The following is a 576716-nucleotide window of genomic DNA, read 5'->3' as shown; positions in this document are numbered from 1 at the left end:
ATGTGATCAGCAGTCAGGAAAAGGATTGAGAAGCAAGTGTGAAAATGGAGTGGTGAGAAATATTCTCTCTTTGTTACAGCTTCCATCTTGGACAGTACATAGGGAGCTTAAGTGAGGAGCGCAGGAGCAGATGCATGGATGCTATTAAAGCTCATGTGCCAAAGCATTTAAACTAGAACTGTTCCTCTCCATAAAGGACAGAAAAAAAGAGAGGGCCCTCTAGCCATAAATTCACCAGTAAAATGCATGTGCACTGTATCATTTGGCTCAATAAAAATGCAGCATGTGGCAAAATTTTAGACAGATAAATGTAATTAACACTGAAAGGCAGATGGCAAGGAAAAGGGACAAAGAAAGAGAAAACCCATAAGGATGGGATGTAGTGACACACTCTAACATTATAAGTGCATTAGGAATTCCATCCTCATAGAAGACAATATTTAAATGCTTTCTTAAACAGAAGAATATGACGCAATTTTTTTTCCTGAATTAGAGCCTAAATTTTCAAGTGAGGATCAGTGCATATTGATTTATGCATTCACTGTAGTACATTGTTGTTATCCAAAGTATAAATTTCAAGCATCCTGGTGTTGAGAAATGTGTTTAAGAGCGGCAGTTATACCATTTCTTAGAGGTATGATAAGAAGTGTCAGTGCCCTGCATAACAAATCATGTTTATGTTACAGTAGAAAGTAAACATTTGCATTTCAAACCCACACAAAACATGGGTAATATGTTAAGGTTGCTCTAAGTCAGCCTTGCAAAAAGTTCTGGAGCCTGAGTTCTGAGCAAGACTGTGAATAACTACCATGTATTCATATCAACCTGAGCAACCTCTGGTTGAAAGTGTCACACAGTGGGGGGTTTCCAGCACTTGGATTTAATGGAGAGATAACGGCAAGGAGAGCATTAGGGGGAAAAAATTAAAAAAAAAAAAAAAGGAGGAGTGAAGTGGAATTAAACTGGGATTTTAAAAAAATGGAAAATCAAAGTATGAGGTTTTCAGGCCTGTCAAAATGTTTAATTCTTCTTGTTCAAGCTGCAGATGGTTTGAGTCATCTTGTGCCAGAATTAACTTGGTGACACAGTAAAATAACCTTTCAGAGATACATTCCCCATATTTTATTCATTGTTGCACTCTAGCTGAACCTGTTCTTTGCATGAATAAGGTATTTGAGATCAGATGCCCTCTTCATACTTGCTTGATGGGAATTAGAATGTGACTTGTTAAGAGCTAAGCCTAATTATGGAATAAAGGCATGAAATGTTGCTTTTGCTTACATTGTGTTGTGCATCTTCATGTGTCTATGCAAAATAGTTATGAAGTGTGCTAAAAACGAAACCCTTGTGTCTACATCCTGCAAACAATCTGGAATGCCACCTTCTGTTATATAATAAATGCAGACTTGTCTGTAGAGAAGAAAAATAAGCCACATGTAAAACTTGTATGGTTGAACTGCCTGTTTGATTTATGACAAAAGGGTTGTTTCTACCGTTTGGATGGTTCTTCAGATCCCAAGGCAGCGACAAGAATAAAGTAAAAATTAAGGTGTGGAGGTTTAGCAGGACAAGGAGCCACCTGAAAATCTGTGAGTGGAGATCAGAAATTGCCTGTTTCGGAGATGGCATGCTCTGTCCCTTCTCCCAGGCAGGCAGACAGTTTACAGCTCTGCCACGGGCAGTGTAGAGCAGGGAGCATTAGAGCAGAACTCTGTACAGGGTCTGAAAGCTGCCCTTGATATCTCAGAGACAGATTTTGAGCATGTTTTTTACATTGCTTGAATCAATTTTGCATAGTGTAATGCTTCTCTTTGCAGTGGAATCTAGTTTTCTCATAAGCATGCACTCAAAGAACAGCATCTACTTTGAACCCTGAGTATTACTAGTTCAAATGACAGGTAATGGAATAATGTGTGCATATATGTTTTTACAATCCACATATCTCATTATAAAATTAATTAAAATATGTACAGAGCTATTCAGTGGAAACTGTACATATTCAATGAAAGAAATATTCTGAATTTTAAATTATTTTTTTATATACAAAAAGATTTTCTGTGCTTCAAATGAAGGATTTTATTCAAGCAGATGACATCTTTCAAATCAGAAGCAGCATTTTAACTTCAAGTGCTACATTTTGGTCTGAGGCAGGTGATTACTTTTATAAATCAGCTGTAAAAGGTAATCCCAAAAGCTCTCCATAAATAATAACCAAGACTGAAAATTTCTGTGTAGGGTGTGTGTATAATGGGACAAAAATAGATGTGGGAAATGGAGTTGAGTTTAAATGACTTTCTTCATGTAGCTAAATGGGCATTTCTTCCATGGAAATCAAACGAGGGCTATACATATGGAAAGAGGGCAGGATCTTGTACCAGCTTTGCAAATGCTTCAAAAAATTATGCTGAGCAGCCCAGCCTGTTACAGCTTTTGAGCAAAATCTGGAGGAGTGTTCATAACAAGTATAGAGCAATTTACATTTTTTTTCAGTTGTCAGACACTGTGTGCCACAAACTAACAGGGATGACTGGGTAGTATGGAAATCTGCTGCTGAAAAATTGTCCAGATAGATTTCAGTTCAGCATGTTCTCCCATTATTGTCTGGGAACATTTGTTCAAGTAAAACTTTCTTTGGAGCTGGTGAAATGTAAACCTTCACAAAAGGTTTATTTAATTTAAGCTGTTATTTTTGCCAGTGTGGGAAATAGTTTAAGCACAATTAGGTCACATAGTCAGGAAGCAGTAATGGTATTTATTGCATGATATGGATAACTATTCATGAAGCTGCAGCAGTGAAGTCTTAGTTTTCAAGCTGATTCAGCCAACCATTGCAATTACATACAGATAAACAGACTTTGGAATAAATTTCTCTAAATTTTCAAGTGATCTACTTCTGAAATTCTGAAAAATGCATTCTATTTTTCTTGTACCAAAATATTATAAAATTGTAAATAAAATAATTCAAATAGAGTTATTAGGGCTTGGTGTCATTCAACTGTTTCATTAAGTATGAATATGGTCTTTAATCTCTCTGACCACTTAATCCATTAACATAAAGGCAGAACATATTAAATTAATAATTTTCTGAGCAAATATTTCAGTTATTGCTTCTTCACCATGAATATAATGTTTCTCTTTAAAATTTAAAGAGAAATATGGGAGTGTTGTGTTACTTGTCATGTATATATGGATGCAGTTCAGAATAAATATAAGTGAAATCTTGACCTAGCTGTATAAGTATAGACTTACAAAGGATCCTCAGCAAAACCATGAAGAAACTCCTACCACTGTTATATAAAATGTTATTTTCACACCAAACACAGTGCTTTCTCCTTCAGGAGAAGGTATCAGCATTTTCTGTTCCCCCCCTGTCTCCGACTTATATTAGTAGAGAGATCCAAGAATGATACAGAATGCACATTTTCATATTGTAGAGACTAATGAGAAATGAAATGCTTTTTTTTAAGCCACAGGATGTTCCTTAATAGGACTAATGAGAAGATGGAAATTATTTCCCTTGAAAAAATGTGTTAAGAAAATAACTCCTAATCAAAACAAAAATTCAAGTCCACAAAGTTTTTGTGGTTAAGAACTGATGGGAAATTCCATTTCAGAAAACTTCAGTGGGATTTTTCAACTTTCCAACTGTGGCCATGGAGACATTTTATCAACTGGGAGAAAGGGAAATGGGCAGGAACCTTCCAGAGTGGAAGATGGGGAGTCATCATTTAGTTTTTTCTTGAAGGGAAACTATTAGAATTTTTTTCCAATTACAAGTTTCAAAAGTGCTGTATTTATTATTGCAGCAGTCAGAGCTGTCCCCTCAGAATTCCTCAGTCAAACTAAGGGATGGACATGGATGCAGGCTCATTTTCCAAATTGCAATTACATTCTCTTGGTGTGTTACATTCCTTATTGTACAAGCCTCCAACAACATGCAGTTTTCCTTGTGTACTCTCCTTTTTTAACCCTTTAACCATCTGTTTTCTATTTGTTTTGGTCACTACATTTGTGTAGCTCACCCTTTGTAGATATTTGAGTTGCATGTTCCTTTGTTCTTGTAGTTTTCTTACTTTGCAAAGGTAACAGCTTCATCACAGCAGCTTAAAAATATGAAAAAAGATCATAAAGAACTTTCACTGTGGTGAATCATGAGGAGTTTCACAACATTTAAAATAGTGGCCAATCTTAAAACTCTTTGTTGTCACAATACAAGTCATTAACTTCCTTGCAAAATGTAAAAATATTTTTGTCAAATTCCAAAATTATCAACAAAGGTTAGTTATATCTATGGCCCTAAAAAAGTGGTATCATTTAGTCAGCAGTTTTTAAAACCTCAGAGACAAACTACTTGCAAGTTATAAAAGGTTTAAGGTAAATCCACATTAACAGATTTAAACATGAGTTAAGAAAGACAAAGCAACATAGAGAAGATATCTTAGTAAAATTTCTATTAAATAATTTTCCCTCTGGAAGATCATCTTTGTGGTGCATATTGATCAGAGGACTTATTCTTTCCCCATAACAATGTTTTTTTCTTGTTTTAATGTCAGAAATTAAGTTCTAATGGTCTGATTTCATAGTTTCAGTGTCAAATCAATGCCTTGTATCTGTCAGATGTCAAAATGATGACTAAAAGTATGGCATATTCTCTAATGCAATTATTTTGCCCAGCATCTTGCTCTTTTAATAGAATCCACTGGTCATAGATGTAGTAATTGAGTGTCTAAAAAAATTGGATATCTTTCTGTAGAACTCATTTAGGAGCTTGCCATTCTTCATGCTGGTATCTATCTGAGAAAATAGTATATTTGAGCAGCTGATACAATTCTTGGAATGCAATTCCTTCAGCTGTTTTTGACTTAGAGGTTTTTGACTTAGAGGAAAGAACACTTTTCCCATTGTTTAAAAGTATATATAACTACATTTTTAAATTTTTTTGAACAGAATGGCAGCAAATGTTCAAAGCTTGAAACTCAGATCTTCACACATAGATTCTTTTAGAGAAGGAATCAGTGGTTTTCTTAGTTGGAGGAAAAAATAAAAATAGAGTCATACATGATTGAAAAGGCATTTTTTGCTTGCCTAGTTTAACACAAAGCTCACAGAAAATGTAAATTTACTCACTAACATTCCACTCATTGAAAGAACTTCAAAGTTGAACTGGAACATTTAAAAATCAACTTACTATGCAAAGGCTCTTCCCCTCGCTTTTCTTTTTCTTAGCAGGGAAACAAAATACTTGGTAATCTTCTGCCATTAACTTCTAAATTCCCTGCCACTGAAATGTTAAAATATAATACAAAAGAAGGTTTCTGAAACTGTTCCAGCTTCATTTTTTTCCCAGTCAAGTATGGTAGATTTTTACTGCTTTTAGTGACAAAACACAGCAAATGTAGCTGCTTTGGGAATCAAATTAAATTTTGATTAATCTTTAATCAGAAAATGGCTTCTTAGGCTCAGAAGGGAGTCTCTCATCAAAAGAAGACACTGACTGCACAGAGTAGCCAATAGGTCAGAAACTGAAGAACATTCATTTGAAGTCTTCAATGTGCTTGGTTCAAGCTCCTGGTGTGGACAGGAGCAGGTTCATCTGAGCTGAAGCCCCAGTCACTGGTCTTGCTGGCTTGCTCGAGTGTGAGTCTGCCAGATTTTTCTCTCTCCCCTCCCTTCCTCACTCAATTTTATCTTGTCCTCATATGGAGTTGGAATATTTAAACTTGTGGAAGTATTATTCTGTGGCACAGGAAAACAGTTTCCAGTCCAGCATTTAAAATGAAAATTTTATAAAACAGTATACATGCTATCTGCATTAATATTGCTTTTAGCACCTTAATATCATATTAAAAGCATTTTTTATTTTTTGTTTTTGTTTTACTCTCCACGTCATGTAGAATAGTAAAGATTAAAGCACATAAGTATTATAAATCACATAGATTTTCCATAGAAGATAGTCATCACTGGAAGAATTATGATTATGCTCCTGAATTCACCTCAGGAGGCTGGGCAGCCCAAGATCTATCAGTATTATTAAAGACTGAGGCAAAAAACCCTTTGAATACGTTCACTTTTTCTTCAGATGACCATCTTGACAGGAATCAGTTAAATGTTTTCCTTTTGCTACTAACATACTTTAAAAAAAGGATTGAAATGTTCTGCTGTTTTGGAACAGGACTGATGCTGTGAAGGGACACATGATAATATTCTCAATAGGCATGGTGCATCCTGGACAAAAGGCCCTAAAATCATTTATGGTTCTTGTGTAAACCTTAAAGAACTATGAAACTCCTGAATTTTTCAATGGCATGTGCTGGAAAAATGCAAAACTTAAGGCAGAGTACTTGAATATATGAATGAAGAGTTGATAATTTTTCTTTGTGTGGAGTTAGTTCTACTAAAATTGTGCATGTGAAGTGAATTTTATGTACAACTTCACATCTGATGCACTGAGTATAGGTTGAGCAAATGTAGCCAGAGCCAAATGTCTGCAAAACATTGACACGGTCCAAAAGCCTTTCCTGGGTCTTGCCTCACGTGTGCTGTGCCAAGTCACCCTCCCTAGGTATTGACACAAGGAATCTGCTGCCTTTTGTGCTGGTAGCCCAAAGACAGACACACAAAACACTGAAGTGAGTGTGAGGCACTTGGCCTTTTCTCAGACTGTGTCTGCTTATTGCTGTGAGGATAGATACCCTCTGGAAAATAATGAGAAACAATTAATCTATTGCAGGAAGGACTCAGGGCAGGAGACAGCCAACTGTTGCATATCCACAGAATCACCCAGCCCTAAGAAAATATGTCTTAATGATTTAATTACTTTTCTCATCTGAGTGGATATTGTAATTCTGATTACAGAAGCTGAGGATGAACACGCTTAAAACTAATAAATACAAAGTGCATTCATCTGAAATGAACATCATCAGCACTCACAATGAAATTTCATTTATGGGCATTGTTTCATTAAATGTAACCTCTAGCTTATTACAGGCACATTATTTTTCATTTTTTATGCATGATGTCATTCCTTTATTTAAACAGACCATGGTAAATATTTTATGAAACAATTAAAGGAACAAATAATAAATTTTTGCATTAAAAATGGATCTGTGAAAGTGTCTGGCAACTAAAATGCAAACAAACAAATAAACAAAAGGGTGGAATTATGTTACAATCTGTCATAAATTCTCCTGGAGTTTTATCTATGATTTGCTCACTGCTACTCTATTTCTCACTCAGTTGGTCTATTATTATGAGATGTGTAAAGTGGTAGAAATATGCAAGCTACTTTGGGGTAGAATATGATGATCTTGTTCCACCTCAGACTTCAGAGGATGCTAATTGTATGCTGGGCTTTTTGTGTCCCCAAAGTCCTGTTTCATGTATTTAATTACAGATTTTTAACTTTTAAGCTATTTGCTGTGCACACTGGCAAGTATTTTTAAGAACTATGTCCTGTGTACTGAGGCAATTGTGCAGATTAGCTGAAAGAGACATTAAGCATATCTGCTTGCACAAAACTGTCATAATCCAGTCTCCTAGCAAATTTTTATGGCTGCTGCAAAAGACAGGGTACAAATGGGATGTTGAACTTTCAGCTTAGCACCTCCTGAGAATCCCAATGACTTTAGCAACAGCCGAGAGAATTCTTCAATTTAAAATATCTAGAAACACAAAAGATAAAAAATTAATACAGTGGCAAACCCCACATTATTTATGCAGTGGAAATTCCTACTAAATGCACTGAGAGCTCAATACAGTCCTACTGAAATCAGGAGAAAGATTCCCCTTGACTTCATGAGGAGCTGGATCAAGCAACTTATCACTAAAGATGTGATTCTGCAGGAAGAAGAGCCAAGTCTTCATCTCCCAGAATGAACACTTGTGGTGATGGTGGGAAAAATTCACTGTGCTCAGCAGCTTCCAGTGCTGCTCTGTACTTGAGAGATTTGAATCTTAAATGAATGAAACTCAGGAGACATTTTCTCCCTGCCCCAGGAAAAAAGAACAATGACAGGATCCTAAACACACAGATCTGAGTTTTAGCACTAATGTGTCATTGCCAGATATTAATTTTCAGTTTTCTCCTTGCAGAAGGAGTAGCTTTGTCAAGGTCATGCCACACATAAATAATTTCTCTGTTTAAGCAAGGTCTTGCTAAAGCAGCTGTAATCAGGACCTTCTGTAAATTAGGGTTTCTTTCTAAGGAATGCATTCTTATTTCAAATTACCCATTGCCAATTTTTTCCCTTTCTTCTTTTGTTTTTAACATCTAAGTGATTTGCAAACTTCTTGCATTTCAAGGACATAATTAAGAATGCTGATTACATTGACATCACTCTGAACTTCAACACTGAAGAATGTGAACAGGAGTGCACTCACTGCTTTTTAAATACTTCTGTCCCATCCTCTACAAATAAACATAAGTGGTAAAACTTGAGAAATAAAACAGGTCATGGTCCCTCCTCAAAAGGTGCAAGGCTGAGAATGTAGATCTTTATGCATCAAGAAGAGAATGTAGCTGGTAATGTTTTGCCCTAAAAAGAAATAACCTGTGTTTATGACAAGGCTCAGGCTTGATGAGATTAAAAGGATGCTTCTCTAATACCATTATTTTTTCAAAGTACACTTTATTACATTTTATATTTAAATGCATGTTATGGCTCTCATTGATGCTGTTATTATGAATTACTAAGACCTCCATCCATTAGTTTGGCCACAATGTTCTTAATTAATAGGTGACCTATCTTTAAGCAGATATAATATTTTACATAGATTGTCTGATGATAACCTGAGACAAATACCAATGCATAATTAAGTTTTAAAAAAATTAATTCTCAATATGTGATACTGAATGGATTCAAAACCAGAAAGGTACTAATTAGAATTTTTTATTAATTAGCCTTGCATATGCTAAGTGTATTCTGCAGTGCTCAGTGCAACAGAATTGGTGATCAGGGGGATGGTTTAAAACTCCCGATGAGGATAGGAAAACAACTCAATAGTCATGTGATTCCAGTGCTGCTCAAGAAGGATAACTGGAGATCCATTTTTCCATAGCCTTTTCCCTGTCTCACATCTGGGGTTCTAGAGGAGTTCCAAGTTTGTAAAGAGCTTAAGGAGTGGAGATGGCACTGTAGTGATCTCCAGCTGCCAGGCAGTCATGGAGACCAAGTGCTGCTTTATCCAACCATGATAAACCTTCCACTTGCGAGACACTGCAAGAGCTTCTGTGTGTTCCAGTCTGGAGTTTGCACTGGCAGCCAGTGAAGTTCTCTGTAGGGAAATTTTGCATCAACTGAATGCCCCCTAAACCAGCATTGATTGTGGTCCTGCATGTGACAGCAATTAGAGGGGTTTTTCTCAGAAGTTGTGAGCAGCCAACCCAGGGCTGCAGAGCACCAAGCATGAATCTGGGTAACAGATCAGAGAACCTTCTGCATATCTCACAAACTTTTTGGTTTTTTCCCATGTTTTTTGATTCTTTCATTTTGTTTTCTTCTATTTTCAAACATTGATAGGAAACTGAATAGTTGAAAAGTGTTACCTTTTGCAATTTTTACACAGTTGCCCAAATGACAGTGTTCTTCCAAGGTTTTGCTTCTGTATTTCCTTTCAGAAGGAAAATACATACTTTTTTATTTTCTGAGGAGACAATTTATAGTGACTGAGGAATGGAAATATGAATTTTTCCTTTGGACGACAGCATAAACTGTTCAAAAAAAAAATTGTTTAATGACTATGCTTTGGAATTCCTATCTGAGAAAAAAAGAATTATTTTCCTATTTACTCTCAAACAGAGAGTAAATGGGAAAATAATTTGCCTGTTACCTGTTCTTCTGTTTAGGGATATTACAGATACCAAGGATAGCATAATATGGGTCTTTCTGTGTCCATTAAAATTTATCATATCAGAGCCAGTGGAAGAAAGAAACATTTTTTATTATTATGTATTATTATTTATTAAGATTTTTACTGCTTCTTGGCAAAAACCAAAACCATTGTCAGATTCAATTAATAAATTTTACAGTTTCTGCTTGACTTTAAAACAATTAGTGTAATGTTATACCATAGGCCCCAGCAATTCTAAAAACCTTTTTTAATTGTGGACCAGAAACATCATTACTGGCATTCTTTTTGCTCGTAATGTGCAATAACAGCCTCCAAGGTAAGCAGTGTGTCAGTTCTGATGTAGAAGAGCATTTCTCTGTTCTCATTTTTGTCATTTTTTGAAACGCCCATAATGTCATAATTTTGAACAACAATAGGTGATGAGAGAAAGCATTGGGTTGAAAGGGACCTTAAAGCTCATCTTGATTCAACCCCCCCGGCACAGGCAGGGACACCTTCCCCTACACCAGGCTGCTCCAAGCTCCATCCAACCAGCCTGGAACACTTCCAGGAATGGAGCATCCCCATCTTCTCTGAGAAACCGGTTCCAGTGGCTCACCAATCCCTGTTTGTCTTCCTAATATCATTCTAAACCTTTCCTCTTTAAATTAAAAACTTCCCCCTTGTTCTATCACTGTAATAGCAGAGTATGTCTCTACAATCATGTTGCTGCTGCTTTGCAGGGAGACAAAGAGAGAAGGCTGCCTCTTACCTCTCTGTTTGATGTTCTGCACTGAGCTCCAACCTTTGGATCAGCAAAGCTTTAAGGACTTGTTTCTTTGCTGTTGTGTGTAGTGGCTGCAGTATAAAGCCCTAAAGGTTTCCTCAGCTGAAATCTTTAGGGCTTTAGCCATGAATTCACATGTTCGAAAACATGTACATTTTGTCCCCATGAATCTTCTTGCTGGCCCTTGAAGAGGACAGCCACCTCTGTGCCTGGCCAGGAGGTGATAGTCTTTGACTTCACAAGTTCTTTTGCTTCTCTCTACTCTCCAGTAGAGAAGCGTCATGAATACGTGTAGGAATGGAGAAAAAGGATAATCCATAACCTGAATTTTGTCTCACATGGGGACTTTTAGAGGACATAGCAATGTAACTCTTAAGAGTGGCACAATGTAATGGCCAACTGATGTCCAAAACATGTAAGTTAGGTGTATCAGTCCAGATCTGAACTCATTTACATAGCCAAAATATAATGATAAGTAATTTTTCAGAAGTGTGGAGGAGTCCAGCACCTTATTGCTAAAATGCATCACTCAGGTTAATAGCTCCTGTTTTGGATTATGAGACAGAATTGTACTAGATACAATGATGCAGCAAAGTACAAATTATTTTTGTTGATTATACCAATAATATTTTGTTTTAATCCATCCATTATAGTTGAAAGTAATAAGAACAATTTAAAATTATGAGTGATTCACCAACAGGAAATAAAATTCTAAATTGACTGTTGGGTTTGACTATTTGCTAAGCAGAGGAAACTGTCTTTTAGTATAAAATTGCTGTCCTGTTCAGGTGTCACAATAAATTTGTCAGCTCCAATAAAATGTAGAAAGTATTGTTTTTCTAATATTAGTGAAAGATGATGTCCATTTAAATTAGATTTTTCATTCATTTCTAATTGGCTTAAAATCTGGTTTAGCTACATGTCTTTCATTCATAATTTGCTTAAAGGATTCTAATTCTCATAGATAAATAGGCATCCTGACGTTTTTCATTTTCATCCATCATTAAGTTTCTTATGGCTGAGGTTACTGGTTGTGCATTGCCTTTCCACTGTGCTATCAACTTATGAAGTAACTGAGCTCAGATTGGATCCATTTATTTCATTCAGTTCCTCATCTGCCTCTTTCCCCCACTTTTTTGAGCACTGCTGAGGGTCATATTGAAAAACTATCTCCAATTCCAACTGAAATCAACCAGGAAATGGCTTTATTTTACTTTTAGCTGCGACCAAAATCAAACAGGACTGCAACATTTCATAAAATGGTCATTTAAAATGCAGTAGCATGTAAGCTATGTTGAAAGCACCCTAAATTTCTTATATATGCCTGTTTTTCATTTCATTAATTTGTAATTGCTTTAGAAAATATTATGAAAAGTGCTGGTTTTGTCTGAGGTGGACAATTTTCTTCATAGTAGCTGCTACGGGGTTGTTTGGGATTTGTGCTGAAAACAGTGCTGATAACACAGGGATGTTTCCATTATTGCTGGGCAGGGTTTCCACAGAGCCAGAGCCATTCCTGTGCCTCACCCCACAGCGAGGAGGCTGGGGGTGGACAAGGAGCTGGGACAGGACACAGCTGGGACAGCTGACCCCAGCTGACCCCAGGGGTATCCCAGACCATGGAGTGTCGTGCTCAGCATTCCGAGGGGGAGAAGGAGGAAGAGGGGATGTTCTGAGTGATGGGATTTGTCTTGCCAGGTCACTGTTACACGTGAAAGGGCCCTGATCTCCTGGGGATGATGGCTGAACACCTGCCTGCCATGGGAAGGGGTGAATTAATTCCCTGTTTTGCTTTGCTTGTGTGCATGGGTTTTGCTTTACCTATCAAACTGTTTCTACCTCTATCCATGGATTTTCTCACATTTACCCCTCTGCCTTTCTCCCCCATCCCACCAGGAAGTAAATGAAGAAGCAGCTGTGGGGGATGAGTTGCAGATTGGGATTAAAACATGGCAGTCCTCCAGAGAAGTAGAGTGCCATTAAAAAAAAAAGCATATTTTTTTAGATAAAATATACTTTTCTATATAGAGGAAAGAAGGGACTTTAGAAGGTACTTAGTAATAGATTCTAAAGGGCAAAATAAATCAAAAGAATATCCCTTTCATTTGCACAGGGAGACTGAAAGAGAATGTCAGACAGTAGAGGTGGAGTGTGTGTTTAGATGCACCAGTTTCAATTAGAGGGAACACTGAATGGGAGATAGGGAATTAGAAATTCCTCATAATTTGCTTTTATTTGCAAATGCATTTTTCCAAGTACTGCTTTCAGAGGCAATTTCTAATGTTTTCATTCTGCTTTAATCCTTACCCATGTTTGCAGAGATCCAGGAGAGTCATCAGGGTGACTTTTAAACTGTGGCTTGTTTTTGTGGATAGAGGGCTTGTTCTAGATTTGTAAATATGTAACTTAATGGTAACTTTTACAAAAGTGAAGAGAATGGAGCAATTACTGCAGGATAAATTTTCCTGATGCTATGGGACTGCAGGAGGTTGGGAATTGTTTTTCTGTACTTCATCTGGTTCATCTTGTACTCCTTGTTTTGAACTTCCCATGGTAGTTATTGATAAGGACAGCATAGAAAATGTGTATGGGGAAACTGTTGTCATTCTTGAAATTTATGACTTTTAAAATGGGCTAAACTTTGGCAATGCATTTTTTTTAGTGAGGCTGGTGTTCGACATGGATATATTAGACATGTCAGTCTATTAAATAAACTAGAAATCAATCTGTTATATTTTATAGAAGTTTCCATACATTCCTCTGTTCCTTGCATCTTTATCTTCACTTTTTAATGGAACTAATTTTGTTAAAAGGAGATACTAGGAAATTGCCTCAATTATCTTGCACAAGACATTCAAGAATGGGTTTCTAAAGTAGAAAGTCTTATGTGTAGGTCTGGTAAATTGATAGAAATGGTTTTAATATTTGTGGTAAAGATCAGACTCCTATTATGAAATGTAGAGAGTGAATATTAATTCACTGAGTGTTGTCTCGGGCTGTTTTCTTGTTAACAGTCTGCTAAAGAACATGGCATTTCCCATCTGCTCATGAAATAGTCACCAGGTCTACCTCAGGAATGACAGCTGGCTCACTGTGCTCTCTGAAATGTGTGTCCTGGATGCAAACTGGCTCAGGACTCTCCAATGTTTTCATTGCTGGCATTTTGAAAGGTTTGTCCTCCTATACTTGGTGTGTTCCTTAAACTCTTTCACTGAGCATCTGGGGCTGTAAAGATAGAAAGAATGTTGACCTGAATCTCTACTGCAGCTCATGGCACCTCTCCAGATTTTTGGGCACTTTCTGTGTGTGCCAGCAGGACATAAGCATTATTTTAGTGAGAGGGTGCCTTTGGCAAGGGTTGATATCCTTGTAGCCCTCCTTTAGGGTCTCCAATATGCAGAGTAACCCTAGCAGAGAGCATGCACTGCCTGCCATCATATCAAATCTCCTCAGGATCAGAATGGAGGATCTCCAGGGCTGAATGCAAGAGGTCTGACAGCATGAGCTATGTCTCAAATAATTCCAAGATGTTCTTATTGGCTCCCAGCTCTCTGTGTGCAACTGTGTGTTGGTGATGATGAAGGAGAGGAGGTTGGGGTAGGGTAATATAATTGTCTTCTGTGCATGATTTTCCTTCACTCGTCCAATCCTGCCCGGCATAAGCCATGAATTCACAGACATTTGGCATCAGCTCCTTGACATCTGGCAAGGGGGTAGCAGAGAAAAAGAAAAGATGAACAGAACAAAGCTTGGTATTTCATAAGTGGTTTACAGAACATTAAGGGGAATATTTTGTTCTGGTAGATTTTAGAACTCCTTGCAAATAAAGCTGGAACATAAAAGCAGTACATTTTAGGTTTTGCAGACTTAGACCCCTTAACTCGTTTTACTGATTTATTTGAATGAATTTCAGATTTTAAATTGCACCTCCTATAATGATTGAATGCACTTTCTGTATACCCAGTATTTATGGTGCAGCTGTTGGCGATGTTAATGTGAAAAGCACATCTCCTGAACATTGTCAAGCTCTTATTGTCACCTTTAGTTCCCTGGGAGATGGGGACAGAATTTTATTTCAGATTAAAAGGGAGAAAACTGTTACCTTTCAGGGAAAACATATATTTATGTTTCTGGATGTCTCTAAAGTGACTCAGACAAGGAGACACATATTTGAGTTATTGTTACTAGATTTCATTATGCCTGGTGCCTGGGTGGTTATACTATATTTTATTCTGCAAGGTTTAGAGTTGTTTTGGAAGGGAAGAGAAGGGAAGCATTTTTTGGATCTTGATGAGGATGATAAAATGTAAATTCTAAGGACAAAATTCAGAGGTGATGTTGTTGAGAATGAAAGTTCAATTTTTCATGCGTGACAGTCATTTAAATTCAGGCTTCATCTTATCTTTTCTCTTTTCCACCTATTTCTGCCTGTTTTACAATGAGTAAGTATGTCAAAATTGGTGAAAAGTAGATGCTAGTAGCCTACAGGAGATATGAATTAAAATATGATGATAACAAGTCTAGGCTCAAACCCACCACACAAAGGCATCTGATTTCATAATATGTTTTAGATGTCTAATCAGTAAGTCTTCCTGAGGTAAATGCTTAAACTGCTTGTGTGGTCAGCAGGCAAAGCAGATGTGTCTGAAGAACTTTAGTCTAGTTCAAGGTGTCCCTGCCCTGGGTGAGGGACCTGATGATCTTCAAAGACCCTCCCACCAAACCTTTCTATGGCTCTGTGACTCCAGAGGGAGAATCTGTCACTCTCAGGTTCGGTACTGAGTTGTACAGATGACTCCTGTCCCTGGATACCCTTTACAATCACCTACCCCTCCCCAGTGATACTACAAAACTTGTTTCTGATGATCTGCCTCTTTAGGCCTCTGAAATTATGGGAGAGATTTTGGTGAAAGAAAGAGAGACTTGATCCTGCCCTAATTGAGTCTCCCAGGGAGTTGTAGTGAGTACAAGTAGAGCACAAGGCAAGGGTTCCCAAAGAAATGTTTCTCCAAGCTCAGGCTGTGACACTGCAAATAGGGTCACCTGCCCAACAGAAATTCAATTGCTAATTCAGGCTCCCAGCTGAAATCAGGGTCAAAAGCCTAATTATGAAACCTAATTAGACATTGAGTGTATGCAAAATAGAGCTCCTCCTTCCTTTCCATCCAAAATAACATTATATGCATTTAATGGTACACTAGTACTATATGTGAATGCAGCACTTCTAATTAATAAGTGATGGTATAAAGACTTAGTACGTAAAATTGACAACTTTTGATGGAAAAATGTGACCCTATTTAATTGCAATTATTTGATAACATAAGTAGGATTAACAAATATTATTAAGAAGTTTAACTTGTACCTTGTAACTGCTGCATATACATTGATTTATAATAAATTTAATCTTTTGCTGGAGGGTAGCAAAGGCACAGCAATAGAGCAAATTATATGATGATATTTATAGGACTTGTTTTGATTCTGGGCTCTGCAAATGTACAAACAGAAAAATGCACACCTGTACATGCACCACACACATCCTAACAACTTCTAGCTTGAAAGGGCAAAATGTTGATCATCAAATAAAGGTAAATAGTAAATTCCATCACTGTCTTTTAATTAACTGAAATGGGTTATCAACAATGACAAAAGTAAAAGGGAGGAGTAACCTGTAGTTGGCTAGGTGAGTGTGATAAAGGTCTTCAGGTAGGATTGTATGTGCACTGAGGAAAAAAAGCTTGCAAATATGTCTGGGTAGTTGTGAAACACCATGGTACTGCTGCTCCACAGTGGGTGCCTGGGTCAGAATTCATGCCCAGGAAAGCTTTGTTTGTGCCAAGCTCTCGTGGGTGAGCACAGACTTCTGTTGGTATGAGCTTGCAGGCCACGAAGGAAATCCTGTGCCTCCTATTGATCCATGTTTGGCTTTCATTTAATGGCTGAAATTCTTACTGATTTTTAGCCTTCTGACCATTTTTTTTTCAACAGTGCTGGGTCATTTGTGCACCAGTGTGTTTTAGTGTTATTGTGAAAAAACTAGAAAGATGCTATTTAAAAGTCCTGTGGGTGTGCTTACTGTCAACTGCTCATGCAGCAGCAACTCGTGTCTTTTCTTGGCAGAGAAGCTTTTATCCATCAGCCGAAGAGTTGCAGTGTGTCTTCCTAAACAGCTCTAAAGTAGCTCTGAATTACCTGAAGAAAAGGTTGTATTAGACTCTTTAAGAACCCTTTTTAGTGGATCTACATGATTTCTGATCCTGGGCTGGCTTTCTCAGAACCCACTGAGCTCCACGTTTTAGCACTGCTATGGAATGCATCTCATACCTGGATTTAGGTTATCCTTTGCATGGAAAAACATGCCTGAAGCTTAAAAAAACAAAAATTATTGTGAAAATTCTGTTCTCATAGAAACAAACAAACAAAAAAAATTACCTCTGATAATGTTCTAACTCAAGTACAGTCTTTGAAGAAACAGGTCTGTCCTAGAAAACGGAGGTGTACACAGTGGGAGATAAAGTAGTTATGTAAGCTTCCTCATAATCAATAAACAGGATGATTCATTCTGTGATAAATTTCTAAAGTAGATGTGGCCGTACTTTATATTAAAACGAATTCTCACTTGCTATAATTGGAAATCCTCAAAAAATTACAGAACATAGACTGTGAAGGAAAAACAGTGGAATAATATCAGCAATGTGGTCCTTGAAAAGTTGCATTTTAGAAGACCTGCAATCACATTTTGAATTGACTAGACTGAGCATCATCACGAGGAAGCTTTCTAGAATTTCGGAAGCCTTTCTTATTTTCCCTAGTGGATTTAAAATCACTTCTATCCAAACCTAGATATTTAATTTAGATAAACTTCAAACTGGTACAAGTTAATTGAACTTTGTATTGAATTGTGAAGAAATGCATTTGACATTTCTAGAAAGAAAGGAAAGAAATAATACACTACACTATAGATTTTCCCCTTATACCAAATTTTCACAATGGAAAGTCTGGTAAGATCCTTCTTTCATTATTGGAATTTTTGCTTTTTATTATTTTCCTGTCTCCTGTTATTTAACTTCTTCATTTTCTGCCAAGACACCCACAAAATGCACGTGTCCTGGGTTTTCATTTTTTGCATTATTTCAGGTTGTCTAGAGTTTCAGTTTGAATGAGAAATAATGAAAATAGCATATGCCAGTTATTTCCCCTGGCAGATGGCTCTCACAGGAGCTTCTATACTACTCAGCTGCATTTATAGGGCAGAAAAAAATTTTAAATGTCAAACAATAAGCCAAAAGCTGTTTCATCCAGGGTCAGAAATTATTTATGGACTTAACATTTAGCACTAAAAAGTGTCCTTCAGTAGCCATTGTTCAATGTGGAATTTTATTTTCTTGGGCTAGATGGCGCTGGAGTATATAAAATATCCATTCCTGTTTCCCAGCACAGAGCTTCCTTCTGTTTGGGAAAGGAACAAGCATTTCCTACATGCAGATATTCAGTTCTTTCATTCTGTATCGACAAACAAAATGATAACTCTTCTTGTTTTATTTTGAAGGTTATTATAAGTTCCCATTTCACTTGGTATATATTCTCTTAGTGAAGTGGGGCAAAGCTGCATTTTATACATAGAGGATTATATATATGCCAAAAAATTGAACATGTGCACAAAACCCACAAACATATTCTGTGAACATTTGACATTTATTTTTTTACCCTGGAGAAGGAGAAAGAAGCATAAAGGAAGAAGTTGTGTTATTCCCTGGAAGAGTGTGTGTTTCTAGCACAGGAAAAGAGGATTTTCAGTCTAGAAATCTGGAAGGATTGATATCTACCGGGGCTGGTGTTGAACACCTCTCGTGTTCTCTGGTAACTCTGTTATGCCCCCTCCTAAGGAAGCAGAACCTTCTTTCTGCTGTGTCAATCCTCTGCATCTCCTTCTCTGCCTTCTCCTTTGTGCCTCTCTGTGTGTAATTCCAGGCATGGCACTTGTCTTTCTGCTTCAGCCCTGGGAAGAAGTGACTATAGAGGACTCCCTACGTGCATCCTCTGCTCAAGTGGTGAAAGAGGAGATGAAATTCATGTCAATTTCTGGTGAAATTTGAAAAGTCTAGTGATATCCTCTAGGAATGGGAAATGGTTCCCCTAATATGACCAAACTGGGTCTCCATTAAGTTAGAAGAAGAACATATGGAGGAGAGGGAGAGTGCCATCACAACCCATCATCCCTGAAAACCCCATTATCCCAGGGTTGAACTGTGTATCTGCCTGCTGCCATACTAACTTTCTGTGCTGTCATTAGCACGAAAAACTCAGTTACTGGCCAGACTTTGGAGTGAAGGCAAAATGCAGTAGTTAGAGGAAGGTCTCAAGTTCCATGGCCACAGAATGTTTTCTGTAAATTAACTTCCAAGCTTTCAACACCAGCCAGAGGTGCTCTTCAAATGTGACTAGGCAGAGGTAAGAGAAGAGGTGCACTAGCCTGAAGTGTTTGTGCTGCAGTCCTTCATTTGAGGATACCTGTGTAGTAGCAACAAATACAGACTTGCTTGAACAGCATCTTAGTCTTCTGAATACTGTATGTGCTACTTTGCTTTGGGAATAGAAACTAGTTTCACTTTGAGACTATAAGCTACTCTCTTTGAAAGCTTGCTGGAGTTACTTAAAACTGCTTATAAGTTTTTACATATGTGGTCTAAGGTTAATTAGGTTTTGTGAAAACACAGATCAGGTATTGATCGTCAGAAAAAAGTTAAAGCCAAGTTCAGAAAAAAAGAATAGTGAACTAGGTTGTAATGTATTACATAACACTGCTTATACATCACTTTATTATGCTTTTGATGCCATAGATGTGATTGCTTGGTAGCACAGAAAAACCTCTGAGGTGCAGGCAGGGGTTGCTCTGGCACCCTTGCCCATCTCAGGCATCCCTTACCTCTGCAGTGGCAATGAGAGGATCCTCCCTCACAGCTCTTTCAATTCTGGCTCCTGCCTGCACCTGCACTGTGCTCTCTGCACTGCTCTTTTGGGGAGCTGACACAGGCTGTTGAAAGCCATGATTTGGATTGCTTTCATGGACTGGGGTTGGATTGAGCTGCCAGAGACAGATTCAGCACAAGTACTGGTGTTGCTGAATGTGGAAGCACAGCTATTACCTGTCTATAGATGTACTGAAAGAAATAATCTTTTTATGTATTGGCAGGATACTATTACAGATGAAAGAATAAATACATTTGCCATTTTTGTTAAATTCTTCTCCTCAGGGACAAAAATCCTTCTATTTTTCATGTACGCACAAAGCATGGAATCTAGCTGGTGGAACATTTGCCACTGTGCTAATTTTTTCTGCCCTTGCAGATTCAGCCTGAGCAGTGTTTATTGCTGCTCTAGAGAGATGCTGCCTTTCCCCTTCCACACAGCCACATGCAGTTGTGTTTAGGAGTCATTCTTCTGCCATTGCCTGGGCAGTGGGGCTTAAGCTGACTGCACAGTTAAATTAACACAAATTGAGAACTTGGTTGTTGTTAGTGGCACTGAACATGTATATCCTGTCATGCTGCTCAATGTAGAACTACAGGCAGCTTTAGGAATTCTGAGCTTGTTTGTTTCTGTTTGTTTGTTTCCTCTGAACTTTCTTAATGAGGTTTTTAAGTGTCCTGGAACAAAAATATTTTTAAGGCACTATTAAATCGATTTGACTTTTTTAGCATAAAAAAGAATTTTAAATTTGTTTTGCTGCTGGAAAAAGACAATATTGCTTACATCTTGGATATTGCTTAGTTTGCTCATGTTGCTGTTCTCCTGGAATATGCTTCTGTGCAAGGAGTCTAGGATCTCAGTAAATACATGAAAAAAAAAAAATTACTGGTTTTGATTCTTCAGCACTGAAACTTTCTAGAAGATGTCCACATTCTTTTGATATCAGTAGGAATTGAGGACACTTAGACCTAGTTGAGTTATTACAGGCTCTCATGAAAATAAACCATTTCAAAATATGTTATTAAAATCAATGAAGATGATGAGACTGAAATAACCAACCCAATCTACTTCTCTTGGTGAGCAGAATTGCTGTGGTTTTCCAGCTGTTATTATAGATGCTCTTAAAAGAATAATAAAAACAGCTGACACCTATTTTTTTCCATCAAAATATATGAATTTTAAATAGCTGTTACAGTGAAAGCTAGGTTGACATTCTAGTCAGGAATGAAGAAATAAATACTTGTATTTCTAAAGCAAAGAAGTATAAAAGCAATTTAAATATGTGGTTCAATTAGGAAAAAAAAAAAGTGTTTTACTTGGCTGCTAATAAGTAATTTCAGCTAGGTAGAAACTGGCAGGATGGTCCCTGATGTTGCATCCAGTGAATGACCTATATACAAAAACACATCACTAAAAAGGCATTTATTTGTGATAAATTGCAGACATTGTTTAAGACACACATCTACCTTCCTAGCATGCCAGGAAACCCCACTTTGAGAAAAATCTGAGTAGCCCTAAGTTTAGTGCATCAGTATCCCCCAGTACCTTTTTAATATGGGATCTTTAGACAGCATCTGGCTTTTATTCTCTTTCAAGTGAGCTGTTTATCAGATTCTCTCTGTGTGTTTGGGCTTTTTTCCCTTTATCTTCAAAACTGCTTCAGACCCCGTCCTGATCACCATAATGTCCCAGTTGTGCATTACAAGACCTCATTTTGGTTTGATTTTCAGTCTTCCCTTGGGTTGTACTTGGTACATCCTTATCATTTCAGCAAATCCTTCCACTTTCAGGAAGCTTCACTTTTTATGTGTTCTCCCAGCTGTATCTTTCTCTTATAAGTGAAATGATCTGCACATGGGGCCAGTAATACCTAGCATGCAAAATGATTGGGGTAAATTTAGGAGGCAGATTAATTGGAACAAAAATCTAAAATGCATGTGGTCTAACAAATATCGCAAAATCTGTCTCTGCAAATGGAATTCTTCCCAGACACTGTTGGAAATACTTCTTCTGATGTCAGAAGCAAACTGTCTTTAAGAGCTTACAGCTACCTGAGGAACCACATTGCAAGCAGGCTTGAGCACAGGGATCTACTAAGTCCTCATCCATTTTTACATCTTCTAAGTCTCTGAAGTGATACAGCTTTCAGAGGAAAAGTAAAAATTAAAGGCTGTAGTGAGGAACTTGTTTATTAACACAGGAGACCACTTTGCCTCAAGTGGTGCAATAAGACAGAGAGGGCTGGACTAGGTGACCTCTGGAAGCCACTTCCAACATAAATTATCCATGACTTTATAATTTTTTCATTACCAGTGGACTGGCTGACTACTTATTTCTCTGTATACTGTTCTTAAAAATAAGGAAAATGCTTTTGACTCCTGTGATTTGTATGGCTTCATTTACAATTTGTCTTTTGTATTTCAGAACCAAGTTACAATATCTGTGGTATCACTATAATTATTTTTGTTAAAAGATAATTCTAGCTCCGTAGTACTTCAGTATAGTAAACAGCTCAGGGGGTGATGGGGGAGAACAGACATACAAAACCATGAATAATTTGGCCACAATCATAGAAAAGATTTATGGACAAGAAGGAAACACATTTTTTTCCTAATGTATGAATACTGTTCTATATTTTATGTTCACTCCAGAATATTTTCCCTTCAAATAAATTTAGCCCTATGAATATTTGAAGCCAAGTGACTGATTTCACAACCAAAATCCAGTGCCAGGCAGTATAGGGTAACATATCTGGTTCTGCTGCAGACATAGGCACATTTTAAGGGGAAAGTTTTTGTTTGGCAGAGCGAATTGCAATTGCACTGAAGAGAAGCTTCCACCTCTTCCTTCACTTGTGTAGTACAATTACTGAAGGCAAATTAGCAAGATTTTTGATTCTTGCACATTGTTAGGTTAAGAAAAGAGCAATCAGGCCACTTTAACTTGTCTTCTTGGTGTGGTCAGCACCTGGGCAGGAGCAACAGTTCTGTCAGGAGTCCTAGTGACTGATGTTTCTGCTTGGGTCTGTAATGGTCCCAGCTGGCAGCTCCTGTTTGTGTGGGGTGTCAGGTGCCCCTATAAAAATGTTTATCCATGATCTTTATTACCTGGGGGTGTTTGTTTGTCTTTGTATGTGCAGCCAGATGTTGTCACACACTTCCAGTCAAGTCAGCCCATGTTGGTAGCTTGGTGCCCCTTTCCAGTGGTTTCAGGGATTGTTCTCCCATCACTTGCTGGTCCATGCCCATATCAAGCCTCATTACACTCAGGACTTGTTTGCTCTGCCCTGCTGTCTGCAGTTTATTATTCTCAGGCACCCAGCTCTTGATCAAGGCAAGGTTGTAGGGCTTCCATCACACATTCCTTTGTGACAATGAAGGCAAACTGTCCAGGGATGAATTAGCAAGAGCTTATCCTGAGGATCAAGGGATGTGATTATGCTGTTTGGGGACTTGTTCGGCCTTACCTGAACTATCATGTCTAGTTGGAGTTTCTCCAGTTCAACAGAGATCTAAAAATTAAAGCTGATCTATTAAATGGCCAGAATGAGGATTGGAGGGTTGTTGGAATTGACATATGAAGAAATCACGAAAAAATAGGGTTTAGCCCTAAAAACAGGAGGGTCCAGGACTATCTAATCATGATTTTCCATTACCTGAAAGGTAGTTATGTGGGAGATGGAGGCATTTACTTCACAACGGTGCATGTTGACAATACAAAAAGTCCCAGGCACAAGCTGCTTTAAGGGAAATTCACTCAGGAAATAAGAAAACATCATGGGAAAGATTTAAAATTTGAGTTATTTGTCCAGAAAAGTGGTGGAATCTCTCCTGCAGGAAATTGTTGTTTCCCTTGTTGTTCAAGACTTGGCTTGACAGGGTGCATGATGAACCAGGCCTTTAAGAGAAAGTTAGGCCAAATCATCTCAAAAGGTTCCAGCCCATTTAAGATACTTCTATTACTTCTCCCTGCTCATGGCACAGGAGTTAGAACCAGCTGATCTTTAAAGTTTCTTCCAACCCAAGCCACTCTGTGATTTTATAGTTCTTTTATTGTCTATGTATTCAACTCAATAAAACCTAAAACCTGCTTGTTGCAGTAAGAGATATGTTTTAGGATATCACAGATTTATTCTGCCCTTAGTTTGATGACACTAGCAACTGACAAAACGTTTTTTAATTCTGTGACTCTTATTAATTATACAGTAACCTTGAAAAATTTCCCATCGGCCCTTTCACTTATTGAAATTTCTTACATGAAGTGCTTGGATTTTACAGAGGATTTTTTTTTACCTAGTACCTTACTATCCAATTAGAAAGATAAATAGATAGTGGAAAAATCAATTAAAGCAGAAAAGTTATAATGTGTTAAACTAGAATTGGTTCTGACCTGGAAGAATTGGGTCAGTATCTAAATATTCCCAAGTCTTGGAATTGCTTTCATCCTGTGGTTGAGCTCTGGTTCCAGTGAACTTCTTAAGAAAGTTAATATAAATTTTACTCTAAAACAGGAGTTCTGAAGAGTTCAAAGGTTTCTATGTTTACATCATCAAACATTTGAGATGCAAAATGAATGATTTTATGCCTCTATTCAGGCTTGTGAAATTATGAGGTCATGGAAAAAGAGAGGTTCTTTTGTTAACTCAACTATTTCCATAATTAACATTCTTTTGGCTACTTGAGGTTTAGTGTGCTATTTCATTAAAATAATGCAATTGCAGATGGAGAAAAAAAGTTTTTAAAGTATAATTGGTTTTCATTGTCAATATAACTTAAAATCCCATTAGCCACAAAATTTCAGCATTGTTTTCCTAATGACTTGCATAATTGGATCATCAGATTTCTCTCCTTTAAAAAAAAAAAGAAGAGAAAAAGTCTCACGTGGTGGCTTTAAAGGTTATTTGCATGAATTTTTCCCCCTCAGTGTTACATTTGCACTTTTATTTCCACCAGTGCTGAAAGGTCAGAGACCTAGCAAGTTAAATGAAATCATGTCAAGAGCAACTAGAGCTCTTACTTACCCTTTCTTCTTTTTTTTTTTTTAGATTCTGAGAGCTGCTGGTAAATGCATGTATGCAACCAGTTTGATTTGGGATCCTTGTCCATCTCAGCCTATTAAGGCAATTTAGAGTTCTCTTCTGGATCTTTCATGGTGCTGTTCTCTCTTTTACATGTGCCTGTGGCAAGTTTTGTCACTTCATTTCAGGAATTCCAGTGCACTGGACTGAACTGGACTTAAATGAAAACTGTTTTGGACATATTGTAAAATAAGGAGTGTTTACACGAAGAAGTGTAGATATTCCCATTAATAAATCTTTTCCAGAGGTCTTACAGTCATACAAGTAAACTAGATCTGCCACACATATTACTAGAAAAACTCCCTTCTCATTTTCCATGTGTCTCTATTATTACAGGAGTCAAACACATTAAAAGTTATAGAAAAATTGCATTATTCGAAGAGATCTTGAGACGTTATCCAGTATGTCTTCTTCCTGCAGGGCAGGTTCAGCTCTTCCTAAACTTGACAGATTTTTATCTTACCAATTCTTTAAAATCTCCAGTGTTGAAAAATCTGTATTTTCTCCAGGCAATTTATTCAAGTCTTTAGGAACATTTGAAATTATTTTCTCTAATACATATGTTAGATAAATGTTGGTGCATTTTAGACTGATTTCTAGCTTTCCTATTTGAATTTTCTCTGTATGCAGTAGTGTTTTAAGACACTTGAAGACCATGAAAATACTCTTCAGATGCCACTCACACTACACAACACATCTTGGTTGTCCTCAAACAATGTGTTTTATAACCCCTTGATTATTCTTATCTCTTTAGTTGGTCAGCATTTCTCCTGATGGTATCCCATACAGAGACAAAGCAGTTGAAGTAATAAACAGGAAGGTTTTTTTAACTTTTTCTTCTATATGATCCTCTTCCAGGATGAAGCTTCTATTTTGTCTTTGAAATGGCCTTGCATAGCTGACTCATGCCAATTTATGGTCCACTATAGTACACGCACCCTTTTTCAGAAGAACTGTTATTACTCGTCCTGTAATTTTGCAGACGGTTACTCTTACCTAAGTGGAAAACTTTTGATTTTTTGCCCTTATTAAATTGCATCCTAGCCACTTGAGACAATTTCTCCAATTTATAATAATCAGCTTGAATTCTAACCTCGTCATTGCCTGTCCCAGCTTTGAATCATCTGGAAAGAGAATAACTATATTCCCTACTCCATCATGCAGTTTTTATTATAGAAAGTTTTCCATAGACCTAAAATTCAGATCAGTCCCCAGCAGACCTCACTCTTACATCCTTCCTGCTGAACAGTTTGTCTTTACGCACAGTATCCCAATCAGTTATATCCCTACCATATGGCAGTTTCAGGAAGACCCTGGATTGCAGAGAAAAATGTCATAAAAGACACTGTCAGAAACTTTTCTAAAGTAAAGATATTTTCCTTTTCAATACACAGACCTGTCACCATGTCATAGGAAAAAACTCAGTTGCTTGACGTGATTTGTTCTTGACAAATCAGCGTTGCCTGATTCATATCCCCTTGTTCCCATCCAGATGTTTGAATACTTGAACCAGTAATTTTTTTTTCTTGGTAATTGAAATAAGATTGACTGATCTACACCACTTTTCATTTTTTTAAAGGTAAGGACTATTATTGCTTTTTTCCTGTTTTTTGAAATTTTAGCTGTCCTCACTCCATTCTCAAAATAATTGCCCTGGGCTGTGAGATCACTTCAGGCCAGTTCTCCACCCATTCTCAGCTGAATTTCACTGGTTTAAAAAATGTCAAGCTTCTAAAAGTAGAATTAAATCTCTGCTTTATCTTTTCCATCCCAAGTTTTTACCCATTTTTCGTTGATGCTAATTGTGTTAGACATCTAATCACAGCTGCTGTATCAAGCGAAGACTGAAGGAAAAAACCTGCATTCTCATCTTTGGCCATCTGTGCACCATTGAGGGCTCTTGTACTTAGGAACCTGTGAAATATTTGGATAATCTCTGCTTTGTCTAGTGATAGAATAAGGAAAGAGAAAGATTGCATTGATATTTAAACTAGTTTTTTACCTCGGAAGTTAAAGATCTAATGTGGGCCATGCATATATGTGAGATTCATTGTACTCATTTTGATCAATAAAAAAGCTGGTATCTAATTTAAGCATGCTCTTAAGTGTCCCTTTGTAGTCAGTGGGAGATAGAAAGTGACTTCAAGGATCAGCTTTTCTCCCTTTTTCCAGATACGTTTGTTAGATAAAACCCAACCTGTCAAGAACAGCATGTGACGATGATGATACCACTGCAAGCAGACAGAAATGGCAGCTTGGTGAGGACTTGGTGCTTGGAAAGTCTTTATTACATTTGAGGACATCACCCAAATCAAATGGCCAGGTTTTGTTCTGGTTATATCATAGGCTTTAAGACTGCATTGCCTTAACACCATCTTTTACAAAAGATAATGATAATTTACGTTCTGATTTTTTATATGTTTAAATTGGTGCACTGCATCATGTTTGACACATCACTGGTTTTACTATTTTTTTGTTAAGAATCTGAATTATGCAGGAATTATTAATGACTGTCCATATATATACTGGTCAAAATTAACTGTTTTCTCTCAAGAAAGGGAGTTATCATAAATTGGCTAATTGGCTACAGTTCACTTCTTCTTCTGTCTTCCATAAATAACTTTCAAGGTTGTCTTTTAATAATTTTTAAAATGGCTTCCCAAAGATATTTTTTGAAATAGTTCAGCTTATAGGATGGTATCAATTTTAAGAGCTTGTTTTGCTCACAACCAGAGTGGTGACCTAGCTGAAGTCCAAGTCTGTTTTAAAGGGCTAAAACTGTACTTCTAAAAAATTATTATTTTTAACCTTTTTTTATTACCAATGTAGTCAAAAAAGTCCAAACTTTGCTTAAGTTTCCCCAGCTTATTTAGTCTTCATTCCTTTAAAGACCATGGATTCCCTTGTGTGCCCCTACATTCTGCACATGGAACTGTGAATCACTGTCATACATTTGCTTCATGGTGGAAGCCAAGAAAACCAATATATGTTAGTCAGAGCATGCAGTAATTCTTTAGCTGTCTTAAAATGTTCAGTATGGCATGAGTTTCCTTCAGGTTTTTTTTTTTCCTGACGTGACATCATGAAATTTTTTGTATTTTTAGAATCTACATCTTCCTTTCTTTTCCTGCACCTGACTAGAATTTGATGTGTACACTGTGTGTTATGCAAGTGTCTGCTCAGCTCAGCTACAATGTACTGTGTGTCTTTGTGTGTGTGAGTGCACAGGCACACACAGGTGAGAGATTCCTGGAGAAACAGAAACAAAGCAGGTTTTCCTTTTATGCCAGTTTGAATGACTGTTCTTCACTTGATCAAGTCTGGCACAAATGTTGTTATTTCATAGGAACTGTCCCAATAACCTGCCTATAGTGCAGATTCCTGACACACCTTCCAGAGGTTTGTGATGTCTCCTTATTCCAATAGCATTTGTCATCTGCACCCCTGGTGCCACTGTCACGTGGAGAAGAGGTTTAGGGTGAGGTTCTTGATAATGTTGAAAAGTCCCTTTGTATCTCCCCACTCTCATTTTGCACAATACCTGTTTATATGCCTCTGCTTGTCTCACCAACTGATGTATCTCACACACAGCTTGTAGAGCTTTATTGTGGAGGCTTATGAATTTAAATATTTGGAGTTTATTTTGAACATGATGTAGTAGAATAAGAAGGCTGTCAAGTGTTCCTTCTATGTAATTCCTTATAAGTATTTCAAAAGAGGGCACTTTTCTTCTGACATGACAGTAAGAATTGGCTGAACTACTTTCTGGAATGTCAGTAAAGGAGGGATCTTAGCCACACACTTCCTTCAGGGCTGGTGACCTCATTTCTGCAGTATTGATTGGGTTTTTTTGTTTGTTTGATTAGTTGGGGTTTTTTTGTAGGTTTGTTTTGTTTTGTTTTGTTTTGTTTTTTTTCCTTAATGTGATTTGTAGCAAATTCCATCTGAAGGCAACATAATAGAAGTGACTGAGTGGATGAATTTAAAAAAACCAAAACTAACACCAACTAACCAACCAACCAACCCCAAACTCCCCTCCCCCCCAAAAAAAACCCCCAAACAAACAAACAAAAAAAAACACACACAAAAAAAAGAGAAAAGCAGAAATAATTTGCAATATTTAGATGTTTTGGTTCAAATATTTTTAAAGATATTCATAGTGTTCTGGTAGTCTGCTTAAATGCGTGTATAAAGCAGACATATGGAATCAGTTTATGTTAATATTTAATTTTAATGATGACATCATATAAATATAATTTACATTAGTGACATCAAATGGCTGAATGCATAAGTATATAGGAAATAAAATGAATAAGTATATAGTTTTAGCTCTATATGCCAGCAATAATGCTGCATATAAGGATGATGTAATATTTTTATATTTATAATTCAAATAAAGTAGATTAAAAGGATTTTGCCTAAGCACAGGAAGAGAGGCCAGAAAAGCATTGCTTGAAACTTTTTCTCTACAGTTCAGTGCAAATAACTGTTCTACAGCAATTTTTATCATCTCTGAAATTGGAATAGCAGCTGAGTGCTAGTCCTTGGTGAATGGCTTACTCAAGACTACATTTCAATGACTAAAATATAGGATATATTTAGACATTTTTTCTGTTGAATTTCTTCTTTCATTTTTTACATAATTTATTTCAATTTGCTAAGTAACTACTTGGCTGTCAGCCCTCAATTTTACATTGAATTTTCTTTTATTTTTCTGATTGTATTTGAACTGGAATCCTCACAAAGACAGGAAAAAAGTTCTCCCTTCATATTGTAACTTGACATAGTTGTGAATTTGTATATTGCATTGTGTTGGTGCAAGGTATTCAATATCTTTACTTTTGGAGGTGATAAGAGCAAGCTGGAAGAATCACCTTGATTTAAGATTAGCTTTTAAGTTTATTTTTGCTGCAACTACTGTAACACACAAAATTAAATTCTCTGCTTTCTCCTGCATGTTCTGTTACTACAAGGCCTGTTTCAGGCCAGATGATGGGTGGCTTCCTATGAGGTCTGAACAGGACATGACATTTACAAAACTGGAATAAATTCACTGATCCCTCTGAAAACAGGCAAGGCTAACTTTAATCACAAATTCCCTTTTGGCTCAGTTCTATTGGGTCAGAATTTCATTTCAGAATAACTGACAATTTTGCTGCATTCATTAGACAAAGCGTGTCAAAGTTCTGTAATGTTGCACATTTTACACCAATGTGCACCTGCTTTGTTTCATCAATTTTCAGCTGCAGCCCACCACTTTGTGCAGATATATTCTGTGTAGAATGGTTGTAACCATTGAATAACCAAGGTAGAAATTGTCCCTTGTTTGAAAAGGGTTGAGCAAGGTCCATGCTCAGAGACAGAGGTGGTGGCAGACACCTGTGGTCCATATTTCTACAATGACAGACTTGGTACTGCTGGAAGCTCAGCAGGGCTGAGTGGTGTTGGGTTGCCTGTTAGTTCATGTGAGAATCACTGCCTCAGACTCTGCTGGCATGGTCACACAATGGCAGCTGTCACTTCAGATGTCATTTGAGATGTAGTCCTGGAACATTTTGAACTCAAAACCAGAAGTCTCTGCAGCTTGAGCTGAGAGGAAAGTGTCTGTAGCCAAAAGAGAAATACTTTTATAATTCTTCTGTAGACTGGATAGCTGGGGCAGGTTCACAGTCTTGCTGAGAATAGTTGTAGCCCCGGTGTTAGTGGAATGGAAGCATGGTGGTGTCAGGCAATCCGGAGGTGCTTATCCCCATGTTATTATGGGAATTGGGAAGGTAAATTCACATTTGGAAGATTACACTCTTCTAGTAAACCCAGAGTGAACATGTATTAGGAGTAGACTGCAGAACAGCTAGCTGCCAATTCAATTCTGTTCATCAACAAACACCCAAACCTTTGAGCAATTAGAAAACTTGCAGAAAGTAATGCTGCTAGTGGTGACTATAAATCAAGAACAAAGAAACCATCATTAAAATTCTTTCTCAGTAACAGAATCTGATAGTGACTCAGAAGCAGTAAATGAGAACAGATAGTCTAGCTCCAGCCCTAATGGAGAAGGATTGGTGCCAGCTAATAACTTTCTGTTTCTTTCAGTAAATAAGTGTGAGTACCCTGGGTTACAGGCTGGATAACTAATGGAAAGTGAATCACTGATATTCTGAAATTTATACCCAGTCAAATGGCAATTTATTTGCTTACTGACATAGTTGCCCCCACTTACATTCTTGTAATCCTCATTGACATTAATGGGAAGTATACTCTTGTATGGACATGGAAGGGAGATACAGAGACAAAAACCGTTTTTGTTTTTTCCATCCTTGTAAGGCAAAAGTGGAAAATAGTTCTTATTGCTAGAGCCTCACACCAATTAAGACAAAAATATGCATCTTTTTCTCCCTTCGCATTTAATTCTGGCTGAATGCAGGACAGTGGTTATCGTAAGTCATATGGCTCTCTCAGGAAAAAATTGCATGGCTCATTACCATATTAATATATTATTCTGTACCAATATATTTTAGTTTTTAACAGGAAAGTTGGTGCCTACCAGACATATATTACATATATTTTATTTAGCCAAGTTTAACTGTTCCCACTGAAGAGTTTTGAAAGTGATGTTTGCGTCCCAAAAAAAAGAATTTTTGCTTGTTTTCCACTAGTCCTGGAAATAACCTCAAAGAGATTTGGAAAAAAAAATGAACGGATCAATATTTGGGAAAGTTACAGAGGATAGTTGTGAGCCTGTTTGCCATTGATATTGGGAAAAAGAGTGAAATGGTTGATACAGTTCAAATTAATGAAGAGTTAAAAGAGGTGACTTAATTGTTGCTAATCAGCATCAGTATATGCTAACAAAATTTGTTAATATAGCTTGCTACATTTTTATGAAATTAAAAATTTGATTGAAGAATCTGTTTAATATAGTTAGACATCTCCAGGGCATTTGATTTGGTAGAGAGCAATATTTCAATACCTAGGAAGAGTGATGAAAATTCAGTGGATTAATAAGTACGTGAAAAAGTGAGTTTCAAAATGCAGTTGTGCATTGAATCTTGCTGGGGTGGAGTTACCTTTGCCCACAGCAGCCCCCACAGTGCTGGGCACTGTTTTGGAAGCTGAAAAGGTGTTGGTGACACCCCAGTGCTGAGCTGTGCTGGCACAGCCTCCAGGCTGTTTCTGCACTCTCTGCCCCTGAAGGCTGACAGGCTGGGGCAGGCTGACCCAGAGGGACATTTTGTCCCATATGATGTCATGCTTGGCAATAAAGAAGGTGGGGAGCATTCGTTATTCAGTCTTTTCTCTTCTGAAGAATACTGGTACCAAATCCCTGCTTCCCAGGAAGCAGCTGAGCATCACTTGCTTATGGGAAGGAGAAAATAAATATTCATTAAAAAAAAGAAATGCATCTACACTCAGGCTTTGCTTTATTTCACTAAACCATCTTTATCCCAAACCATGAGGATGTGGTGTGAGAGAACGGCTTGGTGTGCACCTGTCACCAGCCAAAATCAACCCACCCTAAGTTATAAATGGGAATTATTAGGAAGCAGACATCTTCTTGGGGAATTTTTAGGAAGACTCACTAAGATCCATTCTTCACTACACATGCATTATCACAATTTGGAAAATACAGAATTGTACTGCTGAAGCTTCTGATTGAAAAAAAAAATCTAGGGGAAGATATAAATAATGAGGAAAATAGGTTATGAAAATGTAGGCACTTTGATTGCTTGGAACTGTGATACAGGAAAATTACTTCCCAGTATTGCCCATTACATATTCAGAGCACAGGAAAAAAAAAATCAGTTAGACATAAAGGACTGGAAATATGTTCATGGGAGAAGGGAGTGTGGAAAGGACTTAGAGGTCAGGGGAGTTAATCTGATGAAAACGAGCTGCTAAAGATAACGCTGTGGCAAAAAGGTTAATGAGACCACTACATGAATCCACAAGAGGGTATGAGAAGTTATAGAGTGATTAAATTACTGTATTGTTGGGTTTTGCACTGACCCATCTGTATCAGGATAATTTCTGATATTTAGCGAAGAGTGTTATAAAATGGGAGAAGATTTAGAGAAGAGCTATGAGTATGACTAGTGAACTGGAAAGCATACTATGAGGAAGGAGTAAATTATTTAGTTTATCAAAGAGAAGATTAGGCAGTCAGTGTCTGTTTGGTGAACAAGGTTCAATAGTGCATTCTTCAACCTAACTAGAAAAATATAACTGGAATTTTCATTAGATAAAATAACACTGGAAGCATGAACATGTCTTTGAAATAAGAGTTGTTTGGTTTTAATGCCTCTTACCAAAAAATTCTTCACCAGAGGTAAATTTGTAATCATGATTAGGTTCTGTATCTAAAAGCTACCCTCCTGTTGAGGTCAGTCTTCTGCAGTCAGAAGCTATCTATTGGCTCTGCAAAGCATGAAACATTTTTTAGACCTAATCTTTAGTCCATACTACAACTAGAGATGTTATATGCAAAAATTTTGCTAAATTCCTTGTATTTCTCTATTCCAGCTCTATTAATATCCTCTTTGTCTTATCATGTCTAACAGGTAATTTCTGTTTCTGTGATATGAATGTTTATTAAAAACCTACCCCATACAGATATATATGTGATATACAGATATATGTGTGGGGAAATTTATTTACAGAAATATCTGTATTTATTAATTGTTACTTTCCTGTGAATCCTTAGCTTTTCCCACCATTTCTAAGATGATGAAGTTTAAGGAGAGACAAATAAGGAGAAATAGATGGAGAAAGATAATTTGGAGAAGCACATTCGGGCAGTAAAATAATCAGTCTTATCAGACTAAAATCAACCAGCATAAAGACTTAAATATGTCTCGTGTAATATTGTTTAGTGACAATGAATAAATTTATAGATGTGCATTTTCACTTTGAAATATTCCAAACTATTTAATAAATTGTTTGTCTTATTTCTCCACTTACAATTTCCTTTGACTTTTCCTTTCTAACTCTTCTCAATAATAGAAGTAGGGATCTTTAAGAAAAAAAAAAGTTACATAAAATTTAGTGGAAAACATTAATTTATAAATAATTGATTGATCCCCAGAAGAGTCAGTGCAAAGGAACTTTGTTTTATGATGTGGGAAAAAAAATGGAAAGAGAATCAATTCTGAGATGATCAGAAATTATTGATTAATTTAATATTGAAGAAATGACTACAAGCATTAATTTTGTTAATTTTTCACAGTAATAATAGATGGTTCTTCAGGGCTATCCTGTTTCTTTTTCAGACTAAGAAAAAGATGTAAGTAGGAGGTGACTATGACAATGTTAACATGGTCTGCATTAAGTTTATCTTAATGCCTTTATGGAAGCCAAAAAAAAGTACTTTGAAATGAAAACACTGAAGTATTAAGTATCTGCCAAGTAAGTTATAATTTTTGTAGCTAGTAATTGTCTATCTAATTGTCATGATTCAAATTATATCACCACAGAAATTCAAAATTACCCTCAGTGGCCATGGCATGGAAATTGGCACAGGCTTTATCAGCTTTTTCCCTATGAATTCAATGAGTGTACTCACAGTCATACCCATTAATCTTTCATACCCTTAATCCAGAACAAGTTGTAAAATGGACATGACTTGAGTTCCGGTGTTCCTTTATTTTGAAAATGTGGAACTGTTTTTTCTCAGAAACTGGAATCATCATCATAGAATCATCATAGGGTAGCTTGGGTTGAAAGAGACCTTATACAGCATCTAGATCCAAACCCCCTGCCATGGACAGGGACACTTTCCTCTGGAGCAGGTTACTCAGAGCCCCATCCAACCTGGCCTTGAACAGGATCAGACAGCCGCAGTATCTGAAAGATATAGGTCAGATGTCACTGATGAGATAAGGATTGGGCCATAATGAACTATTTCCTCAAAAATGTTCATCTGCAAATGGTGACTACAACAATTTTCTAAATGGAGGAATCTACTGAACTTATTTGTAAATATTTATTTTCTCTTCTGCAGGTGATACCTTGCACAATGGAGGGTTATAGCTTGAGTGATTCTGCAGACTACTATGAATTTTCTGATAACACATTCATTTTCTCATCCAAAATTATTTTGTTTTCACCAAATTACAAAGTCTCATTGATATCAGTAGCTTATTATCAATCATGGCTGTATTCTGGGAACATAAACATGGCACTCATTTACAACTTTCTGATACTTTGGTCCAAGAGCATCACGAGCAGTACAGATGGCATTATTTGCTCCACAGCTCATCTCCTTGACATGTTCTGGATCTGTGCTCTATTTCACTGATGGGCGTCTTTGTAGAAAGGTTATGTTCTGCCAGCATATTTACAAATGCCCCCTTTGCCTTCAAAATTACTGAAAATTCATTAGTATGGTGAACCTCTGTGCCCATTTTGGCTCAGTAGTCTGATTCACAGAATGTAAGGAAAGGTTATGCCCTTTGCCACTAATATGAATGTTCCACAGATTTTTGGAACAGAACCAGGGAAGGAATTCTCTCTTTTTTTCTCCACAAGAAAATAAAGTTTTAAAAGTTAAAAAAATTGTGGAAAACAATGTTTTTATATGGTATTAAATCTGATGATTTGCACTTGTGTCCTTGTAAAAAATGACCCCTTATGGTATGAATTAAATTGCACTCAGCTAAGAAAAAATCTTCTTTCCTATTAAATTCATGTTTCTGATTCATGTTCTTCCATATTTTGCTGTCAGTCTTTCATTGTGGTATCAAAGACACGACAAGTCCTTTCACATAAAAGCAGAGAAAATAAATTTTACAACTGTGTGTTAAAGGCCTGGAATTCAAACCTTTTGGCTTTCCTGTGAATCTACTATAGGAAAAAGTGGCTATGCTTTGGAGCATATTGTCATTTAATAGTTGCATTTTTAGGGAAATAATGAAGCCTATTTCATTCTTTGAAATAACTTACTGAGAAGATTGTAGCCCTGAAGAAAAGTTAAGACTATTTGTAGCCCTGAGGATCCACTCTGCTCTTTTGACCTGCTAAATATTTATTTTTAAAACTTAAGAAAAGGACTTAAGGAGGGAGGAAACCTACCCTTAATTTATTTATGAAAGAACTCTACTTTAGTAGTAAGATATGCCTACTCTATTCTCTTATTTACTGGACAAAATCCTCGCACAATTCCAGTCTTGATATAAAATGTGTCTGATTCTGGTTTGCACAGACATTGTTTATCTTGTCTGTCATTCATCTCTCAGATCATTGTGACATTCCATGAAACTTTTGCCTATTTCCCTCGTTTATTTTCAAAATGAAAATCTAGGTATACATCTTGGTTATTTAGCAGATGCCTGAAAAACATAAGCACTAACTCTCACATCCGGTGCCCAGGAAGCCTTAACCTCCAATGTTGGCTTGTGTCCACTCCGTTCAATACTGCTGTTCACTTGTTCTTATGTTTGAATTGAATTTCTCATTTAACTTGTGAGAAATTTTATTTCCCCCTTCTTTCCTTGCTTCCTTGCTTTCTTCCTTCTCACTCCTTCATCCCTTTCCTTCTTTCCCTTTCCCTTTCTTCTTTCTCCTCGTTCATCTCTTTATGTGTCTCCATCCCTCATTTCAATTTTTAGGAAACACAAAGGACTAAACGTGTGTCAGTGATGACCCTTTTGGTTGTGGGTATAGCAGACAGGGCTTTTGAAGAGACAGGGGTCTTGGGATGGACGCTGCTCATTCCTGATCCCTGTGGTGCCATGGGAAATGCTGAGTGCCTTTTTAAAGCTGAATAGACCTAGACAGGCACAGAAGCATAGGACACTAGGGATTAACTCAAAAGGTAGGGTCAGAGAAAAGATAAGGTTTATAAAACATACAGATTAAAGAAAAAAGAATAAGATTAAGGGGAAAGACACTCTTACAAATCAGTACAGTCAGGAGTGAGACTGCTGCATTCTCCTGACTGAAAAGCTAACCCTCCCTTTATTCAGAAATGTTCAAAGTAATAAACAGTGCCTTGAACTCCTCTTGCCTCCTTTCTTTTAACCTTATCCTTCGAGCACACCCCATGTTATGTCCACTAGGGACATCTTTGACTCTTTCAAAAGCAAGTGGCTCAATTAGAAAAGATGCAGCATTTGCCACACAGCCCACTCACTCCCGCAGCTTCCTTTAATCCAACCCAAACTGAAAGCATTCATTTATGTCTTCTTGGTCACAATGGAACATATTGATTATCAATACAGGGACCACATTTTCAAACCAAGTCAACTGAAAGGCTCACTGTGTACAATTGTGACACTGTTTTTAAAAGATCCCTGCCCTGTGGCATTTATGGCCATGCTTTCAGTAGGTTTTGTTTCCAGGGCTTCATTACCTTTTCTGTAGTCCCTTTACTTCTCTGGCCCAAAGGGCAGTGATGATGAGCTCTTTTTAATAATTTTTAATAACTGGGAACTGTCTTCTGTTCTGCCATTTCATTAGCATAGTGAGGCTGTGATCCACAAGGAGGCTGCAAATACTGCCACCAAAACCAGAAATACATATAATCAGAAAAAAAAAAGAACAAAAAATATTGCTAATTTATTATACATTAACTCACTTTTAAATTTCATAGTAAGAGGAAATAACAATTATGTCTTGCTAGCTCACACCATTAAATAACATGATCAATAGACTTTTAAATTTTTTTTAGTGCCTCAAGGAAAATTGAAAACAAGGATATGAATCTTTTATTGATGAAATTTGTATGCATGTTTTTTTTTCATGTGCTTTTTAAATACTCTAAAGTTTCCCAGGCTGTTCTATATGATGCATTTAACAACTTTTCTTGATCAGCACTACCACTGTTTTAACACAGCAGTCATAAACTGCTATGTAGCTCTCTTGAGGTTAATGCTATAGCCTAAACTGAGGCTTGCTCAAAATTTGAAAATAAAAAAAAAATTAATCTGATTATATTTGCCTTAGCCTTTTCTAACTATACTCCTGGACAAAATACTTTAATAGAGAAACAAATCAAAGATCCCTGAATTTTCAAAATTTGAACAAGAAAAGATTATGTGTATTTTAATTTTCACCTGCCCAATTTGATGGCTCCTCAAATACCTCTGGATTTTATAGAATTGCACAGTTGTTGACTGAGATAGAGTAAATTTAGGTAAATGTGAAGCATTAATATCTGATGAAGTTTGAAACACAGTAATGTGATTTTATACCTCTATGATTTTGTCATCACTGTCATCCTTTTGAGACAGTGATTTGGTGATGTGGTAGCAGTCGTGTGATGCAATGTGAATGTGTTTGCATGCTTCTCTACTGCTTGATTTCAGCTGAGTTAAGGGCTTTGTCCTCACAGCTTCTGTTTTCAATAAGTGAAAATCTCATTCACTTCTGTATGAGATTCTGTGGCTCAGGCTGTAAAAACAGACGTTACCATGGGTCCATTTTCAGTATTCTTAAAATCTATCCCTAATTTAATAATTCCTCAGAATTTGTTTCATCTGGAATCTTGAGAGGTTCAGATTCTAATTCTGAATCTCTCAGACACCTTATTTTAGTTGTCCACCAATGCTTTACATGTCTAAGTTTATGATCATGACGAACCATGCAGTGTTCTGTATTAGTTCACTGATTAGTCCAGAGTCCATCTCATCACCAATCCATTCCACCTGACCGTGTCCTGATGTCTGGTGAAGAAAGGGATGAGAAAGTAATTGGGAATCTTTGAAAATTAGATAATTTAGAGACATCTCAATGCAAGAAGGATTCTTCTTCTGTCACTTTGGTCATCTGCAAGTTTGGCAGCTAGGAGAAGTTGTTTGGCTGTTCTGGAACTGGCAGGGAACAATAAACAGCACTAGAGTACCACAAATAGGTGTCTAAGAGACAGGTAAGATGGATCCCATTCATCACTGAAGAATCTCGAAATATCCTTTCTACATCTTGTTATAATACCTTTAAAATGCCCCCAAAGCCAAAAGCTTTTCATGTCCATTTAGCATTAAAATTCTAATTAGAAAATTTAGAAAAAAAAAAAAAATCCAAAATTTGAGAATTTGTGGGTTACTGCAGTATTCATGGGCTGTTTAGAACAGAGCGAATTAATTGACACACCTTAGTTCCAGATTAATTATTCCTTAATTATAAAGTGGACACACAAAAAAGAAAACTACTAACACAAGACTGTGCAGAAAAAGTAGGGTTGATAGGTGAGGAAATTGTGTTAGATGCCTGAAGAAATGGAGTTTTGCACTGACAAATAGTATTTCCTTCAGTTAAAAACCAATCCAGCTACGAGGGAGGTGAAGTCCACAATGAAAAAATAATGGGAAAAGTATGGAGCCTGATAGCAATGAATAAATTCTGTATTAGATAATGGAGAGAACTGATAAAGAAAACTAAAGCAGTCGGTTGAAAATCTATGGGTAGTAGGGCAAAGATAACAAGAAGTTCTTTAAACAGGAACAAAATGCCTGCAGTTTTGTAGAACTATGGATGGTAAAATTGTTAACCCTGGTAAAGAAAATGTGGAATTAAGTAAATACATCCATTTTCTAAAAGAAGAATGAAAGATTTTATTTTCTCTCATTCTGAGAAAGAATGTTAAACAGAAACACTAAATATTTTCAAATCAACAGAATTAGATAATTCACTGTCAAGAAAATGACTTGTCTATGGAGCTGCCTAAATTAATTTTTTTGTAAATATCTGTATCTTGAGGTACTTCCATAAGCTTGACAAAATAGCCATGGCCAGCATTTACAAATAGTGACTTAAGTGGCCTTGAAAACAATTTGCTAGTTAGCCCGAACCTTACCTAAGAAAAATTTATTGGATGAACTGAACTAAGAATAAATTACAACTGATGCCAATCAATGCAACGTTATGGAAAATATTTTTATTTTTAATGATCCTGTGTCTTGATGAGTCTGTAAAACATTTTCATGAAGCAATTATCTCCATGAAACGTACCTAGATGTTTTATATTTTCAGAGGCATTGCGTGCAGCCGGCAGATGTGACAAGGCTTCCATGGGTGCAGCCAGGTGTGATGCCTGAGGTCTCTGAAATCGCACAGAACTCTGGTGTCTAGACAGCTGGATTGTCCCGTGGTGACCACTGAGTGGGATTCATCTGCCTCACTAAAGCTGTCCAAGAATTAAGACTCCTGGGTTGAAACTAGATGCCTTTTGAAGTCAGCAGAGGAAATCTCTCCTTGCCATGTGCTCCTGCAGACGCAGGTGAAATGCCTTTTGCAGTGTGAGGCGGAACATCATGGTGGAGCGCAGGATGTCAGCTCCCTCTGTCAGCTGTGGGGAAAGAGAGTGAAACTGGAATCAGATGGCAGCAACCCAAAGCAGAGCAAACAGGATATTGACAGCCTGGAAGGAGTTTGGGAAAGATTTATTGAAGCATTTCAGGGTTTGGAAAGGATACTTTGTAGTGTGAAACTGAGGAAGTGCAATCAATTTTGTTTGTCCAGAAAGGCCAAGAGGTGGCTGCCTATGATTACATCTGAAGAAGTATTTGATCCTAGAAGGCTCTTTTATCTTCCAAAAACCCCCCATAACCCAGCAACAACTGCCTCCCCTCCCAAAACAAACAAACAAACAAACAAACAAACAAACAAAGATAAAAACAAAAACCCCAGAGCGCAAAATCTAACAGTTGTGAATTTAAACTAGCACACAGTAAGTGTAGATGTAGAAATTAGCGTGCTCATTATTTACAGCAGAGGAAGCTCTATGGAGGAAAATGTGTGACTGTCACAGTTAGTGGGTGGAAAAGCTTATCTTGGGATATAGAGGCTTTTCAATGCCTTGAGTGCATATCTAAGCAATGTGCTACCATGCAAAGCAAAGAGATGAGCCTGGTTAAATTCCTGGTGAGATTCTGTGGCCTGGGATGCACCAAGCAACAGGCTGAATGCTTGCAATTATTCATTCTGGCATTGAAATGTATGAATTTCAAAACTTGTTTTTCTAGGGTAGAAAAGTTGCTTTGTACATTTATCAGTGTTGCTTGAAGTTCTGAAGAGGCATGGGAGAAATTATTAACTAAGGCAAAAGGAAGGTGAAAAATAGGGGAAATGATAAAGAGGGAAAATGAAAAATAATTGCACAGAATTTTCATTGCCATAGCCATCCATTTGCTTGAAATTTGGTTTTGCCTCTAAAATGTTGGGCTTTATTTATTTTCAATTTTATTTCTTTAAATTGAAATACATATATGATGCTTAATTTTATATATTTTTATTTACCTGTTACTTTCTTTATCTCTCTTTTTAGCCTTAGCATTCCTAATAAAACCAATCTTTGCCTGAAAATAAAGTGAAAAACATATATTCCTTTTCCTTCATGACATTATGCAGGGAAAAACAGTGAAATAATACAATGGCATTTTTTCAAATTTTAATGAACTTTGTAAAATTTTTAAGCAGTTCTAAATAAATAGAAACTCATGGCCTAGTATTTAATGATTAAATGATGTTCATGATACCTGTGTACTCTTACCTTTTTTCCAGTATTCAGAAAAAAACCCCACAGGTTTATATCCATGAAGAATTAAGTTGTTCTTAACATACAGTAGCTGCTGCTGAAATGCTTTTCTAAATAAGAACATTTTATAAAATAACATCTTGGAGGAGACTCTTCTCTTTAGGTATTGTAGGCTGCCTTAACCCACTTGGTATTATGTCTAGAACATTTATATTTTTTTTTGCTTGCTGTTTACAGCTTTTTTTAGGAGTGTGTCTTTTTTTCAGTGCACAGGTTTGTGGAGCAAGCAGCTGTTCATTTGTTTTGTCAGTAATGGAAAGAAGACTTGAACAGCTGATGACAGGTAATTTGGGATGATGTTCAAGTTCTTATAATAGAACTGTGTAGAAAGCTATCACTTTATCTTACAGTGTCTGTATATGTGTGACAAGACTCTCAGAACAGAAAAAGAAATTTGCACTTCACAGGGTAAATAATAAAACATGAGAAAATAGACAGTGGTGTTAAGAATGACGTATAGAAAAACTACCTGCAGGAAGCCATTTCTGGTGCACAACAAGGTGTTTTGCTGGTTGTACACTTCTGGAATTTTTGATAAAGGCTTGTGACTGTCATGTGTGGACACCTCTTCTATCATTTTCTAATACAAATCTGGAGTATACTCAGAATATTCATTTTTCTTTACTGGAAAATGAATAATGTAACCTAAACATGGGGTTTCAGGAATTTCTAGGCAAATTTGGCTCACTTGCAATTTGTCCAGTTGGAGCCTCATGTCCTCTTGTCATTCACTCTCTGGAGATTTCTGTTCTGAAAAGAGAAATCTGGCAATTTCTTTGACAGCTCCTGAATGTTTCCAGGAAGTCATCCCCACATGTTCATGGCTGTTCACTGTTCTAACCTACTTCCATGCGGAATTTGTATTTCTGTCATCTCTCAAGACAAGCTGCTCCTCCATGGCCTCCTGGAAACTGCAGTTGTAGAAATTACAGTTGTCCACTACTTCTACCTTTCCTCACCTTGAAGGAACCTTTTGTGTTCTCATCCTGTCCTCAGCTGCTTTTCTCTGTCACTGGCAACCCTCTCACTGCCTGTCCTGCCCAGAGTTCAGGGAGCTCCCTGTTACCTCTGTTACTGCAGTATTTGGCTCCCTGCTGCCACTTTTTAATTCATTCTGTCAGCTTTCCTACCACTGCTGGCTTCAAAAGTTTATTTGCTGTAGGCAACAGAAAGTCCACATATGGAGTGCCTGGAGATGCTGTCCTGGCTGCTGCCCATGCCTTCTGTTTGTGTGTGTCTCCAGTTGTTCAGTTGCTTCTTAACTTGCTCATGAAGCTGTGAAAAAGCTCTTTTTCCATAGTTATTCCCATATATTTGCATTGCAGATGGAACATTGGTCATCACTTGTGATGAGCAACTCAGTGGTTTTGCTGAGCATCACTAAAAATTAAAAGAGAAAATATGTTATGAAGAGTTCAGGTGATAGTACAATCATCAGGAGCCATATGCCATGCACGAATGGCAAAATATATTCATTCCAGCCAACTACAGAGACCATGTAGCATACTCTTTATCATTATTTAATAGGAGGTAATTATTAAGCATTTGGATACACAGAAATACATTCTGTAGCTATTCATGGCACTTGAAAGCATGCCACTTGCATAGTGAAACAACCTCAGGACATATAATAGTACTCATGAATTACTTATTAATTCTGCTCTCTTCTGTGTCTTTTGCTTTCCAATTTAAGTAATTTTGGCCTTATTGTGCTATGTAGTGGGACTTAAAGGTCATTTTGCAACCTGTTGGTCCCCTGGTTGTCACTACACTCCTTCTGGTATTGTGTCTTCATGTAGCAATTGGATAAAGAAAGGAGGATACAGCTTAATGACCTAGAGTAGGAATGTGATTCTTCAAATGCAAAATAGAGAAGAAAAGATTGATGCAAGTTAATGAAAAATTGAGGACATAAAATAAAGAGATACAAATAAAGACAAGAAGGAAAGGTAGGGCAACGTGTAAATGGCAAATAGATGAGTCAATAATTAATGACAATAAAGAAATGACTACCTGAAAAGTGCAAGGCCTAGCTTTTATTCTTTGAAGAATATTCTCATTGGACTCTTTAAATTAAAAAAAGAGAAGTGCTTTTGTCCTTGGTAATCTTCAGCATTCCATTTCCACACATAGCAAGAATTTGTCAATATTCAGACAAATAGCCTGAACAGTACAAATATTGAAGTTTTTCCCTCTAAGTATAAAAGAACTTTAAAACTGTCTAGATACATTCATATTTTTGATGTATTGCTGTTGATTTCTTTTCATTCAATCTTCAGCAAAGGTCCTCTTGATTTTAAATCTACATAAAGCAACCTCCAAAATGAAACAACACTGTATTTCAGCCCCTGTAAATTGCACTATACAATTAATAATACATCCAGTGTATTATTTTTGAGGAATAGAGAGCCTGCTATATATTTTTTGTGAGCTGTGTTGGGATTTAGCCACCTACCTTCCATTCACATTAATGGGACTCACGCAGATAAATTGCCCTCAACAACAGAAGTTTTGCCCTTCGGTCTCAAGCCAGGCCTTCAATTACAATGCAGAGAACCAAACACACTCTGCAGTTATGAAAGATGTATGCCTGGGAATTCAGCATAAAGAATGAAAAATATCGAAATCAGGTTATTTGGCAAGAACTGGGAAAAAAAATGTTATTTCATAAACGGCAGACAGGACAGATGGAACTAAAAGTCGTGCAGCTGAGAGAAGGATCAAAGAAGAACAACTATTTCCTTGATGCAGGGAAAAGAAAGAAACAACAAAGTGTGCAGTACAGCGTGTGCTCCTGACACAGCTGGGTCAGCCAGCAGCTTAGAGAGACTTCTGAGCAGGCTAAAAGGGACTGGAGTCAGGCAGAGGGAAATGCATCAATACTCTGAAAAGAGAGAAAAGAAATATGTAGTTTTTAAGGTTCCTTCCCTGTGATATTGCCAACTCTTAGTCTTTATGATTATGAAACATATTAAATTGTTTTAATATTAAGGTGCTAGAAATAGTCAGTCTGACGTTTATTTTCTAAAGGAAATAAAGGGAAATAATCTAGTGAACAAAATTTTGAGGAAAGCAAACCCTCAGGGCGAGAGAAGTACATTGTTTGCATGTATTTGGGAGGGTGGAGTGAAATGGAAAGAGAAAGAGAGAACAAGGGAGAGATTCAAATACATATTAAGTCAATCCTGTGAGTTTTATATCCTGTGAATTTCAGTTATGGAATTTTATTTTTGTTACAGAGTCTTACTCTGTTCATTCTTTAGCTTCTATTAGAAAATAAAAAAAAATTGCTTGAATTAGAAATGGTATTAGAGAACTGACCAGGCTGGAAAATTCCTGGATTTGTCTGATGTTCAGCTCCTGTCCAGGGCAATTAACACAGGACTCAGGTCTAACCCAGAGGACACAATGTACTTTTATATGTCCTCGATGTGAGCCACCCTCTCTCATGCCCTGTGGTGAAATCCAGTATCCTTTCACCCACTGCCCACTTGACAATCATTCCTCATGGGAAGGGCTGTGAGCCTGGGATCTACCAGGTTCCTAAATGTATATTACCAGGAGACAGTGAGATGGTAGCTTTAGCCTCCAAGATTAAATGTGTTTAGAAATGGTCCCTCGAGAACTGTTTCCTCAAGATATATGTTTTAGGCAGTGCTTCACAGCTATGTGCTTTTGGAGGGAAAGAAGACTTTGTAAATGGATTTTCTACATTTTTTTTTTCTCAACTCAATGCTATTCAGAAGATGAATTAAAGCTTGAATGCAATTACTTCATCCTGTCCCAGAATATAATTTTATTTTTATTTAATGTATTTAGGTTGGTGGATAGGTAAATGATTGTTACGTGAACCTGTTTCTCATTGATGAATGTGTCTAGAAGAATAAAGGAAGAAAGGACAAGAGGAATGGAAATTAAAGTAAGCAATATATTTCAGTGTCCCTCTTGCTGTTCCATTAACAGTACCCATGAAAAGACCCATCTTCCATTTCACAACCATTCTTTTTTCACCCATTTCCTCTTCCCTCTTGAACATCATTTATAGAAATAGTATATCCTTAATATTTTCTATAGTCTTTGACTTGGCAATTCATTATTTGCCACAAACTAATTTTTTTGTGTGTATGTTTCTGGAGTTTTACTTGTATTTTTACTGTCTGTGGGCTTGAAATACAAATTATATATTCGTTGATAGCAATGCATTTTACAGCTTAAAACTTGCTTCCTTCTGCCAGACCTTCTTTCAAATAACTCAAGGATTATTCAGGTAAAATAATAATTATCTCCCAAGAATTTTAATAAAAATAATCTGTACTGACTGTCACTGCTTTTTCATAATGCTGGATAACAGGGTAAGTTCAAATGAACACTTTCAGTTTCTCTCTCTTGGTAATTTGCAGCTAAGATTACATTTGTCTGATTTTCATCTCCCATGGCTCAAGAATTCTGACACATTCCCCTGCTTCCTGTTTTACTCCCCCACCCCAATTTATCCATGTACTTCTAATGCTAAAATTATTGTAATAGAAATACAATAGCAACAAGACTGTTCAAAAACATTTGGTATTCAGATGAAAAGCGCTTTTCACATATTCCCATTGTTGCTGAAAGAACATGAAGAATTTCTGCTGAATCAGTAGCAGTTGGAGCAGATTCAAGAGTGGTTTTAGCAAAATGGTGAGCAAGAAGTGCCCTGGTGATTCTTCCCCACAGCTTGCACTATCCAGGAGCCCCCTCTTACAAAGAGTGGTGCAGTGTCATGGATAGGAGGGAATATTTCTCAAAAGAGCCGTTTTCGAAGTTCTGTATACGTATGTGCATCATTATCTGTGAGTGAGCTTGGAAAATCCAAACCCCACAAATTTCTCTCAGTCTGTTTCAGATCCTCTGCAGTTTTGGGGATGTTTGTACCAAAGTGGTGTGAAGTCTGTTAGCAGTGAAGTATCTGCATGCTAAGATTTATAGTGAGACTGGAATCCAAATTCCACACTGATATTGTTTGATTCAGCTCTGGTATTGTGTCCTAGGCTGGTGTCATATGGAAGTATGCTCTTATGGAAATTACTTCAGACTGGTGGTAATGTTAAATGTCTGCTCATCTGTTCAAATTATGTGGGAACTTCTTTGTTCCCAAAACCAAGAATGTGTTGAGGAAGAAGAGCAAACCAAGTCTGCTTCACACCTCTCACTAACACTGAATATGGTGCTGTGTGGGTGACAGTCAGTGTAAGCCATTTGAAAAGAGGAGCTTGAAAGAAGATTTCAATAAATTCAGTTATCATTTTTCCTTCTGAATTTGTGCCCATCTGCAATAAGTAGAATATAATCTGAGAATGATGCAATATAAAATTTACACCAATATTGCAGCATTGGAAGATGGACCTTGCCCAAAGTTGTGCAAGAGAGCTGTGAAATGTGGCACTTGAATCTCTCAAAGAAATGGTTTTTGTCTCTGAATATGGATTCTGAAAATCAATTATATGTAGATTGGCTGTGTGAGAGAGAGACAAGCTGTTCTGTTGATTTAGGCATGACCTGTGTGGTGATGCTTCATCTCCCACTGAACTAAATACTCTTTCAAATGACATATTAATGGGAGGACATCCAAAATACTTGCTAGGCAAATGAATGTGTAATAGCCAGATGGTTTATTTGGTTTTTCAGTAATCCTCAGAGGATCAGAAAGGGGACTAATTTTCTAAGTTACAGCATGCAGTTACCTGTGTTAAAGTATCTTGAAATACAGTAGGTTATAATTGCAGATCTGTTCTGTTCTTTTCTTATTTTGCCATATTTGTAAAGCACTGTGGAAAATGTCAGCCAACTTTACATGGTGTGGTAGGAGCACAGGTGGGGAATGTTTAAGAAATAGGGTTGTAAAAGAGATGTTGAAGCAAATTACCCAATAATCCTTTCTGCTATTCTTAGGACTATTCAAATTTTTCATCCAACATCAAATTCCTTCTATTCAAAATGTAGCATAAAAAAATAACACACATCTCAAAAGGTGGAAAAAAACTTATCTTATGAGCCTGCCTACATAACATAAAATTTAATACATGCAATGTATTTTGGGATATCTTCTCTTGAGCATATTGTGCTGAGACAGAAACTTCTAATACAATACTATACAGCTTTTACCTCTACATGTCTGGTCAAATGTCCTCAGCATATGCTCACTCTCTGCAGCTGGAAGAGTGAGCCACAGGTGTTACACTTAAATAAAGGCTGGCTTTTCTCCATCTGGTTCCCTAATACACAGATTGGGATTTTTTCTCTTCATGAGCAGCAATGGGTCCCTTTGATGCTACCTTATGTTCTGCATGGAGGAGAAAAGGAAATTGAGTTGCACCAAATGCTGTACTTTGTCTCAAACACATTTCTGCTGGGGAAAATGGAACTGTTTCTGAAACATTGCAGAATTTTGCCTCAGAAATTTCACTGTTGTAGACCCACAGTGCTGCTCCTGTGTGTCCCCCCTGGCAGCAATAGTGGGCCAAAATGATTTCAGTCTATGGTACAGTTAGGAAATCAGCAAAACACTTGAAAACCAAATGTGTCACTTGAGCAAAATGATGAAGTCTAAATTCTCTATAATTCACGGAAACATCTCCAAGGCTGCTTGTCATTAGATTTGTCCCAGCTGTTACAAATGTTTTTCGGAAAACCTTCCCTCAGACACCCACTCTAACACTGGGAACTCCTTCCCATTCTAACGCTGGGAAGGCGCAACAGGAACACCTCTTTACTGTGCTTGCTGCTCAGGAGATTTCTCCTGAGTGATTCATAAAACAGCCATTCATACACCTGACGTCTCTCTAGAGCCCAGTTTGTTGAGTGAATTTAGCTGCTTTGTATTAAATTTTACTAAAACTTGTGCAGTAATGCAAGGGCATGACAGCAAGGGTACACTGAATTAATTCATTTTTCATAATTGCAGAAAACTGGATAATCTATGGATAAGGCAGGTCATAGGATTTTCACAGGGCTTACTGCCTTGTAAGTCCTCAATGGTGCGGTATAAATCTTGGCTTCTTTCCTTTTGGTTTCATGTACGTGATTTAGCTCTTACAGGTAGAGCCCTTGCCAGATATCTGGATATTCTTGGAATATAGGAACATCAGCTTGCTCTCCCAGATCCTGTGGATAGCCTAATCCTTAGCTACTGTAGTTGCTGGCCAAATCCTTTCATGGCTGAATAGGCAGAGGAAGAGGTAGTGGTCTGTGCTCAGAAATGTGCTCAGGTTCCACGTCTCATCTGAGTCTCACAGAAATTCCAGCTCTGAGATACCTTCACAGAGTCACAGAATAGGTCAGGTTGGAAGGAAACACAGCAGGTCATTTTGTCCAAGCCACTTGCTCAGGCAGGGTTGTGCCAGAGCACAGGGAACAAGACTGCATCCAGGCAGTCCTGGAATATCTCCAGTGATGAGACCCCACTCCCTCTCTGACAATCTGATCTTGTCACAGTCACCCATACAGTGAAGGAGGTCTTCCTCATGTTCAGGTGGAGTTTCCTGTGCCTCAGTTTCTGCCCATTGCTCCTCATCTGTCTTTGCTGTCAGACCCTGTGGGTTGGCTCTGATATCCATGTGTGTGATAACTCTCCCAGTTGTTAACTCCATCTCGAGGGGTTAACTGTCCTTCTTGGTGTCCACAGAGACATCTGGGGGCTTCAGCTGACACCAGCACTTCTTTACCTGTCTCGGGGCACCTGGCTTTAAGCTGAGAATGTGCTGCAGACCCTCTGTTAAATGTGTGCCAAGTGGCAGGAGACCATCCATCATTAGTTATGTCTTATGACACACTACCCTCATTTTCTATGCAGTCACTTCTGGTGCTCCAGTCTGTAACCAATGTTATCCAGAACAACAATTGCATGTGGAAGCATCTTTGAGAACCAGGGTATAAAAGCACCTACCAATCCCCGAATTTTGAAAGCAGTCTTTCCACCATTTGTCACTTACCATTCACTCAATTTCACCGTGAGCGATGTCTCTACATGAAATGTGAGCCACAGCTATAAGCCAGATGTCAGTAAAAAAGTGGATTATCCCTGCTTCAGCGTCCCTTATTGTGATTCAATTTTCGTACATGATGGACACTGCTGTTCAACAAGCAGCACTGTCACTGGTCAGCATTTGATTTAAAAAAACAATTTGAGGCCATAAGCTGGAAGGGTGCTTGGTCAAACAATTGATCAGTGGGTAGATGAAACTAGTAATACAAACATGCTGGAAGCTGGGAGTAACACCAGGAAAGAAGATGTGTATTTGATGTCAGTGATCTTGATTTGCATGGGTACATAAAGAAAGCTGTTTCTGAAATAGAGATTAAAGGTGATGAGAGAAAAGAGATTAAAGGTTCTGAGAAAAATAAAATGCATTTTTTAAAGCAAAGGGACTATTTGTGTATGTATGTGTATGATTATTTTTACTAGCTTAATCTGGCAATAAAAATATAGTATTTGGCTTGTCAGCATTTGATCTCAAAATTCTCTTTAAGGATTCAGGAACAAAATCTCACATGAACGAGTGCAGCTTCTTCTTAGGGGGGAGTTGTTTTTTCAGTTGTTTTAACAGGCAATATGCAATATCAGTGCAAATCTCCAGAGGTCAACAGAGTTTGCTGTAGTTATCAGGAGAAAATAGGCTTCATGGTGAGTAGAGAAAACACAATTTTTTTAATATCCACTGTACTGTTTAATTTTTGATAAAGAGTCTGTATACACGTTTGTACATACATGTGCACACACACATATACACATGCAAAAATATATGAATAATATACGTAAACAGGAATATTTCCTTCATGCAAAACTTTCCAGTATGTTTTGGAAAGCTACAAAAAATATGGTGGAAATAAGAAAAAAAAAGAAAATAAAAAAGGGTTTTCATTGGAATAAGGGAAGTTAATTGTAGGATCTTTCAGTTCACACCAACAATGCTGCAAGTTATATGGCAAAATACCATCAGCCTGAGAAATGGTGTCAGGTCCTGACATCATTCAAGCCTGTGACAATCCTCCCTTTGGCTTGCATGAAACAAAATTTACATCCATTATGGTTCTCACATGGCAAAGTACAGCTAGAGCAAAATATGCTTTCAGAGCCCTAGTTCCTTTCCTTTTGATTATAATTTCTTTGCTTTACTCTATCAATGTCTTTAAACAATATGCAACCCTTCATCTCAAAAGAAAAAAGCTATATGTTTCTTCGGAATAAATCAATTTTCTTACAAAAAATGATCAGCAGAGAGGTTTCCCTGAAACCTAGCGCAATATTAAATAGATAGTGTTTTAGAACATACAGTAAAGCTATTTTCAGAATTTTTATAGACAGATACTGTTCTTAATAAATCCTACCAAAATCTTTATTTTTTTTTTCTTACATTGATACTGAAGTATTTCAAATGCAACAGTGACAAATACAGGTCTGTTATGTGACCTCCTTTGCTGTTTTGGCAAAATGTGCTATAGAGGCAAATTTGAGAAGTCAGTATTTAGTAAATAAAGATTTTTGTTGTTTGGAGAATACAATATGGTCAATACTGTTAGAAAATAAGTGTATTTCTGAATTGAATACTCGGCATAATTGCAATACCACGGATTTCTCAGGGAAAGCTGGTCCCACACCTGGTGCATTCAGAAGCTGTGGTCAAATACTTGAAATTCTCAGCTGGTTTAAGTGGAGGTAATGACCCTGACTTCAACAGATAACTGGCACAGAGGAGAATTTAGTCTGTTAAGTTTTTGAAAGCAACCATTTTATTTGTTCTTCAGTTCTGAGCATTTATGTTCCAGCTGGTCTCGAAAATCACATAACTGGAAGTTGTGAAGTCATGCTGGGGGAGGGGAGAGAAGTGGCAGGAAACTTGGCAGGAAAAGAAGCATTGAAAACTTGGAGCAGAAACTATGGTAACCTGAATAACTTGCTGGAGGAAGGAAATGTGCAGCAGGTTTTACTGATGGCACTTGGGGAGCAAGGGCTGCACCTCAGCAGTGATGTCTTGCAGTGAGAGAATCGATTCTTGTCCTGGATTTGACATGTGCGAGATGGCAATGCACAGACCATCCACACACAGCCTCTTTGGAGCATCTCAGGGAAAGAATGAGGGGGAAAAACTGGACCAAATCCAGTGCAGGGCTCTGTTAGTCAGGAGGCAAGAGGAGTATTTAAGGGAGGTGTGTGTGTTCGGAGGAGAAGGCTTTGGAGCACCTTCAGAGATGCATGGTGATAAGGCAAAGTCCAAAACCGGGAACACAGGACATTCAGACTAGATATGAGGAATGCATTTGGGGTGTTCTGTTTTTTTAAAATTTGTTTTTGTTTTTGTTTTTGTTTTTTTTTTTCACCATGGGGGCTGTCAAAGCATGGAAAAGAGATTGTTGATGCTTTCTAGACAAATTCAAAACTCAACTGGACAAAGCCCTGCAACCAGATCTGACGTGGCTTTGCCTTCAGCAAAGATGACCTCCAGAGGTCCCTTCCAACCTGAACTATTCTGTATTTCTGTGATTCTGTTCACTTTACTTAAATCATTCTCTTTATTTTCAAAGGGATGTGACAGTTTCAGAAATGGATCCAGCTGTTGATTATATGCTTCAGGGGGCAACATTAATGGAGAAGCTGCAGCCCGTTTAGCCCCCTGGTAAACTCAGGCCTCACTTTTTATTATTTTCTACCTTCAGCTATTGTGGAGTGTTGCTGAGCTCATAAAGCAGCTGCTGTGAATGGTGTGAAAAGTAATTGCTGCATATACTTCACAGGGCTTGTAAAATGGTTTGGAAATTACTCTAGAGAAGTGAGCTGCTATGTTTTTATCACTATAGAAAGCATCAAGATGGTAGATCACTAGATAAGCTATAGGTATATACATATATAAATATGTATATACATATATAAATATACATATGGATCCCAACTGTTAAGCTAATTCATGCTATCTTAGAATCTGGCCTTAAAATTTGTCCACAGCCAATTTTTTTTCAGAAATAATGCAAGTGCCTCAATGATAACCTGAGTAAGATGGAGCTCCAGGTGACATACCTGGCTGATAGGATGGGTGTGAGGAAAACTGAATATGAACTTCAAAGGGAAATCCATCAGTGCCAAAAACCCACAACCTCCTCAATGCATCTACTGAAATCCTAATGTATGAACAGGTAAGAAAGAGAAGCATAGTGATAAAGGAAATCCTACTGCAGAAAGGATGCCTGTTAGTGTATAAATTGTGTAAAAGGGAGCCTCTGCCCTGCTAAATTCAGACTTTAACTTGGGTTTGATAAATTTTTTCCAAGATCACAGTCAGAGTCCTTTAGGCATCCTTCTTGCATCAGCTTTTATTTATTTTCTCTATATTTTAGAAAAGAATGTCCATATATCTAGCAGGGTAGGCCAAGACTTTTATTAATTAAACTTTCAAGGCCTTGAAGATGGAGAAAGAAAGTATTATTATAGAGGATTACTTAAACTATATTTTTGTGAGGTTGTAATACAGTCCAGCTGAGAACTACCTGCCAAAGTCTTAGCAAAAACAGACAGCCAGTGGGTTCTCAGCCAGTATGATCTCAAATTAAAATTATATTTCACAACAGTAAATTCGGCGATGATAATTCCATGTGGATTAAGTGTAGGAAGCTGAAAAAATAAGCACTTATTTTTCTCATCCAGATAATTTGTCTTTCTTTTAGGGTTTTACTTTGAAAAAAAAGAAAAAACAACCTGAAATCTGTATGTGTGGATGTAAACAGCTGCATGGGGAAAAATGTCAGTACTTAGCAGCAGTGAAGTTTGTCCAAGGATTACCACAGTGAATAAAACCAACTTCCCTTTTAAAAGCTGAGTGTACTATTTTGGGAATGTGACCCCTTTTCATGAATAAATGACGTGGTGACATTTACAGATAAAGCAAGATTTAACTGCTATGAAAGGAGATGACAAATGTCAGGATGTCAGTAATGATCTGTGAACATAATGGTCTCTCACCAGAGCACTGAGTAGATATATAATGTAATTGTCGCCTGCTAATGCTGCCATGAAAGAAGAAAAGCAAAGCAATGTGAGGAAGATCAAAAAGCTCTCTGGAACCAACCTTAAAGCCTGATTGATAGGCATTGGCACAACTTAGCTAATAAATTAAACTGCTAATGACTTAGAGTTTTTACCTTGTGCATATTACTATTACACACTGTGAAATTCCTGTATAACTTACAACTGTATTGTGTCAGAGGATAAAGTGTTGGCCATCAAAATGGCTTTCTGACAGTTTCTTTATCCCTGCTGTACTGCTGGGGCTTGGCTGCTGCAAAAGTCTTGCTGGAGCAGAGTGGATTTACTGTAGCCAGAGCTGGTTAATGGAGCACAGACTGCTACAGAGCTGAGAAAGAATCATTCCTTGGCAGAATGGTGCAATTTTGTGAGAGATCATACAACCATAGAATCATAGAATGCTTTGAGTTGGAAGGGACCTGATGATCTAATTCTAATCCCCTCCATGGGCCAGAATGTCTTCCCCATGACCAGATTCCTCAAAGCCCCATCAAGCCTGTCCTTGAACACTTCCAGGGATGAGGCACCCACAACTACTCTGGGCAACTTGTTCCGTGCCTCAGAACTCTCACAGTAAATAATTTCTCCCTAATATCTAACCTAAATTTCTTCTCCTCTATTTTAAAACTGTTCCCCCTTGTCCTATCACTATCTGCCCATAAAGATCATCGAGACCCCTTGTCCTATTCAGGTGTTATGTCTCTCTTGTAGACTGTAGTCTGGCCCAGTCTTGTGATTGATGTCCAAATTGCCTTGATGACTTCCTCAGGAAACCCCAAGATATGGTAGAGAAAAAGAGCTTGGAATTATTTATGCAGTTGTCTTTTGAAGTCATCTCAGGCAGCTGTCTCCCATGCCTGGGCCTCAGACTGAATTCCCCTTTGTACCACACATGAGTCTTTTCTCCATCTGACAGCTAAATTGATTCTCATTTGCTATTCAAAGTGAGGAGAGTGTCCGGAAGTCTGAAGGTCTAAGAAAGTCAAGATCTCAGCTCAGTGTACCATGGAAGGCAGGGAATTTCTTTGCATGAGCTCCACAGCCCCCTGGCAACTTCTCAGCTCTCAGCTGAGCACTGGGCTTTGCTTTCCTGGTGCTTTGCTCCCAGAGTCAGCCGACCTTTTCTCAGCATAAGTTAGCCTGCCACAGGGCTTGTGTTACTCAGAAGACCAAGGATGTTCTCTGAGAGATGGGGGAAACTGTGATTAAAAGCCAGACATTGTCAAGCTCTGGTGCAATCAGCCAGAAAGCATTTGGCTGGTAGGTTGTTTATGAGAAGAAATATAACAGATAAAATAGAAGCATTAATGCAATAAAAATGCCAAGCTATGGAACATAGTGAAGATAATGCTGAAGTTTTTTTTTAGAAGATACTCTGAGTAAATCTCCTGTTGATAGTGCACAAGTGTATCTTTAACACTGCTTGCATAAACACAGTAATCACGGTATCTCTCAGGGAGATTACAAAGTTACAAAAGAAACTCATCTCAATCTGCTGTATCTTTTGATCTGCACTTAACAGTCAGAGCCATCTATGACAATGATGATGGAGGTGGCATTTTGGATAAGACAGCCAGCAGTGCAGCAATGGTACATTGACATCCAGCAAGGATTCCCCTCGATTAACCATGCCATCTCACAGCTAGATGTCTGCTGTAAGTGAATTCTCCTAAGCTTCCAGAAAAGTCAATGGAGAGATGTAGGTGGAGCAGAGGGCAATCGACCCTATTCTGAGATAAGTATTCTAAGATAAATTGTGCCTGTTTCTTGCTATTCACTCTAGAGGAGTCCCAACACTCCAGAATCAATGCCTACTTTTGAGGTGGCTATGCTTAGGTGAGACATGTGGGAGGCTCTAATTTCCATGGAATCAGCTGATCTGAAGGGTCAATTGCCTTTACACAACCTTGTCACTGTGCAGCATTAAACTATTAAACCTGATTAAGAACTTCTGGTAAGGAGTCCTCCAACCTCAATATCTTGCACAAATGCAAGAAAATTAATAATAAAAAAAAGAAATGTACTTTAAGAAAAGAAAAGGTGTCATTAAAACGCACAGAAGAAGAAATAAGCAAAAAGAAATTATGCTATTATGTAACCATTGAGCTATTTAATTCACTCTGTGCATACCTTTTTAAAAGATATTCAGTTAAGGAGAAATGACTGATGCTGAATCTTGAGGTGGTCACTGTGAAATTTTTCTTCTTTCTGATGTAAGGGACACATCACTTGGAGAAGCAATACAGTTATTCCAATAGTAACTGTGAAAAAGCAAATATCAGTGTTCTCAGGGTATAACACAAAATGTATTTCTGTAGGTATCATTCTGGTGCTCCTGCTGATCCAGTGGGGGTCACTTGTATTGAAATGAGTCTCCCGGTGAGTAAAGATTATCAGTTATGACTAGGTTTTGTGATCTGAAGCAATAATTTTACAGGCTGTATATTCGATGATTTTAGTCCACAAACCTTCTCTTGAAAATGATAAAAGGTAGTTTCTGGGTGGAATAACCATGATCTGATTACCTCTTATGTCTAACTTTTAACCCATCTATCAGGGATTTCTAATCTCACATTTCTTAGTTGTGTTAGATATGTATTCCAGTATTATCTCACCATTTTTGTTTAAACTACTTGGGATTTTTCCATGTAGTTCTTTAACTTGACTTATTGTAATATTTAATTAATTCTTACAATTGGATGGATTTCTAGGTTACAGTTATTGGACTATTATTTAGCTCTGTTGGGGTGAGAAGCCCATTAAAAATGTGCTAACAGTTTCACTGCTCAAGGAAAACCTAGGATGAGGTTTTGTTTATAATTTAAAAAATACTGAGTTTTAGTTTCTGCTTTAATGCCCTTTAAACTCATCAGCTAGAGAAGGACATTAGTGGTTATCTCAGCCCTGACACTTGCTAACAAAGACTGATAACTGCTGACACAACAACCTGCCTTGAATTATATTTGGGTAGGGAGTGGAATGGGTTGGCATAACAGAAACATGTAATTTCAGTAAACCACCATTTTTAGAAAATGACATAGTTAAAAATTTCCTTTGCTGAAAGGGAGACACATTTTTCCCCAGACCTCTCAAAAAAAAAAAAAAATCATGCAGGGGATTGAATAGGAAAATAGTGCCTGAAATGGCAATTTCAATGTGTATTCAGCATCGGTCAAAGTCTTCCATTTTAATTTTTACTCAGAGTTCTTCTCAAATAGAAATGTATATAGAAATTCTAATCCTTAATTAACTATAGAGCTTACAGAAAGTGTTTGTTGCTATCCATTTCTTTCCTATCCCTCCCCTTACCTCCACTGATCAGAGCTGCATGTTGAGTAGACACACTATAACCCCGTAATTTGAAGCTACTGCTATAGCATCAATTCTTCTGGATGATACCACACCTTGCCAGTCAAAAATGATTTGAGCTTAAATTGTCAGCTAAAGATGCTCTTCATTTTTATTGCCCTGAACTTGGAGGCAGTCTATTGGACGAAGTGAATTACTTTGTTGTTGAAAATGCTTGTAATTTTGTGTGAAGGACACAATCAGAATACATAATATTTTTTGCCCTTTGCATTTCCCAACCTGCTCTGCTCCTTTGGTACCCAAGCATATTACAAAATTGCTGACATCTGAGCTGATCAATCAAACTCTTTGCAGTTCTGTAAACTATCTTAACTGTCTATGCAGCTGTTATTTGGCAGTGCTCCATCTGGAAAATAAAATAAAAACATCAAAAGAAGTTCAGCAAGGTTTACGTTTCACAGAGGTTTTTTGATAGCTTGTCTGTTATATAACAGAGTCTCTTGGGTTAAATTACAAGATGTCAGATCTTTGTCCTTTCATAAATCTCTGATCCCTGAGTTAACCATATGACAATCACCTCCCAAAACAGCTCAGCAGTGTGTTGGTGCTGTGCTGATACTCTGCACACTAATGGGCACAGCCTCCCAGGAAAACACAGGCTCTACGCAGGAATATCTTACGTGAGCTAAGGAACACCAGGGAAGCCATATGGTTTATAGAATTAAGAGGGTAGATTTTTTCAACAATGGTTTCATTTTTGTTCCTCAATTCTGCCCAACTCTCCACCAAGCTTAACAGCATGGCATGCATGGATAGTTTGTGATTTATGTAGAGGTGAGTGTGTCCCACTATCCCTTGCCATATATAGAGAACTGGGCAGAGAATTAATGCTCTGGTAGACTGTAGGAATACATGTGCCAGGACTGTAGAGAGACAGCAAATCTCCTGACACTTTATGCTCTGATTGGTCATGCCCAAAAGGCGTATCAGCCAACTTGAACAGATCAGCAAAGTTCTCATTAGCAAAATTCCAAGCTAACCTTTCTACTCGCTGACTGCAGAGAGGGCAAAATGATAATCACAGTGGAAAAGCTGTCCTTAGCACTGCAAAAAGAAGCTGCCAGGCAATAAACATTGTTGATCAGACACAAAATTGGGTGAAGGAAAGGAACATATCAGTGAATCAAATGCTTTCTCTTCCTGGACAAAACACAGAGGTGAAATGCTGCAATTATGAGCAAGAATACTTCATATGGTGTGATGGACACGCTGCCAGTTGGTCCAGGTCAATTACAGTGGCTTTTTTTGGCACAACGTGCAGAAGAAGTTTTCCTCAAAGGACCATAAAGGAAATAAAGTGCCCAATACCTTTGCCAGTTTTATAGCTCTCAGACTACATGGAAAATTACATCCAGAAAGGCAGAGAAAAGAAGACAATATTAAGAACAACAAAACAATGTTTTGTGCTGTACAAGTTTTAACATATTTAAGATATATTTTTATATTATCTCACTTTGTGATTTGCTTTTGCACTGCATTTTATACCTTGCTTAGTTAAAGACTGCAATATGGAGCTACAGTCATGTACAGCAAATTTTAAGACCTTTAACCAAAATCAAAATATGCATCTAGAAAAAGAATTTTTTCCTTAGCAGAAATTAGAACTATTGCATTTAGAAGCACATCCCATTTCTATCAAATATGCACCGTTTCCCCTGCAGTTCCTTTTATGTTAGTCAATATCTTTTAATGTTATCTGATGGTTTCCTAGGAGATGCCCTAAATGGCCAAACTCACTAGTTTGATGCTGGTGTTGGATAATATCTATATGCAATAAACATCTGTTTTGTTCACTGCAGTCTGCTCTGCCCTTTTTTGACTGGTCATTATGTTCCCCCTGAGGGTTTCTAATGGTTGCTAATGAGATAAGAAAAATGCTCCGTGTACACTTCCATCTTCTCTGATGATGTGTGATCAGAAGTCGGTGCTCTTTTTTAGCAGGAATTGCTTCAAAATCATTGTTAGTGTTTCTTTGTACAGTAGTTTGGATGCAAATTTTACACTTAAGGACTAAAGTGCCTTTTAAAAATCTGTAAGATGCAATTAGAAAGAGAAAGATCACCACATTATAGGGCAGAGAGTTCTATTTGTGGTAGGGTGGGCTCAGTGTTGATTCATGTTTTTCAGATGGTACAGTACAGGTTGCATCATTAATAGAAGATTAAGATGCCAAATGGGGAATTTTTACCTTCTGTTTCTGAGTTTTTCACTGTAGGAAATCACCCAGATACGGCAAGAGTTTGATTTTATATAACATGATGAGCAGACAGAGTGTTCCTCAAATTGAACAGAGCCTGCTGCTACTGTGGGAAGAGGGGCTGACAACTTGGGTAGTATCCATACAAAGCTATAATTTCTAATCTGTCAAAATCACTTCCCTTTAGAAAGCCTGATTTCATTAGCATGTTCTTTGTCGGATGTGATTGTCTCTCTTAGCAGCTTTCCTTTTACAGCTGTCACAAAAGCCAATCAGATTATACCAAGGGCAGGAAATAAATAAGTCTTTTTGCTGTAAATTAATTTAGGCAAGGCTGCATCGCATATGGTTAGATTTAGTCCCTACCTTGAAGTGTGAAATTTTAGCAAGGTAACAGATGAGGGCTCTAAGAGCAGGTATTGGCATAAATTGGGTTTCATACTGCACTTCTTCTGGCAATCTATGGGTGGTATAGAAAATACATTTACATATAGCCTATGCTTTATAAATGGCAAACCAAGCTCTCAGCTAAACTGTCTTGGACAGAGAGGCCAAATTAAGCTTTACTCAAATTTTGTCTGGGCTGCACTCTTCTGGGGTAATTTTAATCCAAATATTAAGAACTCATTTAAGCTATTTTTTTCAATATTTGATTTTGTCCACTCTTCAATTTACCATTGTGGGCTCCTCTAACATTTCACTCAAGTGTGATATTTTTGTATATCTTGCTGTGCTCTGCTACCGAGGAGTATTAATGCTGATCTTGCCTTGGTTTTTCTGTTGCTTTGGACCTGAGCATGTAAGGTAACGAGGTGCAGGCAAGTGCTTTATCAAAACCTGTTTATTTACTTTATTTAGGTCTGATTGATTCACTTCTCTGTTACAGCTTCAGAAATTTATGAGGAAAAAAAAAAAGATTAGATTGTTCCTTTTTTCAAAAAAGTATTTCACCCTGGAAACAAAGGTGGTTGTCCCGCTTGGCTTCTAAGGTGGAAAAGGAGTCTTTTTAAAAGTCTTTAGTGAACAAAAGAAAGATGAGTGTCATAAAAAGGGCACCCCTGTGTGTCAGCTGACTTGTCCATCTTTCCCTGTGCCATTTGCAAAAAGGGGTGGCATGAAATGGTAGCAAAGCTCTTCAGTGGAGCTGCAGGTTCACTGCTCATCCACTGTGACCCCCCAGGGAACAGGTAAAGCTGTAACCTTTTGTAAAGAGTCTTTCTGTGTAGGTGCAGAGAACCATTCTAGAAGTCAAAGCTGGAGGTGTATGATTAGGTTGGTTAAGAATTTATTTTATTTTGGAATTTTGTAAGTCACAACAATCTATGGCTTGTTAGAACTGAGTAGCAAGCACTATATGGATCAATCACCATTTCCCTTACAGGTATATTCTCTTACAGCTGATTACCTGAACAGGTGTAATGAGTCCCAGTGTCTTTTCATTGTGCTATGAAATATAAGTGAAAGTCCTCATAATCATTATTACTTGTAATCAAATTTTCTTCCCCTTCTACAGGGTAATTGGTTTTCCAGTTTGGGCCCTTCTGCATCTCTAAATGCTAGTAGTTTCCTTTCTAAAGCTAAGAGAGTCTTCTGGTTTTAAAAACTTCATCCCTTTCTATGACTATGTGTAATGGTCTAGCTGGCTTTTTTCTCCGCCTTTTTGCCAGTTCCATCTGGTCATTTAAAAACAGTAACGCTGTACCTTTTCCTCAGCTCCAGATCTTTTGCAATGCCAATCCCTAACTGACAGTATTTGATCCGTTTTATGATTACTCTTCATCTGTTCCTGGCTCTTCGTCTGCATGCTGGTAAATGGCTTTGATCACCTCCTGGCCAGAATCTGTTGCTTCTCATAATTCCTTCTGGAAAGAGTCTTTGTCTTCATTTAATTACTTTTTACCATTACCTGGCTAGCATCCATTGCCTGTTTTCTGTTTTTAATTTTTGCCACAGTGAAAGCTAATAGGACTCTTCTGCATTGGGACATTTAGGAAAGTCAATCCAAATTAAATGTTAAAGTTCACACTTCAGCTGCATTAAATCCCTGTGTTGACAGCCTTGTTAGAAGAAAAGACCTTAATTTTGTTTAATTTAATACATACTATAAATGAATTGAGCTAAGTCAAATTTAACTACTTCAACTTTGAACAAATGTGTCTACACAAGGTTTGCGAGATTTAGCAAATCAATTTTAGCTTCACACTTTTACTAATGTTTTTTATTTCCTGAGTTTTTTGCAGACAAGGCCTCAGATATCTTTTATATAGGAATAATCTTTTTCTTGCAGACTGATTTTTTTCTCTTTCTCTCCTTTCCTTGATGTTTTTCACTCCTGTGTTCTGATGGTAGCTTTCATTATACTGAACATAATTGCTCTTAGAATTTTATTAATTAGAATGTAATAAGCTATAGATCTGCATTAATTTCAGGGGAGTTAAGGAGGATGCTGTAGATATGTGCACATGATGCCTACTTCAGGCCTACCTAGAAACAGAAGCCAGACAATGTTAAAAGGATAAAAGTGAATATATTTAATGAAGGTACAGGTACATTGGAGGGCAGACGAAGCCTCTCCAAGGGGCTACACCCAAAATGGACAATAATCAGGAGTTTTTCAGACAGACATTAATTTGGTCTATTAGCATATCAGGGGTTAATCCTCCAATTACAGTTTCAGGTAAGGAAATCATACACCCCCAGTCCACTTCCTCCCAATTCACTCTTGTGTATACTTCATGGGGCCTGTGGCAGAGGCTGTACTTGGATCTCAAGCCTTGAAGGATTGTTTTGTCTGACCAAAATGTGAAGAGAGTTAACTAGCACCCTATATGGAATTCAGAGTTTTACACTAATGCAGTACAGGATCTGAAAAATATAAAAGCAATTATCTTAAGGCATCACACACATAGAAAGAGTTCATCTTTCCTAACATTACTTGGGAAAACGCAGGCAGATGGAATTTACCCTCAGCCAGTTTGTAGATGATATAAGCTGGGCACTACACCAGGTTGTGTCACCTTCAGAGAGACAAGCTGAAGAAAATGGGTAGAGAGGAATCTTGACAAGTTCAGCATGGGGTATTGCAAAGTTCTGCATCTCAGGAGGGTTAACCCCACACACCAGAACATGCTGAGGCTGGCTGGAAAGCAGCTTGATGTCCTGGTGGACAGCAAGATGATCATGACCTAGCAAAGCATCCTCACACCAAAAGGTGGAGAGAGGTGATCCTTTGCCTCTGCTTATCACTGGCAGGGCAAGAGCTGCACTTCTGTGTTCAATTCTTGCTTACCTCAATCATCCTGTGATCAACACCTGAAATATTGTTAGCTGAGCAAAGAAGATACAGTTTTAATAGTATCCAGGGCAAGTCATGGACTCATCACTTTAGACTTGTCCCATGTGCTCAGGCTGCTTCCCTATCTTTTGCAATTTCCTTTTTTTAAATTAATACTTCCCTGGAATAACCCAAGCCCTTAGGACAGCAGCAAATTTCCAGAGCTTGGCATGGAAACAGGACACCAGAAAGCCCAATGTAAAGTGTGTGACTTCATAAATACTTAATTTTATCCCAGGGGGCTGCTTTTCCTTTTGGACTCTAAAGCTCCAAACAGAGAAGTCCAGGCCCACAGCCTTGTTCCCAGCTGTTCCTGTGAGCGACTAATCTGAAATTAATGACTTAAAGGCTCTAATCCCATGTGTTTAATAAAGCAAATTTAATTAGGATACTGGCTTTTAAACTAGCATGAGTCCAGCAGCTCCTAGTGATGATGATGATGATGATGAAGAATTATGTCCAGAATTTTAATTCTTTTTTTTCTTGGTGGAGGAGGAATAGGAGAGACAGGGATGTGAGACTTTCTGTAATGGAAAAAAGATGAACTCCTGCTATGTTATCTTCCCTTTTCACAGAATACTTTTTGTCCTCTGTTAAAATTGTTCCCAGTAAGTCTGTCTCAGCAGCAGACAGATGAACCCTCCCATTTAAATCCCCTCCTGTCTGATAGGTAGGCATTTGCAAGCCAAAAGAGAATCATCCTCCTTACTTCTGAAAAGTATGGTCTGCCTTTCAGATAATACCTACTTTTCCAACCCTGTCAGGTGAGGCAGTGCTTGAAAGCTATTTAGCACTTACCCTTTTGTATAAAAAGTTATCTCAGTAGGAGACTTTGCAGCAGTCTTTAACCCCTTTTGTATTCTCATTCCATCTCAGAGATGTCTCATGAAAGCTAATAAATAATTCCATGAAGTCTCTCCTCTTTCCACAACATTAATCTCCCATCAGCTAGTAATGAGCCTTTGTTGGTTCCTTGTGAGAATCTGAGAAACCACATTAATTCTTTGAAACTTCTTTAACAATAGTGATCCTATTGGCAGAGAGTTTAGGAACATCTGATCCATACATTTAGCCTTAGGAGGTTTTGATGGCCTGTGTTTATTGTGCTCTGAAATTCCTAAAGCCCTAGAAAGATGCTGGAAATGTGACATGCATCTATTTCTAATAAATTATGTCTGCATATTGTCTGATGTAACAAACTAGAATTGTGCTGCCAAAGTCCTGTTCTTTCATGTTTGTTTCTTGACCTGAATGATTTTTTGTGAAAAAAATTATGTAATCAAATACAAATTTTATACAGGTTGCTGCATGTTTTAGAACATGTGAAATGACTGTTTATTCTTTTCATGTTGATTTTGCCCATAAAACATGCCAGAATATACCAGTCAACAAATAGTCAATACTCATTCTGCTTGACTTGTCCTTGTGCTGTTCAGTCTTTGATTTTAACAGTCTAGAGAATAAAAGGTCCCTTGGAAGGTTTGCAAAGAAAGTTTTTGTTGCTTAAACTTGGGTGTCCAAATTAGATGCCCAAGAGCCTACTTATCTAGCACTCTACTGACAGCCAGTCTACAGCATAGAATGGGGTTAAAAAGAAAGCACTAAATCCTGCTAGAGAGTGTGAATTCTTTCAATAAATCTTGTATTTTATAAACATTTCAGACAAAATTAGCTTCCTATTAGCCCCACTTCCATATTCGTGTCAATTAAACAAGCAAACCAATCAAATAGTAAAGGGGGAATCAAGCTGAAAGTGAAGAAATAAAAGAGGATTGTGAGTCTATAGAACACTACAGTGCATTTGAAGCATTTTTTTTATGCATGGCTCTGACATTACAGCCTGCACTCAATTTGCTTCAGCTGAACTCTACATCGACAAATGTAGCAAGGACGCCCATCAATTCAGCCCACTCATTTCTGCTTCGTTTCAGCATCAACTTTTCAGTGGATTGTTTCCTTCTGCAACAGCAACTCTTTTAGACTGCCATGGTACTCTCCTCTTTTGGTCTCTTTTCCTGGTTCCATTGCTTTATGCCATTTTTATCTTCTCTTAGTTCCCCTGTGATATGCAATGAAACCAACAACGCAATTAACTCATTCTGCTCTTTGACTATTTATAAAGACACCTTTTCTGAACCTGAAAAAAAAAAGAGAAAGAAAATGAGCCATCCAAAACTTGAAGTGTCTTATACTTTACAATTTCCTGCTCTTCTTCTGAATGTGTGGAAGCCTGATAACAGTAAGGAAATGGTATATAAACAGACTTCACATATGTGTTACATGTTGTTTGCAGTGAATTGATTTTGTCATAATACAAAACAAGTTTTCATAGCAGTTTGAAGTAGCTTCAATGCCATGAAAACCTCTATGAGTTTTTCCCTAAAACTGTTATCTCAATGGAAACTTGCTTGTAAACCTCCTGAAGGATTATTGATTGGGACAGACTATATGCAAAGGGATTTCAGTTCAGATGAAACCAGATTTTAATCTGTATTACAATAGTACTTCTTATGTTGCATGTATTGCCAGAAGAAGAAATAATGTAAATACTGTTGTTGAGACTGTGACATGAATAGGCAGCCCAGTACATTCATTATTTAACCAAGGCAAAAGAATGGCAAGAATCTTTTTCTCTGAAATGACGAGAAGAGCAAGCCATGGCTGGCAAATATTAAGTAACACAACTTGAAGGTATTCAAAAAGCTCTTCAGGGAAGAGGGCTGGTACTAACTCTCTGCCCCAGTGTGATTACAGAGGCTGGGTCACAGGTGCCACTTGCATTGTCTTGCTGTTTGCCCTTCAGAAAGTTCTGATAATTTCTCCTATTGAACACAAGGCATGAAAGGTTTTAATTGATTTCCCCAAAATGCTGATTTTTGAAAGCTGAACTTCACTTTTTAGCTTGGTCCATTTGAACTTTTTAAAGTAACTTTAGATTTTTGAACATAATTCAGGCCCTTTTGCAATAGCTGCAGCCCATTGAGCAACGGATGTCTGGAATAAAATTACAGGATGAAAGGTCTAACAAGGGAAAGATAACTGTGGATTCTCTTAGAAACAAATCATGGTAGTTCTAGGGAAGTATAAGCAATAATGAGCATAGATTATATATAAGTTGTGTTTTCCTGTGCTAATATTTGAAGTTTTACCCTTCTGTGTTTTAGAAATTGCATCTAAGAATAGGTAGATGATCTGTGCTGGAAAACATAGCTAACTTGTATCAAGTCTCTGAGGACAGAGGCAATTGCAGATAATGAGCTGGGTTATTTCTTAATTGCTAAACTTCTGGTTTTTCACAGTATGACCATCTTTGTCACCTGGCAGTGAGTCCCTTCTCCATCAGGAAATGCTGTAAACTCCTAGGCATCTGTGACCTGGATATAAAGGTTGTATAACTATGATGCAAATTCTTCTGAATATGCTTTTTTAGTGGAGCTCTGGAGTTTTCACAGAAGAATGCTTGTGCATGTAGAGCAGGAAAGCTGCTGGTTTTATTTTTTGTAGTTGCTCATCTCTCTCAGTCGCAAAATTTTTAGTTTCAGTCACTGCAATTATTATTGTTTAGCAATAGAATGTCTGTTTGATGATATGTGCTACTGTAACTTAACAAAATAAAAATTCTATCCTCTGTTCAAGTTGATGGAGTGTTTACTGCCCTTGGCTGTACCGTTTATGACTTTATACCTCTGAGTCACTGTGTATGTATCCAACCTACTGTGCCTCTGATGAAAATGTGTACATGAATTTAAATTTAGGAGAGAATTTTACATGCTGTCTTGGTGTGATCTCATTTGAAATGGTTGCTACAAGTTTCTCCACTTGGCTGAAGAAACAACAGCAAAAGCTGTTGCTAATTTTATTTTCTAATTACTTGTGCAGCATGGATTTGTTGACATGACATGGATAGGGGTCAACTAAACAGATTTGGCTTGGGTTAATAGAAGTTTTCCATCGTCTCCTCTGTTTCTGGTGCATAAAATATTCCTTAACAATCTTAACTTCTCGAATGAGTGCATAAAAGCCTTACAATCAACCTGACAACCTTTAACCAAGGCTTCCACTACCCTTTGCATTCATCTGTTGTGCAACTCCCCTTACTGGCAGGAGGCCTCTGAAATGCTTGGAAACAATTTTATGAATAAAAGTGTTTCAAGTGCTAAAATACGCTTAGTATAAATTAAAATAATGTCTTTTGGACTTTTCATAAAACACTATATGCTCTATTCATCCCTGGAGTGGATTTCTTTTACTGTTATTGCTGTGATGACACATAATTAAGTCAGATTACATTTGTATAGATAGAGGAGAATAGCTAAGAAACAGTTCTAAATTATTCATCAATGAGTTTCACCACAAAAAAAAAATAAAAGGAAAAAGAAAAGAATTTTAAATGTGCTCTGTGTGGTTTTTTTCTTCCTAAAACTAGATAATTTTATAATGGTATATTGAACAAATAAGTCTCTCTCTTCCTCCCCATGAGAGAACAAGAGACTTCATTTAACTCCACATGTGTTATTCTGCTTATCTGCTGATTATCATATTACTTTGATTTGTGTGGTGGATTGTAAACTCTTGTAGGATTATGGAAAGATTTCTTTCCCCGGGCTGAACCAGTGAGATTTTCAGTATCATGAAGACAGAAATGAGTAGAGAAGAAGCAGATTGGTTATTATATCTCTGTGTAGTTTTTACCCACTGGTTTGTCTCATTTTTATCGCTGCAGAGTCAGCATGAAAGGCAAAGAAGTTAATACACCTGCACAACGTTGACACAACACTAAGTTTTAATGTCTCTTCATGCCCTCAGCATGGCTAGAGAAAATGGGAATTGCTGAAATGGTGTAGCCATAAAGAAGAACAGGAGCAGGCATGGATACGCTTTGATTCACCTAGGTAAAATGCTCCTTTTGATTAGGAATTGAAAATATACAAGGAAGGAAAGTGCTGATTTACTAAACATCAGGGGTTCTTTATGTACAAGTATTTCTTTCTGATTTTGGATGGGCTCATCCAAATTTACAAGACAATTTACTTGGCTTGTTAAACTAAGTATTTCCTTGTAGAAAATGCAAGGAGAAGCATCAATGAAGGAGGAAGCTCAGACCAGAGAGAAAAGAACAAAAGCTAAAAAATACAAATTCAGCTACTATATATCTTTTCTGTGTATGTAATTCAGATTAGAAAAATAAAAATAGTTTAAATAGAAATTGTATAGAAATTTAAGACATGCAGTGGAGATTATCAAGGGTTTTCTGGTATATTGGAAGCCTGTGTAGAAATGGATAGCCAAGAAGTTGAGCTGGTGACACTGACTGGAGGCTGTTTTGAGGTCTGCATTCCTACTCCCTTCCTCTGGGAAATATTGGTGATGCATGTCTGACCCCAGCATGAGTGTGTTCTGACTGTGTTCAACAGCAGTGGCGCAAAGAGGAGGCAGGACCAGACTGGAGATGTGGATGCACTTTGCTGCTCTGCTTCTGCCTTCTGGGAGGTCAGAGAAGTGGCTTTTCTCTGAAATAAAAATAACTCCATTCAACTCCTTTGCATCTGAGCAAATGGACCTAGAATCCTGTGTGAATTTCTTATCAACTGTATCCAAGATCAACTGAATTTCTGGAGAGAAGGCTGATGTTAGGTGAAAAGATGGGGAGTATAGTGTAGGGATAGTTTAACAGCTTTCACAATGCAAAGAAATTGCCAGTACAGATGAAGAGGGAAGCTTCATAAGATCTGCACTTTTTCATCACAGTTACAAATTATTTGGAAAAGTGAGAGCTTAACGAGGTGACAAAGTTTGCTGATACTACAGAATTGTTCAAAGTGACAGAAACTAACACTGACAACAAAAGGATGAACTGAACTTGTGATTTTGAGTGGTCAGGGATAAAATAGGAGAAAAAAATCAGTGCTGATAAGTGAAAAGTAATAGATGCAACAAAGCATAATCCTAATTATTTTTACAGAGCCATGGGATCATAAATGAGGTATAAGTACTTTGGAAAGACATTTAGAATGATTATGGTTAGCTGAGTGCCAAGTGGTGCTCAGTGAAAGCTGAAGATCATAGGAACAACAAAGAAAGCATCAATCACAGAAGAGTTAACATAACTTTTCTTCTATATAAAACCAGGATCAACTCGTGTCTTGAATACTGTATGAAGTTCTGTCCTCCCTTTTTCAAACAGAGAAATTGTTGAAACAGACAAAGGCAGCAAGGATTAGATATGAAGTTTTTGTATGAAGAGCAATTAGGCTGGAATTGTGGGTCTTCAGGGAGAAAAATGACTGAGGGACAAAATTATAGAGTATATCAAATAAAAAAGTAGATGGACTGCAATGTTTTCTGTTAACAATGTTTGAAGAACTGAGGGCCAATTGAAGAAATTATCATGCGGCTAGCTTAAGTTAAAAGTAAGAAAGCACTTTTCTCACACAGCACATTTCAACTCTGGAATTCGTTGTCTGGAGTTTTTGTAGTACCCAAAGTATAGTTACATTTATAAAAGGTTTGGAAAATTAGGTGGAAGAAAAGATCATTCTATACAATACTAATTTTTTTTTAATTTGTGTAAAAGAGGGATAGTACTTATCTTTCTTTTTTTTTTTAAATGATCACCATCATTAACTTTTACAGTAGGGAGATTGTTTGCTGGGTCTGATAAAACTGATTTTTGCCCACTATGATATTTGGTGTGTCATAGAACTGAACTCAGTCCACAGAAGGTGTCCTCTGACATTCAAAGGAAATTTTCATGACAGAAAGGTAAAGTAAAAAAAAAAATTAATCTACCTTCTCTAAAATAAGAACAAAAAAGAATTAATATTATTTGTGGGCGGACCAGAAGTTCTTTTACACTGGGATGAAAAAAATCCTTGTAATATAGGACAATATAGGTGTGCTCTGGGATGTGTCTTTAAGAGATAAACTTAGTGTGGGATGACTCGGATCAGATTTGCATTTTGTATGGCATTATATTAATTTAGAAACAGGGAAAAATCCAGTTCTGAGAGGGTTTTTTTGCCTGGTAGCTGCCTGTTCAGTTGTAGCAAGTGGGAAGACTGAAAATAACTTTAAATAGCACTTCCCTTCTCCCACTTCACATGGGAATAACTGTTGAACTGTAGAAAACCAGCCCTCTTTTTCCCTGATAAATTGTAAAAGTACCCAAAGGTATCAGGCATGAAACACAGGAATATTGCCCAGGCATTGTACAAGTTCTTGCAATGACAATTTGGAGAGATGTTTAAAGATGTGCCTGAGGGAGGTGAGGGCTTGAGGCAGACAGTGATTTTGTTTCGTGATTTTTACCTAAGCCTGAATCAAGTTGCCTTCTCCTAGGGCGGAGCCTGGAACACATACATGAGATGAGCTGGCATGCCCTGAGGTGGATCTGGGATGCTGGCCTGCTTCCCAAGGACTGCCAGAGCTGCTACGCTGAAATTCAAACTTTATGGACTAATGATTTTCCTGCTTTAGTGCCAGCATGTTTAAACATTCTCGATATTCTGGGTGCAAGTTGTCTATGTAAATGTAAGCAAAGTCTCTGCCCAAGTACTCTTTACTCCACAGGGTTAAAAAAATAAGTGCATCAAAATTTGAGGTATTCTGGTGCCATGGTGGTGGAGTCATATAAAATATGGAAACTGTGAAGTGTAAAATGTGCAAGATGTATAGAGTTAAGGGGAGCTGAAACATCCCAATGCAAATTGTGATCTGAACTCTCCCAGGAGCCAGAGCATTTGGGTCAGGTGTTACTGTTCAAGGCTGTTTCCAAGCGAGTGCCTGTGCCTTTTTACAACACAAGCCTTGTTACACTTTGATTTCTTCCTCTCTCTTGGTCTGAATTATGTTACTTTTGTTGATATGAATTCACAGCCACTTGCCAATGACCATAAAAGCCATTCTATACCACATGTTGACTTGAAAGATTTAGGTCCCCAGTATCAAAAGATGGCACTTTATCCACTCAGCCAGACCAGACCCTTGATTTTATATTGCTGTTTTCTCTCTGAGTTTTAGAAGTCCTTTTAATATTTCAGAACCATGTCAGCTCTTTCATAAACTTTCCAAAGGGTGAACAGTAGTAGTTGTATTCCAGCTGCTGCTGAATCTGCTGTGTTTGTTCAGCCCTGAAATGATCTTTTAAGATGTGAAAATAAAATGTTTCACTAGTACTGAGCCATAAATGCAAAACTGACCGGGGATGCAATATGCCCAACAAAAACTACCTATTAAGTATTAGAACCACTTTTCTTCCAGCTTTCTGCATAGAGGCCTGATTCTGATTCAAACAGGACTTTTTTTTTCTTTCAGCAGGACTGGTAAAATAATATTAACCATTCTTTTTTAAGTTTTGAGAAGATAATGGCTATTACTTTAAAACACATAGTTCTTAAGTCTCAAGGCTGGATACTGCAGCTCTACTGACAGTTTCTCTTATAATCTGAGATGGTGTAGACACAGGAAATTAACCTTGGGCAAAGTCATAAGTGTTTCTAACCTTTTCTCAAGTCTGGATAGAATGGATAGTTGAAATCTATCAACCTATGCCCTATATCCTGCCTATATCCTGCTACAGGTTACTATACTGATAGAGCTGTAGGCCATATAGGGCTTGTCTCTTTAATTTTAATAATAAACCCCTAGTCCATCAGGATGCTGAATATTGTCTGAATGTGGTTTAGATTTGAAGTTTCTTGTGGAACTGTTGGCAAGGTTTTCCTTCTAATATCCCTATTACTGAATTGGTACTGAGTGGGTATAAATCCTATTCTGGGTTCCACACCAAGCTTGTAGGTCAAAAGTGTATTAAAAAAGTGCTGAAGTGTTAACTGGTCCTCTACTGCCTTCTGTCAACATTTAAGAAGCTGCTCAGGTCTTGACTTCTGTGGGAGTACTGAAAGAAAAGTCTTGAATAGCTCTTTTCTTTTTAAAGGTCTCCCCTAGTTGGCAAATGGCACCATCACCCAAGAGAGAAATATGACAGACATGTTATTTCTGTGGGAATTATCATAGTTTTCAGAGTTGGTAGCAATTCTAAATATTATATATAGCAGCTAAATATATTTGTAGAAATACTTCTATGCCAGAGAGAAAAATCTGAGATTTTTGCTTCTGTTTTTCTCTCTTCAGAAACTGAGCTTTCTGAAATTAGCAGAAGTTTACTTTGAGTGATAGAAAAATTTAATATCTGCTAGTACAGAACAGAAATTCCTCTGATAAGTCAAGAAAGAACAACATTATTGGGTATGGCTTTATTTACTTGAATATTGGGAAGATTGTATTGCAAGTTCAAAAGCTGTTTGAATAGTGCTACTGGTACAGGAAAGACTGCAAGAGTAGGATGTGAGTGTGGCTTTGACATTATTGACAATTCATTTGATGACACTTACTTCAGCTGATTCATTTCATGAAAAGAAATAAAATCTTGCCATTTCAATGAGGACCAATTTGGCAAGGTTTGGTCCATTTCCCTGCACTTCATCTCATCCCATGCCATTTTATTGTTTTCACTTTGCTTCAGAATTTTCTCTTTTTTTTTTCTTTTAGCATTTCATTTCATCAATTTCTTCTCTTGTCTCTTTGCTTGACTTCACTCCCCGATTTTGAGATTTCAGAGAGTATAATTTTGGAAGGTTTCTGTCCATTTCATTTAGAAGAAAGAACACCCCACTGCCCCAACATGCCTCCCTCCATCCCTTTCTGCTTGGCACCAGACTCAGCCAAATGCAAAAGGGTAGCACTTTAGTACTTCATGTCATCTCATTGTTTGATTACAATATCTTAATTTCCGAATTTTCTTTTACTTCTTTCCACTGAATTTAATTTCATTGTAAGTCCACTTCAGTCAGTTTATTTCGCTTTGTTCTCTGATTTCAAGATTTCATTTCCTTTCTTTAAATGGTGTAAATATATATTGAATTTTTCACCTGTCTGCTTTGCAGGAGTTTTAAAGGGTTTCATATTTCCCTACACCCCTATAACCAAATGCAATAGCATGGCATGGAGCTGGAAGAAGCCACATTCATATCCTGATAATATCAGCTCAGCAGTTTCCAAGTGTAAGCCAGGTAGGTTTAGACACTTAAATAAATTCTGTTTCACTTTGCTGGTAATGCCAGTCTGTGTGAGATGGGCTTCTTTAGCCAAGTCATGCTTGGATAATTGTTGAGGATCACGTTCCCTTTGTATTTTGAATTGCCCTACGAATCTGATCACTTCTGTGTCACATAGTTCTTGGTCTTATACTAGATGAAATGATTTTCTAATGGTGTTATGTCATCCTTTATTATCCTCCCTCTCCAGCTGCTTGGCTATCACTTTCTGAGCCACAATGAATGAATGACACCTTGTGTTTTCTGAGCCCTGTGGGGTCTAGAATATATTGCACTGCAGGAATACCCAATCCAATTACGTCTAATCTGACACTTCCTCAACCAAGAGGTTTTCATGGCAATTTTCTGAGGAACCTGTTCAGAGTATCTAATGTTAGACAAACATCGTAATGGGCAGGGTGTGATTGGTGGAAGGTCCAATGCCATTAACAGAGGCTCCCTCTAAGGTCTGTTGGGTGACGTTCCCTGAAATTTGCATCATATCTACTTCTTCCAAAGGGCAAGCAAAATCTGCACTGGTCTGCATTCCTCTCCAGGGTGCATCTTACAGATCAAATCCTTTCCACCCTACTGGGCTTTTTTGAGGACAGAATCACACAGAATCACAGAATGACTAGGTTGGAAGAGACCTTCAAGATCATCAAGTCCAACCCATGCCCTAAACACCATAACCAAGACAATGGACACTGGTAAAGGATATGTACAACCCTGGATACCTCATCCTACCACAGCTACAAACCTGTGTGGCTTCTGCTCTTACCCAGAGCTGCAGTGGGAGTGCTCAGGTGGCAGCTACACCTGGACACCTGCAAAGAGGCTTTTCCAGTAGCTGTACCTGTTTAAGCAATTAAGTGGCTGAGACAGAAGCTCTGATGAAAATCAGAGGGATTTTCGATCTGAATGTCTGCAGATGAAGGTGGCTACAAGAGTGGGTTTTAAAGAGCTCCTGCAGATGTCTTGGATACCGTTCTAAAGCCCTTTTGAAGAGTCTTGTGTGAAGTTTGTCCCTGAATTTTCAAGCATGTCTTCTGTAATTCATTTCCTTCTGATATTGTTAATAGATAATCCTGAGGGATTTGAATATACCACTAGAAGAAGTTTCCCTGAAAAAACCAGAGAATATTTCTTTTCTAAAGAAAATCTCTGTCCCAATTGTTTGTCTCTTATAAAGAAATCCCTTACAAAAAGTAAACTTCACAGTGAAACTCTTGGAAATCCAGCTGAGAGGTTGGAAATCATCTCCTAGTGGCGCTTACAACAGAACAGATACTACAGGATTATTATTTTCTAGTGATGAATAAGAGGTTAGGTATCCTAAAACACCAGCAGTACATTTTCTAACAGATGCAGCAAAAAGAGACTCTGTTACCAGAAGTCTTATGATTCTGCTGTATATTCTGACTTTTATCAGCTTTTAACATACAGGACAGAATGTTAATTAATACCTGGTCTCATGGGGCCCTGGTTAAACTTGAAAAAACTACAGGAAGCTGTTAAATTTAGGTGCATTGATAGTCCCAGTAAAAAGAAAAAATATCCCCCAAAACCAGATGAACATTATCACATGTTTTCTTAGAGATTTGTCGGCAAAGTTAGCTTTCATGCTAGCCAGCTGAGGTCTTGGATTTCTATATGAAAAGAATAGCTCAGCTATGTCTTGAGGCTAATACTGAAAAGGTCATGAGACTCTCTTTCATGAAAGGAATGAAAGTAAGCTGAAAAGTACAGGAAAACATAACGTTCACTATAAATGATAGAACTGATTTAGTTCTATGCATTTCTCTGTGTATAGAAAAATGACATTGAAATACATTTGTATTTAGATTTAGGGAGCAACTTACTTTCTGCCTCTTCACCAGTTTATTGTTTATTTCCAAACCTTATTATTTTAAAATGCTATAGCACCCAAAATATGCTAGACTATTTCTAAACACAATCACATAATGGATTTTTCCTATGATGAGCAAAGCAGCCATTTGAAGTTCATTCACTGAGACCCTTTGGCCTTTAGAGCATTTAGTGAAGGGTTGGTTTTGTTTATTTTACAGTTCAGTGGAACGGAAAACAATTTTTCTTAAGCATTACTGGAGGCCATCAAACCGCGAGAAGGAATAATTTTTCTGCTGCTGCATGTTCAGCAGAATTTAAAGGTGTCTATTAGAAAAACCAAACAGGTGTAGTGATAAACCTAGATTTCCCCCTTTTTTCAAAAAAGTGTAATTATACTCATCAGACATAATGATCTGCTGTTTTCCCCATCTTGCGATTGCTCAGAGTGTAATGAAGTTTGCTGATGCTGGGTGCATTTGATTATTCCCCATTTCTTCTTGATTGTTTCTTACACAAAAAGAAAATAGAAAACCACACCCCTGGGAAAAAAAAACCCCAACCAACAAAGCAACAAAACCCCCAAAAAGCAAAACAACAAACCAAAACTAAATTAAATTGTTTACTTACTCATGAAATGTGATTTGGATGTGCAGTTTATACATGAAAAAAAAGTAATTGAAAATACACTTTTCTCAGCCTGTTGCCACAGAACTATTTAAATTCAGCTTTTGATTACTTGGAGAGGCAATAGGAGGTCCTGTTTTCACTCCTTGTTTTGTGTTTTTCAAAAACTAATTTCAAAAGACATTACATATATTATTAAGTGGAGGCAGAAAATAGATAAATAAAACTGTTTGAACAATAATGGGGTAAACTGAGAAATCAAGTGATTGATGATACTGACATTTAGGTCATGCAAGTTGAAAACCTGGAGCCTAAATTCCTGTTGAAGTCAGCAGCAAAAGTCTACCTGCACCTTCACACCAAATGAAACCTACAGTTTCTTCTTAAGAAGACACTTCCACGAAGTCATTTTGACTTTACAACCATATAGACAAAACCTGTATCTAAATTCAAGTTGCATTAAAAATAGTGGCCTTAAGAAGTAGCTTGTAGAGCTGAGCTCTTGTCTGTCCCTGATACATTCAAGGAGGTAAAAGGTGTTTGACCCTTAAGGAGATTTGGGGTAGAACTCTGGAAAACATCTAAACCTGGTAGGTTTTTTTAATATGGTGCACAGCAGTACAGTCCTATTGAATACCCACAGGATTTGATACGCAGGTACCCTTTCAGATCTTAAAATGTTGATGTCTGTCTCCAGCAGAATGACTCAGGTAAGACTAGATAGGATCTCAGTCCTCTTTTTCTGCCAATAGGCAGCTTGGTGCTTATCCTGGATTCTCAGACATACCATGATCATGACAAACAGAACAGCCTTCATTTCTTGGTTTCCACATTATTCATTCTACAAGGCACAGAAATATGTGGTCTATAGGCAAACCAGTGGATTAAAACCCTCTTCACCTTCTTCCTAGGAGGATATCCTAACCATGCGGGTATAACCACTGCGGGCTGCCTGCTGTATTTACTCCTTCCTAACACCTTGTTAGAACTGGACACCTTCAGTCAGGCTTCCTCCTGCTTTCTCTCCTTTGGTCCCACGACTCTCTTGTTGCAGGAACAGCTCCCCAAGCACATTTTGCAAACTCTACTCCTTGGATTTTAGAATAGAATTGAATAGGAAAGCATCTTTCAGTTGGAAGGTACCTACAACAGCCACCTAATTCAATTGCCTGACCATGACAGAGCTGACCGAAAGTTAAAGCTTGTTAAGGGCATTGTCCTCATGCCTCTGAAGCACTGACAGGCCTGTGGCACTGACCACTTCTCCAAGAAGCCTTTTCCAGTGTTTGACCACCCTGTTAATAAAGAAATGTTTCCTAACGTTCAGTCTAAAACTCCCCTGGTGCAGCTTTGAACCATTCCTGAATGTCCTGTGTCAGGATATCAGGGAGAAGAGCTCAGCACTTCCCTCTCCACTTCCCCTCCTCAGGAAGCAGTAAGAGGGCAATGAGGTTGCACCTCAGCCTCCTTTTCTCCAAAACAGATAAATCCAGATTTCTTAGCTTTTCCTCACAGATAATGCTGATCTCAACTCTAGCATTTGAAAGCCTCCACTGACAAAGCCAAAGTTTTTAAAGTCTATTCCAAAACCTCCTTAGAGGTCATGACTGGAAATTTGCTGTAATTTATTTTTTTTTCTATGATAAGGTCAAATTTAATGGTTGCTACAGTGGATGTTACATTTTAGGTGACACTGGCTATTTTTTGATCAGTGATAGGCAATTTTGTTTAGTGGAAGATTTCAAGACAAAGAAGTGAAATCGGTATTCAGTTTCTCTTAATATTTAAATGCTTTAAACATGCATTTGAAACACTGAAAAAAGAAAAGCCCAATGCCCTGTTCATTTTTGCTACAATACACGTAGTGTTTTTCCATTTGTTTGTTTATTTTTATGTTGAAGACAGGTGCTTTTAACGATGCATAAAGTGACATTTTCAGACTGTGGAACTCATTCCCTACAGCATTAACTGCCTGTGACTATTCAAAGGTGACTTTGTATTGGCTGAGGTTAGCTTTTTGCTACTTTCTAGCCTAATATTTCCTATTTAATGTTATCATTTTCTTTCCCTTGGATTCTTACTTTCTATTTTAAACTCCTATAATGTATTTTACTCTTTTCTTTTTTCTTTTCTGAGCATGGATTGGTATTAAATAGAGTTTTCTGGTGCTTCTAGAGCTTTTAAAGAGATCAGTTAGATACCTGAATTTCATATTGGAAGGTCATTTTCAGTGAGATGAATCTTTTCTGATTTAAGGCATCTATAATGGAATAGTGAAACTCCAAACTGTCGCTGTAGAGTCCCTCCATAGTTAATGAGAGAAATAAGTACCTCCAAAGGGCAGTCCATGTGACCTGTCACAGGTATCTGTCTGTGGATGAAAACAATTTTCTCCTGGAGGTGCCTATTTCACTTTACTGACAATGTTGAATTATGCCACTAACTCTGGTACCATTGCCAAGGCAAATGAATTTCACTTGGTGAATCTAGGCTACAAAAGTGTTTTTTTTTTTACCATGCATCTGAGAAATTTGACTTTACACCCATTTGCTACCTGTGCACACTTTTATTGTCTTTATGATATTCTTTTGCAAGTGAAGGCTAAAATTAAGTACTCAGCTGGGTTTCCTGCTTCCTTTGGATAGTGAAAGCCATTATTTTTAAGCACTTATTTGAAGAAATGAAAAGTGACAGATGAATGATACCGTAAGTTATATCTTAAGTTAGAAGACGTTATCAAAGCTGTGATTTTTAGTAGACATTCAAGAGCTTTATTTCATGGGCTTTAGTTAAATTTCCAAGTAACAATTTTTTTCCTATCTTCTCCACTTTCTTATTACTATACATAAAAAGATGTGTTAAAATGAAGCAAAAGCTTCCTGCCTAGTAGGTCCAACTAGGCGCCTCATCCTGCCCTTGGGAATCTTGCTGGAAGGCTCAATAACCTGAAACCAGAAAATTTGCAGTCAAAGTTGAATATATTTACCTGAAACAGTCATGATTGGTGGAGCAGAAGCAGAGTGAGGCAAAGAGGAGAAACTAGAGCAGGACACGGGTAGAGCACACTGTTTTTATTTACCTGAAGAAAAGGATAACAGAGTTCTGAGATCTTTGATTTCCTTCCACAGGTTTTGCTGACATAGTGTTTTCCCCTGCCCTGCCTTGCCTTCCCTATCCTTCCCTACCCTTCCCTGCCCTTGCCCTCTCCTGTCCTTGGAGAGATTTCTGTCTTTAGACCTGGTAACCCTGCGTGCAGCACTGGGCATAGGGTTTCCCTGCTCCTTCGCCTTCTCCCTGCAGCAAAAATCTCTTTGAAATGCCAGACATATCAATAGCAAAGAGATATAAGGGAAGAAAGTGAAGCTAAGAGGATAATTAAAATAGCAAACCCTAGTAACAAGATAATGAAGAATCCTTCTGACACTTTCAGCAGGGATCGATGGTGCAGTCATGATAATCATATTACATTGCACCTTCCATCCTGGAGAGTGTCAAAATGCTCTGCATATTCAGCACACTGGTACAAGGAATTGTTAGTCTACAGCTCAAACAAAACTGCCCATGGGTTTGCATCTGGCAGCTGCACTGCAGGAAACATCAGCACTCAAAAGGTGAAGCCTGGGTAGGTAGAAAAACTGTCTGCTAAAAGTTAAGAGCACACAGGGCATTAAGTCTGCTTATAACTGCTGGAAAGATCAGACCTCACTGTGTTCAGAGGTAAAGTGCCTGCTTTCCAAGGGTGTTGGTGCCGGTAGCCAGGTTCTGTGCTGGTAAAGAAGGGATGTATGGCCAGGAGGGAATTTAATGTTATTTATGTCACATTTGCAAAAGAGCATTGACTGCAAAGATAAAAGTCCAGAATGTTAGCTGGAAATGCAAATTTCTAACCTACCCAAATGGAGGGTTAAATACAGGAGCATGAACTCTGAAAATGACTGGATTCCAGATTTCTTTCCTACATGAAAAATTAGGTAGCTTTTTCTCCAGAAGAGTTGCCACAAGAGACATTGTCATCAGTTAGTTTAATTCAGTACAGGATGTTTATTTTAATTGTATTTGTCTCAGCAGTTTCCCAGTCTTTGCTTCTTTTTCCTGTCATTTTTCATGCATTTACCATATTGATGTATTTTTGTCACTGTCTCAGCCAGAAGATAATCCCTTGCCATTACAAAGCCTCCTTGCTTATTATCCAGCTGCTGTTGAGCTGCATGTTTTATCTTTCCAAGAAATTTAGTTAATACCTTGGTCTATCTAACTATCCTCATCCTCAAGACCCTCAGCACAAGGTAGATGAAGGCTCAAACTACAGAGATATTAGTCCAGCTCAGCAGGTTATGGGTAGCCAGCTGAGCTGTGGTAGCTCTCATAGATCTCAAAGTTAGACCTTGTCAAAGTGCGAGGGAATGTAACAGCTCAGTCCTTTTTCAACATGTCATAGATGGAGTCAAATTGACGTACATTTTCCCAGTTTAAAAGTGTCTAAAATTGTCTTTACTCATTTGCCAACTCGTGTTTCAAGTTCATCTGAAAAAACCTTACCAGAATTTCACCATCTTGGGTGATATGCTCCTTGGTTTTTCTCTACTAGCAAAAAATTCATATGGATCACATAATGTTTCAAAAACTTTGCTAAATGGACATTTTATCATGATGGAGTTTTGTGAAACCAACTGGTAAAATGCTTTGTGATTCTGTGTGTGCCAAAGTGATGCTCACTAAGGAGCTGTTTGAAGGCATGAAATACTTTTTGTCTGAAAACTGGATATTGGTTATGGCCAGGATGAATCTAAAAATGGCAAGACGCCCTACAGCGGGACAGATTTGAACAAAACAGATGTTGAAATGTTGTGTTTATAAAGTGCTTTGTTGTATTATATTTTTTCAGAGTTGGAGGTAACTGTGCACCTGACACTGTTTTCCTGAGAGTGTACTTCTCTTCTTAGGCTGTTGTCAGCTGGGAAAAGAAGGGAGCCAGATGAAGGACAAATCCTTACACAAGTTCTGTGTTCATCAGGGAATTCCAATGCCTTTTGCTGACATGTTAAAGTCTGCAGTGGGCTTCAGTTCAAGCTCTGAATGGTCTGTGCTGACATCTTTAGCTCATGGCATTTGCTGCTGCCTTCTTGCTGTCTGTGATGTCTCTGATAGGATATAATTTGCTACAGCTGGCTTAGGTGCAAAACTGCCATGGACAAAGCTTTCTGTCTTTCCTTGGCTGTGCCGTTTCATTGTGTGTCTCATCAAAATCAGGCAAACAAATGTGGAAAGAGTGGGTGCTCCTGCATGTATCATGCTCTGCAAATCGAGATTATAGAAGCAATCCCTTGCCCAGAGCTCTGCTTGTACCCCCACACAGATCACAGCTCACAACAGAGGGGCTCATTTGTTCTGTTTCTGCCTCTTCAAGATCAGAAGAGGTTTAAACCCCTACCTACTGCTAAAGCTCGTTATTTTCTACCTGAATCCTAAGAAGGGGTAGGGTATGGGGAATACAAAAATATATTCTAAAGCATAATGCAATGCAAGACAGGTAAGATTTAGATACAGTTTGATTAAATCAGAGTCCTTTTCTAATACAAGTCAATGTTACACCAAGAGTCCTATTATTTAAGAGAATTTTCAATGCCAGTTTAAGAAAATGTGCCCTGTATTCTTTGAAATAATGTATTAACTGAAAATGCCAATCTTCAAGTATATTCAGTAGGGTGGATCCTTAGCTGAAATATATCCATGTCATCCCAATCTCTGGTGTAATTACACCAATGAATGTCATCTAAGGAATGGATGGATAAGAGAAGCACAGGACATCACTAATAGGCACATAATGTCGCTTATGCTCTGATCATCACTGAATGAATTCAGCTGACAATCTGAACTGGAAGGATGAAACTTTCAGGCTTTAAAAAAAAAAAAGAAAAATGTCTACATGAAGGTAAACTTTTCTGCATTTGTTACATTGCATTATAGGAACACACTAATGGGAACCCAGAGGGAAAAATTTGCTATTATATCTCCTGCAAGTGACTTTGATAATGAGAGGTAGTTGTTAGACTGTGCTAATTCCAATGTTAAACTTCCAAGAGGGGTGAATTTACATTTTTCAGCAATCAGTGACCTATACTGAGCTGTGTATATTAAAAACACCAAAAAACCCAGCCCTAAATTATAAAAAGGACATGAGAGGATATGAGGATTTTATCTGGCTGGACGAAACACTAGGGGGTTCTATTTATGCCAAAGTGTGGCACACCATAATGGGTTGGATAATGGGAGCTATTCAATGATAGTGCTGCAGGATTGACCTATGGTATTTTGAAGTTTAGGCATGGTGGATAAATCATTGGCAGGCATTATCCAGCAGTAATGAATGGTGCTGATCTCTTGCGTATTGTGATGATCTCTGTGCTTCCCTGAGGAGCTGGCAAGCAAGCAAAAATGTCCCTTCCTCCCATTTACTGCCATGGGCTTGAAAAAGAAATATGCAAGTCTGTTAGCATCCATCCAGCCAGTGGCTGCAACTAATACCAGGGCATTCATGTCAATTGCAATAAGAGAAAGCCCCTAAGGGCTCCTCAGCACCTCCCGTTTTTTATGCAGCGCAGTCTGGGACTCTGAGTCTTCCATTTGGCCTAGAAAATTCACAGTAGAGCCTGGAAGGCAGGTGAATGGACATGTGCTGGCTGGGACATTCACAGGTGTGCTGAGCTGCTCCTGGGTGTTCCTGTTTGGCTTTTGGTTCTGTTCTCTCACAGGACCGTGCCCAGAGCCCGTGCAGCCAGGGCACAGCTCTCCCTGCCTCACCCACTGCCCAGGGCCCCTTCTGCCACCCCATGCTCTGTGGCTCTCCCATCGCTGGAGCTCCCATAGCTCCCCATGATGCAGGGACACATCATGGCCCTTTCTCCATCGCGTGACCAGACAAATTCCATTTTTCTTGTATGCAGCTCTTCCATTCCTCTGTTTTCCCTTACGTTACTCAGTAAGGTGAGGTCTCGGGTGACATGCATTTATGCCACATTCTCTCACAGGTTTCTAGATCAACCATCAAAATGCAGCTCGTTCAAGGTCTATCTTTGATCAGCAAGAGAATAAATATGGAGGACAGCAAGAGAATAAATATGGAGGTCTGGAGTTTGGAGTTGATACTAAAGCTATGAAAATTTTGGAGGTGCTCCTAAAGAAATGAAGGTCATGATAAAACAGTATTGAAACATACTATCTGTTTGTATGTAGTCTTCAACTTCCTTATCTCAGCCTGGGTACCTTAAAAGAAACAAAGTATGTGAATAAAAAATGCTGAACTTTTTTTTTAAAGTTTATATTCATCAGTGAGACATAACAAGGTGAAGGACAAGGAGTAGGTAGATGGAAAAAAAGAAAATGTGAAAAAGGAAAAGACTTCTCAGCTGGTTGAATTTATTTCTGACTTTGCAAGCAAATCATCTTCTATCACTGCTAACACCATTAAGATTAATTCAAAATATTCTGGCACTTGTCTTCATTGTTTTTAAATCTTTAGATGACCCTGTGAGAGGCTGCATCAATCAGAAAAACTGTCATTTCCTTTTCTGTAGATACCTAACATTTTAGCAATATTACCTTGTCATATTGTAATCCACATGAGGTGTTTTTGTTTTGTTTTGGTTTGTTTGTTTGTCTTTTTTTTTCCTTTGAAACACATTCTAGTCTGGTTTGTAAAGTTGTAGGCTGCAGAGACAAGGGAAATTTTTGTCAGTTGTCTAAGTGCGATAGATAAATTCTCACTTCTGCTTTTTGGAGGCACTTTTTATAATATTGTTGTGTTATTATTGCTCTGATAACAGTGACAGTAGAAGGTGTTGGGGACATTCAACAATCTTTACTCAGGACTCAATAGTAAGAAAAAATTAAGATAAAGTGAATTTTGCAGATTCAAAAGCAAGTAAATGTCATAGTTAACAATAAAACTCATAAAAAAAAAAAAACGAAATAAAAATCAAAATGTAATGCATTGTATAATAGGGCAAGCAATGATGCTAAGTTATTTAAAACTATGTAATATTTGAATTTTTCTAAATTATGTTGTTCTAGTCCTGACTGACAGAATAACTTGGTAACATATAAATAGAAAAAAAAAGACACAGATGTGGTAATTGTGGCTTGTGACCAGTAAGAACTTAATCTGTTTGTAAATATAGGAAGACACTGATTGAGTGAAACAAAGTCTTATTCAGATGTCCCTTAGGATGAGAGAACAGTTTAAGCATTAAAACTTAATGCTTAAAATGCAACTCTTGAATATAAAATATTCAAGTACCAGTGTTCAACAATGGAAAGCACTACGCAGTTTTTCATACACAAAGGGCAAAAAGTATTTCATACTACTTTTATTTCACATGAAGGAAAATAATAAACAAATTATGCATATGAATTCAAAGGGCAGTTACTGCATTTCCTTTACTGAGATTGAATTATCTGATATTTCTGAACATCCTGATCCTCAAATGTTAAAATAGACACCAATCTCCCTGCTTTATGAGCAATAATTTGTGTTGACAAAAATGCATTGATTTTAATTTGTAGATGTATTTGCATTCTTCATCTTTTAGTTTTTCCATCCAGCTGCTTCTCTGTGATATGTGGTATAAAAAAACTGAAGATTTTCAAATTGCTCCTATCTTTTGCAAGCAATGCAGCTATTTCCTGTCCATGTGGATAAAACATTTTAGTAGAAAATTAGATTGAATTCTGATACTGGGTAGTTTTCCAATTTTTAACCCTATATTCAAACAAAAAAGCAAACAAAACTTTAAAAAGTACTGACAGGAAAATCAGAATCTTTCTAGGCTGGGATTGTCTTCTATTCCAAGCTGTAGTTTTGAATAAATTGAAACTCAGATGTGACTAGACACATTTTTGTGTATTTTTGTGTGTTTCTACACATTCATGTGTTAATTTAAATTCTGTAATTTTTGGCTGTAGTTGGTTCTTCCAGAGAGTTACAACACTGCAACAGAAATTCTGGAGACATTTGGGGAAACTATCCCACATTTGAGAAACTATTCCATGAAGATATTCAGTGTAAAACTATTGAAATCTGCCTGTGTCTCCACCCTTAGAATTGAAGCCATGACCTACTAGATCACTGAATGATGAAAATAAATAAGTAAGCAGTTAATACAGAAAACTTTGCAATTTTCCCCTCCTAAGGGAATGTACTGATCTATATTCATGATAAGGAAGAAGTCTGGAGGAAATCCATGGTAATATTAATTATTTTAAAATGTGCTTAGAGAGATATCACTAGTTTAATATTGTATACCATCTGGAACCAGACATCCTGGTTTAATATTGTATACCATCTGGATCCAGATTACTGCTTGAGAGAATGTTTATGGTTATGAACTGCACCTTCCCTATAAGATTTACACTCTTTATTACTTCAGTTTCATGATTCTGTAAAACAATCAGTTTCCAACTAAAAAGTACAGGCCATAGCTGAATTTGTATGAAGTCAATGCAAATTCTAAATGAACTCTGGACCACATCCCCTGGTCAGACTTTGAACTGGGGTAAAGATGCTTTCAATCACCCATGACTCACAATGCTGAAGAAAGGGAGTTGTTTTTCCTCTTCTGCTGTGCAGCTCTGAATGCCACTGACAGCCAGCCCTGCAGAGAGATGGAAACAGAGTGCAATCAGACTTCCAAATCTTCCCTTAATGCGGTGTCTTTCTTTGGAGCTTTTCCCTGTAGGGTACCTCTCAGATGGGGATAAGTAATGCTGTTAGTACATAATCCAATCACTGAATGCAGATTGCTTCTAGACAATCCTGAGCAGAAGATTTGTACTTTTTTGTTTTTTTTTTTTTACTTTATAAAGCAAGTAGCTTTTCTGCAGGAAAATGAAAAAAGTATGCTGCTTAGGAATTATTAACAATATAAATAAGTCCTGTTATGTATTTTTGCATATGATAGAATTGGAATCTTAGTTTACCATAAAATCTCAGAAACCAAAGTTAAAAAAATTAAACATTTTCATGTTCAGAACAGGATGACAGCTTACATAGTGCAGTCAGCCAGGGATGTATGCTTCTCTGTCTTATTCCCTGGCTGATCCCATCTCTGGGAGTGCCAAGGTAGAGGGTCTCATTCTAGATCTTTCACTGTGATTGATGTGTTCTCTCCCTTTTGTGTCTAGCACTGTGCTTAAGCTGTTAATGGTAGTGCGGTCTGCAGACCCTGTGACTGGACTAAGACTTTGCTGATGGGATTGTATTTCCAGCCCCACACCTAACCTGTTGTCTGAATTCATGTCATCCTCCATACTTCCATCTCCTTCCCATCATGTCTCTGTCTCCTATGTTTTGACTGGAGACTTTTTGGGCATGGGATTTTACTTCCCTTTTTAGCATATAAAGCTTAGCACTCTGGATGGCTGAACACATCCAGCATAAACACATGTAACAAGCAGAAAATTATGGAATGATTTCTTCACTCACCCAATTTAAGCATCTAAATTTGACCTACTAAAACAATTATTGAAGATCTCTGGAGACAGTAGAAAAAAATGCTCTCAGGATCGACCTGGTCTAGTGGAAGCTGTCCTGCCCACGACAGCAGCTTGGAACTGGATGATCTTTAAGGTCCCTTCCAACCCAAATCATTCTGTGGTTTTAGAAGATTGATGCCCTCCAGGTACTCAAGTTAGGATGATGGCATCTAGCTCTCCATACTATCAGAAAAATCTGCCTCTCCTGTTAAAACTGTACACTTATAAACTGTAGCCCTCACAAAAATAGGAGTAAAATTTCATTAGAAAATACATATGGTGTTCCAGAAGAAGTGAGTCTTTCAGATATTGTGAGAAATTAATTGTTTCCTCAAAACGTGTCAGGATTCTTTCGAAATGGGACATTAGTACTTCCCAGCTCTAAGCTGGTTTGTTTATAAATGGGTTTTAATTTCTGCCAATGTTTTTAACAAAATGAAATTTGCAAATGTACTGTAATTCTAAAACAGATGTCCAAAGTAAAAAACATGTGAAATCTGTATGGAAATGACATTGTTTAGAGCACTTGAATAATTTTTAATGATTTAAAATATTCTATATGACCATTATCTTACCTCTTTTCATGGGTATTTGTCACATGAAATTCTTTGTCAACCTGACTAGAATCCAGACTCAGATTTATACCCAGACCATCTTTTGCCCTTTAAAGTAATTGGTGGATTGTCAACAAATTTTAAAAATCATGGTGAAAGCTGTGAAAGACTTGTTTCAGCAGAGGTAAAAATTAGGAGAAAAAACACTAGGACAATGTAGTAAAAAACAGCATTACCAGTCTTCTTTGTGCTGTTGTTAATTACCCCAAATTTATTGGATCGCTTAAAAAAATTCTGGGATCCTGTTACCTGTGGTAGTTGCTACAAAACCTGAGGTGGGGAAGCTTATTGGTTTTGAAAAGTAATTAGAACAAGAAGTGAGGGCCCGAAAAGAAAACAGGCAGAGAGAGATGAAAAAAAATTGTTTAGGGCTGAAGAAGAGATAGCCACAAACCCAATGATTTCTGACCTGGGATTATTTTGTGAGAATTAGGCCAGGTGTTTTTCTCTGCCTGTTAGATTATTAGTTGCTTTTAGTGGTGGCAGGGAGGTCCAGTTTCCTAGGAATGCATTTTGTCATCTCTTCGACTAGTGCCACTCAAGCACCTTTCCTATTAAGAAAACTGATTAACAGGTGTCTGAGCAATGGAACAGAACCTGACCTACCTCCCTTGAAGATTACAATGTAATATAGTTAAGAAAATCAATTTTTGCTGATTTCATTAGGCTGGGATAAGTCAGATGCAAAACCAGAAAACAAAGTGTGCTGTCTGTATTCCAAGGTAGCAATTTCCACCATCTCATACAGGACAGAGCTACTTACACATTTCATATGGAGTCAGTGCTTAATGGAGGTGAGGAGGTCAGCAGAGGCCAGATGTTTCTTGCCTTTTTCTTTACACAGAAACACAGCAAGGATTTCATTTTGTGCTGCTTGCATTGTCTGAAGGGGGCAGGGGGTGTCAAAATGTATGGATTTTTTAGCAGGTTTGTAAAGTTTTTGATTCCCTTGATTTATCTTTCATAGATATCATGAAAAGTGAAAGTACTGGCAATCAAAGTTAATGAGCATTTCATTGCTCATGACAGTTTATTTCAGTTAGCATTATTCAGTTAGAATTGTTGTTGTTTCTTTTCCTTGTGTGGGGAAATGCTCTGGAAAGCTTTTGTGATAACACATGAAGCCAAGCTTGAGCTCTCCAGAGCTGGCTGAGAAGAGCAGGGACAAGCTGACCTTTACAAGAAGGGAATATGTTATTCTTAAAGGAGCCTCCATCCCTCTTTTGGCTCTGCTGCATATATTTATGTGTTTCTTTAGAGTTTTGCAACCAGAGATCTCTCTATATGTGGACCTTTCACAGACCAAAGACCACAATGATTTGTACAGTCGTTTCAAAATTGTTTTTTCTGATAAACAGAGACAGCATATGCAATCAGCCTTCCTTCCTTCCTTCCTTCCTTCCTTCCTTCCTTCCTTCCTTCCTTCCTTCCTTCCTTCCTTCCTTCCTTCCTTCCTTCCTTCCTTCCTTCCTTCCTTCCTTCCTTCCTTCCTTCCTTCCTTCCTTCCTTCCTTCCTTCCTTCCTTCCTTCCTTCCTTCCTTCCTTCCTTCCTTCCTTCCTTCCTTCCTTCCTTCCTTCCTTCCTTCCTTCCTTCCTTCCTTCCTTCCTTCCTTCCTTCCTTCCTTCCTTCCTTCCTTCCTTCCTTCCTTCCTTCCTTCCTTCCTTCCTTCCTTCCTTCCTTCCTTCCTTCCTTCCTTCCTTCCTTCCTTCCTTCCTTCCTTCCTTCCTTCCTTCCTTCCTTCCTTCCTTCCTTCCTTCCTTCCTTCCTTCCTTCCTTCCTTCCTTCCTTCCTTCCTTCCTTCCTTCCTTCCTTCCTTCCTTCCTTCCTTCCTTCCTTCCTTCCTTCCTTCCTTCCTTCCTTCCTTCCTCCCTCTCTCTCTCTCTCCAGGAAACATGGTCAAACTCCAGCTATAAATAAGCTGGTGATGTAAATATATGAATATTTATTATACTAATATTATATATATATATATATATATATATATAATATAAATAAGAGGTGATGTAACATAATGATCCTAAGAGGACTGATGAAACATGGAGCATGTTTGATAACTGACAATTGCTCATGTTAGTTTAACAGAACTAGTTTGAGAAAAGTTATTCTCCTTCGGAGAGATGAATCAATGAATCTGAGCATGAAAATCAATGTGTAAAAACAATCAGCCTGATCCTGCAACTGTGGGTATGTAAGGAATTTGATAGTGCACAGTTTTTCCAGCCAAGGTTGAGTTTTATGCAACGTTTGACAGTAGAAAGACAATACTTTTAAAATGAACTTCCAGATCCTTATGTCACTACATCCATTCCCTACATTAAAAAAAATAAATTCTTGGTCTCTCCTCATTGTTCTGATTAAATAATACTTTTACATACTTTATTAAAATAGGTCACAGCAATAGTCAAACCTTAGAAATCCTAGTGACTGAAGTCAACAGAAGCTTTGTGGGACTTGTTCTATCTATTCATATAGTGAATTGTACCGTGGAATGCTAAAGCTATTGTTTTTATCTTGACTATAATTTTTATTGACATGTCATGAGGCCTCCTTATGTGTACAATAGGCAAGAAGTCTGGCAAAGGGTTCAGCAAAGCTCTCCTTGACTAAATGAATGCTTTCCCTGAGGTCAGATAACATAAAATATTCTAGCAAACTGTGTCCCCCCAGAGTACCTGGGGGGGACACAATAGTATCAGGCTATTCTACCATGTTTCTTTTAATTTCTGTAATAGGAACTTTTTCTAGTGGATAAAAAACTCTTCTTCCCCAGTTAATCATTGCCATTTTTGTCAACTTTCATCAGGAGAGCATTTATTCTGACTTTTGAAGTAGGAAAATCCTCATTACTCACTTATTTATATCACAGATATTTTTGTTACCAATTCACTGTTGACTGCAATAATTTCATTAGCACTTCTTGAACTTGTTATATTCACAGAAATAAATAAGACAGATTGGTTTTATAAAGTTATTAAAGAAATTTATCCAAAATAGAATACATCTTTATGTAAAGGCATTTGTCTATAATATTCCTATATTTTCAATACTTTCTGCAGTCCTGAAAATCCTTTTTTGAACAGGTTATATATTGATTTATGAAAAGCTAAAGATGGTGTCTACAATGACAATTGTGTGTGGAGTTTCCACATATGAGAAAAAAGGAGAGGGCTGGAAAAGGTCATAGAGACTTTAAGATCAAGAGTGTTGGTGATTAAGTGAATGTAATGCTCTACTAAGCTGTGGGTATCTTTGGCATAGGATTTTTTAGAAGTTAAATACAGAAATGTATAAACCGGTCTGGAGCAGGATTCAGAGCTCTGAGGTGAGTCTACCTAAATATCTACCTAAAATTTTTTTCTTATTAAAGAGCATACCCAAAACAGAATGGAGTTTGTAATCTCTAAAGTCAAGCTTGAACAATAACTACAATAGCTAGCTTCTATAAAACTTTCAGGGACTGAAAAATTGACTACGAGAGAGAAGTGAATAAAAGTTCATTGACATATCTTCACCTATTTGTTGTGGCCTTGCAGAGCACTACTAAAAATAAATTAGTTGCTTCAAAACTTATTTATTACCAGTTTGAATTTTTGGTTGCCCTAAAATCTTCAACGACTTTCAGGGATTTTTTTTCCTAATGTATCTGTATTTGCTTCTCTCAGCAGTTTTCCAGGCACTCTGCCAATCTACAGAGTCCCATCTCCTTTCTGAATCTCATCCTGTCTTTGCTTGCCACATCTTGAACTTTTGAAGCTCTTTGGCTTCACAAAGGCTTTGGTCTTCAAGGGCATGAGGTATGGCCAGAAAACCTCATTAAAAAAAAAAAAAAGAAAGAAAAAGGAAAAAGAATAAAAAGAATACAGTATTTGAAAAAGAAATGGCATGAAACATATGAGCGATATCACTGAGTTTGTAAGGGCGTTAAATTTTCCTCTCTTTTATGTTTTTACAGGTATGTGCTGCATTTACACCTGGTGGGGTAAGACTGTGGAAATCAATCCACTAATTTCAATTTGTGACAACACTCCAAATGATAATGGGTAATGCTGATCTTTTCAGTTATTTAATTTACTTATTTGGAAAGAATAACTAACCTTTTTTACTCCTAGCATAGTTCTTAGAAAAACAGCAAACTGGCCAATTTGGTAAATTTTGGTTGACTTCATCAGGATATCTCTGGACCCCTGTCCCAAAGCTGGCTGTTTCCTTTTCTCTATCTACATTCCAGTACAATGGCAAAATTTGGGTCACATACATTTCACACATACTTCTAAAATGGCAAGTAGTCTAGAAGGTGAGGATGAAGTTTCCAGGTAGATAGGATCTTTAGTAAACTGGGGAAGACTTTTTTTGTTTTTTAGATTTAACTGTCCCCCAAGAATGCCTCAAGTTGTTTGCTTGAATCCAATAACTATAAAGCAAGCTTCATGGCTCAGCTCACAGATTTCTACAGAGCTTGCATAGCCCAATTTCCTACATCAGCCCCTGTTCTGAGCAGATCAAAGTTTCTGCTGTGAAGTGTCACAGCAATATCTATGAAAGGAATACTCTCCTAAAGTCTTGTCCAAGACTCTGTTAGGTGCTCCCCGGTCTTTGCTCCATGTGATTCCTCCCCCATGCACCTTTTCCTAGCTAACCATGTAAAATGTGAAACTGTGTCTGAGTGGACAGATGTGCACATGTATGAATGCAAACAAATTAAACCACACTCTTGCTTGATTGTGTACACACTGGAAATGACATGCCAGGAAGAATTTAAAGAATCCCAAAGGAATCATTTATATCACAGAAGTCAATGATGATAAATCCAGGTAAATCGTATTTTAAGACCAGATTTAATTCAAAGGGCAGAGGAACTGGCAAAATGATGGGAAAAAAAAGGAATAAATTTTTAGTTATTTAGCTTTTTTTATTTGACTAGCTTGTATGGGCCAGGGAATATCAGAAACTGGCATCCAAAAATACCTGTGTCTATAATGAGACTAATCAGAACTACAGTTAATTTAAATGTACAGATTTTTTCTGTAATTCATAACCCATTTTTCTTCATATCCTGTAGCATTTTACTATAGAGAATAAATCTATCCTTGATCTTTGAGATGGTACATCTCTGAATAGTGCAGCTGAGCCCCAATTTCATCTGTGATTATGGTAAAAACAGAAATTCCCTTTGCCAAGACACTTCCCCATTTCAAAAAGGGTTTCAAACCAAATGTATGCAAAATGTTGATATTTCCTGGAGAACAGATTATCACAACAATTTATATTAGAAAACATTGACTAACTACGGCAGTAATGACTCAATGCTTTTGAATTTGTCTGGATATTCTCAGAACTCATACAAATCACCTGTTCATCTACATTATCAAGCACAGAACTGTAACAGCTAATTGATATACACATAATCTGAAAGTCAAACAACAATGCAATAGACTTATGTTCCTAAACTTGGTACTTTCAGGTTGCAGATCCTGGACCCTATAGGCGGAACGATTTTGTTTTAGAACAAGAAGTAGTAGCTGATTAAAGAAACATTCTCAAGCACATCTCATGTTGAATACTTCAGAAAAAATGTGTTCTACTGAAGCCAATTTCCCTTTAAAAATACCATCAAAATTTGCTATTTCATCAAAGATATTTCAGTTTTAATCAAAGATCCTTTGGAAAAGCGTTTAAATACTGAAAAGTTAGGAGCAGAAAATCACTTTGATATTGTGCAATTCACAGGCCAGGTACTATTGTAGCATGTAGAAAATCCTCTTTAGCAGGTAAAGCATCAATGAAAAATTGGACCTGGCACATTTGACATCACAAATCCCAGAAGAAGGCACCACTCACTTGTTTTCCCTGGCATTGCTGTACCTGTACATAATCAAAACTTCTGGTTTCAGTTAACAATGCAATTTGTCCACCCATTCTCTATAGATTAGCAGTACTAACAGAGAGCCACAGAGACATAATATGTACCTCTTATTTTTCCACAGAAGTGCTATTTTCATACTGTTGTATATTTGAACTTTTGAAGCTCTTGGCTATATAAAATCTATAATGTAGATCTTTATGTATATTGTTCTGAAAAGAATTAAAGAATTTTTACTAATAGATGTAATGGGATTCTATCCAAGTATTTTGACACATAGCATATGCTTAAATTTAATATGAATCAATTTATTCTAATCCCCAGAAATTTTCTCCTAATATCCATCTTGAATCTTTGCTGTCACAGTTGATCCATGCAATTTAAACAAGACCAAATAGTTGCCTTTACTTTTTTGTGCCACACTTCAAACTATTTGAAATTTGTTCTCATGTCTTCAGTCATTTTTTTCCTTTTCCCTTAACAAAACCATTTGTTCAGATTTCTCCTCCGAGCAATATTTTCTGGATCTCTGACCAGTCCCCACTACTGCTTTTCTCAGAACTGTTCCAACTTGTCAATTTTTCATACATTCAGGAAACTGTATGAAGTTTTATTGTGGGAGCTTGTTTTGATGGAGTGCGCTGGAAGACTAACTCTATATCTTTATTCAAAATCAAGTCTGCTGCTTCAATGGAGAGCCTGACATATGTGTTTTAGTGTTATCAATTGATTTCTCTCAAGTCCTGAAAATAATTGTCCTAAATACACTCATAGCATTCATCCCAAAAATAACCAAATACCATATAAAAGACTGATATTTTCCTGACAAGTGGGATTCATGAGGAGCAGCAGTGAGATGACTGGAAATTTTCCCAGCCAAAGTGATTACAGTGACAACCTCACTATGTGGGATGAACTGACAGAACAGCTGGTTTTACATTTACTCTTTATATATGCACAGCTGGCAAGCACTGTCTTCTGGATAGACGGATGTCTGTTTGTTTCAGGGGGAGATAACGTATTTATCATGCATCCGCTGTCATCTCCTGAGAATATGCATTGCAATTAATATTAAACATAAAGCTTCAAATTATCAGAGAAAAAGGCATTTTAAGCCTCAGTATGTGGTGTAGTCAGGGTTACAGTTTGAAACTCTGATTACTGCTGCAGTTCTGCAATGCTTGCTCAAACATTATTAATAAGGACAGACTGAGATTACTAACAGTAAAGGAAGTGATCTGTTGGCCTGGGGGAAAAATGGTGGTGGAGAAGTAGAATATGAACTGTGAAGACCTTCAGCTGTTTCTGTGGAGTCACTTGAGTGTGCTTTTGTCCCAGTGGCACTACATGCACCTCTCACTGGGGAGTCCCACCTCCTTACACAGAAGGTGGATGTATCATTTGCCATCACTGAAGATAGCTAACACAAAAACACAAAATCAGAGAGTAATTTGGGTATGAAGAGATCTTTAAAGATCATCTAGACCAAATGTCATGCAACGTTCAGGGATCTTTTCTACTAGATCACGTTGCTCAGAGCTCTGTCCAACCTGGCCCTACATGCTAAGTGTGTTCCCTACTGTGACGTGCAAAGCCACAGCTGAGCCAGTTGAAGCAAGTGACACACTCTACAGCAGTGATCACATCTGTCCAAGGATAAGTTATTCTTTTAGTGGGCTTTTTTCTCTAAACTACAAGATCTTTTAGAGGCTGTCTTTGGTAATTGACTTCTGGCGTTGCTGCACATCAGGTGCAATCACTGTGCAAATAATTTATGACCATTGCTATAAATTTAACACTAAAATAATGTGAAACCTGCCTGTAGACAAAGCCAGAGTTCCATGGGTGTTTCAGAAATACAGCCCTCCTGAAAGGAGCTGTAAAAACTATCTCTTCTTACCTGTGTGTTTTCTCCAGAGAGCAAAAATGCCTTCATGGTTCATTCTCATTTCATTTAATACATGTGGTGAAAACTTGCGAGGTCACGGGGATTTATGCTAGCAGATTTGGCGGCCTTTTAATATTTACTTAGGCTGTAAAATATAATTTGAATTTTAGAAGTATTTGTCATTGTATCTAGGATGGATAAAGGTATGTTTATTATAGCTGTATTTGCTATGTGTGATTTACATTGTTATATGTTGACTTTTCATTTCCTCAAATGTCACAGTTGCATTTTTTGTCTTTCTAACTTCCTCGAAGTATTGAAAGTTAAATATTTTTTTTACACTGACGGCAATCAAATCTCATTACAAAGACTTAGGGCTGCTACACCTATTGAGCAATGACATATTTTTTGAAAAATTCTTCAAGATGCAGATCATCTGGACTGCCAACACATCATGTACAGGACAACCAGAGGATCAGGCCCAGCCAGCATAGGTTTGTAAAATGCAGGTCCTACTAGACCAACCCAATGCTCATCTATGACAAAGTGACCCACTTGGTGGATGAGGGAAAGGCTCTGGATGTGTCTACCTGGACTTTAGTGAAGCCTTTGACACCATTTCTCACAACATTCTCCTTAAGAAACTGGCAGCCCATGGCTTGGACTGGTGTACTGTTTTATGGGTTAAAAAACTGGGCCTTATGGTCTGGTACAGAGAGTGCTGGCAAATGGAACGAAATCCAGCTGGGGGCCAGCCACTAGTGGGGTTCCCTCAATATTGGGGACAGTCCTTTTTAATATCTTTATCAACCATATGGATGGGAGATTGATCAAGGGCACCCTCAGAAAGTTTTCAGATGACACCAAGTTGTGTGGGAATGTTGATCTGCTGGAGGGTGGGAAGGCTCTGCAGGGGGATGAGGACAGGCTGGCTCAATGGGCCAAGACCAACAGGATGAGATTCAACAAGGTGAAATGCTGAGTTCTGCACTAGGGCCGCAACAACCCCAGGCAGTGCTTCAGGCTGAGGAAGAGTGGTTGGAAAGCTGCCAAGTGGAAAAGGCCCGTAGGGTGCTGCTTGACAGCAGCTGAACATGAGCCAGAGTGTGCCCAGGTGGCCTAGAAAGCCAATGACAGCCTTGCTTGTACAGAAATAGTGTGGCCAGCAGGACCAGGGCAGTGATTCTCACCAGTACTCAGCACTGGTGAGGCCACACCTCAAATCCTGCTTCCAGTTTTGGCTCCTCACAACATAAAAGACATTGAGGTGCTGGAGCATGTCCTGAGAAGGGCAACAGAGCTGGTGAAAAGTCTGGAGCTCAAGTGTGATGAGGAGCAGCTGGGGAAGCTGGGCATGTTTAGCCTGGAGAAAAGGAGGCTCAGAGGTGATCTTATTGCTATCTACAACTCCCTGAAGGGCACTTGTAGCCAGGTGGGGATTGCTATCCAATCCCAGGCAACTGGTAGGATGGGAGGAAATTTCACCAGGAATAGTTTAGATTGGATATTAGGAAAAACTTCATCATGGAAACAGTTGTCAAGTATTGGAACAGACAGGTTGCCCAGAGTCATCATTCCTGGAGGCACTTGTCGCACTTGGGGAAATATTGCACTCATGGAAATGGTTTAGTGATGGAGCTGGTAGTGGTTTAGCAGTTGGGTGATCTATCTCAATCATCTCAGAGTTCATTACCAATGTGTGACTCTGATTCTTCCCTATGATTTTGTCTCTGTTGTCAGTACAGTGTGTTGTCAGCACATCTAAAAGTTTCATTGCATAATTAATACTCAAGATCTATGTTTACACTTTATTAAACCAGCAGCTTGAGCAGTGGCCATAAGCAGAATCTCTTTTTATGTTTTTTGAATAGCCATGACAGAAACTTCATGGTGCTCTTGAAAGATGGTTTAGATACAGCTAAAAAGTTTATTATTCTCCCCACAGCATAATTATCCCCAATTTTTTCACTTTGTTCAGTCTAGTTACATGGAAGGTAACTGGTTTATTCAATCATGAGGCACTAGTTTTTAGATCTTAAGCCATATTTGTGGGAAGGTTTCTACTTGTTTATATGTGTGTTTAATATATGTAGATATACCACCTAGACTACCTTCATTTATTTTGACAGAATTTTGATACATTGAATAAGTCACACTAGAAAGTTATCTAAATAACTTATTTCTACATCACCACTATTAAAATTTTCCCCTTTTTCCATCAGCTACAAGCTTTATCAGCAGCAGTCTTTATTGACTTTCAAATCACAGCTTTACCTATTGAATGGCCTCATCCTTTCATAAAATTGGATCCAGTGAAATTCATGCCTGTTATATGCAGGAAATCAGAACCCAGGAACACAATTTTGCAGAGGAATATCAAATACTAGACAGAACAAATGTACCATTTGCTGCATCTCTGCCTCCTCATCCACAGACTGTGAAACGCCTTTGGATGATGCCTGTACAACTTTATGTTCTATACTGTACCTTAGTTCTGTGTCTCTGAATTTTGGGCAAAGAGAATTTCTCTTGCTAGGTGTATTTATGAGCTCAGACTTTGGATCCTTTCAGCCACTGCTGAAACAACAAGAGTGATCAAGTGAGCACTTGTCCATGTAGCAAAGCAGAGCATGTGAGATCTTTACAGCAAATCTTCCCTCCCATATGTCATTTGGATTGGACATAGATTAAATATGATAGTTCACCATTTCAGTGAAAAAGAAATATTTTTCAAAACTGGCAGAGGTCTATAGTTTCCACAAAATTCAGAGAATTTTCTGACATTTTTTACTGCTTCTGATAATGTGACCTCTTTGTGTAGCTGCTATGGTACAAACTTACATGCCTTTACAGTGTTGGTTTCATTTGCTAGGCAGCCAAAATCAATCAATAACTCTTAAAAAACAGAGCACAAACACAAATATTTGTGGTACAACAAGTATTTAAATGCTTTCAGGATTAAGAGTCATGTAATCTTAGGATGATTTGGGTTGGAAGGCACCTTGGAGATGATCTCATTCCCACGCCCAGCCATGGTGGGAGACACCATCCACATGACCAGGCTGGTCAAAGCCCCATCCAACCTGGCCTTGGACACTGCCAGGGATGAGTCACCCACAGCTTCTCTGGGCAACCTGTGCCAGTGTCTCACAGTGAAGACGAATTGCTTGTACAGATCTAATCTTTTGCATGTTTAGTCCAGTCCCCCACGAAGCAGCCAAAATATGTGGAATCTAAGGAGCACCTTGGCATAAAATGAACATTAATAGTATGTGTTATTTACAGAAAATAAAAAAGGAAATATTTTCTCGCAATTATTTTGCTTTGCAGTCTCTGTTGTGGGCAGAGATAACATTTGAGAAACATCTATGCTAGAAAAAAATCTAACACCGAAGAAGTCTAATGGTAAGGTTGGGAAGTCAAATGACAGATGCTTGAGAAGCTGAACGGCAAGGGAGTTTGAGAGTTCAGACAGCAGATGCACAACAAGGCAGAAGGAGTCACCTGAGAGAACACTTGCCATTTTTCATGCACTTGTTAAATTTTTGAATGATAATATTTCTATATGTGAGGGGATGTGAGAAGGAAAAACCAAAGCCAGAAACCCAAGGGGGTGAGGTCTTAGGTTTTTTTTTGGGACTAGCAGCCTAGTTGCCCTCATGAAATCCTCAGTGTAATCAAATGAAGCAGCTGTTTGCACTGCTGGATCTATTCAGACTGGGAAAAAAGGGGTAAACACTTCTAATGCAAATATCAGCCTTCCCTCTCTCCACTTGCTGCAACGATTCTGTTATTTAGCCACTTACGGTGGCAACTGGTGCAGAAAATCTCCAGAGCAAACAAGGCTTTAATTAATAATCAGTTATTTTCCGCAATAAGTAATTGGGAGGAAGCTCAGTTTAATGCTTAGACTTGAATATATCTTTGTGGTCTGATAAAGAAAGTGGTTTACTCAACTGCTTTATTAATATTTCCTCTATATCTGCATGTCAAATTTCGGGATAATGCTATGTTTTTCATAGCTTTGATAAAGAGGGGGAATAGAAATGTGAAGTGGTACTAATCATTAGGATGTGTTGGCTTATTGGAAAATCCAATGACTGAAAATTTTAATGACTTTTCACACTAAATATAAATAATCCCTAAAGGGAAGTTGACATTGCTATGAATGCTTGCTTCACAAGCCCATAAAAATTGGAAGATTGTATCTAGCACATTACAGGAAATTCTTTTATTCCTCAAAAAGTCCTGAGCATTGAGGCATAACATTAGAATACAGAAAATGTGTCTGTATAAACTGAAGCCCACACGTACAAATGTCTCAAAGTTCATAGTATAAAGTACAAGAGATATTTCACATTTGGAAACTTTTTCCTCTACTATCTATATAAAAAGTAATCAAAAATTATGGCTCTGATGACTAAATTTTGCTATATACATATTAAAGTATATAACATGTAATTTAATGGATGCATTAGATATTGAGATATCTTAATGTTTGATCATTTCAAGTTCAGCTGAAGGACAGAGTTTGAATCCCTTTTTGTTTGCCTGTAGCACTAGACAGAAGTTTCTCTCTTTTTTGACCCTGATCTTCTGATAAATGAAGTTAATGAAGATAATTTTGTGTCATTGAATGGAGTACTGGATGGGGCCACACCTTTCCTGTTTGTATATTTTCCCTGGGTAACTTTCCCTCTAGAGGGTGGACATTTCTATAGCGTTCTAAAACTCTTTTGTAAGTTTCCAGTATCTTTTGGATTGTTTCTACAATTGTACTTAATAAGTAAACTCTCTGAAAAGTGTAAGCAAACAGCCATTTCAGCATAAAGATGCAGGAGAGAATGCCTGAAAATGTATTACTCAGATACATTCTAAAATTTATTTTCTCTAAATCTCATCATGTTTTTTTCTTTTAGTGTAGATTACATTTCTGCTATCTTTATGCATATATAACATGTAATAATTTTTTTCCCAGTGGTACTTATGTCTAGCTTGACTTTCACTTAATTTTTTATAATCTTTCATGCAATATAATAAGTGTGATAGAAAAAAGAAGCAGTTTAATAGATCAATGTTATTTAAAGTATATATTTATGTGTATCAAGCAAATATTTTTTAGCGCACAGTTATGAGAGTTATCTAAAAAGTATAGCAACACATTATATCCCTTCTGTTCTTGAGTGGGTTGAAATCTTTAGCAAGTGACTTCACCCTTCTTTGTCAAAGCTAAATGATGTGGAATGCAGAGTTCCTGCAATGTAACATCGTTGAGACTCTGTTCACTAAAAAACCTTCATGACAGCTACTCAAAATAACTGCCTAAACTTTCTTATCCTCCTTTTTAACATAAAGTAACAGAGTTTAAATTGCTTTCAGATAAACCAGATTTGAATGTAGATGTTTCTCTTTCTTGCTCTTACTCTTCCAGTTTGTTCTTCTGCAAAGAGCTGAATATCTCCAGCTTCTCTTCCACTGTATCTAGTTATTTAGAAATTCTTTAATCATACTTTATTTTTTTTAATGGCACAAAATCAATATGTCCTAAACCACAGACCTCTCTGAAATATACTGGAATTGTGATAGAAGTGGGAGAATTTTTTAAGCAAATTTTGGGGATAGATGTCAAGCTGTCAGACTGCTTTACAGAATTTGCTTTGCACAACTCAGAAGTCTCAGATGTTGAAAGGGAAGTTTTGGATAGAAGGAGCGCAGGGTTTTCTTTCATAGATATTTCCAAACAATTATTTTGTTATTATATCCACTGGCCATTCCAAAACTGGCTTTGTGGAGGTGAAACCTTCTCTATCAAAAGCCAGGAATAAATCAGGGCTCATCAGCTTGAAAGCTGCCTGTACAAATAATGCTGTCACTCATGTGACCTGCGTGAAACCATAAAGATTTAAAGCTGAAATAATTTGAAGCATAAAGATTTTAAAAATGTCACTATCAGAGGAGAGTTCGCTGGAAGGATGGATCAGTGGTTTCCTATGATACAGAATAGGGCAGTGGAGGAAAGGCAGAGAAACAAAAGCAGTGCTGTAATTAAGAGGGATGCTCTTTGCAGCTAGTCCATCACTGTCATTGTCCACTGTGTGATTCATAATATGATGAAAATAGATCAGGTGAATTGCGACAAGACTGTAGCTATTTTTCTTCAGAAAGGGAAACTTGGGTGCCTTAGTTGGAAATGTCTGCAATGTTGATGCCAAATGTCGAGATGAGTTTGCTGATTTGTTTAAAAATCATAGAAAATATACAAGATATGATTTTTCACTAGGCACCCAGGAAGATACAGTGTAATTCAAGGCTTGTATTCTGAAAAGCTTCTCTGCTGACTGGTTGCTGCCTCAGGCCCATGTTTCATCAACTTCATTCAGGCAATTTCACTCCATTGCTGTTCATGATACGCCTTATTCTTTCTTTATTTCATCCTCTGCCACTCTTTCCTGTACCAAATGCATCTGTTTTTCCTCTAATCAACTCCTATGGGACTAACACTTCCCTTCCATCATTTTACTATGAAAGAAAATAGCATGCCTGTAAATAATGGCTTGCTTTTAAAACAAGCTTATTCAATATGCTTTTCTGTTGTAAAAAAATCACACCATATTTTACCCATCTCTTCATTTGAAAGAGAAGTCTGAGAAGTTTAGAAATTATTTTTAATCCCCATTTTTAAAGATTTAATATGTATCCCTATTCCTTTGGAGGAGAAAACAAATTTTTATGTGAAAGATTGTCTATTGCTGATCCATGAGAACACTTGTTTCAGTGTTTTGGGGAATGAAAAAGGAAAAAAATGAAGGCATCTCCAAGTAGGTCTGATACCCAAAGAAATTCATGGAAAGGCAGGAGACCCAGATGAGCTACATCAGCAGGGAGCTTGTTGGCTGTCCTCAGTAATTTTTGCTGGAACTATCCAAATCTCTATCATTAATTAAAGATTCATTAGACCATGAAATCACCTTGTATCCCAGTGGAGTAGGTAAGATACCTAGAATGGGAGAGATTGAATAAAGTTCCCATCCTAAAGAAAAAGATTTCCACACTTAATTAGTATTACAACTTGACTACTTGCTATTCTAAGAAGAGTAGCTGTCTTTTTGTACATTTTACCAGAAATTCCATCCTGGACTGAAGGATCGGTTTCAATTAATCAACATTTTCCAATGAAAAATATCCCAGCGGACATTTAAAAACCATGATAAGCTCTTAGTGTTAGTTATTGGCCTGTCCTAATCATTTTCAGAAGTGTTATACAGAATATTTAATACAGATGAGAATAATTAACACACGAAGCAATAGATGAAGTTCATGTAGGGTATAGATATGATATGAATTCAGTAGAAATTGTATCCAAGCTCAAAATTTAACATTACTGTTAGAATTAATTTCATGCCTTTTCTAATCTTTTATACACTTATTTTTGTATGGTATGAAATTGCCCTTTGGAGATGCCAGTCTCTCACCAGTGTCAGGAGAGAAACCTTAGATGACTGGCCTAGATAAGGTATGTAACTTTTGGATTAATTCCACTCCATATAATTATCTGAGAAATGCTTAAAAAAGACTCAAAATGAAATAATTCTGAAAAGTGAGTCCTGCAAAGTGGGAACTTCATTTGAAGAAAGTGAGGTGAAGGAGCATAAAATGTCCTTGTGATGAGTTCTTAGGGTTATATCTGAAAGATACATAAACTGCAGTGAAATAAGTGCTTGCTAGCTCATTATTCCTATATCTGTAGATATAGATTTATTTTTTTCTGAGGTATTCTTGTCAGAACATTGAAATAAGCAGCCTATATAAATTCTCATCCAAAGAAAGCACAAATAGTGAACTTAATGACACACAAAATGAACGTGGTCAATAAGAAGAGGAACCTGTCTTTGCAATCAATAAGAGATCTTGAGGCTATCTGAAATCTAATAACTCCTCCTGCATTGTCACAGACCAGAATAACAGGGTCAAAGCTGGGCAGAGTATGACTCCTTCCTTCAGTGCAGGTCATGCTGATAATAATACTTTTTTTATCCTGTTGTTGTGGATCATCTAAAATGATCAGTGTGACCATCTCTTTGGTTTCACCTCTGAAAGGTCCTTAGGGGAGGAAAAAAGGAGTTATCAAAGCTATCTCAAAGAAAATAGATTTCTTTTTCAAATGGCTTAATCATCCTACTTGCTAGAAAAGCCTTTTAGATATAAAAACGATCAAGCATTTATCTTTTTGTCAGCTAAGCATACACTCTCGAATACTAATATGTAAATATGCATCATTTCAGTACAGCCACCAAATGTAGCATGTAAATTATAACAAACAACCTTCAAACAGCTAATAATTAACTCCTGTGCTCTCAGCACCTTGCCCACTTAATATTTACTGAAACTTTCTAACTCAGTTATGAAAATTTTTCTTTGTGACAAGAAACAACAAGGTATTCTACCCTCTTTTGTTGATGTGTTTATTTCCTCCTTCCACATGTGTAAAAATGTATGGACATATGTGTGCACATGCACAAGCCGTGGTCAGAACAAGGTGCTATAAGCCAAAAGTGCACTGACATCTCGAGTGAGAAGTGATGAAATAACAGTATGCCAGATCCTAAATATCAGTCTCACTCATGTTGCGGGGGAGCTCAAGAGGCCTCTGGTTCAACCTACTCCTCAGAGCTGGGTCAACAGTGAGATCAGACCAGGATTGGATCTTCCCTCCAAGGATGGAGACTGCAAATCCCCTCTGGGCAACCTGCTCCAACCTTGGACTTTCCATCCAGGAAAGAAGTTTTTTATTATATCCAGTTGCATTTCTCTTTTTTTTAATGTTCAATTATGTGTAGTGTGAACTTTTAATGTTCAAAGTGAACACAAAGTGAACTTTTAATATTTATTTCTTAAATTCTTCTTTGTTACCACTTACACAGATGCATATTCTGATGGCAGGAATACACTAATTTACAGCCTATCTACATGTTCTTTGCTACTTTTAAAATTCTCATTTATTTTTACTTTTTTTGTTCAACTCCCTTTATGAAGTGCAAATGAATGACGCACCTGTGAAAATGAATCTTACTGTTACCTGGAACTTTAATAACCATGTAGTACAGTGGCTAAGTAAAAATGTACACAGCTTCTACCAATTGCTTGCAAATTGCTATCTCAAGAATCCCTTGCAGGGGAGAATACAGCTATATCAGACTGCCTCAAGCATAAAGTGGCATTTTTTCACAGTGCAAGTTTAAATTATGCAATTAATTGCATCTTTATACTAGTAAGATGTTACCACTACTTCAAGAATCTAGACAGTTTTCAGGGTGAAGAAAAATCCACTAATTTCAAAGATGTTTCTCAAAAAAAAAAACCATAAAAAGAAAAAAACCCAATCTGCTTCATGTTTCATCTGTCTCATTTAAACTTGGATAATTAGCTATCACAGTGATGGTAATCTCTATTTTCATCAGTGTAAATAATGTGAAAACCAAAACTCCAAAGGTTTTTTTTTGCTATATGAAATATTACCCTAAGGAAATAGTTCCATTGTTAGGTGTCTCAGGAGATAATAGAGAAGTGGCCTGCTAAAAAATCAATACAATTGAGAAACCCCACTGGAAAACTGTGTGTAGTCCAGGAGACATAGTATGAACACATGTTATTCCCCCATGTGAAAGTGGTGAATATGCCCATCCCTGCTCCAAACTAGGAGTGATGCCTTGATGCTGTTTCAACACACACCTTCAGCCCATTACCACCACTCTGACTTCTGAGGGCTGTCCTGCTCCTTTCAGACTGATACACAGATATTCTTCCAGACACAAATGTTTCATGCTTATGCGGGGGATTTTCACTGTACCTCTCACATGTCCTTTCTTCCTTGGGATGATCCCAGATCTGGTTTTTGAGGATCTTTTCATCCTGTAGGGGTTCATGTACATTAGCAGTTTAGTTCAGAGGGAGTGTGCACCATGGATGCAGGTGCTTGCTTGCTGTGCTTTGCTTCTCATTGGGAAGCAGTTATGAATCCTCTAAAATGTATTTATTTGTGATGAAATTAACCCAAAACAGCTAATTCCCAACCACTACAGACCACTGCTACACTCCAAAATGCCTGTTGTGACATAGTGAGGATGACTTTTCTCTCCAAACCTCTCCTTGGGATGCTGCTCCTGCAGATGTAAAGACATTTAAGTTAGCTGACACATTTGTTAAGAAGGAGAGAAAGAGAGAATTTTAAATAAATATTATCCCTTTTTGTTGGTTTTTTAAGATGCATAATCCTAGGCTCTTGGATACTTAGAGTAGTTCTACTTAAGTAAATGAAATAATGCTGGGCCTGCAGCCAAAGCATCAAAATCTGGCTGTTGAATTGTTTCTATGTTTCCTGGTACATATTTACCAATTTTCTCCAGCATAGTCAGCAAGCCAGCCGCAATGAGGGACTGCCTCGAAAAGGACCTAGGGCCTAAGGGTGTCACCCAGCCAGACCGTGCCACTTTCCCTCAAAATCAAGGGACTGTTCCTGCCTCTGTTGAGTTTACTTCTATGGCTGTAGGTCATACTGGGAAAAGTACAGGCAAGGGCCAAGGAGACAAGGAAGGTGGAGGCACAGATAAAATGGGTTTGTTTGCTGAGGCACTGAGTGCCTGTGTGTGTAACATTTGGTGTGCTGAGGCCTTCCCTGCTGTGTGGCTGTAAAGGAATTCTAGTGCAGGGGGCTGACAGAGATCTTACCCTGGCACTGCTCTGCAGCAGGCCGAGTGATTCTCCCTCCTTTAAAACTTGAGCAAATGAAGAAACCATCTCAGTCAGTCAAAGCATTTTCCCTGGCATTCAGTAGGTCTCCAGATTAATTAGAGAATGAACTGGAAAAACATTCCTGCCCCTTTAATAGTTGTTCAGAACCTGCAAATAATGCAGCCACAACTGAAAATTCATCTTTTCTGAAGTGCTGTTAGAATAATTTACTTGTAGGCTGGTGTACAGGGCAAATTAGGTTATTTATATTGTGGGCAGCAGCTGACAATATAAATTTGGAATTATTTGTTTTCAGTGCTCAGCTTTCTCTTCTCAGATCCCCCTAGCTCTGCTGGCTGGCAAAGGGAAATAGAAAAGAGATGTCATTCTGTGACAGAATGATCTTTTCACCAATTTTTTTGAGGCATCAATCCACAAATGTAATCAGTGCTTTCCCCTCTACTCTCCTAGACTTCAGCCCAATTCTAAAAGGTTTTATATGTTGGATACTAACTTCCTTTACTGGCCTGTACAGCCTAGTATCTACACTACATTTTGGCTATGATTTAAATAAAGATACATTTATAACTGTTTCTAAAATGAAAATTGTGGGAGGAAAAGTCAATTTTGTTACATTGTACAGAAAACAGAAATCAAAACAGGGAATTTCCAGTCTTAAATTTGCGAGTGCAAACTATAACCAAGGAACAGAAAGGCAAGACAGAATCACAAACAGTCATAACTATTGTAAGCACTTTTACCTGAAAACAGTAATTTTCTTTTAGTAAAAACTTAAATTCAAAGAACTGAGGTAGATGAAACATGAAAGCATACTGTACCAGTTATTGTTTTCCAGTGTTATTGTATTTGCTAGTTCTGTGTAAGCTGACAAATCTTCTGTAGAGGGATGAGTGGCTAACATGTCAACAATCTAAAAATAGTGTGTCTCATTTCAAGAGCCTTATGTTGCAAAACCAAAATTTATCCAAGAAATTTATGTTTTAGTTCCTTCATACCATTGCTGAGAAGTTTAATCCTTTTTCTGGGAAGAATTGTTGAGGAAGGATTCCATGAACACACTTTAGCTATCCAAATATCAGCTATAGCATCATAGTATAATTTAGCTTGGAAAAAAACCCTGGGGTCATCTAGATCAACCTTCTTTGCAGAGCCCGTGACCGGTTGTGCAAATCTTTAAGTAGTTGGTTCTCAAACACTAACAAAGATAAAGATACTCTTTCTTTTATTATTTGACTACCATCCCTCCCACCCCTGTATCTAACCAGAATTTTCACTGTTTTCATTCATCTCTGCTGCCTCTCACTCCACTCTCTGCACCCATGAGAAGACTGTTTCTTGCTCTCGGTGTGTTTCACCTGGGTAAGTATAAACAGACAACTCCCATTTTGAACCTTCTCTGTGCTGAACAGACCCACCTCTCTCAGCTACTTTTGGGATTCCATGTGCTCCAGGTCCTTGGCTAGCTTGGTGACCTCCGCTAAACTTTGCACATCTTTCATGGAAAGAGACATTCAAGAAGAACATGGCACGTGAAGTTCTTGTGAGGCCATTTCTCCAGCCTGTCCAGGCCCTTCTGACTGAAAGATTTTACTGCATTGACCACTCTCCCAGTTGGATGTGATGTTAATCTTGCTGAGGTTGTCCTTTTTCCCATCACCCAGGCTGCAGACAAAGATTCCAAATTGTGTCGGTCTCACCCAACCTAAAGAAAGAGTTTGAATTTTGTCTGTGTTTAAGTGAAAGAGCTGTCACTCCAAAAAGGTTATTCACACAGCCTCAGCCTCCATCTAAAAGCCCCATGAAATAATGGAGGCAGCTTAATTTTGGGGATGAAGTGACTGAGATTTTGTTTATGTAGTGGTAACAGTGCTTCAGTCTGGAGTGCATGTGTGTGAGACCAGTGGAGTTAAATTGGATTCATGCTGCTTTAACTGACAGAGAAATCTTCCTTAGTTAACTTCTTCTCTGTGGGAAAGACCTTCAGGCTTTGTATGATCAATGGCCATTTTACTGTTAAAAACACTATGAAGATTAAAACAGTGGTTTATGGCTCTTAACTATTTTATCTTTAGACCACCCAAGACATGCACGAATCATTTGTAATGATTCTCTCAATTGATTAGATGTAGTAGCTAGAATATAGTACATTGCACATGTGAGTTTTCCTGGGATCACAGTGAGCAGTTTGTTTTAGTGACATGACAACTGACTTTCAACTACCCAGAAAAAAAAATTTCTCTCAGTAAATCTCCTTCTGCAAGAGCCAATCCATGTATTTGGATTGGAATTAGTGTCTCCTACATATCACTACAGAAAGATTGCTTTAATCCATCCGTGACAGATGGCAGGCCAGTCATTGGTCCACCTTGCTGTCATGTCTCTATACTTTGTTTTTAATTTGGTCAACATTGTTTGCCAGGATAGCTCTCAAATATGCTACCAGACGTGACATTTTCAAATAATCAGCCTGGTTTACAAAAGAAATGCATTTAGACAAATTAATCAAATGGCTTTCAGGAAGGAACATTTTCTAAGGTTTGTTCACCAAGAAACTCAGAATGAGAAATATTATTGCTGACAAAAACCTCAATAGATGAACAGTTCTGAGATACAGAATGCTGAGGATAAAAATCAGAAAGACAGGATTTTTTTTTTTACCTGTAGCAAAAGAATAAGAAAAGGTCACTTGCCAAAAAGACAGCTGAAATGGAATTAGTTTTCAAATTATAAGATTAAAAGAGTGTTTGCTGGAAGAGAGTGTTATTATAAAGTGTGCAAAGAAAGAGAAGAGATTAAAACGTATGGAAGATTTAATCAGAGCAAAGATAAACTGTGTATCCTATAGGTTATAAGGGTTCCTGTGAGCTTTGTTTGCCAGTAGGGTTTCATAACCCACACAAGACTGAAATCTTATTTTTAAATAAGAGGTTTTTCTCATGTGCAGGAGGGGTTGACCTCTTTTTGATTTTGTAAGGGTGATAAAGGAGCAAAGCTGCCACCAAACAGAGGAAAGAAAAATAACTTAAGTTTTTCAGAGATAAGTTGGGTATTTTTCAATGTCTTGGCCAGATTCTTCTTCCATTTCTATTGGTGTAATTCCTCAGTCTGGGTGGCTAAGTGTTCTTCTTTGCTATTTACAGAGGAGTTTGTGTGACTATTTGCCTTGCCTTTTAATAAAAGAAAGTACTTACCATATGCAAATCCGGCATTTCATGGTAAACAATGTACCCTCTGAACTACAGGGCACCACACCTCCTGCTCTGTGTTGTCAAATGGCTTTCAAAACACATGGCAGGGCTCTGTCAAATTTAAGTGTGTTAACCCTTCACTTTCTCTTTTTTTCTTTCATCTCAGTATTATTTCAGCTCTTAAATTGAAAGGCAAGAAAAAACAAATGAAAGTTTATGTAAAGATTGGAAAAAATCTGGCCACGGTGTTTTGTTGTGCTGCTAAAACCCTTCCATCTCTCCCCAGCTGCCCTGTCTGCAGCCAGCCTCTGTCTGCACATCTGCCTTGTGGGGCTCTGTCTCAGATTCTGGACTTTGCATTTCCTGTCACACCGTTTCTCCAGCCTGCCTAAGCCCATCTGGAGAGCAGCACATCCACTTCTCCACCCAAGTGTCAGAGGACACAGTGTCCCAGGCACTGATGGAGGCATTAACCAGTGTCAGCCCTAGCAGTGGCCCTGAGGATGGCACTGGTGACTGGCCCCAGCTGGGCTTCCCCCTCATTCCCATCTGAGCATTTCTGCTTTGTAAAGCTCTGACAGTATATCACATGCCCCGTAATAACAAATGTCTTTTCCTTTATTTAGGTTTAGTTGGTCAGTCCTTTTCTTTTTTCTCCCCTGAACATACTTCCCACCTTAAACTTATTATTTTTCTTGTCTATTAAACCTTTCTCAGCTTTAGCTTTAGAGTCTGGTGTTCGGTAACTTTGTGCTTCTGATCTGCTACTGGTTCTGTCTGGGCTTAGTTTATTTAATTTTTTTTAAAGCTTATAAAAAGCTTTTTTTTTACAGAGAGATCTAAAACCTGTTGATACAGTGCACAGTGATACTTAGATATATTCAAGTTCCTTTTTCTCCTTGCCTTCTTTTTTTTTTTTTCAATTCCCCTACACCATTGTGAGTACTTTTACATGTTTTCCACTAAGGGAATTTTGTAGTTTTCAAAGACACTTCTGAAACATGATTTTTGACTTTAGCATGTGTGACTGTGGGTGAAGTTCTTGACTTGTGGGAATGTGTGCAGAAATGAAGGACTGACATGATTTCCAGATATGCAAATGCACTCATTTTACTTTTTCATTCTGTCTGTCCCTTACTGGTTATGTATATTTCATAACTGCTACATGTAGATATTAGATAGTGAAATCCCCTTCAGGAAGAAAAAAGTGTCCTTGAAATAAAAGCTACTACCTTTGGGCTTTATGAAGTGCTCCTTGGTCATTTGTTAGCCAGGGAAAATTCCCATTAAAATTAAATTTATTTATAGGAGTATGCCAGTTGGATTGAGGTACTTGCATATTTCACCTCTACCATATGACAGTCTATTTATCAGACTAAAAAAGACAACCCTAGACTCCAAGCACTTATAGTTCATCTGTGTTTCGAGAAAAACTGCTTTTATTTCCATGACATGCACCAAAGTAGTTTGACTCCCACTTAAACAGTCGTCAGGAAAATTTTCAAGATACTCATTCAACACATTTTTCATCTACAAAATCTTTTCATACCCAGCTCCTTTAGGGAGGGATCCCAAAGGAATGTATAACATCTATCAGCAGAGAAGTGCAGAACAGGGGTTTAGTGATCTGAGTAGACAGGAATTGACAAAATGCATGTCTGTGATATGAAGAAATGAGAAATAAAAATAAAAGAGCTCTTGAGTACCCGACCCACCCTGATTACCACTCCCGACTCAGAGCACAGCAGGTGGCCACCACGGTGGTGCTTGGCAGAGTTTTCCATTTGCTTTTAAGAGGACTATGTCTTTCCCCCTCTCTTCCTTACAAATCACCTTTCTTTCTTTTTTTTCTTTTATTTTCCTTTTAGTACAAACCAGTTTCAGAGCAGTCAGTGTGATTTTTAGAATAGGGGAGATCATTTTAGTTGTAGGCTTTTTAGGTTTCATTTTCTTTGCTGTTAGGCAACTGTTCCCTAGGCTGAAAGAGAACCAGAAATTTGTCATTGCCCATTCTCCAAAATACTTCAAGGGCATTTTATGGTGCATGTTTAGAACTTGATTTTAGAATCTGTACAAGATGTACTACAAGGGAAAATGTTTTTTTGGCTATTAATGGACTAGACAGCCATTCCTAAAATCCCTTCTATTTTTAATTTCCATGACTTCATTGAGCTTTCTCACAGTATCTTAATTACTTGTTTTATATCCCTCTGCTTCCCCTTCCATTTAGTTCTTAACAGACGCTGTTCTCAGCTTTTATTGAGCTGAGTAAATGTGATGCACATTCAGTGTCTTTCATTATCAGCCCAATAAATCCAAAATGATTCACATCATCTATTTTAACTCTGTTTTGCCTTTTGGGCACCACCTTTGTCAATTGATCTCTTTTAAAGAGTACTGCATTTCTTTTCCCTGTTGTACTGTGTGTTCCTCCAATGATCATATCCAAACACTAATCCACTGATTCTTTTCAGTGGGAGGTGAATATTACTGAGGGGTGATAAAATGGAAAGGCGGAATAGAGATGTGGGTGTAAATTGATCACTCAGGGCAGAGAAGGAAGTGAGGAAGATTGGAAGGCAGAAAGAAGCATATTATTAGCAAAAAATTAGTACTGCACAACAGAGACTATTAATTTGAGACCTAAACTCATGATTCAATGAGATGTTACAGTGATTCATGCAAGAAGACTGGCTTATAGTCTTTTCTAGCTCAGAGATCTCTGGACTGCACTTCATTGAGACAGAAAATATTGGTATGTTCAAGACAGCACAGCTTGGGTAGGCTCTTAAAACAGAGTCTGAAAAGGGACATAATTGATTCTATAAGCAAACTCAAGACAAAAAATAATAGGGAAGGGAAATAATTGTTTAAGGCAGAGGACAACATGACTGCAAGAACAAAGAGTTACAGATCACCAAAGAATAAAATGAAGGCAGAACATTTAGATACGATTAGATACATACAGAACTATTGGGGATGAAGGAAACAAACAAAGAAAAAAGAATGAACAGCCATCTTTTAACCTTATTTTTGTTTTTTCACTTAAAAACCTGTGTATTTTGGGTCAAATTTATAATTCTTGATTCAGAAAAGAAATATCTCCTGCTATCTTTACAGATAGAAATGAAAGAGCCAATAAATGCTGACTTTTATATGCCCTTCCCCATCTTGTGGGTAAACATATTGATGCCTCTGTCTCTATTTTAATAATTTGTTATATGTATCATGTCTATTGATAAGAAAACCTGTAACAAAAAATATAGAAGGAATGAAACAAAGGAAGTGGATAATACACCACTGAAGTGGTGTACTATAATCTCTAGTTTATAACACAGACAGACCAGGGAGAATTTTACCCTTTTCCAGAGAAACTTTTTTAACTGGAAAATATAACTTCAAGGCTGCTAAACTATTGACAGATTTAGGTCACAGTCAACAAATATTTCAGCAAATCAAGGGGAAGAAGAAGGATGGGTCAACATGTTTAATGTTAACGTTTCCATGAAAAGTTCAGTTTTGCAGTCTGTTTTAAAAGAAGTTGTTGGATGTGAGACTGTGGAGGAAAATTTGGGCCAGATACTTTTTTTCAAAGGAATAATGTTAATCTCTCATGTCAAATAGATAAAGACTGCCAGAAAGAAAAAGAAAGAGCAGTAAAGAATGAGTGCTAATGCTCAGCTTAATTACCTTGGATGATGAAAAATGAGCTCCATTATTTTCAGAAAATAAATAAACCTGGGAGACCTTTAGAAACAGAAGAATCATTACTTTTCTAATCCATAACTCAAATATTTTCTGCACTGTTTGCTACTTGAGAAGAACTCTAGCCAAAGATGTACATGGATCTTATACACTGGGAAATCTTTTCTATCCTTGAAAGTTCCCCTGCTGATACCGAAATACAAGACCAAATAAAGAAAACTCACCAAAAACAAAGCAAAACAAAACAAAACAAAAAACACAAAAAAACCCACACCAAACCTCAACACCCCAAATAAACCCCAACCAAGCAGAAACAAGGCAAATATTATGTCAGACTTTGCACAAAGAATGACTTCTCTCACAGCAGGGGTTTGTTTCAGCAAGGACTGTAAAGTTTTACAGTCCTTCTGAAGTTTAAGGTCTTGTACTGCATAGAGAACAAAAAATACTGTCTCAGACTTTAAAATGGTCTTGGAGATTCAGTGTTAATAGCATGTGGATGTAACAGCTGGGCCACTCTCAATCTCTGTTCTGAGACTCCTACACTTGCCCTTTCTCCAGTATAAACAACGCTAGTGTGACAATTCAACCACGATATATCTCCCATTACATGTGTTATGTTTGGATTTGAGTGGCCTGGGCAATAATGTTGGGGAAGTGGGGGAAGGGAGCAGCAGTGCTTTATCAAAATTTTCTCTCAGTTCCATCAGTGCTTGGCTGACTTGGACTTAATTCAGATCTTATTTTAGTTTCACATAACTTCCCAGATTTCTACTTCTGTCTTATTCCGAAGGGCTCTCTCTATGGCAGGTCATATCTTGGGTCATTACATTTCCCTCTGGGCAGCAGCAGAAGCTTTCTTCTATTTGTCTTATTCAACTGCTGTGAAGTTTGCCCATGGGTAGCAAGAGTTTATTACTTTTTTTCTCCCAGTGGGTGTTTTTTTTTTTCCTTTTTCAGCTGCACCATGCCAGTGTGCTCCTAAACTATGAGAACTCCCGCTTCACTGGTTTCATTTAGAAGCCTTTTGTATGTTTGTCTTTGCCAGAGCATCCACAGAATTATTCTCAGTCATATACTGACTATAATCCTTTATATTAATGGTGCACTAACTGTTCATCTTTCTGCTGCTTGACCCTTGCCTTAAGCTCTGTTTATTTCTGGTAAATATTTTCCAGCATATGATCTTGAAGCAAAAATTAGGTTAATGCTTGTATTTTTCATAGTATACGTTTCCCACTCCTCCCTGTCTATTTAATGGATTTTCCAATTAAAAGGGACCTTCCTGGCTATTTTATCTGACCCCCTGAATTACAAGGCTAAAGAAAGCTGCACAGCAATTGCATGGTAATGCAATGACAACAGCCCATCGTTTTTGTCCTTCAGCTTTGAGCACAGCACATACACATGCCAATGTTTATATCTGTTCTTATTCAGACACTTTAAAAAAAGGACACTCAGAATTTCAAAGAGACTTGGAAATTGATACACACTAAAAAGTCTACTTTTATGAACAGGGTAAGATTACCTGGACTATCTTCTGAGCATCCACAGTATATGTTTATGCTTGGGCAAAGCCTTTACCAGGTGATTATGCCAGGCAATAGCTTTTAAATCATTGACACATTCAAAAGGTGCAGCAGCTGAAAAACACTGGTACATTCAGTGAAGGTTTGCTTTGTGTTTCAGAACCTATCACTATCACTGTGTGTGGTAAGCGTGTCTCAAAATATGTCCTTTCACTGCTCTTTACCTCTCCCTCAGGGTAAGGACAGAGCTGATCAGTTATACATGTTATACAGGTATACATGTTATGCAGCTATACAGTTATACATGTACTCTAGTATGGAACTTCGACAAGAAGGTTCATATCCCCATCTCATAGAGAGTGCACATTCAATCAAATGCCTAGAATGATAAAAAAATACCAATTCATACTTAAATGCCAGGGCATTAAGGACTGCAAAACTGGCAACAAAATCTGGATGGTTGCGAGGTCTGACATCCCTTCTAAAAAGGAGCAACTTTTTGCCAATTGAAAAATTATGTGGAATATCTGGTGAATTTGCAAAATTTGTTTCGTCCTATCACAGAATTGTAGAACACTTTGGGTTTGAATGGACTTCAAGGATCATTCAGTTCTAACCTCCCTGTCATGGGGCAGGGACATGCACTACACTGGGTTGCTCAGGTCTCCATCCAATCTAGACAATTTGTTCAAAATCCAGACACTTTTTCATTCCATTTTCACTTTGTCATATTACAGTTTTCATCACTGAGTCCAGAATTATTTTTTTTGTTTAAAGGAAGACTGATATTCTTGAATATTCAGATATCTCCAAAAGAAATGCAAACACTTCTGGCAATTAAAAAAGTTAAAATCTTGGAATAAACCAAAATTGAATATAAAATCATAGTACTTCAAAAATTATTAGTTCTTTTCCATAGAAAATAGATCTGTGGAGGTGATCAAGAGGTGATTTTGGGAAATTACCTGTTGAGGTTTAGACACTGCCAAAAAGGCAGACAACCCACAAGAACTTGTTTCTAGTTTAGGGACACATTTAAGGTGAAGATATTCCTATGGAACTGTATGAAATTATATTACTGTTGTATGTGTCTGGATAATCTACAATTTATCTGATTATATTATCTTCAGAGATCACATTGAACTTTTTCTCCTTTTTTTTTTTTGATATTTTGGAAGTGCACTTTGTAAAAGGATGTGGAAGACCATGTCAATATTGTAGGTATTGATTACTCTAAAATATTTGGCTGTGTAACTAACTTTTGAAGGCTTAGATCCTTTAGAAGGGTGTATGTAAAAATAATGCATGTTGAGTGCAACAAGTTTTCCTTATGATAACCTCTGAATTAAGTGAAAATGGTAAAATTAGATGATACTCCTTGTGTGAGTAGATGTTTAAGTACTGAGTTAATTAACCTTTGATCTGGGAGATGCTGAATGCCTTATCAGCAGGGAAATGTCTATGACTCTTATCAGGCTGGTGGGGTTTGTTCCCATTCATATTTGCACTGGGGATGAAAAGGATTGCGTATATATTAAATATATTGATTTAGGGAAAAGATGAGCATTCAGTGGATTGTCAGCAGCAGATGGAGATATATCTGTAGAAGAAAAGGATATAAAATCTGTATACATATAGAGGCAACAATTGAATGGAAAATATAAAAGACTGAAAAATTTTGCAAGAAAAAGGGACATGTCAGCCAGGACCTTAATTCCTATTGTTCTAACTACTTACAGCATGAATCTTAAGAAAATATCTGGAGTGAGTTTTTGGGTTTTGGGTATTTTTTTGGGGTTTTTATGTTTGCTTGGTTGGCCTTTTTTTTTTTTTTTGTTATATTTTTTTCATCTGATCACTTCCAAGCAAGATTTTTGAGTCCTCTGAATGATATATTTAGCAGTTTTCTAATATAGTTATTTCATCATTGTTTCTAATGGATGAGACTATCCCTAACTATTGGTGGGACCATCCTGTGGGATGCAGGGTGGTCCCATGCAGTCACTGTGGGATGTACACCAGAAGGATGTAAAAAGGTGTTCTGACTTCTGAACCCATAACTGTGAGGTCCACACTAAAACCAGCAAAATCTTTTACATCTATAACTAAATCCCGTTATGCAAGACCATATCAGAAGAGGGCTGATTGAATTACTGAGGATTCTGCTAAGTCTATGTTGTCCTTTAGGTTGTTTTTTAGAAGGGCAGAATGGAGTAATCATCCCCAATATCATTGCTGGGCCAGAACAATGTAAATTAGAATGTGTTTCCTCCAGCATAGTATTATGCCATGATTCTTAAATAGCCAATAGAATAATTAATTGCCAGTCCATTAGGAAGAGAGTTGCAGTGAATTAAAGCCTAATTAATAACCACAGAATTCACTGAGGCTGAGACTCTTAGACACTTATTTCTTCTTGCTTTTTATAAATGTATCTTTGATTTTATGTTACCTCAATTGCCTGAAAAATGTTTTTCTTGGTTTCCCCTGGGATATCATGATAAGCCATGTTCTGGGTTAATTTTTGTTTTAGAGATGTTCAAAGCAAATGGCTGTGAGCAGAAAGTTTCCTCTTTTGAAAATATGTTTTTTTCTCTTGGCCAGAAATTCCAGCAAACTTTTTGTTTTATACTTTTCAAGCTGAAGTGCTCTGATATGATGCCCCATTCTTCTCTGACATTAAATTTCTTTGTGGGTAATGGCAATGTTGAAAAGAATCTATAATTCTGAGATCTTTTTAGGTCATAAGAATGTATTGAGAAATCAGAAAAGCTGCAAGGGGGTGTGAGATGTAGATATATATATATATATATATATATCATACACATATATACAGCTATATTTTCTTGGCAGAACTTTTTGAAAAGAAAAAAAAAATTATGTGAATGACTGAAACAGAAATAACTTTAAGAAATTTTAAAAGTTGTCTATTAATATCTTAAAATAAAAAAAATCATATCTTTTCTAGAAAACATATCTCCAGCGAGTGTTGCCGCTCTAAGAGCTACTGACGTCTTCAAATGAATCCTGCTTGCATCTAGAAGTTATCAGAAATTATCTTTCTCTCATGTTCCCTGATGTGTCTTTAGAAATCTAAACTGTAACTTTAGTCAAACATGGAGTGAAAAACTCTGTTGGACAAGATGGATTTACTATTTTTTCTTCATTAATTCCTGTGATGTCAGAATAATGCTAAAAATAGTAAAGTTTTGGATTGGTTTTCCTTTTTTTTTTTTTTTTTTCTTTTTCAGGGATAAACCTAGAACAATTTTCTGTGTTGGTCATAAAATACCATCATGAACAACTTAGGTATAAATTTTCCTTTTTCAGCTGTTGTCTAAAGGTTCACAAGATATACAAGATATTTCTTACCTTTTCCATATTGAACTTAGGATCTAAGTGAGCTCAGGTTCCTCCACAGTCCTGCACTGCATACTTAGATTTTACAAACAGGTGAGTTGTTCCAAAAATCCCAGTTAGGGATTTGTACTCTACAGAGAGAAACTCCATTGTAATCACATTGTGATTGAATAGATACTTCAAAGTCTTATGAATCAAATTATTTATCCCTTAAAAATTATCAGCAGACAAATCTTGAGTTTTTAATGTTGACACTTCTCTTGGGAAGCAGGAAGGAAGAGATCAGGTGGATATCACAGCACCAATTAATGAGGTTAACCCTTCAAGTGTAGCATTCATTAGATTATGAGGTAGTCTCTGCAAGCTGTTCAGAAATGTGGTCCAAAGCACATTTAACTGTAGAACAATACCATCCAAAACTTTAGAATAACTGGAGAAAAAGGAAAATTATGTTTCAAACAGCCTCTCCCCATCTCTTTGTAGACTAAAGGAGAGTCTGAAGCCACCACAATAGCTGTAGGGTCAGGATGAGTTTCGACCTGGGTTTTCTCACATTATTAATAGAGTAATGGGAATGGATATAAAAAATATTCATGAAAGGGTGTCCTTTCATTATGTTGTTTTCAATATTACAAACACATGCCTAATAACCAGATTTTGCCCTCAGTTTAGTATATTGAGCAGAAAAGAAGAAATGATGGTGAGAGAGACAGAGAGAGAGAGAGAGAGAAAGAGAGAGACAAATGTGAATGAAAACAGCAAAGGAAAGAAATTCATGTACTTGATGTTGACTTTTGAATTCTACATTTGGGAAAAATATTTCTATGGGATGAATTTGCAATTTCATTGTCAAAACATGAAGTGTAGAAAGGTCTTGCTTCAGAAAGTACACAATGTTTCAGGTTATGGAAGTATTTCACTATGTCTTACAGGGAATATAAAGCCATAAGGGACAGACATGAAATATGCCCCCATACTGAACTCAGCAACCTCAGTTATAAGCTAAGGCACTTAATTCTCTGTAGCTATAAATATGGATGCACCATAGGTAAAGATCAAGTGAAACTGAAATAGCAGCAGTGCTGGAGGCCAGAGCAATGGCAGGGAATCCACTGGATAAAATATACTAGAGGAGCTTATGGTGCACATGTACCCTGTTCTACTGTGTCCCCACCAACCTCACTTAAGGGAAATTCTTTACTGACACTAAATCTGGAAATGTTTGAACCCCGGCATGAGAGTGAATACCCTAGGATATAAGAAAAAAATGGTAATTTCACTGCAGAAACAAACTAAACCAGTGTCACATTTCTATTTCTAATGAGAAAATTGAGTTTAAGGTTATATAATTACTTATTTGTCATGAGTACATATATAGGAAAAATTATATATATATATATATATATATATATATATATATATATATATATATATATATATATATGATGTTTATATGTATATGAAATTTAGGCTATAGCAAGCCATCTTTGGGTGCAGGGGGATAAATGAAGAGGGAATTCCCGGTATTACACCACCCAGCCCTTCTTGTAATGAGAGTCTTGAGGACTATGAGTTTGTGTAACAGGAGGATGCTGATACATTCCTGTTCTCCCAGTAGGCAACACATGAAGTAAATTAAATATTCACTGATTGTAAATAAGACCTCATTCAGTAACTGTTTCCTTTTGTTGCTCAGAGGGTGCCAGTGTTGCAGTAGGGAACCAGGGAACATGAGTGGGTAGAAAAATGAAACAATTGAGCATGAACAATGAATGGGTAGAAGAATGAAACAATTATGAGACAGTGAAACCTTCCTTCACATCACTTCTAGGTCAGAGTGTGAAGCCCAAACTCCACACTAAACAATAGCAAAGGTATTGGGGATGCCCATTAATTCTGATTGGCTGAAGAAATCTCTCTCCCTCTCTCTGTTTTGCCAGCAAGGCTGTTTCAACTGCATTAGGTTAATACTGCATTGCTTTTCAAAATATTCTACCAACTCAAAAGCATGGCTCACCCTCCTGACAGGAGAGTAGAGTCCTGCTTTCACAGCTCAGAGACTGTGGTCTTCAGAGAGAATGCTTTTCTTGGCAGGACCATGGGGCAGCTTAGGGTGCTCTAAACCTCTGCATCCTGCAGGGAAAGACCTGGGCGTGCACTGTGTCCAAGCTGCCTGAACAGGATCCTTGAAAACCATTGGAAAAGAGAGCCATTTCCAAGTGTTTTGCTAACAATTTAGCAGATATCCAGGCCCTTGCTGGGGACTCTGAACCTGCCACAGCAGTCACCCCAGCAAAGGCAGTGTTGAGGGGTGGGTGAATCGATGAGCCTTTGGTAGGGGAACACATGGCTCCTACACACTGGAAGGCTGTGGATTAAGGGGGTATAAACTCACAGGGGGAGACTGTGCTTCAAGCCATTAGTGAATTTCTTACTATATTTTTTTATCTGTTTTATCAATTTCTGCTACAAGTCAGAATTAATAATTTATTGTGAACTTGTTGAATTATAACTCCCTTAACTTATGAAGAGAGAAAAAAAGAATATCTTCTCTCTAGGGCAAAATCCCCTTCTTCCTTTAAGTCTGTTTCCTGGTCAGTTGAACAATCTTTCTCTGATTTTTTATTTGTTTGAGACTTATTTATTAATCCATGGGGTTGTAGTCCATGGGGAGGCATATTATAAATGATTCAATAGCATATATTTAGTGAGCAGGAATAGTATCCATGTGAGCTTCAGCATTCTTTAGGGAATGGTCTACAAAAAGGGGAAGATCTGATAATAATAGTAATAATTATGACCTTTCCAGACCTTATTTACCTGGCTTAGTTACAATATTTCAGACAATATTTTTTGTGATTTAATCAATTTTTACAGTTTTCGTTGGATTTTGTTTTCAAAACCTTTTAATCCTTATTTTCTGTGTCAGGAAATGTGCACTACTGACAGAATTCATTGTAAGACTGTGAATGTTGTATAACTGGAGCAACAAGAGAAACAAACCCACTTTCTGCCTAAATTCAATTGATAGGGAAAAATCTTTCCAGACCATTGATGGTATAATACTAGCCAAAGCAAGACCAAACTCCCACTGCCCTTAAATATTTGACACTGAATTCTTTGTCACTTTCTGTGCCCTCAGGAATCAATAATTGTCAAGTAATCATCTCACTGTGGATGGTTTTAAATAATTGCAATCGGTTGTGACTTTATGTGGTTTTGCACTTAAGGTCTTTGCTTCCCTTTTAGTTTGAGAAGGATAAGACTTTCATATTGCTTTTCAGTTAAAAGAAACTCAAAATGCACCAGCCCAGAATGGGGAAAGCAGCTCTGTGGAGAATGACCCGAGTGTCCTGCAGGAAAACAAGCTGTCCATGTCCCAGCAGTGCCCTGGTGACCAGGAAGGCCAAAGGAATCCTGATGTGCATTGGAAAGAATCAGCAGGTTCAGGGAGCTGATTCTGCCCTCTCTACTCAGCCCTGGTGGGGCACACCAGGAGTGCTGTGTTCAGTTCTGGGCTCCTATGTACCAAAAGACATGGAGCTCTTGGGGTGGGTCCAGGAGAGGGTAACAAAGGTGGTGAAGAGACTGGAGCAACTTCTACAAGGAAAAGTTGAGGGAGCTGGGACTGTTCAGCCTCAAGAAGAGAGGTCTAAGAGGGCACCTTATCAAAATATGTCATTATCTGAAGGGAGGGTGCCAAGAGGATGGGCCAGACTCTGCTTGGTGGTGCCCAGCAATAGGACATGAGGTATTGGGCACAAACGGATGCACAGGAAGTTCACTGGAACATAAGAACTTTACAGAGGAGGTGAAAATGCCCTGGAACAGATTGCCCAGAAAAGTAATGAAATCCCCCTCCCTGGATATAATCAAGAACCATCTGGACACAATCCTGTGCCATGAGGTCTAGGATGACCCTGCTTGAGCAGGAATGTTGGACCAGATGTGGTCCCTTCCAACCTTACCCATTATGTGATTCTGTGAAAATATCAAAGCAAAACTCACCTGATGCGGATAAAAATCCTTCTGTGCAGAAATGAAACAAAGTCATATTTCACGTGGTTTGTCCAAAATGCTGTCTTTATCCTTCTCTGGTGCCTAGAAGTTACTCAGATCTCAGTTTGAGTTTGTGGAAAGCCTAGCGAACATGAACATACCTATCAGTAAACATGTCCTCAATTAAGGCTTCATAGCAAAGCCAATCTTATGCACAGCTACTTCTGAAATATTATGGTAAAAGAAAATACTCTGGCCTTTTTTTAATTATTAAAAAAATCAATCATTATTATACTTTTTTTAATGACACATTCAGGAAAAAAAAGCTTTCCCAGATGGATCCTAGTACCAGATATGAATATATATGCTTGCTCTGATGGAAGGGAAAATGTTTATTCCTCTTCTGTTAAGCTGCAGAAATTTCCAGGTATCTACAGCAGGATGTCATCATACAAGTAATGCTTCATTCACTTGGGCTTAAGAAATTTTTATTTATAATGCACTATAAATGCATTTATTCATTTATTTGCATTTCCCCAAACTGAGAGTTGCTTAAAATACATAACATGGAGAGTGTGGCAGACAGTGAGATATACATCTTTGGTGCTCATCCAGACATCATGCTTCATCCCAGCGATGGTGACATTTGCTGCCATAGATTAATAATTGCGAAGTTCTTGGAGATCCCTCAACACAAAACCCTTAATGTAAAAAATACAGAAAATTATCATTGCTGATGATGTGGTCTTCCTGAATACTTGCTCTGCATCAGCAGTCGTATAGTGAAAAAAGATGTTCTAAAATTTGGCTTATTGTAAGAATTAATTAGCTTTCAAAATCAGTTTCTGGCCAAGGCGAACACTTGGGGGTTGCAGGTAGGATCACTTGCTGAGACTGGCAAAGGGGCTCCCTATATGCTTAATTGGAAATGCTTTGCCAACTCATTGCTGCTTGCCTAATATGCTCTGGCTGAAAACGCAGAGCAGGAGAGCTGTCAAAACACAAACACTTTTATATCTAAGCCAGTGACTTTATTTTAGTGTGAGGGTAGTCAGGGGGAGAGAGTTCATGACCTCACAATAAAAAATAGCTTATAGGAACAAGTCTAATTGTTTGTTTTCCTTACCCTGCCAGCACTGAGTCTCAGCCTGGATGTCACTTTGGAGAACACTGAATCTTATTAACAAAATAAATAAAATCAAAATAAAGAGTCTGTTTGTACTACGAAGGGATTTTTTTTTCCCACTCCTTGAGCTCTAATATAATCTGTGTACTGGTCTATTCACAGCTTGTATTTGAATCAGTAACAAAGGCAAATGATGTAGGAATTTGCCCTTGATATGATGCACTGGAGGGGTTGACTTGAGTATTTTCCATTGTTGTTAATGGAAATGATGTTCATAAATCACCCACACATCAGTGGGGAAGTAGATACTTGAGTCTACCAAATGTGTTATGTGTCAAAATCCGATTTTTAATATTTGAAGAGCTACCTATTCCTCTTAAATATAAGAGGAAATGACCATGAATGATTAGCCCATTAATTCTCAGTTTTATGTAATTTCTCTTGGGAGATGGGCTGGGCTTGTTTGTTTCATGTTTGCTTTTCTATGGAGAAACTTTCAAAAGATCTTTTAAGGGACTCTACTGAAGGTCTGGAAGATTCTGGCTACAACTGTGCCAGTAAAGAAGAGCATGCTGATGCCTTCTCAGACACTGCAGTCTATTTATGCCTGCAGTTAAATAGTCAGGAAGGTTTCCTGCATGCTGGAAGGTTGTGTCACCTGGCACTCTGCCAAATAATCTGTCATTTTATTTTGAGAATTAGCATGAGCTGAGGGCCATTCTCAAACAGTTGCCTGGGCGCAAACATTTTGTTCTGAAGAACAGGAGAGTTTAGTAGTATTGACTCAGGCTATTTCTTGTCAAGTGAATGATCTGGAGAAAATTAAATTTTACTCGCATGGACTTAGTTGCTTTGTGTATTGTGTCACCTGTGTAATTCCTAAGCTTTGCAAGAGTGAGAGCATCCTGTTGCCATTAATAATGTCTCCATTTGAGAATCTTTTACAGAGACTGAAAATGTCTTTCCAGAAAAAATATAAGGAGGAATGGAGCCATAGTTCTTACAAGCTCTTTGCTGTACTGAATCTCCTTCCCAAACCCCCATACGACCAATTAGTGATAAATGTCATGAGGGGATGAAGTGAATACTTTTCTATTAGACATAAGATTGAGAAAAGCAATTTATTTCAGTCCCCCATCCAAGTGGCACAGAAGGTTGGAATTCTGTATAACTGATGAGTAAACACTTCCTTTAAATTTATGTCTTGAATTTGTGTATTGGATGAACCATGAAGATTTTTTTTTGTGTGCATACACCAATATCCATGTTTACCTTCAAATCACTGACCAAGAAATAATAGATTCTGTTACCCCCAAAGTAATTTGTTCTCTGTATTGCCCATTTTTGCAAAACTTCAAATTATGTGAAGACTTGGCTACCACTGATGGTTTGGGAAATTCTGGTTTTGAGCTCTAGGGAACCCATCTGGTGCTGCTGCTAATTTATTGATTAATGTTTTAGTCACAACAGGGACTAAATATTTAAATCCATCTCTATCTCCACGCTCTATCTCCAGCAGCTTGAAGCTTTTAATTCTATTATTATTTTTCCACATTCTGCAGAAAAAGAAAATATACATTTAAATAGTTTTTTCCTCTCCTTTTTGCCCCTCTGTGGTTCTCCAAAAGGTTAGGTTTGACAATAGGAATATAGTCACAGATACTCTAGGCAACAAATGAGAAATGTTCTTTTGTGACCTTAAGGTCGGCAAGTGATAATAACCAGTGAACCATGAAATACTGCTGCAATATTGTTCATGACTTTTCTGTTTTCTAAGATTAATTTTATGTTCTGAAATAAAGTGACAATCATTTATTATTCTGTTTTACATAGCTTCCACCAGGAAGCAAATATGAAAAGCTTAATTTTCTAGTCCACTTGCAGCAGTGATCCTAGTGAATAATCATATATATATATATATACATATATATGTGTATAAGTATTCCTTGGTTAATGTATAAAATACAATCCCTTTGTTTAGCCCAGGTCAGAAATATCTGGGTTAGCATAGAGTCACCTAATGTTTAAAAGTAGAAACTACTTTTCTCTCCTAGGGGTTAAATAGTTACAGTACAAATCATTAATACACTACGGGTGTGAACTATGCAAGAATATTTAATTTTCAGCTACTGTTTTCTCAGAACATATAATGCTTTCACAAAGAAACATTTTCCCTTCTCTCTTTAAAATGTAGCAGACAGGAATTTAGCCTCCAAAGCCTTCATGTTGCCAGCTATTTCTATTCAAAAAGTAGATTAGAATAACATTTTCATCAGAGGATGCATTTATAGTTCTCATATCAAGCCTAGTTCACCTTTCCATGTAAACCATTATCGCTCTCCTTAGGTTGTTGGTAAGCAAACAATTTTAGGGCTTGATAGTGCAAGTCTTCCTCATCTTGAGTAGCACTTACCCATACCAATGCTTCTATTGACTTCAGTAATATTGCTGCTCTGAAATACATCAGGTGAGTAAAGCCAGGAAAAAGAAAAGCCTTTAATTTCAAGGTCAAATGGATGAGGGAAAGTAGATAGCAATATTTTTAAAGTCAGTGTGCTCTGGGTTTTTTCCTTTAAAACATGCATGTGGTTATGCATTAGGATTTAATAATTTAACTAGTTAAAGGCTGGATTCATGGAGAAGCTGAATGCAAATATTTTTTACTAATGTTATATTTCTCAGTAAGGTATTTCAAGAAGCTATCACTGGTAGGGGATTGTTTATCTTGGAGTGGGGTCTATTGTGAACATGATGTGTATCCCTTTTTCTGGAAAAATAAAGAGTTTCCAAACCTTGGGGCATAAAATTACATTCTAGAACTTTTGTTTGGTCATTTCAGCTAATAGAGGCTTGTTTCAAGAAAGGGTGGGTTAACTCAAAAAGCAAATTTCTTCATTTCTGAATACCAGACCAGAACTAGTGGAATGACTTAAGGAGAGGATTAGGTGTCTGGCATCAATGACTCACAGCAATAAAAATACTGATCTATCTACATTTGAATTAGAGGCCAAAGACCAGGGGCTATGGTGCATCCATATGGAACACTGTGCTCCCAGTGTCTCTCACGGTGACAGGTATTAGCTGGTAGATCAAATAATCACTAACAGTTCTAGAGTCTTAAAACAAACTGATTAAAAGGAAATCCTCAGTGTTAATATTCGGATAAGTAGCCTAAACTCTGATGGGATGTGCTGTACCATGGCTCGTTTGGGATCCAGCTGTTCACACATTGCAGGCTGTTGTTTCCTGGTTTAATGGTAATGCCCTTTCTAGAGTGTCCTGATTAGATAATTGTTAAAAACAAGAGTGAAATGTTGGATTCAACAGTATTAGTTATCAAAGTATTGGCTGTCAGGAATTTGATACAGTGCTACTGCTACTACATGTGCAATAAATAGTGTTTGTGTTAAGAGTCAGAGATTACTTTTGTTCAAGACATCTCTGCTCATTATATCTCTACTTGAGGAGCTTTCTTGAAGATTCACAGTAAAGCCCAAGCTAAGAGTAAATATAAAGCCAGCATCCTTGTGGGATTTAAAACAAATAGAAGATAAAGGGCTCCTTTTTTTTCTTTATCCACTGAAATGGCCACAACTTGAAGTGGATAATTTACTGAATTGCATTTCATTTCCTTGTAATATAGTACATGACATAAAAGCAAGATTAGGTGCTGGGATTCAGAAGCAATGAAACAGAAGTCTGTGGGTGCTCAGTGGATATTTATACACTTCCTTAAAACATGTTTTATCCAAGGAAATTCAAAAGGAGGTTATAGGCTGTTACTCAGAAAACAGTTTTATAGCATTATCATGGATTATGCAATCACTCCATGCAGTGGTTATATGTGAACTACTCAAGTTTTACTATGTAATTCAGCAAGTTTTCATAATGGAGGTGTATACAAGAGAGACTAGTAAATGTGTTTCCTATATGGAGAATAAAGAATTTTGCCTTAAAGCTATTAAAATTGACACCGATAAAAGCACATTGCACAGACAGTTTTGGAGGCTGATTGCTCAGTAAGAAAGAGACATTAATCAAAAAGAAGAGAAGTACTTGCTTATCTATTTACATTATCCAATTCATATTAGGATAATGTTCTTTGTTTCTGTATTTTGTGAAGTTTATGTTGCCATCATAAATTTTTTTGGGTGTTTGCCACAAGTTTTTGCAGAATTGGACCAACTGCCTGAAGGGAAACTTTCTGGTTAAAGTCATGGATGTAGATTTATTTCAAAAATCTTAAGGTTTAAATCTTAAATCTTCAGGCATGTTGTCAAATGTCTCCAGTAAACTCAAACCCTGCTCAGAGCCCCATGTCCATTTAGGGGGGGCTTCAGCCCTTCAGCCATCAAGTTCTTTGAATACTGAAGCTTTCATCCTGCAGTGCTGTATAACAGTCATCCACATCCGTTATCCAGATTTCAGCAGGAATTTTGGAATTATGTACTCGCACATAATAACAACCTTCGGTCTCAGAACATTTAAAAAATAAAAATATCATTTAAGTGTTTGTAGATGGAAAATAAGCTCCTGAACAAGTGTATCAAAGAAAATATAGTATCATTTTTGTTTTAAAATCTATTTCTTTATTCTTGGTAGTAACCTGCTCTGCTATGTACATTCTCTGTAAGAAAACTCCCACTCCTAGCAAACAGGAGATGAAAACTAATTAAAGGATAGATTTCTTGCTCAAATTTTAATGATTCATATAGATTTTTTTCTGGTATATAAGGAAGTTGTTCCTAGACCTGAACAAAAAGTGAAGTAAAATCAGGAAATTATTACATTTCCTCAGCCAGGGTTCTTTTCTTTTTCTTTCTTCTAGGAAGAAAGAAGTTCTATTTTGCTGGAAACAACCAGATTTCTCTGAGTGGCAAATGAAACTTGTTAGTCACAGCAGAGGGCAGAGCTGAAGGTCAGAGCAGAAACTCTGGCTGCTGTGACACATTTTCATGAGCTGGATCATCTCTCCATGATTGACAAAGCTGACACTTGCAAGAAAAGGAGTGAAGGTGAAGGGGCAGCATATTTCCTCATGGTTCTGGGGAGGGGGGAAGGTAAAAAGGGACTGATAGTAAGGCCCTCTAAGCATGAATATAACATCATAAAAAATAAATGTCTGGCCAAGTGGCAGAGTCTAAGGTTCAGCCCTTAGAGGGGCAGGTGGAGGAGCAGATGCTTTCCAATGGACTTTAATCATCTGCTGCCCCAATTGCTTTCTCTGCCACCTGCTGAGGTTTAGGGCATTTGTTTCAATGGACATACAAGGGAATTAAAGAGGTTTGTGGTATCTGGGAAGGAAAGAGAGGAATTTTTGCCTTTGAAATAATTATATATTAATACGAGATGTTGCAATCACGTTTACCATAATAAAGGAATCTTGCAGCAGGATGAAATAAACTTCCAGTGTACACTGGAATCATCAAGCACTGTCTTGAATGGTCAGTTTCATTGTGTTTCTTTGATTTCATCATGAGATTTTTCATTTCTCCTTCTGGTGATATATATTCCTGCCATAAATTTATCTCCATGTTTTTCTCATAGCTTCAGCCCATTCTATATTTGGAATAGAATCAGCAGAATTCTGCTGTTTCAAAATCATCAATTAGGCTTTTTTTCTACGAGCTAGTTTTATATGTAAGCTGGGGAAATATGATCTAGTATAAATCACTAAATGTTTGACTTATATCTGTTTCCAAAAGTGTAAGCAGAGATCAGCAGTCGGTGTCTCATTGTCTGCAGCAATGCATGGAGGTATGAAGGTGGGAGAAGGTGTGAGAACAATGAAGGAGAGAATTAGAGCTTGAAATTGTCACCCACCCACCCACACACATCCTGCATTTGCTAGGATTCACTTCCAGTTCCTTGTTTCCATGATCTCATAGGCTGACATTCAACAGTTACAACCCCTTTTACCACAAGCATCAGCTCTAAAGCACGTGGCCTCACCTGTCGCTGTTACTCTTTCTTTTGGTTGGGAGAGCTGCATCTTCTCTCAGGTCTCCCAGTTCCATCACTCTCAAATCTAATTACTACCCACCATCATTTCTGTGAAAACTATTAATCACTTTTAACCTTAAATTTTTGTTTCTTTAAGGATACCAAGGAAGAAGAACTACGGAGTGTTGCAGAGGGAGGTAGATATTGTTTTCCTTTCCCACGTGACATCTTTTTCTGTAGTATTACTTGGATGAGTTTCCCTACTTCATCTTCAGCTCTGGATGAGTAGTTCTCTGGAGCAGGGGAGATTATAGAAGCCTGCATTTTCAGAGTGTTGGGGGATAGTTTTAGATCCACCTGGCAGGAGGTGCTAAGGATTTAGAATGGAGATTCTGTGAGTTCCACTCACAAACATGGAAAATCATGGAAGGTCCAAGGTCTCTCACATGTTTGATCCTACAGTTGGGTGAGGAGCTTCTTGAACTTGACTTACACATCTTTTCTCTTTCAGTGAGGTTTGATTCAGGCCACTGAACCTATCAGCTTGGTTCCTTTCTTGATTATTCTTTAGTTTTTCTTGTTATTCTCAGCTCATTTTTTATCACTGTTGTTTATCAGTATTTATCAGCCGGAAGAAACAGCAATTTCAGCAAAATAAAGACAAACTTCTGGGATCTGGAGCTGGCTGTCTGGTTCAAATTCAGTTGGGAAATATGCTACTGCTTGTTCACCAATCTCAAACTCCTCCTGTAAATTTTAATAAGGTCTCAAATTTGGCAAGGAGGGATACCCTTGGGAGAGCTTTAATGATTTGACAGCACTAAACATGTAGAGAACAAGTAGGATGCTTTGTCTCCCGACTTGTAAAATGCAAAGCGTTATGGAGTCTCGTCAACTTGCAGACTTTAGATGCTACAAATAAGAATAATGAGGCATTGAAAACAGAAATGGAGAACTTCAAAACTCTTTATTATCAAGGCAAATATTTTTTGTATCATTAACCTAAAATTTCACAGAATGAAAATAGATCAGAAAATCTCAAAGTCATAGGATTGAAATAAGGGGAAGAAAAGTAAGGACTTGATTGCTAGATTTTGGTTTTGCAGGGACAATGGTGATCATCTACATCATGAAATAACTCGATATGCATGATTTGCATGCATATCAGAGATTATTTTTCTTTTTTCACTTGTCAATTTACTTTCTCAAAAAATATAGATAATATCACCTGTGTGTTTCCCTGGTGAATTCCCTTTTTATTACTTTTTATTTTTTATGATTTCATAAGGACGCTGTTTTGTCATCATTTAGTCTTTTTGTCAAAATACTTATGTATATTATTCAAACAGCTTCTCTTTGCAACTCTGCCTCTTCATTGCAATTGCGATAGCCATAAAATAGAATTTTCTAAAACTGGAGAACAAGCTGATATGCTTCATCCAGCAGAGCTGCAGGCTATTTTTCATGATTGTACATATATTGTGTTGATTATGATGAATCCAAACGATTTTTAAATAGGAAGCAAAAAGCAGAGAGAGGGGGAAATAGTCTGCCTTCTGCCAGCCAGCAGAAGCTTGTGAAAGGGATTAAAGATGAATATGTCTTATGAAATTGTTACTACTCTGACTTATACTGAGGTGGGTAAGCATTTTCCCTTTTTTACTGGGCAATTGCTTTGATATTTTCTGTTAAAAATTGTTAAAAATGTATTTGTATTGCAAAATATTGAACATTTTAAAGCATGCTGCTATTTTTGTATATTCAAATTACTTCTTATGGAAAATTACTGCACTGTAGCTACTGCAAATGTAGCTTATTAAACAGCACTTGCTGTTCTGAGCTGTCCTGTTATTATGGCTCAGTAAGACAGGAGCACGTACACCCCTGCATCAGAAACAAAAGTGAAAAGATGTTATTTAGCAAACTAGAGGTAGAATAAGTGAAAGAAGAGAGATCTCGTGGCTTTCAAGACAAGGACATTCCTATTTCTTAAAGGGATTGAGGCATTTGCTTGTACTTCATTTCCTTTGAGATTATCATTACAAGCAATTTATGCAGATGCCACAGACAAACAATTGTGTAACCACAGAGCCTTGTGGTCTTTATGCTGTTGGTGCTTTGTGTCTACAGGCTTGGCACAGCAAGCAAGGCAGGCTGCAAGCTCCAGCAGCACGTAACATATCCTACTGTCCTGGGGTTCAGAGAACATTGTTGTGGAACAGAATTCAGCTGTCGAAACTGCTACTCATTATTCCATCAGATTGTTTAATTTCTCCAGCCTCCATTTGCTGCAGCTAGTATTTAGCAAGAAAGATTTCCCAATGCCACTAGCCTTCAAGAGAACTTTATACGAGGAAATGACTGGTGGTTGCTGCAGAAGCAGAATTCAAAGAAGATACTGGGAATTTAAATTTCTAGCAAGAGTTTTTAAAATAGATCTCATTTATACTGAATAACCCCAACATTAGCATGACTCAGCTTTTAAAGTGATCCCATTAAATTACATTAAATTCAATAGCTAACATCCTTTCTGAGAATAAAAATGTATTAGTTTTAATTAGCTCTCTGCTGAAAGTGAAATAAAATAAATAGAAACAAGCCGAATTTTATTCTTCCTAGGAGTGTTCACAAATGCACATCAGCTAATCCACTTTCAAGTCACACTTTTGGTTAAGTCAGGTTCATTTTCCTGATTGCCCCTATTTAGACAGGTCTTCGGAAATGGGCTCCAGTTGCAAACCTCAGGTTAGGATGTGAATATAAATCAGTGAACTCTAAGCCTGCCATTGGGATACTGCCTGGGTCAGACCAACATAGCTTTGCCCAGTTAACCTCTGTTACGCTTCAGCAATGCCTTTAGCATCATTTTACTGTTATTAATGCTGCCCCTTTCTGTAACTTTTTGAGCAAAAAAGACATTGAACTATTCTGAGGTAAAGCCCAGCTGTGGCTAATAGCAGGGCTAGTGGCACTGCTGCTGAGGAAAATAGCAGTGACAGCAAGAAACACAGATAAAATTGACACTGAGACTCTGACACAGTAAAGATTAGCTTTCAGTGAAAATTAGTCCCTCGTGTAAACCAGCAGTGAGACCATCGAAGGGATCGTGCCACCAGCATCTCCCCCATGGAAAGGGAAACAAAGGAGTTTTACTAATTTTTCTTTTTGGAAAAGGGAAACTGATAATCTGCCTCCACCCCCCAGAGGTTCTGACATTTTAAATCCTTGTTTTCATTGCATCAGACACATCCAGCAAATACACATCAGTAGTGGCAGCAGCACCTTGCTCTGTCTCAGAAAGATCTCTGCACTTTCTGACAGGCAAATTTCATGCCTTGGGAGTTGCCAGTCTGTGAGCCAAGACACCTCCTTGCCTGCGCTCAGTCCTGCCTCAGCTTTTGTTCCCTGTGTGCAGCATGCCAAAGGCAGAGTATTCTGGCAGAAGAAACTATCTGAAGGATTCCTAGGACATGGATGAAAGAGAGGTCTGAGATTGGGCAAGTAAGTGCATGAGGATGGGCAAGAAATAGCATAAGGATCCATCTCAGCTTGGAAAGGGAAAAAGTTGAATGGTACAACAGGATTTTGTGTGTCCCATGAGAAACAGAACAAGGGGCATTACTGCTGGGCATTTGAGGAATTTCTGGACTTCTGGTGTAAAAGAGCATTTGATTCCAATTTCTGGCCTACAAGAATTCAGGTTGAAAAGGTAATAGATGACTTCAGGCCAAAGCTGTTCTCTCCAGAGATAATATAGGCTGAGCTCAGAGAAAGATGTCTTCCCATCCTAAATTCTCCAACCAATTCCTCTGACCACATGTAGGCTTCTCCAGCAGACCATCTGAATAACCCCCTAACAGTGCTGTTTGTCCTCATTTGATATAAAAGGGATTTAGGATGACTAGCTTATATCCAGGCACAAGAACTGCAGGCAAGATGACTCATACTGCCTATCATTAGCTCGAGAGAGTTGGAAAGATCCAACCAATTCCCAAATTTGCTCTGAGGATGAGAATGACAGTGGTGAGTCCTGTGGGATCACACACATGCTAGGGTCACACAGGTATAGCACTGCCTCCCCCCATGATTTTCCCTGTATGGAAAATCCACACACACACACATGTGGAAAGTCCACACACATATCAACGTTAACGATGAGTGGGAATAGATTTAAACTGAAAGAGGGTAGGTCTAGATTAAGAATTAGGAAGAAGTTCTTTACTGTGAAGGTGCTGAGGAACTGGCACAGATTGCCTGTAGAAGTTGTGGTTGCTCTATACCTGGGGCTCCATCGTCGTAGGTTGGACTGGACTTTGAGCAGCCTGGTCTAGTGAATGTCCCTTACAACCCAAACCATTCTATGATTCTATGATTAAAGGTATTTTCCAACAAAAAAAAAATTCTGTGATCCTATGGTATTTTATTATTTCATGTGAAGAGAGCCTCTGGGCTCTGCTTGTGCTGCACTCCTTGAGCTCAGTTTGGTGATTGTATAGGCCAGATCCGTGATGTTACCACTGTAACTCCTTCATTTTTCTTGCATAAATGCTGCTTTAGATCAGTGTCAAATGTTCTTTTGCAATGATGTGCCTGGTTCATGGTTGTAACTGAAAAAGAACGAGAAACTGCATGAGAATTGTGGTTATTATGACTGCAAGAAGCTTGTGATAGAGGCTGAAAAATTTGTAATCGCTAATTAGTTCCTGTTCTGATCACCCAGAAGCTGAAACTTTTAAAAAATAAATCACAGTTATGAAGCTGATACATTTTGATGCTAATAGTAAATGTCATCCTGGCTCAAAAGAAAAAAAAACACAATAGGATTTTGCAAACCTGTTCAAATATCTTTGTATTACACTAATATACATAACTGCTTTCAGGGAAAGAATTAATGTGGTTTAGTCTCTGGAGCCTACAGCATGTCCTAGTCAGGTTGAGTGATATACATAAATAGTGCAAATTCATATATGCAAGCACACTTATTGACACATTCCCTGCTTGCTCTCAGGGGTGAGGTAACTGGGTTTTGACACTAATATTTAATGTTTTTTTTCTCAAGCAACAGTCTAATTACATGTATTTTATTCAGTTAATCGGTGGATATGCTATTAAATTTCTGATTCCTTTCCTGTAGTCTCTCAATTTGAGCTTATTCCACTATGTATTACATACTGACATGAAGATGAGTTTGCTTTTGCTGCTGCTGTTGCTTCACTGGATTTAGCCTTCTGAATTTCATACCAAGAGTAACAGAAATTATGGGAGCAGAAGCTCATTTGTGTTTTCAAGAACACATAGGCAAAAATACGTAACATAATTGCATGGATAAAAAAAGATGTAAAGCAAGCTAAAAGAAATTTGAGAGATATTCATAGATAAAATGATATAAAATAGGGTGGCAATTGATGTTTAATCTATAAGAATACTATTAAAATTTTATTTTTGAATTCAAAAAATAAAAATTATTTTTTCTGGTATTGTAGGCTTTCAAGTGTTCAAAAGTTGGACCTTGACAGATTTAAAAGCAAGATTTGTGGAAACAGACCACGTATTTTTAACTAAGTTCTGAAATTTAGGATGGTCTTGTGCTTTACTTACTAAATCCTCAGTGCTCAGCATATCTTCTGTTCAGTTCTAAATTTCCTATGCAGAAGTAATTTTTTCAGCTTTTCTTCTTTTTTGTTGTTGTTTTTTTAAGTACCGAGACAAAACTTATTTCTCGCCTTCTTTTTGAGCCTTCAGTTCTTCTGGAGAAAACCTGAAAAGATGTTTCTGTTCCCTCCACAAAGACTCAAAAATCAAAATGAGTTTGAACTGACTCCCCAAATACAATTTCTAGGTGTCATTTTTCTCTATCAGTTCAGACCCCACCTCCCTAAATTCTTATCTGGCAGCCAAATGTACCTTCTCTTTCTTATCAAATTCTGTGAGGTAAGGGTTAGGGAGACAGGAATACACAGTCAAAGCATAATGAGTAGGATTTCTTTGCATTTCTCTCTTCAGAAAGATTTATAGTTCAGTACTTTTCCTCTCAGAGAGCAGCTGAATTTGCCTTTTCCTACACCATACATACTTGTTTTGCACTTATTGGATGTTTTCCACAGGGAAATTCAACAATATATTTCATGGCAGAAGTTTATGAAAATCTACACATATATGTGTGTATATATTTACACAGATGATGTAACCCAAAATCTAAGAGCTTTTTATGTTAGCTATGATAGTAAACACATGCAGACATTAATCTGGTTACTGTTTGCTTTGACTTTGCTTTGTGAGCATAAACTTTTGACAGTAGCTGTTGCTTCTTCCTGACTCAGTGATTTAACATCTCAGGAAATGCTTGTTTCAGATCCTGTGTTCTTAGCTACCTGTAATTGATGACACCATGGAATAGGCGACACCATTTCCTGTGAAAAGCACAAAGTGAAGCAAATAATTTAGTTGAAATGTAGAATAAGTTAAATAATGATTTATTCTCTTTTTAAATGAAATGACTGCAATATGCAGCCTTGCTCCCCTGTGGTTTATCAAGTGTGTCATGAAGAAGGAGGCAGATGCGAAAGTGACAGTGAAATCCCAGTTTAGGAGTAGTAAATGTAAGAGTGATTTGTGATTTTTAGTTCTCACATCGCAGCTCTAATTCTTGGGGGGAATAAAAGAATTACCCATATGTACTTTCTACCAAAAATGAACTTCATTTCAGAAGTCAGACTTTTTTCTTTTTCCAAATTTTTTTTTTTTTTGGATGGGCCTACTGGTTTAAATATATTTCTAGTGCCCACAAAAAATTTTCTGAGCCTTCACTTGATACTTCACTCAATTTCTAACTCTTCTCCAAAGGATTATTGATGGCCCTACTTTGGCTTTAGAATTGCTGATGTCCCTTTGACAAGACAAAAAAAAAAAATTTACAGCCAGGAAATAAAAGCTGTCACTGAATATGAATGCAAAGTGGGAAGTTAATATTCAAATACTAAGAAGACATTTATCTATTGTGAGTGAAGGACGCTACGAGGGGTGGTAGGACATGGTTTGAACCTTGGTACATAACCTTTTATGCAATGAAAATATATGTTTATACAAATAGGCATTTTTAGCACTCATCTTTAAACATTTACTGCGTGAACAATATGTGAACCTCACTCTTGATAGAGACCATGCACAATGAGATCTAATTACCTTTGGGGTGATGGTAGTTTCGGACTGCTGGGATTGAGGGACAGTGCAATAACAATAAAAGAATAAAATCCTTGTGAATGGCTCTCAGGGGAGCTTTTGGCTTATCATTTTTAGGATTGGAACAGCAAGAAAAGAAAAATATACAGTGCTAGCCATGGACATCATTCAGTACCACTATCAGCATAGAAATTCCCTTTCATTCATTTTGAAGCAGTTCTCATTCTTCTTTAAAACTGTTTTCTCATGATAGAGAAGAAGATCAAGGACTGGATTTCTAGAAAGATGTGCACATAATTTCAGGAATAAAAAGGCCATTCATTTGAGCACTTTATACAGACATGGCCATATGGTTGCATTGTCAGCATGGTGAACTGCATCTGGAACTGCAAGAAGCCTTTGCCCAGATGCCCTACACGTACATGTGCAACATGTGCATTTATGTTCATCAATAATAGAAGAACAGTGTGTATATCTATAAAAACTGTGAGTGTATATTTATAATATCTATGTTGGCATTTCTGAATTATGGCTCCTGTCTCACCTTTAGGCCTTTTTAGATGTATTAACAACAAGATTTGGGTCCTAACTGACTTGCAGCTGTGTTAGAAGGCATACAAAAACAGGGCAAAAACCAACTTGTGTGTAAAGCTACCTGATAAACTGTCCTTTTTTTTTTTTTGGCCTTCTTTTCTGTCATAGTAATTGGGTCTTTGAAATTAGATTACCCATTCTTAAACATAGTTAATGTTTATTTTCAGATTTATCCAGTTCTTTACTGCAGAATTAAAGCTCAACTTGAATGACAGAGAATTTTACCTGGCAAAGTTTCTCAGAAAACTTCTATCAACACTGAGATCACTTGCTTATACTATGGATTTTCTCTCTGAAATTATATAGCTTTATACCAGTCCATTCCAGTAAGTCAAATGTGTGAGCACTAAGTTGTGAAGCAGACAATCGAGATCTCAGAGGCAAAAATGAGAATCCCTAACAGTGTTTCTGAGGTGTTAAAAAAAGATTTTCTTTGATGGCATACATGTTGTTCTATGGATAAAGTGTTGATATCGCTTCACTTGTACTTAATGTAGCTTGTCTTCCAGCCATGCTTTGCTGTAAATTCAACTGAAAAAGATAAAGAACATTTTTGTTCTCCTAACCACGTATCACTGCACTCAAAGATTTACATGTACTGAACTTCTATGCCGAAATATCTGAAGGAGTGTGCCAAATGCAGTATAGTAACCAAATGCAAACTGTGATCCTAGAGCCTCTTTGTTATTGAACACTAGATACTGAAACATAAATAAGTAGAAACCAGGGATATTTTTTTTTCCCATGGAACAGATCAGTAATAAAGAACAACAGAAAAAGAATCTGATTTTTGCTTGATGTCCCATTTATTTTGGGAAGTGAAGTTATCCTTGTTGTCAAGTCAATTTTGCTGGTTGCTTTAATTAATATTAAACCTAAAAGCCTAGTGCATATGTCTATTTTTATATCATTACTAGATACCCTCATATTTTCCCCAAAGTCTTCTCTAGATGCCTAAATGCGTCTGTTACTGATAGGAGTTTCAGTGGTTTTTCACATAGATCACTCAACAGCATTGAACCCAACTTGGAAGCTCAGAGTCTCCCATTGATAGCTTTTTTCTATATGCCAGATTGATCCATTGACTGGGTTTTCTGCAGCCTTGCCATTTTCTAAAAATACAGCACAATCCAGCTGCTGAGAGCAAAATCCCTGTCCCAGTAGAGTTAATTTTTGTCTTTTTAAAGGCCTATTGTAAGAGACTGTATCAAAGGCTTCTAGGAGGTTGCAGTAAACTATTTTAGCTGGCTCTTCTTCACTGACTCTTTTGATAATGCAATAAAAGAATTCTAGTATATATGGGGCAAGACTTGCTTTTCTCCAAACTGTATTAATCCCTGCTAACTGCTGTTCATGTGTGCAGTTTGGTTACTCTATCTAGCTTTAATTAGTATTTCAGCTATTTTACCAGTTACTCAGGAAAATCTATTCTGACTGCAATTGCTAGAATCTATTCTTCTTTCGATCTAGGTACATCATTTACTACTTCCCAGTCTTCTGCAACAGAGCTGATTTTAATGAGCAACTGCCAGTGGTTAGTGTATCTGAAGACAATACTTTGTGTTTATTTCAGCTATTCCCTGTCCCCTGGAGAGACTTAATCTTCACTTACATTTAAATGAATATAAATATGACTCATTAAGTGGACAATTAGTGTTGTTTATGAAATTATTTTTCAAGTGCCTGCAGTTCCTAACCCAGGTCAGGTTCTGCTTTGGTATACCAAAGGTCTCTTTGCAAGGACAGTTGGTCTGACATTTAAGGCCATGCTCAGACCTGGAGGTTTAGGTGGACTCTGTTGCCAGCTCTGGTGAGGACTTTCTTCATGATATTTGACCATATCTCTGTTCCTTTACAAGCACCATCATGCTCACCCTATTTACCATTGAGCAGCCAAACCCTCTAGTTAGAAGGGTTTGTGTGAAACCTCTGTCTCCCTTTCTGGACATCTTGTCCATGCTCAGAGCTGGAGTTCCTGCATCAGGGGAGAGCTTAAAATGCAATGCATTTTGTTCAGGGTGGTATTTTATGAGTTTGGTCCAACCTTGAACTAAGCTTGGTGAAAACATGGAGTCACTATCAAGACAGTGGAGTGGAACAAGGGTTTCTCTTATACAGCTCCTATGAAAATTTTCCTCTAACACCATTTCTGGACATGCTCGATATGTTAATTCTGTTTCAGTTTTCTGCATGAAGCATTTCCTTTCTTACACAAAACAGGTCCTCTAGGTCACATAAACACCAGATTGATTGACACAGAGACCTCACCTCATGATAATGAAGAAATCATCAACACCAATTCAAATTCAGATTTTCATCTCAATTTTTGGATAAGATGAAAACAGCAACTTTACTTTCTTTGGCAGTGAGATTTTTTTCTCAGGCAGTAAGAGGGGGAAGTGCCAGGGAATTTTAGTTATAAAGGTTAGAAGACAAACTGAACAACAATAAAGTAAATTTATAAAGACCTCTAAAGATGAAGTATGAGCCTTACTGAATCTGCCTTTACTGCTTAATACCTAACATTTTATATACTCTAGAAAGAGGATATAACTAGAGTATTAAAAACCTATGTAAATACTCCCCCAAACTCTCCTTTTTATGTAAAACACCTTTCCATGCTCATAACACAAATAGGATTTTGCATGTATACCTTCTGTGCAAAGTTTGCTAAAGATTTGCTTGTATTTTATTCAAATGTTGAGTATGTTTGTTCCAGCTTTTTCCCCTGTGAGTTCTAATGATTTTTATTTTCTCAGTACAATACCTATAATAGTGCATTGGTCTCATGAAAGCAGCAGAGTTGAGCAACTGAAATATCTCTTTTCTAGCTCTAAGGGCAGCATGCCTGGGAAGGTCATTTTTGCAACCTACCTGTGGATCAGCAGATGGCAGTCTCGCAGGCAGTATATCAAGTTAGAAATCCCATTTGTAAAAAGGGAAAGGAATATATAACTCTCTTTACACTTCTGCGTTTTTGTTATCTCACCAGGTCACACCATTCTGTTGCCATATTTTTGATACTGACTCACAAATTTATTTTCCAGCTTCTGGTCCTGTTCTCTGTTCAAATCAGTATGTCTTATACGTATGCTTCTAAGTCTATGACTTTCACATCTCCTTTTAACTTTCTTCTCCTAACCTGAAACTTAACATTGCCCAAATTAAATGGAAGGCTCATTTTACTCCATTTTTTGCTTCTGACTCAGAACGTCATTTTGCTTTCTTTGGCTCATTTCAAACTACTGTTAAAGCTGGACTTTTTCCTTTCTTTTCCTCCTCGTTCCTGTTTCTTTTTCCTGGTTCCTGTCTTGACCAGTACTGCACAAAAGCTCACACTGGGATAAGTTTTGAGTAGCAAAACCTTTCCACTGTCTTCTCTCAAGCCAAGAGTGCAGTGTGAGTGCCAACTGGGTGCAGGTGGGGGGCAGCAGGTGATGGCAGAAAAAGGCCAGTCCTGTCAGACCAACATGGAATTGCATTGTTTTCTTGTTCAAGAGGAGCAGTGTGTCTAGTAGTCAGCAGCTAGAGGGACTGTCTGTAGCAGTGTACCTGACTGGGTCTACCTGGGATGGAGTTAATTTCCTTCCTAGAAGCACACAGAATGCTCTGCTTTGGCTTTGTGGCTAAAACAGTGATGATAAATCACCGATGTTTTTTTGGCTATTGCTGAGCAGTGCTTGCTCAGCTTTGAGGCTTTCTGTTTTTCCTGCTCAGGTTCCCCAGCAAGTAGGCAGGGAGTGCACCAGAAGTTCCCCTCCATTACATCAGACTTCTCGGGTCTGTAGCTCTCATATCTTTTTACTGGATTATATAAATTGTGGTCCTTGCATTCTCACTCTGATCTGAGTGGGACACAATCTTCTGCGTATGAAGAGGTGTCGGAAGTTGGTTTGCTCCCACCTTCCCCACAGCACTAAACTGATTCCTGTGCAGTTGCATCTTTCTTGATGCCCATATTTCCCCACAAGTATCCCTGCGCTGTTCTTCCATGTTGTCCTCCATTTGTGGAACCGGCTTTGGTTGGTCACTTCTTTCCTGCCTGTCAAACAGTCTGTCAGTCCTCATCTTTGCTTTGACAGGTCTTCTCTGAAGTGATAAAGTCCCTCCATCAGAAATTAGTGCAGAGCCTGCAATTCAATCTAATTGTATGCAGACAACACATCATTTTGTACAGGAGTCTGAGCCACTTCCCCTTCAATAACTGTTTCCTTACATTTTCAGAAAAATGCATGTAATTTAGTCTGTGTGACTCCTATCAGCTGCAAAGAGTTAAATCCACATGTAAATCTTCAAAAATCTGGGGGTGCCTTGTCAAGTCTTAGATTATCTATCACTCTAATCAGCCTGATAAATCTGATTACATATCTTTCAAATAAATAATGATGGGTTTAGCTTTGCCTGGAGCTTTTACTGTTTTTCAATCTGTATCTATCAGCTGAAATTTCATGTGCACTCAGCAATTGTTATTCTGTTGTTAGGAATTCTGATATTGCTGACTGCAATAACATTCATTTGAATGCTATGGAGGTACAAGATTCTTTGTTTCTCATGCAGAGCTGTTAAATTTTAAGACAGCATTAGTTGAAAAACTGTCATTATTAAAAGAATTTTCATGTCTGATTTCTTTTTCATATTCTCATTCTAAACGGGTTCTGGAAACATTTTATGTTTAAGTAGCACTTTAAAAATTGATGACACTATGGAAAAGAAATTCTAGACCACCTAAAATTCACAGTTGAAGTTGGCAAAGTTATAAAATTAGTTGATATCATGATTTTTCCCCCATTTTTTTTCTAATTACAAAGTTTGTGCTAATTCAGACTAAGCTGTTTTACGTGTAACTCCTGTATGTGTCCAGAGCTGAGGCATGTGAAATAATCTGCAAGCATCTGTACACATCTGTACTTAGGCATGACTTTTAGATATGTCCATGTACAGAATCACTGCTATAGTGCTTTTAATTTTATATTCAGAAACAAGTGCATCCACCTTTCTGGTAGTATTACCAAAGCACTTCACAAACAAAATTGATGTTACTGGCATGTAAGAGACATATATTTTACAATATTATCATGCTTATTAAGTGAAACAGAGTTCATTCTTTGCCACATTAGAGCCTGGCCCCACAAAAAAAAGTTCCAAAACTTTCAATATTGCACATATTTATGCAGCACCCGACTCAGGAGACATAGAGGAGGGAGGACATTGCCATTGCCATTACCGTGAAGAGCAATGGGAGAGTGAGAGTCATCAGAGTGCCACGTATGTCAGGCACTGAGGAACTGGCTTCAAATGCAGACTGCTCTAGTTTTGTATCCAGAACTGGCATTTCTGGGAAGAATTCAGGCCTCTGATTGTCTGTCTCATCCAACTGGCATAATAAATTGTTTAGTGAAAAGCTAAACAATTCCAGAGCAACAGAGAACAGCCACTAGGAGTGCACAAAGAATTCCTGATGAGATGCACGACTAGTGACAGTCTTAGCTGGTGCCTTTATGAGTTATAAAAATAATAAATGTTATTATAAATGGTGAAGCCAATGAGAATATTAGTATTTACAAGGAGCTCTGAATCACACCTGCAGACAGCAGGTCTGCAGAGCAGCTCACCAGTGCTGCAGTCAGGGGAAAGCAGGCACTAAATCAGCGACACAACAGTGTTCCGTAGTGCATGATACTGTTGGAAGCATAAAGATCTTATATAAAATGTAAATGTTGTGCCTGGAGACCTGTTAGTGATAAAGAGCAACAGCCATTTATATTTTTGAGATATCAGAGGTATTGACTCTAACAGTCTGGGTAAAATTCAAATTGGCAAATACCTATCTGAGGCATACAAAGCATTCCTAATGAAATGCAAAGCTGATAGCAATTCAAGTTTTTCAGTATTTTATTACAGACATCAATATAAGCTTATCTGAGTGGAGTAAGTACACATACTTCAAGTAAAATTAGATGTCATATCCCAAGAAGGTGGAAGAAGCATCGAATCTATCTGCCTTGCTGAGTGAAAGTGATCACATTTTATAGATAAGCCTTTCATGTTGAAAGGATGTGAAAATTCATGTTCGTATAGACATTTGTATTGTATCTCCCCTAAAATGCTTAAAAATAAAAAGATGTGAATTTAGGCAAGATAGAGAAGGTATTGGCAGACAGCAATATAATTTAAAAATGGGAGAATATAGCTTTTGATTTTTAATTAGATTTCATACAACTTCAGAAGGTGCAATAGTCTCCATGTAACTTCCCTCCACATATTTCACATTCTCTAAATCTTTCCATTACTTCCTGGGAAACTATCTATTGTGGCAACCAGAATGGATTTAGATGTCCAGATAAGCTGTAATCTAGGTCTGCCTATCCTCAAAAGCTGAAAACCTAGCAACACCTCCATTTTAGAACATTAATTTCTCCCAGGAGCCTAAGCACAGTCACCAGTGTATTCTAAGAAATGAACCAAATAAGACCTAGATATTTTTCTTATTTAAAAACCATTGGTAGTCAGGAACTGAGGATTGGAAGGCTCCACTGAATTTTCCAAGAAAGATCATACCAAATCTAAACAGCACAGTGTCTGTATTTTGTATACAGATGAGGGTAACTTGCTTCGACCAAAAGAAAACACATTTGAGGCTCACCTCAACATGAGCTGATACAGACCTCCATCTTATATATTCCAGGAGACAGTCTTAATCTCAGTAGATAAGACTCATACTACATTAAATACAAGATTTCTGGAATCAGGGGCACAATTGGCATAGAGGGGTCCAGTGAGATAACAACCCCCCAAGATTTGTTCTCGGTAGAAGAAAAACTTTCATTTTATTTTAGTTCTTTCCACTTTGACAAATATTACTCGGCTTTGTCTGACCTTCATCACAGATGTAATTTGTTAGCATTTATAGCAACGCAGATGGGTCTGCCAGTCTTTCAGAGAAACTTTGTCATTCTGCATTTTGCAAGGGCTGAAAGGCTTTTGGAAATCAGAAATGTCACCTACAATGTCAAGTTGAGTTAAGTGTCCTTTTGTGCTCGTTCTCACTTAGTCACTTAGCCTTGGAGCTTTCACTCTCTGCTGTCCTTCTGCAGCTGCAGTGGTGCTCACGTTGACAGGGAGAAATGAAAAGATGCATAAAGGATGAGCCCAACGAGATTCTGAAGGCCAACAGAAGACCTGTGCTTGCAGAGACAGCAGCAAGAGCATTGAAATAATCTGATTCACTGAAAGGTTTCAAGGGAGGAAAATCTATGTGTGCAGGGAATATGTGTGAAATGGTCATGGTGCTGACAGTCTGAATAGGGAAGGAAGTGAAATTTATGACTCATTGAACATCCCAGGTGAGTTCTGGTGATTTGCTGATCAGCACAGCTGTTCCCACATGCTTTAGGCACTGTTCTCCCACTTATTGCTCTCTCTCTGCATTTTCTACGTAGTATCTCCCCAATACTTCTTAAGGTTAACAAATTCATAACCAGTGATATGGTTCAAATGCAACCAAGACCTCAGGGGTTGGATGACAGGATTCCAGAAATGCAAGTAAGAGGGTTAGTGAGTGATAAATCTAAATGAATGCAGGTAGACAAAAAAGCATTCTTATTTTAGTTTTATTAATGACATAATGAAGAAGAGACTAAGTCTAGATCTGTACTTTTTTTTGAGTGCAGAGGTCTTGCAAGGCCATGTTCTAGCCTTGGTTTTGAATCTGGAGGTAAATCTGGGATCATGACTGCATAAGAAAACTCTAAGGCAAGGGAAGACACAGAACTTGGCCCTGTGCAGTCCTTCAGGGCAAGCCAAAAAGTGACCCCTTCTACTGTGTATGAAAGTCAAGTATGTCAAAACTATTTCTGTTGCCAGAATATGCTTTTGTTTCTGAAGAGGTTAGGAATCACGCCATCATTCTGGAGTGTTTTGTTGTGTCTGGTCTCAGTGAAAAACCAGAAACATACATAATTTCTACTGAAAACCTAGACTGCTTAAATATTCATATCATATACATTTTTAATGTAGAGACCAATTTACTGAATTTAAGCTCAGTGAAAAACATGTTCCTCACTGGGTAAGCTGAATAGCTACAAAAGAGAGTGGTGGAGGCTTTTGCATCCCATTGGAAAAAGAGCTGGTTTTCAGCCAAGTATAAGGCAGCCTCCAGTGTAACAAAAAGGCATTTATTCATGTGCTGAAAGAAAACTCTCTAAATAAGGTGATGGCAAGTTAGTCTCCTATTTAGCGGGGAAAAAAGAAAGGCATTTTGGGTTAAAAGTTTCAAACTGTTTTGTCCTTCACAAGTAGCTTCATGATTTGGCATGGAGGATTCTTGTTTTTACACTCCAACACCTGGAGATAAAGGAGGAAAGCTACAGGGCACAAAATGACAAATTTATGTTTTGAGAAAGGAATCCCTCCCTTTATGTCCCCCATGTAACTGCCTACCCCTGGATTTACCCAAAGGTCCCTAGAAGTCAGTGGAGATAAATAGGCCCATCTAAGTGCTGAATTATAACATTAAGACAGGATAAATTTTGCTTTAGAAGTGCATCTCTCTCCTGACTTATCTTTAAGAGAGCTTTAAGTAGCTAGTTTAGATACAGCAATGGGATGAGCTCACCAATTTAGACATGTAAATTTAGGAATCTTTGCACAGACAAGTAGGTTAACACCGAAACACAGGTGTCCATCACGTGCAAGGGTCCAAGGCACCAATTATAGTCAGTAGAAGTCTAATCAGTGCCGCTATTGGAGCGTGGAGGTAAGTTCACATCCCTCTAAAGTAGATGTGAAGTCAGTTGTTCATGTGGCAGTGCCTGTTGCACTCACAGCTGTGACTTTCCATCTTGCAGGCTGATTCTGCACAGAATCTTCTGCAGGTCTGTGTTGTATCTGTCAGCTGAATAAGGATGTCTTGGACACCACAGAACATCTCCAATAGCCCTACAGGTCTGAATTTGTGCAATTGACCTCTTCCCCCAGTTTCTAGCAGGCTGAAACCTACTGAGGAGTTGTCCATAAAGCACAAGGGGAGGTGAGGCCTCAAGTGTCCTTCTAGGCACCTTCATTTAGGTGTTCTTAATTCTGAACTAAATTCTTGCTCTGTGCTTGCTCTGCTGAATCCCGTCATGGGAGCTTGCTCCAGGTATTTTGCCCTCAAGTCCTGGTTTCACAAAAAGCATTCTGGAAGTCTTTGAATGCTTCAGTAGAGCTGAAACCCCATAAAACTCAATGAATTCCAGCTTTAGGTCTGTGAGCTTTGGGGTCAGACCGAGCTCTGTGACAGTGCAGGTCCCTCACTGCTGGACCTGCCGACCTAGACTCCAGGCAGGGGTAAATAGTCTGCCCACGTAAATAGTTTTGTGCACTTTAAGTAGATGAGCAAGAAGAGTTGAAAAAGATGAAAAAGTGCTAAAAATTACAGTGGCATTAAGGTAGGAAAGTGGACCAGAAGATGTCTGTTTCTGTGACTGCTCTTCAGAATGAAGGTGTTGCCATATATGGAGCTTTACTTGACAAAAGAGACCTTCTCAGAGGCAGTCCCTGACCCTTCTGCCACAAGTCTCTGTGCCGTAGGAGGGCACAGTGAGAGTAGTGGGACAACAGGAGCCAGAACTATCAGAAAACCCACCTACTATTCATTAAAGAACCACTGAATGTATGAAGGTCTGGGATGGTGGTTTTCATAAAATTTAGTATTTTTCTGTCCTTTCTCAAGAAAAAAAATAAATCCCATTATGTTTAGTTTTCCTTGGGGAGACAGAGACATTCTCCTAATCACAGAGGTTTCCCTTTATCTTTAGAAAGAAAATATTAGGAAAGCTACTTTGCTACTGCTGCTTAATCTGTATCTGCCCTGTCACCATACTGAACATCTGAGCTCTAAATTTGCTTAGAAATGTATACATACATAAGTAATGCAAAAAAAGACAGTAACATGACTGAAAGCTGGAACACGGACAAGGCAATTGGTTTCACTGTATCTCTGTCTGCTAAGGTGCATTAATCTTGAAAAAGCAAAATGATATTAATGGTAATTTGAAAGAAAGAAGTAGGTTACTTTCAGACTGATTTATTTCTCTGGGCAGCTTCACAGTATGATGGTGCATTTACAGCTACAGTCCAAGGACAGTAATGTATGGAATTGCTGGCAATCCAGGTAGCCAGACATATTTTCAAGTTTGATAGACAAATGTCCATGTTGCCATGACTTCTTTTCTCAAAATAGTTTCTTTTTATTTTCAACATCTGTTGACAGAACCCTAAATATAGGAATTATGCTAAGTCTTTGCTCTGACTACAATGCTTTTGTGATATGATCTATTGCAGAAATATCAAGCTGAAATTGGATCAGGAAAGCATACTTGCAATTTTGAGCTATCAAAACAATGTAGTGTTGTTATACAGCATAGTTTCAGAAAATAAAGTGACAAAAAAGATTGCTGTGGCTATTTTTAAGTTGCGAGAATATAAAAGTAGAGGCTTGCAAGGCTTCTTTTTTCCAATATTGCAATTTGAGGCTTTGTGTTGACCAAAGAAAATATATTTAATGGGAATGAAAAAAAGTACTTTTTAGAAGAATAACTTATAAGAACAGTTATTTAGGCTAGAATATCAACAGTCAGAGTTATTTTTCTTCCGAGGCAAAGATTCTGAAATGGACAGTGCATACTTTGCCAATGTTCAGCCCTGTAATGGAACCATTAGAGTAAATCACTGCATTTGCTTCCCCGAGTACCCATGTAAATGATTGTGTTAACGTCTCGTACATCAGCTCGACACTATTCATTATGAAAATGTGTGCTCAGCTCCAACCCACATAAAAGGAGGTCTGATGAAGGAGATTTTGTGGAGCTCCGTGCTGACAGATCCCATAGCAGATATGTGAAACTGAAGGGGGAAATTATCACTGGAATAAGAAATTGGCAGTTATATGTCTCCAAAACCAGGGTTGGCTAGATCTAAGCCACTGTTTATTTACCTGTACATGGATCTGTTTTCTTTTCCAAGGCTCCAAGCCTATAGTCACAGCAAGAGCTCACACAGAGCTATTTCAGTCTGTCCTGGTATCTTGATGTTTAAAAGAATGTGATGTTCTATGTACATGAAAATTCAGTTTAAATATAGCTAAAGCTATATTAAAAATCATCAAAGAAATGTAAAGTTCCCCATAGAGCCCTCTTAAGATAAAAATCATGCTAAAATTTAGTCAAGACCTGCATTGCTAATAAATCAGAATGCCATTTTGCTGTAGAATAAGTAAAATGGAACAATTTTAAATCCAATTTATATTTGAAAGAACATGTGTTAGATCTGCTCTTAAAACTTGGCCCATTCCCACTCAAAATGCTCACCAGTCTGTTCCAAATTGTCTCAACAACACATTCCATGTTTTACTTTGTGTAACTACAAGGTCTGGGTAAAGTCTAGTCAGGATTTTCCAGTTGTTCATGTATCCAAATCTTCTGGGAAGCGGAGGCTGAAAGGAAGCATTCCCCAGGTCAGCCTTTGGGCTGTGAAAATACACTCTCAACCCACAAGCTTACTCTCCCAATTGGAGAACCCTTCCTTAGAAGATTCTGCATTAATGTCTACCAGAAGAATGCAGGAAGAAAGTACTGAAGTACCGAACAACTGAAGTACCAAAGTACTGAAGAAGGTTGCTGAAAGTACAGCAGATGGCTCAAGTTAAAAATGTGTCGTCTGGTTTGCCTGAATATATCTTTTGGACAACATAATAACCTTGCTTCAGATTAGATGAGATTAGATGGATTGAGCTAATGACATAAAATGAAGTATACACATTGAAAATGAAATTCTCAAAGGCATTTGTAATTTGACAGAGATGTATTTCACCATGGCATTTCTTCCTGTAGTCGACTCACTTTGGGCCAGAATCTTGCACTCGGTGCTGCAAATGCTGTTTCAAAATTTCTGGTTGTTGGACACCAAATATTAGGACTACTGATAAAAGAAAGAGACGTTTAATTATCCTACCACACATACTGAGGGACATGAACTTGAGAGAAAGAAAAGACAGCATAGTCTTCATAGTCTCTTCCATAATAACTCCATTAAATGCAAATAGGACTTCAGGGAGGACATTCTTCATAGTAAGGAAAGTTATGACAATATGGTCTGAAGACAATTGTGCAAAAGCGTGTTGCAACAGTTGAAGGAGAATGAAAGATCTTGGTCCTCATAAAATCTAAGTACTCAGTTTTCTGCCCTTTGTTTTTCCTTAATGGTGTTTTAAACCAAGCATATTTTTATCAGTTATAGAAGCTGTGCTCTAAAAAAAAATAAATAATCAAGCTAATATCTCACTTTTAATTCCCTGGTTTAGCAGTATGATTTCTTAAGACATGCATATAACCTCCTCTTTTTGCAATGCAAACTGAATGGGGAAAAGACATAAGAACCTGCTTTATTCTGGAAACAGCAGGTAGTTTGTTCTATTTTTACTGCAGATCATTTCCCAGGACACTGTGATTCTTATATTTTTAATCAAATGTGTGAATTGAAAACTGCGGTGTGACCTTTGGAAAAGACACGGCAGGACATCGGCTGAAGCTGAGAATAGTTTAACTGCAAACAGGAAGTTGACTCAATTGTTCTCTAACAAAGACTACGGTAATTTATGGAGTAGGAGTTGCAGTCTCAAAACATTTTTAATTGCTGCATTTGATCTGCTATGCAGTATTGTGTGACAACAGCTAAGAATGAAATGTCAGTGCCTATGTTTCAGCATAAATTTATGCAGTGTGAAAGCAAAGAACCCTGTTGATTACAGCTTTTCTTTCTCTAAGTATTTCAGATTTACCTGGATTACTTTCAGGTTAAATGTGGTGTGAAAAGGTCCTCAGTCTTGTAAAGCATTTAAGTAGATGCATAAGTTTGTTATTATTAAGTCTACTTGTGATAAAAAGAAAATTTATTATATAGGGGAAATAAAATGAGAAGGTATTTCACAGTGACTTATGTACCTAGGAAAACTCTTTTTGATAAATGGGTCACTCTCAGGACAAAAATGTATTAATATTATTCTGTTTGTTTTTAGTTGATTATTATGGCAACTTAAGCCTAAGAAAATTTCCAAAAGTTTCCCTTACAGGAATGAAGTTTCACATGTACTTAGGAGTACCTAATGTATCCAATGTGAAAAAAATCCCATTGTCATATTTTACAAGATATTGTTTTAGCAAACAAACAAACAAACAAACAAACAAAACAAAAAAACCAAACAAAAAGACCAAACAACAAAACAAAAAACCCAGGACATACAATTATGGGCTTGAAGTCTCCTTAAAAGTTTATAGAACATGAAACCATTTCTACATCATACCTTTAAAAGTCTGACTCATATACTTCCATAGAGGACAATATACCATATCTGTGGCTGCACACTCTCTTTTGGCAATGTCTGTGATATATACTGTGGGCATCCAAGTCTTCCTATAAACCATGACAATGAGACATAAATCCTCTGTGAACAAACTCTTGAGTGGTTTCCAGAGATATCCACCGATTTTTAAAGGCATCAGAAATGTGTAATCCCATTGGTAATTTTTATGCAGTAGAACAGATATGCCAGATAATAGATATGCTATTAAAAAACAAACTGGTTCTGTCCCAAAATGTGTTATAATTTTCTTAAACAAGGAGGGAATTTTTAAGATAGTTGTCATTAATTGTAGAGAAGATGATTACTTGTCTGTGGCTAGACAAACATTTATATTTCTACATCAATCAGGAGCTATGTTTCGAATAGGGCCACCAGAAAATACATATGAGCATCAAATATGTAGGTATTTATGTACTGATGCATACTTGTCATTCTCAAATTTCCCAGAGGAGCATGAATCAGTTAAGTTTTTCCTATTTTTTCCTGATATCTTTTACAAAGAACAGCTTTTGAAACAAAACAAAATCAAAACAAACAAACAAACAAACAAAAAAAAGGGCAAAAAAACTCAAAACAAAAAAAAAATTAGGCTTTTCTTTATTATAAATGTTTGGTCCCATGTTATCAGTAAGTAAATAAAGAGAACTTTGGCAAGAAATTTTGCCAGTCGGAATATTTGCAATGTAACAATATAGTAAGGACCTAAATCTTTTATACTTGTATAGAAATTGTTTAGCTTTCAGTGGGCAAATTTTACTTAGAACACATTTTTCAAAATTAAAGATTCTTTTCACAGATATTCTACTAACATTTAAAAGAGAGAGTACAATTTCATTACTCAGTTTTTTTGTACCATATTTTATATTTAATTTTAAATGTACAGTTTTGCCTGTCAGTGTTTTGCAATAAATAAATCTGGAAAGCTCAATCTTTTCTTTATGGTGTACTGTATTGTCTCTGTAATCAAAACATCTAATTTCAGAAGTATCTGTTTAAAACCTTAACAAATCAGTTAAAAATGCTGGAAGCTATTTACATACAGTAGTATCAACATGAAGTTTGTTTTAGGGCATCTTTCATATGAAAATTTTGTAGTGACAAGAAACTCATGAGATAAATTTTTATCAACAGTTCCAGACATTTTCAGACTTGGAAAAAGGACTTTTAGTAATTTCTTCTGTACTTGTTCTTAAGGAAAGAAATGGAAGCTATATTGGACACTTTCACTTTCTGCAAGGAGAAAAAGACAGTGAAGGAAGCTGACAGCCAGAAAAATGAGATTAACTACTTAGTAATTTTCATCTCGTGAATAATTATCATGATGCTGAGGAAAGGTTTTTCTCCAGATGAATAAATACAAAACAATACACCTGCATGTTTTTCATGAAAAAGTCACAGCAATAATTGCATGTGTTGTCAGTAGCCAGGATTCTCACTTTCAAAATCCTGACTGCAGTGAGAATTTTAATAAATGAAGTAAAATAAAGAAAGAAATGCAAATGCAGACCCAAGCCTTTGACTGCCCCCTTGTTTTAAAGAGATCACTGCCAACCAAGGATTATTGTTCATGCTGTTATGCTACTGAAGGGAAATTCTGATGACTTGTGGCTTAAGACTGCTTCTCAAAAGTTGCATGGAACAATAGAAATGAGAATTTTCAGAGCAAGTAATCGTTGGACCAAAACATCTCCTGTAAGTGTCACTAACAAAATATACATGGAGAGCAGTGGGGCATAGTCAGTCCCCATCACAGTGGGTGTTTTTCTCTTCTTTTTTGGCCTGAAGAGTTCAAAATCAGAAGGCAGAGGATTTAATCAAAGTATCAGACTTAGAAAAGAAGATGAATTTTCCATCAGAGATTCACAAATTAAGTTGAATTTCCTTCTGTATAGATGCTGCTACTCTTCTGGACAGATCCAATTATTTCAGAATCTTGCTTATTCTTCCATGCTTATCTTTCTTCCTTTTATTCTTACCCTCAGATTTAGGTCATCTTTTTCTGCCCAGAGTTCTTTGCCCTCTAGGTAAAGCATTCTGAGATACTGGACAAGAAGTCAGAATTGCTCAGTTTGAAGGAAGGATCTGTTCAGAAAAGCCATCTGCACTTCCATCTTTGAATTCTGATAAATCTGGTACTGGAAAATGAGGCAAGGTCAGGCTAAGGTCGAAAGCCATTTTTGGTGGTCACAGAAGTTTATATTCTTTAATCCTATCCAGTTAGCAAAAACCACATAATAGAACAGGATAAACATATCAGAATTGCCTGGACATTTTCCCAGTGAAATTAATTTCTAAGTAACTTAATTTTCAGAGAAATGATTGCCGGTCTGAAAACACAGTTTAGGTCTTGTTGAATAATAGACTTCAGAATTCCCATGTTTGGGACAGGTTCACCAAACTTGTGTCAATGGACTCCCCTCAAGCTTTTGCAGTCAGGAGCCTTCAAGCCTGAAGTGCTTTTGCTGGAGCGGAGGCTCCTGAGTTACTCTTCTGCCTCTGCATTAGTGATGTCTGGAGTCTGAAGTAGCTCTGTTTGAGGTGTGGATTTCCTACAGCAGAGTCTTCCTGACTCTGATATACTCAACTCTATTTAACTTGCCAAAACCTTTCAAAAGCTGTGAAAGATCATTTAACATTTTTGGAACAAGAGAGAGACTGAAAATAGCTGAAAAGTGTAAGTTAAAGGTTGATTTTTGAGAGCCATACCATGGAAGGTTGATTATATTTTAAACAAGCAAGGAAAAAAAAAACAAAACCTAAGCAGAAAAACCCCAACAAAACAAAAAGCCAAAACCCAAACACCACATTAAAAAAGCAGAAAACTACTTAAGACTACAATTTTTTTCATTATAAAATGTAATACATTAAAAAATGAAAAAAGGAAAGTCTCACTGGGCAGAAATTCCATCTTTCAACTATTTCAAGAACATAGCGTTCACCAAGGAAATAGGTTCTTTATAAATAATAGTGTGTGACTAGGAAAAGAGAGAACTGCTTCTGTGTGCAGCCAGATCTACCACACCAAGTCCTCAAGTACCTCCCATCACAGCAAGATCCTACTGATTTGTTAGGCACTATAGAATTGGAAAAGATGACTTTAAGTTATCTTGTGACTCTTGCCTCAGTCATCAAGTCCCTTAGTGAAATACCTTTTCAAAGAATATCTCTATCTCTCCTACTGTTCCTAAATGTTTTGTTTATATTAAGAAATTTATAATGCTGACATTTGCCATTTGGCAGTGAAATATAATGTTCTTTAGGTTAATTACCCTTCCTACACACAGTGACAAGTACTATAAGATATTGTCTGTAGAACAGCTGGGACATTTTGTGGGGGTTTTCAAAACCCTAAATCTCCTATGAGATGTGAACAATACTTAGTGTGGGAAATGCTTTATGGCAGTATAGAATGATGTGTTTAATTAAGTGCTGTATACATGCACTCTGCACTCCCTCAGCCCCATTACAGCCTGTTCCTTGCTACTGAATGTGCTTTTTACATTAAGAGAGATTCAGCACTTGCAGAACAACTTCAAGGAGTCAATGACTTATGGACTGGATCCTACTCCTTTGAAATAATTGGAGTGACTTCCATTGACTTCAACAGGAATTGGATCATGGCCCTCAGCAAGTAATTTCAGTTCAGCAAACCTGCACAGATTGAAGAAAGGTTCATGAAGCATATGAAAGTCCCAAAGCTGAGGATTTGTTAAGAAAGCTTTCTGAATCACTCTGAATAAGTAAGGAGTCTGAGTAGATGAACCTTTCCTGAATGAACCCCTTAAATTTATTAAAATAATGATGCCAAGTAAAGAAGAATAAAATAGTAAATATTGAAATATTCAATGAACAACTCATTATGCTTTTATATAGTTTTTCTTTTTACATAAAACATGCTTCTAGATTTCTGTCAAGAAACCCCAAAAAACTTTAAAGCACCCACTGAAAGATGCATCTCTGCACTTAATAGTTTTAGAAACAGATACGACAGGACACAGCCAGCCCAAAAATACAGGCCTTAGACAGAAATGAGAGAGAAACAATCACAGATTGCACGTTCTGAGGGTCTCAAGTAGGTCTTCCCTCCCTCTGCTGACTGCCCAGTCCTCTTGTGGCTCCTTCATGTTTGTTTTGACTTTCTTTGTGCAGATACCAGCTGCAACTGATTCTGCAACTGCAAGTTGGCCTGACAACCAAGGTAAACCAGAAATTTTTAAAAAGCTGTTAGATGATTAGCATTTCTGTTTAGCTTCCTTTCTACCCCTAGAAGTATAAAAATCTATTTGACTCATTCCTGTGTACTGACTCCCTCTATCTTCTAAAGTATATATTGGGGCAAAGTCATGCCATGCTCAATTTTATACTAGTCCTTTGTAGTAACACAAAATGTACCCCATGATCCAGACCCACTGCTGGAACTGCCTTCCTGCTTTTACTTAATTCCTCTTGTTTTATTGCCAAGTAGGTCTGTGAAAGAAAGAAAATAACTACTGAAAGTCCTAAGAAAACCAGACTATTTTTACATAATGACAATCCCATTTTTAATCATGATTACTCTCTTTTGAACAAGAAACAATAAGAAAGCCAAAGATATTACAAGTCTTACTTATCAGAAATACCTAAATAGTATAGCACATCACAAAGTGATTAAATAAAAGACTGTTACTCCAACTTTAGGAAAACGATTCAGCACTGAAGCATTTGACTGGAAAACTGAAACAATTATTCACAAGTTGTCACAAATTTGGAAATATATTTTTTCACCATAATGCCTGAAATGGAATTTGCTTTTTTCCATAATAAAGGTAAAGGAAGAAATACATAATCACCTGAATCTTCAGACAAGCTTGTGTTTTAGTACAGTGGGATTACATTTCTACAGAAAATGTTTACTATGTGAAGGTCATCAAGTCCCTGAGAATGGTGGAGGCTAATTGGGGGATGTCTGAAGATCAGTTTAGAAGAAGAATGAGAACTTCTCTATCCATTAGACAATAACTTCCCTAAAAAAATCAGCTAAGTACTCCCAACAAAGCATCTGAGCTGCCTAGGCCTACCTCCAAAGTCAGTAGATAGTGGCATCTCAATGGAACAGTGCATGAATCCCTTATATTAACCTAATCTGGAACTCACTGTGTGATGCTGGGCACGAGACTGTCTAAACTCCTCTCTGTGATTTATATGTCCAGTGCCATATAAAACTGGTCCTTTAAGGTTTGTTGTTGGATTTTGTTTGTGTGTTTATTCTGACATTGTAGAGTTTTTTAGCACTGTACAGGAAAGACTCTAAAGTCTGATGGGGTTTGTGTCTCTCCTCCACGTTTTCCTTGCCTCAGAAATATTCTCCAGGGATAGAAATCAGACACAAGTCTGCTGAAGGGTGACATGAACCAGAAGAGATTGACTCCACTGCAATCCCCTTTTGTAGACGCTGTTCCACCTCTTCTTCTCCCAGTCACTCTGTTCAGTGATGCTACTTGTCATAGGGACAGGGAAGATCAGAGCCTTGCACAAGGGGGAGCCAGCAGCTTCCCCAGCCAGCCACCCTCAGGGCTGATACAAAGGACATTGCCAGTGCTTTTCCTTATTTCTTATTTCCGTATTCCTTATTTATCTTATTTTCTCTGACTTATCTGAAACTGGGGTCAGCTCTTAATGCCATGTCTTAGGCTTGCACTCACATCCTGTGGGGTCATTTCCTCAGCAAGGCTGTTACTGTGACCAAATTTAGAAGAAAATTGGTTTTGTTCCTTAGGGATTGGACACAAATGGGTTCTGGAAGGAGTAAGGAAAGAGAAGTAGGGGAAAATAATGAAGATATGGGCAGTAAGTCAAGAAAACAGACTTGCTGTAACATGGAGAAACACTCTTCTGGTGTTGAATGTAAAACACCTTCCTGTTCTCAAATGTAAGCATGACATTTGCCTCTCAGACAGGGACTGAGATTCACAAAGACCTCAGGCCATGCTCAGCTGCCATCCCAGGATGTTCTACCCCCTCCGTTCCTGCATGCTTGATATGCTCAGGACATGAAAGAACAAATAGAGAGGTCAACCCAAATGGTTCACAAAGAGGTCCTGAGGTCCTGGCAGACCTTGCACAATTCATACTGGTGTGGATCAAGCAAAGAGATCTAATATTGTTTTAGGGCTTCTTGTAGATGAAATAAATGTGAATTGGTCTGTAAGTTTCCTCCCCATATTACTGCAAGGGTGCAGTTTTTGTCAGCTGGGAAGCTGATTTTAGGTCCATTCTACCAGGACTGCATGAGCAGCATATTGGAATTTTTTATTTCACTCAGCTACAGAAAAGAAGTCTATGGTCTCCATCATTCAAGACAGAAAAAGACCAACAAAACATGTTACAAAACATTGTTTCTAAAAGTAAATAAAAGTTACAGGCAAATAGTGAAATCCGTCCAAACAAAGAGGCCTCCTGATAGCTTAGATGATGATTCCAATTTTCTGGTAAATTAGAAGAACAAAGATGAGAAAGCAATGGAGCAACAGTGGCATGTAAAAAATCAACTTTAACAGATGAATAAAAAGATGTGAAGATGGGATATTATGCCAGTTGCCATGCTTGGCAGGGATAGTTTGACAGTACTGCTGGGAAGACAATAAAACAGAAAGGAAAAACAGTTTTCATTTCAGCTGCCAGGCTTACCATATTTTAGGGGTTTGCAGTGGCACTTTTATATTTCTGTGTTTCTGATCCTGAGAAATCAGAGAAGCAGAGAAGCAGAGTGGACAGGAGAGATACAGAAGAAGAATGCAACAGCAGCTTTTCTGGCACAGCTTTGGTCCTGGGGGCTGGTTACAGCATGGGCCTTGTGCCCATGAGGGTTGGTGTAGCTATCAACCTTGTCCCTTCTTCTCTTTAACTCTCCCTTTCCACCTTTTTCTGTTTAAATATAATCTGGCTTTGTTTGGCCAAACCTCTCTATTTATTTATTATTCTATTTTCTTAATTTTCCTGTTTGTTTTCTGTTGTAGTTTTTATTGTTGTTAGCCCTGTGACCACAAAGGTAGCTAATAGCAATGTCTTAAAAGGTTTGACACCAGTTCAGGCCTGCCAGGTTCTTGGAGTGGCTGGTAAGACTTTGTGCTTTTCTTGTCTTTCTCTAGCAGCAAGGTTACAAATCAGAGTCCACAGTACAAATAGAAACTTCTAATTTTTTTTTTTGCTATTTTCCCTACTCTCCTTGCATATGTGCTTGTCCTGTTTTATTTCCAAGGGAGCAGGCCCAGATTCCAATAAAACAGACAACAAGTACAGCTCTAGCCATCTCAGCTGCTTTTTCACTTTATTATTCTCTCCCAAAGGGGAAGTTAATAGCTTCTTAATACTGTATAAAAAGACACTATCAACCAGGGAATTTTCCCCATAAAAAGGCTCTACAGCTAACAGAAAGGGGAATAATGGATGCTGCTAAAATGAAAGTCTCCTTGAACACTTACATAACAAATAGATTATTTCCTTGTCTTCTGAATTTTTTCATAAAAGATTTAAAAGATTTAATACTGATCATTTGCTGTAAGATTTAGTGACTGAATTTCTGCAACTCCATTCCCATGGAAGGTGCAGCCATTCTGAGCTCTGTAAAGAGAAATTCATGGCAGCACCTTTGCCCCCAAACTTCAGTATTCCAAAATGGAAGCAATTCCCAGAACACATGCAATGCCACCCTGCAGCTATTTTATTTATTTTGGTTTCTAAGGTTATTTACGTTGCATATATATGTAATTTTTGCAATCTTGATGCATGAATCTTTGTCTTTTCATATGGGAAGCACAAGATTCCTTCAGGCCTTAGCTGGGGAAGATGCTACAGCGTGACCCTGTGCTCTGCAGCGTTGATTATCTCCTCTCTACGTGGGCTGGTGCAGCTGAGCAGGTGCCATTGTAGGGTGGCAGTTCATGGGCCACAGAGGTTGTCAGGCATCACTGGTGTCTGTGGTGTTCCAATTCAAAGCTCTGCATTATCTCTAATGGCATAATAGCAAAGGGCTCCTTGGCTTGAAGGGAAGGGAAATGTGAGGCTGTGTCACTGTCACTTGTGACAGCATGAGGCTTTCCTACTGCGCAAAAACACAGGTTATCAGCTCAAACCTGAAATAGAAAATGCTGATATTTAGGAAAATATATGATATATACACTGAAGCTGCTGGAAAAACAGGAAAAAAACCCATCAAAACAGCTCTGTTTGTCTCTTGTCTAAGAGATGCACTATATAATGACATCTCTTTTCTTCATCTTCCAGTTTTTGGAAGGGCAGTAGAGAGCCACACAACTTTGATTCATCAGTTAGGAAATTTTAACTCTTTCTACTGAAATGTCTTTCTCATAGAAAGCACTGCTTTGTCCTTTGCACAAGGGCCAGCAGCACAAATTGGTGGTGCATAAGTAAAAACTAGGAGTTAAAAAGGAGTAATTTGATATTTTTACAGGAGGGGGGGGTGGGTCCACAAATGAATAAAAAATGTTTTATTCAGTCAAACTAATCTTGCATAAGCCTTTATAGTCCTGTATCCTGTCTCCAGCTGTAACCAAAACTGAATACTGAATGTGTGCAAATATGATTTACATACAGAAACACACATGTACATTTGTGTGCATGCAACACCTGTGAAATTCCCCACATCTGACATCCCACATGGGTGCTGATCTGCAGCTCAAGGCCTTCATGTCCACAATGGATCTTTCACTGAACTATTTCAAGCAATCACTGGGCATTAATGATGTGATCAGCAGACATAAAAGGCAGTGCTGATGTATGATACATGCAAACCAGAAGCAGAATCAAATGAATCAAAATAAAACCAGGTTACAGGTATATAAGTGAGTATATTTCCATGGCATTTTCTGGTGGAGTGGGTGGATAGGCAAAACCATCCATCAGTTCTTCATCAGAGAAAATAGGAAAATTCCAGCTGATGGCAAAAATGTTCACAGACTCTACTGAACTGTGTATTTTTCTGTGTTGGAGAGAGATGGAGGAACATGTGACCAAATGTGTTGAATCAGATGCCAGAAACAGTTCAATTTTTATGTTCTTCTCCCTTGGCCTTTTTAAATTGGGAAGGGATCCCAAAGGTACCCAGCCATGTAATCTACAGCAGAGAAATTGCTATGGGCCCCAAGACAAAGCTTAAAGCACAAAATGGGAAGATGAACTCATTTCTTTCCATACTCACTGGGCTATTTCTGGTCAAGCTGTGCTTCTGCAGGTACGAGCTGTAAAGGATTCCAGGCACATGAGCTGCCATCTCAATTGCTTATAGCAACACTAGGGGATTTGGAAGCAGATGTCTCTGTGCAGGGATGCTAGTCTTTCCAGGATGCTTTATTTGTCATCATCTCAGTCCCTGAGAGGACAAATTAGCAACAGGAATGTGTGTTACCATTAACAAATTGGACCCATATTAATATACTTTTAAAAAGCAAAGTTTGCAGGTAGCCAGCATGTGACTTTTCCTCTTGATTTGAGTCAGTTGTTTCCCAAAAATTCAGGTAATGGAAAAGATGCTTGAAATGGGGTCTTAATATTTGCTTTTAAGCTGTGAGGCCTTGTTACTTGCCTTGGCAAAGGATTTCAACTCACTCCTTCCCCAGGGTATGAGCATCTTAGGGCTGTGAGACCTAAGCATTCAGGTGGAAAAACACATAGGTTGAGATAAAAATCATTTAATAGGCAAAGCAAACACCACATATTCAAGAAAAACAAAGGAAGAAATCCATTCATTTCTTCCCATGGGCAGGCAGGTGTTCAGCCATCCCTAGAAAAGCTGGGCTCCATTTCCTGTAATGGTGACTTGGGAAGACAGACACCATCACTCTGACTGTCCCCTCTTTTTCCTTCTTCTTCCCTGAGCTCTATGTGCTGACCATGATGCCCTATGGTTAGGGATATCAATTGAGTCAGCTGGAGTCAGGCTGTGTCCTCTCCCACCTATTTGTGTTTCCCCAACCTCCTTCTGGTGGAGTAATTTGAGGAGCATAAACGAGCTTGACACTGCATAAACACTGCTCAGTAATAATTAAAACATGAATTTAATATATAAAACATCATATTAAATAACAATAATTAAAATTGTGTTATGAACACTGTTTTCAGCACAAATCCAAACCATACTCCTAGAAAAGATACCATGAAGAAAATTAACACAAGCCCAGTCAAACCCAGCACAAGAAGTTCCCCCTTTCTGGGACCTGCAGTTAATTAAATTAACAGCTGCATGTGTGGGCCTCTTTTCATGGACTTTCAGCAGAGGGGAACTCAGGAACAATTCAGAAAGTTCACTGAGCTGAATCAAGAGGCACTGAAAAAAGGAAAAATCTTTTCAGGTATCTCAAAAGCACCAAGCTGAAATCATTGGGCTGTGAAGTGCCGGTTGGTCCTTTCAGAAATACCAGTGCTCTTTAGGGGCCTTAAGGTGAAAGCTTCTTCCTGATCTAAGCATATTTTGGCTCTTAACAGCACAAAGTCTGCCTGCTGCGCTAAGCACAGGTTACTGATCCTAACTCAAAATAGAAAATGCTGATATTTTGGAAATTATATAATTTATATGCAAAAGTAGGGTTAAAAAATTGTGATGTTTCCATATCTAACTAGAATTGAAATATCCTAAAAAAAAAAAAAAAATTGGCACATCAAGCTATCTAGCTTTAAGTTGTCTGTGACTAATTTTTGTAACACAAAGGATGCTTGTCCTGTGTATTTTCCATTCAGAGGGGAAAATATTTTTAATTGCCCACGATTATTACAAGTCAAATCATGCTACTAGAACACATTAATTTGATTTTTTTTAGATTTTATGAGGATCTTTATTTTGTTTTCTCTCCTTTTGCTTTTTAGAAACCACGTTCAAAATAATTTAAAAATATAATTAAAATGCAGAACGACGCTCAATAGAGTTTGTTGGAAAATGTAGAATCCTTCTGCTCTGATTTAGTTGCTCTCAGGAATATGGTTTGAATGATAGGTTCCATATGATGAATTAAGATTGACAGTAAAGCTCTGAAGTTCTGTTTTATTGTGGTCAGCTCTTCTGCCCAAGTTCTGTTTAAAAGAGTAAGAAACCAGACTGTTCAGATTTTAGCAGAAGGCTCCAGTCTGTATTTTTATATCTTCATCCATGCAGACTCCCATTTTGAAGTCTATCAAACTTGTCAGAGCTGTCTGTCTCCACAGCTCTGATATTTTCTCTTGAAAAAGCCAACAGCAGAGCATGAGAGTCTTTCCTTCACTATAATTTCACTGCAAATTTAGTGCTGATAATAAACAAGATAGAGCTATAATGATGAAACTAAGATTATTGTTTAGTCACATGTGATGAAACAGCAATGGTAATTCAAACCTCCAAAGATATAACACTTGAATGCCTGACTGTCAAGAGCCCTCTTGATGGATGTACCTCTCTGGCACTGTGGCTGTACAAGTATTTATTGGGTGGTTGATGTAATGTGGTGGTTGATGATGCCTTATCTAGTATCAAGTAGGCAGGGACAAATATTTTGGCTTAATTAGGTTACTCTGCAACCATAATGTAAAAAATTCTCTCATCAGTGGATGAAGATTCAGAACCCTGAATGGAATTTAAAAACACCTGTATTATTGGTGATATTATGAGCCAAATCTTGCCAATTATTTTTTTATTTAACCTCATAAAAAGTATTCTACTTGAAGACTAAATTCGACCACCATGCGATTTCTAAAATCCTCCAGGGAAAAATGGGAATAGAAAAGACACAAAATATTGTATACATATATATGTGTGTGTCTGTTTGTGTATATATTTGTGTTATTTTTATTAATTATAAATATTATTTTAAATAATTATAAATATTATTTTAATAACAATAAATTTCTTTGTTATTTCAATTTTTACTTTTTTTCATTTCTGATTTGAAAAAGTGGAATGAAAAGAGAAGAAAAGTAATGGACATGATGAAAAGGAATGGCTGGGAAAATCACTTTTTTTTACCTCTTCATTGAAAACAGAAAAAAAAATTAAAGCATTTCCAATCTCAGAAAATGATAGTTTTTCAAGAAAAAAAAATGCACCCAGCAATCCACTAATGCAAGAAATTTCTAGATCTGTATGTGTATTTTTACTGGATTTTATTCAGATGTCAATTTTCTCCACCAGCTGAAATTGCTGTCCAGTTCAGCAGCTTAGTGAAATCAGGGAATGGAAGGGAAAAAAAAGAAGACAAATCCCTGTCCAGAACACAAAGAGTGTGTCATAGTATAGGCTTATTTTAAAAGATCAGTCAAAAAGAAAAGTGGAAAAATTTGCTTGATCACCTTTCAAAACTTATAATGTTATGATTTCATCAAAATTTAAAAAAAATAAGCTACTCTATTAGCAGTAGAGATTTGTACTCATACTTGGCTACATGTTCAATGTCTAAGAATTCCCCTCACATTTCACCATTGGCTAAGGACACTGTATTTTAAAAACATCCATTTGAAAAAAGAAAAAAAATTGCTCTGCTTTCTTTCTTTCTTTACAAAAAGATTAAGATGCTTTTTCTGGTTCCATTCCCAGTCTCTTCCTTACAGCACTCTTCAGCACTGTTTGTGTTCACCTAAAGGAAATAGCTATTAGATAAAATAAATACTTTAGAATTTCATTATCATAATGTATTCATAAAACTACCAGAGGAATTGAGTTCTAGAGTAACTTCCAGAGGTGGAATAAAAACTCCCTGAATTAACTATTTTTTGGAAGATGTCTGATTTCATATTCCTGAATTGCCCTTTGGCATAGCTGCATACACCAGAAAGCAATTAGCACAATGAATGGTGCCACTTTCTTTAGTTACGTGCTGAATTCAAAGATTTCCTTTAGAACCTTCTGACAAGGAAATCATACTTCAAATATTTATTACCTCACAATTTTAAAGACCGCTGTAGTTCTGAAACTCTAAAATATTTGGACTGGTCAAGCAATCAGCATGCACTGGTGATGCATGCCCCCATACCCATGGAATTCTCATTTCTACACTGTGCCTGTGGCATTTGTATTAAGAAACCAAATCCTGTCTCTTTACCTGAATTGAGATTAAAATGTTTTGATGGTCATATTTTTGTTATATATTTGTACAATACCTCCATCAATACTGATCTTCTACATGTTACAGGACTACAAATATATTATAATATTCTCTATTACACATTTTTCAGGGGAAAAAATAAAAAGAAGGGCTATGTTTGAAAAAGATAAAGTTTACCTTTCTCTCTCAGAACAATAATCTTGCAATAAAAACAATTCCAGCATCAGTGACAGAGGATTTTTGTCTACAACGTTTTACCTGTGACTCCAAGCTGCAGATAAAGGGACATAAATAATGTAGGCAAGCACTGCCCAGAGATCTAGACATTTTTAACAATTTGGTTTTCTGAAAATGAACAAAACCATCAAAACAAATAAAAACTTGTGGGAGAATATTTCTGTAAAGAGAATGCTTCCTTAAAAATGCATTGGTGATGATTTCACCAGGTACAAAACTCATGTGGAATTTTCAAATAGGTCTTGCCATGGATAGGGAAACAAAACAACTCTCATTGAGCTGATGCTGTGTTTCTGCTTGGAATAATGACCAAAATCGTTTCTGTGGGCAAAGAGGAAACACTCCTTATTCATAAAGCCAGGTAATTATTCATTGTGTGAATGAAATCTTAATGGCCTCATCAAGAATTAGTCTTAACTCAGATCTAATTATTATATAAAAAGAAAGAATGTTTTAATGATGAAAAACTCTCAACAGTAATAATAAAGTTAATATTGTTATGCACACACTTCTCAGATTCTATCACTTTTCCTGGACTTATAATCAGCCTTCCATTCCCTGCTTGGTTTTTAGCATTGTAACCAGGATCTGCTTGCTGTTATTGTTACATGTTAGCTAAAACTCTTGTACACTTTGCTTTTTCTTTATTGGTCTGTAATCCCATGTTATAACTGAATTTATTATTTGTGGTGGCTTTTCTGTAAACTAGATAGTAATTTTTTTCTCTCTTTTACTCCTCCTGGTCTACCTAGACCTGGTCTACCTCCAGGTCTTCATTTCTTTAATTGGCAGTTGGCGGGTTGTTAAGTGGGATTTCTAATGCCAAACCCTGTGCAATTACCCCTGTACATATCATCCACTACTCTGAGTCTCTGCTATCATCACGGGTCTACAGTCCTCTATATTACATTATTAGAGTCGGGAATACCTTGTGTTGCCCAGAAAAACTACTTGCTATTCACATTATGAAAATATGACTCCACCACACAATAATGAAAACAAATCAGAGCATATTAGGCATAGCCACTTGGTCAGATGACAAATGTGCCTTTACTGTCATAACTTAACACAGCATTATCCTGAAAAGTCCTGAAATTGTAAATTCAGTGGAGAACCTGTGGCTGATAGAAGTAAAAGCAGAGCCAGATTTCTGGGATACAGGTTTCCAGGTGTTTCAGGATTAAGTCTGTGCATCTCACTGCTCTTGATTGGTTTTAACTTTTTCATACCCCCATGAAACAGGGATGCATTGTTGTTCCATTACCTCCCCCACTGAAATGCTTTGTAGGTTACATTACTTTCTAAAGGTTAAACACAAAGTCACTTGAATTAAAATTGAGTGTAATATACTCTGATTGAGCATCTTCTCAGTTAAAATACATTTCGAGCACAAAGTGAACTGAGAACTTCTCTGCCATCATATATCCTGGTTGCGAAACTTAACAATTAGCTATTCATTTCTAAGCTATGCTTTTTTTCTCTGTATTTTAACATTGCCTTAAATTTGACATGAAAGGTTTTAATGAAGGTGTGAAATACTTGGCAGTTAAATCTAGCATATGCTGTAACACCTGTTAATTTCAACTGTTCATTTTAAGCTGTTACTTTATTCTTGGCATTTAGTCTAATTCATGCTGTGATTCTTAGTTTGGAATAAAAAAATGCAATCTGCTTATATGCTCCCTTCTACAACAATTTCTACTTAATATTTTTTATTTCTGCCATATTATTTAACATTGTGCATTTGTATGGAGGCATGTTAAAATCAGGATTGCAACCTCATGCCACAAAAGTTTAAACTATAAGATGAGAAAATATGGAAGTTAATGATTGAAGGTCCATCTTGAATTTTCCTAGGAAAACTTGGATCAGCTCAAAACATTGGAGGCTTGTGGCTATCTCCACCATTTAAATTTTATTTCTTAGTTATGATTAACATAATTCTTAGTTATGGTTAGCATAACTAAGAACACAGAAATCTCACTCTTTGTGTTATAATTTAAGCAATAAATAGGATTTAACCAAAGTATATAAAGCTTTGTCTTTATTTTAAAATGATGATTAGCATAGTGCTCCTTGCAGTATTAATTCTGGTGGTAGTTAGAGGCAGCTGGATTAATTGTGTCATGAAATCTGGGACGGTTCCAGTCAAAATCAGTGAACATTCAGATGAGGTAGTGATCCAATATTCAATGCTGATTCATAAGGGTGTTTCAACTGCATTTTACAGAGTAGCCTAAATATGTACCTCTCTTCTGCGTATATATCAAGTACTTCATTATTCTGTGGGTATAATGCCAAAAGATGAACTGCTGTTAAAACAGGCTTCATAATTATGTGTGAACATGGCTGTAAGGTGACATTGTACCTTACAGAGTTAGTAGACCTTAAATACATAAACAGCATCACAATAGAGTCCTCCCGAAGGTCATTATCACTTTTTACATTCCACAGCTGCAACATCTAGGACATTAATAACCTGAAAATCCAGGTGTTTCTTCCCATTTCTCGGACTACAGGGACTCAAGACATTTCCAACTCCTTGATTAGGGGAATGAGTGCATATTAGCTGTTGGGAGTGAGCTGAGAACAGTAGCACAGAGCTACAGTATAAAGTCTTAGTAAAATAGGACTGAAGAAGAACTCATGACAATCCTTCTACTCCAAGATAAAAGCAAGTCCTTTCACTTTATGATCTGTTGAAGACTGGGGCATGGTATATAGCCGAGGAAAGTAACCCTGCAAATATCTGTGTTTGAAGGACAGGAGGCACTGCTTCCTCAAGAAAAAAAAACAAAAAACAAAACAACATTTCCTTGATGGATGTACTCTCTCCTCTTTGTCTCAGTAAGAGGCATATTGCATGTTAGGAACATTTTCTCCTTTTGATGCAGTTGGTTATTTTTTTCTTTTGTAGATGGTTAATTCATGAATGAATATGCACATATGTGTGTGTCTTAAATTTTCAGCTCTAGAAATACTTTCTGCAGTAGAAGTACTTGGCACAAGTGAAGAGATAAGGATTTGATGGATGGACCACTAAGTGGGTGAGGAATTGGCTGGATGGTGGCACTTGGATGGTCGCACTCAATGTGTTGATGTCCAAGTTCAGACCAGTGATAAGTGGTGCTCCCTAGAGATTGGGATTGGGAATGGCACTGTTTAATGTCTTTTCAGTGATGTGGACAGTGGGATCAAGTGCACCCCCAGAAAGGCTGGCAGTGACACTGAGCTGTGGGGTGTGGTTGACACTCTGGAGGGAAGGGATGCCATCCAGAAGGACATGGACAGGCTTGGGAGGGGGGACTGGGCAAACCTCATGAAGTTCAACAAGGCCAAGTGCAAGGTCCTGCACCTGTGTTGGAGCAATCCCAAGCACAAGAACAGGCTGGGCAGTGAATGGATTGAAAGCAGCCCTGAGGAGAAGGGCTTGGGGGTGATGACTGATGACTGTGTAGCCTGGCAGTGCACACTCACTGCCCAGAAAATCAAATGTGTCCTGGGCTGTATCAAAAGCCACATGGGCAGCAGGGTGAGAGAGATGACTGTCTTCCCCTCTACTCCACTGTCATGAGACCCCATCTAGACTACTGCCTCCAGGTCTGGGGTCTCCAGCATGAGAAGGACATGAACCTTTTGGGGCAAGTTCAGAGGAGGCCACAAAAATCATCTGAGGGCTGGAGCATTCAACGTTCCTATGATTTTAGTCTAGGTATAACTAGTTCTAGCCTAGTACTTTTCAAAGAACTTTTTTGGAAATCAGGGGCTGCAAGAGGTTCAGTTCTGGAAACAAAAGTGTTTAAGTATTGAATGCTAACTTTGATTGAAACTGTGGTTTACCATGAAAGATAAGCTTTTTGAAAATTGTCACCCTGAGCATCGATTTACCCTGAAAACAAAAAGGAAACACTAGAATGTGAAGTCCACCATGCAAATTAAATTCCTCAAATGTCCCAAGCTACCATAATGATTCTTCTTTTAAAATAACCACAATCCCTGTCTGATGATAGGTCTCACAAATCATAGTTCTCAGATTTCATTACTAATGAAATTTGTCGTCTAGATTTGGCAGCTGTGATTGCCACGCAAATCTGAGCCACTAATTAGATTGATTGTCTATTTGATGCCTGCTGATTAGCTTATGAAAACCCCTCTGTATTCCTGACTTCATGATAAAATGTTCCTGACTTCATGATTGCTGATTGATGCTCAGAAAATCTGATTACTGTCTTGAATAGCCAAGTAATGGCTCTGTCAGATTTCCAAGGATATAGATATTCACCTGACAAGGGTGATAGGCTAGGGTCTTACATTTAGCATTTGCTATTGTATGTTTAAAGTTCTTTTAATTAGAATATTTATGATACTTTGAACTATGAACGGCAAATGCTTAGATAGGGGTCCAGGGTCTGCAGGGAAACCATCAGGTGTCTACTTTCTGACTTTTGACCTGGAACAAGTCCAAGAGATTCAGACACTACCAGAAGCAAATTCTCAATTTGCAATTACAGTAAGAAATACACCTAGTGACATTCCATTCAGCAATCAGGTTATTTATGGCAGAGAACAGAACATTTTGTGAGATTTTTAAAACCATTTTCCACAGTGAGTTCAAAGAGCAGAGGTAATACTGTATGAGGTTCAAAGACCTTATAATTATTGTCCTGGACTGTTGGACACTCCACAAACTTACTATTGCATGGTATTTTGATCCTACACTATTCCATGAAAGTGAATATACTACACTTGAGCATACATTTTGTACATGTGTCTTATGATTTCCTAAGCTGTTTTCCACATTTCCTGTAACTGTGAGGTCTTATTTGATATTTAAGCTTACAGAAGAAGCAGAGATTTGGTCCAATGGAGGTATCATACAGAAAACTGAAATCTGAGATTAGCCATGCAGTGCTCACCTGAGGGTACTGAAAATTATGTTTCACTGTGGCTTGGGAACAAATTTGTGTAAAGGTAAAATTGTGTTACATTGATATCTATATCAACAACAAATACACTCTGACAATCATAATATGGTTGCTTAAAGCATATAAACCTCACTATTGCCCTTAGAAAACAAAGTAATTGTATTGTGCTTATTACAAGTCCGATTCTGACATATTTGGCAGAATTAATCGTACTCACAAGCCAGCTATTGTCCCAGAAAATTTCCGGTCTATAGAACAGGTATTCTAAAAGTATTGCACACTGAGGGTGGTAGGACTGAAGGGATGAGAGTGCAGAGATAAGCAACAGAGCTTCTCCCTGTGGAAATGGCTCAGTCATTGATTCGGTATGTAAACTTGGTCAAGTTGTTTAAATATTAGTGTCTTCATTTCCCATGTGTCAAATTGGATATCCTTGGTGAAACACAACAAATGAAAGTTGCTATGTAATCACTAACAACCTTTACTGCTCTGATACTTGCCACCAGCATAATTTTGTATGGCTGCAGTGTATTGTGAAAAAACAGTATCTCGTTAAAGAGAGTTGCATGGTGCTTTTATGGCTTATAGATTGTCAATGCCTATTAAATTATACTGGAAGGTATACTTGGTGGATATTAGTGACATTTTCATTGACTTTATTGGATTTATTTTAAAAGCCATTAACGGTAAGAAAATGAATAAAGTAGCAAGATGACTTTATGCCTTGCAATGCTGCATAAACAATTATATGCAAATTAATTATCATACCAAAGATCATGGAGTTGAAGTGGTGCAACCTTTCGAATAAATCCATTGCAATAATCTTGTTAATAGCAAAACACATTTCAAGTCCTTATTGTCCTTTTAACACTTTATTGTATATGTATTATGACTATTGAATAAAAAATATGTTGATATTTGTATTTTATTATGACAGAGAGCCAGTTATGTGTGAAGCCCGAGATACTTTAAAAAGGCTGATTACATACATTGATTGATGATTGGCTTCAAAATAGTTTTCCTTCCCTAGATGAGAAAAGTGATGGTTTTGACCCAGCTCATTCAATCAAAATGTTAATGCAACAGAAAGCATGGCTGCCTGCAGATTCAACAAGCCAGGAGAGAATCTAAATTATGCACTGTTTGTCTCTAATGTAAGCTTATGAATAAAATTGTCATTCATTCCCATCCTCAGTGCCAGTGCTGAGGCCCAAGTACATTTTTGTCCCATTGCAGTCAAACAAGAGATTCTGAAAGAAAAAATGAAACTGCATTTCCCTTGAAGTGGACTTATTTCTATCTTTTAAAATACTATTTTCTGTAAGAAGTCCAGGTAGGATAAATGCATATGATTGGAGTGCCTTCTGCACACAATTAAAAAAAATATTGCTCAAAATATATTTACTGAGTTTTCCACGCGTTACAAAACACTTCACAAGTTACTTAAGAGTTTTCTTCAAGTCCCCTTTTCTATTCTTCCCTTCTTTACTGTTTTCCCTGCTGCTTTTTAATGTAACTGCAAATCCTGCCCTCACAGGAGCAGGAGTTTTAACTTTCCAACTAAAACATCTGTGAAGATGGAAGATAGTCTTTTAATCTAGATAGGAAGTAGAATGAAAAAGTTAGAAATGAACAGGAATATAGTGGAAGTGTCTTGTACAGTAAATATTAGTTGCTAAGAGATTTTTAGCTTCCTACCAACACTGAGAGATGCATCAGTTATTGCCAATGTTTTTATTTGATGTCACTATTTTCTGTACTTGACCACGACTTTGCATACTTTTCCCTCTATGCAATTTTGGTGGTGTTTTTTTCTGCACCTCACAAGAGAATGCAAAATAAAATTAGCAGACTGTTAGGAGGAAAATCTAATTGTCCAGGACACAGAGTCTTCAGAAAAGAATCTCAGGTATAAGCGCTTTGACTATGACTTTTTTTTAACCAATAAATATGTATTTTGAATTTTCCTTATATACATCATCTAAATAAATCAAATTTGATTATCTGTTGTCTTTAAAGGAAGTAGAACAGTAAAACAACTTGAAGCACTCATAGGCCAACAGTGATCATGAGTGGAGATGCCCACCCGAGTGATCAAGAGCCATGCTCAGAGGGCTCAAGGGAAGGACAAATATGAGAGGGGAGAGGTGGCATTGACTACCCATGACAGAAAGCTGGGCTAGATAGACAGGTGGCTGCAAGCTGCTGCTCCTGCCAGCTTCTTTCCATCCAAAACTAGTGACCCAAGACCACCCAGCATGACTGTCACATCACTGAACACATGAAACAGCCCCAGACTGGGAACTGCATGGAGCCCACGGACAGCACAAACCACAGCTCACCTCTCCACACCCATGGCTTAGAGACCATTTCAGCTCAGCTAATTCAGTGGAGGCAAATCTGCCTCACAAAGAGAGCTTGAAGCAGAACAAAGAGGCACAGAGATCTCCAGGAGAAAACTGCCTTTTTTGGCAGAGTCTGTTGACAGGAGCTAGTCAAGATTTTTCCAGTGTAACAGGTTGCCAGAAGAAAATGCCAATTTAACAACACCTAAATGATTTCAAGAATGTACCAATTTAATTTAAAACCTGGATGGGAAAATTACCAAAATGAGACATTTTGATAAGGTCAAAACATTTCATTTTGACATTTATTTTATGTTATCATTTAATATATAGTAAAAGTAAAAAAAGATGAAGCAACTTTTTTAACTTTATCAGAACTGCAGTTTTCTACCTTATCAAAATGTAATGCTTCAGAGCAGTTAAAACAAAGTTTTCTGAAACTTTGAGCCTCACAGGAAAACCTTGGATTTTGACTTCTGTCCCCCTTTAGAAATGAAGGCACATTTAATGCCTGAATTTTGCACGCAAAGAAGTTCCATTTGGAAGACAGTTCTAACATAGTGTTCACCTTTTGATCTTGTAATGTATTATTTTTGAATCAAATGAACTGTTGAACAGCTCCTGACAGCAGATGATCAGGTTGCATTAGACCTAAAGGGTAGAATTCAGTTTTTGATTAAGCTACCTGGATGTATGAGGGGCTGTCTTGAACCAAATTCCCCCCAAATGCATGGAATTAAAATGTAAATATTCATAAATAGATAATAATGTTATTAGGCTTTAAGACTCTCAAAAAGAAAGAATCCTATATGATTCCTGGGGTCAGTGAAGAGGAGCTGTATTACCAAATTAATGATGTGGTTTGAAACATACTTAACAACAAGCAGGCATTTAATTTGGAATGGTCAGAAACATCTCTAGGTGGCAGTTCTCTATGCCAGGTAATTTCTTTGTCAATACAAGCTTATTTTATAATGTACAAGGATTTTAATTCAGTTGATATAAATCTCTGCAACAATACCAAAATTTTGAAATATCACTAACATGCATGTGCATGCTTTCTTATAATGCAATTAATAAACTCTGAGGTTTCAGACAGACATGATGTTTCCTTTGAAATAAATTTATTATTGCACAGGAATTTTTCTTTTTTAAACTTGTTAACATGGCAGTAGAAATTCAGGTTGTAAATCAGGTGATCAGAGTCTATAGGTCAGCACAATGTCTGCCAGTCATCATGGTGATGAGTCCCTTCTAATTATTCAATAATTTTTCTTGTTTTCACAGAGGTGATCTTGAAAGCATGGCTCTACTATATATATTTCCTGCATAAACCTTCAAATCTGTTAGTTTTCCTCAAACTTGCATAAGATACAGCAGCTCTTATTTCAAAAGCAGACAGTTGTTGTCTTCACTATTGTAAAACATGGGTTTTTAAAGCTGTTATCCTCTGGAGGTATGTAAGGAAAGAAAGAGAAGGCAAGAGATCAAGAGGTTTTTTTGGTTGGATGTTTTTTCTTTTTGTCTGAACTGGGAGAGGAATGCTGCTAGATATTCTAGGCATCCACATCACTAAGGATCAAGTAACTCAGTTGAGGGCTGTGGGTACAACAGATGTAAGACTCTTTTTCCTCAGAAGTGCAAGTATCCAGTGAGAATCCCAGTGCTTTCTTCAGCCTGCTGACATTCCCAGGAGACCATGGGAGACTGTGTCATGTAAAACAAACCACTGCATGATTCATGTCATCGTTTCATTTCAAGCAGAGGAAAATATGCCTTCTGATTTCTCAGCAAACCATGCCCTTAAGTTCAGGGAGTCACAAAGTAATAAAAACATTTTTTTTGTTTCTGCCAAGTTCTATCTTTGTGGTTTATTTTTTTGCCACTTGAATATTTTGTGGTTTGTACTGCAGACAGCAGAGGTGGGGTGATGCATCATGTCAAATCATACAGAGATGCTCATGATGTCCAGTCACACATCACTGGATGCAGCACACTGTTAGGAGGAGGTATTGCACAACAAATTCTATGTCTATATCCCTATATGTATGCATGAACAGGTAGGATTGGGGGATTCATTGATGCTTTTTAATCAGCCACTGCTTGACTAAATATTTTTTCCCTCTAAGGAGAGCAAAACGAACACTGAAATGAAAAAAACCAACAACAAAACAATATAAAATGTGATTAATATTCATATTCTTGGGCTGGAGATTATGTAGAATGAATAAAAGACAGATTGGAAAAAAAAAGATAATTTGGTTAAAGTCAATAATTCACCTCATGAATGTTCAGCTGTGGAGCATCATTTTGTGGTTGATATATTACAGGGCTGTCACTCTGACAACCACATAAAATCTAGAGGAAGATATCCCTGCCCATGGCAGGGCATTGAAACTAGGTGATCTTTAAGGCCCCAGGCCCCTTCCAAGCCAATCCATTCTATGATTCTTTCTCATTACTTTCAACATTGTGTTTCTCTTCTCTTCTCTTCTCTTTAGCTCAGAGAAAGAGCTGACATAGCTGAAGATTATATTCTCATCATTGCATATCTCTTGTTGAATTTGTTTCTAATTTTTTCCTATCTACACAAAAATCTCTCTCACACGACCTGCTTGAAGGGATTGTCTGGGCTAACTGATTAAGCTGAGTTCTGCTTTCTCTTGAGCTGACAATCCACCATGAATACAGCACACAGGCCTGATAACTGCCAGCAGGATATTTGGGATCTTTTGTGATGAATTGGGAAAGATTGGTAGCTGACATCTGTATCAGTGGACTTTAGGTTGCTCAAGTCTGCAGGTGTCCATGCTGAAAACCTGCTCTCATACCTCATCATTAGTCTGCTTCATGTGAGACTTCTACCTAATCTGATTTCAAAAAACACCTCAAAACAACAACAAAAACAACAACAACAAAACACACACAAAAAACCCCAAACAAGCAAACAAAAAAAACCCAGTAGAAACCATTTGTGCGATCTAGATGTGAATCCAGGTTTAATGTACAAGTCAAGAAGGATCCTGAGGGTGTATCTCAACAAACTCCAGCAATGAAATATAAATTCTCTGCAAATGTTCTCTGCAGTTGAGGCAGAGTATGTCCCCAGAATACTAAAGGGGTGGGTAAGAATGGGCAACCCCAAGAAGGGCATTTGAGTATGGTGGTCCTGCAGTATAGACACTCACATTGAGCAGAGAGGCTAATCTGGCTGGTAAAGGCTGAAAACAAGTATTCCCTCTTATTACCTCTGGAATGGACAGATACAGTTAAGAGGATTCAAAGGTCATATTTGCTGGTTTTCTGTTATTGTTTTGAAGGGAGAAAAGAATGAGAATTTAGTGAAACTTGAAATCTTGCTGTTGAAGTCTGATACTATCTCCTCCCATATAAAGCAAAATAAATGGACATAAAAAAGGATAGAAAAGAATGACAAAGGCAGTTTCTGTCTCTGAGAATAATATTGGCTCCTGATTTTGGTGTGGGATAAGCAGACCATGCACACTGAGATCTGGCATGCTCTCTGGGCTGCTGGGATGTACAGGCAGGTGCTTCCTTCTAATTTGGTCCCAGGTTAGAGGCACTAGAAAAGGTAAATTTTGTTCTAAGAAAACAAATACTTTATGGCTGGAAGGATAGGTGAATATAAAGACATGGCTGATGGACAACTGATGGAAAAGGAGAAGTTTTATGTTACAGGGGACATTCAAATTTTAGCACATACAACAAAGGTGTTGTAGCACCTAGTTCCCTTCCTCTGTCCTTTGGCAGCCAGACTGCCTGATGAGTTCAGAGTAGTATTGTGGAAGGTCCCAGAACTCTGCGAGACAGCAATGATGATAATAAAAATTGATTCTTCCAGCTTGATTCACTCCCAATAATCCACAAATATAATCCTTAGAAGGATACCAGTCTCATCTTACTACAGTCAAATGAATTTCAATTTAAAAATTTCTGTTAAAATTTTTTTCCTATTTGTAGAACTTCTCAGTTCATTTTTATACTCTTGACATTACTGGGAACTTGGATGAGTTCTGATCAGTTTTCTTTTTCTGAATGACTCTTTTATTTGGAAGGATTTTTAAAATTCTTTCTCTCTGCACACGCTGCAGCCCAATCTAGGATTTCATGCCTTTAGGTACCCCAAGGATTAATCACCAGTGCAAAAGGTTAGCTCAGAAAGATGCCAATACAAGGCATCTAATCAGGAAAGTGACTAAAACAGTAGCAGAAGTCTTGCAGCAACACAAGGACTGTAGCCCTCTCTGCACTGCTTCTGCCTCAAGTACGAGCTCACTCATGTCAGAGCAGTTTGGATGAGCTGAGAAAACACAGTGCCCAGTTCAAGTGGTTGGGAAAGCTTTCTATGCCTCAGCCTTTGCACTTGCTGCTGAAGAAATGGGAGGAGAAGCACAGTTTTAACAGTCAGTAAAGGTCAAATGCACAGCACACACTTGGAGCAAGGAGGGCTCTTTCCCTCCAGGAAAAACAGAAGGATTTTGTGGTTAGATCGGGGAAATAATCTCTAGCTTTGTAAAGGGAGAATTTGAGTCTTCTCCAGACTTGTCTTGCAAGTGAATTCTGCTGTGAATTTGCATATGATCACTTGTGCTAAGGAGTTACAGGTCACTACAGGTTGCAAACATTATTTGCTTCCTGCCCTTGAATGCCACTGGCTATTAAGGCTGCTGTGCCTGAAAAACTGACTTAGCCATTCAGGTGGACTGGCTGGTGACTCACATGTTTTGCTTCTGACAGCATTATTACCAAGTAGATTGGTACAAGAATAATGGATAAATATAGCAGGATTGATCTCTGATCCAATAAGAAAAAGAAAGGAGCAAGAGATCAAAGCATCACATATTCTAAAAACAAGAAGAAAATGGGCAGAAGAAGAGAATAAATCTATATACTACATGTAACAGGATTTTGTAAATGAGAGACATTAATGTAAGTATAGAAACACATAGCATGTCAGGTGAAAGTAGATTTTGTTCAAAAATAGGTAGTTAAGAACTACATTTTGTCAGACTAAAGCCAACATCCTGTTATGGATTAAAATGGATTTTTGTGCATAGGTGTTTACAAGCATTGTTCAGAAGTGGTTCTTGTCTTTTGTAGAGTGAGAAGTGAGATGAAGTGTGACAGTTAGAATTTACAAGGAAAAAGGAGAGGTTACAATGAAACTGAATTGGCAACCCTGGTTTTTATTTTAGCTATCTATACAAATGTATTAGTCCTACTAAAACAAGAAGAAAGCTAAGCTGAATTTGAAACTATCGTATGGTTCATTGTTTGCCCATCCAAATGAAGTTGGAATGCAGCTTCAACTTGTCAGATTATGTTATAGAGGACATCCAAGATTCTATTATATTCTTATTAACTGTCCAGAACTTAATGAGCTCAATAGAGATAGATTGCTTAATAAGACACTTCAAAGCGTATTTTTTCTGTCAGGAGATGGGGAAGTAATTTGAGCGATCTTACTGTCCAGGAGTTCAATTTTGTAATCACCTAGATGATGAAAAAAACCCTTTCCCAAGAACATCTACAGGAGTCAGATTTTTCTGTTATATCATTTATATACTTGTATATGTGCAGTAATTACACTCCATTTGCTGGGTCATGGGAACTGACATCTAACTTTGAAGTGAAATGAATAACAATGAATTCACCTCTAATAGTTTTCCCATTACTCTGACCTTGCAAAACTACATTGTGATTTAATTTTTGTTGTATGAATTTACCTTTTGTCTCAGTAAACACCTGTGTTGGGCAGAATACAAAACAAAAATCAGATGGAAATTACTAAAGTGTTAACTCTGTTTTACACAGATCACTCATATGAGATTTGTAAACCACTCATGCTCTGGTGAGGAGTGTTTCAGTTTATCAACCTGTGAAACAGAATACTACAAACCTGAGCTCCCTCTGTGGGCCCTTCCTGAATCTTAGCAGACCACCCAAATTTGCAGTTGTGGACAAATCTATATATGAAATATATATGGTATATGTTTCAGAGTCAAAAAGCTGAATCCAAAGTTGTGTGCATATTCCTTCTTCCATGGCAGAAAATCAAGAGGCTTTCCTGGTATCAAAGGCTCTCTTCTTACTTAGTTAAAAAAATAAAAATATATATAAAAAACAAACCACCAAAATATTATTCTGAACCTCTTTAAGATAATAGACCTTGCAATAATAAACTACTGGGTGTCTTGCTACAGGAACAATTTTTCTCTTGCCATTATAAAACAAAAAGCCAGATAAAGCCTTGTCCTTGAAAGATGCAATTTAGAAATAATTCATTATGGCACCAATTTTTTATATAGTTCTCCTTTGTTTTATGATGACAGAAAAATTCAACAATTGTGTGCAGATAGAGATTAAATTTAGCCTTAAGTGAAATTTAACCTTAAGTGAGACTGAAATTTTCCTGGGATTTTGATTTAACAAAGTGATGTTAATGATATTTAAATCTCCCAAATGACAGTGATATCATAAAGTCAGTTCATTTTTTGAAATTCAAGCTTTTCATACCAAGCTGTTTTGAACAGATAATGATAACATCCTAGGCAGATCTCTTCTTTAGACACTTTATGGACTCTGAATGTGAAAGTATGAAAACTAACCACAACTCACACACAAGACTCTGGTTAACACTTGAATCATCTCTGATCCTTTTGTTTCAGAACATCTGGTAGCTGGATATATCACTAGGGAAAGAGACTCCTCCAACTTTACTGTAATTTGGAAGTGGTTGTCAGAGGCAGAATGTCACAGTACCATCAGGGGATACCCCTGGGTGAAAGTTCACTTCAGACTGCAACCAAAGCAATGGCGCTCACATTTTCTAGGCAACATGGTAAATTTCTGCTTTCTACAAAAACATCATGTATAGTTTCATCTCAAAAGTATTTTTTTTTTGTTTCTTTTTAAACTCTGAAGTGAATCTTCTTTGGTTTTTTAAAGCACTTCAAGATGAGACACTGCTCAACCCTTGACATTGATATAAGTCAAACAAAGCAATGATTGCAATAGAAGAACTATTCTTTATAATCTATGCTAGAAAGTTTAAAACTGTCTACCAATCAAGCAGGCAAGATTTGAAGGCCAATCTGCTTTTCAGACTCTTGATATTACGACCTCTGTATTTTTCCTACGGCCCAGCAAAGACCACAGTTGCTGTACTGGACAGCATTCCAATCAGGCCCCCCAAAATCCTCCCCTGTGGCAGTGCTTAGGGCTAACCTGTGCATCTCTGCAAAAAGGCATAACATTTCACTATGCACTTATGACAATTATCCACTGAACAAAATCCTCATGTGTCATCTAAGAGGCCCCAAGGATAAAAGTGGTAAGGTGTCCAACAGATGACTGTCAAAACTCAGGGTTCAATTGCTTCTTGTCAGAGTCTAATTTTATCTTACATTATCTGTTATAATATCTAATCAAGCTCTAATGGCACAGAAAGTGCTCCCCCCACACACTTAAAGAGCTTTGTGTCCTCTTTAGCCTCTCACAGGAGAGCTTTCAAGCCATATTTCATATGCATTTACTATTTCACCAAACCATTTGCCTTCTAGCAGAATAAATCTTTTGATTTTTTACTATTGATAGAATATGTTACCCAGTTACCTTTACTGTTTCTTGGATTTTGTTTTCCTTTTTTCTTCCCTGAAATAGATATTACAGACAATAGCAAAAGAAATAATTTTATTGGAGATTTTACAGCTAAAATATTTGTGCCTGGCAACACAACAATAGAAGGATTAATCCTCAAGTGGGATTAATTCTTCTTCTGTACTTTACCGACCCAGTAAGAGAGTTTTAAATTTAAACCACAGAGTTTAAATTTAAAAAAAGCAACAAAAAATGGTCAAAGAATGAAAGAAGTGAAAGCAAGTTTCTCTAATTTTAACAACAGGAAGCTTTTTGGAATGGATATCAAAGAACCATTATGAATTTTGTAAAGATAGAACCTTCAATAATGAATAATATAAATTTGGGTGGCAAAATATTAAATTTTAATTGTAAATGTAATAATGTAGAACCTTATAATTGTGGTACTAGAAAAAAAGGGGTGATTTTTAAAGGTTGAAGTAATATCTTGTATTGATAATTTTGATTATTACTCATGTAAATGATTATTTGGGTGTGTTTAGTACTTAGAGGAGTAATGACGTGACTCCTTCATTTTGTAATATATTATATTTCAAATATGTGAGATATAAACTGTGAAATATTATTCAAGCCAAATCTGTATAAGAATTAATAAAATAATAAATTCCAGAGATAAAGAATGTAGTAGGCAATGAAAGTAAATTTTAAAAGTTATGTAAAATAAAGGGAAGAAATAATGTTTTTTAATTAAAAAGGTGCCCAGAGTGCATGGAAATATTGTTTAGAAAGTTATTTTAAAAATACATTTTTTTAGTATGGAAAAGAGAATTTTAAGGACTTAAGTTCTTCAATTAAAAAAAAAGAAATCTAATTTTAACAAAGAGGAAAGTTACTGATAGTTTTCAAATGTTCAAGGAAAGGAGAAAAAAATGTACAAATATGTCCAAGCATTATTTCAGACTCCAGAGAAATCATACAGAATTTCTTTAAGAGATTTTTTTAAAAACATAAAATCAAATAATCATCTGAGCGGTAAGAGTATTATTTGCACTGTTTAAAACATTTATTTCTTTAAATTCTTCATAGTTCTCTTCATCTTTGATTGCATTTCTTTGCCAGAACAAGGAACTTATGGAGGAAAGGAAAAACTGAGGGCAGTGGTAACAAGAAGGCAAATTGAGAGTCAGATATCCCAGGATAAATGTTTAGTTCTACAGATGAAATGAAGTTCCCATGCAGGAATCTTTCTTGCTTTCTTTTTCTATAATAGTTTCCCAAGTGACTCTGAAAAAAAAGACTCTGACGGGTTTTGACTGAAGTTGCAGTTTACTCCTACCAGTTTCAACTGCATGTGTACAACGGTACGTCTGGAGCTACAGACATTTCACCAGCACTTGTGTCTCTCTTCTGCAAATCTGACTAACACAGCTGCAGGGCTCTATTGGGTTTGTGTGGCAAGGTTTTGGAGCTACGGGGGTGACTTTCTCTGGAAAGGTGTCCCAAGCTTCCCACACTCCTGCCAGAGCCAGTGCCAGCCAGCTCCAAGATGTGCCTGCTGCTGGCCAAGGTCAGAACCATCAGCGACCATCACATGGAAGCACCTTTGGAATATCGAGTTTAAGGAGGAGGAAACAGATGCAGAGGAGCACCTGCAGCCTGAGAGAGGAGTGAGATTATGTGGAACAGCCCTCCAGAAACCTAGTCCAGAAGTGGGAGGAGGTGCTCCAGGCACCAGAGCAGAGATTCCCTTGCTCTCCAGGGAGGTAAACAGTGCAGCACATTGTCAGTGTTTGATCCTGGTCAGAAACAAACAAAGCCCCACGGAGCCTCTTACTCACTCACTCACTCCTGGTGGGTTGGGGGAGAGGATGATAAAAGTGAGAAATTGTGCATTGAGACAAAGAGAGTTTAATTGATAAAGCAAAAGTCATGTGTACAAGCAAAGCAAAACAGGGAATTCATTCACCCCTTCCTATGGTCAGGCAGGTGTTCAACCAATCCCAGGAAAGCTGGGCTCCAACACATGCTGGTTTGGGAAGACAAACACTGTATCTCCAAATGTCACCTCCTTTCTCCTCATGGGGGTAGGCAGAGAAGTTGGGACTGAAGCTGAAGACTAGGAACTGTTTTTATTTCTCATTATCCTCCTCTGAGTGATGAAAAAATTACTTTCCCTGAATTTACACAGTTTTGCCCTTGACAATAATTGAATAATCTCCTTGTCATTATCTTGACCCATGAGTTTTTCATTGTATTTTTCTCCTCCTATCCAAAGACAAGTGTCTAGGTGGGCACTTGGTGTTCAGCCAAAATCAGTCCACCAAAAATTCACTGAAGTCCCTGCAAGTAATAAAGAATTCTCCTTTCAACAGAGTTGTTAGAGTTGAGTCTTAAACTGACCAACCGTTTGCAGAGCTCAGAACATGTGTCTTCAAGAGACCTTGTATCACTTATTATCTGCAGGAAATAAAATTTAGTGTTTTTGGAGAAGATCAGATAGATGCAGGAGTTTTCAAATTAAAGTCTGACAGCTTTGAAGCCTACAAGTATATTTTACCAAGCTTTTAAAAACTAAATTCAGTGTTGGACCAATGGTAATAAAATGCTTCTATTATTTCTACAAAGATGTCTCAGCTTGAAAACTTGAGACAGTTTGGGGTTGTGCAGTGATCTGTTTTGAAATTCTGAAAAGATAGGGCTGCATTTATTCCCAAGCGAGTTGTCAGAAAAGCTTCAAACAAAGTTTTTTGTTGTGCTGAGGCAACAGTAATCTTAGCTTTACTTTTTTTCTGACTAACCTGGCTCCCAAAGAGATCTCAAGGTCCAGAAAACACATGAAAATAATTGGTGGGTTGTAAGGAAAAACCATATTCCACCACACTGCACCTCCAGAGAAAGGGTGTTGTCTGCAAAGTTCAGTAGTGAGGTGAAGCTGTGTTTCATCTAAATTGTGGAGGAAAAGACAAGTTAGCATAAAAGAATGTATGTCTGATAATCATATGGCCAGTCTGAAGGGCCTTTTATCTGGGTCTGTGGATTCCCATATCTGTATGCTGTTGAGGAGGTAGTTAGAATTTTGATTACAGAATAAAGCACCTCCAGAAAGTGCTATATGCAAATACTGAAGAGCATGGGTCAAAGTTTTATGCTTCCTGGGACTGCCTAGCATATTAACAGGTCTAGGGAAAAATGACTGTGGTTAAAAATTAATAGCACACTGACAAGTATGATTTAAACCTATCCAAATCTAAATCAGTCAGCCCTAGTAAAATCTTCAAATCTTTAAGAGGTAACCCATAGCCAGTGGTGTCAAAAACTGCTATGAGGATTGAGAAATTAATCTGCATTTCTCTCACATAGCAGATTTGTCCTTGTGTGAAAAGTAAGTGAGGGATTTTGTTGCCCTTGTGTCTTTTATTTAACCTCCATTAGCACTGCATGTAGTAAGATGCTACTGTGTTAAATAAACATTACTTCTTTGAAAAACAAATTAGATTGCAAATAATATGTTAAGAGCTGACTGAATTCTTCCTACCCATTCAGTTGAGATAAATCTCCTTTTTCTTCTCTCAAGCAATTGTTGCTTGGAACTTCCTTATGTTCATCAGAAAGTTGGATAAATCATTTTCAGGCACTGGACTAACTGGAAATTGATTGCTTCTTCTAACTGGCATTTATGGTGCAGCCAGGTCATCTTAATATCACGGCACTGCTTCTGTTTGCTAAGTAGGTGACAGAAACTTCCATAACTGGAAAGCAACCAGGTAGTTATAGTTATTTACAGAGAAAATGTTGGGAAGTTTTGAAAATGTTTCCCCTCTTCAGCTGCTGTCCATATGTTAATCAATCATCTGACCTTACACAATACAGCAAACCAATCTTGATTCAATTATTAATGAAAGTCCTTTCTGAAAGTTCTCTGCCACCTCTGTATATATTAAAAAAAACATTGATGGCACTGTGCAATACAAAGATTGCAGTGATAAATCAGGCTGTGGAATGAATGGCAACAGCCATATCTGCCTCTAGATCCAAAATGTCATCTATTTTGTTATTTTCTTTATGGTAGCACACTGTATGTGCTAAGTGCTTTGCTTTCAGGAAGGACAGACGAAGATCCTATTTAAAGGAGTTCAAGTTGAGGACAGGCCAGTAATAAAAAGATTAAGGAGAAAAGAGGCAATAGTAGATGATTCATACAAATATCACTTGGACACTTTGCTGCAGAAGTGTTGGGCCTTTTTTTTAACAGAAGTTTAAAGGTGGAGCGGAGAGAGGTGCTTGCTGGTAACTTCCAAACACTTCAGTTGCATTAAAAGTTTATTTCACTGGCTGATTAATTGTAATTTTAACGTGTAATCACAGCCTATTCCGAATTGTTGCATTGCTATTGACTAATTGCAAACGGGAAATCACTGGCTTCTGTCTGAGATTTAGGCAGGTGTATTTTAATCCTGTTCTGGTTTGGATATGTCTTCTATCTGCTTCCAAACCAACATTAGAGATCTACTTTAGAGTGGATGCACAGTTCTGAGGTATTTCAACTTTCTCCATTTTCTTTGCTTTGATTTGGTTGGCAAAATTATTTTGGTACATAGGAAGCAGACTTCAGCCAGGAGGCAATAAATGAGAAATTTCTGTCCACATGGGTAAATAAAGTTTGCTGTTCCCTAATGAAGAACAGAGGCAAAGCTGTCTCCAGTCAGTGAGATAGCTTTGAAATATCCAAAGGGTATGCTTGGATCTAGGGGCCAGGGTAAATTTATCTGAAGCACGCCCTTGAATCACTCCAAATTACCTCCTAACACAAGCATATCCTTTCTGTGTCCAGTATGACTTCAGGTAGCTTCATTGTTCTTGTCTACCTAATGCATACATTCAATTAATAGTGCTTAATGAAGATGGAAAGGTAGAAAAGATATTAAATTTACTGATATAAAGTGCTTTGAAAACTTTGGAAATTAGTCTTGTAAAATGGCAAATCATTACCACATGAAATAAATGCCTTATTCTCTTGAATTCCAATGAGGTAAATAATATAGCTATTTTACCATTAAATATTCAAAAGCATTTAGTATTGCTTAATAAAGAAAGCAATAAGAAAGAAAGAAGGAGTGCAAGTAAGCTACTTCAATGCCTCGGGCAGCTCCAGGGTTAGTCAAAGAACTAGTGCAAAGAAATCTCATTATGAAGAGAAACAATATTTGCATTTTTACTGTTTCTTTTGTTCAGTGTTATATTTTTTTAAAGGGTAATCTATCAGTATTAGATATCTGATTTAGAAATTTAATTTAAATTGTTTCTCTTTCCTTTTCAGTTCACCCATTTTTATTGGATTTTATAATAGCATAATCATGTAGGAAGAAAAGAGCAAAACTGTGTAATTATATGCACAATTATTTTTTAAATACAGTAACAATAGCAAGGATGAGCTGAAAAGTGCTCATACACTATTAAAGTGTCAAGGCATAGTCCATATGTTAGGAACAATCAGAGGATTAATATTAATGAACAAAAGATACCTCTTTAATATTCTAGATAATAAAAGACGCATGGATAGATATTGGGGTGTGTGTATATATATACATATATAAAGATATATATAGTTACCAAAGAAATTTCAGTGCAGGTTGGCTTCTTGCTCCCTTTCCTAGAATATGTTGTGAGCACAGAATCACAGCATATTCATGTCTGTTACACATCTTCCCCTCCAGCCACCTCATACACTCACAAGAGGCACTGAACCAGCAACCTTCAGTCCAGAACAAAAAAAGCTGCTTTAGCTCAACCCAAAGAACCAATGCATATGCTGCTGTCAAAGAAAAGGTGCTGCCCAAGTGTGTGACATTTATCACAGCTCTTCTTTCCTGATCCAGGTGATCTCATCAGTGCTTGGAAGTGTCAGATGAGACTCTATTCGGCATTTCAATTTTTATGGCAAATAAAAATTCTTATATTTTTTCCACAAACCGGAAATAAACCACTGCTGAGTTGTACGTCCAGAGAGGAGATTGAAAAAAAAAAAAAACATCTAAAGCATTATTTCAGTGGAAACCTGAAAATGGGACTGGATTTTAGCCAGGGCCTTGCATTCTTCACTTTTGTACTGTAATCTGACTTTCAGTAGAGGGTAATTATTTCACTAGACATCAATCTTTACCACATTCAGAAAGACACTGAATTTTAATGGCTGAAAATGAAGGAGGGTTTTTCAGTTCTTCTACTGCTTGGCCCAAAATATGCTCTAAAATATGTAAGCCATGATAATTCTTTGTAATCAGACAGCAAGTTATATTAGTCATCTGAGGCTTAAAGCAAAGCAAAAAATTTAAATAGCACATTGATTCCTAAAGACATTCATTTTAGAAATTTTTATCATGTAATGTCAAAAGAGAGAATTTAAAAGTTTGCAAAACTTAATTTCAAAGTCATGAATTTAACTTTGCTGAAGTTAAACTATAATAAGAATGGATTTACTGTAGGTCCTTTTCATGCCCAAATAATGCTTTTTTTTTCCAGGAAGTATATTGCCTAACAAGAAAATGATAATAACATCTTTCTGCAAGTTAGTACTTATTGAAGGCTGCTTAGAAGAGTAAATTGTTCTAGATTGGCACAAAAGCTTACAGAGTTAAAGATCAAAAGTTTCTTCCTTACAGAGAGATTTCCCCATTAGTTTTAGTGGCAAAAGAAACCCTTTCATACTGTAAAGGGTATGTTTAGTTGATCCAAATAACCTACTCAAAATATCCCAAGGGAGAGCACTGATTAAATAGCAGTGTAAATATGTTGCTTCAACAAATAGGAACAGAATAAAGCTTCTACCACCCACGTAAATGTCTAAATAGAATTGAGATTGAGCATATTCTCCCTTTCCCTGTGATCAGATAATATTTAAGTATTTTAGTTGCTCAAGGTAATTCCAAGTTTTTAATGGCGTTTTCAAATTATTGAAAGATTTTTTTCATTCATTTAATTCTCAGTTTCTCAGAAACTGAGATATTTTGCATTATATACTGCATGACAAACTTCATAGCTAATTAACCTGGGGACCCTGTGTCTTAAAGTTTACTTTTATTCTAATTCAGCAATAAGACTAAGAGTAGGAATAATTTAGAGAAGGAACATCAGAGGCACATTTATTAGATAAACATATGCATGCACATATATGTGTGTGTGCTCCTATGTGTCCAAACTCAATTTAGTTTTTTCCTCATTCAACACTGCAAATATTAAACTAAAACTATTTAATGTCTTATTAAGTAGAATTTTAACATTTCCTGCATGAAATGCCTTTAGAGCAGAGTTCTCCTGCTTTGCTAGATTCCTTGTTGGAAGTTTAGCTAAATTTTACAAATCTTTTCCAAGATTTTTTGAAGTTAAGAACCTGCTGCTTTCACATCAATGTTTTCCCACTGTAATCTTTGGCAGATATGATTGTTTTTACAGAGATGCTGTTGTCTTCTAACCCCCTTTACTTTCAACTCCTGATACTTCAGTCTGGGGAAGAAAAAAAGCAGTTGTCACCATTGTTTTCCAGGACTGAGGAATGAGAAGAGGGGGAATGGTGAGAGCTAGTCATCATTTGGAGCTGATAGGAGGGAAATGTTATGTACAGGTGGGAGTTCCTCATGTGAGTACAGGGAATGTGTCATTGGCAGGCCTGGAGTAGGGATGACATATTGGTGAGTTTACTAAAACTTGAGAAGGGGGAAATTTCACAGTGAATGGAGTGATATGAATACCTTCCTGCCATTGGGATTGTTAGCCAAACTTTAATTCACCTAATCAAAGTCCTACACACAGTCTCAGAGAGAGATCATAATGAGGGGAAGATAAAACTTCATTGTTTCCCCAAACCCAAAGTCTTCCCCCAGAGGAAAAGCAAACTGGAAAATCTATTTTTTTTTAGCTTTTGGAGTTGGAAGTGAGGTGAGAGTGTAAAAGGACTATTAGTAAGCACATCAAGGCAAGAACTGCAGTAATAGCAATTATGCTCAAAACATCTGGTTCTGTTAACCAGCCAACTTTTCTAACTTCCTGTAAAAAAACAGAAAAAAAGAAAATCTTGGTGACTCCAGAACTGACCCTTAGTCGTTCCTTTCCCACAATTTTACTTATCCAGATTGTCTACATTTCAGAAATTTCTTGAAGGTCACCAATTTATCTTTTATTCTGTCAAAAGCTGCACCCATCAAAGTAGTTCCTTTGGTCTCAACAAGCTGAGGAACTCCTTATTTTCTGAACAAAATGAGAAAGAGAGGAGACATGAGAAAAAGCAACATGGAGGGATAAGAAAAAAGAAAAAGTAAATGAGATTGTAATAATCATTAAGTTCCTCTATATAGACATGCTTGCCCTAATATTACAGACCCCCTTTTACTATCACACTCTCAGACACACCCTACTGAAAAGAAATCAGAAATTACTGGCTTATCACCTCCCAAAGAACACAGCAAAGTCACACAAGAATTTGTAGCATATTTATAGCTCTTTTCAAAGGAAATATCTGATCACATAGAGAAGACTATTCTTGCGGCCCACTTCACCTCAGAATACACAGATGTGGAGATGCTGACAAATTTGGATATTAGGATCTGTATTCTTTTAATTCACAGCTCTAATATAAAGAAATCGAAAAACAAATCCAAATTATAACCAGCTTTCTCTCTGCTCATTCCATTACAAGGCTCATAAGTTGCCTAAGCATTCACTTTGCAGCCAGGTGTGACCTAAGATCTTCAATACATTTCTAATGATCTTTTTGCTTAGCTTGAATATTAAAGAATGATGCACTGAAATTTTCATTATAATGTGCAATGAAGACATTATCAAGGATAGAAGTTTATCTGGTTCTTTATTGTAAGGTTTTGTTCTGTAAGTTCCTGTTAGCATTTCACTTTAAGAACTACAATCAAAAATATATTAGCTTGCTTAACAACCTTTATTCTTAAGGAGGTCTCTTAAGTTATCCAAAGGCATTTTTACAAGAATATGGCAATTATGTATTATGAAAATTGAACTGTAAATGTTTCAATTGCATTCTTTGTTTTGTTTTATTTGAACTTTATTCTGGTGATTGTGATATTTATTTCTAAATCTAAAATAAAATTAATACTAAGAACCCTCTGGAAATAAAATAAAAATTGACATTAAATATAATTTGCATAAATATTCACATAGATCATATTTTGAACTTTTCTTACATACTAGGAAATATTCAGTATTATACAGTGGAAAAATAATCTCATTAAGATTCAGGTAATTTGGTTCAAATTCTTCTAATATTGTAGACAATCTACTGGATTAGATTACAATAATAAAAGGATTCCATGTATTTGCAGGTTTTCCACTCCTTTCAAAATACTAAACAAAAATGAGTCTACAATAAGGACATTCACACTGCAATATTTGCGTATTATTCTAATCTCTCTTCTTCATTAACTTGAACATATTTTCTTGTGTGATTTAGAAGATAAGTAGTATGATATAAAACCGATATAAAAGTATGCATGTAACTATATATATGTGTATAGTTATAAAAATTCACTTTGGAAATTCTCTTGCTTTCAACTCCACAGTCAAGTATATGTTAAACAAATTGCAACTCTATTCCAGTTTGCAGATTTTGTTGTTGGTGTTAGGTCCAACATTCCTGGCTTTCTCTTTTCTTCTTGTTGAGTTAGTTTAAGAGTTCCTTCAATACATTTTATAAAACATCCAGTGTTACTTTCATGGATCTTCCTACACTATCATGCCAAAATAGTGGGAGCAGTCAGCCTTCTGACTGTATTTGTAATTTACAAATTGCAAAATTTCCTTGTAAATTGTCTGAGGGATGCACTTGAAAACATCCTTCAAGGTATAACCTAAATGCCTGAATCAGATTAAAAGCTCCTATTTTTTCTCTTTTCTTTCTCTACATGGATATAATGCTTTCAGTTCATAGTGTCCATCTGTCTAAAGTTTGTCTAACTTGGCCTCACTGTTTGCATTTCTGAGACAACAATTGCATGACAGAAGGAGATGGTGATGGAATTTCAGACCTCTGAGCAGTCAGTTTTGGAAGCCCATGGAACTGTTAGATCCTGTAAGGCTTGGAAAAAAAGTAAATAGAATATCCATGTTTAAAAAGGACATAAAAAAGAATGGTAGAAATGGAGATCAGTCAATCAGCTTTATTAATTTCCTAGAAAAATATTGCACAAGGATAATAAGACAATTTGTAGGTACCTGGGTATTAACAAAGTGGTGAATTACAGCCAGTGTAATTTGTATCAAAGCAATCTAGTTTTTATTTTTTCATAGCAAGGTAACAGACCTTACAGGAAGAGGAGAGGCAGTCACACTAACATTTTTGTATGATTCCATTGCCATATATTTTCATTTTTTGGACTGGTCTTGGTTTCTTTTCTCTCATGCAGCAGTCTTAAAAGTTTGATATGGAAACATCATTTGCATCATATTAGTGTAGCAAAGATGTTTGAAAGCTGAATATAAAGAACAGTTTTCAATAGTTCATATGCAGAACATTAGGTGGCACCAAAAGAGTCCCTGCCAAGATATATCTTGAGTGGAACTCATTAGTATTTTTATGAATAAACATTAGAATAAAGAGTAGATGTATTAAATCTGTCAGTAACTGAGGTCAAAGGGAATGTCACTATATTGGGATATGCAAATAAAGCCCAAAATTATATTAATACAGGAGAGAGAACTCAGAAAAAAAAATGCACCATTTGGTAGGAACAAGTGCAAGATGATATTCTCAAATGAGAATGATCTAGCATATGAATAGGGGATGAGAGAGAACTGACTGAGATAATGCTACAAAAATGGATTTGGGGATGCTAGGGAATAAAAAATCTGAATTTTATTTAAAATTTAGAAAGAAATCAGATTTCTTTCTGAGGATATAAAAACATAAGTATCATCTCCAGAACTCCTGAGTAAATCTTTTCACTTTTCTTGGCAGAGGTGAGAATTTCATCAGGTTCTCTAAGGGTTCTCTAAGTGGCACTGTGTTTCAGTGGCTTTACTTAATATCCTGTTATAAAAGCTTAAAAGCTTTCATGACTTTATTTCAGTTACTCTGCTTTTTTTTTTTTTTTTTTTGCATTCTGCTATTATTTTTCTTATGGTAAGGTGATAATTTTGATAATTTTTAAGGTTTTTTGTTTGATTGGTTTGGGGGAAGGGCTTGTGGTTGTTAGGGTTGTTTTGTCTTGGGTTTTTTTGTTTGTTTATTTGTTTGTTTTGTTTGGTTGGCTTTTTTGTTTCTTTTGGTTTGGTTTGATGTGTGTGGGCTTTTGTTTGGTTTTTTTAGGTTTTAGATTGTTTTGTTTTGTTTGTGGGGGTGGTTGGTTGGTTGGTTGTTTGGTTGTTTGGTTGGTTGGTTTTTTGGTGGTTTTTTTCCACCCACTATTTTGTCTGCAGTGGCCTAGCACTATTTTTAGCCATAGTTTTTGTTTCAGAGTCAGGACTCATGCAAACTTGCTTCCTAGTGTCTTGTTCTCTCTTTTGCTCTCTTGATGTTAATAAGAAATGAGGAGAAACATGTGTTATCAAAAAAGGATTTCCTCTTACCAGCAGAAGTTCATGCATTGATTTGTCTCAGAAAAGACTAATTAAAACTTACAAACTGCTTTAGCTGTGAACTTTAAATTCATGTCTTGAGGAAAATCTGCTTGCATACCCACAAGACTATTTTTCCATTATATACAAATACCAGTGTATTATTCTTTTGAGTCTGAGGAAATCAAGGCAATTTAATGGCTTTTTACCATTTCAGCCAAAAATACATAAGGATATTTATTGTGTATTCCCATCCCATAGAATGAAGTACATTCTTCTATCACCTCTTAAGTCTTTGGATCTTTGAAAGGCAGAACAGATGGAGTCGTTTACTCTCTGAGGAGCCATGTAATAATTTTAAGACTGAGTTTGAGTTCTCCATATATATATATATATATATTTATGTATTCAACCTTTTTGTACTTTTACATTCCAATCACTTAAATATGATTCTTAAGAGAGACTATTATGAAAACTTTCTCTGGGTTAGATCAGATTCAAGCCCACCATTTATAATGCGCAAATAACTTTCATAACAGATTTCTTTCCTTTCTGAAATAATTGGATATTGACACATACCATAGCTTTTTCACTCATCAGGGTCCCTTGAAAGCTTTCAAACCCCACTTCTCTAACATAGAGCTATTCAATAGTCTAAACATAATGAGGTGAATAGTATTTGCTAAAAAGTCATAAAGGCTGATACTTTTGCAGTGTTGAAAACAGTAGGAATATAAACAAAAAATGCTATGGTTTGTGGCTATGTTTATTTTAATTACAAAGCAGTGCCAAGGTTTTCTTTCTTGCCTCAAAGCCAAATGGCAAAATTACAGCACATTCATTTTACTAATCTCTCTTAGCCTCTGAAATAGAGTGGCCGCATGCAATGTGCCTAATGAGAATGATTCCTGGCCCAGGCTGCCTTCTCAAATACACCTGTTATTTGAAAGCACTGGTTGGCCTGAGTTAAAGTAATTTCAGTATTTATCCTCTATACTGATGACTGAGTTCCAGTGCAAGGCCCTGTCCTCTCACACTAATTTGCTCTTCCGAGAAACTGAGATGGATAAAAATTTGGTTAGCTGGCCGGATATGGAACTAGAAATAATTTGCTTTTGACACTGAAAAAGATACTTCAGTTTTGTTAAATTGCTTAGTTAATAAATTCATCTGACATGTTGATTTCCTGGTTTAGAATGTGTTTATCTGAAATCACATGTGCAGGCTAGGCTGTTTTCACACCACAGATTTTGTTAAGATACTATAAGATCCCTTAAATAGAATTAGCTATCCCAAAATTCTGTGCATGGTAAGACCATAGATTTAAATGAATATGTAAATTGCAGCTTGTGAATTGAATTATAGAAAGACGTTATAAGCACTCATTCCTTGTCACTTTGCCCAAGATTTATCTTTAGCATCTGCTGCTCATTTGCTCTGCCAGGCCAAGGACTTTGTGGATATGAAAAGAATACTATGGTTCTTCCTTTGTATTGCTGTTATTATGGATTTCTACTGTTAAGATTCCTAAATTTTAGTAAGAACTTTATATGGTAATTACAATTAACTAAACAAATTTAAAAGTGGCACTTAGCCTGAACATAATCCTTCTGTAATATGAGACATTCAGTATTGCTGTGTTCTATCCTTCTTTTCAAAACACCCTGAATTCACAAATGTTTGTACTGCATTTATTTGCTGACACTGGACTGGAGACTTACAAATTTTGTCAAATATAGATTCAAAAGGTTTTTTTAAAATGATCATGTTTTACCTTCGATGATATTTTGACACAGCTAATATGATTTTGGCAAAGGGCAAAACACTAAGAAAATCTTTTTTATTGATATTTAATTGAAGCATTCCTCCAGGAACTTTTGTTGATGAAAGGCAAGCCAGGTTTTCTGTAGCAAATTCTATAACTGTTCAGTTAAACCTGTAATTGCCATACTTTCTAAACTGTTGGATCTTTTTTCCCTCAAGCTTGAAGATACTGCCTCTAATCCCGAGAAAATGGAGAAGCAGAGGGCTTGTTTTCTCTTTTCTCCTTTCTCTTTTCTCTTTCCTCTTTTCTTTTTCCCTTCTCCTTCTCCTTCTCCTTCTCCTTCTCCTTCTCCTTCTCCTTCTCCTTCTCCTTCTCCTTCTCCTTCTCCTTCTCCTTCTCCTTCTCCTTCTCCTTCTCCCTCTCCTTCTCCTTCTCTCCTCCTTCTCCTTTTCTCCTTCTCCTTCTCCACCTTCTCCTCCTTCTCAAGTGTGCTGTACACTTGAAGTGATAGGTTTCTTCTGTTTCTTTCTACAATATGCAAACTTTGCTCTTCACCTTTATTTCCCACTTTCAGAGTAGAGAAATAAGATTACTTTTCTCTTTGTAATTGCTGGATATCATTTAACCAAACAGAAAGCTTCCCAACAAAAGTGCAGCACTTTTGCACTCTACCTGCCTGAACAGAGATTCACCACTTTAAGAAGCTCTTTTCTATTGTCACAGACATGTGCACATTCCCTGAAATATTAGGACTGCTCATCTAAATATTATATTGAAGTTCTCTAGAGCCCTCTTTAAACACATTGCTTCCTTTTAAAATGAGAATATAAATGCAGAATTCTAATATTTGCGGTCCATCAACTAGTGAAATCAGAGAAAAAAAAGAGGATTCTGGTCCCAATATCTAAGCCTAGGTTATACATTTTTACTTTAGAAAACCTTTCCAAGAAAAAGATGAGAAATGGCTTGTTCTTCTGGGCCCATGAATTCTGGGGGTTTAGACTATGTTTAAATTCTGAGGGGAAAGGTTCAGTGATGCAGAACAACTGCTGTTTTCCAAAATATACTGGTATGTCTGACTAAGCTCAGGTTTCCCGGGTCCTGGGCAAGCATTCCAGCCACCCGCGTAATGCTTGGACAGCATATGGCAGCACCACCAAGAGCAGCAGCTTTCAAGAAAACAGTACTCTTGCTCTTTCTGCATAATAAAGACAAGAAAATGCATCATAAAACTTAAGGCTTTTAATCTTCTTTTACAAACATGAAAGAATGAAATTAATCTTTTGGCCAGATTTATACTCTAGGCATCTAGTCTAAGCAGGTTATCAGGCTTCTCTTCATGGTGAAAAATAAGAATTAAATGCTATCAGAAGTCAGCCCATCCCTCATCAAATAGTTGGAACAAATGATCTACTATAAATTTTTATCTCTCCAAGACAGAGCTTAGACACTTAACTTTAATTTAAAAATCAGCCTTGAGAGACCTAAACTTAAGAAAGACAAGTCTCACTTTTATGGAGATTGAATTAATAACATGAATATGTACTTTTGGGGTACTATTAGGATGGGCTGATATAAAATTAAATCTTTTTAATGGTTTGCATAAGTTTTTTTTCCCCCTAAGTTTCCCTCTTTCTTGTGATGTCAGGATGTTGTAAATGCGTGGTCCAGAGCTGCAGAATTGTGCAGTCACTGGAGGCTACAGCAGACTCATGAGGTTGCTGCCATTTATTCAAAGCTTTTCATTATAATTGGTTATCAAGGAAAATTGGATTTCCTGAATAAGAATGATTTGTTGTCTTCATTGTGGCTTACTGAATAGGTATATAATTGTCAAGAATAGGTTTGTGTTCTGTCTCTAGAAAAAATTAGTTTGCTCAAGTCTCATTTCTCGCTGTTACTTTTGTGGGTTTTATCATATACTAATCCTCCAATACATTTTAATTGTGATCTGGCTCTGAATTCACCACATTAACTAAAGGTTCCAGATTTTTAAGCTTTACAAAACCTGTGATTTTAATTTCAAGGTTGGATCATCAGCATTTCTAAACAGTTATGTGATATCCAACAAGGAATCAGCTCCAAGAACAATTTGTCTTCCATATCATCAAACTCTTTTATAGGCTAACATCACAAAGGAATGCTGAGTGCTTTTCAGATCGTCAGCACTTGCTGTGATTGAGAAGTGGATGATATTGTAATCTCTGTCAGAGTCAATGGGCAGCTGAAGTTGATTTTTGAACTCCAAATACTCCTTTGATGTTAGTTTCTTAAGTGAAAACTTAGAAAAGGAAATTGCTATTGTAAGCATCTTTTTGACTCATATAATCTGTTTTTATTGGTATATGTTGGCTGGAAGGTTTGTACTCTGGATTTAAGTGCAATCAGTTTTGCCTTCAAAAGTGTCTGTTTTTGTTTGTGTATTGAACTCCCTGCTCAACAAAGAAAAGATTAACTTTTCCACATTACTGGAAAAGCTTTCTTTTCAATTACACTCAAGCAGCAGCTCCACTTCTAGGATTTCATGTGTAAGAACAACTTTTTGATGTTCATTTTCTGATAAATTGTGTATTAAGTGATGAGAGACACCCAAAGTCACATGTTCTGTCAAACTGTCAAATTCTACCCAATAATAGTTCATCATTTTTATTAAAAACAAAAACAAAAGCAAAAATCAATTTCATGTCTTTGGCTCTTCAGAAGCATTTCTGCATGATGAAGACATGCAATCATGACCATGACCATTACCTTCTTCTTATAGAAATTAAATAAATGTAATATGCATTTTGCTTGCTGCTTCTTTTTCTTTTTTCTTCTTTTAATAGTTCATCTAGAAACTGTTATGGGAGGGACTAACATGATTTATGAAATTAAATTAGACTTTTATTAAGATATATAAATCTATTTTTTCACAAAGTGTGTGTGTATATATATATGTACGTCTTCATGAGAACTAATATTTACCCTCCTATTATCTGGCTACCTCTAGATACATTTATATGAGCAAATTAAACAGAGAGAAGATGTTGGCTCGGATATTGGATGTTAATCATTCACAGTATTAAAATGTCCTTTGTCTAGTTTCAGACTAGTTCCAAGAGTCCTCACCTGAACAATCCCCAGGCATGCTTTGAAACATAGCATAGATCAGACATTATTTACAAAAGGTGATTTGGATAGTGCCAACCTGTTTTGGACACATAATTACACCACACTCGTTGAACTCCAGGCCTTCAGAGTTGTTATAATTTGTAAATTTTCTGTGCTCAGTAAGTTTGCTTTTGTTACCCACAGGCCAATATTTGCTGATACCTGAGATGTTCCACCAGGTACTGTCCTGCCCTCAGAGCCCTAGAGGAACATGGAACTCCCCTGGATCCTCTGCTGCATCTGTGAGCAGCCAGGAGACTTCCATATAATCTAGTGTAGCTCAAATGATGTTAGATATTTGTGTGAGGCAACTGAATCAAGACCTAAATCTCTTCAGAGTGAGCCAAAAGCTGTCTAGGTTCCATTAATTTTGTTGTCGCAAGAGTCTCAGATGGCACCAGACTACTGTGCTTGGCCAACTGAATGTGTTCTAGGAAGCTTAAGTATTTTTTCTTAGGCTTTCATAGACTTTAGGACAGTTTAAAAAGGATTAAATTTAAGGTGCCTTTTCAGGAAAGGAGTATCTATTTGCAGATATGAGTCTGTTTTGTTGTAAGATGGCATCAATCTTACAAGTACTCTTCCTGTCCAGCAAATATATTCTGTGCAACTAATTCAGAAATAGGAGCCTATTCTGAAGATATTTAGTTATTAGCCTACACATTGTATATCAGTATAACGACTTCTTTTTCCAGGAGTACAGACAGCATTTCTAAGCTGCTTGTTTTGCCAGTGTACCATATCACCTGCAATCATATTTATGTAGCCAGATGTTATTTATATGTATGTAGTTCTCCTGCTTGCTTTGGGAATTCAATGCCTGTCCTGACACAGGTACTCATGACTACTTTTGATGACAAGGTCAATCACTGCTTGCAAACCCTGCCACTTCCTTGCAGATTCTTTTTTATATTTACCCACAATTTTCCACTTGTGTGACAGCATGTGAGTATTGTGCTTGTGCCTTTTTCAATCCTTAGACCTTTTCCAGCTTCTCTACTAACTGCAGAGGCTGTGTTGCCAGCTGCTCCAACAGAGGTGCAATCATAAACTGGTTGTTATATTGTCTACTTGGGTTTGTTGCTTTTTGCTAATGTCAGCATGGGATTGAATTGGAAGTTTTCTGGCAGTTTCTGTTTCTTTTATACACACAATGTTCCTGTCTCTTCTCATTTCTTCACGTAAGTGAGGAAATGTGTTAGGTTGCAGTAGGCTCTCCACAGCTGTTTGCAACTTTATTTAGTTTAAATTAAGCATGGGATCTTCTGCTATCTTATGGGTAGGTGAATATCAAACACATGGGTCTTTGACTTACTATTTTTACCCTCTTCAGCTGGCAATTCCAAGAAATTATTGTCCACATACGCAACTGAAAATTTCATTTATATCTTCTAGGATTCCTGCTCAACCCATACCACTCTAAAGTCTGACAAACCTGAGAATAAAAAGAGAAAATGTTTATGTTAAATATATCTTCCTTAAATTCTGGGAGTTTGGAAATGTCCCAAAAGAACCTTTCTGTCCACATTTTGGTCTCAGTCTATCACAGATCTCCATCCTTTATTTCAATGACTCATGGAAACCAGTATTACTGAGATCCCTGTCTTTCTGTCTTTCTCTTTTTACCCCATTTGACCTTCTCATAAATGGGTAAGATCAGGAACCATCTTATTCCCTTATCTTAGCCTTGAGGAGGCAATTAAAACCCAGTGCTTCCTGTACACTCTCTGCATCTTTGCTTTAAAAAGAAAATGAGTCCTTCCTCCTGCTGGGTTCCTATCCCCATCTACCCATTTTATGGTGAGTAAAAATAGGCCTCCTTGAATCTCCTATCTCATCTCATTTATACTGGAATTGCCATCTCATCTGTACTGAAATAATTCCTATGTTTGGAATATTTTATTTCATTCCTCATGAACAAATATTTTCATGATTCTGTGAATGACTGTATTATTATCTTGAAAGTATTATGCATATACATATGTATATAGACAGACAGTGTAAATTTAAAATTACTTGCAACTAGAAACAGGATAAGGTAGATAGTGGAAGATTAACACTAGCCCAGAATATTAACCCTGAGGACAGTATATACCTTCCTATTGTATAACGTCTGTTTTCTGTTAACTACCCTAAATTTCCTTCCTCTTCCTCTTTGGTTTGTTTGATTTTTTTCTCATGTATCCAGGGAGGAAATTCAAATTTATATTTTTAGCTCCACTTGACAGCAACTAGAGTTATCACAAAATCATAAAGTTTGGGAAAGGGCCTCAGAGACAGTGATTAATGCTGCTTGTATGCCAGGCAGGTAACTCCAACATGGAAAAGAGCACCCCTGGAGAGATGTATGATAGACTGGGTGAGGGTGAGAATTCCCGTGTTGTCTCATATCTGGGTCTTCAGGTACCACTTTACATGTAAGAGGCTATTGGCTGTGAATGCCCATTGCATTCCTGTTTCCTCATATTTCAAAAGTATATTTTGGTTGTTAAGATTCAACTCTATAAGCCTTACTTTTAGTTTGACCTTTTCCAGAGCCCACACCATGTCATTTTCCACCTAATTAGCTATTTCTTCAGAGATATTTTGTGAGTGTGTCTCACTTCTCAGTTTTAGACTCTAAGCCTGATTTGATGAGCTAATGATCCTATTAGTAGACTCAGCATGGTAGTGACATTTTCAGGAAGAGTATATAGGAAAAGATTGGGAAATAGTTTGTGCTTCTTATACATTACTTATATTCTTCATGTTCCATCCTTCAAAGAATCTGCATGATGACATTTTAAGGATAAATAGAATAAAAATATTTTATAACTGGATGGCAACATTCTGCTGATTCTCAGTTTGCTTGGGAAAACTGCTCTTGAGGTCAGCATGTCTTGCTTCATACCTAATTACCCAAGGAGTTTTTGGGTGTTTTTACTGTTTACAAAATTCTGCTGTATTTGTTTTCATTTGAACTAAATTGTGACTGGAAATGTTTTTCCTATCTCCTATTATGCCAATTTTTGACACAAATTTTTATGAAAAAGTCAGGCTCTGACTCTAGCAGCTAAGCTGTGGCTTGAGCAGCTAAGAACACAATTGCTATTCAGGGATGGGTTTCCAAATTTTAACTATTAGTTCTGCAATTAGTGTGAGACTGTTTCCCTGTGGAAGATAGGAGTAGAAGCCAGAAGCTACAGATAATAGAAAGATTGGGAGATATGTACTGGAGATATTTACTGCTTTGATAAGAGCTGTGATTTTAATCAGTCTCCTACCACACTAGACAAAATCATTCCACTTCTGAGCAGTGGTGGGGATATAGAGTGGGTACAATAATTAGTAGGGCACCGTGTGAGGGCAGAGCTCACAGAAAGCATGATGTAACATTCTCATGGTTAGCAGATATGAAAATTGCAGCTCGATATTTCCTATTGAAAAATACTAATATACTACCTACTGATGTTATCAATGTTTTCAGAAAACCTAGTAAGTAACAAACATCTATATTAAGTCCTTATGTTTACAGTTTCATCTGGTCATGATTTTTCCTAATTGCTACTGTGATTGGAAGAAGTACAGTCATAATCCACACAGATTTTAACAAGAAAAAGAATCTTAATGTGAATCTAAATTAGACCAAAGCATTGATGAGCTTGGAAGACAGATTAATTAATTAATTGTCCAGTATTTTCAAGTGTCTGGAAATGCTGATTGAGTAAAAGACACTGGCTTGTGACAGGTCCAGCTTTCTCTGTCTCTAATGAAACTGTGATTCCTGCATAGTGCCAAAGCATCACAAAGAATTGGTATTATGATTGTACACTTTCAATTCCAAAGGACTTTTTAAGTTTCTGACATTACTGACTATATTTATTAGTCTTCTATTTTAAAGTCAATAATGTAATATATAAAAAAATTAAGATGAAGCACTTCCCCCTTCTTTCTTTAAAACGAACCTATTTAGATATTTCAAAAAACTGATTGAAAAAGAGCATAATCTTTTAATGGTCTAGTTCTCCTAGAAGATTTCATCTTGTCTGAAATTACATTTTTCTCCTCTTTGTAGTCTTTACGTCTTACAGTGCACTGATAAATTTGTAGAGTTGTATTCAGACTGTTCCCCAGACAGCTTGTTTACAAGCACTTTAATATGACTGACTATGTACTTCAGCTTTTTTTCACTTTGCCTATCCTCTGTGCTGCTTCAATGTCTCATGAGCAAATAGAAGTCTGTGTAAAAACAAGACAAAACAACAACAAAACCCAACAAAACCTCACTTCTCTACTTGTCTCTGTTATTTTTTTTAATATTACAACTATTTTCTACACCTTTTTCCTTGAATTTTCTTTAGCTCTTGGTCTAATAATGTACACTTGCTAGATTTACTCTTTGGAATAGTACTTAAGGTCTTCTCAGTTCACTTGTCTTTTCACATAATTTACTTCTATTGTATGTTTCTCTTCCAGAACACCTAGAGAGCTCTTCAACCTTTTATTTCACTCTTCTTTTCAACCTGAAGCTTTTCACATATGAACTCGTTATTACCTGGCACAATGCTAACATTCATAGAAGCATATAATTGAATGACTTGGGAGGGAACCTTAAAAATCATCTAGGTCCAACTCCTCACCATGGGCAAGATTGCCACCCACTAGATCAGTTTGCTCAGGGCCACATCCAACCTGGCCTTAAACACTTCCAGGGATGGTGGAGCCATGACTTCTCTGTACTACCTCCTCCAGTCACTCATCACCCTCACAGTAAAGAATTTCCATCTAACCTGTAGTCTAAATCTTTCTTCTTTCAGTTTAAAAATATTCCCTCTTGTCCTATCACTATCTGCCTGTGCAAAAAGTTGTTCTTCATCTTTCATATAAGCTCCCTTAAAGTGATGAGACGTTCTCAACTTCTGTTCTCCAGGATCAACTTCCGCAGTCTGTCTTCATAGCAGAGGTGCTACAGCCCTCTGAGCACCTTTGTGACCTCCTCTGCCTCTGCTCTAAGAGATCCATGTCTGTCCTAGTTTGGAGGGCTCCAGAGCTGGGTATAGCACTCCAGGTGCCACACAAGGGCAGAGCAGAGGGGCAGAATCCCTCCCTTGATGTGCTGGCCAAGCTGCTATTCATTCAGCCCTGGATGCAGCTGGCCTCGGTCTGCAGCTGCACATTGCCAGGTCATGCCCACAATTTCCTCCACCAGAATCTCCCAAATCCTTCTCCACAGGGCTGATCTCAATGAGTTCATTACTCAGTCTCTACTGATGTCTGGGACTGCCCCAGTTCTGGTGCAGCAGCCTGGACTTGGGACTGGTTGAATCTCCTTAGGTGCATGTGGGTCCTGCTTATCAAGCTTGTCCAAGTCCCCTGGATGGCATTGCTTCCTTCTGTTGTGACAACTGCACACCTCAGCTTGGTGTCATCTGCAAATTTGCTGTCATCATGTTTCTCCAATTCTTTGCTTGTTACTTCTACTCTTCTCCACTCTGTCCCAAACCTGTAGCACTGCAGGGAGTTTTTTGACCCTAGTGCAGGAAGGACCCAGTTATCTGTTACCATCTCTGCAATATTTGTGCAATTCTTTTCAGTACTTTATGAAATTAAACATGGATTAAACATTATTTAATAGACTAATAAAATTGTCACATGTTAAAAAAAATGAAGTAATTCTCCTTTATTATTTAATAAATCTCTTTCCTTATCTGTGCTTTTCAGTCAGTAGGAATGGGCATTTAGGAAAGAGGAAGTATGACAAAGTGTTCTTGAAGATTTGTTGTTGATAAGCTCTACAGGTAGCTCTTTCAGCATTTTATTTCATATTTCAGATACAGCAGATACATCTCCATGCAACTTTGCAGCCAATTTTACCAAGACATCATTCCAAATATTTTTTAAATTTACTTGTACTATACACTATGAAATAGTCTTTGTACAACCTGCTGAAGGTTTGCACTGTTGTGTTTTCATTTTCCTCCTACCTTCTTTGTTCTTGAAGTATTCAAATCATGTTCAACATTCTTGTAATGTAAAAGAAAGCAGATTTAGTTTTTTTAAATATCTATTTCTTCTCTTCTAAGTCTTGACACACCACATCATATTTATCAATTTTGTCTTATAGTGTAGATAAAAAAAAGTCAGAGACCATGGTCTTTATTTTTACCATTCTTCTAGCTGTACCATTACTTAGCATGTTATGTGGATGGAATCTGAGCAAATTTGTTAAGATTATTAACAAATAGTTTTAAAATCAATCCTTCCATGGTGCATTTCAATTATGTAATTATCTTATTCATTCTCTCTTCACTTCATTTTCATAAATGATGCCTCTTCATATATTATTCTAGATGTATTTGTCTAACCATAGTGCTTCAAAATTTTGATTGTTGACTGGAACCCCATTGTGCTCGATGCTGAATGCATATGGATCAATAAGGAAGCAAACCTGTCTCTACTATGAAAAATATAACAGTAAGATGAAAGACAACATATTGACACAAACAGATGGGATTAGAAGACAAAAGGAGACTAATTTTCCCCATTTTATGAGTATCAACTGACTTTACAATTTTTATTTTGAGAACGTGCATTTTATTTTGAATCGACTCATGTCTGAGAAACAGACATTTTTTTTTAAACTGCATTGATTTTACATTAAAAAAATATGACTAGTTGTTACTTATGCTTCTAAATCTACAGGTATGAACTCTGATAGACCATAAGAAGAACTTTTTCATTAAGAGGACATTGTCCATTGTCATAATTGGCATAGTGTTTGCTGCATGACTTTCTGGTCCATGCCATTCTACTAAGGGGACAGGAATAAGCCAAATTTTGGTCTATACTTGAGCTACTTAGGGAAAACAGACATATTTGCATGTGTCTCTTAAATGTTATTGCATTTCACAGTATTATTTTTTATTGGAGATACCTTAAGCCTGTTTTATCTTAATATTTTTCTGAATTTGAAAGTATACCATAATTCTTACTTTTAGACCACTACTTCCAGTTCTGTGTATGCTTTTAGACTTGTATTCTTGGGCTCAATATGGTTAAAGGCATGGCTTGGTTTTTGGCAGCAGACGGACCGCAGAGGTGGTTTCTGTGAGAAGCTGCTGGAAGCTTCCACCATGTCCAGCAGAGCCATTCCTGAAGGCTCTGAAGATGGACTTGCTGCTGGCCAAGCCTGGGCCTACCAGAGAGGTTGGTAGCACCCCTGTGACAACATATTTAAGAAGAAAATAAAAAAAGTTGGGTATGCATTTTCTCTAGCCAGAGAAGAGAAGGAGGTGAGAATTTGTGAAGGAAACAACATGGAGACACCAAGGTCAGTGGAGAAGAAGGGACAGAAGGTGCTCCACGTGCTAGAGCCAAGATTTCTCTGCAGGCCATGGTGAGATCATGGTGAAGCTGCTGTGCCCCTGCAGCCCTTGGGTCTATGAGGAATGCAGAGATCCACTTTCAACCCCTGGGGATCCACGGAGGATCCAGAGACCCACCCACAGCCCAGGGGTCCATGAGGAATGCAGAGATCCACCTGCAGCCTGTGAGGATCCACGGGGGATCCAGAGACCCACTCACAGGCCCTGGGGATCCATGAGGGATGCAGAGATGCACCTGCAGCCCCTGGGGATCCATAGGGGATCCAGAGACCCACCCACAGCCCAGGGGGATCCATGAGGGATGCAGTGATCCACCTGCAGCCCCTGAGGATCCACGGGGGATCCAGAGACCCACCCACAGCCTGTGGGGGAGGTGCCCACACCAGAGCACCAACACCAGGGACAATTCACAAACATTGCTCTTCTAAATTCTATACAGACCACACTTTGGAAATTGCCATTAGGATGGACTATGTGATCCTTGTCATGCTTCTGATCAAGGTGAGGAAGGACAAGGAAGTGGTGAGTAGAACTCTGAGGAAATGCAATCTGTTTTAAGCACTGATTATTATAGAAACAGCACAGATAACTTTGGCTCATTTGGACACCTCTGCATGAATACTCAGTGTGGATGTCTCCTCTCAGGCAAAGTATGTGTTTGGGAGGGCTGGGGAAGGAGCAAGGTCAAATCTAAGTGTAGAGCTTGCTCACAAGTCGTGTTTTTTAGATATGGAAAATTTTAAGTGAGTGTTATAGTTTGTTTGCTATACGCATTAAATCAAAAGCATATCTTTGCTTTATATGTCTAGAGTTAGCTCTTGAATACTGTAGCTGCTTAAGGTAATTGGTGTTCCTGTCAATTTTCCAAATAATCCGTGCCATTAAATAGATGAGACTGTCATCTCCACTGGTTGGTGGCAGAGGACTTGGCTCTTGAACAGCTGTATTAATCCAATTTGAGTTTTTCACAGTTTGTGAGATGCCTGTCCCTATGGCCCATCTACCAGGAGTTAAAATGGTTCCCTGGAAACCCATCTCTGCAGTCAGTTAAACCCAAGATGTTTGAAATGAGACAGTTGGGCTCAATGAATTGCATGTTTCTCTGTAACTTTATTTTGTCAGGGCTTATTTGACTAGCTGTACACGTTGGCAGCTGCTGACAAACACCTTATCAGTGGTCTAAACAGTTTGATTGTTTTAACAGCGAAAAATGGATTGTACTTGATGCATTTTTCAAGTGTTTCAAACTAAACTCTCCACACTACAGAAATGTGCCTGATGCTTTCACAAAACCTATATGCAGTAATTGAAAATATTCATCATCATTCCCCATTTCCTTTCTCATCTCAGTTCTGTTTTGTTTTGTGAAGATTTTGTTATCAGAGATAGACTGTAATGTGGTGTTTTGGATACAAATAATGATAGAAACAATTATATGGAAAACTGTAATCAATTTCAAAAAGCTGGGATACCTCATTTTAATGGGAAACATAGATTTGAGCCTGGATCTCCTATAGCCTAAGCAAAGTTCAAATCCAGATTGTGGTGCATGACCATAAGAATTCCTATAAAATTCTACCTTAAGACAGCTGGTTTAATAACTCATAGTTGCTTCAAATAAAAAATTAAAATATATTTAAATTAATTAAAATTACTGGGGCATAGAGATATTTTTCCACTTTGCTTCATGTGCAGTCTGTTTGGCCTGTGTCCCAATTAGGGAGTAACAGAACTGTAAATTTGCCAAAGCACCTCCAAAACAATTTTATCATCTACAACTGCTTTAATGCCTGTATGAGAACCACTGCTTGCCCACCAAAACCAATGCTTTAGGAGGAAAGATGCCATACACTAGGTCAAGTTAGGAACTGGAGAACCCTGTGTGTAAAACACACAAGAGTCAATAAAGACAGATGAGCATTGAAGCATCTGAAAGTTTGTCAGAAAACATACTTTAGAACAGAAATCTATCAACCCAGAAAAAATTATTGTCTCATCCCTTCAAGCCAAACTCTCTGTGATGGTAGGTGTTCCTAAGCTGCAGTACTGCCTTCTGTGTTATAAAGTCATCAAAAATGGTATGTTGCTAAAACATGTTCTTTCTTTCTATTAAAAAAATGAATAGGCCTGAATTTATGCCATTCACTTAAAATTAACCTCCAAGTGTTAATCCTCTGATGTTCTTTGATTTGTAAAATTCTAAGGGTTTCTCAGATATCTCCAGCAAGTTATTGGCCTTTTTGTTTGCTTTGTTTTGACCTTACCAGTGAGATTTCTTAGAGAAATAAAATTTGTGATCATATTGTATGTCTATCTCTCCCTTCCTTCTGCTTGTCCATAATTTTTTAACCTGTCCACCAAGTTCAATGAACTTTGACATAGACACAGTAATTTCAAAGATTTTCTGTTCCTAGACATATTGTGAAAACATACATCTAAATACTTGAGAGAGAATGTACAGCTGTCTGCAGTATGACCTCAGCCCTTGTCAAACAGCAGGGAATACACATAGAAGGACTGCATTTAAAACTTCAAGCATCAGATAAATTTTATGTCGAAGTCATATCTTCCTAGATAGCACTGGAAACAACTCCATAGGAAATGAAAATATATGGTGTAACTTGTTCATGAAAATATTGGTTTTACATTCAAAAATGATGGAATTGCATCCAGCTGGCACATTGGCCTCAGCAGCATTATACAGAAATCATGAACCTTAGGCTGTGGGGAACAGTCTAATGAGGACACCAGGTGAGCCAGGCCACAGTGGGAAGAGTGGGGTCGAGGGAATTAGTAATATGCTAATAGAGCCATCCTATATTTGGTCAAGTTTTGGGTTCTTGTTCTCAGTTGATTTGGTTCCTATTAAAAAAAAAGGTCGTGTTCTGAGTTCACTTTTGTGACTGGACCTTTTCCCTTGGATGCCCCTACAACTGCCTGCATTTGCCACGCCCACGGGTCTTTGGATCCTGCCCACCGTACTCCGTGGTTCCCATGTTTGTCATTTTTGTTATTAAAGTTTTTATTTTCTGGACAGAACCATCATTCCCATCCCTTATTTCACCAGCTTCCTCCAGCCAAGCCGAATAAAGGGGTCACAATAAACTCCAGACTGTGATAAAAAGGTTTCTTTAAAAAGAAAGGTTTCCATTGTACCTTTCACTGTATTACATTTTTTAAAATACCTAATACTGCATTTCTCTTTTTACATTCTCACTGTTTTCTCTTTTCTCAATAAACTTAGAAATAAATACTCAGTTCATACTCAACAGCAGGATACAGCTCTGTAGAAGCCATAGAATGAGCTTTTCCTTGCATTTTTGGCTTCTAAAGTATCTGAACACTTACATTCTCTTGCCTTTCCTACATTAGCACTAAGGGAGTTGTTTTGGAGATTAACTTTACCATCTGATGTCCTGTTTTCTATAAACTATCCTGAATCACCTTTACGAGATCGGTGCCATGCTGTGAACCTAAGTGTTGCAATCTGGACAGCTGTTTGCCTTCTAAGCCACATCCAGAGTTTTCAAGTTAATAGCATATAATTAATGAAGAGGAAATCCTTCTATCTTGCGCTGAGTTAACTTTTTTTCTAGACTGTGAATTCATAATGGAGAGCCAACAAAACTCAGGGAAAAAAAAAAAACCAAAAGGATGCAAAGAAAATTAAGGTCCAGAATTTTGCTCAGTGCAGATGGAGCATATCTTCATACAAAATATCCTTAGGCAATCTACTCAACAGGCCGCCCCATCTGATGAAGTATATCATTGTCCTAATTTCAATATGACAAGTTTGCTTTTAAGTCTCTTGTTTATGCTTTAGTTCTTGCAGACTCTGGAAGGATCACACTGGGCTTCTTCATCTACCTTTATTTATTGATCATGCATAGGAAAAAGAGAGCAGACAGAGGTCCTCACCCTTATGACACTGAGTGAGGTACCAAGCTCAATGTGTGGGAAAGGATTTTACACAATTGCAGAATAATAAGAGTGAGATATCCATAATAAAATAACTTTTACTGTAGCCAAGCATCAAAACAGCTACAGAGTGGGGTGGGCTCTTTATATGCACCTACAGTGCATCACTTGTTTGTTGCCAAAATACGCCTCTGTTCCTTCTAACCACACTTGCACAGAAGCAGCTGTTCCCAAACCACCCTTGTGACATAATTCCATTCTATGTCTGAAGTCATTATCATAGTCCTGTTGCCATGACAACAAAACATTCTCTGTTGCTAATGCATATGTCTAAGAAACAATTAGAGAAGTACCAGCATCCCCAAATTGACTTTCATTAGAATAGTTCAAAAATTAATCTCTAATACCATATATTGGGGGAAAATTTGTGATAAATCTCTTCTTTATAAATTATTCCAGACAGAAGGAGTTTGTTTCAGCTATATTCCCCCTTTATAGCTCTTAACGTTTTAGTTGAACCTAATAAAAATATGTGAAATCAACAATTCTTTTCATACTGCTTCAGAACATGCAATTATCACATTTAATCAGGAAGTCTTAAAAGGAAAGTGAACATTTCTTGCTAAATGCCTTGCTTCTCCTTCTGAATATTTTAAAACATTCAGATCCAGAAAGCTTTAAGTTCTTATTGCAATAATTTTTTTCACCTTGCATTAGAGTGCTAAGAGGGGAATTCACTACAGGATGCATCTGATTATACAAACCTATCCTGTCAGAAAAATGGGGATCATTTGCCACTAAGTTTTCAAGCCTCATTCCACATAAACTTTATCCTAACTAAATTTTAACAATATGATTTTCAGATTTTTTTATCTCATCTTTTCTTCTAGTTCTTTATACTAATTTACAGTTTGATGGTGATAATAGAGACAATACAACAAAATAGTTTTAAGGTTGGCAGGACTATTATCCTTCCAGGGGTGTTCTGCCAAACCAGTGGGTCCTTTCCAGTCCTTCACTCCTGTACAATTACAATGTTTATACCAAGCATAATGTAGAAGCAGAAAATGTTTGGGATTGTGAGTTTTATACAGACATTAGAGCTTCACCAAATAAAAAAAAAATTATTCAAACAGAATTTGTTGTAAGATCAATCCTGACAAAGTTACTGGTTCTGTGTTACTCCATTACTTTTCTGAACTCCATATTTGACAGGTGTCACTTTAACAACATGCAGTTTTCATTTCACAGAGCAGGATGCATAACTGCCTAGAAACGAATTTCTTGTTTATTTAAAAACATGTTCCGTGTGAAATAGTTTTGTTCCTTTTTGTAAGTGAAAAAAGCCATCACACAAAAACAAGTATTAAAAAAAGGATAGTGCTTCAAAAACATTTTAACAAATTATAAAATAGAAACACAAAGACCCCCCAACAGTGTATCTTTCTTTTATTTTTACATACAATAACAATAATAATGGTAATAATAGCTATTGCAATTCAATGTACGGTTCAAACTGCATTACTTTATATTCTTACTTGGTGACTGAAAAAATCACAACTGCTAGATTTGGTAGAGTTGAAAAATTATAGTATTAAGCACTAATTTCTTCCTAACTCAGTAATTTCTCTAAGATGCAATTAGATGAAGAAATGAGGTCTTCACAAAGAAAATGGGACAATTCGTAAATACCCCTCAGCAAAACTAGTTGTTGTGTGATAAAAATCCTTCCTCAGCTGAGAGATGGTGGATCTAAGCTCAGTCTCACTTTGTAGCTGAAATGTGCATCATTCTGGTATAGATTCAGCCCATAAAATCAGCACCCAAAATGGCATAGAGAAAATCCATGTGTTCTTGAGACATCCCAAGAAATCCCAAAAAGGATGACCCATTTTTTTAGAATTTTGTCATTTTTGAGGACACAGGAGTTTCCAAAATAAGGACTAGTTCAAAAGATCTAGTGACCCCAGAAATCTATCCACAGCCTTAAAAGAAGAGATCTGTGTACCATGACCATATCCAACCACTCTGAACTCATCACTGAAATCAGATTCTTCAGGACAGATCATCTGGTGAGAAATGACATGGAACCTTCACAGTTATTTAAAAATATATGTGGTTGTGTACATGCAACATTTGAGGAAAAGTAATTCTTCAGATACTATCAAGCACTTTTTCAAATTTTGTGAAATCTGAGAGTCCCTCTTTTGAATGCATTAGGACCTCTGCCAGAGGGTGCATTTAGAGTCCTCTAAGAATATGTCACCTGAGTAAATTCCCTCAGGTGACACTGAGCAGTTTGACATAAAAATCCCACTCTGATCATCTTCTCTAAAGACTCTGTCTTGCACTAGATTTCAGAAGGTTTATAGAAGATTAGGATTTGTGTACAAAACAGTCTTTGACTGCTTGTTCCAGGGCTGGACAAATGGCATTATGTCCCTCATAGGTTTTACAGTCACACTACTCATCAAGGGACTCACCTAAGTAAAGAATCTTCTTAAGTTCCTGCTGTGCATGACTTAGAACTATTTTTAAGATATGAGCATTAGGATTCATTTTTTCTCTCTCCTTGTACTTCCCTCTTAGCTAATTTAGACACCTGACCACTCAATATTTTCCATGTATTTTATTATTAGCTAATACACTGAATTTGGAGGCTGAACAGATATTTTGGGATAACACACATGTGTTACCCTCAGAGGAACTAAAAATGAGTGTTAAATATCCAGAGAAATAAATTTATCGATACTTTTTTTTCCTTCTTCTTTTGTAATAGGCAATAGAAAACATATGAAATACAATTACAGCAAAAATATTAGCAAAGCTGTTTCAGACAGTCCTCCGATTATATATGAGTAGACTACAATTCTGCAACTTGCATAATCTTCATTTTTATTCTTTTATTAAAGATGCAGTTAAGCTTAACAAGCAATGAGTCTCTTTGTATATGTTGTGAGTGCTTGAGAATGAGCAAATTGGGTCTGTGGCTGGTAGCAGGGAAGATGAGTGTTTGTGCTGAAATTCTTGCTGGATTATTAATTCACACAGCTGGTGTTCCTTTCTCCTGGAGATGTGGGAGACTAAAGAGCAGGGCATTTAAATTCTGTTGACGATGTCTATTTCAGCAAGTAGTATAGAGCAAAAGAAGGCCACTGGATCAAAGCAACTAAAACCACAGACCGCATGTGGATCATGTGTTTCCAGCATAGAAGCTGTGGATGCCCCAACCCTGGAAGCGTTCAAGGCCAGGTTGGAAGGGGCTTTGAGCAACCTTTTCTAGTAGAAGGTGTCTCTACCTGTGGCAGGTAGATTGGAACTAGATGATCTTTAAGTCTCTTCAAACCCAAGCCATTCAATGATTTTATGATATAGAAACATTGGATTATATTAATGTGAGACTGGAAAAAATATTCACAAATTTTGGTTCAAATCTGAACCAAAGGATCAGTGTTTGGGACTTCATGTCCTCATTAGGGGTTGAAATATATTCTTCATGCACCTGCAAATGATCTTCCACTTCTGTTTCCTCAGACAGAACACTTGATCATGTGCACCAAATCACCTCTGAAATGGAAACTCTGTAATAGATGTGGTTTCTGGAGTTTTGTGTCAGAACTGCATTATTGCTCCGTCCTAAAAACTAATACCGGTCCAGCTTTTGATGAATATAATTTACTTACTGATCTAGAAAGAACTTCAGCTGATATTCTCTCAGGACAACCACAAAAATATTGCTCCTTTTTCCAACTTTTGCAGTTGAGGTATTCCTGGTCAGAGCACAGTCCCCTCTGGCAATTTGGAAATGATACTTAACAACGACACTGAATGGTAGAATAATGTTCAAGATACGAATGATGAGGTGACAGAGGTGTGCCTAGGGTAAACAACTAGTTTCAGTACCTGTTTCTCCTATACTGAATATGCTTTGAAGAATTTTATACTTTTCAGTAGCTCTTGTAATGATAGATTTTATTTCCTAATCATTCCGATGTCTCTTTCTTCTGCCTCTTGGTAGGTCTGTTCTAGTGCCCAGAGCAGTCAAGCTGGATGGCTCTGTCAGAGGAGTTCTACATAAGCCTTTACTAAATGCAGCCTACATGGATAGAATATAAACTTTGGATAACTCATCAAAGTAAACCAAAGAAGTGTTTTTAAATGAGCAAGCACCTTTATTGTTACTATTACTACTACTACTACTACTACTACTATTATCATTATTATTATTATTATTATCATTATCATTATCATTATCATCATTACGATTACTATTATTATTATTATTATTATTACTATTATTACTATTATTATTATTACTATTATTACATCATTTTATATGGTGTTAACTGCAACATTTTATCGTGAGTTTAGAAATTTGTAATAGGAATGACAATAAATTCCTGGAAATTATTTTGCTCTTGTGCTTTGAATCATGACTTTTTACCAAGTCCTTCAGGCACATTAGGTAACAAAAGTCTCAGGATCAATAAAATGAAATCATAAACACCTCAATGAGTTTGTGGTGGGCAGTAACCAAAGATTTAAGTTATATCAGATTGCTCTTCAAAAGTGGTTATGAGTTTATTTGCTTCATAATAAAATCTAAATTCTTTGCTAATTCCCTTTAAAGTATTCACAGAATTTTAATGTGAAACGTTTATAAAGGAAGTCTGAAATTTTTAAAAATGTCGGCAAAATGTATCACAGGACAACTATTGAGACCAATGCAACCTCATTGAGAGAGGAATTGTGTCAAAGAATTTTACATGGGATACAGATTTGTTCCTGTGCATTTCCACCTGATATTGCTGCAGGTCACTAAGAAGATCTCAACAGCAGGGTAAGAATAGAATCACAGAGATTGTAATTTTCCTAATCTGGGAGAAAATTGATGGTGTTAAGAGCAGGAAAATAAAATTAAGAACATTTGGGGTGTTTTGTTTTGTTTCCTTTCTTTTCCTTCCCATTTCATCATCCTTCAGAGCCAAAGGTTGGAAAATTCATGGAAACTACTAGGTGAATGAAAGACGAGCTAAATTCCCAGTTGAAAGTGTGGATGAGATGTGAGAATTAAAATGATGAGAGACTTGGAACAACAGGCTTACAAGTACCTATGCTGAGTCCATGGAGATGGTGAACACAGGAAACAACCCTCTTTGATGCTGGAGGTAAAATACATTAAGAGAAAGATTATGAGAAGAAGCATAGGATTTATTGTACTGAATCAGACAAGTTTGGTATTCCTTCTCCTTTTCTGAGTCTCACATTTTTTGCTGCCTTCAGAAGTGACCAGTGTCTGGTGCTTGAAGGGAGGTTGAAGAAAAGCTCTTAATGAACTTAGCTAGTTGTGTGAAAAGGCAGGCAGAGAAGAGGATATCTTCTTGACCCCTGCAGCTATCAATTTACCCTCAGAAGCATAACAATAGATTACTTTAACATTCATATTTTTGTTATTACTCACAAAATTATTCAGCCCTTTAAAAATCTTTCATATTTGACTTAATAATCTCCTGCTGAAGTTAATTCCAAGGGATGATAGCATGCTGTGAAAAGTATTCTCTTTCACATTTTTTGATGTACTTTTATGTTCCATTTATTTCATTGCATATCCTTTATTGATTTATTATGTCATAAGGTTAAAAGTAGGGTCTTATCATTCTGCACTTCATAAAAATAAATAGAAAGAACAGACCATTCAATTTTCCTTTGTGAAAAAAAACTCAAGCTGTTTTCATTTGGTATATATCTTGGAGAGTTGAGTTTCTCTACTTTCTGTACCTGCAAATAGAGAATGTAAGAAAGACAAAAATATTTATGTGATGTATTCTGCATATACTATTTTTCTATCTATTTTTCTATTATCAATACGTTGATAATTGATAGCAATTGATTCCTAAAGAAATTTCAGGAGCACCTCAGATATTAATGCATAAAATAACCCTCACCTATCAATTACTTTTTGGGACTCATCATCCCCAAATTTGAGCTTTACTTCAGAGTATCACATGGAAATAAGAATGGGAAATACCGCATTTTTAGACAAAAAGAGGAACATTGTGTTTATTCTGCCATATGTAGAATTCATCAAGGAATTCCTATTTTTATGTTAAGCTCTACATTGTAAAGGATCTGAAATCCTTCATACCATGATTCATAGAATTAATTAGAGGCAACTGCATTTATGTCTGTGAATGTTGGACTGAGATTCTTTCAGCATGTTTTTAGATTACACGTGATCTTGATTCATAGATCATCACATTTTCTAGTACAAAGTGGAAATAGAAGTCAAGAAATGTACACCCAAATATTCCAAAGCACCATTTCAGTAATACTTAATAACATGTGGAATCTTCCTGTTGAAGATTCCCCAGAAATGTACATACCCATATTTGTATATTGACAAATACAATCTTAATTAACCTTTAGCACAAGCAGCTGATGAAGGTACTTTGCCGTGAAATCATATGCTGAGTATCTATATTGATTCAGGTAAGCAAAGATTTTTTTTTTTCTGCTTCCTCTTCTAAATTGAAACTAAATTGTATTTACCCACTATCTATATTCCTTCAGGCAACTCTCTGGTAAGAATGGGAGCCGTGCTGTAGGTTTTAGCCTCCAGGTCAGTGTGGTCAGTCAAACAGACTGAGTGACTCCAGAAGAGTTTCAACCTCCTTCTGTTTGTCTGGCTAGCTTTTCCCAGGGCATCACTATCTAAGAAAAAACAGCCTGTGTTTTTATGTAACGTTATGTTTCTCTCTCAACATTGAAGTGTGTCTGTAGCTGCACAAGATGATGAGAAAGGGAAGACTGGAAGGAGGTGGAAACAGGTTTAACAAAGCTTCTTGCTCCTTCTCATTTTCTCAGCTTTTTGCATTTCAGATGCACAGGAATGTGTCAAATGGGTCTTCAGGAGAGAAGATCCATGCTTCTCCCTGCTCCTCATGCTTGCCTACTTCCTCTCTGTAAAGAGGAAAAAAACTCTCCTAAACCCCAACTCCTAAACCCTAGTCACTTCAGTTTGACTTCTTTGTATTCCCAGTATGCTGGAGGTCTGCAAATCTGAAGTACTTCCATTTGTGCACATGTAAGCAAGATGGAGCGCACCAGAAATTTTCTCAGCCTGTCTCTTCTTGAAGTCTCTGCATCAACTGTCTGCAGAACACACTGTATAACATACCTTCTGAGAGGGTTAGGCCTGTGCAAAGTGGAATTGCAGATGTTAATAGTTTTTTTATATAGTATGGAAAGAATTGATGTATGTTTTAGAGATCTGGGTTTCCTTCAACATACCTTTGAATGAGATGGTTTGGTACATTTGCTCAGTACTCCTAGATGTTCATCCAGGTGGGAAAGCTTCTGTTTAAGCAATAGAAGTGTTGCCACTGCTGACCAGCTCCTGTAATCAGTTCAGTGCTCCATCGGCTGCTGGGTACAAGCCTGGTATTTTTAAAGCATTCAGTCATTAAGTAGGTCACCCAAGTTCAATTTCTTTTTCTGCTTAATGAAGAGTATTACCTGTGAAATGCTTTATGTTCATAAAAAAGTGAAGAAGCTTTTGCTCTGTTTTCCTCTTTGAAGCTGTGTCTGTGTGTATAAATGATTGCAAGGGTCCCTGGCCTGAGAAGGGAAAAAGAATAGTGGTGTAACTTTGCACCTCAGTTCTGAGTAGTGATGCCTCAGAGAAAAAAGGCTGGAGTGTTGGAATGTTTCTATGTCCAATCATCACTTTATTCTGTCACAGGATTGGCCCTGGGAGCAGAAACTCCCAGATATTTTCCAACTGGCTGGTGAATGAGTGTCTTTGTGTTGTCTCTGTACAGAGGTCATTATTTTGAGGTTGTTGAGAGCCCCTATTCACTGCAGTGGGTGTCTGCATGCCCACCAGAAGTGCTGGATGTCACAGAGCCATGTCATTAGCACTGGGGGTTGCATTGCTGAAGCTTTTAGGCATTTAAGAATTAAATTGGATCCAGTCTGTGATGAATTTCACTCCCAGACATTTTATTGCTGCTTCTTCTGTGCTGAAGATAATCCAAATTTTTGACATTATTATACTTTGTTTGCTTTCTCCTTCTTACAGGAAATTGTTATTTACAATTCCTTTTTCTATCATTCTTTTCCAGCAGTAATTATTGCTTACTTGATCAAGATATTCAGAAGTTGGTAGTATGAGTCACTTTTCCTATTCAGTCTCCACAATGTCAAAATGACACTTTCTAAATCTAAACACCTGCCAGTCCTTTGCAATACCAAAAACAGCTCTATTCTCCATTCCTACCATTTCCAGTCTCTTTTTTGTTAAACCACAATCATATCATCTGCATTCTCTTCATGCAAGTCTTTTATTTCACATCAATGTACATCCAACAGGTTACCTCCTCCTGTGCAACCAGTACCTCTAATTGTTAGTGAGAATCCACCCTCTAGTTGCTTTTGCCTGTCTGTAATGTAAATCTCATGCATACAAATATATGTGTATATATATTCATGCATACAAATATATGTGTATATATATTGCTGCATTAGAGATACAGCAAAAAATAAAACAACTAGTTTCCACACCGAAACTACTAAATTGTGTGTTCTCAGCACTTAGAGAATTATAACAGCTGGGGATGGAAGGAAAGCTGATGGGTCAGGCTATTCTCTTCTTTCCCACTGCCAGATTGTTCTCAACAATATATTCTTAACATTGCCTGGCCTATTTTTAAGTGCAGCTTCTTTTCATACTTCTTAAGTCCGAAAAAGTGAGAGACAGATTACTCTTTTATAGCAGAATGACTCTCTTTGACTTAACGACAGTTAAATTTATTTTATTTGGTGTCTAGAAAGAGATGAAGTGCATTTCATTTTTATAAAGAACTAAAATATGGGTAATATGAGATCTGAACTGAAAAGAAACTGGTCCAAAGACACTAACAAATTTGCGAATCTTCAGTTTCTGAAAAATGTGGGATGGCTTTCTGAAAGATCATTACTTGGTGTTTTTTGTTATAACTTCTGTACTCTCAGTCAGATAACTCTTACAGTAAACTACAAATAGGCCAAATACTCAGCTGTTATAAATCCAGTATCCCTGCTGACAGTGCTGCTTGGCCATTTGCACCAGCTTAGGATCTGTCCTTTTGATCTGGCCATATGTTTTTGATGATAAGCATCAAAAATTAGGAATGGATTTGCAGAAAATCTCTTTTTCTCTTTTACATCCCTAAGGATATATAGGTGAGCACAAGCTTTCAAATATTACCAGCTCTGACTTTGGCATTAATGGCTGCTGTTTCAAAATATACTGCTCTGTTGCAAACTTTCCAGTTTCCTGACTACAGGAAATTATGTTTCAAGTGACTCTTAGTCAGCTACTGCACTGAGAAGCGATACCATCAAAACTAACCAGAAAATCTTATGGGACCTAAAGTATCAAAAAAGGTACTGAGCATGTACCTTGCCTTCTTAAGTTTAGCCTATAAACATTATTTGCTAAACTTTAATTTTTGTTCTGATTTTATTGGTTTCAAACCAGAAAAATGCATAATTAGAAATGGGGTAACAAATGAGAAGGATGTGGGAGAAGCAAGAAAACTGTTCAAACAATAAAATGAGAGAATCAACACAAATTAAAAGAGCCAGATCTCCCTGCTGTTGTGTGATGTTCCAGTGGCCTGCAAGGACCATATCAACAAAATGAAGTATCCTTCCAAAATTTTACTTTTTTAAATATTAATCAAGACTTACATTAATGAAAGAAATAATAGAAAAGACCCACTTAGAACTGAACAACATGAAATACACAGGGTAAAGGGGATATGAAGGAACGAGTCTTATTGTGAATTGAGTTTATTTTTTGGTGATTAGTTTAACATATCTGTACCTCAGCTTTTTTAAAACCTGATTAATTTAGCGCATTGTCAGGTAAGCCAATACTAAGAGGATAACATCAGAAAGCAAATGGCTCAAATATTTTCTTAACTGGGGGCAGAATTCTGAGCAGCAACCACGTAAAGACTTACCAAAGTGTTGATGGTGCCTGGTACAGGGTGAACTACACTGTCACTGTGCAGACCTGATTCTCTCTCTTCCTGACTGGATATTTTGCAGCTGACTCCTGGCACCAGCACTCTAAGGGCTTGCATGCAGGGCTGGGACCTAATTAAATAGTGTTGCTGTAATTGCAAGCTTGCTGCAGGTAGTAGAGTAACATGTTGCTGGTCAAAGTGTATTATAAATGTGTTTCTACAGATCAGATTTTGGGAGAGAATAATTACATCAATTTAAAGTCAGAAAATAATCTAGTGAGCCAAGTTTGTGAGAAGCTGGACACAGCAGTCATTGCTTTGCTAAGAACTGCTGCTAAGATGGGTATCAAAAATGTTCCTCAAATGGGAAGACCACAGGATTCCTTCATAATGGAAATTGCTAGGAAACCTCAATAGATGAGTGGGTCTAATTCCCCCTTCACATTCTCAGGGCAAAGTTGTATAATGTGCACCAGATAACAGCTCATTGTAGGAAGGTAGCTTGGTTTTAAAGTAAATGTCAAGATTCCCGGTATTAAAAAAAGTAATAATTTTATAGCAGTATGGGCAAACATGGGAACAGAGATGAGGTGGAGAGGAGGAGTGCATTCTGCACAATGATGGCAGTGTTCACCCTTTACTGATTCAACCTGCGCTGCTTCCATTCCCTAACAATCATTTAACATGCAACGGTGACTGTATTAAGTATTTTTACTATTCCCTACAAAGCCACCCTGGAGGAATGGCACAGCAGACCTGCTAAGGCTCTCAACTTCCATGCTTTTAGCTCCATCTTAATTAGGTGGTGGAGTGAATGAAATTATTTTGCCATTCCCGTGTCCCAACTTGACAAACTGGGACTTGGCACTAGCTCAGACTAAGGCACTCTGTGCAGCTATATATGGTATGTGTTAATGATGCTATTAGTAACACATTGCTGAATGTTAACATGTTAGAGCTTGTAGTTTCATCTCTCCATGGAAGCGACTTGATTAATGTTAGAACTTTTTAACAAAGGTATAATTTCTGTGCCACTGTTTTATATCATCAAAGAAAGAGGCATAATCTTTACACTGAGTATTATTACGTTTAATTAAATAGACTATGCCAGGCTTTGTACTCCCCTATCCACTCACACACATACAGTGTTTTTCTTTGTTTTTTGAAAAGGGTGCTATGATTCGAAGGGCCATTGATCACCTTAGTGAGTGCCCTAATGCCTGGTCTGCTGAGGGCTGACAGGTACATAACAGTATAGTGGTTGCAGGGTGATATGTCCAGTCAGTGATAAGTCACTTCAAGACATCTGCAGATCTAGTATTTTTAAATGAATGCTTCTCAATGGAACAGCTAAGAAAGATCTTCTAATGAAAATAGTGACACAATGGGGACACATTTATCGAGGAATTAGCAGGTAGGGTGTTTTTTGGAAGAGAAGATTGTTAATGATTAAATACAATCCTACTAATTAAAAGTCAAAAGGAGATAAATAAGGGATAACTCCCATGATAATTGCCAAATTTATATATTCAGAGAAACCTAGCACATCATAAATATTAAATTGGACTATTATCTGCAGTGTACTTGTGCCAGGGATCCATAAATAAAGACCTTAGGGACTAATCACTAGAAATTTTCGTTATTTACCTTTTCCCACATTTTAACAAACAGAAAAGCTATGTCTTCTGTGTAAACCACAAAGAGAACATGGTAGCTTTTTTCTGTTTCTTTGTTTGTTTTTTAATGAAATTTTGAGGAGAAGAAAAGAAAGAATAATGCAGTGGGAATGTACAAACCAGAGGAGATCTCAGCCATGAGAAAATCTTTCAAGACAAAGCTTGACTTCTTTCTTCTGAGCATTAACCTCCTATTAAGTACACTAGTTTTATGTCAATGTGTGGCTCCATTGACTTCAATTAGGCTATCTCAGATACCCACCCTGCTGAGAGAGCAACCACACACTCTAAAAAAAATCACCCTACACAGAAATGTGGAAAGAGTAGTGAATTGGGTCATTTGCGTAGTTTTAATCATCAGTCCTGCCTTGTACCTTATGTAATAATTTATGCAAAAAAAAAAAAGGTACCTAAAGGCCTTTTTATGGCCTGTGGTGTTGATAATGATATTAATGCAACTGGTTTATGTTCATTTTTGCAAGAATGAATGTGTATTATGTGCACAGTTTTATGCACATTTGGCTTCTCTGCACAGAGCCTAGGACTGTTGTCTTCTTGGTCATTCAGTGTAGCTGAAAAATTGAACAACTTGAGAAAGTGGGTCTTACCTACAAGACTCTCGAGTATTCTGGGAAATCAAGGGAGAGAATGGTGTCAGTTATGCATCAGTACAGAATCTGTACAGAAGCTCAATTTATTGGAAAATGAAAGCTCATTTGGAAACCTCCATGGTGAATTGTGCCACGGACAAGTCAGACTGTCCCATCTGGATTATTCTTGGATATGCTTTGGTTTGGCTAGATTATTTTTGATCCACCAGATGCTTGAGTTCCCATAACAAAGTGTGGGAGACATTCAGCAGCTTGGCACTGGGGTATTGACAAAGAACTACAGCTACTGACAATTGGCAGAGCTTTCCTTCATATCCCAGCTGTCAGTCTTGTAATAATCCTCTTTGGCCTTTTGACTACTGAAAAGGGATAATATTTTTCCTTATATTGGATATTATATAGAAGCTACTAGTTCTAAACAGTTAAAATACAGCTAAGAAGTACCAAGAATTGCTTGAGGGGAGCACTAGACATCTATTGCTGCATGCTAAGCCATTCTATCTTTTTGAAGCACGCCAAGTAAACATGCTGCAATATCATTCACACGGTTGCACTGAGGTTGTAGGCAGAAGTGATATTCTGCAAGCTGAAATCCTGACTCCTTTCTGAATGCCAGTAGTTTAGAATGGGTAAAAGCCCTGCAAGTTTGTGAAGTCACACATTCGATATGTGAGGCCAGGAGTAAAAATAAGACCCCTGACCTCTCCCTTCTTCCTGCTTTAGATACTTTTCTCTGTAACAGTGGGTAAAATGCAGGAGTGGAATACCATTGCTATTGAGTGAAAAATGAACTTTTACAGTTAGCCATGAAAATGAAAGTAATAATTAAATCTTCATATAACTTTAGGTTGTATTGCAAGTGCTTAGCTGAAAAATTCGTCTTTAACTCATGGCCCGCAGCAATCACATCTGTTATATTTTAGGAACAGAAAGCTAATGAGGTGGAATCTGGAGTACTGAGCTTAATTGGGCTTGTTTTGATTAAGTGTATGTGCTGGGAATATTTTACACACTAGTATAAATTGCAAAACAGTCAACATAAGCCACAAAATTTGTAAAATCCATTGTGGGTAGTGTTAGAGAAAGGACTGTTTCCAATAAACAATAAAAGGCAGAAAGAAAATATCTGAGGTTTTAATGAAAAAAAGAAATGCTTTAATTTGCTTAATTAGTGGCTTTCCACAGTTGTAAGTGCATTTCTCTCTTGTTCACATACATGCAAATACACACACAGAGAAACACAAAAATGTGCTGTACATTATAAAACTGTAACAGCTTGTCTTTGGGCTGAGTAGATTAGGTCTGACTGGAAAAGACATTTAAAACTGCATAATCTTTATAGAAGCATGAAAAGTTGACATATCCTTCATATATTATATATTTAGCAGAAATAATAATATTTTACAGCAGTTTTAAAAGCATGTGTTTCAAGGGGGAATAGTATGTGGAGTTTTTCTCCTGCCAGTCCTTATCACTTTGGGCAATACTCTTAGATAATGTAAACCCGCATAACTTCATTGACTCTACCACATTTTGCTGATCCACTCTATTTAGATCTGATCTCTCAAGTTCCCATGTGTATTCAAAGCTTAGGAGTTGGGGGAAAAAAAGAGTGCTATATTTCAGCAACATTATAAATGGATTTTTTAAATGGATTTTTCTCTACAATAAAAAATGTTACAGTCTGGATGTCTGATATTATCATCCATAACTAGAAACAGAGGCTGACTCTTCAAAGTAAATTACACATGAATGAAAAGTGTTTCTGTTTAGATTGTAGTCAAAACCACATCAACAACAACAACAACAACAAAATTGTCTACTGCTTTCATTAGTATCTCTCCAAACAGCTCCCAAGAAAAAAACCTGCCTCCATCTTTGCACACAAGGGAAGTAAGGCACCAAGAACTGGCTTGCAGAAAGCCAGTGACAGAAGTCCCTGGGTGGGGATGATCTGTTCAGTGACCACCTCAACTGTCATAGTATAAGGAGATTGACATAAACCACATGATATGGGACATTTGACTGTTGAATCTTCCTCTGGCTTGGTGGATTTAGGATTACAGTGCTGACATATTTATAGCGGTCACATATGTTAATATATTTCATACTACTCAGACATGACTATTTTGTGTTGAGCCCTTTCAGCTGGTACATATTTTCCCCCAACCCCAAATCCAAACTAAAAACTTAGGCTGAGGTTTTCAAAGTTTTTAAATTCCCATGGGATTTATTTATCAGGTTCTTCTATTTTTTATGGTCTTATCTTTGTTCAATGAATGTTTAGTGATAATTGAATAATATTCAAGAAAATGTCAACAGCTAGTAACTTCATTTTAGCTCCTTACTGGCTTCATATAATTCAAAACATTTTGCCTGTTATTGCTAGGAAAAGGAGACATTTCTTCAGATGAGTCTCTAAACAATTCCTGACCTTCCCAGTGCTCATGCTGGCTCTTCTGTTCTTCAGGTAACAGTGGTAAATGCAGGGAACATAGAAAGCACACAGAGTTTAAGGACAAATATTCTGCAGCCCTCCAGGAAAATTATGATAGTAATTTTTTAATAATTGGATTGGTTGGATTAAATTTTTCTGTCAAATGAAAATGTCACTGGTGAATTTCTGCTCCTTTCAGTGAGAAAGGAAAACGGTGTAGGAGAACACATAGACCTCCCATATACTACTAACACAGGCCAAGGGGCTGACTAAACTAACAGGAGACTAAGTACAATATTCAGGTAAGGTCTTGATGGAGCAAGGTCTTCAGTCTTGGAAAAAAAAAAAAAAAAACTATGTTTAACACCCAGAGTTATTCAGGGCTTTGGCTTTACAATTCCTTCAGAAGAGTGCACTGCTCATTGTGACCCCTCACACTGTATTGTCCGATTGGTTCAATAATGACTCTGAGGAATGAGAGCCACCTACCCTATTATTGGCTCCACCTCCTGGGGTTTTCCTGAAAGGGATTTTCATTCAAGTCTGGTCCAGAGTAACATATGCAATTACACTTGTAAGAAGGAAAATGTGAAGAGGGCAGCCACTGCAGCTTCAGGTCATGAGACGATTGCTGACTGTGATTAGGGAGATACCCCTCCTCCTAAATGAAGTGTAATAGTGTTCATATCTGACGATTCAGGACTGGCCATTTTCAAAGATAGCCCTGTGACAGTTCATAGAGTCTTGGGTTTCCCTCCTCTTAGCCTCTCAAAATTAAAAAAGGAATACAACACATTGAGAAATTTTCTACCTTCTTATTGAAAAACAAATTGGGGTAAAGGGGAAATAAATTTTAGTATTCTGCCATTCTTCTGCCCAAACTTATGCTTCAGCTTCTTCCTTTGAAAGTCATTTGAATGTTCCTTTTTTCTTTCTTTTTTCTATTTCCTTTTTTTTTTTTTTTTTGCATAGACTGTGTTGCATGTTTCTAATATTTGATATAAATATTCTGAATTAATTTCACTGTATTGAGCCTACTAAATATGACTTATTTTTAAGCAGGTTGCTCTTGTGAAAGACTGTAGTCTCTAAGGATTGTCTGTCAGTCACCTCACAAAATAAAGGTTATTATTATCAGTGACGAACAATAGCTGATGACTTCAAGTTGAAGAAAGGTCAAGAGACTAATCACTGATATGCTTTCAGCAGCTATCTTTTCTAGTCAGGACTTAAGTGATTGTTAAAGGACATTTTTCAGCTTTAAAATTTTTTCTGTTATTTCCTCATTGTCTGTATACGTGTGTGAAATGTTCACACAAATCCCTCTTGAGTCTTTCTTTATATGTCAAGTTTCACTCAAGCAAATGAACAGAAAAGCATAATAATTTCAGAATCTGGAGTATGAATACTTGTGACATTCATGAACTATGTGTCAGAGGGGAGCAAGTAGGTGAGGATTCCTTTTCTCTGTTAGCTACCATGTCAGGTCATCCCTAAAAAAATTTCAGTTCTTTGGCACAGTTCTTAAACCTCGACTCTGTTACTCTTCTGCTGGAATGCTTCTTTCACCCATCCCACTTAAGACCATGGAATACACTGTGATTCCTTCTTGAGACCTTTGTTTTAGAATTCATGGACTATAAAACAAGACCAGGTTTTCTGGAGGTACATCCCTCTTCTTTTGATCTTGCAAACTATGGAGTATCAGTAATGCATGAGGCTGTTCAGATCTGAGAGTCTGAACAGAGCTGGTGGGACATGCTGCCTTTGCTCAAAATTCAGTTAAAGCCTGAGAAGTTTATGTAGGTCAACTGTGCCTTCCTACAAACTGAAGGAGCTGGCCATGCTTGGAATGTGTAATGTAGGTGGAGACACAGCCTGAGAGACACATAGAGAACTATTCAACCAAAGGCTGGTGTCAGCTGAATCTCTTCATTGTTCCTGAAAGTGATATTGAAACTACTGAACAAGTCCTTGTTGGTACATGACTGTCTGAAACAGTCTGTTTCTTCACTATAGATTTAAAGGCAAATATTACAGCAAGAGAAAAAGAAGGTGAAATTGATTTCATTTAACAACAACCTTCCAATCTCGCCTCATGTCTCACTCAAATAACCTTTGTAACTAATTATAGTGGAGCTTGAAAATAAAGCACTTCTAGGCTAAAGGATTTTATAAGTCATCAAAATTATCCAGTGCTCAGTATAGCCAAAATCCTATATGCTATTACGTTATTGTGCCAGTGAGGCTGCCTGCAAGTTAACATCTATAGAGCTGTGAGAGGAGAAAAAGGCAAACGCTGGTATCATCAAACAATATATTGATGTCCAAAGACATTATGGTAGGCTGAGAAATCAATATTTTCTAAGTCTTTTCTTTCTTGAATTTGTATTAAATTTGGAGAGATTGTAATAATTGGTGATTTTCCTCCTTTTTCAGGTCTGGCAACATATCCAGACAGTCAACTTCATGCACCATCCTGCCATATTACACTTTTTTTCCTTTCTGCTCCTTAAAAGTTCAGAAGTATGCATTAACATTTGTAGAGTATTGTGTATGATGCAGATTTAAACTAAAACAGCCTTATCTGTCCCTCTCTCCATTTGTCTTAGTTTGGATGATTTTTTTAATCCTTTGGAGTCAAGATTTAAAAACTGTTTTATTAAAGGGACCTGTCATAAAAAAAAAAGGAGCTTGGATTCCTTTCTCTGCTAATTCCCAGATGATCTGTGTCTTGCACATCTATGCCTGAGCCTCTGTTTCTGTCTGTACTTCCTTTACTCTAAATATAACAACCTAAATATACTTTTTTTAATTTCTTTTTTTTTTTTTTTTGTAAACTTTCAGGATACCAAATGCTCCATGCACATTGCTGTAGGGAAAATTTTGTTTCTTATGTTTAGTGACCTTCACCATATAGTACAAGGTCTATCTGTTTACTTGGGATTTCTTCAAATCAATAGCTCCCTACTGCAGACCATGCACCATTAGTGATTCATGAAGCACTTGCTGGAGGTCCATAGAGAACTGCCTAGCAAAGAACAGGATCCTCTGCATTTCCGTCTGCTATCTTACATTAAAACCAGCTAATATTATATTAAATAGTTTCTGAATGCCACTCCAAATTTAATACAAATTCAGAGAAGGCAATTGCTTCTGTTACACAAGGCCAGTATCTAGTTGTGAAATATTCCATGTGTGACTTAGTAGGGACTGAAAGAAGGAGGCAGGGAGTTGAAATGTGACCCACACCCCAGAACAGTTTAAGAACACTTGAACACTTGCACTTCACAACTTCTCTGCCTCAGCTATAATCCCCTGATAGGTCTGTACAGAATATCCTTTGGAGTCAAATCAGTTTTATGATTTCTAAACTTTGATGGCTTTAATTTGCTGCAAATCTTTCCAGAGATTATGATACTTTGTACAGCATACCTATAAATAAGTTCTATGACAGCCTCATTAATCAGGCTACATTTTAAAAGCATTAGCCTTTTTCCCCTCTGTTGAATCCACAGCTCATCTTTCCCCAATTATAATTAGTGTTCATTAGAAGCAGTGCTTTTTTACAAACTGGAGAGTTACACTGAGCCTGATGCAGACTTCCTTCATCCTCCAGCTGATGAACCCCAATATTGGAGAAGTGTTTGAAAACTTGGCTCCACATTAGCAAATTATAAATGGACTATTTTAAGCAGGGTAAGCCTAAAAAGATCAGTTACAGAACTGTAAAGCTCGATATTTTTAACTTCAAGATGCCTGGTTCTGAGAATGGAGCATTAATTGGGCCACCTTATTCGTCTTGAGGAAAGTAGGTGACACAAACAAAAAGATCAAATGCCAGCCCCCCTGAAAAAAACAAACAAACATGGAAAATTGGTCAGCACATAGAAACCTTGTTCTTCCTATTAATGAAAGAACATTTTAAAAATATTGATTTTTTTTTTATAGTGGTAGAAATGTCCCCACTCTGGAAAAGAAGGAAACTTTGTAATTTGGATTTTGGACACTGTGAGGTAAAGATATCAGAAATAAACCTACTAGAGAAAAATATGATTCCTAGGACTTCTAGACTCCTTGCCAAATATTCTGATTAGTAGTGTAGTGTGTGCATTAGCAAGAGTTATCTCATGGAAATATTTACAAGTTAGTAATGAAAGTCCAAGTCTATGGTTTGGGAAAATGTTTGGTTTATCATCAACTTGAGTTTAAAGCATGGACTCGACAACAAAATTTAGAAAAAAATCAGTTCTTTCAGTGCATATGAAGGAGGGAAATGGTACAGGATAGGAGCTGGAGAAGATTAATGTACCTTGCACCACTATTGTTGTGAAAAACATTATATCGCACTGAACTTCTTCCTGAATTCATGCCTCCATCCAGTGGAGGACAGATATTGTCACAGACTGATTCATGAGGGATGTCCTTGGATGAAGTGACCTGCCTGTAGAGGTACTTGACTCCATCAGTAGCAAAGAGACTTTAGTTAAATAAGAAGGTGGTTTATTTCTAGATATTCTATGTGAGAAGAATCCAGTCACAGATTTGAAAACATTAAGATACTTTAGAGGAGAATCTACCTGACTGAACTTTCACATCAGATTAGTTTCTCACTTCCCCCAAAAACATTAAGAAGTACATGATCAGGGAAATCAGATACTTTTAGAAGTCAGAAAGAAGACAAGTGGATGTTTTCAGGACCCTAGCTTTGAACCTGACTAGGTCAAATTTATTTATACTTTTTAAATATTATTCATTTTCTTTATCTGCCCAATGGTACCAATGTCACAAAGACAGGAATTTCTTAAATGTCTGAGTATATCCAGGTCTTGAATTTTTTGTGCTAATAATGTGAGATAGAAGTAGCAAAATTTTAGATACAAATCTTTGGTAAATTTTGTGAAGGAAAGGAGAAAGTTGCAGGTTCTCAGTGTAAATAGAGCCCAGAGTGTGTCGCACAACACTATCAGTGTTTCAGTGACAAGAATTTTAAAAAAACAGTGAAGGATACTGAACGACATTTCCACCAGTACTATAACTGGAAATGAAGTTAAGGTAACTTTCACACCCATATTCCCTTCCTTTTATATCTAAACATATCCACAGCTATAACACACTTCTCTTTAGCTAACAAATGACCAGTCTTGACAGTACATTCTGATGTCCAGTCCCACTATGTCTTCACCTAACCCAAAGTCTGTAGTCTCCTGTCAGGTTCATGCTCCACTGGAATCTATTTCATACTTGTCAGGGAAGGCAAATAGTACTTGTATCCTTCTTCTTCTTGACTGGCAGGGGAAATAATGAGCAGGATGCTAGAACTCAGGTGTGATGAAGACCAGTGGCTACAACTGAATAGAAAACTGTGAAATGTGCTTATCTGGAAATTTGGCTTATAGGTGTCCCTTTTCCCACCCCATCACATCAAGTTGTGAAAAGGTTAGGTAATACTGTGAGAAACAATTGCAAAAGAAGATTAAAACTAATCTCTCTAAAGAAAAGGATTTTGTATCTCTTTAACAGAACTTCTTAATATCAAGTGGTGAAGTTATTTGCAGGTCTGTGATTAGGATTCCTACTCCCCCAGAAGCACAACTCTGTGAAAATGGCACTCTGCTGTGAAGAGGACAAGGCTGACTGCAAAAAGGACTGATAAATCATATTTAAGAGATGAAGGCACTGAAAGCTAAACAGAGCTAGAAAGGGTCAGAAAGGAAAGGATTACAATGGAGGTCTGAAGGGTCTTCCTGTGTTGTCAGCTTCTCTTTTCAGTGTTAAATTTGGTGGCAATGAAAATAGGAAATTGTTTTAGTTGGTTTTATTTGAGGTTAAAATTGCAAGGTGACTTTGTCTTTTGTATGACATGTGGGAAAATTCATGTAATGTGTGCAGTTTCTCAGACTGAGAATGTTTGATCACAGGAAGGGATGGCAAGGGGAGAGGGGAATTTTCAAGGTCAACTTTAGAAACTTTAAAAATTAAATATTTTGAAACCAGTCCCAGAATTCTAATGATTGTATTCTGTACAGTTTTATTATGGATTATAATTTGTCCATGGAAGTTTTGCTGATGCTTGTACTTGTCCATTGCTGTAAATCATATTAATAGGCACAGAGGGGTTAATGATGACCTTACACTGTGTTCACTTTAGCTAGAAACCCTCTGTTCTTGCCCACCCTTCAGTCAGGATGTGGGCAAAGTGAATTGTAAGGAGATGTTGTACTTAGCACCTAGCTAAGTGTACATTGTTCTGTGCTCTGCCATGCCATGTGAGCATACCATGTGTCCACAGGGGATAAACAAGCTGTCATTGCAACAATTGAAAGTTAATAATCCTTTTTTCTCATTAAAGCTCTTCAGCTCAGAGACAATACTGATTGGAGCAGGGTTATGCTGCTGCTGACTTCCAGTCAATTGTTGTCTCCATTACTTTGGATGACCTTCCTTTACCTTGCTTTGACTTGCCCTATTTGAACAACTGGGAGCTGACCTTCCTTCAAACATCTTCCTATGAGTGCCAGAGGATGGCAACAGCCTTCTAAAATTCACTGGGGAAAACAGTGGAGAAGATTTTCAAACTGCAGCATTGAGCAGCAGTTGCTGGGCTTTTACAAGCCCCAGTGAAATGTGCAGCTGAGCAAACTCCGGAAGAACAAAGCCAGTCTGACATGGTTTTGTAAAGTGGAAGCTCCCATGCACATTGCAGGTGTTGAAATAAGAAACAGGATCTCTCCAACAAAATATGAAAATGTTTTTTTAAAGGAGGAGGGAGTCACTTCCTGGCAAATACCAGAAAAATTACATGCTAGAATGGCCAGATTTTCTCCAATGACTATAGAAAAATACCCCTATAGGATTGCTTGAGTAACTATCATCAGTGACGATGTCTTTACTGTTGATTTCAGTAGTGAGCAGATTGAGATTAAATCACCTACCTTTAGCAGTCTGCAGGCACTATAATTCCATTATAGTTAATAGCCACACATCTACATCTGAGACTACCCCAAAGTATTCAAGGCATCCACACCAGACTAACACATATGAGAAGGGAATTAGAAGAAGTATCCTCTTCTAGAATTTGTGACAGATGAAGATAGGTAGGGTCTTCTAGGTCCTAGGTGTTTAAGCTATTGCATTCTACCTCTCAGAATGCATTTAGACTGTTCCTTGTGGACTTAAATTTAAATGTCAGTAGTCTAAGCAGGATCCTATCCATAAAGTTGGATGAGATGAAATCCATACAACAGATCTGAAGACCTATGTCAGTTCTCAAATGTGATATGTGCTCCTCACAAGAACAACAGTATTTTTGCTGTGTGAATTTCCTCTTCTCTGTGGAAAGATATGGAACTACTGGAGACAGTACAACAAAGGCCATGAAGACAACTAATGGGCCTGGAGCATTCACTCAAATGAGGAAAGGATGAAAGAGGTGGGTTTTTTTATTCTAGAGAAGGGAAATTATTTTAAAGCTACAACCTCTTCCACAAACTAAATTGCTATTGTAGTGTTTTGGGTTTGTGTGGCCAGGTTTTGGGAGTGGGGGTGGTTGCAGGGTTGGTTTCTGTGAGCAGCTGCCACAAACTTCCCCCTTGTCCTCCAGAGCCAATGCCAGCTGGTTCCAAATTGGACCCACTTCTGGCCAAGGCTGGGCCGATCAGCCTGTGATAACATATTTAAGAAGGCAAAAAAAAGTTATTGTACTGCTGTAATTGTGCTCAGAGGAGAGGAGTGAAAATGTGTGAGAGGAACAACCATGCAGACACCAAGGTCAGTGGAGAAGCAGGAACGGGAGCTGAAGCAGAGATTCTCCTGCAGCCCATGGTGAAGCAGCTGTGCCCCTTCAGCCTATGGAGCTCCTTGTGGGAGCAGAGATCCACCTTCATTCCATGAGGGCCCCACCCTGGAGCAGCAGGTGGATGCCCAAAGGAGGCTGTGACCCCATGGCAGGGACCTGCAGGCCTGTGGAGAGAGGTGCCCATGTTGGAGCAGGTTTCCTGTCAGGACTTGTGACCCTGTGGGGGATCCACCCTAGAGCAGGTGGTTCTGGAAGGACTGCACCCTGCAGGAAGGAACCCATGCCGGAGCAGCTGTAACCCATGAGAAGAACATACACTGGAGAAGTTCATGGAGAGCTGTCTCTGTGGGAGGCACCCCATGCTGGAGCAGAGGAAGGTCTCTTTTCCCTGAGCAGCAGCAGGAACCATGTGTGATGAACTGACCCTAACCCCCATTCCCTGTCTCCCTGCACCTCTGGGGAAACAGGTGGAGCTGGGAAGGAGGAAGGGGTGAGAGAGGGTTGTTTTTAATATTTACTTCTCATTATCCTGCTCTTATTTTTATTGGTAATAAATTAAATTGATTTTCCTATGTCAAATGTGTTCTGCCCATTAGGGTAATTGGTCGATTATCTCTCTTCCCATCCTTATCTCAACCTGTGAACCCTCCATAACGTTTTCTGTCTCCTGCTTATTTGCAGAGGGGAGTGACAGAGAGGCTTTGGTGGGTACCTGGCATCCAGACAGAGACAATACAGTGCAAATACCACATTTTTCACAGGGCATTTTTAAATCCTATCCATTATAAAATACAGATTAACTTGCACAAGTGTGTCTGTCTCTTGGCATAGTTTTTCAAGATAAAATCTCCCTGAGGAGGAAAAAGTGCTGAACATTTCTACAGTAATCAAGGCAATTGGCAAATCAATTATACCACAGGCATCTTTCCTCCCATCTAGGACAGTTTGTTTCATTTTTGCACCGTAAATGTGCAATCTAAACCAACAAATATATTTGAGCTAAAAAAAAGGAAAAAGCTTTTGACCAAAATTCAGGAATGTCCTGAGCACCAGATTGCTTGTGCTGCCACAGTTCTAGATGCTATCATCAAATTATATAATCTCAATGCATTGAGATAGTTTGGATCATGTTTTGCTCCACAGATAGGGCAATATAACCTAACATTTGTCCAAATTGCCTTGTAGCTACAAATTCAGATTTGATTTTTTCCATTTGCCCATTTGTTCTGGATAAATTGAAGCCAAAGATCCTTCCTTCTTAACATTTTCTGTATCAAATTCAATTTGTAGAGCCGTATCATAATGGACTGACCATAAATGGTACAAATCTGCCAGTAATTGGCAAGCAAATGCTGTCTGAATTTGATTATGTTTATTTTTATAGAGCTTGGGTCTTGCAAAGTCAGACATTTCGCATATGAGTGTTGAGGGCATTCAATTACCTGCAGGACTGTGGACTAGTAATTCACATGTGTTACCTGACTGACTCCTGAATTTACTAAGCAAAGGTGTGCTTAGAGTCAGTTCAAGTCAATACAGGCAAATCTTCATTTTGCTGCTCTCAGGACAAAGACCTGGGGCTGTCATGTTCATGCCATGGCAGCGGATGAAGCAAAAGTGGTGGAAGGAAGAAATGTGGAAGAATATTTCAGAATCAGTTTTGCTGGTTCCGCTGCCTCCACAGGGAAGGTAGAACTGTGACTTAGCCTTGAGGAGCCATCTATGTGATTTTAAACATATCATTTCTCACACCATCTACCTCCTCTCACAGCTCTGAACTTTCTCCAGTGCTGGCAATGATAAAAAGTAACCTAGCTTAGGAATTTAGTAAAGCAGGCATTAGGGATTTTTTCACTTGTCTTTTCTCCTATCTATTAGTTAGGGAATTGCCCACCTTGCTAATGTGTGATTTAACTCTCTTTATGTGTCCAAGAACCACACACACAAAACATCCTGTGCTTCCCATGGCCAGATAAATTTAAAAAGCACAAATGTCCTACAGCCAAAGAAAATAATTTGTGTTTTCAAAGCAAAGAACTATGTGGACAGAGAAAGAAGTTAGGAAGCTTGCTAACAGCATCCCAGGAATTAGTAATGGGTAATGAAATATCCAACCCAACATGCATAAGCAAGTGCTTGTCTGCCTAAATTATCTTATGATTCAGATATTGGCTGTTGGGTTTGTACAAACTTATGTACTCATATATTTTATCATAGAACTCCTAAATGGTTTTAGTAGGGGACACTGTAGAGAGCTTATTTATTGGCAGAGTGCCTCTGTGACTGAGCAGGCTGTGGGAGGCTTAAGTGTGTTCTGGGTAATGTAGTCTGATTTCTATTTTAATGGACTGAATAACTAGAGCAGGCACTTATGTTAAATGGCCCAACTGAGAACTCAGCAGCCATTTGAGGTAAGAGACTGTTTAAGATAAAAGTAATAATCTGTAAGAGTTTAAGTCTATTGTTCTAAAAGAGGACAAAATGTATAGTACCAAAGCCCAAGAGAACAGGTTCTGTATCTGACCTGCATGGTGATTTGCTGTGTGATTTTGCACAAATTTGGGGAATATTCCTGGGTGATGATTAAAATGTCCATAAACCATATTAATTTATTTTCCACTTGGGAAACCATGGAAAGAGAGATTCTGGAGCTTAAATAATGTTCCCAAGGTGCTTTAAAATGGCTGGATGTCCGCTATTCAGTAAATATAACTTTTAGAGAGTTAAGTTTAATATATCTGAAATAATTCAGGAGGATTTCCACTGAAGCCCACTGAGTTGTACTGGTGTAATGGCAGCTTGAGTAAGCTCACTTTTTAGTCCTTCATTAGGAAGAAAACACCTACCTCTCCCCAGCTTTCTGCGTTGGGTCACTATTAATGCCACTGAGCTGGGTTGGGACATAACCTCAGGTGTTAACACTATTTTGTATCCTCTTTTACAGAGCCTGCACAATGTCTCCACAAGAGGCTGTAGCTGTTTGCAAAGTCATGAAGAAATTTAACCAATGATGGCATGTCTGAATCTATGGGTTAAAACCATTAAGGACATCACAAAAAAGGAAAAAAATCCCAATAATTTTATCAAGGCAATACTGTATTTTAAAACAAATACTTTAGTCTACTCATATTTAAAAAATTCAGGATGGAGGAGTGTCGTGGGTTGACAGCCTTTATCCCAATATCGTGTGTTGGGTCTGGCAGCTGTGCCTTTTCTCTCTTCCCCACCCCGGCAAGACAGCCGCGGGGGGGGGGGGGGAAAGAGAGAAAAGGAGGTTTTGACCAGGCCTCTTTGGCTTTTTGCTTTTGCTGCTTGGCTAGCCGCTTTGCTTGCTTGCTTTCTGCGCTGTTTTTTTTCTTTTCTCTTGTTCCCCCTTTCTTACCCTCCCATGAAGATACTGGACCAGCTCTGGACCTGACCTGAGAGCTCCAGGACACCCGAAGCTTGCAAAGAAGAGTGGCGCCCTCTCAACACAGTCTGTTTTTTGTTTTCTTTTCTTTTCTTGTGTTGGGGAGTGTTCTTTTGTTACTTGTAAATAAATAGGTTTTGTTTTCCACTTTGCTCCTCCGAGAAATTCCTTCCCGAACCCGGTATTGGGGGAGGGGTGGTTGGAGGTTTGTTTTGTTTTGGGGGGCTCCCTTTTGGAGATTTCCCCTAATTTGTCCTAAACCAGGACAGTATATTTTTTGGTGCGTTGGCCTTTTAGAGAAAAGGCACAGCTGCCAGACACAACACACGATATTGGGACAAAGGCTGTCAACCCACGACAAGGAAGAGTCAACTAAACAAACCTGACTTACAGAAAGTGGCATTAAGCTCTTTTTCCATTTCTTCGTATTTTAAATATTTTTCTCCAAGGTTGTTAGATTTCAATCTCTAACTCACTGAATCTGAGGAGAAGTTGATTTAACAAAAATTTATTGTAGCATTTCAGTAAAAAATTTGTATGAAAGTCCATACAGGGTATCATGGAACTTTTAAAAGGTAAACATTTTTGAAAAACCTTGAATGGAGCTTGGAGTTTTCCTTGATTTTTCTTCATGAAGTTTACCTGCTTCTTACAGGCAGAAACTAAAACTGACTAAAGGAATAAAGTGAAAAGATGATCTGGTGAAGTACTTTATTTTCCTGTTCATTTGGGAGCAAAAAGGGAGGATTGGCTTAGAACATGGTTCCCAAGAAATTGAATTTTTGCTTATGGTGTGCAGTGAGTGAAGAGCCTTGCTGTATGTGTAACCCAGGCACCTAGATATGGTGGTACTTCAGCTGCAATGTCAGAGGGAAATGCATTCCCAATAAATTCAGTGAAGGAAAGCAATGGGATGATGCAGAGAATGTGTGATTAAATCTTGGGTGCCTACAAGGGCAGACAGTATTGGAGAGCAGGTGGATTCACTGCTAGAACATCAGTGAGGGTCTAGGTTTGTAAGACCAACTTAATAAGTTTAAATAAACTGAGTTCCTACCTTTCTTCTTTTATTTTTTTCTCCTCTACGTGTCAAAAGTAAAAATAAAAGTAAAAATAGGCATCTGTTGTTTTAAATTTCTACATCAGGCTTGGACTTCTATGGGCTGAGTGATTAACTTTGTCAGAACTACTACAGCTCCTATTCAGTAAAATATTCTTTGAATCTAAGTTAAATCCAAGTGCTATACACTCTGCTTTCCTGAAAAGAACACAAGTACCTTTCAAACTGAGAAGTTAAATGTAAATTCCAGACAATATAAGCCCCCCCACAAAATAATTAAATGTGTGAGAACATTTCTGCCTATTTCTAAGTACTCATGAAAAATTAAATTATTTCAGAAAGTACCTGAACCAGCATACTTCTGGGATAAATGCTGTTGTAACTGCAACACTGCAGTGCTGTTCCTGCCTGTCTGCTGGGGCTCTTCTCCAGTCTCTGCAGCACAGTCCTTCCTGTCTTCTCAGGAGCTCCTCCTGGGCTCTTGACCCACCCCTTTTATCCCAGCTGTCTTTACAAGCCACAGCTGCTGCCCAACTAAGGACTTCACAGCTGTGACTCATTTAGAATAGCTAGGACCCACCAAATATAATATAGATATTCACAAGGACTCCTACTATACTTCACTTGTTGTATTCTTGTTGTTGTTATAACAATACATATATTCAGGCCCCCACAAAATGCTTTTGTCATAAGACACAAAAGAGCAATTATAGCCTTTTGCTTAAGCATAGAGAATATTCCTAGTAGTCCCCATCCTCTCCTGCCCCCAAAGTCTTTACTGTTCTCTAAAGGTTTGGGGTTTGTGTCTTGAACTTTTTCTGGGCCCTCAACTCAATGTTTTCTGACAGATATATTTTCAGTTCTTTTTTATTCTCCCTCCATTCACTGAAGAACTTTGTAGCTGTACCAAGATGTCTTAAAGTGTGTCTGGTATCAGTAACAGTACTGCTTGTCTCTTTTATCTTTCTTGGTGCCTGCACAGAGGGTTGATGTAACCTTACTTCCAGCACAATCAATGGACAGAGAGAGATGCAGCATCAGGATGTGGTGAAAGCACAAGCATCCCACGTCCTTCTCCATGGAGTGCATACTCCTGGTGATGAAGACTGAAGAAAAAAATATAAAAGGGACATTTTTTGTTTTTATCATTTGAAACATGGCAGTTTTATGTACATTGGGCTCAAATAACAGTCTGCAAGGGGTAGGCAAGCTTCCATATCACTGGTTTCAAAAGTTTTTTGTTCACAGCAAATTTTTTTCTTTGAACCAGCTGTTCAAGTGATGGAGCCTGGACAATACCTTCTGTTGTTTTCCCATTTGTTTACATCCTGCCAATTTCACATATAACAAAAATGTCATCAACAGCAGTGTTTTGTCCTTATCATAGAGAAAAGACAAGCCTGTACAGAATTTATTTCTGTCGCTGGAAATAGACAGGAGCCTGAGGCAGCATCCATACCAGTAAATTGAATAGTGAGTGCAACACTATTTTGACCCTGAGGCTGACTGACACCATCTAGTCCCATCTATCCTACTAAACTCTCATCTTCCAAAACTAGGAGATTGTGTCTCAGCTCTCTAATGGGGGTTGCCCTTGCTTATTTCTGACCCCTGAGCACCCCTGGGAGCTCCATGGGATAGTGCTAACCCAGACCTGGACAAAAGCATGCCAAGGGCTGGTTAATAAGTTAAAAATATGGATGACTGAACCACCTGGTGTCTGAGCCCTGGTGCTGTTTCATTCACTCACATAAACCTGCCTTGATGCTCTTCTGTGGATTTCAGATGTTGCGGTCTGTTGCCTCTGTATCTCACTACTGAGCTCAAGTTCAGCAGCCAAGGCTTTGGAGGTGGGGAGGCCAGGAGATGGCTGCAAGGCAGATATTAACTACTATTTCAGAAAACTATTGGGATAACACAGGGAACACAAAGAAGATGCAAATAAGGCCCCTATATTCTCCCTTAAGCATGTATCAATGTTTGGCTCGACAGTTCTATTACAGAATTTAATTTTCAACATAGAAGAAAGAAAAATGAAGGGAAAGAACATCCCAAAACTCTTAAAATGTACAGTATGTTTCTATAAAAATGTGCAAAATTATTTTCTCTTTATATTAATTATTCCTGAATAAACTAGTACTTTTTCATATACAAGAAGAGATTTATGTTATAGATTGGATTCTACTTCCATGACTCACAGATCAGCTTGGGTTGAAAATGACCTTAAAGGTCATCCTGTTCCAAGCCCACTGCCATGGGAAGGGATTTCACTAAAGCCAGGGCCCCATCCTGAGCTGGCCTTGAACACTTCCCGGGTTGGGACGTCCAGGACTTTGGGCAGTCTGTGCCAGGGCCTCACCACCCTCACAGTAAAGACTTTCTCCCATGTCCATATCTAAATCTACTCTCTATCAGCTTGTTGGCATTGCCCCTTGCCTGTCAATACTGTAAAAAGTCCCTTTCCAGCTCTCTTATACCCCCTTTAGGTGCCATAAAGTCTCTCTGGGGCCTTCTCTTCTCCAGCCTGAGCAACCCCAGCTCTCAGCCTGTCTCCATAGGAGAGGTGCTCCTGCCCCCAGATCATCTTCTTGGTTTCCTCTGGTCTCACCCCAACAGGTCCATGTCCCCCTCCTTCTGGGGGTCCCAGAGATGGATGAAGTACTCCAGGTAGAGTCTCATGAGGGCAGAGGGGCAGAATCACCTCCCTCAATCTGCTTTTGATGCAGCTCAGGACACTGCTGGCTTCCCAGGCTGCAAACACACATTACCAGGGCATATTCAGCTTCTCATCAACCAACATCCCCAAGCTGTTTTTTCCAGGTCTGATCTCAATCCATTTGCAACCCAGCCTGTATTTGTGACTGGGACTGGCAAAGAATTGGCAAAGAATACTACAGCATCACTTTGTAAGAAGAGATGCTTCTTTTTTTTTATTTTTTTTAACAGATTTCATAGGTGTCCATTGTGACCATGAAACCATTTGGAAAAAACAGCTAAAAAGGAAGAAATACATCAATGTTTTATAATGCTCTATTCAATGACAATAGGTGATTTGTACTTGATCATAGCCTTGAATTTCTATTTGAAGCATGGGTATACAGTATGAAAAGCACAGGAAACCTGTAGATAAATTTGGTCCAATTATATGGTAGAAATTTTAATTTCTGAAGCTAAATTGAAAATAGGAGATAAGAATATAGTTGGCTTTATTTCTTCTATTTAAAAGATGTAAAAAAACCCTCTGTCTAAATGTTAGAAAGGAAATGAAACTGTTCAGCTATTAGAATTTAAAATCTCAGTGAAACATTGAAAGAGAGAGTAGCAATGTGCCTTGAGCCTTCACGTGTAGATCATTCAGGGGAGTCATGTTTCCACTTAACTGGCTTAGAAGGACATGAAAAGCAACCAGTATTTAATTTTTAGAAAATGAAGAATTCACTGCTTTCATGTTTGACTTCCTTTGGTTTCATGCTGTTACTTGTATGTAGACTTACCTATATAAAAGAGACCTAAAAGGTCTCTTGAATGGACCAATAATGCTAGATCCTATTAAAAAATTGAGATGGAAATGCCATCTCTGATAATATTCAATTTAAAAGTATGTTTGTGCTGCATACTGAATGTCAGTGAGACACCCTCAAATAACTCCAAAGCCAGTAGCAGGACTGGCTTAAGGTAAAGAGTGCTGCTAATGAGCAGGGCTTGTTCCCTAAGGCACAACCTCACTCTAGAACCACTTCCATTTCTCATTCTGGAGCCTCTCAAGAAAGCTGCACTCTCTGCTGTGGGCACACCAGGCCATGCAGGGCTTTGGGCACTTCCATTCCTCATTCTGGAGCCTCTCAAGAAAGATGCACTCTCTGCTGTGGGCACACCAGGCCATGCAGGGCTTTGGGCAGCAGGCTCCACACAACTGCCTGGGTGCTGTGAGCTCGAGTTAGACTGTTCCTCCAGGGCTGGAGCTGAGGAGGAAGCTACGAGACAGCAGATGGTTTCTAAACAAACAAACACACACAAGCACTCCAGAAAACAGATGGGAGAGCCCAAGCAGGGTGAGCATTACTGGGATGACGTGGAGCAGTCTAGAGCTGCAGCTTTGCTGTGCATGTTCATAGGCTGGGTAACTAAGGCACTGCAGAAGAGAACAGCGAGAAGGAAGTCACTGCTTTTTTGGGAGATTTGGTAAGAACTACTGCACTAAGCCTGCTAACCTGGAAAACAGTGGAAATTCTTTTTATCAGTAATGTTTGAAACTGATCACCAGGTAAATAGAAATTAATTGTTACTATTCCAAGACTGAGCTGAAGAGGAATACACCGTGATCCATTCTTTATTGTTTTTTCATTCAGTTCTACAACGACTCAACTGAGTACTCCATGGCCATATAACTTTCAAGAAGATAAAGAGTTTTGCTTATGAAGAGCAAAATGAACATCTGGGTTCAAAATCCAGTCTAGATTTAGAAATTCAAATCTTCATCTCCTATTTTTTTCTTTTCTTACACAGAGTAGTGTGGAGATTGCCTACCTGTGCACTGAATGATGGTGCTATGGAACAAAAAACAAGGCAGATCTGGATTGCCCACTTTCCTTTGGATGCTTCTTGTTTTTTAGCCCATCTCCATGAATTTGCAAATGCAAATGTGATTTAATAAAGGACAGTGGGTTTCTGTACTGTGTAGATGCGTGAAGCTGAGAGAGATGCTGGTGGAGGGTGGATAATTCTAATCAAACTACTCACACCTTGCCCTCCTTGACATGTAATACCACTTTAAACAGCAGTGCTCTAATAGAGAAAAGAGCTACTGTACTTACCCACTCAATAATTTGCATAATTTTGAAGAGCTGAAAATGTCACTGCTGTTTTATGATAATTGTGGGGAAATGATTAGCTATAGCATTTATGCATTCCAGGAAAAAAAAAAGAAAGTATTTTACTATTCTCTATTTAATATTAATAAGGATTAATAAAAAGAAAAATAAAATCACCTTGGAGGACAAACATTATGTATAAATTAATGGGTGTCATATGAAGGCACATGAGTCATCCATCCATTTGCTTTAGCCTGTCATGTCTGGGGAAGTCTGAAAAAGACAACCTCTTGACTGCCCCTTCTGTAATTTCAAATGCAAATTTTAGTAATAGGAATAGCTAAAAATAAACTATTATTTTCTTTCTTCTCTGCTTTGTAGCTTTGATTAGAATATACCAAATTTATGTCTCCTGTAATTCAAGCATTTTTAATTGTAACAAATATACATGAGGTGCTCATCTCCTTTTCATCATTATTCTTGCAGACAAGCCCTTTGAGAAGAAGATTAAGACATCAGTTCTAGGTAATGGTTTTTAGTCCTCAAAGCTCCTTGAACTTAGCAGGTTCTGTTGCTGTAGAGATACATAAAGTGAAGAGTAGGTCCAATAGAAATCCTTGCAGAGGCACAGATTCATTGAAGTCCCTGTCCAGCATCCTTTGACTTTCTCTGCCTTTCTCAGACTCCTTTTTTTCTTATACTGCAATAACAGCACAGCTGAGATTTAGAAAGGTCATTTTTACAGTACTTGTGAAAGCCCAGACTGCTCTACATTGCCCAGCTGCATCTGGGAACCCAGCCATGAATTCCAGTCTCAGGATTTTCAGTCTCTGTGTGATGTGTCTGATGTGTTTCTCTGACAGACTCTGTTCTGACAGTCTTTACAGAATGGAGAGTTTTTTAATAGTTTTCCTCCCAGTTTAGTGAAACTTCTCAGTTACAGTCTAGAAAGGAGATGTGAAAAGAGATGACAATAACTGCTAAACATATGATGTTGAAGATAAAGCTGAAGATCTTCTTTACCTAGCACAATTTTTAAGTGGATGAACTATCATGTATTTATATGATATAAAATCTCATTCAAAAAACACCATAACATCTATCCAAGGACAAGTGTTTCAAAATATGACAAATATTCTCTAGAAAGCTGTAGAGATATATTTATGTTTTGCTTGATCAGGAAAATATTGTCAGGGATAGCTAAAACATCTATATTTAAAAGAACTGTTTCTTTTTATTCTTTTATTAGAGGAGAAGACTAAACAATTACTGCCTTCTTTAAAATGTAGGTGAAAGAATAAAAGGTAGCCTGGACTGGCATGGCAGAGCTAACACAGTCTCACAAGGAATGAGCACTTTAGCTGGTGTACTAAAATGTACAACAACCCAGAGGATCATCCACCATTCCTTGTAGAAGGGACAGAATTTCAATATCTGCTCTGCAAGTTACAATGTCTTGCTAGAAGGAAAGCTGACCATGTCATCAGGAGACCTAAGAGTCACCTGAAGGACATATGCCAGAAAGACATATTTTCTACATTCACTGTAAAAGTTTACAAAGAATTATTTTTTTTTTTTCATACAAAATTCCATATTGTTGCAATGCAGTGTAGAATTGTGCATATTCTTCTGGACTATCCTGTGGTAGCGTAGCCATCCTAGTTTGGCTCAACACCCACATGACTTGACCTTGTCTCTCATTATTTATGTCTACTATACTCACTATCACTAGAAGACACTGGCTACAGCAGCATATACAGAGCTCTCACTATCAAACTAAAATCTTAAATTTGATTCTCTGCGTTTTTTTCACTGAATATTTTTCCCCAATAATTAGATGAGAGCATCCCTTTTTAGAAAATGTCATGTTTTAACTGCACCCAACAACTAAGTACCATGCAGCTGCTGTCTCATACCCTTTCCTCACTGAAATGAGAAAAATTAAAAAAAAGAGGTAAAACTCATGGGTTGAAAAAAAACCCTTAATAATAATAACAATGAAAAGGGAAAAGAGAGGAATAAAGCTCAAGAAAGACTTTGGGCAAACTGTTCCAGTGGCTCACCACCAGCAAAGAACTTCTTCCTAGTATCTAATCTAAATTTGACATTGAATGTTGCAGTGCTTAAAAAAGCAGGAGATACAAACTCTCACATCAGTCAGTTACCTTTAGATTATCAATTTCATCCAATACTTGTTTTTCCTTCCAGAAGTTGTGACAGAGTCTAAGTCACAGCTAGAATTTTAGTTTATCTTCCATATACATAACCATTTTCATAAGCACTTTCTTTTTCCAAGGTTATCATTTTTGAGACAATGTTTTTTTATCAATTTTTCTCCTGCAGGATTTTTTACTTCATAGTTCATGCTACATCTTATTTATCAAGAAAGGCTTCATAAATACTATAAGTTCAGGACTTTTCAAAGAGTATCAATCTATCTTAAGTTGCTTTCCCACCCCACAACCGCCCCACCCTGGTACACCCAAGTCTTTTATACCTCATCTGACTGAGCATTTCAGAATGAAAAAATAATGTTTACTGATAACAGTTATATGCTAATTCATTAAGGTCTGACTTTACCTGAGTGCTAATTAAAGGAAAAATATTTGAAGGATAAAGTAAGGCTTGCAAGCATATCACACACCGGTTCTTCCCTAATATATTTCCCGTCTATCACACTTATTACTGCAGGGTGGGCTGACAGGTTAATTATGTACTTGCAGGAGAACTGATACAGAAGATATTATGATCTCAAAAGCAAACATTTATAATCATTTTAGCTAAACAGAAGACAGCCTCACCTTGATGAAGGTCTGCATTTAGTGAACATTTTAAGGCAGCAGTCACTGCACTCTCAAGGAAGATACCTGATAAGCTATCCATCAGTAGATACCAAGCCAGCAGTATATAGAATATGCTGCAAGAATGTAACCTTTTCATATGGTAGTACATGGACAAAAAGGATTGATTTTGTGATGATGCCATAGGACTGGGATTTACAAAATTCCATTTTAATTTCCAGGTTAACTTATTTCCAGATTACTTGTGTGCAGGCCTTTCACTGACAAAGAGGCCTATTGACTGAGATTATATGTGATGGGCCATACAACATGGGGAGATCATACTGAAAGCATCTGATGTGCCTGATTATTTGATTCCTATATATGTGTATATGCCCTACTATCTGGAAGGTACATTCCCTGATGTATCAGATCCTCCCAGATGGGATTGTGGTTCCAGTGAGAAGGAGCCTCCTAAAAAGCACACGTGCTTCTACTGTGGTGGAGTACAAATTTTTTTGGCTGTTCCGGGACAGGCGAATGCATCAGTGGTTCTGGCTGTTCATCTACATCTAGAAAATGTTTTGCCAGATCTAGAGAATGCTGTTCATGTGAATACATAGGAATTTTATGACTTGTGGAAGGGGTAGCTGGACAGAGGCAAGAAGACCTAGTCACACACTGAATAGATGAAGATGCAACTGCAGTTGTATCATAGAGATCTTTATGTGTTTTATTTTAGAAGAAATCCCAAAACTCCATTAAATCCTGTCATTTTGAGTTTTTTTGAGTTCTCATTTTAGGTCTTTCCCCCTCAATTAATCTGTTTTTCAAATGAGCTGCATTTTTGCTCATGTTTCTCCCTTAGCTGCCCCCCATAATTAACACATGATGTCAGTCATTCTGTACTTAGTGCTTGTTCATTGCTTACTACAATCAAACCCATGCAGTAATTAAACATTAATGCCTGGATATCCATTCACTTCTTTTTCTGCAAGGTTTAGAATCCATCATGTGTTTTACCTTTCACTGTACCCCAAAACTTCAAGACATGTTCTAAATCAGCTGTTGTGTTTATATCAGCTTTCCATAAAGGTCCAGCAGGCTGTGCACAAGTATTAGTTCCCTCACATGGATCTGGTTTTAACACAAGAATAAAATATTCATCAACTAAATTATTCAAGTAGTAATTGTTGGTATTTGTTGAATAATGTATTCTGTTCATGGTGTCTGAATACTACAAGAATGAGCTGAATAAATTATATGCCAAAGCAACAAAATCACTGCCTTGCATTTGTTGAATAGCATTTTATCTAAGCTAAATGTGTTTTAATAAAAACATTGTATAAGGGAACAAAACCTTTTACCTTTTTTTCCTTTCTGACAAAGAGTATGGCTTTAGGTATGTATTGTGATAGTCCTTAAACTGTACAACAGATGTTGAGTACTGACAGGTAGAACAATAATATCTTGTGTGGTGATTTTCAGAGACCATGAAACATAGTATTTCTTCCCATCAGAAAACATTTATTTTATTGCTACTAGAAAGAAGCCTATTAAGTGGGCCACAGTAATTGTGAAAGTGACTCAAGTTCTGCTTATTCAGTATTAAAGTTTATATGTTCTACACATTCAGCTATTTCATTCCCCTTGCTTACTTGCTGGAATCACATTCTTCACTACATGAACAAATATTGTACTACTGAAAAAATACACATGCTTCTATTTAAGGGTAGCACTGAACAATTCCACATGGACAGAAAAAAACAGTTTTCAGCAATGAGCTGTTTCATCTAAGAAACCTGGGAACCATGAAGTCTGGTCTGAATAAATAATATCAACATACAACAGGTGCATGTTGAACAGAACTAAGAGATGACAGTCCTTCAATTTGATGCCGACTTGAATAATTACAAATATAATCCTAACAGAAAAAGTCTGGCTGTTCAGTTTGAGCTGCTTCCATGTGGGTGGGAGGGATGTTAAAAAGGAGAAATCTATTTGAAAAAGTCTGCACTGCCATTGTTTCCTGACTAATATTCATTGAGGCAACATTTTAACTTCAAATGACTGCTGACACCTCCATTTAGGCAGAGTTTTAGGTAGTTGTAATATGCTGGTCTGCTCCCTCTTTTGGCTAAACTACAAGAGAACAGTGTGCCAATCAAATCTAGTCAATAAAATTGCAAACTTTAAAACTTACCTGCAAAGCAGAACAAGAGATGGTGGTATGGATTCTATGGGTCCTGCATGCACAATTCACAAGGTATTGGCACTTAAGAAGAGTTCTAAACAATCTTTTCATAGTCACACAATAATTCACATTACATTGACCATTTCCTACAAAGATAATCACAGATTATCTTGAAATATGGAGTTGAAATGTGCTCAGTAGGTGCATGTCTGTATGGATGAGTGGTACAAAAATTTGTTCCTTTTGATTATTTCTTCATTCATCAATATAGAAACACCCAATGTCAGTTTGTTTCAGTGTCAGTTAAAGGACCTTGAAAGCTTACTGAAGTTAGAAATCAGTAAAAGTAACCTAATTAAACATAAATTAAGCACATGCTTGCAAAGAGCATTCGCTCAAGAAAAGGGTTTGATTTAAGCACTCACTTAAATATTTTGCTTACTGGGTCCTAAATAAACAACCGTCACTTTATAGAAAATCATATCCTGATTGGTATATATAACTCTGTCTTCTATGGAGGAATTTATCTTCCTTGTAAATGTTCTTACCAGCACTGACTCTGTGAAATTTTAGTTTCTTCAGATATCTCTTCCCTGCCCTCACAGCACTGCATGAAAACAGCTTACTAATTACAAGGAATTCAATTCCTGTTGGTGACTTCAGCCTTGATTGCTATGAGATTCAGATGCTGTCACAACCCAAGGTAAAGAGTTCACCTGGGGAGAGAAGCATGAAAATACTGCATGCTATAAAAAGAAGAGAAATATTGACAAAAATAAGGCAGACTTGTCCCAGAAAAGATTAGAGGTTTGACTTTTTCATGGAGTCCAGAAGATTAATTAACTCTTACTTAGCTCAGAGAAAAAGACAAGCTGTACTTGGATTAAAGACAGCTATTTCATTGCTTCTTGCAGCACAGACTTACTGTAAATGAATACTAATATCTCTATTATTTAGCACATACACATTCTTATGCTACCAGAGCTTCCCCATCGTGTCATTCTTTTGAAAGCAATAAATGTAGCCTCTTGTAACATTCTACTAGGTTAGTGTAAAATGGTCTTCCTTACTCATGAAGACCATTTCTCTTTTCTCAGACCATGCTGATGAAATTGAAGTTTTTGTTTCATCTTTTTGGCTGCTTAATAAGTTTAAATGTTAAAATGCTTCTCTTTTAAATTTAAATTAGATTTTGATCTTTTTTTTGTAGAAAAAATTTACCTGTAAAAGGTTCCCGAGAATGCAGTGAAATTTACTTTCTAACTTGTGAAACAGTTCATTTTCAAATATGTTTGAGAGGACAGCACACTAAAGACTGTTCTGCCCTTGATTTAAATTGTTGCAATACAACAGACTGGCTTGTATTTTGCAATTATAAATGAGTAATAAATATGTTCTCAGAAGGAGAATGTGAGTTAGTAATACTGGAAAAGAAAACATAATAAAAACTTATGACTCTGATGAGACTGTGGTGAGGGGAAGGAAGAGCCAAAGGAGAAAGATAACAGTAAATAAAATGAAATTATGAAAACAATATTTGGAGAAGAAAATAGTAATTAAGAAAGAAATTTCTTCTCAGCCACAAACTAATTGGTGGAGATATACTTGAAAAAGGAAAGCTTACAGAATTTATCTTCCAACCTGTCTTTAAAAATCACCATATAAAGATGTACAGATGCTCCCATAATTTGAAAGCAGTCATTTAACCTTGCATTCCTTCTCTCTACTTTGCAACTGCACTTGGTTCTTTAGAAATCTGCATAATATTTACATAATGAGACTCAGACCCTAATATGCCATACAATTGTTCAGCAAACTTCCCTCGTAAGAAATTATAGACAAAGAGTGAGAGGGAAAACCAAAGATAATAGAGAAGTCATTGGTTTCTGCTATGGAAAACCATCTAAATGGCCAAACCTATCTCTTGGCTTTTAGCTTATGCTTTTTCTGCACGACTTTCTAGTGGCCTAATATGAATGTGTGTTATTTGAGTCTCTAGCTTGATAATTTTTAAAAATAAAATTGTAATTAATATTTGTGAAGATTTCATATACTGGACTGTACTAGCACAAGTACAATGCTAGTTAGCTTCTACAAAAGTATGGCAAACTGACAGAAATTGCAGGTATTCACACTGTGTCTTTGTCTGAAGTCTATGGAACCCTACAGAGGAATTCACTTGAAAGTCTTATGGGTCTTACACAGTTACAGGGAAGAAATTGAACACTTATGAACTATTTTTTTCTCTCTGCCTCCTGTTGATCTACATTTTTTCATGGTCATTTCCTGTAACATACCGTATTAGAAAAGGACCTTTCATATCATAAGCATAATTTTCTTCTATATTCTCATCTCATGGCCTCATGAAAAAAAGGAAAACAATAGAGGGATCAATTTTCAAAAGGATTTTGATTTATGACATTTTATTGCAGACTTGGTTCCTGGTAAAAAAACCCAAAAATCCAACAAATCCTGGTGATACAGGCTTGAAATATCTGAGTTGCTGTACAGGCAAATTATGCTCCTCTTAAGGTTAATCCCAATATAGTACATACTCAGTAATCTAAGAATGTTTGGCTAGTCTATATGCTGATAAAGCTTCAAGGATCATTGCCTTCAGTCTTCACCACATGACAAATTCTTTTGTACTAGTTGCTGCCCAGCAAAAACACTTTTGTAACGATAAATATTTCTCCCCAAATACAAGAAGAATACTTCCTTTTCAGTTATGACCACATTTATTTTCTTTAAAGCATTCATATGAGAGAAATTCTGTTTGTTGGAACAGTTGTCGAATGTGAAAATGCCATGAATATTCATACAAGCATGTATTCACACAAACATTGATATCACATGTGCCTGCATGACCTTTAAGAAAGCTTTCTGTTGGCTAAGAACTGGAAGAGGAAAGAAGGAGTGTTTTGGCAGAGAAATAACAAGTATGTCTTTCTCCAAGAAGCCTGCAGGAAAATGAGCAGCTGTTGTGGAGGAAGCAAAGGACAATATGCAAAACAACCGTCAGCATGAACATGGATGTTCACCATGTGATACTTCAAAACTGAGGATCAGCATGTTTATTTGTCTGTGGACCTGAACTCAGCCAGGAAAGAGAAAGAGCACTTAAGGTACATTCCCTGTTCTCATGTCATCAAATGAAAGGGAAAAGAGGTTGTAGCTCTGCAGTGGATGGCTATGATCTCTTCAGAAGGGATGGAAAAGGAAGGAGAGGTGGTGGGGTAGCTCTGCATGTCAGAAAGTGCTTTGGTTGCCCAGAGGTTAATGATGGTGGCAAGAGGGCTGAATGTTTTTGGAAAAGAATCGGGGGAAGGCCAACAGGGCAGAAACTGGTGAGGAAGCACCTCGAATGATGCGTCCAGCTCTGGGCCCCTCATTTAAAGAATATTGAGCTGCTGGAACAAGTCCAGAGAACAAAGCTGGTGAAAGGTCTAAAAGAAAAATTCTATGAAGAGCAGCTGAGGGAGCTGGGGTTGTTTAGCCCAGAGAGCAGAAGGCTGCATATTGCTCTCTGCAACTACATGAAAGGAGGCTGTAGTGAAGAGGAGGTTGTTTATTCCTTCAGAGTAATAAGCAATAAGACAATAGATCTCAAGTGGCATCAGGGCAACTCTAGATTACATATTAGGAAAAAATTCCTCATTAAAAGGCTTGTCAAGCATTGTAACAGGCTGCCAAAGAAGTGGTTGAGTCACCATCCCTGCAGATTTTTAAAAGATGTGTCGATGGTCATGGTTTAGTGGGGGACTTGGCCGTGCTGTGACTGGTCTGCAAAGTACAGATGAAGAGGTAAAAATCTGTCCCAACTGTTTTATTTGATGGCTGCAGTGGGTGACTGTAAGAATGCCTATGTATTTCCTGGAAATGTTATTTTATTTTCTCAAGAAAGAGCCTTCAGCGAGGGAAAATGTTCATTTATAACATTCATTCATACAGCTGCATATATTTACATACATTCAATCACTATAAAAATACAGTGTTGAAAGACAACTTGAAGAAAAAAGGAATTGAGTGCACTCTAATGCAATTATTTCGAGTAAATATATGAAGAAAAATATGAAATTTAAAAACTTCTGATTCCTTTCTCATTCATGCAGGGATGGAATCAGACATTTTGTAAATGCTCTTGTACATATCGTTAAAAGGCAAGATTTAAAAAAATGAATCAGAAAACAGAGAATAGGAAAAAAGAGGAAGAGGAAATTAAAAATAAAGGAAACAGGAAAGGGAAAAAGGAAAAAGAGAAAAATTTACAGTGCTTTCTTTTTCTGTAGTCCTGGTTATCATCTAGTAATAATCTCAATCTCTCCTGTGCTCCTTGGACAACTACGTCTCACAAAAAACGCTAAGATCTCTGCTGTCCTATAAAAATTCTATCACAGGACTGGCAGAATGAAATGAGCTCTGGCTTGAACTTCCAGTAAATTTTCCAAAAATGTTGCGTTTAAAGTCACAATTTCAACACACTCATGGACTCTTTAGGTACCTAAATGAAGCTCTAATTTTCAGTGTGGTATAAACATAGCAGAGGCTGCAACCTTTGTTTCAGAAATGGATCACAACATAGTAAGTGCATCCTGAAAGCTGTAGAAAAAATGGCCATTAATTGGTCCATAAGTCCCAGACATTAAAATCCTGAATTGCTTTAAGAAGGGTGAAAGCGTAGAAAACCTTTTATTTATCCTTCTCAGTTACTTTAAAAATTCATTCCCATTTCTGGTTGTTAAGCATTAAGTTCTCATAATTTCTAAAAATCCTGGAGTAGTTAATCAATCACACAAACTAAATGTTGACTGCTTGCCTCAAACAGCTCTTGCAAAATCCTTATTCGACAGGTTCATTTGACATTTGTTTGCAACAAACATGTAAATGAAGACTACCACCTCTATGGACAATAGCTTTAAAGGAAAAAGATAACACTGAGGGAAATGACTGATTTGTAGGTTATTTTTTCTGTCATAGAGAACAAAGTAATATCTACATATTGTCAGTCATGTTGATTGAGGGTTAATTTGCCAGCAATTCTTCAAGAGATGACAGGAAACATGAAAGGCATGTAGGTAAAACCTCAGCATATCATATGCACAAGTCTCCATTATATATTCATGTGAACACAATTTACCTCTGACCTCAAAGGGATGAGAAAGCAAAGCATCTTTCATTTGCAATATATCATATCTCCAAGCTGTGTGGTGCAGGTGACATGCTGGAGGGAAGGGATTGCCATCCACAGGGACCTGGAAAGGCTTGATGGGTGGGACAGTGCAAACCCCACAAAGTTCAACAAGGCCAAGTGCATGGCTGAGGCAATCCCAAACACAACTACAGGCCGGGTGGAAATGGATGGAGAGCAGCCCTTGAGGAGAAGGACTTGAGGATTTTAGTTGACAAGAAGCTCAGCATGAAAGCCAACTGTGTCCTGAGCTGCATCAAAAGCAGTGGGGCTGGAGTAGGTGAGTTTTATGGTACCTTTCAAACTAAATCATTCTATGATTCTATGAATCTGTGAGCTCTGTGCTTTAGCACTGGAAACACACGGGTTCAACACCAGGTGTGGCCTTTCCAAACTTTCTGGCTATCACATGGATGTGGCTATGGGGCTCTGAGTGCACCAGCAGCTCTGCAATCTCTTCCTCTGCTCTTGGGGGTTTGACTGCTGGAATTCAGGGCAGGTTCTGACATGGTGGAGCTGTGTAACCTTCCACAATCACAGAGTTTTTGTTCCTAATCTGAACCATTCTCTGAAAGGCTCTTACTCTCCAGGTACTACAGGGAGAATTTAGGACACAGTCTGCTGTGCTGTAACAATTTCTTAAAACAAGGGGCATGAAGTTAAAAGTCAGAGAATTGCTCCTTAGAAATGTTTCCTCTTTAACACACAGGAAGCTTATTGACAGTAACTTTAGAAAGCAGCTTCTTTATTTTTAAAAACTGTAAGGGAAAAAAAGGAGAAAGATACCCAAAAAATCTTAGTGATTCTCTTAGTAAACATTAGGGGATACATTTGCATTTTTGGCATATAGGAAGGAAACACTGTGTTCATCAATAAAACCAGAAATTTTGTTTTTTGAAAGATGAATATCATTATTCATCCAAGATTACTCACTCTATGGTTTAATTTGTTTGGGTTTTAAGATCAAATGCAAATTATTATGTCTTCTGAAGACCAAATCTAAATTTTCATACATCTACCAAAACTTTAATGAATTTAGAAAAGACATAAGATAAAGTATATAAATTTTTCTTTATCAAAGCTTCTATGTGGTTGTCAACCATTTATTCTTAGTAGAAAACATATATAGGGATTTAATTTCCATTAGATGATTATTTCAGTACTTAGGCCTTTCATTGAAATGTGTACTATTTGTCTATCATCTGGCCTGAATACAGTGCTGAACACCTTACTCAAATGAACAGATTCATACTTAATAGCAAGGTTTTTCCCTGGTTTAGTGTGAGCAGAATGCTTCCAGTCATGTTTCCTCTGCCACATACACCACTGTAGGTTTTAAACCCTACCTGCTGTGAAAACTGTTTATGCTACATTTCCTATAAATTCCATCCATCCAAACATCAGTGACTTTAAACACGTCACATTAATAAGGATAAAAGAAGATGGATGATTGGTCATGAATAAATGACCAGAGAAAAAATTTGTTCTTTTGCAACCAGTGAATATAAAATATTGCTTAGCATTATGAATATAACATTGTGTCCCAGGCTAAAATGAAGGAAAAAAGAATTCACATTTAATAATTTGTATTTGCTTAAAATTAATCCTTAATACCACATAGTATATAAGGCATTGTGGACATACATTCACTTCTAGGCTCGGTGTAAACCATGGCATTTCAGATGTCAGTACATTGAAATTCTGTTAAAGTTCAAAGCAAATACTGAATATGTAATTGTAAAAGTTTTGTAAAGTTTCCTCATTCCCGTGATATCTGCATCTGCTGCAATAGACTATGGGAGGTAAAAAACATCCAAAATTAATGCTGATCACTAAAAATTACAGTTTGAAATAAATATCAGATTTTTTCAATGCAACAAAGGTTATGTACATGGGAATCCTTCTGACTGCCATCTAAAATTCCATGGAACTTAAAGGAATTCCTTGGAGATTATCTTTGTCTCACAGCTCAGAGAAATCCTACACAGCCATGAAGCAATAGATAAGAACTCCTTGCAAATAAAAGTAGGGCCTTCAGCATGTTGTGACAACATTTATATTGCTTTAGAATTTAATGAAATATTCAGATTGTCAAGAAGAAAATTATATATATATATATATATATATATATAAATTGATATTATAGCTAGTATATAAATATATATTATATCTAATATATAAAATATATCTTATATAAAAACATATATTGATATAATATAATAAATATAAATACATAATTATATTTCTATAAAATATATATTATATTTTTATACAATAGATACAATATATTTTATATATATTAAAATATATATAATACATATAATTTTTTCAGTGAAAACAAAAACAAAAGTAGAAAGGGAGGTTAATCCTAATATACTTAGTGAATAAGAATTAATGCTTGGATTCCTTATGTAATCGAAATAGCTAACTATTATAGTGTGTGAAAAAAAAGTCATCAGACATGTCTTTGGAATTAGATTCTGTTTAACTCTATGTACATATGAATTAATTCAATATCCACATTTTAAAACATTAGTATTAAAAATGTGATATATAAGAGGAAAAACTATTCTGAAGGTGTGACACGGACTTCTGATACTTCCAGAAAAACTCAGAATTCAGAGAAGGATATTTCTGCTGGAATGCTAGAAATAGATCCAGGTTAAGTGTCTGCATTGATACTTAACTTTTAATGGAGAACTGACATAGAGACAGTTCCAAATGTATTACTAAGCTAAAACAAATGCAGTCAAGATGTATGCAGAATTCTTCAAAGAGTGGAATGAGGCACACAATGAGATGAGACCAGTTTTTCTACAAATGCTATGCCAATTATGATTACCAATGCATGTCAACAGGGAAGACATGAAACTGCAAGAAGTGAAATCTTGACACAGACTTTGGAATACTCGATTGTTGTGCTTGAAATTATTCCTGAATAGAAAATTATGGATAAGCTATTATAGAACTTAGGTTGTGTACATGGACATGTCAGGAGTAAATTGACTCCAATTTTGACTAACAGAAAGCTAATGGGATAGCAATTTTTGTGAGCCATATGGGCACATGAATATCTTCTAATTTTGTTCTATGAATATTATCTGTTCATTTGTATGGGCACATTGTGTTATAATTATTAGTGGTGCTTCTGGATGAAATAAACAAAATATGATTATTGGAAGGTTAAAGGAGAAAAAAAGACAGTGGCACCCTCTCTGCAATGTAAATTATGCCAATGAATCAAAAAGGACTGTGGCACACACATTTTTTAAAATTCATTATTTGTGGAGCATTGCAAATTGGGACTCAGGTGTTTTGGTGTGAATTCAGGTGGAAGATTTTCAAGGAGTTAAAACTGGATTCCATTTCAGGAAAAGGTATCTGCTCATTTGATATAGCCAGTTAAACAAAGAAAACCCCATTTTTCTGAACTTTTCTGCAGGCCTCACAGCTGTCTTAGAAACTGTTTGCCACACACCCGTATGATTTGATCTTTTCTCTGTGGAATGAAATGAACTATAATGGCTGACAAACAACAACACTGAAAAAATTTTCTGCTATGAAACCTAAAAAGTCATCAGATGCAACATTAAAGATATCAGCTATACATGGGGGGGAATTCTGGGGAAGGCAGTCACTAAGTGTCTAAGGTACTGCACAGGGTGACATAAACCAACATGAGTCCAAGCATCATGTAAAGAAACGGGAAAGCAAATGGGCAAATACAAAACTATTTATGCACTTGTTTAAATCTCACTGGCTTCAGTAGTAAATGATTAAAACCTTCTAAAGGAGATGATATTACTCATATATTTAAAGTTTAGGTCATACTTATAGACTTTGCAGATTCCAGAGAAGCCTTGGGAAGTCCCCCAGGCCAAGATGTTTGTCCTATTCAAAACAGTGCTATTTAGACTCCCTGTTAAAGACAATCAAGGTCTCATACAGGTAAGCTGAGATAATGCATTAGGATTGAATTTTTAATAACACTTCCATCTTCAAGGAAATTTCAAAATATATTTAAAAATTTAATTGCACTTAAACTTCATTTTAAAGGAAGTTTTGAAGACTAAAAAATGTTATGTGGGGAAAAAAAAATACACCCTCTACTTAGCAACCTCTTGTATGCCTAAATATTTTAAATGACTTATAAATGAGAATGTCTTCTGTGTATACTTCAATTACTGCTTTTAGTATATTTTCTCTCTTTTTTTGTGCAGCATGCAGCATGTACTCAATATGTCTCCAGTGCCTATTATCACTGTTCTTGTATAATAAACTTCTTATCTGTAAGAATATGACCTTGACACTGCAAAAAAAAAATCTTTTAAAGAATAGCTCAATTAAAATCTAATACCTCTGTTTAGGATTTGATTTCATTACTATTCATAAGACCATGCAACACTATTTGAGTCATGAGTTCTCATGCAACTCGAATACTCATTTCAAAAGAGTCATTACAAAAATAATTTTTATTCTTCTCTCTGCCCTATTGATTTTCAGTCACCATGGAGCTTTCTTTGTTGACTTTGCAAAGGTCTCTGTCGAAAGTTCATGCTATTGTTGTGATAATAATTGTTGATCAGGGTCCATTTGGAGCAGGTAAATTTAAATGCAAGATAGGTAGAGGTGAGTAGTAGTAAAGATGCATGCAAATCACAGAATTACAGGGACTGTAAACAATTTTAGTTCCAGGCCTCCTGCCATGGGACAGCTTTGAGCATCCTTCCACTATCCCTGGATGCTGAAAGTGCCATCCAACATGCCCTTGAACATCTCAGGGATCCACAGGCATCCGCAGATTCTTTGGGCAACTTGTTCTAGTGCCTCACCACCCTCACAATGAAATTTTTTTCATATTTCATGTAAATATGTCTTCTTCTAGACTAAAACCATTCCCCATGTCCAATCACTATCTGCTCATGTAAAAAGTCACTCTCCCTCCTTTTTTTAAGCCCCCTATAGGTAGTGAGGTAGGTCCCAGTGAGGTATCCCTGGAGACTTCTTTCCCCAAAGTAGCAGTAAATGGGCTGGAAATGCAGCATAATCTACACAAATGTCACTCAGAGGTGTGAAGTTGCACCCCAAAGATGAACTTTGGATGTGTCACTTAACCTGAATGTTTGTCTACCCATCTCTAATGGAGGATAATAATTGTCTACCCTGTAGGGAATTATGGCTCTCAATCAATTAATTTTGCAAACTGTTCCAAGAGGGGTAGACAAACAGCCTCACACACATGAAGTGGAAAATAGCATTTAAATGAGCCTCAAGCTTGTCTTCAGCATTATTGGATTTGAATTGCCATGGACATTTGTACTTCTGAAACATTTCTTTCATGGATATAAATTTCTCTTTTCTTGATGAGTGAATATATTTCCTCTCTTCTCTCTTTCTTATTTCAAATCAGCAAGTTTTTAAAAAAAACCAAGAATATCAGTTAGCAAAACAAGGTCAAAGGCTGGAATTTACTAGAAGCGTCAAGAATCTTTAACAAAAAATAAAGAAGGGGGAATAAAATTGTCTGAAAATTTCAGGCCATGATCAGGGAGCAAAAGAGAGAAGGAATACTCACAGATTTAGGTAAATATCAACATCACAAACGTTATTTTGCATTAACTGAGCATCTATTCTGAATGTGAAAAAGCAAATTAACACCACAAAAGTCCTACAAATCAGAAGGTGTTTCAGATAAAATAAGGGCAAAATGCAAGCTGTCACAAATCAAGCTTAGTCCGCCCTGAGGTCAGAACATGAACATAATTTACAAAGATTTTTGAAATATGCAGAAAAGAAAGAAGAAATGTTAAAAATTATATATTATCTAAACCTTAAACAAATACCTTGTTTTTCACTGAAAAAGAAGATGTGAAACATAGAAGGTAAGCAGAGGTTGCACAATTGAGAAAAATATGTAAAAAAAAAATTATAATCTGGAAAACTATACCCAGGCTAAACTAAATCTCATGCTTGAATCGTAAAATAGATAAACACCATTGCAGAATTCTGAAATAAGTGAAATTGTAAAATTTGTACCAATATGCCTTATGCTGAGTATACAAACACTTGATTTGAGAACTATATATATGATAAACATTTACGAAGAGCAGTAATTCAGGTTGGTGAATAAGGCGCTGACCTTGGTCACTTGGAAAACTAGCAAGTTCTGGAGGAAAAAATAATTGGAAAAATTGAGTGTGCTGGTTTGACCAGGAAATGGGAATTCTGGGGTGCTGTGGTCAAACCAATGGGTGCTCAGATTTTGATATTGGCACCTGGTGTAGCCAGTGGGATTTTGGACACACCTCTGAGAACACACAGGGGTTAAAAGCAGAGCTTCGGCCGTGGGAGACTCTCTTGGGACTTGGAGGGATGGAGGTCAGATCTCCCTCCCCCGTCCAGCCGCTGCTGCTGGGCAGGGGAGGGCAGCCATGTGGTAGGCCTGGGCCTGGACAGAGATGGGGGGTGAGGAGGCCCTGGAGGATGGAAGGGTGCACCAAGAGACATCGGGCAGCCATTCCCCCCAGAGGAGAGAGAGAGAGAGGGAGAGCCGGCGACAGAATGTGATAGCAGCCGGCCCAGGTGGAGAAGGGGGGAGTAAGGTAAGAAGGTGCCTGGGAGGGCAGCGTGGGAGTTCTGGAGCTCTAGGACCGGCAGAGACTGAAATTTTTAGCCTTTTTCTTACATGATTGGGACCTTGCAAATGCTGATCCTCCTGGAGCTGAATGAGAAGAGAGATAAGACATGAGATAAGAAGGGATAGGCCACGAGGGAAGTGGAGAAGACTCTTGAGTGGGGGAAGAGATGATGGAATGGTGTTTTGGCTGGACTTTTCTTGTGTGGCCATAGACGGAACCATTTTTTTTCCTGTGACACAGAGACTGCATTTAGGGGGAGGCAGTGCCTCAGAACCAGGAGGGCTCAGTGTGGGTACCCCTCAGCCCCAGGGGGTGAAAAATCTGGGGGGGACAGATGTCCCGAAGGAGAGACTCTGCCTTTTTTAGAGCGAGACAAGGCATCCTTAAAAGACAACCCTAAAAGCTGCTCTGGTCCATGCACAGTGGTGAGAGCACTGGGCATGGAAGGAAGATGTCACAAGCGGCAAAAGGACTTTCCGGGGGTTGCTGAGTGACATGGAAGCACACGAGGTTTCAGGGTGTTTCCAGGGGAAGCCTATGGTGCAAGAAGGACTCCTCTCCTCTTCATGGACTGAAGTTTGAGTATTCTAAAGGGTGCTGCTGGACTGAGAGTTGGTGATTTGGGGGAATGTATTGCATTGGGAAATTTGGTAGGGGGGGGAGGAGGAAAATGCTTTTGTAAGGTTTTCATTTTCCTTGTGGTTTTTTTTTCCTCTTTTCTTGTGGTTTAGTTAATAAAGTTTTCTTTATTTCTAAGCAGGAGCCTGCTTTGCTTATTCCTGGTCACATCTCCAGCAGACACCAGGGAGAGGATGTTCTCATGGGGGCACTGGCATTGTGCCAGGGCCCAACCATGACATTGAGATATGTAAAAAAGGGAAAAAATGTAATGCAGAGGAGCTGACAGTCTGACATGACAACTTTTGCTTGTAAAAAATAATTGGTTTTCTAGACAAAGAAATTAAAAAATGTCCCATATATTTTCAGCAAAGCCTAGGAAATTGATGCTGTACAGTAGTCTACTTGCTAAACTGGGTTAAAGTGCTAGAAATTTAGTGGTGGAACAGAAACAGATTAAAGAGGAAATTCAAAACTAAAAGAGGTGAATTTTTTTGTATTTCTCAAATAAGTTTTGATATTAAACTTAGCAGTTATCTGCTTTAATGACGTTGCCATAAAAATGTGCAGTTTAACTGAGCATATGGCATTATTACAGGTAGTGCAAAACATAAGCAGAAACAACACTGCATGCAGAGATCCAAAATACTGAAATAAGGTCTGTGCTAAGACAATTAATAATATAAAAAAATATGAAAAATTTAGTTGCTACTAATGAGAATTAGCGTCATGAACAACATTTGTTGGGTGAAGACAATGCTTTTAGTTGATGGCTTGCTTGCATAATCAGTTTGAAAACTAATATTGTATCAGTCAAAGGATATTTAGTATGATAGGCAAGTGCTCAAGCAGAGCACAGCCAAGGCTTTTTCTTTGCCTGATTGTGTATGACTCATTATCAAGAAATAAGAACTCAGTGACAGAAATGTGAAGAAAAGTCTAAGGAATGATCAGAGCAGAAAAAGTAAAACTGAATAGAACGGCTTGTTTAGCTAATCAGACACCAAGGCCATAAGATTTTTGAGGGTGAAGATTGAGAGATGCTTGACAGGAACCCAAACAGCCCAGACTCATCCTTTATTGCTTTGCACTGTCCATATCAATTTGGGGTCTGTCCAGCTCTTTCTGACATAACAGAAACCAGTTTTCAACTCTGCCTTCAGCTTTGGGTTGGTTGAGTCACTTTCTTCTTACTAGTGAGAAGTTCCAGAAAAATCAGGAAAAGTCTAGTAATCAGGATGCCCAGCAGAACTCTAATTAACAGGATGATAGCACAGTTTGGACATCTTTTTTGTAATTTTATTCTTCATGGCATGTAAAAAAATGTCTATTTGCTACATTATTTAGGAACTTGGGTATCTGATGATCTCTATCAGACTTTTAAGTTGCATAGGACATGATGAAATAAGTTGCCCAAATTCAACATTTGCATAAATTATAACATTATTATTAAATACAAAATTGACATGAAGCATTAAATGTCTGCAAATTTTTTTTCTAAATTTGAAGGGCTGTAGCACTGAAATATTCTTCCTAGATGATCCTTAGAGCTTAGCTAGAATTAATGTTGCCATGATTTTCACCTGATTGATAGTTTGACAGTACCCATTTCTGACATTTCACTGGTGTTATTTCATTTTGGGTTCAGTGGCACTTGCACAAAGTGAAGAGTTTAAAATTATTTCTGATGTCTCAGCAAAAGGAAGGGTCAATAAGCTGCTGGAAAGGAAATGTACAAGTCAAATATGCTGCAATATACATTGAAATCATCTGGAAACAAAAGGAAAGAATACACTAACATACACTTTTAGCTGATGACAACAGTTTCAGCAGTGGAAAAAATAACCTAATTTTTTGGAGTAAACAGCTGAAAAGTTTCTGCCTAAAGAGCATTCAATGCAGCTTGTCTGAAAAAAAAGTCTATCCTAAGCAATCAGCTTTAATGACTCTACAGAAAAAAGTCCTTTTCAAATGATAACTGAGTAGTATCACTGCATTAAGTGAGGGCGCAACACTGGACCACTTGCTTAATTATTTCAGATGGGTCAGTGATTGGAGTTTTTTTTTTTTAGAATCATGGGCAGACCTGACAAACTGCAGCTTAGTATCCAATGACTTAGTGAGAAGGTTGTTACAACCTGGAGGAATCTTGGTCCTTAAGAATAATATTGCTGCCAATTTAGATGAGATAAGGGAGGAAATAAAAAAACTGATAAAATTAAAAAGGACTGTGAGAAAGTAGGAATTTTACAAAAGAGTTCGATGTTTTCTGGATGCCTTCTCCTAGTAACTATGAAATTCCATAGAACAATGATTCTTAACATATACATAACATTGCAGAGTTTTATTAATGATATTTTTGCCTTACTGGAGACATAATACTGTATCATGTTTATGGATTTTAACTTCATATTCATATTCTTCATTAATTTTTACACAGTCTTGGGTTAGTTAATCTAAATCTTTATTTACATATTAGAGAACTACCATAATTTTATTTCTCTCAAATCACAGAGGATTTTTTCCAATATGATGGGAGATTGCCTGAAATGAAAATGCTGGTAGTACAAAAGGCACCTGTAGAATAGCTTTAAATAAAATTCAGGATGCTTTAAATCCTCCAATGCTTAGTGCTCTAAGTATAAGCTCTAAAGACAGAGCTGACGTGTCTGTTTCTGATAAAAATATTAAGCAGGATGAACTCCCCAATTTTTCAATACAAATTTTATATTTGGATGTATTTTTGTTTTGTTTCTTTGAACAATGATGAGGATAAAAAACCTGTCTACTTTCAAAATCCTCAAAGCATTTTCCTGTTTATCTGTTTTTAAAGCTAACATCTTAAAAATCATCACAGAGTTTGTGTGTATGTAAGTGTCTGCCTGTCTGTCCCTCCAATTCCTTTATGAAGTTTAATCCTGTTGATTGAGCTCTACAGGGAAAGTAAACATTTCAGACCTATGATGTTCCTCCAGATTTAATTAAATATAGCAGCTAGGTAGAGCAGAAAAATCTCTCACATGCTGCCACTCAGAAAAAAGCTTTGGATGCTGTTATTGCTTCTCAGACAGTAGGCAATCTTCTCAGAATACAGTCACCTGAAATGCCTGCAATGGTGAAAAACTTTCATTCAAAGCCTATGCATCCTTAAACAAAAAAATTAATAATACATGATATGCAAAACTATAGTAATTTTTCCTTAATTTTCACATTCCTGGTTTTGCAAGTTTCCTTTTGTATTTTGTTATTTCAGTGTAACCTAATAAAGGGGGAATCCCAACATCTGTGCCAACTTTTCTGGTTTATATTTTTTACTGAAGAATTCAAATGGAAGTCAGTCTGTGTTTCAAGACATTAAGCAAGGCAAATGCTTTCAAGTTCCTCACTTTTTGCTATGCAAGTCTCCTATTTCTATCATTCAGTGCCATCAGCAGGCTACACTAAGGGGACTGGTTATGTCAGCCTGAAGCCAGTCTGCAAAGATAAATCCACACCATGTTGATCAGTGCTGAGGCTAGAAAGCAGTTTGCCAGCCCTCAACAAAGCTGAGGCAGCTCATTTTACTTTGGTTTACTAATAAACACCTATAAGGTAGACAAAGAATTTTTTTTTTTTAAGAAACAGAGAGAGTCAGCTGTGAACAATTTCAGACCAAGATATGTTTTTGAACACAGTGTGTGAAAGTTTGGTCTTTTAATAAATAAATAAATAAATAAAATAATAGAATAGAAGGGACTGTCCTTCCATCAACAGCACAGAAATACATAAAATTAAACACTTACTTCTAGATAGACAGACTTTTCATGTGTAAATGGAAATAGAATCTACCTGGGGCTGATGCTACAATCATTAGTATGAAAATAGGAGTCCCTGTAACAGAGCAGTGGTTGAAATCTGGTTTGGTGCTGCCAGAAGTCACCATGTGACAGCAGCCCCCTGCCCAAACCGTGCTGAACATCCTCCCTCCACTGTGACTCCAGGGAAAATGGTACCCCCACTGAGGAACAGGCAGGGGTGGGAGGCAGGGACCTCAGAGTGGGTGTCTGTGGTCTCACAGGGGATCTCCCTGCACGGGCATCAGGGTTTGCATGGAGCAGCACAGGCACACACCCGGCTGGAGCAACCCCATCTCCCATGAGAGGGGGATGCAAGTAGTGATTGCAGTCCCCCAAAGAGAGGGATGGTGGGCACAGCATGGCCTGTGAGGTGTCTGGGTGAGTGAACTGTCTGCATAACTGTATAAATAAGTGTGTGTGTGTGTGATTATACAGTTCTGAATTGGTTATAAAAGGATGTTTAAAAAATAGTCTCCGTATATTAACATTTTGTAGGTGTGCAGTATATCCTAGCCAGGACAATGGTTTATGTGTTGATTTGCTGATATTGATCCTGAATGTATAGTTCACTGATTGCCAGTTAATTACATGCCATTAGTAATTCAATTAACTGCTTCGATCCTGATCTGATTTAGACAATATGAATTTCTCCCTATGATGCAGGGAAGCTAGACTTGATTAGTTTAGCTTGGTGTGCAAAAATGCATATAAATGATCCTGACTGAAATACACATTCATTCTACTTTTTATTTGAATGGAAATGTACATTGCCAGAGTCATAATTTCTTCCTAATTATATCATTACTTTGCTATGCAATATAAATAAAACAAACCTTGAAGCCAGAAATAATTTTTAAAATATAATTAATTGACTTAGTACCTAACGTTGAATCAAGTAATTATTTTATTGACTATAAATCCAATATGTGCTGTAATGACCCTTAGCTATTCATGGCTAAGATCTCATAATCTTACACTAATGAAGAATCAATGGCATTGCTTTTAAAATCTATTTCCTTCTTTTCAGAGAGGACAAACAGTGAATGAATTTTTAGGACCTGCACTTTCCACTTAAAGTTTGGAAAAAAGAAAAGCATTTATAAGTGGTCAATAACCCTTTCCAGCTCTACAGAAAAGCCCTGCATAAGTTTTTATGCAATATTTGTATCAGCAAGCCTTACACACACACACTCATTTAACTGCATAATTTTATGCAATCCCCCTTCTACAAGCCCAGCAGAGAGACAGATGTATCCAGAAGACCTGGAATGCTCCCTTTAAGGAGTTGTATGATCTGGACACAAGGTCCTGAGAGCTGGTAAAGTCTGTCTAGCCACCCTCATAGCTGTCTGTAAAAGTATGCAAACTTTGAGGAATACTGCTTGTTACAGAGTCAATGGGCAATCTTGCACTGGACAGGGTAATATGCACAATTTCTTCTGTTAAAGGGAATGGAGGAAAAGAAGTAGCAAAAAGTTAACAGGTCTGTGTTATCAGTGAAAGCAAGTAAAGTTATGGTATGGGATACAGCAAGTGGAATGTTGTTAGGATACATGTGGAAAAGATGCTGACATACTCAGAAGACTCAATCCTTGGAGTTGAACGTATGGAGAACATTTCCACCTTGGTTTTATCCCTGACAGGTTCTTTCTTCATTTGTAGATCAGCTGCTGAGAAAATTTGTGGTTTTGAATGGGTTTTGAGTTTCAGGAATATACATTTTCCTTCTCTGAAAATTAGCACTGCCCCCAGGAGCAGGGTAAGAGGGAAAAGCAGTAATGCTTATCTCCACTTTTGCAAGGATTTGTTTACCTTCCAAATTGTCAGAAAATACCACCTGCTTTTTTACTGCTAGTTCTCCTGCAAGTGGATAAGAAACTGTATTATAATTAGTAAAGCATACAGAGCTGCTGATGCTGGGACATAATGGCATAGGAACTTAAATTCAGCATTAAGGGATCTACTCAGGGAGAAATCAAATAGCTGGTATGCAAGATCAGCTGCAGTTGAACTGTAAAATGCCTTAAGCCAGGTTCAGAACCAGTGGCTCTTGGGAAAATGGTGCATTTAACAACATCTGGTAGGATAACAAATTAATAAGTGCTGTGGATGGAGTGATGCTCTTTATAATGTTTCTTGATATAAACCAGCAATTTTAAATATTAATAGTAGATGCAACAGTGGTTTGGCAAAATTCAATGACAAGGTACACTTGATTGTTTCATAATTAGAAAATAAAGTCAGACAAAATTGTCAGGGAGAAACTTCCATTGAGTCATGAGGATAAGAAAGAGCCCGCTTGTGTTCAAACTCCTTCTTGAAAAGAGAGCTTAGGTCCAAATGGATCCATGGTACATGCTCTAAAATTTCTGGATTCCTGAGAGGGATCGCCGCACTCCAGGTGTGAAGCACACCTGGATTTCTTCCTTCTCCCTGGCCCTAATTCTTCCACACACTCTTCCATACACAATCCCATGTGGGATTGATTGATGTGTTCTCTGCAGGAAGATTAGGACGGATATGTCTGAATTATGAACTCCTGAAGACTGGCTACTCATGTTGAGTTAAACAAACTAGCGGCAAGCTTGTGGGTGAAATGAAGTTGTTATTGATACTGATCATTTTTTCATCACAGAGAAACCTATTGATTTCCAGACAATTTTATGTTCAAAAATCTGTACAAGCTGGGATCTATTTATTACAGGTGCACTCTGGAATACTTATAAGTTGAAAACATTGCATCTAGAGCTCTGTCTGAAGGACATTGAGAGCCTATAAATTGTTGTGCATCTCCTGCATAGGAGCATTTCTTCACCTACATATTTTGTCACCGTTGCCATTGAAAAGATAAGAGATTGAAGCTTCTGGAATCACTTGATGGATTTAGTCATAATCATAGTAATAATGTGATATTAAAGTGATTACAGACTCTCTTATTTACAGTGACTGACTGGCATCCCCCCGCCTTGTCAAAAGTCCCTTCCTTCCCTGTGAAATCATTTATCCTCTGAACCTCAAATACATCTGGTGTATGTCAGATACAAAGCAGAACCAACACGTAGACTCAATGAGACTCACTGAGTTACTGGTGTTACTGGGAGTGCATGTGGAAGGTAAATACTGACAAATAGCTATAGAAAAAGTAGGTACATGTCAGCCTGAGGCTATTGTCTCACCCACAACAGTGGTAAGAAAGGGGCTGCATCAGTGAGAGCTCCCAGTAGCTTCTCACTTTCTCTCCCAGAGGGTGGCTACTTCAGATTGCTTAGAAATATTAAGTTGAGAATGTTATTCATTGCGAAAAACTAGTATGACTGAAATAGAAACAATATCATGTCTTTGCCTGAAAGTGTAGAAAAGTCCAAGTGGAGAGTGTCAGAAATGGCCAATACCAATAATTCTTCAAGCAATATTCAACAAGCCTTCAAGCAATATCTTTAAACAAACAAAAAAAAAGGAATTATCAGTTTTTCAGCTCCTCCCATCCACAAAAAACCCTAAACTCCAGAACTGAAAAATTTGACTAGTGAGATACCAATATACAAAATGATAATTCTTTATTTAGTACAATGAGTACAGTTCAAGAAATAGAATTTCAAATACTTAAACATATTTTTAATGAACAATTTCTGTCTCATTCTTGCAATTAAATGCTCAATTATTTTTAGTTGCTAAAATATATATGAGACACTTCAATTGCTTGCTTATGTTCAATATATATCAGTTTTATTATGCATAACTATACTAGCCATGGTGGTATATTTTACTTTATTTGTAGATATTTTTCTTCTTTACACCTCATTTCCGCTTTAGTTTTCTTTTTTTTTTTTTTTTGTTTTGGATTTTTTTGTTTGTTTGGTGTTTTGTTTTTTGTTTGTTTGTTTGTTTGTTTGTTTGTTTTATTTCCTCGGAATAATGGAAAGAAGGAAGTTGTACATACTGATTACCCTGTGAAGGAATCAGAAGAAGATGTGAGCTGATCCCAGTGCATTTCATTAGAGAGTCCTTTTATCAATTTCTTTATATTTCAGGCTGAAGTTAAGAAGCCTGGGTGCCTGTTTCTACCAGTATGTTTGCAACATAAACCAGAATTGCTCTTTACCTCTGAAGCATGAGTTAAGAGGAGAAAAAAACTCCATATATCTTTTTGTAACATTGCAAGACATTTGATGATTGCATCCAGATGTTGTGTCACAGATACCTCTACATGAAACCCTCTGGCACAACGTGACACAGCAGTGCAGTCTGTCTGGTCTAGAGGATGAAAAAAACAAATTGGCATTATCTATCAACGGGAAAAGTTGAATCCAGGGAAACAAGTTATGTATAACCATTACAAGTATAAAAATCCTGATAAGCTTTCCTTGTATAAATAATATAAAAAGCCTAAATAAGATGTTATCATTAAGTCTGTTACTACTCTGACACATCTCTACCCATACAGCAAATCCAATATGTCTTCACAGATGGATAGGATAATGTATGCACAATAGAGTTTGCAGTCTGGATTCAGTAATTTTCTTAATTAACTCTTCTAAGAGAGTACTCTTGCATTTAGGCAGCTTAGAGAAATGAATGTGTGGACAAGACAGAAGTTGATTTTTTCTGGTCATGCAGTGCTCATGAACAGGAGCCATGTGGAGTTACTTTTGTTGGAAGCCTAGCTTGTAGCCCTAGGCATAAGATAATTCTTTCTCTCACTATTTTGAAGGGGAAAAAATAATTTTAATCTATTCAGAATGCCTGAAAGGGTAGGATGTGTTAATATCAACAAGATTCTTCTATTTTGCAGTGGAAATGAAGCTAGGCATCATTGATAACCACTTTGTACACTTTGTAGAGGCACTCTAAACTGGGAGGTAGTTTTAAGGCTTTTCTATTAAGGAAATAATGCTGTAAGTAATTGCTTTAATTTTAAATCAAGAAACAAGCTTCTGACTGTTACATGTGTGAAAGGAAATGAAATTGCTGTTTTATTCAAAGAATTAACAACAGCATTAAAAGAAAGAGCTTATGCTTTTTAAATGAATTCAGAAAACAACAACTTTTCAAAAGATTGAAGGTCTGCTAAATTGGATATAGTATTTGTCTTTAAATTGGATGTAGTATTTCTTTTCCCCCATCTCCTATTTTGCTAGTGAAAGCAGGTAAATGGATATGATACTTTACATAAGCCAGCAAGTTCAGACTTCAAAGTTTAAAGTTGGAGATGTAAATCTGAATTTAAGCACCTGAACAGAATCGTCAGATACCCAAAGGTTAGCACCCTTGAAAAAAGCAGTCTGCTCCTATTAGGTGGCTAAAAACAGATTTAGAAACTTATATTTAACAAGGAAAAATGTAGCAAATGTTCTACCAAGAGCAACAGGAAAACAAGAATCCTCTGTAAGTGCAATATGTTAACAGGGAAGAAGGAGATCAAGCAAAGAGTTGATCTGGTGCTTACCAAGGAGAGATAGCTATTGACAGGTGATACAAAGAAAAGTCAAAGCATTTACTGCATTTTCTGCTCCAGCCTTCACTGACAATAACAGTGTTCATAAGGCAGCTCGTTACATCACCACGAACAACAACGAGGGGTAAAATCTCAGGCCAGAAGAGCAGTGACATGAGCCAATTAGAGAGCAGGTAGATAAGTTTGAACTGTCTGAGCTTGATGAAAATCACTTTATGGTACTGACTCAAACAGTCTCAGGGTCAGCAACTTTGTGAACTCATAAGGACTAGTGTGGCCTCAGAAGCCTGGAAAAGGAAAATGTATTGTCTATTTTTAATGGGTGTAAGGAGTAACCTAGCAGCTGACCTTCAGCTCCTGTGAAAATACTGGAATAAATAATTGAACTACATATATACAACTAGTACATGTTTATAAGGAGATGAAGAACAGCCAAGAACAAATCATGTCATAGTTTTTCAGCTTCCTTCTGTGAGAAGTTAAGTGCTTTCCTGAAAAAAGAAGAGAAAAGGAACAGAGATTATTTGGCTAAACTTCAGCAGGTCTCTCTTAAACAAACTAAAGAAATATGGCACAGCTGGAAGGGAATGATATCATACTGGGGAAAGTAGCTATTAGGTTCACTGCCAAGTTGGAAGGATGCTGTAAGTGGAATTTCACAAGGTCTGTCTTCAGTCTGCCACCACTCGATATTTCCCTTAATTATTTCAAAAGCATGAAGTGTATACTTATTTAATTACTAATCAGCACCAAGCCAGGAGGGGCTGCACTAGGATTTGAGGCAAGGACTAGAATACGAAATGATCTTTACAAATCAGCAAAAGAAAAGATGAAGAAAACCCAAAAATTCAAGACAGTTCTAAAGGGACGGAAACAAAATGTCTCTACAAAGAAATCACACTCCTCAGTGAGAGTTTGGTGAGCATCATACAAGTACAAAATGTCCAAGGTCAGCTGGGAAATCAAGTGAACAGATCAGGATGGGCGGGGGACAGGACAGGACACACACCCGTCCTTGCCATGCCCAGCAAGCACTGCCCTTGACACTTACATAGTGCTGGGCCAAGGGTTGGAGACTTGATAGGGTTGCTCAGAGAAATTCAGACCTACTGATGCACTTGGGTTCTGGTCAGAAAACTTGACCTTTTGAAGGCACGCAGATTGCTTTCTTTAGGAAAAAAAAGAATCCTTAAAGGAGGGATGTCTTAAAGAGGGACTTGTCTTCAGCAAAGGCTAGAAGAGACAAATAAGCTTTCTCTACAAGTATCGTTCAATTAGAAGCAGTGGACTTAAACTGAAGTAGAAGAAAATTAGTTTAAACATAAGGGAAACATTTTCTAAGTATCAAAATAAGCATTGCTGAAAGGGATTTTGTAGAGAGTAAAATCTCCTTCATCCATCAGTTTTCTAAGTATGGTTGATCATGGCTTGAAACAAGAAAATGGAATGGGTGACCTTTAAGCCCTTTCTAATCCTATTTTCTCTGATTCAGTAACAATTTTGATGAGAATACTCCATGTAATATGTATCTACAAGTAATCAGTGAAATGATTTGTAGAATAAGGTACTAATGTAACACTTTAAGTCTTTAGTCCTAAGTGATTTGAGTAAACAGGAATAGAATTTCCAGTTTATGCTACAATTAGAAATCATCTAGAAGGGCTGCTATTTATTAACTTATAAGATGTAATTATTGATACTGAAATATCTACTTCTAGGTGACACATTTTGAAAATAAGCATTTATGCTTCTCCAGTGTTTTCTATAAAAGCTTTCAAGATAGCAAGTAGCTTTAGGCAGAGCAGAAGACATCTTGTTTTGTCCTATGTAGCTAAATATGGTACAGACTAAGGATGTGGTTTTAAAGAACATAGAGCTTGATTCAAACAAAAGTAATGTTAATCACTTGTGGATCACTTTAAAGTGATTTATTCTGTCTAGTCAGCTTTGTCTATTTGACTGAATTTAATACTGTTGACATTTCTACTCTCAATTTTAAGCTTTGTATTTTTCTCTAACTTGTTTTTACAGTAACTTAATTAAAGAGTGGGTAGCTTGGTACAGACACCAGGGTGGAAGTTGCCTTATAAAATATGAAGCAGTGTACAAAGTGTACCGAGTTGATGTATAACAATGTCAGAGGCTGGAAGACCCTGAACAACCAAACTGCAGTTGCTTATTTATTAATTTATTTATTATCTAAGTCAGTCCCTTGGGGTCAACATACACTTACCCATGGAAGCTTATACTGCATAACTAGCTACTATGTAGCCAAGAGCCTGTTTAACACATGGCTATCTTCCATGAAACAAAACTGCTAACATAATTGTCAATAATTTGTCCATATATACAACCAAAGCTAAGGTGGAAGTACTTCATTGGATGATCCATGAGTGGATTCTGGGACTGTATGAATAATTCTGCCAACTCCACTAAATATCACAGAATTACAGAATGTTCTGAGCCAGAAGGGACCCACAAGGATCATTGAGACCAGCTCCTGCACAGGACAGTCCCAAGAGTCACACCTTGTGTCCAACAGTATCACACTCCTCATACAACTTCCCCTCAGGATGCTTCACCAACTCTGTTGCCCTCCTTTGGGTGCTCTCTAATAGCCTAATTTCTTTTTACATTGTGGTGCCCAGAATTGCCCCCAGCACTGGAGGTGAGGCCACCCCAGTGCAGAGCAGGGTGGGACAATCCCCTGCCTTGCCTGGCTGGTGGTGCTGGGCCCGACAGGGTTGGCCTTCCTGGCTGATAGAGCACTGCTGGCTCAGGTTCAAACTGACATTGACCTACTTAGGGCTTGATTTGGTTACCTGAAGGTATTTGGTACCATGGAAGATGTTTTGGGCTGTCTCTGCTGGTATTTATGCCAGTGCAGGTGACTGTAGTCCTCCTGGAAGTCCTGTGCCAAATCTATAAACTTCATATAGATCTGAGCCCTACATGGCAGAAGATACCTCAAATGGCGCTTAGAAGTCTGTACTGGCAGGTGAATCAAGGGTTATAGTAGCCAGTCTTAAACACCCAGCTGTTATTTGGTTACCAGTTTCTTGGTTACTTCATCTGAAGGCAGACACTTGTGCTAGCAGATTTATTCAGCTGTGCTCAGTGCCACATCCAGTCTTTTTTTAACATATCCAGGGATGGTGACTCCACCACCTCCCCAGGCAGACCATTTCAGTACTTTGTCACCCTTTCTGTAAAAAACTTTTTCCTAATACCCAATCTATATTTCCCTTGGGGCAGCTTAAAATGTATTACTTATATATACATATAAAATACATTAGTTTTGGGTTTTTTCCCCCCATCTGTTCTCTCTAAAGGAATCACAGAGGAAACATATTTTAAAATAAGGAACAGCAGAGTTTAGAGAAGCAATACTTGAAGCCTTGCTTTTTTCCTTGCTCAGAATCTGCTTGCAGGTGATATATAATATACATATCACACACAATATGATAACAGCAGGATATGATTGCAGCAGGAGATGTTGCAGCCCATCTAGGCACCTATCTATACATCTATACTTTTAAACACTGATAACAGTGTGCTTGTGGAGCAGGTTTCATGAGATGCCTTGCATCATTGGCAGTGTCCAGCAGGTTTGGTTACACTGAAAGGGACCTCACTCACTCAGGGTAAGTATCTACTTTCATCTTCCTTTATTGGGACATTATATGCCAATTATCACTCCCTCAGCTGTGTACAGAATGAGGTTCATCCTCTCCAAATTTAGGTCTCTGTAGATGCTTTCATGTGTATTAATGACCATGGTCTCCCTCTATGATAATGGACAGAAAACAGCCTCACTTGAGGGTTTCATGTACCCTTTTAGGTGTCTGCCTTGAGAAAAAGCTCAAGCAGACCCTTGTTTTCAGTAATAAATCTTCCACCATAACTGCCTCTTACCAACTGGTTGCAAAAAAGAAAGCACTTTAAAATGCAACAAAAAGTGACTAAAGGTCAGCTTTAGTCCATTTTCCATGGAGGGTATTCATATAATCAAGTGTCAGGTCTCATTTCAGGATTGTAACTTGGAGACCAACTTGCTGAAGTTCTCAATCTTTATTATGAGCCTATATTATACACGGGAACATGACTAAGGTTTTTTTTGTGTGCCACCCCTATTCACTGCCCTCTTCAGGAAAAAAAAAAGTATTTTAAGGCTTAGCTGACCCATGTCTAGCATGGTCAAAGCCAACTCATTTCTGTACCTACTGACACATAAATAAACTCGGGTATAGAGCTGCTCATACATGGCAAACCTGAAGCTTTTCGTGTGGAAACTGCTTATGTCCTGATTCAGTAGATGTATAAAATACATTCACAGGAATATTATTCAGCACTAGTCCAAATAGAGATTCAAAATTATGCCTCTCACCCTGTACCTGGATATTCTTATGATACCACAGTGTTGAAAGCACTCTGACACAATGGTGGCTGCTATTGTCCTGAGCATCCCTATGAATTACTATGGAAGGATTGGTACTGACCTGGGCCCTTTGTATTATCTCTGTTTTGAAATAATCTAGAACTATAGGAGGCACGACTGCATGTACTGTATTTCAGTCTTCCTAAAGAGCAACAAAATTATCACATAGATTGTAAAAGATTTGGTGAGTCAAAAAATAATTTTAGAAATTTGTCTTTGGCATTTATCTAAGGTTTTTGCCAACATATGACAGCCTGTGCTAACCCTTATAATAAAACTGAGTTTTTCTTCAAAATTAAAGGGGAAAAGAATGAAATTCACTGTGCATGAATGTGACATTTTCATTTCTATTTAAAGTTCCTTCACAAAGTAGAGCTCAGGAGGTGCTGTTCCAGTGCTCCCTCATTTATAACCTATTTTGTGACTCACAGAAAGCTTGTATAAACAATCATTGTGAAAAATAAATTAATTCTCTCCTCATCTCTGTTACTCCTGAAATGCCATCACTGTAGTTCACAAATATGGACATGGTCTCAGTGCTATTCATTAAAACACTGTTTAACAAGAAACAAGATAGATGTTAAAACAGAATTGTAGTTTAGATAAAATATTATTTCATATGCTGCTAGCAAAGATTGAAATGGATTCTATTCTGTTTGTCGTAGGAGGCTACTAATAGCACAAGAACTCCCCAGAGAAACCCACTGAAGCAAGGCCATGACCCATCTCTGTAGGAGGTGATCCACCATCATCCTTCCTTTGTGGCTTTTCTGCAAGATGAACAGCTTTAGATGACACAGGAGCTCTGCAGGTAGAGCTGAATCCACTTTGGTTTTGGACTGCCTTAGCCACAGCAGGAAGCCAATCCTTCCCCTTCCTACTCTATTAAGTAGATAATTTAAAGTGGCATCCTACAGCATTTCAATTTAATTGAAAGTGTTAAATGAAAAATGATTGACAGAACCAATTTTTGGTTTTATATAATTTGCATGGGCTTGTGGGAAATGTTCTAATCATTTACCTTTCCACTCCTCATTTAGGAATACATCTTGCTTATATGTTGCAAATGTTTTTTTCATGCTGAAAACATTTTATACTTTCCTAGGGTTTGTGCAGGAACAAAAGTATCTATGATGTGTGCTGAACTCCTTCAGTTATTTTGAAAATAATGATGAAACTGTGAGATTGCTGAAATTAATAAATCACCGTAATTCCCAGACAGGATGTCTAGAGCCATCAGCTCTTGAGGCCCTATAATAAACTCTGCAAAGCATCTGAAAATCTGACCCTGATGTTTTGCAGCTAAAATACTTCAAACTGATAAAGAGCACAAAGAGGTAAAGGTGCCACACTGCCAAACTATACCAGTGATACTGCACTGTAAGAAGCTGCATTTTCAGTGCAATCAGAGCATCATCTCTTGCTCAAGACTTAAGATGACATTGAATATAACTGCTCAAAGTTAAATAACTAAATAAATATTTTCAATTTCATCAGAACTTCTGTAGATTTAATAATTTAATTTAGAGGCTTAGCAGAAAATGACCACAATTAAAAAGATCTTTCATTTGTAATGTTACTTTGGTCTGGGAGATGTTTCCTGCACACAGAATGGAAAATAACTGTGGAATCAGAATATTTACCAGTGGGAAGATAATTTTTGGATATTGCCACAGAATGGATTTAAGTGCCAGTCTTTGAGTTACCAAATGTGATGAAATGAATCTGAAAGTATTACAGATGACTGAATTTTAGCCTAGGCTAGACAGTTATTTGAAGAGGGAAGTTGGAGTAATTAAATTATCTCAATGCTACAACTTTAGTCTCCAAGCAGTGGGGTGAGAAAAAGTAAGATGCAAAGAATTTTTTCTTTTTCCTACAGAAAGCCCCACCAAAAAAAAATCCTGTAGCATTATGTCAGGCTACATAGATTCTCTAGGGCATGGGAAATACATGTTACACAGTGATGGATGAGGAAGAATATGCTATAAGAGTGTCTGTTGAACAGAATGCAATTTTTCCTCATATTTCTTGTTTTTGCAGGGGGAAAAAACCCCAAGATGACATTTTTTAATACAGATTTTTGAAGGTATCCTTAGCTGCCTGTGGAGATTGGAATAATTATTAACAATAATTATTTAATTAGCTCTGGATATTCAGAAACAGAAATGGTAATGATACACCCTGAATTTCTACCCATGGGCAAGGTGTATAAGATTCTTTAAAAAGAAAAGGAATATAGACTTCCCTGATTATTTAAAGTATATAAGAAGCTTTGGGGTCATCACATTACTGATTGAGATTTATCTCTAATTTTATAAAACTTCCTCAGTACATTTTTTGGCACAATCGTAATATTTTAAGGCAATTTTATACTGAAATCTTTCTAATCAGAATCTCTGGTGAGAATCCTGAATGGAAAAAGAAATCTCAGCCAGTATATTTTTAAAGCATGCAGCCATTCAGAATCTGATTACGTTTTTCACATTTTCATACAAAATGGATTAATGTGTCCCTGTCTTTATTACATTTTCAACACTTGTCATTTGCGATTAAGCCAACACTATGAAGATGTATTACACAGCAGCATAAATGGCCACATTAAAATAGGGTATATATGTGCCTGAGAAGTTAAAGGCAGATTGATTTGTGATACTTTTACATTAGATGTAATGTACCTAAAAATATTTCACACAACTCGAGAGTCAACAATCTGGGGGGAAATATAAATAAATAGATGGAAGCTTACACAGAGGGGAAAGAGCTGCAGAAAAGTGTTAATTAAATCAGCCATGTGTGGGGATGTGGTAGAGTGCTATGAAGAAAGCTAGATCCAATTTCTTGAGATAACAGCTCAAATGAGAAATTGCCACACAATTGGAAGCACCTACTCCAGAGGTCCAGTGCTGGGAGACAGAGTTTATTATGAGGCAGAACTGATGTGTACTGAGAAGGATTCTGGACAAATCTTACTTTGTGCCTGTCTTAAATTATCCCTTATTCTCTTGTGAAATATTTCCCCCATTAATCATAGCATTAACTCTCTACACAATTTATCTCACTTCTACTTATCCTGCTACACAACAAATGGAATTCCAGTGTGTAAGGGGCTCATAAGAAAATTGGAGGGACACTTTTTATAAGGGCTTGTAAAGGAGAAAGCAAGGGTTTTAAATTGAAGGACAGTAGATTTAGATTGGCTATAAGGAAGAACTATTTTAGTGTGAGGGTGGTGAGACACTGGACAAAGCTTTCCAGAGAGGCTTCTACATCTGTGGAATTGTTCAAGGTCAGGTTGGATGAGGCTTTGAGCAACCTGGTCTAGTGGAGGACGTTCCTGTCCATAGTGGAAGGGGGGGCCTCATGATCTTTAAGGTCCCTTTCCACCTAAACCATTCAGCGATTTTCTGTTTTATCACCTCCACAGAGTACCTGACTCCATTACTATTATTTCAACCCCACTCCAAGTTCACTTTTTTTTTTAATGGACATTAGCTTTGCTGCTATTTTGAGACATTTACTTGTGTTTCCAAAATAGAGTTGCACTCTATTTCAAAGCTTGTCGTTGATAATCTGAAATAGATGACAGAGCAACACCACCTTTTTGACTTTGTTTTGGTTTTTTTCACTCTATTTTTTAAATACTAAATTAATCAATCCAAATTTATGCACTTTAAAAATCAATAATAATAATAATAATAAACATTTTTGATTTGTTTTCTAATCTGTGACTTACTCTGCTTATACAAACCTATAAAAGTTTGTCTAAAATCCAACCTAATAAATGATAGGCTTTAGACTTCAATCAAGAAAGCTGTAAAGTTGCCTTTCACTTAGTCCCATTAAAGACTATCTTGCCATCTGCTTGTGGAGGGAAGGTTTCTAGCTGAATACTAACTGTATAATACAGCTGTTAGTGAGAGTGCAGCTGCCATCTTAAAAGTCAATATGAGACAGACCCATCAGACCATCATTATAAAATTACATCACCTCTAGCAAAATTTCAGCCTGGAATGACCCTTAAAACATCTTTTTGTTGTCTTTCATGTGATCTGCTGTAACAAGTACAGGAAGTGTAGTAGTGTGGTTTCTACAGTGGGAGTGACTCACCAGCCAACGACAGACCCCACATGAGAGATACTCAGATGGAGCAGAGGGGCAGGCCAGCCCAAAGCAGCAGGTTCAGGTCTGCTTGGTCCCAGATTTTTGGGGCACCTAGTGGTTCAGTTTACAGTGCCTGTTCATGGGAAGGGCAAGTGAAGTTCCATGGACATCTCACCTTCCCTTTCTAGTGTGGCCCTGTCTGAGCAGCACTCCCTTCAGCAACAGCTTCCTCCTCAGTCTCTGTGCATATCCATATCTGAGCCAGCTAAGTTTCATCTTGTACCCCTCTAATTTATCTCACTGGTACTGAATTGTCATCCTCCTGTAATTCTCAGCCCTATCCCTGTTCTTCGTTCATCATCCTCGTGCTCATTGTCTGTCTCGGTGCTGCTGCCGATAGCATCGGCGGCCGCCACGCTCTGCACCACGCACTGCAGAGATTATTCACGTCTGAGCTGCTCGCTCTGTGTACAGGCAATCTCTCCACGCAAATGAGAATACCTTTACAGTCTTTCTGATAAACACTGGCCCCCTCTTTGTATGCCTCTTATCCATTTTTCTCTGAAGTCATTCTCACTGCTTGTCGGTAACGGTGATCATTCTGAAGACTTTAGTGAGAGCATTTATCTGCTTTGGGATGATTTGGGGTCATTTTTTTCCTCCTGGACACATTTCATCTCTGAGGCTGTTTCCAAGGGCAGTTCCATGCTTAGGGAGAATTTGGAGGAGAGTACATTTACAATTTGGGGTTTTTCTCCTGAAGAAGGGAATGCAGAGTTAGCTGTCTATGGGGAATTATGAGAACACGATTCTAAATCTCACTGCTTTAAATTATTCCAAAAGCCATGGCCTGGAAGGTGTAATTGGCAGGGAAGTGTAGAATTTGTCAGTGCAGCTCAATAATTATCTAGTCAGAACTCCTGAATGAACTCTTCCAGGTAATTTTTTTCAGCTCTAGACAGCTCTGCAGCTATTTTATTTCAGCTTAACTATTGTGAAGTAGTCATGATTTTGTGTAGTATTTTTAGTTTCCCAGATGAATAATGCATTTTGTTTTGCCCAGTAAAGTTACTGGGGCTCAGGTATGTCTACTTTTTAAAATATTATAATTTTATTATTTTGAAGAAAAAATTGTGATAGAGTGCTAAATCTGTTTTGTACAGTACAACATATGGCTGCCTGAAGTATCCTTCTCCCTCATTTTTTTATTCATATGATACATGAAAAATGGCATAAATGTATTTCATTGTGTCACATAGAATCTGTGTAGCCAACAATAATGAATATGCTTTACTCTTCAGCTTGGTAGTGTTTCATTTTTTCCTGACAAGATTATTTGACAAGCAGACCCTGCACTGGCAGTGTTGTTTATTTTCATAGGCATGTAAATTATCTTGACAGCCTCATAAACATAAATTGGCAAGCATACTGTCCCACAGCAATGCTTGTTAAAATACACTAATGGAATATAATAAATAAATTATTCTAGTGTATTTATAATATGCTAGCATACCATTACATCTTGTGAAAGTTATACAGCACAGGATTATATGCTCTATATTTCTTACAGTTTACAATAACTTATTGGTCAGATATTTAATGCAATTAACTCTAAAGAAAAATGCATAGACCCATACTCAGAGGTGCATTCAATTTTAAAATAATAGAAATAATAATTTACCCAGACTGAAAATGCTAGATAGTTTTTACCACTCTGCACACATCAGTTTCATGCAATCATACAATGGTTTGGGCTGGAAGGGACACCAAATTTCACTTGGAATATCTGTGCAGGAGGTAGGGGAGGGAAATGCAAAAGTATCCAAGTAACAAACTGATTGCTTGGTAGCTGGTAGATGGGTTGGATACCAAAATACACAAAAATGTTTGGAGTGCACCTGGGAAACAGGTTTAGTTTTGGAAATCCACAAAGAATGGATGCTAATTATTCACAGATGGTCTAGGTGAACGTCACACTGTAATTGATTCAGCTGTTCTGGCTGGTTATTCAAAGTTCCCCATGGAAGCCATCAGCAATTTGAAGTTGTCCTTGATAGGAAAGAAAGAAGCTTCAGAGAGGTCTTGGATGTCTTTGGAGCCAAAGCAAGCTGAGACACAAACATCAGTGGCAAATATCACCTTGGACTGTAAGTCCATGACCACATCATAGGTGTCAGCTCAGAATGGCCTATAATCCTCAGAGATTCATTCTTATAAATTCCAGGCCTCTCCAGGGTGCCTTTTGTGCCACTGGAGGAAAGAAGAGCTTTTGAGGAAAAAATCACTTCACCTAATTTATAAGGTGATAAATCATGGTCTCAAGGAGACTATATCTCTGTTAAGGAAGCCTGTATCAGTTGATTAGATTTCAATAATAATTTTTTAGTGAGCTAAAGTCAGGGAGAATTAGTTCTACCTAGAGAGTTTGAAAATTGAAGAGATATTCCCCTCAATGTTTTCCCTCATTATATAATCACCATTTTATGAATCAACTGTAAATAACAAGCAGCATCTAATCTTCTCCCTGGAGTAATTAAAATTATGATAAGGGAAACAACTCCAGAGCACTTGGCTACCTCCTATCTCCTTGACATGTGTCAAGCTGGTGTCACTGCCAGTATCTTGTAGAGACTGAATTGCCTGCTTGTCAGGCTGGAGAAGAATTTGTTTTTGTATTTTTCTCTGAAATCCCAAAGTTTTCAGTACTGATATGAGCAGAAGTTCAAAAAGGTCATTAAATGCCTCCAAAGTCTTGAGCCACTTTAGCACCAGTCTGGGTGCAGAGTGCTGTGTGGAGATGTCTAATTAATATCAGCTCCCAAAGAATCCTGAGAGCCACTCCAGTGGTCAACACAGCCCAGCCCAAAGGCACACTCTAGAAATTACCTTTAGTGTCGACTTGCTTATTTTCCAGGCAGGATAGGGCGCTGCCTTACAAAAGTTGGACTGCAAAAATATAGTTTCTAAATGCACAAAATTGGTGTGGTTTTGTATTGGGCCAGTTTCAATGAAAAATTCTCTTAAACAAAAATGACTGCATAATATGGCTCATAATTTCATTATTTTCTTACCCCTTCCCTTACTGAAATAAATATTTATTGAGCTCAACAGGGGGAATAAAAAATCTCTGGCATTCTCCTTGTGCCACTATTTGTATGAGCTTTCCTATGTCTCAGTTCTCCATGACAACCTCATTTGACAGGCAGTCCCTGCTTTGGCAATGTTGTATCATATTTTCTTAGGCATGTAAATTCTGTTGACAGTCTCATAAACATAAATTGGCAGGCATAGTGTCCCAAAGCAATGCTTATTAAAATACGCTAATGGAATAGTATAAATACACTATTTTCAAATGCAAGCAGAAAATACACACAGGTTCATATGATATTTCTGCTACTGATTGATGGGAGTTACAATCAGGGACAATTACAAAATTTCCAATTTTGTGGTTCAGCTCCTGAGGTAAGCACTGCAGGTCTACCAGTACACCCAGTTGCTGCCACAGCCTTTTCTTCCCAGTTGTAGCACTAATGCTGAGACACAGCCAGCCTTGTGCATGATGTTTCTAATCTGTGGCTGACACTGTTCTCCCTCAGCATCTCTCTAATGCTTTTCCTGGCACTCTAAACCCATGGATCCTGGTACCTCTGAGCCACGCAGCAGCCAAGTGTCACCTGCCTCCACGCTGCCTCATCCACTTCTGTCTGTGTCGCTGCAATAGAAACGAGGATGTTAGCTCACCTGGGAGTAAGTCACTGCACTCCAGGAGCAAGAGAAAAAAAAAGGAAGGAAATTGCCAATTTTCCTGAGATGTAATTCCCCTTTGGTAGTGCTTTCGTGATGGCAAAACCAGACTACAGAAATTGTTCCTATGACAGTAATCTTGAGGTCAAAATAATGAATTTTTTTACAATTGTGCAATTCAACAAGATATTTTTTAATTTGAAAGGTATTCTTAAACAATTGTTTAGTGTATATATATTTATTTCTTTAGCATTATAACAAAATAAGTATAGCTAATTTTAATAGTGAATATTTTTATTCAGCTTCAAGTAAATGTTGCCCAAAGATGTTGTGGACTCCCCACACCCTGGAAGTGTTCCATATCAGGTTGGATGGGGCCCTGAATAACCTTTAAAAATGTCTTTGCCAATTAGAATTACGGAAAACCAGTTTAAAACTTATGTCTATTTAAATTTTTTTTTCAAAATTGAATGCCATTATTCTAAAATTAGAAAAGTGAAAACCAGAATATTCCTGTGACCTTTTATTTGCCATATATTACCCAATAGTATAAAGTCAACAAAATTTTAATTTTTATAATGCTGCAGAAATTTTACAGTAGTGCATTTTTATTCACTGTGACTACTCATGTTTTAAATTTAGATTAATTTAATTTCAGTTGTAATAAAGGTTTCAAAGTCTTTCCAAAGAAAGCTTTTAGTGCAAACAAACCTTTTTTTAAGAAAGAGAAGCAGAAAGAGTGCTGTTAAGCATAATTGGGAGTTAATAAGCTTTCACATTTTAGATGTGCCCATTTATTTGGAGGTAGATGAAGTAATTTGTATAAGACAAGCTTGGAGCTCTTAGTAATTTATCTGCAAAATAACGTTATATAAATGTAAGTTGCAGGACTAAACTTTTCAGTAGAAACTTAGAAATTTAGAAAAAAATTTAGAATTGCACTTAAGAGCTCTGTTGTCAAAGGTGAGGACAGGCACCTGCATAGATTTTCAGAAGGGTATAAAGAGGTTAGTTAGCTAAACCCAGAACAATCAGAGCACTTATGAGCTTAAAATACTGCTTAGGCAAAATTGAAGTATGTCTTGCAGAGCGTTAACAGAAATATCCCCTAACCCGGTACATTTGAGATGCAGCAACAATCTATATCTCCAGATGTCTGGGTAGGTTGAAGATAAATGTCTACAGGACAGCCAAAGCAAGTGCCCCCTTATAGGGAGTGGTAAGAAAAAGGCACTTTTAGGATGCAATTCATCAGTTTCCCTATCAATCCCCTGTTTTAGATGAAGATAAATTCACCCTTGAAGTGCTGCTTTCTTTTTGGTGATCATAAAGAGTCTAAATAACTATCCCATAGTAGGTTCCTACCTCTGATCAGATCACTACCTGTGGTCGTTGGATGCCATGGAAGAAAAGAGGAGCCTGAGGCCCAGAGGCACAAAGAGAAACCCTGCAGAGTGTCAAGCCTGTGCCATGAGGCAGAGGAGCCCCATCTCTGTTCCAGTGCAGCTCCCAGCCATTGGCCCTGCAGTGGACAGTGCATGCTGGGCAGGGACACAGACAAGCGAGAGTCTTGGGGGAAAGAAAAGCACCTCAGTTTATCATCTGCAACCAAGCAGAGCTCCCAAAAGGAGAGCGTTTTTGTTGTATCTTTGGCAATTGCTACTTAAACACTTTATAAAACCAAGCGCATAGCTTCTGTGACAGAGACCAGACCACTGAATTTTCTTTTGTCTCTTCTTCCCAGTCATATGTTGAATTGTTTCATTTTTGAATGGTACAGTGTTCACTTTCCAGCTGTCCAAACTGATGCTTTCATCCCCGACTGAGACTTTAGGGTGTTTTTGCTTTCTGGTTAAAAAAATTCTGTAACTCCAGAAATGCATATAATTATTTATATATGTGTACACAGAAAAAATCTAAATGTAAAATTAGCATTAATTAAAAGTTTCCCACATACTTGACTCATAATTATTCTCCAGCAATAAGTAATAAATATAATTAGGACAAGTGAGAATCATGGGACAGGAATAGTGCAATGAGTTGGAGAGAAATAGCAGAACATAGGTTAAGAAGAGAGGAAAAGTATTACGGAATTATTATTACTTCAGAAGGAAATTAAGCTTGATGGCTCATGAAATTTCTCCCATTGGTATTTTTCAGGCCTATTTTTATGTAGCTCTTTAAGATATTACTGATGGTAGCTTTAAAAAATATAAATTTGAAGTATGACTAAATAAAAAACAAGGAAATAGGTAAATATGTGTGAAGGGCAACTACTGATATTGTGTACAGGAACAAGAATTATTTAATTTGCAGAAATGATTAAGAAAGATCCCACTGAGTTCACTAGACTTACCACTGCTGGGTTTAATCTGTATCAATAAGATGGAGGGATCATGCAATTAGTACTTCCACTTTGTAAAAGCAGCAGAAGCGAAGGATGAAAGCAGGTATGAAGAGGATAAAGCAGGAATGTGGAGGCTAAAGATATAAAGGAGTGTAAAGTCAACATTTTTGTGTGTCTATATCAGTTGCTGAAGTTAGAGCATTTTGCTGACTATTTCTTTGAAATAAAAATTTTGTGAAATGCTCATAGCAGGGCAGAACTCGCTTTAATGTGTCTTAAAATCTGAAAGAAGGAGAAGCAATATCTTTTATTAAACTAGCTGATACAGTTATAAAAAGAGACCAGTTTCCAAGGGCACAAGAAAAAGGTTTGTATGCCTGAAGCATGTCTGGTTTTGAAACCATAAAGTAGAGTTAATAAAAGATCCTTCCTCTCCCTAAACCTTACCTCTCTATATCCTTGAATATCATCCGTAATGATCCTATTACTTGAAAATATGAAAAACTTCAGCTGCCTCAAGAAATATCCCTCCTATCAAGTTTCTGACTTTTGTCATAATCATTGTCCAAGCAGAACAGAAGGACGGAATGAGGGACAGCCATTTATGAGCCCGTGTATACCTCACAGTGGCTCTGCATTTTGCTTACACTGGTACAAAATATTCTTAGAGTTTTGGACCAAGGAGATGACTTTTAAAGGCAGAAATACAAGTGCCAGTCTCCAATTTGCAATATTCAGAGTAGAAACTCTGCCTATTCCTGTGTAAATATTAACCCTATTAGAGAGAATGTAGGCAGCTGATGGATTTATTTTGATTATTTTTTGGGCAAATGGCAGATTAAGTGAAAAACCCTCCTGGGACACCTGGAAATAAATTTTAAGCATAAAATAAATGTGGTGGGGTATTTTGCACCTGTCCTAAACCATTCAGATATGCTATTGAAAATTCACATTTTCTGGATTATGGCAATACTCCTATGTTGATAAATTTTTGGGTGTCTGATTGATGTCTGATACTTGCCTTGCTCAGATATGTAAAGTTAATGTGCTTGTCAGAACTGGATTCAGAATAAAATTTTCCATTAGACCCCATTCCATTGCATTAAATTTCTTTTGGCCAACTGCTAAGGCTCTATTTTCTTGCAAGTAGGTTAGTATTTGGTTTTCCCAAGACTGTCCAGAAATAAACACCAAGATTTTTGGCTTTGAAAGGAAAAGAGACAATAACAATTTTCCCATATATCTCTATGTTACTTTCGGCTTTGCCATTTTCCAATCAGGACAAATCTGTTAGGAGATGCTAAGGAATATTTTTAAATCTGTTTTTAGCAAATGAATAAGATAGATATTTTTAAATAATGTTAGTGTCTAGTAGCAATTGAAAAGTCTGGAGGGACATAGGAACATACAAAAACTCTTCCAGACCAATATTTCTGTGTTTCTTTGCCAATATAATAGTAATTGTAAATATTAATATAGCCCCTAATTTCAGATTCAAATCAATTGCTGAATTTGCTGAAGAGTGTCAGTTTCAACAAAGCAGCATTTTGAGTGGATAAATAGTTGAAGTGATAGTAGTGTAGCTCACCAAAATATTCACTTAACCCTACAAGGAGATTCAAATACTTTAAAAAATGGTTAAAAAAAAAATAAGGAGGTAAAAAAGGAAACCCATATGCATTAATTAATCCTCCTACATAACAATTAGCATGAGAAATAGTAGACTCTTTTCCACTTCTCTGCAAAGATTTAATAGCTGAATGTCAGTGTTGAGGAAACATAAACCGTGATTTCATTATTTAATAAAAGACAGTACACTGACTAAAGAAATGTGAACCAGTACAAATAATTAAAATTTTAGAATCTGCACTTGTAGTAATAATTAGGGGGGAAAAGCTTATAGTTTAGGAATTCTCCTGTTTAATATTTCTCTCCAAATATGCTAATTCACAGCATTTGAGTATGAAGCTGAAAGAACTTTTCCGCTTACTCCACACATGAAGTAAAGAGGTAAAATGTAACTAAAATTATTTTTCTTTTGTGTGCCAGCTCATAGAAATCAAGGGATTTGTCAGAACACTGAACCAAACAAGTCAAACACACACCAGCAGAGCTTAGCTGAACCCCCTGGTCAGAGACAATGGGCCCATCAGTGCCCTGAGCTGAGCAGCCACAGCTCTGCCCTCACCCAGGGCCACCCCCTCGAGCTGGGGCTGTCCCTGCACTCTCCTGCCACTCCTTGGCAAGGGCAGACACTTTTTAGGTCTCGTAGCAACTCCAATGAAATTGGGAGGCTGGTGTTAAAATACTGCACTGGCTGCTAATACAAATCCTATGATTTATGGTTGTATTTTTGTGATGGGTTGACCCTGACTGGATGCCAGATTCTCTCTAAAGCCTCTTTGTCACTGCCAGCCTCATCTGGACAGGGGAGAGAAAATATAGTGAATGACTTGTGGGTTCAGATAAGGGCAGGAGAGATCACTCACCAGTGACCATCATGGGCAAACAAACTGGACTTGGGGGAGGCACTTTAATTGAATCAGATTAGGATAAGGATAAATAAAAGCTCAATCTGAAAGGAGGATGGGCAGTAGGGGTTGTAGGCAGCTCAGAACACATTGCCTCTGCTGCTCTTTCCTCCTCAGTGAGAGGACTGCTCACATTCTTTCCCTGCTCCAGTGTGGGTCCCTTCCATGGGGTGCAGTCCTTCAGGAACAGGGTGCTCCATCTTGGGTCCTGCACATATCCACATATCCAGACAGGAGCCTCTTCCAGCAGAGGCTTCTCACAGGGTCACAGACTCCTTCAGGCATCCATTTGCTCCAGTCTGGCTCTCTCCTCCATGGGCTGCAGGTGGATCTCCTCTCCCCCATGGGCATCCAGGGGCTGCAAGGACACAGCTGCTGCACCATGGTTTTCACCAAGGCTTGTGAGGGAATCTCTGCTCTGGGGCCTGGAGTACCTCCTACCCCTCCTTCACTGACCTGGGAGTCTGCAGGGTTGATGCTTTCACATATTTTCACTCCTTTCTTACTGCTGCTGGTGTTGCACACGGTGGGTTTCTTCCCCTTTCCCCACCCCCATCCTTCTTAAATATATTATCCCTGAGATGCTGCCACCATCACTGATGGGCTCAACCCTGACCAGTGGTAGGTCCATCTCGAAGGTCTGGCTTTGGGTCCATCAGACATGGGGGAAGCTTCTGGCAGCTTCTCAGAGAAGCCACCCCTGTAGTTCACTGCTGCCAAAACTTTGCCAGGCAAACCAAACATAATTTTATAAATAGGTGCCTTTTGGTGCGTTCTGCAGTTAAACCTAGACTGGATTGCTCAAGGATGATGGCCAATGTGCAGCTGCAGTGTATTGAACAGATACTCACATGTGGCAACATCCTGAGTTAGGAGGCTCCACCCCCCTGTCCCACCTTACTCTGTGCCTCTCCTCTTTGCACAGATCCTCTCTAAAATTTCTTTGCACAGATCCGTGTCCTGGCTCAGAGCAGGGGCTCTTTTACACATGCCTACATCTGTGGTGGTCTGAGAACTAATGTCATTCAAAATAAAAACTTCACTCTGGCTCTGAGCAGGATCCCTGTGGTGTCCCTGTGCTGCATTCCCAGGACTGGGAGCACTGTAGGACACAGTACTGAAATCTGTGGGTTTTTAGGGAGTCCAGATGTGTTGTGAGGTTGGACTCAGGTCACACTGATGGATCTGATAGCAGATGGATGGAGGACCAGTAAAAAAAGGTGGCATTGCTTTTGAGCTCCATAGGGCCAATGTAGAGGCTCTGTGACTGCTAATTTTCTCAGCTTCCCAGTGGGATCACCTGAAAGATTCTGTGACAGTCATTCATGGCAGCTAAGTATTGCTGAAATTCTCTTTCTAGTGGGCTCTCCATGACTTTTCTCTCCACTGTTACCTATGTCCTCCAACCTAGCACCGGTACCAAACAGAAACAATATGATGCTCTGAATTGTTATTAAATATTACAAGAAAGCCAGGAGAAGAGTGATGCCCTGAAAATGATACAGAACTGGGGAAGATATTTTGATATAACCACATCTCCAAATCCTGTGCTCAGAAACGTGGAGCTAGATAATAACTTATCCCATATATTAAATGGCAGGGAAAAAGTATGACTGTGCCCCAAAGGGACAATTCAACCCTGTTTTCCTTAAAAGTGCAGCAGTTAAGCGCTTAGGAACCATTTCCATCTGCAGTCAAACTGCTTGATAAAAAAATCAGTGCCACTGACTAAGCATAGTAAAGGGAAGGCAAAGCAGATTTCCTATCAGAAAGAGCAGTCCAGTCAAAAATACATTCTGAGACATTTCAAGCTTCATAACATATTGCTGTCTCAGACATTACAGTGAACAGTCGATTAACAGTTTTGCAAAATGAATGCTGACCTCCACGTATTTATTTACTTGTATTTCTCAATATTTCAAATAGAATATCTGGGTTAGGGCCTCTCTCAGATCTGAGACAGCACAAAGTTCTGAAGCTTAAAATGAAGTTTGCTGAAGTTGCTTTTTTTTTTTTCCTGAAATATCGTCTTATTTTAAACAGAATAATATTGACTCATTTTTGTATCCTCTTAAGATAAGTCCCAATGAGCTGTGTTCCTAAGTCCTCCTTATTTAGTGCTCCAGTTAACTTTTTCCTTTCTGCTTCAGAGACAGTCAGTGTCATATTTAATGGGTATATAGAATTAGAACTTTTTTAATAATCATCATTTAATTATCATCAGGACATCATCTCTGCTTGACCCTAGTGAGATCACATTTGGAGTATTGTGTTCAATTCAGTTCTCCACAGTTGAAGAAAGAGAAGGAGCTATTGGAGAGGGTCCAGCGGAGGCCACAAAGATGATGTGGGGTCGGGAGCATCTCCCATATGAGAAGACACTGTGGGAGCTGGGCCTGTTCAGTCATGAAAGAACAGAGGGGAATCTCATTAATGCATATAAATATGTCAAAGGCAGGTGCCAAGAAGTTGATACCAAAATCTTTTCAGTGATGCCTAGTGACAGGGCAAGGAGCACTGGCCATGAAATAAATCACAAGAAGTTTCACCACAAACAAGGAAGAACTTTATGTTGAGGGTGGCAGAGCACTTGAAACAGGCGTCCCCAGGAGGTCATGGAGTCTACCTCTCTGCAGACATCCCAAACCCACCTGGATGGTTTTTGTGTCCCCTTTTGTAGGTGACACTGCCTTAGCAGGGTCTTGGGCAGGATGATCTCCAAAGGCCCCTTTCAATCCTAAAAATTCAGTGAGTCTGATATTTTTCCAAATTGATTGAGTAGTAGTTTAAATTAGATACAAAGATTGATTTATCATTAGACTACTTCTGGTGAAAATACAAATTCAGAAAACTGTACCTGTTCTATGAAAAACTTTCTGAAGTGATTAACTATAAATGTTATTTCAGGCTTTCCTCCACATTGATGTTTGCAAATAGAGGTCACAATCATAAATAATAGCCTCCAAAAACAGGTGTTTGTGTAAGAAAAAGATATCAGGAAAAAATAAAAATTTTAGTTAAAATAACAATATTTATAGTATCTTTGCAAGGTCACTTACTTGTCAGGATATGTCTCACGAGTCACAGAAAAGAAGCTGAAAAGAAGCCAAAAAGATAAAAAGTGAAGACACTGGCAGAGTTAAGTGTCCTTCAGTAGCTGGCCTGACAAATAAAAATTTTCTTCCCCAAAACTTAAAGTTTTATTTAAAGGGGAAGAAGAAGTACATATTCCATAAATTAGGAATCCATTCTGAAGATCCAAACCTCTTATTTTATGGCATACTAAAAACTAAGATTTCTTTAAAAATAGCCTTAGATGAAGTCTATCCCAAGGCAGGGTGATAAATGCATGCTTTGCAAAGAAAGTGGAATCATCATGGAGTATAGAAGTCTCTAATGTTGTCAGTATAATGGAAGGAAAAACCCCAAGCCAGCTGAGAGTGCAGTTTTAGACACATGCTTTTCACAAACTGACTGATGCGGCTCTTTCAAAGAAATCAATCTGAGGCTTTGCAAATCACTCTGGGACAGATTCTGCTTTTCACTCTTTGTCCTATTTGCACTGCAGACAAAAAACCTGCATTTCTCTGCAGATATAATTCACTGTGATAATTATGCCCTACGACTACAGTGTGAGTCAGCATGCTGGCAAAATTCATCCTCCTAAAACTGAGCAATCCATACTTCAGGGGCTGATAGCAGACAAACTTTAACTAAAAATATTTTGGGTGGTTGGTTCATATTTTTTTTTTTCTTTTAAGGTTTTCTCCTGAAATATAAAAATACCAATTCTCTCAAATTCCTTCAGTGATCTGTTGCTGTCATTCATAACATCAACCCATAACCTTACTGGTTATTTTTATCATTTGCTGTGTTTCGTGTTTATAATTCCACTTGACTCAAGGCAAAGTGATGTAAGGCATTCATAGACATAAAGGAGAGTAAAAGAAAGAAAGTTTGATCAATAGGACAACTTTGTTGTTGGTAAAAATTGTCAGTAAATGATCAGTGTCAGTGCTCTAAGCCAGAGAAAAATAATAACCAGAGTGGCAAGCTTCCTGCAAGCGTTTGGAGTATTTATGTGGCATTCCAAAGGAAGATCTGTAAACAAGACTAGAACAAAAATACAATTTTATTGATATCCACCTGATTTATGTTTACAGCATGTGTTGATAATAACCCTATTTGTTAAGAGTGTCCATCATGAATACTAATTTACTGTTACTGAGTCAAAACCAAATAAGTGAGGTTGATGTGATGCTGTACTCTTATGCATTTTCATGTAATCACATTTAGAGTGACCCGAGTCTCCAGTAAAGAATTCAGAGGACTTTCACCAGGCACAGAATGATTTCTAATGAGTTTATAAGTGCATGCTGATATGAATGGAGCTCAGGGACTTTAAGGAAGAGACCCTTACTGACTGTTTAATGAAACATGAATAAAAATTATTTTTAATATCTTATGCATGTTTTTATTCCAGCAAATTACTTTTCAAAGCAGAACATATCAAACTCCCAGAAGATCAAATCTACAAAAAGTTGCTACATTTTGAACTTACTTTCATCCTAATTTGAAACAGAAGACCCCAAGACATTTCCTGTGATTGTTACAAGGAAATAAATAGTAACTTGGTAAATATTAGAATGGTCTGATCAGAAGAGTTTCCCAAAACACAAAAATAATTAAATTTACGGTTTATGGCTTGGTCTATGACAATAACATAATAGTGAAGTGAAATGTTTCAGCATAAATTAAATGGATCTCTAATTGTTCATGCATAATTTTGTCACAATTGAAACACTCCCCTTACAAAACATTGTGTTTTGACTAATCAGTACATTTCAATGAAGAAAAAAATATTCTGGTTCTATTCCAAGAATGGATGAATATTATCTAACTAATTGAGAGAAATCTGAATAAAAAGAGATAAGGTGACATTCCTAAAAAGTAAAATTTAAATTTTCATCTAGAATAAATCTGTTCAGTGGAGTGTGGACAATTTTCAGATCTAGGAAACCTCGTTTATGGAACCACTGAGTTGTTAAGATTGGAAAAGATCTTTAAAATCATCAAGTCCAACTATCAACCCACATTTATTATTAAACCATATCCTCAAGTGCAAAAGTTCTTTGCTCTGGCTGCAGAATACATTCACTTTAATTAAAAAATAAACAAACTAACAAAACCAAAACCAAACCAAACCAAAACAAAAAAACCCAAAAAACAAAAAAAAAAATCCAAACCAAACAAACAAAACCATATTGAAAAATTAGGGATTCACAGAAAATGAATGGTGTCAATAAAAACTGGAATGCAAGATTCCCCTTTGATTTTGCCACTAATGAAAGCCCTTCAGAAAAGCTGAGATCCTGAGTTTGTTCTGCTTGTCTGAAATGTTAAAATTTTTGCCCAAACCTGGTGGAAACTGACTTGTAAGGGGTGCCCAAAGAACCCCAAAATGGCATACATTAGCAAACCATTCCTGTTTCTAGGTACATTGTGTCAGGGTTATTAACTCTTTCTTTTTACTCCTCCTAGCACTTGAGAAACTACTATAGAAAGTGCTGGCATCTCTTACTAAGATGTGAGACCATTTTTCTTAGGTTGTTTCATGCAAAGTTGTGAAAATAGAGTTCACCACGAACTTCAGTGAAAAATGGTTGTTATAATGCCCACTTATCTATCAGTCACTGGCAGAATGGCAGCAATTAACCATCCAGACACAGGGACTCACAGTTGGCACAAAACACCCAGTATTATAATAAAATATGTATAGAGTTGTTTCTTACTATTCAGAATGACTTTCTGGGAGTTTTCAAAGTTCCAAAAAGAAATAAATAAAACATGAATAACCAAGTACTTACTCTAAGGAGAAATGCAGGGGCACAGGTATAGAAAAGACTGAAGTTTATATAAATTATACAACTCTTAATTTACAAGAAAACATTTTTTTCTTGCTTTATTTTTTTTTTTTACTCATTTCTATATATCCTGCTTCCCTAAAAGCTCTAAAGTGAATTTAAAATAATTCCCCTGAAATCACAGGGTCAGAATTCAAGGCTTTGCTAAATATTTGCTGTTCCCTCTGGAGTTCCCACTGCCTTCATCTGGAGCTTGTAACACTCAATGGTTTTAAAAAACAGCTTCCTGGTCTAAGCTGGTGAAGAAATAGTGCAAAGTGATAAATCTCCCTCTGTCTGAGTCAAAATCCATGCTGGAGTGCTAGGTCTGATGAAAAACAAGGAAATAAACTCCATTCTCAACCATGGGAATACAAAGCTCAAGCCTTCAGGCAAACTGATCAGCTGATAGCTGATAATTAGCACAGTGCTTATCCAAGACTTGGGTGCCTAATGCATCTGTTGCTAAATTTCAGCATCATTCAAGTTTTGTTTGCTGACATAAGTGCAACTAAAAGCAGCAGCTGTGTGTGGAAGATTCATAGCTGGATTTCAAAGGCAGAGGCCAAACTGTCTTTTCTGGTGATTGCTCTGTGTTTCTAACGTGAACTGTATCACTGCTAGAAAAGAGTACTTCTCCAAGGAAAATAGCCCTCTTTAATCCTAGGGAAAACCTAAAACTACCGATAGTGACATCTGGTGGCACCTAAAAATGTCACATTTGAAAGTAAACCACTTTGTGGCGCAAGATGAAGATTGGCAGCCTTATGATCTGTCACTTTTCCCACTGGAGTTAATAAAAGTTTTATTCAGTGGTATGAAACAGAGATATCACTGAACCTCCCCCCAGCCCCGGCCCCTTCCTCACCTAAGCCAGAGATGCCTGTGAAGCCTCAACCCGCGTGATCTTCATCTGTATGTTGAGGAAATGAGTGAACTGAACACCCAGTTGCTTCTCAGGGACTCTTTGCATTCCCTATGGTTGCTGCACAAAATAGATCATGTAAATGTGACTTATATATATGGTTATTTAAATGAGAGATGCTACCATCTATGAAGAAATAAATGTGGATACAAATGAACTTTGGCACTATGATATATGATATCTCTCCATGCTGGAGAAATATATCAGGTGTCTTCAATTAAAATAATAATAATAATCCTCTCAACTCTGTTCAATTCAAGCCAACCATTTAATTCAGTTTTCTCTCAGCTGATCCTAATAACTCTGCTGTAATTCCTGCTCTTCCCCCTGACTAACTTCTGCTCTGCTCACTGTTGCACAAATATTTGTCTGGTCTTGCATCCTCTGCTCCCTTCTTTTCTTCAGCTATTCTTCCTGCAGGCCCTGACACAGAGTCTCTGATTAGTATTACCTCAGAAAAACAAAAGGTGGTATAAGAAAGAGGAAGAATATTACATCTGCTTCTAGCACCTTGCTCTCCCAAAGAAACTGTGATGAGATTGCCGCTACTGTTCAAGTTGAAAACCCGAAAACCAGAACAATTCATGCATTGGGAGTTGTCTGCATGTCCATTTAGTTTCCTTTTCTGTTAACCAAGATGGCAGCCAAGAACCCAGCAGTCTCGATCTGGAACTGAAGAAATATTTTTAGGCCTTTAGACATCAGCTTTGCTTTCCCAAAAAGAAGCATCATCTTTCTCCACTACGTTTCAAGTCATATTTCTTTGTAAGAGAAACTTCCAAAATTTGAACAAGTGTGAATGATAGCAGTAGCTTCTTCAAGCTAAAACACAGTGCTACGCTTGAGACAAAACATTGGCACCTCCAGGTGACACTTTTCACAGCAATATTATTTCTACTACATCAGCTGGAGAGATCAATAGGAATTTGGGGACCCTACTGAGGTAACTGCTAAACCTCGGAATATGCAGATTTTCTGAAGCTTAGGCAACTGGCATATTATTTTCCAGTTTCCCCTTAGGTACAAGCTGGAACTATCTCTGCTGAGGACGTTTCATAAAGCATCATGTGCAGCTAAACCTGAAACATATGTGCATTCACATAATCATGCCTGCATATAAATCTATGTCTGAAATTGAGGTATGAATAATTCCCCTGTTGATTTTCTGCTGCTCCCTTAGGAAAAAAAAAAAAGGTGTTTACTTAATACAAAAATGCAAAAATGAATAAATTTTGGGTTGATGGAAAGAACCCCATAAAGGCATACATTAGCAAACCATTCCTGCTTTGATGAGTATTAGTACTAACTTGCAAACAAAACAGATATGTTCATGATGGCTAATCTTTTCTTTCCCATCTGCCTTCTAGACATACTCAAGTACAGTATTTTGGATTTTTTTCAGCTTGCTTTACTTTTCTGAACTTACAGAACTTTCTCACCTCAGATCTTCTTTTGGAGATGGTTTCTCAGTGTCAGAGGGATAACCATGATACGCAGTGAGTATCTCCTGGAACTGGCAGAGCTGGAGGAGAATTGCAGCTTCTCAGCTCGTTTATAAACACTTCACAACCCTGCCAGTGAGTGAACAGTGAGCAGTCTTCACAGTGAGCAGCAGAGCAGGTTGTGAGTTAATAGCTGGCTGATCCTCAGATTTAGGTGAAAGCAGCAACGTGGGAGTTTGTGTCCAAATGACACCAACACTGGGACAGGAAACAAATAGTTTAGTCTCACTTCAAGACAGCCAGAGTCCTTCAGGCAATCCTTAATGCCCATATTTATAGTTTCCCGACTCATCTGTGCTTGGATTGACTCAGCTCATGTGTTCATTCAGTCTGCCTTGCAAAGCACCCAGAGTGAGAATTTCCTTTGGAGGCTCAGAAACACGAAGTGTCACAGCAGAATCCTGGGTGTCTCTGGGCCCTTGTGGCTGAATGGATTTTCCCTGTTCTCAGCACGTGTCAACAGAGAGCACTCCAACCTAAACATTTTTTTCCTTTTTTTCCTTTTCTTCTGCTTTTCTTCTTCTTTAGAGGAGCCTACCATGTAAATACTACAGTATCAAGTGTAAAGATTACACCAAAAAAGATAGATGGTTTCTGTCTCAAGAGTCTTTCTGTGAAAGATAGACTACCATTCGAAAAATAAAGGTCTTTAACCAATATATGCAGACCCTTTAAACACCCAGAAAAGCAAAAAAGATCATTTTCTAGGAAAAAAAAATATAGACAAACAGGTTTTAAGAGAGTTCCTGTGGAGAATCTTCTCTAAAAATGTTCTTTTTAACTCTAAAACTCTAATGAGATTTTACCTCTTTAACTGAGCATCTGCGTGCCAGCATTGTCCCAGATAATCCTAAATATTTGGCTTCACATGTACAGTCATACATTTAACAAATACTGTGAGGTACCCTTCTGATTCGGGGGAGATATACAATACTCTGTCATGTATCACCTAACATAAAACTTTGCCTTGTAAACAAGGATATAACCCTACTCTTGGCTTTTGATCATGGGTGAAGATTTTTGGCAAATAAAATTAATCCAGATGGTGATTAGATTAAAAAAAAAAAAAAGCCCCTTTTCCCTGCTGACATGAAAACCAAAGTTTATTGTTTTATTAAATGGATTACAAAACCGATTCCTGAGTTCCTGTCTAGAGCAGACAGCAAGGGGAGCTGTCTCAGCAAAAAAGCAGTTCCTGGATAAGCTGTTCAGTGATTTTATTTTTGCCCTCAGGCATGAGAGATGGAAGAGTTTGACTTGTTGAAATTTGAAGTAGACACCCGCCAGTGGAGTATTAGAGGTTTGTACAATAAACACGGCAGAGAGGAGATAGCAGAGACAAAATAAACACAAAAAGTGGAATTGTGTGACCACTCAAAAACAAATTTTCAATTTTTCCAAACAAAACTTTGGAAATTTTTGATTTTGAGGGGAGATAAAAAGCTTTTTCAAAAGAGTCTGGAGTGAGATTCAGAAGGTTTCTATGTACTTCACAAATTAATTAGAGATTCCTTCTGTCAATTTTGGTACAGGACTTAAGAGCACATAGGAGCTTAAAATACAACTTAAACAGAAATTAGGCACATATGTCAAAAGAAGAAATCCAAATCTCTCCATGTGTCTGCTAGGATGCTGATGAATTCAACAATCTTTGAATCTGGGAGAGAGGTACTGTATATCAAACATATATGTCACACCCAAAAGGCTTTCATTGCAAAACCCAGTTAGCTGCAATGAAGCTCAGCCATGGAACAAACCTAGAGGTGTCTTCACTTGCTTCAGGCTGCTTGGGAATCACAGAATACGTATTTTAAATTCCCACAAAGATTGTGAGAAAGAACTGCCCAAACTGAGAGAAAGCATGGATAATGGAGGACAAGAATGTCCTTTCTAACAAGAAATACTTGATGGTAAATACATTCCAAACACAGTAAAATAAGCTTGAATATCTAGGAAGAAAAACATGAATTTAAAATTTCTCATATAATGCAGTAGAAGCAAAAGGTGTGTATGCGTGCATATATATATATATATATATATATATATATATATGTATCCAAATTCTAAGTTCAGGGAGGTGAGGATGGGCTAAGCAGGCAGAGACCCAAAAAGCAGGGAGCACATGCATGGAATATCAGGAGCAGAGAACTAGTTTTGGTAAGTGCAGACCCACGATAAACGATAAAGTGCTCAGAATCAGACACATTTGCAAATCATTTGTGCATCTTTAGAACTACTGAGAGATGTTGATCTGAGAATGAGAAGAATGCAGTGGACAAAGTGTTATATCTTTAAGTAATTTCCTTAAATCTCACAAACAGATTTCTGTCTATTTAAATAAATAAATAAGTACATAAATAACTAGACAGTAAAAAAATCCAAAAGAATATCATAAATTGTGTTCTTTGTCTGAACACAGCAATATTTACATGATCACAGGTGTAGACCCCTGGTTTTCTTTGACATATGTGCTCTAAATAAAGAATGGGCCAGTCTTGAACCCCAGGAGGGTTTTAGCACAGTATCGCAATGCTCATTATGATTTGAAGGGTGCTGGATGCAGTGAGGAGCAGGGGCTGGGAGGACACAGAAGGCAGTCAAAAGTCCAAAACCAGGGTTGCAAACTGATACAACAGCTTCAAAAATGAAGAAAGGATGAGAAGAGGGATGTAGGTAATTATTTAGCCATAGAAAGCTCTTGTTTTCAAGTCAGAGATGTTTCCATTTCTTGTGAAGAACAAGTAAAATTCAAAGTGAGATAATTCAGGTGTGAGTTGGGAGAGGAGTCAATTTCTCAAAATGAACAAGAAGCATGAACTCAAGAAAATTGCCAAAAGCAGTTCAGCACTTGAGAAGGTAAGGATTAAGACTACTGGTAAGTAAAATCTATAATTGAGTTTTCATCTCTTCTTTTACAAACCACCATTTCATCCTGAGTTGGTAGATTAAATTTTAAATCTTGGCTGGTATCAAAGTGATTTTAGGGTATTCTGACAAACTTGTTTCCTTGTCAGATTGACAAATATGACAGATTGAAGTGGAATGCCTCTTCATGTACGCAAGAGTCCCAAAGTTGGGAAACATTATCTGAACATGACTCCCTGACACTGACAGCTACAATACAACAAACCGATTTCCTGCTATAACTCCAATGACTATTCTTTGGGTAACCATTGAAAAAAATTACACTGTAGAAAAAAATAACATTATTGTCATTACAGTGACTATATTCTGAGCTGGCTCTGAGACAGGACAGGAACATGCAAAACACTGGACCTTCTCCAATAAGTACTTGACACTGTAGTACATCTTTCAGATCCTAAACTGATCTTCTGTCTGACTCCAGATTATGTAGATTCACAGGACCAATAATCTTAGATCAGGCTCCACACAGCAGAGTCTCACCACTTCAGTCCTAACTCACCTTCAATATTGCGCCCAAAATGGAAATTTTCTTTTTCTCTATTAGATCTAGACATTTCTGTTAAAAGTCTAAAGTCTGTCTAGACTTTAGACAGTCAGGCAAACTTGAACTTTGTTTATTCAGAATAAAAAATTGCTATTTGGCACTTGGTAGATGGTATTTATTTCATGAGAAGGCAGTTTAAAACTGGTTCATTTTAACCATGTTGAAAGGAAATTTGCAGTCGTCTGATCCTTCTAGATAATCAGGAACATCACTGATTTCAGAGCATGTATTAAAGAAACTGTAAAGATATAATGGTTGCCAGTTTCCAAGAAACTTTATTTGAACAACTGTCTTGTGGATTCCTTCCAGAGTCCTACATTTCTGGTTGTTTAAGAATATGGCTTCAGTATGCAAGCTCATCAAAGTGTGATAAATGTTTTTTTTGAGAGAGCTGCTTATGATTAGATGAAATTTCTGGGCTGATGTTTTTCACAGTGACTCAAGATCCTCACTATTACACTAGAGACTTTCAGTGCAGATATTTGTACATGAAAACTGATTTGTAAAATATCTACAGGCAAATTTATATTCACAATTTATTGCTTCAAATAGATTTTTTTAAAAAAATGTATAATAAAAAAAAGTAACAGATCCTAATTTAGCAAGCTTTTGCAAACAATAATCAATTCAACCAAATAATATTATTTAACTAAGATGGAGTGAGTGTTTACTGTGGAACAATATATCACTAATGATTGGAACAGGTGCACAAAGTGTCTTAATAAATCAGTAACCTGGAAAACACATCAATTATTTTGAAGGTTAATGGATTTTTTACTTGTTCTCCAAAACTCATGAAGATATTTTCCTGAATACTTCAAACTATTCAAAAACAAATTAAACAAAAAAACCTCAATTAAAACAAACAAACAAAAAAAAATAGAATAAAAAATAAAAGCTTGGGGTGGTTTATAAAACAGAATAGAATACTAGTGGCACAAAAATAAGCAGAATATTTAGGAGCAAGTGGAACTGTTGTAGCATGATATATATTGAAACATAGATAAGATATGCTAAAAAGAAGCAGTTGGAGTTACAACTGGAGTCACATCTTCCATCTCACTTGAAATTAATTCAGGTCACAAATTTTCTCAGAAACTCTCTTTACTGAAACAACAATTTTTTTTGGTGAAATTTCCCAATGGCAGAGATTTCTGAAATCCAGAATGGGAATCCTGTCACCATATCATGGAGGGACTAATCTGATACTTGAAATACTTATCTATAATCTAGCAGTTCCTGGAATTTCAACATTAATTTCCTAATCAATAAGGTGGAGGGTTATAAGCTTTGGAAAGCCAACAGGCTGAGGGAGGTGTCTCTCTCCCTTGACTCCATTCCCAGGAGACCCTACCTGGAATATTGCATGCACCTCTGGGACAGCCAACACAAGATGGATGTAACCATGTGACCAGGTGGAGCCAGTCCAGAGGAAGCCAGGCTGAGACAGCTGGGGTTGTTCACTCTGGACACGAGAGACCTTGTATGACCTTCCAGTGCCTAAAGAGGGGGCTGCAAGACACCTGGAGAGGGACTTCTTGCAAGGGCATGTAATGACAAGACAAGGTGTTGTCAAGGAAAACTTCCCAGTCTGCTCACTCATGAGACTCACTGGCAGTGACACAACACCAGGGGATCAGAGCCTCTCCGCAGCAGCGGGTTCCTGTAGGTCCCTTGGCTCTCTACACACCCCCACTCAGACAGTCAGACCAGGTTTCCTTAGAGTCTTATTTTTCTAGTGCCATAAACCCATTTATTCATGGTGCATTAACACAGAAAGAGATGGAGCTGGTGTCTCTGAGGAGAACCCCCACCAAAGGAGCCCCTGGGCTTTCATACCCTCACAGGCTAGCCCTACACAACTCTTCCTTTTCATTCCGATTCTACTTCTTCATCCCTATGAGTCTTCAGCTCCTACTGTGTTTTTCTCTGTTCATTCATCTGGTCATCAGTCTTTGTACCCTTTTTCATGCAAAGGGTTGGCAGTTCATGGCCTTTTGTCTTTGTGGGCTCTCACCCTAGAGCTCAGACTGTGTCTCATTCTGTATCTCTAATTGCAGCTTGCAAATGGAACTGCCTGCGCCAGATGTGTTCCTCAACAGGGCTTTAACCTGAAGGAGGGCAGGGTTAGATTAGATATTAGGAAAAAAATTTGCTGTGAGGGTGGTGAGGACTGGAGCAGCCCAAGGAATCTGTGGATGCCCCATCCGGAAGTGTTCAAGGCCAGGTTGGATGGGTCTTTGAGCAGCCTGGTCTAGTGGAAGGTGTCCCTGTTCATGGTAGGGAGGTTGGAATGAGATGATCTTTAGGTCCCTTCACAAATAATTCTATGATTCTATGATTTGAAACCATATTTTTAAAAGACAGAAATTAGTTAGCATCAATAATTAATGTCACAAAAGTATAGCAAAGAGAGAGAAAATAAAATGAATTATTTAGAATTTTAGGATTCTAGTTTTCCCTTGTCTTTTAGTATGCTATTGAGCTTCCAGAGAGAGTGAAGAAATTGAAGAATTAAATAGACCACTTAGAAACTTAGTAGAAAATTTCACCAACAAAAAGAATTTTTAAAATTAAAATTATGTTTGTGTATAGGCGAATTTCATAATGGAAACTAATTTGCAAAGTTAATGCTCTTGCTGAAAGCCATTTATCTTCTTTACTGTCTAAAAAGGAATTACCTATGTACATTTTTAACATGCACTGTGTGCTTGCCTATTTTGACTAAATTATGTGCAACTCACAAATGAATTTGTTTTCACAGTTTATTCCATTTTAAAATATCTTATTTTTAACTATACTCAGATGTAAATCTCTTAGATTCAATGAATTATTTCAGATTTATAGATGCAGGAGCTAGCAAATCAGCATCTCAGATTCAGCTACCAGGAAGGAAGGAAGGAAGGAAGGAAGGAAGTGGCGGAAGGAAGGAAGGAAGGAAGTGGCGGAAGGAAGGAAGTGGCGGAAGGAAGTGGCGGAAGGAAGTGGCGGAAGGAAGTGGCGGAAGGAAGTGGTGGAAGGAAGTGGTGGAAGGAAGGAAGTGGCGGAAGGAAGTGGCGGAAGGAAGTGGCGGAAGGAAGTGGCGGAAGGAAGTGGCGGAAGGAAGGAAGGAAGTGGCGGAAGGAAGGAAGTGGCGGAAGGAAGGAAGTGGCGGAAGGAAGGAAGTGGCGGAAGGAAGGAAGGAAGGAAGGAAGGAAGGAAGGAAGGAAGGAAGGAAGGAAGGAAGGAAGGAAGTGTTGGAAGGAAGTGTTGGAAGGAAGTGTCGGAAGGAAGGAAGTGTCGGAAGGAAGTGTCGGAAGGAAGTGTCGGAAGGAAGGAAGGAAGTGTCGGAAGGAAGGAAGGAAGGAAGGAAGGAAGGAAGGAAGGAAGGAAGGAAGGAAGGAAGGAAGGAAGGAAGGAAGGAAGTGTCGGAAGGAAGTGTCGGAAGGAAGGAAGGAAGGAAGGAAGGAAGGAAGGAAGGAAGGAAGGAAGGAAGGAAGGAAGTGTCGGAAGGAAGTGTCGGAAGGAAGGAAGGAAGTGTCGGAAGGAAGTGTCGGAAGGAAGTGTCGGAAGGAAGTGTCGGAAGGAAGTGTCGGAAGGAAGGAAGGAAGGAAGGAAGTGTCGGAAGGAAGTGTCGGAAGGAAGTGTCGGAAGGAAGTGTCGGAAGGAAGGAAGGAAGGAAGGAAGGAAGGAAGGAAGGAAGGAAGGAAGGAAGGAAGGAAGGAAGTGTCGGAAGGAAGTGTCGGAAGGAAGGAAGGAAGGAAGGAAGGAAGGAAGGAAGGAAGGAAGGAAGGAAGTGTCGGAAGGAAGGAAGTGTCGGAAGGAAGTGTCGGAAGGAAGGAAGGAAGTGTCGGAAGGAAGGAAGGAAGGAAGGAAGGAAGTGTCGGAAGGAAGTGTCGGAAGGAAGTGTCGGAAGGACGGAAGGAAGTGTCGGAAGGAAGTGTCGGAAGGAAGTGTCGGAAGGACGGAAGGAAGTGTCGGAAGGAAGTGTCGGAAGGAAGTGTCGGAAGGACGGAAGGAAGTGTCGGAAGGAAGTGTCGGAAGGAAGTGTCGGAAGGAAGGAAGGAAGTGTCGGAAGGAAGTGTCGGAAGGAAGTGTCGGAAGGAAGGAAGGAAGGAAGGAAGGAAGGAAGGAAGGAAGGAAGGAAGGAAGGAAGGAAGGAAGGAAGTGTCGGAAGGAAGTGTCGGAAGGAAGTGTCGGAAGGAAGTGTCGGAAGGAAGGAAGGAAGGAAGGAAGGAAGGAAGGTAGGAAGGAAGGAAGTGTCGGAAGGAAGTGTCGGAAGGAAGGAAGGAAGGAAGGAAGGAAGGAAGGAAGGAAGGAAGGAAGGAAGGAAGGAAGTGTCGGAAGGAAGTGTCGGAAGGAAGTGTCGGAAGGAAGTGTCGGAAGGAAGGAAGGAAGGAAGGAAGGAAGGAAGGAAGGAAGGAAGGAAGGAAGGAAGGAAGGAAGTGTCGGAAGGAAGGAAGGAAGGAAGGAAGGAAGGAAGGAAGGAAGGAAGGAAGGAAGGAAGGAAGGAAGTGTCAGAAGGAAGTGTCGGAAGGAAGGAAGGAAGTGTCGGAAGGAAGTGTCGGAAGGAAGGAAAGGAAGGAAAGAAAGGAGTGGATTGGAGTTAATTGGAATAGACAGCAATACCTGTGTTGATTTCTTTCATCTTAGCACCTTCGGGATTCTTACTTCTTAGAAGGATGTTAATTTTTCCTTGCTTTGGATATATCAGAAATGATTTTCACTTTTCCATAGTTCATTAATTATTTGGCCTAGGGAATTACTTCACCCAGTGGTGCAAAATTTCTATTTCAATTAAAGCCAGCGTTTCTACAGAGATAACCCTGAGATAGGTCAGAGGTTGGGCTTATTGATCCTTGAAGTCTTTCCAGATGATTCTATGATTCTATGTCTGATGCAGCTCTGCTAGCACCAAGATGAAACTGGTAAGGAAGGAGACTTCAGTTTCAGGGAGTAGGTTTACCCAGGGCCCAGAACTTTCTCTTGGAGAAAAGGTAAGTCCCTGAGTAAAGTGTTCCAAAGCTTGACAACCCTTTCTATAATTAAATTTTCCCTAATATCCAATTTAAACCTCCCCTAGTGTAGGGAGGTTTCCCATTCTTGAGGACATTTCGTCTCATTCTGTCACTTGTTACCTGGCAAAAGGGACTGTCCTCCGCTTTGCTACAATAATGTTTCAGGTAGTAAGGTAGAAAAAAAGGTAGGTAGAAAGTGATAAGGTCCACCCTGAGCCTCCTTTTCTCCAGGCACCTTGGACCCATGACCCACAAAAGCAGGTCTCTGCCTCAGTCTCCAGCCTCCATGGAGGAGAGCAGGAGAAGAAACAAGTGCCCATAATGGATGATTCTGTTAAGGGGAATGTATCTGCCTGGGAGTGGATGAAGAATGAGTTGAGAGCTTATGGGTCAGAATTAAGCCCCAACCATTCTGTGATTCTGCCTAGTTTTCTGAAGCTCACAATCAGACCCTTTGAAATGCACCATTGAACACCTCAGGGCATCCTACAGATGGCAGCAGCCATCATGCCATATGTTCCCTGGGACAATCCACTATATTAGTAGGACAAATTAAAAATAGTTTGTCATTTTGAAAGACATATTTAGTACAAAGTATTTTTCAAGCTAAATGGCAGTGATGGTGTGCATCTGGAGGCAGAAGATTAGACAGCTTTACAGCAGGAGTGGCAGAAATATATGGTGCTTCCTTATAATACAGCCTAATTTAGAGGAAAGAAATTGACCTGTTAGACAAAGCCTGGATATTTGACTATGATTCATACAGGCACAACTGTGGATCAAAAAGATAGGCAGAGGATTAGAACAGAAATCCCTTGGTTTCTTCCGATTTCACCTGAAGTCGATTCAAGTCTTTCCAGTTTTGTAAACTCAGCCAAAGCTAGAAGTTAACTAGACTCTGTTGTACAACACATAAAATGAATTAAGAATTGTCATGTGAATTGAGATTTTTCAAATAACAACTAAGGTAAGATTTAGCTTTCTTATAGCAACCCTGAAGTCCATGGTCCAGTTCCAGAGTCAGAGCACCATGCACAGAGAAATAACCTTCAGACTCCATTGCTTTTGATATTATGAAAGCCAAACTGCCTTCTTTTCACTATTATCCTCTAGTTAGTATTCATGTAATCTTGCTTTCTCACTCTCAAGATAAACAAGCAATTGACAGTCCCTTCATTTTCAGCCAAGCTTACAATTTAAAAAGCTGCAACCACTTTCACAGCCATAATTAGCAGCATGTTGGAATACCGGATCCAGTCCTCTACCACGATTTTCACTACTGAAGCAGAAGATATGTCTAGACTGCAGACAGAGAGGTGATGGAAAGTCATACCTGAGCTGTCTCTAGCTAATTTGGGTTTCAGTTACAGAGGAGATGTATGAAAGGGACGTCTGTGTAGTTGTACCAACTAAAGAAACACTTTCATGACCTTGCTGTGTCAGTTTGTTATCATCTGTACTAAAAAAAAAAAAAGTGGTAGGGTAAATGTTTTCCTTCTTCTATTCTCCAATTCAGACCTATTGCTAAGAGCAGCTGTGGAGTCAGTACCAGTCTATGAAAGCCCTGATGCTACACCTGTACTATGGGCCAGCTACCAAAGGCAGAAGGTGTTCACAACACCCAGGCTCAGCACTTCCACAGCACAGCTTTTAAACCAGATACTCCTGCACAGAGTTTGTCAGGGCCCAAAAAGGGCCTCATATATGAAGATTTTGAAAGATATAAAATCCAGTTATCCCATTGTATTTTTAATTTGATTCACACTGAGTTAAAAATAGGAATTTAACACAAAGTTGAAAATTTCAATTTGATCTTCATCTGCTGGTGTTCAGCATGCCTTTTGCTACCTGATTAGGGAAGTCAGTGTTCCCCCTTTGGGGGGATTTCAAATCACAGTGATCTTCTTTTGATAAATTAGCAGATTAAAAGTTTAACAGTCAAATTTTAATGGATTTTCCTCAGTCTAAATCACTTTTGTGACTTTTTCTTCCTCTTCCCTTTGCAAACCTTATTTTAAAAGAACGCTGTCACTAGACACATATGGAATATTAAAGTTTCTGTTTCAGCAATGCTAGATATGGGAAGAAAATATAATAATTTCCTTGTTCATTGTTCTCCTGATAATTAGACCAAATAAATCTTCTTGTCATTGGATTTCAACATAGGAAAATTAGGTCTGTCTACTTTAACCTTGAAATCCTTTCAGGAATCACAGGCCACTACTACAAAAATCCTCTTTTTTTGGTTTTTTATTCCATTTTGGATGTGTATGTATAAAACCACAGAGCAATACATTAATGAAAAAATAGGAAAACTTTTACATTTTGCTCAGAAAGAAATTTTGCTCTTTTCAAAATATAGATTTGGCTCTGAACAAATTAATAAAGTGACAGGCACAGGTAAAAAGGAAGAAATGAAGAATGACTGGTTGGCTGCTGGAAAAAACAGCTGAGAATGGAGAAATTATAAAAAATATTTGAAATGGATCACTTGTGAAAACCTGATGAAAGAACTTATAGTGAACATAGAGATTTAACTCTATGAAAATGAAAATAGCAAAATTGTGGTTGAACACCTGAAACGTTTTTTTCCTATCAATGTGTGATGCTATAGAACATTTTCTAAAGGAAAACTTGTCTGTTGGGGCATTTTAAGCCTATATTGGAAAAAATAGTTGGATGGAAATAATCTCACTTGGGTAGAGATCCGGACCAGATGGTCTCATTATTTTGGTAAATAAATAATGTAATGAGTTTAGTACCATGATCTATTGAGTAAGCAAATGCCATTTTTCATTACCAGTTTTGTAAAGATATTCTTTGGAAGCAAACGGTCACTTGATGCAAAACCTAACTCAGCTCAGACTTTAAAGGAACTTTAATATGATAATAATTCCATTTACAGGAAGTCTGAGTAGATATGAAATGAAAATATTATTAAACCCTTTAATCTTTGAGTAGAGATACAGCTTGGGAAACATTTCTATAGCATGGCCTATGGTAAACCAGTTTCACTGAAAAACATACAAAGTTAATTTTACTAGGACATTATCTACTACATTCTATAAAATATTGTGGAAACACATTGATTTCACTGGTATTTGAATCAAGCCCTAAATTCACTTACAAAAAAATAGAATAAAATGTAGTGTCTAAACATAATGAACCCTTTAGGAAAAATATAGGTTTATTAATCCACCAGAAAAATACATTAAAATAACATTAAAGTTGTGATGCAAAACAAAAGATGTGAAGGAGTTTTGTTAAAAGTAATGCTTACCATATGTTGTGCAACAAACTGACACAACACAGTACATTTAAAAAGTAGTTAAGGGGCACCCTGTAGAGTTTAGGTGTAGGGTGACATCTGGTAATTCTTCTTCTGTGACTCAGAGTTTAATTTCATCTGATTTTTGTGTCACAATCCTCCTTTTAGTGTGTTGAACTAGCTTCCTTTTTCAGTAGGTGGACTGAAATAAAGAAAAATGGACACAGTTCAGGGAACAGTTGAAAATAGACAGGTATATACAGAGAATATTCATACAAACTAAGCTACTTTCCACCCCCACCTCTGCCTTGACTGGCATGGAATACTCATTGATTAACAAAGGGAAGGTTGTTGTCATCCAGTCTTTTTGCAAAACACATAGTTTTATGAAATGGAAGCTTCTTTCCTAATTTCCTCTCAGACATCAACCTAACCCACAAGTGCAAGATTTTTTGGCTCTTTCTCACCAGGTGCTGTTACTGGGATCTCTTCCTTCTGTGGTACACACGTGCTTTATCTCTTTAACCACATAATGCATCACCACAGATTTCTTTTTTTTATACTCATCCATCAAATAATGCCTTGATCTTTCGTATGTTACTTGGCTAAAGTGCATCTGAATGATTCTTCCAGCCGGTCAAATTACAGTTACTGTTTAGTTGTCAGATGATTAATCCCTCTAAATTCAAGTGGATTGCACTTTAGAAGCTAAACATTAAACATCATAACTTTTCTATTGTGGTACAGATGCTTGGAGCCCCCTTGGTTGTCTGAAATGTCTCCAGAAGCCTGCACAATTCCCTAAGCACCATTTCAGGCACCCTGATACCTGTGCCATTGGATATGGTTTTCCTGTAAGTCACCATTGTATCTGTCATCCATTTGCAGTTAACTCAGGTATTGTAGAGCAGTCATATAAAATTTTTATTGTGCATCACCATCATTAAAAACTTTTGAGCATGTACCCTCAATTTATATATATATTGAATCTTCTCTTAAGGTGTCTTCAAATCCAAACCTTTCTTTGATTCTATGATTTATTTATTATTAATATATATCTACTACTTTATTAATATATGCATCACAAGACACACAAAAATAGATATTAGAAATTGATGAGATAAAGATGAATTGAACATTATTTAAAATATTTTATTTTATTTTATTCCTTATTAGGAATAATGCAGCACACACATTTTAGCATGGGATACTTAGCACTTTTACAGACATGTCAAAGCATATCCTGATTTCATGATGGGTCAGGGACTTCTGTTTTGGATAGAAACCTTCAAGATCAGAAAAATGCCATGAAGTAATAAGGATTCTGTTGTGAAAAGGTGCACCTCCTGAACAAATTCCTTTAGCACCCTGTAGTCTGATTATATTCAATACAATTTTACCTCTGAAGGCAACTGGTAGCTAATGTGTTATCATGAGTCACAGCAGTAACATATCCTGGAAAGAACCTTTTCAAAAATATTCAGGTAATTATTGTATTACTTTGACATTGAGGTATTATTAATAAAATCCTCAAACAAGGCTACTCAAACATGACCCTTTATCACCATTATTTCAATGACCAAATTACCATAACTTGAGCATAAATATTGTGACTTTTTATCCGAACAGCCTCTGGCTTTTCCATACACTGCTTTAATCTTGTACATTGTACATTGTACATGAACTCCTCAGTTTAAGTGAACTCAGATCAGATTCCCACCCAGTCCCTATCTGTCTTCCTCTTCTGTCTTTAATTCAGTTCCTGCCTGTCTCACCTCTAAAATCTGAGGTCTAACACTAACTTCCAACCAATCCTTATCTAAACTAATCTCACCTATTTATCTCTAATCTCTTTTTCTCTTCAGCTTCCTACTCTATATTCTGTGCCTGTCTAAAGGTTTGGCAGTAGGGGAGATTTCAGCTGATGGAAGGTGCCCCTCAATTGCAGTGCTTCTTCCAAACATTTTGTGTTATCAGCCGTGTCATCTTCAATTTACCAAACTTCAGTGTAGGTAGCTGTCATTCAACAAGTTGTGCATTTCCCTAATGAAACAAGATAGTTCAGAAGGATAATAACTATTTGAGTGGCAAAATAACAGAGGATATAAAAGAAACCTTTCAGAGTTAGAACAAATATCTATCTAGCACAGTTTTCTATCTTTGTGAATGGGTCAATACAGAGGCTGACTGAACAGTGAAAAAGAACCACACATATGTAAGATAAATTCTTCTTTTCACATAGAGCCTAGTAGCTTCTGCTGTGCAGACATTTGTGACAGAGATTGCATCTGAACCATGTTTTACCACCACCACCAGATCTATTCCCAGTGAAACTATCTGACCTTTTAAAACTCATTTATGCTTTTGTTCCTAAAGCAATCTATGGCAATGGATTCTACAGTTGAATGGTGCATGGTGTGAAAAGACTTACTTTTGTTTGCTTTAAACTCTCTGCCTAATAATACCTTGGGTCGTCCTTAGTTCTTGTATTGTGTCAAATAGTGAATAATTGTTCTTATTGCTATTCAGCATGTCATTGTGATTAATGTTTTCCTCATATTGCTAGCAAATGGAGTTCTAGTCTATTAACTGTCTACTTTTATGAAAGCTATTACATATTTGTGATCATCTTTCTTTCACTTCACTTCTATTGTATTTTATTTCAGATAGGTGTAGCAGAACAGTACATATTGTACAAGATGCAGGTGCAACACAGATTTATATAGACTGCAGTGCTGTTCAGTGCTCTGCTGAACACTTAAGATATTACTATTACCAATATCAGTAGCACAGCTAGGTCTTCTGCTACTGTGATTTTACAGAACTTAGAATAGAGGACACAGAAGATAATATGGAATAAATATTGTTGTCATAGACATGATATTTGCAAGTACTCAGTGTATTATTTCCATTTAATCCAGGCTGTCTTATACATATCTCCAATATAACTTGTCTCATAGAAAGAAAGAAAGAAAGAAAGAAAGAAAGAAAGAAAGAAAGAAAGAAAGAAAGAAAGAAAGAAAGAAAGAAAGAAAGAAAGAAAGAAAGAAAGAAAGAAAGAAAGAAAGAAAAAGAAAGAAAAAGAAAGAAAGAAAGAAAGGCAAACAAAGAAAGAAACCTGTGAACTTTAATCATAGACAACTTGATCAGAAGTGGCCTTTCACAAATTCCCAGGGTAGTGGGAGGTGTCTCTTTCTGTGATTAGTGTTTATAATGCTTTAAAACTTGATTAAGACAATGAATATTAGGGAGTGTTTTTCCCTTGTGGCAGAATGAGCAGACAAAGAGAAGGATTTTTACTGTATTGATCTTCTAGCCATTGCCCAACTGCAAGTTGCGTCATGTAATCTAACAGCATATAATGCAGACATGACAAAAAAATGTGGCTTTGTCTTAATTTTTCATTTTTTTTTACATATATGAAAAACAAAAATCAAATTAAAGTATCTGTAGGAGAATATTAAATTAAAAATTTATAATTAGAGTAATATTTTAACTGGATGACTGCTTGTGATGGCTTGAATAATATTTCAGCTATCTTGGCTCTACACTGCTCGTAGGAAGCAAAATTATAGTGAATCTGCTTTTTGAAAACTAATAATTCCTCTCTTATTTAGTCAATTGGTAGGATCTGTTTCTATAAGAATATGGTTCATTTTAACAACAAACTTTGGTGGATGGATTATATAGGGGAATCCAAAGGATGACAGTAAACAAAAGTATAGTTCAAACCCCCTACACAAACCAAACTGAAACTCCTTTGCTAATGTCTGAAATCTGAAAAAATGGGCAGATTAATCATTGCTTAATGCCTGTTTATCAGCAGCATTACTCACAACAAATTGCTCACCAATTTAAAATCTAATGCAAATGTTTATCTGCAGTGATCATTTTTAGGACTGCAACTTATGCCATCATTGATTTTCACAATGAACATAACAGCCATGAGCTTCATTTTATTATCACTAAAATGGGAAATATTCAGTATATTTAGGAGGCATCTCTTATACTAGTTGGCTTTTGTATGCACTTTTTTATTTTCCCTAGTAACATGAATGGTCAAAATCTTTATTGGGTCACATAAGCCCTCAGGTCTTGGCACACCCTGTGAGTCCTGTGTGTCCTTATTAATTACCAAAACATATACCCAAGAGGTAGCCTGCAAAACAACAACAGGATGCTCATTTAAGACAGAAAGTCCAGCAGCCCAAACAGGCCCCACTTGACCTCAGCAGCTCTGTGTATTTTTGCATTTTGCTCTTTCACAAAGTTTACCCAGCTGAAGTGGGAGCGTGGTGTTCCGGGCTGTACACTCTGGTATTACCAGTGTAATGAATCTGACCCACTTAGCTAAATTGCATTTGTACCCTGATTGAAGGCTTTGGTGCCACACTTGTGCTCAGAACACTCTCACCACAAAACCTGCTTGGGTGATGAGACTTGTTTACTACCCATTTTGGCATTACACTGGCACTTAGAACCTTTGCTGTTTTCAGAAAATCCCTGTGGATCTTCAATGCACTTGAAATTCAGGGGTTTTTTCCTACTGAGACATCTATATATGAATGTAAGAACAAACTTTTAGCTTTCTTCACCTGTAATTTTGAAAGAATAAAGTTAATTGACGGCAATACTTTAAACAGAACATAAATTAGAATTGCAAAAATAGTTTCCTGGCTTATGAATGCTCTGTGTGACTGATTTTCCCCCCTATTCCTATTAGTATAGAGCATATTGTTAGAACTTAACTTATAATAAATAATGGATAATTAAAGTATGCTCACTCATAGCAATGCTGAATTTGACTCTGTATTTATGAACTGACAAGTAATCTAGGCAGCTACTGTGCCTCAGGTGGTGCTATTGTATTCCTAATCATACTTACTGTCAATTAAAAAAAAGAAAAAGTAGAAGTTGCTAACATAATTATTACAATGAAATGAAAATTCGTTCCCACAATAGTATTGAAACAGCTAAAAGGTCACAGACTGTCTTTCATTAAGAGTCTTTTAAAATATGATTTTTAAAGCACAATGAACATAAATATCCATTTTGTTCTTGAACAAACTCCCAGATCACTGAAAAGGTGTTGTAATGAGATACTGTTTTAGTGTAATATATTTCTTCAAAGCAACAGGCAGTAGTTACTCCCATCTGTCCCTGTACTGGGGACTCTTACATCTGCAGTTTTTTCACTGAAAGATGGATTTTAGAAGCGTCTAAGGAGTCAATAATGAGGTATCCAAATTCTTCTTATTGTCTCTAATTTTGCATTTTTACTAAAATGATGTGAATTATGTATCCTTTTAGTATTTCAAACATGCCATAACGTGATTTTTATTTTTTTTTTTAATCCTGAAAGCCATTACATTTGTCTTTAATCATTTGAGAGGTCAAACACAACGAGGAAGCATAGTGACTTGAAGCAAGAATAGATAATCTGGGAAGAATACAGAAACACTGTCAGAGCATTGACAGACTGAGTTAGGGCAGCTAAAACAAACAGAATTGAATCTGACCAGGGTTGCCAAAGACAAGTAGGAGGAATTCTGTAAGTACACAAAAAGGTGATTAGGGAAAACGACTGGGGAAAATGGGAGCCCGTTTTTGAGTGAGGCAGGAGAGCTGATGGCAGAGGACATGGGAAGTGCTGAGGTACTGAGCACCATCTTTGCCTCAGTCTTTATCAGCAAGATGGGCCTTCAGGAATCTCAAGTGCCGAAAACCAAGGGGAGTAGCTATAGCATGGAAGATGCACCATTGTGGTGAGAATCAAGGAAAGCTTCAGCAAACTCAACATTTCACAGGCCCATGGGCCTCGATGGAACACCCCCTCTGGAGTCCAGGGAGCTGGCAGATGTCATTGCAGGGCCACTCACAACCATCTTCCATCGGACATGGTGACAGGGAAAAGTACCCAAAGCCTGGAGAAAAGCAAATGTCACTCCTGTTTTCAGGAAGTGCTAAAAGGAGCTCCCAGGGACATATAGGCTGATTAGGCTCCCCTCAATCCCTGGGAAGGTGTTGGAGCTGCTTATCCTGAATCATGCCAAATTTCCAGGAAATTCATCAGGACAAGTCAGCATGGCTTCACCAATGGTCATGACAGGGCAGAGTGTGCCTTCAGCATGTTTGTTGATGGCACAAAACTGGGACAAGTATCTGATTTCAATACTGATTCCTCAGGCAGCAACCTAGCCCATTGTATTTGTTTATCTTAAAATAAGACAACTAGGCTGAGCAGAGCAATTACAATTATGGGTAACAGTGTAGCTTTAGGAAAACAGAGATCATGAGCTGGCAGCTTTGTCACAAAAGTATAGAAGAAATATTTAACATTTCCTTCTGCCTCCAAATCCTTACCTAATCATGTATTTTCTCCTATGTAAATGACATATATTAAAAATTTTGGTTATGTATATCACTGCAGGTGATTGCATATTTTAAAGAATGAGAGCCAACTTTACCTTTGGTTCAGGTCCTGTGTTTTCAAAAGACGTGCAGTATGGACAAATTAGATCTACCCCTTTCTGTGCTGCACTCAATGCTGGCATTGCATCTGAAGCACTTCTATTTACAGCTGTGCTGCTGCTCATGCAGAAGCTGTAACATTCAAGGTCGTGACTCATAACAGAGAAGATCAAATTTCCCATCAAATCCTTTACCAGTGTCTGCCAGTAAGTCCCATTACTTGGTTTAGTTTTTCAGAAGCTCTCTGCCTTTCTAAGCACAAAGGAAATATACCTCAGTGCTTTTCAGGCCTTTCTTCTTTCTGCTTCCTCTGAGATCTCTCAGACTTCACACAGCTGATGATATCTTTCTCAGACCAGCAGACACATATCTCTTAGTAAAACTGCCAGCAGCAAATGCCAACTATTTTCTTTTATCAATGCTAAGATGGTCCCTAACAGCTTGGTTTAGTTTCTTGATTTTTAGCTGTAGTTGAGAGCTGTAGCAGTTAATGGTAATGATTTATGTTTGTCTAGTACTGTTCATCTAGCTGCATTTAGCAGGATCCCAAGTGTTTTATCTGATCCACAGAACGTGTAGAGGGAGCTCTGTGCCTACTACTGAAAGAGAGAAGACTGAAACTAAATAAAAGCGAGAAAGAATTAACATAGTCACCTTATACCTTCCTGTCTTTTGATAGCTGGGAAATAATACTGTGGATCAGTGGATCACAGCTATTCTAGGCTCCCAAGAGCTGTCTCATGCAACTATCATGTATGGTTATAGCATTTCTTCATCATTACTGAAGGAATGAAAGCCAGATAGGGGAAGGAAATGTGAGGCTGAAAAGAAAGGGGAAGGAAAAAAACTAGTGTCAAGAGAAACTTTCAGTAGAAGATTAGTGGGTATCTTGCTTAAGGCAGTGGAAAACCTGCCACTGTCATTCCACCTTTAGGCTGGGGTCTAAAATTCAAGAGAATAATTAGATTATCAAAGAATATTCTCAGTTGGAAAGGACCCACAAGATCATCAAAGTCTGATTCCTGGCCCTGCACAGCATCATGCCCAAAATTCACACCACATGCCTGAGAGCATTGTCCAAATGCTCCTGGAGCTGTCAGGCTTGATGCTGTGGCCACTTCCCTGGCGAGCTGTTCTAGTGCCCAAATACCCTCTGAGGGAAGAACCTTTTTCTAATATCCAACGTAAAACTGCCCTGACACAACTTCAGGCCATTCCCTCAGTTTTGTCACTGTCACCACAGAGGAGAGATCAGTGTCTGTCCTTCCCCTCACAAGGAAGTTGTAGCTGCAGTGAAGTCTTTCCTCAGTCTTCTTTTCTTCAGGCTGAACTGACCAAGGGACCTCAGCCATTCCTCATGAGGCTTCACCTCAAGGCCCTTCAGCATCCTTGTAGCCTTCCTCTAGATGTTGTCTAATAGCTTTTTTCTCTCATATGTTATAGTTACCAAATTGTCAATAAATATTCTGGTGATAATTTTTTAATCATAATTATTTTTATTTATCATTATCAGACATTTTTAAATCATAATTATTTTTATTTATGAATTTGCCACAAAAAGAGAAACATTTTAGTAATAGTTATAGGTATTAAGTGATTTAGTTACAGTCAGAAGGTCAAGACTCTAGATATGCAAAATGCCATTTAAAAGGAGCAAGAATCTATGACAAATGCAGTAATAGAAACAGAAGAAAAATAAAATTCAAGTCCAAAGTCTTTTAGGTACAAAGGGAAAAGTCATCCACACTACAATTTAGAAGCTCACCTATTACTGCTGTGAGAGAAGAAAGGTTATTGGGTGGATAGAGTGATTATGGGCCATTAACATAATGTATCCCTGAAGAGATAAATCATCTCTTAGGCTACATCTGAGAAGGGTTTCCAAGAGCAATGTGATTGCATGAGGCACTGTTGAGACCATTCCTGTAAAGGCTCACCAGTGCTACAAAAGAAAGTTGGAACAGAACTGAAACTTTGCACCACTGGTCCAAGAGAACTTTAAAGAGAGCATAGGGGCTCCTTAATGAGAAACATTTTCTTATTTTAAATATAATTTTAAATTATTTTATTGTTTATAAAATAACTTCTTTTGCTCCACTCAAAGGAGACTGAAAATTACGAGCTTTGGAAATGGAGACGAGAGGAAACACCTAGGAGAAAGAAAATATTTACATAAATTAGAACCAAATTAGATATTAATAAATTCAGGCTCTGAATTAGAAAAAAAATTCTGAAAGCATAGCAGACAAAAAAAAATTAAGATCAAACAAAAATGCTTCTGAAAGGATAATACCATGTCGCCACTGACCTTAGCAGAGCCTGAATTCAGTAGTTCAGGATGTCACTCCCAAGAGTCATTTCCAATACTGCTGTTATGGAAATATGAACTGATCACCAGGAGACACAGAGACAAAACACAAGGAAATTATCAAAAAGTAACAAGTGGCCACATGTCATAACCAGAAATCCTCTATGCCCCTGACCTTTGCCTGCAGCAAATGCAAAGCTTCTTGACAAGCAAAGCCTTGTTTTGTTGCTGTGCAAGCCACAAGCCAACTATTTCACCAGATGTTACCATACCTCTCAAAAGTCAATGCAGCCACAGACCCAAAGTACTCACTTTGAAACTGCCTAACTTTTTTCTGCTCAAATTATGAGGGCTCTTTTATGTAATTTTTGGGGTTTACTTAGGAGTATAATAGGTTGGGAACTTCTAATGGCTAAAATTAAATATGGATATAGTCAAAAAGAAATAATAGCATTACTATAAATTATAACAACAATAATTATGTTGAGTCAATGTAGATTTGGTGGGATTTTCAGGTATTTTCCAGTCTGAATGAGGATTAGAAATAGATGTTGGCTCTGAGAAAACTGTCATGGGACTGCAAAATTTTCATGACCATCTCTAATTTACCTTGATCTGAAGTGACCATTAAAGTACCTAATTGGAACACTAAAATTTAGCATCCTGCTTGCTATAATATAAAGCAATACAGAAATCCCAGGGCAGGTTTAAACAAGCCATACATTTACAGTTATTTCTCTCAGGACCAAAAGCCCCCAAAACCCAACAACATAAAGCTGTGGGGTTTTTAACCTGAATTAGCATCTCTGATGTTGTTCACAGTGTGACACCAATGTTTTCTGATTTTTTCTGAGGGAGTGCAATGAGACAGGGATAAGCAGTGAGGCTTAGGGGATGAACAAGCAAACACTGGTGCCAAAACAAATACTTGTGAAACTAGAACCTCAGACTTTAAAATTATTGTTCTTCCCACTGCTGCTTACCAATCCCTTCAGCTTTTTTATCTGTTTCCGTCTTATTTGCTTGAAAGTGTTCCTCAGCAGGACTGAGTCATATGCAATATTTATGAGAAGCGCTCTTCTTTAAAGACAAAATTTTGTTTCCATTAAGGGGAAAAAAATATGAGCTGGGAATACTTGTGACCATGAAGAGTTGTTATTTCTGAAAAATGCTTCTTTCCTTGAATAAGACAATCAATTATTATGAAACAAAATATCTATCTGTGATTTAATTTGTTAGCAGGTTAAATGAAAGAAAGTGTATGCCCATCTAATGTTTTCTCAGGGTGTAAGCACACATGGGTCACTTGCAATTGTACTTGGGACTTTTGAAACTTACAGTCAATAGTTTTTTTTTTTTTTTCCAGTCTGTGGATTTTATTTAACGAATTGAAACCATTTTAGACAAGGTAATGTTAGTGTCAAGACAGATAATTCTTCTACTTTAACCAGCATGGAGAAAAAAAAAAGAAAAGCAAGCGTGTTAACTCCCAAGTCCATCTCTATTTTGCACACTTCAAAACGAAGGTAGACTGAATTTCTTGATACTTTATCTAATTTAAAGATTAAATGTGAAACCAGAGTTTTCTGTAGGTATAGAATTTTTGTTTCCTTGCAATGTGCTCTTGTTTCTTGTGGAGTATAATGTAAATTCAGAATAGCAAGGATTGTTGATTTACAAGCTAAATAATTTTATTCAGGTCTGTATTTAACAAAACACAAGCTTGAGTGATTACATTCTTCCTACTTAATTTTCCCCTACACTTATAGTAATAAGGAGTTTGAAGCTGATCTTGCTCATTCAAGTGTACATCAACATAGCAGTGACTCCATCTGCCCATGGAGTTAGGCAGAAGAATAATATTTTTTAAGGATATTTTAAAAAGATCCTTTTTTTTCTTTTGTTTTTTGAACATTTATCTGATATGTGGTTGCCCTTGAAAGACAGGTGATTCACTCCTGCTTTTAATTGTTCTAATGAGGGAAGGACACCTTCACCGTTGCTATCACCAGCATGACTTTCAGTTACTGTAAACAGATAAATACATGAAAATTAAATTATCTTTTAAGCACACTTTCAGAATAAAAAGCTGATCTCTATAATAGGGAAATGTTACTTTAAGTCTGTTATAGCTGCCTGAAATGCCTTACTTTCTATCTCCTTAAATAATTCAGAGATGCAGTTGCCTCTACTGTTGTGCTCTGTATCCAAGTGCAGTTAACAGTTGTCACAACCTACCTTAAAGCTATTGAGATCATTTCCAAAGACATGGGGTGAAGCACAGTTCAAAGAAAGCTACTCTGACTTATTCCCTTTTTCCTTTCCTTTACCTCAGCTGTAAGTAAACGTGACTTGACTTGGAAAGGAGGGGACAAATTGTCTGATGGTCTTTCCTTGTGGGAGACACAGAGATTGATCTGTGAGAGTTCAAATCTTATTTTTTTTTAGCCTTAAAATAATGCAGTCTTGTTTTACTTGTCTGGCTGAGCACAGTGCACTGACAATCCATTTTCCCCTTATAATAGAGCTAATGGCAACTGGAAATGACAACTTCAAAGTTAAGTTAGTGTAACATTGTGTCACTTTTTGTGAGAACAATGTTAATTAACACATCACTTTGCACCATGCTGGAAAAATACTGTTATTAATTTCATTAAAACCTCAATCCATGATGTTAGCTAAATACAAAAGGTGTGTCCTTTTTGGTACTGATTATTTGACAAAAGATTAAGTGGAAAAGAGGAGTTCTTTATATTTTTGTTAAAATTCTTAGAAACTGACCTGGATTTTGACTGGAAGATTCATTAATATTCATTTGTATATAATTGCCTTAATTTTAGTGATAATGACTTCAGTTACCAACTGTGTGATTGATGGGACTTGTGTCTTCTCTCTGAAGGAGATGAGCTAAATAAAAAAGTAGAAACTTGCCATTCATGCATGATATTTTTAGCTGCCTTTAATTACAAGCTAGCTAAATAAGCATGCAAACCTTGCTATGATTGATAGGATCTCTGTGCTGTAGTGATTATTTTACTTGAAGTTAGAAGGTGCTTGAATCAACTGAGTTCTAAAATTAACTGGAATCTCTATCTCAAAGAAGCCTCAACTCTTACTGAAATTAGCAATGAAGAAACACTTAAATACTTTGGCTGATCTGAATGCATGCACACACCCTCTCTCTCTCATTTAGACAATAATCTTCATAGTCATCTGCAAAGGTAACACCTAGATGGGTGTTGAACATCCCAACTAGATACAAACCAATTATCCTTCACAGCAAAGAAATCCGTGTGTTTTCAAAACAATCCCATTCTTCCCCAGAATGAAATGTGACTTTCTAAGATTCTAGCAATGCAAAGAAGGCCATACAGGATCCACTCAAGATTCCATTTGTTGTCATGCCAGGCAGTCAATATCTCTGCTTTGGCATTGTCCCATGCTGAAGAGCAATGGTCCAACAGAGAAGACTAAACCTCATAACCCTCCTCTTGCATCTTTTGTTATCAGTTATATCCTTCCCTAGAGCAAGTGCTTAGAAGAACCAAATCAGCTGAATTTGCTGACACTTATTTCAGTGCCCTCGCCAAAAGGTATTTGTCATTTAGAAAAGAAAGGGAAAAAAAAAGAAAAAAGAAAAAAGAAGATATTTTCTTATGTACTCTCAACAGACACTCCATCATCTCTCTGAGGGAAGTGTTGAAAATAATTTCCTTATATTATTCACATATGGAATTAATGTATTGATCTTGTTATCATTTGGTAGGCTCAGTCTTTGTGCAGAAGGTGACTTACAAAAACACACTGAAACAGAGTGGTGTATCTTACAAGCTGAAATAATCTCTCAGAGTAGTGATACATTTTAGTGAAATTATTTTCTTAGCGATCAGGACTATTTCTCATTATTCATTTTTCATTTAAAAACATATCATACTGTTCATAAAGTTCAAATTAAATTTATGTTGAGAGTTGTACTTGAGAGGGGATTAGAACTTCAAAAGAGTGATTTCTTAATCCAGAATGACCTACATTTTCCTTCACTTACTTTTGGGAAACTATTCCCAAATAATGTTATTTAGTACCCTTTTAAAAATTATATTTGTCAGTGATTCTATGAACAGTTCTTCTTGTGAGTTACTTGACTGATGCTATGGTTGCTGGAAGATAAATTTAGGGAATCCCTTTGTACATGCAGTATGGGTGTGTCTAAACCAAATTTCTCGTGCTGTGCTGTAGCTCTTTCTCTGGATGTGTTCAGTATCAGCATAAGGAGGATGATTGCAGCCTGCTTTTGTCCACAGCATGGTTTTACACCAAAATTTTTGAAATTAAAAGCAACCACCTATAGACTGGAGTAAATCCATTCAGGCCTGGTCTAATGAGTGGTACACAGGAGCATTGCAACATTATATTTTCTGACCAGCAAAACCATGTTGATGAAAACACTATAGAGGCACTGCACAGAAGGGAAAAGGCAAAACATCGTTGTTTACCTTCTCTGAATGGAAGAACTGACTATATTCTATCAAAATGGTGAGAGTTAATTGATGTACTGGGCACAGAGTACACAGGCTGTACTGTGCAGTTTCCCCTATGCCACTCGCTTTGTATTGATTGCTGTGGTTTAGTTGTTATTATTACAATGTAGTGATAACCCTCCACTTTTTTCAATTTAAATAAAGACAAAATAAATGGGTTTAGGCAGCTCACAAGCTATTTGTTGTTTTATCCTTAAAATATTTATTTATTAAAGTTTTAATTTAATATACAATTAAATAAAATATTACATTGCTAACAGCCAAAAATACAAGAACAATTAGCAATGAAGACTGTCTACAAACTGATTTATCTCAGTAAATACCAGCTTGATATTCAACTGCAAGTGCAATTATGGCATTTTCATTTCTCTTCATTACTTCTTTACCTATCACTTGCCTGTACAGTTTCAGATGTATTCTATAGTGGTCAATGGAACTCTGTCAATTTATTTCAGTAGCACATCTTGCCCTAAATAGCTTATGCTGACTCACAATATGTCTCAGTCATTTGAAAGACAGAGAATCAGCTCTCAATGAAACTTGAAGCCAAATGGTACAAACATTTTATACTTCTTGGATAGTGGCCCTCAGTATTGAAATGGCAGGGTTTGAGCAGGTACACGAAGGAAAGTTTCTGAGGGTGTCTGGACAGTTTTTGAACAGTTCCAGATTCTCCTGAGGCTATCAAGCTGAGAACCTTCTGTCATACTATTGTTAACAGTTCTTTTAGTTGGGAAAAATAAGACAAAACATCTAGTCTTCTTAGAGTGAGGAAAGTCCGTACATATGAGCCTGAAGAGATTTCAAAAGTGCATCTGAACACAATGAATTTATTTCCCTCTCTGGACCGTATTTAACCAAGTCATCATAAACACATCTAAGAATTAATATTTAATAGAAGATTTAAATGGCTAAACTGAACCCATTTTAACTAAAACCCACCTGATCTACTTATATCACTGGCTCATGTCCAGCCTCTCATCCACCAGCAGCCCCAGTTACTTCTTGCCTGTGCTACTCCTGATCTCCTCATCCCCCAGCCTGGACTGGTACTGGGTATTGCCCTAACCCAGGTGCAGCACCTTGCACGTGGCTTTATCAAACCTCATGAAATTCCCCGTGGTCATATATTTTATTCATCACTCCTTAGTTATGACACACTAACATTATAAACGGCTAAGTCTCTGTCAATAAAGCTGCTAAATTAGTGTCCTGCAGTCTGAAGGTGTCTAAGTTAAGTACATTCAGGAAATTGTTCAATGAGTTCCTCCAAAAAGTTCATTGACTTGACTATGATAACATCTTCTAAAGATAAGATGGTGCTGGATAGGATAACCACCATGTGAAAGTTGTGTTTCCTTCACATTGTGAAGGGAAAAAATAGTGGCATCTGTGGCTGTTAAGCTTTACAGCTTGCCTAGTCTACCTTTTCTACAAATAGAGCTATGAGGTCTGAAATCATGACAGCATCCTGATCTCTAAGTCATGAATTTTCATACCTGGGCAGATCTTTCTCTTGTAAACACATAAACACGGTACACAGTCTACCACTGACAGCAAGAAGATCAAAAGTGCTCTAGTAAATCATGAAACCAAGAAGAAGGAAACCACAGAAAGTAGGTAGTGCCTGAAATAGAATGAAAATTTTCATGCATATTATGTGCCAAACATTTTCACAGACTCGCCGAGGGGATGAGAAGGTAAGGGACATTTGGAGGTTCTATTGTCCAATCTCCCCATTGAAAACTGAATCAGCTAAAGCAGGTTGCTCAGAAGTGGACCTAATTGGGTTTTGAATATCTGAAAGAATATGTGGAGATGACATGACATCTCTGGGCTGTCTGGAAGTGTTTGCTTGTGTCTGCAGGCCATTGCATGTTTCCTCAAAGAAATATCTTTAGTTTCTTTCTCGTTTCCTGTAGCTTCATTTGACAAACTCAATACTGAAAACGACACTGAGCAGTCACTTCCTACTGTCCTTTCATGATACTCATCTTTCAGACCCTCACCCATCATACCTCCAAAGTCATCTCTTTTCCAGGATGATTATATCTACACTACTTAACTGTTCCTCTGGAGAAAATATTCCACACAGCTGTGATAATTTCTTTTTCTTTGTACTTTCTCACTCCTGTAATATTTTTTTCACACCCCCAAGTCATGAAAAAATGATAAATATATACAATGAAACATTTTTTTAAATGTAAATTTATTAGTTAATACAGTAATTGTCTTTTCAAATGCTTCCCAAATTGGTCAGACAATCACATTCAATTCTTAATCCAAGACATAAATCTGAAAGCAGTTGCACATTAATTTCAAACTTTAATCTAGAGGAATTTACTCAGATGAAATAATAAGCTAAATAAGATTATGATACACCAGATATATTGGCAAGAATATTTTCTATATTTTTCTATTATTTTTCACAATATTTCTGTTTCTCCCTCTGTCCTCATATAGGAACAGAATGCACAATAAAGAGCAATTCCTCAGTAAGTTGTTGTGTTTCTTTAGTGACTATAGTGCCTGAAAAAGGTTCTTTGCTGACTGAAGAATATGTTTTATCCATGAAACAGTTAAAGCCCATAACCCCCTGTCTTGTCACAGCTTTTCCACTGCTAAGAGCAAGGCAAACCCCCACAGGCTTCAAATTTTATGTTCATCTTTATACATGACTATGGGTGAGCTAAGGAACATATTTCATATCTTCTTATCCTGTGATCTTTGATCTCTTTCTTTTTAAAGTGTGATGCAAATGATTAAGATCTAAGAGAAAAAGCAGTAATTAGACAGAAACCAAATGTCCGTCAAAGTGGAGACAGAATGTATTCTATATTTTTCAGCTAAGAAAAACAGCCTTGATATCACAGGACTGCAGCATTGTGTTTCTGGAACTCTCTTCTTCTCAAAGCAAGTCTGCCTGAGGTGCTTGGTTAATTATTCTGCTGGTTCAGAAAGCCTGTGGAGAGCACGGGTACTTGTGTGCTCATTCATCTCTAATTATTAGATGCAGAGTTGGATGCTAGCTGATTCTACTTGTGTACAAATCCCTCCAAACAGATTCGAGCCTTAACACTATATAAAAAAATACTGGGAACACAGGAAAAAAGCTGTCAACAATATGCAAATCAGCAGACCAGGAGAGTAAGAAGACCAAAACTGGCAACACCACAACATGAAGAGCGAGACTTAACTGAGCACTCACACTGGAATTCTGGAGCCAAATTGATGGGTGCTCTAGGAAATTCAAAAAGGAGGAAAGCAGACTGCAGTGGGCAGCATAATGTCACAAATACTCTTAAACTTTGAGACCTATCTTTTAAAACTCCATTCTACAACAAAAGAACGTGCATGATAGAAAGGGGATGCCTTGCTGTGGGGGGACGCTCCATGTGTCAGTGGGGAAATTTTACCAGTCACCATTGTAAGTACTGGAGATAAGGAGAGAACTGTGAAGTTCCATGTATGCCTTTGTAATCCCTTCTAGCTATCCAGACACATCACTTCTTCCAGAGACTAAATAATTGTAAAAAAATCCAAAACAGAATAAAATCATAGGTCCTGGTTCATTCTTCTTCATATTTTGTAACTTAACTGTTACCTGACCTATTAGGTAACCATTAACAAAATTCTCCTTATGGCTTAAGGAAAAAGGTGAGTAATTGAAGGGATCAGTTCAGAGCTGGATCAACCTCCATAGAGGCTTTGTCCGTGGAGCTGTAGGAGGCACCAAGTAACAGTGGTAACAGTGACCATTCATCTTGGTTTGTCTGCCTAAACGCTTCAAATAGAACAGCATGCAGAACATAGGCGACAATTTCAAGAGAGCATATGCACTCATTTCTTCAGAATAAATCAACAATTCTTTATTTTCTCACTGAGAAGATTATTGAAACTATTAAGCTTTTTATTTTCTTTTTTTTTTTTTTCAGAAGGATAATCAGGCACTATACTTAAATTCATCAGCAAAAGGGACAGGTTTTAAGAATAAGGCACAACAGCAACACTACTGCTTAATGTGAATTGTAATTGTAGAATTAAGTAGATAATAGGAGCATATGAGAATAACACGGGATTAATTTCTGTTGTATTATAAAACCAAAGAATTCCATCTGATGAAGTACAAATAGTTGGTCATTTTGGTCTTAAAGTCTTCAATAAAATTGAGAAAGCACAGTCTCTCAGCTTATAAATATATATAAAACTTAATCCAATCCAGAGGAATCACGCATCAACTTATATTTTTTTTTTCATATTGGAAAACCAGATATCAAACAAATTCCCAGTTTTAATGTAGTTTTAAAGTCAGACCATTACATTATAATCATATGCACATTTTAATGGAAAATTCCTATTGGAACTATTGAATTCTGTCCTGAAGTTTTTGTGGCAATATAAATTTTGCAGGGAAAAAATATAATAGTAATAATATAAAAGACAAAAGTTTAAAATGTATCCAGGTTCAAACACACTTCTGATAAATGAAGCCAAACACTCCACAAATGGAGACAGAGGTCTGTAGCCATGCCATCAATATCTCTGTTAGTACTTGCTAAACTACAAAGAAACAGATAAGGATAATTGGAGAAATAGGTGATATAACCATGCACATTTTCCTCTTCATGAATACAGACAGGTGATTTCACCTGAAATTTTTGAGTAGTGATTGGATGTAAATTGTCACCATAACACTTTCAAAGAGTAAAGATATCAGTTTAGACTATATGGAGACTATTTTTTATAAAAACATAAAAACATGTACATATGTATATGGAATTTTATGAAGGGAAAGATATTTTGTAAGAGCTCTGCTTTGAATAGTCTTATGGAAAGTTAGTGTATATTGGTGTAGTTATACTGTTTTACATTTTATGAGAACCTGTTATTCTGTTCTATTCTATTCTAATGTATACATGAGAAAAGTGTGGAGATCAACATTTGCTGTCTTCAGAGATAGCCTGAAGCCACAGGAAAAAAGCTACCACCTGTCAAGATCAGATTTCTTATCACAGATTTTCATAGTATGAAAATAACTATAGAAATTAATGTATATTTCTCACTGAACCAGAAGCAAAAGAACAAATTTATCATCTTCCTGTGTGAAGAAAATTTCTTCTCCCCTGGACCATGACCTCAGCCCAGGCACCACTGTAACATGCCCTTTGATGAGCGAGACTCCAAATGCGAAGTGCTGGAGGCTGTGTTGATGAGGATTGCATTCTGTAACTTATTTATGAGACATTTTTTTGTATGTAGTAAAGGGCAAAAAATAATGAAATGTAATGCTGTTGTGTTTCATTCATTTATATAGTTTTTCACAGACTCTAAAAAAACTTTCAAGCAAAGGCTAAGACTCACATCTGAGGAATGAGGCATTGAAAACAGTCAAAGCTGCACACCAAGACCAACATTTAACAGAACAGTCGGAAAATAAAAAAAACCCAAATAGACATTACTTCCTTTCTCCATCTTTAACCCTGTCACACTGAAACATCATAAGTACTAATGAGAGCTGCAGATGAAGGCAGGGAATATGAAGAGCATTCCCATCTGTTTCTCTTGTAAGCCTGCTGGCCAATTTCAGAGTCACTTCCCATTGTGTTTCTCTTCTGCATTTTTGATTTTGAGCACAATGACACCAACATAATTTCCAAGGCACCTTGAAATCTTTTGATGAGAACTACATCTTTACAGATCCATATTCTAATTGTTTTATTCCTATCTAGTACTCCAGATTTTCCATCATCCAGGGTATCAGAGACCACTTTTCCACATACTTTGATGCCACTTAACATCCTTTGACTCTGGAGATTCTTCCTGTAACAAATGAGTTGATTGGATCAAGATATTTTTAGCACAAAAAATCTTAGCAAATAATGAGGGAAAAATTCTATTTTCATATACATATATACATATACATATTCATATACATATACATATATATATATATATAACATTTTGCTATACATATATACTTATATGCCATGTATATAAAGCATATATATATATGCTATATATAGCATAAATACAAACTATATATATGTATTTATGCATACATAAGTAAAGGTATGTATAAATATATATAATCTATTTTTACATATATTTGAAGATCATTTTAATTATTCAGGGAAACATCAAAATCGTTTTATGAACATGGAATAGTGTTCATTAAATTTCTATTTGCTTATTAGATCACAGTGTGTAAAAAACCAAAAATAAAACTGTAACAAAGTAAAATGAAATCCACATCTGCTTTGCATGGAAATATTTTTTAAAACTCCACTACCTAGTTTTTTTATTCAAAGAACTGAATATCTTAATTTTTTAGAAATGAAAATGGTTTGATACATTTCTTCCAACGAAGTTACAACAAAATTTCTCAAGTCCAAATCAAATTTCTAAAGATGCATAATCTTTAGATTTTTTTACGGTAATCTTCTCTTCTGACTTTGGTTTCAATAAATTAAGGACACAAATATGAATAAGAAAAGGGGAAGAAAAAGCTTGATATTGTAAATCCAATTGTAGACGACAGTAATAAGAAAAAAAATATCAGGTCCTAATTTTGGAGTATTCACAATGAGCTGAACTATAGTTGGGACATCAAACCTTCCAGTAAGCTTCAGGATGAAGTCTCCAGTAAGTTCCACTAGTCATTTGTGCCCTGGGACCATCACATAAACCAGGGCAGGTTGTCATCTCTGATGTGAGGTTCCGGGCATGTGGAGAAATTCATTGCCCTGGCTTTTGTTTTTCATTGCACTCCCCAGCATGTGACACCCTGATGAATTCTTCTCTGACCATCTTAGTCTCAATGTAGAGTTCATATTTCCAAAAAGACAGCTCTTAAAGCTTTACATGGACTGCATTCATGGCTGTGAAATAGCTGTAGAAAATATAACAGATATAGGGCACAGACAGGCAAAATCTGCAATATTGCTTTTCACTGTCTCAGACACAATGGCTGCAGATGAACAAAAAGATGAAAGTGCAAATTAATGCAGTGATATCTTCCATAACATCCATGTTAAAAACATCAGTGCTGAAGTTCTTGTTCTCATTTTAATAGCATAATATTCTATGCAGAAGAATTGTATCTTTTTGGTGATCATAATCTCATGTACATCGATTCCTCCATTTTTTTAACCACAGTGTCAGTTCAAAAATTATTTTAATTTCAGTGACAGAATTATTATAAAATACCATCTTCGAGATAATTGCAAGAATTTATTTGTTTAGGTTGACATTTGTGTTTCCATGTACATATGTGCTAGGATCAGTTCACATTTTTCTTTGTTTCAAATCAGCAAAATCACATTGATTGTAGCCCTATTGATATCACTATTTTGTAGAATGCTACTATTATGGCAAAATGTTTTTTGTTCTACAATATCTACCTGAATGTACAAAAATGTAGAATTTATTTAAGATCCCAGCATATAATCACAATACTAGAAAATTCAGGGATAAAAAAAGGGGAAGATGTAGGAGATACATGGATCTGAATAAGCAGATAATTCAATAACTCAAGAGAAACACTTGAATTGTTTGGGTTGCTCTTATAGAATACAAAATTCAGACTGCATTCAAAAAAGAAAAAAAGAAACCTATCCACTGAACTAATAGAAACTCTGCTTTTGAACTACTCATTGTTCTTGAGACTGTAATTGAAGTTTCCTTCTCCTTCTTTCTTCTGTTCCTTTTCTTATTTTTCTCCCTGTGATTTCCACCCACTTAGCAAGGTCATGACATGTGGCTTACAGCTGGACTGGAAATTAGACTCAGGCTTTGAAGAATCAGGCTGAACAAGATACTCAGAGAGGCTAAAAGACCTTTTTTCCTACTGTTTCCTTAAAGGGTATTCTTCAAATTTGCTCTCTGTAGATTTCACAGTATGCAGATAAAATTAGCTGCTTTCCAAGATCATCCATAAAAGGAAACGCTAGGAAAGATGCCTAATCTTGTGTGAGAAAACAGAAAACTTTTGCAGAAGGTGACATAGGGCTTGTTCAGGGAAAATATGTATGAAATCATTTAAAAACTAAAACCTGAGGAAGGGTACATCAAGCAGGGTTTTTTAAAAGAAATCAGTAACTTATTATATAATGCAATGAAAATGCTGTTTCTGTTTCAGAGCAGTTCAGCATAGAGGCAAAGGGAATTTCATCATTTAAAGACATCACCAGCATTCAGGAATGTGAAACTAACCAAGGATCTACAGTCTCTATCTAATCTACAAATTCCATCATCTCAGGTCTTGATATTTTCATCAGTCTCGTAGTGTGTGTGAATAAATATGAGCAACAAGGCTACCAGAAGGTAACTGGAACAAGATATATTCTATAAGGAGGGCTGAGAAAGACAAAGAGAAAAGGGAATGTATAGAGCAGATATTATAGGAGTTGGGTAGGGGGATTTCCCATTAATTCTTTTATCCTAAACGCTCTCTGGTTTCAATAAATCTTGACTTTTAAAAATTAGCACTTATGCTTTTCTGTACAGTCCAACAAAAGAAATAAGTACTTGTCCCTCTTCCTAAGTCAAAGATTGTAAGAACTGGGAGAAGATGGAGGAGAAGCAGTCTTCATAAATCACGTTGAATAACAATAATTAGAATGAGAACTTTTTAGTAACTGCAATGAGAAAGCTTTGCCAAGCAATAGGAAGGAATATTCCACATTTTAAGCATTGCTGTTGAGTTCAGCTAAAGAGCTTTTGCAGTCCTTTACATTAGATGGTTAACTTATCTGGCTTAGAACATTTACACATTTCTTATCACTATTCTCTTCATAAATACCATTTTTTTTCTTGTTTTCTAGATAACCTTTGATTCAAGGGTTCTTTAGATAGTTAACTTTTTGTATAGTAATTCAGCAGAAGTTGCTTATCACCTTAATACAAGAGACCTCCTCAGCTGAAAATTAATTTAAAGGAGATTGCCAGCCTCTTTTTTCCTGTTCACCTGTTTGTAAATGATAAAGCAAATAAACATTTATTGAAATATCTGTGTCTAGTGCTTAGTTCTCTTGAAACACTTTACATGCCTAAGCACAGTATCATACATCTATGATTATGCATCATTTTAATCTAATGCTTTCTTCCCACTGTGAAATTCAGTTCTTCCCAATTTAATGCACAGTTTGTTTTGCATGTAGAAGAGAGCATAGACTGAGATCCTTCCTGTCTGACTCACAGATACAAAATACCATTGTCTGTCTCCTATTTCAAATGGTTCAAAAAATAGTCTTCTTTAGCACAGATTCTGGCATGTTGACTGACTAGGAAGAGCTGAGTCCATAAACACAGGGACTGGAGTGTCCATGGTCTCTTTTATCAGTCATTATGAAAAAAGATAACCGTTGGCAATGAATAACCCAACATATATATTAAACGTGCCATTTTTGGGTCTGGAAGGTAGTAGAAAAAAATTGGCAGCTAAGAGTGTTGATTAGAAGTACTAAAAGAATTTTTTTAATAAAATTGCTTGACTCCACACATAGAGTATTTTATTGTAGGTGAGTACTAAGCAAACTGGGAATCAGTGAAAGTACAAAGCTAAGAGAGAGTCCAAAAAAGAGCTACAAAGAGGGTGGAGGGCCTTGAGGGGAAGCAACAGAAGGAGCAGCTGAGGTTGTTTGTTCTGTTCAGCCTGGAGGAGATTGAGGGGAGACCTCACTGCAGTCACAATTTCCTCATGAGGGGAAGAGGAAGGGCAGGCACTGATGCTCCTTCTTCTCCTCTGCGGTGACAGTGACAGGACCAAAGGGAATGGCTTGAAATTCTCTCAGGGGAGGTTTAGGTTACATATTGGAAAAAAGGTTCATCACCCAGAGGGGGTTGGGCTCTGAACAGGCTCCCCAGGGCAGTGGTCACAGCACCAAATCTGACAGAGCGCAAGAAGCATTTGGACAACATTCTCAGGCACATGGTGTGACTCTGGGGGTGTCTTTTGCAGGACAAGGAGATGGACTTGATTTTTTTTTGAAGTAACCAATTGCCTCAAAGAATTTTATCAGCTAATGTTATTGACTAACTCTCATTCCTGTTCTATTTCATAACAGTTTCTCAGTGATTTTTGTGTGTCTTAGAGAGCTAATTTTTATTGAAATAATGCATTGAGCATGCTAAAAAACTAGAAAACCCCTCCAATATTTCAAATATTCAAGTTAATTAGAAGTCCTTATATAAAAATAAAACAAAGAGAGAAAACAAATTGTGATAATACTTTTGTGACAATTGCAGCTAAAATTTAAACTTTGTTGAAGCATGCATGTATATGGCCCTTTCCTGATGTTTAGCAAAGTAAATGCAACATAAGAAATTACTGATTTTGACATGAAGGTTTGCTGGATGAGACAGCTGACAAATATAACAGATAGTGCCATGAGGGATGGATGTATTTCACAGATGGTTAAGGAGGAATTATGTGAGAAGTGGTTGAACTTCAGAAATAATTGCAAGGGAACTTTGTGAGCCTTTGGGGGACCAGTCTTGCAAGGCCAACAGAGATAACATAACCAATAAATATTACCATGTAAGGCCAAATGACCTAGGTAATAATGTTAGAATTATCAAATTTGATGTTGTTACAGACATATTTTCTGAAAAATACTTTTGCTAGGATTTTTTTCCTGAGAAGCTCAGAAGCCTCAGAGGAAAAGAAAAGCAATGATTATCTGCTGCTGTGGAATACAACAGGTACATCTTTGATTGTTCCATGTGAGTTGTTTCTACTTGATGCCCAATCACAGGTCCAGCTGTGTTGGGACTCTGGTCAGACAGATGATTTTATTATCATTCCATTTTTTATTTTGCTAGCCTTCAGATGAAATCCCTTCTTCTATTCTTTAGTACAGTTTTAATATATTGTTTTCTTTTAATATAATATATATCATAAAATAATAAATCAGCCTTCTGAAACATGGAGTCAAGACCCTTATCTCTTCCCTTGTCCTGGGACCCCTGCAAACACCACCACATGATGTAACCAAAATGGACCTTTAGGAAAAACTGATCATTTTTATCTCAACAGGGACAAGGGTGAACGAGTAAATGCTTAAGGTATATCAGGGAAAATAAACATAGAGAGCAGGCAGATTGAGGGGAGAGGTAAGAAAATGATTGCCTCCCTGAGGCTTGTACTTGATCCCTGTGCTCTGACCTGAACGCCAGATGAACGCCATTCCAACCTATTTGTGGGTCGGTCTCTTGTTTGTGTGTGCATGACCATGTGTGTGCACAGACACACAAACACTTCCCAGCAAACTTTGGGCTGTGCAGGCCAGCCAGCAGACAAAGCCAGGCTCAGGTGAGAGCCAAGGGGAGAGCTGAAACTGCATGAAGGGCCCTTCCTGGCCACAGTGCCTGGATGGAGCCTTAACTGAGTCCATGAAATCCTCAAATCAGAATGGTGTGCCTGGAGATTAGGGCAGTGCAGGACCTGTGTGCCCTCCACCAGTGAACTACAAGTCTAGCTGGCTGGGAAGGAGGAGTGATAATGGAACATTTGTGTTGTTTATGGTTTATAGAGGCGTCTGTTAAGTGCACACTTCCTTTGTATGCATGTGTATTTACACCTCTGTAACACAGGCTCAGCTCTGCTTTTCCTTGTGCCTAGGAGAGGGGATAACCAACAGATTCAGTTCTAAAAAATGAAGATGGGATTAATTGTCTAGATCCTAAAGCGCAATGGAGCCAACCTTCCTTAACAAAGTTTCAAGTATGAAAAATTTACTTAATGTTCCAGATAATAATTTACCCAGGACTGATAATGGATAAATGGTTATGCAAAATTAATATAATGTGCTATGCCCTTCAGAAGAAAAGAAAAAGATGAGGAGTTATATGTGAACAGTGAGTGATATATACCTCCATATCACAGAAAAGAAATACAGCTGAAAATGTAAACAACTTTTAGAAATCTGCAAAATTTATTCCAAACTCTATTTCTTTGTAATGGATTAATAAATAAACACAGGTGTTAAGAGTTTGATTTTCAGGAAGAGCAGTTAATATAAGCTAGCAGTGTTGAACTGAAAATTAAGTTTCACCATTCTCCTACTAGTAATACATATACATATACATATACATATACATAGACATAGACATATACATATACATAGACATAGACATAGACATACACACACACACACACATATATGGAGAGGTGAAAACTGTGTACAAGGAATATTGAGCGATCTGATTCATTAATATAAATAAGTAAAAATTGAACAAATTATGGAGGACTATGGATTATGAAAATAATGGTGAAATTATATTTCTTGTGTTTTGCTTTAATTAAGTTCATCCTCCCTTGTATCATGAAGTCAACCTGAGGGTTTTGAGTTATGGTTACCTGCACTTGGAAACAAACAGGTGACCCAGCCCAAGTTTGTTTGAAAGGTAAATCCTTCTTGATTATAGTAAATTAAATCAAATCTATTTTGCTGCATTTTCTTAGACTTGTACTACAACTTAAATTGATCAGCCCAGAGAACAGACAGGAACAGATTTGGTTGTAACTGACCTCCTTTTTCTGCTTTTGGGGTTTGCTGTGGATGTTGGATTTTGGTTGATAAAAACATGTGTCCTTACAATAAATTTAAAATAACTGAGTCAGTCTCAAACATATCAGCTGGACAAACTCTGAAAATATTTTCATGTTCATAAAGGGACTCATGGGAGTTATGGTCTGGTTTTCTAAAAAGAAATCTCGATTAGTTTTTACATTTTTAATACAATGTTGAAAGAATTTTATGTAATTTGTCTTCCCCTGGCTCAAGACCTTATGAACTTTTATATTTATTAAAGTATTCCTTTCTGTAATGGTAAGATATATTCTGTGTGTGCTATTATTTATGAAGTGCTTTCCCCTTTTTCTTTATTATTGCATTGTATTCTTCCTAAGGTATTTTTAAGAAAGTTTTCAAGGTAGATCTCTTTCTCTCTGTAAATACAGACAGACACAATTACCAATAAGAACTAAAGGGATTTCATCCCTTCTACATTAACTTTGTTCCCTTGATAGCTGGAGTAATTTAGCTTTTCAGCCTTGCCCTATTTGGAACAGGACTGAAGCATTCCTAGATTGTACTAATGTCTTTCTTTCTATAAATACATAGATACAGACATATAATTTATTCAATAACTGTATAAAATGATGGTGGTGAGGCACTGGCACAGGTTGCCCAGAGAATTTGTGAATGCTCCATCCTTGAATGTGTTCAGTGCCAGCTCAGATGGGGCTTTGAGCATCCTGGTGTAGATGAAAGTGTCCCTGCCCATGGCAGGGCTGTTGGAACTGGATGCTCTTTAAGGTTTTTCCAATCCAACCATTCTATGAGTCTGTGAACACCCCAAATGTATCACCATCCTAGCTAATGACTGATACATATGGAAGACAACATCCTATATCTATAACATCTAAAAAAAGTCACAATTTTAGAAGTCTGTACTTTGAAGCTGATTATCTAACAGTTGATTCCTGCTGTCCCCATATATAAATTAGTCTTCCACACTCTATTGGGATATACATTAAAAAAAAAAAAAATCAGTGTAATTGAAATAATGAATGCTTCCTATTTCAAATAATATTGGATTATCACCTATAAAAAATCTGATTCTCTACAGAAAGTAAAACTCAGTGCATAGGTATTTAACTGCACAAAGATTGAATACAAGTGTGTTGCCTACTTTCTGATTCACCAGTGAACTATTACTTTCCTTATGCCAAGTACAGCTGAGTAATTGATCAATGAATACTACTGAGTGAATAAACAGAAAATGCTGTGTGAGCTGATGGGAAAGAAAATGCCTGAGGATAAGTCCATTCTTTTGTATCAAAACCTACTAGGAACTGCTGTTTTACTGATCTATGCTGGTGCATCTCTGGAATTCTTGCTGGGTAAAGCAATTTTGATGTCTGTATTGCCGTAAATAAAGATTGCTTTTTTTCTCACAGCTATTTGTTTCCCTACCTTGTCTCTTTTGAAACAGTTAAAGGCCATAACTGGGATTATGATCTAATGTTTAGTTGACCAGAAGATAAGATGTGCCCTGTTTCCCTGTGAAACATAACAGTATTTAAAAAAAATACAGAGTCATAAATCAGCTTCCTGTAACATTCCCTCCAAATCTGTATATAGAAGTCAATAAGACTTAGGTTTTAAAGGCTGAAATGCAATAAGGAATTAAGTGGGTAATTGCGACTGCCTAGCTGCAGCACTAAAGGTCCATAGATATGTTTTCTTTTGTCTTTGTTCCTCTGAGGGTGTGTACAACTTGCTGACATCACATCCATCTCACAGTTCAGTCCACAAGGGGTTTGTGGGAAGGATAGATGCTCCTCCCTTATCATTCACAGCAGCAACTGTCCTTGCCATGCTCAGGTTGCAACTGGCTTTCTACTGAGAGATGCTAGAGGATCCCACAGGAAATAGCTCTGAATACTGCCTATTAATTTTATAATCAAAACCCCAGAGTATTGGCATACCACGTTTAGGTCTCAAAAGATGACATGATCAGTGTGTCAGAACTGTTGCTGAATCACAGTGAAGGTAAACAAGGACATCAAGTCAGATCTCCAGACGGGTTTTACAATGAGAGGGATGCCTTCATCACTTGAGTAAACATAACAGCTTTTTGTTTTCCAATGCATACACCAAATAAAAGTTTGAAGCGGGACACAATTCTGTATGAACACCTAATCACAGACTGCAAACAGAGGTCAAGCTGAGAGATAATACATGAATTCAAGATATATTTCTTTATGTGTAACATTCAAGCACCAATTTCTTGTCATGAGGTGCCAGGAGCTACGGTGCATTTACTGAGTTGTTCTGTGCATTTCTGGAACTGGAGCTTTTTTGATTAGCTGTAATATAGCTGTGGGTAATAGTTCAGGGAAGTAAAAATATTATAAGCCTAATTTTAAAATCCTAGCTGTAGAGGCTGAAAGATATAGACAGGAAAAGATAATTTCCCTATGATATTCAAATTGCTGCAGACTTCCATATTTAATTTGCAACTACCATACTACAAGGCACTAATAATCTTTCCCCTGTCATATAGAAGCAAATGTGTGGAGAGTTTTTCCTCAAAGATTGGTAGAATTCTATTAATTTTCAAGGATAAATTCAATTAAAAGAATGTATTAATTTCTGAAATTTAATTTATTTATACTACCTTACCTGCTCCATGGGCAGATAACTGTGTAGGTTTATAAATATTTCACTTGTAAGAATGCAAGTCTAGCTTCATTTGCAACTCTTTTTGTGTCACTGTCCTACTTTTTCATAGTCTGCTTGACAAAAAGTTTCTGTGCCTTACCTACCTGAATTTTATAACAAAAACCTTTGGGACTAATTAAGATTTTTATAGTAAAATAATGAGAAAGATTTTCTGTCTCTGTATTTTTTTCTCCCTAGTTTTCTGCCTTGGGTTATTCTTGGGGCTGCCATAGTCAGATTCAATTTATAGAAGCATATTTGTTGCTCATCTGCATTAATAGAGCATAGTACAACAACAACAACAACAGCAGCAGCAAAGATCTTGACAAGTTCTAATATTTTCTCTTAAGCTAAATAATTCCCCAGCTTCTTTCCATGTAAGACTCATAAAACAAAATGTGCTAATTAATGTAGGAAAAATCCGATTGTTCTGAAAAAAATTAAATGAACTGAACGATGCTTTTTTTTTTAGTAGGAAAATTTGATCCGGCAAGGAGAGGCTGGTAAAACAGCCTAGACCAAAGTACAGAGCTGTGCTATATCTGCCATAATTATTCATGAAGCCTTATAAGTCTTGAACATGTCAGTGATAGGGAACATCCAGCTTTTATCCTTCAGGATGCTGACAAGGGCAGGAGAAAGTATGATCCTAGTGCTAGGAGGAAGCTTCCAGGGCCCAAAAAAATTCCTGAGTTAGCCCCTAACTCCCCAAAACAAAGCATCAGCAGAGTTCCAGACTGAAGGGTTAAAGTAAGAGCAGACATCATTCAGAAAGCAATTTCATAGAGCCAGGAGGAAAAGCCAATGACTTCAAGTTACATTTCTGGGAGAAATCCTAACTAAGGAGATAATAGCTGTCACATCCATTTGGGAAATGGCAGACCTGAATTCAAGTTCCTCTTTTGTGTGCTTGTACTTAAACTTCTGTTTCACAGGTTGCATGAGGGGTGCTCTGTCTTCAACAGTGAATGAAATTACTCAAGACACTCTCTGTCTCTACAGGCAAGAGTCTCATGGCCATGCAGTGTTGTATTGCACAGATTCTTACAATGCAGATTCTCTTTCTATGTGACGTGGCACATCTCACACAGGCTGCCTTTGACAGTGGTCCTACAGAGGTGACATCCAAACTGGGATGCTGAATGAAAGTGGAAGTCCTGACACAGACCACATGACACCCTTCATGACAGCACAGCATACACTGGTCACTAAAAAAACCTGCATGACCACAGAAAAAGCTCTTGCTACCCCTAAATCTTTCAAATGGAAACAAAGCTGATGGTGGATGTGACAATATCTATGACTGACTGCCTATTCACTGGATTTGAGCTTGAAAGATAAGCACAAATCCTCTTCTGCAGGCTTTGTTCACCTCAGTGTTAGTAGAACCCAGAGACGTGGGACCATGCTGAGGTTTGGTTTGTGTGGAGTACATTTGTCACCATCTGAGCTCACCTTTCTATCAGCAAACTCACTCTCCCAACAAGCAGCCACTGAACTGAGGGGTTCAGTGCCTTCCCTACTACTTTAGTGATTCAATGAATATACATCACAGGCAATATATGGAAAAACAGAAAAGTCAGGAAACAGTCTCTAAGCCATAGTGGCTAGGAAAAATTCATACAGGGTTCAGGAAATTGAAAAAAAATATTCTCAGTGAGGAAAGAGGTCCACTGTATTCCAGCAAGAAATATCCAGAATAGACAGAAATTCTGATGGTAGTAAGGTCTCTTCAGAGGACTTTTGAGGATTTAATTTCAAATTAGATTAGATGGTGGATGAAAGTAATTAATGACAATTGATGTCTCTCCTGAAGGGGGACCTGTAAGACTTAAAATTATAAACATCAAGGAACTGGGCTCTGTCCTTATGGAGCTTCTAATTTTCAGCAGGGTCCATGAGACATCAGGACCTCAAGTCCTTCAGTACATGCTCAGGTACATAAGACACTATGAGTAACTGAGCTTATGGAGACTTTATACTGTTTCTGAGTTTTCAGTGCTCTTCAGGATCTAAAACTTCAAGTGGCAACTGGGCATGTGTGTATCCCAGTGAATTAAAAGGATTAATCTGATTCATAACAGCTCAATGTTATTAGAGCTTTTAAAATGTGATACAAAGAAGGGCTGTCTCAAGATATTTTTTGCTACATACTAGTTTAAGGTGCAGGATTTCCTGATTGCAGCAGAAGGAAGACAGAAATACAGGAATTTCTGGCAGCTAACTTGGTGCTTAGTAATTTGATAAAACACAAGACTTACTAGACTTATTCCTCAAATTCCTTCTTTAAGTCAACACACTACAGCACCCTGTCTATAAAAGTGCAATCCTTTTTAGAAGTGGAGGTGCTGGCACTTTGCAAGGGCATCAGGAACTAGCATTACTCCATTTGGTGCAGAATGGTGGAGATCTCGTTCCATTTTACTCCAAATTTCTGGTAACAGTTTTGTCTGTTCACTAGTCTCCAGCTGTCTGCCTACCTGTTTGCCATTTTTTCATTTCTTTTATAGGGCACTAATCCCTGTATGATGCAATTTTCAGCCTAAGGACTGATCTTGGGTGTTTCCCTTTCTCTTCCTCATGCTCCCTTACCTAGGAGCTGCTGCATTCATCATGCTAAATTTAGTGCTGATATTGTGGTATGAACATGTACTCAGTGGGGAATAAACTGAGACCAACAGAGACATTTTCAGTCAAAGTCAAATTTCCAGAGGTGCAAAGTTAGTTCCTTACTGTGTAATCAAACCCTCAGCAGGAGTCTGCTGCTAATTGTGACATTTTTTGGCAAGATGCTTGAAGACAGGTCACTGGAAATTCATGTATTTCAGATCATTTTAATAGAACTAATATGGTATGCACAGAAGGGCTTGCCTTCTTAGCCCTACAGAGTTTCAGCTGAAAAGGCCATTTAACTTTTTCTAGTAAAACCCTTTATAAGGCAGAAAATGTAAAACTTGGGCATATTCTCCAATGGTTAATGTACTATACTGTAATAGCAAGGCTTGGCTCTTAAATGTTGTCTCTAGTCCACTGAAGCATTTGCAGAAATAATCCCTCTGACTTCTGAGCTATGGCACATGTGTTTGAAGTTCAGCATGCCATCAAGTTCTCTGTTCCATCAAAGCCTCTGCATGTTTTAGTTCATGAATATATTTATTTAGAATAAATACACGTTTATATAGAATAAAGATAGAAAATAAGAGACAGCTGAAATTAATCTAATTAATTCCTTAGTTTAGGTGTCCCAATAGGGGAATTAAACTAAAACAGGTTCTTTAGTTTCCATTCCATAAAATGGAGAAAAGTCAGTGCCTTTTGAAAGTTACCAGAAAGATAAATTATTTGCTTAAGTAAGCTACATAGTCCTGAACAGAACTGATCATTCCAGGCTTTCAAAACTCTTTCTACTGCATAAAGAGAGACAGATTAAGGAAACCATCATCTAAAATGAGGTGAGAGTAACATGCCTAAATCAGAAAGACGGCTGTAGAAAAAAAACACAGTTCTTTTTTTAAATAAAATAATAATGACAAAATAGGAATAAAACTTAGAAGTAAGTTTGTAATATATCCTCTTCTTTCTTTTTTTTTTTTTTACCATTCCTATATAGTTAATTTTTCCATAAATTTTTCAATAGTAATATTTGTAAAATCTTGGGTTCAAACTTTTTTATGCCAAAGAAATGCATAGATGTTTTATAGAAATTGTGTTTCCTTTCGTCTAGTATTCATGTTCTCTCTCTTTTTGGGACCTGTATTGCTGCAAAATTCTCATGTTGCATCTTAGTGGAGTAAAGAGCACCCCAGTGTGTGAAACCAGGCCATGGATGAGCACTGGGATTCAAAGCAAGAGAATGACTTTTTTATGAAGCAGTAAAATAATTCAATGAAAAAAGTCATTAGAGAATATAGTTATGGAGTTTAGGAATTTTTTTCCTCAGTTCGCATGTTTGTTTTTTTTTTTAAAAAAGAAATGGATGAAAAATTTACAAATGACTGATAAAATACCTATTCCTAAAAATTCCATGCCTGACCTGAATCAGAAATTCAGGTGAGAAATACTCTAAAAAATCTTTCAAAATTTCTGGCCTTCCTTTGTAAAAGGAGAGCTCCTGAGACTGCATTTCCCTTCTGTTTATTGCCAACTTCCCCGAAGGCAATCATTAACCAGTTACAGAATTTGGCTCATATCATAGCGTCAGTCATGGTTCTGTGGCCTGGGAGACTGAATAAACACTAACTGGTGAAAGATCTGATAAATCCATTGTTAATTTGTATGTTAATGGATGCTTTCATCTGACAGTCACTTTTTAAATTTTATTAATTAATTAATTAACCAAAACATCTACAAAGGAGGTAGGCTAGCACAACTGGAATTTGCTTCTCTCTCTGGTCCAGGAGAAGTTGTACATAACACTTTGAAAAATACTGAAGTAATTTAGGAATTTACATGTTATTTTTTATGAGTGGTGGACGTTTGCAGCTGTGTGAAATGGTTTGCCTCAGTTATTTTAGTTTCAGACAAATATATAGCCTTGAAGGCATCTTTGACACTTCCATGGTATGTAGAGAGATTGAATCATTTTAACTCGTAGCTTCAAAGAAAATTCAGAAAAGGGAACATATTCACATGGATCACATAGTTACTGGGAAAACTATTTTTTCATCAGGCACGCTCATAGATATAAAAGAGGAATGAATTGTTCATATTTCTTGAAACATTGTTTTGGTGCGTATGTGAATATTCTATACATCAGAAAGGAGAAAATAATATGTTCACATTGCTGCTGCTCTGAGAGCTTGTCTTTCATAGTGGATAGACTTTTTCAATGTATTTTCAAGGTAATGATAAAGACATGATGGCAATTGGATAATATGGTGAAAATATTGTGAGGTTTTATGACGATAGAGGGTGTCATACTAACTTGATAGCTTTCTGTGATAAAATAGCTGATTTTCTAATTAAAAGACACATAGTAGATCTAGTCTGTCTGGTTTTCAGTAAATCATTTGATATGGTGTCAGATATTATACTATTATTTAAAGCAGGTAACATAGGAATTAGAACAAAAATTGTAGAGAAATAGGCTGGCCAAAAGGGATAAAAATGGATATTATTAGAAGAGGACAATTCAGAATGGGAAAAAGTTACTTCTAGATTCTTTAAATGCTGATCTTGGGATTGATCTTATTAAGTACTTTCATTAAGGACTTCATGCAAAATAGGTATGAATTAATGAAATTCGGTTTTGAAATGATGTTGAGAGGCATCATATGTGTAGTGGGGGGTGAAAATATCATACAGGAGAAACTGGATCACTTTGAGGACTGAACTCACAGAAAAGAGGCAAATTTAATATATCTGTGTGCACTTTTACACTAATACCAAGATTACCTGCGTTACTTGGAGACCAACCTTTGGAAATAAGTGAGGACGAAAAATATTTGTACATGTTATCTGATCCCAAAATACTGTACAAATGGAAGTGTGTGACTCAAAATGTGTAAGGCATAGCCAAAGGAATTAAGGAAATATTATTTTCTCTATCTGGAGAGGGACAAAAAGAAAAAGTGAAAGGACACTGTATTTTATTCCTTCAAGCTGAAAGTGTTATGTCCATTAGGCTGAAGATGGAAGAGTAAAGAAAGATTTTTATTGTTATTTCCAGGTGACAAATCAGGTGTGATGTCTATATGAGAAAATAAGCACAAATTTGCAATGAACCCATCAGCACCGATAATCAGAAAGGTGTTTTTAACCATGTATAAACTGAGATTCTTCAACAACCTTTCAAAATGGCCAGTATGGGAAAAGTCTTTGTTTTAAACATCTCAGAAACATTATGTGATATATTTGAGAAAAAAAAGGCAGGGACTTGGGCTTGAAAACTCAGAAGATGCCTTCTCTGAACTCTGTCATTCAGTATTCCTGTAAATTAATGTTGTTAATTTAATTCAGAAATCCTACTTTTTTTGTTTTTTTGCAAACAATATTTATGCTTATATTGCATATACAGTCATATTTGCTATTAGATTTTCTATATACTGTGATGGGAGGCAAGTAGAATAAGTCATCCTCAGGTCATAATAACAGACATAACTGAGATAAAATGCCACCTAAAAGTCTAATTTCCTCTCATCTGTTCCAGTTTTTAATTAAGATAGTGTAACACCTTCAATATTTCTGGGTATTCACTGCAATAAAGGAATCCAATACCAGAGTTTTTGTCTCACTATAGTCAATTGAGTCCCTAACATATATATATGTATGTATATGTGTATGCATATACATCTCAGCCTTAGGCAGAATATATATTTAAAGTGGATTTACAGGAATATTTCTCCAGAGATTTGTATTCCCTGGGTTTAGTTGTTTTGTTCTTTTTGTTTTTTCTGACAGTAGATTGTACAAGATTAGCTACCTCGGAGGTGCGAATGCACCCCAGAGGAAAAGTTTTATTCATTTTTCATAGTATAATTGATTATTTTGAATAATGTATGTGATGGCTAGATAATGACTGGAAAAACAATGTCTAAACCTGACTTGGTACTGTTTTCTACAATATCTGTGATTTGATGGCCTAACATATGAGGTTGGCCTTACAGGACAATATAACTGTTACATTATTTTCTGTAAGTAAAAACAATTCAGCATATTTTCCCCTCCCATAAAAATAATATGAGTATGCAGAATTTAATTTATATTGTTTTATCTGAGATACTAGTATAAAAATTATGTACAAAATTAAAAAATTGCTGAAACTTTTTTTGAATGGGTTTATCAGAAAGAGAAAAGTAAATGTTTCTGTGGCAAAAAAAACTCACCAAGAGTTGAAACAAGGGAATTTGTGAAGCTTTTGACATGGATTGAAGGGATGGAGCACCTCTCATATGAAGAAATGCTGAGAAAATTGGAATTGTCCAGTCCAGAGAAGAGAAGACTTCAGTGTGACCACATTGTAGACTTCCTGAAGGCCTGAAGGGAACACAAAAACAATAGAGAGGGATTATTTACAAGAGCGTGTAGTGGCAAGACAAGGGTGAATGTCTTTAACCTGAAAGAGAAGAGGTTTAGATTTGGTATAAGGAAGAAATTCTTGACAGTGAGAGTGGTGAAGCACTGGCACAGGTTACTCCCTGGAAGTGTTCAAGGTCAGGTTGGATGGGGATTTGAGCAATCTGGAGTGGTGAAAGGTGTCCTTGCCCACGGCAGGAAGGTTGGAAACGGATGATCTTTAAGGTCACCTCCAGCACAAGCTGTTCTATGGTTCCTTGAAACTGTCTTTACTAAAAATAGCATTTTAAAAAAAGTTGGAATTATGACAGGCTTTCTGCTTGAATTCTGTGGGGGTTACGTGAGATGTGGTCTGACTTACAGTTAGAACAGGCTCATGCCATAGCACCAACATTTTTTCTCTGTCTCATCCAAAACGCACTGCAGTGACACATGGGATCTTCTTTGCTTTACACCAAGATTGACTTTTAGGTATGTTTTGACTTGGAGTTTGACTTTGGCAGCAGGTCAAGTCATGAAGTATATCTCACCTCAGCAAGACAACATTTACCCTATGGGTCTGTAGGGGCCTCTAAGAGCAGTCAAGTGTTTAAAATAAGGTGCATTTTGACAAATGTAATCTGTGAAACATCAAAGTTAATTTCCTTTAGCACTGTGAGCTGTACCTGTAAAAAAAGGGACTGGATAAGAAGTACACAGCGAATATGTTTTTGTTACATTTTTCTGGTTACAGCTTGTAGGTTGCTGAAGGGAAAAATGAACAAATTGATGGATTTGGTTATGTGTGAAATGGATACGTAACAAGGGAACTAGAAAACCTTTAACATTTCCAGAGATCAGAACTTCCAACCTACCGTATAATACTCCATTCCAATTTCATTCAACTGTGATGGAGGGAAAAATTCCATAATATTGGTGTGCACTTAATTGTCACAGGGAAATAAAATTACAAACTTTAGTAATACCATAAAAATGTGTGGCGTTATTCAAGAACTTAAAATTACATGCTCCCTAAAGTAAAATTATTATACTACAGAGGCTCGCAAAAGCTTTCAAACTAAGCAGTATAATCTCATAGTTAAGAGCTTTAACTTCTGGTTGAGAAAGGATAGAAACATAAATGGCATTGCTGTCAAGACCCTACAGTATAAGAGACTCGAGGTGAATTTTTATGTGTTTTTCAAGCACTTTTCTTATGCTAATGGTGTTGATAAAAACAAAGCATAATATTTGTACTTTCCATACACAGCTGAGATATGAATATGAAAGTCAGAACAAAGGAATGCCCATTTATATATGGACAGAGGGAGAAAGATTCACATGACTCGCTGACACCTTCCAGTCAATGAAAGAACAATAGGAAAAGAAAAATGCTTGTTGTCCTGAATCTATCAAGCTAAAGCCATGTATCTCCCATCTTATCAAGAGTCCCACCAGACAAAGCTTATCTGGTGGGACTCTTGATAAGATGGGAGATACATGATAAAAGATTTAAGTGCAGGAAAATAAAAAGACTCTTCGAGCACCAGATAAAAGGTCCAAGTGCTAATGGGTGGACAGAAATGCTTAATCACTCATACCCTACACTGAGTGCTCTTGTCTTCCAGTATGATGGCCAAGGCTTCTTGGCCAGCAGGGCCATTTCACACAGAGAACCAGCTGAACAATATGCATTGCATGAGGAGACACTGGACTGGAGCACAGAATTCTCTAAATAGCTCTCATTCTGTGTAGTTGAAAAGATTAAGCAAATTCATGAGCAGAAAATATGTATTCTGGATGATACAGACCCAAAGCACTTTGGTCCTTTTTGGTCCATGCTGTGAAATTCTAGGACCCCTCAGGATTAGTCACTGAATTGCAAAATAAATCCAGGGCTTTTTCCAGCTGATGCAAAGAAATGAAAAACAACTATTGACTTCTGCCAAGAGAAGTTATACCTGTCCCCTTGACAGAAATGAACCAAATAGGTTTTCTGAAAAGCCAATATAAAGAAACTGCAATAGTCCAAGGTCTAGAAATGCAGACTTAAACATAAAAGTGTCTAAATTTTTGATCTAAGTAATAACAGCATTCTGTAAAAAATACAGTTGCTTTTTAAACTTGTGGGCAACAAGTTTTCAAATGGTGGATATACACAAGGATACCTAAATAATAATAATTGTCTCACAGGTAAGAAATTAAATCAAGTTGTATCCTAGGCTAAGCTGTGAATTATGAAAGTCAGAACCAGGAACTTCCAAGTAGATAACCCACAGTGTCAGGAGGTGCAGTCCACCCAAAAGACGGGTAGTGAAGGCACAATCTGGAATCTGGTGTTTGAGGAACTTTCATGCAAGTTGTTAAATCCCCATTCCGAAGCTTTGATGTTAGGGGGATGTAGCTGATGTATTTTATTACCCTAGTGGTTATTTCCTCTCTATTCTATGTTAAGGTTGACATAGTTTGTAATGACAATCAAACAATTAATACATGAAGTCTGTGGATCTAGTTTCTACATTTCAAGCCAATTCACTGGTCAGTGAGCTAAGGTCAGCTACTCTGCCTCAGTTAATATTACAGTTAATGTCTAAGTGAAAAATGTCCACATATTTCCCTCTTTTTTCCCTTTTGGTTTTTTTTTGTTTTTGTTTTGGTCCTCAGGACCAGCCTTCTGAGGATCGTTTCTTTTTGTATTAAATGACCCCTGAAGGTATCACCTGGAACTGGGGCTTCACTGGGTTTAGGCAATGATAGATTCAGTGCACAGAATAAAAATTAAGTGTTGTTTACTAAATGAACAGAGACCATTTCTGTCACAAAACATTCCTGAGAAACAACTGGAGTGTGGATGGTGAAGCATGGCCTGTAACTACTCTGTCCTTAAACCCTGCTAATTTTGGTTACTGTTTGAGTAAAAACCAAGAAGGATCTGATTTTTTAACACTACTTTTTTATTCTTAAAATTAAGGTGGCAGATTAACCAAGACCATAAGAAGACTTCTCATTTCCTCTGGCCACCCATCATTTCCAACTCTCTCTGAAGGTGGCTGACCAGAAGACTTAAATGACAAGGCAGCAAGACCACCAGAAGAACCTGAAGTGACAGAATAGAACACTGCACAGTTTAAATTGTTTTTCCAGAGGAGAACCAGAAACACTGATAAAAAAGTTTATAGAAAGCTTTTCATTGAAAAAGAAAAAATCTGATGTGAAGAGTTGTAAAACGTAACTTAATACATAACATTCCATTCCCAGTGCTCTGCAACTGTTAAAGCTTTTTATAAATAAATGGTGAAAATATTATGCTGCTTTTTTAACCTTTATATTCTGTGGATAATTTTGGCTAAGGGCCTGGAAGATAAAATTATAATTTATTATGACCAGGCATCTTGGATAGATAGTGTTTTGTTATTTGGCTTAGTTGCTCACTCTTTTAGTCATGAAAGATAAAGTAATGATTGGCTTCTTTCCTACAGTATTTTTGGAAGAAAAAAAAGCTGTTTTTCTCAAGGTGGTACACTTTGATTTCAGAGTCAGATGCCAAATTACAAATTGAACTTGATATTTTGTTTCATGTTCATTCATGATAAAAATATGTTTGATATTAAATACCACAGCTTTCTGGGAAATTTAATTTTTTGTCACAATCTGTAAGCATTGCTATACAGAATGCTTACCCTTATGAAGAAATTTATGGACTGCTATACCTGACTTGACTGTATCTACAAAGGTGGGATAATAATGCTTATCTATGTGACAAATGAGATAAGCAGCTTAATTTATTAAAGTTTGTAAACTGCTTTGAGATCCTCCAATAAAAGTTCCTGTGCAAGAAACAAAGTAATAGCAGTCATATCATAAAGGAAACTAAACCTTTAATTTTGCCAAAGTTCCCCGGGTGAATAGATAACTGTTTAATGAGATTAAGGACGTGTTTGAGATTGGCAATTTTATAACAAATCCTCAGTGGATACAAACATGTAAAGTTGCTTAGCATAACTTTTTGCAATTGCATTTGTAAAAGTAATTGGATATTATGAGACTGTGAATAGTGGAGAAATACATCTGGGAGTTCCAAGTTGTGAGTTATATGTCATATTTTATTGTATAGCTGTGAGTGTTGCTGCTGTTGTGGAATTTGAATAGGTTTTCTGTCAGATGATTTATTAGTGTATGGACAGTATTTGACTTGCATTACTGTTATTTATTGATACTCATAACAGCCATTTGATCATATGGTAAAATGAAGAAATGTTTACAAAACTATGATTCAGATGTGTACTTTTTCCTTTTTCAACTAGCCCTGATGTGCCAGAACTTTTGTAGTCAATTTTTAAAGGATTTAAAGACTAAAAAGAATACTCTTGAACCTGGGATGAAGAAAAGTATAGATCTAATTGAGTATTAGTTTGTTTCTTCATGGAAGGATGGAAAGAGCTGTACTATTTCCTTGTGGGAATGAAAGGCAGGTCTCATTTGAAAGGAACCCTCATCATATGAAGTGACCTAATATGAGTTATGATTGAATAATGCTGTTCTATCCAGTAGAGAAAAATAGCCTCAGAACAGCAAGATTACATCCATTAATGTTTTGACACTTTTCTTTTGATTTATTTTTACAACTCTCAGACATAAAAGGAAACAATTTAAATTTCAATGGAATAAAAATGTGCAGTTTTTCAGTATGTAACCAGTATTTATTTAAGAACAAGCATTAAATATTTTCAAGCAGTGTTACAACTGAGAATTTCATAATATAAAAAGAAAAAAATTAAGATCCGTGAGGTCAAGAATGACTCAAAGCTGTATTATTTATACTGTAGACTCATAGAATATCTAGAGTTGGATGAGACCTAAAAGATAATCTAGTTCCAAGCCCTTTTCCAGGGGCAGGGACCCACCTGTCTTGGGGAATATATAAGTGATATCTTCAGTATATCGGATATATCTTAAATATCATTGCTCCTACATGATAGTTGAATATTATTTCAGTGTCAGGAAATAAAAGTAACAAGAATGAAGCAGGATTCCACCACTACTACTACTATTATTACTATTATTACTATTATTACTATTATTACTATTATTACTATTATTACTATTATTACTATTATTATTACTATTATTACTATAATTGCTATTACTATTATTACTATAATTGCTATTACTATTATTAATTTTGGTAATCTTGGTTTAATAGCCATAGTAATATTGTTAGTTCAGTAGGAAGCTATTCCAGGCCTTAGGGATAGTTTTACAACTCAGAATCCAGTCTTCTCCTCAGTAGCTGTCAGCATCTTCAGGGTCATCTGAATTGTGCCCAGGGTGGATTTAATGCTGGGTCTGTCTGACACAGCTTTGAGCAGCAGTAGTTTTTGTTCCTGTCCATGGGGTCACATGCCCCAGCTGCCTGGCTCAGATGCTCCTCCTGATGCTAAGTGTTGGGGTGAGGGTGAGGTGGCAGCTTGTCTCTTTTTTTCATCAATCTTCGCTCTGTCAGAATTGTAGGAGGCCTTTTTGCCCTGTTAGTCTAGACACCAGAAGCCCAAATATCTTACACTCTGCCAGCATAAAATGACCTCAAAATGTTCTTAAATTACAGTGAGCTGTATATTCACTCACAGTTTAAAGCTCTTTGTAATGCTTGGTGCCAGAGTAGTGCCAAATGTAAATCAGAGCCAATATAAATCAGGGCTCATTTAACGTACTTTGCAGAGTGGGAACAAGAAAGTTTAGAATCAAGTAGCAGTCTCTTTTCTCTGGCAGGAGACTCATACCAATTTATGTTCTGATCACTAATGCCTGGAATAATTTGCACCCTATTATTAAGGAAGTATGTCACCTCCTCAACATAACTTTTCCTCATCCTTAAGTTAAAACAATTTTCTGCATCATAATAATTTTCCATCCAAAAATCCCAAAACATCTATTTCAATGAAATTGCAGTGACATTAAAAGAGGGGAATATTTGGGATGAGAGAAGGAAGGCATTTCTTAACGTCCAGCCATGCTTGTTTGTTTGTTACCATCCCTCTGCCATTTACAACAAAAGCAGCCTCAGTAATAAGATCATATTTTATGGTATGACTTGGAGACTGCAGTTGATTCTTTAGTCTTTTGTTGTTAAGAGCCTTGTTGTTGTTAATCTAGCCAAACAAAGAAGCTCAGATCCACCTGACAATGGGATAGGGCATCTTTCTCCATGGTTTATTGGACACACATCAAAACTTAAAATTGTACTGTAAAGCCAGCTCACAGTAAGTGGATCTCAACTCAGATATTTTTCTAACTACTCTAACTGGATTCCTGGAGCTAATTTCCAGGTTTACTCATCTGCGCGATTCTGTTGTCCACACCTTCTAAGCCCTGTAGCTAGTTCCTTAAATATTTTCCTTCCTTCCTTCCTTCCTTCCTTCCTTCCTTCCTTCCTTCCTTCCTTCCTTCCTTCCTTCCTTCCTTCCTTCCTTCCTTCCTTCCTTCCGACACTTCCGACACTTCCGACACTTCCGACACTTCCGACACTTCCGACACTTCCTTCCTTCCTTCCGACACTTCCTTCCTTCCGACACTTCCTTCTGACACTTCCTTCCTTCCTTCCTTCCTTCCTTCCTTCCTTCCTTCCTTCCTTCCTTCCTTCCTTCCTTCCTTCCTTCCTTCCTTCCTTCCTTCCTTCCTTCCTTCCTTCCTTCCTTCCTTCCTTCCTTCCTTCCTTCCTTCCTTCCTTCCTTCCTTCCTTCCTTCCTTCCTTCCTTCCTTCCTTCCTTCCTTCCTTCCTTCCTTCCTTCCTTCCCAGAAATTGCTTTCTTCATGAGACATGTGGGTATCTTTTGGCTTGGCATTTGGCTTCATAATAGAATAAACAAGCTTTCAAGAGAAATAAAATGAAAAAAGGCTCTTAAAAATGTGATTTTCTGAAAAATTTACCCTTTTGAAAAGTCATCTCACCCCAAGTTCAAGTCTTAAAAAGTGTAAAAAAATACACCACTTTTAGAAGTATTTTTATGTCTGATTTCAACCTTGCTTTTAGTCTGACAGGTCATGTTTGAAATTGGGAAGAATTCTCTTATTCAGTCTTTTTCTGGGTTTTTTTCTTTGGTTGGTTTGGTTAGGTTTTGTTTTTTTTTTTTTTTTTTGTTTTGGTGTTTGGTTTTTTTTTTTTTTTAACCTGCAGGCACTACATCCTCTTGTAAAAAAACCCACAAAGACAGTGTACCTTCTGTTTGGATTTGGTATCTTACTAAAATATCGAGCATTGCTTTTTAATTGTGAGCCTTTTGTTCTCCAAAGATTCATCATCTGTTCTTATACCTGATTCCAGTAAGACAAATTCCCTCAGGCAGTACCTGCAATTGTTTAAGGTTTTACTCAGTTTAACTATGAATACTGATTGCCTTCAACCATACGTCAACTACCAGGCACAACAATTTTTTCAGATATATTTGAGAGAAAGGTTGGGAAGGTTCAGTGCAAGATGAGGCAGATCTGCTAAGGAGTCCCCCAAGAAACAATGACAGACAGACTGGGGCAGACAAATCTACTCCATTATAGCACACATAATTTAAGAAAATAAAAAAAAAAAGAAAAAAAGTTAAAAACCACTTTGTAACAACTACCTTCATAAATGCAAAGAGTATATATTTTTTTAAACATTTTAAAAAGTGGTTTTATTCTTTCACAAACTTTGGCAAAAAAGGTTTGTTTATCATTTAGATGACACCAATATATCTGTTCATTACTTTTTTCTCCTTTCAGTATAAGGTTGTTCTTTTCCCATTTTGAGTGAGTTTAAAAGCTCCCTATTTAAAAATATTTTCCTAATGTACAGCCTTGCCCTTACTGAAACTGCCATTTATTTCCAGCACATATTGGAAACATTTTTTTATTTTGCTTTTTCTAGCGCTGTTACATACTGAAATCTGTTATGTTTACCCTTGGTCTTTTCTGCTCTAGTCTAATCTGCCTTATTCTGGTGCCTTGTCATGCCCTGCTGTTGAACTCTGATTATGCAGAATTTAAAAATTAAGTCTTCCCAAAGACCTGAGTAAATTTAAGGTCAAATGCTTGGCTAATCAACAAGTCACTGGTATGTTCTCTTCCAAAGTGCAAAGGAGACTAAGGAACAGCAATAGGAGACTAAGGAACAGCAATAACAGACCTCTGTATCTTCAAAGCATAGATCTCTCAGTTCTTTAAAATTTTATGTTCTGAAAGCAGGGGCTTCTTCTAGATTTCAATATGTGAAACAATTTATTTTTATGTTGAATTCAGCCTGCTTGCAAGATGACCTGTTATTCTCACATTCACAATCAGTTCAGCTGTCACAGAAAGCCAAAAAAGGCAGAATTTCCTCAGTTTATATCATCCGTATTTTACACCTGAACAGTCTTTTTATAATTTGAAAATCAATGTTATCATTTTTGGATTTTCTTTAATCAAAACATATAATAAAGGAGTTAACCTCTGTAAATATAAGTTCAGTGAACTCAGACAGAAGGCCAAGTCATTCTTAGATTTCTTTCAGATGTATTGGTGATTTCCTATCATGCATTTGGCTTCATTCTCTATTATTGTTTTCCTTCAAATTCAAATAATTCAACCACTGTTCTCTTCCATATGTTTGCTAAGTGGCCATGGAAGGAAATTATATAAGATACAAAACCAGCTCTTCAGTTTTTGTTGGTTTTTTTTTTTCCTATTTCTAATACAGTTTTTCAGACTCTTATCAATTACAAGTTATCTTCTTTCCATCTATTATATGTCTGAGACTCATGAAATTATGACCAGAAATGCCATATCAGAATCTTCATTTCATAGCACAGAAGCATTAAAAGGCCATAACATCAGCGATCTACAAACTGTGACTTTGATTAGAAAGGAATTTGTTATGGGAGTTATTCCAAGCGGGTCTTGGGGTAGATAGCAATTGCCAGTGTTAATCAGGAGTTCAAGTTCTTGTTTCCCACATTCTATGCATAGACCTTTTAACTCTATAAATCACAATTATTTTTTTTCCCCTTCATCTCATATCTGCTTTGTGACATGTTTTTGTTAGCTTTTGAGGTGGTGGGTTATTTTTTATTTGTTGAGGTTTCTTGGGGTTTTTTGTTGGTTTTTTTTTTTTTTTTTTTTCAGAGTACACTTGATTTTAACAGAAGCATCTCTATTTCTTGCAAGTAGACTATAGATGGCAATACCTGTCAGCAAGCAAGTTGTCCTCAGGCCATGATATCATACCCAAATGAAGTATTTATAGAACAACATGGACTAACTCTGTTCTTCTGTAGTTACACTGTTAACAGGGAATGCTTAAGCCTCACACATTTGCTAGTTTATTCAGAAACATATTCTCTTTTCTGGCACAAATATTATTGGTAATGAGGTCTTGGTTGCCTTGCGTCTGTTTATTATTCAACCACATGGGAGGAACTCAATTACTAATAAGTGGTTATTGCCTGTGAATCTCTCAGTCTCCTAATTTTGCTCTCCAGCATTTGAGCAGTGCTTGATCATGTGATGTCTCTCCCTTTCAAACTCAACTAATGACCAGCAAAAGTAATGAATAAATCATTACTAATTTTGTCATTTCTAAGAATGCCAAAATGCAGAATTGCTGTACTTGAAGATAATAGACAGGATACAAGAAAAAGTGAATGGCCCTCTCTCTAAAGGATGGTATTACAACAATAAACTGTATGGATACTGTTTGACTTCTCTTATGACAGAACAAATATAGAAATATGATAAATTTTGTTAATATAAGGAACTTTCTGCTTCCTTACTGCTGGCCATATAGAAACCAGTTAGCTCACAGATTTCAGTGTTAACATCACACTTGTTCTTGTGTTGCTCCAGGCTTTAACCAATCTCACCTTGGGAAACCCTCAGGGACGGACACTGCACAAAGTCTCTGGACAATCTGCTTCACTGCTTCCTCCAGCATTGTGTCTCCCTTCTCAGTGCCAGCCCAGAAACTGCGCTGAAAGCATTCCCTCTTTGTCTGAGGCTGGTGTCATACACCCAGAGAACAAAGGCACCTTGCAGAAGCACTAATGAGAATGTGTAGTAGAAGAGCAGTAAATCTGCATTATGTGTTTAGGCTGTGATCTGACCTTACAGGGTATAAGAAAAGGCTTATCTGATCCCCAGAGTGCCACGGTCACAGCTGGAAATGAAGGCTTGAAAAATAAACTTTATGATAGCTGCTAATATTACAAATTGTAACACTATGGAATAAATCACAGGAGCCATGAAATGCAACATACGGTACCCTGTTCTCAGCCAAATGATTTATTCATGAATGTTCGTAATTCAAATGAATTGGCCATGAATATTCATGGTACTCCTTTGTAACTAGATATTGTAAGGAAATCTAGGCTAATTACAACAGAGGCTCTTTGCTAGCATTTGCATAGTGGCAGTGGGAACATTTTGGAAGTTGGAATTCCTTACTGGAGTCCCAGCTGTAACTACTTCATGTGATTGAATGAGTACAGAGGTCAACAAAGCAAATGTGCAGTACTGCTTGGATGTAGTCTGCTGGCATCTACCCAGTCTATTAGTGGAATATGCACCATTAAACCATGAATATTACATAACTTACTGCTAGTAAAACAGTAGACATTCATGCAGAGCAAAGCTTAAGCACAAGTAAGTCAAGTGGCTTTTGGGCTGTGTTCCAGCAGGCACAAGAGGTCAATTTCTGCTCACAGTTGCATTAGTGCAAATTCACTGATTTCAATTAAGTTCCATTGGTGTGAATACAAGACAAATTTGGCCCCATCTACAGACTCATAATTCACAAACTGGCAATTTTCTTTTCCAGTAACAGCCCTGAGAAAAAAATTATACCATGAATTTTTTATCTATTTCCAGTGCTATAGGCTCAGGTAAAATGTTGTAAATCTAGAATGACATTTTTTCTTGTTTTCTCAGAAATATCAGCAGGAAAGAATGCTTTTCCCCATCTCTGTTCATCTCACTTAAAAAAAGAAATCCTATATAGAATGTCTGCAATCACATATAGTCAGATTTAGAAGAGAGATGTAGCTTTGACATTTGACAAGAAAAAAGAAGCATCAAACAAACATAATAGGTAGATCTTTCTTCATCCTTCTTACCTTCAAGAAGTTAAGATCCTTAGAGAGTTCTTACATTCATATCTGCTAAGCTCGCACAAGTCAATGCTGATTTGGGGTCCTGAGTATCACAAATCCCATCGTTTTCTCCAATTATTGTTTTTATCAAGACCAGATCTTCTGATGAACTGACTTAATTTAAAGAAGTGATGAGCCATGTGTCTTACAGTTGATGTCTGAGTCAAACACATGGTCTGGGTATCTAAGGTGTAGGCACTGCATTACATTGGGTCTAATGTAACAGGACAGATTTCTAAACCATGGAAGGTGAATCATGAATACAAAGATTTTCTAGATAAAAAAAGAGAGCTCAGATGTAGATGTCAATGCTTACATTGCGTAGGTTTAATTGCATTAGACTTCCTCCCAGCAAAAATTTTCCCAGAAAAATCCAGGATTTTCCCCATCAAATAGCTCAATTATTCATTTCACTGTTAAAATATGCATCTGAGTTCTGATATAATTTTATTCTGGCTTCAGCTTTCTCCCAGAGCTGGCAGGAAGCCTGTGGGGAAAAATAAAAAAAGACAACAAAAAACCACAAAAAACCACAAAGCCCACCAAAAAAAAAAAAAAAAAAGGCAATAATTCCTGCAGGAAATGCTTTTACTATTTCTCTATTTGTTAATAAATGTCTTTCCTTGGCCATTGCCTCCTGTTTTGGCTTTTTTCTCTTTGTCCCATGTGGTTATTACGCATTGTGATTGTGTTACCATGTAAACTCTTTTTACACTGTTGATGTGGCATTTTAAGCTTTTTAGGCTTTTTATTTTGGGCCCTACTCTGTTCCTGAAATTTTCTTCTGAATCACCAAAACTTACTAGTTTTGGCAGTGAAACATGAACACTAGAAATAAGTACTCTTTTTTATCCTTCAAGTGCGATGACCAAAAGTAAATACTGCTTATCCCCATAAAATTTTACTTTTACCTGTAGTGGTTTGCTAGTGTTTAAATTTTTTTCTTTGTCTGTGTGACAGCATGTGATGTTCTCAAAGCTGTTGCTTTCTAGAATATTTTCTGTAGGAATGGTCTAAAATCCCTCTGTTTTCCAGGTGTATGATACATTTGACTCCCTTTAGAATAATGTATTGCATTAGCATAAAATTGTATTGCTGAATTATTCTTTATTAGTCTTAATTTCTTTGTTTTATCCTTCTACTCCATCAGTTATAATTTTGTACTTTGCTTGCAGGTTATGGATAAAATATATTGAATACAAGAATTCAGGTAGACACTCTTTTGGGACACTTGATCGATCTATCTATCTATCTATCTATCTATCTATCTTCAGCTGATTAACATTTTATTCTCAATTATATATCTGGTTACTAGACAGTTTTTTGAGTGTACAAATTGTGTACAAATCTGATGCACAAGTTGAGACAACAAGAATTTAAGGAGTTTTGCAATTTGAGTGAGGTTAAATAAATTAAGTCTTTTGCTGATAACTAAATTTTTTTTGTGAATTTATGTGGAAGGAACAATTGCAAGAAGCAATCAGGTGGAAAAATCCTCCTTCCTCACCTTCTCAAACTTTTGAACGGAAAAAATGGAAGTGAACTTTGGTTGGCCAGAGCCCACATTAAAACAACACTAAAGGCACTGAAAAAAAAAAAGAGAGAAAAACAAACCCGAGCAGAAGATAAAGCAAGTACAATCAACATAAGCACAGCAGGAAAGTGTTTGAGTGCCTTGAATATGACAAAGGGTGCTCTTATTCCAAGCTTGTAGAACACAGCAGTTTTGCTCTGTGCTTGATTTATATTGTGCCCCTTCTATGGAATCAATTGCTTGAATGCTGGCAAGAGCTCCGTGCTGCTCCATTAAATGTAAGACCCACTGTGCTACAGGGTACTGATTAGCATGGACAGGAACAGACAGTAATGCCTGAAAATTCATTGCAGCCAAGTTCTTAAAAACTACCAAGTCATAACTTAACAAGAAGCCCAATTAGTGCTCAAATATCTTGTCTATTTTCTCTATCTTAGCATTACTGTTGTTAAAACAGATTAAAACTAATGTATAACTCCCGGAGTGCAAAATGATATTAAAAAATAAATATTCTAAATGAACCCTTCTCCATCCTGTATATGCAACTCAAGATATAGAAATACACTATCATATGGATGATAAATGAAGATCAGCTTGAATTTGTGAAATGATTATATATGTACTGCAAATGAATAATGAAATAGCATTTTTCCACCCACATGCATATAAGTTGAAACTATTTCTGATGAGTTGAAATCACATATCTCAATTATTCTTTTTAATTTTTCCTCTAAAATATTATTCTTGCTATTTTTATGTATTTTGGTAATCATAAATGTTTCTTTTATACACCATAGGAAACAAAAAAGAAGCTAGGCATTTTAATAACTTTGGTCCTTGAGAGGAAATGTCTAAGTAAATCTTTGTCTCTGACGTTCCCTAAAACATAATTGTGCAGGCATTTCAGTGAAGACATGTAAAGTGTAATGTCATTGCAGTTCTATAAAGCCGTAGTTTGAGACCACAGTTCAGGTCTTTTTGACTGGGGTTAAACAATGACACCTTACAACCGTTGCCTCATGTTTGGTTTTTTTTTTGGTTTTTTAAAGGACACCAGGAAGCAACAAATAGGGTAACTGCACAGTTGTTTTGTCCAGTTTGGAGCTCTTTGGGTCTGCTTGTTTCTCAGATAAGAAGTGCAGAATTGTAATAGATTTGTTCTCTATAAAACTATATGAAATTCAGGAAGTTGCCAGATTGAGAGTAAGACTGGACCTGCTGTTTGAGGAATCAATGAAGAGTTGAAGGTGGTTTCAAAACTTCTCTCCAGAGTCCTATCATAATGAAGACATGAGTTTCTGAATTTCAAAGCCATTATCTAACTTCCATTCACGTAAAAGGTACAGTGGAAATTCAAGGTCTTACAGGTGTTTTTCCTATGAGTTTTGTAATGAAAGGCTTCTACATTTGGTAGGTGCCTCCAATAACACTCAGGATTCTCAAGCACTGAATAAAAAGCGCTTGAATGCTATTAGGAATGTCAAAGATTTCTGTAAATATCACTTACGTGAATTCATGGTGGGAAGAAAAAGAAATTTTTAAAAGTTGTATTTATTTTACACATGAGGAAAAAAAATTCTAATGTTGAAGAAAGTCAAACAAAATAAGATATTGTCTCATATTTTTGTAAAGTTAGTGGAGATCCTCAAGAAACAGGTGGGCAGTCAAAATGCAGGAATGAGATAGGTAACATTGACCCTGCCATGGGGGAACAACATTTCTTAGAGTCTTGGATGCACTCTATAGCATTCTGTAGCATGTCAAGGGCCTGAATGTATTTTAGACCATCCTACAGAGTGCTAACAGTAGGCAATTGCAACCAGTTAGTAAAAATTCAGATGTTCATTTTCAAGGCCGCTAGTAAAAGTTTAAACATTCTGTTCCAAAAGCTTCGACTAAATGCAACAGAAAGTGAGATGAGATGTGAGTCAGACCTAAGCTGCCTCTTCTGCCTTGGGACCCTGCCCTGGGACACTGATCATTTCCTCTGCAGGGCACACCTCACCATTAATGAATTTGTTCGCTCAAAACCAGGAGAGCATTATGTTAAATAACTTCCCTCTCATAAAAGCCAGGCACTTCATCTGGAGAGCAGCATACTGAAGAAGGTGTCATAGTGGGCCTATGAGAAATTACTTTTTGGTTAGTGACATCACCATAAAAAGCCTCTTATTTTTAATCAATGAGTAACATTTTCTATTCAGGGTTTGCTATTAACCATTTTGAAAGACTTGCATGTCAGATCTTTCCCTCTGTCCTTCAGTCCAAGCAACTATTACAGTGTTTCCCTGCAGAAGAATACTTAGATTAATATGAAAGCAAGAAAAGGACATCAAAGATGATACTGCAGATACTCTCATTATTTGTCCTGAGTTGTATTTTACCAGATGAGTGGATTTACTCTTACTCCCTGTAATTATCATTAAGGGAGGCAGAATAGAAATAGAATAAGGTCCAAGTTTTGGTGTCAAACTTGACTTTTCACACTATTCTGCTTCCTGTTTATTTTAGTTTTGATACTGCTAAAAATTATTACTCTGCAGAGTTTAATTTCAAAGCTCCAAACTGAAGCCACTGCAGGATATTTTATTGTTTTTTGCATTTCACTAATCTTTTTCTCTCATCTATTTACTGGGTATGAATTGTAAGAAGCACTGTGCCACATTTGTGTGCTTCATGAAAACAGTTTGCGTGTGCAGGCAGCATATGGCAAATGTATAAATGGTTATGAATAAATCATGAATCATCACAATTATTAATAACTGATAAAGTCCCGAAAAATCCTTTAGCTGAGCAATCTGAAGGAACAAGAGAGTGCAAAATGCCTTGGAGAAATGTGTCTTCATTTAAGAAGTCAACACTCCCATAGCCCTAAACACTGGATTTAGCATGGGACTGAGTGGAGCCTGCTATCAAATCGTTTTAGCAGCGATGACTCTAACGGAGCGTGTGTTCTTCTGGAATCTGATAGAGGAAGTGGTGAGAGGAAGACAGGGAGAAAAATTCCTCAGGGGATTTGTAATGGGAACATCAAGAAAACACTTGCCAATTTCACTGTGCTTTGCATCATATGATCTCAGAGTGCTTTTCTCATAGATTCATTGCTTTTATGGCCAGAAGAGACCATTAGATCATCCAGCCTGTGATCCTGTTTAATGCAAAATTTTATCCAGTTATCCCTTCACACAATTCAATATCTTGAATGCTTTGGAATCTCTATAAACTTATTCTGTAACTCTCATGCATGTTTAGAAGAACTTGCTTTGAAGGGAAGTCTTAATTTAAATGAGATAAGCTTTGTATATAAATATTTCAATCTGAAAAGAGTTACAAGTTTATATCCACAAAGATTTAGGATGCAAATGAACACCCAGGACATTATCCTGGGCAAAGACCTCACTGTTTAAGGGCCTGCAGAGATGCATCTTTTTTTCTGTCCAATAATTATCTCATCACATAATTTCAAAATTTACTCTAATTTACATATATACTAGAACATCTCACACCTTCAATAAATGGGATTTCTCTTCTGCACTTGATAGGGCAAATTGTTCTATTTCTCCCTTCTTTTTCTGTGTTGTGAGAGCATGATGGAGAACTTGCTCAGTTAGGATAAAGATTAAATACTGAAATGACTTTTTAGGATTAAGTATTGAAGTGACTTTTCTTGTGACTCACATATCATGGGACAAAAGTATATACAAACTCCTTCCCTCTCTTTCACTCTGACTAGACATTTGCAATCCATCACCAAGAATCAATACTTACCTTATTTGATTTTTTTTCTGTTACTATATCTCAGTTTCTGTTACTATATCACAGAAAATTTTCTGAGGTACAATCACAAACTTTTGTTGATCTAGAAAACTGCATTTTTGACGGTTATTTAAATCCCACTTTGAAAAGATTCCTATAACAGCAAAAAGAGAGAGGAAAATTACCATTGTCTCAGCGGGCATAATTTGGCAATTCTAGTCCATCCTACTTTTAGATCATTAAAAAGGCTTCAATTCATAGAGCACATTTTAAATATAAGATCAGTGGCAGGCTAAACTGGCAATAATCATCAACAACTGGCTTATATGTGATTATGTCGTGGTCAAAATATTTAATGTAATTTTTGCATTGTTGTGGATAGAACAAAAGGCAAAGAAATTTGAAATCATTCTGATATATTTTGGAATAGTATTATGGTAGTTTTCTACATTTTTAATGATAAATTAGCCACATTTTTCCAGGAAACTGAGAATAGTATTTTTTTATGCCATTGAATTGGCTTTCTTTTATTATCAGTTTAGACACAATGTTGTACACAAAGGATTTTATCCATAACTTTGGTACTCACATGTCAAAATCCCAAGACAAAATTATGTAGTATTTGGATTCATTTTCTCCAAAAACTTGTCATTTCACCTATATTTAATATTAACTTCATTCTTTTTGTATAAAAAATATAAACTTACAGGAGTCTGTGGTTTCATGAATAAGAAATGAAAAACAAAAGTGAATAAAATGCCTCCAAACAGTGATGAGCAGTTTGAATTTCAACCAGAAATGGGTTTTTAGCACTGAGGTGTCAATACCAAGGCAGATACTGTCTAATATAACTATTAATCAGCAGGATGACAGGGTGGAATCCACCCTCAGAAATTTCAAGGGTGACAATATGTTGGAGTGAAGCCGTGGGTGGGGGAAAGGCAGAGCCTCTCAACAGGTTGGATAATTGGCTTTATAGAACTGTCATGAAGCCCAGCACGGACCAAGAGAGACTCCTTAACCTGGGATGGAATAACCCCCTCCTCCAGTGTAGGTTCCCATGTTGGAAAGCAGCTCTGGAAAAGGACCTGGAGTAGTTCATGATGGACAAGAAGTGTGCAGAATACCCCTATGGCTGACAGCCAGACTAAACTGTATTAATCAGAAGATTGAAGGAAGTGATAATTCTTTGGTGTCTGCCATCTGTGAGTTCGCTTTGGAGGCCACCATAACTCATCTTGTCCTCCCCTCTACAGCAAAGACCCTTCAAGACTAGGAGTGATGCAGTGAAGGGCCAGCAGAGTCATTAGCAGGACAGAATACATCATATATTAGGAGAAGATGACACCGAGCTGTGTGGTAAGTCATCTCCTTAGAACTTGCAAGGCTTGAGAAGTGGGACCATGTGAACCTCTTGAAATTCAGCAAGGCCAAGTGTAAGGTCCTGCACATGAGTCAGGGCAACACCCCTATCAGTGGGTGATGAATGGATTCCACACAGCCCTAATGAGAAAGATTTGGGAATACTGGTGAATGAAAAAGGAGGTGTGAGCTAGAAATTTGTGTTCACAGTCCAGAAAGCCTACTGTATCCTGGGCTGCATGAAAAGAAGTGCGGCCAGTAGGTCAAGGGAGGTGATTGCCCTCCTCTATTCTGCTCCAGTGAGGTCTCAGTTAGAGTATTTCATCCAACTCTGAGATTCTAAGTACAAGAAAGATACAGAACTTTTAATGCAGGTCCAGAGGAGGGCTATGAAAATGTTCAAAGCAATGGAATATGCCCCCTGTGAAGAAAGGCTGAGAGAATTGAAGTTGTCCAGCTTGTAAAAGAGCAAGCTCAGACAGTATTGCATCCTAAAGATACATAAATTCTGCTTACATGAAATATGGAGACAGATTTTTTACCAGGTCCTGAAGTGACAAAACAAGGATTCAAATGGAAGGAGGTTGGATTTAGATTAGATTTTAAAAGTAATTCTTTACTGTGAGGGCTGTGAAGCTCTGGCACAGGTTGCCTGGGGACATGGTGGATGTCCCCTGCCTGGCAGTATCCATGGCTAAGCTGGATGGGCCTGGAAGCAACCTGGTATAAGGTGAGGTGCCCATGGAAGGGAGGGTAAGATCTATACAAGTTCCCCTTCCAAGTCAAGCTATTCTATAAAAGAAAAAAAATGGTGGGGAAATTCTCTGCTAAGTTTTTGTGTTACATTGAATGTGAATACATTAAGTATTTAAATTAATTAAGCAAATATCTATGCCATAATTTTTTTCTCATATTTTATATACAGAAATACTGTCACCAGCATTCAACCTTTGAAGTGAACATATGGTTGTAATCTTCAAGGACACTATCTATGCTTCTGATTTACCTTATGGAATACATATTTTTCCCACTGAAGGTTCCTTACAGTATTATTTGACCCCATACCCCAGCATATGTTCTCATAGTGCAGTAGTTTGTTTCCTACATATTTTCCCTTTATTAAGAGTAACACCTCTCTTACCTACATGAGATTTTTCATTAAAATAATGAGCCATATAACACTTTGAATCTTGCAGTTAACCAAAGATCACAAAACACTTGATAAATTAGAATTTCAATACCCTAGAAGAAAATGTTTTAAATACCATTGTTCCCATTTTTCTGGAGGTTTAAATTGAAACTGACTGGAGTTCACTCAAGTTCCTACTTGAAAAACTTTCTGTGCAAGCAGTTTTCTCATAATGTCCAAGTGATGACTAACACTATTCTCTGACTACATATATTTCCCAGGTGTCCTAAGCTAGAAAGGAGTTTTTTCTACTGCTTAAATGAAGTAACACCTATTCCAGGAACCTGCAATAGGTAATCTGATTCTCTTACTGGTGTCCCTCCTTCAGCTGCTGACCACAGGCCACACGAGTGGCACAGCTGAGCAAGAATTAAATGTTCAATTGGCTTCAGCAGGTGATATTCATGTCTGTGACATCCCAATCTCCTTTTGAGGAAAGCATGCCTTTCCTGGGAACCATGCTGCAAACCCATGATTAAACCTGTGAATTTCCATTGAATTTAGGTGGCAAGAGAATCCAGCTGAAAAAAAAGTAAATCTTTTGTATCACTACGTGGAGTACTTGACAACCAGACTCATTTATCTCATACATATTTATTAATTTTAAGAGCTTTTTGCAAGTCATTTGACATTTCATTTAACATACTTGTATTATTATCCTTGAATGCTTATTTGTAACATTAAAAGTCACTTCTAATTCTTAGAGGGGCAGAATTAGCATGATACTAAAGTCATTTCACATATGAAGTGAGACTGTATGTAAATGTGATGAATATATGTGTAAATATGTATGCTCCTATAAAGTACCTATGCTCACATATATGCTTTATTATCTATCTTGCAGTCTTAGTTATTCTGTTTTAAGTAAGAGTTTGGAACTCTGCATCCCATAACAATGTCACATACATTTGCATGGTCATTTATCAAGACACTTTGACTTGGGACAGGAAATATCAAGAGAAAATCTCATGGTCTAAATTACCCTTTTATATTCTGTTGATAGTCAATGAAGATAAATCAACAATTTTAAGGGGGAAAAATCTTCCACCTTGTATATATAGCTGAATCCTTTAAATGAATCTTGCATGAAATCTGCCTGCTTCCTTGAACTAGTCTCCTTTTGCTTTAAGAAAGTCTACACAATGATTTGAGTAAAAGATGTCTATCCTGTGAGTAAGACAAGGTCCTTTTCTGGACTTTAATATGTCTGTTTTCCAGTTCTTCTGTGAAATCTATAGAGATAAAGATCTTTCAGGATCAAAGCCACTTTGGCAACAGTGAGGGACTTCAAGGTAAATTCAGTCAAAAAATTGTTGGTATCATTTTACTCATAATATGATAATTCTTCATATCAGCATCTCTTCAAAGGATTGTGCCTTTTTCTGTGAAATGTCCCTATTGAGGTTTCTAGTCAAAATAAGAGAAAGTGAGCAAAACAAAACAAATTGCAGGAGAAGGAGACAGGAAAAGAGAAATCAAAGTGAGTTTTTTTTAAAAAGAAAGATATACAAATAATGTCAACACACCCCAAAACAGAATGTCCGGGTTTATGTTCTGAGAAAAACACAAAGAGTGTTGGGGGTTTCTGAGCCTCCTATGGTGAGAGTGATAATAAATTTTTTTCATTCAAATGCTTTCCCTTAAAACCTCTCTCATTTTTTATGCTAGAATATTTGACTATTTTTAAACAAAACATTTATTTTGTGACTTTTCTGGTTCTAAATAGAAAAAACAAGTGAAATGTAAGAAAATAGAAACACTCTTCATAATCTGCAAAATAAAAAGTAAAAAGTATGCATGTTTGGAAGGCCATCCCTTGAACATCATTATCTGTTCAGCTATTTTCCCTGGCATATAGCAACAACAAAGGAAGAACCAGTTCTGTATTAATGTCATCATCCTATCTCTTTGCAGATATTTAGTGCAGTCCAAAGTAGATGTATGTGCTTGAAAGATTAGTCCTGGTTTTATATGCATAATGTATTGACATCATTGCTCAGCTCTAAGCACAGTTAATTTTTATTTAAAATGAAGAAACATAATGAAGACTGTGTGCTGGAAATGTCATAAGGAACTGCTTGTGTACATTATCCATTTTCATTTTCTATGATTTATGTCATGGAAATTGTAAGCATGCTGTGAAAAGTGAAGTTCCAGACTTGAAATATATGAAGTTGAATACTACAAAGGACTTTGGCATTTGAGTTACCCTGAAAAATAATTTCATTTGACTGTTATGAAGGTGAAAGCACAATAGCTTTCCTTAAGTTTATGCTTCAATTTGCTATAGCATCTTTACTTAGATTTCCTTGTTCTGATGTCAAGAATAGCCTTAGCACAAAATTCTGTTTAGATGATTTTTTTAAACAAGTCTTGATTTTGAAATGTAGCCATAATCACACTCTACACATGATTAATCTCCAAAAAGCCACATACTTAGAGAGGATATGTAATTAAAACTAAATATTATCTTTTGCTGTTAGGAAATGCTCTTATCAGCGTTGAAGAATGCTGGCTGAAGTATTACATGGGTCTGTTGGGAGTATGGTTAATGTACTAACATCTCTGGTGAAGTCCATAGTAACCAATGGTAAATGTTATATATCACTTTTAATTTGCACATTCCTAAGGGATGAAAGTTTTACAGTGCTTCCAGCTGTGAGCCAAAGCCCCACAGTGCTTCAGTGTTAGTAGTAGCTGTAGTCCAAAAAAATGTCAGGATTGATTGTGAAATATGTTGGGTGGGGTTTTTTTGTGGTTGTTGTTATAGTTGGTTTTGGGGGGGGATTTTGTCATTGTAGTATTTTTGCTATAACTCACGTATGCTGTTTTGCAAATAGAGAATTCTACAGAGATTCTACAGAATTGTAGAATCAGAATGGTTTGTGTTGAAAGGGAACTTTCAAAAGGAACTTTCAAAAAACGTCTAGTCTGACCCAAATTCTCCTGGATATAGGCAACTTTCATTAGACCAGGTTGCTCAAAGCCCCATCCAACCTGACCCAGAACACTTCCAGGGATGAGGCATCCACAGCTTCTCTGTCTAACCTGCACTGGTGCATCACCACTCTATATATACAATATATATTGTAATATATTTTTCTATGTCTGATCTAAATCTACCCTCATTCACTTTAAGACTTTTACGACTTATCTTGCCACTACAGACCACTCTATATATACAATATATATTGTAACATATTTTTCCTATGTCTAATCTAAATCTACCCTCATTCACTTTAAGACTTTTATGACTTGTCTTGCCACTACAGACCCAGGTGAAAAGTCTCTCTCCACCTTATAAACCAACTTATATGATAAAAGTTTACAATAAGATCTCCCTGATCCTTCTCTTCTGCTGACTGAAGAACTCAAACTCCCTCTGCTCTTCAAAGGAGACATATTCCATCCCTTTGAACACCTAGTGAGCTTCCTCTGGACCTGATTTAAAAGATCCATTCCTTCCTTGTGCTAAGGGTTCCCAGGATGGAGGCAGTACTCCACATAGGTCCTCCAAGAGCAGAGTAGAGGGGGAGAATCACCTCATAATTTAACATATTTGACTGATAGATAAACTATTTACCAGAGTAGGTGACACCCCAGAAGAAGGAAACAGGGACAATTTACCCCACAGCTTTTGATCCCCAAAGCCTTTTGCAGGATATCTTTGTAGCTGGCAGGCTTTAGCAAGCACAGGGTTTTATACTCATTATGGGATCTACTGAATGAAAGTCTAAGGCTTGTAGAGAGGAAAACAGATAAGCTGAACTTTTCTGAGCTCATCAATATTTGAAATCTGTTCAGTGAGGACCATCTATCAGATGAGCTGAAATAGGCAGGCATCCAACAGAAGACAAATAACTTTTAAGGAAACAGGAAGATGTATGAAAGTTGAATTAAATTTGCTTAGGAAAACATGCATATGACATTTCAGCATGTATTTCACCAAATGTAACAAGACTATTTCAGTGTAAGACTTTTTATTATAATTTAATATTACAGACAATATAATCTCTGTTTGTATAAGACAGCACAGCCCTTCTGAAATCAGAAGAGCGATACTGATTTATGGTAACTGGCGATCTCATCCTGTATTTTTCCATTAATAAGCTTAGAAAAGCTATTTCTTCACAAATAGGAGAGCTAATGGTTTGACCTTTCAGCCTCACCTTTTTTATAGCTGTCTTGGGTATTTACAGAGAAGAGTTATGAGAAACAACCTATCTCAGAACAGGGTGAGCTGAACCTCTGCACTGCTGGGGTGATGAGCACAACTGTGGTCTCCAGTGGGGCATCATGTCTGCACAGCTGATGTGCCTTAGTTACTGGGGCTGTTGTATTTCATATTACAGCCATGAGACAGGTCTGGAGCTGAACTTCGGTGTCTGGTGCGCAAGCTGGGGGGGAAGTTCAGTCAGGGGGAACCATCTTTGGCTTTTCTTGTTGCAGCTTAGAAACCACAGTTCTCGGATCGGGTCATATTTTTCTTTTTAAATGCTTTTCACTTCATGGGTTGGACTGAAAAGGTTTCAAGAAGCTGGGCTTTATTCCATTCAGAAGCTTCAGTTGGTGGGTTTGGCCAACTTCTTGCCTAAAACCAAACAATTCTATTTAGCATTTTTCGACATACATCAGAAAACACTACATACATCAGAAAACACATATTTTAAACCAATGATTTTTCATATTCTACATCTCCATCCACCTTGTAGTTATTCACACCTAATCTTATGTTTCACTACAAGTCAAATGAGATAAATTCTCCTCTTAAGTTACTGGGGCAGAACTAAATCAATCTCCATCCTCTTAGCCAGCCCAGATCCTGCTGTGTCTTTGGGTCTTTCAGTCTTGTTCCCTTTTGTTCAGGCTACCTTGAGTGCTCCCCCATGAGAGAGGACTGGAGCCATTAAGACTGTTATCTCCAGTATTTCGTCTTAATGACCCTTAAGTGTAAGCTGTTAGGCACCAATTAGAAAGGCCTCCTTCCTCTTTCTCTAAGTGGGTAGGCTCTATTAACTTGACAAATCCTCAAGGTGAAATATCTATTGGGTACAGAATTAAGTTGTTTAGGAGTTTTTTCTTCCCAGAAGGAGCTGATTCAGCAAGACCAAAATGCTTATTAGGGATATATGGCTTTTGAAAAACACCCAGTGAAATTCAGCCAGAGCTAAATGAAATTGCTTGTTTTTCTGCTGATGCACTCAGGGGAGAAACCTGACTTCCTTTACCATATGCAAAGATACGGGAATCACACCATGAGTACTGCCAGAAAATCTTAGTGCTTTGCTGACAGGGAGTCGAGAAATTGGAATTTTTTAGATCACCATTTTTAGTCTGGTTGAGGAGTGCTGAATTGTATGCTGATAAATCTAGTGATTTCAGACTCTGTCTCGCACCCTATCTATATGTTCATATATTTGTTGCTCAGTTATGTCTGGACTCTCAGATTCTGCCACTAGTCAGTCATTCAGAAGCTAAAAAAATACCTGGATCCATGAATGACATGACAACATCATTTTTCAGGTCTATCAGCATTCATTTTAAATATTTTTTTTGTTACCTGTAAAGTATTTTATTCAAACTTCATTGAAAGTATTCTTTTTTTCACAATGAAACATTCCACTCTCCTCACCAAATGTTGGATTTTTTTCTGTGATCAGGATTTGTAGCATTATACTTAATTTCTAATATTGCACTGTGAGAGTAGGAGGCTTGGAACCAGTCTTGTTAATTATCAAGGCACTCCAACTTTTATTATAGATCTCAGAATAAAGCTCATGAAAAATAATTCTGTAGCACTGTCATACAGTATTATCTGCTTTGTGCCCATGGTGCAAGGCTAGAAGAAAATTTTATACCCATTGTGAAAGTTGCATCAGTTTGCATCAAATATGGATTTTTTTATGCAAATAGGGTTCCCCACTGCTTCTATTACAACTTAATACTAGAAACCAGTACCTGAAAATTCTCTTTCTTTCAATGTGTTGGGGATTTCATTTCTATTGATGACAAGTGCTATTACACAGTAATGGATTATAGGAATTTATTTAAAATAAAAAATATGAGAAGGATTATACATGCAAATGGTGGAATGAAGGTCAAAAGAGTAGATTAGAATGTAAGAAATGATTGAATAAAAAGCAGAAATAAGAATGTACATACAAATACAGATTAAAATTCTGATAGCTAGAATTACACTGTATGACAGATAATGCAAAAGTGAAAATGCTCAGTGTTAGAACATCTTTGGCACAACAGGACCATTTTCAAATGTTAGTATGAGAAGAATACTGGGGTTTGAACTATGTGACATGTAGTCTTGCATGTCATATATTCTGCACACATAGAAGTGCATAAATTTCCTTTGCTGAAGCTCAGTTTTACACCAGAGTATGAGTTTTGCACCTCCTTACTGCGTATCTCTGATCGTTCAATTTCTCCATTACAGTAAAGCTGGAGAAAATAAATGGGCTCAGTTGATCAGCTTTACCAATATATCCACTCATGCTTTCAGATAGCTGTAGAATGAGGTCTTAGACACCTGATTTTGATCAGTTCAGAATTTCCTTTGCCACTGTTTCATGTGTTTAATTCCTGGAAATGAGTCAGCTTTAATGAGAAGATGCACAATTGTTCCTGTGTATCATTCTTACAGAGCTGCAAGAGCAGGACAGTGTGTTAATTTTCCAAGCACACAATCAGCTATCCAGAGAAACAGAGAACAAATGCTTACTTTCAAAAGAGAAGGTTTTTGTTTAAGGACTCTCATTGTGACATCTCTGCTTTCCATGCAGCTTTGAAGTAGAACTACAAGAATCATGATGATTAGGGAGGCAATGGCATCTACTGTAAACTGCACGTTTCCCAGGGCTGTTGCTAAAATCATATAAAGGACAGATTTTTTTGCTTATTAGACAGTTTTCTTCTATCCCTTTCTTAGGTTTTAGATAAGTACTTTTTCTAAAAGCTATAAAGAAAGGAGAGGAGAGGAGAGGAGAGGAGAGGAGAGGAGAGGAGAGGAGAGGAGAGGAGAGGAGAGGAGAGGAGAGGAGAGGAGAGGAGAGGAGAGGAGAGGAGAGGAGAGGAGAGGAGAGGAGAGGAGAGGAGAGGAGAGGAGAGGAGAGGAGAGGAGAGGAGAGGAGAGGAGAGGAGAGGAGAGGAGAGGAGAGGAGAGGAGAGGAGAGGAGAGGAGAGGAGAGGAGAGGAGAGGAGAGGAGATACTTGGACAAAGGGGTTTTATTCATTCTAGAGCAGAATTCATCAAGAAAGTACATATTCCTATGTAGTTAGAAGCTAAGTTTGCAATTTTTCCTACAGACATATGACAAAAGCCTTTTTTATTCCCTGATTTTTTTCTTTGTTCAGTGTTGCTGTAAAAAGAAAAATAAAAAGGAGATTCCATCTTTTTCATGCCTGTGGTGACACTTAGTCTTCCCTTGTGCAACATGTCACACTGAAGCATAGGGCAGTCACTGATGCAGTCTAAAACACATAATATAAAGGTAATACAAAGGCTCAGGGACAAAACAAAGCAAAAGAAACCCAAAACACCGGACAAAATAACTACAGAGCACAAAGTACCTATCCTTAAACAATAAACAGTGATAAAAACTGCAACCACTTTTTTTATCCTTTTTGTTGTTGTTGTTCTAAATCATCCAAAAAATTGTGGGCCCACTCACAATAGCATATTCCAAATTAAATTGTACCACTTTTTGTAGGAAATCACCTGTGAGCATCTGTTAAAGTGCCTATACAGGCTGGTTATGTAGTAGAATGAAATCCATGATGCAATGGGGAAAAGAGAAGTTCTATATGCAGATGACATTCTTCCTTCCCACTGTAACCTTTCAGAAGAAAATTTAATATTCCATGTGTGGTTTTGCATTAATTATACAGGTAATAAAGTATATGTCTTGCTGGGTGAAAGCCGGGGCAAAAAGCAGAATGCAATTCAGGGTTGTTTATTTTTTGGGTGTGCTCATAAAGTCTTGCCTTACACATTTTCTGTTCAAACAGATTATTTGTGAGGTTTAATCAACATAGACAGTGCCACTGGATGGAAGTCTCAGTTAAGATGACCAGCATTCAGTAAAAAAAAATCAAGTCTTGATTTTTACAGTTCATATTCACACTAAATATTGTGGGAAAAAATTGCTATAAATTATTAACGTACTGCAAATATTATTATTTGCAGAGATTTTGAGGTATTCAGTGATTATTGAAGGAACTCCTGTTCCACTGGACCCTTGCAAGGTGCAACATTAGTAGAGAATAAATTAAATTTTAAAAATTATATTTTCCTCCTTTTCACCAAAGTCAGCAGCATTTTTTCCACTGGTAATGTTGTTTCCTCTTTCTTCTACCTGCCTGTTACATGTTCCATCAAACCAAGAGAGAAGTTGTTCAGCTCTTCCAAGAAGAGAGGTCATATATCTTCCTTATAGATGTAGAAAATCAGGTAATAAAAATCAATTCAAATGTTTCCAAAGTAATCAAATAGCCATTGGTTGAATTTTTACCTGACAGCAGAAAAGTATAAAGTATGGCAGAATAGAACACAAAGTGCTGTGTTTTACAGTAGAAATATATGGTTGTTTTTCACTGAAAGTAGCTCCTTTCAGAGATAATTACCTTGTTTATTCACTAATGATCATTTCAAATACAAAGCTATGTCTGCTTATTTTCACAAGTAAAAGAGTGCTGTTAATTTCAGAAGGAAATTTTATATATTCTCTATATTTAGAAATCATTAAGCAAATGATTTGTCAAATTGCATGTAATAGATTTACTTTTATTGATGTTGATCTTTCGCAATATTGGGAGAGAAGTAATAAAGATTAAATCAGTGAAAGAAGCCAAATGGAGAACATTTATTTCTATTTTTCCTAATTAAAGAAGCTTTGTAAGTAAACAGTCCTAGACTTTATCACGACCTCTTCTTAGTCAAGATGAATACACTTATAAGAACTGCCATAATAATCTTATTTAATACTCTCTCTGGGCCTGTTGCATAAAACTTTAATGAATAATTTGTCAACACTAGACATAAATCTCTCTGCTGATGCATATCTTAATCTTTTTCATAATTTGTGGGTCAAAGTCTGTTATACTTAATGCAAGAAAAATATGTATTTGAGCAATACCAAAGACACAAGTTTCTGACAGGTTTATTGCACACAGATGCATTCATTCACATTGGATGTTTCTCATTATTAGCAAAGATATAGATATATTTGCAAAAGTATATTTAAGTTGCACCTTTTCTTTCCTTACACAGCTGCATTATAAGATTTCCTGGGCTCCACTTAATTTATTGCAGCTTCTTGTTATGCAAAGAAAGCACCTACTTAAAAACCCTACATATCAGATTGTATGGAGGCTTCATACTGGGAGAGAGATTATTAAAATGTGATTTATGTCTCTGAATCTGAAGCAAATCACCTGATTCTGAAACAGTTTCTTACACAGGCTAATTTCTCTTGCTTGTTTTTAGTATATGGTAACTTAAATTAAAAGTAAGTTTTCCTGCATTTTGTGATTTTGCAGGGCCACTTCACAAGTTTCCTTTTAATCTTAGTTTTGCTGTAACAATATTGTTACTTGTTCAATGTTCCTATTATTTTTGTCTTTCCTTTAAATAGACAGAAATTAACAGAGTTCCTTGAATTTTAGGTTATTTTACTGATGTTTTTGCACTAATTATTTTTTCTCAGAAAAGTTTTCAATTAAACCCCTGGTGATAGGAGGTGGAATTCTCCAACACTAATCTGGAAGTTCCACCTCCCAATCACTGGGGGGTTAATTGAAAGCTTTTTTTGTGGAAAAAATGATTGGTATATAACCAATCAGCAAAATATTATGAGACTATAAGGAATACTGTTAACCTTGGTCTGTCTAAGGAGAAGCAGATTGCGTTGCTTGAAAGAAAAAAAAAGAGAATTGTAAGAATCATATGAAATGGGTCGGTGTACTGAAGGAAGAATTCATTAATGAGCTCCAAGACAAATTCTCATTGCCTTTTAACACAACACCTTTCTGACATGGGTCTCAAATTTCAGCAGGGCATGGTGTGTCCTATGCTCCTGTGGGATGAGCTCTGTGAAAAAGGCAGCACTCTCACCCAAGACCTTACGTAGTGTTAATTGGCAAATTGGCTTCTTTGCCTTTGATCTATAGATCTGTGGTGGTTAAAAGCAGGGAAGGTTCTGTTCCCAAAACAGCAGTTTCAAAGAATTAAAAAGTCCCTGCCAGTAACTGTATTTGCCTCAAACTACAAGCAAAATGGGGAAAGTCACACCTCTGAAGAAACTTTGATAGGTTTTTTGGGTAGTATGCATGATGTAATAAAAGCACAGGATTTTTTTATATTGAATAAAAATAGAACCCTTCAAAACCCAGGAGTTGAAGCTCCAGCATTATTGAAATGCATTCTTTTAAATGTAAAATAACATTTATTCCTCAATCAATAGGCTCCTGGTAAATCATATCCTGCTGTGAGTGAATTTCATAGATTACATTACAAATTCTTGATATGCATCTGTCATTCCTTGCAGAGCTGCTACTTTAGCTTCATGCATTGATCAGCTAAAGGAATGTGGATTCAAAGAGAAGAAATAATTTCTGAGCTATAGTCCTGCATTGATCTTCTTGTAGTGTGATACCTAACCAGAAGCAGATTTGCTTATTCTGATCCAGTAGGCAAAGTCTATAATAAGTCTTTTATCTACTTTTCAGCCATTTCTGAAAAAAACCAAAAATTGGCAGGAAAAAGTGACATGTCCTGTTTTTCATGATTGTTTTGGCATTAAATGTATAAACAACCCAGGACACTTCATCCTTAGCTCAATGAATTATCAACATATGGGAGAAACAATTCTTTCTCCCTCCATGATCCCATCATTTGTGTTCCTGCCTGCACAGCGGGGCCAGCTAAGGAGAGGAATGGAAATACATTCTCTTATAATACCCCACAGCCAAATGGCTTTTATCCATCATGTAGGTTCAAAACCTTCCAGGATGAGAACCCAATGTAACTGTAGCTCAAAAACAAAAATCACAACTACCACATCCTCCTTATGAGGAAGCTCTGACATGTTGTCCACATAACTTAGATTTTTGGGTTTCATAGGAGCACCCAGTTTAGAACTCCCAATGCCAAGAGAAAGGATTTCTGGTATCCTTTGATCCTTTATGCATTATTTTTCTTAATGCCATGCATTTCCTACTGTTCAGCATGGTGGGTGTTGCTAATCTCAGTAGAGACACCAAATAACCCTTGTCCATTTACAGAGAGACCTTAAAGAAAGTGCATCAGCCTGATGAGTTTTCCTCCTTGAGCTGAGCACTTAAGGGTGGCACTGCTGATTACCACTTCATCCAGCAATTTTCTTATCAGTTGAAGGGGCAAAATCAATATTTTTCATATACTATTCTTGTTAAATCATATTGCTAAGATGTTTTGGGTTTTTTGCTATGGGAGTTTACTTCATGATCAAATTGCTCTGAGAAGCACTTCCTACATATGTTGAGCAATTCATGTTATGAGAAAAAGCAGACATGATGATGAGACAGGGAGGTTTTGTAGGAGGGAAACAGCTGCCAAATTTAAAGTTCAACAAAGATCTGGAAAGCCATCAATATGCAACAACCGATGGGTTGAGGCACTAAAACATTATTGTAGAGTTTTTTCTGCCTCACCTCTGTAAACAGCTGCATGCGTCTTTTGACCATTCCCTTGTACTTAAAAAAAACCTGGAAGATGACAACCTGACAAACTCAAAACTAATTGAAAAACTAGAATCTGTATCACCTCAGAAATCTAAGGGAATAATAGATGATTCTCTAAATATATTTCAGTAACAGTAGTTAGAATATATATGAGGAAACAAAATATATATATATATTTTGTTCTATATATAGAACAAAATATATGAGGAAACCATGATTTATTAGTATTTCAAAATAAATAGAAGTCATCATATTTCTTAAAATGCTTCAAAAGTTATCTAGGAAATATGGGTCATTAAACAGGCTTCTCAACACAATTCATGATACATGTACACAATAATGTATATTCAATAAATATTTAGTCATCCATCTCCCATTGTCATTCATTGACAACAGGACAGTCAAAATCTTTTTCCTTTTAAGAAACCCCAGAAGCTGCTAATTCAAAAAAGAAAGTAAATTATGTCAAGTTATTTGTCAAAATCATCATTAGCTTGCATGATAAAAGAAATTCCTATGGAGGCTCTGGAGACATGCATCATAGTATCTGAAATGTTGAATAAAATACACTGTTGAATAAAATACATTTCAGGTATACAGTGATGTGAACATAATAGATCTGAATTTTTCAATTACTTAGATTACGTTGTCCACTCCAGTTAATTTCCTGGTTCAAACGAAAACATCATAAATAAAGTTAATTGATCAAGTTCAGTCACTTTTTTTTTTCCCTTTCATATCCAAATATTTTTTTTCTGGTGAATTTCATAAAAATATCTGCAATAATTTTCTGTGTACAGTTTCTGAAAAGGAATAATATGTTTACTGCTAAGCAGTGGATTTATTCAACTTATATTCAAAATAAAAAAAATAATTTTAGGTTTATTAAAAGAACATAAGGAGTAGGATCCAAATTTCTCACAGTACTTGCATATACCTTTTATTCTAAATACATGACTGCTAATCCTGGTTGAGTCAATGCTGCTTGTCCCAAACACCATTTTTCTACCTACTGTTTTATGTAATCACAATATGATAAATAAACTTTGCAACTGCCTGCAAAATCTCGTGTTACACTTGAAACTTCTTTGCTATAGAAATATTTAAAATATGGTCCTTTTTTTCACAAAACTTTGAAAGTTGTCTCTGTGGTCTAGAGAGTGAAACCTTCAGGGTTTATGGAGTTTAGCAGTGCAGGGGGAGGAGGGAGTTGTTGAGAAAATTTATTCTTATCTTTTTACCAAACATATCTGTTTTACACTTCAGGAATTTTCCCATATGACTGCACTTGAAAATGCAATACCACACTAAATTGAGCATGAGGCTGACACTGAAGAGAACACTGACCCTTTTTACATGGTGTTAATTTATGTTGCACATCCCATGCCACTTGTTTGAACTCCTATTTAGTTCTCTTCCAATTTGTTATTTTGATTTTCAGGCTACATTTACTTGAAATCAGAAACTCAGAATAATTTAGATGGAAAGAGATTTCAGGGGTCATGTGATCCAACTTCCTGTTCAAAGCAGGGCCAACTTCAAAGGCAAATCCAAGTTTAGAGCTAAATCAGGTTCCTCCAAGTTTTGCTTAGCTATGGATGGATATTCCACAATTTCCCAGGGCAATCTTTTTCTAATCATGGGGGAAAAAAAAAAGGGGGAAGAATTCTTTTTGTGTTCTAAGCAGAAATTTCCTCACAGAAAATTGTCTGTTGTTTTTTATCCTACCACAACGCACTTAAAAAGGTCTTTGTCTTGTCTGCAACTTCCCACTTTCATTGAAGTAAAAAGTATTATTTTCTCTATATATGGTAAAACAATAGTTCTGTATTTCTTGTTTTTCCTCCACCACTTCCACCACCAAAATGGTATTTAAGTGAGTGATTGTAAAAGAACCATTTTTATATGTTCTTGCATTAAAACTTCAAGATGTATGAAACTATGATATGTTGCTTGAATTAGGTATAATATAAAAGTTAGATATAATTGCTCAAATTCAAGCGTCTAAAGGCTCTATGATCAAGAAGCTGTTACTCCTGTGAACAATGAAAGGTATTTCTAAAATAAAGATGCTGTTTTGCTTGGTTTTGTTTTGCTTTCAGATGCCTCTATGCATTTATTCTTTCATATGCAAAAGTGACATATGCTGAAATGCACCTGAGAGTGCCAGTGTGATTTTAATTCCAAAAGCAAACAGCAAGTGACTGTTAATGTGAGAACTGTGACTACAATTAGATATTCTGTGATGTAAATTTCTTATCAATATTTTAGATTAATATCTCTGCCTATGTTTTTTAAAAAGGTTGTATTTGAAATTCAAATCTAAGACAAGTTAGTTGGCTTCCCTGAAAATCTCTAATAAACAATAGCAAATTTATTTTGTTATTGTCAAACAGAATTAAGCAGACACAGAGGATATTGCTATTTTGCATATTCAAAAGTAAATGCAAAGTAACATATAGTGATGGGCTCATTATTTTCTGGGAAATCAAAATTATTCCTCTAAACAAAACCAATTTGATTTTACCTTATTTTTCAGGTTGCCATTTTCCATTAGTAATATTGTAACAGAGATATAATATAACACCATTGACTATTTTGCAGAAAGCCTTTATTAAATGTTACTGCAAAATAACAGCTATTTTCTTTTACTGAAAATAGAACAAATCATACTTAATCCAAGCAATCTTTCAGCAAATCCATTTAAACAAAAGTCTGCCATCAGTGAGCCACTCCTACTGAATCCATCCACAAGATCATGATTTTGTTTGAGAAAAGAAAAAAACACCTAAACACTTTGAGAAACTTGGTATTTTTAACAGTCATCAGTCAGTTTAGGTCTCATTTTAAGAGACAAAATTCAAATGAGCCAAACCATGTCCCAGTTCTCACCTACCTTGCCTGTGTATTTTGAGACCCAGCAGAAATGAAGAACTGCCAGTCAGGCTTCCAGGTTCACCAGACAATGTCCTGGATTTCTAATCATCCTGGTTCCTTGATGCTCAGGGACAGAAAAATGAGTCAGGATCAATACAGGCAAATTATATTACATGCTGTAATTTCTGTGTATTTCTATATTGTAAGATGTGGTAGGATAGGTGTGAGGGGAGCAGGCTGTCAGCAAGTCACAGCAGATGGCCTCAGGTTGCCTTGGAGCCAAAGCACAGAGGTCAGGTTAATGTTTGCAGCCCACATCTACAGTGATATTTGCTCATTCTAGTCCCCACTTGGGTTTCTAATTTGCTGTTGACATCCCTGGATGTTAGGGGCCCAAATGTGGGCCTCTGGCTCCCTGGGAGCTCTCAGGGGGAGCAGCTGAGTTGGTCTAGTGGCTCCCAGCACTGGAATATTATCTCCTACACTGTCCTTTCTGGTTTCTGGTCATCATCAGAGCCCTTAGTGATGTGACTTGGGTCAGTAAGAATATAGAAAAATATTAAAGTGTTTGTCCTTTAAGTTTTGGTGTATTCTTTTTGTGTGTACTTTTTGTGGTGTTGTTTGAGTTTTTCTTTAGTGTGGGGTTTTTTTTATTATTTTCTATCTTTTACCAAATCGCAACCCTTAATGAATGAGTTTAGGGAGTATTTTCCTGTTGTTCAAAGCGGGAAAGCTTTCTTCCTTGGCATCTTTTCCTTGTGAACTTGAAAGCTGCTCAAACACATAGATTTGCATAAGGTTACATTTTCACACTCTGCAATTAAGGATTAAAAGTGGAGTATGTGTCTCAGATCATAGAAAAAAGCAAAAGGTGAGAAGGTAAAATGGAAATGGGCACTTGTGATGACAGAGGTTCCCAAGTCTTTAGTTCTCAAAGTCTTTTCTAGCAGAATTTCAAAGCCAGAGATGCTAATGTAGGGTCATCCTCATTTCACTCTTTTCAAGGGAAGGAAGAATGGTCAGAAAGTTGCTGATACTGTGACCAGTCTTCCACCATGCTACCTGATGAGGTCAGGAGTGAGGGTCTCTTACCCCTACCTAGACTTACCTGGCTTGCTGTTCCTACGGTTCCTCCCAGAGGATGAAGTTTAAGTTATTGCCAGGGATATGCTGCTTCTGTTCCCAGAATGGAAGGCAGAGCACCTCTGAGCCACCTTGACTCTGTGAACAGCCCTGCCTAAGTTGGTAATTGAGGAAATACTCTACATTTACAACAAGGAATGCACACATGCATATTTAAAATATAAATTGAGAAATACAGAATAGGGAAAACAGATATGATTGGACAAGGCAAAAGCCTCTGTGATGACTTTCATGAAGTCAGGAATTAATTTGTGCTATGCTCTGCATGTAGTCAGCAGAGACAGGTTCCTACAGAGCCAGAATTTATTAGGCAAAATGAACCTCTGGATATATCCAAGCACCTACACTGCATTTTGGAATTTACCCATTCATAATTATTAATTTGACCAAAAATAGATGTCTATATTATAAGCATCTATACCTGAGATCATTTTCAAAATTAGTATCATACTGAACAGAGGGAAAGTGGTACATTCATGGTGTGTTCCATCACTTCTTACAATGGACATCTACCCCAAATTATATTTTTCACTACAAAACAGAATCTGAGGCAACATACTCAGATACTGATGCTAGACAGGATAAATCCTACCCTCCACAATAAGGAGAACAATCTAGTATTTCAATATTTGCATATTGAATGAGTTCACATCACCCTGCTTAGAAAACAATGTCTATATGCAAAGTGTATATTCCCATCTGCACAACTTTCCTATTTCCTATATACTTCCCTGTAATTATATTCTAAAATAAGGGACAATATTCAGAATAGAGACTTTACTTCCATAATATTTATTACCATGGGATATCACTGAGGCCAAGAACACAGTAGGATCAAAAAAGAAAATAATAAAAGAACAAAACAGGATAACAAGAACATCTGCAATTATATTAGATTAAACAAAAATTCATAAGGGATATAAACCTTCATGCTTCAGAGCATAAGCTAATCACTAACTGATGGGAATTAAGAAACTTCTGTTATGGAGAGGTTAATCCCTAATTGCCTACTACAGTATTTCCTGCAACATCATCTGAAGCAAATAGTTCTGCCACTGGATACTAGACAAAACAGACAATTAGTCTGATGTTATATAATAATGTCTGTCTTGCTGTCTTGTGACTGCAATGTACAAAATGCAAATCCATGTTTACCCTGGTTTCCTAAAGAAAAGAATATTATGGTCACCTTGCTGCTATCTACTATACCCATCTAATATCTTCTGAACCCATTAGCCAGATTCAACATTTGCCAAAGGAATTGAACCCTGGAGGATAATGAAATCAGTAAAATCAGAGGCTTGGCCATGGAGAATAGCCCCAGTTAGTGATACAGTGCCAGGAAATATTCAGGAAGAGCTCATAAATTGGTTGACCTACTACTAATCAACCATCCCCTTAATCCTGGCTGGCTGGCCCTTGGACCACTCAGAAGCTTGTTCATGTCACCTCCATCACTGGCAAGAATTACAGAGAACACTACCAAAAGGAGAGTGCAGATGGAAGAGGTGGAGCTTAAACATGCAGATGTGCACAAGAGAAATATCGGAAAGATTAATAGGCATCTGGGAAATAGAAACATAATAATCTCTGTGGTGAATAGATGAGTGGATGCAAGACAGTAATTTACAGAAGGCCTGAGTTAATTCCCCTTTTTGTTCATAGGACAACTCATTTGAATGTTCAAGAAAAAAATATGTCTGAATAGTAGCGGTCACATAGGGTTGTTTTCAATGAAACTCTGCACCCTCAGCCACCTCAGCATCTTCTCCTCTATCTTATTGCCTTTATTTCTGCATCAAAACCAAAGACCCATGGTGGCCCTGACATTTTATGCATGAACAATTATTTTGTCCTCATTTTTTCTCCTCAGCAAAAGATATAAGCCACAGATCCACCTTCAATTTCTGCCCAGCACACCACTGACAGATTTAATACACAAGAGTTTGTTTGGCTTCATTTTCAAAAGCTGTACAATTAAACAGGGCCTGTACTCAGAAAAGATGATAAAAAAGCCAGTATTAGTATGACCTCATTTAAAATAGCTTGAGGGCTTCTCTAACTTACAGTATTTTTATGAGACCGGTGAAAGGCTCTCTTTCTTCTCTGTTATTCATCCTGTGTATGTCCATCCCACAGGGTTGACAAGGTATTTGTGGGAATCATCTGTGCTAACTCTATACAAGTAGAGACTTTCCCTCTGCTGGGAGCACTCTCCACTTGCAGATGAAATGCATTTGCTGTACTGCAGAGCAGTGCAAAATGATTAGAGCTGAAGCGAGACCTTAACTGACACTCATTATTACGGTGTGTCTCCGCTGCAAGAAGATGAGTGATTGCAGCATGCATCAGCACTGCCTTCCATTCAGCCAGGGAAGATACCATGACATGGAGCTTGAGGATGAGGTTTGCAAATCTGTTAGAGACCATTACTTCACGGTTCTTATAATGGGTGTATGAATGTGCATTTGTGCATATATATATATATATGTATATATACACACATATAAACCCATACATATATATTTATAGTTGGTATAGAGTAGAACAGCAGGAGGAGGCTATATCAGGTCCAGGCATAGGCCATGCATGCAGCTGTCCATTCTGGTAAATTACTAGAAAGTCTCCTGGCACAGCTTTGCTCCAAGATCTGGCACAATCCCTCAATTGTGTACAGGAATTAATGTGGCTCAAGAACTGCAGCAAACAGGCAGTGTGCATGTATGTGTTCTCCAAAATGCCCATTTTGTGAAGCTAGCAGGAAATAGACGCAGTTAGGATATAACAATTTCTCAAGGGGTAGCTGAAAAAATACCGATGGTGTTATATTTGCACGATACAGTCAGTGACAGGTAGATGGTTGCCACCACCCAAAATTACTAAACAATAGCTATTCCTAATGCACCTTTACTCTTGAGGATCGCTGTACTAATCATGAGTAAGCAGACTCTTGGCTAGATGAGACATTGGTAGAAATAATATAGTTCTCATGTTTTCATCCATGTTCATCCAAAGGCTGCTCTTACTGATATTTCCTGTTTGCCTTAGGCTCTGGCTGCCAGATCACCATTCTCTGTTTTGTCTCTGGAGCAGAAGAATTCATAAAAAATGCTTAAATAACTCTTCCAAGAAATGACTCCAAGTGGGAGCAGAGCTATTTAAATCATTAGATGCAGAAGTGAGTTCCCTGATCATTCTCCAGTATTTTGTGTAATATTTGTCCCTGTAACTAGGCTCTTATAGGAGAAAGTGGTGGAGAGAAAGGTTTTTGTAGAATGTATGCTTATAGAGTGCAAGGACAGCTTTCAAAGTTGCTGTTAGTCAATAAATATCATTGCTTTTTACTGCATAGAGACAGTATACCAAGAAGAAAGAGGGAAGGAACTCATTAATTTGGGAAATAAATAATATATTTCTCTGTATATTAGCAGCGTGGGAAAGGGTATTCAGCCCCAGTCTTTCAGGAGCACTGAGAGTGGTCCTGAAATCTCCCTGAGCAGCTATGTTGGCAGTTCTCAGACAGGAGGAACAACTCCTGCCAACTGTCAGTAACAAATTGAAAAAATGACAAATTCAGCTTTAATAGAAAATTTGCACAGGGGAGAGCAAATAGCCAAGGAACATATGTACAAATTTTTAAGCATATGGGCTTCTTGCTGTCCTAGTAATTAATATAATATTGTGAGTGCCTTTATGTTCTATTTTTTCTCCTCCATAACCTGAGCATAATGGGAGCTGCTTGGGATATGATCAACACTTGCTGATTTTATACATTATAAAGGACACTTGAAAAACATGTATTGGCAACTGGATACGTAAAATACAGAAAGAGATGAAGGAGCAGTAGATCTTGAAACAAAAACCAAAACAAATATGTTATTAAAGACCAGATACTAGATCCTTCAAAGTGAAAAACACACTCTCCAAAATGTAAAGGCAAGAAACAAGAGAATTACAGGACACTACTTGATTCAAGTTTTCCCTTGCTAGCCACACATCCCATTATTCTCTTGCAATGTTATGTTTCAAACAGCTTATGAAAACTGAATGTTCCTGGAGACTCCACAGACAATCTATGCTTTGCAAATGTATCTTGCCCACCCTCTGGAAATATTTAACCTAAACTCAGCAAAGTGAAAAAAAGAGCTTTGATTCACATATGCATTAAATTATTCATGATGAGAAAAAAAAATCCTAATGTAATTGTGAGGTAAGAATGATTTCACGGGAAAAAGAGCAAAAAATTTCTATGGGAAGGTTGAAAAAACTATCACCCTTTAAACTAAACAGGAGATGAAAGATTAAAAAAATTTAAGTTTACAGTCTGAAAGGTATTTTTAAAGAGAAGATTCAATTAAAAATCAACTGCAAATAGTAACTGATTTCATGTTTTTAATAGCTTGAAATATAATTTTTTTAAAGAAACAGATTTTTTGCTTAATTATAAATTTTATCGAGTTCCACAAGGGTTTAAATATTTGCATCAGGAAGTCTGCTTGTCTGAAAATTTGGGTTTTATTCTCCTTTTTGCTATGTCATCCCTGTGCCCTCCAGTGAAAAAGAATTAAGAAAGAGACTTGTGCTTTCAATACAATTTTTTTTTTCAATGCAATCTGCAAATCTTTCTTGTGACTAGTGAATGTCTGGATTATCAGAAGAAAAAATAGAATTTTATAACTCTGACCATTTGTGAATGGTCAACTCTGATTATTGAAGGCATTTCATAATATGAGACAATCACTAAATGAAAGAGATTTTGACTGGCCAGGTTATAACACAATTGTCCATAAGAGGATTTCTCATTCTATTTACCTGAAGTGTTTGATATTGGCTTTCTGTCAGAATTATAATTTCTGACTACCTGGACAATATTTGCTATTTCATAGTAATTCCCATGGCCTTCTATTATCCTTCAAAGTTCACAGATTCCAGGTACTCATGCATATCTTGTTGAAGAAAATAAACAATAAACCAACAACCAATCCAAAACCAGCCTTAAAAATGCCTGCTGTTCAATAGTAGACCTGAATAGTGCAAGTGTCTGATCACTCTGCAGATTTTTGTGACTTTTCAGGTCAGAGTGGCGTTGGCTAACTGCATAAGGAATGACCCAGGATGCTGACACACAGCGAAGTGCAGGGCATAAATGCCACACTTCCTAGACCATGTATCTATTTAGATGCTATTTTCATGTAACAGCATCTGTTTCTGCAGAAAAGTATTTATTTTGTTGTCCACAAACACACAACTCCCATATTATAAAAGACTGAGAGAAATAGCTTTTACTCATCCAGATTGCAATACAATTTATATAAGTTTTGGTGAAAAAAAGGTTTGGATGAGTACCAATGCCAAATTAATTTAAAATATTTGTAATACAATGCTAATATTTGCATCTCCAATTTTGGTATTTATAGGATCATAATATTCTCCAATATTTGCTTAAACTGACTATTATCACATGCATGCTGCCATTAAATTCACTTTATAGAATATTCACAGAAGGCAAACACAAAGGAAGCAAAAAACTATAATGGAAAATTCAATTATTTTACTTGAGTTCATACAGAAATATTTCATAAGTGTTCATTCAATATTGGCACCCATTTCTATATCAGTAAATCAAATGTTCTTTAAGAAGAACCATTAAAACATCATCACTTTGCTAAATTATAATTGTAGTTCTCTTCAATTGCTTGGGTTAGTTGTCAATCAGGAGGTTAAAAATTCCTTATTGCATTATTCTTAATAAAAAGGTAAAACTGTTGAATAGCTATTCTCAATACATGGATCAGAAACCATGGCACGTAAGACAGAGTTGTCCTGCTCTTACCCCAGATTTAGAATTGTTCCAGGCCAGGTTGGATTGGGGCTTGGAGCAACCTGATCCATTTGGAAGTGTCCCTGCCTATGGCAGAAGGGGTTGGAGCCAGGAGGTCATCAAGGTCTCTTCCAACCCAAACCACTCTTATATTCTGTGACAGTGGGAATGAAAAATGATAGTTTTGGTTAGATCAGAGTATAGGTGCCTTCTTTTCCTGTCTGAGAAACCGGGTTTAGGTATGGCAAGTCTTGAGATTTCCAAATTACTGAGAAGAAAACCTCAAAAAGAGGAAACCAATATTATTGGAAAAACATAGCTGTCTCTTCTGAGAAAAGCATCCACTAAAAGTAGCAATAACCCAGTGAGATCTATGGGTTGTGTCAGCATTTACAAACTATAAGGTGATAGCAGAAAAGTATTGGAAAAAAAAAATGTATGAACATTTTAAACCAAGGAACTCTGAAACTAAGTCACTCTGCAAGGCTTTTCAGGGAAAAATAGTTTTAACGGTAGGTGGAGGGTTAACAGACTAGTTGAGCTACTTCTGAGAACATGAAGGAATTCTACAAACTTCCTGTAATTTTGAATAAATTAGCAATTTTATTAAAAATAGATTATATCTCCAGAAACTACCTGGCACTCTAAATAAACGTTCTCTCCCTGAAGATCCCTTTTGTGACTCCCCTGTCACTCTAGGGATGAACAATAAAGCATCTCTTCTCCCGGCAGCCTGCTACTCTTAGTGCTTTTGAATCCAGCCCACGCAGTGAAAATGGCCTTTTGCCTTCTCCAACTTTCTGCAGTTCATCAACTGACTGTTGCAGCATAATAGATCCCCCTGCAAGAAAGGTGCTAGAGAATTTGGGACTATAAAGATGGAACCTCCAGACAGTCATTCAAACAGCCTTGCTAAAGACCAAGTCATTCACGTTAACAGCAAATTACCTGGCATCCCAAGGGGCTCAATTTAACAACAGTGATCATCAAGTCAGTTTATTGCTACCTTCTCTTGGGAAGTTGAAAAGGCTCTTTCCTCTTTTCTTCTATGAAACTCTTTAGCTTCAGATTATCTGGTTTAACAAGCTCAGCTCAACATGAAATTATCTATAGATGTATTTCTTTATTCCTCTCGCCTCTGCCTTCCCTGTGACCTTATTTAAGAAGGTAAAAACTATCTGGGATTAACCACTGCCTCTCAATAAATTCAAATTACAGGAGAAAACAGACTTAATAATTATTTTGCAACATGCCAGTTACCTGATACGTATTTGCTTATCTGCTCTTTTGTGCAGAATTGTGACTGTGCTTACACAAGAATCTCAGCATTTTAACTCTCAAAGTTTGGACTTTGAAAAGTTAAACCAGTTCTGCCATAATTATGAATTCGAAATAAAACTAAACTGGATCTCACTTCAGTAAGGAAACAGCAGGTGGTCAGAACAAAAGCCACATCTATCATTTTCTTGAGACTGTAATAAATCCTCTAATCTTTTAGACTTATAAGACTGTTCATGTCTATTTCAGTCAAAACAATTTCTCATTCAATTCCTTTTAACATCACCAAAGTCTGCTAGATTTTCATTATATCAAGTATCACCTTGTAGCATTGTCCTCATCCCCTTATATTTTTAAAACGCAGAGAAACCCTAGGGTATATAAAATTCAGCAGAATAGCATGCATACAATATAGACCTATGAGTGGAGGCAGGAGCTGCCTTATTTTACTAGCAAAATCAACTCTGCACCACAAAAGTAGCACTCTCCCAGATGTAGGGATAACAGACCTTCCTCCAGGCTATGGATTATAGCTCATGTATTTGGGTTACATTAGCATTTCACACTATAGAGGCTTGATTCAGCCATAAATTCCATCAGTGTAACAGAGGATGAGGGGTCTGAAGCTGCAAAATTTTACCCGGCGTGGCCTGCACTCTCTCCTCACCACTGTGGCATGGGGGATCTACCACAGCTGCAGGAGAAGTCACAGACCTCAGGAGTACAGCCCTCAGCTGTGTTTAAAATATGCCTTGTGCATGGATCCTGCTTCTTTGCAAACATCCATATACTCAAAGATTTCTAAATGCTTTCCCCTAAGGCTAGGAAAATGTTATTAAATGAGCAGGGCTCCATCTAAACCACACATTGCTGATCCACAGGACTTGCTCCTGAATTCTTGAAGCTGGGGAATTATGTCCCTAAGGATATATTTCCTGCAGGTATAGGATATAACATCTTTGTTTTCCTCACATATCTTTCCATTCCTTTTTCGCAGCAGATTTAACTTGACCTGTGATTTAGAAGGGGCAGTGCACAATGGACAGTGAAGTTACACAGCAGTGACTGTTCCCCACCCCAAATACCCACACTGCCCTCAACCAGGACTCATGGAGAAAATGAGATTGCCAGTCCCCTCCTTCCCCTCCCAATCTCCCCTTCATAAAATCTGCACCTGGGTTTACCTTGGCAGCATAACACCATTGTTGTATTCTATCCAGCAGGTACTGAGAGATGCTGATCCTAACATTTGAGATTGTTCCTTTTCCAGCTCTTCCTGCAGGAGGGGGAAATGCTATTTGTAAATTAATACAAGAAGCAGTAATTAACTGTTATATAAGCCTAATTTCAGCATGGAAAAACATAATAACAGTTTTTATATTAATTTCCCTGTTATCAAGGCTTCACACTGCTGAGAAGGATTTGGATGATGGGATCCAAGGCAGATATAGCCCTGAGGAAGGCAGGAGTAATGGGGCTGTCCTGGGGATGCTCAAAGTCATGGACCCCAAGCCATGAACAGACAATACTGGAAGATGTGCCCTGAAGCCAAAGACCCTGAAAGCTGATACAGGCAGTGAAGCTCAAAAATACAATCAAACTCACAGTGTGGAAAACTTTTGATTCATCACAAACTTGCAAAAAAACCTTGGATTTACATACATATTAAAAAATAAATGGATGAAATTAAATTTTTTTGAGACTCAGAAACCCTTTTTATGCTTGTGTGAGCCCATATTTGTTTCACAGATTTGAATGCAGTTTACATCTCCTGATTTTCTGTTTTCTGGACGAAACATTTTGGTGTTTTTCATCCTTTCTTGACAATTTATCTTTTTCATGATCTTTTGTTGTCTTTGTTGATCCCTTTTAGAGTCTAAAGTGTTTGCCAGCCTGCTTGTTAATGAGTAGTGCAAATTCTACAAACTCTAACTGGATCAAAAACATCAGTAGTTTGAACAGAATTCAATAATTATATTTGTAAGTCCTGCACACAACTCTGAAATTAATACACACTAAAATGATATTATGTTTCTTATAAGACTGTACATTTAACTCATATACAGTTTATAGTTAACTCCCATTTTTTTATATTTCTCCCCTTTTGTTTTCCATTTTTAAGGGACCTTTTTGTTTTTCCTTCCTGAATATACTTTGTAGTCGCCTTTCAGAAATTTCTTCTTATTGATTTCAGCCTTATTCTTTAATACACCATAATGTCTCTGAGCTACTCTTGTATCCTCTAAATTGATATAACCACTCCCAGGCTGAAGTCCTTCCACTTCTCGTAAGTATATTCACTATTCTGTCATCTATGTCCCTAATGAAAATATTAAATAATGCACATCCCAGAACTGCTGTAAGTGAGGCCAATTTGAAAGAGTTTTCTAGTCTGACAGAAAACAACTGAGAACTCTTCTCTAAGTATGAAAGGTTTTTTCCCAACCAGTTCTTCATCTCCATCAGCTGCATTTGATCAAGACGGCATTTCCTAAATTCGTTTGTAAAAATGCCATCCATATCAAAAGAATTACACAAGTCAGACTATCAAATATATCTAGTGCTTCCTGCATATCCTCTTGGCCAGTTAACATGTCAAGAAGGAAATTCAGATGGCTTGGCATATTTTGTCAAATCCTGACAAATCCATATTGCCCTTTCCCTAGCACCTTATTATCTACCAGCTGCACAAAACCAGATTAAACATTTTTTTTCTATGTCTTTTGGAGTATCAAAATGTGGTCAAATGCTTTTAAAGTCCTTGGGATCTCCTTTCTGCCATTCTAAATATCAGTATTTTTTCACTGGTGTTTCTTTTGTCCTCTGAATCATCTCTTCTTCATACTTTTCTGGAAATAACGTTTATGTGCCTTGGCTAACATTTTGAGCTACTTGATAGTGTCTTTCAGCTATAGAAAGAAAATACATCCAATTAACTCTGATCTCTTCTTTTCTGACTTTAACCCATTTTCCGATTTTGTTGTAAACTTCACCACACAAATTTGTTTTCATAACAATTTTATTTGAAAGACATGTCTTTTAAATTTGATCTTTTCTAGTATTGTCTACCACTAAGTACTTTCTGCACATTTTTTCCCTGATAAAATGTAAGGATTTTTGGAAAATATAGCTGTACACAGATAATAAGCTGATGAACTGGAGCTAGAACCAGCACTGGGATTCAGTAATTTCTGCTGGTGAATTGTTATAATGCCCATGCTTCTGGCCAGAGCCAACCAGCCAGAAAATTTCTGGATGTAGTTCAAGTGTTAGTACAGGTTGGAGACCATTCCCAAATGGCACCACAGATCTGACCACGTTGTGCGGGAGGCTAAGAGAGTTCAACAGCATGGATGTGACAGACTGTGCCAGTTGGCCTCAATGTTAGAAGTTTGTCCCTGGCGCTGTTTGGTTTGTTAGTACAGACCGAGCTTTTATCTCCTGATACTTTCCTGATACATCAGATGTTAAGTTAGCTCAAATCCCTCCATCCAACCACTCTTTATGTTTACATGTCACTGTTATGAGCTTAATAATTCCTCATCAATACATTCTCGGGACTTGACAGTCTATAGGAGTCATATATGCCTTTTATCTTAATCCATGATATTTGATAATTCCATATTTCACTTTCCCTGTGTTCGTATTTTATATTCTTTTCCCAAATACAAGGCAATGCCTTTTCCATTTTTCTTTCCTTTCATTCCAGGGTGAGCAGTTCTTTCCTCAATGTTTCTACATTTTGCATAAAGCCAGGAAATAAGAATTTCAGCAGTCTGGATGATGAGCTGGAGACACAAGCTTCAGTAAAAGATTCAGTATGAATTTTATTTGGTTTTATTTCAAATAGCAATAAAAATGGGTTCTGAGAAAATTACTCACTTATTGAATTTGATATTAGATTCTTCTTCCTGCAAAATGACAGAAATTTGAGATCAGCATTTTTTCACTTTTGGTAAATAAATATAACCAATTATTAGAATTTTATGCAATATTTAACCCTGCATATTTTTCAGGCACTTTGTCTCAGTCATTCGAAGGGAACATAGGTACAACAACCCTCTCAAGCACAACATCTTGAAAGATGGAGACTTTGTACAAATAACCATTTCATCAGGTTTAACGATAAACAGCATATTTAAAATGCATGTTCTGGACTCCATATTGGACAAAACATTAAAATGTGTTCAAAGTGGTATCGAGGGGGAAAAAATCACATAAAACTTACCAAAAACCTGAAAGTTAATTTTTTTCACATCCATACATACATTGAAATATATATGCTGGAAGGAGAGGAAAAAACCCCAGGCCCTCAGTAACTGCTGAGCCATTTAAACAGTTTTCACAACATCATAGATAATTACAATTATCCTTCTCTTAGGGACATTGGAACTGCCAATTTTCTGCAGTGGAAAATAAATAAATATATCAGAACAGATGTTGACTACCCTTCCCAGTTTAGTAGGCAGCTTTATGTAGGAATGTCAGCACTAAACTTGAAAACAGTGATCAGCCTTAAAAATAATTATTCTGTTTAATTTCCTCTTTTTCTTGTTGTTTTTTTTTTTTTTATTTTTTTTTTTTTATTATTTGTTGGTTTGGTTTGGTTCTGGTTTTATTTTTGTCTTTCTATTTATCTTTTAATGGTTGAGCAAAGTTTCAAGTTTGTCATAGGGTGATTTAGTCCAGTGGAAAAAAACCGAAAAATTTAGCAATTCCATTTTGATTAGAAGTGCAAGTGGGAACCTGTTTAGTAACCAGGAGAAAAGTCAAATGCCTGTGGGTGGCACTGTAGGTATTTCATCAATAATTATTAACAGAACCAGGCAGTGACTGTTGTGGTCCTCACACAACTGTCAGGTGCAGGTTCTTCAGCACACCTGTGACATTCACTATAAATGAGATTCACATGAACAAAAGGCCTTTGCTTAGTTCTTTTGCCTAACAAAGGTTATCAGTGCATCAAGTTGACTGTTTCATGTGGTATTATCTTCTACATTTTGTCTCTGTGGTGATGATTGTTTTGTTTAGGTCTGGATAAATACTCTTCAGTCACTGCTGAAGCAGTCTGAACTCCATGAACATTGGCCTTGTGATACCCCTCATCTTTGCCTGATGTTTAGTTTGTTTGTTTTTTTCTTTTACTTTTTTTTTGGTGCTTGTAACATGAGACATGTAACACTTTCTCTTCCAAATATGTGAATTTCCAAGGAGTAATATTATCTATCTTCTCATTGTTCTAATAAATAAAAGACAGAAAACCCTCCGCCCTGCTCAGACTGTTGCTTGCAAACAGATATTGTTTCATTTTGGTAGGGTTTTGGAGTAATTTTGGTGGGCCAGTAAGTTGGTCAGTAGGTTGGCTTTTTTGGTTTATTTTTGTGTTTGTTGTTGTGTTGGCATAGTTTTAGGAGAAACTTGCACAGGTATAATAAAAAGTTCTTTTCCTTTTAGCCTCATTTTAAATCTTTCCATTCTAGAGGATGCTACAGTTAGGAACTTTTCTATATTATTACTCTTTTGGAAAAAAATTAGGATCCTCTCAACTCCTGATAAAGCCTGACTGCTGCTTGTGAGTCAAGGCAGCCAATACTGAAAATATAAGGCATTAGTTCTGTAACCCAGCAGTTCCTTAGTTCAAATAATCATCCTTCTGCTGAATGACAGGGGATATACTCTGGATTTACAAACATCTCAGTTCTTTCAATTAAGATGCAGCATGAATTAAATTGCGATATTTTGCTACATGCACTTTGGGACTATGCCTATGCCATCAAATTAACAATGAGTACATTTCTGGACTTTCCAATACAAGCATCTATATTATCAATATCTCCCACTGTTATATACTTAAAGCAGCGTCTGACTTGCTTTGGGTTTGCCCCAGTTTGAAATTTCCTAAATAGTTTTTGGAAACAGTAGATTTTTAAACACCATTTCAAGCAGGAAGTTTGCATGTAGCCATTCTGTTTTCAGAGTCTGAGGCAGATGTTGGCTCCTCCCTTCCAGTTGGCCAGGCATATTCCCAAGGCCATTTTAATTTATTAATGTGGAGGTAGCCATAGGGAATCTAACCTCAGAAATTTGTTTGAGATATTTCTTCAGGTGAGATAAAAAACCTTCCTTCTACATCTTCCTCTTGTTATACTCCTTACATCTCCTTCAGGAGAAATAGGAGAGGTGTACATAGCAGAATGCCTTTAAAGGATACACTGAAAGTATTAAATCATTGCAAGTTTTGCTAGATGTATATCTGGCTTTAGATTAAATTAAACATCATAGTTCTGACAGACAGAATATGAAGACCCCTTATGAATTTCCTATAAGGGAAAAACCTCCAGAAGTATCCACTGTATAGTGGCAAATATTATTGGCAAATTCTATTGCAATGCTTTACCAGAGTAGGTCAGAATGAGTAATCTCTTGTCATCTTTAGAGTCTGGCTGTGTCTCCTTGCTATCTGCTTTTTGATGATATTTTTATTTCCTATGGGTTAGTGGTTTTGGGGGATGCAGTAATGGAAGGAGTGAAAGGAAAGGGCACAATCACTGTTTTGTGTAATTCAGGCATCGTGACTGAATGAAAAGTACTTTGAAATATCCTAAAATATTGCTGTAGTTGTACAAGGGAAAACATCCTTTCTTCTTGTAACTATGTTTATTATCAATTGGAAAGTGCTCAAAACTAGAATTATATTTAACTCCACACAAAATACAAGAAGGAATTAAAACTGGGTTTAAAATACTTTGTTTTATACCCTAAATAAAGCTGAAAATATGTGCAGTGGGCCAAGAGATTGAACCACAGACTTCAGCTGTGTTTGGGAAGTAAAGCCTGTTGTGCTACAGGAGTGCTGCTGATACAGTATGTTTCCTGTCAGTGATTAAAAGCAAACATTACATATGACTTCATCCTTGTCTTCTATGTGTCATTTGCAGGTATGTGTACTGTGCCTGCTTTTTCCATCCAAAATGATTGTAACCATGATTCCCAGTCTTACTCTCAAACTGACTCATCAGGCTCATTCATAAAGAACATTTATATTTTTAAAATTTGATACCTTAGGAAAGTAGTCAGGAAAATACTTTGCCAAAATTAGCATATAATTTTTCAAATACACTGAAGACAAGTCATTTTTATGGGGAGAAATTATTTGCAGACTACTGGTAAACAAAATTCACCACCATGCAGAACACAGTAATAGTGAAATGTATCTGCTGGTATTCAGAAAAACACTCTCCAGCGTGTTGACTTACATTATTTTGGATACACACTGGAATGATTGTACTCCTAATGCTACTTAAAAGGTCAATATTTATCACACTGTGCAATTTTCCCTATGTCTTAACTGCTTGTACTGGCTGTACTGTGACAGGATATTGTCCTTTTCAAGCTTTGCTGCAATTACCCTCAGAACACCCGTAGGGATGAGAAAGTTTTTACGCCATTTCCACATATCAGAATTGAAGACACAGGAGCTAGCACAGGTTGTTAAGGGCAGATCTGCAGCGAGGTAAGTTTGTATGGAGGTTGCTCCTCCCACTGCATCCCTGCTCTCTTGTCATCCTCTTACCTCCCTGCCCCTAAATCAGCCTGGCACCAAATGAACATGGCTCAACTCTCCTGGTAGGCCTGGAGCAGTTGACAGGAGCACTTAGGACATATTTTCCTCCCTTTTCCTACTCATTGACACATAAAATGCCATTTATAACTGGTGGTTCTATAAATATCCTTTCTGACCAATGCATCGGGGTTTTCTTTTCGCAACCACAAAAGTATGAGGGAGAAAGAGGAAGAGTTTACACTCACGCTTTGTCTGGACACACAGATGGGATGCAGCCAAAGCTTAATGCCATAGAAAACTCCTCACATCATGATGGTCCCCCACTCATTCGAATATTATAAACAATATACAAAAGTATCTATGAGTATTTAAAATTTAATGAAGAAGATGAAAATTTACTAGACAGCGAATTGTACTGCAAATCCAAGGGCTAGAACAGGCTAATAAAATGACACTATGTAATATAATAAATATTCCTTGAAAATAATAGGGTGTAAAGGAGGGTCACCAAGATGACTTTAGGGATGGAACACCTCTCCTGTGATGAAAGGCTGGGAGAATTGGAATCGTTCAGAAGAGAAGGCTTTAGGGTGACATTCCAGTATACCTGAAAAGATCTTACAAGAGAGATGGAGAGAGACTATTTACAACGGTATGGAAAGAAAGGACAAGGGGGAATGGCTTCAAGCTGACAGAGAGTAGGTTTAGATTGGATATTAGAAAAAAAAAAAACTTAACTGTGGGCATGGCAAGATACTAGAGAGGTTGCCCAAAGAAGTTGTAGATGTCCCATCCCTGGAAGTGTTCAAGGCCTAGATGGATGAGGCCTAGCAGAAGGTGCCCCTGCTCATGGAAGGAAGGTTGGATCTAGACAGTCTTTAAGGTCCGTCCCATCAAGACAAAACCATTCCAAGATTCCACAGAAAAGGCTCCCCAGGGAAGTGGTCATTGCCCCAAACCTGTCAGAACTCAAGGAGAAACTGGACAATGCTTTTAGTCATGAGATGTATTTTTGATAGGTTATAGGTCCCTTGAAACTTGAGATATTCTATGATTCTATGCTTTTTCTTAATCAGCAAACATCCCAGGAAACCACTGGTAAGGTCTTTTATTATATCTGCTTTTCTCTAAATGTTACAATAATTAAGAAGTAAAAATTACATTTAGAAATACTAACACTAGTGGTAAAACTACTGCTATTTCTACTACTATTAGACTTTAGAATAGGAAAGAAAGAAATCTGGACAGCTTTACACCCATTAATTTGACTATCACATTATCCAGGAGTAGGAAGATATTTTAAGAGGAGAAATAATTAAATATATAGAATTAAATGGAAAGTAGGGTAAAATGTCACATGGATTCACTAAAGATAGATCACATTATCCTCAACAGATATTTCTTTTTGATGAGTTAATTGATTTTCTAGATAAAGGAAAGGCAATAGGTTTAATCTAACTGGACTTCAGTAAATCACTTGACATGTTGCCATATGGGAAATCGGTGGTTAAAATGCAGAAGACACAGATTAGTATAAGAATTAGATGCAAACAAATGGAACAACTTAAGAGTGTAGTGAAAAAGTATTGACTTTTACAGGTTAGGAATAACTTAAAAGTTGAGTCAAGTATTGTTCTTGAGGTTTTCCCAGAACTAGTGCTTAAGAAATTGATCATAATATCTTTATTACTGATCCTGGCACAAGTCTGCTGCTAATGCACAATATTAGAAGTGATTGTTGGAAAAGGAACTTGAAGAATGTACTGAAAGATATGAGAAATATTTATTGTAAATTTGTACAAAGTGCAAGAGAGTGCACTTAGTTTAACAGAAAGAATTTCTTCTGTAAGGTGGGAGACATCCACTAGGAAATGCAGAGGAAGTAAAACATTTTGAATTCTGATCAACCATAGGAACCACAGGAAAATATGTGAAAATGAAAGAATGCCATATAATAGAATAGGTTTATCTAGGAAACAAAAGAAAAATTTACATCAGTGTTTGAGCCTCTAGTGAGTGGTCATCTAGAACATTGTTCAGGTTCTTAGGCATTTGCCTTAAAGAAAGAGACAGTGACACTGGAACAGAAGAGTTACCAAAGATATGAGTAAACCAAAGATATTCATACTGCAGGTGATATAACAGTCTTTACACACAAGGAAGGATATGAAAAGAAAGGAAAATAAATCACATCCCCTGGGTATGTATAAAATAAGGTAAGAGTTTGATTGCAATATGAAATTGATGATATGATGCTATGCCTGTGACACCAAGGGACCCCTTGAGCCAAAAACCTCTTTCATTCCAATGTTCTTAGATTCAAAACCAGAATAAATGGCTTTCCTCCTACTGTTGTAATAAGGTCTTTAAATGACAGAAAGCAAAATATTTCAAGCATGCACACATATACAAAAGCAGATTTTCTGGTGCACAAACATAAATTTATGTCCAATTTGGGTCCAGGAACATGAATCTCGTTGCCATCAGTAAAACTCACTCAGTGCTTGTGACATATATCCCAGTAATTTGAGGGCTCCCAGTCACATACTATGGTCTTGTTCTTCTCTGCACAATAGAGCAAAAGAGGCTCTGTTTTCTTATAATCACTTACATAAAAAGAAATATAAATTCCATTTCAAATCAGTTGAGTCCCTGTCCAAATTAGTTAAGATCTCTGGTCCTGACTATTGATTAGTTAAAAGGACTCTTTTTTACTTAATATTTTTTTGTTGTTATGTAGTCATTTTTATAAATAGGAAAATGTGTACATGACTATCTTCAGGAAAAAATAAAGGGGCAGTTGGGAACAATCAGTCAATATCACATTTGTCCCTAGAAGAATCATTCAATAAATGGTCTTTTAACACATTTCTGGGCAGATGGAGGAGAATAAGATTACTGGGAACAGTCAGAATTGATTTCTCAAGGGTTAAAAAAGTTTGAGCAACATAAGTATCTTCTATGATAAAATAAATTTCTGGATTTGTGAATAAAATGAGAAAAGTATTATTTGTCTTGATTTTAGCAAGTTTTTATCAATTATATGGTGTTACAACTTGCCTCTGAAGGTAACTCAGATTCTTGTCAACAGAACCCTTGGGGCAGATTAGAGCGAAACAACACAAAATTATCATTTTTTGTAAATGTGTATATATATATGTATGTATGTATATAAATATATATGTAAATATATTTATATGCAATTGTGTGTAGGGTTTATTTTAGAAAAATTTGTTTGCAATGGAAGGGAGGTATGTAGTAATTTTCATTATTTTCCATAGAAATATAACATATAAGCAGGAAATAATTTCAATCATGCCTGATTTATGGCTAGAATTGGAAACCTCTGTAGTTGTAGCCCCCTTATTGGTTTAGAGGAAGATAGTTTGGCTGGCACTGGGCAGTGAGGGAGAGAAACAACAAAAATTCTCAAGAGGTTCAATAAAAAACAGTCAGCAACCCACAGGATGCAAATGTCTTTCTCCCCTGTTCCTGGAGAGGAATAACTCCTTGCAATCACAGAACTTGGGGACCTGCTGCACAGAAAGGACCCCATGGAGACAGATGGAAAGGGAGGTGCACAAGCCAGCAGGGCACCGCAGCAGCAGCAGCAGGAGCCACCAGCACTCTGGGCTGCATGAGAATGGACATAGCCAGGAGATGAGAGAAGTGATCGCCCTTTTCTCCTCCTCTCTCAGGGTGCATCTGCATCCACTTTGGGGCACTATAATAAAAGAAAGACATTGATAAATTGCAGCTGCTCCAGTGGAGGACCACCAAGACACTCAGGTGCTGGAGCCCTTGCTGTCATGCTGAGGCTGAGGGAGCTGGGCTTGCTCATCCTCAAAATGAGAAGTTTCTAAGTGGGGTTCAGCATTGGAACAGTCTGCCTATGGAGGCTCTGCAGCCTCTGTCCTTGGAGGATTCCAAGGCTGACTGGTTAAGGATCTGAGCAACCTTTCAGAGCACCGCACATGACCCTGATTTCAGCAAAAGACTGGGCTACGGACACTCTGAACTCCAATATGAATGATCCTGTGACTCTGTATGACTGAAAACCACAAACATAAATGTTTCATACATCCACACCGAGGTAATTATATATGAAGAAGAAATTCATATTGTTAGAAGTCAGTCCTCTTCTTCAAAAGAAGAGGGAGAACTGTAGTAAAGAATTATCAAAAATAGAAGTTTTCGTGCATATTGATTTGCAGCAGTGCTGGTTCTGGGATTACTGCCCTGTGTTCCAACATGGTATGGCAGACAGACTTGACAAGTAGAACTTTAGCACCATAACTCGAGCCCAATTTCTCGTTGTCCTGAATGTTCAAAATTATAATATGTGAACTTCTTGTAAGATACCACAAATTAAAACAAGTGTTTTGCACAAGTTTGAGTGGACATAAATCACTTCCTAGTCCCCAGGCAAAAACTGAAACAGGACCAAATAATAGGCTCATGGCTTTGCTTCTAAGAAACATGAGATATGTAAAAATAGAATTGTACTAAATAAACTTCAGGTACTACTTAATGGAGTACTGAGTTTCCCCAACCATTTTTCTAACCAACCAGATTAATTTCATTTCATTTTTTTCATTAAACAGATTACTTTAGAATGTGAGTTCCTTTGCCAATTTCTAGCCTGTGGAGAATTTTAATGACTGAGTCATAAACCCCAACAAAAATGGGATATGTAATGAAAATGCAAAGGGACCTTTAACTAGAGCATGTGTTGTGTTATGCTGCAATAATAATAAACAATAATAGTAATATTAATAAAAATAATACAGTTTTATGTGTACCCATAAAAGGCCATTTATATGATCACTGTACTAATACTTAAAATTCCAAGGTACTGCATTTTTTACAATTATTATTGTTATAGGCTTTATAGAATTTTCAAAAGCCTTTGTGTCTTAATGTGTTGTGGCTTAGGAATATGCACCGGCAGACCTCTGGTCCTCAGACTATTGATTAGTTAAAGGAATATTTTTTACTAAAACTTTTTTAACATTTCCACTACACATTATTTTTTACATATACCCCTTAATAAGAAATTAAAAGGTTCAAAGTTTCAGGAAGTTCTGAAAATTCCCCAAGTACAAATAAATGGAAGAAACCTATTCAATAAATTATGAACCTAAAAAATAATCAGTTAATATTCACTATCAGAAAGGCAATTTCTTATAAAGTAGTTTCTGCATGTCCCCAGGCCATAAAATTGGTCCCTGGCTTCCACTGTGTGGAAGTTTCAATTAGAATTTCATGTTGAAAAGTACGTTAACACCTTCTTATATATATATTGGTAATGTCTGTTTAACTCGGGCTGTCACAACTTGGAATGGATTTTTTTTTTCCAATAAACCAGCTGAAAAAGGGGGGGAAGATATTGAATGGTTCATAAATATATAATGTTTCCCATTTGTTATATTTTGCAATCAGAGGCAGCAGCTTTAAACTTGCATATCAGTGTGTAATTCCACAAACTTAAAAAATTGATCTGCCAATGTCTCCCCTCAAGCAATCTTTTAATTAAATGAACTTCATTCACCTTACCTCTAAACTCCTTAGGTTGATTTTATACAGAGATTTGATTCATTTTTCAGTGAAGTTTTTTCTTGTTTTCAAACTGTAAAGGTTGTTTAGTAAACAAGTGTTTAATAATGTATAGAAGGTGACTGAACATAGATCAATGCCAATTATTTATTCACAATAAAAACTTGAAGTAATGAGGTTCTTTTGTATGCTTGCCAACCAAAGCAGAAGTAGGCTTGGTTCTCAGTCACAGTAAATGAAATTGAGCTTTTAATTTGTAGAAAACTCTGCTGATTTAGACTAGCTAGAGGTCTGCTTTAAGAGTACTATTCCCCCCCTATTCTTATACAAGAATGGAATTTGTAATAATGTCAGTTCTGTTTAACTGTATCATTAAATTAGTTCAACATATGGTTCAACACAGAAAGTCTTGATAATACCAATAAAAGCCTAAAATATTTTTGAACACTTGCTATTAGTTTTTGAAAAAAGATTCTGATAAGTGCACTTAACAGTTCAGAATAAAAAAACCATGTTGAGCTACAGGTAAAATGAGAGGCAAGCGTGTAGCTCCAGTTGGCCAGGATACTGTCCCTAATAGCAAATGTAGCAGTTGTACTACTTTGGGCTTTTAAAAACTTGCAAGGGCATGCTCCAAAGCAGGAAGATTGCACAAGAACGGCAGAGAGGTGTGTGGATCTCACACACTGCTATTAGACACACCTGCCTGCAGCTGCAGCACCATGCACAGCTGTGAGGAGGGAAAGAGGAGATGCACATTGCCAGGGTACAAACGAGGAACTCCATTCATTGCCTGCACCCAGGCTGCTCCAGATCTGCCACTGCCAGGATGTCTTCTGTAAAACCAGATCCCCAGAGAGCCCTGATGCTTCACTACCTTACAGGGTAGGGTAGGAAGTGTAGGAAAGCTGAGTGCTTTGGCTTTTCCTTGTGTAGAACAGGAATTCCAGCTGATTTCACATTTCACTAGTTCCTTACTGTTCTTTTTTTGCTGCCATCAAACTGGGCTCTATGAAGAACAGCAAACATGAAAGAAGACCATGATACTTTTGTCTTCCACTGACATTTTGAGACCCTGTGCAGGAAAATCTATGGGTAAAGCTAGAAGCCAACATAGGTCATTGTATTCCTCTTCCTCTTGTATATTTTAATGTTACTTAAAGTTCCATAATAATCCAAAGTATATTTATGTTTATAAGCATCCCACATACTTTTAAATTGATGCAGCAAAAGCTAAATGCACCTGCCAGTGGCTTTCAATTCCCATAGTAAATATTGCTCTATTTCTCCTTCTACTCCCCAAAAGTCTTTGCTTCTAAACCATTTGCAGTGCTGCTAAGGAATCATAACTGCAGCAACAGACATTACATGACAGCTGTTTGAACAGAAATACTAATTGCTTTCATATTTAATTAGCTATTGTTTAAATTAAAAATACCAACAAAACAGTCACAGCAGACTCATTTTAACAGGAGGTTTATTGGTCCAGGCAGTAGCTCAAAGAGCAGCAGGCATTGGATTCACACACCAGCTCGCTTTAGTCCTGAGAAACTGCCAGTGCATTCCTCACTCAATACCTGCTGGTTCATCCCACTGGCCTGATCTTCTTCCCAATGGTTTTTCCTTTCCTGAAAAGGCAGAAACAGAGATATGTCATCCAGGGCAATAGGGAGTTATCTGACCTATCCTTAGCTAGTAATGATGCAGGTGCCTGCAATTCCTTTATTGAAAATGGGGAGTAATAGGCCCATTCATGCATCTGAAGAAGTTTGGTGCCAGGGTGTATCACGTCCACATTGCTCAGGAATGCCCACTTTAGCACAGTCTGCTTTCACACATCTGAGCACTTGGCCCTAGAACATCATTATTATCACTGTGATGTTTTCCTAATTCAAAATGACTGAAATGAGATGGTGGCTGGGGTCACAAGGAATGGTGTTATAGTATCAGGAGGATAATGGCATGTGCTCTGCACTCTGACAAGTGATTTGGAACTGTGATACCTTTCTTTCTATACTTGAGAGCCGTGTCCCCCACAACCACTTTTTGCTTATAAGAAATTGTCTCTGGGGCTTCTCATCCCCATATTGACCTTGAGTCCTCTTGGAAAGCAAGAAGCTTAGCTGAAAGGATATTCAACTGATTTGTGTGTAGGAAGCAACAGGTTCTCAAAGCAATGAGGAAACATGAGTTATTTGACCATGTAATTACAGTTTAAGTTAGAGTAATATCATTTAGATGCCTACACCTATGCCACGGGAATCCAAAGTATGGCTGGATGAGTATCAAGCATTGCGTCACATGGAAGACTCTTGTCAAAGGCTGTCACTCTCTGAGAAGTTCAGCATCGCCCCTGCTCCCTGTGTGTCAGATGGGGACACTGGAAGCCTCACTCCAGGCCAGTTTGCATAGCTGGAACCAACACAGTGCAGGGACAGAGTACTGTGTAGTGCACAGCATGCTGTCCCAGTGGCACGTCAACTTAGGAGATCCAGAATTGTTTCCCTAAATGTGGACATTCTGGAATGCTACATTTAGTTAATATTTTTATGTTATTATTATGTTGAGATAATATTGCTTTACATATTGCCAAATGAGGCAATTTTCAATGGAATGTGATGCTACTCAATGACTGTTATTCCCATCTTCTCCCTGGTGACATCTGCAGAAGTTACTAGCACACTTCAAATTACTTTGCTGGTTGCATGACCATTCACCTCAGTGATTCTTGAAATTGCTGGCAAGTATATTTCAGGTACACCTATTCTCTTAAATAAATATTTGTGTGGATTACCATGTGAGGTTCACTTTCTGCTGATATTCGTGAAAAGAAAATTGTCTCACCCAAATATACATGAAAATCAAATATTTAACTGTTGCAAACACTGCCAAGGACAATTTTGTTTAAAATGTGTGCAAATATTCATGACAAATGTTTTGTGATATTCAGCTCTGAATAATTAACAATGCTTAAATTGCAACACATGTAACAAAATCTATTAGTTCTAATAAGTCAGTACAGTAGAATTAATCAGGTTTTCATTTAAGCAAATGTATTACAAACTAAATTGTTTCATAAGCTGTCAAATGCACAGAAGCACAAAAGTTTGCATCCATTTTTAACTACCAAGATCCAGGTTGGTACATGGCCCTCAGTGTTTGGTTCATGTTCTGACTGCGAGCCCAGCTCACACATGGGGGCAGTGGTGCTCAGAAAGGGATTTGTAGTGAGATCCCTCACGATGGACCTCAGCTGGCTGAAAGATGCAGGTGGGAATGATTTGTCCCAAGCTTCCTGTAAAATCAGGGATGTTGGGGAAACTCACCCTTCCCTGGGATAAGTGCCTATGACAGACAGAATGAATTGTGACCTGGAGGTTCCTGTCACTCTCCGTTAACCCAAGAGGAGCCTTAGCAGATTATTTAGGTTAGACCTACAAGACAGAAAGAATTAGGTGATATGAATCTCTTCAATTACAGATCCCAAACAACAAGCTTGGATTAGGTGAAATGAACTCGCCTGTGCTTGGCATTTTCAGGAGTCTGTAAGGAAATTGTACATCTTGCTGAAAAGAGTTCTCATTACAAAACCCTGATTTGCTTATTATGTGCCATGTTTCTTTGCCTGAAAAAATATGACAAACCCCTCGCCCTCATGGCCTTATTATGAAGGTCAAAATAAGTAATGATGTATTTATTCAAATATTTTGACTGAAATATGGGCAGAAGTATTGGAAAGTTTTTCTTTCAAAAAACAAGTTTCTAGAATTCATGGTTAAAAAAAGAAAATATACTCCTAGTGTGTCTCAATACTCAAACCAAAAAAAGAAAAAAAAAGAAAAAAATCAAGGTATTATAAGTTTTCCTATTCTCATGACCTTTGAAGACATGGTTTTTGTGGACACAATCCATGATGTTTTAGCACTTTGTGTTGGGATTGCCAAGATGAAGATACACTTCTCTTCTTGGTTGTTGTTTGTGAGGATGTATTTGTTTTCCTCAGGCAAAAGATATGTGCATCATATTCATTTTAAAAATGTAGTAGGCAGAATCAAGGAAATGCTGTGGCACTGATGCATGTCTGCATGCTGAATGCATACAATGGAAACCTTCACACAATCCATGAACACAGCTCACGAAGGAAACCAAATGTGAAACAATTTTCCTCTGCTGCATTAACATTATTGTGTGAATGTTCCATTTGGGAATGCAAACATGAATACAAAACAAGCTCTTCTCTACTCTGCCCACAAGCACCATGTCGGCTGAAATATACATTTCTCAGAAAGAGAAAAAAACCCCTTGATTCTAGGAAAAAACAGCGTGGGACAAGACCCTTGTGTGCTTTGGAGGCAAAGCCTGCCCCCTGAGCCATGAATTCCAGTCTGCAAGTTGCAGGATGATACAGAGATGATACATTCCCAGCTGCTGCCTTATGAAAGGCTCTGGCAGGATCTGTATTTCAGTTCACTCTGGAAAGTCGGGTGCTGTAGGGGTGATCCTGGCAATGCCAGCCCAGTTGTGCCTGCCCTACCTCGGGGTGCCACACACTGAGCACCTTGCATAACTTGCACAGCAGCCTCTGTCCTGGCACCAGGAGCCCAGGCAGCCACGTTGTCTCAGCAAACAAAGCACAGGCTGTGGTTTCATGTTGTGGTTTCTCCTTAACATGAGTCCTAAACAGGCAGAGTAAAGTGTAATGCAGCTATGGATAGATGTGGATTTCATGCAATAAATTCATTGAGTTTTTAATTTCAAACACAATGGTTTCTAGATTCAGATTTTAAGATAGTGTGACATAAGCATTCAGACTCTATATATACCAATGAGGTTCATCTTCACATCTAAAAGGGTGAGTTGGAGACTACATTTTTACAAATTTTCTGCAGAATTTTTGTGTTATAGCAAACTTTAAAATTTCTTCAAGTTTGTTTTTTTTAATTAAGTTCAAATTTTGCCACCAGCAAGATTTCAACTCAGTGTACTGTTAACTAATTTGTTTTTCATCAAGTTCTTTATTAACAAAGAAATCCCTTGATTGTTACACTTCTCTGACTTCTTGATAATCTCCCTTGCAACCAGTCACATAATGCCTAAATACTTTTTACTGAAATATTATTGAGCCAAAAAAGCTGATGGGCCCTGTAATTAACTTCCAAATGATATGAAAGAAATAGGGTGTTGCAAATACTAGGAGTCAGAAATGGATTAGTACCCAGTTCAAGAGGCTCATGGCACTCACTGAGCACAGCCTTTGAGCTGAGGCTCACTTTCGTTTCAGTCCTTTTCTTCATTCTTCCTAACAGCTGCTACATTTTCAGTGCAAGGCAATTTACATTTTACAGCGCTTTTCCTGACTGCACTCCGGGATACTTAACACATTCAAATGACCACAAGCTATTCAGCCCTGATGGGCAAGATGAAGCACAGTGATGCCTCCTCAAACTTACTTCCTTTCCAATTACAAAAATAAATTAGCTGAACCTAACAGCACAAACCTGAGAAATGGATATTGCAAAGAAGAGAGTACCTCCAAGCTGGGCTGAGAGTGATAATAATCTAGCCCATAATTAAGAGTAGAAATATGCTTCAGTATTAAACAGCCACTGCTTCATTTGCTGTTGATAGGAAGAGAGCAAACTCATTACAACAGCAATGTAAGGTTTTTCATACAAGTGCCATAAAAAAAGACATTGCAAATATAAGTTAATTAGCCATATAACATGTCTTGATGACAAGAACTTCCTGTCATAATACTTTTTATGTAGAGATAAGAAAAGTTAGAACTTGCTCAAAAGTGGAAAAGTAGCTGCACGATGAGGAATATAAATCAGGATTTCTGCTTTAACGTAAAACCACAAGGGTCCATTGCCCCAAATACACAATGTGAAAGAGTAGATGTCCTTAACAATTTGGGAATAAAATGTGTTTTAAGTAGCACTTAAAATGTGTTTCAAGTAACAGCAGGAGAACCTCTTCACAGACTGCATGTGGTTTCTTTGCCTTCAGAGACAGGGTAAAAACCTGATATTTTTTCTGAAAGGAGTCAGAGCATTCACCTTGTACTACTTGCTCCAATCTCCTGAGATCACTGCATGCATGTGTATGGAGAGCTGGGGAGATATGTAAAACTCCTGAAGGACAAGGAGCTCAGGACCACTGAACTCCCCCTGATGGTACCCAGTAGTAACTTCTAAAAATGTTCTGTATGTGAAACATCTCATTTCTTCTGGAGTTCACAACAACTGAACTTCAGAGAGAGAGATTTATTTAACCAATAGATATAACCACAAGTAGACTTTTTTTTTTTTTTGCTGTTACAGAGTCTCTTTAGCTTTTATCACACTTTCTTTGGAGCAATTAGACCCAGGAAAAGTATCAAATATAAAATCAAAGCCCAAGGCACAAGTTCAAATACAAACTGGAACTAGGTAATGTTTAAGGTTATTTCTTTTTGTCTGCTTTTAACATTTTCTGCCTTACCCAGCAGACTATATTCCTTTTAAAGCTGAGATTTTGAAAATGAAAATGCAAAATTTCCCCTTTTCAAAACATGGATGACATTTCAGGAATCCTTCCTCCATAGCTCCTTCTCTATTTTCTAAAGCAAACAAAGCTGTTATAAAAAATTTTAAAAATGAAATTCAAGTGAAAAGAGAGAGAAAAATAGAGAGGCATAAACTTCTTTTCCATTTCTGGCCAGTTTTGTACTTCTTGTTCATACTTCCCATACTCTGTCAAAATCAGCAGCTGGTAAAATTTGTTATTAAGAACAGGTTATAGATGGATCATAACTTATTTTCTGTGCTCCAGAATATGTTATGGACATGAGAAAATGCTCAAAATCATATTTCCCACATAAAAGTCTGACTTGTAATAATCTGATTCCCCAGGAAACCTTCCTATCTGTCAGATATAATTAAACAAGAGCATAATGCATTAGTGCCAGGACAGACTCTTCTAATATGTATTGTAAGTAGAAGAAATTTTATTTCTTGCTAGATTTCCCTATTTACCTGCTTTCTAAACTATCTACTTAATTAAAAGTAGCTCTCTATCTAATCAAGCTTTCAGTAGAAAATGGTCATTTTTACAAAGCAAAAAGAAATGATAAATGGAAATTATTTCCTTAACACCAGTAGGCAATCATTAAATCTTTGGTGGAATCAGCAAACTTTTTTTTGAATGACTAATCTACTTTGATTCTTGAAGTCCTTTAAATACTTTAAATACCTCACTAGAGAGAAAACCAAAAATACTAAACGATCCTGAAGCTTTTAGGTACTATTCAGGCAGATATTATCTATTTAACAGGTTATATAATAGATTAATAACATGAGTGCTAATCACTATTTCAGTTAATGCAAGTCACAAAAGGCAATGAATTTGCAGACTATAAAATAAACATTTGCAGTGCCTGATTCCTACCTGGATCTAGAGTGTGCAAATAATCCCTTATCCTCATAATCACTGGAGTTCACCAAAGGGTACCAGGGGAACTAAAACGGGAAGGGGAATGAAACACATATATTGATGTGTCTGGTTTGAGAGCAGGGAGCTCAAGCAGTAATCTATTCTGCTGAAGCAGAACTGTAAAGGATCATGGTTCTGAGCAGAGCTCTGGAGATGCACCAAGCATAGCTACACATACCCTTCAAAAAATTAACAGCACAGTAGCCTCCTTAGAGTGAAATTACCCTCTGTGTTTCCTGGGGTAAACAGTGGTTTCCAGCAGCTGCATATTATACATTCATTTCATTACCACTAACTTCTTCAAGCTCCTGTTTCCTCTGTTTCACATTCATTGCTTCTAACGGTTTGTATTTTCAACTTCTCCAATTCCTGCTCTTCTTTACTCTTTCATGTTCTCTTTTGCCCAAAGCTCAAAGAGAGGGTTCAGAAAACTTCCAGTAGGACACCTGAGAGAGGATGCTGGTCTGTCAGGAGCTGCCTATTATCTCTCAACCCTGCATGACACAGACTGTGAACACAGGGCACTTGAGCTCAGGAATATTGTGCACAGGATTGAATCATCGTAGCATCAGTTCATTTTGCAGTGACAAGGATCCTTAAGATAAGGGTTTAAAACTTCCTTAAAGCCAAACAGTATAGGTACCTGTTTCAATGAAATTGAGGCTTATTTCTAAGTCTTTTATAATCCTTCTCATTTCTCATGAGCTCCTCTTCCTTCATCTTTCAATCTCTTTCAATAACCTTGCATATGAGAGCACAATAAAAATGCTCTGACATCCATCTTGGTAAATGAAAAACATGGTGAAAGCAGAGTATGCATGTGTACAGTTTACTCCTAATACTAAGCTATTAGAAGATTCTGGAAAAAAAAGTAATTATGAAATTATTGATCTGCTATCAGCTATATGGTCGGGTTTTTAAGGTGTGCAATAATATCCCCTAGGTATGGCTTGTAATATGAGAAAGATTATTAGAATTTAGCAGCAAAGCTTAATGGAACAAGTCATCCAGACAAAGATTTAAAAAAAAATCTTTTCATGCTTTGTTTATTTAATCTGAAATATCTTTATTCATGTGCTCATAGAGTGAAGTTAGTACATGGGATGAAATATCAAAGAAGATGGAAGTCTATCACAGCCAGCTTTAATCTAACTTCAATTTGTTGAATAATGTACAAATTCTTTGTTTTGTTTGGATTTTTTGTTTTGTTTTGTTTTGTTTGAATGTAGAGGTCACTTATATCAGTATTGCTTGTGCAGAATAACATTTTACCACTCAAAATGCCCAGAAAACACTCACTATATTTAAAGGCTTTTGCAGTCACTCATCATCATAGTGCTCAAAGGCAGGATTCAAATCAATATTATGACACTTCAATTTAAGTGTTTGCCTGTGCACTTGTACATCTAGTTATCTGAGGAGAAGTCCCCTGGATAGCCCACAACAAAACGAGCATCCCACAGGCTGTTGGTGTTGGCGACTGAGTCCCAGCACAGGCCAAGCACCCTGGTGTAGGCAAATCTGTAGAACACTGAGTGAAAAAAAAAGAATTAGTCTTGACCAGCTGCAGTGTTGTGGTGGTTTGACCAGAAAGAAGTGGGAATTCTGGGGTGCTGTGGTCAAACCAATGGGTGCTCGGATTTTGATATTGGCACCTGGTGTAGCCAGTGGGATTTTGGACACACCTCCGAGAACACACAGGGGTTAAAAGCAGAGCTTCGGCCGTGGGAGGGTCTCTTGGGACTTGGAGGGATGGAGGTGGGATCTCCCTCCCCCGTCCAGCCACTGCTGCTGGGCAGGGGAGGGCAGCCATGTGGTAGGCTTGGGCCTGGACAGAGATGGGAGGTGAGGAGGCCCTGGAGGATGGAAGGGTGGAGGAGCCCCAAGAGACATCGGGCAGCCATTTCCCCCCCTTCCCCCCCCCCCTTGGAGACAGACAGACAGACAGAGAGAGTGCAGCCTGTGTCGTTATCTTGAAACTCAGTAAACATGTGCTGGCAGCAGGCAGCCCGCCTGAGGAGATGGGGGGGGTGCAGCCAGGAGTCCAGCCACCTGGAGGAGTTTTTAACCCTTTTTGGACAATGAAAACCTTACAGAACATTAACCCTTCCTAGATGAGGGATAAGAGTGGAGGAGGACGAAGGAAATGAACAAGTGATGGAGGTCTGGACCAGAGAGAGAGAGTGAGAGATGTTGAAAGAATGGAGAAGATGGAGTGGCATTTTATGCTGGACTCTTTTGTGTAGCCATGGACAGAGCCATGTTTCCGTGTGATACAGAGACTGAGTCCAGGGGGAGAAATGTCCCAGTGCCAAAGAAGATTCAGTGTGGGTACCCCTCGGCCCCAGGGGGTATATAAAATATGGGGGGGATAGATGTCCCAAAGGTGAGATACTGTGCTTTTCTGGAACTGGACAAAGCATCCTTAAAAAGACAACCCTGGAAGCAGCCCTGATCCCTGTTCGGTGGTGAGAGCACCGGAACAAGGACAGAAAAGGCCACCGCAACAAATGGAAGGACTCCCTCTCCTCTTGAGGAACTGAAAGTTTGAGCAATCTAAAGGGTGGTGTTGGACCCAGAACTGGTGATTTTGGAGGATGTATTGTATTGGGAATTTAGTGGGGAGGAGGGGGAGAGTGTTTTTTGTGAGGTTTTAATTTTCCTCGTGTTTTCTTTTTTTTCTTTTGTGTGTAGTTTAGTAATTGTTTGTGTGTAGTTGGGTTAATAAACTTTTCTTTATGTTTAAGTTGGAGCCTGCTTTGCTTATTCCTGGTCACATCTCACAGCAGACACCGGGGAGAAGGTGAACTCATGGGGGCTCTGGCTTTGCCAGGCCAAAACCATAACAAGTGTCCAGTTCTATTGCACACATAAGCATCTGGTGTCATTTGAGAAGCTGGGAGGTCCCTACTTGATTCAGGATGGTGTCTTCTTGCAGGGTGCTCTGTGGTCCCTGCCTGCCCCATGGGGTTGTCTTAGACTATATCAGCAGCTCAACTGGAACCAGATGCATCTGTGTGACTGAAGAGACTCCTTGATGTCCACTGTGTGGAGAGCTGAAGCACTGCCTGATGGACTCAAGGGTGTCTGAGCCTCTGTTAGCTCACACCAGGGCTGCTCCCAGCAGGAAGGCCGATGTGGTCACACTGATGGTGTGGAAGAGGCTACATGGGCCACATCAATCCTGACAGCCAGCCTCAAGGCCAGGAAACAGTCCCAGAAGCTTCTGTGTTGCTTAGCATAGGTATGGTGTTATTGGGTAGGCTGTTATTTTCAGTCTTTTTAATTTATAGTGTCTCTCTCTGATAGTGCCTCTCAAACAAGGCTGACACAAGTTCATGCTCATGAAGAGTTCTTAGGAGGCTCTGGACCTGGCATATTCATCAGTTCTAAGGCTGAAATTTACTTCTAGAGAAAATAAATGAAGAGTAGAGAAAGAGAGAAAGAAAGAGGAGGATAAACAATTAGAGTTCCCAGATCAGTATCCTCCCCGGGTTCCTATTCAGTGCGGTGTCTGTCCCTGTAGTATTTTTCCGCAGTAACAGTATTTTTTTCACCAGGATCCATTTGGGGCTCCATTGTTTGCTCCTGTTTATGATGCTGAAGCTCATTTTGATTTGTTACAGAGGCTAAGTTCTGTGTGACTGCTAAGCTTAGTGCTTCTGATAAAGTAGCTCAAAAACTACAACCAAAACAGAGGAAAAGGGAGAAAAGAAGGGATGATTGTCTTGCTGTGGCAAGTACTTCCCATATCAGCAGACACAGGAACAAAGTCGTAAGAATAACAACATATGGGAAATGGCAGGAGAACTACAGCAGAACAAAGGGAAAATACTTCCAGAGAGGCTGTGGGACAGCAGTCCTGTGGCAGCGTGGGTGAAGGTGCAGAGGTGCTAGGGGAAAGCTCTCAGCTGTACAAAAGGCCAAGGTACCCTCATGTAGGATTCCCTCAGCCTGGTCACTCGTGATGCACTTCTAACTACTAACTGCATCACACCTGGATTCAGAATGGTGTATTCTTTCTTTTTTGGCTCAGAAACACTCCACAAAGTCAATTTAAGAACATTTATGGCTTGTATAGGGAAATTATGCTGTTGCAATATCCTATCGCTTAAATTACTGAGAAAGAGAGATCTATAAGTGTGTGACATGGCTTACATAAATCAAAGTGCATTAGGGATTTGGGGAAGGTTTTGCTCTCACATACACCATTCTAAACTTGAAGTATGTAAATCAGTACCAATTGAATTACTCTTGATTTGTCTTACTGTAAATGCTTCAGTGTAGTCCATGAGTCAGCTTTTTAATTAGAAATCCCAGGTAGACTAAAGCTGGACAGGAATTTTCTACATTAATTATGATTTTTCAAGGAGACTTGAAACTGAGAAATACTCCATAATTTGGAATAAAATAAAAAATAACATTAAAATTATATAATTCATTAATCTGAAAATTATATAATTCATTAATCTATAGTCTTCACTATTGTAAGTGCTCCTGACTCTCCACAGCACTGCATTTAGAGTATAAATAAAAGACTGTTCCAGAGGCTACAGAATTGACAGATCATAAAAAAAAATTAATTACTTAAAAATAATGAATAACATTGGAAATAGGGTAAAGTAGGCAAGGTTTTCTTAATTTCTCTTTTGGAAATAGTATGAGACAAGTCAGCAGGAACCTTTGCATTGATTTGACTGTTCTGTCTGGTTCCACACAGCATCACAAACACAGACTCTGTACCAGTATTGAAATCTGTACTGCTGAGCTTCTGTATCTGTAGAAGAATTACAACCAGGTCACTCTTAGCATAGGAGAGACTTTAAATGAAGAAACAGAGTGCAGTATTCCATACCTACATACCACTTCCCTGGAAACAATTGGAGCTTAATGGTTACTCTTGCTTTTGAATTGCCTCTCCTTTGCAGCTCTGCAGTTTCTGCTCTGTCTCTCTTATGTGGCTTTTTTTGTGTTTTTGCAGAAGACTGACATAAGTTAAAGGACACAATGTCTTGTGAATTATGTGAGTCTAATACACCATGGTTATGGCTAGGAATTGTCCAGAGACCAACCTTGGATTGTTGGAATAAAGGAGACAGAATTCAGGAAGATTATATCTCCAATTATGTTTGGTTCACAACAATAAGTGGCAAAAATAGTCATATAAAAGAGATGAAGGCATAAAAACAACATTGTACACTAAAGGGAACAAGAAATTGTATTTAGAACCCTATGACCTCTAGCCAATCAAGCTTAACAGTGGAAAGTCATTCAAAGGGAAATTTGGATGGTCTTGTCCTCTGCAGAATCAAAGAGTATATGGTGATCCTGACTTCATCCAAAAGGAAAATGTTAAATGATATTGACAAAACACCTGCCTTTTCACCTGTCTCACTACTCCTGCAACCTCCTTTTCTGCTGTAAAAAATGTGGATTGGATTTCTTAAGAAATGAGTAATAGAAGAAAAGCTTTTGTTAAACACAGAAACTCAGATACAGAATGTCAGCAATGTTGTTTTGTGAAAGGTCCTGTGACAATAAAATAATAAAAATATTAAATGGTCAGGAAGCAGATCAATATAGTGAAGAAAAAACATGCCCCAATGGCATGTGAAGGTAGACATGTATATGACTTTTTAAAAGTCCACATTTGGAAAAAACAGTATTGTTAGATAAGTCAAAGCATAGTTAAAAGCAGATGGATGTCAGACAAACAGAAGTGATCTTTCAGTTTGTTGAATACAGTCCTTCTGTCCCTTTCAGAACTAACAGCCGTACAAGTTTGGTGGTCCTGAACGCATTCCCAGGCAGAGGAAAGATTGCTGCTGTGCAGTGACCACCACAACTTTGGAGCTCCCAGAAGAGCAAAACCAGAAAAAAACTGCTGGGTAGGAAAATATAGAGGGTCTGGGGAATTAATACCTGTGCTCCAAGCAGATGCAATTAGTATTCAATATCCTAATATTTTGCTGAGAATGCATTCTCCTATATTTCAGATCTCCAGATTTTCTGTTACCCAGACAGAAGCTATTCTCCTACATTCCCAATCTAGGATGGAAGAAAAGATTGAGGGTCTTCTTAAGTTTTGTATGTTGAACCCATTATTTTTATTTCATTAGAATTTTTGAAAAATCAAATCAAAATTTAAATTAAAATTCAAAGCCCTGAAGAATGCAGTTGTTCAGAAAGCAGTCTGTATCAGTCATTCAAATGTTTAATTTTGTGGACCTTTCCTTTTCTGTGTCTGGGAGAACCTGTCTTATTAGCAAACATTTCAAAAGACAATTGACAAAAGGCAATTGTGGACTATAAGTCATGAAGTTCTCAAGTTACAAATGCTGACAATGTACAAAACTTTTATAGTTTGTGGTTTGCATTGTGCCTGGATTCAAAGAGAGAGTTCCTGTCTAAATTCTGTAATGTTTCTCCCATTTTCTCACCACCTCCTGACACAGAGCGTGATGTTTATTGATGTGATCCAGTGAGACAGATTTGTGCCTTCTCTTAATGTCAGGCTCTTTATTTAGCCACCTACTCCAGGTTCTTCTTCTGCCAAAAGCCACTCTGACTATATTTTAGTTGCTTTTGAAGAATGTTACATGAATCAGTACAAATTTTGACCTGGCAGAGTCTTCCATTTTCAGACCCTGCTAAATTTTCCTCAGTCCAACTGAAAAAAAAAAATATATAGAAAGGGAGAATCAGCTGTTCTTTCCTATGTTTATTGTCAAAGGATTCAAGAAAATAAAGCAAAAGTACAATATCATTGCCCTGAGCTACTAAAGCTTTGATAATGAGAGAGTTGCTGATATATGGTAAATACTGGCAGGATAAATTTAAAAACTAAGAAAGCCAGAGCAACAAAATGTCTGTGGGTGAAAATAGTGAAATAAATAGTGCAAATAAAGCTACCTAAAATCCTCACATTTCTCTGCATAAAACATTTATCATCATGTGAGGGATGAATCACTGAAATATGTTAGAGCACTTGTTATTTGGAGGGCATCTTTGTTGACAAGCAAATTGCATACAGTCTGTGCTTTTGTGGTTAAAGTCAGCATGCTCTCTTCATTCTCAGAGGAAAAATGAAGTAGGACAGAGAATTTCTTATGTGCCTGGAATAGAAACAAAAGAATGTATAAGATAAAAGGATTACTTGACACGTACAAAAATGTACATTCATTACTTTATTGCAGCATATCTTGAGGTCACTAGCTTTAGGAATGATGCTACTACTAGCTTATGCATATACACTTCTTTCTGTTGACTTATTTTCTCTTCATAAATTTAATCATCTGATGCTTTGGGGCTTAAAGTGGCAAGTGATCCATGATCCTACCATCTCTGTATCCATATTCTGTAGGTAGACAAACCCTAGAAAGGAACTTTGTTGTAGGATGGTTTATCCCAGATTTAATTCAAGAGAATGTGAGAAAAGGAAATGAGCTTTGGTTACATTTAAAGAATTACACTGCTCTTAATGGGTGAGTCCTCAAAGAAGAGAGTTGTAGAGGGGGAGTTCAACTTGCTAAATAGTGCCCTGTACAGTGAAATCTCAGCTTGGAGTCCACAGGCACAAAAATAATAAAAACCAAAATAAAATAAGGTCTTTGTATTTGTCCTGGTACACCTAACTTGCCTTCCATTACCTGTGGTAAAGACAATGACTGTGTGCAGTATCCCCTCAGGTTTGCCAAGGAGCAAATCTATGGCCACACTGGAAAGCAAATCAGAATAGAAGAAAGAAAAGCAGTACATCAGTGAGTATGTGGATGTGTGGGGTAAATAGAAGAGTGTTGACCTCTGAAGAACATTTCAGGTTAGAGCTTGGGTGGTGCCTCCTGAATTCTCTGCACTGAAAAAGCAGGAGGTCTCATGTAAGCAGTATGAATTATGAATATATCCCAGATTGCTGGGACTCATTTACTCTTAGGGACAGTACTAGCAGCCAGACAGAGGTAGTATGTTATGCTTGTTAAATAAAAGGGGCATTTTTAATATAAAAATCATACTTCATCCTGAAAATTTTTAAAATACTGTTATAGAAGTAATATGCTTTATTGCAGACACTGGAAGAGATTAGGAATTCTTCCTCTCTTTCTTTCATACATTTACTTGGCAAGGACTCTTTGTACCAAGGCTGATCATATATTTTCTGTTGCAACTGTGTTTTCACAGATTTTTTTCTGTTTTTTAAAAAGCAAAGTTTGATTTAAATTTTGTAACAAATCTCAGAAAGAACAGTGGGTGTTCTTAGAAAATTTGCGTGTTATGTTAAGCTCCTCTGGAAAAGAAGAAAAAAAGAAAAAAAATTCAACTTGCTCTTTATGGCATAGAGACAATTCTGTGGGCACCTTTTGTATAGTCAGTCATTCTGTCACTATCATCCTCCAGTGACTTTGTCTTTCGCACAGTAATAGAGGAAAAAGAAATACGGTTTAAAGATAGGAAAATGTGAAGGCAAAACTGTTACACTGGCAGGATGTCTCAAGGTAAGTGCATTGGCAGCAACTGCATTTAACTTCCTTTAAATTGACTAGATTTCAAGTTGAAAGTTTCCCATTAGTGCTTGAAATTAATGTGTCATTCAGTTTTCAAATGACAAAATACCATACAGCTAAGAAAAAAAAAAAGATACCAGAGGGAAGCAGTATAAAAAGAAAGAAGAGTAAAAGCCACCACTCCACAACGACTCTGAGACAGTGAATCAGGCTGCCAGTTGTCAGGCTGGGTAACCTCTGGTCCTCAAGATTCAAGAAGAGAGATGGGCCTTCAGTTTGACATTTGTGCCAAGTGAGAATGAAGCCAAGTCCACAGCAAACCACAGTGTTGTGCATTCATGTTGGAAATATATCTCTTGTTAGGGTGTTCTCAGAGGTCACTGCATCTGAATTAATGTTCAGGGAAAAAAGTCCTTCACCAAAGAGCAGAACTTGTGTGAAAACAGGCGCTATAATCAATATTGTGTTCTGGTAAGAACTATCCTGTGACAACCCTTACACCTTGGATATGCATAAGTGAAGCATACATGGCTATCTTCTCTCTCTTGTTTGTTGTGAGTCTAACTTAGAGAAATTACATACAGCTACAGTTTAAGGCAGTGAAAATTATTTAATAATTTTCTATACCAGTTGAAAACTACATTCTTGCCTTCAATTTATTTTTTTATCCTAGCAGCAAACACATTAAAAATAATAAAAATAATCTTCAAGAGAGCATTTAAAAACTAAAAAAGGGAGAGAAAGAACACATACAAAACCTCCTTCTCAAATAGTATTAATATTGAACAACTGGCTCAAGTTGATCAGAATATTCTTTTTCTGATCTAGAGACAAAAATATGTTATGAACTCTCATTCTTGAGCAAAAGTAGATCCCTAGTATTGGGATTGTAAGTCAAAATTCAAATTTTCTGCTCATTTTTTGGTATAAACTAGAAGTATCTTCTCTTAAATTAGTGATTTGTTTTTCCATTTAAAACCAGGGAGATAAAAAAAAACAAAAAACATGAAGATATGTTATGCAGAAGACTAAATCCTTTCCTCTCTCATAGTATACAGGATGTGACCCACAGGAGTTTGCAAAACTGGTAGTAGTAGCAGCATATTTGAAAAAATAATAATAATAGTCTTGTGTTTCTCCCTGTCTAATTTTTGTTGTTGGTAAATATTTTAATCCAACTAGGATGATTTTTCTGTAAAATCCCTCTTCTAAAATGTTTGCATTTTGATACCTTATCTAAACAGTGTTAGCAGTCCAATAGAAGTCTTGGTGATGATGAGGTCTTACTTGATAAAGAATTGTCAAATATTAACTCATTAAGAACTCTCCCCCATTTTTGCCCAAAGCTTGTTCATGCTCACAAGGAGAAAATTAAGTAGCAAAAAATATAGCAACTCATAATACTGCTTGAGTTGTTCTCATCATATTCTCACCTGTTAAATCACAAAACATTCCTTGTCTCCAGGATGTAGAGGTCAGGAAACAAGTTGAAATGTCATGTGTCATTCAGAGTAGCAGCAAGACAGAAATGAGCCCCTGGAAAAAAACATTGCTGCCATGACTTTCATTTATGACCAGAATTCATATCCATACACCCCAAATCTGGACTGGTGTCTCATCCAGAACAATAAAAAGCCATTTGCAGCAAAACAATGAGAAACTGCCAACCTCACTTTACAGGTTCTGGTAGGTGTGAAAACTGGTCCTGCAGCAGGGCCATTGAAAAGTGTACTAGAATTGATGATAGAAGAAAAGATTAATTTATGAGTAGAGTTGTGTTTTGGTAGAAAACTAGTAGGAATATGGAAAAAAATATTAAATTTCACAGCCTTCAATTAATTATCCTTTTACTCATTGCTGATCTCACATGGCATGAACCATGCCTGCAGTCAATGTGGGATGCAGGCACAGCCCTGGATACTGCTGGTGGTACTGGTGGGAAGCACTGGGCAGATGCTGCTTCTGCCAGCCTGGAACAGGCAATAAAGCCCTGACACAGGGTATTGGTGCCCTCCATCTGGGTGTTTGTCTAAAGCCGGGAAAACCACCCAGCTTGGTAAGGATCACCCAAGTCTTACTGATGCCACAATAAGGTTTCATTTGTATGGCACTGGCAAAAAGACAGATATGATTTATTGCCATAATTTAGGCTGCAGTGATCAACTGTAGTGCTGCCCTGCAGATACCCCCAGACATCATCAGTCCCAGGATGTGAGTATTGTATTGACAATCTTCTTATCTCTGATCCCCTTTTTCACTGTCCTTGCACCTCCCTACATCCTCCCAGATAAGTGAATTAATTTTCCTACTCACTGAGTTTCTTACAGCCATATTTAATTTAGTTATTTCTGATACTTTTATGTAGGTAATCACAGCATACTATGATATTATTTATATGTTAACTTAGGTGCTTCCAAGGGTTTGCCTTGAAATATTTTCTCAGTGAAAGGTCCCCAGAGATCCCCTACAATCATATGTGAGGTCTGGCTGCTTTTTATGTAACTCTGCCTTAACTACATGGAACTGCATTTATTCCTTACAGCTTCATCTTTAACTTTTGTCAGATATTTTTGTTGTCTTCTGTCACATTCAGCAGGTCCTCATGTCATGTCCAATAATTTCCCATGTCCTGTTCAGTTAATTTAACCTCAGGTCTATTATTCTGCAGCCAACTCATTTGACCCTAGTCCTAACAGGCTCAAAGAAGATGCCCAAAATGCAGTAATATGAGTTGGGCAGTCCACACAGCCCTCTTGTCAGCCCAATATATTGGCCCATGGTTTCATATCCATGCTCTGTTTAAAGTGTGGATGATGCAGCTGCAATTCTCTATGCTCCCTTCTGCAATTTATTGAAAAGTCCCAGATCTCCTTTTTGCCAAGATGTTTTGAACTTTCATTTATTCATTCTTAGAATGTTCTTGCCACTCTTCAAATGAAGGTGGTCAAGTATATGTAAACTGATAAAAAAGAATCTAAATAATTCCTCTGTTTTAGAATTTATCTCAAGCATGGAGGTTTCTGTGCAGTAGAGCAAGAGCTAGTCACTGGAGCTTGGTCTCTTGTAATATCAGTTATTCTGTTTATTGCACTTTGTTGACCTATTGTGCTTGCTCTTAAAATTTCAAATGCAGCCTGTTTTCAAGTACACAATAAGAAATTTTGAAAAAACTTGAGCTGGTTGACCAGTACATAGTACAGTATATGGTATAATTTTCAGTGTGCTTCTTTACTAATTCACAGAAATCCTGGCTTTGAAAGTGGTTTTCCAATCACAGTGACCCAAACTAATGGAATCTCGCTTGTGTTATTTCCAATTGACTGCAATAGTTGCTCTGTGCTATTAGTTGTACAATTGATCTGACAGCCAATACAGAAAAAATTTCTACAATCTTCTCCTTCTGGCCACATAGCTTAACATATTTGTGTTTTGTTTTATCTCTGATTTTAATCTTCTAATTTTAAATATTAACTTAGGGAATTTGTTGAGCTTCTAGTATTAACCAGGACAGAGGTTTGAAGTGTTTGTAATGACCCTCATATCTGTCAACAATTTGAGGGGTAGGGAAAAAAGGTAAAGTGCCTTTTAAAATACTATTTTCGCTAGGTGCAATATTTGTTTCAGATGAGATGTGTCATATAACTCATGTGCAGTACGGCCTGTCTGATATGTCTTGTCACATTACTTCTTCTATCATGTGTCACATTATGTAAGGTCATGCTACTTTTGCTAACAATAAGACACGAAGGACTTAAGCAGCAGTGAGCTGCCTGCCAGAGACTCCTTCTTTACACTCCTGCAAGGAAGAGCAAATCAAGAGCAGCAGCACCAGGCTACCAAGTCACCTGAAGGAAAGGAAGTAAATTACCCACTGCTCTAAGGACAACAGTCAATAGATTTTTGAAAGGTGATTTAGAGCCTGCTTTGCATTCCTTACATAGCCTAACCTCCCATCAGAGGACAATGAAATTCTACACAAACTAAAGGAGGTTATAATGCTTTTTTTAAATGAGTTTACAGATTTCAGCTTCTTGCTGCCTATTTTTCAGGTATCAAGCACCTCATATAAGACTACTGCACTTCAGAGAGATTATGAATTTCTTTCACCTCTTATTTAACTGCAGTTGCTGAGGACTAAACCTACTGAAATCAGTTGTACTGTATTGGTGAGAGGAGTATTGGAGTGGGGAGAAAGGCCTGTGTCCTTTCTTCCCACTTGCATTCTAGCTGCCCAACTAATTTTCCAGAAGTACAAATAACAACAAATAGTAACAGTATCAAAATTATGAATGGTATGCAAAGCAGAAAGCAAAATCCCTGCATCAGGATCTGAAAAGAGAGCAGTTATCCTCAGCCACTGCCATGGAGATGTAAGAAAGATCTGTTCACATATTTAGGATCCACCCAACCATCATGCAGCACTAACAAGCACTGTTTGGCTGCATATTTGGGTTATATTATTCTCCAGCAAGATCTTCCCTATGTATATATCCGAAATTTGAATATCTCCTTTCCTTACTGGAAATTTCCAGAATATCCTTTTTGATCTGTGAGTGAAAATATTAGAACTGATAGTTCCTGGAATTTTGCTGGTGTTGCACAGAATAAAAAATGACCAAGGATTTATCTCAGTTGTTCAGTCTGAAAATATTTCCAGTTTGCAGCTGGCTAATCACCAGTCCTTTTGTAGATACTTACATTTGAGGACAAACAACCAATATTTATAAAGCCACCAATACTTAAAAAGCCAGCTGGCCTGAAAGCAATTCTGCAGGAAGGGAGAACCTGGTCCCGGTGCAAGCTGACCATGAGCCTGCTGGCATCCCCACCACATAAAAATGCCAGCAGCTTCCTGGGCTGCATTAGGAGTGTTGCCAGCAGGTTGAGGGAGGTGATCCATATGATCCTTCACATCTACTCATCACTAAAGAGGTCACATCTGGAATTCTGTGACCAGTTTGCTCACCTCAATTTGAGAAAGAATCTGATGGGTCTATAAGAACAAGACAGCGCAGAACCATACAAATTATCAAGTTTGGGGCATCTTTCATATGGGCAGAGTCTGAAAGAGATGAGATTGTTCACTCTAGAGAAAAGATCTTATCAATATGTCTAAATACCTGATGAGGCAGATACAAAGTAGGGTCAGCTTCTTCTCAGTAGTACCTACTGATGCAACAAGAGATGATAGACACAAATTAAAGAGCAGAAAAATTCACTTGAACTAAAGGAAGCTCTCTTTTTGTTTACTGTGAGGATGATCAAGCACTAGAGCACTCTGTCCAGAGATGTTGTGGAGTCTCTGTCCTTTGAACCATCCTTAAAATTGAGAAAACCTGACCGGACACAGTGCTGGGCAACTTGCTATTGCAGATCCTGCTTGAGTAGGACAGGATGTGGAGTAGAAGATCTCAACAGTCCTTTCTAATTCCAACCATTCTGTCATTCCATGGTGCTCAGTCATTTTACTTATGTTTCACTGTTTCCAGGTAACTCTAAAATCACATAAGTAGTTTTCTACAGAGGTTCTTTCCTCAATGATTTTTAATCAGAAAGGAAACAAAAGGTAGAGGAAGCAATAGCAATAACCTATAACCTAATAAATAATGCTAAGCAAAAGAATTACATCCAGAAGAGCTTCCAGACTTCATACTGTCATCTGTCAGTGATTTAATGCACAGAAAAGCTACAGCTAAAGTTGTTGTGATGTGACAGCCATATGAGAAAAGAGTATTTCCCCTTGATAAATCATATCCCATTTAGCTGCATCAGCAAACTCAGGACTGTGAGCAGTTTCTGGGGATGCAGAAACTAGCTGTTGAATCATAGAATCATTTAAATAGAAAAAATATGTTTAAGATTGTGAAGTCCAACCATGCAATGCCACGTTCACCACTAAATTACATCCCCAACTGACCTTCTCCAGGTATGATGATCCTCTACCAGGGGTGATTCCACCTCTTCGTTGTGCAGCCTGTTCCAATGCTTGACAAACCTTTGTTTTGCAAAGCAAAAAATTGTTTTCTAATATCTAAGCTTCCCTGGGTAAAACTTGAGGTTGCTCCTGTCCTGTCATTTGTTACCTGGGAGAAGACACTGACCCCCACCTTGCCACAACCTCCTTTCAGGGAGTTGTACAAAGTGAAAAGGTCTTCCCTGAGTCTCTTCTTCCAGGTTGAACACCCCCAGCTCCCTCAGCTGCTCCTTACCAAACTTGTGGTCCAGACTGTTCACCAGCTTCATTGCCCTTCTCCAGATAAGTGCTTTCACAAAAACGTCCTTCCTGTTGTGACAGGCTCGGGATTCGAGGTGTGGCCTCACTAGTGCCCAGTCCAGGAGAGAGCCACTGCCTCTTCCTGCTGGCCACACAATTTCTGACACTCCAGCACAAAACTGAGAGACTGACAAATGAGGTTTGATGTTTTATGGTTCACACTGGTCAATCAAGGATGAAAAAACTACCAATATTGAAATACAGTTCTATAGTTCACACATCATTAAAAACTGAGTCATCAAAAGCATATTTCCTTGTTCTAAAGAGAAGGACAATGCAGCAAGTATAACTAAATGCAAATCTGCTGAACTGCCTTTCTCCAGAAAAGACTGACAGGATTTGTGGGGTAGGAATATATAACTTAGAGAAGGGTATTGTCTATGATTCCATAGGTTTTTTTTAAGGAAAGCATATTGATAGATGTCTACATTTGAATTAATTTACAATGCACCTTTTATGGCACAGGTAGAGGGGAAGGAGCCATACAGTACACCCAGGTATGTGCTGGTTGCCCAGTGTTGACCCTCCCCTCCCTTGCTGTGGTTATTCCTTGTATTGGAACATACCTCTCTCTCTGAGATGGAAAAAGGAAACATAAGACCTGTAGACTGTGTTAATACAGAAAAGTGAAGAACTGAAGGTGACAACTTTGTCCTGAGAGAAGAGAGTAAGAACAATGCTGTACCTTGTTTGGCAGGACATTCATCTGCAATTATGAGAAAAAATTCTTATTTCTTCCCCAGGATGTTTACAGATTTTTGATAAGTGCTATTTTGTGTACAAAATCCAGAAAAGCTCTGGAAAATAGAGCCCAACACTCATTTTCTCTTAAATTATTAGCAATGAGCCCACATATTTAGTTTTCTATATATTATTCCTCTGCTCATGTTCCCTGTATGTTGATTTCATTTATTGTCCTATTTAGTATAAAAGCCTTTTTGAAGGTAGACTGTCTTCCAGCAGTACATAATTCTGTCAGAATAGGCTCGTGAGGCTGTGTGAAATGCAATAAAATATAATAAATAACAACAATGGCACACAGAATTGCCATTTTATGGAGCTGCAAGATGTTAAACACATTGTCCTGAATACAAGAAGTTTCTTCCCACAGCTGCAAACCTTCAGGTCTTTTGCTGCCTTATTTTAGTTTGAGATTTAAAGATTATTTAAAGCAAAAGAAAATATTTTTTGCCACATTTTCTTAACCAGATAATCCAAATGTATCACTTAAAAAATCAGTCTTCTAAAGTTAAAAAAAATGAGTTTTAGCACTGAAGACACAATAGAGGAACATGCTGACTATAACTGCCTTCATGCCCAAAAAATTAGAAAAATAATTTAAATTCAGTTTTGAAAAGAATATTTTGCATCATACACTAACTAGATTTTATTAAATATTGCTTAAATAATATTATTCTGGGAAAAATTAAAAAGTAGCTCAACACTTGCCACTGGATATTTTCTTAATAAAACTGTTTTGGAAAGCTTTAATCTTTTTTAAATGCTGTATTATAAATCAAAAATTTCCCATTTAAACCATCGAAACTATGTACATAGGATGTAGTTTAGGATAACTAAAATAAGGAGCTGCCTGATAGTTCTCAGGTAATATATGTGGCTTAGAAAATATTGGAGGAAGTAGGATAAAGTTCCCTTTTTTTTCCAGCAAATGAGTTCTTTGTATAAGCAGACACACACATCCTTGTATCTGTAGATGTGTGTGTGTGTATAAATATGTGTATATATATATATATATAAACACCTTCTCCATGAGGATGACTATTGATGTCATCAAGACAGCTGAAAGCAGATCATGTTCTCCTTGCCCATGCAGATCCATTGGATTTAAGAACTTCATCCTACGACTCCACTGGAAGCAGGATCATACTCTTACTTTCTTACACTGAATACTCAAATTGCTCTATTTTTTGCATTGGAACTATGTTATTTTTTTCTTTTCATTGATGTTTCTTAGTGTATTTTGCTGTCAAGGAAATTCACCTTAAAAATCATGAGTGTTTCATGGATTCATCTAAGGCAAAAAAATCCTTTTCCATGTTTTATTTCAGTAAATCCAGCCCTTGAAAAATAAATTTTTTAACATTTGTGAATTTATTTTGGATTTTTTAATCCAAATAATAAGACTACTAAAATAAAAAGAGAATATTTGTGAATGCTTAACATACAAATCCCCACATTTGTTTAGACAAATAGTTCAAATACATCACTTCAAGAATCAGACTTCCAATTAAAAAAAAAAAAAAAATTTCTAAAGAATCTCCCCAAGCTCTTGCTCAGGTCAGCAATAATATTCCACTCACTAAAGTCAAAGAAATTTTAAAGAGAATATATTATTTATTTTATTTTATATTTTATTTTTGTTCCTTTTAAGCATTCACCGGGCATCTTTACAGAACACCTCATTGGTAATGAGTCCTCTTTTGGCTACTGATCCTGCTCAAATTGGATTTTGTTCATCCAAATCATATTGTTTTCACAGCCATGCACACCTTAAAGTGGGAGTAGAGAGGTGTATTCATAAATTCTGTGCTGAAATTCCAGCCACAGACTCTCATCAACCCATCAGAGAGTCCATATTTTGCAGTCCTTGTATGCTGCCTCCACAGCAGATGCAAATTCTCATTGAGGGTATTTGGGAATGTTTAGTCAGGAGGATTTTCTGAGAGAACATGCCTTTCCTGAAAAATTGATTTTTTAAAAAATTTATTTCGTGAACAAATATTCCATTTTTACACTGGGAAAAATCAAACTGACGGGTCTCCAGGTTCCTCACCTGGAAGGCTTTTGCCAGCTTCAGTCTCAGCAGGCAGAAAGGAAATTTGGCAGGTGTTGGCCAGGCAGACTGTCAGAGCTCTCTGACCTCTCTGGGCTGAGCCACTCCTCCTCACTCTCTTGGAGTATTGTATCCAGTTCTGGGCCCCTCACTTTAGGAGGGACATCGAGTTACTTGAGCGTGTCCAGAGGAGGGCAACGAGACTAATAAGGGGCTTGGAACACAAGCCATACGAAGAGCGACTGAGGGAGCTGGGGGTGTTCAGCCTGGAGAAAAGGAGACTCAGGGGTGACCTTATCACTCTCTACAACTTCCTGAAGGGTGGCTGTGGGGAGCTGGGAGTCGGCCTCTTTCTCTAGGCAACAACAGACAGGACAAGAGGACACAGTCTCAAGCTGCGTCAAGCGAGATGTAAGTTAGAATTAAGAAGGAAATATTTCACAGAAAGAGTGGTCAGATACTGGAATCATTTACCCAAGTAAGGTGGTGGAGTCATCATCCCTTGAAGAATTCAAAAAAAGACTGGATGTGGCACTTGCTGCCATGATCTAGTTGAACAGTTAGAACATCGGCTGGACTTGATGATCTTATAGGTCTCTTCCAGTCTTGAACTTCTGTGATTCTGTGATTCCTCACCTGCTGCTTAGAGGGGCGAGAGCGCGCAAACCCTGGGTGCTGCTGCTTCCTCTGGGACGCTGCTGCCAGTCCGCCATCACTGCAAGCAGGGAGCAATACCGAAGAAAGCCAGGGTAGGAGGAGACAAGCTGTCATTCTGTTGCAGTTCAGCTGGTATGGAGACTTTTTTTATGTTTTTCTGGAAATTCTTGTTATGTGTATTTATCTCCTTCTTTTTTAGTATATATATATTTTTTTGCTTTCTTTTCACTTCTCCCTTAATTAGGGGGACATGCTTTTGCACTACATTATGTATAATTACACCTATTTTTGCATTTTATGTAATTACATATATTGCCCTATCTCTAGAAGTGTTCAAGGCCAAGTTGGATGGAGTTTGGAACTGCTTGGTCTGCTGGAAGGTCTCCTTGCTCATGGAAGGAGGCTTGGAACTAGATGGCCTACAAGATCCCAACTCAAACTATTCTATGATTCTATGGCATTGCATCAGATATATACCATATTAATATATAATATGTAACATATGCATAGATATTTATATGCGCATATCCCCACTATGTCAAACTCTGATACCTTTACAAGCAATGTTATATTTGTTCTCTCTTTGAGTCCTTGTGGTTTTTGTGTTCCAAATCAGAAAGCTGTTCTTTAAATTTGTTACAAAATGAGGCATAAATGAAAGGTAGCAAAGTGTACTTTACATAACTAGAAAACAAAGGAAACCTCTGTATTTAGGAACAGTAGCAGAACTAAAAATGTCAGCTCTGGATAAAATGGATTGCACCTCAAAACACCAGTGGCAGGGTGGTGTCTAATTCATACACTAATTCACACAGCTGCAAATAACCATAACAATTGCATGTAAACCCACATACAGAATTAAAGACTTGCTGGTCTTCCACTTATACAACAGCTTCTTCAATTCCCTCAGTCAAAGCTGGACAATTTTCCACTTCTATCCTGAGATGATCAATATTTCCTAAGTGAGCCACCTTTTGAAGTACTTCAGGACACATTTAGCTCCCTCTTTGATCTTTCTGTGTCTCCTTTTAGATATAATGGATTTTACTGTACTGAGGCTTTATCCCACCAACTCCACTTTTATTATCCTTTAGCTGACTTTCCAGAAGATAAAAGCAACAAAAGGACAACTTTTCTTAGCAACAAAAATTTATCATCTCCATTGTGGGGAGCATCAGACACCATGGAACCCTCACAAAAAATGCTTTTTGCAACATTTCCTCTTGGGTTTTTTTTCTTGAAGAGCACACAAAAACATGAAAATGAGAGGTGAAATATTTAACAACATAACTGTCAAAGCTCATGACTTTTTTTTCTGAGAAAAAGGGTGTTTCCAGTTGTATAAATCCAAGAAAAAAATTAAATGGGGAGATGTGATTCCAACAAGCGTTTTCCCTGCTTCTGCTTTTGTGAGGTTCTTCTGCCTTGCTATTTCTTCATGTCCTGCTCTGTGTTCCTGTCTTATCACAAGTCTTCAGCTCTCAGCTGTACTGCTCACAGAACCCTTGATGGGATGCTCATATTTATCAATCTTTGCACCTTCCTTGGCTTATTATTATGATGCTGATGCTGTGCCAAACCAGTTCAGTTTGCCTAAGCAGACAGCTAAGGAAATGTTTTTGTTTGCTTTTCCTTCTTTTTGGAACACAGAATAAATAAAAATCTTCACAAGAATATGCCTACAAGAAAATATTGAACAGCAGAAACCTGGTAAAGTAGAGAAGTTGCTTCAAATTTGAGAAGAAGAAACTTTTTTCCACAACAGAGTTTGTGAAGGCTTTTTTTCCAGACAAGCAAGCTCGAGAAAGTAGAATGTTTGCCTTGCTTTTCAGCATAAATCTGAATATAATTGTTATTAGCAGGAATAGTTTCAAGACTGGAAAAGAAAATGGCTTTCTCAGACAGCATGAATTTTAATCCACAGTAAATGTGGAAGTCAACAAAAAAGTTGAAACAGAAATAATTTTCTGAACAGTATCCCTACTCTTCTACCTAATTCAGAATCTGATAATTTGTGTGTGCTTGTAAATGAAACCAACCCTTTGACTAGATTGAGTGCCAAGTTTAGAGAGATAAACAAAGAACAAGAAGCAAAAGAAATCAGCTCAGGCCCAAGATGCCCATTTAATATCCCATGGTTCAATGTGTTAATTTGGAATTTGGAAAGACAGAAGGGCTAGGGAAAGGGATCCTGAAAGGATGGATGAAATAACAGTAAAATAACCCAGTGCTAACAGGACACAAGGAAAAGCAAATTCTACCTCCTTTCTCATACTCAGTCCTGGATTTGCAAGGGAAAAATCTCCTGGAAGGATTCCAGCTGTCAAGTCTGAGCAAGGGTCCTTGGAAATAACATCACAGAAAGGCTGCTGAGACATACCCTGACATAGGACGGGCCCTGAAAGCCCTGGTCTGGCCACACAGGCTCACCCCAATGTTCTGAAGCTGCAGCTGGATCATTGAGCAGCATGTTATCATTTAAGGAGAATGCATGAAGACCTGATCTCAAACTGAATTGTCTGAAGGTACCAGCATATGGTTTTATTCTGTGTGCATGCATGTGTTTGCCATCTTTCACAAACCAGTAGAGGCTTGTCTGCAGTATTTTTAAATGTAGAATTAGCTGTTGACCTTCAGATAGCTGAGTTACATCCGGTGTCTCCAACTGAATGTGAGGCTTACATCACAATATTGGTGATTTAGAACTGCAGTCCTGTGAATGCCATCCTCTGCGGAGAAGTAAAGCAGGTATTACAATTGAGTCACTGGCACAAAAGGGAGCCACCTGAAAAAAACCAGGAAAAATAAATAGTTGGCAGGAAGCCAGATCAGACAAGTGGACTCAATTCAAAATAAAGACACCAAAACCAGATGCCTAAAGGAATGTGTATGCAGGTGTGCTATGTGTCTAAACTGCCACATAATCAATAGCAACATAGTGAACAGAGTCCTTGTTTTTTAGGGAAAGATTCCTCTGACAGGTGACTAGGGGTGAAATTTAGCTTGCTACAAGCCGACAAAAATACCATTTGAGAAAGACTAGTACATGCAAAACTTCTGTCCAAGGCTGTAGATAAAACACACAGCACAAATATTAAATCTGTGATTTTAGGAGTGGTGACTTATGGCCAAGCAGGAAAACAAACATACCTCAGCCATGAATAAATTCATCTCTTAATGTATTTAGATCATACACTGTGCATCTAGAAAGTTGAATCATTATCCAATATCCTCAGACCGTATGGGCTAAGACTGGTGTTCAATATCTTAAGTATGGGTGACGAATTTATTTTAGGCTCCATGGAGTATCTTATTTGGCCTCCAGCTACTTCCCAGAAGGCACTGATGTATCTCTCAGCCCAGAGATGGTGTTATATGGCACCAGGTGCTTCCTGGCTCTCTGACAGGGCTTTTTCATGTGGCTCCACTGAGTGGCCATCCATCCAGAGATGAGCTACACACGTGAGTCTACATTTCTGTTCAGATGTCTCTGTTTGAAACTATATCATTAAAAGAAATATGAGCTTAATTTCTTGGTACTAATGATCTTCAGTTGTGGAATGTTAGATGAAAACCCTTGACTTTTGAGGTTGAGAGATCACTATCAGTGACAGTTTTCAATACTACATAAAATGAATAAATTGTAAATCTTCCCAGCAACATCATAATGCAATCAGCCTCTGTCCTTATCATGGATAAATCATCCTGGTTACAGTCTGTACCACCATCATCAAATGCTCTTTTTTTTTATGTGGCAGAAAAGGCCTCCTTGACCTTTCTTTGGGTTAAGATTCTCATATTTCATATTTGCTCAACACGTCTAAAGGAAGTAATTGAATATGACACTACATGATGCTGCTGGCAGGAGAAAGGGGACTCCATCATGCCACATCTGGCTCTCCACTTGCAATACTTGTCCCACTTCAGAGGGTCTCCAGGATCAAACTAGCAATATGTGTATCTTCTCTTTGTGAGAAGGTAGAGGAGCTGTGAGAACCCACTTTCCAGTGCTCTACCTCTTTAGCAAGTCTAACTGGATTACCTCAGTCCCTTTTGCTCCAGTGACTCCTCCTCTTACTTACAGCTATGGAAAGACTTCTCTACATCTATCTCAGTGATTCAGCAGCTCCTGCTCATTTGCCTTTTCCACCCCCCTGAAACAAAGGTACATTCAGTCATCTGCCATACTTTGTTTCAGATGCAAAAGGCTCATTTTGGATCTTCCTCTCTGACTCCTTAGACTCCAAAGGAACAGACCTTGGAGATATTTGTCTTATAATATGTAGGGCCATGTCTGCTGCAAAGAGCAGTTCTGTCCATGTTCTGCTTCACTAGTAAAAATGATGTGACAGGGAAGCAGAGTTGTGGAAAAGAAATCTTCACTCTGCATTCGGGGTGATCTTGCTTTCACTGTGACATCTTCTGAAGTAGCTGTTCCTGTACTGGAAACAGACACTGAAGTTACAGAAGGTATCTCTGCCAAAGTATTAGCGCCATGTTTAATGGCTACCATAAGCAGGCAGAATTAACAATTACTTGGAAAGGAGTAGAAAACAAAAGACAAAACATTATAATGCCACTATTTAAATCCCCTAAGGCATCTTTAATATAGTTTGTTGTTCCCTTGTGTCCAAAAGAATACAGCAGTACTGGAAAAGATACAGAGAAGGATAGTAAGGAGGACCAATAATAGTGAAAGTCTAAACATAATAACACCTTCATTTTCATGAAGTCACTGAGGAAAGGATATGGCATATCTCTATAAAATACCAGTAATACAGAGTGGATCAAATGAATAGAAAATGTCTCATCTATGCTAAGACCATAAAATAAAATTAACAAGTAACAGATTCAAAGCAGGACATAGAGGTACTTTGTCCAATGTGTAGACACGGTGGATGCCTAAAGCCTTTCTGGATTAAAAAATGACACTGTGGATACATAAAGCCATTCTGGATTAAAAAAAGATGAGATAAATTAATGGCATAAAACTGACAGGATTCTATTAAACACAAAAGCATCACCTTCCATTCAGGCAGTCCCAGAGGCACAAGTCACTGCTGGCAAAGGAACATGCCAGGGATCTGGCACCATATGCTGCCCTGCTCTTACACGCCTCCTGTGCCCCTGCTGCTGGTCAGTGCTGGAGATGGAGCGAGGAGGATTTTTGCCCTGACCCTTTAACAGTGCTCTTATGTTCACACAATTAATGCCAGCCTCCAGGGAAGAGATTTAGGCCAGCTACTCTAGATGCTATTGCAATACTAAAAATGTATATTCAAGCCCTTCCAGCTGGATCAGAACACCTCAATTAGTCACTGACTCATCCTGTACTCCAGCAGGGATGTTAGGACCACATCAGGTCCCAATACTTTTGCAGACTTTAAAAAAAAAAATTAATTTAAGTTAATGTGCTTATTGTCAAAAGAATATTTACTTGAAAAAGGGAATACAGGGAAAAATTATGTTCCCCCCCCACCCTTCTGAAGTTATCTCTTTTTGTGTGGGGAAAAGGAGTCATAATTTCAGATATTATTAGTACCGTTATTGTATCAAGCAGCAACATGGTGCAAAATTCACTACTGACACTTTAATCTGATATTGATGGTACATAAAATGTCAGGTAATTTCATCCCCAATAATATGATGCAAAGCTGTTACTGCAAGAGTCAGTTTCCAGTAATGAAGGATAAAAATATACTGGAAATCACTATCAGCACTATTAGGGCTGTAATACACTTCTCAGGATGGCCAACTGATAGACTTGGAACTGACTCCCATGTTAAATTAAAATGCTCTTCTTTTGTTGTTGTTCATCATTAAATGTGTTGAATACTGTGTTCTTACCTGGGGGATTGTGAGTTGCTTGTAATATTTATAAAGGGAAGAGCTACTCATCTCAGGACCATTTCGGTAGTATGTATTATTTATTTCCTGATCTACCTCCTCCCATGCTCACTGTCTTTAAAAACTATGATTAATAAAACATTCCATGCTGAACAGTGTGGGTTATACTCCCAAATATATATATTCAGGCCATTTCTATGCAAATATCACAGGAGATTTTTCATCACCAGAAAATGTACCTATTGTCTACCTGATCCATTCATTTTACATTTATTTTTAGATTAATTATTCTATTTCCTACATGACTGGGCACCCCAAAGGGATTTTGTAACCAATGTACACATTTTTTTGGTCTTAGCACATATGAAAAGTAACTGTAGAAGAGAATTAAAGGAAGTGACATAGAAACAATAGTTCTTCATTTTGTTATCTTGTTTCCTTAAAAATATATGGGAGTAGGTTAATCTTCCAAAGTGTGAATGTGCTCTCCTGCTAGAGATTACTGTGCTGAGTAGTTAGGTATTTAATCTGTTCCCAAGTGCCATACCACATACATTTTAGGTACCTTCTGTACTCTAACATTAACTTCTTATAGAAGTATGAATATGGTAAAATAAGGGGTGATGACTATGTGACATTAAACAATCTCTTACTCTCTCACATGATCCTTCAGGATCACCCTTTTGGTCTTAGTTTGAAAGTCCAAGAAGAGTTTTCAAAATAAAAAACCCAAAACAATAAAAACAAAAGAAGGAAAAAAAAATCTCAAACAAACAAATTTAAAAACACCAAAAAAAAAAAAACTCTAGTAAACTTTTCTATGATTCTCAAATAGGTTTTTCTTTGTTTTGTTTTGCTCTTTATAGATAATATTCTGATGATTTGAAAAGTGCAGATTAGATTCTGGATGCTTAACCTGATTCATAAAAAGGATCTAATTTAAAGACTTTACTTGTATCAGGCATTTCACCAGAAAACATAAGTCATTTTTGACTTATTGACTGAATTTCAAGTGAAAAGTACTGAAGGAAATAGCACTTTGCCTTTCCACATTTTGAACTCCAATACTTGTCTAACTGATCATTTGTTATTCAGAGTTTTATAGAAGCACCTCTGTTTCAGCCATAATATTTTGCCTGATTGTTTGTGACATTCATTTCTAGAATTCAGAATAGCGTGATACACCTAATATTCTCCGTTTGTACTCTATTATAAAATTCAGGCTGTCTGCTTATGACAGACATTCATTAAGGAGGGGTTTATGATTTAGCATTGCAATTACAGTCTGTGGGGGAGCTTCCCAGGAAACACAACCTTGTGGTTAGGCAGGAATTTGAGTGCAGCAGTGTCTGTAGCTGAAATGCCCCAAAGTGTCAGAGTGCCATTTGTTCCATGGCAGCAAAGCCAACCAGGAAAATGACCATTATCCTGCTGAATTGCAAAAGTACTTCTGGACAAAACAATCAGCTTGGATAAAAACATACTAAAAATATAAACTATAGGGAACAACAGGGACTAAGAGACAGACAGAAAGAAAAAAAAAAAAATCTGTTTTGGTCCTGCCAGAAGTGTTTGCATGGCATCACCACCCTGCCCAAACCAGGCTGAGCATCCTTCTCTGAGTGCTCTGAGGAACTTACCCCTGGATGAGAACAGCTGGGGGAGGCAGCAGGGGCCCTTTGGGTGCACCTGTGACCTTGTGGGGATTTCTTCCCCTCATCTGCAGCTCCCTGAGAAGGGGGCTGCAAGCAAGGGCTGTGAATCCTGGGGAGGGTTTGTGTGCCCAAAACCCACACAATTTGTGAGAGATGTGAGTGTGTTCATGTAAATATTAGCCTGTGTGTATTTGAGTATAATTTATATAAAATGCTTTGAGATTAAAAGAGTGTTTAGGAATTTGTAGCTGGATATTTAACAGGTTTGACAGTGTCTAGTATTGCAGTTTATCTGTTGTGTTGTCAATGTGTCTTGAATGTAGAGTTCACTGAAGGTTTGTTGGTTTTGTGCTATTAATAAATAAATAAACTGCTTTGATCTCTGTTTGGTTGAAACCACTTGAACTGGAAAAAATTCCCTTTTGACACCAACCTGGTTTACTTTTTAAATTGCAACTTGAAAATATAGGAATATTGTATAGAAATAAAATAATCTTTAGATCACATTAGATGAAGACATAGTTTAAATGCTAAAATGGATATAAGCACAATTTGCAGTCTTTAGAGTTATTAAAAAACAAAATAAAAGGTTGAAGATACCTCAGTGAACTGAAGGCAAAATCCACATCAGAGTTATTAAGCCAGAACTAACAATGTCATGGTACTATTTGAACCAAAAAGTCAGTCTAAGCTTTCTCCTCCTGGGAACTGATCCCCATCACTTTCTATCAGACTGCTGTTATGATAAGAGTATGCAAGTAATAGCTGAGGAATAACAGGCTCTAAACATTTACATGCTTTATCAAGGGTGCTGATCACTGTGACATGCTCCTTAACCAAACAATAAAAGAGAGGAAGAAAAAGGCCTCCTATTTTCTGATCTCTTTTGCATATTGTCATTCTTCCTTTAGCTCATTTGTCCATAAAAATTTCTCTGTGATAGAGAATGTCAGATGACGATAATGAATAAGCACAAACCACTGACTAAATGACAAATTGTGTGCACTCAGCACACCAAGCTGCTTCTAATTTTTTTTTGGCCAATTATTTCAATGTACTGCAAGAAAGGACATCAGCTATATGGCCATACAGCCGTGATTGTTCCCATTAAATATGTAGATGGATTATTATCATATGTCATAAACCTCACATCATCTTCAGCACAAATACAAACTTGGAACTGGAAAGGACTTCATAGATTAATGAGTTAAGTTTCTGCTTTTATGAGCAATTATGTTACACATCCAATTTCATAAACTAATCAAAGTTTAGAATTAATTAAGATTTTTGCCCCTCTTGTACTGGACACTTTTCCAGACTCTTGTTCTCAGAAACCTTCATTTAATTTCCAGCATAATATTTTTTTAAGATCCAGTTTAATTCCATTTATTCTTACACCAAACAGACTTTTGCCTCTTGGATGTTTATTATCACTGATGTATTTACAGAATGCAAGAATAATCCCTATTTGGCCTTCATTTTGCAAGGTTAACAAGCCAAGCTGTTTCAGTCTCCTTTGATAATAGAAGTTCTTAATTTCATAGTCATTCCTCTGTACTGTAGTCTGAACTTAATCTAGGCTGAGTTTTGTAGGATACAGAGATTATCTCACTTGGGATGTTCAAGGAACTTCTTTGCCTTTCTCAGTTGGCTCCATTGTGTTGGTCTGTCCTCAGTCAGTTCTACAAGGTCTGTCCCTCTGTCATTACCACCTGAAGAAATCCCAGTTTAGAGGAAAATTGTTATATTTCAAAAGTGCATGACTTTGTATTTTGTGCTTTTGAATTTCATCTCACCCTTGTTTTTTTCTGGTACTCAGGGCCATCTCTCATCTCTTTCTTTCAATACTATAGAAAAATATTCTCCTGTATTAATGATGACTCCAAAAATCACAATGTCAGTTAAACTTGTCAGTATCTCCCCCACTTCTTTACTGGGGGAACTAATGACATCCTTAAATGCCACTGATGACTCCTTTTTACTCAATATTTCCCTGTTTACTGTGATTTAAACATATACCCTCCATTTTACTATTTCTTACTTTCTAGTCTAACTTATTTTTCTTTTCAACACCATGTCAAATACTTTGCTGAAATCCCTATGTATTAGAGCCACCATCTTTTCGTTTAACTACAAAATCTCTTTCAACACTGTGGCATGATCTACTTTTGCTAACCTAGATTTGTGCATGATTTTACATTACACTTACCATCCTGTGTTTTTTTAAAGAAAGAATTCTAAATCCTTTGATAGAGTTGATATTAGATTAACAAGCTTGCAGTGGGTTAGATCACTTTCCCCTCCTCTGTTCTTAAGTATAGGTGTTAATTTCCTATTCTTAAATAAGGTGTCACAATTATCTTGCTAGATTTAGTCTAAATGCTTGGTCCCAGACCTATAATTTCATGTCCTAGCTCTTTCAGAAATGGGCTTAGAAATTATCCAGTCCCCCCACACTTGAACACATTCAGTCTTGCTAGTGTTGCTTCTCTCTTAATTCTACTTCTTTCTACATTTTCTCACCCTTTTTTCTTTTCTGAGGAACAAGACCTATTTCTTTCAATAGTTTTACAAGTCTATCTTAATTTGCCTTTGGGAACTTTTTTCTACCCTCTAGGTGTCATGTCTTTTGGAACATTAATTTTATCACATCCTTTTTAACTGAGAAATTATAATTTCTTGGGGTTCTTTACACAATTAATTCTTTAAGCTATAGACTCATGCATTTCCTACTTTACTGTGGGATGTTTTTGTCAGTGAATTTCTAAAATTCCAAGTCTCTATTGTGTTTTAATTCCTGAGCCTTTTAGTCCAATTAATTCTATTAGTTTCCTTTCTTCTTCTTCTTTTTTTTTTTTTTTTTTTTTTTTTTTTTTTTTTTTTTTTTTAGTATCAGGAACTTTAGATCTAGACCTACTTTTGCATATGCTTACATTGAGGGAAAATGAAATCAATTTGCTTAGATTAATCACTTGTGTCTTCTATCAGAATTGTATGCAGTGCTTTTCTCTCATATCAGTCAGTTAAAAAATATTAAGGACTATTAGGAGAAAGATAATCTGCTAATTTTCACATCTAGTAATAATCAGCAACATTTGATTTCTAGTTCATTTCTGCAAACACAAGTGTCATAAAATAACACACTTGTGCATATTTAAAACAATGGTTTTACTGAAATACCACTTAAAGGCAAAACATGTGAACTCAGGGAAAAGACTTTAGCCACCATATCTGTCACAAGTTTGGCCAGCTCAGATTGTGGGAAGATGGCTTTCTGTCCATCTGCATCTGTGAATAAAATAATTTCTATTTTACCAGCGCTGCTAGAGTGCTTTCTTTCAATCTGCATCTGACCTCAAGAAAGTAACATAATAAAAAACTCTTGCCATCCTTCTCTGAGGTAATTTCTCCCACGACTATGCCCTATATTGGGCACAAGTCCTATGAGAGAAGCTGAGGGAAATGGGATTGTTTAGTCTGGACAAAAGGAGGCTCAGGAGAGACCCTCTACTATTCCCTGAGAGGAGACTTTAGCCAGCTGGGGGTCAGGCTTTTTTACCAGGTAACAAGTGATGGAACTACAGGACACAGCTTCAAGTTGCATCAGGGGATGTTTAGGTTTGATATTAGGAAAAATTTATTGACTGAAAGGGTGGTCAGGCATTGGAACAGACTGCCCAGGGAAGTAGTGGAACCACCTTCTCTGGAAGCATTCAAGCTACATGCAGACATTATACTTAGATATAGGGTTTAGTGGTGAAAATGGTGGTTGGATTTGATGCTCTTCGAAGTGTTTTCCAACCTTACAAGTCCCATGATTCTTTTACTGTTCAGATGTATTTGGCATTCCTGCTTCAACCTCCTGAAACTGGTCACACAAACACACCTTGATTACTCCTCACCTCAATGGCTGCAGCTTAAAGGTCATTGGTGTGACCATTCCACCCTTAAAATACAAGGGTAATTGGGTTTGATCTAAATCCATCTCTCAAACAGACACACATGATTTATCATGCAAATGCGGATCCTCAGAAGAAATTTAAACATGAAGAACTGGGACTTGGCAAATTATAAGCATGATGTAGCAAAGTCCTGAGCTCCTTGATCAGGAGGCTTGTAAAGATGAGTTCATTATAATCATTGCCTTCATTAACCTTAATGTTTTTATTTTGCTGTGAAATTAATGATAGATACATTATAGCATCCAACAAAACAGCCCAAAACAGCAAGGGTCTCCCTGATGAGAAAATAATTACATGAGCACTCCTGTAAAAATCCAAAATAATTCCATTGCAGAAAAAATACTTCTATGTTTACACTTCACTGCAATCAAGAAGCAATACAGTCATGCCATCACTCCTACTGAATGTCTCAGCAAAACAGAAAAAAACCTTACATCATTATATCTCATTACAACCTTCTATCTCCTTACCTCCAAAAGAAGCTGGTTAAACATTATTTTTGTCCAGTTTCAGCATGTATTTACCATGAAGAACTATGAAAAGGAAAAATGTGGGGAATATATTAGGTCTCAGAGTCAGAAAAAAGATAAAATAACTACCTAAGAATCAGTAAGAAAATATTAATGAAAGATTTTACTCATTTATCCACAGAGAAATTTCTACATTTTTCTGTAACATGAAAGAATAGGGATTAGTAGTTGTTTTTCTGACTCAATGTGACAGATCCTGAGTTCCTGCTTTTAAATAAATGTCAGCTAATGTTTATTAAATAGGCCAAAGCAGGGACATTACTTTTTTTTTAATACCTTTTCCAATGTCAAAATAAGAAATGTTTCTTTTACCATGTCCCCTCATGTTTGCTTCATACAATTATTTACTTGAACAAGTCTGTTAAGTAGAACATAAACTGTAAGCACTAGCTTACATTTCAAACCAGTCATGGAAATGACTGAATTGAAAAGTGAAAGTATTTTCTCTAGAAATCGACTGACAAAAGCTACATTTCATTCCAAGCTACAGAAACAAACCCTGTGACCTCTGTGGGCAATCTCAGTAACGAGGATTTTGTATGGCCACAATGAACTGCTTAAAAATCAACCACTGCACAATCCTTTGGAGAAATTACTACAGAGTGCAGCTTTAAAACACACATTCTGCTTTTGCTTAAGCACAGATGTGTCTGCTTAGACTTAAGATTCATTGGTCAGTATTTAGACTTATAAATTCATATGGCTTATGCTCATAAATTCCCTGGCTCTCTTCCCTTTTTCACAAGTAATCTTTCTCTCCTGTATTTCTGTCAATGTTTTAACACTTTTATGCAATGCGTTTGATTCTTTCAAGTTCCCTCTGGACAGGATCCCTTCTCTCTGGCATGCTGGCCACGCCACACAGCTGGGTCCATCAGTACACTTGCTGAGGGTGCTGTCTCTCCAATTGTCCAGGCTGCTGAAAATGCTGTTAAATCATGTGGGCCCATGTACTGGCCCTTGAGGAAAGACATTAAATTCATTCAAGTGTATTATATCAATTACCATAGCAAAAATATCCAAAATTAGAATCTAACACATAAAATGTATGTTGGATGCATCTAGAAAATGCATTGATATGTATCTGAATCTTCTATTTCATAGTGTCTGATCACACTGTGAAGTCAGGAGGTCTTTTTAAGCTCATTGGACCCTTCAGCTGGGTCCTTGCTGCAGTCTCGAAAGTTTTTTTCCTGCAGGTTTTCAAAACAAAAGCCCATTCAAGTTTGCAGTAATCTCATCCCACACTTAGCCAAATATTCTTCCAAATACTCTTTTCTTTATGGATAAAATTAGCTGTATACTTCAGGGTTGCATGCATCTTTAAGTGCACCTTGGAATTTTTATGTAGTTGCATTCCAGGAATTGTCTATATTGATTTAATCCTTAGATTTTTCTTCAATGTTCTTCCTCCTTGGAACACTCACATGGACTGTTCATATTTCTTCTGAATTAGGAGATAGTCTTATGATGTGTCACCTGTTGGGGATATCCCAGGGTGAGAAAAGACTGGCACTGCAGCCATGGAATGAGGTTATTGTTATGGTTCCTAGAAGTCATAAAAAACCAAAGTGAAGAGACAATATTGACCTTCCCCAACATATTTTCAACAGTATCTTCAATCTTTTCTTCTTCCTGATTTTCTGCCTTACTCTGTGTGTGTGTGTGTGTGTATATATATATAGTATATATATATAGTATATATATATATAGTGTATATATATACTATATATATAGTGTGTGTATATATATATGTATATATATATAGTATATATATATAGTATATGTATAGTGTATATATATGTAGTATATGTATATATGTATATATATATATATGCATATGTGTGCAGGAGAGTGCATTAGTGGTGATGACATATGAAGCAGAGGTTGGGTTTAATCCTGAAAATTTTGAAGACAAGTGTCACTATGCAGGTATCCTATATAGGTATAGAACTAACTGTTACTGATAATTAAAATCTAATTCTACAGCCTTGCATCTACCTGGATATCTTCAGGAGGCAAAATGCAATAGTTGGAAGCCTCTCTCAAATATAACTTTGAAAGCTAAGGTATGAAGTTGACACAAACACTGGAAAAGAGTTTTGAAATGAGAAGATGCCCAAAAAAGTTAGAAGTATTCAGTTTTACAGAGCAGGGTACAAGACCTACCCATTCAAGGCATAAGAACCATGCAGTGATTCTCTAATGGAGGGTCCTTACAATGTCTTCTGTTAATCTCAGAGAGCAAAATAGGAACAAAAGTCTAGTGAAATCCAGCACATTTACAATTGATAAATCAGGTTTTTGAAGTAATGCTATTAGTTGGGGAACTTGAGAGAGGTTGTGGCAACTCCTTCCCTGGAGACATTAAATCTGGACAAAATCCTGAGTAATGTGCTCTTGAGCAGACCATGCTTGAGGAGGGCCTAGAAGACCTCCAGGGGTCCCTTCCAGCCTCATCCATTCCCTGATGTTGTGGTTCTGTGCAATCAGTCACCCATTTCAAAGAAAATAATTCTATAGAATTGAAACAAGTTTGGAGGCTTATCAACCCATGCTACACAAAAGAAAGCAGCTTATATAAGGTAGCATATTAGAAATTTTAAGTGAGAAGTCAGCTACTTCATATTTGGATTTAAGATATAATATTCTCCAAGGACATAATTCTGCCAAAGTGTTCTTTTGTGAACTCCATACATGTTTGTTTGTTTGTTTGTTTGTTTGTGGTTTTGTTTCATTGGTTTGTGTGGGGGGTTTTGTTATGTTTTTGTTTGGTTGGTTGGTTTTGCTTTTGTTTTTGTTTTCTTTTTGATTTGGTTTTTTTTTTCTTAAATGCATGCTCCTGGTGTCTGTGAGGTGAAATACTGAGACTAGCTAACATATTTTCCCATGTGGAGATGATATTATCCAGGCCATAGGAATTGAGAATTAAGTTTCTTCTCCCTGCTGGGATGTTTTGCTTCTCTAACTGTTTCCAATAGGAAGAGTTTAAGCATATCTACATTTCTGGGGAGATTATCCATTGATAAGTTCGGTCAAAATTGGGTCCTGGATCATAGTGTCTGACCCTTCCTAGGACCTCACATTTTAATTTACTGCATTAGACCTATAGTTTCTCTTTTTCCATATGCCTAGTGATAGGAGTTTACATAGAAAAAGAATGTGTTTCTAACAGAAAAGCAAATATTTTCCAGAAAGCCAGCTGAATGCTGAAAACACAACAAAAAACCACCTCATCTGGAGCTCATTTTGTATGATCTGTTGTTCACAGAGAACAGGCATACATCATTTGGCTTTATTTTACCCTAGAATTTAATGCCCTTTGTGCAAAATGTAGGAGTGAATTGGTAGCTAACTCACTTTGATAGTGTGTTTGCTATGCTTAGGGGACATATTTTCCCCAATTGCCACATTTTAAATAGATTTTACCTTGCAGGGCTTGCTTTTAGCTTATCATTACAACTTGGAAAAATTCACTACCTTTCCTCCATGCAGATAAGTACTCCCAACATACTTAGTAATGAGATATCATGTGTATACATATGCAAAGGAAAAAAGAGTAGAGAAAAAAACTCTCCACTGTGAAAAGGATGTAGCAATTAACTGTTCACAAGTTGGACAGAGACACATAAATTTTCAAGATGTATGAGGTGGTTCCTTAAGAAAAAGTTGAAGGAGCAACTCTCTGTATATTCAAAGCATTCATTTGTGTCAGAAATGTCAAATTACTGTATGACAATTCCTGTTCTTACATTTTGCTATGCATTATTGGTAAGAAGCTGTTGAACATCCAATATTTGGAGTTTTATCAGGAAAGAAGATGACTTAGTTCTCCCATCTGACCCATCAAAACACTTTGATACACACCAAACTGTGTCTGGGTTTTATTGACATAAAAAACCTATCTGGGATTCAGCAGCAGCGGTTAATGGTCATTATTTGATTTGGACTTTAGAGAGAAACTCCAGATACAAAATTCAGTGAGAATAATTGAATATTCCTCCAGGAAATATTGTTATTCAGCCCCTAGTTTCAGATGAGAGTATATTGCTAATTAATAATCTACAGAAGCTTCATAACTTAACTTCATAACATAACTAAACTATTGCAGATAACAATTACATGGAAGTTTTGGGGTTTTTGTCAGACTGTTCAATTGTTTGGTCTTTACAGCAACTGGACAAATCCTGAGCTCTTTAAAATGTCACTTCTTGGGGTGTGGTGGTTATGTTCTGTTTTGTTTTAAATTTTCAGTAGTAAATTGGAGAAGTCATCAGAATGCAGCTCCTTATGAAATGCATACTCCTCCATGAGAATTTTGTCCCTGGGACAAAATGGACTTAGCTGAAGTCATATTTCTCTTTCTCAATTACAATGAAGATAACTGAAATGCTAACATAAGGGCAGTTTTTTGCAGCACAATGTTCTTCATTTTTCATTAAAATAAGGATCAATCTTTAGAAATACACTCAAAGCCCACCTTGACATATGCAATGCATCAAGACATATTAGAGGTGTTGCCCTGGAGAGTTCTGCACGTGTGAGTGGAAAGCAGGAGTTTAACAAGCCAAATATCTGAAACTGGGTGAATAGGTAAGAGACAATGCTATAATTCACTGTGTCTTCACAGCATGTTCTTTCCCCTATCTGTATAAAGAGGAAACCCTCTAGGGGTATTCAAACTACGAAAAAAATAATTTTTCAGTCCAAAAAGATGATAATAATGTGAAAGTGTTGGCTTGAAATGACAAAAGCCCTAAGCTTTTAAAACTTTGCAATGTTTAAAGTTTAAAGAATTTGCATGAAACTGCCATTAGTTTACCATAACCATTATTGCTCCTAACAGCAGTTCAATCATATGTCTTAAATCTGGAATTTTGACAGCTCAGGGAAATTATCATTCTAAATATGTAATGTGAGCAACTTGCTAAGTAATCCTGAGGAGTAGTCACTTCTCATTTTTTTTGGAGGAGAATTCTCCACTGGTGTCCATGTAGTTTCCCATCAGATGGTAAGTATGCCTCCCACATGATTTTTCCCCACCTTCCATGAGCCCCAAGTGTGTTTATGAGGCAGTGCATCCCTTGATGTGTGAGAAATTACCTAACAATGTTACATAAATATGACTTAGCAGGCTGGTCTGACTGCCTAGGTTTATATTCCCACAGGGCTCCTGCAGAAGTCCAGCAGATGTGTCTCCTGGCAGAAAATCAGCCAAGATAATGAGAAAAGACTTCAACTCCCATATGCTGGTATCAGCTCGGATTTAATGTCCTTATCCAAGTGCTTCCCTTCATCAAAACTTCTGTAGAACTCTGGCAGGTTTTCTCAGTCTCTTCAAGAGATGTTCTCAGAAAGGCTGACATTGTGTAGTAACTCTGCTGCCTTTGCTTTTTTACACCTAAAAAAGCAAAGGTGGCTTTGCTATTTTAGCAAAGCCACCTTTGGCCACGAAGGGCTTAAACAGAAAATATATTCCATACTTCCTCTCACCTCTCAAGTCTGAGTGTGACCAATATCAGCAAATACAGTTGAATGTATACTTCTTGTTGAAAAATGCAACCCTGCTGGCTTTACCAGAAGATCTGCATTTGTCTTAAAGGTGAATTAATTCTACGTCTTTGTTCTGAATACCTCATTTGATGCTTATTAGAATAATCAGGCTCTATTATTTATCCAGCCCCCAAGAAGAATTTGAGTTTTTTGAGAAATACTAGCAGGACATCTAAGTGTTCTTATTTTATATTCATATGGGAAGGGGCTTAAATCTTCAAAGGCAGGTGGGTGGCAAGATTGAGGGGATATCAATAGTATGCTGACATGAGGGGAAGTCTTATTCAAGCCTGAGTTTAGTTTTCTTTTTTTCAATTTTGTCAATGACTCCTAGTATTCTAAAAACCTGTGGGATTTCAAACCCCAAATTCTCTCAAAATAGAGAAGGAATTTGGAGGAAAAATGAATTTATTCATGTTGTGTCCTTTTTTTAAAAATTCTTTTCTTCAATATGAACAATTTCAGAAGTCTATAATTCCTTATTGGAATAAGAATATAAGAACTCTGGGACTGGTTCAGACTAACAGTGTGGTGGAAGTCTTCATCCTTGCTGCCTGAATGCATAAAACCCCCATGAAAAGCATTCACAGAAAAATCTCTTGCTGAGACAGGTGCTAACACCAGCAGAAACTGTTGCAACTGCATTGCAGAAAGTTCTATACTCCTACCTTTCTAATGTGGCCAACTGCTTTATTCTAACCCTGCTGCCCTCCTGGTCTACAAGAGCCCTGCTACTTCTGCCTGGCATGGATTAGATACAGGCTTGGTTTTTTCTGAAGGAAAGGGACCTTCTCTTAGCAAGGTCAGCAGTGCACTTACAGCCTGAGCATGGACACAACCAAACTCAGACCCTTCTGGCAGTTTTCCCCAGGAAACTCATGGTGCCTCCAAATGTATTTTAGGTATGAGGAAACAGACCTAACAAGGGGAGATATGCCCAAACTCACACAGTAAACCAGAGACAGACATTGGACTGAATCAGTTTTCTAAGCCCAAGCCATGACACTGACCAGAGCTCAGGATATTATCTGGAGTCAGGCTATGCCAGGACAAGGTGCAGCTTGGACATCAGGCTTTCATTTCTTTACTTTCATATCATACTGTGCAAATGTTCACTGTGCCTTGACAGGAGCTAAGTTCAAGGGAAATTGTGCTCTGCAGAATTGTTCCTTCCTGACAACAAGCTACTACAACCAAGCAAGGATCTCGAAGGTGAAGGGGTGGCTTAAAGGCATCTCAGCTCCAGTGTCCTGAGTCTCACCATTATCTCCTTGTCCCACCTTTCCCACTCATATTTTTACAGTGATTCTCCTCCTCTACTATTCTCTCATAATACCCCACCTGAAGTGCTACATTCAGATCTGGGTCCCCTTATCTAAGAAGGCCACAGACCTGTTGGAGCAAGTCCAGAAGATGCCATGGAGTTGGTGAGGGGACTGGAGCACAGTGGAGGTCCAGTGGCCTGGCCTGGCCAGCAAGCCAGCTATAGCCAAGACCAGCCCAAGGCCCAGGAAAATGAATCTCTAAGTGCAGGGACACTGTTTTGAGTTAGGGAGAGTTAATATTTGTTAGAAGGGGATCATGGGAGTTACTATGTTAATGTAGCTTACATTGCCCATTGTGATTGGTTAGAATGTTTGTAGAATGTTTCTAGAATGTTCCCTGTTAGCATGTATAAGTTGGGATCTCCCCTTCTTAGCGGTCTTAGTGTTTGGCTGTTTTTTGGAGTGTTCCTGTTACTGCAGCAAGAAGAATAAAGGACCCTTGGATTTTCCACCTAAGACCCATCACACACGCTTTCTTCCCCACCAAGCCCTCCCAATTGCTGCCTGTCCTCACAGGCGTGGATGGAGCAATGTGGTAGAGCCTGTGAGGACAGGCTGCGAGAGTTGGGGTTGTTCAGCCCAGAGAAGAGAAAGTTGCGTGGAGGCCTCACAGCAGCCTTCCAATATTTGAAGGAAGCTACAGAGCAGATGGAGTAGGACTCATTGTCAGGAACTGTAGAGATAGGACAAGGAGTATGGATTAGACTGAAAGAAGGGAAAATAAGGTTGGATATATGGAAGAAGTTCTTTACTGTGAAGGTGGTCAGGCACTGGAACAGGTTGCTTAGAGAATCCCATTCCTGGCTGTGTTCAAGTCAAGCTGGACAGAGCTTGGAGCAACCTGGTCTGTGGGAGGTTTCTCTGCCCATGACAGGGGAGGTTGGTACTGGACAATCTTTAAAGTTGCTTCCAATCCAAACCATTCTATGATGCTATGATTCTAAGTGGTTGTTTTTGGATAAATATTTAAAGTGTTGTTTTTATACCTTTTCATGAAAGAAGCAATTTTAAATGCAGTATTGGGGACATACTCAGACTACAGAGTTTTTCTCAGAAATATTTTTCTTTTTGATGGAGTCAGGTTTTTTCTACCACTCAATGAGATGGAATCCTGTCACAAATTTCAGATAAACCTTTATAGGAGGACAAATATTGAACTCCTAGTCATTTAGTGTCCAATGGAGATCTATTGTAAAGAAAGAAAGAAAATCACATTGTTTATATAGAGTGATTTGATGGCTATGTCTTGGCTTCTTTAAAATTTATTATATATATTGATGCCTTGACGCGTCTGAGGTCTGGATTATTTGGGAAGGTCTGAGGCTATTGTTTTCCCAGCAGTGACTAAGGGTTACAAAGACACCCAGATGTTTTGTCTACATTAAGACTAAGCATGTGAGTTTCCAGACCTGAATTTTATAGACACTGGACTAAGCTGGAGTTTAGTCCTCTATCTCGGACTCCCTCACTTCAAAGGCAGTTTCATATATCTTTTATTTCCTTTCTTCCTTTTCTCCTTCTCCTGTGTCAGCTTGTCTATCAAATCCTAGATGGTGCAAATGGGCAGTGCACTTCCATTTATCTACTTCCTATAAAAGATAGAAGGGAAATAAATCCAGATTCTCCCTCCTCAATTCACTTAGTCTTTTTTTTCTCCCTCTCTCTGAGAAAGAGCCCAACTCTTTGAAATTTAAATATACACTGTCAATTTTAGTATCATGTTCTTTCTCTGCAAATGAAATTATACTATTCACATGTTCTATGAATTTTTAGACAATTTTTTCTCATGTGCTTTCTTTGTCACCCTTCACTCTAACAATGCCAAAGCCCATGAACAACCAGTCTTCTTTATTTTAATAGCAATCATAATCACAATACTGTCTTACTTGAGGAACTAGAAACATGGTTCTATTTTTCTTATGCCTCTTCCAAACTGCTCCCAGCTATCAGATGATGAATAGCCGCAAATATTAGACTGAAGTATATTTAAGTTCTGAATCTTTTTGTATGAAAAATGAATATTAAAAGAGATTGACTGACAAAAATACTAAACCCTACAACCTTATCAAGCGTTACCATAAAGGAGCAAAAATAGCACAAAAGAAAATAATTCTTTGTTCACAGATCTTTAGGAATTTTGCTTTGAAACTGAAATTGCTGGAATAGGAGAACAGAGCAGATGTTGTATATGCTAAGTCCTAAGAGGTGCCTGATGTGATGTATTCCAATATCAATCACTGAAACAGCTAAATACACTAATGATTTAAACAAGTGATTTTATGGTTTTTAAATGCATAGCTCTTGGTCATGAAAGCAGCCTCAACCCTTTTATCTTAAGGGTTGAACTAATCTTACTATGTGATTTAATTACTTTCAAAGGTTTTGTACCATTACATTTACATCTGCTGCATTTAGCTCTGAAGTAAATAGCAAGAACCAGACACTAACAGCTTCAGCTTATAAAGGCAAGGTTCACAAATTTCTGTTTAAAGGTTTTTTTCCTATTTGATACAAAAATAAATGCTCCATATAATTAAAGAAAAACCTTCTTCACAAGACATCAAAAAATCAGAACAATTAAACAACTGAAGAAGTTTTGCTTTCCCTCAAGTCCTGATGATTGTTCATTCCAACCTCTATACCTTCATCTCAAAAATTCAACTGTATTTCAGCAGATACATTACGGTTTGTTGAGATTCTTAAACTCTCTTTGTTGAATTTTGTAGCCTTTGCATTGTCAGTACTATAAAACTATTATATTCTCCAGCTCTCCAGCTGAGTTGTAGCATTCACGTATTACTTTGAAATTTACAACTTATTTAATAGCATATTTATTTTTTATTATTTTTCTTCTCCTAACTTTTAAAAATATCTTAGGGAATATATTTAAGTTTTATCCAAAATAAAAACAAATTAAAAATCTACCTAACTAAATTATTGCTTTCGTTTTGACCATAGAGACCAATGAAACAAAAATTATTTTAGTTCAATGCATATTACCATACCAGAATAATATCAGCAATGTAAAGCCAGCTTTATGATCTGCCCATTTCACACACTTCTGGTTACTAATGTGGAAATGCAACAATCTGTGATATTCTTTGTTTTGCTACATATCAGAAAAGCAGTCTTGGATCAAAGTGTGTGGATGTAATAGCTCATATTAAAGGATAACAATAGAGGGTAGAAGGAGAATGGAAAGAAAAGAAATCTGTTGCTGTATATTAGGAATAGGTTTTTAAAATTATGACTGAGCTTTTGAGGATGGAGTAGAATTCAATGTCACTATGACATTTTATACTAAATATGGATTTGGGTCTTCCAGATGGTGGATGGGAAATCTCATATTTATAGCAACTTTCAAGATTTTAGACCATTTCAGACACAAGTTTGGCAATAACTCCTTGCAGATGGAGGCTGGTTAACCTAAAATGCAAGACATTTATTGCAAGGTCATGTCCAAATGAATTAAGAATCTCATCAGTGTGGTTTAGGTATAACAAGGGCTTCAGAATGAATCTCCAAAACATTCTGAAAGAGTGACCCCCCTCTGAGGACAATGAGTAGTTTAACAAATTTTCCCGTGTCCTCTTGATGAAACTGGCAACAGATGAGGTACATCAGAAATGTTCAGCTTCAGACAATCTCTTATAATCTAAAAGCTGATGATCTCTTCAACACTAAGCTTTTCACCCATATGTCTTCCTTTCACATCGGGGATGGCTGTATGCTGGCCAGATAGTGACATTCTTAGCCAATTTAGTCCTGAGGCAAAGAATTTCAGACCACTAGGAATTTATCAAATCCTGCTCCTCATAGGCTGCACTTTCTGAAGGTCAGTCTCAAGGCACAAGAGCAGGACAAATTAAATAAGCGTGTGCTGACTATTTCCTCTAACAGCTGGTCTGAGGCTAAGGACAGCCTGTTGATTTACAACTTTTTCAGTCTAGCATTTCACAGTAGCAGGAAGTGCATTCTGAGAAGATGGTTTTCAGCAGAGATTTTCTTGTAGATGAAAATATTTATTAGGAACATGAAATTTAACATTGACTCAGGAACTGAGCATTACCTCAACATTAATAATATTTGGCAGAAGTTAGGGAGAGGTCATTCTCCAGAGTCTTGAGTGCTCTTGTTGTCATATTACTAAACAATGAAACCAGATAAGCAGGTACGTGCACTGTGATATAATCATTCTGAAATACAATTATCTCTATAGGAGGCCAAACCTTTGTAAGTCAAAGCAACAAAAAATCTGCTCTTAGGGAATATATTTATGTTGAGGGACAGATGGGAAATTCTGTTAAGTCAGAGAGACCTGTACATGATAAAGTAGATTCAGCACACCTATACACCATGCTCTTCATACACAGGTTTGAAGAAGCTGAAGGTGGTCTGAAAGGTAGCAGTCATTCCTAAGGGTTTTCTGTGGCAGCCAATGATCACAAAGAACAACATTATTTCTGTACCCATGACCAAGTAGGTAAAAATATATTGCAGAAAATTACCTCTGACTTCACTTAGTGAAGGACAAATAGTATCTTTATAACTGTCTCCTGTCTCCATAAACTGTAATTTCTCCAGATGAAGTCCATTCAATTGGGAAAAAGACAAGTGATGAAGGAGACAGTTATCTTGCAGTATTGTCTAACTAGCTAAATGCATAATTTCTTACTTCTGAACTCATAAAGCAACTCATCTGTAAAATTTCAGTCTATTTCCCTAAATGTAAGTGATTCAGTATTTTACAGTAAGAAATAATGACCATTTATGAAGTGCCCCCTGCCAGCACACTGTAGGTGCCACATGGATTAACTCTAATCAGAACAATCAACAACAATTAAAACATCATTAAATATTCAGTACACAAAAGCCCCCAAACCAAACAGAGAAACATTATCATAAAAGTCATCTAAGTCTACAAACATTAAAAGTTAGTGTAAATGTGCAATCTATGTTCATCTCTCCATTGCTTGCATTTCATAGTAAGATACTAATAGAGCAAACATAAAACTCTGAAATTACTCTGTCTTGGTCTGACCACAGTGCATGCCAAAGGCTATGAGCAAACTGAATAAATATGGAAGGGATTATTCTGTCCTTTCATACAATCATTAAAGTTGGAAAAGACCTCCAAGATCACCAGATACAACTTTTTGTCCTTTATCTCCCACATTGGGACATCCCCTCTACTTGAGTCATGGCATACCAGGAGCAGAAAGACTGGGCTCACCAGGACCGCAAACAGAAATTCTGTGAAATCAAAGCAATGCATCAGTCTGGAACAGTTTTGGTTCATTTAGGTTTTTACTGTAGCTTTCTGGGTTGGCTTTTTGGGGATAAAGTAAAAAAAAGTGTTATTTGTCAATATCTTCACTCCCTGAGGCAGTGAAGTACAATGCCTAAAAGCACGAAGTACAGAATGGGAAGCAATGAACACATTGATTTGGAACCTGTTTTATGCTTTTAGTTTCACAGTGAAGTTTAATTCAGCTGGCAGGTTGGATCAGCAGAGAATTTTTTTTTATTGAGCTAATGAGGAATGTTAAAATTCTTCATCACTTAGCATGCTCCTTTTCTTAGGATTCCCTGGAAGTTTCATTTGGATGGTCTTCAGTCTTAGAGGAACTTGGAAATCAACAACACCCTTGAAATGCCACTCTTCTTTTCACTGAACTTTAAATCAGATCATCAGGGTATGGATGTAGCTGAAAAGCAATTTTCAGAGAAAAAACTTCCGTATTTCTGCTGTGAATCCTTCAGTTAAGAACTAGATATCACGGAAAAAAATTAACTTCAGGAATCACAGTGGAAATGATGGAATTATAAGTATCAAAGAGCCTTTTTGCAGCATTAAGGATACAATAGATCCTTGAATTCAAGATATATCAAGAAGTTTCATTAAAAAAATGCTGGTGTCCAAGTCCTACTCTGTGTAGTAATGCTGAAGCTTGTCTTTCATCTTTATGAGCTGGCCCAGAGAATAATGGGTTGTCATAAAACATGGTGGGTAATTGGCAATCATTGCCAACAAAACTGAAACCTAAAGTAAATAATACACAAAAATTCATCCTTTTTTTGCTGCAGGACTTTGAATGAATGACATAAAAAGGGCTTCAAAGTTATGAGAGATAGCAGTGTTGGAATAAAACCCCCAAAAGCACTCTGGAATGTGATGTTCATCTTGAGAACCAGGAGCATTTCAATATTATTTCAGTACACAATTGGTTTCCATGACTCTTTACATGCAGAACACTCCATGGTCTTCCATGTACCTGGGATATGCCACCCAAAGAGGCATTAGATAAACAGGTAGAATAAGGCTTATTACACTATAAAATAGTTGATTTATCACTTGTTTGTTCCATGTCAATATAATTAAAGCTGAAAAGTGATGATAGCTCTTGAACATCTGTCTTTAGATTTCATATTCTTCACAGTCTGTTGGTTGGGTTATGTTTTGTATTATTTCAGTGTCCACAACTGTCTAGTGAAATGGGAGAGAGCTCATATGAAGTGGTGAGCTGAAGTCAGAAGCAGCACTTCATTTGTTTTTTACTTTAATAGACTATGACAGCTCCAGCTCTGAACAAATTGTTTTCAGTTGTTTGATGGGTCTCAGCTGCTCCGAACTGGAAGGTGACCAGATTTTATTTTAGTTGAAAATTAAGAACTGTTGGAGGAGAGTTGCAGCCTTTTCACTTTTCCTAACATATCATCAAAGTCCTTCAAATCTTTTAAGGTTCTAAAGCACCAAATCTCATGAGAAATTTGAGGTATATTGAAATATTCTGCACACACAGGAAGGCCAGTGATCTATAGACCTAGGTGTCACACCACATTTTCTCTTTATAAATTTAAATAGCTCTGTTTTGTAAGATTTCTGATGATAAAGATCCCATTATCCTGTTTTTCAGGGGGCTGACACTGAAATATTCACCCATAGCTAAAAAATAATTTTTGATTGGAATTATTTTGTAGGAAAGTATCATGTCATCTTTTAATTTACTTCACAGATTTTGTGCAAATTTTTAGCATCAAAAATTATTCTATTCATATTTTCAGAGTTCAAAAGAAGGAATATTTCCCAGATTCCGTAGCAGAAAAGTAGGAATTCCTAGAAAGCAATATTCAAAATAAAGAACTAAAGTTTGAAGAGAAGTATGGAGTTCTTCCAACATAATGCCATTCTGTCTTGGAGGTCTATGTTTAAAAAACACCTAGACTGTCTATGGGGGTTGAGACACTATGTGTCATTGCTATTAGAGGACTACTCCATAAAAGTTAGAATTAATGGAAAGGTGAAAAAATTACTGAAATCTTGAAAAGAGACTGAAATAGAGCATAAAACTAAGGGATTTCAATTTTGTTAGACAAAATCAAGACTGGTTTTCTTTAGACTTATGGACAGAAAATTCTTCAGTAAGTTCTCTGGCTCTTTATTTATGTGGAAAACCAAAAATTACCTGAAATGTGAACAAAAAATTAACCCCAAAAACCTAAAGTCTCTGTTACGTTTTAAAATGTTTTATCTTTAATATACTGTATTATATGTTTTCCCCTCAAGGAGTTTGCATCAGTGGCTCTTATTAAGTAATAGGAAACTCATTGAGCTTAGGAACAATACTGTTTACTGGCAGCCCAAATAACCTCATTTCTATGGCTGCCAGCCAAATTTATTTATTGAAAGCTGTATTGCTGTAGAAGCCTAAAAATTCACCTCTAGGTAAAGTTATGTTAAAATATAATTAACCATTTTTTCCAGCACATAATTATGTTTCCTTGTAGGGGAAAAGTGTTCTGGTTTCTACAATAACTCTAGAGGAGCAACCTATTCAGTCTGTTTCTGAAGTACATGTGTTTTCAATCAAATTGGAGCACTTGCAACTCCTGCAATAATCTTTTACCTCCTTACCATTTGAAACATTTAACAACAAAGGAAATAGTGAAGGATGGCAAGAAAAAAAATCAAATATTCAGCTGTATCCATGAGAATATAAGTAATCCTTGCCATATTTTTTTTCCATTCAGACAAGGATTTAAAATTGCATTTTGAAAGGAGAAAAGGACAGTAGCTCATCATCTACTGTAAATTACTGTTTTATTTGATTTTCTTAATTTTCTCCATAGCTGTGCTTTATGAAACATGTAATACAAAACCACTAAAGATGGAACAGATATTTTGTTGGTCTATTTTCTTGACATTTTATTGTTTATATAGATATGGGAATTCAAGTTTCCTTCTTAGACCACTGAGAACATAATTCACTTCAACTTTGTTAGAGTTTATAACACTGCTGTTTAACATCAGCAACTGAAATGTATATCTTATTTTCTCTAAAGGGAGTCCAAAACTGCAGAATGAATCCAAGATAGTTTTATCCTATTTCCTTTTTAGCATTTCCCTAAAACTATTCCTATCACAGGAAAATCCTCAGGCATAAAGAAAAGCAGAGTGTGGAAAGAAATAATTAAAAAAATAAAAATAAAAATAACCACTCAAAAAGAAACAAAAATAAGTAGAAATTTGAAGGAGAATGTTTTCTATTTTGACATATAAATAAGGACAGGTATATTTTACAGTTACAGAAGTCACAGCAATATTTTTTAAATTATTTAAATAAATGTGTGTATTTATATTGAAAATAAAAAAATATAAATTTAATAGTAACCACCTATTGTCATTACAAATATATAATCTAAGAAAATCTTAGATTTTCTTTTAGGAGAGAATATTAAGGATAAAAAGCTTAAGCTGAGACTGCTATATTAGGCTAACCCCCAGTTTGTGCCAGATGACCCACTGCAAACCAGTCAGGGCTGGTGAATGATCTGAGTCCTGACCAGGACTGTTTATGGTCTTCACCTGGAAAATTAAAGTATTTCACTGCCAACCTGCCGACATCCACGAAAAAGCAGCAGATCATTTAGAGCACAACCTCTGCATCACAGTCCTTGTGGGACTCTGATAAGTCAGAGAGGAAGCTGTGTGTTTGTCTCACGCTTACAGATACTCCAAGCTGTCCTTGTGGCTGCATTATTTCTGATTATAGACAATATCCAGATTATCCAGAGAACAAAAGAAGACAAGGGAGTAAGCCTTGTGCTCCCCTGGATTTTTCAATTTTCATAGGAACCCCAGAAAAGAGTTAATTGCAGAAGTGTACAGTCTCCAATCTTCCCATTTGTTTCTAGACCTGAGAAAACAAAAGCAGAAAAAAAACCCAAAGCAAAAAGCCTCTACAACAAAACTTTAGTCATTCTGGATATGGCGTGCAAATGAACATCAAAGTGTCCCACTTTGCTTCTAAGAGTCTCTAAAAAAGAAACCGACATGCCTTTTAAAATGTACCAAAGCATCTATAAAAAATGTAATTATATATTTGGGAAGGGAGGAAAGGGATATGTTGAATGGTAAACAGCACACACTTACAGCCAACTCTATAGATTTCAAATAACTGATCTTGTAGGAAATAATGAGCTATCTGCTAAGAAAGGGAAAAACAGAGGAACTGGTAATAAACAAACTCCAGCTCCCATGTGTGACCTAGTACAGTACAATATAGTTTAATTTTATTACTTGTCATTCATACTGAAAACAAATTTGCAATTTTCTGCAAATATAATGGGAATGTTCCCAGAATGTGTGAGCGCAGAAAAGAATGGGATATTTCTGTCAAATGAAACACTGCAGTGTTTTACTCCAAAAAGAAAGCAGAATGACTTGATATTTTTGCTCAGGAGAGATATTTGATTCAGACACTTACAAAGTATAAATGCAGAAGGAACTGTTGTGATTGTCTGGTCTGTTTTCTATATAAACCAGGCCAGGGGACTTCTCAATTAATTCCTGCTCAGGTCAGCCTATATGTAAAAGACTACTGTAAAACTAGATAGTTGTTGCTTGCTGTTGGTATTGATGGAGTAATCAGCTTAATTTGTAGCTAAGATACAGATCAAATATTAAGAAAATCCTTTTTACTGTAAAGACAGTTAAATACTGGAACTAGTAAGCCAGTGATCCTTTTTGAATCAGCCACTGGAGGTTTTTAAGAACACATGAGCATGGTGTGCATATAGAGGACGTTGTCTCATTGCCAGGGTTGGAAAAAGGGGATGAAAAGATTAAATGTGTCTTTAGACTCTTTCCAGCTCTGCATTTCAATGACAAAGAAACCTTTGTTCATCAGTAGCTGTGGAACAGTTCATAGACTGAATTCACCCAAGGAGGATTTAGAAAGAAGGCTTTAGGGCTTTTGAGGAGACCTTCCTCCCTCCTTGATTTACAAACTGAAATGACATGATAGATCCATATTGAAGCATTGCAGGATTTTGATCTATATTTGTCCATTGTTGTGTACAATGTCTACAACTACAGGGAATTATAGGAATATAGTAGGAAATCCAAAACAGCATAATAATTTCCTTTTTCTTTCCTGAGCAGATACCAGTTAAATGCTCAGTGAGATAGTTTATGTTAACATAGCTGAAATGGTCAGGTAGATTGCACAGCCAATCTTCAGAGAAGCACAGAAATTTCCATACTGTGGATAGAAGTTAGTAGTCCTTCATACTTTTTCATCACCATTACATTTAAATAGAAGACCACCACTGTTTATTGGCTTTACTTTCCATTTTTGCATATTTGTCGTAACTTTGATATGCTATGGCATGTTTTAAACCCTTTATTGATTATTTGTTTTGTTCTTAGTCCTTCTGGTATTATGCAGTTATGGATTGCCCTAGTTTTTTTTTTTTGTGAAAAGAGCTCTACTTTATATTCTAAAATTTTATCATTCAGTCTCCTTATACGTCCCTGTGGTCTTCAAAAACAAGGTCAGAGTAAACAGATGTACACTGAATTTAACTTTTCTATGTCTCTTATGGCACTGTAAAATCAAAATATATCCCTTATTCAACTCTTATTCAAATTAAAAAAGTGTCATTAAATTCATTTTATTTTTTCCTAGGTAAGGAGCGCATCTAAACTAATTATTTTTGTTAATTACCATCTGTATTTTTTCCAGTTAAGGCATGCAGTTCTGAGATAATATATCCAGAACTACTCTAACATGTAAAGACAAAGTTTTATTCATAGAATGATTTTATCTATATTTTAGTTATATAAAGTTTATTAATAACAATATTAAAATTATTTTATATTTAAATGGATTTATGTTCTTGTGTAACCTTTGTAATTGTTCACCTTTATCAATAGAGTTCTATCTAAGCACTGAAACAGTTGTAGCTGGACTCTGTGAGAGCTTTTGTTCTGTCTTGCAGAGTACAAGAGAGTAAGTGAGCCCAAAAGATGTCCCCTTTGGACCAGAAAAATAAGAGTTGTGTAAAATCAGTCTCAGCAGGAGCTCTTAGTTCTTAATGAACAAGAGAACCCAGGATCAAAATTGCAATGAGTAGTATTTAAGCACTCTCCCATTTCCAGGATATGGAGCTCCAAATAAAGTGTCTAAATTCACACTGAGTGAGAGGAAATTTTCAGGAACCTCTCTCCACTTGTATTTACAGTCATTAAACTTCTCCTGGCACCTACACTAATCATGCTGTCTCTGAGAAGTAGCAGAGGTGAAGAACACACAAGGCTTAGACCTTATAAATGGCTTATGTTGGGCTGTGTAGGCTGAGTTCAAATGCCTGCTCATCCTCAGTTTAGAGATTTTAACTTCGGCTTTAGCAACTTTTATGTGAACTACCCATGGGCTGCTTGGACTAATACTTGTAATGAATGTGCCCCACTCTGTGCTGAGTAACTGAACACTCTCTGAATTGAGAGAAATAAACAGCAAAAATTCAATTTCTCAGTATTTAAGGCATTGGTTTACAATATTGGAAAGGTAAGTTCCCAACTTCTGTTTGGTGCATACCTCATTAGTTTCATAACATAAACCAGCCTGAGCAGGGAAGATTAAACAGACATAGCCTGCCACAGTGAATGGACCAGTAATATTCCCAGGGGAGGGAATAGCTGAGTCCAGTCCAGGTGAGAAGAAAATTTTGAACCTGAAGGATGGTTTCCCACAGATTTGATGCATGCCCTAATCACTGGGCAAGCAGCATTGCCTGTTTATTGCATTGTAAAGGAAATTAGGTATAAATTCCTACATTCCATGAACAAAACAGAAATAGGAATTACAGAGTTGTGATAATGGCATGACTTTGAGGAAGAATAGGTACAAGTAGCAGAATACAGATAATACCTAAAAACAGAAAGCAACTTTTCTGACTCTGCCAAGTACTTTTAAAGTGTATTGAATGGGAGGAAAAACTCCAGTATATATCTCTATACCTCGCTGTATTTACACTGAGGACTCATTTTAACAATTGAAAACACCTAACTGAATTATTGTGTTAGAAAATATGCCAGCCAGGCCTGAAAATTCTATTAAATGCTGGGCTGTGACTTGACCTTGGTCCTGGATTTCTTTATTTCTTTCTGCTTTCAGAAGTGTTTATCCATCTGCAGCCTGTGAACATCAACAAAATTCCCCAGATTCTCTACTTCTAGCTCTCTGCTGCAGCCTTTTCTTCTCTATAAAACCCATAAATAGAGACAAATTCAGAAAGGGACACAATTAATTGCCGACAGCTTTCTGAAAGGATTGCACTTAGCTTCTGATGGAGAACAGCTGTGGTGCACACTCTAATACATGCCACGGATGGAAAAGCATGGTTCCAGCTGGCTGAGGACAGCCACAAGGTCATTCATCAGTGAATACACTCTTCCTCAAGTGTCACGTGACAGACCCAAAATTGTCAAGAGTTTCATGTGAATCTGCCTGTACCTTTTCTATTAATAAACACTCCAAAACCCCAAGGTTTTTATATTCCAAAGCTGCAATGCAACAATTTTTGAATGGGTGAAATCTCAGATTTGTTTGGAAAAAATATAAAGTGTGTGGTCTGCATTGATTGAAAGTGGGTTTTTCCCTCTTTTTCAGTCCAAAAATATTTGCTGCATCTGTCGTTTGCAACAAATTTTGGAAAACATCTGGTACGCAAACAAAATGTCTACCTTAGCTATGTGTCTGCATGGATGCAAACATGAATAGAAGCCTGGCCAGCAGGCTGAGGGAAGAAGTTCTCTCACACTGCTCTGTCCTTGTGAGTTCCCACCTGGAATTCTGCCTACACCTCCAGGGTCCTCAGTACAAGAAAAACATGGACCTGTTGGAGGCAGTCCAGGAGCAGGGCCATGAAAGGTATCAGAGGGCTGGAACACCTCTCCTTTGAAGAAAGGTTGAGAGAGGTGGGACTGTTCAGCCTGAAGAACAGGAGGCTCCTGGGACACCTTATTTCAGGCTTTCAGTATTTAAACAGAATTTATAAGAAAAGTAAAAACCATTTGCTAGGGTCTGTAGTGGCAAGGCAAGTGATAAGAGTCTAAAACTTAAAAAGGGTAGATTTAAACTGGGTACAATTAAAACATTTTTTAAAATGAGGATGGTGAAGCACTGGAACTTGTTTCCCAGAAGACTTGTGTATGTCACAAATGTTGAATTAGGCTTTGAGCAATCTGGTCTAGTGGAAGGTGTCCCTGCCCATAGCAGGGGAGTTGCAACTAGATAATCTTTCAAGGTCCCTCTCAACCCAAACTGTTCTATGAAGCAAAGTCACTGCTTGGGCAATCTTATTCTTTGTTCCAAACCAAATGGAGAATCTCTGCTTTTGACATGAACACAAGGATGTGGGCACTCAGGCTCACTGGATGCAAATTTTGGTGCATTAGAAGTAAATTTTATCCCAGGATGAATGAGAATTGGCCTTTCTCCTTGCCTCACTTCTTTCTGTGGCATTGGAGTGCAAATAATACGTAAAATATTCAACATTGAATTTCTCGGTTAATTTTGTTAAAGGCAGCAAATAACTCTGCTGGATCTATTTTTGCAGTATCCACACACAGTTCTTCATCTCTCTGTTGCTCATGCAAAACCAACCAATGAAGCCAACAAATATCCTTCCTTCCTTTTGTTAGTGTCATACTTGCAACAAAATATTGCCTGTTCTGATCTTTGAGCTAGGTAATAATCAGGTGGTTTGCAACTTGAGTCACCATCCTGACTTCTTCTTTAGGTATATGATGCAGCATCATTTATTTTAAGCAACTTGCACCAGGGGTTGAGGGTTATGTTCCTAGAACTGGTTAGATCTTTTAAATCCTCTGACCTCCAGTTTACTCACTTATAAAGCAAATAAAGTATTAAATGTTTAACCAGTCTTGATTTTTTTTATTTTTATTACTATTTATTATATTCTGAATATTTTTAGTACACTGGAATACAATATATGGAAGGAACCTAAACTTACTACTGTCAAATGGTGACCCTCAGTAGAGAGAATGAGGTTCAAGATTAATTCAAGATTAATAAAGTGTTTCACTATCATCCTATATTATGGTATTAAGACAAATAACAGCAAGACTTCTTATTAGAATTAGGGGAGGAGAAAAGTCCAATCTTACTACGAGTGGGAACAAATTGCAATAGATTAAGTGGGCTTGTTTTAAAATGCTATCATTGCACCTTATATTGATTAATTCACAGAATGTAATTTATTTATTTATCTTTAATTATAGTATATTTCTATTGTGATGACCAATCATGCATATCATTAGCAAGTATGGCAAGACTTTCAAATGAAGATGAGATTGATGACTTTTCACTTACTGATGCAAATGAATCACCAAGTGAAGCAACTTCAAGGAATGTATTAAAGTCAAGTCTCTGGCTCTGTACACACACTGTCGCATTAAATAAACTCATACTTCATTTGTGCAGTGGGTGAAGAAAGCTAATTAAAATGAGTAAAATATCAGCTGCAGCTTCTGGCACTGTTAATCAGTAAACAAAGTTGAAAACTTCAAATAGGGCTGGCTTCAGAGTCCAGTACACTTGTAAAAACAGATCTGAAACCAAAGCAGACGGAAATAACAGCACTGAAAATAACATTGAAAGTGAACTTGAAAAGTTATTAAACCATCCCATAAATTACCATGTATTTCTTCCTCAAGAAATGGATCTGCTGTTGCTTCTTATTAAACTCCTTCACTAAACAACCATTTAGTCATGGAGTTACACTTCCTTGAACATTCTGGGGGCAATGAGCTCTGCAGATAAGCACATGGAACCAGGAACTAAATTTTAGCAATTTCAATTCACATGAGCTTCATAAAACCTGTTAAACAATTTCTTTTAGGATGAATTAACTCTTCAGCTTTCCTTTCAATTTTAGATTCATCTTTGTTCCTCACTTCAAAAAATGCAGATGAGTTTTTGAAAGTCCTGGGGCATTGTGTCATTTGGAAACAAATCTGACTTCTCTATGATTTATGTAAACCTTGGCTCACAAAACTTACTAAATGCAAATTTTGCAGCAGCCTGTTCCATGCACTGGAAGGTACTTCTGGTACACTCTGAAGGAGTAATAAAAATATGAGAGATTTAAACTGGTACATTATCACATCCTCTGCTTGAGCCTCTAAATAACTCACTTATAAGAAAAAAATTACTGATTTTGGCAAAAACTAAAATATTTATTTATTGTGCTATGAAAAGGAAAAAGAAAGATATTTAAGATATTTTAAAATTTTCTGTCAAATGAAAAACTAAAATTGAATAAAAGATTCAAACAATGTAAGATTTGTTTTCTTCATCTTTTTTCAATTAAAATAGGAAATTTACTGTATGAAAAACACTAAAATGCCATGATACATGTCAATTTTCATATAACCAAGAAAAAATAACAATTTTGATTTTGAAAAAATTAAACATTTCCACATATTCCATGCAATTTTAATGTGACTTTGATGTTATCTTGAAATATTCTATTTTTATTTAATGTAAATTTTAGGTGGATTAATTTTTTTATTTTATTTTTGGAAATCCTGCAGGATTTACATCTTAGCTATTTTTCTCATTATTTTGAAATAAATGTTAGGATGTTTCTGAGCTATATTATGAAAAAAAAAATAGGATCTTTCTATATAGATCAGTTTGAACATGGAGGTCCTTTTTCTTTCCTTTCTTACCTTTTATTGGGGAAAACCTGCAGTCAGGAAAGGTGAAAAACTCAGGGAACACTTAAAAGAAAAACACTTCTTTCTGTACATCTGAACAAAAATTTCATGGCATTCTCTTCACATAGCTATTTCTGATGAAAATCTTTTCTGCAGACATCTGTCTTACAATAATTTCATTTCAATAACTTTTTTTTACATAAAATGAGCTCTGAGTTTTGTGATGGACTGCCATGACTTAAAGAAATTGATTCCTGTGTCTGTCAAATAAGAATCTGCCCACAGAGGTTTAAAACACTGATGTTGCTATTTCCTTTTCCTAGCATTAAAACTAAATATTTTATTTTTATCAATCCTAGCCATAGTCTTTTCAAACACACAACTAACCAGAAATCTTGATCTGAGCTGCGGCTGTCTTGTTCAACTTCTACACTCAGGCTTCCCATTGACTCGCAGCACAACATTTTTGTATTGCCTTTCTCCCCATGGCCATTCCCACATGCTGGACATGCTTGGACAGGCAGAGAGATCACTTTCCCTTCCACTTCTATCTGTCCTTTCTCCAATCCACTGTGCATTACCTTAAGATAGTTTATTGGCAGAGAAGAAAGACGCTAATTCTGGAAAGCACCATGATGCCGTGAAGCATTTAAGCTCAGGCATGGATCCCAGTGGAACTCCATGAGCTTGAATATTACCCTGAACAGGGCCAAAATAGACAATAAGCAAAGTGAAAAGGAAGAAAATGTGTTACTCATGTACTAAGATAAATGGAAATTCAACAATGTGTGGGGCCTACTAAGTAACACAGTTGACAATTACAGCAGTTCAGAGATGAAAGAGAACATTTCACACTGACAAAAAAAACAACTCAGAATATTAGCTCTTTTGTTTTTAGAGCAATACACCCAAGAAACTACATACTAGAAGTGTTTTCAGAAAAAGTCTCTACTTCAAATGTTGCTTTTTCAGCAGAAAATAATCATATAATTTAAAAAGTTAGTTTTATTACTATTATTATTACAATTTTTTTTTCATTTGGTTTGATCACCTCTTTCCCGGTACTTACTCCAGTGGAGGCTGAATAAATAAAGTATACTGCCATTTCTTAAACAAGACAGGTGGGCCAACAACTATGATTAAGCTGTCAGCATTAATAAGCAGCTTGCTTTAGTTTTTGCACAGAGGAAAAAAACTTTTTACATCTGGAAAAAAAATCCTTGAATAGTTTATAACAAAAAATGTGAAATCATGTTGTTTCTCATGGTCAAATCAGAAACCCATTTTTATATAGACAACACCAGCATGTCTCACCTCTCAGTATTTTTACTACCACTGTAACTATGAAATCAGAGAATAGAAACCGTATTAGATGTTTATTTACACTGTGATGGGTTTCAAATATTAAGGTTGTTTGGTTTTTTTAAAACTAAAATTAACAAGTATTTTTATTTGTTAAGGACAAAGTTAAGGGTAAGAAAAAAGAGATCTGTCTGATAGTAGACAGATAACACATGTTCCTCCTTATACATGTAATATGCCCTTTGTCAGACAGTATGGACACAAACATGAACACTTTAAAGCTGTACATGCAATGAATGTAAACATGCTGAAAATAAATCCTTGAGACCAGCTGATAATGAATATCTTGAGAATTCCAGCTTCAAACTTACACATAATCCAAGCTCCTGCTAATAGTTTCAATTCTCATCTTGAGATTTTCTCAATCGCTTCTTGTCCCTAGTAGTAGGAATATTAGAGGTTAAGCAAAAGAGGAATCTATTACAATAAAATAAGCTGCTTTATGAGCATATATCTGAAATTTGGGAGCCAGGGTTGTCCAAAAGTATTTGACTAATCACAGAACATTTGTGAAGAAGTGTCTGAAGACCAAAACTTTCTTGTGTTTCAAGACAAAACAGTGTTTATCTGTGATCTCATAACAGGTAGAATGATATGCATTATTTATACATTTTCCATCTTTATTGAAAGTTTCAGTAACCTAATCAGAGCTTAAAACTAAAATGTTCTGACTTAAGAGTATGACTCTGCAGTGCATAAATAACTCAAAGTCAACAATCAAAACAATCTTTCACAGATACTGCCTTCGTTAAAAAACATGCCTTCAAACGTTTTGGCAAAAAATCTACAGACGTGTGAGTTACTGTGAGCAACCAAAAATGCACCAGCTTGTCCCTTCTTTCCTTTGCACTCAAAACCCACTAGGTGTTTGTGTGGAGGGGCACTTTGAATACCCATAGTCTTGGGGGCCAAGTGTCCCAATAGGGACCAAGGTCTGGTTTCACTTCCTTTAATGTCACACACATCCTTTTAGCTGCATGGGGCATCAATTCCCTACATTTGGTGTTCTGTTGGTCAGTGCTTTACACAAGTGCAAACAATAAAAAAGGACAAAAAACTGTGAAGCACATTTCAGATCCCAGCTGGGCCATGGGCTTCCTGAGAGAGCTGGTGAAGCCTTGCAGAGGTGAACTCAGAGATGTGGAGCAGGAATGCTACAAGAGGCATGAGAGGAAGCAGACACAGAGCCTAAAACTTGATTCTCTTTTTCCGTCAACCTTGACTCTTTTCCCTACATAGATTTTAAGCTTTTTGGTCACGGACTGTCATTACACGGGTATCTAAAGACCCACCTAAAAATGGGAATTCTGTGAAAGAATGCTACATAAATTAAAATTAATAAATTGTAACAGAATTAGTTGCTATCACATGGACAACATCCTGCTAAATTCAGTACCTTTGGTATCCAGCTGTGATGTGGCCTTAGTGAAAGTCACTTTTATTTTATATGACGCTGTTCAAATGTTGCAGCTGATTTGCCTTGGCAGGCATTTCACTGATGTCCACTGCCATGGAATTATCTGAAAAAAACATCTCTGGGGACTGATCTGTCTCTCACTCTATAACCTTCTCCTAAGTTCACCCTATCAGAACAATTTATTTAAATTATTTTCATACACTTCTGAGAGATGTGCAGTTGAGGTTTTGTTAGCCTTTTCCTAAGGATGATCAAGCAATTATTAGGAGCAAGCTGTTTTGACAGCAACCATAAATAAGCGAGGCTGCTACTAGTGCCAGAGCAAATCCTACCCCGAAGTGCACACAACTCACCTCAGTGTGAAGTGCAGTAAAGGACTGAAACACAGCTTTGTTGTGTTAGGTGTGACAAGCATCACAGGAGAAAACATCTGGAAACTGATGGCCTTATATGTGCAGTAAAGTGAAAGGTATCAGAAATTCTGGATCTAGACCCTGAATCTCCTGCCAATCTTTGACAAGCCATTTAACCTTTTTGGCCGAGAGTCAAGAAATTATCTGGGCTTTTAGCTTCTATTTAGAATCTTAAATTCCTATTGATTTCCTATGAGTACTCTAAAACAAACAAAAGCAAAGATGTATGCACAGCATAGCTGAGTCAAAGGTTGCTCCTGGTTGTTTCCTTTATATAGCTATATATATAAAAATTTTTTTTAGAAAGAAAGAAAATTTTTGTCTTATTATCAATGTGGTTATGGGACAAACGGGTGGTTTGTTCAGATCTAAATAAACTTAGAGTAATGCCTCAATGAATATTTTTAGAAAAGGATAATTTTTTTAAATAAAAGTGCCTCAGTGATTGTATTTATCATAATAGATTTAAAGAAAAAATATATATGTTGTATTTATTAAGAGTAATAGTCAATCCAATCACAGATATATATTGCCTTTCAAAATTTTCACGTCTATTTTGATCATTCTTGGAAGTTTATTGGTAAAAGTGTGTTAGGAATTTTCTTTCTCTTCAAGAAAAACAATCTGCAATGTAGTTTAACATTTTCATTTTGGCTCAAGTCTCCTTTGCATTACCTACATCCCTTGTTGCAGAATTAGGAAGGTGAAATAGGAATAAATAAGCTAATTAGATCACTTTGTGTTATCTCCTGCATATAAAAAGTAATTACATTTCTTCTACTTACCCTTGGATCCATTAACTTGTCTCTGTTAAGATTCATCTACCTGGAAAACATCTTGTCCTCCTTATGAATACCATGGATAATTCAGTTTCTCTTTCAGGACATGGCTTCAGTGGTTAATCAAAAGTTTCTATACATTTGCCTAGCAAACTTTCCCTGGCATGAGGTTACCATACACTTCTGCTAGCACTTTAACCCAGAGAAAATTTTCATAGGCCAAACATAAGATATCCCCACTTTTGTATAGTAGGAACTCAAGAATCTGAGTTAAGTCATTAATTGAGAAAAAGATGTTTATTTAGAAATTTAGCTTCTGAAAAATGCTTTTTCCAGCCCACAAATAAATCTTATAACAATACTTCCATCCTCTTCAGCTTCCATCAAAGGATGCCATATTATTATACTAACCACATTTAAGCTCCTAATTTGCCACTTAATTTGATTCTTTTCCTAAGGTGCATGTATTTAGTGTTCAGTGGGACTAGCTAGATGCAGAACCACCTCTGAGGTCCCTTAGGAAGGCAAAGACACAGAAATGGAATCCAGGTTTTTATTCCCTGGCTCAGGGTCTGATTGGCTTCTTGTTCTCTTCAATTTCTTAAATTGCACCAATATGATTTGATAAATGCTAAAAACAAACAAACAAACAAAAAACCCCAAACCAGTTGAAATAAATTTTTATTCAAACCACTCAGTGTTTAAGAAAGGAAGAATTTTATTGGTTTGTCCTTCACAGCAGCAGAGAGGAAAAAGAAAACTCAGTTATGGTGTATTACAGTTTTCCTCTTATTATTTTCCTTATACACAGACCAAAAAGGGAAGAAGTATGAAGACATCTTCTAAAAACACAGTTTTGAGTGCATCTGACACCAAATGTCTGAGCAGCATTTCTGTTCCAAACTATTTTGTAAGACCTATACCAGGAGGTGGTGATGGGGGTAATCTTAATATTTCAATGTAGTAAAAAAGATAATGAAAGAGTTTTATCTGTGTGATCTAGAAACTCCCCAGAGACCTTGCATGACAGAAACCACACTAAATAGAAATATAAGTTTTCTGGACATGGGAACAAGGGACTGGTACCTGACAATTCCTGCCTCACCCTTGTGGCCCTTCTTTCATTCATGAGTTCAAGTAGACCCTCAGCCAAAACTCATTCAAAAGTGCATGAACCCCCCAGAAATACTGAAATTTAATGATGAATTTTGAGCTAATGCATTTCTATTAAAATATATAAAAATATATACATGTGCCATTTATATGTATATATGTTTTCAATCAGATGTCTCAGTCAAATAAATCATGGACTTATTCTCCTTTCTCTTATCTACTGATCACTCCTGTTAATATTGTGCCATAGAAATATCTTTCTTAATTCAAATGAATATATTTACACCTGCGGAGTTCAAACACATATATTTACACCTGTGTTTTCAAATACACTGTTACAATGCCACTGATTTTCTGAGACCTAATTTTGTCATCTTTCATCTAGTTGAGTATTTGTTCTCACAATGAACGCTTTCTTGAGCTAAATTCTGCTTTCATTGCTAAATACTATCGCTCTTTCATAAGTATATTCTACTGATATGCATCTTCATTAAGTAAAACATAAATTATGGAAGTATTTATGCTGGCTATCTTAGGAATCAAGGAAGGTCTAAAAGCTTGCTCTAATGGATATTTCATACACTGACTCATCACGAACATGCAGAACTCTGGCACAGGCAAGGGTGCAGGCAAAGTGGCACAAGCTGAGTTGCAGTCCCAAAGCCACAGGGGTACAACACCTCTCTGAGAGAAGTTTCCATGTGCCACGAGTCCTCTTCAATGAACCAGCCACAAAAGGACACTCCTTAAGTGTAACAAACTACCACAGAGTGATAAACATGCAGACATTATTTCAGACACAATATGAAGCATTCTTCTGGGTAGAACAAAAGGAACAATATTTAACTTTGTTTAGCTGGGTAATCTAAATAATTCAGGTTTTTTTTGTTAGTTTTTCATTTCCTGTTTTCACTGGCTCATAACCAGAGAGGACCAAGAAAGTAGGTCACACAATATTTCTTATGAAACATTTTGGATTTCTACACTTATTTCAAATGTTCCAAGCCTGGAATCATTAATAAAAACTTAGCATCTGTAATATGCTTTTTAAAGACATGAAGTCACAAGAGACCTTAAAAGTGAATCCACTACTGCTTACTGAGCTCTACAAATCTCCAGTTCCTACCTTTGGTAATTATTTTAAAATACCCAGGAGAAATTGTAGATTTGTCCAATTACAGCCAAAATACTAACATTGATAATCTGCTGCAAAATAGCACTTCCACCCTCATTTCTTACAAAATAAAAAGGAAAAAGGTGCCTGTGTGTGAGCTAGAATTTTGGTGGAAGGAATGAAGTCACAAGAAGTGACTACTAGCCTCAGGCACTGACTTACAAGTTGTTGTACTTTCTCCCCAAGTACATGGGAATTCACATTGCTCTCACAGATTTAGAACAGTCACAGTCAGGTCTGGACAGACCCCGTTTTACTGATCCAGGACACAAATATTCTGTGCCATTGCCCAGAAACCACTGCCCTTGACCATTGGATACAGAGGGAAGTCAGGGCAATGCCACTCCCCTCAGGAACTTTGTGACTCTCCAGTACAGATGAGAGGCAACAGATACCATTAATTTAGGTTTATATTACACACTCTGACATACCAAACCACAAAACACAGCCATCTGACCTATGTGAGAGGGGAGGAACAGACAATCTATCACTAAGCTGGCCCAGTGATTTTTGTCCAACTGTACTTGAAACATAAGGTGATACGGGAAATGCCAGAAACAACTCATTGCGTATGTGCCTAAATGTTTCATCACCTGATAGGAGTGGGACCTGCTGGCAGACTTCATCTCTGTGTTTTGCTATAACCCTTTACTGACCAGATGTAGGTGCCTCTCTTCTGTTTGAACATGACAAAGGGTAAAACATCCCTCAGTGCACGTAGCAAGCACCTAAGTACCTCTAATGGTACCTCATTTTATATGTGTGATTATAACATACAAAAAAATATATAACATATATATTATACATATATATTTTATATAAATATATATACACACAAAAATATATAGTAAAATAAATTTTAAAGCAAAAACCCCTATTTTTCTCTGCCAAGGTAAATATACTTGTTTGCAGGATGGAAGAATATCAATATAATTTAATTGGGGAGCCCCATCTGGCTGCATGGGTAGAACAAAGCTGTGCTAAAAATATGAAGATAATTAAAATCAAAATGAAACAAAAAATCCTAAACCAGAAAGACTAAAAGAGTTCAAACAAATTGTGTTTTTAATAGCAAATGGAAGAAAGATCAATAATGGCTTCCATAGCTTCTGCATAAGCATTTCCCATAAATTCAGGCACCTATTAAAATGTGCTTACATGTGATATTAAGTAGTTGGGCCTGTGAATAAGAGTCAATTTTTCTCTTGGAAAACTCAGGCCTACATCCTTGGGCCAGTACTTTCAAACTTATAAGTGTGAAACAGTAGCTGAACAGCTAGACATTTTCCAGAGCATGCAATAAATTAATCTTGCTGAGATAGATTGGAGCGATTATTCAAAACATAATTGGCTTTTGAAATGCCCATTTATTGTAACTTTAACTATTCCCTTAGTACCTTAAAAACTACTGACACTGTGCTCACAAAAATCATATAAACAATGAAAATGTAGAGAGCATGTAGGTGTTCATATGCTCAATAAATATACCTTTATATTGAGGTATATATAATAATATATGACTTTCCTTGACATTGCCTACTTTCTGAAAGGTGATCCTTTATTCTAATCAAGACAGTTCATTAAGAGCTAAAGAAAATTCAACTCAAGTGTATTCTGAGAGACTTTTTATGTGACAGCAGGTAAAAGACCTAGATCCTGACCCTCAGGGTATTTAAGTAATAATTTCTCATTTCATTTAGATTGAAACAATATGAATATGGCATTTTTTACTTCTTTAATGATCTGTGCTTCATTTTCCTTTCTGAAAAACAGAAGTGGAAAAATTCATTTCCAGGGAGTCTTAAGAGGACATCCACATTAAAATATGGGGTGTCTGGCCTGGATTAGTAATTGTGTCTTGGTTTTGTACATCTGGGAGGGATACAGTGATTTAGAGAGAATTTTTAGTTTTACTAGGTTTTTTCATGGCCCTATTGTGAGTTAATAATCTCAATATTTGTCACCCAAGCACATCCCACTATGCTTAATCCTTTAGTCTAATTTTTCAATTCATCATTAGGCAATATGCACATTTCTTACATGTTTATATAAGACTTTAAATATATCAGTAAGAACAAGGGCCAGTATTTGACATCAAGCACTGCTAGCCATTCCATTTACAGTGTAATTTTTAGCTCAGTTTTGAACTATTTCAACCAAATCTGGATAGTTTTGCCACAGCTCTTAGGGCAAAGTGACTCAGGAATAAGTCCCTGTGTGCAGTCTGTTTCAGGAGCCTCTGCTGGATGTGTTTAAGTAATGTACTCAAATGAACACAACTCAAAGGCGTGACACTTGATAAGACAAATAGCAGCATTATTTGTCATTTGACAATAGTGGCACTGTTGTCTTACCAAGACAGTAGTGGCTGGCCCCTTTTATTCATGAGTTCAGACACAGCCAGCATGTTTTTCAGCAGAACCTTTGATACCTGCTACAATACAGAAAGGCTAATAATCCATAACTGCTCTTCTTTTTATTTACAACCATCTCAAAATGTCACAAGGACATTAAGAACTGAAATATGGTAAGCCTTTGGTGCTGTTTGAATGTACAGCAGTCAAAGACCACCAGACCTGAGAGTCATTAGGAACAGATTGAAATCATTGTAGTGTAACTGTTTTTGAAACAGGCTTCTGACTACTGCAGGTTTTGAGCTCCATTTCCCTTTTGCCCATTCCAGACACAGGAATTCACAGAAATGTTGTTTTTTGCCATTTCCACAGTGCAGCCAGCCTGAGTTTCCACTCAGGCTGAGGAAGTCCCAGTGCCAGCTCAGGCCAGCTGTGCACCTCCCCACATGCCTCTCTTGTGCAGCTGACCTGGGCTCCTGGTGTCACCATGGCCCTCCCTCATGAGCACAGATTTGTCTGGTAACTCCTGAACTGGGCTAACCCTGGTGACCAGACCTGATCTGCTCACTTTTCTGGGGGACTGTGGGGCTGTGCCTCATCACTGACAGGGTTTATTCAATGCTTATTTAATCCATTTGCCTTTTGGAATAATACATAATGGTTTTGAATTCTACAATTTTCTTTTATTTAAACTACATTATATTTCTTTGGAAGTAGGCAGCAACATTCACTTTCAACCCTCTTTTTTTCCTTACCCAGCAGGCTTTTTTATCAAGCAGATGTGATGAAAAAGCATGTTTTCATTATTATTTTCTCTTCTAAAAAATCCTGGCAGGCCTAGATAAACTTGTCCTTTTGACACACGGCTCAGGGCATGTCTTTACTGCATTTTCACTCCTATCACATGCATCTTACAAGTACTTACCACAGGCATATTTTCAAAATAGCAAACTTTTCACACTTAGCTTCTTTTTAATACCCCTTTACAGCAAAGACCAGTGCTTGCTGCTGCAAATCAAACATCTACAGCAAGAAATCACAGTGCAAGTGAAAGACAAGAAAAGAGGCAAAGTCACTTAAGAATAGAAAGAAAGAAAGTGATACAAATGCTTTATACCACATCTGTACACCAATTGTGATTAGCAATTTATTGTACACGAAGGAGAGATTGTGCTGTGTTACTTCTCCCTTAGTCCACCTCCTAATCTTATTGAGCCAACATGATACTTTGCTTATGTTGTCTGGAGGAATTCTCAAATCCTGGAAATACTTTGTTTGAAAAGGAAGAATGATTTAAACTGAAATACTGAAAGCTGAACATCAATTTCCAGTTCTGCTGTAGGAAAACCTCCAAAAACTAATCCTACACAGCACCACAAATACTGGTGGCATTTATAACAAAATTTCAGCCCTTTGCGGGTTTCATAGTAGCTGTTTCAGACACCTGAAAACAGATGTGAAAGATCGTAAATGGGAATTCATAAGTGTATACACACAAAGTAACATCTGGTATAACACAAGTCTGTTTAAGACTCCAGATTCATGTTGAATTTTTCATTCACCAGTACCCCCAAGTCCTCCTTCTCCTCAAGGCTGCTCTCAGTCTCTCAGACTTTACTGATATGGGGGATTGCCCTGATGCAGTTGCAACAGATCTTCTCCTTAATATCCCTGACCTTCACTAGGTTCAAGTGGTCATGTTCCTTGAGCCCAGCAAGGGGTGAGATCCTTTCCCTCAAGCAAATCAACTGCACCACTCAGCTTTGCTGAGAGTGCACTCAAACTCACTGTGCGGCATTCGGGATTGCCTTTGAGAGGAGCACTAACAACTGGACTACCCTTTCAATTTGCACATCCACCGTAATTCATTGGCCATTTTCTAAATCTGGGTGAAAATTGTGTCATCATTACATTGCAAGGGTTCCATATTGCTAGAGTTTCATACCCCCTTGATGTTTCTTGCAGGCAGCTCCTCCAGGCACTGACTCTTCCTTGCCCTCACAGCAGCCACTGACTCCAGTTCCCCTCAGCCACCCAATCCACTCTTTTATAACACTCTGCTGACTGGCTGCAGCTGCGGCCTGTTAACATCAGGCCTGCTCCTAATCCTTAGTAGTTAACTCAGCTGCAACCCTTTAGCGGGCAAGATTACATTCTATACCACCTTTATTTACCCATACTGTATCCCGTTACAATTGTGCTGGTGAAAATTAAGCATTTTAGAACAAATAAGTTGTCTTAAATTTTTTTTTTTATCAACCAACCACCAAGAAAAAAAATCCAAACAAATAAAACCCCCGAAAATCACAAAAAAAAAAAAAATCCCACCACTCCAAATAATTTAAGTAGGAAAATGATGTTACTGCTGTTTTAAATTAAAGATTAGTTTTTAAGTACTATATCCACATTCTGTTTTCACATTTTTTAGTTTCCAGCTGAGATTTTTAAGCTATGTTTTTTGAGACCAGTTACCACTTTTCTGTAGCAGTTAATTTCTCTTGATCAGTTACAAAGGTTTTGAAATGCCTTATATATCAGAAAAAATCCAACATAGTAAAAAAAAGTGACATGCTACAACTTGACTTTTCTGAAATGCTTTCTTTGCAGAAGTTTGGCTATGTAGAAAGAAAAAAAAATAGGGAAGGATGGAGGAAAAGAGCTGTTGGATAAAAACTGGTAAAAACTGGAGGCTATTCAAGGCATCATATTAATGAAATGAAAATTGAAAATCATATTCATTGAAAATGAAAAATGAACCCTCAAGTACAGATGGGAAAATATTGTGGCTATGGTAATTTAAAAAATCATGTTTTTTAAGCTTCATAGCTCGACTGATTTTGAATTAAAAAAAAACCTAAACACCTAAATCTGAAGACTTCTCTTTTTTTTTTTATCCTATCACACAAAAAACAAATAGGCAAAACAAATAGACATCTCGTGACTACTTATTTCTAGTCACTTCAATAATATAACAGCTGAAGATGGAACTTAGTAAGCCTGACAATACAATATTTTTAAAGGGGAGGAAATCTCTTCACTACTTAGCCAAGATGTAGAGGTAAAAAAGTGTGTCCTTTGTCTTTCATGTTATGCTTACACTGAGATTACATTTTCAGGAAGAAAATTTCTCCAAATATATCAATTCTACAAGTGCTGTTAGAGCAAGCAATCTCTATAAGTTAGGATGGGAAATTACTGCTTAGTGGATTCACCCTTTTTTGATTAGTCCATATAAGCAATAGTGAAATTTGACTTTCCTGTTATTCAGAGATGTGTAAAATTATCTGCGGATCAAGTCTAAACTGAATGAAGACAGTTTAAAATACTTTTAAGCTTAAAATGTTTATTTTAAATATTTAAATAGTGGAAAAGAAAAAGAGAAAGAAGAGGATTCATAGAGCCCTGTAATGATGAGTAATTTAATTTCTAATCTTCAGAAATTAACTTATGGTTCAGTACTTGTCTTCATATATTAAGTTGTATGAGTTAGACTCTGTGAATAAGGAAAGTTGTAGCTGTAGCTCAGGAAATTCTCCCTTTCTGTGCCATGGCATGTGGATGTCCATAAGAAATCTGGATATTCCTAAGATTTTTAAACATCTGCATTCTGCAGAGGTTCAGTGTTGGAAACGTGAAGAAAAACACCACCTTTATCTCTTGAGGGAATAGTTCTTGAGGGATGGACTTTTAAGGGGCTGTGGTAGAGGAACGGGCACATTTCACAGAGCAGTTTTAGCTGCATGAAGGCAGAAGCCTCTGTTGCAAAGGACAGTGATCAGTCCAGATGAAAAAACTCCGTGTGAAAGTGGTGTTATCGTGTAATCTCTCATGAAAGCAGTTTTGTGTGTCGCTTGGTGCGCTGCTCTGTGATGGCTCTGAGCATCTGTTGTGCAGATCAAGCGTGTTAATCACTTTTATTCTGAAACCTGTCAGAAACTAAGGTGAGAATCCTTTCAGCTGGCCCCTTTAGCTGTCTATCCACAAGACAACCTGAAAATGAAGGAAAGATGGCAGAAGGCAGATTTTTTATGAAGTGATGTGATTTATTCAGGTCAAGGGATGTTTGTGCTTTTTTCAGGGCATGCCAGGGTGTTGTGTGTAGGGATGGGTGTTATGGAAGACTGGGCTCTCCAGTCACACATTTGCTTTTATCTCCTGCTTTGATGAATAAAGAAAACAACACATTTAGAAATTATGTTGTCAACCAATGAGATTTCATTATCACCAAGAGTATTGAAGGGGCTGAGGCTTTATAAAATGGAAATTATTGCGACTGCTGCAACTACTTACTGCTAAGAAAAACAACAACAAAAAAACCCCAAAAACCCCCAAAAAATCCACAGAAGTAGCCATTTAAATTACCTGTTTTCCTCAGAGAATCTTTTAATCAATAAACCTACCCTCTTTCAATCACATTCCCATGCTAAATTTTTTTACAGTTTCTTTATTTTTAAAATTGTGTAAGAATCAAGAATTTCCTTAACCTCTGGTGTTTCAGATGCACTTCTTGGTAGTGAGTAATGATATAATTCACACTATTTTACTGCTATTTTCTTTTCTGGTGATAGTAAAGTATAGATGATAGTATTTCCAGCACATATATTCACAGATATGACTTTGTAATTCTCCTCCATTGCATACTTAACATCAAAAAATTAAGATCACGTACAAATTTATGAAGAATACATGCAGAAAAAGAGGATCAAAAAATAAAAGTGAGTCTAATAAAAGCTCTGAAATTAGTATATTTTTAATTGCTCTTATTTTAATAAAAATATTAGATTATTTTGGTTAATAAGCAATATACTAATTTCATGAAATATTATCTGCAATATTGGAAGGCTTGAAGTTTTGAAGTAGACTGCCATCAGTAAGTATAGAAAACTTATTTTCCTAAGCACTGAAAATGTCTTTCAAATACACTTTACTGCAGTCAGGTTTCTGTTGCCAGTGTATGAAAGGTGATACTTCCTCAGTTAATTTATATTCATTTCCTGTTTCCTAAATGAAATAACTGACTTTACCACCTGAAATGTTCTTAGAGGCAGGCAGCAAATCAATTAGCAAGAATAATAACGTTGGTTGGTCATCTTTCAGTGAGCACAGCCCATTCAAAAGACCTACAGCTGTCCAGCTGCCTATGAAAGAGTCATCTTAGCAGTCTTCTGAACACCCATCACTTTGAGGCAAACAGAAACTTATTTGTGAATTGTTTAACGAAGGAAAAAATTAGCAAGACCAAGTCACTTTCCTCTTAATTCCTGGCTTTTTTATACAGGAACCAGTACTGCCTGGCAAACCTGATCTGTAAGGAATATGTAGATAGAAGACTGCACTTTTTTACTTCTACCTACAGGTCCTAGCAAAAGGTAAGACTTCTCACGTGCCTTAATTAATACACATTTCCTATCTGAGAAGTCAAATGCATGGCCTTAATTTTATTGTCTCTCTACTAAAGGATGCAGATTGCCTCTAGTCATCCCATTGCTCCTTGGCATTTGAACAGAAAATAAGCATCCATGTCAGCTCTGGTTTTTTTCAGGGATTGCATTCAATACAGTGAATTACACCAGCCAAGAGGTTTGTTTCATCTTGGAACATAAAATTTCATCAGGAAAAAAATGGATGGCTGCTTATACAGCAAATGGCTAGTGTAGGACGAGCTGGGTTTCACTTTGGATGATGAATAGGGAATTTTCTTTGTTCAGATAAGCTGCATGCGGTCTCTCAGTCAAAACTTTGGTGAACAGCACTGTGTATAGAGGAGTCAGCATTATGTTTCTAATGGAAACCCTCAATTTTAATATGCCTCTCAAATACTTCTTCTATTAATTCTAATAATTCTCCTTGGAAGCTCGCTAGGCTGCTCTACCTGTCTCCCAGTGAGAAGTGTTCTGCTGCATTTCTTCTGACTTTATATGCTGCAGCACAGACTTTCACTGGTCCATGTCACAGACAGTTTCTCTCCTTTCCTGTCACAGCCGACCCAGACCCCAGATCCTTTTGCAGAGCTTTGCCCATGCAGTGCTTTGCACTTTCTTCAGCTTTCTTCAAGGACAAAAGATACTACAGGTCCTTTAAGCATTGCTGAAAACCTTCACTGTCTTCTTCAGCAAACCCCAAACTATGCAGCTTTAACAATCTATGAATCATAACTGCAAATACTGAGTTTTCAGCCTCCTAAGCACAGTAAACCTGTCTTTGGTTAGAATTCTCTAAGGCATGGAGAACATTTCTTCAGATGATCTTTTTCTCTCTGTAAAGTTAAAATAGAATTCATTCCATTACCCATAGTTTCTGACAAAGAAGAAATGCAGGCTAGCTATCTGGGATTCCCTTTGTATTTAGCATATCTCTAGGCAATATAATCAGTGGGGGAATTAATTTAATCCTAAACCAAGTACCTACATGTGGACCTTTGTAAGCCTCCATCAACTTTTAAAGCAAACCTGTGGAGACCAGCTAAGAAATATATGTTTCCTTTGTAGACAGCTGAAGTCAGGAGTCAGGTCAGGTGTATATCAGCTTTACTTTTCTTCTTCCCTTGGTTCTGCAGTTTGACACTTCCCTTTATAGTATTTTCTTTCTTTTTTTTTTCTTTTATTTTCCTTTTTTTTCTTTTTTTTTTTTTTATTTTTTTTTATTTTTGCTCCTTTGGACCAAGATATCTGCAGAACCCTGGGAGACAGCTGATCTTTCTTATGCTTTGCTGAGTTCTGTGCCCCAAGATGTTTCATATTTTTCTCCAGTGAATATTTTTCTATTAAATCCCCAGTATAAAGCAAAAATAACAATTTGGCCCATGCAAACAGTACAGTCAACTCCTGAAATACAGAATAAAAAGGTTGTAAGTATCTGGTAAAGTTGATAATATCCAGCAAAATTCAAGGTAAGAGAGAACACAAACACAGCGTACTTTTGTTAAAGGTACCAAACCAAATTTGGATCAATCACAAAATGACACACTACCCCTGCAGCCCCTTTCCCTCCATTTTTCTCATCAGGATCATATTTTGGTAGGTTAAAATCTTATTTTAGAACAAAAGAAAACGTATTTCATTCTTCTATTTCAAAAAACTCATTCACACATTTTTAACTTCTATAAGAACAACAAGTATAAAGAAGCATCTATTGTATATTTATACCAAAGTTTTAATCATTTAATACAGAAAATTACTGTTTGTTTGAGAATTTTTACGAATCAAATATTTCTCATTCTTCTTGAGTATTGCCTATGTCTAATGCTGACCAAGCATAAGAAGTTTCTTCAGTGGCTCATTACTTACATCAAGTATCCAGATAGAGTATATTTTATTGCCACGTCATGACTTGGTTTAGGAAGAAAGAAAATTGAAGCTTCCAAACCCTGTAACAGATATTTTTCACTTAAGTACTATCAATGCTTGGTGGAATTACAAGGGTCAGACACAAGCTTCTGTTTTTGACAGAACCCTCACTCACCTCTTTATCTCCAAATGTGTCGGGAAAATTTAACATAATGTGAAAGAAAAACAAGCTATAATTCAACAAATTAATGAAAATGATACAAGAAATTTCCCTAATGTAATTTTTTTCTGTTATGTAATATTATTATTATATTACATCTTTTACTTGACACATCTATTTACAGTGTTGTGCTCTATTTCATTATTTTGCATAATGGCAAAGACAATATTACACATTGATATCTACAATCCAGTATTACTTGTTTAGAGGCACTAAACAGGAGGCATAAAGGATGTTTAGGCCACTGATACCAATGTCTAGTTTCAATTCTTGGACTGTGATTTTTAGTATTATATGTATTGTGTGATAATCAATAACTATGAAGGACATGACACATGTAATTTCATTTTGAAGACTAGAAAAGCAAAAGAAAGACAAAAAGGGGGAAAAAAAGCAAAGGTTAATTTTGAGCTTGTATTCTGGTGTAAAGTACCATAAGGAAGGGTTCTGTGAACTATTTGGTGTGTCAGTTTTGCTGTTTGTGCACTTTTTAGTCACAGTGTCTCTTCCCTAAATCACACATTTTCAGAAACATTATCACTGTCTATCATGATTTTGCATTGAAACCTTTGATTTTCCTCCACTTAAGCCTCTGTCTTTATTGCCTTTTTGAAGATGCTTAAGGAAAACTGGAAGTGCTCATTTATTCCCAAGGTTTTGTCCTAGAAGCACTGCTGTCTGTGTTAGCTCTCAGGTCAACCCTGCAAAGGGAGTAGGTGTTAGACTCAAGCTTTTCTCTCATACGTCTTCCTCCAGTCACAGTTGCTAGAATAGAAACCTGTTGGGTTTTTTATTCACCACCATCCTCACTGCTTCTAGTCCCCTTGAGATTTTAAAGCAGTGCATATGTCCAGAAAGGGGGTTTATTCAGATTCTAGTACCTCAAAGTAACACTAAAACATGGAAATTATCTTCAAAATAGCAAGTAGAGAGTTTGACCTCTTAATGGAAATCTTCAGTTGTTCTGACATGCCTGCTAAGTCTTGAAAATAATGTAAAATGCTTTCATATTGTTGCAATATGTTGCACATGATATCAATAATGGGAATATTTTTCCTTCCTCTGTTGCAGTCAGATGTTCTGTGAGCAGTCAGTGCCTGGCGCACCTGGCTTCTGCAGTTTGCAGAATCAACAGAAGTTCTAGTTTTCTGGCTTGCTTTAGTCTTTGAGAGCAAAAGTATATTCCCAAAGAATGTTTATTTTATTATTTTTAAGTACTGTGTCTAGGCTTTATCTGTTCTTTAACCTCTAGCACGTAGTGCACATGAGGTTTTTTGTGGCTTTTCCTTCAGTGCATAGTTTAAGACAGTTGTGAGAAACTTCTGACAAAGTGCAGTGTCAGGACACATGACACATTTTTGCTTTTGTCTTTTGTGCCACCAGCTCATAGCAGCAGCCTGATTTTGTAAAGCTGAACTGAGGCTTTTGTCTGACTGCTTAAATGAGCTGCTCAGCTATTTAAATGAATCTTCACGAGCTCTCTTAAGGATTTTCAGACATTTTCCACAAGGAAAATGCCTTCTAGCAGTTCAAATGCTCTTGATGTTCTATTGGTTTTCCTTTGTGTCTTTTCTTAAAATTTTTGCTTTATCCACTCACTTACAGTTGGTGTAGTTCTTTTTTAGGACATTCAAAAGTGCCAGAATGCCATATAAACATAATATCTTCAATATCCTTCAATCCTTTTCCTCTTTTTCAAATATTTCTCCTCCTTTTTTTTTGATGTTATTCCCTTCAGAAATTGCTTTCAATTGACTTAGCTTTTCTCTTTTCTCTAAAAATCTTGCCTCAAGCCTTCTACTCCTATCATTCAGTGCAGACATAGAAAAAGATGGGCAATGGTGTGATACAGACTTCAATCACTTATAAATAAAGGAGGAAATATTAATGGCTATAACTCCATGATTTCATGAGTTTGTATAGGTACTACAGCTTAATTAATTTCTGCTACCACCGCTTCCAATTTAACACAATGCAACATATTTCACAGAGTTGCAAAGAGTCAGAGAACAGCTGAGGCTGGAAGATGCCTCTGGAGATCATCTAGTTCAAACCTCCAGTTCAAAGCAGGGTCAACCACAGCTCAGGGCATCATCCAGATTGATTTTGAATATCTCTAAGGATGGACACTGAGCAATGTCTCTGGACAGGTTCTTCCAGTGTCTGACCCTCCTTAAAATATAATTTTTTCCCCTTATTTTAAGTAGAATTTCTTTTATTTGGACTTGTATCCATTGCATTCCATTCTGTTCACAGAAATCTCTGAAATGAGCTATCGTTTTGACCTCATACTATCAAGTCTTTGTCCACAGTGATTGTCCTGAATCCTCTGCTCCCTCAGTCTGTTTATATGAAAGATGCTCCAATGTTACATCTGCTTTCAGGATCTTCAAGGGCCTGAGGTTCCTAAAGGAAATGCTAACAGTAATGACTGAACTCCTTGATGAATTTGACCTTCTCTATGTCACACTACTGGGTTCCCTGTGCCATTCAGTACAGGACAATATTTTACCTAGTCTCCACTTTACTACCAATATTCCTTTCAGGAAAGTGCCTGAACCAGCCTTCATTTGCTCTCCTAAAACCAAGGGTTGTGATCCTGTATTTTGCATTTCTCCCTCTGCTCGGAATCCTGAACCCCATCTCATGCAGCCAAGGTTGCTCACACCTTCACATCCTTCCCTTCCTTTCTTGTTTTAGGTCCAGCAGAGCACCTGCTGCCATTGACTTATTTGTTCCTTGTGTAAATAGTAATCATCAATGGTCTTCAGAAAACTCCTGGATCCATGTGCTTTGTTCTGTTTTCCTTGCAGTAGCTCTTGAAGAGGATAAAATCTGGAGGATGAGGTTCCATTAAGGTGAGATTCTTCCTATTTTCTAGAGAAGGTCTTTTTATTTTTTCTTCCTGGCTGAATGATAAGAAATAGACTTTCACTATGATGTTGTCAATGTTGGGTTGCTGTCTAATGCCAAAGCTTAAATTTTCAGTTGCCTCATCATTCATCCCAAAGTACAGATCCATGCATTCTCGCTGTTCTCTCATATTGAAGGCATTCACCCCTCCTCATCTTTCTGGACTGTGCTCCAATTTTGTCAACTATCTCACTCTCAGATCCCAAAGAGATCATATTCCAGCAACAGGATGCACATCTTTCAATAATTACATAATATTTTTTAATTAATATTAAATATTATTTTTCAATACTGCCATAATATGATGTGGAATCTAATTCATAAGGATTTTTGTTTTTTTCCTATATTATTTTGACACTTGTCTCCTCTGGAATACATACAAGTTCTCTCCTCCTCCAACTGCCTACTCACATATATAACAGTCTGTGCTTATTCAAATTATCAGGATCCTACAGACTATTCATTAGGGTCTGTCCAGAAGAACCAACACAATAACAAAGCAGATTGATTCTGTATGGCATTATTTTGTCTTTCATCGCTTCACTAAGTTTCTTAGTGACTTGATAGAAAATGACCCATATTATATTACATGAATAATGAAATATGCCAGTTTTCTATAGTATCAAATAATATTGCTTCGTTGTTATTACAGTTTTTCATATTATTATGACCATTTTTGCAATGCCATCAGACTGGATTGTTTCATCTGATCTTAGGTAGCTAAACAAAATAACTAAATTACTACTTTAGCTGTCTGAGCTAGTTTACCTGATGCTATTACTTTATTGTGGCATATTGAAATATTAAATTCTGGTAAGAGGGCAATGATGATATGAGGTGTTCTGAATTTTTCTCTAGGGAAAACTATATCTCTCCACTAAAGAAATATATGCAGATAGCCTCTCAACAAAAGCAGAGAGAAGGGTATGAATCTGGGACATGGTGTCCAGGAGACCTTGTTAAAAAAAGATGAGCAGTGCGATAAACCCATTGTCTTTGTACATACACTGTACTTGTCAGGTCTGAAACTCCTCAAAATTCAAAATTAAAATTTCTCTGCACTTCACTGGTGTATTGTTCATGCAATTTCATCACAAAGAGGTTCCAAAAACCAAGGAAATTATTGTGGTTTTCCTTTGCTGGAATCATATCCTTTAAATCTTCACAGGAAAAAGTCGCATAAAGATTTGAAAACTTCTTCTCCAAATGTGTCTAAGTGGCTCCTTGAAGGAGCCATAGCTCTAATTCTTATAATACTGATTCCATTTCAGATATTTCAGTTGGCAGTTTAGGGTTGCTGCTTTTATTCTCTGAGAAGACATAGCCAGGTATTAATCCTGAAATTTCTTCTTTCTGTATTCAAAGAAGTTAAATATCCAATACCACAGAAAAATCTGAAAATTTAACCCAAATTCTTCTGAGTGTCAAAATCACATACCAGAACCATAGTGCTATAAATTGTATAGGAAATATGAATGTATCTCTTGCACTGCAGTGTATTTATAATATTTTAAGTGAACTAGGAAAGAAATGTTGATTTTAACTGAAACAGACATCATAATTTACTGACATGCATTCTTTTGAAAATACTGGCTCTGGACAGGTATAGAGGTTGACTGTCGATTGAATTTGGCCTTAGGATATCCATCTTAGGCAGGGAACTTGCAATGAAACCAGACATCAAGTTTGCATTCAATAAACAGGACAGGCAAGGCAGGTCACACTTTGGTTCTGGACAACATAATTGCATCCCACAGGACAGCAAAAATTCTGGCTATTTCCCTCTCCCCGTGAGGACTCTAGAGGCTATGCTCTTCTTATTGGCTGTTTTTAGACTTTCTCCAGTATGTTGCCAGGATCCTCTATTGTCTCATCATGTACATTCATGGCAATAGAAAGAGATGGGTAACAGCAGAACACAGACTCTGGTTAACTGTAAACAGGGAAAATATATTCCATCAGAAGCATTATAAAGTCTGCTCAATGCCCAGGACAGCAATGCAGTTTTTCCTTCTTTCTCTTTTCTCACTTTGCCTTTTTTTTTTTTTTTTTTTTAGTACAGAGCATCACTGCTTTAATTTCCTCTTTATCTGGACACACTGAAGGAGGTGTTATTCAACATTCATATGGATCTTCCCCACTTCCCCATCTTCCTATATCAAGTCTCAGGCATAGTTTGAGCTGCACTGAAGACAACCTTGGTAGTGCCTTCTGCACCATGCCCTGACTTCCACAGAACTGACAACCAATGTACTTCTCAGTCATGAGCCAGAACTAATCAAGTCTAAACAAAGAGGATCTTTATTTTGTCCTTCGGTGGCTATTTTTCAGCTAGATCAGTTCCCCAAACTGATTACATTACTTGCAGCATGTGGATTACATTACAAGCTGCTTTACCAGCAGAGAAAAACACAGAGAGAGGAAAGAGAAAACTGTTCTGCTTTTAGTATGAATAAATTTTGACCAATAATCATCAAATTACAGTTTCTTGTTACTGCAAGTTTCTTTGCCTGCCTGTGGTCTCTTTGCAACAAGATTACTTCCTGGGTGAGGTATATACTCTATGGTTCTCCATTCTATTGTTTTGTCTTTAATATTTTCTTATTTTAACCTTTTTCCCCCCTTTAAATAAAGTATAACTTACATACAGATATACATAATTTACATGCAGGCCCACATGCAAAAGAAATTGAGTCATAATAATAGAATCATTAACTCATTGAGGTTGGAAAACACCCCTGAGTCATCGAGTCCAGCCTTTGAACAAACACCACCATGTCAATGAGACCAATTAGCACCAAGCGCCGCATTCAGTAATTTCTTGAACACTCCCAGGGACTGTGACTCCCGTGCCTCTCTGGGCACACCATTCTAGTGCCTGACCACACTTTCAATGAAGAAATTCTTCCTAATGCCCAATTGGAACCTCCTCTGGCTCAGCTTGAGGCCATTTCCTCTTGTCCTGTTGGACAGGACCTTGAAGCTCATGTAGTTGCAATCCCCCTGCCTCAGGTGGGAACAGGTTTCCATTAGACCGGGAGTGCTCAAAGCCCCATGCAAGCTGGCCTTGAACAGTTCCAGGGATGGGACACACCCTAAATACATATGTATGCATATGCCTGATGGAAGAAACTACATTGCTTTCTGGAAAATTTGTTTTTATTCTTTGCCATTATCCTTAAAGTAGAGATTTTCTGGTTGGCTGTCACAGAGATGATCACTCATGAGCATACAAGCCAGGTGAGCAAAGTTTTGCTATCAAGCTTTCTAAAGATAGGCACCTCCTTCGACTGAGTAAATGAGTGGGTGCAACAACCAGTGAAACAGCAGGCAAGGAGTAGCTGGAGAAGAATGAAGGAGGAAGAACTTCTCAAAGATTCAACTGTGGGTGACATCTTAGAGGTCATTTTCTTAGCTATCATTGCTTCAGCTCAGTAAAGCTCACATCAGCTCAATCTTTCTAACAAAGAAAATACAAATGCTGGTAGCACACCAAGCTGCTCCATCTGTGTGTTAAGTGCTGGGCTAAACAAGGGTGTAAATATGGCCGTGATATCCTAGTGCTTTTAGTTTAAGTAGCTCTGAAAGAAAATATAGTAAGCTTTTGACAAGTTTTGTCAGCTTCTGCATCCAAAGACAAAAACTAGTGTTTGATACAGTTCTCATTAGATAAAAAGCTTAATTTCAAGTCCTATGGCTAGCACATACTAATTAATGTTCTGAAGCCCTGCTGTACTTTTACTATAAACTATCTGGTCAATGCCAGTTGCAATAAATCCTGTCACTTAATGTGTTGAAATTTACATTGACCTCACAAGGATTGTAAGGTGCATTCGCTATAAAATTCTAGCTGGTATCATGTATCACAAGCATCAGTTCATTTTAATGAAAGTATGATTTATAAGCATTTTCACAGGTGATATTTAATAGATATTAGAAAAAAAAATGAACCTGTTTTATATGCCACAAATCTAGTAGTGAGAAATGTAACTGCTACAATGTATGTTTCAAGAGATTTACAAAACTTGCTGAGCCTTAAAAGATGAGTATTTGTGAAGAACAGGAAACTGAGATATACTTGTTCTAAATTGCCGTAAAATTTTCACTCTCTTTTAGCCCTTTGGTGAAATTTTTAGATGACTGGGATTGCAACCCACTGAATGAGAAACACTGACACAGACCCCAAGCTCTACATGTAGTTAGAAGTTTTCAAGACTTTCAACACTTTTTAAATTTTATTGAGAAGAGAGTTTACATTGATTTCTTCTAATTGATCTGTCTTTTGTGCCACAGTAATGGTGAAGAGTGCTATTAAAAACCTTAGGATTGTGGAGACAAAAGAAAGTCAGAGAGAGCTGCCATGTAATTCACAACAGTTTATGAACTACATATACTGTGCTCTGCATTTTCCCAGGCACTGCTGTGATAGCTAATGTCTCCCAATAGTACAAGTGACACTTACTGATGGCATAGTTTTATGTTAACTGTATTCCATTAGCAGATTTCCCTGTAAATCCCTAGGATGCATTGATTGATAACACAACCCCACATGGAATTTGAGTACAAACTCATCATGTTTCTGCATATCCCACTAACTGTATTTCTCAGAAAGATTTCCAATAAAATTGCAAAAAATATTGGTCAGTCCAGTCTTGTTCTAAATATCTCCTCCAAAAAAGATCCAGGAACCTTTTGTGCCTAAGCAGTGTTTTAGGATATATTGTAGTTCAAATTAATTTGGATCAATATGTGGTAGAATTATAGAGGCATATGAGATACCCAACTGCCTACTAGTGAGTAAGACAACAGTTATTTACCAGAATGCAGCGTTACTACTAGGAAATAATTTCCTCGCATATGTGGCCCATTTACTAAATAGCAAAATCATACTTTCAATTCTAGAAAGTGATACTCACCACATTTATATACAGATCTAACACAGCTCTGAAATGTGTATAACAGGGCACTGAAATAAACCAGGGCTTTTCTATTCTTACTCACCATGTTTCAGACAACACCTGCATTTAGCATCAATCTTTGCTTTTCGTTAACTGATCAATAAATATTTTCAGCTCTGTTACTGAGGCACATTATATTTAATTAATGTAATGAAGAAAATATCATAGCTCCAGTAAAGTCAGTGTTAGTCCTTACCTTTATGCAAGTTAAGAACAATTTCACACAGTAAGCAGCTGAATATGACTACTATAAAAGGACAATTACTTGTATAGGAAATAAAAAATGGAAATGCACTGCTTATTTAACATAGGGTAGCACCATCTAGCTTTAACAGATCCAGTTCGTTAATGGCATCAAAGGGTTTGAAATATTTTCTTTCACAGAACGAAACATACCGTTCTGCTTACTCCAATGACTAAATGGCACCTAAATTTAAAAGTGTACAAAAAATAAGCAGACAACTTAGACACTGACAAATATTTTTGTTCTTTCACTGTAACTATATAAATCAGTACTCACTTTCTCTATGTGTGATTTTTGGGAAATGCAGTAATAAAAAAATCTTGAAACAATATTTCTTTGCTGTAGGACATCATTAGTGCTACACATTTTAGCTGTCCCATGCCTAGCATTTTTTACCAGCCACAAACTATACCTTCAGATTATGGTAAAAAAGCAGAATGCAATCAAATTATTCTGTCAGCCTTTGAAGTGCATAACTAGATTGTGGCCCTGTTATCTTTGCATTCTGTTATAATGGAACTTGGAGTGACAAAGTGCAAACATCCACAAATTCTTGACTACGGCATCTGCAGCAAACTGAATACACATATACCTTTGCATAATGTATGCATTAATCCAAGCTGCAGAGAAAGTCAAACCTTCGACTAATCATCACCCCAGACTTGCAACTAAACAGCTACAAGGCAAATCTCTTCTAAATGTAATTCTGTCAATTACAGTGCAGCTGCACCAGGGATAAATATGGCCCATTGTCACCGTGATTGATGATTTGGCTACACTGGGTCAGAACTGGGTCGTAACAAGAATGTTGTTTTTGATAAATCCTCCTCACTGACTTTCTCCTTTGACATTCACTTTAAAAACAAACAAATCCAAAAAACCACACTTTTTTGCATGATTTGTTTCATAAGGAGGAGGAGGTAGTCAAGGAAAAAATAAAGTCAGTAATGTTTTTTGCCTGAGGGGACCATTCACGCGTTACAACAATAGGGGGAGTTGTTGATTTCGGCATGTACTTTCCACTTTTCCGTTTGCATTAATGAGAGCTTTATGCAACGTCCCAGGAGTATCAATGGGAGAATAGATCATTAGGAGCCTGATAACTCTATTTGTTACTGTGTATGAACTTCATTGAGCACCTGACTTTAAACCTGACTTTAAACCAAAGGTAGCTGCAACTTCTTGTGCTGAAAAAATAACAGCTCAGGATCTAGTATCATTCATACCAAAGTAAGTATTTTCTCCTGCAGGAAATCTCAGAAAAATAATATTCAGTAGTCCCATATTTTACCACAACACTATGATCACCTGAAATAGGTAGTTCTGGCTCCCAGCACTGTGTTACTACCAAATTCATTGCCAGTTTTAGATTGTGTTGATATTACAGCTGGCCATAGACAATGCCATACACTGACAGTCTTTTTCAGAGTGATCGTAGCTTTTTTGCACACTATTTTTTTTCTTGCAGGAAGCCATTATTACTGAGAATATTTCTATTCTATAATTATCAGCTGATTGTTTCTTTCATCAACCTTTCTATTTTTTTGCCTAGTCCCAGTTTCAAACTAACCACACTACAGCTACCTAGGTCAGCCTGTTTGTTCTTTTACTGCTGACCTCACACTTTTGCATATCCAGTCCTATGGAATGTCTTCAAGAATCCTGACAGAAAAAAAAAAAAAAAAAAAAAAGGAAGAGTAACATAAATGCACTGCAGAGCTCTTTATTAGGGCTGCTCTGAACTTTACAATGCTGAGACATCTGTTATTACTGGTAAGTGCTATAGAATGTACCCAAAGACTCACAGCAGTTCTCTCCATGTCTGCACTCTGGTCTGATTGGCTCCAGCTCTTTGGACATATATGCCTAAAGTGGAACTGTCTGCTCCATGTTTATATATGCCCTTCCCAACATCATACTTCCAGGTTTCTCAGGGCTTGTACTCTTTTTTCCTTCATCTTCAGGTGCAAAACCTGAAAAGTGGGATGCCGAGGTTGCTGCTTCCTATGGCTTTTCATTAGAACTGAGGCATTTGCTGCCCACAAGGGAATTCTTCAGAAATTCTCCATAAAAATGAGACAGGCTAGCACAACTGCTTAAGTGGGAGTTTTCAGCTATTTGACTGAAAAATAGTAAAGGGAACTTCAACAGCTTAGAGGGGGAAGATGGGGAACAAAAAGCCTTTGTTAAAGGGGAGGTGATGAGCAACATGGAGGAAAGAGTGAGATAGCTAAGCAAAAATTTTCGCCAGGCATAATTGCAGACATAAACTGCTCTTAAATTCTCTTTGTCAAAAACAAGAGTGCATTTACTCCTCTTCACTGCCTACCAATAATCACCTAAATTAAATTTTATAGGATTTATCATCCTTTGATCTGCACATCCCATGGGGATTCATGGCTGTTAAGATGTGTTTATTTCTGCCTGAGGCAGATAAAATCTTAGGATTTGGGATGAGAAGCAGGGTCAGAAGATAAACAAGTTCCCAGGACTGGTAATGACATAGAGATGAAGAACCCTGACAGCAGCAGCAAATCAGAAAAGAGACATTTATTTGAGAATGAGAGATTAAATTTGTAAAGTGAGTCTCTGATGATGAAAATCTTGGTGCACATAAAATGATTCACAGCACTTTGTCTAATTAATAATAACCTCAACCTATCAGGATACATGAGTTTTCAGAAATTGCTTTATAAAGATACACCCATACAGCAATTTGATAAATAAAATATTTTAGAAATATTCCCATCTAAAAAAAGACCAGGATAAACTAAGACAACTCTCTGTCTCACATCTGTGGGTCATGACTGTCAGATGACCATTATGTTTCAGTTTCTAGGCATTGTAAATCTGAATAGCTTCACACACTACTTCTGTACATTGTTGCTTTATCAAATGCTCAAATCCTTGCATATTCATCCTCTGGAACCTTTCCAGCCATGCAGCACATTACAGAGACACCAGGCTGAATTAGATTTGAAATCCAGAAGTGATTTAAACCCATTGCAGCACCATGCCAGCACAAGCTGAATTTCTTCTGAGCTAGTTTCACCCTAGAGCAGTGACACTGCAGTGCTGCATCCAGCTCTGGGCTCCAGCACAGGAAGGACAGGGACCTGTTGGAGGGAGCCCAGAGAAGGTCACTGAGTTTGGAAAGATGGAGCACCTTTCCTATGAGGAAAGGCTGGGATGATTGGGATTGTTCAGCCTTGAAAAGAGAAGGCTTTGAGGTGACCTAATTGTGGCCTTACAGTACCTGAAGGGAGCCAAAAAGAAAGATGCAGAGGGAATATTTACAAGGGCTTGTAGTGAGAGAATGGGGGGGATTCAAACTGAAACTGAGTAGGTTTAAATTATATATTAGAAAAAAAATCTTTACAGTGAATATAGCATATTTAAAAAAAAAAAAAAATTTTAATTCCCAGTAAAATACTATGGGGTTCATATAGCATCACTGTTGTCTTATGACACAAAACAAAGTCTTCCCATGTGACGGATTTCCTTTACCCATGCTGGGATATGCAAAAATGTTTCTTATTACCATAAGATATTGACTAGGAAGGATGTTATATTATTCACTATGTTATTCGTGGCAAAAAAAAAAACAAAACAAAAACGCTTGATAAGAAAAAGAGAAACGCTTATTTTTACATTTCTGCCATGGTATGTAGTAAAATTTTCATGTAAATGGAGGTGTACTATTTCCATTTTATCTGTAAAGAGACGTAAGGATATGTAGGTCATTTTTTAGGATATTACTGGGAAGAAAGATCCCTGGGCTAACTGCAAAAGATAGAATTTGTCCCAGGATTGCACAGTAAAGAATTAATTGTACATTTATCTCCCAGTAATAGATAATTTTTTTTTTAAATGGCAAATTCTACATTTAGGCCTCGAATAATAACCATTCCAGCCTCTGCATTGTCAATGGAAATTTAAGATTTAATTAGGCTACCAAAATATAGGTGTTCTAGTGCAATCTCAAATGCCCAGAACTATCTCCACTGATCTCAGTTTACCTCTCCTAAGGAGTAGGGATATTTCATTTATCCTGTGTCACATCTACTAGACCCATGCATGTCTGGAATACTCTAGGTCATCTCAAACAACTCCAGGGACTTCTGATCAGGCAGTTGAAAAGTACCCTCTGTCAGCGAAACCTGAAGAACAACTAAATTCACTATAAAGGAGGTACTAAGCAGCACTAAATTGTGTAACCATTGACATCTGGAAGAATTTGAGATGACCTAAGGAACCTGAAATAGGTAAATACGACACTGGGTTTGAAAGAAAATTTTCAGAGCAGTAGGTACAAGGCAGATAACCCATGGAATCAAAAATGACACATGCATTTCCATAACTTATCCCACTTTTAACTCTGATGAGTCACAGCCCACTGGTTTTTTTGGTACTGATGAGATGGAGAGGGTGTACATTAAGTCACTACACAGTAGCCATCCAAAATAAGATGGATTAAAGCCCATTCTTGTTTTTTGTGGTAAGATATGCACAATTTACAATGCACTTTACCTCATCCCAAAAAGCCATGCTCTTTTTGGAGCAATTAATCTACTTCTTTTTATTGACTATAAAAGGTGCTAAAAGTACTACCTTTGATATTTACAATTTAGATGTCTCAAGTTCAGTGAGATGGATCTACACAAAAAATCTGTGAAATAAGCCAAAAACCCCATAGCATTTAGTTTCTTCAAAGATATATTTGAACCCTTCCAACAAGCAGTCTTTGGATATGGGTTTGGAGTCCTACAGGAAAATTAGAAAGACTGTGTGGTATTCTTCTTGCTCAGCCCAAAGGACTTGAATGCATTTATATGGTTATTCCATTCTACATGCCATAATGAGATGCCAAAATCTCAGTTCTCTCCAATAGGTCAGAGTTCAGATGCAGGGGATAGCCTGGCTCACTACAGTCCATCCTGGAGCTGCCAGGAATAGGAGCTTTATGACATGGGGGAATTTTCTGTTTTCTTCTCACAGGAGCCAACCCTGCACCAATCTCCCTCACAACATCCCCCTACCAAAACATTGCCCTGTAAGCCCAATACAAACACAAAAATCCAGTCCACTAGAGACTTGTCTTCTCCTGTGTTCATGTGCATGACTACAGGGTAAGCTGTAGAAACTCTGTCTGAAAATATCCAGGGCAAAGCACACAACAGTACTGAAAACCTGTTGGTGACAGGAGATTCATCACAGGGAGTGAAAGAGCAAGTAGGAAATTGTAGAAAACAATGATGAAACCCTGTGAGAATAAGAAATCATGACAATCATTTCTTGAAACTCATAGATGAGTTCAGCTCCATCACAGCAGAAAGAATGCTTCCCATCACAGCAGCATTAGGAAAGAATCAGAGTAAAACACAATTTTTGCAAAATTCATTTGTAAAAATGAATTTTACAAAATTTTACAGAATTTTACACAATTTTACAAAACTCATTTAAACACAGAGTATGGAGCAGGTTTGAGCAGAGCTGTTCCTCTGGTGGTCACCTCAGTAGGCAACTGTATATGTCTATTAAAGGATGGGAGAAATATTCAGCCCTTAAATGATACTGCCCTCCACAAGCTGCTATGTGGAAGACATATACAGGATACTCAGCAATATATGAAAATAGAAATCTTTCATTGCAATGGTTGGTAGTGCTATTCACTAGAACACGGGTGGGTCAAGTTTGGTGGTTGTGGAAGTATCAATAATCTGTGCAGAGCAAACATTTCTATCTCATCACAGAAATTGATATTTTGATGCAGGAGTGGTCAGGCAACAATTGAAGAGATACATGAAACAAACAAGTGAGAAAAAGAAACTTTTGCTCTTTGAAGCTCCAAAGTTTGCATCTGCTGAAGAAAAATTACGATCTGCCTAATGGATGCAACCATCTTTACCTTTTCTGCCCCTATATTCACAGTATATTCTGTATCAGAGGTACAGTGTTTTCCGTATGCAACAGATACTGACCTCTCTGTCTTGCAAAGGATACATTAGAGGAGGCAGATTCCATAAAGAAGAAGCATATAAAATGTTTGTCTATACAATTTTTAGTTCCTGTGCAGTTTTATATCAATTTGGTTATTTTGAAAGCTATTTTTGTAGGTTTTTTTCTCCTCATCAAGACAGCTATTTAACTGGCTACCCACTGAGCTGCTCCAATTAACAGGCACCCATAGTATTATTTGTCTTCTTAATTTTTGTGCCGTGAAGGTCCAGTCATTAGAGTTCAGACTCTGTTTCTCCATGATGAATATGTCAGGAGGTGCTCTCACCTCTCCAGCACAGTCTACATTCACATTTTAGTTAACTTAAGCAACTGATTAACAGCCATGTTTTGAAGAAGTTTGAACTGAATTTACCTGACTTCACCTTACATTTTCTACTTTTGAAATGGCTGCAGTGTCAGGGACTTGCTTCCTTCCCTGGGAAACGGATGGTTCCTAAGTAAATGCAATCATTCTGACTTGTACTTTGACATCTGGAGTGAAATGCCCTCACCTTGGTTATTCTTTCTTCTCTAAATAGAATATCAAGGAAAGTCAATAGTTCCTAGAAACAGAATGTGATGCATTTGCCATCTACAAGCTCATCATCAGTTCTTGCCTGAAATCCACAATTTTTGCACAGCTGCGAAGAGAACTGGTTCAATCTGTTCAACCTCACCCTTTCTCTCCCATGAGCTCTTTATGGGCTGTGCCACAAACATAATAAGTTGAAAAGGTGAAATTTCAAATTCTATGTAGTGAATTACAAAAGAATATTATTACCTATGTCACTAAAAGAGAAAGTGCATCCCTTATGCAGTAACACCTATACAAAAAATGTTCATACATTTCATGACAATTCTGACATCCTCTAGGTTTGCAAGGCAACAAGCCCTGCCTCCCACCTCCTAATCTCCTTCATCTGAAAGAGAAATGTATTTTTAGCTGCCTCAGTGGGGCCTAAGGCATTGATTTATGAAAATAAGGTGGAAGAATTCATGAATTTTTTCTGACCTCCATCTCTCATTCCTTAGACATTTCTATTTTAAGATGTTTAAAATGAATTGTCCTAATGTGGCATATTATCACCTTGGTGCTCTGTATTTCACATTACCCTAGCATGCACACATATATTCCTGTACACCAAAATTATATGAATGTTACTTTGTATTGAGTTTAAAATGTCTTTCTGTAACTTAATATTTTACTGAGATTTTGATATATGTTCTTTTTGGTACTGAGTCACCCTACAAATCCTCTTGAAAGACTGGAATAACTTCCTAAAGGTACTCTATAAATGAGGAAAGACAAGCAGATGAAATTGTAGCCATTTGATACAGAGTTCTTTTTAATATAATCTACTGAAGCTAAACCAATATCTCATTCTCCTCAGCTCTTGATTCTGCAGTAAGAGCCCTGCACTTCACATTCCAGTGACCTCCACTGCTCATGCTAATTAATTCTTTAGCAGTGTTACTTCTGCTTTATATAAACATCTTTGATAGTATAAGTAGTTCTCCATTAACAATATTGTTAAGTATTTTAAGATTCCAGTGAAAATAAAACTACAAATAAGTCTCAGATTATGAAACCCTTGGAAGTGGCCTGTGGAAAACCAGATCTCTTGTCATGGCTTAGCAATGGTATTACCCAGATTAATAGTCCCATGAAAAAAAAACCACACACACACACACACAAAAATCCCAAATGGATTTTTTCCAAGAAGGAAACTAACTAATCTTTTTTATATTTTGCCCCACTCAGAAATTTTAATAAATTGATTTTATTTTCTGCTTATTTTCTTTGAGTGGAAATCACCTGTTTGTAAAGAGCCATTAAAAAGGCAGTACACCACTTAATTTAAACATCTGCTTAAGGCAGATAGTGGTGTCAGACTTGGGTGGATCTTTGTGCTGTATTCACTCTGGGTCCATGGTGAATTTTACCCTGTGCTGGGGGGAGCATTTTGGATTAAATGAGTGATGCCTTGGAAATAGGAGGAGAGGTTTCGCTATTCCATTTGCTGTTTGCAGAGTATTTTCTGTTTCAATCCTATATCCTTAGAGTAGTTACAACTAACCTTTCAGAAGACATTTGGAACAAAGCTTCACCTTTAAGGCAACCAGGGGATGAAAACAATCTAAGTGAACTGGCCAGCAGGCAGGAGCTGTGCTGGCTCAAACAAATGTAGAAAGTCAGGTGAAAGGGCCATTAATAATAAAGAGACATCCAGAACAAATGTACTGACTTCACAGCTGAGACAACTTGTGTGAATAATAATATTACTGCTGAACTTTGCAGAACACATGGAGTTGTCCTTGACTTTGCTCTTCCAAACGAAGAAAAAAAATCCCTAAATCTGCAATATCTTGCTACGAAATTTCCTTACTCTGCTGATATGTAGCTTCCAAGGCATATATTTATCACAGATAAAGAAATCCCTACAGAAAGCTAAATTTAAAAAAACAGAACACTGAAACCAACAAAACAAAGCCTATAGTTAAATCCATAAGAGATCACTTTGTCAGAAAATTGATGTTACAGAAATTTTTATTTATTGTTATTATTAACAAAGAGTATTTGCATCATGGAAATACCATATTTATTTTAAATCCAGTGCAGGTAACATATTCAGATACATAACAGAAATTCCCATCCCCTTTTGCTTCTAAGTACAGATTCCTAATCACTTACTCCATTTTTTAAACCTTCTCTGTGGCTACATATCCTATACTAATTTGTTAAAAACAGAAAGCATTGGAAAATAGTGTTAAAACTTAAAGGAAAAGTTTATTTTAATGTGAGGATATTCTTAATTAATTGACAAATCCAATCATCAAATTAAAAATTGTGTGAAAATCCACTGTTTTTAAAACTTTTGGACTTTTGGATTGATGGCATTTGTATTCCCAAGTAACCACCAAATATGATGGGGCCCTGCTCTCCTGGAGATAGTTGAACACCTGTCTGCCCATAGGAAAGCATAATTTTTTGCCTTCAATATTAAACTATATTTATCTCAACCCACATGTTTCCTAGCTTTTACCCTTCCATTTCTCTCCCTGACCCCACTGGTGGAGGAGTGATCAAGTGTGAGGCTTGGTTGATGTTTGGGATTGAACCACAACAGAAATTCATAAATAAATCTAGCAATCAATTTTAAAGCATAAAAGCTAAATAAATTGATAGAGTTGACCTAGATGAGAAGTCTACTATACTCAAGAAAGACGCATGTAACAGGGGACTACAAAATATTGAGCAGTGCAATCCACTGGAGTAACTACCAAAATCAGAACACTAGGCTAATACTACCTCTTTTATAATTCAAGCCATGGCGTAGAGAAATGGTCTTCAATAGAAAAGGTGGAAAATATTGCAGATGTATAAAGTAATTTAAATTTATAATGCTCAGCATTGCAGTTGATCTGCATATTCTATTATTGCCTGCAGAATGAGGCCCTCAGCATCTTCCAGTGCCACTGCAATGTGTCTGAATTCTTTTCTCAGCTTAGGCTGTTGCAAATGTCCTTTTTATCATTTGACCTTATATATTTTCACATGTGAAAGGGAATTATCACAGAAACCTCTACAGCTGAAAAAGTTGTAGGGTTCAGGGACTTAACAAGTAGTGTAATGTTGCAGCTAAAAGCATTAGGGCATTTTTTGTGGATCAAAGGAAACACATTTGTCCACTAATTCATAATTAATGATTTTTCCCAAATTGTGGAGAAGGGATTCCTGCACTCCTCTGCTAATAGCTTAGAAAGAGATCTGCTCTGCCTTCTTTAGGACCCACTTTCCTCTAAGCTGTGAGCGTGGTCCAAGAAAAAGGCAGCCCATGACAATGAATCACTGGTGATCACAATGCATTGGTGCCCTTTCTGATGGTCAACTGCCAATGCGAGTCAATTCTCTTGGATCATCTCATATTTTCAGCCAAAAATACAATTTATTGACTTTTTCTCTACTTCTGGGGTGCATGCAGCTCACACAGACTTGAAGCATTATTAAAAATATAATAAAGACTTGATGACTAAAGTTTGATCATTTGCATTGCTAAAGCAGCACAAACTGCACAGATTACAGTATACTTAATTTGTCATGGATGCCATTTTTATTTAAACATAGATGATAGCTAAGAAAACAGGGGATTTAACTCTGGGTTGCAGCTGAGCTGCAACCACCTCTTTCCAAAAGTCTAAGATGAAATGAAACAGGGTTTTAAGTATCTAAGGAGATATTATCTATCATTGCATGCAATGAGAATTTTGCTAAACACAAGAAGCTGAATTCTTCACTCAAAAGACTGTGGATTCAAGTGTGATATTTCTGTTAATGATATAGTCACTAGTTTATTCTTAATGATTTAGAGGAGAGACAGGTCCTTTTCCCATGTTAGGGCATCAGGAGGTGATTCAACCCATCCTTCCTTGACTATTAAAGGAGCCAGATATGGCTGCGCACAGAAAATCTTTTTGTTTAGATGCAATGAAACAGGAGATATTTCCAGATTGGAATACCTTTTCATGATGAGACTAATTCTCAAATGTCAGTGAAAAGCCCAGGAGCAATGCTGCAAGACACTTCAGAGTCAATCTGCCCACTGATGTGCTTTAAGGCAGTATCCAAAACACTTAATGCCTGGCAGGTGTTTATTCAGTCTCTTTATTTAGGAATGATATTTCACAGTCCTCTTCCTATTGCGTGAAAGTGGCTCAATACTTCATGTTGCATTATCACCCTCTGAAGGGCAGCCTTGGAAGAACTGAAGACTGAAACAGAAAAAACACCTAGAAGGCCTCAGTGACCTCTCAGTGACTCCAGACTTCTAAATCTCATTCATAAGAAGTGCTTTATCTGTCCGAAGTGGGATACAAATCAGGAGTTTTCTACCTTTTAAATCACTTTAACAATAAAAAATAATAAAGAGCATTTAAAATCTGCTTAATTTTTTGGTGTGTAATCAAGGCACTAAATACTTTAAAAAAATTCAAAAAAATAAAAAAACACTACTATCATCAGAAAAAGTATATTTTATCTCCTAAATAAACAGAGTAGGAATTTTGTATACATATATATATATATCTCCAATATTTGAGATAAGATCACAGTATTTAATTTAGGTGTGAAACTCCATATACTGTACAAACCATTGCAATTTTATAATTTTTCTTTCTATAGCAGTGCTTTCATAAATTATGTACAGCTCCCAGATGATTTGGAAGTAAGAAAAGGAAGTTTCAATATAATCCACATATATTTGCACTGTGTCTACCACTGACTAGATAGATAACTTGCCAACAACATTCACAGATTTTTTCGACATTTTGTTAATTAAGACCCATATATCCTTTCTTGGATTGATGGGGTAGTTAATATCAGTGAATATCATTTACTCTTTAGAGTAGCTTACAAAATACACAAACACCCTTAACTAATAGGCTTTAGAAAGAATTCCTGAGTTTTCATTAACAAAACAGGCACAAAAAGCCAATATTTATCAAAGATACTCAGGAAATTAGGTGCAGTTCTAAAGAAACAAAATGGTAATAAGTATACTGGTGCATTCATTATGATTTAAAAAATCATGAATTTCTTTCTTTAGATGCAGATAGATGCCACTTGAGTGCATGCAATTCAATAACGAAGAATCAATTCTATCATCAAAATATGAGGGATTTATTCATGAAAGCTCTCATTGCACTAATGAGAGTTGGCCTTGAATTGATTGGAAAATAGATCCACAAACTGCAGACAGCAAAACATGAGAATTATATTTGTATCTGTAAAGATTATTTGATAATGTAGGTATCTGTATGGGAGTATAAGACCCTTATAATGGACTCAAATATGGGGTGTGAGCTGGAGTAAAGAAAGAAGGAGAACATTTTGGTTTAATTGCACATGACTAATTTATTTGATGCTGTTAGTATTTTCTATTTTAATTACATGCAGAAAAAGATTTCTAATTCAAAGATAAAATGGATACCACGTACACATTTTTACTGCTAAAAAGCTGATCAGTTTTGTTTAATAATAAAAGCTTGATATGCAAGAAGTTTTACAAAAAAATTGTGTGAAAATTTATTATTATATTGAAATGAAATAGAAAAACACCAGTAGGTAGTTTATTTTGTTGTTATTTTTAAAGATTCTACCTTTTTTTTCGATGATACCACAAATATTTAGAGCAATCTGTTTGCAATGTCATATTCTATTTTAGATACAGAACTATGCAGAACTTTTTTTAATATATTTACAACAAAAGCAAATGCAAAACATTTTCAAAAAAAGTAGTCTTTGCTTTAGTAAATCCTATGTACAAAGCTTATCAGCCAGCAAGAAATAGTAATTTTTGAACATGTAGATATTTCAGCACATGTTTAAAACTACTTTAGGACCGAGTTGACTGAAAAAATAAAACTCCTTGGTATACTGGTGAAGTTTAAGCCCCTAAAAATTTCCTATTCAAAAGATTGAAATGTGTATGAAAAATGTCTGGTTATTTTATGCAACTTTAAATTTTTGCTCATGTACTTTTTCTTTACATAGTGTCTACCCAAAACATAAACCATCTTTACCTGCTACCTGTTTGCATCTCCAGCTTTGTTACAGCTCATGATCTGAGAAGGGTGAAATACACATCTGGTGCAAACTGTAACAGATCATTGGCTTCAACTGAAAATGGCAATTTATTCCAAATAGAAATTTGTCCTAAGGTCTCTTCATGCAAATTTTTTCAGCATATATTGGTACCAAGTGTAAATATTAGTTGTTACCCAACTAGTTTCTTCAAAGTAGAATGTATGGTATCACAGAGGCTAAACTTCCCACTTCTGGAACTCCAATAACACTAGGGGTAAGCAGTATAAATTGCTTGTACACAAGACTTCCAAAGGCTTGCTGGTCACTAGCATAAACTGTAGAAAATTACTCTTTACCCTGAATCCTAGAGAGTTGTCCATGTTTGTGATTTATTCTAAAATCACATGTATAGCCATAATTTAATCCCTTCAGTTTGCAGAGTAAGAGCATCATGCACTGCACTATCTGAAATTCTGCAACTGTTTTTAATAGAAGAATAACTTTCAGGAAATATATAGTTTAAAAAATCCTTTCATTATCTCTTTTTAGATGTGGAGATGGAGGGTTGAGAAGTGGAAAGAAGGAGTGAGGCTGTAGGGAGATGGTTACAAAGTGTTGCTGAAGCCTCTCCTTCATAAAATTTAATCTTCATCTGACAGAACTTTTGGTTTTTTGGGTTTTTTTCCTCTTAAAGGAATAAGAGTCAAAAATTTACTTATTAAACAAGCTGCACTTTGCGCAAAACAGCCAACACCAATCATCGTCCTGTGTCAACCAGCTGGCTATTAGATCAGTATTTCTAGCTTTGATTTTATATTTCTGCAAATCTTTGTATTTAATTTGTCAGAAGATTGCAGATAAAAGAAAATAGGAACTAATGAGACACTTTTGTTTTTAATTTTAAAATCCTAATATGACCATAGTTCAGATCGATATTTAGGCGCAAATGTTTGAAGTCAGAGGCACTGCTTGCAGCTTTCAAGTTAACATGCTGTGTTTACCTGCAAATATTCATTTGTTTGTCCAAACATCACCTCAACCAGAAATCAAGAATTCTTAGCTCTCATTTCTGGTGGTTCAAAGTCACCCTTTGCATTTCCTTATGTAGAGTAATTTGTACATTTCAAATATCTGTAATCAGACACGTGATCTTCAAATGGATCTACTTTTGAAGCTAACAAACACATGCCAAATTAAACCAACTCCAGTTATGGATCTTCATTGTTTCTATTCTTCTGGCTCTTTGAGTCATTTAATTTAATATTTACTATGTCTATTACTGGTTCATTATTTGCAGCTGTTATCTGTAGGTGTTAGAAGCTTCTAGAGGTGCAGGCTAAAGCATGTCTTTCTTCTGTCTTCCTCTCCCATCATTCCTACAATCTATACATTATCTCCCTCAATGACCTCTGTTGAAATCATTTTAATAGTGTTCTAGGCAAAATTTTTACTCAATTCCTTTAATTTATAATGGCAAATTAAAAAAAAATAGGAAGAAAAAAGACCACATATAAAAAAAAACCTGAAAAAAATCCAAACTAAACCACAACAAAATTGTAAGAAGCAATAGAAATGTGTGAACAAAACATGTATCCTATGTAAATATAAAGATGTAAAGAAATATAAGAATACTTTTCTATTAAGACAGGCTGAGAGTGTTGCAACTGTTGAGCCCAGAGTAGAGATCCAGGGAGATCTCATAGATCTAAAGGGGCTACAAGAGAGGCAAAAAGGGACATTTTATAGGGGCCTGTAGTGACAGGACAGTGGGGAATGTCTTTAATATGAAAGAGAGCAGGTTTAGATGAGATATAAGGAAGAAAATATTGACTGTGAGGGTCGTGAGGCCCTGGCACAGATTGCCCAGAGAACCTGTGGATGCCCTATTCCTAGAAACATTCAAGGCCAGGTTGAGCAATCTGGTCTAGTGGAAGGTGTCCCTGCCCATGGCAGAGGGGTTAAATAAGATAATCTTTAAGGTCCCTTCCAACCCAAACCATCCTGTGATTCTGTGAAGATCCTTTCTAAATGTTGGGAAAGTTTTGCAGCCTGTACTTTTCTTAGCGTTAGCCTTTAATTCCAGAAAAAGAGTGCTACAGTGCTTTATCATCATTCACTTATCAGCTGTGACATGTAATTTGTATTCATATTCATGAGTCCTTTCCAATATTCTAGGTCAGCCTCACCTCAGAAGCACAGAGACAAGAGCATCTGATTCAGGAACCATTGCTGAAGTTACTGTGTGCAACCTTGCGCCCTTTCTTTATTGTATGTTATTGTTGTGTTTTTCATCCCAGCTCACAGACTGTCCACTAAAAGTTCAACAATATCATCCATCACTTCAAAGCACTCTTACATATGACTTATCTTACCCTGGCAGAGAGGGGTGAGAGATGATCTGAGACAAGTGTAATGGCTGACTACCTCAGTGTAGTCATTTTTAAACTCTCCAAGAGCAGCGTACTGAAGATGACCTCTCTTCCTGACCTAAATTGATCTCTGCAGCTAAATGGGGTCAAGCCTGGCCAGTCCTGGGAATGTAGAAATGCTTCTTACAGCAAAGACAAAGCTTTGCATCCCTGCTTAAAAGCACAGTACAGGCAACCCAAACAGCCTGGAGGCAGTTCTTGATGAGATGCTTTGTTCTGAAGAACAGCCTTATCACTCTTTGATAGGATGTACCTGTTCATCCCAAACTGCTTGGAAAGGAACAGAAAGGTACAAGCCCTGGCTATCCTAAAAATTCTTCCAGCAGTTTAACCAAAATTGGTTCTATTTCAGGGGAGGGTCACATGAGAATGACTGGATGATGTAAAACCAATTCATCCTGCCTGGTCAGAGAAGCTGATGCTGGAGCTGAAACTGAGAAAATCTGTTTTCAATTCTATATTTCTACTTTGGGAAAAAGGTAAATTGCCAGGATTGTGACTTGATGGTGAGAGCCATAAAAAATAACAATCAGAATCTATGATGAAAAATACTTCTGGAGATTTTTTTTTTTTTTTTTTAATTTAGAAATCACAGAAAAACATTGTTTTCTGGGTTTGTCCCGGCCCAGCTGAAATGTCACTGTGCCCTATTTCCCTGTTTAACCAAGCAGCAGACCCTACAAGAGATAAGAATAATCCATTCTCTAACATTTTCTTCCTTGCTACACTCCAAAGCTAATATTTTTAGCAGTATTACACCTTTCAGGAGGCTCACATGATGCCAGGAAATGCTCCTCAGTGTGCCTAGGTGGCTGTGTGGAAGCTGGCTGACATCCAGCCCTGCTCACCCAGTGATGTGGTGTGAATCCTGTCTGCTGCAGGCTGCTGTGACATACACACAACAGTCAGAGGGTTGGTGTGTGTTGGGAAAATGACATAAAACATGTTAGAATGAAAGTAGAGCCAGAACAATTAACAAAAACCGCCATGAGAAAATAATTATTCTCTATTACAGGAGAACTGTAATAACTATCTGCTTGGTATTTTCTCAGTCTTTCTCAGTCTTACAAATGAATGCTCAGTCTTTGGAAAATGTGCTACATTGTTAATTTGAACTGCACAAATTTCTGAGTACAGGCAGCCTGGGAAAAGCTGTGTATGTTATTGTACACATATTCACACATACGCATACACACAATGTGTCAGTCCTTAGTGATGGTGCTCCATGATACTCCAACTATTTCAATTATTTTTCCCATGCTAAAACTACATTTCTGGAGTGGAATGAATTTTTCTTTCTCTTCCATATATTCAATGTACATAATGGAAAGATTTAAAGTATTTTCTGCAAGTTATTTCTTTTAAATCCCCTTATGTTTTCCTCATATAATTGTAAGAGAAATTTTCTTTTGAAATCTAGTTTAATACATAAATCCTGAGTATGTAATTACAATTAGCACAGCCTCTAAACCTCTCAGCATGTTCCATGACATTTTATTTACCCCTCCAAGAGGAAGAATTATAACTTTTTTTTTTTGTTTACAGCTGAAATAAGTGAGTGTGAGAAAGTAGATGATTTGCCCAAGGTCAGAAAGGAGCTTCAGGTCCAGCAGGAAACTGGGTCCAAGGCACCCATCTTGCAAGTGAAAACCTAACCAATGGACCATATGGTCTTTCTGATTGCCTGAAATAGAACACCCCAATGAACTGTTCAGAAAAAAAATTCCCTACTTTCACATATTCAGAATTCCCATCAAACTTGTAGAAAGATTTTCTAATGTTTTTCAATGGTGTCTATAAATCAAGATGTCATCTAGACAAATGATGACACATGCATCCACCAAATGGTGAGAAACTGTCATTCATTAATGCCATATAGACAGACGGTGCATTTGTCTGTACAGAAGAATGAGATTAAGAGTCATATATTCCTACAGCTCATTGTAATGACACCTTGTCCTGCTGTTTGGGTTTTTTTCAAAATTTCATTTTTAAGTTCTATCCCCATCTAATAATGCTTGCATTGCTACTGCAGCTTGTAACCATTTAAAGCCAAAGGTATGAAAAATGTTAAAACATTTAAATATAGGTAATGAGATCTGGTACAAAGCAGTGATTATTTCTGCCTTATTTCAAGGAGGTGACACTTTCAAGATAAGGATGGTTTCCCAACTGTCACAGTGGCTTCCCCAGCTACATTATCCCGAATCACAGGTTTGAATCACAGCATAATCCATATATAATAATCTATTTTTATCAGTTTTATGAAGATTATTCTGGTGAATATTCAATAGTATATTAAAAGCAGACATCTGCAGAGACTTTGTACAGCTAAAAGCTTTTCTTTTTTAGGTAAAGTCCTAATTTCAACCTCACATCAGTGCCTCATTTTTGTACATCTGGCTCACAAACACTAAGGAGGATGAATGAGCTATCAGTATATTATTTTGTGCAGTGGGTTCCAACAGCCACAGAAACTGTTCTAAGCATCAGGATGTTGTTAGTCTCACTGGCCCATAGTCAGATTGCCTAGTAGTGAGCCAAAGATGCACTTAAACACCTCCTGTGGCATATAAATCCAAAGGAGGATTGAATGAGTGAAGACATGTGTGCTCTGAATTTGTTTGAAACTGAAGAGAACTAATCACAATGTTTGGGTGAAGCAGTGATGGCAAGCACTCTGTCTGACTTAGAAATCATGCCTCCTTCTTCTCATTAGCTGAATATGGAGCCAGGGACTGTCAGCTCATAAAGTACCATCTGAATCACTCATTTCCCCTGCAGTAGGTGGCCTGAATACAGCTGTCTGCTTCCCTATCAGTAAAAATACTAATGCTGCAGGATAAATAAGACTATGAACTCTATAGACAACGTGGGAGGTGAGTTATTGCTGAGTGTGAGGCAGCACCAATCTCTCCAATTAAGATGACAATCCAGACTCGAGACGGTCCCCTATTCATACACAAAATATTGCTTCAATTTGTTTTTGACAATAACACTGTATGCTTGTACAAGACTATCTCCTCCAAAACATATTCTTGGTGCTCTCTTAATGCTACTGCTACAAGCTGATCTCCTACTGCTGCTTGTGCTTAACCACAATGCTTCTGTTGGATTTGGTGATATCAAAGGGATAGAGTGAGGAAAAGGGGCAACAAATATCCTTTTTTTTAATCTCAGTACAATTTATTCCTGTTTTGTGATGTGTCTCGATCAAGCCACACTCTCCTGTGTTCTTTCAAGATCAAATTTTAAGAAAAATATTGGAGACAGGTCTTGGGAAACATGAGTCAATCTTTCCAGCTACATGTGTCCCCATCTTATTCATGATGAACAGATCATCTTATTTCAGTGATTTCCTGGTCTCCTATGACACTTTCACCTTGTGATTATTAGCTCTGTTCAGGCAGGAGGAGCACAGAAGCCCTGTTAACAAAGAAGAGATTCAAATTGCGAAATACTAAAGCTGCCAAAGGAGGATGACTCTTTTAAAACACTCTTTGTTTGAAACACTTTACGGTTTTCTTTAAATTATGAGTGACTTGATTTGCATCCTGCTTGGACTGGTGTAAATCAGCAGGAGCTCCACTGGGGTCTCAATAAAGTTGTGTTGTTGCAATCAAAATGTTAGAGCCACATGTCTGCTTCCCACACACTAGATCGTGTGTGAGTTCCGATCTATCTGCTTTATAAATTATGAATGGAATGGGAATACTTTTTTTTTTATTAACATATATTTTACCACAAGTGCTGATTAGAGGGACACATTTTCTATAATTCCTTTCCTTTTTAAATTGCAGTGCAAACAGCTTCTCAGAATCATTGCCCCAGGTTCAGAAAGCGATGATTAAAGAGGTGCTCTAAATTCCCCCTTGGGTTCATTGGGAACTGAAATCGGCAAGACATGCAAAGATGATAGTGAAAAAAGCCAGAAGAGTAATGGTTCAGAAAAAGAAATTAGTAATTAGTGCCCATTTTAAGTTTTTTGGTCCATTTCTGGTGTTTCTAGTGGGTTTTTTGGTGAGTGGAAGTTCTATAAAAAAAAAAAAGTTTGGAGTTTTTTGTTTGCAGGTTTTAACACAAAGAGAAACACTGAGATGCTCTTTGATGAGGATTATTTCAAGGGAATCCTTTTCTAAATGTTCAAATAATACAATATTAACAAGACAGAAGTACAAGAATATATATATATTATATATATATATATATATATATATAAAAATATATACAGTTTTATTAAAATAGGACTAAGAGTATAGATAGTATATAAAGTATAAAGAAAATTTAAGACTATATGAACTGACTGTGAAAAGAACCATGAACACAAGAAGGTGAATGAAAATACTGATCAAGGACTAGAGACATAAAAGTTATACTCATTGTTTGGCTGAGATGGTGTTGATCCAGCTCAGGGGACTCAATCTGCTATAGTCCAAAGGGATGCTATTATCTTAGCCATTAAAGCCTAAAGCAATTGCACTGTCAAAGTTGGTTTGTCTGAAATGCCTCAAACTACCTAAATTATGTTTTGAAATTTTTTTGTATTGGTATGTTTTAAAGAAAAATCTTTAGGAAAGGTACAGTTGTGAAATGTTAACTGAAACCATATAACCTGGTTAAAAACAGATCTCTAATCAGAGGTGTAGCAGCTGTTGAAAAAAAATTACGTTGCTGTTAACAAATATTCATTAGTTAAGAGAAAATGCATTATTCAGTTCTACCGGTCTGTGTTTTGGGTCTGGGGACACAGTAGCCACAGAAGTCAAAAAGAAAACCAACAAAACTGTTGAAATATTAAGCTTTTTCAGTAATAAGACTTATTTCTTTTCTGAATTGTCATTTTTATGATGAGAACACCCTTGAGTTTTCCTCACTTTCCAGGACAGTTTCCTTTCTTTTCCACAAACATCTTCTTTTTTCTTTTAGAACAAGGACTTATTTTAAAGATCTGAGTCTATCAAAGATGTTCCTGAGGTGATTCATGTTCCCCTTTCTGACTTTTACTTCAATACTTCAATCTTAATTGTCAACCAAACTTACAGATATTTACACCATTTGAAAACTTTGAGCTCCAAAAATAAAACAAAATAGCTTCCATTTAAATATCTCAATATACTGAATGTAGGTGTATGGTAAACACACATGAGCAATTCACTTATCCCAGTGTGAGCTTTCCTGCAGTGTGTACAGAAGGCACTTTTGGCCTTGTGTTGGCAGAAAAAGCCAGGAGTGAAATCCATGCAAATACAGATTCACTGCTTCCAGTAGTCCAAGGGAATAAGTCAATGGCCACTGAGATGTGTTGGACAATTCTGAAATCAGATTTCTCTGGTTGCAACACAGCGCACTATTTAATTTCTATTCAAATGACTTTATTTAATTTATAGCAGCTAGATGGGAATGTTACTGCACTCAAAGAGCAGGGAAAAGAGGAGGAACAAGCAAAATTATAATTTCTCAAAATTTTCTTTTCTGTTCCACCAACATCTGACCAGCAAGGTTCACCCCATAAAGCTCTGGAAGGAAGTTCATGTTACTGATGAAGTCCATGGCAATTTATTGTCAGTTGGAGAATAAGTCAAGATCTATAGGGAATAAATATGTAATTAACTTCAAGCTTCAAACTGCCATATTTCTACTTTCTGGGTTGCTGCACAGAAATATGTGTGAATTCTCCATTAAACAAATAGGACAAAAATAGCAGTTGCAAGAAGCTTTGGGCTGATGGATAAACAGATTGTCTGCATACAATACAGAGTGAATCTAATGTTCCTGGTTACAAAAATCCTACAAACATATGTTTAAGTCCACCCAACATTTCTTGGAATCATCAGACATACTGTGGAGGGATTCAATTAATTAAAAGCAAATGCAGATGTCTGCACCTGAACTAGTCACCCTAGACTCCCTCTAAATTCAATAGAGAGAAATGAGAGTTTCTAGTGTGCAATTCATCTCATCCTAAAGTACATGTCTAAAATAGATCAAATGAATTGCACATAAAAGTGCCTATCCTCTTCAATGGCTATAAAGAAATACCTAGAAACTAGCCCTGCTGTAGATGTCTACAGCAGAGATATCTAGAGTGTGATTGATTTTATCTTACTTTGGACATTTAAAGTTCATGTGCCTTAACTCCCTTTATAAGCAATAGAGATTAATCCAGCCAAACAAATGAAAGTGTCTGTCTTAGGAGGAGAAGAAAGGCCTCCCCTAAACTTTGGTGAAATGATTAGCAACCTCATGCTGAGCCGAGTTCGTGCTAAGACAGAGGTATCTTCCCTTCTCATCCTACCCTGGGAGCAGTTCATCGTGAGCAAAGCAAAACAGCTCAGTCTGCTGCACACTGGCCCTGGGGGAATTATTCAGCCAGTTCCTGAAACAATCCATCAGTTGATCTCAACAGCCTCTACTGAAGCATATTGGTGCTTATCAGGGGATTTATTTTTCCTTCCAGCCCTCAGGCTGGAACAGCAACACTTCATGCAAGTTAGCAGACATAGCATCAGTAAAAGATGTGGACTTGAAACATGAATTGTCCATCTCTGGGCAAAAGACCCAATATAGCACAAAATAATACTGACAAAATTCTTCTAAGTAGCTCCAGCTCTGCAATGAGACCTTTAGCAGGAGCAATAGGCAAAGGTGGGAAATACTTGAATGCGCATGTCCCCACATGAAGTTCATTTCTTCTCCTAAAATTGTGTTGGAAATGCTTAATCTAGTGTCATATTAATGCATGAACCAAGAAATTGATTCTTTGGAAAAATCAGACGCTTAATTTCAAAGTTTGAGATACTAGAAAATAATCAGTTCTTAAATAAATGCAGTGGATGTCAGCAAAAAAATATTTGCTTCCTTTTGACAGCATTTTATCTCCACTTCAATAGCTGATTTAACTTCAATCTGCTGTTATAAAATGTTTCAGCACTTTCCTGGTTTAAAGTATTGGAGTGTCAGTGCTTTGCAATTTATACACATTTTTCTGTAACATACAATTAAAATCCCAAGCAATTATAAAGTTTAACATTTTCTGAAGTTCCTTTAAAAAATGCAAGAGAAATGCATGACTACATGTGGTAGACACATATATAGTAAGATTAATAAGTGTAAAGAAGAAACTGTTAGTCATATAATTGGCAATAGTAAACCTTCTATTTTTATTGGTAAACGTTTGATATGTTTTATAAATCAAAATACTTCTAATCAAAGTTACTGTTCCACATATTTTCTGGAGAAAGCTGAAGAACAAAAAAATTTGATTAATCTTCTCAATGTATGTGTTATCAGATGGCAATAAATTTGTTGCTAAATAAAAGAGAAATAATACTTCTAATCTTTTAATATTGATTTACTGTATGTATCCATGTCAATTTATAGATCAACAATCAATATTGTCTTAACTTTTGTGGTGGGTTGACCGTGGCTGGATGCCAGGTACTCATCAAAGATACTCTATCTATCCCCTTCCATAAACCAGATAGAGAGAAAATAATGTGAAAATCTTGTGGATTGAGACAAAGACAGGAAGAGATCACTCACCAGTGACCACCATGAACAAAACAGACTCATCTTAGAGAAGTTATCTTAACGTGGAGCCATTCAAACCAGAGCAGGACAATGGAGAAATCAAAACAAATCTTCGAAATACCTTCTGCCTCCCTTCTTCCTGGGTTCAGTTTTACTCCTGAATTTCTCTCTCTCCTCCACCCAGCAGGGAGAGGGGATGGGGTATGGGGGCTGGGGTTGGTTCATCACACGTTGTCTCTGCTGTTCCTTCCTCCTCAGAGGGAGGATTCCTCCCAGTCTTCTGCTTCAACACAGGTCACAACCTGTCCCTAGGTCAGGTGCCCAAGTTTTCAGACAGCTACAGGTGAATATGTCCCAATTTAAAAAAACACCTATCCTGAAACTGACATCAAAAAAAGGGAAAAAAAAATTCTTCTGAGCTCTTTCCTTACCTTTTTCTCCTGAATGGGAAAACTGTTGGCTGAAGAACTGATGGAACAAATATTATTTTTCTGTGTGAAGTTCTTCTTTCCCTTGCTTTTTAAAGTAAAAACTTTTGTTGAAAAAATAGCATCAATCTAGAACATTTATAATTGTATTAAAATTCCTACTTGAAATCAAGGTATTTATATACTTTTCTCAACATTTCTTGAAAAAAATTGAGAGCTGCATAAAATGTCCATATTTTACCTGGATTTTATCTGTAGTTCAGTGATACATTAAGCCATTTCATGTTCATGCTTATATGATACAACAATATTATATCTATATAGAAGCATCAGGAGTCATTTACCATGATTTGATTTGCAGTAGTCTTAAAGCACAATTGTGAAATTCACTGTGAGTAACGACTTATGCTGGGTTTGTGTGCTGAGGTTTGGGCTACAGGGGTGGCCTTGGTGAGAAGGTGCTGGAAGTTTCTCCCTGTCTGACAGAACCAATGCCAGGCAGCTCCAAGAGAAACCCACCACTGGCAAAAGCTAAGGCCATGAATAGACAGGGTAAATGACTCAGAAGATGATTGTAAAAGTCTGAAAAGCAACTTAGCTGAACATAAACTTTGGAAAGAAATTCACACCCTAAAACAGTTCACCCAAGCTCTTACATTTACTTGCAACTAATTTGTACTTTCTCACAAAAATTCAGTATAATTAGATGAACCAGTTTATATATAAAATTGAAATTTTTCTCTGTTTCTTGACAGTGAAATGCATTAAAAATCATCAGAGTCAAAAGAGTAATACATGCTTTGAGCATTTGAAGATAGATATACTACTTTTGTACTGTCTTTGCCTTTTAACTAAGATTTGATCTGTGAGACAATTTGAACAGGGGTCACAGCATGATTAAAACAATTTGGCATTCAGTAAAATTTTTTTATACAGTTTGCATATTTAGTGTCTTCATGAAGAAGCAAATAGAACTGGAGTAGTACTGACAAGATGCCGCTGATCTCTGCCCAACTGTATTCAGGCGATGTAAAATAACATTTCTCTATTAATATCACAAAACCCACAAGAGGCATCTCAAATCCAAAAATCTAGATCACAATGAAAGAGAGGGATCTTAACTTTCAGAAGAACGCATGAATAGGAAGCTTTCTTGTTCATCTAAGAGAATGACATATGTAGAAAAACCTAAAGTGATCAGCCCATTTTTAGTTTAAAAATATATATATTAATAAGTTTCATCTTTCTGGACAACTTCTGAATTGTGTGAAAGCAATTATTTGAAAAAAAACCCACCAAGAGTTAAGGAAATAATGAAGATTAAAATATAAGTTACATATAGTTTCCTTTTCTTTTGCTAGATGAAGTTAGGAATAAGAGAGCACTTCAAATACTTTTAAAATAATACAGACACAAATTAACCACGATTTTCCTCTTTGTTAACATGTTTTTAAGTTCTATGTGAGATCACTTACAGTCAACTTTTTCAAGTGCATAAAAAGAAATGAGGTTTGAGGATTCATAAGATTAACCCAAATACACTGTACAGACAACAGGCCTTCCTAATCTGCACTTTACATGAAGCTGTACAAACAAAGGAATGATCCATCTCCTTCAAGGGATGAAGCCTTCTTATTTTAAACTAAAACACAGTAATTTTTCTGTATTTGTACATTGATGCGTAACTGGGTAGTTTCTTCACATTCCTGATCAGCAGCTACTTGTAATACTGCTGCTCAACAAGAGATCTGCATTTAAGGAGACAAATTTAGATTTTTATTCTTTGCAACCTCAAAGAGTTTAAAGATGTATTCCCTCTTTAACATCAAGGGGCACTGATTACTGTGTTGGTATAGTAAATCTTCTCTATCTTTAACAGAAGCCTTTGATGAGGAAAGCATTGATCATGAAGAACCAATCCACAAAACCCACAAATGACCAGCTGAAATTACTGACCTAGATCTCCCTGCCTGCCCTGGCAACAGGACCCTAGGTCTGTAAGAGGCCACCCAACCATATTTATTCAACAAGAGGCCAAGGACTTAGGAGGAAGAACAAGACCTTTGTGTAAAAGCCCAGGAATTCTTTTGTTTGGGGTCCCTCCTGGGAAGCAGCCTGATCTTCTTCCCTGTTGCTAGGCCATGAATAAATGACTTTATGGAATAAGACAATTGAGACTCTGCTATGAGAAACTCAGGGTTGAGCTGGTAAGAAAAGATGGCCTGACTACATGAGAGTGGGGTGTGTAGGGAATCAAAGAAGGCACTCATCGGGTCACTGGAGCCACCCACTGCAGAAGGGCTTTGGTCCCAGCAGCTGACATCTCTGGTGCTGGCAGTGTGACTGCCAGAGTGGCTCCTGAATGCTCAGATGGGGAAATTCCTTGACAAAGGCATCATGACCAAATGCTATAAAATGTGCATTTTCATGCTGTCCCCATATAGGAGTGACTCAAGAAGCAGATTCCAGTGTTGTGACCTGGGTGGATATAGGAATGTGCTTCTTTTGACAGAGTGACAAAACTATTTTTTGTCCCCTTAAAATGGAAATAAGTCTAGAAGTTTCTCTCCTTGATTAGGTGAAAAAGGCATCTTATAGGACCTAGGGGACTTCACGTCAAATTTAAGGATAGCTAATTGGATAGGAGCCAAAAAGTCCTGCCTGGGCCATTCACTAGATAAAGAAGAGAACGAAGAAACTAACTGCTTTTGTGAGGTGTTTTACCAAGGGCAAGAGGGCCTCTTACACTTAGATCAGTTTCTCTCTATAAAAAGTTTCTTATTTTGCCTTTTATTAAAACCTTTTTTTCCCCAACACTGCCACTGGAGCCATCCTACTGATTTTATGCCTTCTAAGGTAGTTAAGCTATCTTAGGTGTGAAATAGATCTCCAAGAGCTTATGAGACCTAGCTCAGGAAAACTATTTCAGGTGAAAGGTGACAGCAACTGAGGGGCTGTTGCAGGAGAAGACCTTTACATGTCATCTCATAAAACAGCTGCCCTGGAGACATGCAACCTTGAGGACCTTCTAGGAAGGACCATATAGCCAAAACATTTCACAGAATCACAGAACCTCCTTAGAAGGAGATTAGTACCCATTAGTATTGTCTAGTCCATCTCTTGGCCCTCCACAGGACAGTCCTGATAATCACAAAATGTGCCTCAGAACAGTGTCCAAATATTTTTTGAGCTCTGTCAGGCTTAGTGCTGTGACCACTCCCCTGGGAAGCTGTTCCTGTACCCAGCCACCCTCTGGGTTGCAAACCTTGCTCTGAGCAATGTCCGTGACATGGCAGACACAGCCCTGAAGTGAGAAGACATATCCTGAAACTTCCCTGAAGCAAATACACGAGCAGAAGCTCAAGGGCACAGACTTAGCTCAAGGAGAGCCGAACCACCAGTGCTCTTTATCCCCCTGTGGATGATGAAAGGACAGTACCTGTCTGTCCATGTGACATTGAAAAGGACAGTTCCTCCCTTAAAAAAAGTAGCAGTGCTGTCTTGATAAGGTGAATTATATATGTCTTTTTGGTCAAGAGGAGAAGATGATCAAAACTGTGCACATACTTTTATGCTTTCATTTCTCTGAGAGAAAAAGCAAATGCTTTGCGTAGCTGTGCCTCAAAAGAAGACCTTTAATCTGCAAAATGTTTCTGTGGTTTTCAAAATCTTCCTTATGGTTGTCATAATTTTTGTATATTAATTTTGCAGTTAGAAATTAATTTTGTTTTACAATGGAAAGATGAAATAAGGATTGATTTTGTTTGCAGAAAGGAAAAAGTCATTGAAAACACTTATCTTCTAAATTTTATTACCCTTCCAGCAGTAAGAGACTTTAGTGTATAAAGTATATAATAATTTTAGTATACTCTGTATACTTAGTATACTTAATATAATTTAGTATATATAGCATTATATTACTTTAGTAATACAATAAAACACATGTCATTTTGAGCTAGACCCTAAAATAATAGCAACTAATTATTATTAATTATTATGATATTAATATAATTATCTACAGGTTACAGAGAAAAAGCAAATATTTTTAGCATTCAGAAGCTAGTCCCAATTTTGTAAACTTTTATTTCAGAGGAGCTACATTTTGTGCTTAACTGCATAGTGGGACAAGTCACATTCTACAAAAACAAAACCTAAATATACGTAGAGTCTCATTAACCACCCTCAGCTACCAAATTCTAGTCCCTGAGGTATACTGAAGTAGTAGCAAGCATTGAGACATTTCTTTGCTGAATTTCATAATGAAAACACATCCCTGAGATTCAGCAACCTGAGGATGCTCCATAAGAAAGCAGCAGATCTCAAATGCCTTAAAATCAAATCTCTGGTTCTTTATCCCTGAGACTGAGCAAGTGATCTTTTTTTTTTTCACTCTGAATCCTGACCTGATTTTTCTCTGACTACTCAATGCAGTTCTACTAAGATTTCCTTGCAAGTTTCCCCAGTTATACTAATGGGATATTCCCAACTCTGATAATCCTTAAATTAGTTCTAGTTAAACTTTGTTTGAATGAGTAATGTATCCCACCTTTAGTTCCTTATAATGCTCACTATTTTGACACTGATTGGAAAACACATTTTTTAAAAACCCAGGGAAGGGAAGGGAAGGGAAGGGAAGGGAAGGGAAGGGAAGGGAAAGGGGAAAGGGGAAAGGGGAAAGGGGAAAGGGGAAAGGGGAAAGGGGAAAGGGGAAAGGGGAAAGGGGAAAGGGGAAAGGGGAAAGGGGAAAGGGGAAAGGGGAAAAGGGAAAGGGGAAAGGGGAAAGGGGAAAGGGGGAAAGGGAAAGGGAAAGGATATTTTCTCCATATATTAGGTGGATTCCCTGGACATGTAACATTTTCCTTCTCAATCTGCAGTACACTGCCTTAATTATTCTGCATTTGAATATTACTTAGTGATGCTGAATGCTTAGAGATGAAGACCATTTTTTTTTAATATTTCCATATAATGTCTTAAAACACACATGTGATCATAAAATGGGTCATCATAGTGGTTATTTATATGGATTATCATAATACTGAGTAGTCTTGTTCTGGACCATCTGTTTAATAAGATATTTCCACCAAAACTTAAAAAAAACATGCATAAAAAGGGAGACCACACACAAACCATGATGCAGTAAGAGGAATGCATCGGCAATTTAAGCATTTCCAGTGGGTTTGGTACTCATCATGGAAATGGGAGCTTTAATAGGGTTACAGGGAGTACAGAGCTGTGTATCTGCAGATGTTTTACTTTTTATTCTTCATTTCCCTGTCAGTGTCCTGACACTGTGTAAAAATAATCTTTTAGTACTTTCCTGAAGCATCACTGTTCATTGAGTATATCACTCATCATTATATGTATTTTTAAAGCTTTATAAATTAAGGGAATTTGTTGAAATTCTATGAGCAGACTGGTTTTAAATCTCTTTATTTCAGTTTCATATTTTGGAACCCTCTTGGAGATGTTCACAGGAATGATAAGACTAAGAAAAGCAAAAAAGAAGACTGAGTTATGTTTTCTGACTCTTATTTGACATTAAATCAAATATTTATATGCTCCAATGAAAATGGTTTTTATCTTCTCCTCAAGTTTCATTTCTATAAAATATACAATTAAGGACATTACTCTGCCATCAGCTGAATGTTGTAAAAGTTTCAAAACTAGACTCTCAGCAGTTTTTATGTTTCTAGAAGTTGATTGGTCGCAATGTGAAAACTTGGTCTTCCACAATGTGGGTCAATTCACACCAAGATGAAGATACTTGCACCGTTGTCATTTATCAGTTGAGAAAGAAATGCATCACATAAAATGTAGTTTTTCCTAGAGGAAAACAGGTGTAAATCAGTTAAAATGTTTGTCTGGAAACTGGCAGTTTATCACCTAGGTGATGATCCCTTTATATTTTTACTTTGTAGTGTGAAATATAAAACAATTTCAGATGACAGGATGACAAAATACCATTTTTTTCCCCTGCTGGAATCTTTAACCTTACAGAGATTATGATTCAGATATATTTTACATTTGAGATGAACATCAAGAAATCCCAAATCTCAGCAGCAAGACATTAAATAGCTGCGTGCATTTGGCAGTGGCAGTTTGCCACTAAGCCACACACTGTGGAGGATTCTCCCTGTGCAAAGGGAAAAGCAGCAAAACAGTTTGGAGATGTGGAACAGCTTGCACCCTGCAAAGGGGCACTTATCACACAAACAGTGTGATTTTCCAGCCCAATCTGTTAATTGTGCTCATGCAACTTTCCAGGAGGCTCCGCCGACATGCTGCTTAGATGTACAAAAGTGCTGCTGATCTCAACAACAGTGCCTGTGCTACCCCCATGGTCTCCAAGGGAAGATTGGATCAGATGCACAAACTGGGACAAATAGATAGAGTTCTGCTGACTTCAGAGTGCTTTGGAGCTGAGGATCTGAGCTAGGCTGTAAAATACATCCATTTCTTTGCAAACTTTTTTTTTTTGGTTGAGTTTCTCATTTTATGCTAAGAGGTTCTTCCTCAGAATGTGCTGTGTTTGGTCTTTTTTTAAGCATGCTGTTCAATTCCAGCAAGATTTTCAAAATCAGTAATAACTACAGAATAATTTATTTTATACTTTTGGAACAGAAAACCAGTTAATGATTCCCAGTCATTCTCCACTGTCTGGCATATCTTTGACAATTGCTGAGCAGATTGAGACAGAGATTATGAATATAAATTCCACCTTGTCATTGGGTGTGGACTTTGATAAATCTGTTCTGTTTCAAGCCTCTGAATGGTAGTTCCTGCTAAAATGTGAGGGCTGGCTTTAGACCAGCCACATTCCATTACCTGTCAGTATTTTCTAAATTATTTTTCTCTGCAAAGAAAAAATATATCTGACCAGAATTGATTATTTCCTTTGGCCAACAAGCATATGCAGCTGGGTCTATACATTGGCTTTTATGACAATGATAGCACATTAGCACTGTGACCTTCATCTTACTTTTTGCTCTCAAAATTCTCTTAATTAAAATTAATGGTACCTGCAAGAAAGATAAAGGACATCAGAATAATTTTGGAAGGAAGAAACATGCATTAATTCATCTCTTCATGAAGGGCATTATCTGGCAAACTAGCATCTGTCTCTCCATGAGCCAATATTTATTCAATTTTATGTTCTGATTAATTTAGCAGTATTTAGAACTCAGTGATTTTTAAATTGATGTTTTAAGACTGAGAAGTTTGCATTTGTAAAACAGAACTGTAAGGCTTAGCCCAGATTTTGTCTTCAAAACTTAGTAAAGCCGGTACAACAATTCTATGAAGCTGTTTCTCAGAAATACAAGCTAACATTTTTATCTCTAACTCATTTAGGTAATGGGAGAACAAGTCAGCATTCTATCATTAGTTGTGGTCAGGGTTGCATAATTCAGATCAGAGTATATTAGCAATGCTATTTAAGAAATACTTCAGAGATTGCATTTTCTTAAACCTCGAATTAGCTCACAAGGTGATATTTATTCCCCTCCCACTCAGACAGGTAAAAATTAGTGTCCAGTATAAATGTTAATCAAAAATATTCATGCAATAAAGGGAAAAGTAACTTCAGAAATCCAGTTTAGAATACAAGGGTTCATGTCCCTTTCATTCACTGGCTAGTGAGGGAGCCAGGCAAAGTAGCTAATACGTGCAAGACTTGAATCTAGCAAAAGTTAGGTGATGTGAATCCAGCTTGAGAGTTCCTTTAATGGTAGTATTTATACAGCTAAAAAAAAAAAAAAACAAAAAAATCAAGAATGAAACCTTGCAGAGAGTTCGTCAATTTGCCTTCAAAGATCCGACTATGGAAGCGATTGTTGGAGGGCTGAGCATAAATACCAATGGGAATTAAATTAAAGTAGCAGATTCTGTCACTCCCTTTTCACTCCACAGTCACTCTAAGAGTCATGTGTATTAAAAATAAAAATAAGCATTGCAGGAAGATCAGATATTTCCTTCCTAAAATAGTTCAATGCTTCCAGCTAATGGACTAAGGGCTACATGAGTACAGACATGTCAGAGAAAGTATCAATGTATATTTCAATATTAGATTGGAAACAGACTGGACTGCAAATCTCTGCTGTGTTTTTATAGAAAACTGAACATAAAACTGTCTTTGCATGTGACTGGGACAATGTGGCACAATCCAAACTCATATGAAGAGTAAAAACACATAAAGGAACAGAAAAAAATCTAGCGTTCTTTTTTTTCCCATGAAATGTGACAAGACCTCTGTGATCTCTCTTAAAGCTCACATCAATTCTAGTTTAGCAATAACATAAGGGAAAATGAAAATGCTAATCCCATTCACAAAGTACAAGTGTAATGCAAACTGGACTTCACTGTAACTCATAGAAACACAGCTGAGAAGACATTCAACTGCCAAGGGAGGGACTGAAAAGCTGAAATTAGAAATGATCACTAGCAAATTATTAGCAACATTTTCCAATTATAAGCTGAGGAAGAACAAGAGGCAAAATGTACAATATATCTGAAACTGCTCTTCTTTGCAGAATCATAGCATGATGATGAAAGCACAAAGTAGGTGATGTCCACTGAGAGCTAGGTAGCTCAGTAGCAGGTAAAATAGTGAATGTGGAATTCTATTCATAAGTTGATGACATTCCATTGTAATAAATACATTTTGAGTTGGGAATCAGGAGTTGTTATGAAGAACATAACTCAAAAGCAATGTAGCTACAAATGTGATAATGGCTTTGTTCAGTACACTGGTTTTGCAGTAGCTACCACTGAACATCTTTTTACTATGTATCATTATTTTGTGAAAAAATATTCATCTATTTCTGATGAATGGGAAGCTTGTGCTATTAATTTCTCTGAGACTTGCATAATAGATGAAGACTCAGTTATAGTGATAATATGATTTATATTTTTACATGAAATTGCTCCACATAGGAAGGGGAATTATTTCAAATGGTAGAGTGCTCACTTAGCAGGATATATGCCTTCATTCTCCAAACTTTTTGGGAAATGTGAGGCTGGAGATCAGCACCATGGAAAAGGATCTTGTTGTTGCAAGCTGAACATGAACCAGCAGTGCCCTGACAGCCAGGAGGGCCATCCCTGTCCTGGGGGGCATCAGGCACAGCATGGCCAGCTGGGCAAGGGAGGGGATTGTCCTGCTCTGCTCTGCACTGGGGCAGCCTCACCTCCTGTGCTGGGGCAGCTCTGGGTGCCACAAGGTAAGAAAGGCTTTCAGCCTTTGGAGAGCCTCCAAAGGAGACCCACAAGAAGGATGAAGGGCACTGAGGGGGAAGCTGTGTGAGGTGTGGCTGAGGTCACTTGGTCTGTCAGCCTGGAGAAGACTGAGAGCAGAGCTCACTGCAGTTACAGCTTCCTTGGGAGGGGAATAAGAGGGGCAGGCACTGTTCCCTTCTCTGTGGTGACAGTGACAGGACCCAAGGGGACAGTCTGAAATTGTGTGAGAGACAGTTTAGGTTGGATATCAGGAAAAATGTCCTTCACCAGAGGGTTGTTGATCACTGGAACAGGCTGTCTGGGGAATTGGTCACAGCTCCAAGAGTGACAGAGTTCCAGGAATGTTTGGGCAACACTCTCAGGACATGGAGTTCTTGGAGATGGTCCTGTGGAGGGCCAAGGGTTGGACTCGATGATCCTTGTGGATCTCTTCCAAATCAGGACATTCAAGGATGCTATGATTCACATAAAAATGGTGCAATATTGGCAACATTGCAGATGCTGTAGCCAATATTGATATCTCTCTCATTAATTTATATTATCAGGTACTACATGCAACTCTTTCAAAAAGTCTAAATAAATGTAAGTTTTAATAAAAAAATGTACACATGAATATAAGCACTTTATTACTGTAGAAGAAAACTGTTGCACATTCCATGGGTACTTTCATAGCAAGTGAAGTGCAAAGAACTCAATTCCATTTGATCAAAGACTGTCATTGTTAAATGCCTCCAAAGCCCACCGATGTGGCAATGTGCCTTTCCAAATGGAAGTATGATTTTCAGGAAACCACACAGCAGGTGATTCTGTTAATATGTCATTGTTTTCCAGGTGAGTTTTTCATAAGGGAATGTAATAGGAATTTGAGGACACATACCTCTGTAAAGCACATAAATATTTATCTGAAAAATAATGTGAAGACAAATTTTACTTGTTTGTGAGGTTTTTTAATAAGCTTAGCTCTCCCGTGTGTCTTCCAAAAATGTTGTTTGTGGTTCAAGGAAGGAAATTATTCTTTTACTCAGAGTTATAGTGGGAAAAAGATTTAGAATCCAAGGTTACACAATTAACATGTATAGAGTTTTCAAGACTTCCAAAAAACCAGACTTAATTACTCAGAATGATGAATGAATGTTAACATTGTAGGCAATCAGGTAATCCCAACTGTACATACTTCTTTCAGCTCTTACAAAACTCTTACAAATCCACTTGCAGGATGCCAGCTCAAACGTGAGTGGCTGGTGCAGTGCAGATCCATGTAAGTGGTGCCTGAACTCAGTGGTGAATCAAAATATCTGTCAATAACATGAGATGCAAGTGAGACAATACCATGAGGTGGAAGTGAGAACTGTGCAAAAGCCCAGTGTGAAGATAACACCCAGGACTCTGTCAGGGAATGAAATGGTGAGAGGTGTTGGTTGATTATAAAGGTATAGAACATTTTCCAGGTGACTTCTTTCAGAAAGTGAAGAAAAAAAATTAAGTTGCAGAGAACAAATCTGCACCTCACATATGGTATGACATGAACGAACAGCTTAGATGGCTCAGGTTGTGTGAAACTGAATGATAAGTACCTGCCTCACTTTTGCAAAAGGATATCAGTTTGCTAAAATCTTTTACTTTTTTCTCATTAACTAAGTATATAATTTGTTTGCTTGGCTACCTTTTGCTCTCTTTCCCAGAAAAAATCTGATGAAATAAGAATCTCTGGTAGTTAATTCACCTGAAAAATCAAAATAATCAGTTGCTTATACTGAGATACTTTTTCATGTATTTAAATATCCTATCTGAAGAATAAAAATTTCAAACTTCTTGCCACTGTTGCAGATGTTTCCTATTGCTTTGAATATCAGAATAAAGAGTTTGTTTCATGAGAACATCCTTCAAAGAGAGTTTGGCAAAAATGCCATTGTGACATGCTGCAACAGTGAGAAGTGATTCATCTTTTCTCTGTTTCCTAGCCAAGCAAGGTATCCACTCATTATTTTCCCCAAATAGGAGGTTCTTTTGTAGCATAAGCTTTTAAAGTCCTCTTTATCTTCATTAAACTGTCACACCAGCTGACCAAGTTTTGTCACTGAACTCCAGCAGCGCTAGTATTAAATGAGTCCCTGTGACCTTCTCTGGTGTAAACATTTGTACAGTATCTGAAACATAGTAGGTGCTGTCTCAGCTGGCTACTCAAGTATGTCAGCTTGTAGCCAGCTACATATAATTATCACACTCTTAAATTGACAGGGAAATCAGATGCAATTTTGATGAGGACTGGGTTTCCACACTGGTTATTTCCTTGCATTCCTAGAGTTGAGACAGAAGATATGTGCTGAAATCCACATTATATCCAGCTTGTGTGCAGCCTTGCATTTATTTAAATCTTCTTGGGCTTGAGTAGTAACATGCAGGACCATGTGGTTACAATTCAGTTGGTGGCTATTTGTAGGTTGATGAGCAGATCCAAATTCGTGGCCTGACTTTGGAAGGAAACCCTAAATTAAAAGATAAAAGACCAGCAGAGTGGCCTAAAGGATAAAAGAAATTATGCAGAAGTGTGCATGTACCAGCACCACCAGCGCTACAGCATATCCCAAATCTCCTGAGCAGCATCATTTCACAACAAATGATTGTCCAGGTCCTTCTCCAGAAGGATCTGAATATCCTCTTGCTCTACACACCTTGGAACACTCAGAGAGTGAGATTCAAACCTGCCCTGATCCCACAGATATTCTTAATGAGCTCCAATTTATAGGTGAGACAATCTGGAACCATGATTACTTTTTCCAACCAATACTCTAAAATTTTAGCATTACTCATATGAAAGGCTATCCCACTCATTGGTTAAAAGAAGTCAGCTTGTCCTTCAAATGTTGCAGAGCAAGTCTGAAAGGTATTCTTTCAGGAATACTAAGATTTCTTTGTAAAAGTTGATTAGATTTGACTGGTAGAATTGCTACAGACTATGGAGAAACCAGTGGGGAAAAAAATCACTTTTCATTGGCACCGTAGTCTATCTACTAAGATCTTTTGCCAATATTTAAAGGTATGGTGACATTCAAACATGACAAACTGTACTGATTGTACCATGAGTTATATTACAACTCCAACGCTTTTGTTGCTATCATTTTTCAACATGAAACAGATTCCCTGCAAAACAAATAATGAAATTTGAATAGCTAAGATTTAATCATCCTTTCAGTCTTTCATATTTAAATAATCCTTCCATATGTGCTATAAATTGAGGCCTTTTTCCTTGTTTGTAAAATATATATTCCATCCAATAAGAGATACTAAAATAAAGCAAAATAAATTGCCTCTACAGTTATCTTTAATCTGAACATCTGACATAGAAAGGATAGAAAGTTCTGGAAAAGTACTCAGTAGCATTATTTAAGATTCCTTTTAGCCCACCACACAAGTTATTGATGTATTTTACAAGACAGATGCTAACATTTGCGATCATTATTGTAGTAAATGCTAGTACTTTTTCTTTATCATTGAGAAAAAGCATCTTCACTTCGTCTTTCTGGAAAATAGGACAATGAGATATTGGTCCTATTTGAATATTTACAAATCAATGATAGATATTTCATAGCAAAGAAATTGAGAAAGTGAGCACCTGGGTAAAATGGAAGGGCTGGAAAAAGGTTTAAGGGCAAAATGGAGTTCAGAAAACAAAAAAAACATTAGCTTATTATACTGATAATAGTAGCAGAAGTGTTCAGACTGACATACATACAAAAACATTTCCAATTCTGGATGCCAACACAATTATTTACTGCAGTGTACCCAGGGCATTACATGCGTTGTGTGATAAACAGAACTGGAATGATTATCATATATTGGAGGTAAGGGTTCTCCTACGTGTACTTTTGCCTTTTGTGAAAACACGCACTGCTACATGGTCTGAAGTTCAAGACCCCCTGATGCACCCTAAAACTCCTTATCTTGCTCTCATTATCTTGTGACTAAGGCTGCCAACCATTTTCTCCAAGTCATCCCATCTGCCCAGAATCTACTACTGATCACCAGTTTAGCTTTCTCAATTTAGGGGAAAAATAGAATTATTTTTCATTGCCTTCTGCCCAAGCCTCTGGCAGTCACATCAACAGTCCCATCTGTTCTTTTTTTCAGCTTAATCCCACCCAGATTTCCGATTCTAGGATTTGCAATTTAAAGGGAGGATGTGTGATATGCATTAACAATGGGTTTACTTCATACAAAATACTTGCACAGTAGCTCACCTTCTTTCTCTTTTTCTCATATATACATACACATGCATTTGCACACGTAAAAGCTTTCATTTTTAACACACTTTTCTTAAATGAAAAAACATTGAAATATTGAAACATGTTCAGCCAATCATACCTTTGGCTTGATTAAGTATTGCTACCGCGATGAATTTGGTTAAGAGCAGAGATGTCAGAAATGTTTAATCACCAGGCCTGACAGCACATGCTGTAGATTTTCAAAGCTGGTCTAGAGGCAGAAAAACAAAATGCCTGTACATATGTCTTAAAATTGTCACCCTGAATCCCATCTCATTGTTCTAATATTAAGAAGCACAGACAGTTGCTTCATCACTGGGGAAGTGGAGTTTGCATTAAAGCTGCATTTTGCTGCCTTTTCTCACTAATAAGGACTTAAAGGAACAACAAGCAAATGAAAAAAAATCAAACCTGAGGTTTCTTGAAAATTTTGAAGGCTTTTCTGGGACCACAGCAGAGTTTAATATCTTCAGGAAACAGAATCTAGTAGTGTTCCAAACTAGATTGGTTAAAGAGACTCCTGAAAATCTAATTTATTTGCTTTTTCGCACCAAAGAGAGAAAAAGCAATAAATAATATGGCAGATAAAATACATGTCGGCTGATTTTTTTGGGCCAGAATTTAGGCATGGTGCTTCTATCACTATCGGCCTCTACACCAGTGTGAGATACCAGGCTGACAATAACTCAGAATAAAACCTGATAAAGGTTTCAGTTTAGGAATAACTAAGATTAGGTTTTTAGGCTCTTCCTTGGACTCACCAGCCACCAACACTTCATAATACAGCTCTTCAGGAAGAGACAATTTCTGTTCACACCTACTGGGCTATATACCAAACAAACAGTTAGTTTGGGAATATTCCTCCTTACAAATTGCTTGCTGCTGAATTCTGGGGGAGTCTGCATGAAAATGCCAAGGGATAACATTTTTTTTCATATCTTGAATATTTTTAATAAGTGGCTTAAAAATTAAGAAAAAAATAGTGAGAGTGTCACTCTTTATATGGAAACTACAAAATTATTTTGAAAAAAAATGTCTCACATCATTATGGCCTTCAAGTTTATTCCAACATATATGGAATAAAAAATGTATATAAAATCAGAGACTCATTGAATAGTCTGAGTTGGATAGGACATTCTACATATGCATGGTAAAGACCCTAGTAAGTGGCATCCCTAAATTCAGCCAGTGATGTGAGATACAGACTAAACTGCAGATGCGTTGGGAATCCTCAATGCTTTCCAAAATTTTACTTGTGTGGTTGGGAGAAGGTTATATTCCCACAAGATATGCTTGGAAAACAGAAAATTGAATTACTACCTATTGAATCAGATGTGTTTTCTTATTATGTATGTGGGATTTTCCTTTTCAGCACATTCTGCCATTTTTTAGATAAAACCTTTTTGAGTTTGGAACATGGTATTGCTGGTGCATTTCTACTCACTGACATTCTTCTAGTTCTCACGCAAAAGCTGATGATCAACACAGTTTCCCATCACAGACAAACCCTGGATCTCAGATAATGTGGAGATGTTACAAATACTTTTTCTGGAGATGCACTGGCTATCCCTCTTGAGAGCAAAGACTGCTCTTGAGAATAAAGTCTGTTTAAGGCATAACACATGTTCAGATCTGAATAGCTGAACACTTAAAAGAACATTTCCAAGGCAACACAAGCTCAGAAACAAACAATTGCTATTTTGGATTATAATACAGGTATTCCTATCAAATTGTATTTCCATAAAATATCATGGTTTTAGATCCTATTTCCTTTTCAGGAAATAAGAACATTAAAGTTTAGAACAGTTTAATTTTTCTTATAAATTGCATACTGCTGTAGCCATAACATCTGGCCCTACTTGAGAAATATGTATTTGATTTCCAGGTCTTATTTTGACTTGCTGTGAGATGCTGCCAAAAAAAAACCGAACAAAAGACCAGAAAAATACCCTACAAACAAAAATACAAAGGCCTATAAAACCAGGACAACTTACACTGTTCTAGTTTGCAAAACCTTTAAGGATTTACAAAAAAGAATGATTTAGAGAAGCAAGAAAACACTCTCATTTTTTATTTAATGACTCCTACATTTTACAACTTGTTAAGCTGCCATCTAATTTTGCTTGTCTTCTTTACTGAAGGTTGCCAGCATTTAAATGGTCATAAAACTCCTCATTGCTCCACAAATTTGCTTATTAAAAAATATTATAAAATAAACACCTTCTTCAACAAAACACAGACCTTCACCTACAGACCTTGCCTTACACCAGACCTTCACCAACAGATCTTTTCTTCCATTGCTCTGAAAACCCCCAGGCTGTTTGACAGGCTATATGTATTTCCTTTGGGATTACTTCTCACAATAATTCCTATTTTCATGCAACATAGATATGAGATAAATTCAGGCACCTAAATTTGAGTGGAATAAGCATGTTAATATGTGATCCTTCTCTATATTCAGTAGGCTTCTGAATGTCACCTCAGAAAAAGGTGTTCTTGCTGGTGTATCTGTGACCAGTTCACTAAAAACCACATTTATTCAGCAGGGTTGTGCTGCACTACAATTACTCTGATGTTTGTTTGCACCTTTTTTACTTCATTGTCACAGTGGAAAAAAAGCTTCCAGGAAAGCATAAATTAATCTGACACCACCTATATTACATGAAAGGCTTTTGTGTGTGGGAATTATATTAATTTTGAATACATAAGATAAACCAGGAAATATTGTAGAGAAAAATGTATTAAAATTGAAGCAAGCTGTCCTCATTTCTCCTGTCCCATTCTAAGCCCAGTGATGGGCTTATCCTTCACTGGGATGAGATGGTGGATCAGTATGACACCCAAGAATATTCAGACCAACTAGAAATTATCCAAAGAACATGAATGGGTAAAGGCAAGGTCCAGAAGAATTTCTTTCAAGACACTTATAACAACACTAAGAGTTGGAGAGTCAAAAACAATAAAGATTTGTGGCTGATATTCACAGAACTTCATGGAAAGCATTTCCCTCTCTACCTCTGGGGCACAGGAGGATCACTTGACAGAAGTTTGTAAACAAGACCAGTGTACACAGACTATGCAATACCATGAAGCATCTACTTCATCTCCTTTTTCTGCTTCCCTTCTCACTTTATTCTTGTCTAGAGGCAAAATACATTGCATGACACAATGAGAAAGCACAGACGTTTTATTAAAAAGTAAGACAAGGAAAAGGAAGCCTTTTGAAAAACAGAAAGGGGAAAATAGCTGTTGCTGTAGAATAAATCCCAGACTCGTTACTCTTACTGCCATCTGCACATGTTTGGGGGCAACGGGAACGTGAGGACCACTGCCGTGCTCCTGTCACACTGCCATAATCAAGCAGTTTTATCAAGCAAGGGTCAGTCTTGCAACCAACAAAATTGAGAAAGAGTGTGTGATATGTTTACAGGTCACAGCAAGAACACTTTCTTTTACCAGGAAATGAGAATAGAGCTGTTCTGTGTCTTTGACAAGAAATTGCCATTTCTTTGTAGCACTTGGTCCTTTGCCAACATTTCATCTAAGTGCATCTTTCTTTTGGTCTGCAGAAGGAATTGTCACTGGTCCAAAACAACATACTTAAAGTGTTATATGCCAAGTGCCTCAAGTGGCCCAGAAAGCCAAAACATGCATTTAAAGCACACTATTCACATAAGCAAGGCTATTTTTGCTAATTGGGAGGCTCACTAATGGAATAGTTCATTAAAATAATGTCTGAATTGTATTTGCATCTTCAAAAATTACTACATTTCTATTCCAGAATCGAATAGTCTAATTATCATTTGGTCTTTTTTTTTTTTTTTTGCTTCCTTTTTAAAAAAAATTTGTGAGCAGCTCTGGTGGCAAGTACAAGAGCTAAAAGCAAATATGAAACCCCTATTTGGACTGCAGTCTGCACTGGGGCATTCATTATGCATTCAGAGCTGGAATGGACATGGACATGGTTTAGAATCACTGCCAAATCCTGGTGAGGAAAGACAAACCACCTCCACCGAGCTGAAGTGGTGTTGCTAACACACAAAACTTCCCACTGGAAGGGGTTGAATCAGTGTCTTATCAGCTCATTTAAGGGTTGAACCAAGCTGTTGTGCAGCATCCTTCAGCTCAGGTATCCTTTATCAGGATTCATCCCAGTGAACTTCAGCAGTTTGTCTGAATAAGGTGGCAAGAAACTTCAGCAACACATCTCTGATGATCTTAAAAGAGTGAGAGAAGAGCAAACATTTTCAAGCCTCAGATCCAGTTTTCATCATTGCTGTCGCGCTGGTCAGCATTCAATTCTCTGCTGAAAGTGCTGAAAAGTAATATAAACTCTTATTCAGGGGAAACTTTCAGCTAAGTATCTTCACAGATGACAACATATCAGTTTCATTATCGATCCAAGAAATCCCATGTACATAAAAAATGTTTATAATAAAACCAGAGAAGTTAGTTTTAAGATACATCCAACTCTTTTCCAGAGAAATCAGGGAGCACTGAAATCAAAGAAATAAGATTTAACTCAAACAGATCCTTCTGACTATCAGAACAGGGAATACTTAGAATTGGCACCTTTTTCCAGAAAACAGACATCAAAATACATGTGAGAACTTAACTTGGGATTATCAAGTTTTTTAATACTCTAAGAAAGTGTCAGGAGTCTCAAAGTATAGCTTCTGACAATAAATTGGCACACTCGTGGCTGCAAGATAATGACATTTTTTGTTTGCTTAAGCACTTTAAGTTCAATGGGAGGACAGCTCAGACAGACTGCTCTCTTTTGCTAGAGCTCTCAGATGAGTTCTTGTCAAGTTTAATATTGTTTTGTTAAAGCTGTACAGTTAATAGCTTATAGGAGCTGGTGACTAACCATTTTGAAGAGAGATTGTTTTACATTGATGTGAACATTTAACATAACACTAATACTTTTTCCCCCTTGGTTAGCTGTTTTGGTTGCTGTTTTTTCATTACAGCACAGAGTAGAAAAGGTTTGCACTTCATAAAAACCCCACAGTAACTCAAAAATATCTATATCATTTTCACGACTATTGTGTTTCTCTAAATTAACAAAATCTAAAAAAAAGTGAAGAAAATAAAGAGCAAAGGTAACATTCAGAAATTGCATTTCCAGAGAATTGTTTTCTGCTGTGCAGTCATGCTATTTCTGTGTGATGTTGAATGATCAAATATACTCACTGCAGAGCCAGAGTCTCAACGTTCTATGTGGTAAAAAACCCCAACAAAATGTAAAATCAACAACAAAAGCATAATGTTTTTCACTCTGCATATTCTTTTTTGTATGATACCATTTCAAAAGAATAGACATCCTTGAAATCTAGTCATGGTTGTGAAACGTCACTCCAGTCCAGTCACTTCTGGAGGAGAGAAAAAAACAAAGGAAAGAAGAGCTAGAAAAATTTATCAAGAATAGTGCAGACATGTGCTCTTTTAAAGATTCTTGTTTGCTTTATTACTCATTCATGTTTTGGTACTTTTATACCTGTATTTTTAAAGTCATCAATCAGCATGCAACTACATACGTGGAATGAAAAGACAAAAGATAAAATCTGTGCAAGGCTTTTAAAAAGATTTTTTTGTCTGTTTTATCTACAATCCATCAACCCGAACTCAGATTAGGAATTCTTTTTTTTGTTGTTGTTGTTTTTATTTATTTATTTGAAAGAAAATATTAATTTTTAAATATGTTTCATGAAATGCACAACCAGTTCTTTATTATATTCAGAATTTTGCTGTTTGGGTTAAAAATCCTTTAGTTAACATATTCTGGCGACAACTGAAGAAAAATTATACATGTAACAAAATTCATTCTGGGGAAAGACCACGGGCATCAAAAAGAGATTTGAAACAGGAGAACATGGAAATTCCTTCTCAGGATTACCATTTATCCATCTTACAGTGGGATCGTATGTACGGAAATCAGACCCACTGTGTAATGCTCAGCCCTGGAAATTGGCCTCTTTCACACCCACTGCACTGAGGCATATGGTTCCTTATTCATCTGCAGTGAATTTTCATTGTCTTTGAATCTGGTGGTCCTGTCTCACACTGTTCTCTTTCTGAGCATTAGAAACCCACTGGCTTGAAGATATTGCTCCCACCAGGCATCATCATCCCCTGTGTCTCTCACATAAAACAAAAACAGAAGCCAGAATGTGTAATTTCCTTATTCCTAATGTCTCTATCTATTTGTTGCCTGTTTTGTCTTTCCTGTTCCTTATTTTAACCAGTTTCATAATCAGATGAGTCAGTCATTTGTGTCATGGCCCAGCAGTACAGGCATAAAGGTTAATGACACTGTCAGACGTTTTCTGATAATCTGAACACCACATGAACCATCCCGTGGCCCTCTACAGGTGTAGCAGCCACAAAGAATTACCAGGCAGTGAAGCACAACAGTCCTGTCCAATACTGGTTGTCTTTGGTCAAGCTAAGCTTTTCCAAATCCCCTGGTATTATATCCCTTCAAATAGCTGCTGAAATTTCTTTTTAACTTCTCACATTTTTCTGTGGTGTAGAGATACACCTTCTTCTTTTAAACCTTGATTCTCCACAGTCTCTGCATTTTGTTTGCTACTCTCACAAGCTATCCCATCTCCTTGGAATTCAACAAGCTTTTTAAGTCAAGTGAATCTCACTTTTCTGCACCATGAGGTCATAACTGTTAGACTGATATTTCCAAAACACCCATTTCTTTCCAGAAAACATTACAAACTACTGCTCAGAAACAGAAAGCTAAAATGTAGGATGTTTAATATAACTTGAACTGTCACCAGTATTTTGTATATAGAATTAAACTTTTTCTTGGTTTTTTTTTAAGTTTTTAAGCTTTCTGATGTTTATATTTTTGTAACAAACTTTCTAACACACATTATGTAAATAATTTATTGTTTTGCATTCTTTTATGGAAGAAGAGAAATTTAATAGACTGTTGGTTTGTCCAGTGACATTGAAAAGATAGCACTGTCATCCTCCAATCCACTGTCACTTTTGGAAATCTATAAATGTTAAAGTTAGAAATTAAACTTCCCTCTTTTTTACCTTGGAGAGCTGTGTGTCCCTGTCATTTTATTTTCTGTCCTATATTAAACCACATAGGCCTATCACAAAAGGGAAATAAAAGTTTCAAATCTTAAACATGAACAAATTTCTAATAAACTGCATCTCAGACTTTATGCTGCAAGGCAATAAATTATTACAAAATGAATTAAAAAAAACGCCAAAGGTTTTTTGGTAGAAAAATATCCCCACCAATGCTTGGCTAAATAAAATGGAAAGAAAACCAGGGTTTCTAGTGTGCTTTGGAGAGGAATGCTTCCTAGGTTACTGTATCTAAATTAACTGTCTGGGTTCCTTATGTGAGCTCTTAAGAAACCATTCCCAACCTTACGTGTGGGACCAAAACTAGGACTCACCCTTTTAAGGAGACAGTCTCACCATATCCTAAAAAGAAGACTTAGATGATTAGTTTAAGTAGATTACTTCTACTTATTCTTCTCTGTGGTGAAAATTAAGTGAGATGAATTACTGCTTATAACATCCGTTAAGAATTCCTAAGAGTGCATTAAACCTCGTTGCTTCCTAATCTGCTAGAGAGGATCCTTTTGCATGTTCCTTATGTTGTTCACTGGGGCCACAGCCACAGCTTTAGAATCTAAATTCCTGGTCATTACTTGAAAGACATCCAGTTGGTATTTAGAAGGTATGATTGCTGTGCAGCTTTGGAAGAGAGGATAAGCCAGTGCTCTGGGCTAGGTATGCTCTCTGTGTTAGAATTCGGAGCAAAGGAATGCTTCCACAGAGTCAGTCTGTGGAACACACACCTTAGGGAGGTTCTCCTTGAATATTAAACTGGTTTTTTGACATTTCCTTTTTGTTACTGCTATTCCACTTTTATTGCCATATTTTCTGTAAAGCAATAAATAATGAGCTATTCTCTTCCTGAAATGTCTGTTGTAACATAATCAGTGTGGGTCGGATCAATATATTCAGTTCTTCACTGACATATTCAGTGTGGCTTGAGGTGTTTGGGATGGTGCTGATCCTTGGGAAGCAATGGTAAGATCATCAGGAAGAATTCTGGTCCAGCTGGATCACTGAGCTCTTTCTTATCAACATTTTCACCTACAGCTGACTGAGACAGTGGGGATGTTTATAAACCTACCTGGCAAGTAAACTCTATTAAAAAAAAAAAAAAAAAAAAAACAAAACAAGAACAACAGCAGCTACTCCTGTAGATTAGAGAAAATATAATTTAGGAGTCTCATGGCTTTGACAAGTTTCTTGCTGAGAAAAAAGAACTCAATGTGTCACAAAACCTTTTTGCCAAGAGTTGCCTGACACACCATGCTATTTTCCTGTGAATTATATGTTGTCATTTAAACATAAGAGCATAAAACTACTGACTTACTACAAAGCTTTTAATATTTTTTGCATGCAAAAAACTTTATTCATGCTTCATAAATGGTCTCAAATTAATGAAAAATAAACTTGGTGCATAGAATTAGGAAGAAAAAGGCAGGAAGAGAGAAGAAAAGAATGTACACAGTTGTATTTTTCCTGCAGCTTCTAGAGTCCTCTGTGCTTTCATCTAATGCCAGATAGAATATGACAAGATAATTTTCCAAGAAAAATGCAAACCAAATGAAAAAAAAAATTAATGTGAAACTTAAAATTTTGCTAAAAGCTATATTTGATAATAAATCAATGTATGTTGGCATTTTCATCACAGTTTGCACATTAAATGGCTCTAAAACATAAGGCTAAGCTACATCTGAATTAAATTAAGATTTGCACAAGCCTTGCAGAAATTGATTGAAACACCAATAATTAGGTTAAATTAATTAAATATATATACAAGTAATTTTCGCATGTCTTTCATTCTACAAAAATTCTAAAAAATTGCATTCACTTATATTTAATAATATATAAAATCATTTTTCTGTGCAAATATTCTTGTAAGTATAAAAATATTTAAATTCATTCTATTCCCTAGTGCTGTACATTAAATATTCAGTATCCTGTTAATATGAAATTAATACCTCACCACTACATTATAAAACCCACTGCATTATCAGAGATGTAAAATTCTTATAGCAACAAGATTTTTTTTTTTAAATAGGAAGAATAGTTGGTTACATGTTTATTCTTTTTCATCTTTGGGAATTGATATACAGGGTTGGTCAAAATGTTTTGTTTTCACTGAACAGATTCATCACTGGCCTTACAGGCCAGTGAAATCATCCAAAACTATTTCAGCTAAACGTTATGATGAGCTTAATATTTTCACCAAAAAAAGACCACTTCAGAACCTCTTAAAGCTTTCAGATGAACATTTCAAAAATTATGTTTTGATTATTTATTCATTATTTGCAATTTGGTAAACTATTCTGGAAAAAAAAATCTTTTCTTTTTCTACATACTGGAGCCAAGCCTAACTCAGCATATTCTGAAATATGCAGGGTATTTTTGAGTAATAAGCGTTCTGTGCAGATAGACAAAGACAAAACAGAATCACATCAGTACAATAAGTCATAAGGACAACTCCTCTGAAGTCTGCTATCCAATTGAGCAGTCAAGTACACAAAAAAGTGCTTACAGAGTCAATCCTTAATGATATTCTGAAGCAAAACAGTATTTCACTGTTTTCTGAAACCTGAGACAAGCAACTAGCTATTTAAAATTGTCATGACTGAGACATCATGGTATGCAGAAGTGTTGTGAATGGTTCTGAATAAACAATGAATTTAGGATTTCTGGAATTAACAAAGTAAGCTTGGCAATTTAGATTGACAGAAAGAAACATAGTTTAGAGAGATAGTGCAGAGGTAGAGTCCTCGAAGGTGATATTTACAAAACTGCGGGAGAAGAATGCAATCACTCTTTGTCTTTTCACATTTCATTTCAGATACATTTGCGTGTATTAGTAACAAAATATTGTAAGGAAATGATGTGTCTGTTTCCTTCAAAAACATAACTAATCATCCCTGAAAACTACTTTTTCTTCCTAGAGCTTAAGCCAGAGGAACTAACAAATAATTGCTGTTTTTTAAGCACCTTAACTTAATTTTATTTTATAGTTTTAACCCACTTTGGATTCTTTAAATAACTGATTCACTAAGAAGCTTGAATTTACTTATATTGGCATCGTCATTAGAAACCTATCATTTCTGGTTTTTTTCTCATTCTAATGGCATTGCTCAGCAGTAGAACTAGCTCTATTTGCCTAGGTACTGTATATTGGCAGGTTTGGAGTAGACTAGTTTTCTTTAATTTGTCTGGTGGGTCAAAGTCGTTTTGGTTTCCTCAATCCTTGCTTACATAATACATGCAAATTAATAAATATGCATATACAATGTCCTCCTAGAAAAAGCTTTTTAAGAAAATATATATGGACCAAACATTCTTTTCTGCTCATATGAGTCAAACTATAATGATGCCTTTCTTGATATTGGATGGCACTGGAAATAAACCCAGAATTAACTCCCCGTTTTACTCTCACACAGAGTGCTTATCCACTAACTGAATGATTAATTACAATTTCACACTTGTGTCTGCAGATATTCTTCATAGCACTGGGAACAATTGATATTATTGTATTTCTCTTCTCAGCATTCTCAAATGCACTGTGTTTCTCAAACAAAACAAAAATGTATGAAGGATAACAAAGACCTCCCAAAACCCCCAAAAAACCTCAACTAATAAACAAAAAAACCCAAGCAGCTAAGCAAAAGGAAGAGAAAAACCCTCGCCGGGTTAAATGATTCTTACAGGGTAAAACATGGATTCTACATTTTTTACCTGACTTACACAAGTCAAGCAAAGACATGGTGTTTTCCACTTCCTCACAGTGCTAGGAAAGAGGTGTGGTGGCAGCCTTGCAGTGCCTGTTTGTGCAATATCTTAGACCTGTTGGGGAAACTACGAAAGAGGTTTATTGAATTTTAATGTAGAACTAATGTTACATTTGTAGCTGGCTGCATTAGATGGGTGACTGCAAGTTGAGAGGAGGGAGTAAAAAATGGCTTCCCCCTTTTACCTAGGAGTTCAAATGTTCATCCTGTCCTTTCTGTGAACCCGCTATTTATGGCAAACTCTTTTAACCTATATATAATTCATGAAGAAATCCGTACAGAATAACATTACAGATAGATGACTGTGACAGATTTTTTGACTCAAGAAAGCTTATCATTTCCTGTGTGCCTGTTATCCAATGTAGAAAGCCTATGTCACAGTCAACCCAAAGCAGATTTCTCAAAGAAATCAAGTATAAGTAAATCACTTCAAATGTGAATTGAAAAATAATTTTGCATTGAGTAACATGCAATTTCTATGTAAAAACTCATAACGTAACTGGTGTTTACTGCAGTTGCTCTTGGGTATCCTGTGACAGCATTAACTGAACAGTACAGCATTAAAGAATTCAAAGACTCACAGCAAAAGAAATTTAAATTGTTTCCTTCTATTACATTTCAATATTTTAATTCTCTTCTTCTTCAGAGAAGTATGGAAGAGATAAAAGGTATCTGTTCACATTAATTCAATATTGGACTTTACAGAATGTGGCAACAAAATTCACCTATATTTTTGTCTGCTTTTTATCTCCACTTCATACAAGTCAACACCTTACTTAATAGCATATGAATAATAATGCACATTTTATATCACTTCGAACATGAAACACAGCTGAATAGATCCCAGATGTATCCCCCAGTATTGTTTCATTACCACATACTTCATCTATTTTTTTCAGCCACTATGATAATGTTCACAAAATTGAATTAGCTGTTTTAATAAAGGAAAAGCAAAGAAGAATTATTATTACTAATAGCGCAGCTAATCATCTGAGGAGGAGGTATTCTCAGTGTAAATAAATTAAAAGTTAAAAAATTATGAGTTCTGCTAATGGATTTTATCTCTGTCAATTAATAATATTCCAGAAAAATCTATAATAAAGAAAAAATTTATTTACCTATATGCTATATAAATATCCCTATGTATTATACTAATACCCCAGGGAAACAGGTTGCTGGTAGTCAAGAAAACCATATATCTATTTGTGCATTGAAGGACTTTTAAATTACAAATATCTCCCTAAGAAATTTAAGTGACAACCTCTTGTCTCATCAACAGGTCACAATTATGTCACATAGCACAGATTTTAGCCCAATTTCTTGAAGCTCCTATCCAAAGACATAGTTTTATTACTTTGATATTTTATTACCATTAAAATTGAATTGATATAATTTTTCTCTCTCTCTTTCACTCTCTGCATCTTATTAGCTATCAGATATTAAATATTACACAATATGTTACCAGATGTCTATGGTTATATACTTTTCAATAGAAAAATATGCTTAGTTTATTAATTTTTGCAATCACTTTTTTTAAGTAATTCTGTGCACAAATTAAGTAGACAAAGTTCATAAACAGAAGTAATGTTCCCTGTTTCCCTCTTTGAAGATGTGTTTTAGCAATTTGTTTGCAATATCAACTGCAAAGCTCATAATGGTAAAAAAATTAATAGTTCACTGTCTGTTTTATATGCTGATATTTAATTAAATAGTGTATAGCTTTGAGTGCACATTATACGTTCTACATGCATTACTTATATTAATGACTATCACTTGATAGGCATCCAGGGGGGTAATTTTACAGGAATTATCAGTTAAATAAATAAAGACCCATCTTTGTAGCCTCCATAGCATGTGCATTAAGATAATGCAGTTGATTCAGGAGTGAAAATAGACAAATAATAATCACCAGAGCTGGAACTATCCAAAGAAGTTTCTCTAGTAATCCAACTTCTGAAAAGCTATGAGGGAAGTTGTGAATATAATGGAGAGCAAGCAACTGTCAGCAAGGCCAAAATGTATTTGTGTGCATCAGATGCTCAACCAAGCTGAGTCATCATATTTTTGGGAACACATTAAAGATTAAGAAGATGGTGAAATATAGGCAACAAAAAACCAAATGTCTTTGCTTGTGGTCCATGTTATCTAACAAAAAGCCAGAAGCCATTAAAGTCCACCTTTAAATTAACCTTCATGTAGGAGGCATAGAACATCCATGCATTTAACTGATGGGTCAGGAACATATTTGTTATTGTTTCAAACACCTTCTATTGTAACTTCATTGGTTTCTTCCCTTCAAGCAATTCCCTGAGGCATGCACAAAACTATTTTATTAATACTTGTATATCTGCCAGTGATGTTCAATGGAAGGACACATGCACATTTTAGAGATAACAAACCTACGTTTCTCCATTGGTCAGAAGGCACTGAATAAATGAAGATTCATAGACTTTGTTTCTAAACCCAAATGTGATAGCCATCTGTTCTTAGTTGTATGATCCATGGCACAGAATTTCCCATTATGATTCCTGCATTGTGTGGATGAGCTAAATACAATGTAATTTAATCTGCTAAAGAAATTAATATTAGTTGAGTACACCAAGAATAGAAAGAGGTTTCGTAAGCATTACCTTAATGAACCCACTAAATGCTGTATTTAATATTTGGATGATGATGAAAAAAGGAATTGATAGACTCTTTAAAACAAATTTTATCATTTTAATTATAGCATCTCATTAAAAATACAGTCTCACTGTTTTGTTTTTTAAATGCATATGAATGACTAGATAATAAGTATACCAAATTGTAATACTAGGTAAAAAGCTCCAGACTTTTTATTACTCTTTGTGTTTGTGTTTTGCTTTGCTGGGTTTTTATTTGCAGAGAAATTTGAATTCAGTATAGGAATATGAGGTTTTGAGAGAAGAACTAATCTAAAAGCTGATTCTCAGTTCTTGTTTAAGCAGATAAGGTATAAGCTGTTTTGTTAAAAATACTCTGAAAAAAAAGCTGAACAAAATTAGCCAAACACAGCTGAAGATAATTTTCATCTTTTTCTTATGAATAATGTTAGCTAGAATGAAAATCTTGTACAAGAAAACATTTGTTTTGTCAAATATTAAATCCTTTAAAAAATAATTTTACCTTATTTCTTAAAGGGTATAAACCATTTAAAATCAAGCTGAAAAGAAAAATTAAGCACACTACAAACAGTCTACTTGAATACTAAATTGCTCTTCATATTGCATTATTTGAAGCTGCTTTGAAAAGGATTAGCAGCTTCTCACATCTTACAGACTGCAGAATCAATTGAGTCACTTAGGAAGAAGAGGTATTTCCATATCCCAGCTTTAAACCAGTGTTCAGATTCCTCTTCCCCGAGTACATTAAAAATGTACAGACAGATAGCTAAGCAGATAACAGCAGGTGAACTTCTGGCCCCATTACAGTCAATGGGAGGTCTGTCATAATATCAAAGGCGCCAGGATTTCACCCTCTAACTCTTCTTTCTCATCCATCAGAAAAGCACTTTCACCCAACAAAAGTTAATGACAAAGCAACTAAAAGTTTTGAACAATTTTGAAGTCCCCACTGCAAACTTATATTTCACATTTGTTTGAGAGGCATTGGCAGCTTCCAAAGTGTGGATTATCAGTCAGCCTCCTGCAGTTGACAAAGCAAATCAGAGCAAGTAAATTTGAATGTGTGAATAAAATACATGTTAAAAAAATGTAGTAACAACTAGTAAGATGCCAAGAAAATTTCTGTATTTAAATTAGACATCTGTGCCCTATTTTTAAATATTCATCACTGTAAGTGATTCAGCATGTTCCCCACTCCTGTCAGAGTACACATATTTTAAAAACCTTTTAGCTTTAACGCCTTCATTGCCACATGAATCCATTACTACAAAATTTTACACCCTTAAACTTATTCACATCTACAGATTTCAGTGTGGGCTTAACTGAGACAACACAAACTGCAAAGAATACTTGCTTTTCAGAGCTTGTGTAAGAAAATAAAAACAGATATTAAAATGAAATACAAAAACTACACTGTTCAGATATGTGACTGAGTAATGGTTTCAGATTGACTGTTCTAACCATATATTTCTGATTCATAGCCATCGCCTAAAATGGGAGCACAACTGGGTTGGACAAAAAGAGAAAATCATTCCTAAAGAGGGCACAAAAAATTAAAATCTAGCAGAATATTATCCTGAAAGCATAAAGGTGATAGGAGAAAAAATGTGAGCCATTTATTTCAGAGCACTCATACCAAGGTACACTTAAATTAAATGGATAGGTGGGTAAAAGTCTGGATGACATTCATGGTCCTGATTTGTGTGAGAGGTTACATGAGGTGATAACAATGGTTCTTTCTGGCCCTGCAATCCATTAAATTATGTATTATCTGAAATGAAGGGGGGGAAATGACTGCATTACAATAAGTTTGATGAATATCCCAACCCAAAACCTAACCCAAAGTTGACACACATTACAGTGCAAGACCCAAATGCCTGTGGGTTAATTAAACTGGCTGTCAAAGAATGATGAAGTGATTTGGGATACGGGACAAATTACATCCAGTACTTTCAAAGTTCATGAAAAGCCAATAAAGAATAGAACTAAATTTGATTCAAAATGGTTAAACTTGGTACATAGAAAAGGGCATGATCACAACTTATACTTGCGCCTGAAAATGAACTATTGAGGAAATTAGCAAGAATTTCCCTCATGAAACCATAATAGCAGAAACTATCTGTTGTCAACAAGAGCTGGTTGCAAGACTGTAAATGATGGAACATGTCAGGGAAATATCGGAGTATGCACCTGTCAAAGAAAGATCAGCAAACACACTTTATGGATGTGCCACAAGTGTCCAGCAAGGAATGTGCACATCCTATTCACATTACCCTTTAGGTGTACCATATACTAATAGGTCTGAAACATTAGCTTCTGGTGAAATAGCAAGTGGTTATGATATTTGCCACCATCTAAGACTGATAAAGTACTGCACTGAACCTCAAGTAGTGGTAGACAAAGACACCAGAAAGCATCTGTCCACTGAGAACTTTTGTTCTGAGAGTATGAGGAGAAAGTAGAAATGAAAATATTAAGATGAGAGATACATACTCTGATAGTCAGATTTCACTACAAAACTCTGATTAAGCATACCAATGAATTTATGGGTTTGCTTTTTGTTGATTTGAAGCAGGCGATCATTGTTTCTTCTGTATACATCTTGGGGAAAATACCCATTGAATGTTTGTATTTAGTCTCTGACCCAGTTGTTTCACAAATACCTAATGTTTATCTCCCTGAAGATTCCTAGAGTTTGCATAATCACTGGAAATAGGCAATTTAAGAGGGTAATTGTGCTTCTGAAAACAATAATTAGGCTTTTTCTTGTTTCTTAGTTTTGTCTAGTTTGGACCTCCTCATTGTTTTACCACAGATAAAAGTCAGATGATTCTAGCTGTGAATTGCAGGAAAATGTTTTAATGTCCACCTAATAAGTCATATTCTTTTTTATTAGTTTCTCAATTTGAATAAAATTCATATGATTTTCATATCTCATAATTAAATTCTCATCATTTATACAGGAAGAAAGAAAAGAAACTATCACAAGGTGTTTAACAATTTGACAATGAACATGATTAACTTTGGTCAGTATGTGAAATACTTAAGAAAATGGTGCCAGAAGCAGAGCAGGTAAAGATAAAGTGCCCATGAGTTATAGCTTTAGCACTTAATGTGTATATCACAAGTCACAGAGCAGACATGTTGAGTAAAAATATTTTATAACAGCAACTAAAAGAGACAAAGAGACTATTTCTCTACAAATGAGCCTACCCTGAAATAATACTCTCTGCAAATAAATATTTTAAAACAGTATGTTTCTTCATGAAGCCTAATGCATATTCAAGCTTAAGGCACAGTATTTTTCTTTTTTGAATGTTATTTTTTAGGATAGTCTTGAACTTTAGAAGCAGATTGATAGAAACTACACCAGGTTATACAGATTAATTTATATTTATTCATGCTTACTGAACTTTAAACATGCTTGTCCACAAGTATCTTAATTAAAGTGCTTGATCTGAAGCATGAATCCTAATGGATGTATCTATGGGGTGCAAATTTAGGAAACTAGAATTTCTCTCAAGAAAACCAGAAATGTGGCAGCATGACAGATCGTATGGTTTTATAACCTATTTTTGTTGCTGTTGTGCTCAAAGGCCTTCCCATCAGAAATAGAACTCTGTTGGTCAAGTCTATTAAATAATACTTGAAAATAAAGAGTCATGATAAATAGTATAATCTCAAAAGAGTTTATGAGCAATAGGAATGATGAGTGTATCTCCTTGGTTTAATCTCTTCTTTTCTTATAGTGTATGTTTTATTTACCTTTTGATGTTAGAGATTGCTGGTTCAGGACCTCTTTTCCATGTATCTCTATACAGCTGTTTGCAGTTACAAATAAATCCTTAGTCAGCAATCAAACCTATGTGAACTGAGAGTGTTTACTGATAAAAGTCTGCATTTTTTAACCAGTCCAGAAATTAATTTGGGGCAGTGATAAAAATTAATGGCAACAATAATATGATTCCAATTCAATACACAGTGAGAAAAGGATTTAGTCTAATATTTTAAAGCTGCAGATGGAACACCTTGTGAAAGTCTGAGCTAATTATTCTCACACTACAAATCTCAAATGTACCATTTCTACATTCACTCCATTATTTGTTTGTTTTTCTGATATTCTACTTCCCATTTAGCAGCTCTATATAAATCTCAGGATGAACTTCCCAATTAATGAAAAAGTTATCAATTTGTATTGTTTACAGGAGAAAAATTTAACTGGATGGACTTAGATGCATCTAGCTGAGAAAAAATACTTTTCAAACTCTAATTACTTTAAAAACACATTGTTTCAATATTCATGAAGAAGAGATCTGTTTTGTGGTGAAGTAGATACTGAAAAAGGGGAAAAATGTATCTTTCATCAAGCTGATCTCATTTTCCTTATGTGGATTTATAGAGATGTACACTTTAAAACTCGCCTATTCTGAAATGCTACCAATAAACAGTTTGTACCTCTGAGCAGTCCTTCCTTTTTAATGTTGTAAGCACTTTGCTAAACAAGAGTTTTACATTACAAGCACTCCAGCTTCTAAATTTGTGACTGAGAAGTTCATTTGAAGGCCAGGCACAGTCTCAATGCCCATTGGCATTGGATAGGCTGGATCCAAGCTCCTGGAATGTCAAAAGGTGACAGGCCCAAGTGTGACTGACAACTCTTGTTAATTTGCTCTTGAACCTCCAATTTCCTTCTTCCTTTAAAGTCTCACATCATGTTTATGTCCGTTCATCTGGCAGGCCAAGAAGTTTAGTGAACTTCCAAAGTGCAGTAGAAAGACTTTTGAGCAGTTACATTTGGAACCTGATTAACAGATAATTCTCTGAGTCTTATAACCCCATGATTAAAACCATTCTTTGAGAATAGAGCTTCTTTTTTCCATTCTGTTTTTCTGAGCTAGGCAAGGATCTGCCATTCATAGTCACACTACTAGGCACATATTATTGAAAGAGTGAGAGTATAAACCTCACTGTGAAAGTCTCTGATTCTCTTTGTTCACAGTAAAACTGCTGATCAAATACATAAAGGCTTGTTTTAGACAAATCGTCAAAAATTTAGAAAACATTCAATGTACAATAGAAGAATGGACTGTCACAGCAGCCTTCCTTAGTTCACCCATGGAGAACTTGCAACCAAGTTTTCCTTTTTCTCATTCTTAATGCCAAAAATATCAGTTACACTCATAGCATTCACACTGCTTTAAACACCTTGGCACAATAGGGTATTCTGATATTTTCTTCCATTACAGATGAAATTATCTTCACAGCAAAACAGTGTAAACTTTCAAAATCTATCTTATACCTGCTCAGCTTTGTCACACTAGCATTGAATTAGAATGTGAAAACACGGCTAACAGAGTGTGCTGGGGAATACCCACAGGTATTTTGGTTAGACTTACTCTTGTCCATAATATTTTGAAGTTGGTTTCAAGACTCTCTCCCTTACTTCCTCCACTTTTTTTTCCTGAGATGACCAAAGGAACTTAGGTAAACATATATTATTGCACTCCATTCCATCTGTCTCCTTTTAATTAAATCAAGAGCTCTGGAGCAGGGAAAAAGCAGCATGCTGCTGCCTGCTGCCCGAGGAACAAAAGAAGTGACTTGTACAGTATGGAGGGAGCCTAATGGGCGAAAGCATTCCTGCATGTAGCAATCTGTGCTCCCTACAATGTTACTCATCATTCTGTCTAACTTCAATAATATTCTTAGCATGAAATGTCTAAGATTAATGAGGCATTTATTCTCCGATAAGAAGCTGTCATAAAGAATACATTTTCCATCAACAGTTTTGCAGTTAAATTAATATTACCAACATTTTGCAAATATGGGATTCAGCAGTGGTTTATAGCGGATGCAGTGAAGCTAGTCCAATGAGCAGGTTTATATCTTGGAGTGGGTCATTTTCTCTGTTGGTAAGAAGACCACTGTAGTGAGCACACCCTTGAATCTCAAAATTGCTGCTGCCACAGGCATCTATTGCTTGGAGCTGTTAGAGGTCAGAAACAGGCCTGGGCATATCCATGATCTGATCCAGTGTAGTTGGAGTTTCTTAATATTAAGTGGGTAAAGGACCTCTAACATTTGTCATCTTTATCATGCTATGCGGTTGATCTTGAACAGAAGCCCCCAGTCCCACTTTCCCTGATTTTCCATTGTGGAAGTAGCAAAAAAAATCTACTCAAGGTAATCCTCTAAAAATCCACTACAGTTAAAGCTCAAGCACTGACAGGGGAACAGTTGGCCAAGTTCCTTTCTTTGTAAATTGTAAAGTATCATAATCTGAGCTGTGTGTTTAAAATAAGGGTAAGTGGTGTGTCTTCCAAGGGAAAATACCCATATAGGGCCTTGGTTATAGTCTTTTTGGATATTTACTTTTTTACAAGCTTTTTCAAAACCAATAGGTAGCTAAGATGTATTGGTCAGAACCTAATGTATACTTCTCAACTGAATAAAGGATCACAAAAGAGGAAGTCAGTCTCTGAAGGAATTAAATAAACTCATCCACTTCTGATTTAGTCATCCTTGAGAGTGTTTATCACCAAAATTCTAAATTCTCCTTGCTACTTCCAACCGATGTCCTGTAAAAATCCTGAAACTGACTTCATTGACTCCACTTCCATTAAATCTATTCCTGTTGAATGGATTCCTTGATTTTAAGTTCAAGAGGATTTACTTTTTTTTTTTTTTCTGTTGGTTATCCCCTTATTCCCTGATAATACATTTTCATTTTTCTAGTCTAGTAGGTAGGGAAGTTATGCCCACAAGAAATGAAAGATTGCAAGTAATAGCAATAGGAGAAAATAGTAGATAGCCAGACAAACAAATCACTCTTTTTCCTTGATTGGAACAGACAAGTGTATCCTAGAGATAGTAGAGAGATATCTGTGGCAGAGCAGTGTGAAACATATCTTCAGTCATGTATTTATTCCTGATGATCTGAAGCCACTGAATGTATCATTCCACTATCACATTTGTAGGCATGTTGGCTTTGTACCATGATATATGATAATCTGCTTTTCACAGGAATTATATTTTGAATGATTTCAGGGTCAGCAGCTTATCTCTTATTCATACCTTGCTATGTTTGTATCAAAAATTCACGGTTCAGAACATACATGGTGAAAACTAATATCATTATATCATTCTTCTCTAGCACACACCAGCAATATCAGAGAAATGCAATAACTTCTAAATATGGGTTGAAAGTATAAAGATTTTATTTAACCTAAGGCAAATTCCATTGCTGCAATTCATTGTGTTAATTGTCAACAGCAAAATGTCTCTTGGGCCAACAAATTTAGAGCACTGTTTTTTATCAGTGTATACCAATACCTTTTCTTAAAATGTCAGTTCTAGCTAAACACAGCTTTCAGGAAATCTAAACTTTCTTCTATTGTGTATCAACTCTCTTTCATCAAACACACTTTTTGAGTCCCCTACACAAACTTAATTAAAAATAGACTTGGAGCCATATTGCTTGTCAGTGGAAAATATTTAATAAATAAAAAAAAGTTATTTTATAAACCATATAGGAAAAGATAAAGCTTCAAATAAAATAGAATTAAGTCCAGTATCAGAAGAAACAGTCAAAACACACACACAGAGCAAGCATACTACTACATAACAAGAACCATATTTTTCATGTCTGTCTCATTTTTCATGTCAGATATGCCTTAGAGAGCTCAAACATTTAGTCATTCTCTCTAAGTTGTATTCTTTGACAGTTTTAGGTACTATCAGAAGCCAAAAAATCATGTTTATTTTCATCTTAAATTTGGAAGCTTATAGTTTTATTAATCAAGATGTCTTTTATTTTTGAGTTAGGATGCAGTTAACATAAATTGTGCATCTTTCTCTTATTGTATTTACATACAGAGGGATGGGGAAGCAAAGACACACCTGACTAGGATCACACAGGTGACATGGGATGGAGACACAAACCAGATCCATTCCCCTTCATTCCCAGGCTACAATCACAGCACTCCATCCTCATATGCTGTTTCATACAGCCTCGTCTGATTGTTAGATTCAGATCCTAATCCATCTTCTGATGCAATTGGAGTTCAACTAATTTTAGAAAAAGACTGAAACAATTTTTTTTGCTTAATATTTTGCATTATCATCAACAATTCTGACAGAATCAATAATGTGCATTTCCAATTTATGGTGTGGATACACCAGTGATTACTATTGGCATATCCCTCAGGAAAACTGTCTTTACAAAAATGCGAGAACAAAGACACTTTCAAAGCTTGAATATGTAGAACACATTTAAAGGAAGAAATGAGCTATAAGCAATGTCTTTGTTTTCTCTGTGGAATTTTCAAGTACTTGCATTTGATGGGGCGAAATCAAGTGAGACTGTTTCAGCGATAAAAACAAACATTTACAGATTGACATTTACACAGTCACCAATTTATAAAATGCTACTCTCATTGTGATTTGTCATGTCTCGCTCACAAGACCCATCCCTTTAAAAAAGATAACCATGATGAGGAGGATCAAAAGTTCACTTCAAGGTGAAAGTACCTTTTGCAGAGATAGTAAAATTAAACCTGTCAGAAGGAGAAATTATCATATTTTTTCATGGGTTTTCTTGTGTTGTTTTCTTTTTCTTTCTTCCTTTTTTTTCTGGAAGGCCAAATAGACTGAAAGTAGCAAAGCAGAAATCTGTTCTGAAGAAAGATCTTTAATAGATTAATAATCTATCAAATGAAACAATTCTTTGTCTTGGTCTCTCAGCAACTTTTCTATTATATTGGTTTAATGCGGACAAATAATTCAGAGCTAAAAGGGCACCTTATGTCTTCTCCCACACCCAGACGTGTAGAAGCAGAACAGTGGATATGGCAGCAATCACAGGAAATGAGTGGTCAGCAGAAAATCACACCAGTGTTTAGTCACATTGTAAGACAGCTCATTAACAGAGGACAAAGCAGGACTGATGCTGCTGCAAATACAAGGTCACTGCTTGGGTGGAACCAAGAGCATGTTCCCAGACACTGTCCCTCCTGTCCATTGAAGGAAAGACAGTGTGCACAGTCCTGAGTTTGCATTTTTAGGCAGTGGTCTGGAGTCTAAAAGTCTGCCCTAAAAGCCCAAATTCTTTCACTTATCACAAAGAAAGATAAAGTTTATTTTGCAAGCTAAACAAATGGCATGTAATGTTCTGGGATGCTAGAAGACCAAGTGCTTACATTTCTACTGCTTGAATTTACTGAAAATTTGTCACTGAGTATCCTTTAATGCACAATATTTTAAGTGAGAAAGGAATTTCAATTTTGATATAGCAGAAGACAGTATCTTTTTATACATATTTTTAGTGAATGAGATGCAGCCTATGTCTTCCTCTCTTAATAAAACTAAATCCAAGACATCTGGTTGATAGACTTTTCAAGGCTTGAGCTTGTGAATGAGGCAGGGCCAAGAAAAAAGTAGTTTGAAATTCTAAAATACACAAATTATAAAGATATTACTGAATTCAGACAATGCAAAATAGACTAAAAGACTCAATGAAAATGAAAACTCAAGTAGTGAAAAGCATATTTCAAGTTAAAATACCATTTTACCTTTCATTCTATCTTTGTTTTCAATGCAAAATCTGTTCTGATGACACTGTTGCAAACATCTCTCGTTCCTTTCAGCCCTCACTGTTAGGCACTGTTCCATTTAATTAGGGGAAACTGTCATGGCAGAGTAGGGAAAAAAGCTCAGATTAAGTTAGATTGCTCAGGATACACCAAGAAGCAAGTGGCAGGGCCAATCATATACAAGGACAATCATATATGCTATTAGTTGGTCAGAGTTGTTGATTACTTTCACCAAAAATGGTTCATACCAGAAATTCTGAACTCAAAGGGATTAATAAGCATTTTCCAGATACATAAAGCTTTTGAATATATTAATTATATATATTTTATTTTCCCTCTTTTTGTAGGGTTTATTGATTTCCCTGCTCGGCCTTCTTCTCCCTGGCAGATGCTAGAAATAATGATATTAAAATTGATCTGGTGTGTTCAAGGCAGACATTTGCCATGAAATCCAGTTTTTAATGGAAGGTCTGTACAATACTAACCACATGGATCTTAGTCCATGTCAGTCCCACATTTTGAATGAGATTTGAGAGAGATGATGAAGCACAGGGTTAGGTACATGAGAGTGCAGTGCTGGCTCTTATGTTAATGGACTCAAAGGCTCCAAGTCACAAAAGAATCAATAAGGATAAAGTACCTTAAAAATATATATTCGAAGCTGTGCATGAGCCAAAAAGTTTTCTGATTAATAAGAGAGAGGCAGCGAAGTATACGAAAAGGAAAAGACTTTCTTTGCCCTCTATCACCCTAAAAATGAACAACATATATTCCCATAAAATACAGTAATTGGTGCCTTTCCGGAGCCTGAGTTTCTCAATTCTCACAGTAGCAGCGGTAGAGTGAGTGACTGTCTTGCAGATATCTTAGAAAGCCAGGCAAGCTTATGGGGCAGAGTAGAAAAGGAGTTTTGCTCCAATGATCTCTGCTATGTCCTTCCATTCAATACTAAATAAGTGTCAGGCAATTAGAAATGGAACAGCGGATGCGTAAATGATACTGCCTTCCCCATAAATTGCTAATACCTGGATAGTGCTGCATGACTGGAAACATACTGTTACAATAACTGCAGTACCAACTTTTATTTCTGAATAATAGACAATATGAAGAAGATCAATGTAGCATTAGACCCATGAAACAAACAACCTACCATATGATTCTTTCCCTGTCTGATTTCTTATTTTCTTCCTTCCTGAATAGAGACATACTGAATCCAGGCTTTGCAAGACTAGCATGTTTTTTCTTTCTCCTTCTTGGCAGAATAATGCTATCATGTGCATGGTGGTCTCTGGTAAATATTTAATGACTGCTAAACTGTGACATAAAGTTCTTGCTTGTTCTTGCAAGGTAAAAACCAACCTCATTTGTAGTGGGTACCTGAAGTTCATTATTTCAGAATAACTAGAAATATGTAAAAATAGTTAAATGGGGATTTTTTAAATGGTATTGACACATAGAGCTTTTTTTATAACAATCTGGTCAGAAAAAAAGGGACATCCACAAGGCACATATCCACGCTTATTTGCATTATTTATTTAACTTGGTTCATGTACCATCTTTTGCCATCTGTCACATGGAAGATGGCTTTGAAAGAAATTCTGGAATACTAATGGAACTCCCTCAGCATCACCATTCAGCACAGGTGGCATTTGTAGCTCCAAAACTAATTAAAATTCATGTTTTAAAGAAGTTCAGTGTTTAATTCAAGCGGAGAGGATACACAAGACATCTATTCAGTGTTTCAGAGATCACAGCATGAGACTGATTTGGTAAACTTCATCTAAAATAACCCAGTACTTAAGGGAGTTTTGCAAAGAAATATATTGCATGTTGATTTCATAGTTAGCAAATCTTAAAGCAGTAACTATACGGTGGATTCTGCTGCATTTTGCAAGATGGTAAATGAAGGTAAAGAAGAAAAATCTTCACTTTTTCCTCTCTATTATTACTGCTGCAATGAAAATGCAAGTGGAGTACTCAGATCTAACCACTAATTACCAATCAGACTCATATTTTGCATTGATCTGCACTGGGTCGCAGTTCAGCACTCAGCCTTCAGCAGTTGATCTGCTGTATTTTGATAGAATAGATATGATGGAGTAGAAGGAGAGGAATGCAATGGAAAAAAAAGAAGGAGCAATCAGTTGTGTGAGGCACCTTTCATATCATTCATCCATAAATTTCATTGGATGTTGCTGCAATCTTGCTCTTCAAAAAGAGAAAGTGGAGCCCTAACTCTGAGCCCCTTAAAAGGGGCCAAGAACAAAAGGCTGGGCATCATCAGGTTTGAGGACGTTTACTAAGTGTCACCTGCTGCAGTCAGAGCCCTTCCTCACTGCTCAAGTGGCAAGCAATTCAGAAAAGGAAAATAATTCTTGCATCAGTGGCACTTCATCAGGTTATTCACACCCTAATGGGTGTAAATTGGGATGTATGGGCAAAATTTGTCTCTTTGAAGTAAATGAGAAACACCTGTACCGTAATTCTGGTTCTTTGTACACTGTTTAAAATACCCTTAAATAAAGATGATGAAAAGATTTTCTTTTGTGTTGTTTTTCCCTGAGCTGGTGTCATTGTAAAAGTATTTTGTATGATTTTAAGGACAAACAAAGTGATTAAAAAGCTCTTTCAATTTTCCCTTTTATTGGTGGTATTTTAACTGATTCTTTGAAGAGATATGAAACTGGGCCCGGTAGGTGTTAGGAAGGTTTATTATAACCTGACAGAAATCTGTCTAATCCTGGGGCTTTACTAGCTCTAAGGGAATTGTCTTACTTATTTCCATTAAATCATTAACTGATTGCAATGTAACTTTTGAGTGTATGACAGCCTTGGAAATAATAAAAGTAACAATAAAAAAATGGAAGCAAATGTCTGACAGCTTTTGTCTTATACTGGATCTGTGGATGCCTGGAGTGCTCTATGGCATCATTTAAAATCAGTGATGGGAATTTTACTGTTATCCTGTTGAGCAGATACAAGCAAAGAGATTCTGCTCCATTTTTTTTTCCATTGCATTAACCTGAAAGTTCACATACAGCTTTCAAAGAATCGGGCTAGTATGCAGAAAATAAACCATAATGCATTCATTTAGGAGACATAGGCTAAAATCTAATGATAGACATTCAATTCCTACCTCTTCCACAGACATTCTGGCTAAACAGAGGTCACTACACCTGATCTATTTGACTAAACTTTCATTATGATCCGTAGGGATTTACTCAATAGTGTCAATGAAGCCTTGGGAACAATTAATCTCATGCTGAAAAAGACATTTATTTACACCTGCTGAGATGAATTACACCCTGTATTCCATTAATCCTGTTGACTATATCTCCTTTTCTCTTTAAAGAAATGTAGAAAATTATTCCTGATTCAGATATCCATCTGTAAGGAATGTAAATCTCACCTTAAATAATAATTAATGTCCCCTTTTAGTCAAGTATCAAGATGTATTTGACTTTTAGGGGATATCACTGATTTCATTTTGCTCCAGACAAGAATAAAAACCAGTGCTAAGGTTGGATAGATACGCTTAAATTCACCATAGGCTGCTTCTGAAGAGAAATTTTCCTATGCTAGACACTGCAACAACATCTAGAACAAAAGAGGCTGATGTCATGTGCCAGTCTGAATGCCACCACAATCAAATAATTTGTCTTGCTTATACTGAGAGACAAAACAGGCTTGTGTAAAGCAGTGAGGGATGGAGGATGAGATGCAACTTGAAAACAGCAAGCAGTAACCAGAAAAAAACCCATGAGGCAAGTATTTACTATTAGTGCATTTCAAAGTCTCTCTTGTGCTGGAGAGGGGGAGTGACATTTTACTGGAACTCTGTGCTGATGAATGAAGCTCAGCCTGTGTAGCCAAGTTTCCTTGCAGCAAGAGAAACACGTTACGTATTATTATATTACATTGCAATAAAAGGGTGTGGTAGTTTAAATATATTACAGATATAAATATAAATATAAATACAACAGAAAAAGTGCAGAAAGGCTAAGCAAAAGCCTTTAAAAACAATAGAGGAAATATGTGATGGAACAAAGGAGTATGAAACCAGACACAAATATAGAGAAATTCATCACACTATAAAAAGAACCAAGAGACATTTAAACGAGGTAAGAAAAAGCATCAATTGTGTAAGTAACGAAGGGTGAAAGAATACACTACAAGCTGAACAATACCCTTGGAAGGGAAACAGAAGATCTGTAAGTTTAGAATGTTTCACATAAATCTAAATATCTAATATCAGATTAGAAGGACAAAGCACAGTGAATTATGTGTATGAGCTGGACCGAATATTAGGAGGACAATAACAAGGGAGAATATCTGAAAGAATGCCAATAAACTGAAAAAGCTGTTGTCTCTTAAATAAATGCCAAGATGTATCTACATAAAGTCTATAAGCAGAGAGAAGCAAAAAGAGATGATTCAGAGTTTTCAAGTCTGTAATAATTTCTCTCCTAAAGCCCAGGCAGCAATGCTGAAGATTCTGAACAATGCTAAACTCTTTGCACAGTGAATCAGGTGTGCAAAATATTGAATATTGAATATGAATATAGAGAATCAAGGACTCAGTTCATTTCCTGTTAAGGCATATAAATGAAACAATCCTCAGCTACAGAGGAAGAGAAAATAACAGTAAATAAGAAGCTCAAGGTTGAGATAAAGTTCTAAGAACCAGAGAACATAACAAGGTCTCAGGAAAGCTGTAAGGATGAGAATTCCTGTCTGCAACTTCTTGCAGATTAGAATTTACTTTGGGTTCAACTGTGAATAATACTGTAAAATTAAAAATCTCATTTCTGCTACCTGGAAAAGAAAATTATCCTAAACTCTTAAAACTTTTTTGAGCATGGGAGGCTTTTTTAGGAATTGAAATGTGTTTGTTCATCTGTCAGTGTTTGCAGCAAGTAAACACGATGTCAATTAGCCTTGCTAATGTGAAATCATTACCAGTTCCTGGGTGGGAGAAAGAGTTCATCAGCTCAAACATACACTGTGTGTGTTGCAATATATCCTACTGTTGGGTAAGAACAATCTTGGATGTTTAACTAATTAGTATTTGTTTGGAATACTCTGCTCCTAGGGTTTGCAGCCTTCAGTAGAGATTTTCTTGTGGCACAAATCTAGCCCAATGGCTGAGTTAAGAGACAATTGGACCAATGTACTTGAACAAAGGTAGTACATAAAAGCCTTTGAGCAAAAATAAAAAAGTTTAAAATTTAGTGTTATTAAACTCACAATTTTCCAGTGAATTTCTGTGCAACTGTTGGGGGGAAAAAGTTATCCCCTTAATACTCAAAATTCACTCTACTTGTAATGAAACATTAGTGTGGTCTCTGATGGCTGCTGTCTGAAGATAATCCACGGACCAAAACAGAGTCTGGGACTCATAATGAAAAATTTCCACTTTCTGTTCCATGTGCAATAAAAACAGAGTTCAAGATATTAGACGAAATATAGGTGGGTTTGCAACTATCTTTTTGATGTTTTAAATCAACATCAGAAAACAAAATAAAGAAGAAACTCTCATTCTAATTACTACAAGTCTACAATTTCAGAGATGCAGTATTAAAGGTAGTAACTGGTTATAAAATGCCAGAGGCCCACAGCGGCTGATGTCATTATATTGGATGGACAGGAGTTTTATAGTGGACCATAAAATCATGAGTAGCCTGTAGTGAGAGAAAATGTTGATTTCCACTGTCTAATGAGGTGCAGTCATCTGGGCCCAGAGTGAGCCAGTTTTACAGCAAGCAGGAGGAGTTTGTTCTTCACACAGATGACAGACTTGTGGAATTCTTCATTGAAGGATGCTGTGCATGTAAAACTTCATAGGTAATCCAGGGCAGAAGTAATAAATAACCAGAGAAAATGATCTACTGTGGTTGCCAATGCATGAACTGCAGTGGGCTCAGGTCATCCTCTAAGCAGAAAACAGTCAGAGTGGGCGAGTGCTCACAAGTATTGCACACAGCCTGTGTTTCCCTGGACATCTATTACAGACACTGCTGAAGTTGAATGACTGGGTTAGACATACTTGGTGAAGCATTAACTCAGTTCTTACATGCTTACTGTATTCCCTCTTCTGCAGTTCACTGTAACTGGATCTATAATTTCAGGACATTCAACAAATCTTACCTTAAAGTCAGACCTGGGTCTGCTGCACTTCAGGCCATGAGTGAAGTCCTACCAACTGTTCTGTTTTGTTTCGTCCACCCAACCTGCCTTCCAAAAGCTGCCATCCCTAGAGCAGCTATAGCAAAACTGATAACAAAACATCTTCTGCATTGCAAAATGTAACATTAAATCTGTGTAGATTTAATTATGTTTACAGGCTGTAAACATATAAACTGCCATTGCTCAGATATTTTTTCACCTTCCGATCAACCAGTCTTACCATGGACACAGGGCAGAAAACCATGTCAGTAACTTCTTAAACCAATGGATATTATAATTAGCTATGTCTGAGTCAACACAGAACAAGTGTGGTACTTATAATTACAGTAAATGAAGCAAAGTTTCAATTCTATTTGGTATATCATAGTATATTCCTACTCACAGAATTTCTATGGAGCTGTTAGAAAGCAACAACATTTTATTCATCTGGATGGAATTTTTATATGCTGGGCAGGCATGTTGATACAGTATCAATACTGGTGGTGGATGCACCAACACCAGTCACCAGTTTCTTTTTCTAGCCAAGACTTCAGATCAGTGTGCTGCCTCGTGGGACAACCTATGTGGCTGCCTGATTTCAACCCTGTTGCCCATGCTCCTTGTGCTGAAGTGTTGCCTTTCTCTGCCTTGTATGATCACCCCATCTTCCAGCTTTTGTTTGTCTCCAGCAGTTCTTTCAGCTTGTTCTTTAGGAAAATCCCTTATATTCTGCTTAACTTCCTCTGGTAACTTCCACAACCTTCAAGCATTGTTCCTGTTTATTCCCCCCTCCCTTCACCCTCCAAACTTCAACATCTGCAATATATTCCTAAGAAACATCTCTGTCTGGATGGCACACCTGTCTCAGTACTACTGTCTATTTCCTCTTGATGCCAAACCCATGATACCACTCACTGAACACTTCAAGCTAAGTGTGATTAAAATAATTCCTTAGCTGAAGACATGTCACTAATATTAATTTTCAAATCTGTGGACAGAACTGCCATTCTGCTAATCACTTGAACTTACGATTTTTCCTGTTTTATTTCTTAAATCCAAGATAGTTCTAATTTTGTCCCATTCATTCTGCCTGCAATATTAATCTTTACCTGCCTCTCTATACATAAAAAGCCCTGGTCCTGCTTTCAGAGCTTCCTGCTTACTGAGTAAACAACAAAAAATCTCTGCTTTGCTATGAAATGTTGCCGTGTATGTGCATTTCCCTATCCTTTGATCATGTGCTGCTCTCTTTACAGTTTGCTTGTGACTTCTCTTCACTATCAAATTTATGTTATTTGTTTTATGTTCATAACCTAATCCCACTTTATCTCTCCTTCAGAAACAAGAGATTGTCTCCTGCTTCTAATCAGCTACTGATAATACCCTTCATCACCCACTTGATTCATTCTCAAGCAGTTACTTTCATGTTGTTCACGCTTGGAAGAAACACTCCAAAGTAACATCATTGCTTTCCTTCAAGTCTCATCTCCAAATCTATCTTTTGACATTATGCTTATAAAAATACTTGGTGTAAATAAGCTGAAAATAATACTAAGATTGTTGTATATCAGTAATGCTTTTTTTCCCTTTTCTTCTGAGCTTTTGTTTATCTTTGTGTTGTCTCCTACAAACAGTATATGTGTTTTTATGTAGCATACTTTTCAGTGGTGTCTGCAGACCACTTAATAAATTGCATTCAGTATTTTTGTTTCCGGATCGTAGTTTAATATGAACATAATTGCAGTAAGATTGAAAACCTAAGTTTCCTCATAGTTTTATAATTTTATGTTTTAATACATGCACAAATCTGTACTGTGTGCTCCATTTTCACAGCAGCTAAGTGACTAGAATGTATTATATGCTTTCCCTCCCAACACTGTTTTTATCACAACTACTGTAGAGAAAATTGAAGCATAAAGAGATGAAGGATAACATTCAGAGCATCTGTTTTCCAGCTCTGGACAACATGTAGGTAGAATGTAAGCAGTTAGGTTTATGGAGAGCAAATTCATAAACCAACTTTTCAGTACTTAATATTCTGTCAATATCTTTTTTCTGGACCATAAAATCTATAGATGACCACACACTCCCTCCCTGGATTCAAGAACCAGGCACTAAGCACAAACACAACATGGAATTCGTTGAGAGACACTTTAAGAAACTCATGTACATTTAGTTTACTTCCATCTCTGCGGTTCCCCAAGCAGTTTGTTATACTTCTATTTTAATGCTTGAAAAGAAAACAGCGCATCTGTATTTGTTGCTCCCACACCACCACACTGAGCAAGGAGTTGTAATGTGCAAGACCTGCAACACTCCAGGAGCTACATAAGGGTGCCCAGATATGAATATCCTGCTTTCCAGAAGTACACTCCTGAGCTACTGAGGGTAGTTCAAGGAAACAAAGCACAAGAGGTTTGAAGGTGGGCAGCCCTACATTTGAGGGTACAAAATCCCAGGGACAGGATCTATCTCCATGTAGTGAAAGTCTCATTATTTTTATACAGGGAGAAGGTGACTTTAGGAACTCATGATGCTATGACCTCTATTTGGATGAACTCAGGAAAAAGTGTAATATGCAGACAAAATTTTGAAGGTTTATTACCTTCCAAAAATCATGAACTAAATTCTTTGTCTCATTTTATATTCCTTTTCCTCTCAAGTTTCATTGTGATGCCTCTGCAGTGAAAAGCTGTATTTCTGTAAACAATATTGGGGTTGTGGCTGTTATCATTTCACACAAGACCCCTCTTGCAGAAAGAGCTTTGCAGAATATTGGACTATTTTTTTAAGCACCCTTGACAGTCTGCTGTGCTGAGTCGAAAGATTTCAAGGTACATTAACTTTAACAAAAGAGTGTCTGTGCCATAAGCCCCCATTTCACTTCAAAATAACGATAGCTGTTTTAAAAATATATATATAACTTAACCCAACTCTTTTATTTATTATTATTATTTATTTAGAAGGTCCCTCAAGCAAATCCAGATAGAGGCTGATAGGATGAGATTTGCAGGACCAGGGACAGTTTCAATTTTGCTTTGAATTCAACATAATTGAGACTGTGGCATTTGAAAATGTGCAGTCTGCAGATTAGATCATGTAGTTTCCCACCCATTACTAACTCTTCTCCTTCCAGTGCACGATGTGCTCTGCCTTATACACACTTTCTATTTCATTCTGCAGATAATCAAGGGCAGAATTTAGAACCCCAGGAAAAAGCTTTTCACTGCACAGGAATTGCATCTTTAGTCTTTGCATGCCAGAGAATTCTTCAATTTATCACATGGAGCTCTGTTTTCTGTGTTATTCTGGTATTCTTCTAAGTAAGTTTTCTCTTTAGGAAGAAGAAATTTCTATCACTGTGCTCTGAATTCATCACTCTGTTAAATCTGCAAAACACTTAAGCTGGCTATGCTTAAAATCAGAATGAAAAAAAAGTCTTTTTTTTTTTTTGGTGTGTGTGTGTGTTCTTTCACTAAATTGATATGGGTTTATTTGACAGCATTAAAAATTCTTACCTCTTTTAACTTCACTGAAAACCATGTTTTGGTCTTCCTTGCTCTGAATTTCATAAAAATCTATAATTTTGTATACTGCTACTGTCTTGCTGGGACTTGGCATATGCGCAGTAATGAAGCTTCTGTGGTCTTCTTTTGCAGCACAATAGCTTTCAGCTCCTTTAGTTGAACAAGTGCACTTGGGTCTATGTCCAGAATGTTCCAATAAGAAAGACTTGAAACCCATGATGTAATAATAATAATAATAATAATAATAATAATAATAATAATAATAATAATAATAGTAAAGGATCTTTTCTCTAGCATTCTTCTATCTTCAGTTTGGTTTTGCTCCACATCATTGGATCATAAGACACCGTTCCAATTTTCCTGGAAATTGAGCAGACACAGCAGTGTAAAGTGAGTGTAAAATGCCCCAAATAAAAATAGCAGTTTTGTACTCATTTTGCCTGGTTGAGCAAATATGATCATGATTGTCTGATAGCCCAGAACTCTGCCAGCATTCCTGCTTGCATCAGCAGCACTCTCTGCGTTATGATCAGCATGAAGTTTAAGTAGCTTGTGGCTACATCTATGTCATAAACAAAATGTGCAAGCATTTATTTTCTGGCCCTGTTTTCAAATAGACAGGTCTGTATACATTCAGACTTTCTAAAACAGAGTTGACCTATTCAAACCACTTACTGAGAAATATCCTTTGTCTGTGCTAACTCCTGAACCGTGACTGAAAATTTTTGGAGAAGATTCTAGTTGGCCAGATATTATACTAAAAACTTAACAGTAGAAAGAATCAGATCTCAAGGTCTGGCATGTTTTCTGGTATTTTTCATGAGTAAACTGAGTTTTTAAGTAGTTTGACTAGTGGATAGCTACCCTTGTTAATAGGATAACATTGTTTTTATTGGATAAAAATGATCTCTACTAAGTTTTAGTTGCTTTTCAGTCTTTGGTTTCTTACATTTAATTTCACTGCTTTGATCTTTAGAGTTGCGTGGTCTCTTGATTTCTTGTTGTGTCTTTTACCTTATAGTTTCCTGACTTAATGTATGCCTAATTGACCAGAAAAAGCCTACAGAGGGTTACACATGCCACGTGTTTAGCTACTGGGTGATCTTAGGATATTCCTCTCAGGCTTTAAAAGTCCATTACTTAACCTGCTCTACAAGCAAAAATGTTTCCATACATGCTTGATTCTATTTGTACAGTTTAGTCCTCTCCCTAAATATTGACCTATGAATTTTTCTTGCCCTTTTAGGGTTTCCGTGTACATTTCTCGAGTAACAAAACCCAACCAAACAAAAACAAACAAACAAACAAAAAACCTATCAAAAACCACTAGAAACAGCAATAATCAATTAACATTTGCTGAATTTCAAATTCTGAGTTTGCTTCACCTTGTCTGAAAGGAATTACAAAAGAGTTAAATAGCAGAATAAGGTGAAATCCTTGCTGGTTGTGCTGAAATTATTTGTAACATATATTGGTTCTCAACCAGCTGTCTCTTGCCAAAAGGACACCCACCATTACTCAAAGGGAAGGGTGGTACCATCATCTTGCACTTCAGGCAGAGGTGGTACATTGCAGTGCAAGCCTTGTAAACAGGGATATAGTATAATATTTATATAAATCTTTTTGGCCCCTTCACCCTCTTAACTCGCAAGTTCTAATGCAAACTATATTTTCAGGTCACATTAAAACTTAAATCTTCATAAAGAGAAGATCAGAAGCCTGCATATTCTAGTGGCTTATATTTTTTTAAAGATTTATTTAAACAGTCTAATTCAAAAGAATGTATATAATCATGTTCAAAGCAGGTTAGCCAAGTTAGCCACACAGGTTTGGTATATGGCTACATACAGGTGTATGACTATATGTTCTTGAGATACAACTCTAAAATCAAGATGTAGAATTTAATTGTGGTTCAGATAAAGTTTGGGACTGAAATGGACAAATATCCTCCATCTTCAGCTTAACAGTTGATCTTTACAATCTCAAAGATCTTTTTCAATTGAAACAATTCTATGACTCTTTGTTCTACATTTACATTTCCTGGCATGGTAGCTGCTTTTATCAGGTCACATGCTATTACATCCCAATTCTGTTCTCTCTTTTTTCCCCCGTTTTAGATAGACTAAAGCCTATTGGTGCCATTTTCTAAATACCTATGAAGACAACCATCAACCAGCAACAATTAAAGTAGAAGTTTCTACATTTGTAGTGGAAACTTTTACTTACATGCTCTTGACAATAAAAACGGATGTTGTTTTGATTATAAGTATCATGGGCTGTAAGCATCATACAAACATATGTGCCATTACTGCTGTAAACAGAAGCTAAAATCAAAGAAAATGCCAATGAGCCAGACCTGGTCAATGAATACTTGCTCAGAACCATGAAACTGACTTTTCTTTTTTTTTCCCCAGGGATGTTTTCTCTAAATAACAACCTGATGTAGAAAGTGCTGATCTTGGGGGTGTTCAAAGAACAGATCTACATCTAAAGGCTTGTGTTTCAGGCTTGTCTCTAATTAAGAAGTGTCCTAAAGTGAACAAAGGGCCACACAGTAGGAAATATATGCTTGCAGACACCAATTCACACCTGTTAATGATTATTTTGCAGACACTACCAGATGTGCTATTTATCTGATGATCAGAGTAATTGAAATGAATTGCTCTGAATCAGTCATGAGAAATTGTCCCAGATAAGTAAATGTGCTGTTTCTCCTCCGTTTTCTTAAGGGACAGATGGAGCTTATAATTTTCTTCAACACTGTCCTTTACCCTTTAATTTGTGCTCCCACAAAGAGTTGGAGCTGCATGCCATAACCTCATCCAAAAACCAGACAGACAATGTGTCTGTACAGAAAGACATTTTTAAGTCTGACCATGGGTAAGAGATCACAGATGCATCGGCTAGAAATAAAAACAGGTCATGACTTTAATCACATATACAGAAATCTGCAGTTCAATGTTTCAAGGTCAAAAAGGAAAACCTACACACTGGACAGTTGCAAACTTTTAGAACTCATTGTCAGAGGGAAATAGTAGTAGTGGACAGTATCAGTGTCCAAACAGGACACTGTGACAAACACAGTGTGTTTCCCAAAAAAGAACAAGTGAGAAACAAATTAATGTGAGTTCAGTCGGTGAGTACAAAGGGAATGGATGCAAACAGTATCCAGGTTCATGTGTTTTTCCTCCTTTTGCCACTGCTGGAGACAGGCACAACACTGACCTTACCCAGACAGGCTTCTCTGTTCCCACCTTCTCTTGACATAGCAAGTTACCGAGATTTTTTTTTTCCAAAAGAACTACAATCAGCTATAATACCAAAAAACTGACTACTGAGAATTATTCTGTGAAAGGAGAAATAAGAAAATAAGAGAAAGGCCATTTAGACTTTTCTGTTGTCTACACCTACAAGACAGACTGATCATGAATTCAGCATGTGCTTTATGTTGTAAAGCCCATAAGTAGAAAGTAAGATGAGATGGGTCGAAGTGTGTGTATCATCTAGTCAAACATTAAAAGGATGTCTTTAAACATAGTATAGTTAGAGTGGTAAGGGTTTAAATTCTTTGTTGTAGTGCAAGACTTATGTTTATACATTACTCCAGGTCTGCTGATGCCTTTGATTTAGATTGTGGTAATTTTTCTACCTTTTGCCATTTGGTATTTTTCCTAGTATCTAAGAAATCTTTCATAGTTTGTCTGTGGCAGATTGAACTTTTTTTATATCTCCAGCACAGGATAAAGAGTACTGGTTCTGGTTTGCCTAGAGGGGAAAAAAAAAAAATAGAAAAAATCTAATTGGAGAGATCAGAGAACTGAAACTAAGAATGGGTCATAAAAAGAGGCATTAAAAGACTTTTAAACTATGGTTGCCTGGAGATTTTCTCAGTGCCTTTGTGTACATTGAAAGTTCTAGTTGCAGTTGTGATGGTAATAAGTTCTAGTTCAGTTTCCTGCAATCTCTTGCCAGAAATACTTGTCTGCTTCTATTTCTAGACTTACAACCCCACGTCTGCAATTGAATTTCCCTCAAGCTCATGACCCCATGTCTTACATGAGGTCATAACACTTCATTTGGGAAGGTCACCGTTCCTATCTGAACAAAAACAGAGAAAGTTGGCTCTCAGTTTTGGAGTAATTTTTTTCCCCCACAATACTGCACCTCCAGCACTATTTATATGTTACTTAATGATCTCCATTGTACTACTCAAAGCTGAAGCTCACGTGGCCCATATAAACTGTTATGAAGGAAGACTACAGGGTTGGAAGAGCAGAAATCTCTGAGATCTCTGTTCAGTGTGCTGTCCACTGGACCATGAGCAGTAGTTGGCAGATATAACTAACAGTATTCAGCCTTCTGTTGGTGAAGGCTTATTAAAAATTCTAATGATTTGTGTTTTTGTCTCAGGTTATTTATCTTATTCTCTCTTTCTCTCTGTGAATGCTGGAAGGAGGTAGTCAGCATCATTACACCCCAGACAATTGAGTTGATTGCTTTTTTCATAATCGTGTTGGAGAACAGAGTTGTGCAATTTTCAGTAGGCGACAGAACAGACAGAAGAAAAAGTGAGTGCTTTAAATAGAATTACTGCAATGCTGCTTGCAAAATGTTCTTCATTAACCCTTAATCAACAGACCATGCTCAGCTATTGGGATGAATTTATACATTTAAGTTAGCAGTTTTCCATCCCTAGATTTTTCCACACAAATATCCCTGTCCTCCCACATTCTGGGTTTCCCTCTCTTAATAAGACTATGGTGATATGTTTCTTGAGTTGTGCCTGTTTCTTATTTCTCAAAGATGCCTTTTTTTTGCCTTAACTCACAAGTATATTTTTTGTTTTCTATGTTTCCTCTTCTTCCATTTTTCTTTCTGTTCTCTATGTCATCTACCTATTCATAGGGGTATCAAAACAAGTTATAATCCTTAAGAAGATAAGTTTTTAAATAGTTGCATAATGAAACAATCATAGAATGGTCTAGTTTGGAAGAGACCTTAAAGATCATTTAGTTCTGACCCCTCTGCCGTGGGCAGGGACATCTTCCTTTCTTGCCTTGAGCATCTCCAGGGATGGGACAGCCACAACTTCTCTGGACAGCCTCTACCAGTGTACTGCATCTAGCTGAGGTAGGATAAATACTCCAGTACTTCTGTACTGGTTTTGCACAGCCTGGTTTTTGTCACCAGCAGGGCCACAGAGATGGCTGCTGTGAGAAGCTGCTGGAAGCTTCCACCATGTCCAGCAGAGCCAATTCTTGATGGCTCTGAAGATGGACCTGATGCTGGCCAAAACTGGGCCCATGAGAGAGGCTGGTAATGCCTCTGTGATGACACATTTAAGAAAAAAATCAAAACAAACCCAGAGCTCAGTTCGTCTTGCTAGTCAGAGAAGAAAAGGAGGTGACAATATGTGAAGGAAATAACATGGTGACACCAAGGTCAGTGCAGAAGGAGGGGGAGGAGGTGCTCCAGGCACCAGAGCCAAGATTCCCCTGCAGGCTGTGGTGTGACCATGGTAAAGCAGCTGTTCCCCTGCAACCCATGGGTCCATGAGGAATTCAGAGACCCACCCACAGCCCCTGGGGGAGGTGCCCAACGGAGCGGGTGGAGGCCTGGAGGAGGCTGTGATCCAGTGGGAGACGCAGTGGAGAGTGGGGGCCCTGCTTCCAGGCCGGAGCAGCCTGTGCTTGGAGGACTGCACCCGTGCCGCAGAAGCTTGGGAGGAGTGTCTGCCCGTGGGAGGGGCTCACACTGCAGCAGGCGGGGAAGGGCTGCTGCTCTTGAGGATGGACCCACACTGGAGAAGTTCGTATACAGATGTCTCCCGTGGGAGGGACCCCACGGCCTCGCAGCGAAAGGACTCCTCTCCTGGAGCAGTTGAAGAACATCTCAGTGACAAACTGATGAAAACCTCCCCACCCTGTCTCCCTGCACTGTTGGTGGGAAGGAGGGAGAGGCTGGGGGGAAAAAAAGGTGTTTTAAGGACCTATTTTACTTCTCATTATCCTCTGACTCTGTTAGCAATAAATTAATTTTGCAATCTTAAGTTGAGCCTGTTTTGCTCTTGAAGTGTTTTCTCCCAGTCTTTATGTCACTCATGAAGCCTTCATTTTTTTTTCACTCCTCTACCCATCTGTGGCAGGGGAGGATGAGGAAGTGATTCTCATGGGTCCCTGGCATTGTGCCAGTGTCAAACCATGACAACTTTTCACAAACTTGCTTCCTAAATGCACCACTTACACAGCTTCCACAAACCTCTTAGGTCACTCACTACCTAATGAGTGTTACCCTAAAACAAATTTTCTTCATGTCATATGTAAGTCTCCCTTTAAGCATCTGACTGTTGCCACTGAAATCAATCTCTTCCTAATGGGCAAAAGAAACTAGGAAAATATATTTGGAAAAAAAACAAGCTAGGAACATCTCTCTGTTCCTAAGGACAATAGGTGCTGCATGGATTACACATGCATGGTCAGCACCCTCTTACTTCCGTAAACTAACCCCTCCAAATAGGCTGATGGAAACGATCCGTGCTTCATGCATGACCAAATTGTGTCTGCAATCACACAGCAACCTGAGTCAGTGAAACTGTGTGGTGAACCAGGCTAAGAATTGAACACTCTGGACAACTCAGTGGTGCCAGTGTTCATTGTGTGCCCTGGTCCTGTTTAGTTCTCTTATATAAGCGTACCAGGAAAGAGCTTGTTCTTGGTAAGCAGAACAGCAGGTGTGCCTCAGGAAGGAGTCAGAGCTGGGAGCGCCACAGCAGAGGCAGCACTGTCACTGAGCAGTGTCTGAGCAGGGCAGGGCTGGTGTCAGTGACAGAGCCAGGGCCCGTGCCGGAGCAGGGGAGCAGGGACACAGGAGACCTGCAGGCACAGCCTGCTCTGTGTTTCCCCAGAAGAAAGATAAGGCTGCTTCAGGAAATTCACACCTTTTACCTCTTGCTCAGAAAAGGAAAGCAATAAAAACATAAAAACTACAAAGTGGGGGATGCTGTTGCTCTGATTCTTGTGCTCATATTTATTTGTTATATTTGCCCCACATCCTCACCAGCCAGACTTGGTGTGCTCAGAATTACCTATTATTCTTTCCAAAGCACACATGATCTATTTGCACTGAAATCTGGAGTCAGTTGATTCCTTTAGGGGGTGATTATTCACCTTACCATGAAAAAAAATCAACATATTCAGGATGCGGTAGCAAAAATTACCCTTTCTTAACCAACAATTCTCCTCAGATTTTGAAATCACCGACATTATTTCAAGAACATATAAACACAAACAATAATAAACCCTGCATATAATTTCCTTCTAGAGATTAATCCACCTTATTGAGCAGGAATCAAAACTTCTATGGATGTCTTCTCGCATCTAAAGTCTGTTCATAATTTTTTTTTCTCTCCTACTCAACACTTGTATGACTTTGTGAAGTTTTCCCTAGTTTATACCTCCTCTCCATCTTCAAACCCTTAGCATCCCTCTTTTGTGCCTGGTAATTTTCCATTCTAGCAATTCTAGTCACCTACAAAAGTTAAAATAGAATTGGTTCCGTTTTCCTTCAAAAATCCCAGTAGTATAATTATTGTCCAGTGAGGGTAGTTGAACATGTTACTAAGCTCAGTATTTTTCCATTGCATCAAGTTCATGAGAAAAAGATGCTGTAAACAGACTGTATGCACAGTCTGGAAGAAACTTCAAATATGTCACGATATTTTTTGTTCATACCATGACTAGAATTTGTAATTTGTCAGAAAATTTCTTAAATATTCACTGGGCAGAAGGCGATGGTACTATTTTGGTAATTCATTAGTGTTGCAATCTTGTAATGAAATTCATCCTAAAATCCTCCAAACTGGTTGACTATTGAAGCTGTTGCTGAGGCTCAGCTGCCCTAGCCTTCTCTCACACTTATGAGAGGGGCAAAGATCAGGCCCTGTGCCCTTCACTAGTCTCTCAGAACTCCTCATTACCTTCTGTTATACTCATTACTGTCATTACTGGCTATTTTTGCACTCTCTAGATACTTAAAATTATCTCTAAATAGTCTTTCTTTCAAAACGTGTGAAATCCAAGTGCATAAAAGTATCACTAAGTATTAAAATCATGGGGTTTTGAATAGAAACATGGGAGGCCATGTGTCACAAGAGATAGTACAATTGCAATCAAGGTCTCTTTTGATCATTGCTCTTCCAATCTAAATACAGTGTATTCTTATGTGCTATATGCATCCTGCTAAGTTATGTGATAAAGCTCATATACACACTCACAAATGACTTCAGAGAGATAATGGCTAGAGGGGGACCCCAGCAGTGCTCTGCCAGGCTACTTCCAGACCCATCCCAGTGGCCATTAGCCCCTCAAATACCCATCTGCACAAGCCCAGAAGAGCACAAAAAGCACAATGGCAGTCAGGAACCCAAATTAGAGACTCCAAGTAACAACCATCCTGTCTAGACTCTACTCACGCTCATCCTAGCAGAGCTATCCATCCCAGTACCAAAACACCAAAACCATCACCACAGGTCACTTTTGCATTATGGGGGTTACTTTCTAGGGGTGGGATTTTTTATAGGATGCAGAAAAAAGCTGGCTCTGGGTCATTCCTGTTATGCAAGATTGAGGGGAGGAACCAAAGGCAGAACAAGACAAGGATTTAGGTGATTTTGGGAGGAATGAAAGTTGGAAAAGAGGAGTAAGGGGATGACAAAGATCAGACACATGTAAATAATTTCCTGGTGAGTGTGCTTGTCTGGCAGTGCTCTGTCAGGGAAGGGAGCAGCCTTGTTACATTCCCTTCAGCCTCCTCTACAAGTGACAACTCCCTGCTCTGTGTGCATGAGGGTCTCACTGCAGCAGCTAGAGCCAGAGCACAAGGTGGACACCCCATGTGCCCATTGTGCCAGGAAATGGAAGGATCTAGTGAAGATCAAGGTTCACCAGCCCCTGAGTAGCCTGGGGGGCTGGAGTGAGCCTCTATGGGACTGTGCAGGGTGTGACAGTGCCTGTGTATCTCCAGGGGTGAGAGCACAAGGTGTCAGCTGTGGGAGCTGAGAAATCCTGGGTGGTTCTGTCTGTGCCAGCAACTGGAGAGGAGGTACAGCCTTGGAGCCTTCTATGCCAGCAGCTGTGGAGACTGGACAGAGTGTCTGAGTCCAGCTGCTTGAGGGATCCTGCTTATCTGTGGCACGTAGGTGTATGTGTATGTTTTCAGTTCTGGACTTCCATTGTGCCCAGCCAGAGAAGGAAGCAGGATGAGCTGTTGCTGTCATCTTGGTTTGATGGGTGCTGGGAGTGTGTGTCTCCCGTGTGCCTTGCCACATTTGTGCATGTGTTTATCTGTGTATATGATGTCCATGTGTGTCTCAAACTACACCAGGAGAGGGTTACATTGGATATTGGGAATATTTTTTTTCAAGAAGTTTGAATATTGGGACAGGCTGCAAAGGGCAATGGAGAAGTCTCCATATCTGGAGGGATTTAAAAGACATGTGGATATGGCATTTCAGGACATGGTTTAGTGGTAGACTTGGCAGTGATGGATTTACATTTGGACTTAATGATCTTAAAGGTCTTTTCTAGTCTAAACAATTCTGTAATTTTATAATCACATCTATCTATCTGCATGAAGACATTTGTGTACATGTATGTATAGAGTGTATGTGCTTGCTTTGTGTGCCTGCATGTGCTGGGAATAGATCTTTGTTCTAAGTCCCAGTTGCATCTGGAGCAGCAGCACACTCACCTGTCTCAGGCAGACATGCAGACACACTTATGCTGACATATCATCTGTATATAATAATACTTTTTCTCTCTGCAAGAATATCAGTTTTGGAGAGGCAAAAGATGGAGCTGGCATTGGTGTAGTTCAGTAATATCTGCACACCAGATGAGGCTTAGGAACTGAGAGTCAGGGTCGTGGTTATATCCCAGCCTCATAACCTCTTGTTTGGAACATTATGTCAGTCTCTCACTAAGGTAACAGAAAGAATTGAACACAGAACCAACCTTCAGTCTTGCTTTTTCATAACATTTTAAGATCTGCTCCTTTCCTTTTGCTAGCCAGGTACTTTTTGCCATCTTTCTGCAACCACAAGAGCTGGAGTATATGCATATTTTAATGTAGACTGAGCTTCTTCCATAATCTCATAACTCCAGGAGGATTTAACATAATTCTCAGTGATTATTTCCAGTGCCTGTCTTTGCAGGTGGTCATTGATTTCCTGAGCTTCAGCAGAGTGAAATTGATGTCTAGCCTACACTAGTAAAAGGTTTACTGGAATAGATATATCTCTCAGTACAGCTAATGCTGGCAAGCACTCTATTATGGATGCAGTTCTATTGTGAAGGAGAGAAGTAAAAGGTTTTCATGCAGTTTTTTTCCTTGGGAAGGCTTTTTGCTAGCATAGAGATGTTATTCAAAATTTCACCCCTAAATGATATCTGTAAGTTTTAGTCATAAATCTGGCTTGATTTCTCTCAGTGTCTCCATTCCTCATGTGGAGCTGGAAAACAGCAATGAGAACTGACAAATTGACTTTAAATCTGCAGAAAGGCAGCAGTGTTCTTTGCTTCCAGTCTGAAAAGACAAGCAGAACAGGGATTCACCCTTGGCCTGAGTGTGGAAAGCTTTCTCCAAATGAATGCCACCAGGCTCCTAGGTTTATTTGAAATTTATGGCTTATGTAACTTCAGAAATTGGGCAAATCTTTCAAATATCTGTTTTTGTCTCAGTGGGAGAGCACTGTATCACAACAAGGGCACAGTGGGGGCTGTGAAACCGGAGGAGCCACTGCTCAAGTTGCATCTGAGGAGCTGAGTCCCTGGGAGGAGGGGATCCTCTTCCTGGCAGAAGCAGCACAGAGCACTGTGACATCTCCTTCTCCATGTTTCTACACAGAAAACATCAAGAACACTAAAACAGCACAGCCTCAGGAACCCTGATGTGTTTATTTGTGCACAGCATGCTAAAGTGAAAATTTAAAGTGCAGTGATTAATTCTGCCACGCTCCCTGTATTGCCATGATCAAGACAGAAGCTCTAGCTAAGCAGAGGAGCTCATATTTGCTTGATTATTGATTCTAGCCCTTATCATGCCTTTGCCTGTGATAGCTTCTGACTTGTTTGGCACAAATGTCTGGTATAGGTAAGATTGGTCATAATGTGATATGCAATTTCTTCTTCTATGGTTTCAATTAAAAACTGGTTTAGGAATTAGGAGACTTGGAAATGGCAATCACATAAGGTTTACCCTTACATGAACATTCAGGGCAAATCTGTCTTCAGAAATAATTAATAATGCCGTGCAGAAACCACACTGGGAGAATTACAAAGGTTATTATGTGGATTAAATGCCTCTTCCTTGTCTGAGCCTTTCGATCTTTCTGTAGTGCAAAACAGCTACACAACATGATAGTTAATGATTTGGGTCTGCATAAAAACTTAGGCTCAGAGGTCACTGAGTCTGTGGGTAAGAAAAGCCAGGGAGAGCATCTTAGAGAGGCTGGCATTGCTCCTGGATGCAGAATCCACCTGAGCTAGTTCTCAGTCCTCTTGCTTGAGGGGTGCTGGCAGGACACGTCACCACAGAGTACACAGAAAGATTCCAGTGCACTTGTACTGATTTCTGTATCAAGTTGCATGCCCATGTTACAGAAGTTATGCTCAAAAATGCAAATTGGTTCTAATATATCTGCACAAGTCATTTTCTGTCTTAGCTGCAGTCCTGGAGAGTTTGCAAGATGCTGCATTTTAGATTAGGTCCATGATGCACTGTTGGAGTTCGCTTTTTCCATGGGATTTTTTTGAGGTTTTTTTTTTTTTTTTTTTTTTTTGTTGTTTTTTTGTTTTTTTTTCTGAGCAGACATATATGTGCTGCTTAAATTACAGAATCTTGTGAAATGTAGAAGTTGAAAAGTGACACTAAGAACAAACTTAACTATATGACAATATTTTCTCTTGAAAATCAGAAATCAGCCTGGAAAGTTGTAAATTCTTCACACACTTATCACCCTGCCAAGAGTTCCTAAATATACTTGTCACCATGCCAAAAGTTCCTAAATATTTTTTAGTTTTGACCAATGAAGAACATAATGTGTATTTAAACCACTAACTAAAAACACTATGTGAAAGGTAGGGATGCAAATGGTGTGCTGTGCTTTTTTAGTTTTTGGAAGAACATTAGCTGTGATTTCTCTTCAACCAATACTTTTGCATGGATCTAAGTTAGGAAAGTCACTGCATTGTGCTGTACTCAGATTTATTTTTTAATAAAAGACAGAAACAACATTCTATAGCACTACATCCATTACGTGTCTAATGAAAAATCAATAGCAGCTGGGTACCTTATTCCAAGAACTGCTTTTAGAAATTCTACCAATGGGATATTTGTGAAAGGTAGGTTTAGTGTCTTAATTCCTACAAAGTCTGTAATTCCGGTTTGTTTCTACTTGTTTGGTATTCATTACAATACCCATAAAAATCTTGGTAAAGTGTGCTCATAAAAATTTAGTAAAGCTTTATATGCATTACAATAAATACAAAGCAAGAAGAGTCTATGGACTGTCTCTCATATGTACAGTAAAGGGAATGAAAAAATCTCTTGGTAGCAGGTTTAAATAAATGGTATTCTTCAGCATATACACTAAGTGGCATTATGTTATTATAGCACTGTAATTCTTTGGATAAATGGAGTCAACTCCCCTCTTATTTTCACGACAGTAAGTCAAGTGTTTACTTATGTAAGTCCAGGTTGAGTGATTCACATACTTTTGAACTCCTGTCTGTGAAAAGAAGAATACTTTTCTCAGTATATACATGTATTTTCAGCAATTAAATAGATTTTTAAAAGAACAAAATAACAGAAATATCCATGCATAGAATCAGTGTCTTTACAATAAAAGTCATATAGCTATCGAATAAAACAAATTAAATTTTAGGCCAGAATTTATAACAAAATAAAACCAAAAATCCTGTGTACCATGACAATTTGGCTTTTGTTCTTATCAACAATGAAACATAGCCTGAAATTTTTTGCCTTACCTAATTGAAATATCTTTATACAGACTGTTAACTGTAGAATAATTTTTAGACATTTTGCTTTGAGCAGTCAGTGATTAAGAGCAAGGTATCTATAGTTCTTTATCTGTTATTTTTAGGGCCTGTCCAGAGTTTTCTACATTATATAAATTATTCTGCTGGTCTTGTACTTTTCCAGAACATTTCTTTGAATCTTCAAAATAGATTTTGACTGCTCAAAAAAGTAACATTCTTGCTCATGGGAACATATACATAATCTTCAACTCATTTTGTCAATCAGTTTATTATATTTCAGATTTTCTCTGGGCAGCACAGATAAAATGAATTCTTATATAATAAATACAAATCAAGAGGGCTAAAAAATTCCTGAAAAAATGCATAAGGGACATTAAATGTGTGTGTCCCTCAGGGGTCTGTGTTGGGGCCAGTTTTGTTCAACATATTTATTGACGATATGGATGAGGGCTTAGAGTCTTTTATTAGTAAATTCGCTGATGACACTAAATTGGGAAAGAGTGTAGATCTGCCAGAGGGGTGTAGGGCTCTCCAGAGAGACTTGGAAAGGTTAGACGCATGGGCAGAATCAAACGGGATGAACTTCAATAAGTCCAAGTGCCGAGTATTGCACTTCGGCCACAATAACCCCCTGTACCGATACAAGCTGGGGATGGAGTGGCTGGATAGTGCCCAGGTGGAAAGGGACCTGGGGGTGCTGGTTGACAGTCGATTAAATATGAGCCAGCAGTGTGCCCAGGTAGCCAAGAGGGCCAATGCCATCCTGGCCAGTATCAGAAATGGAATGGCCAGCAGATACAGAGAGGTCATTCTGTCATTCTTCCCCTGTACTCGGCACTGGTGAGGCCTCACTTGGAGTACTGTATCCAGTTCTGGGCCCCTCACTTTAGGAGGGACATCGAGTTACTTGAGCGTGTACAGAGGAGGGCAACGAGACTAATAAGGGGCTTGGAACACAAGCCATACGAAGAGCGACTGAGGGAGCTGGGGTTGTTCAGCCTGGAGAAAAGGAGACTCAGGGGTGACCTCATCGCTCTCTACAACTTCCTGAAGGGTGGCTGTGGGGAGCTGGGAGTCGGCCTCTTTCTCTAGGCAACAACAGACAGGACAAGAGGACACAGTCTCAAGCTGCATCAAGCGAGATGTAAGTTAGAATTAAGAAGGAAATATTTCACAGAAAGAGTGGTCAGATACTGGAATCATTTACCCAGTGAGGTGGTGGAGTCATCATCCCTTGAAGAATTCAAAAAAAGACTGGATGTGGCACTTGCTGCCATGATCTAGTTGAACAGTTAGAACATCGACTGGACTTGATGATCTTATAGGTTTCTTCCAGTCTTGAACTTCTGTGATTCTGTGATTCTGTAAATTTATATGCCAGAAGGCAGTGTTATGTAAAGACAATACTTATACACTTGTGGAACCATTTTGAAACTTGAAAGGCTGGGTTTTTTGGTAAACCTACCAATTCTGCAAAACTTGCCAAGTGTGATTTAAAGTGATAATTTTAAAAACTGCCATGACACAGTGACATCCCTGCAGAGCAGAAGCTGGGGACAGTGGGGCTTCCCTTTGAGAGGTCAGAGCTGGATCCCATGGCCAGGGCTGGTGCTATCCCCCCAGTGAGGGGCAGGGCTTGGGGAGGACATGGAGCAGGAACATCCCAGGCCCAGGAATCAGGGGGGACCAGGGAGTCAGTATAGCATTGTACTGTGCAGTATCCCATTGCCAGCTGATCAACCCCGGGAAGCGCTGCTGCCACTGAAAAGGACTTAGAGGAGAGTCCATGAAACAGCTGCTTAAGCAAAAATTCATCTAAAGATGATTTTTCAATGAAATATCTCCAAAGGCTGCTAAAATACCATATCTGTACCATCCACTGCTCTGTCAAAAACATGCCTGAGCCATCCATACTTGAGCTGGCTTTAAGCAACAAATGTAATTTAGTCTAAGGAGTGCTGAGCTTAGCTGGGATAAGAAATCAGATAAATTAGCTCATTATGAGCTTCCCAGTGTGCTTGGCACCAGTGTAAGCATCTGAGATGCATTGCAGAGGTCTAGCTCAGCTACCTGAGTATGATGTATCATTTGTTTGTTTATCTTCAAGCATGTAGGAGGGTGTTTTTATACACTTAAAGTTCAGAAGGTACATAAATCTTGCACAGTGTGGGCTGCCACAGGGCGGGTCTTTTTCCCAGCAGTCAGGAGACCAAAAGGGCAATTTAATAAATTTTCATGTTTCAAAAAATAATATAAAATAAAGGGAATTCTCTGTGGGCTTTATCTGACTTCCACGATAAATTGTTGGTCATAAGCTCCAAGCAGCTCAAGCTTCCTCCTGATTTTATTTTTGCTAAGAACTCTAAAGGAATTCTGCTGTACCAAGTTATTCAAATTTAGAACATAATAGAAGCATAATCTCTTATCCGGCAGCAACCATATCTGCCTGCATTAAAATATCTAACACCATTTGCTCAATCTCCAATTTACATTTATCTACTCAAACACGAGAAAGGTCTGCAGGCTAAAAAAGAGAAAAGCACTCCACAGCTCTGACATGCAGAGCACACAGACAGAATAGAGTCCTTTTCCTGTAATGGTCTGCATTTGTCTGCTAATGATTCTGACAAAACCAAATACAACCCAGCCCAGGACCTTAGAAGCTGATTTGAATAAATTTAAAGCAGGCATGGTGTGGATGCTTGTTATTATTCATAGCTCTACTAGGCAATGCTTTGCCTCTCTTTGCTCCATTTTCAGTAGGCCTAAGATTCAAGCTAGGTATTTTTGCTGTGAGTTTTAACATTTGAGGAGGTTATTTATGCTAACCCTTGAGTTATGCTAACTGCCTTGAGTATTTCAATCCCCCTGGTGCCTCATGCCACACAGCCTTAGGTGTGCCCTTGTGGCCGAGGAGGCTGATGGCATCATGTGCTGCCTTGGAGTTGTTGCCAGCAGGTGGAGGTGGGTGATCCTTTGAACTCAGCATGGATGAGGCCACACCTGGAGAACTGTGTGCAGTTCTGGCTCCTCAGTATGAGAAAAACACAGACATACTGGAGTGCATCCAGTGAAGAACCACTGAGATGACAAAGGAACAGAAACACATCTTCCATGTGAGGAAAGGCTGAGAGGGCTGGAATTTAGCCTGGAGAAAAGAAGGCTCAGAGGAATCTCTTCAATGCTGATTGTGAATAAACATAGGAAGGGAATGGGCATTTATGCACACAGGCTGTCTTCTGTTGTGTGCTTGTGACAAGACCAAGTGCAATGGACTTGGAAAACAGGAGGCCTCCTCTGACCTTCAGGGTAAGTTGGTCCTCACACAGAAATTTTCACCTCAAAAGTCTTACAGAACTCACTATAAATCCACATATAAGCTTATCCTTGTAAATAAACATAATTTACATGCAGGTGATTTAGTTTCGTCTCAGACACATTCCATAATTGTTAACTCAGGCGCACAATATATTTCACCCTTTCATCATGTCTACAGGAAGAAATAAAACCCCAAGAATAAAGCCTAAGCTCCAGGGTTGCTGTACAGTGCCACAGCTGTGTGTTCTTCATACAACTTCCCTGCCAAAACCCACTAGAAGCAGTGACACCCAGATTTGGGCTTTTCTTAATCAATATTTCATGCTTTTTCTGCCCTGATGACACAGTATGGAAAGATCCTCTTATTTTGTTTCTATGAAAGATCATTGGAAAGCTGTTTTCTTGTTCATTATGATAAATTGGGTTAATTGGCAACAGATCACATTGGTTCATGATGTCACCATGATATAATTTTATTAAGGAATTTTGAAGTGCTGCCATTTGCAAGTCCGTGTTTGCCATGCAAGGGTTAAAGGCATTTCTATCCTCTGAGGGATTCAGAACATCTCATTAAAATTCAGTGGAAGTATGACCTCTGGTGTAAGGCTAAAAATCTGTTTTACTGTCTGATTGGGTTTTATATAAAGTTCCACATAATTCTAGTTAAACCACAATTTGTAATGCTATGGTAAATTATCATTCAATTAGACTTAACTCCCACTGAAATACCCATACATAGGAGATATTGGAGATTCCTGAAGAAAGGTGCACGGGGTATGGATCATGTTCTGTTTATGAAAACAGATGGACATTTCATTACAAATCAATAGAGTATAAATGATGTCTGAAAAAATTATTTTAATATAGTTAATTCCCAAAAGACCTAGCTAGAAGTAAATGCTTGTCACTAAGCCAGGCTGTGTCAGCTTTATGAATATTGAGTGCTGTCTTGGCTCCTGAAGTAGGAAAGGATAAGTTTTTGCTTAGTTACCCAAGTAGGGCTACTTAATGAAAGGAAAGTGCTCTTAGGCTGAATCTTAAGTACACTTGGAGGCCTCACGTTGTGATCCCTTGGGATTATGACAGAACCCTGGTATCACAAAGATCACGTTTGACTTCCATGTTTACATAGTTAATGCTAAAAGCATGACAATGCCTTGTTCTTCTAGGAAATTCATGAGTAAAATATAAATATAGCTTGACATCAACAATTCACTTAATGATACGGCAATTAATCTCAATCCTCCTGGAAACTACAATGAGGAACATGGAAAATGAGGTGGATTGGTGACATCCAACCTGACTGCATGAAAGGAAAATCATTCTTGACAAATATGACTTGACAACTATACTATGACTACACCTTTGTGGAAGATGCCAGTTCTGGGGTTTTTTCTGAATTTTTTTTCTCCTGATGTATATGTGCTATGCTATGTCTCTGGAGACATCTTTAGGTCTATCATTTTTTAAATGAAGATGTGTTTATTAGTACCATTTTTTTTAATCACTCCTCCGCTTCAGTTGAACTGAATGTTTTACAGGATATAATAAAGTGCCTTTACTTGTGTTAAATTCCAGCATTTAGGCCCATCATTAGAAGATGTTATCAGCTTAAAACTGGTTTCCTTTATCAATGAAAGGTTAATAATGTGAGTTGGCTTAGAATTGTATGGAAAGCAGTAAAAAAGGTTTAGTTACGCCATCTTATCTGTCTGGTGTGCAATTGCCTTCAGCTGATATTCTCTGTGGGATGAATGCAAGCCATTTTACTTTTTTAAAATTAGGTCATGTTCTAAATTTTGGCTTGTCTTCCTTGAAGACATGACATTGCTATCTTCTAGCTGCAATTATTTTTTTTCAAAGGAAAGTAAATTCTATTTTGCTGTATTTTATTTTAAAAATATTTTATTTTAAAATTAAGTCCTGAAATTTCAAGCTCAGGGAGCTTTAAGTATAACATGATGGATATCATGGTACAGAGAGTTAATAAGAAGGATAAGGACAGAGTTCTATTTACAAAATTTTGGAGAGATCTCAAGAGAAACCTTGAAAAAAAAACCCACACAAAGTAGATCGATATAAGAAGCATGTTAATACTAGTAATTGAATTTTGTCTCACAATGTTGTATATTTATGAAATTACTTTAGAACTTTGGATGGAAGAAATTCCAAGTATGAATATTTTTACATATTAATGTGTAACCATATTCAAGCAAGTGAGCTACAGTTGGTGTCTGTTGAAGCTGTGAATGTTTTCCACTACCTATGAAGAGCCCAGATCTGTTGACAGAAGTTTAGTACACTTTCAGTCCCGTTATTAGTCCATAGATTTCTCAGTAGGAAGGTAACATTTAGAAGAATTTGTCTGAGGTCCTGGATTTTTCAGGCTAAAAACCTTCACCTGCTCATCTTAACTACTGTTTAAGAAAGAATGCTGCTGGAAAACATTTGAACTTTATTCAGGTGTATAGGCTTCAATCAGATGAAATTCTAATTGCTACTTCAGAAAAACCTAATGATTAAACTTAAGTTAAAGAAGTCAGCCATCTCCACATCTGAGAGTGTTAACAGATCTGTCTATATCCTTTGTGATCCAAATGACAAAAAATCATTAAGACTGTTAGGTCTTGAAAACTGGTGAAAGTCATACAAGCGTGTCTATAGTTGTCCAAACATAAACAGTCCCTGCTGATACCCAAAGAGCCTTACACTAACTCCAGCAGAGTTTTTACATGTCTGTCAGGACACATACATTTGTAATGCAATTTACATTAACACTAATTCGGTAGTTTCAGAGAGAATATAAAATTAATCAGAAATAGTCAACATTCACATTGTACTTAGAATATTAAGCATCTAACTTTAGAGCATTACTGAATAAAATGAAATATTACTTTACACTCATGCAGTTTTGCAGATTATCTAGTGGAGCCACCACACAGAAATCTTTTCCTCACTGTAAGAAAATATTGTTGTTTTATTGCAGTGCAAAAAGCAATATTTTCAAGCTTTCCAAAGCATTATAGTCCCAATTCCAATTTAAATTCCCTGAGATAGTCTCTCTATTCACCTCAAATATCAACAAAGGTTTCAGCTCTCCATCACCTTAGCTAGAACATATCTCAAGCAGCATCCAGTAAATCATCTTCTCTCCTTATCTTCTGATGAGTTTCAGTTCCCATATATACAGATAATATTTAAATTCTTTTCCTAATATAATCATATTTTATCATAGACAGATCAGAGTGTATCAATTTGTTTCCATAAGTTAGACAGCAGACTTTTTAGTGAAAAAAAACCCCCAAGCCAGACCTCTGGTGGTATAAACGTAAGGTGAAAAATTGATGAGCCTGGCAAGGAACTCAGAAAACCTAATTTTTCATTAATATTCATAATGCAGCATCACTTCCAATATACTCCAGCCTAAAGGGCTAAACTGAAGGTATTGTTGGCCCTGCTTATGCTCTACCCTGGAGGCTCAGAATAGAATCAGAATCCCTTGACATCAATGCTTATTGGGAGGAAAATGCCACCATACAAACTAGGATATTTTACCAGTTATATCCTAAGTTGTTACAGACAATCTAAACAACTTGTTGAGATTTTTTTGCTAGCCATGATTGAGAGGAATGTATTTCATTCATTCTGTGTTACAGTTATGGTTCATAAGTCACTATTAAAATTAAAAATCTCTTTATGAAAAGTAGAAATAGAGACCATTCAGAGAATGAGGAACAATTAATGCATCTAATGGCAGGAATTGGATAATTGATAAAGAGAGGCAGATGTCCAGAGCTGTCAGCACAATTCTGGGTGTGCCTGCACATGCTCCCATGAACACACCTGCCCTGTGCATCTGCATCATTCCCACCCCAGCCTGGTCAGCTGCTCTGGACACAATTCATGCAATGTGAGTGGCACTTGGCCACTTAAAAATAGTCATCCCAGCTAATCTCAATAAACTTCAGTTTTCCAGACCTATTTCTTGTCAAGATACCTTTTAGTCAGGCACATCTGACTAATAAAGGTGACTAACCATAAGTGATGGCAAAAGTTATATAAGTACAACCCAGCCTCTATGATGAGAATAAACAAAAAATAAACAAAAAATAAAACAGCAAAGTAGTACTAAAACTAGTATGCAAAAATAATGGTGGAGTAACAGGTTTATGTGCATCAGGCTAAAATGCTGGGGTGCCCAACATTTTAGCATTCTTTCTGTTGCAATTACAGTGCAAATAAAACTTTGCTGGCTTAAAATTTGTACACCACACACTGTTTTGCTGCACATAGAAAAGCTATTTTGCAGAGCTGGCTTTTCCTGGTAAATTTTCTAAACTACTCTTTCTCCTTGGCATTATTATTATTAGAGCTTCTTGCTTCTGACAACTGTATTTCTTTAATCATAGCTTTCAGAACATCAGCTTTTCAAGGAGAAAATAAAAAAGGGTCCAGTCTATTTTTACTGTTCACATCTGGATGCACATGTCACATTGCAATATGCCGTTGTGAAGTGTGTGACAATTTCGGCTCAAACATACATATCGTGTTTGTCTTAAAGCTGCCCAAATTAACAGTGACCCATCCATCCACATAGCCTACTTTTGGTAGGGCAGGGACTCTCTTACACTTAATTATCCCTCTGCACTCGGGGGCAAATCTGGCTCCTGCAGGAGAGTAGTGCTTGACATCTCAGCTAATAATGATGCTTAGGAGCTGGGAGTAGGTGAATAGACAAAGCGAGTTACTCTGTTGCTCTGATAATCAATTATATCAACTTTGCACTCTGATGAACGCCCACACTTTTTGGAAATACTATTTTCTGCAAAAATCTTTTATTTGCATCTCTCAGGAGACATTGCAGAACAATATTCTTTATCACATTTCAACAGTGGAGATTGACTGTGATATTTTTAGGGTTCATCCATGCTAGATACCTCTCCAGGGAGGAATAATACCATCCTTTTCCTTAGACTGATTGTTACAAGTTGGAGCCCCTGGGGATTTCTTTGATTTATGTGGAAGGAAGTTTAAATACAAGTGGTCTAGAATTAGGAGGATGTAGTGCGAAAATCGCATCTTGATATTTCCTCTTTGAAGTGTTAAATATACTCAGATCTTAAAGCCTATTCTGGTATTACAATATTCCTAGCGCAGTTTAGGATAAATTGCCAGGATGTTAACAAAACCTGCATTAATTTTTTGTATGAAATCATGCATGCCTGTTAAACTTTCTTGTTGCAAACCTTGTTGCTTGTGTTTGTACCGCTTTGATTGAAGAGTTGTGAAATGAATACACAGGTAACACAAGTCTTTAAAAATGAACAATATCACATCATCAGTTCCATACCAGTATCAAATGCTACAAGAAGAAAACACAATGCATCCATTTAAGGGAATAATCACACCTTAGGGACTGTACTTCATTAATTGATAATCTGTGTCTTCAAACTCAAAACATCAGGTCTCATATTAACCAAATTTCTTTAGTCTTTGCTATACAGCAAGAATCTTTGGGACCTTTTTGGAAATAGTCTTCAAAATTATTGCCTGTTCCCTTTTCTTGTATTAAAGGTACAGAGGAAAATCTGCTTTACTCATATTCTTTTCCCTACCTCTACATTGTGCTGGGTTTAATGTGTCCAAAATAAAGTTTTTAAATGCGTAATGCAGATTAAGTTTATAATCTTCACAGCATCATTTTATATTAAGGATATGAAGGACATTCCAAAACTCTGCCCATTTTTATTGTAACTTTAAAATTTTTAATTAAACTTTAATTATTTGGAGAGTTAAATAATGAACTGTCTTCAAAAGCATATGAAGCTTTTCTCTGTGTTGTGTGTTTTTTTCATTTGTTTGTTGTATTTCTAAGAGAACAGCATATGCTGTACTACATAAGGGACATGACCATACGATGCCTTTGAAAAATTAATTTCGTGTATGAACCTTTATGGGTTTAGGTGAAAGCTTGAAATATTATCTGACTTCTAAGGATTGTAACCAAAAAACACAAGGAAATTACTGTTACTTCAAACAGATTTTCCCTCTGAGGTTTTAAATCCTTTGAACTTGCAGATAGATGTTGAAGAAATAGCCTGAAAGTTGCAATGACAGAGACTGATACCACCATATTTCTCCAGCCTTTTGCTATATTGTAAGCTTCACACAGTTCCATGGAATTGTACATGATTTCTGTCATGTGGAACAGCACTTTATGGAAAACAAAGATTGTATACATAAACTCAGGTCATCATAAAAAATTAATACATTGCAACATTATTAAAAGAAGATGTGTGACACATGAAAATATGACACACTTTAAGATATCATGAGGTGAACTGAATGTTAGCTTGTTTTATCAGTGTTTTCAAGAACAGACACTGCAAATTAAATCTTCTCTGGGTCAAGGCTATGCCAGTCTGTCCCCTTTCCTGTAAAATGGATAGTTTCTGAACAGACTATTCCAATCTTACCTTAACAGTCACTATTTCAGTGCTGAAGATCCACAACAATGACAGACAATTTCTAAATATTACAGAGATAATGTTTCCTCCCACAGTGAGACATCATCATGTTAAACTCTTTAGCATTACAGTGATTAAGTGAACATAATATCCTCACTCTGTGATTTCATCTCTCTTTGGTTTTCTAGTGGCAAAGGTGTACTTTTAACCATGTATTTTAAATCTGATTTCTAAACATTTGTGTTCTTGATTTCACTATGTCAAGGAGCTAGCTTCCACTTCAGTATATCATAGTACATCCATTCAAAGTAGATAAAAGACTTAAACTGAAAAATTCAGACTCAAACCTAGGTTTCAAAACACTTCAGATTTCATTTGCAGTTAGAAAAGTTCATTAAATGTTTGAGGAAAAAAAATATGCACCTGGATTTAGATTCTGATCCAAACAACTGTCTTCTCTTTTCCCATTTACCCAAAGTCAGTGCACTTTCCTGTGCAAATATTTCTCTCCATTACCTTCTCTGTAGCAGCGTGCTGGGCTGAAGGTCCTTCCACATTCCAATATGTGTACAATCTATTCAATTTTACTATGTCTACAAATGTAATGAACTCACTGTTGTTTTTGCTCTATCATTTAAATCATTAATGAAAATATTAAATAACACCCCTAGACCTATGACAGGCTCTCTTTAATTCTCTTTATCAAACCAGTTTGTCAAATGAAAGATTAGAAATAATTTGTGTAAATTTGAGGAGGGTGGTGCTGCCAGTTTGCTACCATTGTATGGATTTGGGCCCTCTCTGGCCTGTATATGGAAATGTCATTGCATACATTAGAGAGGTGTCTCTAAGTTAAAGCTTTTTCAGTCTACTCTTCAGCAACTCATTAGGCTAATTGTAATTTTTCAAGAGGAAATTAATTTAAGTTAATGATTCTTTTTTTTAATAATTTGTTGGGGTTTTATTAAATTCACATTATTATTGTCTAGACACTCACAGTTGGATTTTATATTTTCTTTGTGTTATCCTAGGGCTAAACTGAAGTAGACTGGTCTGTATGCCTCAAGCTCTTACTTTTGTCTGCTTTTCAAAACTGATTTTTAGTATGCTCTGCAAAAGTCACAATAACTTTCAAGAATTATTACACATATTAAAAGTTCACACTACATATGAAGAAAAGGTTAGACAAAATATGTGCAATTAATAGTAGTAGTAGCAGTAGTAGAAGTAGAAGCAGAATTACTAGAAGTAGTAGTAGTAATATTGAGTGTAGGCCAAAATTAAAATAGGAAATGTTTATGAAGGTGCCTTCCCCATCCTCTGCCAAGTATGCTGAGAAGAAATGTACTCACTTATTTTGACATTTGTTTTGAATGAAAGCAAGAGAAAAAAAAATTCGAGGATAAAAAAGATTTATATACAATTAATTTTTCTGAAGTGATCATGCTTTGTATTTTATTTTGTTTTAATAAGGATCCCTTTCCATCATTATTTCAAATTCTAGAATTTATTTTTTGATAGACAATGCATTCCCTAAGCGTTTGTCAAAATACTAACTTTATTTCTAAGCTTCCAAAAAAATAAATGAAACTAAATTTTGAGATCACCAAATCCCATTAAAGAGTCTCTTCCTTTTCTATTCTGCTCTATTTTCTTCTTATCAAAAGCATTTTTAGCTACTCCTCCAACCTCACTGATATTGCTATTAAACTTTAAGAAAGAAGAATGTTCAAAAGTTGTCCTCAGACCTATAGGACAGACCTAAGTTAAGAAAAACAGCCAGTACACCTGAGGTACTGCAGTTTGTTTGATCTGTCAAAGATTGCACATAGTCTACTAAAGTCAGAGTCGATACAGGAGCTCAAGACCTCTCTCTGGAATTTTACCTGTCTTGTCCTGAACTTGCAATCAATCAGAATCAAATTTTTTTACTCACAGGGAGCTAAAATTTAATGTTTTCAGGTTTATACTCTTATAGGGGCTCTTGATTATAGGAATGTTCGGCAGCTGGCAGAGAGAAACTGAAGACAAAATAAAAGGGTGAGGAAAGTGACAAATTTTTGCAGCATTGAGGTGGGATATGTAAATAAAATGTGGTTTTAATGTCATGAAAAGAATAAACATAAATAGGTAAGAAAGATTTCCCCTGAAATATAATATATCAGAGTAACTGCTCAGTATTGTGATAGCTAAGAGCTGATAACGTCTTTAAACTAGGACAGTTATGCTTTAAAAAAAAAATCAGCGACACCAGACCTGAGGAATCGCATTTATCAGCAATAAGGGGTCAATGAAGCACAGAATAAAACACAAAGGCCAAAAAGACAGAAAAATGGGGGTTTTATTATGATTCACTACTTGGTTTGGTTTGTCTTTATGCCTTACTCAGGTGTTTCCTTTGCCAACTTCTCCCTACTCCAGTCTAGAAATTCCTCCCTACTTACTATCTAGAAATGGCCTCCATAGCTCAATAGAAAAAGAGATGGTGTAATTCAGATACAATTTTCATAGAAAACACTCATTTGCACTCTCGTGCAAATGTGATAAAGTAATAATTGAAAAACGATAATTTGCTGGCTATTTGAGACTCATTTGCAATTAAAAGTCTTACTGTGTCAACTCAGAGGCAAAATAAGTTCCAGATTATCTTACCTTACTATATGAACTCTTAGGGAGGATAAGGAAGGGGCAGTGCCCCACTTTTCCCAAATGGATAACAAAAAAATATAACAAAAACCCAGAGTCACTCAGTTCATTGAAATCCGAATTTCCTCTACCTCTTTCCATGTTTTTTTCACTCATTGTGTTGATCTTGGCCAGACAGGCCCCCAGAAGAGGAGGACCCTCATGAAATGTCAAAACAGGCTTGAAGATGTGTCCAGAGGAAAAACATTTCTGACTGTGGGACAGCAGGTTCTGAATGAAAAGCAGGGTCAACCCACATGAACTGTTCACTGACCTCAGTGATGAGTGGGAATGGAATAAATCCTAGCCCAAAAACAGTGAAAGGAAGAGAGGAGCAGTTTTTTCTTGTAATTAGAAACTTAACAGGCATGTCAAATCAGTACACAATTGAAGACCTAACTATGAGGTGTTATTTTTAATTCCAGCAATCAATATGAAACTGAAATACTATGAGTTGGTTATGCTTCCTTAAAATATTCAATGGGCCTCTTGTGTGGAAGGACTTGTATTTTGGAGGAAGCTGAGATGCTAATCATTCTTAGCTTGGAAGGAATAATTAAATATCATATTATTTTTGTAGTTTTGGGTGGGGAAAGGAGTTTAGCTACAATGTTATGAGGACTGCTTGCTCCCTTGTTATATATGTGACACCTGAATAGATGTAGAAGACACTGAAAATTCACTGGAAATATAATGTGTTGAAATGGATAGGTCTTTGGGTTTACAGTCCCAATTCTGAATAATTTCTTTTTGTTCCTGAAAGTCGAATCACCTCTCCTGTCTCTTTGGATTGTACACCTTCCAGACAGGGACTGAGTTTCATCATGCATTTGTGCAGTGTCATGCACAATAGGTCTCCGGGTGCTATAGTAAACCAAATAATTATTTATTAACTTTTTCCACTACTATATGTTCGTCAAAGTTTGTTTTGCATCCTCACCCAAACCTATGGATGAAGTAGGTGTGTCTACTACTTAGTCCTTTAAATAAATCTCATGAACTTAAAAATAACAAATTTGGATATGCATTTCTTTCCATACCCACTTTTAGGTTTCCTAGTCTTCCTTTTCTGTATGAATGCCATTAACAGCATTAACAATGAGGGAATGGTGATTTTTCTGTTCTTATGCGGGCAGCAGTAGTAGGTGTTTGTGTGTGAATTGAGAGTACAGATATAACTTTACTTTAGGTAAAGGACATGTAAAGTTACTCATGCCATGAAAGCAAAGACATACTCTATGTTTTATTATGGATTATGTTTCTGATTGATGTTATACAATACAACTAGATATTTAATGTAAATTTCATTTCATGCTAACTCATATGACTTACTATATCTTATTTGCTTACTATATGACTTACATCCTTTAAGACTTCAGAGCCAACATATTGTTTGGGAAAATTTGAACCTGAGTATTTTCTCCCACTGTGGGAGATTTTCAAAAGCTTTATTTACTTCTACTGATAAAAGAGATTTGTAACCCAGTTTTTAATACTATTCTCTCCACAAAAGTAGAAAGCAATGAAAAGGTTTTTGGGGTTTTTTTTTATTTGCCAGCATCAAGTATAGTGTGGGATTTTTAAGAAATGCTTTTTTATTGTTCTTGGACAGTGAGTAAAATTACCGGCCAATTTTCCTCCAACTGGCACGTTATGTGGCAATTGCTGAAAGCAAAACAGAAACTTTTTAAGATCAGGACACTGAGCTCAAGTGGAAGTTGTCAGATTTAATAAAGCAGAATCATCCTAGGGAAGAAATTTTGTGTCTCTGTTTCCAGTGGTGCATCTGTTTGTAGCACATACTTTGTTCAGCAAAAGCCAGCTTGCCTACAACACTTGCAATGAACTTTAATTGTGTGCTTTAGTAGAAAGTCTTAATTTTGATCTGACTCCCTTCAGGTAGCAATGAGTCGACTCACATAATCGCACCTCCCTGTAGCAGATAAAAATAACCACCTTGATTTTCCCTCCTTCCTCACTTTTTAGAAAATCGTTGTATTTTTGTGAGTTCATTCTCACAGTGAGCAGGAATCTATAAGCTTTGAAACATAAGATGGTTCTGCAATAACAGCTATTTCTACACCATTATAGTAATTAATCACAGAAGGAGCTACTGGAAAAAAATTCTATAATTTTGAACATATAATTGAATTTTTATTGCTTTTAAACTGAAGTGTTTAGACCTTGAGAAAATCAACCCAGCAGGGAAAAAAATGCTCCTCTTTGCCTCTCCTTCCTTCTGTGCTTTAGACAAAGCTTGGCAGAGCTTACAAGCTAAATGGGAGCTGATTTAACAGCTCCCATTTTATTTCAGTCTACCTCCTAAAGAAGAAGAAAAGGTCACTTAAAACTTATTTTCTTAACAAAATTCACTGGAGCTAAGTGAATACAAAGTGAAGTGTTTCAGATCCAAGGGTAGCACTGGCAGATTGCAGAGGAAGCAATCCATGTGCTCAGGGGAAGAGTTCCTGGCAGTTGTGCTCAGTGCCTTTAACAGAGGACTGCAGATGAAGATGAAGGAAGTGCAGATAAGTGTCAGCTGGCAAATTTCACCCAGCCAGAAAAATGGGATAATAAGAGCCCTTCAGCTTTATTGAAATATCATATGTGATGAATAAAAACTTCAGTGTATTGTTGGTTTTTTGTTTCTTTGGGATTTTTTTCCCCTTGGGAACTTTCTTCCAAATTCAACCACAATTTTGAAAACTTTTTCAGACCACCCAACTTACACTTGTTTAAAATAAAATATTTGTTAATACATTATCTCTTTCCACTTAGAGGTCCCATTGTTGGATAAAAGGAAGAGAGATCACATGTGTGATGAAATTAGTACAAGATTTATGAACCTTTCTCTTCCTTCCCCCTGGAATATTCTTTTTAAGATCAATCTTTAATTCCTATACAGTTCTTAAAAACAACCAATAACTAGACTTATCATTACAAATTTTAGGCATGAGGAAAAGAGGTGAAAAGGTGGTGAAAAAAAAAAAGTATGGAGCCTAAATATCCATATGTAAAATTCTTAGTTTGACCTACAGCAGTCAAACACAAATTATAACTTCTGGCATAAATATTAGATCCAATCTTGTGGGTCATTCTGAGTCAGTTGGGGTGGTTTCATAAAGTTTACCCGCAAAGATGCAGGTAAAGCTTCCAAAAGGTTGTATTTACCAGCTAACCTAAAGCGCCCTCTTTCCTAAATCAGCACTGTGGAAAATATTTCACAGAGTTCAGTTCCTGCATGGCTATGGGAAACAGCAAAACATATTTTGTCACCTTACCTACAATTATGTTAGTTTAAGGATTATTTTCCAGTGCAGTCAAGAGATGGTGAATAAATCCTGTTTATGGATGGCTATTGCCACACAGAAACAGAAACCATTAGGTGGTTGTTTATCTCATCTGCCTTTAACACCCACCTTAGTGCTCAGCTAATTGTCTCCTGAAAATTGTATCTTTCTTTTCATTCAGTAGAGTAGGAAACATCTGTTTTAAAATGAAAAATTGACTTCAAAAATGTTCTTGTTAGATTAGATAAATTCCTCCATTTTTCCATACTGCCCATATACAGAAATATGGGCTTATGTGTTGGGAATATATTAAGATAAATAATTATAAAAGTTATTCTTTAATAATTTAACATTTATCTTGCTCCTTCCATGTGTTGGAAAATTCTGTGGTGTGTAGTACAGTTTCATATTCTCCAAATTTGTATACTCCTAACCTGTGTAATATGGATAAACTGCATTTAAGATGACTGGGTAGTAATCAAGCCATAATATTAATAAATATATACAATTATAAAGTTTTAATGGACAGATATCTATTAATAAACTTTCAACTCCTTTATAAAGCAATTTTTACTACAGAGGTAGCTCAACCAATGCACATATTTCTTCTACAACTAATTTCATTAAACCATCCTATTAACTGCAGTGATTTACATGTATAGAGAAGACCAAAGACTGCACAGCTCAACAAATATGACTTTTAAATTATAACGTTTCTAGTAATAGGTGACAGGCTTTGAGAGAACAGGGACTTCAGACTTGTCTGGCTGTGTACTGGCTTGAGGTGAATTTAACTTATTTTAGCTGAGATTGCAGTTTTTCAGTTATAAGGTGACTATGGCCAAATTTCTTTTAGTTTGAATTTATCTCTGTACCATTGTGTGGTATAACATCTATTGCTAATTAATAGAGAGTAAAACCAAGCAGCTATTATGGGTTAAGTGAACTGTCTTTGATTGTGGGATTAAAATATATTACAGAAGATTAGGGCTGTCAGAAGACATCAGAAATCCCAGAGCATTTTTCACATAGAAAAAACATCACCTGGTGAGTCAAGCAAACCCAAATTTAAGGGTAAGAAAGAGGACACATGGAAATGGGAAATAGGGTGAAAGCAAGCAAGTAACTGTCAGAAAATTTATTAAAAAATGCTGAGGGAACCCCAGACTGAAGAGGTAGAAACCACCACAACCATCATATTCTGCCCAATGAAGATCCAGCCAGTTCCCCATGAGCCAGTTTTTATTCCTTTGCTCCTGAAGCCCACACAAACTCTTGTTTCATTAACTACAGGGTGGAGGGAGAGTCAAAGAGCACCAGAGAAAAGGGCACTCACATATATGGGAAGGTCTCACACACACACACACACACACACACACACACACACACACACATATATATATATGTACACACATTTTTAAATATATATATTCTTTATATATATATATATATACTTTGTATATACTTTATATATATACATTTAAACATATATACATATATGCATATAGAGACACACATATGTGTGTATTAATCGTGAGGCTTTTCTGTAACAATTTCAATTTTCCTAGCAGTGCTCCTATCATCACAGCTGGACTAATAAAAACTATTTGTTGTGGCTTTAGTAGACTACTAATCTACAGGAAATTCTTTGCTTTGTGTAAAATTTGTGTTCACTTTTGCTCATAATAAGATTTAGACCGCAACAATTACCTTTACTGAAAGAAAAAGAAAAGGAAAATCCTAACCTGTAGTTCAATTTGCTGTAGATTAAATAGAATATTTTTCTCATAGTAATAGAATTATGAATTGTATTTTTAATGGCTGGGTCAAGATAATGTCTTATGTTCCACTAAAACATGGTTGGAAATCTTGATATATTATCATATCTAAATTTCCTGCTTTGGGCATGTCTAGAGTGAGGAAAATGGCTTTTTTTTTTTCTATTTTTTTTCTTTTATCTGTGCTGTTTTTTCTGACTAGATTCATACCTAGAGACTGATATTCTTCCACAGGCAGCTTTAGAATCTCAGATTTTGACAAGAGTTTATCTTGTTGAAGAGGAAATAACATTATATGGTATGGATTAGCAGCAGACCCAGGCGCTTATTCATGTATTTGTTTATATCTCAAAATATAGAAGCACTTGTATTTATATATCCATTATATGCCCAATATGCATGTATTTAGTGTCTATAATTATTATAGTATAATTTGATGGGAAATTTGCCTACCATAAGATAGAGATGTAATACAATACTTAGAAAAATCCAAAGTGTATTCAATAATATCAGATGAGAGGTATACAATAGAGACTGTAACAGAGAAGAGCCAAAACTATTTGACTTCCTTCACTGATTATTAAAATTCCACCTGCCTTCAACTCCTCTACTTCTAACTCCATGCTTCTTACAATGATGTTAAGCCATGTATGAAAAAAAAATAAGAAAAAGAGAAAGTTAGACATTTGGAAAAGTTCATGAGTTTTCAGATTTTTTTGCAAGAATGTAAATAGCAGCAAGGCATAACCTGTGCCAGAATGCCAGAAAAGTTTCTTTTTTGATGTCTCAGTGTATAGGAAAACAAAACAAGAAAAATGAAAGATTAACTGGGTAATCAAATCTGTCCTTTGCAATTGCAGCACCAGAGTTTTATAACTGTGTTTGTGAATTTTCTCTTTATTTTAACTTCCCATTGGTTGGCAGACACTGCTGGATGGCCCTTTGCCCAGGGACCGAGGTCGTTCTCTCAGAGTTCCTGAGTACCAGGAAGGAGCTCTTCCTTACATCATGCAGCACAGCAGGCCAGTATTTAATCCATCTCCAATAGATCATGTGTCTAACTCTGGAGCTTAATGTAATTGTGGACTTGGCAGGGATTTAGGAGTTCTGTGCAAGTGAGAAAGAAATGGAAAGAAGCTGAAGATCTACTTCCTCAAACATCCTATCTTTTGTACAGGACAAACTCCTTTGCGTATCCTTTTTACCTATTTTGCACAAATGTAACAAAATTTTGTTGGAAGAGGGATCAGAAAAGGCACAGAGAACTAACTTGCATGTATATATAAAAACAAATAAATAGGAATTTTAAGCATTTGACTTTGGCTGTGTACAAACAGTACAGCTCAGTATTCAGTAAGTGTTTCACCCTCTCAAAGCAGTTTAGGTATGCAAAGTAACCAAGAGAAAATATTTTTCTTGTTTTCTTTGCTATAGATCAAAGA

The sequence above is a fragment of the Ammospiza caudacuta genome, chromosome 3 (assembly GCF_027887145.1).
Source record: "Ammospiza caudacuta isolate bAmmCau1 chromosome 3, bAmmCau1.pri, whole genome shotgun sequence".
Taxonomy (NCBI): domain Eukaryota; kingdom Metazoa; phylum Chordata; class Aves; order Passeriformes; family Passerellidae; genus Ammospiza; species Ammospiza caudacuta.
The sequence above is the reverse complement of the archived record's forward strand: the minus strand, read 5'-3'. Positions refer to the sequence as shown.